This window comes from Orcinus orca, chromosome 7, assembly GCF_937001465.1.
Source record: "Orcinus orca chromosome 7, mOrcOrc1.1, whole genome shotgun sequence".
Taxonomy (NCBI): Eukaryota; Metazoa; Chordata; class Mammalia; order Artiodactyla; family Delphinidae; genus Orcinus; species Orcinus orca.
The window spans coordinates 75,415,038-75,991,753 of NC_064565.1; the positions used below are offsets into that span (position 1 = coordinate 75,415,038).

Consider the following 576,716-nt stretch of genomic DNA (forward strand, 5'->3'; position numbering starts at 1 on the left):
CTCTCCTCGTGCACCAGGAAACAAAGAGGGAAAAAAAGTGTCTTACCTCTTCAGCAGGTCCAGACTTTTCCCCAGACTCCCTCCCAGTTAGTCGTGGTGCACTAACTTCCTCTAGGCTGTGTTCACGCCGCCAACCCCAGTCCTCTCCCGGCGCTCCGACCAAAGCCCGAGCCTCAGCTCGCAGCCCCGCCCGCCCCGGTGGGTGAGCAGACAAGCCTCTCGGGCTGGTGAGTGCCGGTCGGCCCTGATCCTCTGTGCAGGAATCCCTCCGCTTTGGCCTCCGCACCTCTGTTGCTGTGCTCTCCTCCGCGGCCCCGAAGCTTCCCCTCCGCCACCCGCAGTCTCCGCCCGCGAAGGGGCTTCCTAGTGTGTGGAAACATTTCCTCCTTCACAGCTCCCTCCCACTGGTGCAGATCTCGTCCCTATATTTTGTCTCTGTTTTTTCTTTTTTCTTTTGCCCTACCCAGGTATGTGTGTGTGTGTGGGGGGGGTTCTTGCCTTTTGGGAGGTCTGAGGTCTTCTGCCAGCTTTCAGTAGGTATTCTGCAGGAGTTGTTCCACGTGTAGATGTATTTCTGGTGTATCTGTGGGGAGGAAGGTGATCTCCGCGTCTTACTCTTCCACCATCTAACCGGAAGTCCATTCTTCTTTAAGCTTCCTTTCACCACCTTAGTATAGTCATCCATTTGCCCAAGACTTGATTTCTGAATTGCCTAATGATTGATCTCTTCATAGTCACTCTTATTCCAATCCTTTCTTCATATTACTTCATGAAGCTAATATTTCTTCATGAAACTAATGTTTTGAAAGCTAAAATTTCATCATTTTTTCTTCTTTGCTTAGAAACTCTTCAATGGTTTTTCACTGCCACTGAGAATGAAGACATAGCCTTTATATAGCACAAAATAATACCTTACGTGGTTTCAACCTCACCTACATCTCCAGCTTCGTCTTACACCATCCACCCTTGCTCTTTGCTCCAGCTTTAGTGGCATTGTCTCACTTTCTCAAAATGTCATGTTCTATCTCATTGCAGGGCTTTTGCTAGAACTCTTCTCTCTGCTTAAGATATTCTCTGTTATTGTCTCAAATTTGAAGAATAGTAATTCAGGTCAAACTTCACTTCCTGAGGGAAGAATTCCCAAACACCACAGAGCAGATCAAGACCCTTTTATTATATATTCTGGTAGCACAACATGTCAGTTCTTCATAGCACTTAGCATTATGTATTAAATAAAAATTTGTGCCTTAATATGATTAACGTCTCTCTTTCCCAGTACCTCTCTGTGATGGCAGACACCATGGCTGCTTTTGTCACTATTGCATACCTAGAGTCTAGCACAAGTCTTGTCATATAATTAATCCTTAATGAAGTTTCATGGGATGAAAAACCAGATGAACTGATTCTGTAGAGATGGAAATTGGTTAATTTGATACAGTGAAATAATCGAATGTCTGTCTTTTCAGTTTTATACCTCTGATCTACATGGATAGATCTTGATCAAGTAAAACTGACTCAAAAAATGCTAATTTGGGCTTCCCTGGTGGCGCAGTGGTTGAGAGTCCGCCTGCCGACGCAGGGGACACGGGTTCGTGCCCCGGTCTGGGAAGATCCCACATGCCGCGGAGCGGCTGGGCCCATGAGTCATGCCTGCTGAGCCTGTGTGTCCGGAGCCTGTGCTCCACAACGGGAGAGGCCACAACAGTGAGAGGCCCGCGTACTGCAAAAAAACAAAACAAAACAAAATGCCAATTTTGTCACTGATGTACATATTAATGTTTCTGAATGACTCGTTGGCAGAGAGCAAGAAAGAGTGGTGTAGAACTTTGTACTTGTACCACTTCTCCAGTTTCATGATGCAAAATTCCAGCTCCATTTATATATGAATTGAAACATATTGTTGATATATATATATTTGTAAACATATTTTTATCATAAAACATAGTAATACAATATTTAAGAGAGCTGGATCCTCCCCATCTCTAACAGTGAAATTTAGATATTGAGTGGTCTTTTTTAAATTTAGGAAGAGATATTTTTGACATCTTCTTGATACCAGTAAGCCCCCCAGTGACAGGACATCATATTTAAATGTGACTGGAGAGATGTAATGGGAATTCTCTGGCCAATGCTTTACTATGCTTTTCAGAAAGCATCTGATTTTAATTTTGAATGGTAAAATTTGAACATAGTTGGCTAATTTACCGGCCACACAAGGAAAGAAGAGGCTTCATTTTAAGTGGTTTATACCATTTTGGATGGTTACTGCCAACTTTGAGCTGAAAAAATTGGAGGCCACTGACCGAGAATGTATATCCACAAAACTATATAGCTAATATCCAACCATAATCAATGCTTTGGAAATTGATATATAAATTCAATGCATATGTAATATCTATTAAAATACAAATATAACTTTTAATCATCACACGAGATCTGAAAATTTACTTTATACTTTTATTTTATTAGGTATTCATTGACTGTAAGATTATTTATTTGTCATAAAATGTTCAGTTCAATGAGTCCTATAATATAATAAAGAAATTATTATGTACCACTTTACTGCTAATATCACTGAATCAAAATTTGTATAAGACAGTCTCTAACTTCTTTTTTAAAAGCTATAAATATGATTACACAGGAAGAAACACTAAAACCAGATTCTGAGCACTTTCAAATGAGAAAAATGGCAAATGCACATTTAGCTTACAAACTGAAGACATTTCCTCATTCATTCAGCAAATAAATCTGCCAGGTACTACATTGACAGTTAAGGATGTTCCTAACTTCACAGAGCTTAATCTAATTTCTTTCCAAAGAATTTTAATCTTAATTTTGTTAAATCCCATCATATAGAGATTTATTTTTTAACCTCAGTCGTTGAGCTTGTATATGATTCTTATTATATCCAAATAGTATGTGAAGTTGATAGTTAATAGTTCATATTATATAAACCAAATAGAGACAATAAATGTTTTGATTTCTCGCTAGTTGATTGTGTTTTTTTCAAGTATTAAAATTTTTTTTTCATATGTACATACAATATAATAAAATAAAAAATAGCTACAGCACCTAGAAGTTAAATTGTTTTTTTTTTGATTCCTTTCAGTAGCAGAGGTTTCATATTTTAAATTACTCTAAGTCATTTATGAAAACATATTTCTCATCTCTTCCTCATCACTATTTATACACCTTCCAGATCCACCCCACAGGTTGGCAAGAATCTGCCTGGTTATGTTCTTGGAAAGAAGTGTTCATGCGGCTGGAGGGAAGCATGAATGAACAGGGTGTGCTCAGGGATAAGCAGAAGTGTTTTTCTTGAACTCTATTGACTGTTCTTTAACGTCAATTGACTCATTGACTCATACAAAATCACACGCACTTCCAGCACAATGAGGGAGGAAAGTGTCTATTCTCCATCCATGTTATTTGAGTGAATTTGGAAAACCAGCCATCCTATCCAAGAACTGTTTTCTTTTAACTGTTCGTCACAAAATGATATACTACATCCAGGTGAACTATATCTGGATAGATAGCAATGCTCCATGCACAACTAGTACTATAGATGAATAATGTCAGTGGGCAAAATCAGCCATGCATGCCTCGCCTGGACAATCTTCCCATTGTTTTATAAGCTTCATTGACAAGAATGCCTCCTAATCTGACCCCACCATGACAGGAAGTTCCTTAAGGACAGGGTATACATGTTATTTGTATTTATATTAACGGTGTTTAGCAAATATTTAGACTTTTAGTAGACAAATTTGTAAAAGTAGGAGCAAAATGTGCCAATTCTCCATTTAACATTCTGATCAATTAATAAAGGAACTCACAAGATACGGAAGAACTCACAAGATACGGAAGAAAGACACCAGAATTGTGTTACCCGATAGCTTAGATTCTTGCCATCAACCCTGCCTACTTTGTTGATCTTGCAGTGGTTCTCAATTTTACCCTTACAATGGAATCATCTAGGGAGTTTTTTTAAAAGATCCCACCCAGATCACATCTCAGATTAAATAAATCAAAATCTCTGAAAGTGAGATGCAAGGACCTGTATTTCTTAAAGCCCCCATGCTGATTTCAATATGCAATTAAGTTTAAAAAACACTTTTGTAGAGAAACCTGAAGAATACAGTTATTTCATTGATATACCTTAAAAAGTAAAAGCTAAGCTAATTTCAAGATTGATAATAATGACAATAACTACTTTAAACAGACTTAGAATGTCTTAGAGGAGAATGATTAATATTTCAGTTCCTCAATCCTAAACTGCAGGATATTTTCAGATCAAAAAGTGAAAGTTATGTGTACTTGAAAAGTTGCATGATGTGATACAATATATGTTAAACCTGGAGGATGTGTCCTGGGTTTTCAAGACCTTCATCCATAAATTAAGCTGTGTATCTCTGTTTCCTCACCTGTAAAATAACCAGGTTGGGATGAATGATCTCTATGATTCTCTCCAGCCCTACAATTCTATAACTGGTTTGAGGAGCATCCTGAATAATTATTTTAATGTTTCTAAAATGTACAACTTTTCATTTGAGAGAGTATCCTTTATAATTATGATGAAGTAAGCCTTTTGTGGCAATGAAAGTTCTTTGTTTTATACTTAAGAGCTCTATTAAATAAAAGAAAAAGAAATAATAAATCTGGAGTCCTTTGATTTTGATGAAGTGTTTTCCTTGGCTCAAATTCATTAAAGTTGAGTCCAGATACCAAAATCCCTGCCCATAATCCACATGAATAATTCCAACACTGCAGGCTATCATCTTCTGCAAACCAGAGTTAATGGAATGAGGTTGATTCTGACCAAGAAAGGGCTTTGCCAACTAAAGAGAACTGTAAGAATTAATTCTAGCTATCACCAATGTGCAGAGAAATGATGTTAATTATATTATGATAAATATATCAGAGTTAAGCATAAAATTAAGTCCATTGTTGAAAGTTTCATTCTGAACCTTAATATCATATCTAATCTTTCATCTTTCCTTCATACTTTCATAATTGCTCATGGGGTTAAGTGCCAATATCTGTGTCCAAAGTCAGTCAGTGGCAGAGCCAAGGCTTGTATACCATGTTCTTGACTCAAATCTTGTGTTTCTTGCTATGTCTAGCTGTCATAACCAGGCATGTTGTTAGTCATGCTGTTCTTTTAATTTTTATTTTAAGTGGACTCAATTTTTAATTTGGTTTACAGTGACTACTTCTTCAGCTCTTTTCAAAGCAGAGGAAGGGACTAAACAGATTCTCACACTCGTGCTTCGAATCCAGTTGGGACGATGGCATGAGACAATGAGGATGTCAGTCACGTAAAGGAGTAGCAAAAGAAACAAAGCTCTGGGATCAGAGATAGGAACTGTAGTCTCAATTCTGCCATCAAATGACTATATCTTCTTGGGCAAATCACAATCTCTCTGGATCAGTTTCCTCAAGAGTTAAATAAAGAGGTGTAGATTGAGAATTTCTTGTACTTTCTTCTTCAATCCCTAATTCTAATATAAATGTAATTTTCTCTGTTGCAAACAATAGATGGTACTCAAAGTGACGAGGTTGTCACTTTTAGTTAAATTTGTTTCCTTCTGTGTAGTACAGACTTCAGCTAAATTCTTTGTCTATAGTGAATACAGTATAGATCATCAAACAATTTTTCCTTGAGTAGATGTTTAATCAAATAATTAAAATGTCTCATTATGTCTTTCAAAACCATAAGTAGGTTAATTGAAATCTTTTCTCAGTAGTTTTGATTAAATTGCCAGAAACGAGTACCAGGTACCCGATTTCCCTATTTACATTGCATTTATTTCTTTACTTATAATATATGTTATATTTCATTTCCCTTGATCTTATAATATTAAATATTGAACTAATTTACAAATTTGTAGAAATCACATTCTAATACTCTAATTATATAGGTATTAACAGGCCTGTCTGTATCTAGAGATCTATGTAAAAATATCACTGTGGTAGACGGAATTCTAAGATGTCTCCCAAAATATTCTATCCTAATCCCTAGGATTGTGAATAAAACAGATATTACTCCTATGATTAGGTTACGTTATAATGTCATAATTGACTCAAGTAAAGAGAGATTATTGAGGTGAGCTTGACCTAATCCCAAGAATCTTTTAAAAGCCAAGAGTTTTCTGGGCATTCCCTCGTGGTCCAGTGGTTAGGACTCTGCACTTTCACTGCGTAGAGAGCGGGTTCAATCCCTGGTTGGGGAACTAAGATCCCACAAGCCATGTGGCACAGCCAAATTTTTAAAAAAAAAGAAAAAAAAAGCCAAGAGTTTTCTGAGGCTAGTAACAGAAGAGGAAGTCAGAAATTCAAAATCCAACCATTGCATGTTTGAAGATGGAAGAGGCCACTTGACAAAGAATGTGGGTGACCTCTAGAAGCTGAGAGTAGGTCTCTGTTGACAGCAAGGGAATGAAGACCTCAGCCCTTCAACGCCAAGGAACAAGAATGAGCTTAGAAGTAATATTTCCACTGATCCTCCAGATAAGAACTTAACCAACCAATGTCATGATTTCAGCTTGTGGCACCCTGAGCAGAGAACCCAGGCACACCAGACCAGACTTGTGTCTGACAAAACTGAACTAATAAATGGACATTGTTTTAATCCATTAAGTTTGTGGTGATTTGTGAAACAGAAATACAAAACTAATACATTCCACCTCGGCCTCAATTTTCTTTAGGTAAAGCTAACAATTTTAGATGCATGTTATACATAAAACTATCATTCAAAAATAAATAAAACTTTTTTTTTATGAGAGAGCTGTGCTATGGCATTTATTCATACTTTCCTTAGCAAACATAAATCTATTCTCCCACATGATAAATCATTTTACTGCTAAGCCATTCCAAAAAGGCCTTTCGTAATACATTCTGTGCTAAACAATTCATCATTATGAAATTTGTTCTTAGTCTTCGTTTCCTCCAGATAGTGAGAATTAGTGAAATTCATGCACACTATCTGTTGCCCCTACTGAGGCATATTATCCTTTATACAATAATTTATACATGCTGTAGTTAAAAAATAAAAACACATAAATAAACTTCTTGAAGTTGTTAGAGATGACAAGGGAAGGACTATAATGGGAATCAGAATGGTGGTAAGTATCCAGGGAATCTTAGTGACCATGTTGTTTTTCTTATGAGCTACTGGATTTTTCTCTTAATGCATTTTTCACAACCGATTTCCTCTGATTTCTCATAATTTTAGTTTTATCTACATATGTGCTATGCTCACATGTATAGCATTTTTTTCAAGTTTTGTCCTTTTATTTAATTGGTAAATTATTTCCATAGTCTGATCCAGAGTTGTAAGAGGGAACCTGACTGGATTAGTACACTATTTCAGCAGTCCATTGTTAAGACCAGTAGCCAGCCTAAGGATGGCTGCCACTGGATCCCTGAGGCAAGAGAGGGGTGAGGTCACAAACTGTAACATGGTTGTCTACACAGGCAGCAGAGATAGCAATCCACAAGAATAGACTTTGTCCAACGATCACTAGCTCTAATAGAAACCTCAATTTTCTTCCTCTCTCTGACTTACAAAATAAAATGAAGGGGACTTCCATGGTTGTCCAGTGGCTAAGCCTCCACACTCTCAATGCAGAGGGCCCAGTTTCCATCGCTGGTCACGGAACTAGATCCCACATGCTGCAACTAAGAGTTCTCATGCCACAACAACAACAAAAATGATCCCGCACACCGCACTGAAGATCCTGCATGCTGCAACTAAGACCTGGTGCCACCAAATAAATAAATAAACATTTTTTTAAATAAAATAAAATAAAAATGAAGGATGAAAATTTACCTTATCTCCTCCTACCGAGATAAAAGGAAACCATACTTATCTAATAGGTGGGAGGTGCAGGTACAAAAGAACAATCTTTTGAGAAATTACACTGCAACTAGTTTTCCCATAGAATATGTTACTCAAAAAAAATTTCTGGAATGTTACTGTAGCTATACTATGATTATATATCTATGGAAGTAGATGGGAAAGGATACTAAGGCAAAGTCAATTTTGAAACCATCAGATAATCAGAACTGAGCAAGGAATAAAGTTATTAAATTGTGCCTCTCAATCCTTCAAAAAATATTTACCAACAGATAATAATTTTGATTGTTACACAGTTTATATTAAGATAACCAATTTGGTCTTGATTAGAGACCTTTCTAAATTTCAAGAATATAGTAAATACCATATGAGCTCAAAGGTAGATTAATGATATCACTTCTTTCTAAGGCAACTTATAACAACCTGTGAAACTGATCTTGCCTTTGGGTGATGTATAATTCCTGGATGCATGCAAATAGGTGAGAAATGAAGGGATCATAGTTTGAATAAAATGATGACAATGAAGAGAATGACATCAACTGCAATAATATCAAGACCTGGAGAAAAGCATTCCTAAAGTGTTTTAGAACTTGATTTGTTCTAGATGGGGCCATCAATACAAAGGAAGTCTAGATAGAAAGATGGAAAAGAAATGGTCTTAACAATTTCTTGAATATCAGACAATGAATTTAATAATAATTACTAACAGTTATCCAGCCTTTACTTTTACTTTAGCTATATACCAGGATCTATTCTCTCTCTCTCTCTCTCTCTCTCTATATATATATATATATGATATATTTTATATATTGATATATATATTCATGTAATTCTCATAAAAATCCTTTGAGATAGATGTTGTTTTTTTCAATTTTAAGAAAATTGGCTATATAAAAAAATAATTGGCTACAGTATATAAAGAAACCCATTATATTCACATGTATTTGTGGAAATGTATATGAGGATATTTCTCTGTTATAACTTTGAGTTAATAGAAGAGAAAATGGCAACATGCAAACATGTATTGGACCTAGCACAAACTTAGTGAACTAAAAACAATATTCATTTCTTGGATATTCATTTGAAAAACTAATAAGCAACAACTGTTTTGTGGGTAAATTTGCTTGTGAGCCCTTTTAAACCCTGAAATACTCTGAATATCCAAGGCAACATTCAATATGCCATTTATTTCAAAGAGCATATAGTTTATAACTCTGAGATGTCATTTATCCCTTGTTCCCACAATTTATCACTCAGAAACCACAGACTTGAATATTCTTTTCAGATTTAGCTGGGGTTTCTTTAATCTGTTTTTTATTTTGTTGTTGTTGTTGTTGTTTTAATTGAGATCTATAGAAATGTCTTGTCAGTTTGTTCTTTTCAGGCCAATAATTTGTGATAGAACTAACCATAAAAACAAGATTAAAAAGCTGATTATTGTAAGAAAAAAAAGAAACAGCATTTTATGTAGTGGTTGCCTGTGATTCTTGATTGTACTAAAATGGAAAAAGAAACATCAAGTTGATAAGCAAAGTGATTTTTTTTTTCTAAATTTGTGCTTAGCTACTAATATACATTGAACTTGTTTCTTTCATCAGTCAAGTTCACAAAGCTGGAGAAACATACTTCCTGACCACTCCATTTGGCCCATCAAATACTAGACATTTATGTATTATTGATGTATTTTATTCCAATGATAGGTTTACACTCTTCGTTGAAAGAGAAAAATTTTCATTATCTACTTCTGTACTGAATTTAACTGAAAGTTGGAAACATCTCAAAGAAGTAAGACCACCAAAACTTGCATAAATATTTAGAGGTACTGACCTATTTAAATGACAGTTGTTTGTGATAGTAAATTAAATTTTTATTTAAAAAACCTATGGAAATGAGTAAAATTTGAATAATTTGTATTTCTCAAATGAAAGTTCTTTGAACATAAAAACTTCTATAACTTGGTTGAATTTGATGGTTTTACTTTGACTCAGGAAGCCCCTCATGTGGTCTTCTCATGTTTTCCTTGTCTTTAAGTTCACTTGAGATGTCTAACTGAACCAAAGAATTCGGCAACTTTAGAGGAAACCACCACGGTTTACATGGTTTTATTAGACATTCCTCTAAAATTGTTTTGTTTCTAACGACCTTCACTGCATAAGTCACTTTCAAAAGGCATATTTGTTTTCCTTCATCTTTCCGCCTTCTTAAAGGTCTTATGATTTTCTAAGATGAGTATCTAATGATTACATTACAATCCAACACCTAAAAGGAAAGCTGAATGCTTTAATGTTTTAGACTCAATTTCCTGCAAAGATGGGAAGTAGCTAGTTTCCTATACCATGAAATATCTACTTTTACTTATGCAGTGTTCAATAAATGTCATCTAAATGACCTCTCAGTTGTCTATGCATATGTAAGTAACCTGATATGGAATATTTACTAGTTTACTGGAAAAAAATTTCCAGTGTTTTCTTCCAGAAGTTTTCTTCTGAAGGCACACCTCAGGTAATATTATCTTCTTTAGCCCATGAAAGATGATCAGAAGTGGCATGCCAATTACTAATGAGAACACTTAAAACTTGTCCGATTCTCCATATTCTCTTCAGCTGATGGGGGAACCCTGTCTCCTGTGAACAGCAAAGGCTGCATTAGTCTGATTCCTTGAGCGACCATGATGAGCAAAACCCCTACCAATCTGTATTGAAATGTAGCATAAGTATAAAATAAATCTGTTGTTTTATGAGTTCTTTGCCTATTCCAGTTTCGAGTCTTTTATCAAATATGTGATTTGCAAATATTTTCTCTCAACCTCTAGCTTTTCTCTTTACACTCTTAACAGTATCTTCCATGGAGCAAATGTTCTTAGTTTTAATAAAGTACTTTTTTTTCTTTCATGAATGGTACTTTTGATGTTGTATCTAAAAATTCATAACCAAATACAAGGTCATGCAGATTTTCTCTTATTTTGCTTCTAGAAGTTTTATAGCTTTTCATTTTACATTATATCTTTGGTCCATTTTGAGTTGATTTTGTGTAAGGTGTGAGATCTGCAAGTAGGTTCACATTTTTGAATAAGGGCATACAACTATTTCAGCACTATTTGTTGAAGAGACAAGCCTATCTTCATTGAAATGCCTTTGAATTTTTGTCAAAAATCTGTTAGCTCTATCTGTGTGGGTCTACTTTTGGGCTTTCTATTCTGTACCATTAGTCAATATGTTTATTTTTTGTCAATAACAGACTGTTTTGATTCTGGTTGCTTTATAATACATCTGGTATTGAGAACACTCCAACTTTATTTTTCTTTTTCAGAATTGTGTTGACTATTCTAGTCCCTTTACCTTTCAACATAAATTTTAGAATTTTTTTTTATGTCTACAAAAAAGTTTGTGGGGATTTTGATTGGGATTATGTTTAATCTTTAGATCAGGCTGGGAAGAACTAACATCTTAACACTGTTGAATTTTCCAATTCATGGACATGGAACTATCTTTTCTTTCCATTTACTTAAATATTATTTGATTTCTTTCATCAATAATCTGCAGTATTCCACATGCAGATTCTTACATATTTTGTAGATTTATAATTGTTTTATTTTTCTTTTTGGTGCTATTGTAAATGCTATTTTTCTTTAATTTCAAATTCAAATTATTAATTGCTGGTGTATAGGAAGGCAACTGCCTTGTGCCTCTGTTGCTTTAAACCATTGGAACATTTGGGTTATTTGTTACCCATTAATTATCTTGATGAATATGAAGGTTGTACCTAAAGCATGCTGATTCCCTAATAAAAACCTAAAATATGTCTTACTGTCTTAGGGATCTAATAGCTGCTGGTGGGGAAAAGTATTGGAAACTGAGAAGATGGAGATTTGTGCTCTACAGCATGGTGAAATATTTGCTAAGACCTATAAAAACATGAAAGGTAGATTATGTTCCCGATGCACTTGTAGCTCTAGGGGAGTATATTGGAAAGCAAAACGTTAATTGTGTGTTTTGGTTACCACTGGATAGTTTGGCAATAAATTGCAAGATACAAATGAACTCAGAAAAGAACTAGACAGTTTCCAAAACAGAGAAAAAGGGGAGTAGAATGAGTCCAGAAACTACTTTTCCATCTCAAACTGTGAAAGATGAGATTGAGAAATGCTTTGTGAGATCAAAATCCATTAAAACCTTTCAATTGATTAAATTACCTCTGGGCCAGGAGCAAATTAGGAGTATCATGTTCTTAAGTCCTTTAAGTTAGGAAAAAAAATTATTAGATCCCAGGCCTCAAAGTACCTGACACTAAAGAGAGAGAGAGAGAGAGAGAGAGAGAGAGAGAGAGAGAACATGGAAGAGAAAACTAAGTAATGTAGCAGTTCTGGGAACTATGTCTTAAAAAATATCGTTGGTCAGTTATTGGCCCAAGGAGCTGACTAAAAGCAGAGAGATGATAATCTTACTGAGTTTCTAAGGAGTCTGTTCCTCTTCCAGACTTTAAATGCTCTTTAGGCACCCAACCATATATAGGCAGGAAATGAGTTAAGAAAGCAGAAATGCATATTCCCCAGTGTCCACTTAAGATGTGGCCAAGAAATATATTGGAAAAGGAATACTCTCCCAGAGGGTCTAGCTAGTGACTTAAAAAACAATGAACAAAGTTCCTCCCAAGGAATAGAATCAGGGCATAAACAAGGAACATTCCATACCCCCAGGGAAGGGAGTCTCATAATATTTTCCCATTGGAATTTTAGAATTGCTGTGAGCCAGAGTCTGTAGAAAGTCCCCATTCTTCCTCTTTCTGAATGGAAGTAATTTTTTGTTTGTTTTTCTTTTCCACCATTGCATATTATGGGTGTATCTGGTTGGGAAGGTGGTGCATTTTAGCTCCTTTTAACTCACTATTCTCCAGACCAAGGGAAGCCACATTATGACCTGATGGATAAACCAATGCACATTACTAAGAGATCTGGATTTTAAATTCCATACCATGACTGGAATAGGCTTTTGGATTTTCTTTTTTGAGGTGATGATGTCTAAATTCTCACGTGGGAAGGAAAGTGAACATAATACTTGCTGATCAAAAGAAAGCAAGTTGTGATAAATACTACTATTATTCCCAGAAATTTCTGGTTCTCCTCCCCTTCCACGAAGATTCACTCTAAGTTATGCATTGCTGTGGGACTTGTTTTGGCCAATGGAATGTGAATGAAATTGATGTGTCACTCCTGAGTGGAAGTACTTAAGAAATTCAATTTTCTGTGTTCTTTGATCCTACCATGCCTAAGCCTGAAACCTCAGGTTCAGATGACAACAACACCTTGATCAATGTGGTCTTCTGAGCAACTCCAATAAGCAGCTTGCCCTTTGCCAACCTGGATAACACATGTAACATGAAAAAGAAATATATTTCTTCTCTTTTAAACCACTAAAGTGTGGTGACTCTTTGTTTTGCAGCCTAAGGTAATCTACCCTGATTATTGCACCAGGTAAATTGCTTAACAACATTTGATACTTTGATGAATTAAAACTCAACAACTTTGTAGATAAGTTAAAAATGTCCAGATTCTGCGTGAAATTCTCAGAAAAAAAAAATCATTATTTTAGTCAAGTTTCTATATCCCTCCAAAATGCAGTAGCCATAAGTATACAAGAAGAACAAGATATACAGATCTGGAAAAAGGCAACCTTGTGAAATTTTGGTTTTTGAAACTTTCTGCTTCCCCTCCCTATGGTTATTCAGTCTCCAGAGTCCTAATCTCCACCCACCTACCCTAACCTCTAAATACATAATTGTACACAACTTAGAGCACAGTAATGTAAAAGTGGTGCCATTTGGAGTTAGTGCAAATTATCTCTATTGTTTTGTTTGGAAAGCTTGGAGAAAATGATATGGGATGTGAAAAATAATGAACAGGTTTATACACATCTCCAGTAGAAGCAGTATTCAATCATACTCCCCCCTCTTCTTTTCTTACCCTCCTTTTTCCTTTTCTCTTTTTCTCTATTTTTCTTCTTTTATTTTCCTTTTACTATGCCTCAAAAAAATGGAGTTTTAAAATAAAAAGCAACAATTTGATGTCATATCAGGAAAATATATGTGTTGATGTGTTCATTTAAGGTTTATTTTCTCAGAAATTTATGTTTTAAGACATCTTATTTACATATTATATAAGAATCAGAATAAATTCTATTTTAGAATTTGAGAATTGAAACAGAGAAGCTCATTTGTCTGGAGTTTCATGATAACAGGGAACTTAGGGTACTCTCTAACTGGTGGAAAAAAAATACAACTAAATAGGAATGCAGGATCTCAGATTTTATAGGCATGAGGTTTACTACTCATTATACTGAACATTTTCACTAAATGTTAAAGGAAATAAGTATTAGCATTTTATTCTGAAATGAGGGCAGATATTTTAAGATATACATCCCAAGATGTTATCCTATTTCCCAAAATATAATTAAGTATTACCCACTAAAACATTTTCTTGCAAGTTGTTTAACACCTAGATATGGTCTAAATTTCCCAAAGTCTTTTGGGTATAAGAAATTCAATGCATACTATACTAATTTCCAGTGACAAGAAATTAACAAACACATATTTGTGAACAGTATTTTTTCAATATGATGTCAGCATTAAATGGAGTACATATTGATTTCAAGAAAATGATTTTAAAAGTATGAATTTAAAGAGCTATAAAGTGTCAACACAAAATACATACAACAAAGTAAGATTTTTAGTGTAGAAGGCATTTGAGTCTCTTAGGACTTTGTTCCCAGGATCAGACTATCGACTGAGGGCTTTTTTCCATGGCTGTGATGAGACTCAGCTGGACCGCTAACAATCCCCTCCAGGGAGCTGGCAAGTCCGAAGGAGAAAGCTGCAATTGGCTCCCCTGCACCCACCCTCACTGTGCTGCCCTCGGTGAAACTGACTGTCTGGGAAGACAAAAGTGTACAGACAGGGAATTTGACATCAAGTTTAAAGCAGTGCCAAAACCCACTTTATTTAATGTAAGCAGTGGCTTTCCACCCACAGCTTCCATCTCTTCTAAATGTTCCAGTCATGTGGGCTCATGAACAATCCTTTCCTGTGGACCAGTGCCAGCTTCTTGATTATTATATTTTCTTTTCTAACTTTGAACTGAATTATCTTTCACTGGTTGAAAATCTTTCAGAAATGTTCCCCAATAAAAGTAAACTCTTTCTTTTAATCTTTCCTTTTATGTATGGAAAACATAAGCATATGAGGCCAGCCAGCGCTAAAGTGAAATTAGATTTAGAAAAGTAAAATTGAATCTACATATTTTATTGGCAGAGGGAGGAGACTGGTTAGTTAAAGAAAAGTGATTCATATTTTATGCTATATATTACTTCTTTCATTGTAGACCTAAAACTCTGATACTATACTTTTTTTTCGACTTTTTGGAAAGTTGCATTTAATTTCTTCTCATATTCACTAGTATAAGCCCCACAGAGGCTGGTTTTCTCTAATCCATTTTTTTTCTTAGCATTCTTCATTATAGCTCATCTTACTTCACTATATATGACTTTGTATATAATTCAATATGGCTGAATAGAGTGAATTATATAGAATTCAATAGTCAGAATAGAATGAGAAAGTGTAACCAAACTCATTAAAATCTTACTACTACCTAGTAAACTTGATAATAGGGGATATGGGAATGGTAATGAGAAACTTCAAACACTGGATATATTATCAAATCAAGAGAATACACATGAATGTTCTGGAATTCTCATCCTTCGTGAAAAAGTACAATAAAAACTAATCACCAGGGACTTCCCTGGTGGTGCAGTGGTTAAGAATCCACCTGCCAATGCAGGGGACATGGGTTCGAGCCCTGGTCCAGGATGACTCCACACGCAGCAGAGCTACTAAACCGGTGTGCCACAACTACTGAGCCTGCGCTCTAGAGCCCGTGCTCCGCAACAAGAGAAGCCACTGCAATGAGAAGCCCGCACACCGCAATGAAGAGTAGCCCTTGCTTGCCGCAACTAGAGAAAGCCGGCGTGCAGCAACGAAGACCCAGTGCTGCCATAAATTAATTAATTTAAATAAAAAAACGAATCACCAGTTCTAGTTTACCTAGACCAACTGGTTTTCTACACAAAGAAAATTCCAAATTTTAAAACTATATTTCATTAAGAAAGTATTGTTTGAGACGCAAATCTCAGGAGGGGTTGGTAAATTGCTGGTTTCTTTAGATATGAGTATAAAAACTGACCTATATACAAATATATCCAACCCATATGAAAAATACTCTCAATATGTCCTACTTTTTATGTGAAAAATTTTAAGAGCTATTTCTACAATAGCAAAGGGTATGTTTTTTGGAATAAACAACATTTCCATCCACCCTCCCATAAAAAAACACTCCTTGGCTGTCACATCCTAATGACACACACCATTTCTAGTTCCCTTGTAAATGCTTCCATTTCATTTGAGGACAGGTGCCATATGAGGTCAAGAGTACAGTGGTCAGAGCACATATTGCATATTGGCGGTGATAGTCATGACTTCTGGATAAAAGAATGAAAAGTTAATATATTTCCATTCAGAGTGTCAGTTAAAAACTCAGTCTTTGGTGGTGAGGACTAGTTGGTGGGGAGGGCCTCCTATGGTTTTCTTTGTCTTGCTAAGGTTTTAGAATATTTCAAAAATATATACACTGTTCCAAAATAAACCACTTAGTTTTAAATAAGCTAATTGGAGAATTTTACAAACTTTAATGGTGCTCTTGACTTTCATATAAAAAAACTCAGAGGAAAAACATTATGGCTTTCTATGGGTAATTGAGGCATTAAAGTAGTAGTAGTGGTAATAATAATAATAATGTTGTATTTGGCAAAGAGAAGCATCATGGAAGTTCTAAACAAATTGCAAGTGTCACAGTAGCAGATCTCTGTCCAGTTGGGAGGTGACAGCAAGATTTATTTTTCATTAAAAGTCAAGACTTCTTCCCATGTTTACTAAAGACCCTTTGCCAAAATCCACCAAAACTATTAAGAGCACTAGGTATAATGCTCCGTTAGTTAATAAACTAACAGATTTCTGAAGTGATATTGATTAACTGCCATTTTTGTCTCTTTTTCTTGGCTCATACATTTTAATTTGAGGTAACTAGTTTAATCTTGACAGGTACAGAGAATATTTAGTTTATTCTGTGACTTAAGGAAAATTGTCTTTCCATCCATTCATTTACGTAACATCAAAGCCCAGGATGATAATGATAATGTCCTGGTGGGCAAAGCCACAGTCTTTTATATTGATTGAAAGTATAGAGATTGTATTAGTTTTCTACTGCTGCTATAACAAATTACCACAAACTTTGTGGCTTAAAACAACACACATTTATTAGCTTACAATTCTGGAGGTTAGGTGTCAAAAATGGGTCTCACAGGCTAAAATCCAGACAGCTTGCATTCATCTCAGGAGGCTCTAGAGGAAAATATTTCCTTGCTCTTTCCAGCTTCTAGAGGCTGCCTGCATTTCTTGATTTGTGTCTTCCTTTCATCTTCAAAGCCAGCAGTGGCTGGTGGAATCTTTTTCACATGATATCACTGTGATACTAACTCTTTCGCCTCCCTCTTCCACATTTAAGAACCCATGTGATTACCTTGGGCCCATGCAGATAATCCAGGATAATCTCCCTATTTTAGATAATCTCCCTGATTAGCAAACTGAATTCCATCTGCTTCTTTCATTCTTTTGTCATGGAAACCACCATATTCATAGGTTCTGGGGAACTAGGATATGACGTCTTTGGTAGTCTGTTTTGCTGCCTGCCACAGAGCTATTCTGTACAGATTTGTGTAAAGGAACATCTTAAGTGGTAATTTTCAATGTGAAACATGTGGTTATTAATATAGTTTTATGAACTTGCCCAGCAATGAAAACCAACTGCTTCTTTTCCTAAGGCCACATTTCATTATATCTAGTATATTCTTTCTTTGGGGAAAAAAATAATTACAAAAAAATTCATTTTCATTAAATGAGTTACTTGTTAGAAATACATTCAGGCCTACAAATTAATTGAAAGTTTGTAGAAAAAGTTATGAAATGTCCATATCTTAAAAATGGCATGTAGCTCAGAAATAGTTTCAATAGCATGAGCTCCACATTGTGGGATCTTAGTTCTCCATCCAGGGCTCAAACCTGGGACCCTGCAGTGAAAGCTCAGCACCCTAACCACTGGACCATCAGGGAATTCCGGAGTGAGTTTTTAATAATGACTGATTCCTAAGGAACCATCCAAATCTACAGTACTCTCCTTTAAAACTTTGCCCAATTTACTAAACTTTTATTTTGTACATGAAAAGAGAACTTTACCTAGTTAAATGCATACAATCTTGTTTTTTAAATATTGGCAATAGCAAATTTAATTTATAAACACGCGTGTGTTTATTGTTTTGTATTCTCTAAAGGTGCTGTACCTACTTGTTTCAACAAATCGCCAGATATAATTGGGCAAACAAGTGTGTCACCATCCTCCCTTGAAGATGAGGAAATGAGGGTATTAGAGCCATCAGTGATTTATCTAACATTACTTATCTGGAAAATGGCACAGACAGCCTTCAAACCCAGGGATTCCGAAGACTTACAGTGAAGGGTGCTTTGAACCCTGGCATTTGTTATCTAGGAAAATCTAGTAGGAAACACTCAAATCAAAATACGAACAAGTTAGAATCCATGATCGTAAGACTGAATTTTTGAATGTTCAGTAGAAATGAATTTATATAGGTAGGTTTCAGTTTTCCAATATAATAAGCTCAGTCACTTGGTATTATTTCTCTAACTTTGCTTAGTATCATTGCATGACTTGAATCTGTTGTGAACCATCGTATTTACATGTGTATATGTATCCTTATATTCATAATCGGTATGAGCTGAGGTATGAACATGGTCAAAAATAACACTGATTTAAAATTTAATTTCATGTTAAAAAAACACAATGTTAACATGTTTATGCAAGATAGCCTCAGGAAAATTGAGTATTAAGGAGTTTTTCTGAATCCCTTGTATTTATAATGCTGAAAACATTGGTAGAAATTGACGAACTGAACTGCAAAGACACAGATAGAATTTTTCCCTCAATATGGATATTTATTTGGAATTTCAAAAATTTTGCCTAAGCTCAGAATTAAATTTTAAGTCACTTATGTTTATTTAATTGGTCTTTTCTCTGTAACTGTACAGTCTTCCTTTATATACCTAAGAAAAAATCCCTGCCAAAGTTGCTGATCACATCTTATCCATGTCCAGATACAGCTCCTGTATTTTCTATATTATTTCGAGAATTTATGAAAAATAATCATGACCTCTTCTCAATTTCTCTAATCCTCACCCCTTCTGGTTTTGTTCTAATTTCTCGCAGGAGTTGAAAAGTTCAGTTTTCTCATATAAAAGTTTTCCCTATGTACACATCACGCTTTTGTAGCACTCTTTCCATTTATCATATACAATTAACATCATTCAAAGAGATACGGTTTGATGGATCTATTACTTCTCCTGAACTCTTATGTTACCAACCTGTTGTCACCCACATAAGCAAATCTACCTCTTCACATGTACTCATTTGCCTGTAATACATATCATATATTAGCATATGCATAACCTCATGCTTTTGATAACATGAAGACATAATTATAAAGCCAAAACAAAACAAAACAAAAAGTAAGAAATAAATAGTCTAACTACTAATTAAAGTAAAACTAAAACTGCATTGGCATTTATCACAGGCACCGTGAGGATCTATTCTGAAGATGAAGGAAGAAAACTGAAAGAGGGAGAAATTGTGATTTTGTCCAGATTATTTTATTATCCACCACTGCAGTTTTATTTTTTCACTCTTCATTGATTTTTCCTCCCTTTAAGAGTAATGTGTATATCACAAAAATGAGATATTTTACTAAGATTAGTCAAAAGGCTCCCTCACCTCTGTCTATTTGCTAGATAGTGTACAAAATTTAAAGCTAGAACATTAGGGTGAGAAATAGAGGCCAAAAGAAACTAGGAAGAATCTAGGATGAGATTCAAAAGAACTGTTTTCAAAGTGTGAGAGGCTCATTTAAATTGCTGACATAGGGCTTCCCTGGTGGCGCAGTGGTTGAGAGTCCGCCTGCCAAGGTAGGGGACACGGGTTCGTGCCCCGGTCGGGGAAGATTCCACATGCCGCGGAGCGGCTGGGCCTATGAGCCATGGCCGCTGAGCCTGTGCGTCCGGAGCCTGTGCTCCGCAACGGGAGAGGCCACAACAGTGAGAGGCCCGCGTACCGCAAAAAAAAAAAAAAAATTGCTGACTTAAACTGTCATGTGCATTTAGATATTGGTGTGGTAAAAGTAATTCTGTCTTCTTACTCCATTAGTTGCTCAAAATCATACTATTCTTTTATTTGATCCATGACTTTCTGGTGAGCACTGTATATTTCTCGGAGTAAATTGCCTTCATATTTCTGTTTATATGTTGCCTTCATATTTTTGACACAAAATAATGTACCCTTTCAACTGATCAGTTTTTCAACAAAATTGTCTTGTTTTCTCAAACACATACCTCCTGGAGGCCTCGAAGTTGTTTTGCACACAGACACACACACGCTAATCTTGATTATTCCTCATGAGAGCCCCACAAATCACTTTTCTCTTTGTATCTTCAGGAACCAAGTCTCCCCATGGCATTTCTTGGACAATTAGACTCTCATCTCTACCAACATGCTCAACTCTGTCATTTATGAGGTCCTGAGCAAGAGAATGAACAGAGACCCATGTAGCTAAATTTTTAAAGATTATAAACCAAGTTAACAAACTGCTAATAAATTATGATTTATCCCTGTGCCTTACAAATATGCATTCATAAAAATGTATTTAAAGAAATATGTGTAAAGCTATGCTTTGTATATTACTGAAAGTCAAAATAATATCAAGGGGCTTCACTGGTGGCGCAGTGGTTGAGAGTCCACCTGCCGATGCAGGGGACACGGGTTCGTGCCCCAGTCCGGGAAGATCCCACATGCAGTGGAGCGGCTGGGCCTGTGAGCCATGGCCGCTGAGCCTGTGCGTCCGGAGCCTGTCCGCAACGGGAGAGGCCACAACAGTGAGAGGCCCGCATACTGCAAAAAAAATAAATAAATAAAATAAAATAATAATAATATCAAGGATGAGTGAAATCAATTATTATTGTGCATGTAGGCATTCTGCTGATGACCTGACATTTTTCTTGGAGGAAAAATAAAATCGAAATGTAATAAATTATTGTACACTTAGTCCATAACATTTTCTTTTATTTATTTTCATTTTAGCATAATGTTATTATATGATAATCTTAATCTTAAATATATGAAATAAAATATAATTGAATTAAAAATGTAAATGTAAAAATCCAAATGACTAAATTATACTTATGTATTTTTCCAAAAAGTTATTTTTCTAAATTACTTAAAATTATCTGTTAGAATTTAGAGGCAAAATACAATTATAATCAATAAATATCTAAAATTTAAATCAAAATTATTTGAAGTTAAATTTGTCATAAAACTTTGTAAATTAAGTTAAATACTGTTATATCACTTAATGTCCATATACTTGCTGGTTCAAAGGACAAATAACACACTCTCAGTATGGTATGGCTAGACCCCAGAAAGACAAAGTAAAAATAATATGTTTACGATTGCAAAAAGTAATATGTTAATTATTTAAAATTGCAAAATATCCCTCATTGCCATGCGCAGTACCTGTGAATATCATGCTAATTTGTGTCACCAAAAACCTCAAAATGGAGCAAAAAGAAAAGCAAAATAAAGTAGGTCTCAGCACTACTGGGAAAGGACACTTCATTATGCAAGAAACTATGGTAATCATGCTATTTAATGGAAGGATATGATACATGAATTTATTTTTTCTCTTTAAGCAATTCTGCCACTCAATTCCTCTGGGCACGTGTAAGCACTGTCAGTCTCCAGCTTTGGCATCACACAAATTAAAATTTTCACAGCATTCGGACTACATTGACTTTAGCTTCTGAACATTGGGCAAGAGAAACAGAGATTTCCTAGGGGTCAGAATGGTGTTAGTTCACAGACTGTGGATGCTTACAGTAAACACTCATTGGGTTGCTTTGCTTTGGTGCCAAGGGCTGGATCCTGAGTGACAGAAACTCGTGCATTCCTTAATGTATAGTGAAGAATTAACTTTACCCAAAGAGAGGTCTGGTCTTTGTCCTTAGCTACTGGGAAGTGATTCCAAGCTCCTGGAATGTGTTGCTGATAAGCACATCTTTGTTTATCAGAGGTTTTGGCAACCAGACAACCTAACAATGTAATTTGTAATGGGAGCTTTAGACCACACCATATTAGTTTGGACTTCCAAAAGAAACTGGACACTGAAGGTATTAGCCAAACCTCTGGAGGGAGGGGTGTACTGGAGACTAAAGGTCAGCCGTGTGGATAGTATGTGAGCCCCAGTTAAAATTCTGGACAGCAAAGACTAGCGTGAACTTCTCTGCTTGAAATACTCTGAGTATCGTCACACTGCAATGCCAGGAGGATAACTTGTCCCTGAGAATAACGGGAGCTTCATGTTCAAAACCCTCCCAGATTTGCCCTGTGTGTCTCTTCTTTTGGTTAGTTCTAATTTATATACATTCACTTAAAAAAGAAAAAAGAATAGTGTAGTTGTAAATATAGTGCCAAGTTCTGTGAGCTATCTAGAAAATTCTCAAACCTAGTGGGGTTCTGGGAATACCTGAACTTGTGAGTTGGTCCAAAGTGAAGGTGGTCCTGCAGCCCCCAGACTTGTGGCTGGTGTCTAAAGTGAGGACAATGTTTGGGTACTATTCCCTCAGACCGTGCGATTTGCCCAAACCCCATTGCACTTAGAGTATTTGCTTTTTTTTTAATTTTTATTTTAATTGGAGTTTTAAGATGAGTTCTTCTAATAAACTTTTAGGGAGGGATCTAACTTGTTCTTAGGCTTTCATATTATAAACACAAACACGTACATTTGTTTTTTGTGTGTTTGCTTATGTGAGCACTTTAAAGCAGAGTGCCCATGGAGAGGGTCCCTCTCCTTAGTCAATGTGTGATCCTGTCCCCAGAACACCTGTGTACTTAACTTTGTTTAATCCATAAATAATGTTTATCCACATTCTCTCTTGCAAGAAATCCATTGTCTGCTGATCACGGTCCCCCGCCCCACGCCCCTGCTATTTTCTTCATTTGTGGTACTCTTTTTCTTTTTTAACAGCTTTGATTAAGAATAATAAACATCAGTAAAATGCTTATGATTAAAGTTTAAAATTGATAAGATTTGATATATGTATATACCCATGAAACTATCACCAAAATCAAGGTAATAAGCAATCACACCCAAAATTTCTTTAGGTCTCTTTGTAATCCCTCTCTGTGTTCTTCCCCACGCCCTCCATCCCCAAAAAATCATTTATTTGCTCTATTTCACTATAGATGAATTTGCATTTTATAGAATTTAATACAGTGAAATCATACATTATATACTTTTTTTAGTCTGGCTTCTTTCACCCAGCATGATTATTTTGATATGCATCAAGACTGCTAAGTGACTCAATAGTTCACTGCTTTTTATTACTGAGTAGCAGTCCATTCTATACCAAATTCTATAATTTGTTATCCATTGATCTGCTGTTGGAAATACGGATTGTTTCCGGTTTTCGGTTATTACAAATAACATTCATGAACAAGTATAAACATATGCTTTATTTATATTGAGTAAATAGCTAAGAAGGAAATGACTAGGTCATATGATAATTTTAACTTAAGAAAATGAAAAATTGTTTCTCAAAGCCGTTGTATCATTTTACATTTGTACCAACCGTGTGTGAGAATTTCCGTTGTTATACATCCTCATCAACACTTTAACATCTCATCTACACTTTAACTTTTGACTTTCTAATAGATGTGCAGACTTACCTTATTGTTGTTCTAATTTCCTTTTCTCCAGAGACTAATGATGTTGAGCATCTTTTTATGTACTTGTTGCAATCCATATATATTCTTTGATAAAGTGTTCAAATCTTTTGCTTTTTTAATTTGGTTGTTGGTTGTCTTATTCAGTTTTGAGAGTTCTATATATGTTCTGGATACAATTTCCTTACTAGTTGTGCAATTTGCAGATATTTTCTCCCCATGTGTGGTTTCTCTTTTCAATTTCTCATCATTGTTGTTCAAAGAGCCAAAGTTCTTAATTTTAATAATGTTCCATTTATCAATTATTTCTTTGATACATTGTAATTTTGGTGTTATATCTAAGAAACATTTACCCAACACAGGATCAAAAAATTTTCTCTCACATTTTCTTTGGTGAGAGAAATCACTTTTATGGTCTTTGGTGTTACATTTAGGTCAATATACCACTTTGAGTTTATTTTTGTATATAGAGAAAGATATACATTTTACATATAGAGAAAGAGAAAGAAATTGGTGAGGGAGATTAAGAGGTACAAACTTCCAGTTGCAAAATAAATGAATCACAGGTGTGACATGTACAGTGTGGGGAATATAGTCAATAATTATGTAATATCTTTGTATGGTGACAGATGGTAACTAGACTTACTGTGGTGATCATTTTGAAATGTATAACAATATCAAATCACTATGTTTTGCAACAAGAGCTAACAGTGTAGGTCAATTATACATCAAAAGCAAACAAACTCATAGAAAAAGAGATCAGAGTTGTGGCTACCAGAGATGGTTTGGATGAAGGCAGTCAAAACGTACAAGCTTCCAGTTATAAGATAAATAAGTACTAAGGATGTAATGTACAAGATGATAAATATAATTAACACTGCTATAAGTTATATATGAAAGTTGTTGAGAGTATATCCTAAGAGCGCTTATCACAAGGAAAAAAATTTTTTTCTATTTCTTTAGTTTTATATCTATATCTCATATTATATATATGAGATGATGGATGTTCACTAAGCTTATTGTGATAATCATTTCCTGATGTATGTGGTCAAGTCAGTATGTTGCACACCTTAAACTCATAAAGTACTGTAGGTGAGTTATATCTCCATAAGCCTTGAAGGAAAGAAAAAGAAAAGACCCTGAGTCTAGTAAGGGAACTTACAGATAAACTTTAATTAATTAACTAAAAGAATCAATTAATTGTGGTTTCTGTGAAAGGATGTGGATGGAAAATTCCCTTTAGCATTTGTGTGCGTCGGGAAGTTCTTATTTAACCCCAACTCTTGAATAAAAGTACAGCTGGACATGAAAGGAGAGAAAATTATGGATCAAAGTTCACCATTTTTTTTATAAATGGATATTCAATTATTCTCATACAGTACGAGAATTGTATTCTTTCTTTGTGAAATTGACTTTGAACCCTTGATGAATGACCGTGTACAAGTATGTCTATTTCTATAATCGCGATTCTATTTCATCAATCTGTTCATCCTCACACCATCATCACACTATATTGACTACTGTAACTTATAATAAGTCCTAAAGTCATATTCCTAGTCATCTAAGTTTAATCTTTTTTTTCTAAGTTGTTTTGTCTATTCTAGCTAATTTGTATTTCTGTACAAAACTTAGAATGACCTTGCTGATTTCTACAGTAGAAAACCTGCTGTAATTTTGACTGAGATTACATTAAACCTATAGCTCAATTTTATGAGAAATGACATCTTAACATTATTGTGTGTTCTAATTTGTAAGCAAGGCATATATCTCCATTTATTTAGATTTTCTTTGAAACCTTTTATCAGTTTTGTAATATTGAGTGTACAGGCCTTGTACCATATTTTTCAGATTTGCTCTTAAGTATTTTATATTTTAGTGCTATTGTAAATTGTATCTACTTAAGTTTCAATTTCCAATTTTGTCTGGCTAGCATATAGAATAAAATTAATTTTAGTATATTTATCTGGTCTCCTGCACTGTGCTAAACTTAGAGTGAGTTCCAGTTTTCATTGTCCAATCTGTATGCCTTTCATTTAGTTTTCTTGCCTTACTGCACCTACTGGAACCTCCCACACAATGCTGAATAGAAGTGGTGAGAGTAAACTGTCTTGACCTCTTGCTTCTCTTAGAGGGAAGGTAATCAGTCTTGCTTCATTACGTATAAATTTAGCTGTAGATTTGTCATAGAAGCACTTTATCAGGTCGAGAAAGTACCTTTCTATTCCAAGTAAGCTGAAAGTTTTTCGTCAGGACTAGATTTGGATGTTGCCATATGCTTTTTCTGCATCTCTTGGGACAATCATGTGTTTTTTCTTTTTTTTCTACTCTGTTAATATTGTGAGCTATATTGGTTGATTTTCAAACTCAAACATTTCATTCCTTGGGTAAAACTCAGGTGGTCAGTATATTATACTGTTAAAAGTATTGTTGGATTCAATTTGCTATCATTTTGTTTAAATTTTTTTTTTTTTTTTTTTTTTTTTGCGGTACGTGGGGCTCTCACTGTTGTGGCCTCTCCCGTTGCGGAGCACAGGCTCTGGACGCACAGGCTCAGCGGCCATGGCTCACGGGCCCAGCCGCTCCGCGGCATGTGGGATCTTCCCGGGCCGGGGCACGAACCTGCGTCCCCTGCATCGGCAGGCAGACTCTCAACCACTACGCCATCAGGGAAGCCCTGTTTAAAATTTTTGCATCTATAGTCACAAGGGATGTAGTTTGCTATTTTCTATTTGTGTATTATCTTGATCTGGTTTTAGGATCATGGTAACAATAGCCTCATAGAATGAGTAGGGAAATATCTCATCTTGTTTATTTTTCTTGACAAGATAGAGTAGCATAGATACTGCTACCTCTTTACTGTTAGAATTCACCTCTTATCTAGAACTAGATTTTCTTTCTACAAAGATTTTAACTGCAATTACATTTTTTTAAAATAAATTTATTTATTTATTTTTGGCAGTGTTGGGTCTTTGTTGCTGCGTGCAGGCTTTCTCTAGTTGGCGGCGAGCGGGGATTACTCTTGGTATTGTTGCACGGGCTTCTCATTGCAGTGGCTTCTCTTGTTGAGGAGCATGGGCTCTAAGTGTGCAGGCTTCAGTAGTTGTGGCACGTGGGCTCAGTAGTTGTGGCTCGGGAGCTCTAGAGCGCAGGCTCAGTAGTTGTGGCACACAGGCTTAGTTGCTCTGCAGCATGTGGGATCTTTCTGGACCAAGGCTCGAACCCGTGTCCCCTGCATTGGCAGGTGGATTCTTAACCACTGCGCCACCAGGGAAGCCCTGCAATTACATAATTTTAAATAAACCTATGGCATTCAGGTTATCTGTTTCTTCTTGAGTAAACATCGTAGTTTGTGCTTTTCATGTTATTTGCTTAATATAAATTTTCAAAGTTATGACACAAATTGTTCATAATACCCCCTTTATCTTTTTAATAACTGTAACATCTGTAGTAATATCACCTCTCTCATTCCTGATATGGGTAGTTGGCTTCTTTTCTGTATCTTTTTTTTCGTTTTCTTAATTATCCTGACTAGAGTTTTATTAATTTTATTGACCATGTCAAAACCACCTTTGGTTTTCTGATTTTTCTATTTTGTATGGTGTTCTTATTTCCTAATACACTGATTTTTACTTATTTATTATTTCCTATATTTTGAGTTTCATATAGGCAGCATCTAGTTGAGTTTATTTGTCCCTGTAGTGTGGTTATGGTATTCAGTTGAAACACAATTAGGTCCTTTTGTTTCAGTGTTCTTTCAGTTTTTGAGTTACTGTTTTCCTTTCCCATTTATATTAATTTATATTTAAAATATGTAGAAATGTAAAACTATGCTTAATTATAACTTTAAATATAAATGGCCTAAATTTCCAACTAAAAATAGAGCTTTCAAATGTCAAAATTATACAAAAGCATATACTCAAGAAAGTGTCATTCTCTCTCCCTTATATTCTACTTCATTCTCTGCTCAAGTTTTGCATCATTTTTGTCTTTTCAAACTACGGTGAAACTCTGATTCATCAATCAAGCCATGACAGCATTTGAACTTGGGGAAAATACAACATTTCTATACTAATTATTATTTTGACTCCTGCTGTTTTCACTGTTCTCTTAGCTCAACTCAATTAGTATAGTTTTATTTGGCACCCAAAAGCTGTAAACACAAACGTAAAGACAAGGACTATTGTTTGGCACCACTTGATTACAGAAGTGCCAAACGTATTATCCAGAGCATACATATGTGTGCATGTGTGTTTGTGTGTATCATCAAAATGAGAACACAATAATATAATATCTCATGGAGAACTCATTGACCTCTGAGGAAGCATCTGTGGGTCCAAGTACAAGTAACACATATATTTGTCCAATTCTCTCTTTTTCAGGAATTTTACCATAATTCAGGGAAAAAAAGAAAGAAAAAAGATAAATCCTACCACTTTTATTAGTTTATGTACACTCCATTGTTTTTTTCTCTTCAGTGGTATGTATTTTTCATGGGGTACATAAATAGAGAGTGTTTTTTTTTAATAAGTAGTTTATGTAGGCTTTATTAAATACAACATGCCCATGTTCTTCCTAATGGTATGAATGGTAAATGTAAGGAAAACTCTGAACTGAACTGACAACTTTTTTTTCACATTCTTTATTTGAGTTTTGGTAGGAAATGTACTCTTATACAGGATTAATTATTAACTGAAAATGAATAGAAATTTAATGATAATAATTAAATTATGGGTGTAAAAATAAAATAATGTTTGCCTAACTACCTTTTCTTACATCTCTTTCTCCTTTCTTCTATTCCACTCCTAAGCTAGCCAGCATGCTTGCACCTACATCACAAACTTGCTCAGTACTTTTTCCATCTCAAAATTTCAGTCTAATCAATTCCTTTTCCAAATTATGCCATATGCTAATTTCACATTCTTTTCTCTCACTTCTCAGATCTCACTTTAACATACCAAGACTTGTTCGTTTCATATTTCTAGAAATCACATTGCAGTAAATTGACAATTTTGTGGTGAATTCATATCCAACATATTATTGAATCACTTTGCTAGTTGAAGTTAAAGCAGAAAATCAGGAAGTAACCAGAATTAATATCCAACATTTGGCTTTAAATAATGACATTTGACAAGATCTCATTTTCTTAGGTTAATATTTATTAATTTTTAAGTCCTCTCTCCCACATTTTACTCCTTTATTCAGTTAGGAAATGGTTGTTATAGTCATAGGTGTCTTATGTAAGCAGAACCAGAAGAAAAGCGTTACATTAAAATGTGACTTGAGTATATTTTGACGAAAAAAGAATTCAAGGCACAATGAAACAAACAAGGAATAAAATGTTCACAATGTTCACCTGTAAAATTAATCCCTGTAATTTTTTAATTTTGTTGTTACTGTTGTTAGGTTTTTTAGTGTGTGCTTAATTTTGCCAACATGGTCTGAAAGAGAAAGTTCTACTTAAGTTCTACTTAATAGGAGCACCTCATCAGCATTCTTGTCTTAAGCATGAAGATAGAGTTTAGTCCTCTGAGACCAGGTGGTGGACTACCCTACAGCATTAGCTCATGGTCTGAGGAGAATTATAACACATGACAGACTCAGCAAAGAGATGGATTCCAAAGCCTTAGCAGAGCTCTGAAAGATGGCAATAATATTTTGACAAGGAAAAATCAATACACATGATGGCAGCAGTTTCAAGCTCAGACTGATTCCACCCTTTTTCTTCACCTACATTTCTAGCTTTGTTTCAGAATGGTTATTGCTGCAGATTTGAGAGGAGTGGACAGACAAGAAGCCTCTTATCAGGCTATGGATGTGTGAGGATGCACCTGGCCTTCCCTACAGTGAGGCTTCTAGGTCCAGGCGGATTGGATTTGATACTTGTCTCAGTATCCTTGAAAGGCAAGAGCAGATAAGAAATTTGATCAAAGTTAGGGGAAATAAGAGGGAAGTTAATCATTTGGTGGTTTGGAGTGGTTCGAGAAGTCTGGCAAGGTTAGAAGTACTGGGCACCCTAGAAAGCTTTGAATAGGTAGTGTTAGAACAACTGAAAACATTTATTTAAAACAGTGACTGATAATTTGTGGAACTTGACTGCCCAAGGGTTAATGTTGTTTGAAGATGGAACAATTTAATAGCAATTTTGAGGAATATATAGATAATAAATTACAGTTAGTTTAGAAGAACTTGATTAAAAATCCATTGCACAGAAATGACCTCTGAGAGGTCTCCCATCCAATTCTTTTCATGGAGTCACTGTTAGTCTCATGGTGAACTGGGGTGGGTGCACCAGGTCCTGGCCTGGAGGGCATTTTAAATTCTCTCACTAAAATACAGTAAATTTATTGAACAAACATTCTGTGTATATTCACAGAGATTATGTCTTATCTGGCTGAAAAAAAGAACAGTCTTGTGTGTTATTTACCAGATATTTATTTAGTACCTGTTATGGCCTGGGGAGCATATTGGATTAAATAAGAGAGTGAGTTAAAGATAACATTGAAACATTTTCTGCTGGATTTTAAATGTGTTTTTATTATCTAATTAAAATGTTTAAGATAAGAACATTTATCTCCATGGGCAATCTAAGCTTGTCTTCTTTTAAATACAGAATAAAGTCTAATCCTCCCACCTCCTCCCTTTCCATTTTTCCTTATTCATTCTTTCTCTCTTTTACTTGCAACAAATATCAAATGCATACCATAAGCTAGGCACCATAATAAGCTCTAGGGATCTGGATGTGAGCAAAACAAATGAGATGACCATCTGCATGGCACTTAGACTCCAGTAGAGGACACAGAAGAATAATCAATTTAAATGACATGCGATAGGGGCTTCCCTGGTGGCGCAGTGGTTGAGAGTTCGCCTGCCGATGCAGGGTACACGGGTTCGTGCCCCGGTCCGGGAGGATCCCACATGCCGCGGAGCGGCTGGGCCCGTGAGCCATGGCCGCTGAGCCTGTGCGTCCGGAGCCTGTGCTCCACAACGGGAGAGGCCACGACAGTGAGAATCCCACGTACTGCAAAAAAATAAAAAATAAAATAAATAACATGTGATGACTGCTTTGAGAAAATGCCAGTACTATGTGGTACTTATCAGGAACAACTGGCTTTTCTGTTCTTTAGGGAAAGCGTCCCGGGGCGAGAACATCTGACACTGAAGAACGCATAAGAGCTAGGCTAATAAAATGGGTTGTGAAAATAGTGTGTCAAGAAGAATGTAGTTGAAGATCTCGAGGTATGAAAGAAGGTGGTGAGTTAGAGGAACTCTAACACCAATAGTTTAGGATGATCAGAATGAAGACTGGAGTGTTAGGACCTGAGACAGCAAAGTGAGATGAGGAAAGCTAACGTGATTCTTCTTAAAATGTAGGTTTTTCTTCTAAGGGTGGTGAAATCCATTGGAAAATTATAAATTGGTAAGTGACAGGATAAGATTTGGACTTCAGAATAATTTCTCAAGAGATGGTATAGACAATAAATGTAAAAAGAAGAAAGACTGGAAGCAAGGCGAGAACCTAGAAGGGTCTTACCTGAATCCAGGCAAGAGGTGGACTATAGATAGTGCTGATCTCTAGAGTAAAGATGTGTGGCACTCAGGAAAGAGGTCAGAGGTGAAGTAAGTGTTTAGGGTTTATTTATTCATTCATTTATTTTACAAATATTTATTGAAGATCTACCATGTCCAATACTTGGTACTTGAGTATTAGGTGCTGGCGTTGCAGGAAATAATAGAAGAGACAAAAGCCCTGTCTTCATGGAATTGATAATCCATTTGGAAAGACACTAGCAGAAGAGTAAGTAAAATATATAGTATATCAGGGGATCTTAAGTGGTGAGAAGAAAAATAAAGCAGGAAAGAGAAGGTAGAGGGATGGTAAGGATGTGAGATTTTAAATGAGACAGTCAAAGAAATACTCACTGAGTGATATTTGAGCAAAGATCTGCAGAAGATGAGGGGGTAAACCATGCAGATGTTGGGAAGGAATGATCCAGGATGAGGAGGGGAAGGAGAAGAAGAAGAAGAAAAAGTAAAGAGATCTTAGGATAAACAATACCTAGATTACTCTAAAAATAGATGTTTAGATCTCTTTCTCAAATGCATTACCTAACTCCTTTAATAGAATATAGAATATAACATCTCTCTCTTACTGATAAACATTATTGACAATACTACAGAATATGGCTTGTTTGGGGGCTAATGGCTTTTGTAGATGTGTTTGATCCAACTCTGAATGTTTTGAGGCATTATGATCTGGAAATAAGAAAGAGTAACTAATCTGCCTTTTAGATTTCTTTTTTTTTTTTAATTTTTAATTTTTTGGCTGCTTTGGGTCTTCGTTGCTGCATGCAGGCTTTCTCTAGTTGTGGAGAGGTGGGGCTACTCTTCTTTGTGGTGGGCAGGCTTCTCATTATGGTGGCTTCCGTTGTTGCTGAGCACAAGCTCTAAGCTCATGGGCTTCAGAAGTTGTGGCACACGGGCTTAGTTGTTCTGCAGCATGCGGGATCTTCCCGGACCAGGGCTTGAACCTGTGTCCCCTGCATTGGCAGACAGATTCTTAACCACTGTGCCACCAGAGAAGTCCCTAGATTGCTTTTATCTATCCTCTTTCCTACTTTCTTTCCTAAAAAAGCTACTGGGATGCACAACCTGAATGCAGTTCTATTTCTTATCAAGGAGAGGGAAGAAGTATTATGAAAGCCCTTTGGTTGTCAGAATTTTTCATTGCCCAATTTCACATTTATAAGAATTTTCTGGATGGTTGTGGAAGTTAGAAATGGTACCGTGTTCAGTCTTTCCCGGGTAGTGTAGAGGAGGGGGAAGGGTAGCAAGAACGTTATAGAACAGGCCAAGGTTGGGATTTAGATGTAACTGGATGAGCCTCTTTGTGTAAGATTTGTAGAAGATAGAAGCAGAAGCAGTATCATTCTTGAAATCATTTGCTGTGGAAAACTCATCTTGACCACTATAGACTGGATCATATGGCCTTCACAAGTTTCATTACCACCTTTTTCATAGTATCTTTCACTCTGAGTTGAAACTTTCTTGTCAACCTTTCAGACAAGACTGTTTGTAGATTTATTAAAGATGTGGATCAGGTCTATTTCATCACGAGCCCCATGCCAGGCATAATGCTTAGCACACAATAGGTACTCAATAAGTATACATTTAATTCATAAACAAGGGCATAGACCAATTTAACAGCCATATTTCCCTGCTAAGATTGACTAAAACCTATCAACTTTTTTTGGTAGGTTTTTGTCACATCAGCTACTATTATGCAGCCATGTCTCTTCACCATATTCTTCTGTAATCAGTTTTTGATAGATGCTTTTACATTTATCTCTTACACAACTTGATGATGTTGATATCAGCCCACCATCACTAAATTCTGAGATTTTAATTTTAATCCTAATATTGCCATGCAACATGTGGTTTTTATCACCTACAAATTTGATTAAAATTTCTGCTATGTCCATTAATCATAGGACCATTGGTTAAACTGATTTCACACCTTTTATTTCAATATCAGCCCACCAAGACATCTTCACTTATCTGGCACAGGATAATATGAGAGACATTGCCAAAATTCACTAACATGAACTCTGCAGAATCAGGAAGAAAGCTCTAATTAGCCCCAATCATGTAAAATTGTCCAATTGGAAGATAGCAATGTTGAGATTTTTGTCATATTATTTTTAAGTATATCCACTGTTCTCTACACTAAAAAGCTTACATTATTGTCAACACTTTCCTAAGTCAGAGTGAAGCATTTGATTAGAAATGTTAGAAGAATGCATGCTTGCAAGGCCTTAAGCTTTCTATAGGACAGTATGAATCAGACTCAATTGCTATGACTAACAAATAAAACAATGTGACAGTCAGATGAAGAATATGCTTACCATGACTCAACAAAGCAGTCACAAAAAGGCTAACCACCCCATCTCTGGATCGTGGATATTAACAGTCCCTATAGTTATTAAGCAGTTAATACGCTTTTTTAAAATGCTACATATTTTGATGTGAATTTCTTTGATCTCTTGGTATAAGAAACATTTTGGTTGGATTGAGAAAATAAGTTTCTTTTTTCTTTTTTCTAGGTTTATTTCACTAAAGTGTATACAATAGAAAAAAATAGATGCTACCTACTAATAGTTAGAGTTTGTAAGCTTATTGCCTTATTCTGAAGCATCCCATTCAAAATTAATACATCAATTAATCAGGCTACTCCAACTAAAAACAAAATGAACTCAAGTGTAATAAAATAAATAACAAAAAAGAATTAATCTAGAATAGGTATAATCTCTTATTTTAAAGTACAAAAAATTCTAGCATGAACTTTAAGTGAAGAGCATCCCTATATCAGCTCCAGAGAGAGCTTAAGTAGCTCATAGCTCAGAAAACACTTCACGTGCAATTTTTTAAAAACTTATGTTTGGTTCTCTTTACCTGTGTTTTACAATAATGTGTTTTAAGGAAAAGAATGATATACTGTTAAGTCCAGAGAACAGATGCATCTATTTCTGTGAGAGCTATTTGGAAAACAGAAACTACTGTAGAAATAAAAAACATATTACAAGAGGGAGAAGCAAGTATGAGTAAATAATTGAAATATTTTTAATTGGGGAAAAAATAAGTACTCTATGATTTTTTTAGAAAATTGTCAAATTCTTAAACTAGAATAAATCTCAGTCAAATTATGTTTAAACTTATCACTTCATAGATGAATTTATTATAAGAGTGCCCAATGGATTTGTTCAATATTAAGTAAATTATATAATCTCTTTAAGGCTAAGAATCATATTACTTTTCTGTTTATACCCTAACAAACTTAGTGCGGTGCTTTGCACACAATAGGTATTTAAATAGCATAATTAATTAATTGATCAGAAACTGTTAGAATCATCAAGGAGGTATGCTCTACACCTAGAGGCACTTACCTGAATTGTTGGAAAGTAATTTGGAGACAAAAATGTGGAAAGCGGACAATGTCCCTGAAAATCCAAATCTATAAAGTGAGGGAAAACAGCACATCTATCAAATGATTAAAGTGAAAATAAAATAAAATAAAAATTGGAATTTAGTTATCTGCTTTAATTTAACTGTTAATAATCCACAATGTTCCCCAGCTTAACTGTTTTTCATGTTCTTCAATTGCTTCTTAGCACTGAAACAACATGTACATCAAAATAAAATTGTTGTTTGAATAAAAAACTGAAAATTAATCAAGCTTTAAAAAAAAAAAGATAAAGAGAGAAAGTGATAAAGAGAAGGCCAAGTTGAGAAATGCTGTAAGCCTATGAAATACTGTTGTAAAGGAAAATCTATGATCCTTTTGGAAATATTTGTCTAAGTATGTCATTTCGGGACAGCTCCCTGCCACATATGTAAGTTTTGTTGGAAACTGTGTTCATTTCTGCACTGTCAGGATGGGATCATTTTGTACAGTTTACAACGTGGACAGGCCCTCAGGGGAGGGAAAGCCTAATTTTTCACTTTCTGGTTTTGCTTGGCTAATCCTAGATTAATACTGCCTACAATAAAACTTGGGTTGTCCTAACAGATTCTGAGAAAAACAAAAATCAGATTAAAAAATATAATTTAGTAGAAGAATGAGATTCTACCCAAAGACCTCTGCATTGCAATGTACATTCACCACCCCAATTCAAGACAATAGACTTCAAGGACTCTTCCATTGACTTTTAAATTCCATAAAGCACTGAGATTTTTCTTTTCTATTCTTCTCTTTTTACTAATATAATAGAAAGAATACACCTTTGACTACATCTTCACATTATATATTTTTTCAAAAACACTTTTGGATCTAATCTGTGGGATTGTCTTTACGATCATTTTATGAGACATGAAGGAAAATTGGAATCATTACTTTGTATTCACATTTTGTTTTTTGATGCAGTGTTACACAATTTTACTTATTTAATCCTACTTATTCACCAGAAATTGCAACAAATCATTTTTGGCGGTTAAAAAAATTAAACCTACTCTCAATAGGTTCACCAGTGGAAACAGTGAAAATAATGCTTCAAACAAATATGTAATTGAGAGGGAAAAGAATGAACCAAACCTAGCTACTCCGATGTTTTCATTGATGAGGAAAACACTCATTTAAATATAGTTTCTGATCTGTTTGAAAGCATTTAGGGCTACTAAATTCAACTTAATACATGGGGATTGAAAGAATGGGTCCTGGAATCAGATTTCCTGGGTTTGAATCTTGGCTCTGTGTTCACTAAGCATGTGGTCTTTGGGAAGTCATTTTACTCATTTGCAAAACAGGTATAGCATTAGTCATGCTCACAGGGTTGTAGTGAAGATTAAATAAATTATATGTACATGTTATATATTTTACTTATATATTCTATTTTTATATATTATATTAAATACATATAAAAATAAATACATACCAATAAAACTTAGAATAAGGCTGGCACATAGTAAATATTAAATAAAACCTGCTATTATTATTATTATTATTCAGGGCTTTCTTTATTGTTTTAATTATGGACAATTGTCCACAATTATTTTTTCATGAAAATAACCTTCTTCCTACTAATAAAATCAAAACATGAAAATCCAATTCATAATTGAGCACCTTATGTGCCAGGAACTTCATCAGGCATTAGATATTTAGTATTTTTCAACTTTTATTTTGAGATGATTGAATCTCTCTGCATTAACACTCTTTAGGGCTAAGTGCTTAAATGACACAGTCAAAAACAATTTCTGAGAATATTTTAATTGTGGGAGACACTATTCCTCTTCCTCACTCAACCCCATTCCTTGCCTTTATCTATGCAAACTAACATTTATAAGCCAAGCATTTTCTTATAAGCTTTAAAAAAAATTATCTTTTGGATGGTGATCCAAAATAAACAGTTCAAATAAGATATCCTTTGGGAAAATGTTAATAAACTTGCCCTGGCAAATTATTTGAGTTTCCTTGTATTACTTTCATTTGGCAGGGATTTTATTTGGGGATTTAAAAAAAAGAAGAAAAGAAGAAAAATATCATAAAACTTTACAGATGGATATTTTTATTCTAAAGTGATGATTTTCTTATAAAACCACTATTCCAGGTTGAGAATTAAGAAGCCTCTAATTTAAATTTAGATTATATAAATTAGACTAGAAAAATAATGGAATCACCAGAAAGCTTAGAATAGGTCAGTACTTCCTGAGCACTTACTTACTGAGTGAGTACCTTCTCTTTGAGACTACATGCAAGGTACCAGAGAAACAGTGACCACCAGAACAGACACAGCCTTTTCCCCATGGAGCTTTCATTCTTGCAGAAAATATAAAATAATAATTATGAGTAATCAAGTAACTTATCATAATAAGTAAATAACTATCAGAAAATAATGAGAGAAAATAACTGAACTAATGGCCACTTCAGGAATGTGCCCATTCGATATGACCCATATCTTGGCCTTCTTTTTCAATATTTTAAAATTCTGTGTCTTAAGATTTCTTTACCCCAAACTCTTGATGCCCACTTCCCCTAAGTTCTAAGCTGTTGAGAAGAGGAAATGAGAAGTGTTCTCTTCACCTTTTTTAGCCAAAGAGAACAAAATTTAATTACACCAATGTAGTGTTGGAAAAAAACTAGGAAGAGAGCTAACACCATGGTTAGCTCTTTTTGCTAACTAGTATGGCTGCAATCATTAACAATTTGGTGAGATTCCAAAACCCACAGCCCCTAGAAATTTTCCTGGATTCCCTACTTGGAGAAACACTACAAGCAACTTACAGCACACTAAATCAGAAAGGTTGGCCTGGAAAACCATTTATGTAATTTCTCTGCCTTTGTTTTGGGGAATCTTCCAAGTGAAGTGTCTAGAGAATCAGATATAATTTTGAGCAGGGTATGCTAACGTGGCTTCAACAATGATTTTACTTTTCTTGTAATTTTGCACCTGACATCATTTTTTCCAGTGGTGTGTCATGCTGTCCCAATTGACTGTCTGGCCATATTTTGCTCTGGTGTCTGCTATAGCAAAAAGTGCAGATATAAAGTTACCTTCTTCAACCTGATGTTAATTTCAGTGAAATCTCTCAAGATGCATCCTCTCCCCTTTTCCTCCACTAAAGCTATATGATTTCAAAGAGTCCATCAGTTCTTGATTATATTTTGAATAGGAAAGAGTAACTCTCTGATATTTTAAATATTTCAAGAGACTTATTTCAGCTTAGGCTTTCTTAATTAGTTAGTCATCACAATTAATAACTAGCCAACATATTTCTTTCTTATTTCTTCCATTCCCCACCATAAAAATACGTTTTTTTTGAAACGTACTTTTATTTGAAGTACACGAGTTCAAACTGGGAGATGGAGAGGGCCAAGAACTTTTCATACAATCCTACGCAGTTTGATCACATAGTGCCTCCAACTATAACCTTTAGCTGTTGGCCTCTCACTGCCAGTCATACCCTAACTGATATTTTAGGAGTGACCATTTCAGCTCACACCAAGCAACAATCAAGAGTGATACAACCCAGATGCTGAATCTAGGTCAATGAGGCTGCTCACTCTGGAGCTGACCTTGACCCAAACAACCGAAAACTGGATTCCAACTCCTACACACAGGGGTCCTCTCAAGAATACTATTACCTGCTTCTATATATTCCTTGGCATACTCAACTAACCCAACTGGCATTTCTATACTTCTCCAGGGAATTTAAACCAATAAAGCAAGCAATACGAAAAAAGGCATGCAACATTTGTCTTACATTATGTGTGGGGTGCCTGTATTTGTGGAAGAGAAGGAAAATGTCAGTATTTTGATGACTTGATTATTTTACATTTTTTTCTCCTTTTTAGAATTTTTACTGCAAGGAAATTGAGTCAAGGGAAGTGAAACAGTTCAAAAGTGCAAGAACTCCTCGTTGAAGTATTTTCTTCTTATGATACTCACTTATATGTCATTTAAAAATTTTTATCCCCAAAATAAAACAGATGAAAATCGTGATGCATTTCTAGCTCAATTATTTAAATTGATTTTGAAATTAACTTTTGACTTTCTTGTCATTCTTTCTTATCATCCTTGGCAAATTACCTGTGTTTCTTTCCATTTAAAAAAAAATTTTTTTTTTTTTTTAGTGGTCTCTTACTTGTGATACTTGTGGTAAACACAGAGTTTGACTGTTTTCAATTTGTTTGCTAACTAGTTCTATTGTTTACTTTTTTTTTCAATTTTAGAAATAAATTCATAACATCTGGAAGTCTTAAAAACCAATTATAAATCCAAAGACTTCCTACGCTGGAAAGAATGACCTTCCTTTATTCAGAGTGATGGAAATACTGGGAATAATTAATTTATTAAAAATTACATGAGTTCTAAAGGATACCAAGGAAATAGATTACTTCACATGCATTCTGTTGGATTAAGTGTTTTCTATTGTAAATCATGACACTTGACACTTATTAATTGCATACTCTATGTAAGGCACTGTAGTAGTTACTATTGGGTATAAAATGATGATTAAACCTGAATCTTGCTTTCAGTAGCTTTCAGTCTAGCAAGAAAGATAAAACACCATAAATTAAAAGAAACTAAGAGCCATGGGAAAGCTAAGGAAGATTAGAGGAGGAGGAGAATTATCTCAACACGGAGGATCAGAGAGATTTCCTAAATTAGGTGATGTTTGGGTTGGGTGTTAAAAATTGAGTAGGACTCGACCATATGGAGTTGAGGAAGGCTCGTTTCAGACAGGAAGGCAGCATAAGGAAAGGCATGGATACAAATAAATATGTTAGGTATTGGAGAAAGAGAGCCATTTGATTCTCATTAGTCAGATGTTTTGACCTAATCACTTCATGAAATGTACCTAAGATCTGTGAAATGATGAAGGGTAGAGGCAGATTCTTGGTATGGGTCCTGTAAATTTTAAGAGATTCTTATATTATTAAACACTTAACTTTTCCCACACACTTTTATTTATTTACTTTTCAGTAAGTCTAAAATCTCAAGGGGAACAGCATCATGTGGATTCTGTGTCCAGTGGCCTTCGCAGGAAGATTGCTTCAGAATTTGGCACAAACCATGCCACTGTTTCCATGAGCACAAGTGGACTGACTTTTCCCCACATTTTTTTGGTTTTGTCTGGTTTGCCACCAGGAGTCACTGTGTTCTTTGCTTTGTATACAAAAGAACATTTCTTGCCAAAATAGAATTCAGTTTTATTTCAGGTATTAGCGTCTTCAGTTTTAAGAAAAGCTGGGTGGTACTCCCTCTTGTTCTGCAGATCCCACTTAAGCCAGCAAAAATGGCCTTGGACCACAACCTTCCAGACATATCTGCATTTTAGAAATTCTATTCCCAGAGGGCGTCCACATGTACCAAGATGGCAGAAAGAGAATGCCTAATATTTCAACTACTTCATTCCAATCCAGTCATTCTTTTTTTATATTTATGTCCTATTACCTATGATCTACACAGGACTGTTTGCTGCTGTGCATGATTTTTACAAGAGTGGTTTTTTTTTTTTTTTTTTTTTGCGGTATGCGGGCCTCTCACTGTTGTGTTCTCTCCCGTTGCAGAGCACAGGCTCCGGACGCGCAGGCTCAGCGGCCATGGCTCACGTGTCTAGCCACTCCGCGGCATGTGGGATCTTCCCGGACCAGAACACGAACCCGTGTCCCCTGCATCGGCAGGCAGACTCTCAATGTGCATGATTTTTAAAAGGGGATGGGAATAAAAAATAAGAATATCCTATAGGCAGGAATAAAATAAATACATAAATAAACATAAATATAAAGCAAAGTTACAAAAATGGACATTGTCACATGAAAGCTAAGACTCCCGAGGGCAACACATCCTTTGGAACAAAAGGAGCCTATTTACCATAGCTTCCTTCCACCAAGAATCTAATATTGGAATTATTCCATATACCAATAACATGCCTAAATATAAAGCTTCTTTAAACATGATTTAATGTATAGACAAAAATGCAGTCTTCAGACAATCAAGCAGAGTGTTTGTTACATGAGCAGTAATGCTGACCTGAAGAGGGGTTAGTTGTACAGAGTAACAGTCATAATAAGTTACACCTGGAAAGGTCACATTTACCTCCATTTATTTGGTGAGAGAGAAGCAGGTGGCTCTGAATTTCTTTGTCCTAAAGAATTATTTGGATTAAGAGACCCTAAATATGGCCCCCCATGGAATATCTGAATATAAAAATATTGAGAGGAATTAAAATCACTCTCCATTTGAAGCATGTAAATCCAATCAATTTGGCTTTGGCCTATCTCATGCTTCTATCAGAAGATCGTAATTTGGGCTTTCTTTTTATCTTCAGACAGAATTGGCTTCATTTGAAAAGCTATTGCAGCTGTGTTGGATACCGCTGAAAATTCCTAAGTATGACTCAGATGACAAATTATATTTGATAGAGAGTCTGGTGGGATTTGCAGAGTGGAGCTTCAATCCTGAGAATGATTAAGTTAACTGAAGACCCAACAGGGAACTTCTGAACTCCTACAAGATGTTACTCCCAGACTCTGTGTCACCTTTGTGACAAAATTTATAAAGTAATCACACTGTTCTGAAATGAGTCAGTATGTTAGGTAATGAGATAGATTCCAATTTTCTGTGAATTTTCAAATATAATTACAATAATTATGATGGCAAATAAATATCATTGAAACATAAGTATATAAAGACTTCATTCCAGGAGGACATAATCATAATACTTCATAAACTTTCACAATTCAAACATGTACATTAAAGCAGTTTCCAGGGGACTTCCCTGGTGGCGTAGTGGTTAAGAATCCACCTGCCAGTGAGGGGGACACGGGTTCCATCCCTGGTCCGGTCCCTGGTTCTGTCCCTGGTGCCACATGCCACAGAGCAACTAAGCCTGTGCGCCACCACTACCGAGCCTGCGCTCTAGAGACCGTGAGCCACAACTACTGAAGCCTGTGTGCCTAGGGCCCGTGCTCTGCAGCAAGAGAAGCCACTGCAACCAGGAGCCCCTGCTCACCACAACTAGAGAAAGCCCGCGCACAACAACAAAGATCCAATGCAGCCAAAAATAAAAAAATTAATTAATTATTTTTTTAAAGCAGTTTCCAGGAAATTTTACTTGCTCAAATTTTAGTCAATCTTTAAAAGTATATGTGAATATATTAAAAATATATTTGCATATATATAAGCATATACACAGACACACATATAGACACACAAACACAGATGTGAATTCTCTTGCATGCCCTAAGATTGACTCCATCATTCAGTATAAATTAATGAGGATTTACTCAAAACTTCTAAAATTACAGCAACACTGGAAATTAAATGATGATCCAAAATCAGAATATTTCTTTTTAAAGACTAGTGATGAGCTGAAATCAGAATATTTCTTTTTAAATTGGTCATTAACTCTACAACTGTATTCTTTCTCCATCTTTTTACAATCCCTCATTAGAAAAAAAAAATGTATTCACCCAATTCCTAAATTGCATAAAAATATTGTTACCACATCAGTGACTAACTCAAGTGGAAAACATGGTGAAAAAAAGTTGGAAAGCATGCTATTTAATTCCAATGAGTAATTTTGAGGTCATGTAACCTCATTGAACTTTCTGTTCAATCTTGGGGTAGTTTTCAGCTGAAAAATACCAGAAGAGAAACGCAGAACCTCAGGCTTAACATCAAACGATACAAAAAATAGATAAGAATAGAGATACTTAGTGTTTCCAAAATGAGTACGTGTAGCACACTTCATTTTACTAAACATCAAGGAAATGTGAGTCCTGTCCAAAAGTAAAATTTCTAGGTTAAAGAGAAGTGGTTATCAATATAGTTCTATAGGAACAAAAATAAGGGGACAATTAACTCTACTTTAGGGAATAAGAGGAAATTACAGGGTCTTGAAGAACTGATCATAGTAATCATTCAGAAATTTGCCTGTCATGTCCCACTACCAATCTCATTGCCTCAATCTTAGATATACCTGTGGTTAGAAGTGCCCCAGTCATTCAATACAACATGACATTTGCAACCACATTTTGGCTCTACTACACACATATTGGTATTTGTTTACATTATTTTAAAGGGAACACATCTCTCCAAACATGTTTTCACCACATAAAGTGAACTGACCCACCTCTCTAGGAATAGCAAAGAAAACTTGCATTGTATTTTACAATTGTAAATTATCCTATTTTAGGCTGCAATTCTGCTATGGATTCAGTATATTTTTAAGTGAATCCTACCACAGATACATTTTAAATGGTTTTACAGCGATTTGAAAGCATATAGAAAATGTCCATTAAAAAATGCACCTCCTTTGCTTAAAGAAGAGAGTTATATATGAAGCAGTATGAGAGAGAGAGAGAGAGAGACAGAGAGAGAGAGAGAAAGAGAGGGAGAGACTTCTCTTCCATGTGTTTTTCGTGATGGAGATAATTGATTTTCTTATCCTATTGTAGAAAGCACTGCTGACATTCACTGGCTTACTGAATTCATCACAGCTGTGCTTATGCATCTCTCCCAAGCTCCATTTTCCACTGAACTGGAAAAGATTTGAATTTTTGTTTGATAATCTGCCACACCCTTGCTTTCCCTCATCTTTTCAGTTACCCTCTTTGTTAAAGGAGAACCAGATTAATCAGTGCTTTAGTTGGTGCAGGTGTTTAGATTTGTGTTAAAACTCTAAATGTGATCCAGACAGCAAAATGACATGTCTCTGTGAACTGGTTAATATCAGGGAAGTCAGGGATGTATAGAAATCAATGTGTGTCTAGATTACTACAAGGACATCAGCCCTTGGACTGCATAATAGAATTCAACACTGTCTGTATTTTGTCCAGTTGTGATACCAGCTGAGATCCACATCCATCTAGACACCTTATTAGAAAACATTTTGACATGAAGAGGAAAATAAGATCTGGGACATAGAATACAAAGGATCCTGGTGCAGGACCTCCAGATATGCTTGCGGTAGTGAAGAATGCCAAATCAGAAAATCTGGAGTATGATATTTATCTCTGGATCTCTCATGGATACCTTAAAACACAACAATTATTTTTTTATGCAAAGTATCAGTTAACTTTTTAAAAATGAGTATATCAATCATGAATTTTTCTCATGAGTATAAAACTTTTATTTGAATAGATAACCAAATTAAGAATTTTAGGACAAACCAAAAATACAATAGAAATTGTATATGTAATGCCTGAAATAAAGCATAAAAAGCATTATTTAAAACTAATGTATCTAATTTTCCACATTGGAAACTAATTCTAATGAAGAAATTTAATAAATTTCAACTTTTATTGATCATGTACATAAGATAAGATAATGAATACAGATATATAAATTATTTTATGCAAGTGTCAGAGACACCAGGAGAAAAATGAATCATGTTTCTGAATTGGTTTGAACACAAGGGGATTTTTTTTTAATATAAAGTGAAGATGATTGAAAGACAGAAAAATGTATATAACAGTCTTTTCCCCCAACAACTCCACTATGATCCAATAGCAAAGCTTATTTTCATGACTGTTCAATTGTTACTTTTTTTCCCTCAAGTAGTGTATCTCTGGTCTAAAATCAGAAGATGTACAAGAGATTGGTCCAACTAGTTTTCTTTTCCTGTCACCAGATGATGTCATCTACATTTGGACATCTTTGTGCTTTTAGTAGCTGGGCCTGTAGGGAGGCAAGTGTACAACTGTCCTCTCTTATAGAATAGATGTACACCTACAATTATACAAATAACATGTAAATTGAGTAAAAAAATTGTGTAACATGAATTGGGAGAAAGAGAAAGAAGAAGATGGAAACAGTTTTAACGGAGGAAAGTCTTGAACTGAGTAAAAAAATTGTGTAACATGAATTGGGAGAAAGAGAAAGAAGAAGATGAAAACAGTTTTAACGGAGGAAAGTCTTGAACTGGGTATTAGAGAAGTGACTTCCATGAATTGGTGTGAGATGGGGAGAATTTTACGTGCGTATACATGCATGGAGATGGGCATGGCTAAGTTGACATGGAAAAAATAAAATAAATGCATGTGACCTTGATTAGAATTGAATAGCTCATGTAGAATAGAGAGATGAATGAAGGAACTATGGACTGATGATTAGGGTATAAAGAAATATAGTGATTAATAGAAATAACTTGGTACTGTGGACAAGCACATTTTTCTTGCAAAAATTTATCAAAGACCTATAAATAGTATTTGCCCCTCTTTAAAATATGACCCAGAAATTACTCCCCATATCCAGAAATACATTGAAAATCTATGTTAACGTGGCCTGGAAATTATACATACAAAAGTCTAAATTGAGAAATATTTATACTAATATTTATACCAATCTAGATAAAATGAGAACTTTTGGTACTCTTTTGATATTTCATGTGATAAGCTCTTTCTCTTTCTGTTTCTTACAAAGTCAAGACATGAAGGGCTAAATTTTTCTCTAGAAAAATCCGTTTCAGCTTTTACAAGCAGTACAAAATTTGCACTCTCACAAGGAATTACTCTTTGGCTGGTTAAAGAAATTTGTGACAAATAGAAACAGCTATAGATTAGTAGCTAACTTTTAAGGTGCCATTCAAACATATCTTAGATACTTAGTCTTTTGACATTTGCCTGAAACTGAATTTCCAGGACCCAGAGTGGGTGGACAAACAGAGGCTTTTCTTCCAGTTAATCTTTTACAGTTCCCTATTTAAATTGAGTTAGGGTGGATTCTGGCAAAATCCCAATATAAAAGTCTTCTAGGAAGATCAGGTTGGCAAATTAGTCATGCCCAAGAAAAGGGCATCAAGAAATTTCTCAAAATGATGCAGTTGTTAATAAGGGGAGATAAAAAAATACCCACATCTAAGTCTTTTATTAAAACTCAAGGCAGAGCTTTTTCATATACATTCTTAAGTTGTGCAAAGACACGTATGACTAAAATATGAAACAAACTTATACACACACATATAGACACAAGCTCCAGATGTGCAATTTCTCCTAAGTTGTGTGTTGTGTCTTCCATAAGGGAAAAAGACATATTAATCATTTCTTTTACTGCTCAGGGGATGGGTGCTGCTCTCATATTTCAGAAAGGGGCTGGAGAGCGAGGGAAGCCAAACTTTTTCCTATTTAAGGCCAAAGCACAGGAATCTCAGTGGCTGAGTTTTATGACGGGCCCGGTGCTGAAGGGCAGGGAACAACTGATGGTGCTACTCTGAGCTGCTTTGCTTTTCTCCTTTTTGCACAAAGAGTCTCATGTCTGATATTTAGACATGATGAGCTTTGTGCAAAAGGGGATCTGGTTACTTTTCGCCCTGCTTCATCCCACTGTTATTCTGGCACAACAGGAAGGTGAGTAGGTACCGATTTCAAGAAACTTTATGGGGTTTTTGCCTTTACTTCTCTTTACAAATCAGTATAAAGGGGAAACCAGTCTCCTAAAAGCTAATTTCCTCTGTCAGCTCCCAGCTGTGAAACATAGAACCGACCAGGGTGGTGCTTTTTACATTTGCTTAAAGAGAATACTGTCCGTTTTGTATTTAAAAGTTCTCTGGTTGTTGAAGATAAAGATGTTCTTGTACTAACTTGTTTTCACGTTAATGGTACTGGAAACTTTTTTAAATGGCTTTACAAAGTTCCCCTCCTGGATTGTTAACATCGTGGAACGCTTCCCTAAGCAGTCTGGAAGTTATTGGTCTCTTGTTATACCTTTATGCTCTCCTTTGTATGCTGGATTCTTTGTCAGCATAGAGCATTAAGCATTGTTTACCCAGTAAGATAATGCATCTGAAAAATAGCATGCATTAAGGATAGTCTAAAGGAAAACACTACACATTATTAGAACCACTGAAATATATTTCTGTAAAATGGCAACAAGGTAATATCTGCAACGTTCTTTAAAGGTTCAAACTGTAAAAAAGTTTCATTGTTCCTGTTGGTATTCAGTTTCAAGCACTTACATGGTTGATTAATACGTATCTTCTAATAATTTATTGTTAAGGGCTTAGTGTTTTCTGCATGTTCTACATTTTAACTGCATTTACATTGACAAAGAGAATATTTATGAAAATATTTTCAACAGGAATGTTTGACTTTTCTGCCAACAAGGTAAAGATATTAGTACTCTTTGACTTCAAAAAGTTGATTTGTTCTATTTTCTAATAAGTGCAAATGATGGTTCTCATGTTCTAATTTCCTCAAAACCATGTTTGGTTCATTATCTTACTGTGTGAAAATATTTATTTTAATTCATATGTTTCTCAGAGTCATTAAAATACCAGACATATTGGAATTAAACCTTTCATAGAAATAAGTCTTTAAATGCTAAGTTTGAAGATACTAGAAGAAATCATTACACATTCATTTCTATGTGCACATAATACAAAAATGCTTACATTTAAACCTATAGTTTTTGCAAACATAGTGTCTGAAAACAGTTTTTCATTTTTAATGTCAGATATCTTTAGTGTCCTATAGGTTGTATATGGAAGTAGGGGGGAAACACCCAATGATATTTCTTCAGTTATATTCAGAACATGGCCACAAACGAAAAGAAACATCCATATTCCTTGTTCCCTTAATTTCCTCTCCTCCTTTTTCCTCTCCTCCCTTCCTTTCTCCACCTTCTTATCTCTCCACCCCTTTTGACTCCTTTAGACCTCTTCCCCCTTGTCATTCCTTCACTCATCACCCCACCCCCTTCCTAGGCAAGACCATCTCTCCTCCTCCTTCCCCACTTCCTCTATCACCCCCGCCCTCATCCCCTAGTGCCCACCGTGTGGCTTCATCTCTTTTCTTTCTTCCCTCCTCTTGTCTCCTCCCCCTTTCTTTCCCTTGAATTCTCAATCCTCTTTCTTCTGTTCCTCTCCTCTTCTCCTCCCCATTCTATTCTCCCAGAAGATGCCACAACCCCTAGTCCTTCCTTGGCTAAAATACCAAATGACTTCTACCACACCTCCACCTCAATCAAGACTTTTACCTTTTTAAAACTCCTTAAATTCTGCTAATTTCTGGGAAAAAAATCACAAAGTTCTCATTTGTTGGAAAGACTGCAAACATTTAATGTTTAGTTCAAAAGAGTGACAAAATATTTGTGGTTGCCTTGTGGTTACAATCTTTTATAATCATTATGACTATTTTTCTTCTCAATCCCACTTCAGAGGGGAAAAAAGTGTTTGATACCTACAGGATCTTTATATCACATAAGTTCTTTTTATTTTCCCTTTTCCCTTTAGCTGCAGAACATAATAAAAAACTATGAAATTTTGCTGATCCATTTGTATGCTTTTATGCTCAAAAGAAGTTGTAAAGGATTTTGTTCAGTTTGCTGCTTTTGTTTCTCATGAAAAAAGATGTTTAAGTTTTTTTTGAGATAGTAACATCTTATGTTCCCTGGAGGTTTTACAAAACAAGGCCAAAAATTGCTGGTAGATTAGTTTTGGGGAGGTTACAGGAGGTGGTTGAATATACAGCACATTGAGAATAGTCATATATAGTTCTGGGATATGGGTTTCTTATAAATGCCCTGAGAATCCCAGAAGCAGAACAGCTCCAATAAGCACTAACTTCTAGTCTACTCACACGAATATTCTAGAGCATAAAACATGTCCTCACAAAGAATTTTGGTCTTTTTACAAATCTGTGAAAGTTCTATCTAATTCATGTATTTTCTTCTACCAATGGAGAAATATGTTCTATTTTATATTTCCTGTAGTTTATAAACATGCCAGATTTTAAGCACAAAGACTTGCCACCTGACAGACAGTTACCATTTGCATAACCAATGCCAACATAAATGTTACACAGCTGGATTCCGTACTTTATAATGAGATTTTTAAAATATCACGTGTGTGAATTTTAAATATTAAACACTACTTTCCTAAGAAAATAGGTATATTACTGATAAAATATTGTCAAACACACATACTCAAACACAAACACATGGTAGCAATATTCAAAGACTTTTAGGAAATGGGCTTGAATGTTATGACCATTTTCAAAATTCCATATATAACTATTCCACATATAATATATAACTATTTTTGTGAATATTTGTCAAGTTTCTGATTTTTTAGACTATTTGACATATTTTAGTTACTGCTTATTAAATAGATAAAAGGATAAAAAGTTATTACTAAGTAATATTGCTTCATTAGGGCAGGGAGATAAACTTTATTTTAATTAAAAGTGTTCTAATGTTTGAGCTTATATTTAGTTACTCGGCTAATTACACTGTGATAATGAACTGTGGGCATTTAATTGTTTTAGAATTAAAGTCCACTGTAAATGGACTCAGAGAAATCAGTTCCTTATCACAGGTTATGAGAGTCTATTTTCTTTTACATTAATTTCCATTATGCTTTAAGAGGGGATTTGTTACTGATCAAGCACACTTTGAATTGCTAAATCTACTTTTTAAATAGGAGGCTCATCTAAAATTTAAGCAGAAATTATCTTAGCTCTGTAAAAATATAAATTCCAAGAAAATAAAATATTGGTACAAAATTCTGTGTTTTTCATTAATGATACCTTGCATTTCCTCCCCACCTCTAGAGTATTCAACATCAGATGATCTAAAGGCCTCTAAGAAAATAGATATTCTGATTAAATTCTGAAATTAAACATCTCTGTATTGTAAGAGAAAAGAACAAAGCCACTGGAACAATTCTGGAAAAGGAAGACTGTGGTTATGTGCTTCTAACTAATTCAGATTCTTGGGTTGATGTCTTATCTACAGGCTCATTATAAAAAATCAAGAACCACTGGATATGAGTTTTCTAGGAGTAGAGTTGAGACTAAAAGCCCTCACAAAAGCCTCTGTTCCACACCTACAGAGTTGCATACCAGAACTTGAGTAGTCACTCAGGGAGAAGAGTGCCATCTACTGAAACCCCGTGGTTTCCATTGTGGATGACTGGTGCAGCGTTCCAAAGATTATGTAGCTCAGTTCTTTCATTCTGTAACATCAGATGATCTCACCACCTTGAAGTGATTAAAGTGGATTGCTTAAGAGTTAAAGTTTTAAAGATGAAAGATGTTATTGCCTTTGCTGGACATGAAGAACATTTGTAAAGTTTCCAGGTCTACAATAACTTTCTGGAAACGTCTCAGTGAGCTGTTTCTCGTAAAACAATTTTTCTTGGAAAAAAGTGTAGTGCTGTTGTTTTCTACATTCAAAAGAAAAAATAAAATAAAATAGAAAAGAGAGGGGTGGTATGATGTAAAAACATCTAGAGTTTTCAAAAGGGAAACTTGGCCTGTTTCATGTCAAGATGACAACGGAAAAAATAAGATAGCAATTCTTACACAAACCATTTGTTAACTGCAGTTTGGGGAGTTACATTAAACACTAGAATTTCTGTCTGTGCCTAATGAAAACACAGCAGAAATGGATTCCTTTCAGATTAACTAATAAAACCGTTGTATTTTCCATGACTGAGGTCAAGAACTGCCGTTTAAAATGTAATCTTAGTGAACAAAATGAAAAGTTCAAAGAAGAGGGCAAAAATTAAAGTGCCCCAAAGATGTAAATATTGAACATAAAGGATTCAGAACCTATTAAAAATTAAATTTGCTTTGAAAAGTCACATTAAGAAATTACTGCTTCAGTAAAATGGCATTTATTTTTCCAAAACTTTGTTTTCTGTAGTATTTGGTGTGGAGGATAGCAAACAGGGACTGTGTTTCTCAAGTTAATTAAAATCAGAGAAACACTCTGGAGCTGCCTGGTATGTTCATAAATGTCCAGGTTCAGAAGGGAAGCTTTTAATGTAGTTAGAAGTTCATTAATATGAATCATTTAGTAACTATATTTTCTGAAAATCAATCTTAGACATCCTAAATATGTTGTTTTGCACTGGATACATAAGCCTTATCTGTTTATTGTTGTTGCCGCTGATAGGATCCTGCTTCTCTGTATCTAGTAAAATGTATGCTGAGTTCCCAGTCCCAGTTAATCCTGTTGGTGGTCTGGATGTCATTAGGGTGGTCTTGGAGATTAAAGTCTTTTTCATAAGGTCAGGAGAAAATAAACAACAGAATTCAACTCCAGATAGTATCTTCTTGTTTTGAGGCCAGATTGAAAAGATATTCTGCAGAAAAATGTTATTCCTTAAAAAAAACAAGAAATAAACCCATCTTTTTAGATTCTGATTTTAAGCATGCAGTATTTAGAAACCATAATGGGACAGAGCTTTGAAGTTAACTTCTTTAATCCCACCCTGCCCTTGAAACTGCAGAAAGGGAATCGAATGTAGTAGTTAAGAGTATGGAATTTAGAGACAGCTTTCCTAGGTTCAAATATTAGCTTTACCTCTTACCATATAAAACCTTGGGAAAATCACTTCATGTCTCTGTATCTCAGATTTCCCACCTGTAAAATGAGGATTATGACAACACCCACCTCAAAGGGCCTGTGGAAAGATTAAGTAAAATAGATATATGAAGCGCTCAGAACAGGGCTTGCAACATAAGAGATACAGATACAAACTCTGCCTAGTATTAGTTTTACTAACACTGGAAAATAAAATTACTGTAAGGAAGAAATTAAAGTACTTAACGATTTAGTGATAAGGAAGGTAAGAATAACATTTTGGTTATTAGACATAAAACTTAAAGTTGTTTGCCAACTGTAATTATACAAGTAGAATATATTTTCCTCAGTAATCCTATAATTGATCACTAATCAGATTATATTATAATGTAATTGCTGATTGTTAGGTATATGATACTTTTAATTCTAATTCTCTAATATTTTTTATTTTTCACAGGGCAAAATATTAACCACCTTAAAGGAAATTTCTAATTGGAGACATAAAAATCATATAACTATAAAGAATAAAACAAGGAAACATCTAGAAATGATGATTCATAAAATTTCTTGGTTTTGGGTTTTTGTGGGTTTTTTTGTAGGGGACAAGAATAAGAAGAATCTACCTTGTCCATGCAAAACATTTTAAAATTGAAATTATCTATCTACTTAGGTCTACAGATATTTCCTTCAATCCTTTTTGTTAATTCATCTAACATACTTTAACATACTCTGATTAATAATAAGCAGCCAAAACATATTTATTAAAATGTGTGTTCTTCAAACATAAGTATCATTTAAAAGCCAAACATATTTCAGTTGGAAGCTATATGAACTCCTTTTGCTCACACTTACAAAATGTTCAACTTTCTACAGTAAACAGGAAAATAATGTTACGATAATTTGCATATCACATCTGTTATTTTTAGATTTTCAGATTAAAGAAAACCTACTCTCTGAAGAGGATTCAATAAGAAGAGAAGAGAAAAAAAATTAAACTTATCACTCAAGCTAAATTAACAATTTGATTGGATGCTTTAAGGCATATTATTTTTACTCCAAAAATGTAATTAAGACAAATATAACTTGCATTATTTTTTAATCACTACAGTAAAATTCCATCAAATCAGCATAAATTAACATTTGAAGAATGGAAACCAAAACAACAAAAAGGAAAGTTTTTAAGAACATCTGAAAATATTAACTTATGTTACTTGGTTTTATTTTTCTCTAAAGTTCCAAAGCAGAGAGCTAGGAAATAAAAGAGTCAAAGAGTGGATTATGTCATACACTAGCTTCATTTTGTTTTATAACTTAGATGATGATTTAGTCTAATGCATTGTTTGAGTGACCACAGAGAAATTTATTTCAGGACAGTTCTTTGTACTAAGGAACAGAAACACTAAGTGACATGAGAGGTGGGGTTTAAAATTAATTACACATTGGAACAGGGAGACTTAGTTTAAGCAATAACAATAAAGGAAGTAATTGGGAGATCTATTACTTGTCCAGCAGTAAAAATGAGATTATTTACTTTTTCTTTAACATATTTACAAAAGTACGTATCTTATTTTTTTCATCAAAGCTGCTCTGAATTTAGATATCTAAGAAAATAAGGGAATAATATGAGATGACTACTGTTTCTGAATTCCATTTTCTATTTTATTTCTAAATGCTGCAAGTGGCTAACTAGAGCATTTTATTCCTCTTGAAAACAAAACATTTTTTTCCTTGACTCTGCCATGATTTTCTCATATATAACTAGGCTATAGTCCTAAAACTGAGGACCATGAGACATCTGTGTAATAGGTTTAGCTTCTGAGAGAACATATTGCCAACCATATTTTGTCATGCACAAAACACAAAGTTAGAGGCAACTACATAAAATTCTCCATTCTTTCAACAAGGGTGACTGAGGTAGAACTGCAGAGAAAAGTCTGACTTTCAGCTACAAATTTCTACAGGAACTGACTTTTCAGGAGAGCCAGATTTCTTTCAAATGAATGTGAGATAAGTTACGGCAATAAACAAAAGTGCATTAATTCTTACTTTTCAAGCATTCCACCTTTCTTCTTTTATTTAGAACAACATCACCTTAAAAAAAAAGAGAAGTACACCAAATTAACTCAACCTTTATATTGAGACCTCTATGTTTTAAAAAGCATAACACACATGGCTTCTAATAAAATTTGGAAAGAAAAGGCTAAATAATTTTCATTTATGTAACACTGAGTTTAACCCCAATTCTAAAAAAGGCATTTACCACTTTAATGTCAATATTATGCTCATTTGTTTAAAAGTTTGCAGAGCGAATGTAAGGTACCGTATCTCTAGGTTGTGATAGTACCTTCAATGAGACACAAATATAGGAGGATGAATACACAAGGGAAAATGTTTTATGTTAATTTTAAAGCAGAATAAGAACATACGAAGACAAGATATTTAAAATACAACATGCTTGACCCTAGTTTTAACGGTTATCTTCATTTGTCTTTAATATGCCATCAGTATCCAACAGCTAATTTTTATAAAACAGGTCCTATGTTAAATATAGAAAGATATTCTTGACCCAAAGACAAAGAGCTAAAAAAAGTATTCGTATAAACTTGTCATATCTTTTTCTTTTTTTTCTCAGCTTTATTGAAATATAAATGACAAATGAAATTGTATATATTTAAGGTGTACAACATGATGAGTTGATATATATACACATTGTGAAATGATTACCACAATCAAATTAATTAATACATCCACATAGTTACGTGTGTGTGTGTGTGTGTGTGTGTGTGTGTGTGTGGTGAAAACACTTAAAATCTACTCTCAGCAAATTTCAAACATATATTGGCCTATGGTCAATATTCTTTATACTAGTGATATCTTCAAGGAAGCTGAGAAGCCTGATATCCACATTATTAATGAGAAAAAATCTTGAGCTAAAACTAATCTGTTGGGACACTTCATATAATGTTAATTTAGAGAATTTTTTTAAAAATAATTCACCTTAAGAAAAGGGAGCCAGTGTAAAGTTTGAAGAGTGTATGTCATACAATTTTATTAAACAACCTTCCATCTCATCAAAATTTTCATGCCTTTTCTGAAAACCAGTGAACTTAGTTCCTAAATATGTCATTTCTGCTTAGAGAACAAACTTAATGCCTAGATCCTTTAAATTACTACTGTTCATAATAATATGAAAAAGATTGCACTTCTCTTAAGCATATCTTTCAAAACACCATTTAAATAGGCCTACTTCATTCACATGAGGTAAGCATTTTGGCATTCAGTTTTTATGCTCACAAAGTATAAAGGAATGCTCCTTTAAAAGCTTAGACAATATTTCTTTCCAATGTTCTCATCTGTTTCAAACATGGAGGAGGAACTATAATAACTTTTTAAAATAAGCAGATTCTTTCTTGCCTATTTAAAATTGCAGTGAAACAATCATACTTTCTTTTATTAGCTGTAAACACATTGGGTAATTGTAACAAGAAAAGACTTTTAAACTTCTTGAATCCATCAGGGGTGTGGCACAAGATGATTAAAGTTGTATCTGCACACATAGATGGAAATGAGGAGAGGAGGTATGCTGTAGAGTCCCTAGATTCTAAAATTCTCCTTTTTCTGTGAAATTTTTTTACTGAATCAGCCAAACCTCTATACTAAAAATATTTAGCATTACTTCAGGTATGGAGAGGATATAAAAACAGGAACTTGAAGAGGTGATCTTCATGGCTGTATGTAGTATCCAGGTGGAAAAATCTCAGGACTCTCTCAAAGGCCTCTTGGCCACAAGGCACCAAAAATTGTTCTTAAATGACTTGCCTTCTCCCAAGCAAGCCTCTTTCAACAGACAAAAGTTCAGGCTCTGAGAAAATAAAATTTCACTGTTTCACAAAAATATAAATACTGAACAAGTACGTGATTTGTTGTTGGCAAAAATTTTTGCAGATGTTTAGAAACTTGTAATTTATTTTCTCAGTTACTGGCAAGCTATCAAAGTAATCCTCAAGAGCTAAAGTTGTATTCAAGCACAGTCCACAGCTAATGCTTTAAGAATTGAGACCTGGTTTTATTTTGGCAACCCCTAAGCTGATTCATTGTTAATAGCTGCTGAAATTTCAGTATCGTACATAAAATTAGGAAACAAGTCTAAAATTTTCGTTGAAGCAAATTTTTGACCATTTTAAGCCACACATACACATGATCATGATTCATATTTTTCCTTATTATTCCTTGCCAATTTTTGTTTTAAAAACTTTTTTTTTTTTAGTGATTTGGAAACCTCTTTACATCCATATGAGGTATACAATATATTATATCATATTATGTTGACCTACTAATGCCCAACAGAGCTAGCAGTGATATTCAATACATACAATAAGACTTGTTAAGATTTTCCCAGGAATCTGGAAGAGTTTTATGTTGCCAAGAGTAATTCAGTTTTCCCCTGAATTTCTCAACTAGGTTAATAAAATCCAGAAAGTCTTCAGAGTTAGTGACAAAATCATCTTTATAGTTTAATGCTCCCATCTATAGTTGAAGCAAAGAATAGAAATTAGATAGCAAAACTTGTTTTCAATTGCACAATTAATAAGTAAATGTTTAAGCGATTGTCAGATTTCCACTGGTATTAAGTTCTCACTACAAGCAAAAGTAAAATACCTACCGGCCCTAAGGAAAATTTACCTTGGTATGCCAATTTGTTGTTAATAAACAGATTTGGTATTTAACGCAGTCTCTTACTACTTAGCAAATTATGGAGGAAGACCATGATATTCTTCATAATTTAATTTTTGGATTTTTTTGAATGTGCAAAATATTACATCATCTCTCTTATTTTTCAGTTGTTGAAGGAGGATGCTCCCATCTTGGTCAGTCCTATGCGGATAGAGATGTCTGGAAACCAGAACCATGCCAAATATGCGTCTGTGACTCAGGATCTGTTCTCTGTGATGACATAATATGTGATGACCAAGAATTAGACTGTCCCAACCCCGAGATCCCATTTGGAGAATGTTGTGCAGTTTGCCCACAGCCTCCAACAGCTGTGAGTTTAAAGAAAATCTGTACATACTCAAGATTCATATTTAAACACATGAATAGTTCCTATGTCATAGGAGCCTGAAAGGAAGTGAAAGTAATGTCCAGCAAATAATCACATGGGTATTACCAGTAAAAACCTGTTAAAAACCAGGGATTGGATGCAATTTAGGATAAGAAATTGGGACACACTTCATGGGAAAATTGTTCCTATCTATGTCTTGTTTAATCTATATCTTTTCCATTTATTAGCCCACTCGCCCTCCTACTGGTCAAGGACCTCAAGGCCCCAAAGGAGATCCAGTAAGTAAACATTCTACAGTGAAAGGAAATTAGTTCCTTGATGAGTTTGCTTTCTTTTTTTCCCTTCTAATAACCTTTCCATATTTGAACTTTCATCATGTATACATTTCCTTTAGTACCACATATTTAAATAATGACACATGATAACTCAAACTGAGAATCCATAATTGTGCATGTAAAGACTCAGATTTCCCCAACTTTGCATAATGTCTTCATCCTTATTATTGGTTTGAAAAATAACATATAGGTCAATATACAAAGGAATAAATTACACTGAAATTATACACATGATTTGGGTACAAATGTATAGATTCCTGAGAAAACGTATCCCTTATGTTGATTTCTTATAAAGCATAGAAGCTACAATTTAATAATGATTCTAAATCACTAGGACTTTTCAGTGTTTTGTTTATTTTTATCTCTGATTTTTTTTTAGGGTCCTCCTGGTATTCCTGGGAGAAATGGTGATCCTGGTATTCCAGGACTGCCAGGTTCCCCTGGTTCTCCCGGCCCTCCTGGAATCTGTGAATCGTGCCCAACTGGTAGCCAGGTAATAAATTCCAGGACTAAAAGAGTGTCCTATTTAAAACTACCTGGTTCATTTTCTTTTCTTTAGTCTATATGACATCTCACTTCTGTGGATTTCTTATATCTATTCTCTGATTTTATGTATTTAACAAATTCCCATCTAGTGCTTATATATGCTAGGCACTCTTCTAAGTGCTTTATAAATATTCACTTTTCCTCATAATTCTAATGCTATTGCTACTATATCTTTGCAAAATTTCCCAGCTTCTAAGCAGGCATATAATATATGCATTAGGCTTGAAAAATGAACCATCAACTCCCCAAAGAATTAACCTAGAGAATTTAGGAATTGCTGTAACTATTCCCCTTATAATCCTGATGGTAAAGCCTCTGAAAGTCTGGACAAAAGCAGTTGAAGAGCTATGAGCACTCCTTAATGACTTCAAGTCCAGAGGATTATTCAAGCCTATGCAACTACTCTTGCCAAGCCTTCAGAGCATATCCTGCTCCTCTTGAAAAGCATGGCAACTCCCTAACTCTGCATGTAAAGCAGATAACTAAACAAATAAATAAGACAACATTTCTACTGCATGAAATTAGGAGAAATCAGAAAACATATATACAAATCACTGTGGGTTGAAAAAAAAGATTTTCAAAAATCAATTTGATAGGAAGCAAAGGATATAGTCTAACTTATTCTTATCTTGGTACCAAACAGAATCCATTGCTAGGCCTAGAATTCAAAATAAAATAATCTCCAAAACAATCCAATAAACACATGAACCTTTCTATTAAATCTCGTGCTTGTTTTCTATGGGGATGTTTACTTTTTGGCGAATCTGTTAGGTACATTAACTAAAAACTGGAGATATCAATTTTACTTGTATCATTAACTTTTGAGAAAGTAATTTGACATCTTATTTTTTTCTGCTCAAAGTAAGAAAGTCAGATTATACGATCTCAAGGCTCTTTCAGCCTTCGTCTACGATCTTATGTTTCTAAGGCTGTAGATATCACTTAGAAATATTTTTAGTAAGAGCATGTAGAAAAAAATTATTTAGAAACAAATTGCATACAGTCAGTTGAAAGATTTGTGCATTGCCTAGGCAAGTATTTCTGTAAGACAGCTAATATCTAAAGTTACAGAGATAGAATTAGCAAGATAATTAAATAATACATACCACACTCTCTGGCATGCAGAAAACTTTCTATCAGTGAACAGATGTTGCATGCATTTCTTCTAAATGTTTCTGAAAAGAATTATGATCTATATATCAACATGATCTTATCTACCTCGTCTCTTTGCTACAGAACTATTCTCCCCAGTATGAGGCATATGATGTCAAGTCTGGAGTAACAGGAGGAATCACAGGCTATCCCGGGCCACCTGTATGTACAAGTGTTTGTCAGTATTCAGAGAATAATTTAGCCTTCCACTCTGTTAAATCTTGAATGGTTGTTCTTCTAGTAATACAGTGTTATGACAGAATTGTACAAAATAGCTTATTCTTTGTTAAGGCGGGAAAGAAAATGGTAGGTTTATCATGATCCTTCTTTCCTAACTCATTTTTTTCTTCACTGCCTCTTATTTCATGCTTGTTTTGCCGCTCCTTCCTTCTTTACAAAACCACCTATTCCAGGGGCACACCTGCCTTCATACTTAGGTCTCACACTCATATATTTCCTAATTTTAAGCAAATTTTGTTATTTTTCACTTCCACTTTTCCTTTTCCTCACCTGAGAAAACCTTCTTTCAATGTCTGCTCACTATCCAAATGCTACTTTCTAGATGACAATCCACTTGATGGCAATCCAATATCACAATTCATCTCACCTCAAATCCTGAAATACATATATTTCCAGAATTTATCGAGTATTGAAGTTCATCTATTGTAAATGATATCAATTCACATTGTATGCAAAAGGTTCCCTTCAAGGTAAATGACTTGAAGTTTTGATAGAAGAAAAGAGCAAAAAAGCATTGAAACCTAGGCACGTGTGCTTGACGCATGGTGTCCCATGTAAATGACCCTTATTGAAGAATAGCCATTAGGAGGAGCAGTACTATGGAAGGTTATCATTTTACTGCCAGAAACAGGTATGTATGTGTAAATGAGACATGAAGCTGGATTCCCAGGGATTATGGAAGATTGCTGCCCAGATCATTGGACCCCATAGTTGTGACTTCTAAAACTAGAGAGGACAAAATTTCAGCTATTAGATCTAAATGATCAGTTAAAGAAAGACCCTTAATTTGTAAAAAGTAAATTGTAAGAAGAGAATTTTATTCATCTTTAAAGTTTTAGAGCCTGTGAATTTTTTGTGTATATTTTAAAACCAGAAGGACAATTGTATTAACTATGTAAATGTAAACATCTGTTGTTACTCAGCTACGTTCACATTATGAATCCTATTTTTCAATCAGATATACTGTTTTTACTAAAAAGAAAAACCAAAAAAACTAAAAAATCCACTACTTATTAAGATTCCAGAAAAAAAGTTACAAGATAAAATTTAAGAAGAAACTCTAGTTTTATAAATTTATTATCAGTATTTATAAATAGTGTGCTACAAAACTGAAGATTTTCTAGTTTAACCTGTATTTCTGAACAATGATAAATCATTTACAATTTATTTTTGTCCCACGTACGATGAATCTTACACATGCAACTAAATCTTCATATCAACACAACTCAGTGATATAGTTAAGAACTTTTGGGTTGATTTACATCATTATTTTTAGAAACTGGGGTTTATACTATGCAGATCAATATTTTTCCACATTGAGTTGAGCTGCCAGGCAAAAATATGCTTCTTCACCAGTTCAAGTATCACCCTAATGTTGCAGAGATTCTCAAAGCATTTTGTATAGATTTTTCCAGATTTTGAAAGCACCTTTTGGGGAACTCAGGTCAACATTTTATAACACCAGTAATTTTTATTGACCCTGAGAGAATTTCATCTAGAGTGAAGTTTTTGTGATGAGATTTTCATTTAAAATTAATAAAATTAATTAATCCATGAATAGTTATCACATAATGAGGTATGCTGTTCTCATTTTTAAAGATGTCAGTATCATTCAAAACAGAGACATCTCTGATGCCTGGATAAAGTGTATTTCAGATGCATTTATTTTGTACTTATCTTTCAAATTTTTGTTCCAGGGTCCGCCCGGCCCACCTGGTCCCCCTGGTACATCTGGTCATCCTGGTTCCCCTGTAAGTATAGCCATTAATGGTGATTTCTTCTTCATGCATATTATATGAATCAAGTTAATACAGATCTTGCTGTAATTTTGCCATTCCAGCAAGCATAATCCCAATTAAGTAGAGAAGTAGCAACCAAGAAACTATCATTCCTTCAAAGATGTTGGAATTTCACATTTAGTTCCTTTTAACTATTAGCAATTAAAACCTTGGTAAAATTAAAACACATATTTAATTTGCATGTCATATGGCTTCAAGTCTGAAACAATTCAGTTTCAGTGGAATTAAGTGTGTAGAATGGAATAAATTAACTCTATTTTGATCTGAAAAATTGTAGTTTCAATATTTATAAACTAGAATAAAATTCGCTGACTACATTCACAAATTCTGATTTCATACTGTCTTCACGATGTAAATGAATCATATGAAGATTAAGTTAGTTTAAAAATATTTATGTATTATTCTATCCACTAGGGTTCTCCAGGATACCAAGGTCCCCCTGGTGAACCTGGGCAAGCTGGTCCTGCAGTAAGTAACAATTATATCTATATTTAATAAATTAACAGTTCTAGATAGAAACCACCTTCATTTTCTAAAACATAACCGTCGAATGCTACAAAATATAGATCAAATTTATTTAAAATAAAAAATTGTACTTTTATGATCGTTGAACTGGTTTCAAAGATCTTTTGGACTCAATGGTTTCAATATCTTAAGAGACACTTACTATTTTAATCTAGGAATTTCCTGGCTAATTAGCCACCACCACAGTCCACTTCTTAGTGAGAATACAAATCGTCTTTGTCTTAAACATAGATTAATTATCCTGTAGCCACTCAGTTCACCTGCATGTCTACTCTTCTGAAATATAATTTTAAAATTAATTTAGTAGAAATAAGCATAGTCTAACAAAGTCCACCAAGAAAACATGCTGTGTAAATAAGGTGAAGTTAGTTTAATATTTCAAAGTATTTGAAAATACCTATACATTTAAAATTTCAATATCTCAAAAAATGTAGAAGTGCATTTGGGTTTATAAATACACACATGTGATATAAAATACTGATACATGGTACTTTTAATTTTCATAAAAAATAAGTTTAATAAACAGTAACAACTGGATTTAATATAGGTATATTATTAACTTGGTGTGTCATTTTCATGATGAGAAACATAGATAGTATTTTTTAAAAGGAGTTTTTTTCTAGAAATACACATAGTTAGAATAATAAATTTGATTGTAACAGAAAAATCTACAGATATATTTGTTTTTTATTTCCTTTTTTTCAGGGTCCTCCAGGATCTCCTGGTGCTATAGGTCCATTAGGTCCTGCCGGAAAGGATGTAAGTTTTTAGGAATTGAATGGGGATACAGCAAAATTCAAGTTGGAATATTCTAAATAGTATATCCCATGTTCTAGAATCTCAAAGAGAAAAACCTTACTCAAAACATTGTTGATATCTTAATAACTTTTTAGCTCATATTAATCTCTGAAAATCTACATAGTATTTGCATGGCTACATATACCAGTTTCTGAATTCCAAGCCAACAAAACCCCCAAATGTGCTTCTTGACTCTGTCAGGAAAAGTCATCCAGTGAATACAACACTTAACTAGAGAAGACGCTGCTTCTCTCTGTCTCTTGTAATAAAGAAATTTGTATCTGTTCTTTATGAACTTGAAAACTTAAAAACACAATTAATATTATGTCAGTCTTTCTTTCCCATTTAATTCCAATGGCAAATTCTTCCCACTGGATTGAGAGGTGGTCATAATACTTGTTTGGAGTGATGCCTGCATTTTTTATAAGTTTATATCAAGGTGGGAGAAGCTCTCCCCATTCCTTTTACTAGGAAAGCTGTTCTCACAACCATATGTTTAGTCCAACCATTTTCATGAGTCCTTGGTGAGAAAAATGCAAAATAATCAGTTCACTAATTGGTTACAATGAGTTTTCTCTTACACAAGCTCCCATATATTCTTTTATTTCTCCACCTAGGGGGAATCAGGAAGACCCGGACGGCCTGGAGAGCGAGGACTGCCTGGCCCTCCAGTAAGTTTTCAGCATGCAATGAATTAGTTGGAGTAATCACAATGATCTTAGGTTGAAAATTATTATATAATTAAATTAAACTTAAAAAGGATAATACTACTGGATTGTGAGTCTATTTGAAAGTTCATTAGTATCTTTTTTATTCCTTATTTTTAGGGTATTAAAGGTCCAGCTGGCATGCCTGGATTCCCTGGTATGAAAGGACATAGAGTAAGTACAGTTTCTAAATTGACTCTAAGTTGTTGCATTTGGCTATGTTTACTTACCTAATTTTATTACCAATTTACTTACCAATTTTATTGGACAATTGAGTGTGTGCCAAAAATGATTGATTCTGACTAGTTGTTTTGATTTTCTAAGTCTATCAACTTTATTTGTTGATCAAATCAATTAGTTATTTTAGATAAAGTAATAAAGCTGATTTTAAGTGTATGGAAAATATTTGCAAAACAGTAAGTTTCGGGGCTTCCCTGGTGGCGCAGTGGTTGAGAGTCCGCCTGCCGATGCAGGAGACACGGGTTCGTGCCCCAGTCCGGGAAGATCCCACATGCCGCGGAGCGGCTGCGCCCGTGAGCCATGGCCACTGAGCCTGCGCGTCCGGAGCCTGTGCTCCGCAACGGGAGAGGCCACAACAGTGAGAGGCCCGCGTACAGCAAAAAGAAAAAAAAATAAAAAATAAATAAATAAATAAAACAGTAAGTTTCGTACTGCCACTGTCAGAAAAGATGAAAATATACTATTGAGAACTGTTCTTGACTTAGTCAATATGATTTACAGATCGAATCAAATGACTTATTCTATGCAAAACATTAGATAGAGTAAACCAGCTGAGCCAAAAATGGATCACATAGACATAAAAATCTATGAAGCTGATACTTGCCTAATGCTACATTTAAAGCAAATTCCTAATTGGACTAAATTGTACTTTCTAATTATTTCATGTTTTTAACTGTAAAATCAATGTCCAAGGTCTTCAATGCACTTAAAAGAGTTTTAAATTATTCATGTCAATGTTGAAAATAGTGCTATGTGGTAAAGCTAGCTATAAAAAATTTAATGTAAAGTTCTTAACTGTTCTGAATTGTTAACAGATCTTAATATTTTTACTACTTTTATCTATTTCAAAGGGCTTTGATGGACGAAATGGAGAAAAAGGTGATCAAGGTGCTCCTGGATTAAAGGTAAATCACAACAAAATCATATTTTCATAAATAAATTTATTTAAATAGTATAGCTATATTTAAGATTTATATTTTAGGGTTTGCCTTTTTCTAAAACATACCTGAGTTTTGCATTTTAAGAGCTAAATAACAGCGACTAATTGAGATGTTCTCTTAAAACTTCCATGAAAGCTGATAACTTCAACTGTCTAGATTAGAAATGACTGAGCGCCCCTGAGTAACACGTTGATTACTTCTGTTTAGTCTTCAAGTTTTTAAAATGCAAAAACTGAGATTTATAGCATATAAGATTGCTAACAAAAATTTGGTATTGTTAAAATGTAATCTTTTTCTTGGTTCCATATGTTTTTTATAATATGCTGTGTTGAAAAAGTTATAAATTTCTCCTCCTGTTATACAAAACGGTGACACATTTTATATGTTTCTAGGGTGAAAATGGCCTTCCAGGTGAAAATGGATCTCCTGGAGCAATGGTAATTATGTTTCTTATCATACAATTTTCAGTTTTACTACTAACTTCCACCTAACGCAAAACTTGCCTCGCTCACTCTGCAACCATTCTCACACATATCTAGTTTAAAATAAGACCACACTTTTAATTTTATTCTGTAGGGTCCAAGAGGACCTGCTGGTGAGAGAGGACGACCAGGACTTCCTGGAGCTGCAGTGAGTATTCTTACTGACATTACACAATTACAATCCGAGTCACCGAGAAGTGTCTCAGTCAGTTTTCAGGCTGTGACAATCTGCAAGAAGTTTTCTATAAAATTGCATTTAAAGTCACCTCCATAAGGATTTTAGCCATAACGATATGCAAACAAATAAGTGTTTTATAGTTATTATCTGTTGAGGATTTTTTTAACGTGTTAACTTGGCATATTTATGCATTAATTTGCCTTCAGTTCTGTAAAACACAGAATCCAATCTTCCTACATCAGACCATTGCTGTGCCTATCAGAATTTCAACAATTTCCCTCTAAAGGTATATAATTATCAAGCAGATTTTAATACACTTGAGGAAAAGTCTGACTCAATTGAGTCAGACTTTTAGTTAAAATATTACTTGTGACCAGCCTTTCAGAAAGAAGATATTTGAGACCAACTTCTCTTTTTAGGGGGCTCGAGGTAATGATGGAGCTCGAGGAAGTGATGGACAGCCAGTAAGTAACTTTTTATCTAACCCTGATGGGCTTAGTGTAATGAGAGATTATGGAATTTTGGAGTAGTGGAATAACATGGATTGTAGACCTAAAACTCAACGTTGTTCATAAATATCTGATTCAAACTGACACTAATCCCATAAACAAAATCTAGAAACAATCTAGAAACGGTAAGCCCATAAACAAAATTCTGATACTCTTTATTATACTTGGCCAGTTACTAACATCTGTATGGTGCTTATAATGTTAGTTAAGGGCCAATATTGGATATGACAATTAAAAGAGTCCTGCAAAATAGATAATAATGCTATCTGTATTTTATAAATGAGAGCTCAAGGCTAAGTGACCTGCACAAAGTCACCAGAATTCATGGCATAAGTTGTCGGGCATGGGGGATCCAAATTTTCTTTTTATTTTACCACACTATTTCTCCACATAATGTTCATCACTGACGATAAATACTGTTTTTATCTAATTTTCCTCTGTATTTTGTATGTACCCACTTATTATTTACCAGTAGTGTTAGTTTTCTTTTACTTGATTAAGAGCTTTTGAAATGCTATTTATTTTTTTAGGGTCCCCCTGGTCCCCCTGGAACTGCAGGATTCCCTGGTTCCCCTGGTGCTAAGGTAAACATGTATTTCTGTAGAAGAATGTAAAATATATCTTTGAGACAACAGAAAATCATTGGGCTGCGCCTTGAAAGTGGTTTTTTTTAACAGTCAAGTGGATTTCTTTGAGCTATATAGATCCTTAAAGCCCTGTTCTTGATTCCAAAAGGGATTTTATCCCTGGCCTTTTGCTATTCTGATCTCTTCTGTTGTCTTTTCTTTTTTCCCAGTCTCTTTCTGCAAACAGAGATAACACAGTCACACACATAGTTACCATTTTTCTCTGCCTATATGATTAATGAAACTTTGCTTTAATTATCATACTGCTTCAGCTTTTGGGAGATGGGTTTAAACAGGACTGACTAGCAAACTGGCCAAGAGATTAGAAGTGGCAAGGGAGACTGACTACTTAGGGTTTTATCCCTTAGGGTGAAGTTGGACCTGCGGGATCTCCTGGTTCTAGTGGCTCCCCTGGACAAAGAGGAGAACCTGGACCTCAGGGACATGCTGGTGCTCCAGGTCCTCCTGTAAGTACCAAATATGGCTGATTAAGGGAGAGCATTGCTACACTTTATTTCATGAAAGCATATGTTCTAATGTTGCTATCAATTAAAATTACTTTTTTGCAAAGAAATGTTGCTTAGTGCTCTGCAATAACTCTACTATTGATTTGACTAGTACCGAAATTAGTTTTGCGGTCTGCACTTTTCTAGAATTTATGAATTTTATGGTTATATGACACAGAATAAGTAGAGGATGGACAGTTATCTGATACTTTGAAGACTGTGCCCCAAACTAATCACCAATCAGAAAAATTTGGAAAAGAAACAAGACCAAAAACCTCTTCTCTATGTACTTATTTAATAATTTAGACCAAGTGCATATTATCTTTAATTTATTCAGATAATGATCATTTTTTGCGACATTTTATGTGTTGTGCTGTAGTTGGAAGAATCACCTAATCTCTATAAAGCACAACACCCATCAATAAATTTATTTTAGTTATATAAGCAACTTCAAAAATATATGTACTATTTGCATTCTTATTAATATGCTCTTTTCCCCCTCTAGGGCCCTCCTGGGAGTAATGGTAGTCCTGGTGGTAAAGGTGAAATGGTAAGATGCCCCCACCACTCACCCACATTCAGCCACACACATATTATTGGCTTCCTCTGCATTTTGCAGGACAATACATTTAAGTTAGCTATTTAGAAAAGAAAGTTCAAGTTTGCCTAATGTTAATGTTCTTGGATTGTTTCTAGGGTCCTGCTGGCATTCCTGGGGCCCCTGGACTGATAGGAGCCCGCGGTCCTCCAGGACCCTCTGGTACAAATGGTGCTCCCGGGCAGCGAGGTGCTGCAGTAAGTTGTCTATTTTTCCTTTATTGTCTGAAAGGTGTGGCTTATTTCTCACAGTAAAAAAAGAAATAGCAGGTTCTTTGTTCTTGTTCCATTGAATTTATATTGATTTCACTCTGGTTTTATAATTGAATGAGGTGTGACTGGTGATTATTTTGTTAGTCTATTTTCCACACTTTTAAACCAAGATTATGTCCAATTTAGGGTGAACCTGGTAAGAATGGAGCCAAAGGAGAGCCAGGACCACGTGGGGAACGCGTAAGTATCGCCCTAACAGATTTGATTATTTCTTAGAAATGTATACCATAATCAGGAAATAAACAGGTAAAAAATTAGCAATGAAATTCAGTCATTATTTCTTTATTGACCTCCTTTCACAGGGGGAGGCTGGTTCTCCAGGTATTCCAGGACTTAAGGGTGAGGATGGCAAAGACGGTTCTCCTGGAGAACCTGGTGCGAACGGACTTCCCGGAGCTGCAGGAGAAAGGGTACGTTTCCCACGGGCATCGAAAAGGAAAACAATCATAGAACTTCACCTTCACTGTGAGGCAACCGTGTTTGTTCTTAATTTGAGTAGTAGTCAATCCCAAATATTGTTCTGAAGCATTTCATAATATGAGAATTATGAAAAAGTTTTGACACTTTGGACTTAAATATTTGCCTTTCACTATTTCAGGGTATGCCTGGATTCCGAGGACCTGCTGGAGCAAATGGCCTTCCAGGAGAAAAGGTAGATAACTTTAGTTTTCAATGTTCAGAAATGTTGGTGCTACACATAGGTATATTCTTCTATATAGTTTCCCATTAATTAACACCTAACTATCTGAATGAAATATATTGGAGTTAAAAAAATAATAATTCCCAATGTAAAACAATGATTGCATTCCCTGCTGAGCCATTCTCTTAGCTTTGTAACTAACGTTATTTAACCTCTATGAGAATTCTTTAATTTATCTGTCAATTGGGAACTATTTATCTCAGTATCATTGCAAGAATAAGTTAGACTAAAATGCCTGAAAGTTCTTTGGAAACTCTGAAGTGCAGTGCAAATCTGATTTCATAACATCAAAGATATTTGATTTTATATGCACCAAACTATACTGCTAAGCCCACTAAATATTGCTTTCTTCAGCATGTGATGTTCATCAAAGTTGCCTTAAAATATTTCCAGTATGACAACCCAAGCTAATAGGTAATGGTGATTTACGCTGAGCATGCCAGCAACACCCCAACTCTCTTTAAGGGACCAAAAGAAGTTCTCTAGTTGCAACCTAAGTACTGTCAACGTCTAGGTCAATGAAGGCTCTTTTACATACATGTTGATTTATTTCATCATGTAGGGTCCCCCCGGGGAGCGTGGTGGTCCAGGCCCTGCAGGGTCCAGAGGAGCTCCTGGAGAACCTGGCCGAGACGGCCTCCCTGGAGGTCCAGGATTGAGGGTAAAGAGGAACATTATTTGCTTGACACTGTCATTTACTAAGAGGAAAAGCAAATGAAGAACGTTCAAAAATAACTTAAATCAGACTATACATTTTGTAGGCTCAAAACAAAACAAAACAAAATTCTCTGAAGAAAACTTAAGCTAGTATAGATTGAAGAACAGAAAATAGAATGCTTGACGAAGATATTTACAGACAGAAAAACATGTGTGCAAATATGAAGCTCATATGTCCACATATGTCAGTGGAAAGCTCAAAATTTTACAGATAGGTGCTTTTAGTTTTTTTTTAATTATCAACTTAAAATCAGCTGACTGACTGAATTCTTCAATTTAGGGTATGCCTGGTAGTCCTGGAGGACCAGGAAGCGATGGGAAACCAGGGCCTCCCGTAAGTACATTTTTAGCATCTCATTTTACAAGTCCAGAGAATAATGAAACACACAATTTGGACTAGGCTTGATGTATATTGTATAGCCTTGGTATGTACATTGTATATTTTGATCAGATTTTTATGAAACCTCTATTAATATAATTTTTTCTCATTAGGGAAGTCAAGGAGAAACTGGTCGACCAGGTCCTCCAGGCTCACCTGGTTCCCGAGGTCAGCCTGGTGTCATGGGTTTCCCTGGTCCTAAAGGAAATGATGTGAGTTCCTTCCTTCATTTCTTCAATAAATATTTGACAAAAGGTCTTTTACTTTCTATATGGGAGTGCAGATAGCCAAAAATTGATCTCCACTTCAAAGCACAGAAGAGTATATGAAAATCAAAATACCATGTGAGAAGGGAGCTAAAGTATTTTTTCTGGAGTTCTGGGCAAAGAGTGGAACATTTATGGAAACCTAGTTCTCGAAAGTAGTTTTCGGTTGTGGATGTATGCATGTGTGTGTAGGGGACAGATCAAAAACATGAGAGAACACTATAATGAATAATTTCCTTTTGAGAATAAGTAAATACCGGCTACTTCTTTAGGGCGCTCCTGGAAAGAATGGAGAACGTGGTAGTCCTGGAGGTCCTGGCCCTCAGGTATGTAGCTTTCATCCACTCATTTCCAGTCTTCTAGTAGAAGCATTTCTCTCCAACTCTATGACTTCTATTATCTTTATCTCTGCTTCCATAACTGCTTTTTTTTTTTCAGGGTCCTGCTGGAAAGAATGGCGAGACTGGACCTCAGGGTCCCCCAGGACCTACCGTAAGTTTACTCACATAAATTGGAAATGGAAGTGGATGGGACTGGGGCCAAGGGAAGACTTTGGGAATTATACAATCTCTGACACTATATCATTATAGTTCACCAAAGCAATTACAAAACTTGTTTAGTTAGTTAGCTAGCTAAATACTAATACTGAGTAAAGTTTATGTTGTACATGTCTCCCTTGCATCACTTCCACAAGCCAGACTCTGACCTCCTTTACACCATTAATTTTTTAATTAAGCAACTGGCCTGATGAAATTAAAACTGTGTGAACTAAATATGAAAGGATATCTTATAATGAAGCATCTCAATATTTTTTTGTACATAGGGGCCAGGTGGTGACAAAGGAGACACAGGAAGCCCTGGTCCACCAGGATTACAAGTAAGAATTTGTTACTTAAATGTCATTGGGCACCTACTTTTATCAGTACTTTCCTTTGATAGTTGTATTTGTTGAGTTAATCAGCTGTTCAGTTTTTTGTGACACTAAAAGATTATAATGCATCTTAAGCTTAAAATGTGTGGATCTGACTTCTACCTTGAAATAAAACAATAGGCAATGTTAATAGGCATAACTTCCATGCCTATTCTAGAAGGAGTGCATTAATAATTTTTAAAAAAAAATAAAGTTCACATAATTCTATATGCTTATACTTATTTTTATTGTAATTTAAATGTATATAGCTAAATTCATCTCACCACATTCATCAATTCATTTTTATATACAGCAACAAAGAATTGAGGGAGATGAACATAGGTTTGTAAGATATGACTATCACCTCTCTATCGTTGGGTTTTGAGAGCTACATATTTTTTACACGTAAAAAGACTGCTAAAACCATTTTTTGAATACTTTGCGGAAACATACTTACATGAGAGAAGCTTTTCTATAAGCAATGTTTGAAGTGATTACACAATACAAATATGATTCTTTGTAGGGCTTGCCTGGAACGGGTGGTCCTCCGGGAGAAAATGGAAAACCTGGTGAACCTGTAAGTTGCTTGCCATTTTTTCAAAACTCAGAAACCAAAAGAATAAATATGAATCATTTATAAATTATTAACTTCTGCATTTTCATGCCATGGTATCTGAGATTTAACAATTAGTTTTGAAATATTCATTAATAAAACAAAGACAAATTATTCAGTCATAACTATTCCATGGAAAGTTTGAATTTTACCATAAAATAAAAGGAACTCAAGGAAGAGTATACAGCTCAAGATTGGACAAATTATACAGTATGCAAGTCAAGTGTGTATTTTGCTTATACTTATATAACGTATATTCTGATAGAGGCCTAATCATGCAATGCCAATCTCCTAGGGCCCAAAGGGTGAGGCTGGTGCACCTGGAATTCCAGGAGGCAAGGTAAATATTTCCATTTATTTTCTCATTTCTTCAGCATGTTATAGAGCAGTTGATTAGGGACACATTTTTAGTACAGCAAACCAAAATATTCCTTTTTTTAGAAGCACGACATTGCAAATGTTTGGTGAATACACTTAGGGTAACCCGAGACATTTCCAATACATTAAATTTGCATCATCTGGAAAATGAAATTTTCTGACATGAATAAACACTGTAGAGTCAACTATGGACCTGAAATTTCAAAAGAAAACTTTTCTAGTGCATTGGCTCTCTAGAGAAAAACTGTTTTGGTAGAGGAACTTTAAAAATTTGCCTTTGTGATAAAATAATAATAATATTGTCAAAGCTAGCTCATCAGACCAGCTATCCAAGTTTCCTTGTTTAGATTAACTAATTTTGTGTTTCCGTTTCTCACTCAGTTGATCAAATGTCTTTTATAATTATAAAAATTTCTAAATTGTTCAAAAATGTAAGTTAAGAACCTTGTAGTCTATATCAAAACAATACAATTTAGGGTGTTTTTGCTTTGTTTTTAGCCTTGGTTTTCCTAACAGGGATATTCCATTTTCCTACTACAGGGTGATTCTGGTGCCCCTGGTGAACGTGGACCTACTGGACCTGCAGGGCCCCCTGGGCCTAGAGGGGGAACTGGCCCCCCTGGTTCTGAAGGAGGAAAGGTAACTCCACATAATTCAATTCACCTAGATTTTACAAAATGCATTTCATTTCTTTCTTGTGAGTTACTATTTCTCCTTTAATTTCAGGGCCCTGCTGGTTCCCCTGGGCCACCTGGTAATGCTGGTTCACCTGGTCTGCAAGGAATGCCTGGAGAAAGAGGGGGTCCTGGAGGCCCTGGTCCAAAAGGTGATAAGGTACCAACTTATTCTCTGTTAATTATGTAATAAAACAGACTTTGTTGGTTAAAGGAAGGCAACATTTCTGGAAAGTAATCTATTTTCAAAATTAATATTATCATTTTACTTATTTATTTATTTATATATATATTTTTTTCATTGGAGTAAAATTGCTTTACAATATTGTGTTAGTTTCTGCTGTACAATGAAATGAATCTGGTTTATGTATACCTATAACCCCTCCCTCCTGGACCTCCCTCCCACCCCGCCCCCATCTAGTAAGTGTAATTTGAGATGGATTTCTAAAGCAACTTTTTAAGCAGAACACCTACTATACGTTGCAGCTAATCTTGAGAGTTTGTCCTCTTCTTGGCATGTTTTCAGTGAAAATACCTCTAATCTGATGACACTGGGTTTTATTTGACAGGGTGAGCCCGGCAGTTCAGGTGTCGATGGTGCTCCAGGGAAAGATGGTCCAAGGGTGAGTACTTGAATTGGGGAGAAACAGAATTTATCTGTATGTGATATGGAGTAGTCCCTCACCTCAACTTCTATTTTTTCCAAAAACTCCTCATGATAAGTTAGACCATACTTTACCACCTTCTGGGCATTAAGAAGACCCAAATGACATGATTGTTAAAATTCCTGATTTCTATCACTAATAGTTCAACAGTGACCTAAGAATGGAAAAAAATCTCAAAAGTATGATAAATGTTATAAGCTGAAGTCATAATAAGTCACTAAAATTCAATGCTGATAAAGGAACTTTTTGATTTTAAAAAACATTGAAATTCCATAGTACATTCATACCATGGAATATTACTTAGCAATAAAAAGTTGATACATGCAACAACTTATACAAACACCAAGGACATCATGCTGAGTGACAAAGGCAATCTCAAAAGGACGTACTGCATGATTCCATTCATGTAACATTTGTGAAATAACGTAATTATATAGAACAGCTTTATGGTTGCCAAAATTGAGGAATAGGGGAGAGGGAGATGGGTGTAACTATTAAGAGGTGACATGAGGGAGTCTTTTATGATGATTGTACCTTTGAATATCTTGATTGTGGTGGTGGTCATGTGAGGCTACGCATAATAACATGTCATAGAACTACACACACACACACACACACACACACACAAATGAGTGCATGTATAACTGGTGCGAACTGTATAAGCTCTATGGGTCGTACCAATGTCAATTGCTTTGTTTTGATACTATATCATAGTTGTGTAAGATGTAATCCTGAAGGAGGCTGGGAGAAAGATGCACAGGATTCTGCTGTATATTTCTTTGCAAACTTCCATGAATCTATATAACTATTTAACTATTATTTAACTATTATAAATAAAAATTGAAAAAAAACACATTACAATCAATTCTATTCACATTAGTAAACACCTAGATATGACTGTAGCAAATAAACATGGTAACTAAGCCGTTAGATAGACATTATCTTTACTGTAGTTGCCTTAAACAAATTCATAAATGCTTCACTTTTAACAGACTAGATGAGTAAGCCATCATACAATTTTTTTAAAAATCTAATATTTTATTTATGTAATATAAGTAAAACTTTAATATTTGAAAACTTCAATGTGAAAACTGTAATATATGTAACAATACTTTAAGTGGTTAAATGAAATATTTTGAATTACCATACAATTGAATAAGGCAATGCACTTTAATTTTAAAAGATACGACTGTGAAATCTTATATCACATCTTATTTATCTTCTGCAATAGAAAGGAAAAATGAATCTATAACTTGCCACTGAATTATATAATCCATAAAATCTTATATTTACTAAGCTCTGCAGTATTTACACACTGAGTGAAGAGCATATCATTCAAGCTATCAAAGCAATCATATTATCTAGTTTATTAGATGAACAGTATGTCCTTATATATGCTCTTTGATTAATAAGGAAAATGGTGCTTTTTATCTTCGAAATTAAAGTATATTTCTATTTTCTTTAGGGTCCTACTGGTCCCATTGGTCCCCCTGGCCCAGCTGGTCAGCCTGGAGATAAGGTAACGCTTGACACTATTTAGAAATGGAAAATGTCTTTTGTCGTCATTGTTGTTTGGATGCAGGGCAATATAAATTATTTTTCTCTTTTTTAAGGGTGAAAGTGGTGCCCCTGGACTTCCGGGTATAGCTGGTCCTCGTGGTGGCCCTGTAAGTGTTTAAGACATTTCAACATAATTTTAAGCCCACACAGGCAGCAGCTACCTGTGCTTCCCTCTTTAGCAATTCTGCTTGTGGTCCTGAGTCTCAATGATGGGATACTGTCTTTAGGCATCATATGACATGCAAGGCAAGGTTAAAGTTCTTAAATCTAAAATTCGGAAGAGACCATTTCAAGTCTTACCATCTTTCCTAAATAATTCTGGAAAAAATATAAAAATTGCACAAGTAATATGCATCTGTAAATGAGTATTTCTTAAAGCTATAGGATCTTTGCCTGAGCCTCCTTCTAGATCTAAAATTCTCTACCTTCAGGGTTTGCAGACTCAGGAGAGATATTTAGTAAATGCTTTTAATTAATTAATTTAATGATTGATTTCTCAAAACTTTTACCATATTTTAATTTTTTTAAATCCTTACATTTTAGAAGTTATACAAGTAAGTCTTTTAAACACTTCAAAATTCTTAAATTATTTTTCTTGCAAATAATATCACAGTCAAAAGCAGAAGGAATCAATGGTTCTGGTGTTGTCTACTTTGAATTTTATTGAGAAATGGAAAAGTCTTCAGAAGTTAAGCTACATTAGTTAGCTTTGCACACTAACACTATCTTTTCTTAGCTTAAAGGAAAGATAAGATGATACAGAGGATGACGTGTGCTCCCAATGGGAAGATGTCTTCACTGTGACTAATGAGTATATTTTTCAATTAAGGGTGAGAGAGGTGAACATGGGCCACCAGGACCTGCCGGCTTCCCTGGTGCTCCTGTAAGTATGAACATTAAAACATACATATCATACAGCCCAGAATCACTATCTCACTGAAAAATAGCAGAAGTATAAGTCAAGTCTGAATTCTAATCTATCTCAACCACTCATTCCTTATGGGGGTTCATTTATCCACCTCCTTTTTTTTTTTTTTACACATTATCTCTATTCTTACTGTTTAAACGATGGAGATAAAAACACCTGGCCTGTCTTTATGCCAGGTAAATGAGGCTAACATTACCCTAGACCTAAAGCACTCTGAAAATTTGAAAGGTTCTTCCATTATTAGATGGTACTAATTAAAATTTGCTCTAAGCCCCATCTTTCTCAAATGCATTTACTGGTGATTGCTTTGAAATGCGCAGTCCTCGGAGAGAGGTTCTCCTTTATGACAAAGAATGTATATCTTACCACTTTCTTGATAATTTTCTTTTATCATAGAAACTCTTTTTGGGTGGTGGGGGGGCACATAATGGGGCATGCGGGATCTTAGTTCCCCAACCAGGGATCGAACCCACGCCCCCTGCAGTGGAAGCTCAGAGTCTTAACCACTGGACCACCAGGGAAGTCCCTGTCATGGAAACATTTTCATTGTCTTTGTTTCTTCCATGTCTTCAAAGACTCTTCTTTTCCAATTTTATTTCAATAGCTCTCCACCTGATGAATTCTATTTTCTGAAGGAAAATAAGGACAAGCCCAGTGTATTGTGAAGGATGTAAGCTCACAGGCTGTTTTTGTTTCTGAATGCAGGGCCAGAACGGTGAGCCTGGTGGTAAAGGTGAAAGAGGCGCTCCTGGTGAGAAAGGTGAAGGTGGACCTCCTGGAATCGCAGGGCCCCCCGGAAGTGCTGGGCCTTCTGTAAGTATTTCTCTTTCTCTAAGCCTTCTAATGGAAAGCACTTAGATTTGTCGATACTTCAGTATTTCATACTGAGAGAGCTTGTCATGGTGACAAGGGTACAGTTTTCCTAGGAATACAGTTCTGAGTTTGACACTTGACTCCAACAATCTAGATATGACCTCAGTCAAATTATTTTAATGTCCTCATAGAGTTACTGGTTTGTTTTTTTTTTTTTGATGTAGCTTCTCATTTCTGTAGTAATGTTTTTCCCCCAGTTCTACTGAGATATAATTGACATATAACATTATATTGTATAAGTTTAAGAGGTACAACATAATGATTGTATGTATTACAAGATGATTATCATGATAAGTAGAGTTACTGACTTACAAAGGCTTAATGCTTTTCCCAAATTTTGATTTTGGTGCTATTCTTATAAACCATTTCCATCTCCCTTCCATATAGGGTGCCCCTGGTCCCCCAGGTGTCAAAGGCGAACGTGGCAGTCCTGGCGGTCCTGTAAGTAATGATCCTCTTAACTATTATTGAAAAGCATTAATTAATATCAATCTGTATAAAAACTGCTTTGAAAGCACTAGATCCCTAAAGAGAGTATAAAATTATAATCACTCATTCATATGTGAGTTATATGTAAATTCCAAGAGGAAAAAACAAACCACAAGTGATCCCAGAGTAGAATGCAGGTCCTACCACATTTCTTACAATTTATATTTGTTTTTAGTGGCTAATTATTTGTTTTCCTTGATTTTTGACATCCAAAATATATTTATAATTTCACAGGGTGCTGCTGGCTTCCCTGGTGGTCGTGGTCCTATTGGTCCTCCTGGCAATAATGTAAGAACTTTTTAAAGTATTTTTTAACCATATATTCCATAAAAAGCATTCATATATACATAGGGTGAGAAACTTATCCATTGCTACTTCTCTTTGTATTAAATCCCATATAAAATTATTTGAATGCAGGTAAAAGAGGGGAAAAAATTACTTGTTCATTATAAAATATTCAAATTTCAAACATTTCTTTGTAGGGTAACCCAGGCCCCCCAGGAGCCGGTGGCCCTCCAGGCAAAGATGGCCCCCCAGGTCCAGCTGGTAATAATGGTGCTCCTGGCAGCCCTGGGGTGTCTGGACCAAAGGGTGATGCTGGCCAACCAGGTGAGAAGGGATCACCTGGCGCCCAGGGCCCTCCGGTGAGTGGTCTCTATTGATTGACAGTAGTTTTATTTTCAATCACAAATTCAACAGAGGAAAACATAGTCACATAAAGAATAACTAAGGTTTCATTATCTGTCACAACAGGGAGCTCCAGGCCCACTTGGGATTATAGGGGTTCCTGGAGCACGAGGTCTTGCAGGCCCACCAGGCATGGCAGGTGCTAGGGGCAGCCCCGGCCCACAGGGCCCCAAGGTGAGTATAGCTATCTTTCACTGGACTCTTGTTTCCTTTGATAGTCTTCAGACATCACATAAACATAGCAAGTATGTAATGATCAAGTTTTCCTGTAATTAGATGCAAATTCTTGATATTTTCAAATTTTCAGGAAGCATGCATATTATTAAAAGTCTCTGGAACACAAAAACAATGCACATAATAGACCTGCCTTGAACATCAAAACAAATAGATTGATATCACAGAAAAATATCTTGTCATCTCAAATACCTGTTAGGAAACTTGTCAGCATTCTTCAGTTTGCTGACTGTCAGTCTTGAAGCGGGAAATAATGTCAGGTTATAGACCTATGAAAGCCTTTAATTGATACCAATTATCCATCAACTCAATTCATTTTATACTCCTGACTTTCTTTCACTGATATTACTATAACATCCTAGTGCTCAACATCTTAAATATTTATTTAGCAAATAGGGTAATAAAATCGTATTTTATTAAGGCATACCTTTTTTCACTTTGAGCACCTCTTTAAACTAAATGTCATATACGATTGTAGTGAAATTACAATATAACATTTAAGTCTAGTCAATTTATATGAACATTCCCAATAAATGTATATATTCTTTAAATAGAGCCAAATGTTCAATATAACCTAATTCTAATGGGTACCGTAAACCTATAGTTTCATGATGGCTCATCATTATATTTTTCTTACAATAGCCATGTCTATTTATGTACCTCATATTAAGATGCATTCTAATATGATAATCAATGTAATTACTCAGGCTTTTGGTATCCAGGTTCATTGGGCAAGTTAGAAAAGACAAGAAACTTGCTTCCCCAAAGCTTTTCCCCTATGGCAGGGATAGTTTTAGGAACAAATTCGATAGAAACTGGGAAATAAAGACAGCTGATAATATCATATTAATTGATTTCTTAGGTTAAAACACAAATTTATTTTATTCTTTTGTACACAGGGTGAAAGTGGGAAGCCAGGACTTAGTGGTCTCAATGGAGAACGTGGTCCTCCTGGAGCCCAGGGTCTTCCTGGTCTGGCTGGTGCAGCTGGTGAACCTGGAAGAGATGTAAATACTAGTTCTTAGAAAATACACAATAAGCCGGGTAGTATTTGATAATTTATTTAAACAAGGGTCAAATTGGGCCATTGAGTTTCTATGATAAAAGAAAATCATCAAGAAAGTGGTAAGATGTACATTCTTTGTCATAAAGGAGAACCTCTCTCCGAGGATTGTGCATTTCAAAGTTCTCCTTCTTTCTCTAGTAATAGATATTCTTTCTATTACAACTTAGAATAGCCTTAAATGTTCATGTTCTTTAGTATTTACCCAATGAATGATCATTAATGGAAAAGAATATGATATTTATCTAAATAAGAAAAACGTTGCGGATGGGGAGAGCCCCAATTTACAACATTCCTTCTGGGTAAAAATATACTGCGTGTTATCTGTGATTAGTCTTTCCTTAAATTGTAGATTTCCGTTATCAGCTTAAATTACAGTGTGTTAAGATTTTATTTATTATTTCTCCCCCTAAGGCTCCTTTTTAGACTTTTTTTCCTAGTCACTTATTGCTCTCTCACCCTGTGAAACTTGAGTACCATAGATATACTGCATATCTGTTTAGGTATTGTCACTCCTTGCAGGGCCACACCCATTGTCATATCTAAGATTTTTCACTCCCAAGAACTAATTTTTATCCTCTTTAGGATGATATTTTTCCCATTGAGAATACAGGGCTTAGATGGTATTTAAATGGTTCCAAAGAATTTGATTTCATTTCTTCCTCTTTGTTTTTTCTTTAATCAGGGAAACCCTGGATCAGATGGTCTGCCAGGCCGAGATGGAGCTCCTGGTAGCAAGGTATAACAGGCACACGTTCAATAGGTTTGTGTAATTAGAACAATAGCTGCTGATCAGATTGATTTTGGAACTGTGAACTTGTCCACAGGGTGACCGTGGTGAAAATGGCTCTCCTGGCCCCCCTGGTGCTCCTGGTCATCCAGGCCCCCCTGGCCCTGTCGGTGCAGCTGGAAAGAGTGGTGACAGAGGAGAAACTGTGAGTTCTCATGAACTCCATCTTTCCCTACTCATCTATCTTCCTCAATAAGCTCAGTAGGTAGAAAATAGAATGTCATATCTGCCAACCAAAAGATCTACTCTCAATTGTTTCACAGTTTTGCATGCTAGTCAGTCCTTAGGCAACTGTGGTAATAAAGATATATGAGAATTTCTGGCAGTAGTCAATGAAGAATTCACTATTAAAATTCAAAATGGCATTAATCACACCAAGTGTATATCCACTTGGTCAATATAAGCTTGAATTAACAGGGTTTCCTCAGCTTTCCTATTCAGACCCCCTGGTATAGCTATAAACAGGTAAAGGATTTTTAAGGAGAAAATAATACTAATTTTCAATAATAGCAAACATATCATTATTCCCTCACAATGAAATTATTAACGTTTAAGTAAAACAAAACTGTATCAATAAATAAACACTTCCCTGTGCGTGTTCATTTGTTTATTTTTATTTTAGGGCCCTGCTGGTCCTTCTGGTGCTCCAGGTCCTGTTGGCTCAAGAGGTCCTCCTGTAAGTCTTTTTTTTTTTTTTTTAACTAATTCTACAGTGTAGGAAATATTCTATTTTCTGGCATGCTCAGCAAAAAGGGATGACTAAATACATAACTATGGAACCAAATTTAAACTTTCCTTTGATGATATAGAAAGCAATTTAGAATCTAAAAGTTCCTTGGGGCTATGAGATTACACATCAATTAATGGGGCTGCATACAATTCTCAGTCCAAGATCAAAACAACCACAAGAACAATCTTTATTGTTCCAAGTATGCAGTGTTTGTAGATGGGATTTCTAGCTTGTAGAATGTTATAAAGTGGACTTAGTTGTTATAAATCCTATTTTGTTTTTCCAATGTGTATGTGTGTATGACCTTAATGTGTTTGTGAAGGGTCCCCAAGGCCCACGTGGTGACAAAGGTGAAACGGGTGAACGTGGCGCTAATGGCATCAAAGGACATCGTGGATTCCCTGGTAATCCAGGTGCCCCAGGTTCCCCAGTAAGTGCATCCATTTTGTTAGAAAATCCCCTCAATGCATTTTAACTAATGAGATAGGCAAATCTTAGAGACCAATGGTAGAAAATTGTTCATCTGTGAAAGTCTATGCTAAAAGAGATTAGAAATGGATTTGAGGGCTTATTTGAAATAGTAGTTGGCATGAGACAATGGGGATATTAAAGGAAAAGGAAATCATATTTTATCATGATCCCCATGTTTCTTGATCTGATCTTGAACATACAGTTTCCTAAGCCTTTTTGAAATCTTCACTCATATTCACCTTCCTTTCCTTTCAGGGTCCCTCTGGTCACCAAGGTGCAGTAGGTAGTCCAGGACCTGCAGGCCCCAGAGTACGTACCACAGATATTGGGAGGTCCATATTTTAAAATGTTAGCACTGCAAGAAAATATTCTAGCATTGTGATATCATGATAATTTCTTAGGGACCTGTTGGACCCAGTGGGCCCCCTGGCAAAGATGGAACAAGTGGACACCCTGGTCCCATTGGACCACCAGGGCCTCGAGGTAACAGAGGCGAAAGAGGATCTGAGGTAAGACATCACTTATAAATATGTGTATTTAATTTGTTTTAATTTTCACATTTTCAGAAACATTTTGCAATATTTTAAAACTGAGATAGTGAGTTAAACACGATGCAATTACCAAACCTAATTTAGGACCTGAACAATAACTTTAAGACATTCTCTCCCACATGAAGACTTCCTCATCACACTATAATGACAGGGAGAAAAAACCTTTCTTACAGTTTATGAGGTAACACTTATATCAGAATAAAGACATAGCCCAATTAATAAGATGAACTCTGCCAGCACTGATCTCATATTAGACATCTCACAATTATGATAATCTTAATGATTTACAAGTGTAAAGTACATTCCACTTCTCAAATGGCTTCCATGACTCCTGTTTTTCTACTGATACCATCATTCCTAAAACATTACTATCCCACACTTTTGGAGTAAAAAGAAGAAAAGCTATTATCCCCACAAGTTACACAATTAAAACACAAATAAGTTAAGTGGTTAGCCCCAAAACACAAAGTTAGATTCCAAAGTTGGGACCAGAATCTAAGTTTCCTGATCATAACCCCTCTGTCATGTCAGCATTAGAATTGCTTACATCATTTATACAGAAGGAAACATGTGAGATGTGTGTGTTCCAACACCAATTCTTCTTGCACACTGGAACACACTGTCATAACAATGAATTATAGTTATCATAAATTGGTTAATATTTGATCACAAAACAACCTAAATAAACTTTTACTGAAACAATTACTATGACACAATATATTAATTGTTTGTAATGCATTTTGGGGGGCTAGCAACATATTTTTTCAGTGGATACCGAACAAGTGCCCCTCAGTGATGTATGTTCTTACCCTTCCTAGGGCTCCCCAGGCCACCCAGGACAACCAGGCCCTCCTGGGCCCCCTGGTGCCCCTGGTCCATGCTGTCCTGGTGGGACTGGTGCCATCCTTGGCATTGGAGGTGAAAAATCTGGGGGTTTTGCCCCATATTATGGAGATGAACCAATGGATTTCAAAATCAACACCGACGAGATTATGACGTCACTCAAATCAGTCAATGGACAAATAGAAAGCCTCCTTAGTCCTGATGGTTCCCGTAAAAACCCTGCTCGGAACTGCAGAGACCTGAAATTCTGCCATCCTGAACTCAAGAGTGGTACGCTGGGGAATCTTTCACACTCATGGCAACAGGATAACAAAGAAAACTGCTTATGTTAGAATTTAGGGGAAAGGAAAATTTTACTGGGAATAGAAAATATTATATAGCAGAGATCGTACTTAAAGAATGTTAGTTGAATTGAAACTCCTTGATATTCTGAGTAAGAAAATATGAATTTTGTAGGTGTACTTAAACTGTAATGTAAATTCAAAATATGCCAAATGTAGGAAAATCTAAAGACAGTTTTATAGAAATTTTAATACAAATTATAGTTTGGCATGTCTTTTCATATCATCACAAAGTTGTTTGAGTAATAAACAACGTATATCACTGTGTTTGTAATTTGATGCAGACATAATTTGTAATTTAATTATTGCAACATTTATTTATTGAAACAATTTTTATAATAAATCTAATTATCAATTTTTTCAAATTAAGAAACAATCTAAAAGTTCCTCTATTCTGCTACACTATAAAAGTACAAATACATAAAGTACAAATACATTAGCAGTCAACATTATGAATGCCTTACAAAATCATTTTGGTCCAAATCCCATTACTGGATATTATAACCAATTCCATTGTCCTTTTTGTGACTATTCAGGAGAATATTGGGTTGATCCTAACCAAGGTTGCAAGATGGATGCTATTAAAGTATACTGTAACATGGAAACTGGGGAAACGTGCATAAATGCCAGTCCTTTGACTGTTCCACGTAAGAACTGGTGGACAAATTCTGCTGCTGAGAAGAAACATGTTTGGTTTGGAGAATCCATGGATGGTGGTTTTCAGGTAAGAAAAGATATACCATTTTTCTTTAACTTTAATCCATCTCTACTTAGCTGACATTTTTGTTCCTCCCATTTGCTCATCACAAAACAAATTTAGTTAATAAATAGAAAAGTGAAAAATTTTATATACTCAGGTAACTACTTTTATAACTTGTCTCTCAAAAGCTAAACTAGATTAAATTATTCTTCGTAAGTTACCAACTTTCCTTCAATTCTTAAGACCTTCTTTACTCTAGCATTGTATGTTATACATGCAATAAAGACATAGTCATACATAAAATATATGAACAACTTACACAATGACCATACTACACTGCATGAATCCCTTATGTATAATTGCAGCTATAATGTTTGACCAGCCTTATTTGTTCCGTATTACAGTTTAGCTATGGCAATCCTGAACTTCCTGAAGATGTCCTCGATGTCCAGCTGGCATTCCTCCGACTTCTCTCCAGCCAGGCCTCCCAGAACATCACATATCACTGCAAGAATAGCATTGCATACATGGATCATGCCAGTGGGAATGTGAAGAAAGCCTTGAGGCTGATGGGCTCAAATGACGGTGAATTCAAGGCTGAAGGAAATGGCAAATTCACCTACTCAGTTCTGGAGGATGGTTGCACTGTAAGTAACAGCATTTTTATAAGCATGCATCATAATGAACTTAGCATTTCTCATTTAATCATGCTACTTTGAAAAGAAGGAATAAAAATAATGAGGGTAAACAAAAGATGGCATTTGGTGTGAGTTATATTGAATCTACTGATCCATTCCAGGGAAGGTTAAATCACACAAAAAATGACTATATCTTCTCAACCTCCAGGTGAAAACCAGCTGATGTGAAAGCAATTGAAATTTAAATCCATGATATAAACTTTGCCAGATAATTTAGACAGTTACTATCCACTCTACATAATTGCCATCATATGGACTCAATCTAAAATCTCTTTTTAATTTTAAAGGTTAACTTTAAATCAATCATTTATTATTATCATTCATGAACAGAAGGAGAATTCACTTCTAATATTAACAGATTCCAGTGTGAGAGACCTATCCACTTCTAAGTAAACCAGCTCTATACCTAGTAACAATGACCAGAACCAAGGTTTCTGAGAATGGACTGGCCTGTGGCAATCTCCTTGTTGGGTTTACCCTGAAGCCCTATAAAGCTTTTGGTTAACAATATGGTTTATCGACTGGGAGAATTATCACTTTGGACTGGAGCAGGTCTCAGATGTATGGAAGATAATATACATGGCGAGTTGGCAACTCCCTTCAACAAAATTTTTTTATTTAACTTTGTCAAACAGAGAAACTGTCTAAGTAATTGTAATGTCATGATCACTTACTTTTTTTTTTTTTTTTTTTTTGCTCTTTTTTACAGAAACACACTGGGGAATGGGGCAAAACAGTCTTCGAATATCGAACACGCAAGGCCGTCAGACTACCTATTGTAGATATTGCACCCTACGATATTGGTGGTCCTGATCAAGAATTTGGTGTGGACGTTGGCCCTGTTTGCTTTTTATAAACCAAACTCTATCTGAAATCCCAGCAAAAAGTTTCACACTCCATATGTGTTCCTCTTGTTCTAATCTTGTCAACCAGTACAAGTGACCAAGTTCCAGTTATTTATTTCCAAAATTTTTGGAAAAAGTGTAATTTGACCAAAAAAGAATACATTTTAAAATTTTATTTTATTATTTTTTTTTTGCTGTTACACCAAATACAGTTCAAATGCTTTTTGTTCTATTTTTTTACCAATTCCAATTTCAAAATGTCTCAGTGGTGCTATAATAAATAAACTTCAACACTCTTCCAATAACACTGTGTTACATTCTTTGAATACTAGCCCATTTGCAGAGCAATGACAGTGCTTACCATCAAAAGATAACCTTTCTTCTGAAATAGTCAAACATGAAATTAGAAAAGACCTTCCTGTTTCAACTACCTCAACCTGGTCAGAAACACAGATGAATTCTATAAGCCCCAGAAGATGAAAATAATTGTATAAAATACCAAAACTTATAAATTTCACTGATTAAGTTCCTAAAATATTGGTTAAAAGAAAAAGAGCAGAGTGTAGTACAAGAATTTAAAGAAATATTTTTGAAGCCATAATTATTTTAATCTTGAATATCGACTTCTTTTTAAGGTGCTTTTCCTTTTTCTTGTCATTGCTGGTCAAGATTACCAATATTTGGCAAGGCTTTAAAGACACATGTTCTGGTGCTAATGTACTTTCACTTTTAAAACTCTAGGTCAATTGTTGCTTTATGTTCAAAACACAGATGCACACCATCTGTACGTGTCTTCGGTCAAAAAGATTTCCTGGTGTGTCACTGCCGGGAACTCTTTCTCTGCAACCTGTAAAAGTCAATAACAACAACAAAAAATAAATTTTGGGGCTGTTTTTGTCACAATAACAGAGAATGTGTTGAAATTAAACTTTGTAAGCTTGTATGTGGTTGTTGATCTTTTTTTTCTTACAGACACTCATAATAAAATATCATAATAAACATTCCTGGTTTTTGTCAACTTTTCATAGATTTAAAAAATGCAAGTTTACAATCTAGTAATTTTTCTTGAAAAAAAGCATATTGAATCCTAGATCTCTGGCTTAATAATGCAATGACTTTCAGGAATATGAGATACTATAACTCATGCTGGGAACAGAGATAATGTGCAATGGGGAATCTTGCAGATTTTTAGATCATATTTAGTGGAACTCCTTGGGGCATATTGAAAACTGAGGGCTTCTATATGACACAAGCCCTGGAAATAGTAACATAGTAAATTAGGGAGTCTCCAAAGTGGTAGTAATCAGGGAGGAAATTGCTGGTAATTTAAAAGGAAGTAAGCAGGGTCTGGCAAAACAGACATTAATATTAAGAACAATTGCAAGCTTAGGCTTTTTCTACCACCTCTAAACACTGCCTCATTTCCCTCTTGGGTCAGCCCCTTCTCCACCAACAAGTTATTAATCTTTTAGTTACTGCAAATGAAAATAGCATCGTCTTGCATACCTGACTTTATAGTTTGAAATGTATTCACTCTATATAATTAATAATAATAATACTTTCAAAAATAAAAATTCCATCAGTCAAATGTCAAGACTCTTAGTCTACTTATCCTCCAAGCTAGAGGCAACTAATGTTAGCAGTTTCTTGTGCATATTTCCAGAAATATTATCTATCTATCTATCATCTATCTATCTATCTGAGTCTATTTGTGTTATGCATCAGAAATTAAATTCCTTGCAGTTTCATTTTAGACATATTCAAAGCCAGCAATATTTGGTCAAGTCTTTCTCACATTGTATCACTCTGACATTGGCTCTCCTGCCTCATCTTTCATTTATAAGGACTCTTTTAACTACATCAGCCCAGCCCACAACTAGAAAATTCAGGATAATTTCCCCATTTTTAGGTTAGTTGATTAGCAACCTTAATTCCATCTGCAACCTTAATTCCTCCTTGCCTTGCCATGTAACATAACATATTCCCAGGATCCAGGGCTTAGGATGTGGACACATTTAGGAGCTATTATTCTGCCTACTTCAACAATGATGCACAGAAGTAAGGAGAATGGTGGTGGTCGTAGCTGTAATGAGGGCAGTAATAGCCAGGTTTCCAAAGAAACTTGGCCAGTAGTGCCAGAAATGTCATCCAGTGCCCAGTTCGTTGGTTTCACCAGGCTGCTTCTGGGGTGTGATTTTGAAGATGGCTCTGAATGTCAGCATTCCCTTCATAGCTGTTCATTTTATGAACCTGGGTTCTATAACTTGCTCTGAATTTCCCTGAACTTCAAATAAAATCTATAAATTGCATTTCTTAAATCAGCCCAAGTTGGTTTAGGTTGTTTGCATGAATCCAAGTGTTTTGGCCTGAGTAACTGGGAGAAAAGTTGCCAATAGCTGAGATAGAGGAGACTATCAAGGTAAAAGATTTGAGGAGCTAAAAGATTTAACAAGATGGGGCAAGTTAAATGTAGAATGCCTATCAATCATCTAAGTAAACGTGCTGAGTTGGAAGTTAGGTATAAATCTGGAGGTCAGAAGAGAGGTCCAGGTTAGAAAAATAAATTTAGGAGTTTCAGCATATATACGGCTTTTATATCCATGGAAGTAGATACAATCATTAAATAATTGAGTATAGAAAGAAAGGAGAAACTGTATAAGAACTGAATTCTGGGATATTTGAATACTTACAGGTTGGAGAAGTGAGGATGAAGCAGCTAAGGAGTTGGAGTAGGAATAAAGGGAAACCAGGAAAGTGTAGTGACCTAGGTGTGAAAAAAAAATGTTTGCTGTTTAGGGTTTCCCTGGTGGTGCAGTGGTTGAGAGTCCGCCTGCCGATGCAGGGGACACGGGTTCGTGCCCCGCTCTGGGAAGATCCCGCATGCCGCGGAACGGCTGGGCCTATGAGCCGTGGCCGCTGGGCCTGCGCGCCCGGAGCCTGTGCTCCGCAACGGCAGAGGCCACAACAGTAAGAGGCCTGCGTACCGCAAAAAAAAAAAAAAATGTTTGCTGTTTAAATTTTAAAATTATAGCATATTAAGAGGATAAGGATGCTTAAGGTTAATGTATTACAAGGCCACTAATTGCGTATTTTAAAAAGTAAGGTCACGTGAGGTTATATCACTATTCCTATGTCCTATAGATGGCAAATAATGATATAATTAAATCTTCTAATTCACAGTTATAGTATCACTTTTTTAACTCTTTGTTGATGGAAGATTGAATACAACTCTCTTTATCTTCAAGCTGGCATTTAAGCAAAAAATACTTCATTTATAAAATTTATTTTATAGGTTTTGAGGGTGAAATTTTTGCAGTCATAACAGCATTTTTGGAAAATGGAGAAAAGTAGGAAGAAAAATTAATTATCCATGTCTCACATCTGTGGATACTTCCTTAAAGTCTTTGTTGTATATGCTGACATAATTATGACAAAATACACGTGTAATTTTGTATGCTGCTTATTTCATTTAACACAATACCATTTTATCCATAAGATTTTTTTTATTTTGTTAATAATTAGGAAAAACATAAAGAAAAATAACAGTAATGGCTCCGAAGTTAGAAATAACATCAAAGTGATTGTGTTTTTATCTAGTTTATATTAAAATTTTACTTGTCTGAGTTCTATCTTAGAGGAATGTACTTATTTTTAAAAGTGAATCATAAACTGCGAAAAATATTTTCTTTTCAGGCAAAACTCTCCATTGAATCATAACTCACTAAGTGAGCTTGATACAACATTGGTGAAAATATTTTATATGATGGAGCATACATGAAAGTTCTCCCTAAATCTTTATGTTTCCCAGTTTACCACACCTAAGGTCTTCAGAAATTTTTGAAGAATCACTTGTTGAGTTAATGTCATAAAGAAAAAAAGGCAATCATCTATAGCCAATATTTTTTTAAACAAATTCTTATCTGATCATATTTTTCCTCCTTTTTCTTCTCACCTCTTTAAATCTTGTTCAAAAACTATTTCCCTTTAAAATTTCACTAAAATACACAAAATGACTTTGGCATCTTTTAACCATATCTAACATGATGTTCATTAATAGAAGAAAGGCTACCCTATGTAGTCCATAAATTTATAAATGGGGATTACTATATTTCACACCAGTTTAGTGATGATGGAAAAGCAATGATACACTTGCTTCAATTTTGAAAAGGAGTTATTTCATAATTAAATAGGTGGGAGAAATAATAAAAAGATTTAAGCTCTGTCTTAGATTGGGTTCCCTGGAAACAGACTCTATGGCAACTTATGTGAAGATTTACTGGGGAGTCATCTCGGGAGATACAGAAAGTCAGGTTTGGACAGAAGGAGAAGCTGACCCACGTGCAACTGACATCGAGGCTTTGGGAAATCCTACAAGAAGCTCTGGAACTGAGATAGCCCTTTAGAGTTGTTATAATTCACAGTAAGTGTGAAGGGTCTGTGTAACCTTGACTCAGACGGTCATTGACTCTGGGCCAGAACCTGGAAGGGGTGCAGAGTGGGAGAACCTTCTGAAAGGCAGTCTTGGTGATTGAAGGAAATTTTTAATGAGGGGCATGGCTGTGAGTCCTCAGTAACAGATATTCCAGGAGCTGATGCTTTGGCTTTGAAGAGAGAATATGGGTGGAGCAACACATTTTCTACTAGAAGCTCCTACTCAGCACTCTGCCAAACACTATAGGGAAATATAACACATGATCACTCCTTGTTAGGAATGTGTTGTCTAGAATAGATAAGTTGAACCCATATGAAATGGTACAAAAGCCTTCAGATGGTGAACAATTAAGTGCTAAATTATGCTGGGCCAACCATCTGAGATATAGGTAGTAGATGAGAAAAGGAATTAGCCAGTGGTGATTATATTGTCATAAAAGTCTTTAAGAAGATAAAACTTGAGTTGTGTAATAAAGAAGGGGAATAATTTTGGTAAATTGTGGCAAAAAGGAAAGCCACTTTAGAGTAAGAAACAAAAAAAGAGGAGAAATCGAAGCAGGGATAATTATTCCATGCTCACAGGACAGTGGAGAATCCAGGCTACCTAAATCTATTTATTTCAACAACAGTACTGAGCAATTATTAAATGCAAGCCTCAGAACCAAGTGCTCAAAGAGGTTCAAGGAGAATGAGATTCCATGAAATTTAGAAAATAACAATGTCATGAGATTCAACGTAGTAAGTTGTATTAGAGAGATCCAAGGCACTTAGAAAGACCCAAGGAAGGAACAGTCATGTCTGCTTGGAGGTCCTCAGGAAAGGCTATGTGAAGTATATTTGGCAACTTATATTAGCCCAGTTTCAGATGAAGCATGGATTTCATGTGGTGGTGTAAGAGATAAGGCTGGAAGTATAGTCTGGACCAGAGAGCTTAGAAGAGTCAGGTGACAGGTTTTTGTCTTTTTTTTTTTTCTAATCTACATCTCAGTGTAGACCCATATAAAGGTTTTAACTATTGGAAGGCTGTTACTTGAGGAGAGCCTTGAGGTCAAGGGAAGTGTAGTGAAACAGCATCAGATTTACAGGAGATGAGGAGATACCTACTGTGGAAGAAAGAAAGATGAATCAACATCTTAGCGAAGAAGAGGATGAGACTGAAGAACCTGGGCAAGGGATCAGAACACATTTATTTTCAAAGACTAGACTGAGGAAAGAGTCACAGAGTATACACATAGTTGCTGGGAAAATTAGGTTAAGAGGGGACAATGGGGACAGCAAGAGGAGGACATCAGAAGTCAGGCAAGAGATGTTTCTATTTAACACAGAAGAACTCAGCGGAAAGTTACACAACTCCAGTCTTACTCACAGCTCTCTACATGGCAGTTCACCATGACAGTGATTCCTTTGGAAGGATAGCTGAACATGATAAAATGTGTGACTGATTGGAGAATACTAGGTCAGGGGCAGTTAAGTAGATTTGGAAAGTACCCTTATACAGATGGTCGATGAAATCATCTGGCTCCAGAATGAAATCATTAGGGAGCAAAACTTCCAAAGGAAAGGGGAAAAGGACAGCATGCTGTGCCTGTGGTGGGAGGGGTTATGTGGAGAAAGCATCATCAAGCGTTGGATTTGGCATCCTTGGTTTTTAATGGATTAAGAAAAGGAGGGTTTAATTTTGAGGGCTAAGGTTGTGATTAATTCAAGGGTTATGAGAAGAGAGAGGAGACTAAACAGAAGGAGGGTTATCATTTGTGCTACTGATAAAAATGATGGGGGTCTGATTTTCAAATCTTGTCTTGAGTTTAAACCACCTGGAAACTGTCCTCAGTGGCATCAGCAAGAGCACAGATTTGAAGGAATGAAGGCTGTAACTGCCTGTAAGAGCCCACAGGGCACAGCATTATTCAGAGAAACTTGTCAGATGTCTCAAGGAGGGGCTTGGACTGCATCTGCCTATCTGAATCTTTAGGGCTTACATTTGGACTACAGATGTCTTCAATTTTGTTGCATTTTTCTCATTAAAGTGACTAACAATTGTGGTCATTCTGTATCTCCAGCTGCCTTTCGTTATAAGATCTATCTCATAACAGTTTCAACTCTTGGGAAAATTGTTCACATTGCATTTCTACCTTCCTCTATTTATTACCATCTGAATCCACATTTTTTACTTCACATATGTGCAGACCAATCTCTTATAGTATTGATGGCATTTAACTGTAATTGCTTATATATGTAGGCTTTTGTTACACACTCTTTAAATTGTGGTGGATTGTATTCTTAGATAAAAATAAATGCACTCTTCGTGTTTTTGTTTTTGCTTTTAACTTGTAAGATAGTACCATGGTAAGGCATTGATGTGAATTAAATATCATTTGAGGTGTTTGTTGATGGCATCAAAATCAAATCCAGCAGAGAATTAAAAGTGTAAGTTGTACAGGATTATGCTTAATTAGTACAATTTCATCTTTAGGGATCCTTATTATAACAGTCTCACTGGTATCTTTGCTTAGCTTGATTTTAAACCAGAATTTTCATCTTTCTTCATATTTCTTTCTATTGGTCTTCTTGAGTTTAGTCATGAAAGGGCAAAAATGAGAATAGAAACTGCATTATTGCATGATGTGATGGCTCACATATCTTTAGATATAACACCCACTTTATCTCCAGAGAGATGCTCCATACACACATCAGTTACATCCTCAGCCTGTTTCCTTTTCTATTCCCCATGTTAGTAAATGTCATCATCTTCCATCCAGGTACCTAAGAAGCCAGAAACCTGAGAATAATCCTAAATCTCTTGCTGTCTCACCCTCTCACTCTTTCATCAGATTTTGTTGATTCTATTTCTTCAATCTCTTCAAGTCCATCTCTCTTTCTCCATCCTCAGTGGCATTGACTTCTCATTCCCTGTTACTTTTTCTCCAAACTTGTTCTAACTAATCTCTCTGTTGTCAGTCTCACTCACAGTAAAAATTCTCCCTGAGTATTGCTGCCGAGGTGATCTTTCCAATATGCAAATCACAATATGTAACTTCTTTGCTTAAAACTTCGGTATTTTGCAGTAAAGGTTCTATTGATATTTTGGATGGTTCAGATTTTGTTCAAAGGGATTAGCTTGCATGCAAGATATTCAACATCTTTGGCCCATCCATAAAACGCCTAGAATATTTCCCAACTGCTATAATCACAAACACCCTCCTCACACATTTCCAAGGGTTCTCTAGAGAGTATGTTCACACTCCCAGCTTATAACCAAAAATAGCTGCCGGAAAAAAAAAAAAAAAACTTCTTCAGAATAATTTTCAATCTCTTTAGCTTGACATACCTTCATGGTACCTCTTTCTACTTTAACTCCAAACAATCCCTTGTAGGCAGTCTACTGCCATGTCAGCCTAACTGGGATTCCCTGAACAAGCCACAGCTCTTAAGAACTGCATACCCTAATTTATGTTGTTCCTTATATCTGGTATGCCTTCATTGCTCAAGACACTGTCTTAACCCCTCACAACTCATTAAGAGAAAACCTTTTCCAGGTAGTCTTCTTTGCTCTCCCTCCTCTCCAGATCCCAGCCTCCTTTAGAGGGCTTAGTTCTGTGGTTCCACTGTGCATACTCCATTTAGATCAGTTATAACCATGTGTTTATTCAATTCAGTTGGTATATTGGTCTGTTTTACCCACAAAATGGTAAAATGGTAAAAACAGCCTATAAAGCATGGAATGACTTCCTGTAGCATCAACTGGATACTATATTCCAAACAAAAAATATACCAATATCCTTACATGAAATACACAAGCAAAACATGCACTCACAACAGATTCTTAGGCTATAGTGTAAATTAATCGGCCACCATTGTGAAATTGGTTTTGTTATGTGAATTTTAAGTTCCATTCTATTTTATATTTGTATCTGCAATTTTTACAAATGATATTTTAAGTTACTCATCATCTGTTAAAATTCATAGTTCTGGAAGATCTCCAGTGTATCCTCTTCTTTCTCCTACCCCCAGGTCACTTCTGGTGGCACTATCTACTCACATTTACAGGAACTCTAAGTAAACCAATTTGGTAAAATGACTGTAACTATACTTTCCACATCCAGTGGGAAAAACAGACAGAAAGTGTATGTGAGTGTTTTCCTGCATCTTCTTTTACACCTATTACAATCAAACATTTTAATATTTGTCAAATTCTGATAGATGAAATTTAATATCTTACTGTTTTGGTTGCAGTTTTTCTTTCTAATGACATTATATTTCTTCCACATGTTTATTGGCCTTTATATTATGACTTTCTGAATTATCTACATAGGATTTTGAGTAATTTTGCTTTTTTGTACTGATTTTTAAGGGTTTTTTTTTTTTGCAAGTATAGCAAGTCTTTTCTGTCATAGTTATTACAAAAATTTTCCCTGTTTAAACAAGCTCTTATGCATGCTCATTGAGTTTTATAATATAGATTTAAAATTTTAGAATCTGATATTTCAACATTTTACTTTGTTATTTATATATTTGCTTTCATTACCATTCCAAGATTATTAAACTACTCAAAATAATTTATGCAAATACTACATTTAGAGGTTTTTTAAAAAGTGAAATATTCAGTCCATTTGGGAAATGTCTTGGTTTAAGGACAAAGGAAGGAAACATTCTTTAAAATGATAAATGTCTATCAAGTAACTGTAACACCATTTATTGAATTAATGAGAATTAATTTAATTATACATTAAAAATATAATATAGACATGTATTTATATATATAAATCTAATATAGATATATAGATTCTTGTCTAAATACTCTTCTTTTACCATGGTCAGTAGATTTTTATTATTTTTTTCATATCTAATAGGAAGAGTGACCCATCTTTACTCAGAATTTCTGTTTTGGGGGGGATTCCTTAACATTTTTCTTGCATATTTTTGATTCCAACGAGCTTTAAAATGGTTTTGTCATGTCCCATGCTTTTAAGATCCTACAGGGATTTTAAGTAAGATTGTACTAAACTTATATTTTAATTTAGGAAAAAGAACTACATTTTTCAAATACTGAGTTTCCCTATGTGAGAAAAAGGCACAATTATGCCCATTTTATCTTATTTTACATACCTTGGTCAAAAGTTATGTTTTTTTTTCAATCAGGTTCTATAAATGTCTTATCATGTTAGGTCCTTAGTGTTGTATGTTGTTATTGCCTTTGTGGATAGAATCACTTCTTCTGTTATGTTTTCTATCTAGTAATACAAATAGAAACAGTAATCACAATACAATAGTAATAATGACATGTGCTTCATGCTAGTACGTAAATCAACTATGAATATTCTCTAAATATACTTTTCCAGTTACACAGTAGATATTTTCTCATCATTCATTCAATGAATGTATTTTGAACAAACACAAATATCAAGCAGTATGTTGGATCCTTGTAAAGAGCCCCTGCCTTTATAAAAAATACAATTAATAGAGAAGATTAAGACTAATCAAATAATCATACAATTATAGAAAGCATCATAATTTGTGCTATAAGGAAAAAATACAAGGTGCCAAGAAAATTTATAACGGGGGACGTTATCTAACCTGGGAGGTAGTGAAGGGTGAGGACTCTAGGAGGATTTCATGAGGATACAGCATTGAACAGAGCTCTAAAAGATGAGTACTAGTAAACTGGGCAAAATAAATGCAAATGCAGATGGCCTTTGACAGGATGGGGAATCTGGTTTAAGAAATGGACAGAAATTCATTGTGTGTGAAGCAGAGAATAAAGCGGATGGTGGCAAAATGAAGCTTGAGAATTAGGCAGGAAGTCAGGTCATGCCAGAGCCTCATAAAGTTTAAGTATTTTGTCTTTATCCTAGAAGCTACCAGTGAAGCTTTTTAAGGATGTGTGTGTGTGTGTGTGTGTGTGTGTGTGCGCGCGCGCACGTGCGCGTGCATCTCTGTGTGTTGTGTTGGATGGTGGCGGAGAGTGAGGTGACATATTCAGGTTTATATTTCAGATTGATCGCTCTGGTTCTCCTGGGAGTAATGGATCAGAAGAGGGTAAGAATGGATGCCTAAAAACCTTTTAGAAGGCTATTGAAGGAGCCCAGGTGAGAAATAATGATAATGTGAGCTAGGATAGTGGCAGTGGAGGTAGAGCGAAGGGTATGGCCATAAGGAACATTTAGGAAGCAAAATTGAAAATACTTAGCAATGCCAGGGTTCTGGCATTGTAAGGGAGAGAGAGGTGACAAGAATGACTACCAGGTTTCTGGCCTGCCTAAATGGATGAATGATGAGGCTCTTGCCTGAGATAGGGAACACAGAACATAAATCAGCTTTGAGATATAAGTATCGTAATTTTTTGAAACATAATGAGCTACTAGTACTTCTGAAATCCAAATGAAGATGGTGAGTTAAACATTTATGCATGCATTTCTTGAGCTCCCAGGAAAGATTTAGGTTATGTATATACATTGGAGCTATTGACATTAGCTAGAAATGACATGGATAAAGCCGGTGATGAAAGAAAGAGTATTGAGTGTGAAGGTAAAGAGAAAAAGACTGGTCCCTGGGGAATGCTGACATTTACATATTCAGTAAAATGATCATTGATAAAGGAGACTGAGAAGAAAAGCTGCTCTTGGGTAAGCCAGCCAGTCTGATAAAAAAAAAAAATCATCCTACTGGCATGCCCCACGCTCCATAGGCTTTTGGTTGTCTTTGCAGCATCATTGCCTTGGTTTGCCACTGTTGGACCTCAGCCCCCAAATCAGCTTTTAAGTGATTATTCTTAGTCTCTCCTAAAATTTTCATAATTTCAAAGAAAAGTGTTATCTTGAGGTGTTCTTCTTTCATGGTGGGATAGGAACTCTAAGTGAGGTGGTTCCAATGATTTTTTTTTTTTTCCAGATTTTTCTTGCACTTGCTTTCTGCCATATAACAACATTGATGTGAGTAGAAATGTTCTCTACAATTTCTTTGAATCTTTTTTTAATTTAAAATAAGTTACATTGAAACTGGCTCATTTGCCAAATTTTGTGTTAGGAGTCTGGGACTTTTTCAGCATTGTCTGTGTTTTCTTTGCTATTTTTCTTCCTTTCTGTTCATTTGGGGAACTTTCATTTGTATTTTTAATAAAGTAATAATAAATTAATTTCACCATCCTCCCCAGCTGCAGATTATTTCACTTTTGATTATGCAGAGTTTGGGGTGTGAGTTGGACATGACGGAAAGAAGTACACTCGTCTAATGAAACCTATAGATATGGAACAAAGGCAAGAAATTTGAGGGATTCTGGAATGGTCTGGGACAGCCTTTTATTTGTAACATTCCTGAGGTTCAAATAAGAAGTGGTATTTCTATAGTTGAAAATTATCAGTGCTTTTGACTTAAGAGAATCACCACGCATTTCTGGCTCATCTAGCTGAACTTGTACAACTTGTATAGGTTGGACTTGGAGGAAGTGTTACTACAAACAAAACTCACAAATCTTTAGGTATATACATATTCAAATATTCAAAATCAAGACGTGGAGCTCAAATAATAACCAATTTGGGAGAAAATATTGTGAAATAAATATTGAAGGTAAAACTCTGCAAACATTTAGGCTAAATTCATATGTGATACACTGGGACATACGTTTTATTATCACAGTTTATTCAACCATGAAAAATAAGTTGCTTTTCTCTTGTTATCAATAGTCAGTACCCTGAGATTTTTAAGGGCATAGAGAGTGATAATTAGTGTCGTGTTGCCTTTGTGAGTGATGCTGCAAATTGATTTTCTTTATAAGCCAGTATCTACATGATGAAAGGTATTTGTTGTTTTATCTTTTAAACAAATGGCAAACAAAGAATACCACACCACCTAACTTTTCACTACTGAAAATGAAATGGATCTAATATGTTCAAAGGAATTCCACGAAACGAAAACCATTGACATGACAAAAGCGTGCATTTAATTCAATGCTTTGCAGAGATACATCACTAAAGTTGTGTGCATGGCTTGTCCTTTGGGATGGTCCCAGATGTTTATTTTTAAAGAAAAAATAAAAATGGAGCCAACAAATGCAATTAAGGAAGAAAAATCCTTGAGACATAAGGGGACCTACATGTTCTAGTCTAAGAAACATGCAAGTATTACAAAACATTCCAGATACAGTATGACAGATGAACAGTGAACAGGCACTGGAACAATGCTCCTTCTTTCAGAAACGGGAAGTGTAACAGTTATGTTTTCACAAATGGTATTGATGAAACCATCTTTATTTTTAAAGAATTTTATAGAAGGAATTTTAGCACCATCATTAAAGGAAAAATAATAATACACTTTAGCCCTGCCTATCTCCAGTCTTGGAATAATCACAGAAGCATAGCACCTTTTAGTATCTAAAATATAAACAAGACTAGTAAGTCCATCCCAGCTTGTAGAGATGAGGTAGCTCATGCTAAGAAATGTTGGGTCATTTTTCCTATGAGAGTTCAAGGGCCAAATGTTCTAATTCCAATCATCAGATTTGATTAGAATCAGCTCCACAACTCTGAGTTTCTAAATCTTTTTCTTCGTTATAGGCCTCAGGAAGATGAGATTGTACATGTGGAAGACTCTCAACTTTGGGTCCTGAACATTTTTTTTTAAAGTTATGTGGAAATTATTTAGCATTCTATGTTTTCTTAAACAAGGAAGTTCAAATGTATTCAACGGTATACTCATTTAACTTCTACCTATATTGATAGATCGAGTCAAGAGGGAAAGGTAGCTTTAAAATTGAATGAGGAAGAAGTCTAGATTCACCACACTTTACAAAAATTTAGGATTACTTTTTTTTCAGAAATTCCATTGAATATATACTATTTTAACATTCCATTTAAGACAGTGAGAAACTGATATGTTTTTCATGGTTCCCTTTAAAGAGTCTCCATGTTAGTTATACAATATCAAGACATGCATGTGGGTTTCAATCACAAGGATAAACATTTTTGCTTTCATTTTTAATTGATAATCTGGAAATGAGAGGTCACAAAAGGGCACTACTTTCTATTTTTCCAACTGCAGCCACGTGAAATAAACATGTGTTGTGGTTTTACATACCCCACTCTTTAAGCTATCTGCCAGGAAGAAAGATTTTCTTATAAATACTAAGCAATTTTGTCATTACATTGAAATAAATTGAAGAAAATGGAGATTTATTTATTCAAACAGTTTACTTTTTTTAAAGGTTGTCATAATCATGGATCATCTTAAACCTAAACCGCTTATTGGAAAATATTTTAAATCAATTAAGACTTGAGGATTGTAAGTAAAATAAATATTCTGAAGGATAAGGAGGCCAGGCACTTAAGACCATATATACAATGCTGATGCAGGATCAGCCATTACTTCAAGAGTCTCAGGATCAGCTTCAAACAGTCAAAGTCCTGTGAATGGTGGTGGTCATTGAGGGTCGGGGTGGTGCTCATTGTTGATGTATCTCGGCTTGCTTCACACAAAACAAACTGGCCCAACTTCGATGCCAAATTCTTGGTCTGTACTGCCGACATCCACAGGGGCAAGATCTACAATGGGCAAGCGTGCCACATTCTGTGTTCTATATTCAAAGATGGTCTTGCCCACATTTCCATTTCGTTTCTGGAATTAAATGGTACAACGGGTTAACAGCATATACAAATTACTCCAAAGATTTTGGACAGCAGCTTCCAAACCAGTTTTTATAAGGTAAAAGCAATAATTTTTAGAGCACTATTTAAAAGTAAGAGCGCTGCTAACATGAAGTGAGATACTGGCATAACTGGCAGGCATTTCTCTCATTCTTTAAATTGAGAAAATGACCTTTATTCTTTTGCAGCTTCCCAAATGGTCACTAACAATATAAATTATGAAAGCCTTTTTGATTTTCACAAGTGAAACCATAATTCATCATTAACTATTTTCCTTTTTTATATCTAGATATGCAAGGGGGAAGACATAAATCAGTGAAAAATGTAAGGTAACTCAGATTGATTGCATATTTTAGAATCAGGAAATCATAAGCATGGAATTGAGATTAAATAAACTAAGTAACTTGCAGGAGAACCAAAGTGAGTTTGCAAAAGAGCTGCAAGGATCCAGTCCTTTATTGTTTTGTATTAAAATCTCTACCGGTATTTCACGTACTAACACACATTCAAATTTACCCTAAGGAACAACTATAAACAAACTGCTGTTGTGTTTATATACAGGGTAAAATTGCCCCCACCTCTAGTGCCAGGGCAGTATTTTTAACAAAATGATTTTTTTCTTCAACCAGATCAATATGTATCAAAAGTACTTACAGAGCAAGTATCATGAAGAACTACATATCTGAATCTAACGTTTCCCTCTGCTTTGATTTCTAAGTCATTTGACCCTTTGAGAACCACAGCTTTCTTGAAGTTCTTAGCTTGATCATCCATGTATCCTACACTGTTTTTACAGATGTAAGTAATGTTCTGGGAGGCTTCTTTCGATAAAAGGCGCAAGAAGGTCATTTGTGTAATGGCTGCATTAGGTGACTGGTGGTCTCCATAAACAAACTAGAAAAACAAAAAGAGTCTTTGTTATATGTGTCTACCCCTCTTGAGTTCTTATGGTTGGACTAATAAAATTGGCACAAGACAGATTAACAGGAGAAAAAGAAACAACTTTAAATCAGGACACAGAGGTCTCATAGAAATGGGACCTAAGAAGTGGCCAAAGCAGGCAGCTTTTATACTTTTTAGACAAAAAAACAATAAAACAATAAATTTGAAAGGAATTGACAGGACAAAGAAACCTAGGTTTGGGTATGTAATTGGTAAGGAATTTAAAGTTTGGGCTTGGGTAGTAAATTAATAAGGAAGTAACAAGGTTTGTTTATACAGGCTTCTTGGCTCTAAATTCCCTGTCTCTGATGATAAAAATGTCTTTCTGTCCCCCAGTACAGGGACGGTACCTTTCACAAGGGAGATTTATTTCCTGCTTTCGGGGAGACAAAGAGCAGGGTCAAAGTGTCCCTCTTGCATCAACCGTTACTTAATAACTTTAATTCAAAATAATCAACATGCCACTGAATCATATTTTGGAGCGGCCTGCCCTGGGCCCCAATATATGTAATACTGATTAGTTTTATAGTGGGGTGTGTGTGTGTGTGTGTGTGTGTGTGTGTGTGTGTGTGTGTGTGTGTGTGTGTGTATTGATTTCAGACAAATTAATTTTGAAGAGTATTACTTCTTTTGAAGAGTATTATTCTTTCATATAACAAGATAGTATACCTATATACATAAAAATATCTTAAAATTTCTATGAATATTCACAAATAAGAAGCTTTGTCCTTACTACCCCAAACAAGTGGTGATGAAACCAAAGCTAATTATAACTCACCAGAGAAAGTTTAAGTATTTTTAAATTTGCTTCTCTATTTGTTTAAAAAAAATCTTGAATATTACTTTTTAGAAGAAGTTATATACTTGGGCATAGGTTTGGATATTCAATCATGTAGCAAAAATAACTCACTGTTTTTATTGTTAATTATAATAAGAATTAGGACTTAACTATTGGTATAAAATCTTTTTTAACCCGACTGTTATATACTTGTAGGAAATATGAAGTACGAGTTTTCCATTAGCTAAAACAAATAATCAAAAATAACTTCCTACAGGATATTTCCTACCCATCTTCTATTTTGAGCTTTACTTTCAATGCTCCTATATGAGCTTTTTACATAATATGCTAACTAAATTACATTTCACTTAGGTATATTTAAATTAAAAATTTTTCCTTTTCATTAAATAATGGTTGATTCTAGTATATCCTGCATATACCCATAATGTCCTCCTACTATGTTTATTATGAACAGGAATTCTGAGAAAAGGTCAGGAGCAGAGTTGAGAAGAAAATTTCAGAGTTAGGCTGCCATAAAGAGATCTGGAATAGAATTAGAATCTAAACACTGGACCATGAAAGAAACATAGAGGGGACTAGACTCAGAAAAATATCAATACAATTTACATAATCATAAAAATGCCTTAAGTTTAAATAATACTAAAAGGTTTGCAAAGTGATTCAATCATTAAAAATAATATTATAGTAATTATCTAATATTTATCCATAACTTACCAAATACTAGACACTATATTAAGCATCTTATATACACACAGAAACTATGAGATAAATATTATTGCCCTCACTTTAAAATGGCGAAACTGAAGCTCCAAAAGGTTAAGTGACTTCCTAAGGTCCCAAAGTTAGTAAGACATCCAGGTATGAGTCACCTAGGTCTTCTGACGCTAAATATACTTCCTGTCTTTCAACTATGGCAAGATCCCTTCAAGTCTACACCACAGTCAGTGTCATATGCATTAAAGGAGCTAATATGAAAAAATAATTACTTTTGTACATTCCATCAATGGGAAAATTATCATTCAAAATTTATGTTAATTTAATTCATAGTAATGTTTATGCAATGATACCGCAGTTGTAACTAATGAGAATATATCACTTCAAAATAAACCCAGTCAAAAAATAATAGCACAGTCCTAAATACATACAATAAATAATGACAAGCAATGAATACAATTTTAAGTAAATATATTAAATTACCTGAGATCCTCTATTCATATCAAGACCATACCAAACAGGCTTATTATCAGGAGATTTGCTGGCCCACCAGGTTTTACGTGGTACACTGGATGGGTTTGCTGAAATACATGTTTCTCCTGTTTCCATGTTGCAGTAAACTTTGATTGCATCTTCAACAGATCCTTGGTTAGGATCAATCCAGTATTCACCTATTTTCCAAAATAAAAATATTTGCTAAATGAAAAGAATTTCAAACATGATTATGAATCTCTAAAAGAATTAACAGAGGGTTCGAAAATATGAAGTCATTGATTAAGGACTCTTTGAAGAGAGAATCACAGTTAAAGAAACACTCTGCAGCTAAGGAAGAAGTAACTTCTGCATTTGGGCCCTTTCTACATGCCAGGCACCTTGCCAAAAGGTGCCTAAGGCTCAAAACACAAATGTGAAGAAAATATCATTATACCCATTTTATAAATGAGAAACTAACCCATTTTACAAATGAGAAACTATACCAAAAAGAGAGAATCCACAGTAAGTAAGCAGCTTTGCCAAAACGAACGTGTTCCCACTTAATTTGTAAAGCCAATATTTTAAAACAAATAATGATGGAAATGTAATAAAATAATGTATTCAAAACTATGAATAAAGTAAGTAAATGAGTCAAACTACAATTAGAATGCTATGAATTATCTCACTGGCCTTATTTAGAATTGATCTTCTCATGTAGAAGAGATCCTTGAAGCAGGATATACCAAGATAGTGCTTGGTGCTAGAGATACAGTCAGTAAACACACAAACTAATAAATTTTTGTGCATATATGTCTATGTACACATCTGTGTGTATATTTTGTACATATATAAAATATATGTATATATATTACATGTATATTTATATATGTATATATAAATATATACCATTTATATAATAGTATATGTAATATATGTATAAAATATATAAATATATGTATGTATATATAAAACGTATGTATAAAAAATATAAATATATGTATGTATACATAAAGTATATATATAAACTATGTAGGAAAAACTGCATTTTAAATGAAATGAAGGGGCATTTATTTGATGGTGGGATGGAAGGTATAGAGTTAGTAATCGAATTGCTTATTCTGCAAAGATAACAATTTTAGCTATCCCTGTCAATATCATTTCAAATTTAACTGAAACTTTTAAGCATTTCATAGCTCATTCCTATGGCCTAGGATCTTTCTTTTCCAGGTCTTATTAGATTAATCAAAATGATAGAATTTTGCAAACTTCAGGCATGGTATATACAACTAGAGAAAAAGACTATTTAATTCCAAAATATTTTATAACATAACTATAACATAATCCTGCAGCAGAGATTACTGAAGTGTGATTTGTAGAACAGTAAATGACATGAAAAGAATTCCATATTCAAATAAATTTGGGAAATAAAATTTATACTTTATTCTACTCTTGATGATCCAACTATATGTTAGCATATTAAATCCCTGAGAATTACTGAGGTAACCAAATATATTTAACCTTGCATAAGCAAGTATTTTGGACATTTATATCACCACAAAATTATCAATATTTTAAGACTTCTGGATGGAAATGGAACTACCACCGTGAAACTGGATCATGAATAGGCTACGTCCTCTATTAAAGCGCTTAGCTTCTCACGCCCTAATTTTTCATATCATTGGCCATCCCCACCACTAAACCACAAACTCTGTGACTGTCCACCATTTTCTCTCTTGTGTCTATCACTAAATAGAGAGTAAATAAAATATTTTGGAATGCATTGGAGAATTACACATCAGAAGCAATGAGCTTTGCTCAAATGGGCAGCTGTCTACTCACCGCTCTGCTTTGCAGAATAGCAAAGCTTTAAGTCATCACAAGTTCGGGCTGGGTGCTTTCTAGAGCCATCAGGGCTGCGCATGGTTTCGATCTGACTACTGAGTGACTTCAGGGTAGCATGCACCCCTGGGTCCGTTTTGTTTTTGTCATCAGGAGCTGCCTGATCTTCAGTAAACTCTGGAAGTGGATCTGGCATGCTCTCATCATAGTGCCCCATGATATCCCCAAGAGCAGCTGTAAGGTGGCCAGGGGGACCCGGAGGGCCAGGGGGACCAGGCTCGCCAGGAGGACCCTAATTTAAAAAAATTGGAAATACATTTAACACATTTTTTTGGTTTTTGTTTTTCTGTTGGACGCAAAGGCATTGATGGGACTTGGTGCAGAGAGAGTTACAATGCAACACCCCAATGTGATGGTACTTGGGAGATCTGTGACTCATGCCCTTTTTAAACTAGATGGTTCTGGCCTGTGAACCTGTAACATTCCAAGGGTGAGAAATGATGCATAATTGCTTTTCAGGCAACATATCTGCAAGTTGGCATCTGAGGTAAATAAAGAGCAAAGCACAAAATATTTGCTTTGATGTTTACCCTTGAAGATGCAATACACTTTATGTTAAGAATATATAGATATGCACACTCATTTCCAAACTATTCTGGGCAAGGCACAACTAAGATGTTTTAAAAGGATTTATGGACAGAAGCTGAATGAGGATATGCAGAGGAATTGTGGGTGCTAGTTCTATAAGACTACACATCAACGCCAAGGAAATACACACAAGAAACACCCGTAAGAGAATTTCCCCGTATTCCCAAATAAGGGGGAAAGCACAGGAAGTCTTTTTATGTGCATTAGTTAGTGTGTAGGTCAAAATCCTCTCCATACTAAACAAAACTGGAGGAAGTTCTCTTTGCCCTTTTTATTAGCAAAAAATAAAGAGCTGTCTTACTTTTTTTTGCCGAACAAGAACTACTAGAGCAAAAGGGAGATAAGCACAAAAATTGGCAGAGGCTAGAAAAGTGGATCCTCTCTATTAATTTCCTTCTGCATTTTCTCAAGGAAGAACTCAGCAACTTGAGAGAATTAACCGACAACCTGAAGATATGTGTGGTCCACATCTCTTGTGGGGAGTACAGTCCTGGCAGGCAGAAGGCTGGAGTTCTGTTACTGGCTCCGCCACTTGTTACATGGCTCTGGAAAGTTGCATCAATCTCTAGTGCAAACATTTCCTCACCGTCAGGAGACTTTTAAATCTGTGTGTTTTTTTTTCTTTAAGATCATATCATGATTCCATACATTCCTTTATGCTAATCTCAGGGGAGGAGATCTTTTTTCTATCAAGGACCACTAAAACACAAGATGAAGTCAATCAAGAGCCACATAAGTCAGAGGTATTCCAATTCTGTGGCTGTTTTCCATTTAAAGATAGAGAAATAAACAAATAGAAAATATTCCTCTTGGTGACCACAGGAAATGTAAAGCTATTCTTTCCATGTAATAAGTAATAAATATTTGGCTTAATGGTATTGACAATAAAGGGCAGAGACAGAATAAGAAAAGGAAAATAAAACCAAAGAGGAAGAAACACGAGGGAGGGATGCATAAACTCATATACACACATGCACATATATACATACAAGCATGACAGATAGAGGAGACTTTCTCAAAGTTTGTCTTCTAAGAAGCCAAAGTCTAACTAAAGCAATTTTTATAGCTTTACATAATCCTCAAGTCAATACTACTGAAATATTTTATTAAAAGTTTTCATTGAAATCCTTTCTGAATTTCATTTTCAGTAAATAACTCTTCGATTTCAGAGGCTTCACTTTCCAGCATTTTCATGAATGAATGCATTCATCAAATCTCACATTTAGTCTATTGCCTTTTAAAGCAAAGCAACATTTCCATAACTCTAATTATAATACAGTCATAACTTACTATTTGCTTTCATTGATATCACAAGAAGTCAAGGCCTAAGTAGCTTGGACTCTGATTTTATATACTCTGAATAATCTGCATTAAAATGTTTGAAATAGCTACTTATACAGACAAGCTCTTATGTGACTTTCAGACTTGTTTTCAGGGTTCCCTGAAGTCTTTTGTCCATCATGCTGCACAGACATTCTTTAGACAGAATCCAAGCTATGAGAATCAATAGAATCAATCAATCACTTGCATACAAATCTGTGATTTTACCTCAGGGCCTGCTTCTCCGACACTGCCTCGTACACCAGGAGGCCCGATGGGCCCAAGTGGCCCAGGGTTTCCTTCTTTACCTGAAGGACCAACTGGGCCTGGAGGACCCTGTAAGCAACAAAGACTGCATTTTAGATTCTAGGAAGAAAATCTTTACAATACCTTTCTCTGATCAAAGAACTATTTCTTTATGGAATTATCAGAGTGATTTCTCATATTCGTTTTCCTAATGACTAATAAATGGAGTTCTAGCACTTTCTAATGTTTACTACTTCATCACACATGAATTTTCCACCATCCATGCAAGGTAAAAGACCAGTGTCAATTAAAAACGTTAATGGACTAGTCATCTACTTTTACTGGTAGGCAATGTTTCATCAAGTTTCATGTATTGTACTCCTAACTAGAAATTCAATTAAGTAGGAGTAAGAAAATGACAGAAGGAGTGTCTGATATAAATTAAATTTGTGCGCCTATACCCCAGAATCTCATCACATCCTAGTAATTTTGATACTGTTCTCAATTTTATGTGTGATTTGTTTGCACTGTATTGAGATACAGAAATACACTAAATACACTGTATTTAGATGCAGAAAGTTTTTCTAATGATTTTCCTAAGTAATTATGTGTGTCAATTGTCTTACGGCATTAATGACCTATTAGAGGCAGCATTAATACTAATGTAGAATTTCTATAAGCTTCAAATATTGGTTTCATTTTATGATTTGCTTCCTAGTTAGCCTTATGCCAACCATTTCTGAGGAACTATTACAATTACTTAAGGGAAAAAAATAAATACAGCTTCAAAATCTATCTCCACTTCATGGTAAATCCTATTATATCATTTCAAAGAGTACAATTAAATGGAAATTTCAATAAACACAGAGTAAGAAAATGAACTAACAGATGAGTATATCCACCCTAGGTAAGAGGTTTTAATGTGGGCCCATGAAGTAGTATGTCATATTTCAGGATATTTCTACTTAAAGGTAAATGTGAATGGTTTGTCTCATATGTTTGCTGCCAGCTTCAGAGAACCTAGGCCAACTCCAACTTCAGGACCATGAAAATGATACTGAAGCACTAACAGTATGCCACCAGGAGCATTATTATTTACATCTGCAACGTATTACGTTTTGTTACTTACTCTTGGGCCAAATGGTCCTGGGATTCCAGCACTGCCTTGTTCACCATTGGGACCCTTAGTAGGAAAAAATAATGATGCCAAAATATTTATATCCTACGTTTTACCATTCTTACCTTTTTCAAATGTCCCGTCATTGACTTTAGCAACATAAACTACTTTCATAAAGTCATCAACCTCTATAATGTTTCATGAGTTGACCAATACTAAAGACAACTGTAGGAGTAATGGTGCACATATCCTTTTGCTTTATTTCTTTCCTACAAAATTACAGCAAATATATGAACAATTATATTGGATAGCTAGGTAATTAGTTATTCATCGAGATATTCTTTGAAATGAAAATAAGATACAAAAAAAACCCATCCATTTTATAGACAAACGTTCATGTCAAGATACCTGTGTATTCTCACATGCTGGGCAAATAATACTTAAAGGGATAACTTACAGGAGGCCCAGGAAGACCTTGAAGACCAGTAAAGCCTCTGTGACCCTTCTGACCTCGGTCACCTCGGTCTCCATGATCACCTTTGTCACCTCGAGGTCCTTGGGGTCCCTAGAAATAGGGTCATAGCATAGATATTGCCTGTTGAGACTGCAATTTACTACAATTTTACTTTGTGCAATTGTATTTGCTACAATTTTGGGTACTGTATTTTATATGAACTAATATATTTACTTATCTAAATAGTATTAGACCTAGGAATTTTTGTCTCTTTTTCTCAAGGAATTAAGGCAATCATTAAAATCATAAGATGTATAATAACGCTTTCCTAAAGATTCAGTTTTTTTATGTTTATCCTACATTCAGACTAAAATGAGGTATTTTAAAGTTTGATCTAGCCTATCTGAGACATTTTCCAAAGATTATATTTCACATATTTAGCTGATATCATTATGTAAAAATACTCCCACCATATATAGATTCTTTTAAATTAAAATGTGAGTTCTTATTTACTTATGTTACTTCTAAGAATAAAATGTTTATTACATTTGCATATGCAGACAAACTAACTAGATATGAGCTGGGACTATGTTAAGAAATTGGCCATATTTGAAAGTTGCAGAGGGAATAGATCTTAAAAGTTCTACCACAAGAAAATAAAATTTGCAACTATGTGGGATTATAGATGTTAACTAAACTTACTGTGGTAATCATTTCACAATATACACCTATATCAAATCATTATTACCTTAAACAAGTACAGTGTTATATGTCAATTACAGCTCAATAAAACTGGTGGAAAAATAAGAAATTGGCAAAAACTTGTTTGAACAAATGAAAGAGGAATATCATCATCGAGCCACATCCAGCCAAAGAAAACACAAAGAACTCTATGTTATCCTCATATCTGCAATATCTGTACCCAAATCAATCAACCCTGATCCTGAGAAACTAAAGAAAAAGCAATAGTTGAGAATCTAATTGTGGGACAGAAACTACACCAAGAAGTGAAAATTATCTGATCAATCTTATCAGTCACAGACTTTTTCTTTGTAAAAGTCTCGGGTAGTAAAGGCAGCTCCAAGGGTCTAGTGGTTCACAGTAAACTGACAAGTAACACAGGGTCACCTACTACAGGGAAAGCTTCTGTTGTCTTTAAAGTTTTTCTAAAAGAGAATTGAAATTCTATCAATCTGACTTTGGAGAATGGAAGATACTATCAAATACACTGGCTCTCAGGTTAACTTTTCCCTTATTAGTTTTTTGTTCTTATTTTGTTTGGTTCTTATTTTTTAAATTGGATATCCTAATTGTCAAACAGTACGAGAATCTTCTTTATAATAAAAACAAGACTAGACCTCAGTAACTTTTACATATTGTATAAAACAATGTAAAGTTAAATACTAAAATCAGTTTGAATGTTTTTATAATGTCAGAAAGGTTATTTTAATTTAGAGATGCCCCCAAATTTCATAATTAAAATAAACTAAACCAGAAAGCACCTATTTAAATTATTAGAGTTCATTTAATCATGGAAAACAAATTGTAACTGGTTAGAAAACCATTCACTTGACATGCCATGTAACTATAAAATCTTCTCTAGCCTAGCTCAAATCAAAGCTGAGAATGATGATTTAATAATAGGTCATAATTTTAAGGCTATAATTGTTCTTCATGAATATAGATATTGATATTGAATACAGATATTGATTTATATAATGGGTGTGAAAGAAACATGCCCGTAAGAGATGATTCACTCATGATAAGACATCAATATAATAATCATTAACGTCGAAGCAACTGCAAAGAGCAAAAAAATCAGAACATGGGCAGGGCAGTCTAGTTGAAAATAAAATATATTTGAATAGTACTTTTCAAGTTTACAAAGAGCTTTCAAACCCATTTTCCTATGTAATTTTTAGGAAATCTCAGAGAATGGCACTATTTCTCCTGTTATTTTGGGAGAAAATTGTGACTCTAAAAGTCTTAATTGATTATTGAAATAATTTTTAGTTAAATTCAGAGGAGCTATATTAACATTATAAAAACAAATATAAACTCCTGGGTATCATTTTAAATCAACATTTTGTTCAAAGCTTGAAGAATTTGGTAATTTTCACTTATGAGTCTTAAATTGTACTTCTTCTTTGGGAGTATATTTTATGTAAGAAGACATATATTTTTAAAAAAAACAACAGAGAACTTACAAGTAAGCCACGTTTCCCAGCTCGACCAGGTGGTCCAATAGGACCCCGAGAACCCTAGAAGAAATTTTCACAGATATTAATACAAAAATTTGGATGTATTATATAGACATAGAATTCAAGAATATATGTTTGTAGTTGAATACTTATATATGTGTATGTGTGTATCTAAGTGTATAGTTCTATGGCTAATTAATTAAAACCAGGCTGAAGTCCCTAGGTATAAGAATGTGCTCACTATAACCCCAATGACATTTCTATAGTCAATTTTATCTATGGTCTTCACTGAATGAAGATCACCTTAGTTGTTTACATAAGACATTACTTGCTTAAATTTAACATGACACATCCTTATTATATTTCCCATAAACAACAACATTTTTAGATGATGAAAGTCAAAGCATCAGGGTTTTTGAATACCTATTACCTATAGAATACCTATTACCTATACCTAATACCTATTAGAAATCAAATTTTTAAGACTAAAAAAATTAATTCCTAATTGACTGTTTATCATTCTTTGTTTAGAGTCCTTAATCAAACACACATGTCATTGAATGCAGGCATATATGTAGCTCATAATACAGTATGTTGATGTTTATAACTGTCAGTGTGAAACTGACTCTCCTTACCGGATCTCCTCTTTGTCCTGCATCTCCTGGGGCACCAACGGGACCGGGAGTTCCAGGGGCACCCTGAGAGCCTGGCAGACCTGCAGGCCCAGGGTCTCCACGATCACCCTGACAAGAAAACCATGATATTATCTTTTTAATATTAATTCTAAAACAGCCGTATTCTATATGCTCATGCTATTCATGAGAAGGAAAAATATAACTTTTTAAAACATATTTATTATTTTACTAATATTTTACTTAAATATTTTAACTATATTTGCTTATTAATAAATCAAACTGAAAAGAATGAGATATTTTCCCCCAATTTCATCCCTCCCCTCACTCTCACCCTATTATTCCCATAGTCAAGATTGCTGGACTATAGGAGTGGTCACCTCCAGAATTCAGCATGTTTCTTAGACCAATAAGCCTTCCAACTGGGGTATCCGTGCACTTGGTATAAACAAAAACTTTCCGAAGAGTGTAAAAACAGGGAAAATTCTAAGGAAACCACTTTCCAGATTTTCAACTTCATATGTGTTCTTTCAGAAAACTGACTTGGAGCATCCTTCCCTACTTCCTCTTTAATAATCACCCTTCTCTCATTTTATGAAATAAAGGCAGATATCATACAATCTGCAATCTTATTATGCTGCAGTGCTTCGAAGAATAAACACCACTGGGCATCAAACTAAGGGACTTTTCCAGAATGCACAGTTCACTTAAGAATAAAGCAAAGAGGTATTCGGAAAGAAAGAGACGGCTCCTTATTTTACCCAGAGGACCCCATTATGACAAGGCTCTGAATCTTACTTGTCTCTTTAAGTCAGAGATGAGATTATTGTTACATGAACATGTATTAATATAATTATTTGACTTGAGAAACGGAGTCAGACCTTTTTTCTGACAGAATTTAAGTCTTATTCGACTGATTAGTTTGGCAACCAGGATAAACTCTGGCAATTAGGTTGGAGAATTGATACATAATACATTGAATAAGCTGAATTGGCAACTCCAAGATTTTGAAAAAAATATATTGAAAGCACATGTACATTTAGAATTTACCAAGAATTACCTCCTTTGCAACAATTAAAACTTGTGATTAAAATAAAATGTGATGGCAACTTAAATTATGCATAGGGGTTCATAGATTTTCAAAATTATATCAGGGGTACATCAGCAAAATCTTTGAAGACTACCACACTGGACAATATATTACCGACGGAGGGAAAAACCCAGATGCCAAGAGAATTTGCATTCCTTGGCTTTACGGTAGATGGAGGGGAGTGGCCTTACCCCAAGATTCTTCAAAACTCTTTCTTCCCCTCTCTTTGAGTGCCTACTAGATACTTTAAACAAGTTATTTGAAACACAAATGCCCAGTGGTATAGGTACGAATCATAGTTAAAGTATTTGAAAATTGAGGTTCAGAAAATATGTTCAAGATCACATAGCTAGTTACTTAAAGAATCAAGATTCCAACCAGGTCTCTCAGGTTTCAAAGCCCATTCTGCTACATGATGAGCTCCTGGAGTGGAAAGAGTCTCTGCATCATAATAGACATTAGAGAGGGTTTTTGTTTTTGCCTTCCATTTACTACTAAGTAGTCTGAGACAACTGTGTGACTGCCCAAAGGGACTAGAGTTTCAGATAAAGTTGGGGATATTTTCAGTTCAGCACATGTCTAATTTAAAAACACATCATGAAATATACAATATTTAGAAAGACATGGTTTATTTCCTCATGGGGCATTCGCTTTAGGAGGTGAGTAGAGAAATTTAGATGTTACACAGCTCTATTTGTGCTGCCATACTTTTGTGAATGAGTTTGAAATTCAGACTACTTCATATGTATCCTCATCCAAAGCCTTCATGGTGCACCTTTTCCTACTGTTAATTAAAAAAATGCCATCTCACTTGGCTATGTATTCAAACTTTCATTTATAAGATCTACTCAAATTATGACATTACAAAAAATATTGTTACAATCAGAAATTTCAGGGCTGCATTGGAGCTATGAGAAGAAAGAGTAGCTTTTTACTCTTTAATATTACAAAGATTTCAAATTTACATTATTCCAGATTTTTTAATCAGTGAAATTGCCCTTACACGTTCTCCAACAGCACCATCCCGTCCTGGAGTACCATCATTACCAGCTGGACCCTATAAAGAATCATATTTGAAAAATGAATTAACTGAGTAATAAAAAATCACATTCCAATTGCCAGAAAAATTACAGCATGTTTTCCACCTCTCTTCCATATTATAAATTAGCATTTATAGAAATTTCAGTAGAAGAAAGTCTTCTGCCATCTTTCTATTACTTTGATTTGCCTGTAAAATTATTAACACATTCTTACATTTTTGGTGCCAACTTTAAATGCAGTTTTGTTTAAGACACTATTTTCCACTTACAATTCAGTGCTTATAAAGTGCAATGTTATTTCCTTTCTCCACATACATATTTCATATTCAAGTATTAAGAATGCCCAGTTATTTACTATAGCAGCTCAACTTTAAAACTGTCCTGGCATTTGCTACAAATTTGGGCTCTTCAATGTTTGGTGTGAAACAGTACTAAATCTATGTTCAGATTGGCTTAATCAACCTCTTCAATGGTGGGCCCAGAGGAGATGCCACCAGATGGAGGAGCTCCACCACCAGAGAAGCCCCCAGACATTCCTCCTGGTGTGCCTCCTGCACTAAGTCTAAATTCTTCATTTCTATTTTTTATTTTTAAAAAAGAAAAAGTATTCAAATTCTTCTAAATAAATAGACAACAATTACATTCCCGGTATTTTATGTTTTGTTTATATTATCAGTGAATGGTTTTCCTCAGATTTACTTACCCAAATAATATCCTTAAAGTTTAAAGTAAAATATCTGTGTTTAGATATTAAATTACTTTAAAAAATATATAGTCTTCTTTTCCTATTTTATTTTGATTTTTTTCAGAACTATATTTTTACCATTTGAGCAAAAATTGCTTTGAAAGGCATTGATTGTTTCTTTCAAGAAAATGTGACACTAAATGTTTGGTGATTTACTCATTAAAGCACTGAACAGAGGAAATTCCAACCTATAACTTCTCAAATCACCTTTCAAAAGCTGATTTCCTCTCAGAAGAGACTAAGGGAACATGATCTCCATAATGTAACTTTATAGGGATATGTAAGTAAAAGCATCTCTACTTACTTTGCCCTCTTCACAAGCTGTAACAATTATATTAATCCTATCACCATAAAACTTGGCAATTTTGACAAATATGCCATTACAGAAGGAAATACTAATAAGAGAAAAGGTAAACGGTTGTATCCTTTCACCTTCAAAGTAATTTGGCAACAAGATAAATCAACTAAAATACTTGGCTCCAGACTAGATGAAAGTCAGTGCAAGACACAAATCTTACTACTTTTTCTTATGTCATCATTTAGTCAACTCTCTAGGCAGGAACACATCAAGAAACATCACTAGGAAACTTCCTTCAGGTCAAATGTACAATTTCTAAATTTCTAAATTGACTTCTAAATTTAAAAAATGTCCCCGGAACGCCCAGATGAGGAGGGGAGAGGGATTTTCACTGTAGTACTCACTTCAGGTCCTGGTTCTCCCACAGGGCCATTTGAGCCTGGGGGCCCCACTGGTCCAGGCGGGCCTTTATCTCCTGGTGCACCAGTTGGTCCTACTTTTCCTGGTGTGCCCTGAAATAAAAGTACAAATATGTCCACCACTTCTGAAGAAGTTTAAGGAGGCCAGTTCACATAAAGGCTACATTTATTCAAATGGCACCCCAGTCCCTCCTGCTATAGTAATAATTGTCCATTATCCCACAACACTCATGTCACTGTAGTGCCTTCCCAGAGGCATGCGCACTTCTTATCACAATCATCCTGACATATCAAAGGGAATAAAAAGCATCCTTTGCACCAAGTCAGGTTCATTTTGGTTTCTAATCTGATGTACCATTGTTATTTCCGGATGCCCTTCTTGAATCTGTGTCACTAGTAAGATTTGCTCATCTTTATTCATTTCTGCTTTGTCTGCTCACTTTACTTCTATATCCTGGCACTTTGGTCTCAGTATTGGGAGATTTTACTTCCAGGTTCCTTGGCTCACTCCTGATAACAATAAGACAGCCCTTAACTCCTGGTTTTCTGGTTTCACATCTCTACCCACATGTCCCCAGTTCCAAGGTCCCAGCAGTAAATCTCTCTGTCTACATTCCATATAAAAACACCATTTTTTCCTCAAGCATGTAAACTTTCAGCAGTAAAATTTAGTCTCTTCAAAGCTAACAGTGAGTTAAACTTTTATCCATACTCCAGGGAATATGAAATTCTTAGCACCCTCCAGGGAACAGGAGATTACTTTCAGAATCCTTCTTTATTGTTCACCCCACTTTCACCTCCAATATTACTTTAGCTCAACTACTTCTTCCCTTTGATGGTTTATGAAAACTTACTCTCTCAACTGTGAAATATGAGTGTTTCTGTTAGGCATGCTTATTTAAAAAGAGGCTACCTACTCACCAGGAGATTATCCCCTTTCTCTAGCTCCATGGATATTTTTAATCTTTGAAGAAAGATTTAGAGTCACCAAAATCTATATCCTTATTTGTCTACTTCTCTAGTCCCAGGGTTAAATAACTATATTTTTCAAGGACTTTCTAAGGTACTTAAGTAAAGAATTTGACATTTAAAGTCAAAAGGTTTTTAAGATACTCAGAATCTGTGTCTAAAAGAGACTTCAAATCTATTAAGAAAAAAAAAAAGATAAATTTTCCCTTCACAAATTTTATTGCATATAATCAGATGAAATATCGACCAGCGCAGCTACTCACTGCTGGGCCTGGAAGGCCGGGCATCCCTCGCTCTCCACGCTGCCCTGGCATGCCGACGATTCCTCTTTGCCCAGTAGTTCCAGCTGGACCAGGGGGACCATCTGGACCCTAATTTTGAGGACAAACTATAATGAGGAATTCTCCAGGGAAAACTATATGCAAGCACTTTACAATAGATCACAGCTTTACAGGTTTTTTGGTATGAGAAAAAGTTCTCTGTTCCATAAAACCATACTATGTATGAGTAGTCAAGATGTGTAATCCACACTGAGCCTCTAACATTATTTAAAGGTGAGAATGGCCCATTTAGTTGGAAAGGAACTTGAAGATTAATGTGAATATTAGTAGAATAAAAGAGGTAACTATTCAGGCAAATATTTTTCCTCTTTTTAAAATGACTAGAAAAATTTTAAAACAAAGAAATAGGGCTCTATCTAAACATATTAATGTTGAGGCATTTGGATATTAAATAAAATAGTTCGGTTTAAAAAAAGGTTCTTCATTCAATACAGATATTTAACAAAAAATGTTTCCTTGTTTAGTTTCTGAACACCATATCCATGACTATTATATTTTTATATCTGTACATATACTTTTTCCTAGAGCAGAGAATTATAAATTAAAAACCTATAGGGCATAATGCATTTAAAGGATTACGAAAAGTGCTCAGGATAATATATAAACAGTTTCTCTGTGGCAGTAATTCTTATGAATTTTTACTAGTAAATATCTCAGTTAGAGGTGGTCTAGAACAAAGATTCCAAACTTACAGGTTGCCCATCTTCTCCTGGGTCCCCTTTGTCTCCTGGGCCACCAGGGGGGCCAGCTGGTCCTCGATCTCCTACTCGTCCGTGAGAGCCGGGGTCCCCAGGAAGACCTGGAGGTCCCTCCTTCCCAGGTTCCCCTAAGGGCCCTGCAGGTCCTGGAGCTCCCTAGTACAACATAGAAAGAGACCCGGGAGGGCAAAGTGGAAGCCACGTTAGAAGACCTAATGTGATGGTCTCTGCCTCAGAGGCAGATTCCCAAGCCTCACAGGTCCATTTTTCCTGTTAGATGATCACTCAGTGGATTTAAACAAAAATAAAAAACACAGCTGCCACACAGCTGATTCATTTCCCAGAGGAAAATCTAAATTATTTGCAATTACCTTTTAGTCATTATTAAAAGTGTGCTGACAATATTGAAAAATCAACTATACTTCAATTAAAAAATAAATAAAAGTAAAGTGATTTGGAATTGCAAAAAAAAACAGTGTGTTGAAGTTAACTTGAATTTTCAAACTCCATAAGGCTCTGCCCCAACAATGAATACATAATATTGATATTTTATTGTCTGACCTGATCTTATAATGAAAGAATAACATTTATTAAAGATAATTTCAGAGATTCTTCCTAACTGAAAGAAATGATTATTAGCACACAATACTGCACTATTTAGTGCCCAAATGAAGTAACAGTCAAACATTGGGGCTTAAAAGGATTTGCAAATAAGCTCCTCCAGGAAACACTGGATGATTAAAGAAGGACTGGCTCGACAGCTTACCACTATGAATTATTGGGACAAGAGTTGTCAACATGGGATAACAACTAATTAAGGGATTAAACAAAAGAACAAATAATAACTCAATTAAATATATGTGTGTATCATTATAATATGTACATATGTATGTGTTTGTGTGTATTTTTATGTGTGTGTAAAATTACTCCACTATCAATGATTTCAATTACTGAATCGACTTACAGTAGGACCTGGAGGTCCAACTCTGCCAGCAGAACCAGGAAATCCTGTAGCACCCTAGAAATATAATATCATATAAATAATTTTAAAATAAAAATTAATTCTATACACTTTATAGGGATTATTAATTTTACAGGGATACTTAGGCCTTTATATTCCTCTTGTTATGACCAATATATATTTTTTCTTGTATCCTATGTTTTTGGGAATGGATCTGGATGAACTAGTAGGAAGGATACTATTTTTCTCTTTCCACTTTCCATTTCTCTTGAATACATACAAGTATATTGAAGGCAAGGGCTAGAATCACATTAATATTTTATATAACAGAATTATACAAAGTACTTTGACATTATTCATTCCCTCTTCCATAGGTAATATATTATTTATGTTACATATGAGGCAGCTGGGTCTCCAAGATCAAAAAACTAATTTTAACCCAGATCTGCATCAAAGTTAAGCGCTCCTTCCACTACTGTATAGTTATACAACTAAAAATTTGTTGCTACGGGTTCAAATGAACTTTAAAATGGCTATAAAGTACTAGGTATCTGTGGCTAGCTGTGTGTAATTCCCAGAGCTTCAAACCAACTTACAGGTGGACCCTGAGTTCCTCGACCACCTTTTAGTCCAGGAACGCCATTAGGACCCTAAATAGAACGAAACAAACAAAAGATCGCTATAGGATAGAAATATGGTCTAAACACAGGTCAAACAGTGGGCACTGGACTCAAGTTGTGTCTTTTTTATTTGAAACTTACATGAGGGCCTGGGGATCCTGCTAGACCTTGTGGTCCAGGAGAGCCAGCATCGCCCTTCTGTCCTGGCTCTCCAGGTTCACCTTTTACTCCAGGCTGCCCATCAGGACCCTACATTAATTGAACAAATAAGCAATTGATCATAACACTTATAGATATATTATTTCATGATAATTATTCCTAACATATCATTTACTCATATATGGTATAATGGTGCTTTGAAATCAGTATAAAAGCATAGAAGAAAAGAAAAAGCCGAGAAGATCTTTGAAGACAGTCTGAAAAAATGTTACACCACCACATTTTTATTATAACAAATAAGTATATAATTCAATATAATGCAAATTCATCCATTTGGGGGCCAGTTCATGAAAATATGTATTGAAAATGAGAATATTGCCTAGAAAACTATGTTTTCCAGAATCTTGAATATACCTTCAAAACACATGACAATGATAAGTAATTAAGTTCATTGCTGTAACAAGAGGAATGTTCGTTTGTAAATTAGGGATATTTGAAAATCATACCTGGGGTCCAGCAAAACCAACGGCTCCAGTTGGGCCATTTTCACCACGAGAACCCTAGAAGAAGACAAACATTACTGTAGCTTTCACATATTATTCTAAATAGGAACAGTATTTTAAAATGCAATTATATAAATTTGTAGTGTCTTGAAATGTACATATAGAGAAAGTAGACATATTGCTTGAGAAGGACTCTTAAGCGTGATGTAAAGGGTCATAGAAGAAATTTTCCAAGGCCCAAAGTCTCAAAGAAGCTTCTAATTTCTTAGTAAATGAGCTGCCTACCTAGACTTAATAGATTGTATAGAAATAATGCAATGATTTTTTTTAAGTTTAATGAGAATAGTAAAAGGTGAAAACCAGGAAGTTAAAAGTAACCTAATCCAACAGGCATGGTTTTATAAATATCAAGACAAAATGATGAATCGTTTTACTGCTCAAGCTCATACTAAAGAACATCAAAATACTGTCACTTACAGGATTCCCACGGGAGCCAGGTGGGCCAACTAAACCTCGAGGGCCAGGTTCTCCCTAGAAAGCAGATTTTAGATTGTTATTGTCCAAAGCAGTGGCAAAATGGGAGGAGAACTCTGAGATGATCTAGTCCAACTGTCAAATTTTATGAAAGAGAAAACATTATGAAAAAGATCCAGCATTCAAATCTCAGGATTTTAAGTCCACAAAATAACAACTTGTGACATTACCTTTTCTCCAGTAGGACCTGCAGGACCAGGAGGACCCAAGGGACCCGGAAGACCCTGCAATTAACATAACATAGGCATACTGAGGAAAAGAATGCACAGAAATCTCCATGTTTAAACAAACTAACAAAGAAGGGACTATTTTGTTACAGCTGACTGCTTTTGTAAAACATTACCTATAATAAATGATATAACTGTATATTCTTAATATTTTATATAGTCTAAAACAATTTCCAATGGATTTTCTCCACAAAACGTTTTAATCTCTTTCATCCAACTCAACTCCTCCATATATAACACCGTCTTCAAACATTAGTATGAAATTAGCGCTACCCTTCAACAGTGTTTCTGTGTTTCTTAGCTTATTTAATTTTGCTAATACCTATTTGAAATGTGACAATAGATTGAAGAGGCTTTTCTTTTTTTGTATAGAATACTATATTCTTAAATTATACTAGTGAAATATCACTCCTGCATTTTTTTTAAAAAAGTGAAATTCTACTAAAGCACTCAGTTTTCCACATTCCCCTGAGATGAAAAGGAGTTGCACTACCCTGCTACACTGAAGATGACGCTGTTCTCTGGCTCAGAATGTAGGGTGCTACCACATGGGGTTTTCTTGACATGAGGTTACAATCTTTAAACTGCTGCACTGTATTGGAATCCTTCCTAAGACAGGTTTTTTCTCTCACATTTGTGTATTGCCTCTTCACAAGCCGCCCAGATATCCTTTTGTCATTTAATTTCTGTATGCATTACTGCAGAAACTTAAGGAACAAAATGACTTTTTAATTTTATATCTGTGACAAGAACATAAGAAAACTGTGACCTTAAATTCTCTAGATCTATAATGAAACAATGTTCTGCCATCCATTTACCTAATATACTTCCTTAAAGGATTTGATTAAATATAAAGGTGACTTTATTACATTCTCATTTTTTTCATACAGAAAAAAAGTGATTCATTTTTTTTTCCTTTACCATGAGATTACAGCAAATGCTCTGCTCTGCTTCTTCCCTAAAACAACATATTTCCCTCACTAAAAATGAAGCAGTCATTGCTTAAATCTTGATCCTACTGCATTGCATTTTCATAGTTCAAAGGAACAGTAGATATGTATTTCAGCTTTCTCCTTAAAATAAACTGTCAATGCATCATCTCTCCTTCAAACAGCACTTCACTACTTACTGTGCACTCCAGACCAACCATGATGTGAAATACAAACCATAAACCAGATTTACTTAGACCACTTTTTTAAAGTATTAAATCAAATATTAGATTTAATTAAAAGGCAAGAGATATTTTGAGTTCATAATTTGTTAAACTAAGTGTTTCACCCTTAATTAGCTTTCCAGAAAAAGAAAAAAGGGATAATTATCACTAAGGCTAAAACTTTTCTATAATTTACTTTATTTCTTTAATCAAAAGTTAATATACAATGTATTAACAGTGGCTCAATGGACAGAATCAAAATATTAACAGTGGTTCAGTGTCATCTCTTTTTTAATAGTATAATGGCTATTGTCAGGACACAGCATGACAACTAACAGCAAACCATGTCATACTGAACCAGAAACTATTTACCAAATATCAGGAACTATTTCCAGGAAATGCTGACTGTCTGAGCAACTGTAACTACCTGCTCTTACCTGAGAGGATCATTCATGTCTGAAAATATATTTTCAGTCTGATTGTCTGATTATCCTTAGAATTGCAAATACATTCCATTTTTAAGGACATAAAGTTTGTTAAATGTCAATTTCTGGAAGGATATTAAACAATCCTTCTTTACATTTCACTTATTCAGCCTCTTTATCAATGAAAGCATTAATGACGATTCATCATGCAGTAATTTTCTCACCCCTAACATCTAGTATATTGAGAAACATTTGTCACACCTTTGGCTACTCTGTAAAACTCTACTTGCCTGCACTGGAATGAGGTCTAAGGCAACTCACTAGAGCAGCATTTTAATAAAAATAAACATTGCCTATGAAATAAAAAGATAATAAAGATAAAGAGGGCCCCACCGCTTAAAGCACCAATCTCATATGCACAATAAAAATGTGTCTTACTTCATTCTCTCAATAATGACTATTTTTTGGCTTGTTCTAATTCAAGGTAAGCAAAATGAATATCTGTGGTCCATCAGTGTCAAATCTCATCATTCTCCTAATCCTGACAACCATGGAAACATGAAACTTATTTTAAAAAGTTCAGGCAAATTCATATGATAATGATGATGTTGATTCCTAGCCCAGCTGCTGAAAGGAATGATTTCACTTACTCTTGCTCCATCATTTCCAGCTGTACCTTCAGAACCTTTCTCTCCTATGCCACCCTGGGAAAACATACAAAACACCATTTAATCATTTAATTGTCTTTTTCCTACACTTGCATGGAAGCTTCATGAGAGCAGGGACGTCTCTCTAATGTTCACAGCTGTATCCCCTTGAGCATAGCACAATGCCTGGGACTGAACATTTTCTAAGTACACATATACTGAAAGAATGAATGAATGAATGACTTGTGACTTAGGGTGGTAGAAGTAAAAGTCTGCCCAGGAAATCATTATCAGTAGAAAGTGTAAATGGATGAACTAAGCAAACCAAACTTACTCTGTCACCCTTGGGGCCAGGAGTTCCTGCAATTCCTCTTTCTCCTGGCATACCTTGAAGACCTGGTGGGCCTGTATCTCCAGGGGTCCCAGTTGGTCCTGGACTGCCCTGAAATGAACCAACAATAAGTAAGCTCACCTATATTTTAAGGTTGAAACTATATGAAATTCCTGTTTTGGTAAATCAAAAATAGTAGAATCTTGGCAATTTCTTGTGGTTCAACCTAGTGCTTATATTTTTCATTTGGGAAAATTGACTCTGAGTTCATTTTAAAAAAATCAGATCTTGCTGTTTTGATTGTTGGTTTGTTTTCAACATTCTCTTTGGAGAAATTGGGTACCAATTCAAATAAAAATGATAGAATTGCCTTTTTATTTTCTTTTTTTGGCAACATCATAGGGATTCTAATAAAAAAAGAAGACATCACATTTAGAGAGTATTCCATTCTCTCTCTAAAGAACCCATGATATGAAGCTGGCTTTCAGGCTCATTCAGTAATTAAATTGAAGCAGATCTTCTTCAATCACTCTGGCCTTTGAAGGTAATAAGGGATCTAATATTATATGATCATGAAAAATTCTACTTCAGTTGTTTGCACTGAAGTTGGCCACACAGTCTTCTACCAATTTTAAAACAGCACCCAAAAGGAAATGGTACTGATTTTTGCCGTGTAATGTATTGTAATTTCGGATTTCAAAAGTGACATACTTTCATATATTAAGTAAGCAGAACTGTAGAAACTGAGACAAGGAAAATGGAGCATATGATTAGGAAGACATCCTAATAAATTACACTATTTTCGATTTATTGCCTCTGCTTATTAATAGAAGTCATTAATAAAAGTTATATAAATAAATATTAGAAACAGGTTTGTATATGAGAATGTATCACTACTTTATGTAGTGATCAAAAATCCCATCAAAGAGATTCTTTTTTAGCTGACTCTTTAGTGCCAAAGAAAAGCCAAGAAGGTGCTCATTAAATATTTGTTGAAGAAATTATATAATCAAATATTTTGTAAAAACAAGAGAAATAAATAATAATAAATCCTAGCACCATTACGTGTTTATTGAGCAGTAATTTTAGACCATTTTAAACTACTGAGCTCACTACCATACTTACTTTTGGACCATCAGGACCGTGTCCTCCAGCCATTCCCTTCTCACCAGGAAGTCCGGTTATTCCTGGTTCTCCTCTTTCCCCTGGATTTCCTCGTTCTCCCTACACAACATAGGAATGTCAAACAGTCTCAGTGCTTGATCTGAAAATGGGTTAAAAGTGCTCCTGGGTGGGCTTCCCTGGTGGCACAGTGGTTGAGAGTCCGCCTGCCGATGCAGGGGACACGGGTACGTTCCCCGGTCCGCGAAGATCCCACATGCCACGGAGCGGCTGGGCCCGTGAGCCATGGCCGCTGAGCCTGCGCGTCCGGAGCCTGTGCTCCGCAACGGGAGAGGCCGCAGCGGTGAGAGGCCCGCGTACCGCAGGAAAAAAAAAAAAAAAGTGTTCCGGGAAATGTGAAAAATGACTTCTACTGGGGAAAAATTTAGAAATGAGCAACTATTAAGACTCAGTTTTCTAATTTAATAAGAAATGAACTTGAAGTAGGCATATACTAGTTTCACAGCACAAAATATTTCTCATAAGATTGATTTTCATGAAGTAAAAAACTGTAACAATTAAAGCCCAGTTTAAGATAAAAGATGCTTTTTCAAACTGAAGCCAATGGACACAAAGTTAATCATGAAGAAGAAAATACTTACTCTAGGTCCTAATGGGCCAACTGCTCCAGGATCTCCAGGAACTCCCTATAAAATACATTTTTTTTAATGAAAAACTTTCAACTGAACTTTAGGTATTTATTAGAAATCTTTCCAGATCATATACCTAATTTCTTCTAACATACTATTAGAAGTCTGACTAAGCCCATAATATTGAAGAAAGAAAAATATGTACAATTTTATAAACAATGGGATATCATATACATTGGATGGAAATACTTTTCCAGAAAAGTTTATATTATACCTGAATGATTGACTTTTGGCAATGAGTTCATTCAAAATATCATCTCACAAAGATATTACTTTTAGCAACAATAAAATAAAAGCAAAAGGCCTTTTATTTCCTAATGGAATGTGAAAAACTTAACAGAGGAAAGTGAAATTAAAAGCAATGAAGTACTAATCTTTTAAATAGAACCAATTCAATTCAATTTAATAAATATTCCTTGAACATATAATATAGACAACACACTGTACTAGGAATTGTGGGTTCAAACTAATGCTGTCATGACTACATTAAAAGTTTGTTCTTAACTAAAGGAAAATTTGTCATTTAAAACTTCTCTGTTTGATAAAGACAGTAACTATATCAAGTAGGCCTCCAGTCTTGTCCCTTGAAATGTATTGTCTTCATTGTGGCATGATCTTCCTAAAACCCAAATGTAATAGTATTTCTCTCTACTTAAAAGCCCTTCATTAGCTTCCCATTACTCTAATAATAAGAACAAACTAGACTCAAATTAAGACTTTCCAGGATCAGGCCCCTGTCATTCTCCAGCCTCTTCTTCACCCTCCTCAACCTGTATTTCACATTTCTGACCTACCGAACTTTTTTCAGTGCCTAAATTTGATCATCAAGCCTTTGCACTTGCTGTTTGCATTTCCTGGAGTATTTTCTTGCCTTCCCTCCTCCCCGCTTACCATCATTCTTCCTTCAGATCTTATAAAAGATACTATTTTGTCCAGGAAACTTTTTCTAAACCCCAATGTCTGAATTAGGTGCATCTTCTAGGTTTACATACACACAGTGCCTCTCTTACCATAGCATTTAGAATATGCTACTGTTGTAACTGACTTTCTATACTCTCTGTCTCCTAGTAAAATAAAATATAAGGCAAGGTCCATGTCCATCTTGTTCAATTGGTTCAGGCCAAGGCTTAGTAGAGCTTAGCACAGAGTGCTCAGCAAATATTTTTGAACAGTTAAATGAATGAATAAATCACTCAAAGAAAAATAAATTACATAAACCTATGTGCTGGTAAAATGACAGAAATAAAATGGTAAGTTTCTGTTCATAACCGTTTATGAAGCCTCCAGTAAAATGTACAGTAAGACATATTTAGTGATTAAGAACACAGTATAAGCACATGACCTGGGTTCAAATCATATCAGCTGTGTGACTTTGGGAAAATTACTTAACATCCGTGTGCCTTATTTTCCTCATCTGTAAAATGGGCATAATAATAATAATAGTACCTAGTACATAAGAGTTGTTTTGAGGATTAAAGGAGATAATTAATTTAAAGCAAAGCAGAACAGAGCCTGACACATAGTAAGTGATATTATGTTAGCAATTTTTAGTATTGCTATCCTTATTATTTAAACACTTACCTGATCACCTGGCTTTCCACCTTCCCCAGGAGGCCCTGGAGGACCAGGAAGCCCCTAAAGCAAAAGTAAGAATATAAAATTGTGACTCTGTGGAAATTTAATAGGCCACCAGTGTTAACAGTTCACAATTCATAGAGCTCCCTGACTGTATTTTCAAGCAAAAGACATTATTTAAACACAAGTTAAGCAAAGCAAAATGAGAAACCTACATCCTCTAACATAACACAGCAGCTAGTCAGTTCGTAGGTTTAGATTTTCATTTGCACACCACTTAGCAAAAAAGAGGTAAGGATATAACAGTAGGTTATTTATATTTGTGGAGCTTTTAATGGCTTTGAGAACAATACTTTAGGCTACTAGAATAAATATTGAAAGTTAGTCCTGACAGTTTTTTCCCCAAATTATGATTATCTATGCTATTAATATACCATCATATTTAATTAAATAAATCATGAAAATTTGTTCAACAAAAAATTTTAGACACTGTGTCAATAAAATTAGATAAGCCTCAATATAGTTAAATAAATCTTATTGAGATATTAAGAACATTTTATGATTTATAATTTGTTAATAGGTTTGGGGTTTGATCAGTTGTTCAGGGGAAATCTGTTCCTTCTCTTTGAGTAAAAATGTTTGATTTTGTCCAAATGTCTATCTTATTTACTAAAAGAGGAATGACCCCTTTGAAAATTGTAGAATTTCACGTCATTCAACCATATCTTTTTATAAAAAAGCATTTTGCTTAGGGGAAGAAGAAATGGAAGACTGAGTCAGTGCATACCTGAAAGCCAGTGGGGCCTGGAGGGCCCTGTTCTCCTCTCTCCCCAGCTAGACCCTAAGTCACGAAGGAAAGAAAACCATGAACATCAAGAGCCAGATCCTTATGTCTGCTTCCCACTTGTGTGAACCACCAGAAGTATTTATATTTATATTTTATAAAGAAATATTTATATTTCTTTGTATTTCTTCCAATCACAAGTTTTTCACTTTAGCAAGATAATAAACTAGTCCTAAATGTCAACTAATTGTACCGTTTTAAGTCCCTGATGGTGAGAAAATATCTTCTAAAGCCAGTGAAGAAACTGATAACATGTGTTCATTTTTTATCCAAACATAAATGTCTGGAGCCAACTGTAAAATTTGGGGGGAAATTGACTATTGGCATGGAAAAATCCATTACTTTTATATGTCTAATCTAAAAGGTAATTAATGTTTCCATTGTAGTTTGTTTCTCAGTGTTATAAAAATTATTAATCAAACCTTCAAAACTAGCATAACTAAAGAAAGCAAAGCTAACATTTTAAAAAAGATATTTAAATTGCCCCATTCCAAAACAAATAAACATGCCATAATATTTCTGATTAACACAATTTTAAAATCCTAGGATGAAAATATACCTCAAAGGATAAATATTATTCCTTTTTAGTCCATCCAAAAAAACAAAACAAACAAACAAAAAAAAACGCTTAAATAAATTTCTATAAGACACAATATTAGAAAAAAACCCCTGGTATAATCAAGTATTTATATATTTTAAATAAAATACAGTATAAAATATTTGTCAGACACTACTTTCCTCATATAATTTTCAACTGTGATAACATAGAGATGATGAGGTAGCTTTTACCATCAGCATTTTATAGAAGTTTAAAATGAAAAGACCAATAATTCTACTTAAAAAGGCAGAAGATGCCAGCACAGGAATCAAAAGAAAAGATATAACTGAAATTCTTCCATCTTGCACTTTTTTATTTACTTCCCCCCAAAACCTACCCATGAGTAAAGTCTCAGACAAACATCACTGAAGAATGCAATGTGAATATATTCTCACTAAAACTTACATACCGGGGGGCCCACAGGACCGGAAGGACCAACTTCACCATCTTTTCCAGGAGCTCCCTAGCATCGCAGAGAGATAATTTATGAGGTGAGACCATGAGAATTTGGGTAATTTCATATATATTTTTTTCTTTAGCAGAAAATGTGTAGTTACCCTCTGCCCAGGAACACCAGCATTTCCTGCTTCTCCAGGTTTTCCAGGGTCACCCTAAAGAATCAATGCAAACTAATTTAAATTTCAATCAGTTTGCTATAAACATGTCAGCTCCAAGTGAGGATTATGATGAGATGGCAACATTATACACTGTACTCACACTGCTACCTTTGGGGCCTGGAAGACCCATACTCCCAGGCTGCCCTCTGATTCCTATGGAGCCTGGAGGACCTGGCCGGCCATCCTCTCCTGGAGCACCCTACAAAATTGACAGGAGCAATGTAAGTTTCACATAAGTTCTCTCTGAATGTTACATCACCCAAATTGTCACTTGCCTTTCCTTACTACAAAAGTTATGTAAGTTTTAAATTAAGCCACGTTTTTATTTCAGTGAATCAGGACAGTTGAGTGTTTTTAAAAACAACTGCTGAGGTATTTGAATGTTTAGAACGGAGACTTTATTCTTATTCTATACACAAGCCTCATCTTTATGTCTCTTTACATTCTCATATTAATAGGGGAAATCTTCCTTCTTTCATTTACTCTTGTTTGTGGTAATGAAAACTCAGGACTTCCATTTCACATTTGCTGTATAAGGAAAGGGCCCAGAATATATGAACTTTCAAATTTATACCCACTTATCTCTTAAATGTATAAAATTGGAAGGATATCAAGAAATGAGAATGTTGCTAACAAATTCCACTAATATTAATAAATACATCATGGAAACTTTTTCACTTATGTCAGAGAAGCAATTACAATCTCAAGCATTTATTTCAATACAACGTTATCAATTTTTGGTCATTTTGAAAATACGCAGATCCTTAATATTTACTTCCAGGAGAGGAAGGTACATTTTAAACATGTAAACATGATCAGCATCCACCTGATCAAAAATGTTAACCTTAAATAAGCATCTTACCATGTAAGTTGCATGTCTATTGAGAAATATTAATGGTGGTGGACTTCTGTTTAAATTACTTACCAAAGGTCCAAGTTTTCCTTCAGGACCTTGAACACCAGGATTTCCTGTCAGACCCTAAAAATTAAAAGCAATTGTCAGTTTGTTGCTGACCTGCAACTGGAGTAAAGATTCTAAAGAGTAAAAATAGCACTGCATTAAAAAGATCCAGTTCCGCTTTGCAATGCCCACTCTCAGTAGCCTTAGGTTCCTCTAGACAAACTCACAGGACTATCATGGGCCCCACTCAACCTGGTTTCAGGATACAGGGCAGGATACAGGGCAGACAACACAACATGCAAGAAGGCATCACATGTGGGACTCCCCACTGGGAGGAGTCCTCACAGCACAGCCTTCAGGGCCAGACTCTAAGCCTCCCACAATGGGAGGCCCGATGTGAGAGAATCAGTCTATGTGGTGGGTGCAGGAGCCACCCTGGTTTGAAATCTCACATAACCAATATTTGTAACAGCACCTTGGACATACTATACTGGTCCCAGCAAGGTGAATGCCCAGGTACAAGTCCCTGCAAACTCAGGAAATCCAAAACTATGCCTCCTACCAGTTTTTTTAATTCATTCATAGTCCTCCAAGTCCAAATGCAGTCTACAATCAGGGATCATTTTTACTAAAAGTAATTGAATGGTCATTCAACTGGCATTCCACCTTTATCATGTGTCTAGGGAAGAATATCGAAGATATTTATCGAAGATGAACCCAATGCCTCTTTCTCACGTAGAAGGAGAAAGGGTTGTAGGAGACTTTTACTCAAATATCTAACACTGGGTTCAGGACAAAGAACTTATGTTGAGCCAAATGTATCTTTCCATGAAGCTTTCTGTATAATCCTTTTCTCTTTAAGGGGCATTGTTGACAACTGAATATAAGGGTAATTCCATAGTTCTAATGAATTTTCAAGTGACATTTTGTTAAAATGAAATTTGTCAGGAATTCTCTGTGCTAAAAGTCACATAAGTTGTTCATCAGCAAGTAAAGAAAAATCATAAAAATTGATAAAAAGGATTTTCTTTTCATATCAAGTGGTAAAATTATTAATACATACCTCTTTGAATAAAGGAGACTAGAAGTTTTTTTTCTATACATGATAAAAATAGCAAACCATTCATTATTTCAAAAATAATGAATCAGGTCAAACCCAAAGAAAAAAACAAAGAAATGTTCCAAGTCGCGAAAGCAAGCTATTAAAAAAAAAAAAAAAAAAAAACCTTTAAGAAACCTTTAATGAATTCTCAGGAGCATATCTCCTGGGTTGATGTAGCAAAAAACTGCTGTGTTCTTACCCGAGCACCTGGAAGCCCAGGTTCCCCCGGACGTCCTGGATCCCCCTGACCTCCTTTAGGTCCTGAAGAACCTACAGGACCCCTCTCTCCTTGAGCCCCCTGTTCCAAAGCAAAGCAGAACATATCAGGAAAAAGGGAGTGCAGGGAAACAAAAGCAAGCATATATAAAATCCTTGTTTACAAATCAAACCACTGGTATAACATAAAAGAGTTTGTCAAAGTAGTTACAAAGACTTCTTTGTAAACCATGTCACTTCACATTTTGTTCTCATTTGGATTCCTTGTAGAATAGAGGTTTTTCATCATTAACTAATGAAAGTTGTGTTTAGAGCCTCACTCCAATAACTTAGATTTAGAAACCCCCAAATTTTGAAACAGTCTAAATTTCTAGATAAAGGAAAAAATATATATCGGCTAAAGGAAAGATTTATGGCCTATTCTTCTCAAGAATGTCCCTGGAAAGTTTGAAAACAAACTCCAATACACCTCCAACCGTCATCCTTCTCCCCTAGACCTCTATAATGAAGAAATTGCACAAGAGGGATTTGGCAGTAGGAGTAACATCTGTGTCCAACTCTTTTCTAGATCTGGACCCATGTGGACCAAGGCTAGATCACCATGCTGGACAATGGCATCTTTTGCAACACTGCCCACAGGAGTGTCAACCTTGATAGGATAACCTTACCTTTGGTCCAGGTAAACCATCAGAGCCTGGAAAACCACGATTGCCAGGAGCACCCTACAAATGACCAAAATGTGATTCTTAATTGTGGATGTTTTTGTAATATATAACGAGTGGGTGATTTTTATTCTTAGTACTATAAGGTTTTAGGAGCTATGATCAACCCAACACAGCAATAGATATGTATAAGAAAAAATAACCTGACTATACAGAAAGACATTTTAAATTTTGAAAAATATATGTAAGTACTGAGCCAAAATTATTCAAATCAAAAAATATTTTACCACTTCATTGTAAAATTAAACATAGAGAAAAACTGATACATAGATATAGATACGAGAGGTAAAGAAATGGTACCATCTACCACAATCAAAATGTCAGTGATTGCAGGCATTAGTATTGTCTTTGATGTGAAGCCCTTTGCATTTTCTGAGGTTCCATACAAAAGTAAGGTGATATTGTTATTCTCCCTTTCAGACCTGTTTCATTATAGTCCAGTCACAGCAACCTTTTCTGGTCTTCAAAATCACTAAGCCCTTTCTGGCCTCCTGGATTTGCATTTTTTGTTTCCTCTGCTGAAAAATGCTTTTTCTCTCAAGTTTTCTTGCTGGCTCATCTTAATCTTCAGATCTTAGCTAGATGCCATCTTCTCAAAGAATCTTATTTCCTAACCACCTAACCTAATGCCACACTACTGTCATAAGTTACTCTCTACCACATCACCCTGCTATTCCCTAAGTGTATATGGCACTTATTAAAATGTGTAATTATATTTTTATTTACCTGTTAACTTGTTTATTGCTTACCTCCCCACTAAACTATTGTTTACTAGCCCCCGCATGAAGGCTGGACCCATAGCATTCTTGTTCACTGATGTATCCCAAGCACCATATACCAAATTGGCATAGAGCATTTGTTCAGTCAATATTAGATGAATGAATGAATGAACAATGATTAGACAGTTGGCTCCCTGAATTCAAAGATAGCCATAGTGAACTGTGCAATGCACCTGCTAGCATTTCTCTTAATTGCTCTAGTTTTCCTCACTATTCCAAAAGTTATTCATGTACTTCCCCCACAACTATAAGAATTTATTCAATCATTCAAATTTTACCCTTTCTCCCATGGGGCCTGGAGGACCAACTGTTCCTGGATCACCTCGGGGACCTCGTTTGCCTTCTTCACCAGGTGGGCCTATTGGACCCTGAATACCATGTGGCCCCTATTGAAAACAGAAGGACAGATACCAGAAAGAGCCGTTTGACAAGGGAGTTATAGTCAAAAGATTCATTTAAATAAGTCAGTCACAAATTTTAAACTATATTAAGCAAACTATTTCCATCCAAAAGTATTATAATTCTCATTGTCATTATTTGAAGTACTTGAGTATTTTGGGCTTACATTTCTGGATAATATTCATGTTCTTCTTATCATTTAAAAGAAATAAAACCTTACCGGTTCCCCTTTTGGACCAGCTTCTCCTTTGAAACCTGGAACTCCTGGATCACCCTAAAATAAAAACATTGATAATTTTAAGAACCAAGATATTTATCCAGCCCAACCTGCTTTAATTATTACAGTGAATGGGCCTTGAAAATTTTCTGCAGCTGAATCTGTACTGAATCAGCAGTATAATAATTTTTTTAAATTATGCAAATCTTGTAGAATGTGTGTGAAATTTTATAAAATCCAGTATAGTTAGGTAGTAGTTTGTATATTTTACAGGGGTCTTCAAAAGATTTACTTTTAAAATCTTGTTTTTAATCATGCATAGTAGGATAATTAGAATTATTCAGTTATTATTACAATTTGATAATAAAAATTAGAACTAACAATGACAACTTCAATAGATAAATCTATTTAGAGTCTATTTTAGGAAATAGATTTCTTCACCCAAAATCAAAATAATTTTATATTTATGTTCTATTTATTGAGATTTGACAACATCAAATAGGGTATTTTATCTTTAGAGTATTCAAGAGTTTTGGGTATGTATGTCTTTATAATGCCAATTGTACTATAATTTGTGGGAACCAGATTGCTAAATTGAGAACATGATAAAATCAAATGTAAAATACCAACAACACGCATGTTTTTATAAATTCGTCACTAGCATTTAAAAAGGATTTATCAGCATAATCAAATTACTTAGATCAGGATCTAAAATATTTGTTTTAAGTAGTACTAGGAAACAAAGTTTTGTTATATATCAAGCTAAAAGATACATAAGCACAACTTCTCAATGTGTTTATTTCTTAAGAACTAACCGTATATTTTTACCAATAGATAAATATATGAATATAAAACATACAAATTTATACAAAATGTGGAAACTCATTCAATATAAACAACATGTTGGAAGCACTCTTCAAGAATAAATCTTAAGAAATAGCTGTTGAACCCATTTTAGCCAAGTTGTCATTATAACCCCCCATGAAAACTCCGTATTTCCCCATACTGGCTTGCAAAGTGTCTCCATATTTGTTATGTAACTCTATAAAATTCTATGAGGTGGATCATGAAGTTATGACCTTACTATTTTAAACAAAAGAACACTAAAATTTAACATAGTGCAATAATTTTCCCCTTTGAATTTAAACATGTAAATTGTACATTAATATTTGGCTTCCACTTTACAAAAATTCCTACCTTCTTTTGTCTCATTCAAATAAGTCACATTATCTATGTTTCACTGTATCTCATTGCATATTATTTCTCTGGCGATCTTAGTTGTATTATACTAATGGATGATAATTCTTTGATGGACATTACCGGTTGGCCTCGAATTCCTGGAGGTCCAGTGCTACCCTGAGGTCCTGGAGATCCAGGGGGCCCTGCTAAGCCAGGAGGACCAGAGGTACCTGGAGAACCCTATTGGAATGCAAGAGTAACATGATGAGCAGAGACCTAGGCACAAGTCTATGGTCACTGTTCAAAGGATTGTGCCCATTTGAACCTCATGTGGCATAAATGAAGTTAGTTACTCACTGTTGGGCCTTTGGCACCAGGCGTACCATCAGTTCCCACTGCACCCTAAAAGATACAGGGAAAGTTCATGAAATATTAAGCCATATCTAGGGTGGTATTCAGATGTCCACCCATCTCACAAAAGGAGGCAGAAAAATTACCAAAAAGAAAGAAAGGAAAAATAAATCAACCACCATTATATTATAAAAATCACTTTTATGACTAATTAATTCCCTTTTCCATAAAATAGACAAAATTTGCAGAGTTGACAAGGGACATGTTTTTTTTCATGAGTTCTAAACACTCATTCAGAATTGAAAGAGAATATATTAAAATACGTTGCCTTTGTTCAATAGTTATAAAACATGTCCAGCTTTCAGTGATAATTTCTAAATATACTAGGAACTTACAGGAAGACCTTGAGAGCCAACAGGACCCGGTAGCCCAGTTTCACCTCTTTGCCCCTGAGGACCTTCAGGGCCTCGTGCCCCAGTGGGACCTGCTTCTCCCTAAAGGGGTACGAGGAAAACGTTAATTTAAGAAAATATCAGTGTGGTGTGTTTCAAAGCTGACTGCTTATTTGGAGTTTTACATTTTACACCCAATCATTTAAACGAGTCAAGAACACAAAGTAGTTTCCAGGGGTGTGTGCCTAACTTAGCTTAAGGGATGGACTCACTTCCCGCCACTCTGGATGTGATGATGCCCACAGCATGCAGAGCAGAGCAACCTGGTGAAGGTCACCTGATAGCCACCCTTGTTTCAACCCAAGATAGGGATCCAGATAGTAAATAAAAATACAGGATGCCTGGTTAAGTTTTAATTCAGATAAACAACAAATGATTTCAGAATAAGTTTGTCCCATGCAATATCTGGAACATATTTATCCTAAAAGGTTATTCTTTATTTATCTGAAATTCAAACTTAGCTGAGTTTCTGCATTTTATCTAACATATTAGGTACCTAATGTAAATCAAATCCTAGAGGGAATCCCTATTATCCTTCACTGAAATACAAAGAACTAGACGTGAAAGTTTATTCTTCATCTAGAGAGCCAGACAGCCTGGAAGAATATTACAGGTATAGCAGAATTTTGGCCAAAAACAAACACCAGAGGTGGTGGTCTTTATGTTGGGGGTGGTGGTAGGACAGGGAAACAATTTCTGAAACAGTTTTGTGAGGTGTTTGACTTTATTAAGGAGTTTTCAGTAGCCAACAGCCCGTATTAGAAAAACCCAGGAGGAGAGGGAAGTATCCAGAGTGAACTACTGTATAAACTATGATGGCTAGTGAAGTCTTAACTAGAGGCCACAGTAGGAGCAGAAACCACTTCCTGCTAAGTGAGAGTCCGGGGCATTGTGAGTATTCTTCCTTGAATTCTCTAGCCAGAGCTCGGTGTGAGGGTGGAGAGTCTTACAGAGAGAGAGAGGGAAGGGATTTTGCCTATTTTGATTGAGGTACACAGGGAGTTTGGGCCTTCCCATGTCAGAGTCAGTGGCAGCAGACTTAGGACTTCAGGGAGCAGATCAGATACAGAGGGGAACTGAAGCAGGTCCTACTCGGCTGAGTTCACAGTGAGTTCTCAGTTAACGGAGGGACTGGTTAGTGAACCAACGGAGGGCACCATTTTAAAATAAAGCAGCCACATCCCTGTGGCACAGAATTTAGTCAGCGTTAGAGACAGCCGAAGAATAATTTGACTTGATGACTGTCACATTTCAAAGAATACTTGAAATGTCAACTAGAGATTTTTTTGTTTGTTTATTTGTTTGTTTCGAAGTTCAAATCCAATCTGAGTGGCCCCACTAACAAGAAGCGTGGGCCTGTACTGAGGGCATCCTCTGCCTCAGGCACTATGCTAAGGGTTTGCATATTTTCTCACTTAATCTTCAATAAAATTCCTTGAGAAAACAAGATTTAGAGAGGTGAGGTGACTGGCCACGGTTATTTTTGTACAGCAGAATCTTGTGAGCAAATCCCTTCTTCAAGATGAAGAAAATTATTGCCAAAGAAAAACCGGGTGTGAGAAAAATCAAACGTATTGTGTTGTTCAAAGTGTGAAGGTAGTGCTCTGAGTTTATTCACTAATTTAGCTAATATAATCTTAATAACCTCCCACTGTAATACATGGATTTATCATCCAAAGTGTTGAGAGAAAGAACAAGTTGTGACTCACTACGAATGTAAATCATCCCAGCAGAATACTCCAATCCATTTCCACATGGACAGCCAAATAGCCTCCCCACGCATGCCATTAATGATTGTGTAAGTTGCGGGGGTGGAGGTGGGGAGAAGGGGAGCAGAAGTGGAGGCCAATATTGTGTGGCCTTTTGATCACCTCGGATTTATTTTACTCTCCTATTGTTTAGAACATTCTGCTATTTATTACTGCCAGGCACTGTATCCAAGAATAGAGTTCAATTCAGGTTAAACCCTTACCCCTCACAGCCGTTACAATTGTCTGGTGTTAGAGTCCTATTGCAACAGACTCTTTGATACTACAAGTGCATGATTGTAAGTAATTCTCTTTTAATTACTTATTATATAATAATATCATATTTTTCATTTTCTTTTTTTTTCCCCTACCATAATGGACACTGAGAATACGCTAGGCTCTTTTCCTTAGTTAAGAGCGACTTCCACACTCTTCTATGAAAGAAATGACATTCTTTACTTTGGGATTCAGGTAATTCATGTCATCAAGAGCTAAATATAGTAACATCTTACCTTCAACCCAGGATTTCCTGGAAAACCAGCGGAACCAGTTATCCCAAGAGGACCCTATTAAAAGAAACCAGAAAAATGATTAGACGTGTATTTTAATTAACATGAAATCTTTTATTCTGTACTTTGACATATAAGAATAATCCACTTAGTACTTTAAAATCACAAAGATAATAATATAATTTTATCATAAGAACCTTACAACACTGATATGAAATTGTGCTAAAAGACATGGCCAGTGGTATTAAACATAACAGAATTTCCTAGTTGTAGCATACGAGAGTCAGTCACAAACACAAATTGTTTGAAACAATTGCTGCTAGAGAAATTACTTTCTTTGTGTTAACCAAGTAATAAGGATAGTTTTTAGAAAGTTACACATTGTACCAAAATCTAGGACTTCACTTTATAAAAATGATGATTAAGAATCATCTGGATATTTTGAAGTGATTTTTTTCAGGCTAATAAAAAGTGAATATGTGTCACTATACTACATTTGGGAAGGCATGAATAGAGTCTAAACCACTGATTTAAAGCTGGATTTAAAGGAAATGAGTGTAAGAGGAATTTCATTCTAGGTTATCCTGATTCTTCTTTGAGGACTGTATTTTAAATCCATCAGTTTTGCATTAATAAAAGCCCTTTTAAATTACACTTATTTTTCCTCCCATAGTTTGTTTCCTTTTTATGAGTAACAAGGAAGAAAAGATCTTAAGGGCAAGTAATTGCAAATCCGATTTACCCTCCTAGTACTGAATATTTCCCTGAGCTCATCATGTTTTTCACCTATCCACTGTACGGACCATGTTGTATTCTTTTTCTTTTTATATACTCATCTTTCAAGACTAAGCTTAAAAGTTGTTCCTCTTTAAGTCTTTCTTGACTTCTTTGTCTCACTACTGGTGTCGGTACAGGTAGGTTCCCATACTTCAGGTTGCTTTCCCTATCACAGAAGTTAGCAATAGCATTATGCTACAATATCAATTGATATATCTCTCTTCTTTGACAGGGCAGGTTTCAAAGACAAGTACTATGTGTTTGTTGTCTTTCTGTTCCAAGCACCTGGGACACAGTAGGTGCTTTGTAAATGGTAATGAATGTACAAATGGAAGAATGAATGAATAAGTGAATGAATGAATATGAAAGTAATACACTCACCATTGGCCCAGGTTTTCCAGGCATACCATGTGCACCTCGTTGTCCCTAGTTAGGAGAAGAGGCAAGATAACGGTGCATTTTCTACTGTATTTGTTGACAATTCATTTACGTTATAAAAATGTCTATGTTAAAATTGGAGAATGAATATTAAGGTTAACTGACAACTTTAACTAGGTTAATAGCAATAAAAATACATTTATACAACATGCGTAAAGTAGCAATAAGCACATCTATCCTTACAGCAATAAGAGAGAAAAATCAAGACTGGAAATACAAACTGATTAAAATGATTCTTTTTACTTGAACGTGTCACCTTCTATCAAATGAGCCTAAAGACAATGAAACTTTGAACACTGGGCTCTTCTTAATAGAATAACCCAGAGGAAGGAATGCGCTCCATGTAAAACAAAAACCTAGAGCACATGTGCACACACATGTACACACACACACACAAAGGAAATTAAGTAGTAGTGAATGCTGCGGGTGTCACCCAGATCCCCCTTCAGCACAGAAATAATCATTCTACCACTGCTGGAAGTGTTATAAGCTGTGATGGCTCACAGTTGAGACCCTCCCCACAAATTGCTGAAAGGAGTTAGCTATCCCAAGGTTATGCCCTTCCATGGTCAATGCAGTGGTACAAAGGATTAGCCCCCATTCAAAACAGTCTGAAGAGCCATCCCAGCTCCACTCTTCCCATGGAATGGAAGGCTCATGAAGATTGAGGTCTCTGTTGCAAATGTAACACAGTTTAATTTCTCCCTATGGCATATCCTGCTTATTTTATTCATTTCTTCATAGGTGTAGTTTCTTTATTTTTTTAATAAATTTATTTATTTTTGGCTGCGTTGGGCCTTCGTTGCTGAGAGTGGGTCTATTCTTTGCTGCGGTGCACGGGCTTCTCATGGTGGTGGCTTCTCTTGTTGTGGAGCACGGTCTCTAGGTGTACGGGCTTCAGTAGTTGTGGCACATGGGCTCAGTAGTTGTGGCTCGTGGGCTCTAGAGAGCAGGCTCAGTAGCTGTGGTGCACAGGCTTAGATGCTCCACGTCATGTGGGATCTTCCCAGACGAGGGCTCGAACCCATTTCCTCTGCATTGGCAGGTGGATTCTTTTTTGAATTTTATTTTATTTATTTTTTTATACAGCAGGTTCTTATTAGTCATCAATTTTATACACATCAGTGTATACATGTCAATTCCAATTGCCAAATTCATCCCACCCCCACCCCAGCTTTCCCCCCTTGGTGTCCATACATTTGTTCTCTACATCTGTGTCTCAATTTCTGCCCTGCAAACCGGTTCATCTGTACCATTTGTCTAGGTTCCACATATATGCGTTAATATACGATATTTGTTTTTCTCCTTCTGACTTACTTCACTCTGTATGACAGTCTCTAGATCCAACCATGTCTCAACAAATGACCCAATTTCATTCCTTTTTATGGCTGAGTAATATTCCATTGTATATATGTACCATAACTTCTTTATCCATTCATCTGTCGATGGGCATTTAGGTTGTTTCCATGACCTGGCTATTGTAAATAGTGCTGCAATGAACATTGGGGTGCATGTGTCTTTTTGAATTATGGTTTTCTCTGGGTATATGCCCAGCAGTGGGATTTCTGGATCATATGGTAATTCTATTTTCAGTTTTTTAAGGAACCTCCATACTGTTCTCCATAGTGGCTGTTTCAATTTACATTCTCACCAACAGTGCAAGAGGGTTCCCCTTTCTCCACACCCTCTCCAGCATTTGTTGTTTGCAGATTTTCTGATGATGCCCATTCTAACTGGTGTGAGGTGATACCTCATTGTAGTTTTTTTTTTTTTTTTTTGCGGTACGCGGGCCTCTCACTGTTGTGGCCTCTCCCATTGTGGAGCACAGGCTCCGGACGTGCAGGCTCAGCAGCCATGGCTCATGGGCCCAGCCACTCTGCGGCATGTGGGATATTCCTGGACTGGGGCATGAACCCGTGTCCCCTGCATCGGCAGGTGGACTCTCAACAACTGCGCCACCAGGGAAGCCCCCTCATTGTAGTTTTGATTTGCATTTCTCTAATAATTAGTGATGTTGAGCAGATTTTCATGTGCTTCTTGGCCATCTGTATGTCTTCTTTGTAGAAATGTCTATTTAGGTCTTCTGCCCATGTTTGGATTGGGTTGTTTGTTTTTTTAATGTTGAGTTGCATGAGCTGTTTATATATTTTGGAGATTAATCCTTTGTCCATTGATTGGTTTGCAAGTATTTTCTCCCATTCTGAGGGTTGTCTTTTCGTCTTGTTTATGGTTTCCTTTGCTGTGCAAATGCTTTGAAGTTTCATTAGGTCCCATCTGTTTATTTTTGTTTTTATTTCCATTACTCTAGGAGGTGGATCAAAAAAGATCTTGTGTGATTTATGTCAAAGCATGTTCTTCCTATGTTTTCCTCTAAGAGTTTTATAGTGTCTGGTCTTACATATAGGTCTCTAATCCATTTTGAGTTTATTTTTGTGTATGGTGTTAGGAAGTGTTCTAATTTCATTCTTTTGTATGTAGCTGTCCAGTTTTCCCAGCACCACTTATTGAAGAGACTGTCTTTTCTCCATTGTATATCCTTGCCTCCTTTGTCATAGATTAGCTGACCATAGGTGCGTGGGTTTATCTCTGGGCTTTCTATCTTGTTCCATTAATCTTTATTTCTGCTTTTGTGCCAGTGCCATATTGTCTTGATTGCCGTAGCTTTGTAGTATAGGCTGAAGTCAGGGAGTCTGATTCCTCCAGCTCTGCTTTTTTCCCTCAAGGCTGCTTTGGCTATTTGGGGTCCTTTGTGTCTCGATACAAATTTTAAGATTTTTTGTTCTACCTCTGTAAAAACTGCCATTGGTAATTTGATAGGGATTGCATTGAATCTGTAGATTGCTTTGGATAGTATAGTCATTTTCACAGTATTGATTCTTCCAATCCAAGAACATGGAATATCTCTCCATCTGTTGGTAACATCTTTAATTTCTTTCATCAGTGTCTTATAGTTTTCTGCATACAGGTCTTTTGTCTCCCTAGGTAGGTTTATTCCTAGGTATTTTATTCTTTTTGTTGCAATGGTAAATGGGAGTGTTTCCTTAATTTCTTTTTCAGATTTTTCACCATTAGTATACAGGAATGAAAGAGATTTCTGTGCATTAATGTTGTATCCTGTAACTCTACCAAATTCATTGATTAGCTCTAGTAGTTTTCTGGTGGCATCTTTAGGATTCTCTATGTATAGTATCATGTCATCTGTAAACAGTGACAGTTTAACTTCTTCTTTTCCAATCTGTATTCTGTTTATTTCTTTTTCTTCTCTGATTGCCGTGGCTAGGACTTCCAAAACTATGTTGAATAATAGTGGTGAGAGTGGACATCCTTGTCTTGTTCCTGATCTTAGAGGAAATGCTTTCAGTTTTTCACCATTGAGAATGATGTTTGCTGTGGGTTTGTCATATATGGCCTTTATTATGTTGCGGTAGGTTCCCTCTATGCCCACTTTCTGGAGAGTTTTTATCATAAATGGGTTGTGAATTTTGTCAAAAGCTTTTTCTGTATCTATTGAGATGATCATATGGTTTTTCTTCTTCAATTTGTTAATATGGTGTATCACTTTCATTGATTTGCATATATTAAAGAATCCTTATATCCCTGGGCTAAATCCCACTTGATCACGGTGTATGATCCTTTTAATGTGTTGTTGGATTCTGTTTGCTAGTATTTTGTTGAGGACTTTTGTGTCTATATTCTTCAGTGATCTTGGTCTGTAATGTTCTTTATTTGTAGTATCTTTGTCTGGTTTCGGTATCAGGGTGATGGTGGCCTCATAGAATGGGTTTGGGAGTGTTCCTTCCTCTGCAATTTTTTGGAAGAGTTTGAGAAGGATGGTGTTAGCTCTTCTCTAAATGTTTTATAGAATTCACCTGTGAAGCCATCTGGTCCTGGACTTTTGTTTGTTGGAAGATTTTTAATCACAGTTTCAATTTCATTACTTGTGATTAGTCTGTTCACATTTTCTATTTCTTCCTGGTTCAGTCTTGGAAGGTTATACCTTTCTAAGAATTTGTTCATTTCTTCCAGGTTGTCCATTTTATTGGCATAGAGTTGCTTACAGTAGTCTCATGATGCTTTGCATTTCTGTAGTGTCTGTTGTAACTTCTCCTTTTTCATTTTCAATTTTATTGATTTGAGTCCTCTCCCTCTTTTTCTTGATGAGTCTCACTAATGGTTTATCAATTTTATCTTCTCAAAGAAAGAGCTTTTAGTTTTATTGATCTTTGCTATTGTTTTCTTTGTTTCTATTTCATTTATTTCTGCCCTGATCTTTATGATTTCTTTCTTTCTGCTAACTTTGGGTTTTGTTTGTTCTTCTTTCTCTAGTTCCTTTAGGCATAAGGTTAAATTGTTTATTTGAGATTTTTCTTGTTTCTTGAGGTAGGCTTGTATAGCTATAAACTTCCCTCTTAGAACTGCTTTTGCTGCATCCCATAGGTTTTGGATTGTCGTATTTTCATTGTCATTTGTCTCTAGGTATTTTTTGATTTCATCTTTGATTTCTTCAGTGATCTCTTGGTTATTTAGTAACGTATTGTTTAGCCTCCATGTGTTTGTGCTTTTCACGTTTTTATCCCTGTAATTCATTTGTAATCTCATAGTGCTGTGGTCAGAAAAGATGCTTGATATGATTTCAATTTTCTAAAATTTACTGAGGCTTGATTTGTGATCTAAGATGCGATCTTCCTGGAGAATGCTCCGTGTGCACTTGAGAAGAAAGTGTAATCTGCTGTTTTTGGACGGAATGTCCTATAAATATCAATTAAATCTATCTGGTCTATTGTGTCATTTAAAGTTTCTGTTTCCTTATTTATTTTCATTTTGGATGAAATGAGGTGTTAAAATCCCCTATTAGTATTGGTGTAAGTGAGGTGTTAAAATCCCCTATTAGTATTGTGTTACTGTCAAGTTCCTGTTTTATAGTTGTTAGCAGCTGCCTTATATATTGAGGTGCTCCTATGTTGGGTGCATATATATTTATAATTGTTATATCTTCTTCTTGGATTGATCCCTTGATCATTATGTAGTGTCCTTCCTTGTCTCTTGTAACATTCTTTAGTCTATTTTATCTGATATGAGTATTGCTACTCCAGCTTTCTTTTGATTTCCATTTGCATGGAATATCTTTTTCTATCCCCTCACTTTCAGTCTGTATGTGTCCCTAGGTCTGAAGTGGGTCTCTTGTAGATGGGTGTTGTTTTTTTGTATCCATTCAGCAAGCCTGTGTCTTTTGGTTGGAGCATTTAATCCATTCACGTTTAAGGTAATTATCGACATGTATGTTCCTACGACCATTTTCTTAATTGTTTTGGGTTTGTTTTTGTAGGTCCTTTTCTTCTCTTGTGTTTCCCACTTAGAGAAGCTCCTTTAGCATTTGTTGTAGAGCTGGTTTGGTGGTGCTGAATTCTCTTAGCTTTTGCTTGTCTGTAAAGCCTTTGATTTCTCCGTAGAATCTGAATGAGATCCTTGCTGGGTAGAGTAATCTTGGTTGTAGGTTCTTCCCTTTCATCACTTTAAGTATATCATGCCACTCCCTTCTGGCTTGTAGAGTTTCTGCTGAGAAATCAGCTGTTAACCTTATGGGACTTCCCTTGTATGTTGTCATTTTTCCCTTGCTGCTTTCAATAATTTTTCTTTGTCTTTGATTTTTGCCAATTTGATTATTATGTGTCTCAGTGTGTTTCTCCTTGGGTTTGTCCTCTGTGGGACTCTCTGCGCTTCCTGGACTTGGGTGGCTATTTCCTTTCCCATGTTAGGGAAGTTTACAACTATAATCTCTTCAAATATTTTCTTGGGTCCTTTGTCTCTCTCTTCTCCTTCTGGGACCCCTAAAATGCAAATGTTGTTGCATTTAATGTTGTCCCAGAGGTCTCTTAGGCTGTCTTCATTTCTTCTCATTCCTTTTTCTTTATTCTGTTCAGCAGCAGTGAATTCCACCCTTCTGTCTTCCAGGTCACTTATCCGTTCTTCTGCCTCAGTTATTCTGCTATTGATTCCTTCTAGTGTAGTTTTCATTTCAGTTATTGTATTGTTCATCTCTGTTTGTTTGTTCTTTAATTCCTCTAGCTCTTGGTCTTTGTTAAACATTTCTTGCATCTTCTTGATCTTTGCCTCCATTCTTCTTCCAAGGTCCTGAATCATCTTCACTATCATTATTCTGAATTCTTTTTCCAGAAGTTTGCCTACCTGCACTTCATTTAGTTGTTTTTCTGGAGTTTTATCTTGTTCCTTCATCTGGTAATAGCCCTCTGCCTTTTCATCTTGTCTATCTTTCTGTGAATGTGGGTTTTGTTCCACAGGCTGCAGGATTATAGTTCTTGCTTTTGCTGTTTGCCCTCTTGGCAGGTAGATTCTTAACCACTGCACCACCAGGGAAGTCCCATAGGGTGTAGTTTCTGAGAGCATTCTGAAAACAAATTTCCTGCACACAACTCTGCTTTAATGCCATTTCCTTGGAAAATTGACCCGTATATCATTTGTGCCAGAGGTAGTCAAGAAAGCCGATGCTAAAATGGAGTTTTTAAGCTGGATTCCTCCTTGGCCAGCTGGCAATAGATGGAGTATGGATTTCTCTTGGCATGCTGTAGTGATGCAGTAGTAAATATTGTCTCCAGTAGTGAACTCAGATAGGGTACAAGTGTAAGGGAATGGGCTATGGGTGCAATAGCTCAGGCATTTGAGAAGGTTTAGGGGACGTAACAATTACAAAGTTAATGGAACTGCATGGGTCTTGTCAAGTGAATCCATTGGAGAAAGATGTTGAAAGGCTGATGGTAATTAAACATCAATATAAATCTCCTTAGCAGCATTTAAAAATATTGTCATCTTCTACAACCAGAAGGAAGAAAAAGTTGAAGATTAGGCCCAGGACTTTATGATAAAGGTTTAAGTGCTCTTGAGAAGGTTGAACTCTAAAATGTGGAAAGTCTGCTATGCCATGGTCAGGGCCCTTGATTGGAGGGAATGGGACCTTGAAATTTCGCATTGGGATATCTTAAGAACTTTGAAATCTCAAATACCCTGAAGCCTCTGGGCCTACAGAAGTGCTCCTTCCCACCATTAACAGCTTATACTTCTCTCTTGCTTAAAGATGAAACAAAGGCCTCTACTTTATCAGACAACATATGCCACCACCACCACCACCTGCTCCTCCCCCGGCCACCAGACCAACAATTAGCATCAAGTCACAAAATAACTGCATTGAGGAAATGCTGTTTCTGATAAAAGAGTGAAGAGACTCTACACTAAAAAATCTATAAGTCTTATACATCTTGTAGAGGCAGAATCCAAGAAAGAATGTATGGGACTAGGTCCTGAAGGTACTGGATCAAGAGGGACAGGATATAAAGCTGGAGAATTTTAATGATTTGGAAGCACTCTCCCATAATACATATTTAACACCCTGATAAACACCCTAGGAAATGTTGTTAACAGGGACAATAGTTCTTAGAAACTTGGAAAGAGCAATGGCACACACTAAGTGAAGCAGAAATGCTGGAACTTCCCAGGCAGATGGTAGAATAAAGCACAGAGAAGTGAACACAGTAGATTGGACATAATATGTATGTCTGGATAAGGCAATAGCTGACTATATTCTACAATATTCTCTACACTTCCAGAGGATACTCTGCCTGTAAGTGATAAAGAATGGCCTAGTGAGAGGGTCTCACTTCTCCTGAATCAAGGCCCTGACTTTGGTATCACTGAGAAGCACTAAGGTGGTTGTCTTCTATGGGATAATAGTAGGGGATGCTATAAACCTGGGAACTTTAATTGTAATGGGGATGATAGGATATCAAAATAACAGAGGCCAGGTGGCAGTCCTTAATTGTCAAAAGAAAAGTGGGTGAAATATAATGAACTGTAAGTTTGAAATATTAGCAAGTATAGCCCGACTTTCAGAGAGATGTGATGAGAATGAACAAAATAACGCCCCCCCTCCAGGTTCAATGTAGATGGACAGACAGCAAGAGAATTTCTCAATCTGTACAACTAGGGAAGATGATCAGGAGACTCTAATCTTTAAAAGGGTTTATTCATAGTACTTACCTTTTAGGATTGTGATGAACAAGAGATAAAGATATTCAGAAGAATGCTTGGCAGATAATAAGTGCTTGATAAATATTACCTGTTATTATAATGTGATTACTATTCCAAAGTCTATGATTCTCCATGCTGCTAAATGTTTTTATTATTTCTTAAATTCTGTATTAAAATAAGTAGGCAACAAATGTACTTTGGTTATGTAAGATGTTAACATTAACAGAAGGTAGGTATAGTGTACAAGGGTACATGGAAACTCTCTTCTATTTTTGCAACTTTTCTGTAAACCTAAATTTGTTTCAAAATAAAAAGTATAAAAATTACAAAGTAGGCAACCAGTATGTCATTCTCATTTAAAACACATATTCAGTAAAGCATTTGAGAGAGTTGAAATACACATACTTACAGGAGCACCCTGTGGCCCAAGTCTCCCTCTCTCTCCTGGCATTCCTCTTGGGCCCTGCAGATGATAAAGAAACATCTCTTGAAACATCTTACTTGAATTTCTAGGGTAGATTGATTTCACTACTCAAATCAATCAAGACTCATTATAATTGGCCTAAATAGATTTCACTTAACCTAGCTTTAATGGCCTAAATCTACAATAATCCTGATTTGATCACTGGTTACTGAAAAAGAATAAGGGCATTCAACAAATAAGAAAAACAATGTAATGCAGGAAGCCTTTTCTATTTGAAGGGGCAAATTTTTTTTTTTTTTTTTTCGGTATGTGGGCCTCTCACTGTTGTGGCCTCTCCCGTTGCGGAGCAACAGGCTCAGGACGCGCAGGCTCAGCGGCCACGGCTCACAGGCCCAGCCGCTCCGCAGCATGTGGGATCTTCCCGGACCGGGGCACGAACCCGTGTTCCCTGCATTGGCAGGCGAACGCTCAACCACTGCGCCACCAGGGAAGCCCTGAAGGGGCAATTCTCATAGTGTGCTTGCCTTTCAGCTGATAATAAAGGATTATTTCACCAGCTAACATATGTTCTCTAGGTCTTTTTTTTCTTTTCATTTAAACATTCTCTTAGTATAATCTAAAAAAGCAAAGAATTAAATTTTTACGTACCATTGGACCCATGGCACCCATTGGACCAGTAGGGCCAGCTTCACCCTAAAGCAAAAATGAGATCATATTACAATATAAGAAACCTTCAGTTGATATTCATATCATTCTGTTTGTTCCATGTGTGTGTTATTTTAAAGGTTTATTTTTCAAAGTGAGCATTTGAAAGGTATACTTTCAATGAAGGACCTCAGAATTCTGCTGTAACACCTTTTCTCAAAATACAATGGAAATTTAGATTCTACAGAAATAAGTCTAAAATAAAATTGGGGATTTAAGCAAGATTGATAGAACTATCACACCTAGCCACATTAATTAGAATTAAAAAACTATTTGTCTATGTCTGATAATACTTTAGGTCAAGTAAAATTTAGAAAGCTAAAATTGACTGCAATATTCCTTTAAGATCTCTTATAGGAAGCTTAGAAATGACAAATTTAAAGCCAAATGCTTTTCCACATATGTATTTCATCGTACTTTCTACTAAAAAGTCATCTGTACTTCCTGAATGTTCTTTTTCTCTCTAGAAGCATAAATAAATTTGGGAAAGAAATGATGGCCAAAAGGCCCTAGAATTAAAAGGGTACTAAATAATGGGACTAATGAACCATCTAAAACTCTCAGATATTTTTAAAGAAAACAGAAAGAGTAAATGTATTTTAGAGGGTGAATTCATTGTGCATCTTTATATAAAGATAACAGCCATCCTACAGTGGTAGAAACCCAGTGCCATGGTGGCTGTTCTTGGTGGCAAAATTAAGTCATGTTGTGTACCCTGCTAAATCTATTGCCACTCATCCATGAAAGATTATATTTATCTACTTAACTATTCATTTTTTATACTCCTCTTTCCTCCAGAACTATTTAAGGTGGTCCTGAAAAAAATTTTAGACTTGAAGCAGAACAGAAATGCTATAGCGAGGTTGCATTCAGATACTATACGATTACCTTGGAACCGATTGCTCCAACTTCACCTTTAGGGCCTTCAAGACCTTTGTGTCCCTGAGAAGAAAAATATAAATTTGTATTTTACTGCTTTTTTGAGCCTCAGAAATGTAAAAGAAGAACCAAAAATAAGCTCACAGAAAGTACCTTATGAAAACGGCTCTCAGATTTACAGTTGTTACTCAAAATGTTTCCAAATTCTCAACCTTTTTTGAAAGTCTATTCAAAGAAAATTAAAGTAGGGTTTCCCTCTTTAAATGATGTTTTCAATGTGCAATGTTCTCACCTTTCAAATTTTTGTGACTTCATATAAATTTATTTTATAGCAACAAATAAAAAACCTATGGTGGCCTTAGAGAAAACAAATAATTATAGAATTTATATAGTTATAAAATATGGTTTATATCCAGGAGTGATGTTCAAAATATTTAATAACTAGTATAGAAGCAAGCATTCTAATCATAAGCTCAACCACTCAAAACAGAGGCCAATGTACACTGAGTGAATATCAACCATGCTTTCAGATAGATAGATATGTAATTTCTATATATGTATGTAACATAATAGTTACATATTAATTATCCTGAGTTATAAAGAGAGAAGCATTCTATAGACTTCCATGTCTGAGTTGGGCTGAGTTGGCTAGGCACCCCCTGTGATCTAGTACACTTTATAGTATTGTGTCATTTATTCCACTATATAGTAATTGCATATTTTCTTAACTGAATATCATTAGCCTGAAGCTGAGAGTCAGCTTTGGGCATTTCTCATTTATCACTGTTTTTTCTTTTATAGCACAGTATTCATAGTATTCACAGTATTACATAGTAAGAACTCAAAATACATTTGTTTATAGAATCAAATGAAATTCAAAGGAAATGTAAAAAAAAGCATTGTGATTTTGATAACTGCAGATGACTACTACAACCACAGCCAGTTAAGGGCAATTGACAAATGGAATTGTAACGATTTTGAAGGTAATGCTCCCCAGACCCTACTCTATAAGCCACAGTATCTAAAAGGATTACAAAGGATTGAACTTACTCGGTGACCCTTCAGGCCTGGAAGACCAGGAGCCCCAGGAAATCCTCGAGCTCCCTGTTGAGGGTAAAAAAAAAAACCAGATAAGGCATTTCAGAGTCATTAATTGCATAATACACTTTTTCTTCCAAGAAACATCTGGTACATAGTTTTTCACTAACAAACCTAAGAAGAAAAAGGAGAAGTATATTTTTACCTGTCAAAATACATCTAGGTGATCAAAAATTAGCAAGGCAAATGGAAACATGTCTTACACAGTGACACAGATTAATGTCAGGTATTGATTTGATGACATTTTTAAATTTTCAAATTATATCACTGTATTATAATTAATAAGGAATAAACAACAAGAAAATAAACCTGAGTCAAGCTGTTCAGTGTCTGAATCAAGTAGCTCAAGGTATAGGAAAAAAAATCTGAAGAACTTAAGGAAAATTATGCTTTCCCGCCTTTATATCGTGTTTTATTTGTGGTAGAAGAATAAATGTATGTGTAGCAAACCAATATGATTAATTTTTTCTGAACTTCTAAGTATTAGCAGCAGAATATGATTAGAAAGATTATATTAAAATGTGATCAGAAATTTCTTAAAATAAAATGTTCAGGAGAAGCTTGTGGATTTGTGATTGTTTAAAGAACTGAGAAAATGAAATATCCAACAGAAAAGAAAGTCAAGAAATATGAAGAGAATGGGTTGGCTCCTTGACTCAGCTTCTTCATTTCTGTTAATTCTATTCTATTCTAATTCTATGCATCCTTCACCTAAGCATATCAAATAAAAAGAACAATAAAAATCAAACACTAAATAAAATCCAAATGGCATGACTATTTTGAAATGATGCTTGAAACTTTTTCCTCATACCCTCTTAAAATAGATAAGGAACCAGTGACTTAATTATTCACTTATTCTGGTTGACTACATTGATTAGGTTTTGAACTGAATGCTATTAATACTGCCACCAGTAGACTGAGCACCTTGATAGCACAGACTGATGCTATCAAATATTATCAATTATTATTATTAATCTGCATATCCCTGGCACTTAGCCTTATGCCTTAGTAGTGGGCATTCAAGAATAAGCATTGAATAAACAACTGAATGAAGAAATGGTTTAACATTCATCATCTTTTCCATCTTCTTGACATTCATAGTGCTTTTCCTAAATCTTTCTTAAGGAACTTCTCTTGTACTAGCACAATCTAACAAGTAAAATCCTTCTGTTCTGTATTATCATAGACTTTACTTAAAGTTAATTGAATGAATAAATAACTCAATAAATGAAATTTGTATGATAAAAGCAAAGCAATAATTCCTCTGTGACCTCTTCCAGGGAAAATGTTTCTGTAGTGTTTTCTAGGGGGTTATCATAGTAAGGGCACATCAAACCATGCTCTCTGAACAAATAAAGTTCCACTAATTCTTCTGTTTACACAGCCTGACTTAGGAATTCGTTCACTTCAAAAACTCCCTTTAAGTTTTTCCACTGGAATGCTCCCCTTTACTGAGATTCGACTCCCCTCCATCCTGAGCAGAAACTCAGTATACATCCATCTAAGTCTATAGGGGAATTACTGAGCTATGTTATTTCAAATAATTAGTTAACTTTTGAGTTTTTGTGGTCTGCAAGGGAATTCTCATATGATTACATATCTCTAATATAACAAGAAAATAAACCAGATGTACTAGTGCTCATAAAATTTTTCTCATTCTGCTGACCCAAGACTGTCATCACACCCCAATCACACATTGTTGCATTGCACTCACAGAATGCATCTGTGACATGCTGGCAGGGCACGTTTCCTCCCCGTGGAGGGCCCACGCTGTGAGTAGGTGCAAGAGTGTAGCAGGGCAGGAGGTTCAAGCCTGGATTGGTTCATGTGGACATCTGTGCTAATGGCTAAACCATATGTCTTTGTCTGCATGGACTTGTCTGCATGGACTTTTCAGGGGGAGGAAAGGAAAAGGAGAGCGGGGAGCTGGGGAACTGGTTTTGTGTTTGTAACGAAATAATCCTTACAGCCTTGTAAATTCCCTTAAAAGATCAGCATTTATTTGCTTAAAAAAATCCTAGCATTGAACCTCATCAATCTTCAGAAAGTAAAGGGAGAATAATTCAGTATTGTTGGATGTATTGGGTGGTAGAAACATTAGGATATTATCGGAAGTATAATAAGTAGGAGGCCAAATCAGTTTAGGGGATTTTGGACAAGGAAAAAGTTTAAGAGCAGGAATGTTAGAACATTTTTGCTTGCTTATCATTTTCTAATTTTCCCCATTGCCTGTGTAGTGCGTCCTAGGGGAGGACCTATCAAAGTAATATGAGTGAAGAAAGAAAGGTGGGGTCGGAGTGTGGCCAAGTGGCCCAGGTCTTGAATTCTGGTGGAGCCAGTTGCCAGGGACTTCTCCCTGTAGTAAGCCAAGCGGGAAGAAAACAGCTGTATTAGGAGAGCTGGTGATCAGTATGCCTTGTCATAAGATTTTAGGGGCCAGAACATCAATCAAGAATTTCAGTCAACAATAGGGTTTGGGGAAGCAGCCAAAGAGGAATCTTGTCCACAATTTATTGTTCTAGGATATAAAAAATAAATCAATAAACTCTTTAAAGCAGTTGTTTTCAACATATGAATAATACAAAATTAAAAATACTAAAAATATCTTTAAAAGAAAAATGGGATTGATATGTTGTGAAATTTAAGTAAGTCAAGCTGGTGACTTAAATGAAAATTTGATACTCATTTTGGAAAGAATCCATGTTAGGTTATGATATAATTTTCTAGCTCTAGGAGGGTCATTCATATGGTGCCAATGCAAAGCAGGCAACTGGAATTAGCTATCACCCTGGCAAATCGTCCTGTTTCAGAATGACAGAAGAGAACATATCTTGGTGACAGTGCCTAATACATGTGCAGGCAATGAACTGTGAGGTAATTTTAAATGTTCTTTATTTTTTGAAGTTTGTCTTTACATTGTTGTATTGATCAGTATAAACTTACCGGAGATCCTGCAAATCCAACTTCACCAGCTTTTCCATTTCTACCAGGCTCACCCTTTATGGAAAAAAAGCAAAGTAGAGGGAAGCAAAGAGGAATTAAAATGTTCTCTCCTGAGACGAAATGACAAATCAATTGCAGATAAAAAGTCTTACTTAGAAAGCTCATGCCCAATGCTCTAAGCAATGTAAGAACACAGCTCTATTCCTGATGGCAATCCATTAGAGCAAGTCAGTTTGTGATTTCACTCATTTATCAGAAGAAGAAATAAATATAAATTACACTGGTCTCACCTAGCTCACCATTTTATGAACATCAAAATTTACACACACACACACACACACACACACACATGCTATGAAATTCTACATCAACATGTAGCACTGAATTAAATAAATAGTGCTTCTTACAATGATATGTGCCATTTCTTTCTTGTGATGAAAAAAAGTTTAAGAACTACCGGAGATACTTTCTTTATGGCCAAATTCATTGTAATCCACTTAAATAAATCTCATGATACACAAAGAGAAAATATTTTCTTGGTTTAATGTCACACGGACGTTGATGGTTTACCCATAATTTTATCCTCAACTTTGGTACAACTAACAAAAGAATCCAGAAAAGCAAATCTGTTGTTATACCCTGTTCTTTGCTCTTTGATCAAAGAACAGGGTGTTCTTTGATCACATGTTCTTAATGTTAAAATCTGAAGTTTAGTCATAACTTTAATTAAAAATTCAATTAAAGAAATGTAGCATTTCTTCAAATGCTCAAAATTTCTTCAGTGCTCAAAATGAAGCATTTTGAGCACTGGAGAACAATATTCACACTATTTTACTAATACATTTTTAAAAATCCATTTAATGAGGGCCTCACAATGATGTTTTGGGATCAAAGCAATGTATTTTTCCTTAAGATCACTTCAAAAGCTCTACTACCAAAGGTTGTTGCTATTGTGACAATTCTAGTATCTCATGGAGAAACCATAATGGAAAACATTAAGAATGCAGGCAAGGATACGGTACCTATTATATTATTATTATTATAATATAATACCATCAAAATTAAGAGCACTTTTAAATTTTGTAAAATTCCATTCTGACTTCTCCAGTTTTTAGTGACTTTAATGACAGTTAGAAATGGAGGAAATGAAATGGGAACCAATGAATAACATTCATGCTAACACTGTAGCTCCTTCTTAGCCTCTTTCAAAATTTCAAAGCAAAATGAAGAAAGGTAGCTTACATCTTCACCAGGTTTTCCAGGAGGGCCCTCTGGTCCACGTGTACCAAGTGGACCCTAATAAAAAAAATGAAACAACACAAAAGGAAAAAAAAGAACATTTACCTATATTTACCCATACCCATCAATGATATAATCCAAAATATGGCTGCAACAAACGAAAAATATCATAGAAAATAACTTTATTAATACTCTGAATTTTATGTTGTATCTGTCAGATTATGTGCTCAACAGGAAAAAAGTTCACAAATGCAAGTATCTTAGCACTTTCTGCTGACCACATTCAAAGCCTCTGAATTTAAATACTCTGCCAAAAGAAATGTATAGCTTAAGCACAGTCCATAACAGAGGGCTCCTGAATTGGACTGGAATTTCTTGCCACATTAGGAAAGAGCTGGTAATATAAATAACTCATGACATCATTATAATGGTGGACCCATATTTAACTGGGTCTACATGCTTACTTGACATTTACCATTGGTCCAGGGTCACCAGGCTCACCAGGAGGTCCTGTAGGGCCAGTACCACCCTAAAATTGAAAATAAATTATATATCTATGTATAATTTATGTATAATATGTAAGTTATATAAACAAACCAAAGAAAAACATAATACTAAATCCTACACTCTCTGCAGTATAATGCAATTGCTCAAAATGCTGGCTCTACCACTCTCCACCTGTGTGACTTTGAGTGAGTTACTTAATCTCTCTATACCTCATTTCCTAATCTGTGAAATGAGAATAATATGGTACCTAGTTCATTAGGCTGCTATAGCTCTTCAGATAACTAATGCACGTTAAGAACCTAGAATAGTGCTGGCACAGAGTGAGTGTTCAATAATGGTAGTTATCTCCCTCTTCTCCTTCTTCTTCATCAACTACAGTTGCCATTCACAATGGCAGTAATATAAAATAGTTTGAAGTAAAAGTCCACACACATGATAATGAAAATACAGTATCTTTGATTGAGCTAAGAATTCTTTTCTTTCTCTCTTTTGAAAAATCATTTCCTACTGCCTGTCAAATTGCTACAAACATTAAAATAGCTCTACATCACTATTTTATTGGTATTTGATAGGCTATAGAAAGAAAGTACAGTATTATATTCTTTTTAAAGATTCGATGGAGTGATCATCTTCACTGTTATTTTTAATAATACCACATGGTGATGTCCTATGATCTGATTTCAGAGCTCCAGAGTTGGCACGTAACTAATTATGAGAATTTTCACCATGACATGAGATAATGATGTGTTATTTCAGAAGCACAGGCACATAAAAATTCTTTGTATTGGAGATCAGTAACATAAAGAAACCAGATAATAAAACTTTAACATCATAAAGAATCTATGAAAAACATACTGCATATATTTCTAAGTGAGTGAAAATTAACTGAATACATCCCATTCAGTGAGCATTAAAATATGCAATTCAAAGGCCAACCAAAAGCAGTCATGTCACAGAGACCTTATGTATAAATTTTTCTTTTTTTGCTACAGTATTTAATTTAATTATAAGAATACTTACCTGCTGTCCTTGTAAACCTTGAGGTCCCCTTGGGCCAACAGGACCCTTAGAAACAAATGAGAAGAAAAGTTGCATAGTGTTCATGACAATTAGTTGAAACATTTCAAAAATGTTGAATCAGCTTTAGAATCTGGAAAAGTAAAGCTCTGACAGTGAAAAGGTGATGACGTCCTTCTGTATTTACCTGGAATACAGCTAAATTCAAAAAGATTAAAGCTTGGGCAACATTTGGGATGATTTTACACACAGCCTCAGTGTCATACAAAGAAATAAAGAATGTGCCTGTACACACCCAGTGTCTTTGGGACAAGAACACTTGCATTGCTTAAGGGGTGGTTCTATTAAAGCAGAACATCCAACAAAGAAAAACCTTGGCAAGCATAAAGTCATTATCAAACTGTCTATTTCATTCTTCAGCTTCACAGCAGCTAACTCTTATAACTTAAAACGAGCAAGTTGAACTGAAGGCTTATGAAACTATCAATAATAATGACTAGATTATTTTAAATGTAAGTTTAAAACAATCTGGGGCACTAAGTTTTCTGGGTTATTTCTTTCTTTCACAACATACACTTAAAGTATCCACACAGGCTTTCCCCATTTAACCATGAAATGATTACACTGAGGCTTAACCAAAGGAAAAAAGGAAAATGCAATTTTAAAAATTATTAACAAATGTCTATGTAATTTTTAAAAATGTCACACTTTAAAAGGTGAAAGCAATTAAATCAAAATCTAGTTTGTTCTTATGGCAAAAACTTAAATTTTTGTTTTGGATTGATCAGATATTTAGCTAGTAAGGAAATAAAAGCTTCATTTAAAAAAAATAAACACATATGTAAATTCAACTTCAAACGGTTAAAAACTCATATATTTCAGAAAAATATCCCAAGTTAATCATTGAATGAGACCATACTGCTACTGACTTAGAATGTATATAAACAAACAATGTTTAAGTGACTTAAAATATATACAAATAATGTTTAAGTTATTTGCTGGCCTTAAGGATGGGTAGAAGGGGTGTTTATGCAGTCTGACTTTACATTGTCTGAAATGTCATTAATCTGGGATGCCTTTGAATTATGTTATGAGCAAAAAAGCATGGAGAAGTTGCTTTGAAAAGTGTTAATTCATTCAATGAAATTGCACTGCTCCAAATACCCAGGTTAAAATACTTACTCAGAGAAAATGGGAATCTTTCTAGCTGCTGAAGAAATTCAAAAGAGAATGGGGATGGCCCAGTGCATAAATTTTAGAGTTGTTGGCATAAGGCAACCAGAGAGTATTAAATAGGAAATAATAAAAACTTAAAGCGGTAAAACTTCTCATTTCAAAATTTTTTCAAATAACTTTCTAACAATACCATAAAATTTTTTTTTTAATTTTTGAAAAGTACAGTTTTTGTTGAGGTGGTAGTGGTTATATGTTTTAAAATTCTTTATTTTCTTCAAATACTAAGTGAAAAATACAGACAGCCCTTTATTAATGTAGACAAATATTTTGCATAGTTAGGAATGGAAAACCATTGGGCTTTTAACTGGTACACACCAGGGTTTGATAAATAAATTGAATGAATGAACTGATGGATGGATATGTTTTAAGAAGACATATATCACTTCTTAACTAGCCAACTCAAACCTCTCTGCACAATGGTTTTTCCAAAGTACTTTGATTATCAGTAAAATCTGAGCTTACCACAGAGCCAGGCATCAGTCCTACTTGACTCCCAAGCCCAGACTTTTCATCCAACCCAGCCATCTGAGCTGAAAACGGCTGTAAAAGCAATGTATTGACATTATTTCCACAGTAAAAGACATATATCAACATACTTTTTAAACTGAGAAGTGTACATTCTCTGGGATTCTTAAAGAATGGCTCTTCTGAGAATCATTTTATCTGATTTTCTTCCATGGTTAGAGCATGCCAAGCATCTGAACAAAACCTAAAAGTGCCTTTAAAACATTTGTCCTAAAGATTCCAGATTCCATTTCAGAATATTTTACTTAGATGGTATTCTTCTTTGTTTGTGGCCAACTTTAAACTGTACTTATATAAGCTGATTACAATTTTACAATCCTTTTAATGAGTCCCTGAATGTTCCAAAATTGGCAACAGTTTTACCTACTCTCTTTCATATCTAGAAATCTCTGGTAACCCAATTGACCAAAGCTGCCCATACTCATTCCAGGAGTTCTATTAATTTCCAGATTTTAGTGGGAAAAGAATGTGCATATTGTTTTAAAAATAAACTGGCAATTCCTTCTACAATGTGTTGAAAATCAAATGTAAAAAATTGTTGTAAAAGAAAAATCATATTTCAGGGTTTCATAAGTTCCCTTGTTGTGCTATGCAATCTACTCATAAATCCTCTGTCTCTGCCACTAAGAATTCAAAGAGGCAGGTATAGAAAGACACTTTGTTTTATTTTACTTCCGGCAGGGAACTGATATTCAGGAAATAACCAGGTAGCATTTTTAGTGTCAACTCAGTGGCTCTTTCATATACATCATCCTGGATGTGTCATCCTCCCTTGGTGTAGAGGACATGACACAGATTTTGTCAGCATTCTGAGCCTAGAGAACAAAGGATAAGGACATATTTCTCTTATCAATTCATAGTGGGAACAATATTACTGGTCCTTCAGAATCAACAGAAAGTACAAAATTCCAATGACCAGAACTGACATTGAGAAATACAAATAATTTGAAGCAGCACTTTTAAAAAGTGCTACTTCGAATTTTCCAACAATTCCCTGTGGATTTCCTAGTTTTATTGTTATTCATAGCAGTATTGTGTTCACTTAAGCTTCTCTTGCAGTCAAGGGTCAACATCTGAACTAACACAATTTAAAATCATAACAATAAATAAAAAACTTAATATTTTATCTAAAGATGATATTGAACAATGCACACATCTCACCCTGTTCATGCCATCGGGTCCTGGGTGAGATGGATGTCCAGGAGGTCCTGGGGCACCCGGTTGACCAGGAACACCTGGTTCTCCATCGATTCCCTGAGGACCACGAGGACCCTGGAAAAATAAGCCAGTAGAAATTAGAACCCATTGCCAAATATGTACTTAATTGAAAGCAAAAACCAGACTTCTTGATGGAGATAAAGTGTTCATTATTTTTTTAAAAATAGCAACCCAGCCACCTACAGTAATTTCATCAGCTATTCCAACACTGCGGATTTCAGCCCTGGTCACAGCCTCTACCATCAGGACATGGTACATTCTGGGTAAGAATTTTACTCTTGATGTGTTAAACCCCCAGTAATGAGCCTTCTTGAAATAATTATAAGAGTGTATTCAGTCCATCAGTATTCTAGTATAAGCTTCCTTATTTGGTTGAGTTTTGCTGTTCAGGGTATCTCATCAACGATTTCTAAATTCACTTGTCTGTCTTAAATTAAATTAACTGTGTATGTTCTTGCTTAACTTTCCCCCACTTAAAAAAAGAATGTGATGGATCCTTGATTGGGGTTTGTGGTTTTTCTCATCTTTCTAATTTTTTAATGCTTCACATAGCTCCTGGCTCATAGTAGACACTCAGTATATGCTTATTACATTTTCACATTTCAATCCTCTACTCTAGTACTTGAAGTCTGGCACACTTTATTTTCCATACTACTCCCAAAGGTAGTCCAGACCAATGAGAAGTAGAGGGAAAGGCACGGGGACTCAGCCAAGTCTACTTCTCAGGGCAGTGAGCAATGAGTTGTAGCTGCTGAATTCCACCCTTCTCCTAGCCCACATTCTGAAGGCAGGTTGGGGAACAGCCACGTCCTCAGTTCTGGAAATGCTCCGTCCCCTAACCTTATCATTCCTACAAGCCTTGTTAACTATTTTATGGCTTTTTAACCCTAGAGATTCTTAACAGGACCAAAGAAAGGAAAGGAAGGATGAAAAAACTCGATATACTTTTACTAATTAGAAGCAGGGATCAAGAAAAATATGATAAGTGAGTTAGAGTTTAATAGTAAAAGAATCTTCTCATGCCTAAGCATGAGGATATCTTCCAGCCCACAATAAGCAAATATAAGCTGGTACAGCAGAGGGAATAAATGCAGGACAAGCAGAGGGGGCAGACGGGGCAGTTTGCATACAACGGTTTGGGGGAGGGTGGCATAATAGCTATTCAGAAACTTAATTAATATATTTTAATATATTTAAACACTCATGTTTGACATGTTCACTTCCTGGAGTAGTGGAATAATTAAGCAAATTTATGTGTGCAAATAGAAGTAGATCGCTTAGCCTAAGAAAACTCACATTTTGAAAACTAATTTCTCAGAAAGTTATTCTCACTCTTTAAAAATCAAACCCCTTCTGACTCCTAAACCACTAACCATTCACTGCACTCTTTTTTCATTTTACACAATGGAGGCTGATTTTTCATTGCTATCTAGGACTTCTGGATCATATGAATGTGACACCGTGAGCTGGAAGTGTATATTGTCAGTGGTGGCATAGAAAACATAGTAGTCTGACCTCCTCAGACTATTACATGTGGAAAACTCTTCATGTATTTTTAAAATGTGAAATTGTTAATTGATAACCAGGTTTGGTTAATACAAAAAATGAGCTAAAACATTCTCTCTGCTCCCAAAGAGATTTCCAAAGAAAAACCAAAAACTACATTTAGTTCCAGTGCAAGTAGAGAGAGGTTTGGGCAATATTAATCCTCAAAAACTTGTGTCCTTCCCCCAGCCCTCTGTGATTAAAAATCATGTTTCAAAGTCTGCTCTGAAGACAGTTCACTTTTTCATTGACTTAATGATGCATTCTGTGCCTTCATGGTATATCCTCTAAATAGCCTACATGATTTACTTTTATACAAATTGAGATTAAAATTAATAAAAACTTGTGAAAATTATCTAAAATTAAGTGAACATAATAAGCAAGATTATAAGTGAAAATAAGAAAAAATATTATAATACATGATATTTTGCTGGTAAATATTTAAAACAAAAATTATAACTTTAGAATACATTAAAATATATATTTTCATACTTCCAAGTGTGCTGAATCACATAAGTTTTATATTAAGGTAAGTATTCTATTTATAATCATTCCTTCCCATCCCCCAGGATACTCCACTATCTCAGGCAGCAAACCACAATAAAAAGTACTTGTACATTGCCACTAGGTGGCAACATTTAAATATTCACAAATAGAAAGGAATAATAATGACCCCAAATTGTAAAGAACTTTATTCACTGATGGTTAGTAATATCACACACACACACACACACACACACACACACACACACACACACACAATGAAATGTTAGAGTTGGTAATAACTGGTATATTCCCCATTTTACAGATGAGGGAAGAGACCTATAGAGGTTGTGTCTTGTGCAATTAGAACTCATCACACCATTGACTGTCTACCTCCTGACAGGTTTGTCACTATGAATTTACCAGGACAATACACTTAAAACTAAGGATATGTGATGAGAGACAGTCATTATGATCATTGGCTAGTAAGGAGGGCTTCAAGAGAGTATCTCTATATCAGTAGTTCTCAGTCTTAAGCAATTTGCTCCCCTCCCCCACTCCCCACTGCCAGGGGACATTTGGCAACACCAAGACACGTTTTTATTTGTTCCAATTGTATGAGGGAGGGGGGCAGGTGTTTCTACTAGCATCTAGTGGGTAGAAATCAGGAATGCTACCAAACATCCTACAATGCATAAGGAATGATCTGGCCCCAAACATCAGTGGTGTTAAGATTGAGAAACTGTGCTCTACTTCACGAGCTTTTGTAGTGTTTGATGGTAATGAAGTAAGGGGAGAAAAATCGTATTTATGACTGCAGTACCAGCCTATATTGTGTCAGCCACAGCTTTTGTCCAGGTAAGCATCTCCTGCAAGTCTTGGGACCTGAGGCAAAACATTCTACCTATAGGTATCTTATGACGTCATGCCAGTATCTTGAAAACAGCCCTGGTGGGAGTATTTACACCAGGGAAATCAGCAAAAGCTACAGGCATATTCTTTTTTTTTAAACATCTTTATTGGAGTATAATTGCTCTGCAATGGTGTGTTAGTTTCTGCTTTATAACAGTGAATCACTCCCTCCCACCCTCCCTATCCCACCCCTCTAGGTGGTCACAAAGCACCGAGCTGATCTCCCTGTGCTATGCGGCTGCTTCCCATTAGCTATCTATTTTACGTTTGGTAGTGTATATATGTCCATGCCACTCTCTCACTTTGTCACAGCTTACCCTTCCCCCTCCCCATATCCTCAAGTCCATTCTCTAGTAGGTCTGTGTCTTTATTCCTGTCTTGCCCCTAGGTTCTTCATGACCTTTTTTTTTTTTTAAATAAGTCAGTCATTAAACATTTACCATCACACCACTGCTTGCTAGGATTAAGAGAGGAACAAATTTCCTACTTGGGTATCTGCCAGGACTGTCTTGCTTGATTCCAGGTAAATAACTACTCCTCGAAGTTTTACACACACACACACACACACACACACACACATGCAATTCACATTGATTGTCTCAGACTTAACCAAGATAGGAAATGGAGCATATAACATACTAAGTTGAAGAGAGAAGAGTAAGAGGACTGAGGAGTAGATTCACTGAATCCTAACAGAAATTCTGGAATTCCAGCAACTAATTCCACAGCAACTTCTACCTAGACTTAGGACTCAGTTTTATCAATTATTCTGGGCACAAGTACATTGATACACAGTGTTTTCTGCATGACCACCCACCCTCCACCCAACTGAAGTCATCTTCCACCTGTCTCTGTCATCCTAGACCCTGGACAGACATCTGAAGATCTACCAACAGCATTTAAGCTACCAACATCGGTGAGGTAGCTCAGCAGAAGAGCAATGAGGAATGGGCCATAAGGGAAGGGAATTGAGACACAGCTTTGCTGCCCACCTACATGGCTATGAACTCCTTCCTTGGGGCCACTGTCATTTACCTGCATACCTGCAAATACCATCCATAACTCCAGCTGTGGTTTGGAAACAGTACTGGCGTCACCCTATACTTGGTGAAATGTGTAGAAGCAAAAAACAGTATCAAAGATGAAACCAGGGGCAGGAGTTCCTAGCGACATGATCTAAAAATATGTTTTATCCTTATTTATATATTTAAGGTTGTTTTTTCCTTCCTGGCTCATCTATTTTTCCCATTTAGATATGGATAAATACATCTTTGGAAGGTTAAAAATCCATAGAGAGTTAAATTTTAGTAGATATCATTAGACAGAAGATTAAGCAGTAGAAATTTTTCTGATTGTAACATGGATAATGACAGCAATATACAAATTCGTCTAGGTATTTAGTACATAAAGGACATAAGTTTTTGAGGGTGAGATATAAAAAAAACAAAAGAATTGCTACAGTAGGACTTGGTAATAAGAGAAAAATCTGGCACGTATTATATGATAACCTCATGTCTTATCTCAAGAATATAGAATTGATTATTTAAATTTAAAGATGTTCCCTTTGGTAATGAATTTGTTGATGTTTAAAATCACTCCTTTGATAGCTCCGCAGCAGCCGCTCAGTGAAAAAGCCAGTGTTACTTGGGAAATAAATTCATTACACAACCACTTGAAAGAAAATTTTGTCCTCTAATAATTTCTTTTTCCTTTATCCTATTTGGTTATTCCTGTAGCAACCACAGATCACAGAACTTGGGTGTTTTATCTCAACAATGCATTCTTGGCATTGTTAAGTCATGATTTACAACCTCTGAAAACAACATGAGGTACTCATTATGTTTCCTTAGATTCTACTTTATTTTAATTTGATCCCCTAAAGGACAAATAAATATCATCTGTGTTATCTAAGAAGATGTTAGGTAATTATTAGCATGTGATGCTTTCCTCTGAATCAGGATCGATACGCAATTACCGCATGACCTGAATTCTATGTCACGTTTAATAGAAACGAATGGTGCCACTGGCTCTTTGCTGCATCCAGGGAGTGTAGACGGGCTTATGCAGTACACAGTACAATTCGCAAAAAGGGAACTCCACTGCCAACTTACAGGTTTTCCTTTTGGGCCTCTCTCTCCTCTTGGTCCTTGTGATCCTGGAGGTCCCTAAAACAGAAAACAATGGTTATGCCTGCAAAACACATATATTTCAGACATTTTTGTTTTAAAGGTTTACTGATATAAGAAAATTGGAAAACAGAAATATCACATTTTTTTAAGTTTAATTCAGTTGAAGACTACAGAAAATAAACCCATGTGTATATAAAAGCTCTGTGTGCATAGAAAGGCTGTTTTTTTTTAGCACTGAAGCTTAAAGACTTGAAAAGAAGTGTAAAATCGTGGTGCCCAATGAGCTATATATACTAGTTTGAACAATAACTGTAAATTTGTAAGGACTGTTTCATTGCTGTCTTGTCTCAGACACAAAAACTTACGATTCAGATTTGAGAACTACAAAATCATACAAACTCCAGATTTCCAATTTTCTGACGGAATGTATGAGTTCATATTGGTACATGATATCCCAAACTGTTCATCACTATTCAAGTTGCTGATGAAAGCAATGGAAAGAAAGGCCTCTTATTCTACTATTAATTTGTGTGCCTTCAAGTATCTAGTATCTTTTTTTTAACTTGATTTAAAATTGCATCATCTCCATCGTATATTTAAAATCCACTGAGAATTTTCCAAATGGTAATTGCAGTTATTTCTCTATTAAAATAACAAATGATTGGGACTTCCCTGGTGGTCCAGTGGTTAAGAATCCGCCTTCCAGTGCAGGGGGCGCGGGTTCGACGCCTGGTCGGAGAACTAAGATCACACATGCAGCGGGGCAACTAAGCCCGCGTGCTCCAGAGCCCATGAGCCAGAACCAGAGAGCCCGCACACTGCAACCAGAGAGAAGCCCACGCACCGCAATAAAGAGCCTGCGCGCTGCAACAAAGGATCCCACACGCCACAGCTAAGACCCGATGCAGCCAAATAAATAAATATATATTTTTTAAATAACAAATTATTATATTTCAAAAGTGGCATTTTGTGCTGATATCTTAAATTAACCTTTTTTTTCCCAGAAAATGGCAGTTGCCAGGAGAATTTTATTTCTCTTCAAAAGAGTTTCAATCAAGTTGTAAAAATTAGACTGTTCATTTACTCAAGTCAACATACAGTATTGTTTAAAAGCAAAAGCTTCAGAAGGACTATAGCAGGTCTGTTAAAGCGTATCAGTATTTCACTTATGTTAATTTAATGTGTTTTAAAATTTATAGGAATTGTGTGTGCGTGTGTGTGTGTGTGTGTGTGTGTGTGTGTGTGTGTGTGTGTCTTATCCATCTGGTTACCTGTGAATGCTACCACTAATCCAAACCTGAAATCAATAGTCTTTTACGCTAAACCAGAAATATGCTATCTGATGCCTAATTTCTCAAACGCTAATGTAATATATGATTTAATTTTATAGTAACAGATGAAATTAACAGTTTGTTTCATTAAACAGATAAAAGGAGTCTACCCTTAATCATTGTCAAACAACAGACTAATATGCCCTAATTTCAATGAGTACAGTTAACCTAATTAGGGTTCATCAATATCATTCACTGCTGCAAAGGACTTCTTAAACTTGAGGATGTTTCAAAACAAAATGTTTCAAGAAATCAAGCATCATTATTTTATAGTCTATTGTCTTTTCATAGACATAATATCCATAAAGATTCAGTATCTCAAAGAACTTAAGAGTACCATGAATATTGGAGGAAACTACTTACTGAGGGTCCTGGACGTCCACGTATGCCTGTTACCTAAATGATAAACAAGATAATATGTAAAGATAAAGTTTCTAAAGAGTTTTCGAAAACTTAATAGTCTAACAAATAAGAAGAACAACAAAAGCCCAGTGAATTGTTTTAGAACAAATAGATGTTGATAGTTGATGCCCATTTCCTCCTAGCCTATAAAGCTAAGACATTATCTAATTTAAACTCTAATATAGGGAGGCAGTACTGGTATAGTGATTGAAAGCACCAATCCTGGAGCCAAGAGGCCTGGGTTCAAATCCTAACTCCATCCCTTCCCTTACCAGTTGTATGACCTTGGACTAATTAATTACCGTCTCTGTACTTAAGGTCCCTCTTCTGTAAAATGGTGATAATGATTATGAAATTACCTCCCTCTCAGAGTTGTTGTGAAGACAAACAAATAAATATTTGGAAAGCGCTTAAAACAGCACCTTAGACATTGTGTTTTTAAATGAAAGAAAACAATATGAACGGTTTACTTTTTAGGGAATCTTTGTTAAAGACAAGCCAATTGAAAAGCAAAGCAAAAATGCAAATATTGCCAAATAAATCAACATGTTATACTTCTGTCTTGACAAAATGATGATACTCCTTTAAAATCTAGGAGAGTGGTGAAGAACTTTCATCCTCTTTAATGATACACTTTTTGATCATCTACAAGTCTAAATAACTCTTAAGAACTCTTATACATTATGGAATTTAAATCAGGATAATGGCATAACATATTTCCAAAAGTGTGGCACATTAAATCATGCCTTTCCGTTTGGATTATATGGCTATTTATACTATAAAAAATGTACATCTTAACTATCACTTTATATTCACATACATTATATTTAATTTTGTAAAACCCTAATTTACACCTTTAGTCATGCGACAATAAAAGTCAGGAAATTGTGAAAAATAAATATGAAATATTGTATTAAAGAATTGATCTAGGGGCTTCCCTGGTGGCGCAGTGGTTGAGAATCTGCCTGCCAATGCAGCAGACACGGGTTTGAGCCCTGGTCTGGGACGATCTCACATGCCGCAGAGCAACTGGGCCCGTGAGCCACAGTTACGAGCTTGCGCGTCTGGAGCTTGTGCTCCGCAACAAGAGAGGCCGCCATAGTGAGAGGCCCGTGCACCGCAATGAAGAGTGGCCCCTGCTTGCCGCAACTAGAGAAAGCCCACGCACAGAAACAAAGACCCAACACAGCCATAAATAAATTAAAAAAAAAAAAAAAAGAATTGATCTATTTTGGTTTGCTTCTTTTATACTAAAAACTTGGTTATAAAATAAATTCCCTCTTTTTGAAAGTATGTATATAAGCAATAATATATCAATACAACAAGGCTATAACTAAGTTTATCAATGGTACATGAAAGCAGTATATACATATATACTTACAACAGGCACTAGTCCTGGTTCTCCTTTTTGTCCCTATGAAACAAAATAAAAGTTCAATTAGCAAAATATGTGGTTTGTTGAGCATTAACATGTCATATTAGAATATTCCACATAAACACTGGAAATTTCTGTGTAAGAAAGGTAAAAAAATAAATTGAGAAAAAAGTTAACAATCAATCTTTAAAATATTTAGTCAGACATTATTCATGAAAAAAACACTAATCTCAAAGACATGAAAAGAAAATTAATCCAATGTGTGAAATGTGTAAAGTTGTTTCCCTTCAGTTTTTACAGTAAACAAACCCAAAGAGAAAATCCAGAAATGTGGACATATTTGAATTTTCACACTCATATTACATGCCACCTAGCTTTTAGTAACCTATCAGATGCCATTCCTGAAAAACCTGCCATCCCTTTGTTTTTAACTCATGGAAGAATATGAGAAATAACAAGAGATGTATGGCTGTCTTTTAAGAAAAAAAAAGGGAAAGAAAAGAAAGGACATAATAATATTAGTCAGGTAATTCTCAATATCTGTGGAAAATCTAGAAAAAACATTAACTGAACAGGAAAGTAAAAAATAACACAAGAAACTATCAGAACTTAAATAAAGTCAGGAAGTTTAATTTGCTCTTATAATAGATGTAGCTAACACAACAGATATAGATGGAATTTCTTTTGATTCTTAGAACTTTAGATTATCAAAAACTGCATTCTTATAGCATGATGTCAAGTATATAGTTTAAATAATATTGGATGAATTGAATCTTTATATACCTCTACTGTATCACGTACTTGCTTGCATTATTTATTTCAGAATTTGTCTTCCAACAGATTTTGGTCTCCCCAAGGTCATGATTATGTCTACTTTATATTCTCAGCTGGACACACAGAAGTTCTCAATAAATTAATTAATATATTAATTTTCATTAATACACTATGAAAAATGTTTTTTCCTAGGCAATTACAGAGAATGAATGCATTGAGGCTTATATCCAAACTATAGAAAATGCAACGATAATGAATTCTCTTTTATTAAATTTCTCCTTTTACATATACTGTTCTTATATATGATTATATAAAGAACATGAGTTCATAGTAGGGAATTGTTAAATAGAGGAAACAGAGAGATAAACTAAATATCATACTCATGCCCAGGAGATAATCACTGTTAACATTCTGGTAATCTTAGTTTTCCATCATGTACCTGAGTTGGTTTACATAATCAATGCCTCAGTATTTTACTCTTAGATGTTGTCTTCATTTAAAACATTATTTTACAATCTTGACAGTCTTAATGGTGGACTCAATGACAGAACAGTACCCTGATCGTACTTGCCGATTCTGATGCTGAGGCAGCTTATACTCATGAAGTCAGGAATAAACTGAGAATTCAGAAGTATTGCAAATGCTTTGCAGCTCTATTTACAATAGCCAGGACATGGAAGCAACCTAAGTGTCCATCAACAGATAAATGGATAAAGAAGATGTGGCACATATATACAATGGAATATTACTCAGCCATAAAAAGAAACGAAATTGAGTTATTTGTAATGAGGTGAATGGACCTAGAGTCCGTCATACAGAGTGAAGTAAGTCAGAAAGAGAAAAACAAGTACTGTATGCTAATACATATATATGGAATCTAAAAAAAAAAACAGGTTATGAAGAACCTAGGGGCAGAACAGGAATAATGATGCAGACGTAGAGAATGGACTTGAGGACACAGGGAGGGGGAAGGGTAAGCTGGGACTAAGTGAGAGAGTAGCATGGACTAATATATACACTACAAAATGTAAAATAGATAGCTAGTGGGAAGCAGCCACATAGCACAGGGAGATCAGCTCAGTGCTTTGTGACCACTTAGGGGGGTGGGATACGGAGGGTGGGAGGGACCACAAGAGGGAGGAAATATGGGGATATATGTATATGTATAGCTGACTCACTTTGTTATAAAGCAGAAACTAACACGCCATTGTAAAGCAATTATACTCCAATAATGATGTTTAAAAAAAAAAAAGTATTGGAAATGGCTCTACAGAGGCAGGAGGATGCTTCAAGGTAGACTGAAGCACACCTACAAAAAGACTAGAGGAATAGGGGATCAACACATATGGGAGGCAAAGTAAAACAGGCTTATCTCTGCACTAACTTCTAGACTAGGTCTTTCCACTTTTAACATGAAAGTAATACAAATTAAGAGCTAAAAGAGCTTTTAAGAGCTAAAAGCTAACCTTTTAAGAGCTAAAAGAGCTTTCTTTGAAATATTAAGAGCATTTTAATTGTTCAGAGATGGTATGCAAATCTGTGTCCAATAAATAAAGGAGTTTATGAGAATGATACTGAAGAAAATGTTCCTTTTAGGAACAAGTCTAGAAAAACAAGTAAGAAGGGAGGAGAAATTATTTCAGGCAAAATTAGAAAAATGAGCCTCCTATTGTTCCACAATACTTGATACGGGATTAAATGTTCTCTTATCAGGTTCTGATAACAAATTTATCTAATGATTCTATGATTTTTCTTATTTTGGAAATAAGCCATATATGTAAATATTTGTTGCTTTTGTTAATATGGGCTTTGAATAAATCAATTTATGTGGAATGATAATTTTACTAAATTTGATTTCCATACCCCTGGGAAACATAAAATTCAAGTACTCAGATTCAGATGAGAATTACAGTTTATTTTACTTCTCATCTGTTATTCATCACTTAATGCTCTGTGGACATGCCTCATCACTTTTATAGCATGCCGTTACCATGGAAGCAGTCACAGCATTTTTCCCAGCATCATGTCATCTGTATTATTTGCCTCCCACAGGATTTTAACAAGGGCTCAGTAATTATTTGGGGGTTAACATGAATGAATGAATTATAAATAAAAATCAATTTTATAGAAACCAAGCACAAAATGTATTTATATAATATTATTCTGCTCTCATATTTCTGATGACGCTTGATAATAAATAACAGCGTTATGAAGACAGTAGCACATAACAAAAGCATGCTAAATTAACAGCTGTTTTGAGTGTGTCCAGCTGTCCCATTCCACCTTTGGGAAAAGGCAGTAAACTAAATGACATAGCCTGACAGTTGTCCCTCAGCAAATTGGGTGATTACTAACCAAATCAAATTGATTACATCAGGGCAGTTCTCACCGTCATTCTTTTTTTATTTCACAGATTGTTTATCTATCTACCTACCTATTCACCTATCTGTTTAGTTTGTTTGAGGCCTATACTCAAACCTTTATGTTTCATATTTTTATAGCTTTCAGATGTAAATTAAATGTGAGCTGGAATCTGTAGTCCTTCTCCTTTAACATATATTCAAATGTAAATAGCTTCACTGATATTTATGTCAAGTAAGACAAATTTATGGTGTTGCCCTCTGAACCAAAAAATGTAAAGGTGACAAGGACCCCCTCTTGATAGACAGCATCACTTTCATTTACCATGAAGGTATTGCATTGCATTATCTGATTATCACTTTACCAAAGTTCCACTGCATGCAGAGGCAAAGAATTTAAATTTGCTGTCTAAAATCTGCCATGAAAATTGGAATGACTGCTCATTTCCATTCTTGATTCCTGTGCCCAGCGCATCTGGATAAGACCAGAGCAAATTCCATAGTTTTCAACATAACCAGAAAACGGAGAGCACTTCCAAGGGACTGGAACTCTCTTCACTGACTGGGATTACCCATGTCCAGATGACAAGTTGCTAAACCATGGCTATACCCCAATATTGTCCTCTTGAGTGTAAGGCTTGTCTCTCGGATTAGATTTTAGGCTCCTTGAATGTGAAGAAGGGGAGAGAAAGGAAGGTAATGTGTGTTTGGCAAAACGTTCAATTAATTCTTTTAAATGAATCTTTACTTCCCAATCAATGGGCGAGAGACCAGGATTCCACTGAAGTAGAACTAATACCCTCCCTTCTCTTCCTTCCTTCCCTCCTTATTTCCTTCTGTTAGACATTCATTAGACATTTAATATATTAATTAGACCTTAATAAATAAATTAATTAGACATTAATTAGACATTTAATATATATAAGGTATATACTAAGTGCTGTGATAAATGCAAGTAATACAAAGGTTAATATGACACAGTCTCAATCCCTAAGGGATTCACAACCTTCTGGAAGAAACATCTATAAACAAAAATTAACAAAGTGAATAAACCAGAGGCATCTATAATCTATAATCAAAGTAGTTAAACTGTGCTCATATATTTATATTTGTGTGGTACTTTATACTTTACAAAAGGTTTTCAAACACTTCAAAGCACAGTCCTATGTGGATAGCGTTAGAATTTTAAAAATTTACAAAAATGAAACTATGCAAAGTAAAACTTACCTTTCTTCCTCTACCTATAAAAAGAAAAGAATAAGTATGTTATTTTATGCAGATATAGTTATTGAGAATCTCCTAAATATTTATTTCAATAATTATTTTTAGAGAGTCAGAATTTAACTTAAACAGCTTTCCCTGTCACCAGTAGATATAATTCAAAAGTTGTTTTGGATCAATATGTTCGTAGGAGGCAAAATAATACATCCCTTTGGAAAATTCTGACGTTATGTGGTTATTCTTAACATCCTTTATATAGTATTTAAAATTCATTAAATTATAACATTGACCATTAAAATTATAACAAATTATCTTCAATCAGTATGCTCTGTTTTTGTTTTTTATACTTTTTTGAGTAGGCTATTCATTCACATGGTTAAAAAAAACAAACCCAAAATATATTAATAAAGGTATACAATTATACAGTGAAAAATCTTCTTGTCCCCTTTCCTCTAATTCCCACATTTCACTTCTCGCAGGAGGTCACTATTATAAATTTTTCTATTATTAGTCTTCCTAACCAAGAACATAATAGAACATTACATTTATTAAAGTCATCATTTGAGTTAGTAGTGTTTTAAAGTTTTCTTCAGATAGGTCTTGCAAATTTTGTATGAAGTTTATCCTTAGCCACTTTATCCTATATATTGCTATTATAAATAAGACAGTTTTATTCCTATTATTTATTCTATGAGGTAATTGTATATAGTATATCTATTAATTTGTTAATTTTATACTGCACTATCTTACTAAATTGTTTTGTAGTATTTTTTTACTCTATTCCCTCAGGTTTTGTAAGTACACAATTGTAACAAAACACTGTTACTATAAAGATGAATCATTGGAACAATTCTGAGTTGGCCCTTAGCATTAAAGGTAATGCTTCTATTATTAAATATAATAAAGCTTCTAAGCTGAGATGTAAATACTTTATGTTAATGAAATGTCATTTATTACTAAGTTACTAAGTATCTATATCAAGAATATTTATTTGCCTTTGCCAAATGTCTTCAATTATGGAGAAAAGCATGTGATTTTTTTTTAATAGATCTGCTAAGATAATTATTTTTAATTAATTATTTTTATTAATAGCTTTCCTAATATTGAATTATTCTTTTACTTAAGGAATAATCTCTACTTTTTCATGGCTAATTATCCTTTTAATGTGCTAACAGATTTAATATTTTATTTATGGTTTTTAATAAATTTAAAAATATTAAGTAAATTTATATGATTATAGTTTTCTTTTTTGTGCAATTTTGCCACATTTGGCTATCAAGGATGTACTTCATTCATAACAAGTCATTAGAAGTATGCCTTCTCTTTGCATGTTCTAGAAGAGCTTAAACAGCATTAAAATAATCTGTTTTGTAATGGTTTAGCACAATTGTGAAATCATCTGCTACATTTTGTAGGTCTATCTGCTTTACAAATTTTTCTATTTCTTCTAGGGAAATCTGTGTGCTCACTTTTTCTCCTTTTACCAGGGCTAGTTTTAGCAAATTATATTTTCCTAGAAAGGTATCCGTTTCATATAGGTTTTCAAATTTATCAGCATAAAGTTGTGCAAAGAAACCTTTTATTATTCTTTTATGTTCTCTGTTTTCATTTGGTCATTTTCCCATTACCATTTCTTATTTTATGGTTAATTTATGTTGTTGATTTCCTGTAGTATTGTCTTTTGAATTTACATATTTCTACTGTATTTCAGTTTTCTCACTTTTCAACCCATTTTTTCCTTATGAATTTCTTCTGCTTATTTTCAGCTTATTTTGTTGTTCTTTTTCTAATTTTTTGAGATGGATGCTAAATGCACATAATTTTATTCTTTCTTTTTCAATTTTTTAAGAATATAGCTGTAGATTTTTCATTATATTTAAAAAAATGTTTCATAATGTTTTCAAGAACATTTGTATTGTTTGGTATGTTAGTCTTTCTGATGTTTGAGAAGATTCATATATTGGCTCTACTATTTAACATTATTCTTTTATATTACTCATATCTTTATTTAGACAGTTTCTGTTAGCTCTATTAAAATGAGCAGTGATAAAAATTACAGTGCTTCCTATTTGTTCTCTGACCCCCACACTTTCTTCCAGCACGCAATTTAAGACAGAAAATGCCCTAGTATTTATCTCTGTGGTGTTAAATGTGCTACTATACTTCTTCTATATGATTTGTCAGCTTTGAATGATATTCTTTGACTTCTGCCTCTTAAAGGTGAGGAATTAGCAAACTCAACTCTACTTTGCCCCTTTTTGTCTTCTCTCATTATTTATAATTAGTTGTATTGTCAGATTCAATAACATTTACATTCCCATCGGTCACCCTAAACTGCACTTTTGTTTTAGTCTCTTTCTAGAGTTAAATATATCAATGCTCATGTCAGTTCTTTGACAATTTCACCAATTAACTCTTGGTTGTCTTGGGTTTGTCCCATAGTTAGTTTCCCTAAGAAATTTATGGAAAGATTCCCAGAGTTCCTGTGTGTTTTACTGTTTTTTCCATAACTTTTATACTTGAAGGAGAGAATGGATTTATCTTTAAACTTTGGTTCCACATATTGTTTTCCTTGAGAAACATGTAGATATTGTTCCACTTTCTTCTGGTATTGAATATTATTACTATGGAGAAATCTGTGACTAATCTGAATAGTTTTTCATTTTAGAATTTATCCATTCTTTTTCACTGATTTTCCAAAAGACTCTTTTTCTTTAAAGTTTAATAACTTTACTAAGATATGTCTCTATGCTGACTCTTCTGGGTCAATTTTTTTAGCCACTTGGTTTCCTTTTTCAATATCAAAAATGAAAGTTTAATTTTACTCCAGAAAAGTTTTCTTGGATTATGTCATTATTTGTTCTGCTCTATTGCATTTATTTTTTCTTTGGGATTCTTCTTTAGGGCTATCCTTTACATATCTTCTATATTATTTTCTTTCAAATCCTTTTCCCTATTTTCATTTTTTATTTTTACTTTTCTCATTTCTATTTTCTACATCCCTTATTGTATTTTCTGCAGTATCAATTCTCCTTGTGCACCTTCCTATTTCATCTTCATTTCCCTATGATGATTTGGTTATCCTTCTACTTATTTACTCATTATTTCTTCTTTTTGTATTTCTAATTTATGACATTCTTTCTTTCAATTACTTCATTAAGTTTTATTTAGTTTATGGTTAAATGGTTGGTCAGAATTTTTATCTGTTCTGTGATAGTATATTTACTAGTGTGTTCTTTATTTCATAAATTTCATTAAACTGCCCTACCTTTTTCCTTATAGTATCTTTGTATCAATGCTGTTGTCATCTCTCTTTTTTTTTCATTATTCATCTTGGAATAAATTGGGCTTCCGTAAACCACCTATTTGTAGGAAGTTGTGTATTTTGCTCTGTTTTTTGATATTTGCCACCATTGTCCCAACATACTACTTGCTTATTCCCACAGGTTTAATTTTGCTTTACTCCTGGGGATTCTGTGCAGATTGTATCTACTTCAGGTAGCCCTTTGGTGTCTTGTTTTTAATTCTTCCCATTATATCTTCTGTATTACCTGGCTAAAAATTAAGTTTGGGTATTTATTCCAGGCAAATTGTCACTGTTGAAAGATACCCAAGAGGATAATTGGTAAATTACTGTGTAATGTTTCCATGAAAATACTTTTGAATACTTCATCATATTTGTTGTTATTTGCAGTGAAATTTGGGGGAAAAAATAAAGCCTTGGCACTGTCTTGACAAGGATGCATGCAAGTCTCCATTCATGACTGCTAAAACAAATAACCTAAAAGTTTAATATTAATCTTACCTGGTTCACTAAAACACATAAATATGAACTTGTTTCTCTTATATGGAAGTTTTTCTAACATGTTACTCAAATACACAGGCTATGTTAAACATAGACACTTTTCTCCAAAAAAGAAGTTTTAAAAACCAGTAATTTATATCATTGTTTTCTCAAGGAAATCCATTTCATTCTCGTCTTTCTTAGCCAACATTAAAAGCATTCTGCATTTCTGAGCCACTGTAATAGAGGGTGCTGTGGCAATAAATTACATTAGAAATTATTATTCCATTACCAAGGTCAAAGCTGGCACCAGGGAAGAGAAATGTGTTTCTAGATCTCCTCTTAGATATTAATGGACTTCACAGAAAAGCAACAAATATCTTGGAGGCGCCCAGCATGGATAGGGTAACAAATGACCATCTTAAGTACTACAAGGAATTCTCAAATTAGACATAACCACTTAAAATGCAGCCAAAAAAATTCCCTGGTTTTTAAGAAGACAAGAAATAACTTTATTTTCATTACTGTTAGATAAAGTGAGTGAGAGAAATTATTAACCCCAAAGACCACTGAATAGTGGCTTAATTGTTTTCTTGGGTTGCTGAATTCTGAGAGCAAAAAACACTGTTACTATAAAGATGAATCATTGGACCAGTTCTCAGTTGGCCCTAAGTATTCTTACCAAAATTGGTATTGCTACTTCCAGTTGTATGTGGACAGACAGGACAGCACTCCCCAGGGGGAGTTACGGGGTCAGCACATTCAAGCACATCCTGGCACTGTATCTTGTCACAAAGAATGGCGCCATTGTCACAGACACAGATCTGGCAAGGGGCAGGTTTCCAAATGTCCCTGTTTAAGTACATCTGACCATTCTGAGTGCAGGCTATTTCTTCACCATATCCTTCTAAAATAAGAAGAAAAAAAGGAGGTTAGTAATCTTCTGAAATTTTGGAATCTGGGAAATATTTAAGAAGGTGAGTCATCTTGTGGGTTCTTAAAAACTCTGGGCTAAGCAATAACTTCCTAAGGAGGCAAAACACAGATGAACTTACTTCATTAGTATTTAAAGACAAAGCATGTAATTCACAATTAAATTATTATGATACTTATATTCTAGCATGATGGGGGGGAAAAGTGATCCGAAGTTAAGTATACTAAGTCAGAGAGGCTTCCCAAGGTCATTTTTGAAGATACAAATAACCAAACGTGGTAAGATCATGTCAGAAGGATCAAAATAAACCATTTGAAAAGCAGGAAAAGAACAGTTCCAAAGAGAATACAAAATTTCAGCGTCTGGTGAACCCTATGTGACTTTAAACTGACCAGAAATTTTCCATTAGTAAATCCCACAACAACAGAAGACAATATATATTCTCATACCATGAAGAAAAACTTAAATTCATTTTAAACATTAAGGTAAAAAAGAATAATGGTGACCCATTTCATGGAATAGATTTCCACTAAACATACGAAACTAAAGGTGCTTCCTAAACTGTAGTGGAAATGCAAAGCTTATACAGGTAATGCATTCATTATCTTTGCATCAAAATTAATTAAGGAAAAAAAATTAATTAAGGAAAGTCACAACCAAAACAGTATGGTAAGCTATAACCTAATATCTGCCAAATACTTTTCTTATATTTAGATAAAAATTTAATGCAGATTTGGAAAACATACACACAGTTATACACATCGCAGTTCTCTTATACATTTACTATAAAATAAATACATATATTACATCTTTAACTTTGTGATTCTTAAGAAACAAAACTATAGTATTTTAAAACATAATGTGGATCATATAATCCTTGCTTAATTCCTTCAGGAGCTTTCCAACTACTTAAATTCAAAGCTCCTTTTTCAAGCCCAAAGGCCCTCCCTCCCAGTCCTTGTACAACTTGACCCCTTTGCCTAGCACTACCTTTCCATCCCTCAACTCAGACTCTGATAGCTCACTATCATGGTTTGCTTAATTGTCACCTGCCCCCCACAATTCTTCTCTGACTACCCTATAAAAGTAGACTTCCTTCACCGAATTGAAATGCTTCACAGAACTCCTTAAAGAACCCATTCACCCATCCATCCAGTGATTCATTCATTTTGTACTATATGCAACGTAATTAAATATTTACTAAAATGGAATGGCTAGGCAAAAATCACTGCCTTCATAAGATTTATCACAATTAGTATTCATTTTTTTTCCTTGTTTATTTTCTTATTTCCACCACTTGACAGTAAATTTTATGAAGGTAAGAACTAGTGTGTCTTGTTCGTCATGGTATTTCTAAACCTTGACATCATACCTTGCATAGAGCCAACATCCAACAAATACTTGTTCAATGGGTGGATATGAACGAATGAATGAATCTAAATTATGGTTCACTAATTTAACTGCACCAGCACTAACTTTGCACTTTACAAAAATAAAACTAAAAATTTAAAAATGCATTTACAATTAGTTTTTGAAATATATTTAGTTATATTTATATATTTATCACAATAAATATAGTCAAATGCTAATATAGAACTACGGATGAAAATGATTTCAGTTTAAAGACATTAGTCCAAATATCCATCTTCTTAACTTCAGAAAGTTTTTCTTGGATAGCATTCTTCTCACTGCTCTATGGAATACTTTGCCTCACATATTTAGTCTTTCATCACATATTTGGTAAATGGAAAATTGTTTTCAGAGCATGACACCACATCCTGGCTTCTGTGTTATTCATAAGAAGAGCACGAAGTTTCTAATCTGTTTCATTTTCATCAAAAGATATTTATCACATAATATATAGCTACTCAATAAAACAATATTGGCTCTGTCTATCCAGCGTTACTATAGGCATTTTAAACTAAGGAGAAAATAAGTATCCTGCTTTAATATGCTTTCATGCAGAACTATTTTGGAAAACATAAGAAATTTGTACATCAAATAAGCAGTGTTACTTTTAGAAGAAAAATCACTTTGAAACAATGTAGTTCCATGGTGAATGTTTTCACAAAACACAACCTATATAGAAATGGACTTACACCCATAGTCCATCGAACTACTCCATTAAGTAAAAAAAGAACAACTTTGTTCATTAAATTTTTTGATTGAGAAAGAAATATCCAATCACAAGCACTGAATACCATTGACTGAAAATGAGATACACCACAAGTTCTGTTAGCTTGCTTCTCCCTTCCCCCACCCTGGGAGGTAAAAGTGTTCACACGTATCTACTGAGGGTTAAGTGGGTATGTGCCTAGGACTGCATGTGCAAAATATTGGAAGTATATTTATTCCGTTCTCAAAAATATATACTATCATTGTGAAGTAGATCTCAATTTCACTGATGAAACAATTATATATGGGGAAGTAGTGAATGTGAAAAACAAAAAACGAGATGACATACAATGATGTTGTTGATTAAACATCATTAAAATATGTGAGAGACTCTTCAGGGGTGAGTTATCCTGTTCTCTGTGGCTCATTCATGGTTGGAATAAAAAGACACATTCTCTCAGTCTGTGTTAACTCACAGAAGGTCAGTTTCTTCCTGAAAGTTTAAGACAGCATGACCTCAATCCAACGGGCACTATATTACTTGCTTTAAATGACAGTGTTAAAAGTTAGTTTTATACTCTGAGTCATCACTGGTCCTTTTCTCCCTGAGAATTTATAATTAAATTTAATATGATGTGGAAAGTTAGTTGGAGTGCTTTTAAATGGCAAGGAGATGAAAAACCACATTCGCTGCTAAAACCTGCCCTCTCTTCCCCGGCACAGAATCCATGCACATCACAGAGGGCACAAAAACTCAGTGAACTCTGATTTTTCATGTCTGAATGAAAGACATGTAAAAAGAAACACTGGGTAGAAAATACAGGGTGTCTTGTAGTTCTCAAGTTTGTACGTGGTAGTTGTGTACCTTATGATTAGGTTGCCCCTTCTGTTTTCTACATAGATGTTTATTTAAATGAAAAAGAAAAGTAAAATAGGAAGCAAAATTGCAGCCAATTTACAGTAAAGTAGTCATGACATAATTATTTTATGAATGACAATATTATTAAAAAATAACTAAGTAAGAATTCTCATATGACATTCTGAGAGGGTCAATACCACCCTCCTGATTCCTCTATAGAAATCATAAAATAATGCAAGCTGACATTAACCTTAATTGAAGGTCCAGAAGTTTAAAAATTATTTCTTATAAAATCTGAAAAAGAATTCCAAAATCAAAATACTTTGAAACTTGTATTTTTTCTATGTATGTTTCTTTAATTTTCCTAAAATTGAGGAAGCCTATAGATATCTGATTGTATTGCCATTATTTTGTAATCTTCCATGGTGTTGTAACTTCCAAAAATTTTATCTTCCAAGCTACATGATTCTTTCACCCTTATCAAATGTTCCAACAAATTAAACCAATCCATTGCAAAGTCATTACCACAAACATCTTGGCACTAATCTCTTAGAGAAAAGAGATGTATTTTATCTGACCACGTTTTGTTTGAGAGTAACTCAATGTCCTGTGTTTCTCATATATCCTCAGAGATTTGTCTTCTCACAAAGATTAGGTGCTTTTAAATTTATTTGTAAGAATTCAGTTCTCAATCACTAGATGGCAGAACAAATCCACCATCTTATTATAATAGATAATTAGAAACTCAGACATCAGAACTGCTGCTGCTTGACAACTATGGCCCACACCCTAGGGCTACATTCCTTCATATAATTATACTTGTGCAAAAAAGTCTGTATAGAAATGGCCTTATTGAAACCTTTGACTATCCAAGAGAGATGTGATTCTATTTTTAATATTAAATTATTGGGGTCTACCTAAAAATTTTGAAAAAGATATGAAATAAATGCTCCTAAGCCCATGCTGGACATTCTGTAGACATTAACTAAAGATCTTCCTTGTAGAAATAATGTGCTCGCATATCACAGAAATTTTAAATCTCTTATTCAAACAAGTGTTTGTTCAGACCATTTTCTCTCACTGGACTGTGAGCTCCTTGGGAGCCAGACATGTGTTCATCTCAGTAACCTTCACATCCAATGTCATATAATTAGTCTTTGATAAACATATTTGCTGTGTGGGTGAATGAGTGAGTGAATGAAGGAAGAAAGGACTAGTTCATCGACGTGCTTATTAAAAAGATAGCACATGAAGCTCTCATTCCTCCTTCCCTAAACTTCCCAAAGAGGATGTGCACTGAGGACCCCTATTTTGAATGATAGGGAAATGGGTCACTTGATTGTTCTTGTTAAGTATGCCCCTGACATCTAGACTTCTGTGTGGCCAGAAAGGAAGAAAACTGTGTCCGTCATAGCCGCTCACATTTTGAAAAAATTTTCAAAAAGCTATAGCAGCCCTTCAGCCTTCCTGGCCCAGTTGGTCTAGGTCCCTTTGCTGGTTATGAAGGTCTTGGTTAACATAATTTAAAATTTCTCTAATTGTAAAAGTTTTTGAAGGGTTAGAATCATGGCATAGTCAGCTGGTGTCCTCATGAAGTGGGCAGAGAACGCTTTATGGGACAAGAGAAGCAGCAGCAGAGCAGCTCCACTGGTCCCTCTGGACCAGAGCACAGATGCTGCCTTTACCAATGCACAGCACAGCCCCAGCTGCTGGACTCAGTTCCAGAGAATGTTCCAAGGAAATCCCTCCCTTCCTTCTGCGCTCAGGCACTGTTTATCCACACAACGGAGAGATGATGAAGGGTATTCAGCTCTTCCTTTAGAGCCTTCTGACTCAATGCCAACAATTCCACATTGATCATTTCTTTTTCCTTATTTGATCCCCAACATTTAAAAAATAAGATACATATGAAGCCACCAGGGATAGCTGAGGGGGATCTGTTACATACTTTGACAAATTTTTTCCACTGCAGCCTCAAGGTCTGTGAGAGAGAGGGTGGGTGAGTATGGAGCAGGCCTGTGAAGTTTTGCATCTTTTGTTTCTTCAATCCACTTACACACTTTCACTTTCCAATGAGCCCTCTGAATTTAAATCCCTTTTTAGGATGGTTACTCAAACTATTACTTTTTTTGTGCCCTTCTCTATTTTTTTGTACCAATTGAACAAAAGTAGCCATTTGATGATTATTTGAGCTGAGTTAAATTTCTGTTCCACTAGGACAATCATATTTAATATTCTAAAGCAATATAATAACAATTAATTTTGAAAGCTTATCTTGAAATCTGAGAAAGTAAAAAGAAGACAATGTATACATAGTATGTCAGTGAAACATATAAATAATGAGATTAGACAAACTGTACAAAGGTAGTTAGTTTCTTCAATACAGTCATGAAATGTTTCTCAATCTCATATGCAAAGGCTTTCCAGTTAACTAGTAAAACTGCTGTTTTTCCTTTACTTAAAATGGAAAAAATAAAAAGGAAAATCTTTTATATTAGGTATTACTTAAGTTTCTTTCCATGTATCATTGGGAAATCCAAATGATTGCGGCCAAATGTGAAACTAAAATTACACACAGTGCACATGCAATGCTCATCTACAGTTTTGTCTGGAAAACCAACTTTCAGTCTGTTAATGCATTTGACATAGTTTTTTTTTCTCCAACCGAAGGCTCAAACTATTGACTAGCTGTAAAAACACCACACAGAGAATTGAGCCTGCCTTATATTGAAAACACTAGAAATTTTAGTAGTAATATCTATAGCAAACCCTAGTTCTATTCTCAAATATTGATCCTAAATGAATAATTAAGTACAATTTGTGCTATGCCAAATGTATGAAATGCCTGCCTAAATGCATGAAAGGTTTCGAACTGTTTTGAATAAAGTCTGTCTGCTTAATCTCTCTCCAGCAATGACATTGCTTGAAATAAAGAAGAGAACCAAAAATCTGCCTAGCTATTTCTCTCTTCAAATGGGTAGTATCATGACTTTTATGTAGTCTGGAGATAAATTAAGTAACAAATTCTGAGCAACATGTAGTACCCACATTTCAGATTTCCTTCATCTCCTTCAAGTCTTAGCTCAAATGTCACCTTCTCCATGAAGCCTACTCTGACCACCTTACAAAAAATTGAAAATTACCACACACATACCCATGTCACCCTCCATCTACCAATTCCTGCTTTTTTTTCTTTTAATGTGGTATTTAGCACTTTTGAACCTACTATATTATTGTATTTGTGTCTATTTTGTGTCTCTTCATGATAGATTTATAGCTTTATAAGGACAGATACAACTTGTTCTGGCTTGTCCATTGATATATCCTGATATTCTAGAATAGTAGTCAGGATCATAGTAGATGCTCATTAAAAATTTGTTGAATTAATTTGTTAATTGAATTGAATATTAGTTGTTTGTGTTAGCAGCTTTAGATGGTGGAGTTGTTTTGTAATTATAGAGTTATTATGTAACTAAAAAGAGTTATTGTTATATTATAAGAGAGTATTTACAGAACTAAACTAGGGATATTTCATTATCCTATGTTTGGACAAGAAAAATACAAAAAATGGAATCCAAGATTTTGACCTGTAATGCCAAAAGCCACGATTTTGACCTGTATTTAAAGTAAATAACTGTAAATACAGTTATTTAGAATAACTGTAAAGTTATTAAGGGTAATAACTTCTCAGTGCTTCTGAGAAGTTATTACCCTTAATAAGTAAATGAATGGAGATCAAATTAAAACACCCTTATGTAGAGGAAAAGAAGATATCTATAAAGGAAAGGAACACACATTATTTTCTTAAAACATTTCTTTCTTAAAACATGTTTTAAGAAAGAAGATTTAGAGTTTTCAAAAGACTTTTCATTATTTGTTCAATCCCAGATAGCTATGGAACATTTTTTTTGTGCTAACACATTGGGTTATCTGGTGTTGAGATCAGAGGAGAAGAATGTAGAACATTTGCTAAGTTGTAGAGGGTAAGATTTAGGTTGAACAAAAAGACATTAACTAGGTTGTTTACTTTAGTAAAGGATATGTGCCTCAGTTTCTCTACTCATTAATGTATAGGAAAAGATGAAATATGAGCCTTCACTTTTGGGTGGGATGAAATATACTAGGAGATGACAAATAAAGTTGCCTTAAACTGCTGCTGAAAGTTAATCCAAATAAATTAGTCAATCTGGAAAAAGGAATGGAGGCATTATTTAATCCATTTAACCAGTATTTATTTATCCAGAAAGTTTTAGTGAATACTTGTCTAGTACAAGAACACAGTTTAGGTGGTGGAATGAGACATTTGGAGTCCAGCTTCCTTGCCAAAAACAATCAAAATATACAGAAGTTGCAAAAGGTAATGCAACTTTCTTATAGGAGAAAAAATAAGTTTGTACACATGTATATTTCAAGAATTCATTTTGGAAAATCTGCATACACGTTGAAATTTTTATAAACTTAATTCTATTTTCTTATTAACCTACATGAGTCCCAGCCCCTTTTGAATTATTGGTTCTTATCCTGGAAATCTTCCTCTGTGTTTTGAGAGGTTTTTGCCTAATGCTATTTATTTTAATTAACTAAAACTAAATTCTCAGGAACATCAACCTGAGGGCTTTCTAGAATCCCAAACAAAAACAATCTTCAATCATTTGGGAAAAAAAAAAAGTTATGTTTATAAAAGCAGGCTGCAAATAAGCTAGGAGTGAAAGGAATGCAGAATTCCAAAAGGCATTAATTGAAGAGTAGATTGGTCACATACTGACTGTCCTTCAATGTCCTCTTTGGTAAGAAAATGGACTTTGAACCCTAGGATAGTCTGAATGCAGTGAGAGAGCGGAAAGCCACAATTCACACCATCTCAGCAGCCCCCATGGTGCAGCTGCTCCGCTGTGCGTTTTTCAGGCTTCCTTGGATGTTTTAGTCTTCCAATAGCTTCGGCATTAAGAATAGTTTCAAATTATAAAGTAAATGCGCTTACTCTTGAAACAAACATCAAAGTAACATAACGTATGCATTTTGATAATATAGTTTATTTACTTAACAAATATTTATTATCCATCTGTTACTTTGCCAAGCAAAGGTCAAGTTACGAATTCCTCCCCATCCTCAAGAAGCTCACAGAACAGTTAGGGAACCATTCCAGCAATAGACTAGAAGGACACAGTTCTTTAAGTATAAAACTAGAGGCAAACCCAAGTTGTGGGAATATTTAAGAGAGGCACTTCACCGAGGCTAGAGGTCAGAGAAGTCAAAAGGGTTTTCTGTAATGTCTTTCTTTCCTCTCTTTAACAATTTTTTAGTTTTTTTTTTAAGTGCTAAAACTAATATCCAAAATGATTTCTTCCAAAAATTCACTTCCAGGCTGTATAATATTATCACTCCTAGTTCATTGCTGGTAACAAGCAACGAACACTTTCTTTCTACCAACTAGCTGGGATGGATCTGAAGGAGCACAGGCACTTCCTCTCACTCATTACTTCCTGTTTTCATCTCTTTGGCATCTATTCTCTTGTCTGAGGGTAAAACAACAGCACTCTTGTTTCTAAACCTCCTGATGCCTACATAGGTGGGTGTCTTAGAGGGGAGCAGGGATGTGGCTCTTCGGTGCTTGGAGCTGCCTGACAGTGCAGAAACCCGGGACAGTGGCACACAGCAACACAGGAGGAATCAGTTGCCACCGATGACTAAGTCTGGCAACACTGTGATGAGCTATAAATGCATTTTTCCAGGTCCAATTCTACAGCCATTTGGAAATTCAGCAAAGCCAAATTAAAATACCATTCCTCCAATTTAGATACAGAATTCTGGATTATGCTGCCTTGAAATTTTAGGAAGTCAAAAATTGTTGTATTGTGTAACATTTAGCTTGAAAGACAATGAGTTTCAACCATGGGTGCCAGTTTATAATTTAGAAAACAGTGAGAAATAAGGTATCAAATATCTGTGCTAGAGGTTCACTTATTTTATACTCAGCAAATCTATTCATATCCACTTTCATAGATTACATAAGCATTTATCAAGAGTCTGTGACCATATCCCATGCCAGAGAGATACAAAAGTAAAAGACATATAAGCTACTCCAGAAGAGCTTTTAGTTGAAAAAATAAGAAGGAAGTTTATAAAATCATGCTTTTATAAACTTTTACTAAATATTTACTAAGGACTTTTATAAATATTTACTAAGGACTATCTAGATATAAATTATCTTCTATCCAGCTATTTCTCCAATGACCACAATTAGTCAAGGAAGCACATTGTTTATGTAAGACACTAGGTTCAAGGAATTATGGGTAAGAAATCTAAAGAGCTGAGATCACGATGAGGTGAAATTATCTGAGGAGGGGTGAACAGAAGTGGGGTCTAAAGTAGGTCTTGAAAAATGCAAGGTATTTGAGATGGTGGAGGTAAGGAAGACTCTGCCTGGGATGGGAGCAGGAACCACCTAAAAGAGGCATGGAGAGGAGGGCAAACGTCATAACAGGAGGGAACGGTGCCGTACACAGAAAATTCTTGCTATGAATTCTTGCTATGAGTGACACTTCTTCCTCTAGGAAGGTTTTCATGACTTAACCCTTTCCCACATGTAATTTTGTCACTATCTTCTTTGTGCTCTGGTCTCATCTTGTCCATACACCTGGCAAAATACCTGCAACAGTCTATCTATTGTTTTTTTACATGTAAACTCTATCAGGCTGTACGTTTCTTGAGGGTGAACACTCTTCATTTCTCTCTGTATTGTGAATGTAGAACAGTGCCTGACACATAGTACATGTCCAGTAAATGCTTATTGAATAAATGGATAAGTGAATAAATAGGAGAATGTATAAGTAGCTTTCAGGAATATTAATCTAACAACAGAATTTAAGGTGAATTGGAAGCAAATGAGACTAAAGGCCATTAGTTTAAAATGTTATACTGTAGTTAGGAGAAATAGTTGTTCTGGGAATGAAGAGGGGTAAATCCATAAGACACCAGATAGAAAATATGTAGAGTTTGATTAACTATGGATGGGATAAGGCATTGGAAAAATTAAAAAATAACTTTCGAGGTTCAGGATAGAATGGAGGAAGTAACATTTATTGGATACAGTTGTGGGTGGAATTGTGTCCCCGCAAAAGATATGTTGACCTTTTTTGGAAATAAGTCCTTAGAAGATGTAATTACTTAAGATGAGGTTGGACTAGAATGGGGTTGGTCCTTAATCCAATATGACTGGTATCCTTATAAGAAGAGGAGAAGAGAACACACAGAGAAACACAGACACATGTGATAGAGGCAGAAATTAAAGTGCTGCAGCTACAAACCAGGGAAAATCAAGGACTGCAGGCAACCACCAGAACCCAGGAAGAGACAAGGAAAGATTATCCCTCTACAGATTTCTGAGAGATCATGGACCTGCCAACACCTTGATTTTGGACTTGTAGCCTCCAGAACTGTGACACATTACATTTCTGTTTTATTAAGCCACCCAGCGTGCTATACAGCAGTCCTAGAAAACTAATAACAGATATCTGCAGGATAGGAGGATGGTCTGGACATTGAATGAAATTCAAGTTTTGGAAAGATAAATAAATTTGATTGGAAAAAATTGTAAACCCTATTTAAGGCATATTGGGATGAATACTAAGGAAGAACAACCCAGTATAAATATTAACAGCTACTATTTATTGCGTTGTAAGAGCTATGCTAAATTCCTATGTACATTTTATATTTAATCCTTAAACCACCCTGGTAGAGGCTTGGAGTCAATCAGGATCACAAAGTTAGAGAGTAGCAGAGCCAATATCTGAACAAACACGCATTCCTAATAACTATGTTCTAAGTTAGACAATTGGACTGCTACTTTAGAGAGTATTTAAAAGAAAGACAACTTTGAATACATAAGATTTACAATTCACACTCCAATTGTAGATTTTGAATGCGTGAGAGTAATAACCTGACAATCCACATGAAGGATGAAGAACAAGAGGAGTCTGGATTAACTTTAAAGAAAAATTTAAAAGAGTAAAGCATTCTTAGAGATACGAAAAGGGAGAGATCGTTTTTTTTTTTTTAATGAATTTGTTTTCAGAGGGAAGCAAGTGAAACATACTAAGAATATGAACTCTATTCTTTCTTTCTATTCAGCTCCCAACTCTAAATGGTCAATATTTCATTTCCTGACGCTATGCCTGTATAGCCACCAAATGTTAGCATCCTAATATCCTGTGAAATTTCCCCTAGCTTTCCTGCGGCTTCACAGGATATTGATGGGGAAAACTAGCTCCATGACACAAATAAGCTTTCAGGCATTTTGATGAGTATGGATAGTAAATGACTGCATACCAACTGTTATTCAGTTCTTTTTTAGATTGGTTTATAGGGCACAGGAAATGAAATTTTCCCCCAGAAAACTCAGCTTACATTGTATAAATGTGATTCTCCTCATAGCAAACAATATACTTTATTCTATCTACTTTATTTAAACTAAAGAGGTGATGCTGAAAAAGCCACTGGGGAAAAGTCAATGAAATTCAACATTAAAAAATATAATTTAAAAGGAAACCATCAAACACCTGCTTCTTAAATTACATCATATTCAGTTCTTCATTTCTTTTCATTTTTCTGAATTCTGAACTAGACTTTACAAAAGTTAACTGTTTTCCTTTTTATAACATTTAATCTTCTGTTAAGAGCTCTGAAAATAGAAACTTCCTCCAAGAACCAATCTACAACTTCAATTTTTTCCTGTTTAATAATTATCAGTTCATCATAATCTATGTGACTGGCAATAATGATTAGAAATAAAAGTAAATAATGGAATAGATGTGATTGTACATTTTGTTTTATGTTAATAAAAGAGGGAATGTGATCTAACAAAAATGTAAACCTGACCCGTATGCATCCTAATTTAATGGAAACTAATTGGATGAATTGATATTCTTATGATGTTAATGGAACAGTAGTGATTAAGATTTATTTAATGGAACTTTTTGGCTAAATATCAAATACAAAGGCTGATGGGATTTATCATGAGCTCAGCCAGACTTTTCATGACTGGATATTATCAAATAAGATAATGAGATGACAAGGTGGGCTAGATACAAAAACAAACAAATAAACAAACAGAAAACCCTTACAGTATGTCTCCACCAATAGAAATCTCTCCCGAGTAGCAGAGGTTCAACTATAGGGGAATAAGGTCATTCTCAGCATCTTAATTGCCCAACAGAATACATTTAGAGGCATTATTTCATGCCTATCTACATTTACCAATGACTTCTCTTAGAGTTAGGAATTCTAAGGCATAGACAAAATCATTCTCCATATCCACACAAAACTGTAAGTCCTGTATAGCAGAATTTATATATTCAACATTCTATCTCATCTCATAAAATAAGAGGCTTTTCATCTCTTATAGGCTCCCAGGTTTTGGAGTCCTTAAACTGTCCATGGAGTAAATGAAGAGTTTACCCGGAACAGGAATATGAAATATGCAGTGATAACCCTCTCTCAGCCATGACTTTGTGCTACTTTATGCCAGCCCATGTATGATAGATTACAAAGTCCACCATTTAGAGTGTTCTAAAAATGTCATAATTTTAAAAAATAATTCTTATATGGGAACTAGATTATACTTTAAATTATTGGTTCAACAATTAGTTAGATTAAATTATATTAATTTAGTTCAACAATCATTCAGGTTGTCAACCTTAAGAGTGAAATAATTTAAAAATTAGTAAAGAAAAAAGCCAATGTGACAATCAGGTAGCAAAATGTATATTATCTAATAGTCAGTATATATGGATTGTTTACATGGCGGTATCTTGTGTGATGGAAAGAGACTATGGCAAATTTCCCTCAGTTATGATTATTAACACCAAATTAATAATTTCTATTTCAAGAATGTTGTTCATACTTAGGAACTATTTTATAATCAAAGAAGTATTTCTCTTCCTTGTAAAATTTTATTTCTTTCCATGTTGCTAAACAAGGATGGATTTCAAGAAAAATGATATATTACATTCTGCAGAATATCTTAAGAGGAAAGAGGAAATCAGCTCTTCAGCAGTTATACTAAAATGTCAAAAAGTCCTAAAACTCAGGAAGAATAAGTTATATTTCTTAGTGAAGCATGTAAATAAAATAATGTAAATCAAATCTAATTTCCCCTATAGAGGTAGCATTGTAATTAAAATGCATTCCAAACCAAAGGCCTAACAATGGTAATGACAAAGATGACCATGCTTAGTAAAATGAAACATATACAACCCAGTGTGCTACGTATGGGCCTTGAAAGGTCTTGGCAGAGTAAAGGTACGAACTGGAGTCTCCAAAGTAGTATCCACAGAAACACTCCAAGGAATGCTAAGGCCATGAGGAGAGGCAATATGGTCTTTATCCAGCCAACAAATATTGAGCACCTACTATGTGCCCTTTCTCTACCATGTACTAGAGCTGAACAAAGCAAAAAATGCCATCCTAATTCCAAATAGCTACAGCCCAATGAGGAAGACAGTCAGATAATCAAGCAATTAAAGTATGTAATGATAAGTATCTTGATAGAAATAAATACAGGATGCTAAGGGAGCACACACAAGCATTGTTTCAGGCATTTTGTAGTTGGGTGGGTTAGTCTTTCTGGTGGAAGCTGCGTGTCAGGTGCGAACTGAGAAGTAGAATTTAACCAGTTGCTATATGTAACTCACTATGGTTGGAAGGAAGAGAGGGAACGAGAAGAGAAAGAAGAGGAAATAGAAATTGAACAGCAGCTTAAAGGGACAGGGATGGACGAAGTGGCACCTCTTTCTTGGCTCCACCTTCGGGGTAAGTAGTACTCTGCCAACTCGGTTCAAGACAACAAGGAATGAGAGGGCAAACTTGCAGCTCTAACTGATGAAACTTTCAGATGTAGTTTGACTCTTAATCCAGTCATTGGGAACCTCTACAAGGCAAAGTGGTACATGGGGAATGAAAATTGAGGAGCTGAGGAATGCTAAGCTTTTTGTTTTATTTTGCTTTTTTGACCTTGGCAGTAAATATTACTTATGTATTAATAACTTCTGGCAAATGACAACTTTTTTGATCCTCAAGGTGTTTCCTCTAAAAAGTAGGGTAATATACTACCCTTCACACAAGGATGTTTTGAGAACTAAATAGATGTGAAAGTGCTTTAAAAAATCAATATGTTATTCAAACACAACCATTATTATTATTTAGCACAGAGGTTCCCAGACTCCATTTACATGTATATCAAAAGCAAATTCATGTTCACTCCTCTCCCCCTCATGAGTACCTGTCAGAATCTGGCATAGTTAGGAAGGAGAGAGAAGTCCTGCACTACATTATATTGGCAGAAATCCATTCATACAGGGCTATGATCACAGTGGAGGAATCCTGTTTCTTACACAAAGCACCCCGAGGTCAAGTATTTAACAATCAGTCTTCTGGTCTGTCCACATAAACAACATCACAAAACAGAAGCACACTCAGATTTCAAAGAAGAGCAGTGATAAGACAAAGGGAGAAGGGGGAATGTGATTTCTGTAGGGCAAGAGGAATTTTTCTAGTTAGCATATGATACAAGACAAAGCTGTTATAGCAGTTAGTTGGACCTGTTAATGCCACAGAACCTGAGCTACCTGCCCACAGCAGTACACCTGTGTTTAATGTAATCACAGCTAATTATGTGGCACTTTGACAAGAGGCCTTTTAAGTCGTCGCAGAATATTTTGTGATTTCAGCCAATATGACCCATACCTTGCCAGTTATGTTTTTTGTTTTGTTTTTTTGTTTTGTTTTTTAATAAATTTATTTATTTATTTTTGGCTGTGTTGGGTCTTCGTTTCTGTGCGAGGGCTTTCTCCAGTTGCAGCGAGCGGGGGCCACTCTTCATCACGGTGCACAGGCCTCTCACTGTCGCGGCCTCTCATTGCAGAGCACGGGCTCCAGACGTTCAGGCTCAGCAGTTGTGGCTCACGGGCCCAGTTGCTCCGCGGCACGTAGGATCCTCCCAGACCAGGGCTCGAACCCGTGTCCCCTGTATTAGCAGGCGGATTCTCAACCACTGTGCCACCAGGGAAGCCCGCCAGTTATGTCTTTAAAAAGTAAGTGGTATTGAGCCTACAGGGTTGAGAGGCAAACCCCAGTATCATCTTTCAGAGCCATTTAAAGCTTCAGGTTACTTTTATGTCCATAGTTTATAATATTTCAGTTCTTCCTTCAGTCAAAGATTTCACCCAAAATCAGTCCCATAAAAATTACATGGGTTTTGTGACTTTAAATGCTATGTATCCCTCAAATTGAAGGGTTTCTTTTAAATTTATTTTTAATTTCAGCCTTTATTTTAAGTTGGTACATCAGAATCTACTCAAAAAAATTTTTTGTAATGCCAATTCCTAGACCCTACCTCTTGTGATTCTGATTCTGTTTTGCACCTGGAAATCTCTATTTTTTAAATGCTTCTCTGTATTTTGATACCAGATTTGGGAATATTACTACAGTCATCACAATAAGCACTTCCAATGATGTACTACTTTCTTTAAATGGAAGAAACAACAGGAAAACTATTGTTCCTTAGTGTAATCATGCCCATTTAGGACCTTTCCTTCCTTATGTACAAGCTGTTAAAGAATATATTTTCTGCCCCTTCATTTTAACAACACAGATAAAAGCTAAATGCCATTCCCCTCCATAAATGATTTACCACAAAGAACTACCACAAATCTGAAATCTCACTCTATAATCATCTTTTTAAGGTATAAATGCCCTTAAATATAAATTGATTTAATCATTATGACTCTTTGGTATTTTAGTAATAAATTTCCCTCCATTCCCCTCCATAAATGATTTACCACGAAGAACTACCACAAATCTGAAATCGCACTCTATAATCATCTTTTTAAGGTATAAATGCCCTCAAATATTAATTGATTTAATCATTATGACTCTTTGGTATTTTAGTAATAAACCTCCCTAGAAAAGTGTACAATTTAGATCAGTACAGTGAGACTCTGTTGTGAAGGTAAGAAGTTGCAAAGCTCCCTGAGAATCCATCTGTGCCTTTATGGTCCACTAGTGAGTTGTATCACTAGGTAGAATTCAGACCAGAAAAAGAAATCTCAAGGAAAACATTTCACAGGGAGAATTTAACAAGAGAAAACAATAACTACCTTATAGAAAACAGATGGCTGGCGTTAGTAAAGCTGGAAGGCTGTCAGCTGTGCCTTCGCCTATTTTCTGTGCTTTTATAAAATGGCAGGAAAAATCCCTCACATTTCACCAAAAAAGGCCCAGCTCATAAACAGTTTGCTAAAGAAATCTGAAAATCCATATTTTGAATATGAAAAATGTAAAATGATTGAAGAATAACTTTTTAGTTCCTTTTATTTTGAGAGGTAATTCTGAGACATTCCATAAATATTCAAGAATACATAGAGAAAAATGGTGTAGACAAAATAATAGTTTATCTGACAAATATCATTTTTGTTTTCATTTTTTAAAACCCTCTTCTGTCTTTTACATTCAAAAACTACTAGGTGATGTTTATTTTCATAAATCACCTATTTAGTCTCAAAACGGACAAAGTTTGTGGTCTAGGAAATTATTTTCACGTTAGGAATCAAAGAGTGACTTAACTGTATTGTGTGCATTCATTCAAACTTAATTTATGCTAAGACTTAGGAAAAGACATTGGATTATAATTTAGCCATTTATTAAATACACATTTTATACAGTTAAATTATAGTATATAGTATACTGGGAGGTTTATAGTGATGTAAAATAAAGTTCATGCCCCCAGGGGGCATGAACATTTGTTTTAAATTATGCCCTTGTAATGGTTCTGTCTATAGCAGTTATGAATTTTATGATCATAACTGACATTGAAGCAAAGAAATATGAAAGAAATGAGCAGTTAACTGAGTAAGATTTATGTATTGTGATATTCTAGAGATCTTTTTTGGCCACAGAATTAAAATACTTTTCCTTCCTTAATTCCTTCAGTTCAATTCGACAAAAATGCATTTTCTATTTTCTCTGTGCCAGACACTTCCCTGGACACTGGTGATACAGTGATGGGCAACACATGCCTGAATACTTTTACTTCTGATCAGGCTCACCTGGCTTTGCACGATAATTTTCCTTCCTCTAGTAATTCATGGAAAGATGGCAGTATTTTGTAGGAAAAATCCATGTGTGTACTTTCGGATAATTTACTCCAAACCTTGTTAATCACAGAGATATTGTGAGAGGAGAGTCTATGAAAAAAATGTTTGCTTTTCACTTATAAGTGAAAAGAGATTAAATTTTGCTTGAGAATTTTAAAAAATTCATTTACTCACTTATTGAACAATTATTTATTGAGCACCTAATATGTGCTCAATTTCAAAAGGGTACCTCTATAAAAAGCTGATCATATTCAACCCTAAGTTTTGCTTTACTACCTCCTAGACTACACTCTCCACTGAGGCAGGGTGTCTCTGTTTTGTTCACATCTGTATTCTTGACATCTCTAGTAGGTGATGTCAGGCACAGTAGGTGTTCATTACAGCTGCATGGTTAACTAAAAGGGAAAGGGAGAAATCAAATCAGAGGAATGCTACCATATATAAATAGCCACTTTGGCTCTGAAAAGATTTCATACATATCTTTCATTTCTTCTAAAGGGATATGTCCACTTCATTTTATAGATGAAGGAGTATTTAGAGGATCAACCAGTCTACAATCTTAACTTTTGCACAGTAACTGTTAACTGTGAGTCCAGATTTAAAATCCCAAGTCACATCAAAAATCTCAGTAGATTTCTTTTTCATTCATTCAATGCATATATATTGAGTACCTGCTCTGTATTGACACCATACCAGTGTTAGGAAGGTAAGTGTGGACAGAACATAAAAAGTCTTATCCTCAAAGAGCTTACGAACTAGTGGAGGGAAACAGAAAATAAGCAAATTAAATACATTATCATATGATCTCTCTAATAGTGACAAGTAAAGAAAACTGCAGCAAGGCAAAGACAAGGAGTGCTGGGAGAGAAGGGAATTGAATGGGAAGGGGAAACCAGGGTTAATTTTGAATAATCAGGGATGATCTCACAGATAAAGTAGAATGTAAGTAGAGATCTGAAGGAAATAATATAGTATTTTTAAATGACCATTCTTATTAGGAGAAATGTCATCTTTGAAAATTATAATCATGAACAGTGATTTCAAGTTCATTCTTGGTTATAGGAAATGACTTTGACAGTTAAGTATATTGTAAAGTTCATATAATGGGACACTTTTGTGACTTAACAGCAAATAAAATACAAAGCATTTTAAGAATTCTGTTTTGCCCTTAAATTGGTCATGCCATGTCAAAAATTTCATGAAAATATGACAACCATTCAGTGAGAAAATTAACTTTTGCTTAAAGAGTTCTCAGGTGGAAAAAAAAAAGTTTAATGAACTAGATTGTCTTAAGACACCAAAATAGATGGTTTTAGGACACTTCATTGGACAAAAGATTTAAGGGTCAAAGGTTGGGTTTGAGCTGCTGTTGGATACTGAAGGCAGCTTTAAGTACTATGCTTAGTTCACAGAGAAAGGTGTGTGTGTCACAAGCAGGGGGATTTCTGTTGAGCAGAAACAATAAACAACTAGGCTTGGAGCTCACTAATAAGATGCTCAGCCTGTCTGGACCTGGGGGATAGAAAAATATATGATGATTCTTGATGCAATTTGGCTTCAGAAGAACACACTAATGATACCCTCTTTAGCCCCAAAAGGTGAAAATCTAGCAACGCTAATGAAGTGTGAATTTAAAAACCAAATTGTTGACAAGAATAAAAACTATGATTCAATTAGTTTTACAGTCTCTCCAAGAGAATTTCTTCATATATATGTAAAACTTTTAGCTAAATTTACCTCTTGTACTTGGCAAAACAAATTAGAGGGGAAAGGGAGAGACTGTATGTGTTAATCATATTTCTCATAATAATATTTGAATTTTGAACATAACATTTGAATTCTGAACAAAATACTTCTATGTAACATAACTGATAAAATAAAATATGAATACTAAATTTTGGGTTAATTCAGAAGATATTAGATTTTGATTATAAGGTATCTATAATTCACCGACTGAGGTTCATATTTTGATTGTCTTGTATTAAAATGTCTGTTATTGGAAAGGTTAACTCATTGAATGTACGGACATGTAATTAAACATGCACATGGCAAGGTTCTTTGACCTCAAGAAGCCAGAAGAGCCACGTTTTACATCTATTTTTATGATATGTAGTCATGGCCTACTTTTTAGAGACATAAGTAGAAGTTTCCTACCACATCAACATTCCAGAGTAACAGTATCATTCTGGTACAGACAACTTCAGAAAATCAGAGAGAATAAAATATCGTTTTTGGTACAGACAACTTCATAAAATCAGAGAGAATAAAATATCACGTTTTAGGAAGAGTTACAATCTTGATTATATACTTTTTAAATTAAAAAAACCTTTTTGTTAATCAGATAAAATGAATTATGCATGTTTAAGGGTGTTGTGTAACTAACTTTTTAAGCCCTGGCTTCAAATATTAAGTAAAAACTATCCTAACTTTCTAATAATTTGACTGTCCTTTTATTTAAACCAAATACCGTGAATCATTTTTAAAGCATAATAGAATTAAAAAACAATGAGTGATATTCAACTAACCAAAACGTAATATATAGCAATAAAACATGTATAATTTTAAACTACCTATCTAATTTATTGTCAAAACTCAATCAATACAGCAATTAAGTAATCACTGCCTGTGAGTGCCTGGCTGTGAGCTTCAGAAGTAACAACCGGGGAGATACTTAAGCAATTACACAGAGATAAGGAGTTAAAGATGGGGTGTGCTTGGGGAGCATTCTAGAATTTGGTTTGCCTGATATTGAGTATTCTATATAGGGAATAAGTAGAAGAAATGCCAGAAAGTGTGAGTTGCGTCCAATCACAGAAATCCTGAACACCAACTAACAGTGTTGTATTTAACTTGGTTGATGATGATGTGACAGCACTGAAGTCTTTTCCTTCACTGAGCAGAAAAATGAAAGGAAGATTGAATCTCCTGAGATTGTAGAGTAAACTGGGAGAATCATAGAGGAGAGAAAGTTGCCAGGCAGCAAACAGGTAGGTGGTCATTACTCTGGTCCTAGTATGTATTGAGGAGGGTTCAGCCTAAGGACAGAGGGAAAATAACAGAAAGAAGCTAGAGAGGCCATGTGAAGCCAGATAGATGTTGATGACAGAGTCACAGGAGTTCAGAAGTTATGTTTCTTACATGGTAATGATTTTTTGGAGCAGTCTGTCCTGCCTTGAAAAGTGGAGCAACTAATTCTTCTTTTCGGTGTCTATTTCTGAACAAGAGACTGGGGAGATACATAGGAAATCACTGCCCTGCCCTCACAGACCTTACAGTCTAGTGAGGACACAGGCATGTAGAATTAATTGGTTCACCATCCCTGAAAGCTCTTCTTTCACTAATAAAAACAGAAACAAACACTGGAAATGATATGCTCATCAATGTTCTTCAGTATCAAGAAAGATTCCTAGATCTAACATTCTCTCCATGCTGCTCTGAGAGTTTTTAGTACCTCTAGTCCTCCATTCTGTTCCATAAGCCACTCACTTAGAGCTTATTCACTCACCAGCCAGGAAGCCCTTACAGAGTTGATAGTAATTATAGCTTGAGCTTGAATATCATTCTATTAAAGTAGTTGACAATATAAACATAATAATCTCTCAGCAACTTGCTAGACTGTACTGGAGTGCATCATTTTCAAGAGTTTTGTATAAAGCAAATTCAAATTTGATGAACTACAGAGTAAACAAAATTACATTAAAACACCTTTTGGAATTGGGGAGTTGCCAAACACCAAGAAATAAAGGGCAAATTCCAGGAAAGTGAAGCAAATTATAAAATAAATGGCAATGCAAAAGTTTCATTTATTTCTCTTAAGCCTGTCTGAAAAGGAAATGGGGTAGATAATCAATTTTAAGATTTACAAAATGAAATCCCCCTAGTCCCAATTATTCCATCATTAGTGAAAACACTAACTCCTACATGCCTTATTAACCACATGAAATTAATACAATCTGAGAAGTTACAAGAAGCATTAGTTTCAAAGCTTTGGAAAGTCATCTTGCCCTTAAGAACAGTAACCATATCTTCAGCTCCACAACCTAAGGTTATCGGGAATATACATATAATGTATATAACAAATCTTTAAGTCATACTTTTTATTTTTGTTCTCCTATTTCTATTTTCCATTTCCACTTACATTTACAGCTGAAGTCAAATAATAAAGTACTAGCTTAATTAAAAAACCCATAACTTCTAATTCAAAGCAACCAAACAGCAAAAACAGAACCTATCATAGGTGGTCATAGATTTCTAGGGTATTATCTCAACCCCTTTAGCAACTTTTTTCTTCCCAAACCTGGATAATAACGTGTAATACATAATTTATGATGAAGATGTTTTCTGACAAAGTATTGCTACACAGGCAATTGGGTGTTCTGAACAGCAACCCAAGTGTTTTCAATGCTCCATGAAGCTGCTGGGTACCTGATAAGAGAAACACTACCTGAGCTTGCAAATGAGGTACTACAATGATTTCTAACAAGTCCTAATCTTCTGTGTCATAAATATTGGTTACAAACAGTGAACTGAAAAACAGAAGGTAGTATTCCACTTGGCAGTTTCTTGTTCATGATAATCTGTAGGCTAAAGTGTTTCAACTGTTTCGGCTTCAAACAATTGCAAACACTATGGCCATACCTACACACTTAGGAAATTTCCAGATTAATGACAATGAACTGGTGATTCAGCATTTTGATGTTGATCTTTTTTGATTTTCTAAGAGTTATTAAAATAAAAGACAATTCAGTTTCAAAGAACTTTATGTAAATTGATAGCAGTCACAGTAATGGTAGCACTAGAAATAGCAATAGAAGCTTATATTTATTGAATACTCGATATGTGCTAAGTACTGTCCAAACTGTTTTATATTCTTGATCTCATTTAATCCTAAACATACTTTCATCCCCAGGAGGTAACAGACAGTAGCTCACAGTGATTAAACAATTTGCCCCAGGACAAAGATTCCCACACCTCAGAAGTGATAGGCCCTGGATTTGAAACCAGACAGTATTACTGCAGGTGTAAGCTTTTTCATGAAGAATGAGATCAGCAGAGAAACAAGATTTAATTAATCAGACATTCTTTATCAATCACATTCATTCTCTGGATGGGCTGTAGTCAGGTGGGTGTTAGTATAAAATGATTGGCAGCATGAGAGCTGCTGAGATAGCGTTCCTGACTCAAGCTCTGGTTTCTCAGCACTGAAAGTCCAGAATCTTGATGGTTAACTTAAGCTGTATTCATCAAATTTATTTCTCTAAATGTTAATTTATGTGGCATAAATTCATAAGAAATTAATTTATATATGATAAACCTACATACTGTTCTGCAGACCAGAAGTTTCCATTGAATTCACCAGCATCTTCTAATAGAGATATTACTATTATATATGTAAAAATATCTGGTAAAAACCCTACATCACATATATCCTTGTATGTAGGTATGTATTTACAAATACACACACATATATATACATATATATATAAAACATAGTTTTATATTGTGTATTGTGGTTGTAGATATTTCCTTTTTTACAAATGGTTATATACACTCATATTAGGCCACTAATTTTTTTATAAATACATATATACCTAATATACATGAACAAACATGGTAAAATCTTGTGGTTTTATATTTATATATACAGACAGACATGCATAAACACGGTAAAATCTTGTGTTTTTATATTTATATGTACAGACAGACATGCATAAACATGGTAAAATTTATGATGCTGACAATTATGCAATGACATGGGGAGAGGGAGGTGGTCAAATTGCTAAACCTGATTTATTTTATATACTTTTAAATTTTGTTTTTACTATTTTTATACTTAAACTTGATTTAAACCCACCTTTATTCAGGTAATTACAACCTTTTTTTTTTGTTGTTCCTGCCATAAGTCCATTGTCTTGCCAAATATATCCAATTTAGTTCAATCAGTAAAACATGGCAAGCTACAAGCTTGCTTCATTTGCAGCTACTTATAACCTGGGCTTTATTTTTATTTTAATTGTTGATGGCTCAAGCTTTTTATTTTCTTGTAATGTTCATCATTTTGAAAACAGAAGATAAATGTAAAATATGATGCTGAATTCATATTCTATATATTTAGCAGACCAGAAATCTATATTCTACAATTAATAAATGTGTTCTTTATTCATTTTCCCTCTGAATAAAACTAACTGGACTGATCTCTGCATGCAAAAATACAAATATAGTGCTTTAAATATAGCAATAAGATATAGTTTATAGATCTTGAGTAAATCATTTATCATTGGCCATTTACACAAAATAACATGGTTCAAGATTTATAAAAATTTATAAAAATTGATTTATAAAAATTTTACAAAAAATAAAAGACATTAGAGATATCTTTTAAAGATTTAAAACTAGGCCATATAATACTGGTATCAAGGTCACACCAAAATCCAAACTCTGTGTTGGATTGTATTACTTTATGAAGTCATTTTATAGAAGTGGCAGGAAAACATTTCGTTCTGATCCTCACTGGAGAACCAAGGATTGGGGCAGACATCCAAATTTAATGGGCAGGGTTCATTTTGCATATTAAGCAAATAGGGATACTTCTCACTCGCATAGAGGAATATGCTTTCTTTCATTTTACTTAAAAAACATATATGTCATAGACAACCCTTTGTTTTCCCAATGTGTCAGTCATGGGTTCAAGAAGTATTTTCCTCTTTTCCTTACTATGTGAAAAACAACAGTGCATGTAAGGTGGAACCTGAACTGTTTCCTCAGTGTCCAAGAGAAAGTGAGGTGGAGGTGGGGATGGGTAGAGGGCTTATGGTAGACTGGAACTTGTGCAGTCCCCACCAAGATTTCAACCACCATTCAATGCCAGGTGATTGGTACATGAATAATGTGGGTCCACAGTTTCTCGGATAGGATAAATTTTTAAAAGAAACTAGAAATCAGTATTTGTATTTGACATCTCTCAATTTTTCAGTGTTAGTTTTGTAATTCAAATAGTCTTAAAAAACACTGTGTGGACCAAACAAAACATATATGCAGGCCCATTCAGCCTGTGAACTCCAGGTAGGGAATCTCTGGTTTAGAGTATATATTTAAGATATTGTATCCAGCCTTTACTTAGCTCTACCATTAAGGTATTCATTAATATGTCCTAATTTGCCTCTATTTTATATGATATCCCACACAAGGAAAGTTTCAGAAGAAATGCTATAAAAGCTAAGGTTATCCTACTTCCAAGCTGTCGTTGTTTCCAAAATATTTTAAAAATTCATTTATACATACACACACACACACACGTGTTTGTATACACACATATATTTCCTTGCTCTGTCAACTGAGAGGGTGTAAAAAGAATGACTTGTGGGCTTCCCTGGTGGTGCAGTGGTTGAGAGTCTGCCTGCCGATGCAGGGGACACGGGTTCGTGCCCCGGTCCGGGAGGATCCCACATGCCGCGGAGCGGCTGGGCCCGTGAGCCATGGCCGCTGAGCCTGCGCGTCTGGAGCCTGTGCTCCGGAACGGGAGAGGCCACAAGTGAGAGACCCGCGTACCGCAAAAAAAAAAGAATGATTTGTTAGTAGCAATGAACACACACCTAGGTCCCAAATAGTGGTTTCTAATGCCATACTGCAATTTAAAAAGCCTCTTTGGAGAAATGACTGATTCTATGACGGGGGTAGGAAATACAGAGGATAAGCCTGGAATGTCTTATAACGCTATAAAGTAATAAAATACTCAAAAAACCCCCATAATGACAGGGATATATCAAAGGGACACCAGAACCAAGTGAAAGAACTCCCAAAAACCAAAGCTAAAACAATTTGACCAACAAAATAAGCAAAGTAGCATTGAATTATTACCCAAAATTTAAAATAAATACCCATGAGTCCATACTGAAATAAATGCATGAAAATAAATAAGTAAATAAATGGAATAGACAAATCTCTGTGCAGAATTCCAAATAATTTTTGTAGATACTACACTCTCAAGAAGATAGAACATAACTCCAACTCCTTAACTGTGGGCTGCACATAGTGAGTTTCTTCCAAAAAGTACAGTATAGAAAGGGAGAAAAATAATAAATTTATGGTGGAGACATCTGACAAATACTACCTTAGCCAGGGGATGAAGTTTAACATCAATAGTGGTAAGGTATGTGGGTAGTTGAGGATGACACCCACCTCTCAGGTTGCCTTCCTCAATATACACAGCCCCAGTTTAATAATGTAAAAAAAAATCAGACACATCCCAATTGAGAGATATTCTATAAAATACGTGGCCAGTACTCCTCAAAACTGTCAAGATCATGAAAAGCAAGGTAAGTCTGGGAAACTGTTCCAGCCAAGAAGAGTGTAAGAAGCTTTGATGACTTCATGTAATATGGTATCCTGGATGGGATCCTGGAAGAGAAAGAGGTCATTGGGTAAAACCCAGGGAAACCTGAATAAAATATTGGCAATAAAGTGCCACTATTGGTTCATCAGTTGGTAATGTAAGATGTTAAGAAGAGGGGAGGGGCTTCCCTGGTGGCGCAGTGGTTGAGAGTCTGCCTGCCGATGCAGGGGACACAGGTTTGTGCCCCGGTCTGGGAGGATCCCACATGCCCCGGAGCGGCTGGGCCCGTGAGCCATGGCCGCTGAACCTGCGCGTCCGCAACGGGAGAGGCCACAACAGTGAGAGGCCCACATACTGCATAAAAAAAAAAAAAAGAGAAGGGGAAATTGGGTCTGGATATAGGGGAACCCTATGTACTAACTGCATAATTCTTCTGTAAATCTGAAACTTCTAAAATAAAAAATATATTTTAAAAAATGGCCAGAAGTTAAAGTATGCTGAAGTACAATTGTTTAGCATTTTTATAATTATCTCGCTCTAGAAAGTGAGAATAAAAATAAGCATCAAAATTTTAAAAATAACTCATTTATACTAACAAAGAGGACTCACTTTAACATATGTACATACTCCATAGAGTACCATACAGAACAAAGAACGAAACAAAAATTTCCCAGAACATTAAAACACAAAGAACATGCCCAAGGCCTCAAAGATGAACACAGCCTTCTGAGTCTCACTCTAGAGCTCTTTCCCGGGGAAGAAGTCGCCTTCGCCTTCTTTCCTTTATTCTGTCTTTAACAAATTAGAGTACCATTCTGAATACCAATACATTTTAAGCCTGGAGGCACATTTGTCACGTTATTATGAAACAACGATATGTTTATAGAACAGATAGATAAACACAGAGATACCACTGTGCTTCAACAAAGCTAATGATGAGGATACAGAAATTTTATGTATATATGCGTATGTGCACATATATACAAAAAGGAAGAGAGAGAATTGAGAAGTTTGTCTTTGCTCAAAATGCATAATGCTCTATTGTCAGAGCTTTAAATATCCATACTCCTTTCCTTTTAGGATATTATCTTTACCCCTTCCCCTTGTTTTTATCGTCTTATTTCTCATTGTAGAAGTTTAATGTATACTAGAAAAAACCGTTTCTGGCATCAAAAGACTCAGCTCTAGAAATTACTAGCAGGAAGACCTTGAGTAAGTTATTTATTTTTCTAAGCCTCAATTCTTCCAATTTAAAAAATGGGTTTAATAATTCTCACCTCAAATCAAATGAGATAATTTACATGAAAAAAAAGCATTGTAACCTGTTAAGTGCTACACAAATATTCCTTGTTAATTTATAAAGATTCAAATATTCTATTCTAAAATGTACTAAAAAATCATACTTTGCCCACTTGAAATTTAAAAATATTTTAAATAATAAATCAACATTCTTTTATTGAAAGGACCTAGAAAACAACCAGATGTATTCCTTATAATAGAGATGTGCTGAAAGTGAAGCATTCTGGGAATTAAAGCAGGATTGACAGGCAGAGATGGGAGATGAATGACATGAGCTAAGGATTCCAGATGGTTTAGTGTGGAGCTACAGTGTGCAACAGACCAATGAAGACAGTGGTTAATTAGGATGCTTAAGGTCACCAGTAATAATAAGAATTACTTATTAAGTGTTTACTTTATCCAAGGCATTTTCAGATGTTATCTGATAAATGCTCACAATTATTTGAGGTAGAAATTATTTTCCTATTTCCCCATTTTACAGATAAAGGGACTGGGGCTCACAGAGGCAAATGATTTCCCCAAAGTACTGAAGAGCCAGGTTTCAAAGCCTTACTTATGTGACTGCAGAAGGTGTGTTCTTTCTGTTACGTTAGCCAACAACTATGTCATTGATATACAGTAGAATGCCCATCTGTCTAGGATGATTTATTTGTGGCTCTAGTAAAAGATCTCCTCTCACTCAATAAATAAAATAAGTTTACACAGTCACATGGGTCACATAGTTAAAGCAAACTTATAGTTAACATACTCTCATCTCCCAACTTTCCCCTGAATTCTTGATATTTACCAGTGCTGCAGGGAAAGAGTGAAATGCAATGCTAAATTTCCCCTGGATTCTTAAGGTATATTCTGACCTGTAAACAAAGTTAACTGGCCAGTTAATTGGATCAAAGAGATTATAGAGCTTAGTAGTGAAGCCATCTCTTCTAAACTTGAAGTAATCCAGTTGTCCAATATATTTCCCTTGCTTAACTTCATAATGAAGTTTATGTCAAAGACCAAAGACCAAAAGTTAAGCTTCATGATACTAAGGAAAAAAAACTGAGATGTTTTACGGATAGTCATTTTATAGATACTACCAAACTCTTCTGGAATCTCTTAAGTCTTATGCTAACAGATTATATAAATTTGATGTATTTAACAGCTAAATTTTCCCCTAATCTATGTAAATATTGAAAATATTGTAAAGACTTGACAATCTACAATTGGAATAGATACAGACTATTCTAAAAGATTTAAATTAAAACTATTTAAAATGTTTTGATGTTATGATTAAAAATAATTTTAAACCAAAAATTTCATTAAAATAGTAAAATTCCTTCTACTGCAAAACAGGTTTTCTTTCCAATTAAATATGTCTAACATTTATAATCCCCCCCAAATTCCTTTTTTTCTTATTTTTGAGATAAATTCTTAAAATTTATAAGTAAACTGTAGATTAGTATTTCCCCTAAGGCAGTCAACTAGTTCACCATAATTATAAATTTTCTATACTTGTTTATATTATGTACCATTGTTTTTGTGTATTTTCCATTAAAATTCATTTTAAGTTGACTCTTCCATTTTTGAAGCTTTAAATTTTTAACCTCAGATTTGATAAGCTATATAGTTGGGTTTTTTTTTCTAACATACAAATAAGCACATAACTTGCAAAACATAAAATGTGTGCTACCTGAAATTATCCTGTGTATCACTACAGACTAATGTCCTATGCTTTGGGAAACATTCCCATAAGATCACAGAATTTTAGAGTGTAATTTTTAAAGTTACATAAAATCATAAGCAGATTATCAATTAAGGAAAACAAATGACCCTCTATTAAAAAAGAATACTTTAAACCTATACTGAGGAGATCATATTTTTGAATGCCAATTCAGTACTATGTTCTTGCTTTATTTAAGAATGCTTAGGGCTTCCCTGGTGGCATAGTGGTTGGGAGTCTGCCTGCCGATGCAGGGGACGCAGGTTCGTGCCCAGGTCCGGGAGGATCCCGCATGCCGCGGAGCGGCTGGGCCCGTGAGCCATGGCCGCTGGGCCTGTGCGTCCGGGGCCTGTGCTCCGCGGCGGGAGAGGCCACAGCAGTGAGAGGCCCGCATACGGCAAAAAAAAAAAAAAAAAAAAAAGAATGCTTAGTAACTGAGTGCACATATTAGGAACTCAATAAATGTTGCTCTCAAAATAATAATAATTATTATTACATTCACGAATATACATTAAAGAATAATAATTTAAATCATTATTATCCGTTCCATCTCCTCAACTTTCAAAGCACACATCCTTAGATTTTATACCCACATAGAGTTAACCAGAAATTTTTCTCCATACTTTGTCTTAATCATTCTCCCTTTCTTTCTTCTTTCAATACCACAGACATCTTGCAAATTTCTTTGTACTCATGCTATCCTGCAATCTGTTTTAAATGTAGCTACTAAAACTGTCTTCTTAAATGGCACCTCAAGCATGCCACCTTTCACGAACCTCAGCGATAGCCCTCAGTTGCACTCTGCCCCAGTAACAAATTCGTCCACACCTTCAGAATTGTGTCATTTTCTTCACTCTGACCGTTGCTCACTCCCTACAAACCTCATCTACTGTTTCCTTACCTACATATCCATTCTCTGGCCTTTTCAATCTCTTAAACAATTTTGAACACCAATTTAAAACCTAGATTCTTAAATAAATCTTTTTCACACGAGCCATGACTACTCACAACTCTCTCCCAACATGCAACCCATAAAATTTCCTAGGTTCTTAGCCTCTAGCTTCGTGCCACACAGGGTATACCACACAGAGTAGGCACTTCCTAAGCTACCAAACTTCCTTTACTTGCATGCATCATCTGTGCCACTATTTGGAGGGCTCCTATGTATCATTTGCATTTTGTACACTTCACAAAGCTCCAACTGAGGGGGCCAGTGGGAGGTGAAATTCATTCCAAGCTCCCTTTGTCTTGCTATGAGCCCTAGCTTGAAGGCTGCACCTACTGGATGAAGGGAGGCATTTTTCTTTGCACAAGGGTACTGTCCACTTGCCTAAGATCACACAGAGGTGACACCTTCTCTAATTCACACAAATCTATGTAAAGGCTAGACCTCACCCTGTAATTGAGGTTAATATTTCACATTGTACAATTTTTTCCTAACTTAATCCCTTCCTAATACAGTCTCCCCCACATTCTGTATTAGAATGAGGCTTCTTCAAAGGCATTACTTAGTATTCATTCAACAACTAGGTCTTGAATATCTGTTGTGTCCCTATACTGTCCCTTACACTTTACAAAATAAACAAAAAGAATCTTGTTATCAAACAGTTTACACTCTGATTGAGGAACCAAAGCACACGTGAAACATTTAAACTAATGTACACCATGATATGATGTGAAGACAAGTGCTCCAGGCAATGAAAGAGCAATGCATAAAGGACAAGGACGGATTAACTAGGAAAGACTTCACATGAAAAACAAAATCTTAAACCAGCCTTTGAAAAAGGAGTAAGATGTGGCTAGGCTACAGAAAAGAAATGAAGACGTTACAGCACCATGGAAAATGTCCTACAAATGGAGTGTCATAGGTAGTGTGTGCTTCATCTTTAAAAACACATATAGCTAGAGAATTGAATTCCTGAAGAATCTGACATGGTAATGAAGATTAATATATTAGGGATCACCAGGGTAGAATTTTAGGTCCAATCTGTTTCCCAGATCGTTAGGGGGGAAAAGAAAACACCCTAGCGCTTGTATTTGTCATCTGCAAACCAGATGGTATGGAAAGGGGTGCGGGCTCTCAAAGACATTCTTCCGCTGCAAGAAACATGCTGCTGTGATGCAAGACTCTGGAGTCTCTAAAAACAGCGAACTCAAAAGTACTTGAGAGTTTTCTCAAGAATTCAAGAAATCAAAATACAGATAAATAAAAGAAAGGAAAGAAACATGCAGTTTGACACACATGAAGAACAGGAATCTCAGTTTCAATAAGCAAGTACATAGTTGGGAATTTGCTTAGCTTTATCTAGTTAGGGGAACAAAAGTTTTATTTTTGAGCAAGGTTTTTCTTAAAGGAGAGGGAGGAAAAACAATCAGTGCTTGTTTATTGTAAATGTTGGATTAGAAAATTGGACTGTGATTTTATAAATATATCTTTAGCTTCATAAAGACTCAGAAGGCTGCAATGTCCTTGTTGTAACTGCACAATACCAAAAGATTGGGACCAAAGAAAAACAGATGTACATGATATGATATGTAATACTCTTTCAAAAAATCTGACTAAATGAACTCCATGAGCCATCTTGTTAAATTTTTAAAATATATACATTTTTATCAGAGTCTTTAAAAGTCATAATGAACTTGAGAAATGGCAAATGCTTATTATTCCAACAAATAATGTGAGACACTAGCGGGACTAACTAGTCTGTATGAATAGAATATGCTGAGCAGGAAGTATGGCTTGAGCACTGAGCAGTCCTGACTTGCTGATGTGGATGATGAATTCTCCATTTGGTTTTGAGTAGGAACAGATGCCTCACTTTCCTTTAGAAAGGAAATTACTTTCTACATAAGAGGAACTCAGCACTGCCAAATTAATAAGACAAGAGATTTCATCATCTCCTGGAATACATTAGCACGCAATTTTCTTCCTATTACAATGATTCTTACTGAATTAGCCCTTCTTTGAGTTTGGAATCTCATGGAAAGCTGAACTCTAGTCCACAACCAGCACTGCCTTCAGAGCACTGCAGAATTCTTTCTAAATTCCTACATTATGGAACAATGGAAGCCATGAGTATTTCTTTATTCTCATAAAGACTTCCTAACCCCAGACTCTCAAAAAAAGGGAGGTGAGAGAATATAAGAATTCTTGATTCTATAAAGTGCTAAAAATACTATATGGGAACTATGAATCCAAAATAAACCTTACTCAAATGAGTAAAATAATGTGAAAAATCATTTACATCAGAAATTAAGAATAACTTATTCCTTGAGCATCTTTTCCTTGTTTAATGTTCTTACATTTCAAGGCAGTGTTCATTGAATTTCCTATTTAATAGTAAAAATACAGAATGAAAATATACTATAGTTCACTAAAATAATGAAACTAAGCTGAAAATATAAACGATTCATTCACACACCCCTAATATTTATTAAATACTTATTACAGTAGAGCACAATATATATAGGTGCTACACTTAACTCCAAGAATGCAAAGTGAATAAGACATCATCCTTCCTTTGAGTTTACAGACTAGTACAGTAGATCAACCCATAAATAATCAATTATAATAATGCATGGTTACATGTAGGAATAGAAGTGTGTATTGGATGCTTATGGTAGCCACAGGAATGGCACAAAATCCAGCTGGGGATCCAAATCAAGTAATTTGTAACGATGCATTGCTGTTTGGATCACATGCTAAGTTAGAAACTCCAAGAAGGTAAAAATCTTATCTGCACTTTCACCACTATGGAATTGGTGTCTACTACATTGCCTAGATCATTGTGGGCACTTTAAAAATTATTGTTAGGTAATAAGCTGAAGAAGATTTTATTCAGTACAATTTCTATTGGGCAAGCACAATATTTTAAAAGAAAGAATATATTTGCTAAGTTGCTTAGAGTATAGAGAAAGCCTGTATGAAAGGTGAGGTCAGGCTACAAAGATGTATGAAATAAGGAAAGATGTTTTTTTCCTGAGAAGGAAGGTAAGGGAGAAAAAAGAGATAGCGATAAATACAGATAGAGATAGAGAGATGGAGACAGAGACAGAGAGGATTGAGGAAGGATGAAGAAAGAAATTGAGATCTTAGTCCTTAATAACATGACCCTTCCTTAGAACCCTAAATCTTCAATTAAATTATTAAATTATCACAGACTTGACATGAATGGTCTTTATCGTGTTTATGAGTAATGTGCTGACTCTCACATCTGGACTCACACAGGGCAAGACAGTAGAATTACACAGAAAGCAAAGAATCATGGATTTAGGGAAAGTTACATGAATTTAATTGAAAAGTGGCCTATAGGTAACATTTTGATTATAGTGGACATCGTGATTACATTTGAATATATGAACAATGAAGAAGATAAGGAAAGATACTCCAGGAAGATCTGGGAGAAGGTACAGAGTTGTGAAATGATACCGTTTAGTAAGAACTTTACTGGGAGAGAAAAGGAAGAGTTCATGTGGGAAGTAAATCAAGTAATCAGGCACCAAATTAACAAAGGCCTTGTTTGTCAAACTAAAGAATATGAACCTTATTCTGAATGTTATAGAGAACCACTGTAAGTAAAATAATCAGAATAGTATATGACAATTCAGAAAGTGAAAACTTGATAAATTAACGATCATGTGAATTTATATTGCCATTCTCCCATAGGCAGATATGCAAGAATACAAGAGATTACAGACATCTGCTTGGTAAAACTGAATTTTCAGAGTCTAGACAGATTTGAGCAGGAATTGATGCAGGCTGTATCATGAGTGCCCATTTCTGTCTACTCATTATTTACAACAATTAGGCTCAGCATTTGGGCAAAAGAAGGAATGCCATAAAAAATAATTTAATTTTAGGAAAGAAAGTATAGGAAAATGTGGCCATGATATTAAAAAAAAGTAAAAAGAATAGTTTAAAGTAACATAAACCACAGAAAGTCTGGAGACTATTTTAAAATACAGCATTAGAAGCCCAAGATGAATTTTCTGTCACGAATCATAAAAACAAGCCAGATGCAAAAAAAAAAAATTTTTTACAGCAAATTGTTACAGAACAAGCTGACTTCACAGAGAGTAAAGCAATAAGCATAAAATGTAAAGATTTCCAAATCAAGGGAGAAAAGGGAAAATTCCAAAATGTGACAGATAAGATACAAATAGAAATTAGGCAGATCAGAAAAATATCTGGGAAACTATCTTACAAGGAACATCATAGCCACTAACGAAAAGTATCCTTAAATTTGTCAAAGAAAAGGAGAAATCCAACCACAGAATCCAGAAGAATCCTAAATATAAAATGGTTTATTGGGGGAATACTCTAAGAATAGTTAGTTGTTTCTGTTTAGATGTATTCACTTCATGATTTCAACACTTAAACTGTATACTGAGGTAGGCACATCAGAGGTACTAGATTCAAATTGCTAAAAATACATTAAGTGTTTTATTCATTAGAAAATTGGGCACAGATAAATATCTGTGATGCTGTAGCATCTACACAAAAATTATGAAAAAATTTAAGAGTGAATGTTGAACACTGAGGTAAGACATGTGACCTGTCAATAACAAATTACATCAAGCCAGAAAAGGTAAACTGTCAATAATAATCCTCACTCATAAACACAGAATCCAGTGAAGACCTTGGAAATCTAAGACTCATTTCCACCCAGGCAATCTTATGGAATCTGTTATAAAGTGGGTCATAACTATGTACTTAATACAACAGAACTCACAGAGGAATCATGGTTCTGGAAGGGGAAATGGTGCTTGACTAACCTATTAGAGTTGTCAGGTTAAGTAAGAAATTTGGACAGGACAGACCTGGTGGATGTAATTTATTTACATTTTCAAGGGCCTCTGACAAGGTTCATACCAAAACTACTTGAATTTTGAGTCACCGTGAGACTTAGGAAGATGTCTTGACATGCATAAGGAGCTAGCTCAGAGTCAGGAAACAAGAAGTAGGAGGGCCAAATAAGTATTTCTTCAGGTATAGAAGTTCAAATACTGGTGCCTTCCAAGGAGTGGAGTACTGTAATTTCTTTAAACAAAGCAGTGCCCAGAGACTTCTCTAGAATCATGAGAGTGATTTTTACCTTCAAATCCATCTACAAGTCTTCCCCAATATTCTAGCACCCCAGCAAAATCTCTTGGGTAAGGAGATGGGGGGTGGGTAGAAGAGACAGAGGAGAAGGAGAAGGAAGAAAAGCCTCATCTCCTCTCTCAAGCTTTCTGGACCTCTACCAAATGAGCTGGTAGAAAAAAAATTGAGCATGTTATCACAAATCCTTAGAATTGCTACTAGACAATCCTAAACCCTTCTGGGGATTGAAAAACCAAATTGTGAGTAATTGTCAATGAAAAGTTCTGTGATGCTCTTAGTAGACACATAAAAGGGCTAATGAACTTATCTGTGGAAAATATAGTTATATTTACAGAAAAACAAATTTCCATTCATTGGGGGAAGAGGGATCCTTAGATGACAAGCTACACTATGATGGGAAAGACTCAGAAAAATAATCTGAGCTTTTGCACAGTTATCTCTGAAGATATTCCAGCAAGATGCTAGTTTAAAAAGGCAACATATTTGTGAAGAGAGAAAAGTATATAAACAAAGTAGTATCTGATACTTAAACAAAGTCACAATGTAGCTGGGCCTGGAACATGTCATGTAGCTTAGGTTGCTGCATCTAGGGTAAGATACATAGAGGTAGAAAGAATCCAGCAAAAGCCAAACACAGACCCAAGGGAGGTTGGCATCTGTATAAATAGATACAGAAGAAATGAGGCTTCCAGGCTGAGAAGAGTGTGACAGGCCAGTGGCCTCTACTTAGTCATGGAGGGTGTAAATTGAGACTTGAAAGATGTAAATATAGGTTTGAAAAGAAAAGAACATTATAAAGTTGATAATAAACATAAAATCCATATTTCCTTCCTGTATAGGATTAGAAAATTATGAAGTACTGCAACAATCAAGATTTAGCGAAATTTAGGAATGCTAGACAAAGTACAAAGATATTTGGGAGTACCTTTAAAGTCCTTCACCCCCACCTATTCTAAAATCATAGATCTAGCTGAATCTTCATTTTGCCACAAAGAGTCACTGCACAAACTTGATCCCACATAGAGATTAATAATTCATATAGACCACGGCCTTAACCAAAGATGGAATTCCTAAAATATTTGAGAGGTAATTAAGTTCATTTTAATTGTAATATGATCTTCTATAAGAAATACGAATTGCTCTCCAATGAAAGTTTGAAAAATGGAAAATATTACTCCTCCATCAAAGCCATTTCACTCTCTTCTCATCAGAAAGAAAATTTGATTTGTGAATTTTAAGATAAAGATTTTCTCACCATTGTATCTTATATGTTGTTTCAGAAACTAGTGGTGAAGACAACTAGGAGTAAATTCCTGCAAAATTCATACAAGATTGTTTCAGAAAGTGAAATAAATACAGTAACACTTGCTGAACATTAATATTTAATTGGGTACTTAAATTTTTGGCTTTCCACAATCTAAAATAAATTACTTGTAAATATTTTTAATATTGGGCCTAAATTTCATTTAATTCTGAAAGTCTATGATTCTTTTACTAGTCAGATGAAATGCAATTTCATTTGCAGACACATCTAATAGAATAAAAACTAATGTGATACTTTACATTAAAAAAAAAAACCTTTAAGTTTCACAAGGTCCCATTTGTTTATTTTTATTTTCCTTTCTCTAGGAGGTGGGTCAAAAAGGATCTTGCTGTGATTTATGTCATAGAGTGTTCTGCCTATGTTTTCCTCTAAGACTTTTATAGTGTCTGGCCTTACATTTAGGTCTTTAATCCATTTTGGGTTTATTTTTGTGTATGGTGTTAGGGAGTGTTCTAGTTTCATTCTTTTACATGTAGCTGTCCAGTTTTTCCAGCACCACTTAATGAAGATGCTGTCTTTTCTTCATTGTATATTCTTGCCTCCTTTATCAAAGATAAGGTGACCGTATCTCTGGGCTTTCTATCCTGTTCTGTTGATCTATATTTCTGTTTTTGTGCGAGTACCATACTGTCTTGATTATTATAGCCTTGTAGTATAGTCTGAAGTCAGGGAACCTGATTCCTCCAGCTCCGTTTTTTTTTTTCTCAAGATTGCTTTGGCTACCCGGGGTCTTTTGTGTTTCCATAAAAATTGTGAAATTTTTTGTTCTAGTTCTGTGAAAAATGCCATTGGTAGTTTGATAGGGATTGCCTTGAATTGGTAGATTGCTTTGGGTAGTATAGTCAGACACTATAAAACTCTTAGAGGAAAACATAGGCAAAATACTCTATGACATAAATCACAGCAAGATTCTTTTTGACTCACCTCCTAGAGAAATGGAAATAAAAACAAAAATAAACAAATGGGACCTCATGAAACTTAAAAGCTTTTGCACAGCAAAGGAAACCATAAACAAGACAAAAAGACAACCCTCAGAATGGGAGAAAATATTAGCAAACGAAGCAACTGACAAAGGATTAATCTCCAAAATATACAAGCAGCTCATGAAGCTTGATATCAAAAAAACAAAAAACCCAATCCAAAAATGGGCAGAAGACCTAAACAGACATTTCTCCAAAGAAGATATACAGATTGCCAACAAACACATGAAAGGATGCTCAACATCACTAATCATTAGAGAAATGCAAATCAAAACTACAGTGAGGTATCACCTCACACCAGTTAGAATGGCCATCACCAAAAAATCTACAAACAATAAATGCTGGAGAGGGTGTGGAGAAAAGGGAACCCTCTTGCCCTGTTGGCGGGAATATAAATTGATACAGTCACTATGGAGAACAGTATGGAGGTTCCTTAAAAAACTAAAAATAGAACTACCATACGACCCAGCAATCCCACTACTGGGCATATACTCTGAGGAAACCATAATTCAAAAAGAGTCATGTACCACAATGTTCACTGCAGCACTATTTACAATAGCCAGGACATGGAAGCAACCTAAGTGTCCACTGACAGATGAATGGATAAAGAAGATGTGGCACATATATACAATGGAATATTACTCAGCCATAAAATAAATGAAATTGAGTTATTTGTAGTGAGGTGGATGGACCTAGAGTCTGTCATGCAGAGTGAAGTAAGTCAGAAAGAGAAAAACAAATACCATGTGCTAACACATATATATGGAATCTTAAAAAAAAAAAAAAAAAGGTTCTGAAGGACCTAGGGGCAGGACAGGAATAAAGACACAGATATAGAGAATGGACTTGAGGACACAGGGAGAGGGAAGGGTAAGCTGAGACGAAGTGAGAGAGTGACATTGACATATATACACTACCAAACGTAAAATAGATAGCTAGTGGGAAGCACCTGCATAGCACAGGGAGATCAGCTCATGCTTTGTGACCACCTAGAGGGGTGGGATAGGGAGAGTGGGAGGGAGACGCAAGAGGGAGGGGATATGGGGATATATGTATACACATAGCTGATTCACTTTGTTATACAGCAGCAACTAACAGAGCAATGTAAAACAATTATACTCCAATAAAGATGTTAAAAGAAGAAAAGCAACAATGATTTCCCATACTATCAACCAAAAAAAACAAAACCCACATATGATAAAGGTTAATTATAAAATTAAATTGGACTTGGCTAAATATCAACATATTCTGATAATACAGAAAATAAAGTGCATTAAAAATGGCTCTTTTCAATGGGTTAGGATCTAAAATTCTACATTTCCCTTTTCCTTTTTAAGTATTTAGTGGTTTCAACACAGCTTGGAAGGCTAGCATTAGAAATTTCTGTTATCAAGCCATTAACCTCCAGAATAAAAATGTGGGCTTCTATAAAGACATTCCTCTTTCATAGCCAAATTTTTCTAGAGAAAAACTTTATGATAACACTTATTAAAATAGAACCTTTTATTTAGTGTTCTTTGTGAAGGCTTAGAAACTTAAACATACCCTTTGCAAAAATGATATATGTCCTATATGGCTATGTAATTACAAGCTTAGTGCAAGGGCTTTAAAATCCCTCTGTGAGGTGTATTTTATGTGTACCCTCAGTTGTTATGGTTTGCTTTAATTTATGTAATTATGTATGAGGTCAATATGGAAAACTAGCCCTCACTCATTACTGGCAAACATTCCTGAACAATGTGTGTGCCTTCAGGAATCAAACAGGCTCACAGTCCGTAACAAGGTCAAATGAAAGCAACCAACTGTTTAGCCACTAAACGGTTGTGATGTCCTAAATTACAATCGTACTTTGCAGATGGCTTAACAGGCAATAAATTATGTCCAGAATGCTCTCAGATGACAAGCAACAGCACAGGAAGTGAATAGAGTTCATGCTAATTGTCACATATCAAGGCACAAACACAAATCTTCTTATGTTATGTCAATATAAAAATCCTTGAGATATGGTGCATGGAAGAGATTTCTATTTGAAATTCAGTCAACTAGAATTCTTTGAGACACAAATATTTTCAAAGACGTAAATTTTAAAGCCCTTTAAAAGTTCTCAAAGATTGAAACGTTAGTTTGAAATGTCAATGTGTTTGTGGGCTATGAATATTTTCTATCTTTTAAGAAATAATCTAAACCAGGCTTGGGTTTTATTCCTCCATTTAAAAAAATCCTTGAAAGATAAAGAGTTTTGTATACACAATAAATGTTCCCTGAACATTTTCCCAATGTTCCCTGAACATGTTCCCAATATTCATTGGTCTGCTTGGTTAGTTCAAGAGATGGAGAATTCACCACCTAAATGGGAGCCCATTCTATTTTTACTTAGGTCAAATCATTAAAAAGATCTTCCATAGGGAATCCCATGTGGCATTTTAGAATGTTCCTATGTATAAATACAGAGCAGAGCAGTCTTTAACGTAATTCAATGAGCATATCACGGGTTATGTGGCCGCCAAAATCGACCTACCTATACTTTCTACCATATGGAGCTACCTTGGCCTGCCGGAGTTGCAAGAAATAAATCTAACTCATTTCCACACAGATGATCCCAGCAAATATTTTAAGATGCACTAGCAAGGTCCCCACCTTGTTATCTTCCTTTCTTATCCTCTCTGATACTCACTCAATCACTTTATCCTTTGTATTACAATAGAATTACCACATTCTTCTCTGAACATACTTCCAAAATGTACCTTCTTTCAACTAAAATGGTCTCTATGGCAAATGGGCTTATAGTCGATCGATCCCAAAATGGTTTTATGGTTTATATTTCATAAAGGCATAAGGACAAATGAAGCAATCTTCAGAGTGAAGACACTCATAATCAAGATAACAGATCCTCTCAAGGAAAGCAACAGTGAAAATAACTGGGCTTTGACTGTCTTTTTTCTGTCTTATCCATGACTGAAGACATGAATATATGGCAAATGCTTAAAGAGAAGTGATGGCCTAGACAATCTAAAAATCAAATAAACATCTGACATCTAGCTATTGCTTTTATAAGATTCCTTTTCAGTTGGCTTATTCTCCTTCCACATTGAGTTTCAAAGGTGTGTTTAAATTAAACACACTTTACATATCCCAGTAAGAAATGATATAAAAGCTATTTTTATTTTAAAAACCACTTTGCTTTTTTAAAAAAGTCACATGACTATGGAATTCACCTGAAAGTTGTATTGTTGGGTCTATGATCCTAGCTTTTATATTAGAAAGAGAACTGTTCTGCTCCTTTGTTTACTTAAGAGCCTTAAAAAGATAACTTCTTATAATTCAAGGTATAACATTGTTTTCAAATTTCTAGGAGAATAAAAAGCATAATCATCTAATCTAACATAGAAGAAAATTTTATTTCAGTAAAGAAAATCTCATTGGAAACATTTTTTTAAATTGTTGATTACCTACAGTAAAAATTAAAACTAAGGAATTTTGTAAGTTTAATCCATACCACACATTGCGTTAAATGCTGTAGGTATGTTCTCTTGTTTGATACATGAATTAGATAAGCAATGACTTTCATCCCATTTTACAAATGAGATAACTGAGGCTTCATGAGGTTAATTTCTTACTCAAAGTCACAGGGATCAAGGCAGCCTGAGATTTGGATTTGCAGCTTGACTTCAGAGGCCCCACTCAAAAATGCTCTATGTACCTCCCCTGGACCAACCAAGTGCTAGATACTGTGGCTGCAACAAATACACAGAAATGAAAATGATCTCTATCACTTAGTCACTAAGGAGAGACAGTCAAATAAATCACAATGTCAACAGAAATATTCAAAATCTCAGAGAACTGAGAAGGAGTCATCCACTCTGTTTCAAGCACTTCAACACACATGTATTCTTTTTTTTTTTTTTTAGAGCAAGTATTCTTATTTCTACACTTTATAGGTACAGAACCTGAGGCTTATATGTATGATTTAAAATGGAAGATCATGCAGCTAGTCAGTGGAAGAGCTAAGATTTATACTGACAGTTTCTAACTCCACGTGTAATAATAGGTAAGGTCAGCACCCTATGACTTTCAGGCTACACAAATCATGATACCAAGAAATTCTGAATTGTATCTCCGTGATGTTTCTTCAGAGAAATCAGGATGGCAACGGGCATTGGCAACTAATGTGCTAAGTTGAAGTAGCAGGAAGATCAACACAAGGTGTAGCTCAACTCAAAATTTAGACTTCAAAGCTCCCGTAGCAAATTCACAGAGGAACTCAGCCAAATGTCCAGGTGTGGAAAGAGCTAGTTCCCCACAGGGATCTCTTCCTGTTATCCTGGCTCCCGTTACTCCACCCCTTGGGAAAATAGTTGTGGTATGAATTAGGTTTTTAGGTTCCAACTCCTGCAGAGGCTGGCCTTTTGGAAGAGCCTGGCTTTTTCTGGCCCAGGACCAGGCTTAGACAGAGGTTGGAAAAAAATCTCTATTTCAGAAAAGATCTGGGGCAGAGAGGATTGTAGAGGGAGGTGGGAAAATGAAAATGATTTAGAAAGGGAAGTTCAAGGTCTCACCAAGATGTGAAGCTAGGTGGGAAATTTTATCTGTCTTGAACTGCTTAGAACTGGTTGACTAGTTTCAGATGGCAATTACTAGCCTGCATTTTAAAATCAACACACAGGTTAAAAGAATGTTGGGGTAAAAGAAGCATTGTGGATATTCAGTGTGTAAAAAGAAATTCATCAAGGATGGATTTTTTATTTTCGTATTTTCTTCATCTTTTATGAAACAATTCCAACAGGGTGCCTGATATGTAGAGAAAACACCTGGTTGCCTGTGGGATTCTATTACAAGAGCTCACAAAAAGTCAACCTGGGGCTTCCCTGGTGGCGCAGTGGTTGAGAGTCCGCCTGCCGATGCAGGGGACATGGGTTCGTGCCCCGGTCCGGGAAGATCCCACATGCCGCGGAGCGGCTGGGCCCCTGAGCCATGGCCGCTGGGCCTGCGCGTCCGCAGCCTGTGCTCCGCAACGGGAGAGGCCACAGCGGTGAGAGGTCCGCGTACAGCAAAAAAAAAAAAAAAAAAAAAAAAAGTCAACCTGGCTAAAATATCCAATCTGTGAGTCTGCCAACATTACATTCAATTCTCAGATGTCTTCCGAAAGTAGAATTTTTTCTAACTGGACAAAAACATAATGCTAATCCTGGAGGTTGGTTGATGCAGAAAAAAGGGAGAAGAAATTCATTCATGCATGCACTTCACATACATTATTTCATTTGCTTCTCACAACAAATCTTTGGCAGTGATATTATAACCTCCATTCTACAGATGAAGAAACTGGACGGTTTAGAGGTTAAACAACTCAGTCAAAGCCACCCTGGTAGTAAATGAGGAACCCAGAATTTGAAGACAAATCTGTTTGACTCCAGTCATGCAGGTTTTAATAACCCCATGATATCTAATAAACATATTAGTCAGGAAGAGTTTCCTGATTGACATATTGACAAAAATAGTTACAGGAAAGATAATGAAGGTACAGGAAGGGGTAAGTGGGGTACACAGCAGCGATAAGCTTGTGTGTGCATCCCAGGACAGAGGCAGACATACTGCTACTATTTGCAGTTAATGGGGCACCAAATTTTGATCTCTTGGCTCAACTATCTTCCCTGTACTTATACTCTCTGGGTTCTTCTTGCCTTGCTTCCATGTGCCTAATCCCTCTTACATCAGTGCTTCACATCCTTTCTGGTTGTTCTGGCAGGACATGCTGCAGTTTTTTGGAGCAGTTGCCAAAACAAGCATTTCAACATCTGGAACTCATCCTCCATCACTTTCCCTGGTAAGATGCATTTGCCTTAAAAGGTAGTACCCATATAGACCCCCTGAGATTCCACATTACCTTTGAGTAACAATTTTCCAATATTCCCTGGCTGTGGAAAATTGTAACCCACTGACTGCAAACTCTGGCACTTTCTATCAACTTAATAATGACGTATTTTATAAGTCAATATTATAGCATCCTAAAGTAAAATCATTTTAAAAGAAAAAATTAAAACAAATGATCAAGCAAACAAAAAAGCATACACCACACACACACACACACACACACACACACACACACAACCCTCTGGATTCCTTAAAAGGAGACAACCATACCAGAAACTCTATTTTTTACCCTATAAAACATGACAGTTGAAAGTCAATATCACTAATATAAACTGCAAAAGGACAATGAAATGAATACAGAGCAGCAACAACAAAAATACACTATCAAGATAAAGTCCTAGTTCAAGACTTACTAATAGAAGGACTTAAATTTTACTGAAGATGATTCTCATTTGCTAGGGGAGCCAAAATTCATGATTCCTACTTCTGCTTCTTCCACTGATATGATTTGTGTTTTTGGCAGGGATAAATCATTTCCACAAAATGACCAGGAAGATGCCTTTGACACTGGACAAGTGGGCAGTCCCCAGCATAGCAGGGCAATCCTGACTGTCCCCCTCTTCCTTCACCCTCCCTAGAACAATGCAAAACTGCAGTTTAACTCTCTGCCTCTAGAATCAATGGCCTTCTGAAGCCATCATAGTGAACCATAATTTTTCTTTTTTCATTTTTTTTTCAGTACGCGGGCTTCTCACTGTTGTGGCCTCTCCCGCTGCGCAGCACAGGCTCCAGACGCGCAGGCTCAGCGGCCATGGCTCACGGGCCCAGCCGCTCCGCGGCATGTGGGATCTTTCCGGACCGGGGCACGAATCTGTGTCCCCTGCATCGGCAGGCGGACTCTCAACCACTGCGCCACCAGGGAAGCCCGAACCATAATTTTTAAAAGGAGAATTCTACCAAACTGTGAATTCCATGAGTTTAGCATCTCTGTCATATCATTTTTGCATATATGTTACTTGGCATAAAATCTGACCCAAAATTAGGCTTTCAGTAAATGCTTGCTGAATGAATGAAGGGCCTAATGGGTACTTAAAATGGTAGGTATGTCTCTAAAGCACACTGCGAGGTTTTTAAGTGCTCTACATCCCATCCGTATATTTTATTTATTTTATAGCACGTATTGCTCTGCATTTTGCTCTTTCTGCCAGGAATGCTCTTCCCTTGGCCTTTCACATGCCCAATTCCTTCTTCTCATTCAGATTTTTACACAAACTAAATCCACCTTATGTAAAGGAGCACCACTCTCCAGCTCTCCTGAACAGCACTGTCGAAGAGGACTTTCTGTTACGATGAAAATGTTCTATTATTTGCACTGTCCAATACAGTAGTCACTAGCCACAGTAGCAGCACTTAGATTTTAATTAATTTAAATTAAATTTAAATTGTTACAAGTAGATAGTGGATATTAGACTGGCCAGTACAGCTTCAGAACTCTACTCTGTTTTACTTCCTTTGCCACTTAGTAACTGAAATTATCTTTTTTAAAAGACATATTTTGCTCATATATTGTCTTATCCCATTGTATTAATTTTCAATTGCTGCTATAACAAACTATCACTGACTTAGTGGCTTAAAAACATCACCAATATTATTTTACAGTTCTGGAAATCCCAAATCCCAAATGGGTCTCACTGACTAAAATAAAGGTGTTGGCATTCCTTCTGGTGACTCTAGTAGAGAATTTATTCCATGGCCTTTTCCAGCTTCTGGAGGCTCCCTGTATTCCTTGACTTATGGATCCATTCCATCTTCAAAGCCAGCAACCACAGGCCAGTTGATCCAACGTTGCCATCTCTCTGTTTCTTTCTTTCAATTCCCTCTTCTACTTTTATATTGTTAAATTTGTATCTTATTGTTGCTGTAACAAATTACTACAAATTTACTGTCTCAACCACACAAATTTATTATCTTGCAGTGTTGGAGATCAGAAGCCTGAAATAGGACCCACTGGGCTAAACTCAAGGTGTCGGCAGGGCTGTGCTCACTCTGGAGGCCCTAGAAGAGAATCCATTGCTTTGCCTTTTCCAGCATCTAAAGGCCACCTGCATTCTGTGACATGTGGCCCCTTCCTCAATTTTCATAACCAGCTATGTAGCATCTTCGTGTGTCTCTCTCTGACTCTGACTCCTGCCTTAGTCATCACATCTTCCCTGACTGCATCTGTTCTGTCTCCTTTCTTTCTCTTATAAATATCCTGTGATTACATTGGGCCCACTCAGTTAATCCAAGTTAATCTCTCTCTCTTAAAGTCAGCTAATAACCAACCATAATGCCATCAATAAACCTAATTCCCCTTTACTGTGTGAAGTAATATATCCACAGGTCACAGGGATTAGAGCATGGACTTCTTTGGAGAGCCATTATTTGCCAGCCACACCCTGGAATAGAATTCCAGTTCCATGTGGTCAGAGACCCACTCATCGCTGCATTCCCAGAGCCACAGAATTGTGTCTGTCACATTGCACTCAACAAATGTCTGTTAGAACTACCATATGACCCAGCAATCCCACTACTGGGCATATACTCTGAGAAAATCATAATTCAAAAAGAGTCATGTACCAAAATGTTCATTGCAGCTCTATTTACAATAGCCAGGACATGGAAGCAACTGAACTGTCCATCAACAGATGAATGGATAAAGAAGATGTGGCACATATATACAATGGAATATTACTCAGCCATTAAAAGGAATGAAACTGAGTTATTGGTAGTGAGGTGGATGGACCTAGAGACTGTCATACAGAGTGAAGTAAGTCAGAAGAGAAAAACAAATACCGTATGCTAACACATATATATGGAATCTAAAAAAAAAAAAAAATGGTCATGAAGAACCTAGGGGTAAGACGGGAATAAAGACACAGACCTACTAGAGCATGGACTTGAGGATATGGGGAGGGGGAAGGGTAATCTGTGACAAAGCGAGAGAGTGGCATGGACATATATACACTACCAAACATAAAATATATAGCTAGTGGGAAGCAGCCCCATAGCACAGGGAGATCAGCTCGGGGCTTTGTCACCACCTAGAGGGGTGGGATATGGAGGGTAATGCAAGAGGGAAGAGATATGGGGACATATGTATATGTATAACTGATTTACTTTGTTATAAAGCAGAAACTAACACACCATTGTAAAGCAATTATACCCCAATAAAGATGTTAAAAAATAAATGAATAAAAATAAATATTTGTTAAATAAATGAATTCTAAATTTCCCTTTTAGAGAATGATTTTTGACTGTGTATACTGAAGATTATAGAATTTAAAAATACAAGAATAAAACATACCATAAAATTATAATTTACATTACATTTGAAAACAAACCAATATATTATTTCTTCATTTCAACATATTTTCCTTTTATAAGGACTTGTCAATACTTGAAAGTTTCAAATATACTCAGTTTTCTGATACATATTGATGGTCTTGTCCTCATGTATTCATTTAAAAAGAGTCTGGCTATCCTGCTTTTTTGGAGAGATTGCCCCCAATGAGTCATAGGCATTAAATAAGTAGAACATTATCACACATGGATGCACTAATAGAATAAAATTAATGTTATTTTGCATACCCCAAAATATATATTGATGTGCCTCAATTATGCTTTTGTGCTAAATATTTGAGTCTGTTATCTAAGAATAAATTCCATTAAAATGCCAGTGTTAACATTATCTTCTGAAACTTTCCAAATAGCTAGTGCAAAATCCAGTGTTAATTCGCACTAGGGAATATAATAAGCATATGGTCTATTAAGTTACTCTAATAATTTGCAATAAAATAGTGGAAATATGATGGAGGATTAGTTGCCATGGTAGATGAAAAATAACATCTGGTAACAAAATGGAAAAATTCAGCCTAAGCAACTGTTAATATGACTATGTAATAGCTTTGACTATGTATATATTTTTCACTCATCTTCCCAGTGGATAGCCCTCAGCACTCAGGCTGTAATGAAACAAGGAGCTAAATGTTCTGTACAATTTAATGAAAATTAGAGAGATAGATAGATAGATCACAAAGCACAGCACCATGTTCTAAATGAGCTTTTGAGATATACAAAGATCTGAATACAAATAATGCTAAAACTATTAGATCACATTAAAAGTGAAAGTTGTGTAAATTTGCTTTCTTTTTTAAATTTGTTTCTTCCATGTTTATTAAAGCATATACAAATGATAACACATCTGGAAGCTTGACCCCAAAACAAAAGTTAAAAACAATACAGTGGTGTAGAAGAATGTAAAATATTCATTGAGATAACAGGGCATGCTAAGGACATTTAAGTAAAAAGGTCCAGAAAGAACAGGAATTCAATTTCATCAATTATCTTGAACAGTAATCACAAACAGGGGATTCTGTTATTTCCTTATGCTAAAGGAAGTGCTAGTTGCACCACTCTGCCCACCTGACAGGACACAGTAAACAACATGGAATCCCAACCTAGGCTATTGTCTAAAGTGTATTTCACACATACCAGTAATAGGAAGTCTGGAATATAATGAGCTTTGGATGACAGAAATAAAATGTGGGCTAATTCTTCAGTGGAACTAAATATTTTGTGGTATTCTTGCTTGAAATAAAACTTTGCCAAGAGTTGGGTCAAAATGCCCTACTCCCTCTGATATGTCCTGGTTTGAAGAAACAATATTTTTACCTTCAGTGAAAGCACTGAAATAATAAACAATTTTTATCTGATGTCAGTTATATATACATGACTTTTTCTTGATCTAAATAGAAAAAATATGTTATTTGTGACAATTAAATTTTAAAACATTCCCATTCTATGTTCTTGTTTTTCTCTCTCTCTAGATAGACCATGAGTTCAATGAGAGCAGGGACTGTGTCTTATACAGTGTGGTATCCCTACCTGGAACACAGTAGTGTCCAATAACTGTTTGCTAAATTGTAATTAGAAAGTCAAAATTTTTAGGTAATCATACCAGTTATTAATAGATGAGTCTCTGAGAATCAGCACAGCAATGGCTGAAGATATGTGCAATGACTGACTCCATAGTAATGACTTTATTGAGTAATTTATGGAAATTCTGTTATTTTTATGGTAACAACAAGTGTTCTTATCACATTAAGGTTAAATATCATCAAGCCAAAGAGAATTTTATGCAGCTCTCTATCTAATCCATTGATCACCGTTCTCTACTTTTGTATAATACCTCACCAGCACCATAAACATTTCCTAGCACTAAAAATATTAACATAATGGAAACGCCAACAGATCACATCTATCATTTCATTAATAATAGTCAGTAGCTCCTTAGAACTAGAAAACAACATAGAACTAAAATTAGCTGAGTACAATCTAGTTAAATATATGACCTAAATGACTACTGTGTAAAATTAGTTCAAAAATCAGTATATTAGAATCTAAAAACTGTCTGACCTCTGGAAATTTTGCTTTGGTTGTTTACTGCCTGGACAACCACTCTCAAAGGTGAACAGGAAACTCCACACTGCCAGATCCAGTAGCTTTTCTCCATCACCCCTCCCTTGGATCTCTGTGATACACACAATTATCACTGACTTCTTTTTAGAACACTTCTGATAGCTTCCACAACACTATATCCTCCAGTCTGTTTCTTCTCTGAAACCTTCACTCATTTCCTGACAACTCCAGCTGATTTTCCCCTCTCCTGAACTGACTCTAGGCATATTCTGAAAAGTTTAATGCATTTTTAGTTCATATTACATATCCTATTTCTTAGCCTAATTATTTCAAGTATTTACTTTCCAACTAAATTAGAAACTTCCCATGGTTAGGAATCAAGGATTCTACTTCCTAATTTATTAATAAATATATAGGTTAAGTGCACCATAGCACTTGACTTGGTACACAGAAGTCAAATAAATATTTCTTATTGGCAGATTTAGTGATTATCAATGGCAGCATTTACACAAATTGGTAGAACAGTTCTGCAGGTGACTAAATTTTTTATGTGGGATCTTCCCGGACCGGGGCACGAACCCGTGTCCCCTGCATCGGCAGGCGGACTCGCAACCACTGCGCCACCAGGGAAGCCCAGGTGACTAAATTTTTAACTCATTTGTAACTACCTTCATGGAAACTCTTACAAATGTTTTGACCAAAAATGTACTATAGCAGGAAGAAAAATATTTTCTTAGCAAATAAACATTTTCATTGCAGATCTTCCCATTAAAAATGTTTGGTTCAGGGCTTTCCTGGTGGTGCAGTGGTTGAGAGTCCGCCTGTCGATTCAGGGGACATGGGTTCGTGCCCCAGTCCAGGAAGATCCCACATGCCACGGAGCGGCTGGGCCCGTGAGCCATGGCCGCTGAGCCTGCGCGTCCGGAGCCTGTGCTCCGCAACGGGAGAGGCCACAACAGTGAGAGGCCCGCATACCAAAAAAAAAAAAAAAGTTTGGTTCAGATGTCTGATATTTATAACTATTGACTAATTTATTATTTTCTTTTACATCTTTATTGGAGTATAATTGCTTTACAATGGTGTGTTAGTTTCTGCTTTATAACAAAGTGAATCAGTTATACATATACATATGCTCCCATATCTCTTCCCTCTTGTGTCTCCCTCCCTCCCACCCTCCCTATCCCACCCCTCTAGGTGGTGACAAAGCCCCGAACTGATCTCCCTGTGCTATGCAGCTGCTTCCCACTAGCTATCTATTTTACGTTTGGTAGTGTATATATGTCCATGCCACTCTCTCGCTTTGTCACAGATTACCCTTCCCCCTCCCCATATCCTCAAGTCCATTCATTAATTTATAAACCAGCTTAAGATGGTCTACATGCATGTTGGTGCCTATACATCCATCATTTCTCTTCACAAAAGTACATAACTAGTTGTATCTCTCATATTGGGGTTCTTAAATATGAAGATCATTTCTTATCCTTCTTTCTACTTCCAATTTTTAACATGGCACTTAGGATTCAGGGATCATGGAAGCACTCAATAAATATTTGGCCAATGATGATTTCATTAATTTTATAATCAGTGCAGTATATAAGCCAGGTCAGAACGCCTAATAATTTGAGGGATCTCACTGAACGCTAAACCAGCATTAGTGTTTCTTTCCAAACGTCCCTTTTGGCTCTTGCCCTGTAACACAACTTGTGATTGCATTTGTTTTCACCGCTATGCAGATTCCAGGTTACAAGGTTTCCTATTTCACCTCAAGTAAAAAATTTTATTTGTATAAACTAAAAGTTGTATGGTTATTTCCTCCTCACTATCGTTCTTCATGATAATCTGTAACTTCCAGGTCTAAAAAAAAAAAATCTAAGCCTCTACAAGATTGAATTATACTTTCTCTAATCATTGTCTGTCTCACTGAAGTCTCTAAGAATGTTGTCACTGAATAAAAATGATTTTCATATAGTAGTGTGGAGTGCTCTTCTTGATAAATAAAACTGTCTTCCTTTTTCCTTTTCTTCTCTCTGTGAGATACAATTGAAAGAGTCTTGGACTGGGAGCCAGAAAACCTAGGTTCTCTATCTCTATCCAACATCTGCTGCATCATTTATCCCTTGTGCATCTCGGTTTCCTCATCTGTAATCGAAGGTGCTTAGGTTTTACGTGTACATCAAATGAGTGAATGTACTTTGTGAACTGTACAATCCTACTTATATCTAGTGTGATATTATTACTAATAGAGGCAGAAAACTCTACAAATAATGTCAACTGAATATAGACCACTGGCCAGCACAGAAAACCTTAACCTTGCCTATGAAAAAGTGAATCTTTTTTTATCGTTGTGATTTAGGAACACCTGACTTTTAGTGGGGGTGAGGTGGGGGTCAGGGGGAGTTAGAGACTGATGGAAGGTTGAACCTGACTATCCAAAAGCACAACACATTGCCCAGTTGGAAAAAGAAACATCATGTATCATGATGCAAGCATTTTGAGCAACTATTTGCTATTTAACCAACATTCACAATGAAAACAAATGACTTACTGATAACTTAAATCTTCACATGATGCTAGCACAAACAGAGCAATAGGTGAGACAACTGGTCTCAAAGGACAGCCAGTATATATAATTTGTTTAAATTAAATTGATTCCATTTTAATTTAATATTGATGCATCAAAATGATTGAGGCATTAAAATAATTGAGGCAATAAAAAGACTTGATGTATTCAAGCATGAACAATCACACCCCTACCTCTTGTACCCCAAACGTATTTATTTCACCTGAAGCTACAACCGCATCTTTGCCTTCCCGCATCTAATGTTGAAGATACAACAGCCAATCTCCTTTTAGAGGCTAATTCCTCTCCCCTTACACCCAGTGTTGCCCTCTCCTATATCCTGGTCAATCTTTTCCCCCTTTCTTTCTGTATCTTCGACATCTCTCCCTCCATGGGACTCTTTCTCTCAGTCTGTGAACATCCCATCCCATCATCTGAAAACAAAACAAAAATCCTCACTTGACTCTACCTAACTATGGTCCTATATCTCTTCTTCCCTTCACAATTAAGTTGCTTAATAAATAGAGAAAGAAAAAAAAAAGTCTACACGCACTGTCTCTACTGTTATTAAATACTGAATTTTTAAATAATTAATCAATAAATTATCCAAAAAAGTCATCTCTAATAATAAATGAGATCATCCTGCGGCCCATTCTCCAAGCATCAAAGTACTTGTAGTTTCCTGCAAAACAATGTTAAATAACACTTCTGAGTATTGCAAATATTTTTTCCTATCTACATGCTATTTACTTGCTCCTCTTGTCTCATTTCTTCTGGTTACTGCACATTCATCACTTATATTTTGGATCTGTCTCCTCCAGGAAACTAACCTTTGCTCTCACAGGTGAACTGAATACTCCTATGCCATTCTTTTTCATCATATTTATTATATTGTTTTATAATTATTTGTTCATATGTCTATTCCCCTCATTATGGATGCCCCTTAAATACAGGAGAGTGTGTCAATCATCTTTGCATCCTTATAGCCTGACTAAAATCACTATAAATAAAATGGGTAAGTTATAAAATTAACTTTTGTTTGTACATAGTAGCCAATTAGTGTGCTTTGAAGTATGTATTTTTATGAGGATTTACCCAAAAAGGCGCTAAATACAGCTAACCTATACGTAAAAGCCGGCTCCATTTTTTTAAGTTTGCTGCTATGTATGTAAAAACAAGCAAGATTGAGTAATGTAATTAGGCAACAATCTGACAATCAATGGAGAGAAGGCATTTGACTTTAAACCATCAAGGGAAATACATTTTGTTCAAATTGTTGATCACAAACATTTATTGAAAACCTCTTATATGCATAGCACTGAATCTGTATCTGACGTTTTGGGTTTGATAAATGGTCTTTACACTCAAGGAGCATATGACATAAGTAAGAGATCAATGACATTTATTAAGTAAAACTAAAACAATGGGCGATGCAGAAAAGGTTTTATTAAGTGCTAAATATGTCATAGAAAGGAGAAGTGCTGTAGTTTAGAGAAAAAGAGCAAAGATATCTGGGATAATCAAAAGTTTTCAAAGATGACACACACCAGACTTGATTATGATTTGAAGGGTGTGGATGTGTGAAGAAGAGGCTGGAATACAGATAGAGGAAATAATGGGGTGAATGCAGGGAATGACTGCTCAGGTGCTCCCTCCTCTGAGACCTTCCCTGGCCTCCCATCCCGCCTCCACCTCTCAGGCTGTGTGTCAGCAAGGACTAAATATTTGTTTCTGTATAATCCAGTAAAGAGCCTGGTTTACAATAGGTACTGAGCAAATATTTACTGAGTTAATGAATAATGAAGGAATGAAAGTAGGTTGCAGGGTGGGGATATACTGCCCTGTATAGAAAAGCAAGTCAAAATCATCATCACTTGAGATCAGAGCACTATTTCTTTTAAAAAAGACAAATTTTTCAGAATCATCTGAAGCAAATTCTAATGTCACTAAAACAGTTTTATAATGGTTTTTGAGGGTAGAATGGGATTTATATTCCTCAAAGAAGGAAATTATTGTCACCTGCTTTAAGATGACTGAGTATATCTCCTTTATCAAAGAGTCCATTAACCTAGAACCTGACAGTTTTCTCCCACTGGCATTTCTGATTTTACATGAATGTGAGCATTTGTGAGTGCCTTTTTAAAATCTTGTCAGATTTTTAATCTAAATTTTTCATATGCCCGAATTAGACACACGTACTTCTAGTAAAGACATTTTTAAAAAAAGGCTATTTTCTATCCATAATGCCTGGGAGTGAAATTCTAGCAGGACTTGGGGACATAAATGTTTAGAGGACTAAATCAGGATCAGTGAAGTAGGAAAAGTGGGAAATAAAACACAAAAATGAATCCCTCATTTTCCCTGAAGAAAATGGGAGACAAGCAGCATGTTCCAAAAAGTTCTGTGCTCAAGAAATATCAATGGAATAAATCAAACCTTCTAAATATTCAGACTAAACATGTACATATCTCCCAACAAACATTATTGCAAAGAAAAATAAGGGCTCAGGAACAAGTATAAAATAAGGAATCAAGAACAATCATGACAATCTCATGATCTACTCCTCAGGTAAAGCTCATAAGTTTTTAATTCCCCTTCCTGCCTCCCTCCCTCCCTCCCTCCCTCCCTTCCTTCCTTCCTTCCTTTTTTTTTAAAGGCTAGATAGAATAGCAATTTAGTACATTCAGCAGATTGTCAGGAAAAGTAAGCAGTATCTTCATTGCAAAGACAAATCCATCAGCTTTAAGGGCGAGGGTCTAGGATGCCACTAACCTCTGACCGCCATCCCACCAAAAAATATTTAGAGAGCACCAAGTCTTATGGTTGTAATAGTGTAACACAGCACTGAATGCATTTACATATTTTCTAACTGGGAAATTCAAAATTAATCTGAAATCTACAAAATTTAATCCCAGATTATTCTGAATTTTTTTCACAATCACCTTTTACAACAGTGTCTAGAAACTTTGTTGTAAAGCCATTCACTGAAAAGCAGGTCACTTTGGAAGTTGTGTTTCTTAAATGAACCATGAGTCAGGTAAATAACTAGAAACCTGGATCAAAACTTCAAATCCTAACTTAAAAGTACAGAAAGATATTACCTACAGAAATTATGCATAATGCTTCAACCCACCAAAATGCATACATGAGATTCTTCACAGCGGTATAGCACAAATCTGACCTATGTGAAGTAAGTTTATGTAAACCTTCTATAGTCATAGAATTTCAGAGCAGAAAGTGGCCCTGGATAATACACCACAGGTCTTACAAAGGAGGAAACTGAGGCCTGAGAATTTAAGTCACTTCCACAAAATCACCAAGTTAGTTCATGATAGAGCTACAATTAGAATGCACATTTCCTGTGTCCTGGTCTAGTTTTCATTTAGAATTATTTCAACGATTCATTCATGAAAGAAAGAAACAGTCTATTTAGTTGAGGCCCTCATCTCGTTAACTGCATGTTTCTCTCTGTACAAGTAGAGAGTCTTAAAATACACCAGAAAGTAGACAGGCTTGAGGGATGATGGAGCCTTTTTCTAAACACTTGGCTCAGATTGCTGTGGCCATTTATCACCAGTTTAAACTTCTGGCTCAAAGTCACCTTCTGACCCAGGGAAAAGGGATACCATGCTACAAACAGGCCCTTAGAGCTTAACTTTGATTTTGAGACAGGCTTCCTGATGAGAGATGAATAGGGAAAAAGTAACAATAATAGTGGATTCAGCCTTCTGACAGGAAGCTACATTTTTGCTTGTATAGAGACTGCAGTCCAGTTATATTAGAAAAATCACATTTTGTCTTTCCATCTGTTCTGTTTATCCTCAAGTCAAAGTCTCTATTCTCATTTTTTTCCTACTTAATTCCTATTTTGGGGCTTTGGGAGTTTTCTAGATAGATATGTATGTAAACAAGGTATTTTACTCTCTGAAATTCAAGGTTTAAAAAACCCCAGTAATTTTGCTTTCTTTCAGTTCTATGAAGAGTCTTATATTCCTTTGGATTACAAATATTCTCATTTACCTAAAATAAAACATTTATTTTATATTCATCTAACTTTTCATTACAGTAAATTATACTAAAATAATAAACCTGACACAGAATTTCCACAGATATCATAAATTCTTCATTTTGAATCTGTGAGGTAGCAAAATAAAAAGTATCATCCCTGTTTTATAAATGAGGAAATTAAGGTTCCAACACATTATAAGGAATTTATAAGGAAAGAGTCAGAACTTTACTGGAGTTGTCTGACTCAGGGCCAGTGCTCTTTGCACCCTGTTGCTATGTTGAGTCAGTAGAAGTTGAATCAGCTCAGAGAGCTCCTTCCTCTGCATTGACCACCCAGGTGGAGGTGCATGCCATCCCTCATAAAAACATTGCCAGGGTCCAAATAAGTCTGTCTTGAACCAGTAAAATATCAAGAAAGTAAACAAATGTTTTATGTATTGAGCATAGTTTCACTTTTCTTGAACTCTACCTGAACCAAATGGGCAAACAATTGCCAAAATCATTATATTAGAAAAAAAAGAATAAAATTAAATGAGTATATGTACCACTAAGTTTGCAAAATGCATCCTAATACCAAAGTATAACTTTCAGGAGTTGTGCCAGTTTGCTTTTCCTGACTTGCTTTGTGAATAATCTGGAGCTGAGCACAGGCCTGGCCCAAGGGAAAAACATGAAATTAAAAAAAAATTCCTTATTGCCATTTCAAACCTCGCAATTATACCTCTCTCTACTCCTCTCCCCCATTCCTGGCCCTGTTCTGTCCCAGGGATTCTGCTCCCCCCATCAAAATTTGAATTCAATTCTTCAATATGCAGATGAGAAAACTAAATCTCAAAGATCAGTAACTTGCTCAAGGTCACCAGGTTGCAAATGGCAAACTCAGGATTCGAATTTGAGACTCCAGAGACCCAGGCTCTGTTAATTGCTTTTTGAAAGTAAATGGAAAAGAAGAAGTTCTAAATGTAGAAACTGCTCACTGTTAAAGGTTCTAAGTGTAGAAAAATGGTAATAATTGGGAACCGAAGGAATTTCCCAGAATTAAAAAATCTCATTGTGAGATAGTGCCCTATTCCTACAGCCTATAGGCCTAGTTACGAGTATCTATGCCATTAGCTCAAAAGAACAGAGATATAGTATTGTGGTCGTGTTTATTTATTTATTCATTCTAAAATGACTACGTTTTAGGAATATAGGGTAAACAAAAAAATTAGAGAAATCAAAGAACAAAAATTAAGAGATATCACGAACTTCCCCAACCTCTCTAAAATTCTCAAAATAAATCCCACAAGACATGATACAGGAATGGTCAGGGAGCCCCACATTAGATTGGAGCCTTACATTTTAATGTATGATTTCAATGAGGCTATCTGAGCCAACTGCTAATTGGTATCCTTGTGTACCCACAGAGAACACATCTTCCCATGCATGTATGCTTTCCATATGATGCACAATCATATGGTTCTATCCTGAAGAAACTCAGAAGTCCTCTTCAGAAACAGTCAGAATCCTGTGGGCAAATTTCCATTTTGATTATACTAAGGCAACTTTCAGTTTCTATTAGAATAGGGTTGAAGTGATTCTAATGTCTTGACTGTAGAACCCTCCACAGACAAATACAGGATGCCCATGACAGCTGTGTTTTATCCACCTATAGTGCCATAGAGTCCATCCGATACTGGGACTTTCACCCAGAGCTATGATGTCAGCTGATCCTGATGGCCAGAGAATATTGGGGAAAAAAATCATAAAAGGCAAATTACCATATATAATATACTCAATTACAAAGGAGTAATATTTTTTAAAGGGTGCACTGGAACAATGACTAGAGAGGGCACGTGTTGTAGACTGGTTTCCCAAGGAGTAGAGAAGAAGAGGACACCAAAAAGGTAAGTTTTGATAGGAGGTCAGGTTGGAAGAAAAATTCTGTAATTTGAACCAAATTTGGGAAGGAGACATGCAGATAAAGCTTCAGTGTGAGACCTTGATTCTCAGGCAGATTCCTGAATGCCTTTCCTTCAAACTGAAAGGAGGTTGAAAGCGTATTTCCCTAAAAAAAAATTTAATTTAATTTAAAAGTCACCTACTTCAAAACTGTTTTCTTAAAACTGGACCTGCTTACCCTCCTGGGACTTTAGCAACATGGAACAGATGTGGAAGGGGTACAAGGTAGCTCAGGTGAATATAACTCTGACAAGTTTATGAAATATTTATATTCTGAATATACCAAAATACCATAAAAATACTAATTTAATTATCATAAAATACTGATTTAATTTTATTTCATCATCCTTCACATACCCAAACACAAACACTGCCAATGGAACTTTGAATGTATCCACGGATTAATCTCTTTAGAACTAATTGTTTCAATTTTGATTCATTCTCTACATAAAGGAATTAGCCTACTTTTTTAAAAAATAAAACAAACAGATTCAAAGTATCCTGAAATCTTCCCAGGCTAATAAGCACTCCGCTGGTTCAGGAATTTATCAGTTGTTTCTCAGCAAAATTCAGTTCAGTTTTACTGTGATTAAGGGAGAAAAATAAAAATACAGACAAACACATGCCTAATCTAATGTGTAGAGATCAAGATTTAAGAGGAAATGGGGAAGGGCTGGAGAAAGAAGTGTTTTTTTGTGAACACTCAGAAAGACATAACACTTGCAGCACCTGAAAGCTTAAACACAAGCTCTTGATGGAATGTTCAGTTGTTCCTCCTTCATTGCCCCCAAGTCTCCTTTTCTTTTTTTCTGTACAAACTCATAAAAGAAGATTCTCATATCAGAATCACTCATTTGCCTTAGAATGGCCAGTGCCCTTCTGCCCTCTCAAATGAAAGTATAAGCCTTCTTTATAAAACTTCAGAGGGTTTGTGTTTTTAGCCAAAGACCAGAAAACTAGGAACTTTTTCTTTGTAGTTCATCTTCCCATGGTAACCAGTTAACCTCACTGTTCACCCACCAGTCCATCCTACCGGAAACTCTAGCTAAAAATTTAGCACTAACATGAGAAGCATAATGCTCTGAATTAAACTGTAACTTAATTATTTCTTCAATAGAAAGCTCTGGAAAGAATGAAAAAGAAAAATTTAAAAATAATTTCAAACTAGCATAAATAAATCTGATAGGTTCTTCTCCCTTGGGAGAAAATAATAAGTATATAACTGCTATTTAAGAAATACTAAATGAAAAATAAATGAAATGAAAATATTAAATCTCTATAAATAAATTGTATTTGCTAAGGGAAGCACCCATACTTTAAAATTCCATAATGAAAAACTCTAGAGCTGACAGCCACAGAACAGCTATATTGAATAACAAAGATTTAATTAAAGGAATTCATAGCTACTAATTATCTGGTGAAACTCCATGTGCACATCTCCTGCCAAGTCAAACCCATCATTCTGTTTAAGTTTGAAAAACTGAGAAGAAAGAAAAGTACAGCAAAGTAAGGAAAGTGTGAGTATAAAGAATGTGCCTACATCCTACACCAGTTTCTGCTTTCTGGAGTCAACTTCACAAAAATCTTCTGGGAGCGAAGGGAGTGAAGAAACCAGCAGCCTTTGGAAAATGAAGAGACTTGCTGCAAAGTCTGAGAAAAGACAGTCACTCCCTATAGACTGTATCCTAATAGTCCTGTGAGCTGCGTTGTAAATCCCTGTGCAGTGAAGCAATTCCTCTCATTCCAGATACAACACAGGGCAATGCAGTGTGGAAAATAAGCTTCCAATTTTTACTACAGACTTTTATGACTATCATATTTTCAGAAAATAAACTCTGAAACAGACAGAGCTGGTAGACAGACATGAGGTAGCACTGGGGCACGGAACGGATCGTGCTTGGCTTGCTTACATCCTGGGAACGACTACAGAGAATGAAATGCTGTGGCGGTGAGAAACAGGAGAGCAGCAGTGATGCTTCAAATCACAGGGTCATTAGAAAGTATTCAACGGAAAGAGCTTTTTGTTTCCTTTGTTTTTTCCCATATAAACCTACACAAGAAGACGCTACAATAAAGCTCTGCTATTTGCAGCGTAAAATTTATAAATGGGCTTACAATATAGCCTATTTAGATTTAGATGAAAATACTGAGGTATTGTCCAAATGACCATAGTAGAACAGTAAATAAAATTTGCATTTTAAGTTTACACTAATTTTAATCTCTTTGAGAGCAAACGTTGTTTATTTTTTCCATAACATCTAACATTTTGGTTCTTATAATTACCCAATAAGCATTTATTATTATTGCTATACTACTAAATAGTAATGGAATAATAATATCAACTGGATAATAATGTTGGATAATGATATCAATAATCATTTGATGAGCTCCTAGTATTTGTTGGGAGCCATACTACTATGTAGGTGGTTTATATACATGATAGTCTTCAAAATAATTATTTAAGGTAAATATTACTATTCTAATTTTATAGACAAAAGCACTGGGACATAGAGCCATCAAGAAAATTGCTCAAGAATATGCAAATATAATTTGAAAATCCTGAATTTGAAATCAGTTCACTCATATTTGAATGAATAAATAGTGGGAGAGATATTTTTTAGATTTTCAAAAATATTCATTGGCATATATGCATGGAATAACTATCATATACTTAATACATAAAATAAATTTATGACATGAAGTGGAACCTGGGAAATAGACTTAAAAAAAGGAACCATGTGTGTGCACGTGTGTAGTGAGAGGTGAGAACTACAGGCAATTTCTATTTTGAGGCAAAGAATGATAGTGACTGTGACTAAAATTCTAGAAATGGGCCAGATCATGGAAGGTCTTGTATGCCTTGCTTAGGAGCTTGAACATTATTCTTTCCTCAAGTTATGGGAGTCAATGGAAGATTTTAAGGAAGGTAATGAGGTAATCAGATTTTAGTTTTATATCACAGTGGCAACAGAGGGGGTCTCTATAGGTGTGACTGGGAAGTAGTCACATGGGAGGCAAGAGACAAAGTTAGATGTTACTGCAGTAAATTGTAGTAATACTGCAATATGATGATGAGAGCCTAAACTTAGGCATTTGTAGTAGAGAGGGAGAGGAGGTATATATGAGGAATATTTAGCAGGTAAAATGGTAGAGTTTAGTGACTGATTAGACTTTTGCTTGAATAACCAGGAAGGATGATCTTGCCTTTAACTGACATAAAGAATACATGAGAGGGCTTCCCTGGTGGCGCAGTGGTTGGGAGTCCGCCTGCCGATGCAGGGGACACGGGTTTGTGCCCCGGTCCGGGAGGATCCCACATGCCGCGGAGCGGCTGGGCCCGTGACCCATGGCCGCTGAGCCTGCACGTCCGGAGCCTGTAACGGGAGACGTTACAGGGGGAGAGGCCACAACAGTGAGAGGCCCGCGTACCACATTAAAAAAAAAAAAAAAAAAAAAAGAATACATGAGAAAGGTGATCCTGTCTTGGAGGGAAGATAATGAATTGAGTTTGGGATACACTGAACTTGAAGTGGTTATGGACCATCCAGTGGGAAACTGGGTATTCTGAAGTAGATGTGGACGGTCAGGGTTGGAGAGAGAGATTTGAGAATGATCAGCAATTAGCTGTTAACCAAAACCCTGCAAGTAAGATTCCTAGATACTCTAGGGAGAGAATATACAGAAAGGACCAGTGGACAAAATCCTATAAGAAAACAAAGTGCTAAGGGATAAATAAGGAGAAGGAGCCCATGAAGCTGAGAGGGAAAGGTCAGGAAGGTAGAGGGAGAATCTTCAGAGCACCGCCTTTCAGGAAAGTTGGAGTGGTCAATGGTAGGTGAAAGGAGCCCACTGTAACATCACACATTACCAGAAGAGCATAAGTGGAATGGAGGGGGCAAAATTCAGAGTGCATGGATGAGTGAGGGCATGGAGGCAGACAGAAAACTGTTCTGCTCCTTTAAAGCAGCTGGGCTAAGAATAAAGAGAGGGTGGGAGGCAGACACAGACCTTGGGAGAAAGGTGAGCTTGTTTACAGGCTAAGGGGAAAGAGCTCATAGAAAGGAAGTTGTTGGAATTATGGAAAAGAGAGCATGATTAATGGAGCAACTTCCTCCAGGAGATGGAGAACAAAGTACAGAAGGAGAACAAATCTGGAAGTTTCTTCAAAACATATTCAAAGATTTGGCGAGGGCTTCCCTGGTGGCGCAGTGGTTGAGGGTCCGCCTGCCGATGCAGGGGACATGGGTTCGTGCCCCTGTCCGGGAGGATCCCACATGCCGCGGAGCGGCTGGGCCTGTGAGCCATGGCCGCTGAGCCTGCGCGTCCGGAGCCTGTGCTCCGCAACGGGAGAGGCCACAACAGTGAGAGGCCTGCGCACCGCAAAAAAAAAAAAAAAAAAAAAAAATCACAGGAAAAGAAAAAATTGGCAAAAGTAAAAAATATACCACCAAGGTTTGTATCTGTGATGACTGAAATCAGATTGTAATATCACTTTCTGTGTCTCATTTAAGTGCTCTAAAAGTGCCTTCAGGTAAAGTTCCCAAATGACCCTTCTAAGAGTCCCATCAGATTAACAGGAGTGTGTATAAATTCTCCAGTTTCAGATGAGGACCCAAAGGTTTGGTAAAGTTAAAGGACTGTAAATGTAGCAAGACTGCTAAATAGCAGAGATGGACCAGAACTACGGTGTTCTCCCAATGATGGTTGGACTGTGGCTTACTTTACTTACTAAAGTATATAGACTACAAGGCTGTGATGCTTATGTTGCAAGCAATGTTTCCACCGAGAATACTGTCATCTTGGAACTGAGTTTATAATTCTGATTGAGCAGACACCCAGAAAGGAAAAGAAAAGAAAAGAAAAAGGAAACCAACTGTGAGACAGTCCTTCCTCCTTCTCAGATGTAAACTAAATTTTTTTTAAAAAAGCATACAAACATTTTTGAGTTTGAACATTATACCAGAAAGCTGATAGGGACAAAGTTCATTATTTATTAATATTAATTTATTAATATTGTTAATATTACTGCCTTCTCTGTAGAAGGCAACACATGAGTAAGGAAAATCTTGTGCTATTGTAATGTCCCTGACATACTGTTCCTTAGAGAATATACTCAGTATATGATGGAACCATCCTGATTTCTGTTGAGGAGTTTAGTTGTAAACATATCAATAAAATAAAATAAAATAAGAACACTAAGGCCAGCAATGTAGTCACAACTTTAAGGCAAAATTTTCCACTGGATAGACTACCTCTCACGCAAATGCCAAGGATAGATACTCTTTGTATATAACAGTTCTTCAGCCTTAAATGAAATTTAGAAAAAGCCACATGAAATTTACATGGAAAGAAATTTAGAGGAAAACTGAACCGTCCATATGTTCCAACCATTCCATTGTCTTATATGAACTTGTTCAACTTGCCAAAATGTACACAATAGGTCAATTAATAATTAACAATTTTAGTCTTTCTTTCCTACTATCATTATATCTCTCGTGTAAATCTAAACTTTTCAATGTTGTAATCTCAGAGAAAAAAAATTAGTCAAAAAGTGACTAATCCATTTTTAAATATTTTATGAATTTCCATATAAGGCTAAGTGATGATGTATGAATTATCCTTCAAGTAGGAGCAAGCTGTTTGATTAAAAAAAGAAAAAAATAGATTAACATGACTTCAGTCTTCTAAGTCTCCTCCTCTCAAAACAAAGCTTTCTCTTTATGTTTTTACTTTACATACTGCATTATGTGCATTTCTAGAATGATCAACACAATGAGTTTTAGGCCTGTGTTGATATGATAGAAGTGTGAAGAGCAGGAAGTAAAAGAGAGAAAAAGAAAACTATATATTCACCTGCAAATACATTTTAATAGTCTGTGTCCTTTGCATAGTAGAATGATTCACCTAACCTGCCATGAGGAGGATTTGGGCCTTGAGATGCTTTTCCAGAAATGATGGTGAATTTGCAGTGGTTTATATACAAACTTCAATTAAGCAGCCTTATAAGTGAAAGGAATGACTAGAATAGCAAGCTATTGCCAAAGTCACAGCGTGTAGCCTTAGAACAGGAAGCCAAATGGTGTCATATCAAGACAAGAGTGTTAGGTACAGATTTAATACAGTGGTTCACCAGCATGAATCAGAATCACCTGAAAGCTTCCCAGATCCCATCCAAATCTACCAAATCAGGAAATCTGGAAACAAAGGGAGCCTAGAATCTATACTGGCAACAAGCTCTTCACGTGATTCTTTATGCAGCCAGCTCAACACTGATCTGTGGATCGCTTACCAACAAACTTAAAGAGTCATGGTCAAAGTATACACTGCATTTGTCAATATAAAAATTCACTATAACTATCAATCTACCAATCTACATATATAGAGAGATACTCTTCAAAATAAAGCCTCGTTCTAATTTGAATAAAAGTTATAGGTACTTCTAAATTTATCTGAAGAGAATAAGGAAAGAATTGCAAAGAATTACAACCTAGTATTTAAGTGCCATCCCGTGTTCTTGGCTTTGTAGTCTGCTCAGAAGTGAACAATAACCAGGGTAAATGAGGTTACTCAACTATATTCTGTCCATTGAAACCAGATCTATTCCACTAGTTGACAATTATGCTCATTGTGGCTGGGATTATAGTTGCCTCCTAATAGCTATTCTCCCTTTTATATCCTTCATAACATAACTCTGTTCAGTAGAGTACACTGCCAGTGCTATCCAGCTAAGACTACGTTTCCCAGCAGTCCTTGTAACTTTGTATGACCATATGACTAAATTCTAGCCAACTTTCAAGTAAGTTGAAATGATCTGATGACTTAATAGTCTCCATTAAAAAAGAGGGAATCACAGCCTTTGTCTCCCATTCTCTATCCAGATGCCAGGAAAGTAAATATAATGGCTGGGATTCCAGCAGCTGTCTAGGAACATAACATCAAGGACTGTACCCTAGGGATATGAGAGAGCTAGAAAAAAATTGAATCCCTGATGACTTTGTAGAGCTGGTATACCAGCCTTTCACTACCTAACTAGAAGCTTATTTTATATAAGGAAAAGAACCACTTTTTTTGTTTAAACTACTGCATTCTGCTATATGCAGGTAGACCTAGATTAAAACATCCACTATAAAAGAAAAGTTTGCATATCCTACATGATTCAAAGTATCTATTCCAGTAGTAAAGAGTTTAAAACAATTTATGAGTGAAAAGTATCTTAAGCTATGTATTTGTATTCTGTACCTCCTTTAAAATCATCCCATCCAAGTACTGCTGAGTGTTAAGCATTAGTTTCTTCATATTTGTATTTTAACAATGAGATAAATGGTAGACGTAATATAATAAAAATGCAGGAGACCATGGTATAGAAAGGACTGTGAGCCCCTCATCTCTTAGTAATCAGAAGTTGGCTTGGGTCCAGGATATTAGTGTAGGGTTGCCAAGAGGGTTGCAAATTTATGGTCCAGGAGCCAAACCTGGCACTCAAATATATTGCACTCGGCTTAGGCAATGCTTTCTGAAAACATTAGATGTGACTGTCTTCAAGTGGGCATGCATCTTCAGTTCTCCACAGGCCCACCATCTCCTGTTGACGTACAAACACTCGCTTGCTTCACTTATTGATGTTACCTACCTTCTCAGTGCCTCTGAGAAGCACTGACATTTATAGTCTCTGGAAATAAAATGGTACATTTCTGCACCCTCCCTTCTCTCCATTTCTTCTCTGTTGTTGAAATCAATGATTGATATCGGAGATTATTTTCCAAGATTAAGTATGTCCACTTCTAATAACAAGAATGTATATAAGCTCACTAGGTGTTAGACCTTTATTTAGGAATATAAAAATTACTATAAATGCACTAGTATTTTCTCCTACAAAAAACAAATGGGGAACCTCTCAAAGCACCCCCCTAATAAACACACACACACAAAAACTCATGAAAAGCTGATTTTGTCACCTTAACTCATTTTTGTTACTTAATTTTACTTAGTAGTCTCAACTGAAGTTAGCCCAACTCTCAAACTTTCTCATTTTTATGAATTTAAAAAATCAATTCAGTTCTTAAAATTTAGTGAGAAGTAGTAATGATTTTGGCCTAAACAGCCTAAAACTTATTTACTTTCTTTTATCATTCATAAGTATTTTTATCAGACAGGTACTGTGTAACTAAGTAAAATATGTTTTAAATTTCCAGTAAAAATAATCACAGTCAAACAGAAGAAAAATATACCTTGAAGTCCTGAAAAGAAAAAAATAAAAGCTCACAAATATGTACTTACATATGATAATAGGTCTCCTCAAAGGGGACATATTTGCACATAAAATCAATACCACATTATATGACTTAGAGCTAAAATTTGAAAAACATACTTGTTTTGCATGTGTGCCTTAGATATTTCTTTAGTTTAAAACATTTACCTGAACTTACTCTTCCCCAAACTTAAAAATCACATGGAGTTTCAAAATTCTGACACTTCTATTAAGCTCGTGACAAGCCTGAACAGGGAAAATAAAGTATTGCCAAGTACCACACAATATAACTTAAACCAAAATATGCATGGTAAGTAAATACAAGTTATGTAGCTCTGAATATTCTGGATTCTGGAATTCTTTTCTACATCAACTTTAATTAGGACCATAACTATTTTCTTTTGCTTTTGAATTTTTATTACATATATTCTCTTAGCTTGAGTTATAAAACTGAAGAATTTATTTTTTATAATACGTATGAAAGCAATTACCCTTTTTCTGTAAAATATAATGTTTGGAATTCCAGTTTCTATGCTGTTTGGTTATACTGGGGGGGAGCAGAGTTGGTATGGAATCAGGGACTTTTTGCATCAAGCCTCACATTCCTAACATTTATGTAAATTAGTATTAAGGAAAATTGAACTCTGCTCATTTTTCAGAAGCACGTACAATGTAATTACAACTATTTGAGAAAGTCTTTTAACATATGGCCTACTCCATATGCTTATAGGAAACATTTATTTACATGTTCAATTATTTTCATACTTTATAAATGTAAGTTATTTATTTTAAAATATATTAACAAGGAAAGTTGTGTTAATTAAGTTTTAAAAGAAAGTTGTTGGTTGTTTTGGTGGGGGAGGGGAATCAACTACTTCTTTTATGTTCAGATTTTTCTATTTCTATTGTAATTTTTCTGTATTTTACTTCTCCCCTTTCCTGACTTCTACTTCCTATTAAATTTTCTCCCCAACCCTTCCAAACTGTACATGCTCTTCACAACATTACAAGGAAACTGAAGAAGTTTCATCTTTTATAAATTGTCTCATTTTCAAAAACATAAAAAGTAACATAAAAAGATCCAAGATTTTAGAAAGTGCCCCCTCTATGGGACTCTGGACAGATTGTTGGGTATTCATCCCAGATTCTTATTTTCACTTTTTAAATGCTTTTTAGACCTCGTGGCCTCTATATTAATTTTATGAACATTTACAGAGCAAAAATACACAGAAGCAGGTATTAAAAAATATATATACACGCATACATATGTGTATATATACACAAAAATATATATGAACGACAATAACAAAAGTTTAATAAATATGCTAAGTTTTAAAAGCTTGAGTTTGATGTTAAATTGTTATGAAAATCTATAATGGCCTATTATGAAACAGTACATGTCCGTATTTGAAACTTCAGGCCTGGACGGGAAGGATTTAATAATCAGTGGAACCAATTTAAATATTTTCTTATATTTTATAGCAGCCATGCATTTTTGCTTAACATACCACAGAACCCAACCCTAACATATGCAAATTTCAAAGGAAAAAAAATCGATAACCAGTCAAGATTTGTCTCACATTTTAAAAAAAGAAAGGAAACTTGTGTCTAATGAATAACGCCAATAAAATAGTCCTTGATAAATAAATTATATAAGGCATGTGGATTTCCTGCCTTCCGCCATCCAACAGGGAACCACCACTGTCCTGATAATCAAGTCAGTAGGGTGGGAAAATAAGAAATCTGGCTTCTATCAACTTCTGCCATGGGGAAAGAAACGAGACTGCCTCTCAGAAAGCAAAAGTGATTGTAAGATCACAAATGAAAATGGGAAAGACGTAGAAGTCTGTAAAGAGAGAAAAATAAGGAGCCAAAAACAAAGAAAAAATCAGTTATCAGACTGGCTGCAGAGGTTTTTCTAAACAAAGAATTTTATGAAGCAGCTGAAGTTCAGTACAAAAAAGACTCCACCCTACCCTGCTTCTGCTGCGACTTCTCCTTGCTCTGAAAACTCCAGCCCACAGAACAGAACTCCTCTCACTAAAAGTGCCTTTAGTGCTCTGTTTTAAGCACTCTCCTTTTCTTTTAAACTTCCCACTCTCCACATTCAGGCAAAAGGACTTATCCTAGGCTTTCCCAGAAATATTCAGTAGTGTACTCTTCGAACCGCAGATGTGGAAGCTCCGGATTTACAAACATCCCGATTGTCTTCCGAGCTGTTTCCCAGGTGCAAATCTGTCAGCCCCCTTCTCAACTTCAAATCAGAACCTCCTCTTCATGCTCTTCCTGAGGCTTAACATTCCACCTATTTCCCAAACTATGCAATAAACACCACAAGGAAAGCAAACGGCAAACTCACCATCCTCATCTTCTTCCTGGGCTTTTATTGAGACAAATTGCCCTAATAAAATAGTAAGAATGAGGAGAGGTCTTGCTTCCACCCAATTTGCCATCATGTCTAAATATTAGACATGTGGGTCCTCCTGGGAGTGAAAAGTAGATTCTAAGGTTATTGTAGCACCATGAAGTCAGCTGTGGGCTCTTCTTTCAGCACCAGCCCCAGGGCAGCCTCTGAAAACCCCCTTTTTCAGCACCAGCTCCGGCACAGTCTGCGAAAACTTTTTTCAAGCGATGCAGCTTTAAATAGGAAGAATGCTGCCTCCACTTCTTTTCCTGCCCCTTTTCAGCTTGTTCAGGCTCATAACCATCCAGTGTCTGCCAAGCAACGGTCTGATTGATAGTAAACAACCAAATCAGAACACGCGCCTCAGTGCCTTGAACTGTCCCGATTTCATTTATGTTTTAAACATAAATGGGGCTTAATCACAGAAACAAACGTTTGTTTCTCTTTCCCTTTTTTTTTTTTTTTTTAAAGAAAGCCTGTTAGAAGGAAAGAGACTTATTCTCCCCTCCCTACCCTTTTCCCAGACACACACCCCTTCACTTTTTCCCTATAGGGAGGAAATACAGACTTTCAGCCTAGTTTTTGGTGTCTAGATAATTCAGGATCCTTGTCCACCTTAAACTTTCAAAGGAACAAATTTTAACCCTTTCTTTTTACTAAAGAGGACTCATTCTTGTCCCCTTGCTACATTCTGTTTCTTTACCCAGATTCTGGAAGGGGACCGTTAAATGTCCAGGTGAAGAAACTATTTGACAAATGCATCATACTTTGAATTAAGATCGTCTCCTTATCTCTCCATCTCTCTTATTTAGAGAAACACATTTGCAGGTCCTTCTTGTCCCAGAGAGTTTTATTATGTAAAAAAGCAGTCCACTATGTTAGTGTGGAGTAATGGGAAGGACACTGTATTTGGATGCAAAAAGCCTCGCTTCAGACATCAGCTCTGCCACTCACTCATTTTGTAAACACAGAGTCCTTTATCTCTGTGCACTCCAATTTTCTCATTTGAGAACAGAGTTTTGCCCTGACCAGTGGACAGGGTTTAGTGACATTAAAACAAGTAATATATTATTAACTAAGTTCTGAGTTGCAAAGAGCTACATAAAAGTAGATGTTGGTATTATTAACCCTAAACCAGCTTTTCAGGGAATTTGGTAGTTCCAGTTGCAATTGCCATTCAAGAGCATTGTTCATGAACTTTTGTGCCACACTCATGCTTGCCAAGATCCTAATGACCTCCGAGTGTTCCACATAACCTAATACGTTTGCTACCTTGAGTCTACCCAGAATCAGAATGTCTGTTCTACACAACACAGGTGAGTCAATGGTTTATAATTACTCAGCAGTGATCAGGAACCCTGCACTGCACTAAGCACTGGAGGGAGAGGATGACACAAAGTAAGTGAAAGGCATACCCACTGTCTCCAAGGAACACGTGCAGACACTAAGAAAAGAAATTTACATGAAACAAGAAATATAAGCGAGAGCATATACATATGTGTGTGATACATTAAGCCTAGGAGAAATTCAGAGAAAGGAGAGATTATAGGGTAAGATTAGGTAAGTGATGTATTATCCTCACTTTTCTTCATAGAAGAAATCCAAGAAACTTTGAATTTTTGCTTTGGAGCTAGAATCTCCAGAGAAGTGTTCCAGAGGAGGTCAACTCTCCACGCAGCTGTATCCCTCGGTCTAGCTTTTCACTTCAACACGTCCCATTTCAATTAAATACTTCTGGCACCACCACACTTAAATGCCCTGCTCCCACTTAAACGAATGGACTGAGTAAGAACTAAAAATCACCCTTCTGCTAATTCTAACTAGAATATCTGAGAGAGGCCAGAACTTGAAAAACCCCTTGCTAAATATTCAAAAAGAATAACAGGAAAATGCAGAGAAAAAAAAACTTCACCCCATGTGCTTGCCACTTCTATTCTACTTTGAAACTATTTTAGACATCAACACCCCAATACCAAAGGGTTGGCACAATTTGCAGGCATCTTGTGTGGAATCTTTACTGAACCACAGAGACTAAGGACATTTATGGAGAATCTGCAATTCGCAGAAAGTATTCTAAATGCTGAGAGCACATAGATGATAACTAAACAGGAACAGGACTTGTAGCAGAATCAGTGTACATAAACACTCAGTGCTTGCTCAGACCAGCATCTTAGTATCTGTTATTAAAACAGTTATTATCAGCAAATCAATAGTTATTTTAAATTTAAATGTAAACACAGCTTTTATAAGAAAGATTTAAAATCCAAGGCAACCTCGCACAGTTTCCTCCAGTCCCAGCCTCCTCTTTCCATCATACCAAAAGCACGTGGTATGATAGAGGCAGAGCAAATATTTTCAAGAGAGCTGAGATAAATTATTAGCATTCTCTCTTATTCTTGCTAGATTTGTGACTTGGGCTTTTTTTCTATGCTTGGCTTTAGGATTCTACATTATAATTTGGAAAAAAGTAAAACATACGCAGGTATTGACCAGGTGTGTCTGTTTAATAGATGTGGCTGAATTCAGGAAGACTTGACCATTTCTCAGTCCTTGAAGAACTGATTCTAGGCCTCAGTGCTTGGGTGGAGAGCTCAAAAATCTGTCACAATTCCGATGAATTGTGCATATTATAATAATATGGGCCTAGTGGGTCAATTTTTACTAATCCAATTTTTCACAGCAACTCTGAAAGGGTATTATTATTTTTTTTTTTGCGGTACGCGGGCCTCTCACCGCTGCGGCCCCTCCCGCTGCGGAGCACAGGCTCCGGACGCGCAGGCTCAGCGGCCATGGCTCACGGGCCCAGCCGCTCCGCGGCATGTGGGATCTTCCCGGACTGCGGCACGAACCCTTGTCCCCTCCATCGGCAGGCGGACTCTCAACCACTGCGCCACCAGGGAAGCCCTCTGAAAGGGTATTTATTAATTTTCTCAAGTCATATATAAAGGGATTACGTTTCAAAGAAGTTTCAAGTTTGCTAAGCTAATAAGCGGTAGCTTTAGGTTTCTGTTACTCCAAAGTGAGTGTTCTCAGTGCTTCCTAGCTTTTAGATCTACTTGATACCAATACTTACAATCTCAGAAGGTGTCTCAGCACCCTTCAGGGTTAGTCCCTCCCTCTGCACTCTTTATCCCTTCCCTTTACATTTCCTTCAAGACATTACTCTGTCAGTGTCTTCCTCAATTTCTTCAAAAAAAGAAGCAAAAAACCAAAGGTTTCCCTTGACTCCACATCTTCTACCATCTCTTTTTTTCCTCTCCTTCCTCTCCTTCCCCTCCTGGTTATACTTCACCCTGTGCATCAGGATGTCATCACCAGCACCACAAGAGACACCAATACCCCTTTGTTGATAAACCCAAAGATCTTTCCTTTTTCCTCCTGTTGTGTTTGATACTCAGACTACTCCCTTCTTCTTACTGAAACTATTTCCCCTCATGGCTTCCTGGTCCCACATACTCCTCCTCCTCCTCTGTTTTTGGGGTCAAATTTCCTTTGCTAATTCCTTTCAGAAAGTTATTGTGCTCCCCAGTATTGTACTATCAGCTTTTTTCTCTCCTTGCCCATTATCTTGATCTATTTTAACTACTAGACCCTTGACTTTGTTTTCATTTACATGCTAATAACTTCCAGTCAAGGCTTCCCTCCTGAGTTGTGGACCTGTATTTCTAAGTGCTTGAACATCTCCCTCTGGACAAGTCCATGTAGCTCAATACCAATGAACACTACCACAATTACCCTAGTCCCAAAGATAAGACACAGAGGACACTCTTCCTTCTCCTTCAACCCACATCAATTGTTCACTGAGTCTTGCTGGTTTTATTATGTGCTTGCATTTTTTTTAAATTGTAGCTGATTGACAATATTATATTAGTTTTAGGTGTACAACATAGTGATTCAATAATTTTATAGCTAATACTCCATTTAAAGTTATTATAAAATATTGGCTATATTCCCCGTGCTGTACAATATATCCTTGTAGCTTATTTTATGCATAGAGTTTGTACCTCTTAATCCCCTACCCCTATGTAGTCCCCCCTTCCCTCTCCCCACGGGTAAACACTAATTTATTCTCTATACCTGTAAGTCTATTTTGTTTTTTTATATTCACTAATTCCTAAGTACTTACATGATATAGCAACATGATATTTTAAAATAATAGTAACAGTAATAATAATGAAGGAGGAGAAGGAAAATGCCTATTTCTTGGTCCCATCTCCCTCTACTTTCCTCTTTTGGCTTTAGCCATTGGAAACACAGATTTTCCCAGGAACATAAGCAGTTTCACACCTCAAAATTTATTCAGGCTCTGACCTTTGCCTGAAATAACCACCTCCCCAGTTTAATTCATTTTCTCATTCAACAAATATTTGTTGATTGTCTATTATTTGCCAGGTTCTAATCAAAGCACTAAGGATGTAGTATGAACAACACAAACAAGGTCTGCAGTAGAGCTGTGAACAACACAGACAAGGTCCCTGATGCTATGGAGCTTAAAACAGAATAAGTGAGCAAACAAGGTAATTCCAGACAGGGATACGCCATGAAGGAAATAAACAGTGTGTTGTTTTAGAGTTGCTCAGGAGTCAGTGGTGGGAAGGGTCCTGCAGATAAGGCCATAAGAGTAGACTCTGTAAGGAGGTAATAGTGAATCTGAGACCTAAAATTTGAAAAGGATCTGTCCCTGGAGAACTGGGGGAAAATGGAATTCCAAGCAGAGGGGACAGGGAACATGAGTGGCCTGGAATAGTGTATTAATTTTCTAGGGCTGCCATAAAAATTACCACAAACTTAGTGCCTTAAAACAACACAAATGCATCATCTTACAGTTCTATAGGTCAGAAGCCTGGGTCCCATTAAGCTAAAATCCAGGTGTCAGCAGGACTGCACTCCTTTTGAGAGGATCTAGGGATGAATTCATTTCTTTGCCTTTTCACGTTACTAGAGATCACCCACATTCTCGTGACCTGTTCCTCATCTTCAAAGCCAGCAACATAGCATCACCCTGACACTACTTTTGGGGTCACATCTCTTTCTCTGACCCTAGCCAGGAAAGGTTCTCTGCTTATAATAGCATATGTGGCTGCATTGGTTCCACCTGAATAATCCAGAATAATTTCCCCATCTCAACATCCTTAATCACATATCACAAAATCCTTTTTTGACATGTAAGGTAACATATTCACAGGTTCTAGACACTAGGCCATGGACATCTTTGGGAGGTCATTATTCCTCTTACCCAAGATAGGAATAAGCTTTGAGTGTGAAAGAGTAGAAAGAAAGCCATTATGGCTAGCCTGATATGATGTAAGGCTGTAGATGAGGTCTGTCAGTAAAGTCTTGCAGGTCACGTATAGGAGTTTAGATTATTTTCTAAATGCAGTGAGAATCCAAGGAGGGTTTTTTAACAAAGGAGTGACGTGCTCTAATTTACTGATTTTTAAAAAATCTGAATGGCTTGTGAGAAATGTATTATAGCAAGGCAAGAATGGAAGTGAGGACACAGGTTAGGAAGCACTTTTAGTCCAAATGAGAGATGATGGAAATAGAAAGAAGCAAAGAAATTCAGACTATACTGTGGAAATAAATTCACTGATGACTTATGAGAAGCTGAAGTGCAAATTTGAGGAGGACACCTCTGCCAACTAAGTAGATGATAGAGCCAGGAAAGCTCAAGTGTTGCCCCCCTGACAAACCAGTCTGCTCCTTCATAGAACCGACCAACGTGTTCTGTATGGACCTCCCTAACCTCACACAATATTTATGTCTGATTTCCCTGCCAGACTGAAAGCTCCCGAAGATTACGGATATTGTCTGGTTATTTATATTTGCCTAATAGTTATTGTTGAACCCATATTGTTTAGTAAAGAATCAGTAGAACTTGATGATTGAATGGCCATGACAGAAGAAACAGTGAGCATAAATAAAAATAATTTATTGACAAGATGTCATCCCCAGAGGACTAGGAATATGATGGTTCTAGTCAAAGAAATACCTAAGCAAGGAACAGAAACATAAATGAGTAGAAGGAGGACACATAACTGATTAGGTGCCTGTCTACACATATTTGCTATAAAACAGCAAAACCATAGTTTCTGAACAGAAAAAGACTGCATATTGTGAATATACTTTCTTTCTGGCTGAAAGTCATTGTAAAAATAACTATAACAATAAAAATAATGATGGCTAGAATGTATTAAGTACTTACTATGTGTCAAATACTATATAAGTACTTTGCATGTACTCATTAACTTAATCCTCAAATCAATACTATGGAATAAGTCCTCTTATTTTCTCTGTTTTACAGATGAAGAAAGGAAATTGAGGCTCACAGAAGCTAAATAACTTGTGTCAAGTCACACTAGACAAGTCAAGAAATGACGTACTAGTCAAGAAATGGCTAGGTCCAGGTTTGGAACTCTGCTTTCACAGTCTTTTCTCTTAAGGAGCTGAAGTTCAAGGAAATTATATGATGTTTATTTCTTTACCTTAAACGCCATCACTGATTTTTTTTAAACAAATGACAATACTTAGAGAATCTCTCAAAATGCCTTCAGTATAATAGCTTTTCAAGTAAACAAATATATGAACCAATTAATTTAATGGTATCTATATCCAAACTTTACAAATATAGGTTAGCTCTATCTGAATATTTGTATTGTAAATATATCTTTTTACGTTTAGGCATAACTAGAAATATTTTCTTTTTTAAATTCTTAAAATATGAACTTTCATTTTAATCCGGATGTTTATATTTTAGCATGTCATATTTTGAGAAAAGTTTGCAATTTTACCTTTCAAAATATTATCTTATCTCTTAAGGCAATCAACAGTCACATTTAGAAGTTATGGAGAATGTGAAAACTTTTATCTATTACTTTGTAGTCTGTGCTTTTTGTGTCTTCTCTAGGAAATCCTCCCTACTCCTGTATTTTCTTCTGGAAGTATTTCAAATTTAGGTCTTTAATCCACCTGGATGTTTTGTTTGGGTTTGTTTTTGTTGCTCTTGGTTTATAAGTTAGAGATACTTTTTTTTTTTTTCATTTGAATAGCCGTTATTTACTGACTAGTCCATCCTTCCCCCACTGATTGTGATGTCACTGCTGTTATACGTTGTCATACGTGAGGGTCTGCTCCCGGGTTCTCCAGCCTCCTCCCTTTGTCTGTTGATGTATCCCTGTGTCAGTGGCACCGTGCTTACTTACTGTTGTTGTCAGTAAACCTTGATAACTTAATAAGTCAGCTCTTCCCACTCCTCTTAATCATGAAAATCACTTCCACCCTTCCTGTTCCTTTACTCTTTCATATAAATTGTTTACTGAGTTTGTCAGATTCCAGGAAAAGGCCAGTTAATATTTTTATTGGACTTACATTGAGTTGAGAGATTAATTTGGAAAGGATAGATGTGTTAATGATATTGAATTTTTCTCCTAATAAAAATGGCATGTCTCCACTTATTCATGTCTTTAAATGTATTTCAATAAAACTTTATACATCTTTAAAAAAAAAAAAAGAAGTTATGGAGAGTCCTGTCAGCCAAAATTATAAATGATCTGATAAATCATGTTGGCTCATATAGCACCCAACTCTTCACATACTGTTTGAGCACACACATACTCTTTGAGACTCACAATAACCCAGTGAAATAATATGAGCAGAATGATCATTCCCATTTTACAATGGGATTCAGTGAGATTAAGTGACCTTTCAGACAATGCAAACAATAGTTTCAAAAATGGTTTCCAAGTCCTAGCACTCTCTGCACTGTACTTCATGATAATTAAAGTATAATATAATTCAACTTTACTAACTAGGAAGACAGCATCAAAAGAGTCCTAAGGCTGGATAAGAGAGTAGGTCTTAAAGGTTCTCACCACACACACACAAGAAAGGTAACTATGCCATGTTTATTAAGGCACATTTTAGATAGAGTAAATTCACCTTTTGAGATGTACTCAAAGTACAGTCCTTTGAGTATGACAAAGGTATATAATCGTGTAGCCACCATCGCAATCTAGAGGATATTTTCTTTACCCCAAAAAGTGCCTCCATTTGGAGTCAACCTTCTCCTCCCAACCCCACTCCTGGCAACAGTGATCTGACTTCAATGCCCATAGCTTTCCAGAACATTATATAAATGGAATCAGACAGTATGTACCCTTTTGTGTCTAGTTCTAAGATTCATCCATGTTGTTACATGTATCAGTAGTTCATTCCTTTTTTAAAAAACACTATGTTTACATTTAAAACATTTATTTCCTCATTCTTAACCATGAATCCCTTATTTATTAAGCCTAATAAATCCTGAAATGTGGATGACTGTTTGTATTAGAATAGACAATTCTCTGTAGCTAAAATGAGAGTCCATGAGTCAGGGCTTCCCCTGAGGGAAACTTTTTAGATGGCAGGAGTATGTACAAGCTACAAAGGGGAAGTTGTCCAGAAACTCAGTGACACCAAAGGCCATTTATACCAAATGAGCTTGCCATGCTCCGTATACTGCTTTGAAAAAAATTAAAGTCCTGAGAGTCTCAAGTTGTTTCTCAACAAAATAAGGAGTCATTCAGCCCATCAGACTTTTGAGTTCTTACATTGTTCAACTGACAACTATGTGGTGACCAGAGGTCTGGGAAATTGGTCCTTGGCTTGGAGAGGGCAGTAGAGGGCAAGGAAATCAATATGAGACATCTTATCACATTTCATACCTCAATCAGTATTTTGTTTAATGTTTTACATTTTCCTGTGTCTTGGGACAAACTACTCCTTCAGACCCTTTAGTAACTTCATTTTAGTTTTACAGAGCTGTGGAATTCTCTGCCTTTGTGAGGTAATAAAAGAAATTTTTGTAAATTGGCTGTTGAGAAAGTATAGCATTTTCTATAACCTGCCATTTCAAGTGTCATTTATGTTGTAGTTTTGTTTTACATTTTACATTTGTGTCCAGTGTTTGAATATGAAAAATAATTACACCAATAATTACATTAGTTATCAATATGTCAGGAGTATTCAATGCCAACTTTTTAAAACACTTTTTTAGACAATCTATGAGTAATAAAAAGATTCATCCCTATCTCCCTCTGATATACATATATCCCTCCCATATGATATGCATATATCAAATGAGAAATGGCCAGCAGTGGTCAATTCTTAATGCTGAAAAGCAGAAACTTCTGCTCACAATGTCTATTATCACAATTATTTGTCATATGTAAGTACTTTAATAATCATGAAAAAGCTAAAATATATTACTGATTAAAAAACATACAGTGGGGCTTCCCTGGTGGCACGGTGTTTGAGAGTCTGCCTGCCGATGCAGGGGACACGGGTTTGTGCCCCGGTCCAGGAAGATCCCACATGCCGCTGAGCGGCTGGGCCCGTGAGCCATGACTGCTGAGCCTGCGCATCTGGAGCCTGTGCTCCGCAACGGGAGAGGCCACAACAGTGAGAGGCCCGCGTACTGCAAAAAAAAAAAAACATACAATGCATTTGGATTATAATTTTTATTTAAATATCGCCAAGTAATCAATGAGCTCACTTTGGTATAAATATACAAATATAAATTAAGATAGGCTCTTACCACAGTAATTAAAGTTAATTAAATATTAAAATTAGTCACTCTGTAGCCAAGATTTTCAATGCTTTAAATACCACAAGGACCCAGTGGCTCATTGATTATATGGCTTAGAAATCAGGAGCATTCTGTATATTTATCACACATTGCCCTAATTACTATTTAATTAAAATGTGTAGATATCTATACACAAAAACATACACATACACAAAAAGAGTGGGCAAAAAAGCAATTTATAAACTTGATTTTGAATATGTTCTTAGGTTACTGCAGCAACGTAAGTCTGAGTCCTCCTTGACACCCAAGGATAAGAAAAGCAAAGACTCCTACGACCACTTATTACCAAAAAAATGGGTTATTATTCCTAATACATAGAAAACACTAAGACAGGATTTCACTCACCAGTCGAATAGTGTATTATTTTAATTTTTCTAAGTATGTGAGTGATACCATCTCATGAGATTAGGAGGAACACATGGATCTCATTTTCTTGTTTTACAAAGACTTACTTTTGTTTTCTCTGGAATAATTGCAATCATAAGATATTATTGGATGAGTGAAATTTTATAAATGTGCCTTGTCTTCCCTTTCAGCATCATCTCCACTTCCATGATTCTGGAATGAGAGGAATCCAGAAAACTGTTCCTGGGACATCTGAACTCTCTTCTCCATAAATACACAGTTAAAGCAATCAAGGGACACTTAAACATTTGGCAATTTCTCTCCCTGTTAAACTAACTAAAATTAATTTTACACACATTTATTTGTAAGAAGAGACCCTTTATTAATTCACATCTTGTAGTCAATCTCTAAGGCCCATCAGTTGGCTCCAAAAGCCACAATGTACTTAATTTACTAAACTTATCCTGGATTCTGTTCAATCTTTATGAATCTCTCCCAATTACTTCAATTATTTGTGACATGGAAATCATCAGTAATAGGAAGAATTAATAAATAACTGCCTAAAGGCATGAGCGCAAAACCCTCATTACAAATATACCTTGCTCATCCTAATATGTCCATCCTACTTACTTAAGGAAGAGGAGGTTGTGGCTTCAGAAGTTATATGCAATTCAATACAATGCACATTTGTCAGGAGATTACTTTGAGGATGCAAATATATATTGGACCTAGTCTTGGTTCTTCATGGGCTTACCTGGCCGCGGAGCAACTAGGCCCATGAGCCACAACTACTGAGCCTGCGCATCTGGAGCCTGTGCTCTGCAACAAGAGAGGCCGCGATAGTGAGAGGCCCGCGCACCGCGATGAAGAGTGGCCCCCACTTGCCACAACTAGAGAAAGCTCTCGCACAGAAACGAAGACCCAACACAGCAAAAATAAATAAATTAATTAATAAACTCCTACCCCCAACATCTTCTTTAAAAAAAAAAAAAAAGGCACTTAGAATCATGAGGAATCTGGAAAGAAGTTATGGATGTGGTGGAATTTAAGCAGAGCATCAAAGAATGAATAGCGCTCCAACAAAGATTGGCTGAAGGGAGGTTAGGGAAGACACACAGGAGAACACTCAAGTGACTTAGAGAAACTGAAGGTAATCTAGCAGAGTTAAATCATAGGCCACTTCACACTACAAAGTGGGGAAGTAAAAACTCAATGTTTTAAAAAGCATGAAGTATTTAAGTAAAACTTATATTTACTTATACTTAAAAACTTATTAGGTAAAACTTAATATTTTTAAAGTATAAAGTATTTACAGTAAAAGAGATGGGAAGAGGGGGCAAAAAATATTTAAAAGCTAACTGCAATAAATCCCAACCTTAACAATACCTTTATCTTTTAATGGTCTAGTCAGTATTTCAAGATAATATCTATGGTAATTATTATATTTCAGGGTACAATGATTTTGTAATGATTTCACTAAACTAATAAACTACTGTACTGGATTCTTCAGAACTCTCTGTCATTAGAGAGACACAGAAAGATACTGCTAATATCCCCACATCTTTAGTCTTGTAGCAAAAAATAAAAGCATTTCTAATACTCTGCATGGCTTTGTTTCTTGTAGAACCACACCCATATCTTAGCTTCCAAAAGAAGACATAGCTCAAGAAAAAATGTGCATGAATCAGTAACCATACATAGATTTGAATTCTGTTTTTCACATAGCAACCTCATCTCATCTTCTAAGCTCACTCCAAAGTGGTTTTTCAGAAGCCTGAGTCAACATAGCAAAGAGAAGTAGAAAACACTCATCTGTAGGTCCCTATCTTATCTAAGCCCGCGAGTGTTACTAGCCCTTTAAAATATCTGGAAAGATAAATACAGTTCCAAATTCCAAATCTTGAAAAGAGGGAATGAATAGCTAGTATAATCAAAATGATTTTAGGTTAAAAAAAAAAAAAACTACAAAAACTCATCTTGTTCTACAGAATATTATCACTGGCAGTACTGGGCCTTGGGAAACATGAGCTCTGGTCCTGGGACAGTCTCTGATTAACCTCTTGACCTGAGGAGGGCCTCATATATCATCAGAGCCCAGTTCCTTGTTTGCAAAAGGGGTTAGTAAATGTCCCTTCATATTTCCAAGTATTGTTACAGGGACTATTCATGAATGAGCTTCATAAATTTTAAAAATTAATAAAATATAAGGTATCATTCTCATTATTACTACCCTTAAAAGGTGATTAAATAGACTGTTTAAGAAAAACCTTATTCATTTCTTTGCTTAAGAATGGACAGCGGATACTGAAGTTATTTTTAGCCACTAAAAGCGTATTTTCAATGGGTAAAAGGACAAGACAAGTGAGCAATGTAATATTCCTTGGTTTGGCAGGGTTCCATTTAGATTGCCTCAACTCAGAAAGAACTTCCAACTTGAACATTGATATAACAGAATGTGCTAAGAGGAGAGCAAGAGTTTGGAGACACAGGATGGGTAAGAATAATGACAAGGACAGTTTGATAGCCTTCTGAAAAAAAAAAAAAGACAGATTTTCCATTTGCTTAGAAGTCATGCACAGAATTAAAATATTATTCCTTTACCATTTATGACTATGAAAGCTGAAAACATAACTACTACTATAAAAGACAGTATCTGATTAAACAGAGAAAATAGAAAAATGACATGTATTGGATCTCAAGTCTTCGTTTTGATACTGCAAAGGAGTTCCACAATGACAATGACTTTTCTCAATGGCACAGTGGGATACAAATCTCATTTTACAGATAACTAACATTTAGTTCAGTGGGGTTTCATGAAATGTCAAAATTACACCACTAGTAAGTAAATCATGCAGGACTCAAACCTAGATCTGACTTCCAGTTCTTCCTCTACCTCAGAGAAGGGTCTAAGTACTCCTGGGTGCTCCTAAGACATTCTTTTTTTTAGGGGGTTGGGGGTAAGGGTGAGTCTGTTAAGTTTTCCCTTTTCCAATCACATATCTGTATAAGGCCAGGTTTTTTCATATACTTTAACCACAACAAAATATGGCAACAGATTGAAATCAGATGTAAATATGAGAATTTGCTGTATTCTATTAAGCCAGACATTTAAAGGATTTGCAAAAATTTTAAATAATGTCACTCTTCTCATTACGTTTTTGTTTTGGTACATACTATTTTATAACAATACATCATTGATGGTAACATAAATGGGTATACTGTCATTTTAAATGAATTAATAACTTTTTAAAAATTTCTGAGATTTAATTTCTAAAATGATAAATATCAATAGGTGTAATCTACTAAATGCTATTTGGGGTCCTTGATAATTATAAAGTGAAAAGCGCTCCTGAGACCAAACCACAAGTCTGAGAAACACTGCTCTACACCATGATCTAAGCATGTCTTCTACATTTTTAATCTAGTATGTAATTTTCACGTTTACAAGAGTAGCATATGCGTCCCTCATCCCTAGGAAAGGGAAAATGCAGAAAGTATAAAGAAAATGATTTCGCTTAATAATCCCTGATATAGTCATTGTTAATACAATATTTATTTCTCTTCAAAATTTTTTCATTTGAGAATACATTTTACATGTAATCTCTTGCTTGATGTACCACTTTTTTCCCCAATTAACACTATGAGATAGCATTTAATGATATACTAAAAATTCTATGAACAGCCCTTTTAGTGACTATACCATATTCTATCGTAGTCCAATCTATAACTTATTTAGCCATTCCCCTGTTGTCAGATACTTAAGCTGTTCCCCAATTTACAATATTATAAATAAAGGAAGGTAGAAAGAGTTCCTGGAAAGATTCTCTGTTTCTGGGTGGTGGATAAGGCACCTGGAGACGTGCATGTGCTTTGTTGTGGTTAGGAAAAGATATGTTAAAGCTGTTGAATTGGTTTAAAAGAACGTTTATTTAGGTTTAGTTAGTTTACTAATGATGTTTAAAATGAGAGCTAGATGACAAAAAGTTGCTAGCCATGAAAATTACCAGAGGAAGAAAACTCCAGCAAAAACGCATACAAATGCATTAAGATAGGATCTGCTTGATATTCGTAAGAAACAGAGATGACCAGTTTGGCCAGAGGCTTCAGATTACTGTTCTTTTATGTGGCAGAAATTTCTCATAGGCCCTTGCTATTTTTCATTCTGCAAACTTGACCTTTAATAAGATATATATTTAGATCTAGGAGTACATCACTCTTACCTGAAAGAAGTGTATATTACTCTTTATCATCAGTTTTCCACATGGACACTGAATATATAAATATTATTATCTTATATAATAAAGATATATAGATATAAAGATAATGAATACACTTTCAAGTATAGAATCTAGTCTGGCAATCACTCATCTTTGGCAGTGCTGCTGGAATAAAGTGAGATCTTTTACCACCAATCTGTGATTACTTGATTATCAGCAAAAACCTTATGAAAATGAAACAGTATGAAGCTCATCTTAAATGGATGAAATGTGGATAGCAAAAGGGGAAACATGGCAGCAGGTACCACTTTTTGGAAAAATCCAGTGAGAAAGGATAGGCAGGGTAGAAGATTTGCTAGAAAAATGAGAGGAGCTTGAAAAAGTTTTAATTGTTGGTTTGTTGACAGATGGGAGGCACATAATGACCAGAGCCATTTATTAATGATATGTCTGAGAAGTCAATTAATCATCCAGAAATTGCTTTCATAATAGTAGATGGAAAAAAATTAAAGGTCTGAAAATCAACCCCTTACCTACTGTTATAGAACATATATAAGTTGCCCTCTTGAGGGATACACATAAGTGATAAAAATAAACAATCATTAGAAATGATGGTCAACATCAGGCCACCCATTTCTCAACTTGAGGTATAAACTAATTTTTCTTTTCAGCAATAGTCAGTTTTTAGATTCCAAGTTGGAAACTAAGAGAGAGTTGTTGACTTTTATTTTCAGAGTAACTGGACTCTAATTTATAATTTATTAATCAACTACTTTATGTATTCATTCATTCAGCCATGTTAATATTTTTTCTCTTCTAAAATTATGTTTTCACATGATGTTCTGTCTTTTCAATAGATTATGGTTCAAGAGAAAGAAGCAAGACCAACTCTTTTTGTAAATTTTTGTGAGCTGGAGTCCCATAAACATGAATTTCGTTGAGCAGGCCCATGATGAAAAAGCAAGATTGGGCACTTTGTTAATTCTATTCTTATTTAGCAAAAATTTATATAATCCACATATAAGTGGTCATTAAAAACTTAAATGTAAAACTATCTCATAAATGTTAGCAAGAGGGATGAACCATGGGATCATGCCATAAGCATCTACAGAGTAAGGTTTATTAAGGTATTATTTAGTCAAGTTTTTTCTCTTCTCTTTAAAATATAGAACAACTCACAAAGTTATATTTACTTGTTTTTATTTCAAAACACAAAGCAGAGTGGCTAATTTAAAAAAGAGCCAGAACTCTAAAAATTCAGGTCAAAAAGATGTTCAATTTAAAGTCTAAATTATGTACAGATATGGCTCTACAGAATTTTCTACAGTTAGAATATTTATCCTGATTTAATAAATTCCCAAAGAAAGCAACAAATGTACTTTGTTTTCTCCATTTGCCCCATCAGATTCATTCTCCATCTTTCTTTGTACATCTCTTTGCCCCAAGAGGCTGACATTTACAGGTTATACCTACAGACAGCCTCATCCTCTGGTTTGGCCTGTTATGGTCCGGCCATTGGGAAGCACAGTAGGGGATTGGAAAGCGGGAAGAGAATGAGGTCAGAGTATTTATTCCTCTGGGCCCCGCCTGCCAGGCTGTGGTTAGAAAATGGCTGCATTCCTGTGGGGTAGCTTTTTCCTATAGCAACATCTCCCCAGGTTCCAAAAACTGCTCTCCTCTTTTCCTTTTCCAGGCCTAAGAATGATAAACACAGGTCTTGGGTGCTTTACCATTGGTTGTTGACTACACTTTCCTTCCCACTTGTTTGTAAATGTTTTCATTCATCATCCTCTATTATGCCCCTAGAGGATCTCATTTCTTTCTTGCCAGGATCCTGGTATATACAATCTATCAAAAACAGAATGCTTCCAAGTGTTAGATACGGAAGAATACTGGTGAGAAAAAGAAAAACGATGACTAAGAAAAGGTGAACCAGATGAGATTAAGGAAGATGTTTGCTGTAGCAACTTGTAGGTAAGGATTTTGCAAATTTATAAGTAAGAAGGAATTAGTAGTTAAAAGCAAAATGATATAATAAAAACAAAAAATTAATCATAGTAATAATAATAATAAAATGTACTGAATACTTTTTGTGCCAGGCATTCTACTAAGTGTTGTTTGGGCCTTATATCATTTAATACAAACATGATGCATGAAATAGGTTCAACGTTAAGAAAACCAAAGCCTAGAACGGTTAAGTATAATCAGGTGAAGACAGTGGTTAGATCAGAGTTTCAGACTCTGGTACCTTTGACTCCAGAGTCCATTCCCTCAGCTACAATACAATATCACCACATGGTAGTTATTTAGCCATATAATTTCTACCTTTTTCAATTATTGCATTTATATATAACATTTATATAAGGAGGTAGCATAGCACTTAATCAAAAGATCTGTAATTTTACCAGATCAAAGCTCAGAAAGTCTGTGGGGAAATGACAGGTGAGTAGGAAGGAGAACTTCACTGTAAACATCACTGTCAGCCATGCCAATCTTATGGATGCTGAAAACTGAGTGAAGATTCACTCTGAAAGAGTGCTCAAAATAAGAAATCCAAATCAAAGCGACAGGCCCTTACAGTTTGTTTCTTTGCTACTACTTTCTTTTCTCCACTTTATCTTTCAGCTAATTTCCAGCCCCATTAATGCCACCATGGAAATTAAAAAGAGAAACTGAAAAATAAAAGGAGAAAAGGAATGCAAGCAAAAAGTAAAAGAGGGGAGAAGGCGGAAGATGGCGGAAGAGTAAGACGCGGAGATCACCTTCCTCCCCACAGATACACCAGAAATACATCTACACGTGGAACAACTCCTACAGAACACCTACTGAAGGCTGGCAGAAGACCTCAGACCTCCCAAAAGGCAAGAAACTCCCCACGTACCTGGGTAGGGCAAAAGAAAAAACAGAGACAAAAGAATAGGGACGGCACCTGCACCAGTGGGAGGGAGCTGTGAAGGAGGAAAAGTTTCCACACTCTAGGAAGCCCCTTCGCGGGCGGAGACTGCGGGAGGCGGAGGGGGGAGCTTCGAAGCCGCGGAGGAGTGCACAGCAACGGGTGCGGAGGGCAAAGCGGGGAGATTCCCGCACAAAGGATCGGTGCCGACCGGCACTCACCAGCCCGAGAGGCTTGTCTGCTCACCCGCCGGGGCGGGCGGGGCTGCGAGCTGAGGCCGGAGCGCAGGGAGAGGACTGGGGTTGGCGGCTTGAACATAGCCTGAAGGGGTTAGTGCACCACAGCTAGCCGGGAGGGAGTCCGGGGAAAAGCCTGCACCTGCAGAAGAGGCAGGAGACTTTTCCTTCCCTCTTTGTTTCCTGGGGCGTGAGGAGAGGGGTTTAAGAACGCTGCTTAAAGGAACTCCAGAGACGGGCGCGAGCCGCGGCTAAAAGCGCGAACCCCAGAGACGGGCGCGAGCCGCGGCTGAAAGCGCGGACCCCAGAGACGGGCGCGAGCCGCGGCTGAAAGCGCGGAATCCAGAGACGGGCGCGAGCCGCGGCTGAAAGCGCGGAATCCAGAGACGGGCGCGAGCCGCGGCTGAAAGCGCGGAATCCAGAGACGGGCGCGAGCCGCGGCTGAAAGCGCGGAATCCAGAGACGGGCGCGAGCCGCGGCTGAAAGCGCGGAATCCAGAGACGGGCGCGAGCCGCGGCTGAAAGCGCGGACCCCAGAGGCGGGCGGGAGACGTTAAGGCTGCCGCTGCCGCCACCGAGGGGCCTGTGTGCGAGCACAGGTCACTCTCCACACCCCTCTTCCGCGGAGCCTGTGCAGCCCGCCACTGCCGGGTTCCCGGGATCCAGGGACAACTTCCCCGGGAGAGCGCACAGCGCGCCTCAGGCTGGTGCAAAGTCACGCCGGCCTTTGCCACCGCAGGCCCGCCCCGCACTCTGTGCCCCTCCGTCCCCGCCGGCCTGAGTGCGCCAGAGCCCCCAATCAGCGGCTCTTTTAACCCCATCCTGTCTGAGCAAAAAACAGACGCCCTCCAGCGATCTACACGCAGTGGCAGGGCCAAATCCAAAGCTTAGCCCTGGGAGCTGTGAGAGCAAAGCAGAGAAAGGGAAATCTCTCCCAGCAGCCTCAGAAGCAGCGGATTAAAGCTCCACAATCAACTTGATGTACCTGCATCTGTGGAATACCTGAATAGACAACCAATCATCCCAAATTAAGGAAGTGGACTTTAGGAGCAAGATCTATGATTTTTTCCCCTTTCCTCTTTTTGTGAATGTGTATGTGTATGCTTCTGTGTGAGATCTTGTCTGTATAGTCTTGCTTCCACCATTTGTCCTAGGGTTCTATCCGTCCATGTTTTTTTTTTAATTTTTTTCTTAATAATTAATTTTAATAACCTTATTATACTTTACCTTCATTCTTTCTTTCTTTCTTTCCGTCCTTCCTTCCCTCCTTTAGACAACGAATCATCCCAAATTGAGGAGGTGGTCTCTGACAGCAAGATTTAGGATTTTTCCCCATTTACCTCTTTTAGTGAGGGTGTATGTGTATGCTTCTGTGTAAGATTTTGTCTGTATAGCTTTGCTTCCAACATTTGTCCTAAGGTTCTTTCCGTCCCTTTTTTTATTTTTTCTAAATAAGAAGTTTTTAATTCAATAACTTTATTTTATTTTTACTGTATCTTCTTTCTTTCTGTCTTTTTTCCTTCTTTCCCTCCCTCCTTCCTTCCTCCCTCCCTCCCTCCCTCCTTTCTTTCCTTCTTGCCTTCTTTCCTTCTTTGCTTCTTTCTTTCTTTCTTCCTTCCTTCCTACCCTCCTTTCCTTCTTTCTTTCCTCATACTTCTACTAATTCCCTCTACTTTTTCTCCCTTTTATCCTGAGCCTGTGGATGAAAAGCTTTTGGTGCTCCAGCCAGGAGGCAGGGCTCTGCCTCTGAGGTAGGACAGCCAACTTCAGGACACTGATCAACAAGAGACCTCCCAGCTCCACATAATATCAAATGGCGAAAATCTCCCAGAGACCTCCATCTTAACACCAGCACCCAGCTTCACTCAATGACCAGCAAGCCACAGTGCTGGAAAAACTATGCCAAACAACTAGCAAAACAGGAACACAACCCCACCCATTAGCAGAGAGGCTTCCTAAAATCATAATAAGGCCACAGACACCCCCAAACACACCACCAGACGTGAACCTGCCCACTAGAGAGACAAGATCCAGCCTCATCCACCACAACACAGGCACTAGCCCCCTCCACCAGGAAGCCTACACAACCCACTGAACCAACCTTAGCCACTGGAGACAGACATCAAAAACAGGAGGAACTACAAACCTGCAGCCTGCAAAAAGGAGACCCCAAACACAGTAAGATAAGCAAAATGAGAAGACAGAAAAACACACAGCAGATAAAGGAGCAAGATAAAAATGCACCAGACCTAACAAATGAAGAGGAAATAGGCAGTCTACCTGAAAGAGAATTCAGAATAATGATAGTAAGGTTGATCCGAAATCTTGGAGATAGAATGGACAATAGATTGGACAAAATGCAAGAATCAGTTAACAAGGACCTAGAAGAACTAAAGATGAAACAAGCAACAATGAACAACACAATAAATGAAATTAAAAGTACTCTAGATGGGATCAATAGCAGAATAACTGAGGCAGAAGAACGGATAAGTGACCTGGAAGATAAAATAGTGGAAATAACTACTGCAGAGCAGAATAAAGAAAAAAGAATGAAAAGAACTGAGGACAGTCTCAGAGACCTCTGGGACAACATTAAACGCACCAACATTCGAATTATAGGGGTTCCAGAAGAAGAAGAGAAAAAGAAAGGGACTGAGAAAATATTTGAAGAGATTATAGCTGAAAACTTCCCTAATATGGGAAAGGAAATAGTTGATCAAGTCCAGGAAGCACAGAGAGTCCCATACAAGATAAATACAAGGAGAAATACGCCAAGACACATATTAAATAAAATTGTCAAAAATTAAATACAAAGAAAGCATATTAAAAGCAGCAAGGGAAAAACAACAAATAACACATAAGGGAATCCCCATAAGGTTAACAGCTGATCTCTCAGCAGAAACCCTACAAGCCAGAAGGGAGTGGCAGGACATACTGAAAGTGATGAAGGAGAAAAACATGCAGCCAAGACTACTCTACCCAGCAAGGATCTCATTCAGATTTGATGGAGAAATTAAAACCTTTACAGACAAGCAAAAGCTGAGAGAGGTCAGCACCACCAAACCAGCTTTACAACAAATGCTAAAGGATCTTCTCTAGGCAAGAAACACAAGAGAAGGAAAAGACCTATAATAACGAACCCAAAACAATTTAGAAAATGGGAATAGGAACATACATATCGATAATTACCTTAAATGTAAATGGACTAAATGCTCCCACCAAAAGACACAGATTAGCTGAATGGATACAAAAACAAGACCCTTATATATGCTGTCTACAAGAGACCCACTTCAGACCTAGAGACACATACAGACTGAGAGTGAGGGGATGGAAAAAGATATTCCATGCAAATGGAAGCCAAAAGAAAGCTGGAGTAGCAATTCTCATATCAGACAAAATAGACTTTAAAATAAGGACTATTAAAAGAGACAAAGAAGGACACTACATAATGATCAAGGGATCGATCCAAGAAGAAGATATAACAATTGTAAATATTTATGCACCCAACATAGGAGCACCTCAATACATAAGGCAAATACTAACAGCCATAAAAGGGGAAATCGACAGTAACACATTCATAGTAGGGGACTTAAACACCCCACTTTCACCCATGGACAGATCATCCAGAATGAAAATAAATAAGGAAACACAAGCTTTAAATGATACATTAAACAAGATGGACTTAATTGATATTTATAGGACACTCCATCCAAAAACAACAGAATACACATTTTTCTCAAGTGCTCATGGAACATTCTCCAGGATAGATCATATCTTAGGTCACAAATCAAGCCTTGGTAAATTTAAGAAAATTGAAATTGTATCAAGTATCTTTTCCGACCACAACACCATGAGACTAGATATCAATTACAGGAAAAGATCTGTAAAAAATACAAACACATGGAGGCTAAACAATACACTACTTAATAATGAAGAGATCACTGAAGAAATCAAAGAGGAAATCAAAAAATACCTACAAACAAATGACAATGGAGACACAATGACCCAAAACCTGTGGGATGCAGCAAAAGCAGTTCTAAGGGGGAAGTTTATAGCAATACAAGCCCACCTTAAGAAGCAGGAAACATCTCGAATAAACAACCTAACCTTGCACCTCAAGCAATTAGAGAAAGAAGAACAAAAAAACCCCAAAGCTAGCAGAAGGAAAGAAATCATAAAAATCAGATCAGAAATAAATGAAAAAGAAATGAAGGAAACAATAGCAAAGATCAATAAAACTAAAAGCTGGTTCTTTGAGAAGATAAACAAAATAGATAAACCACTAGCCAGACTCATCAAGAAAAAAAGGGAGAAGACTCAAATCAATAGAATTAGAAATGAAAAAGGAGAGGTAACAACTGACACTGCAGAGATAAAAGAGATCATAAGAGATTACTACAAGCAACTCTATGCCAATAAAATGGACAATCTGGAAGAAATGGACAAATTCTTAGAAATGCACAACCTGCCAAGACTGAATCAGGAAGAAATAGAAAATATGAACAGACCAATCACAAGCACTGAAATTGAAACTGTGATTAAAAATCTTCCAACAAAGAAAAGCCCAGGACCAGATGGCTTCACAGGCGAATTCTATCAAACATTTAGAGAAGAGCTAACACCTATCCTTCTCAAACTCTTCCAAAATATAGCAGAGGGAGGAACACTCCCTAACTCCTTCTACGAGGCCACCATCACCTTGATACCAAAACCAGACAAGGATGTCACAAAGAAAGAAAACTACAGGCCAATATCACTGATGAACATAGATGCAAAAATCCTCAACAAAATACTAGCAAACAGAATCCAACAGCACATTAAAAGGATCATACACCATGATCAAGTGGGGTTTATTCCAGGAATGCAAGGATTCTTCAATATACGCAAATCTATCAATGTGATAAACCATATTAACAAATTGAAGAAGAAAAACCATATGATCATCTCAATAGATGCAGAGAAAGCTTTTGACAAAATTCAACACCCATTTATGATAAAAACCCTGCAGAAAGTAGGCATAGAGGGAACTTTCCTCAACATAATAAAGGCCATATATGACAAGCCCACAGCAAACATCATCCTCAATGGTGAAAAACTGAAAGCATTTCCACTAAGATCAGGAACAAGACAAGGTTGCCCACTCTCACCACTATTATTCAACATTGTTTTGGAAGTTTTAGCCACAGCAATCAGAGAAGAAAAGGAAATAAAAGGAATCCAAATTGGAAAAGAAGAAGTAAAGCTGTCACTGTTTGCAGATGACATGATCCTATACATAGAGAACCCTAAAGATGCTACCAGAAAACTACTAGAGCTAATCAATGAATTTGGTAAAGTGGCAGGATACAAAATTAATGCACAGAAATCTCTGGCATTCCTATATACTAATGATGAAAAATCTGAAAGTGAAATCAAGAAAACACTCCCATTTACCATTGCAAAAAAAAGAATAAAATATCTAGGAATAAACCTACCTAAGGAGACAAAAGACCTGTATGCAGAAAATTATAAGACACTGATGAAAGAAATTAAAGATGATATAAATAGATGGAGAGATATACCATGTTCTTGGATTGGAAGAATCAACATTGTGAAAATGACTCTACTACCCAAAGCAATCTATAGATTCAATGCAATCCCTATCAAACTACCACTGGCATTTTTCACAGAACTAGAACAAAAAATTTCACAATTTGTATGGAAACACAAAAGACCCCGAATAGCCAAAGCAATCTTGAGAACGAAAGAAGGAACTGGAGGAATCAGGCTCCCTGACTTCAGACTATACTACAAAGCTACAGTCATCAAGACGGTATGGTACTGGCACAAAAACAGAAAGATAGATCAATGGAACAGGATAGAAAGCCCAGAGATAAACCCATGCACATATGGACACCTTATCTTTGATAAAGGTGGCAGTAATGTACAATGGAGAAAGGACAGCCTCTTCAATAAGTGGTGCTGGGAAAACTGGACAGGTACATGTAAAAGTATGAGATTAGATCACTCCCTAACACCATACACAAAAATAAGCTCAAAATGGATTAAAGACCTAAATGTAAGGCCAGAAACTATCAAACTCTTAGAGGAAAACATAGGCAGAACACTCTATGACATAAATCAAAGCAAGATCCTTTCTGACCCACCTCCTAGAGTAATGGAAATAAAAACAAAAATAAACAAATGGGACCTAATGAAACTTCAAAGCTTTTGCACAGCAAAGGAAACCATAAACAAGACCAAAAGACAACCCTCAGAATGGGAGAAAATATTTACAAATGAAGCAACCGACAAAGGATTAATCTCCAAAATTTACAAGCAGCTCATGCAGCTCAATAACAAGAAAACAAACAACCCAATCCAAAAATGGGCAGAAGACCTAAATAGACATTTCTCCAAAGAAGATATACAGACTGCCAACAAACACATGAAAGAATGCTCAACATCATTAATCATTAGAGAAATGCAAATCAAAACTACAATGAGATATCATCTCACACCAGTCAGAATGGCCATCATCAAAAAATCTAGAAACAATAAATGCTGGAGAGGATGTGGAGAAAAGGGAACACTCTTGCACTGCTGGTGGGAATGTGAATTGGTTCAGCCACTATGGAGAACAGTATGGAGGTTCCTTAAAAAACTACAAATAGAACTACCATATGACCCAGCAATCCCACTACTGGGCATATACCCTGAGAAAACCAAAATTCAAAAAGAGTCATGTACCAAAATGTTCATTGCAGCTCTATTTACAATAGCCCGGAGATGGAAACAACCTAAGTGCCCGTCATCGGATGAATGGATAAAGAAGATGTGGCACATATATACAATGGAATATTACTCAGCCATAAAAAGAAACGAAATTGAGCTATTTGTAATGAGGTGGATAGACCTAGAGTCTGTCATACAGAGTGAAGTAAGTCAGAAAGAAAAAGACAAATACCGTATGCTAACACATATATATGGAATTTAAGAAAAAAATGTCATGAAGAACCTAGGGGTAAAGCAGGAATAAAGACGCAGACCTCTTAGAGAACGGACTTGAGGTTATGGGGAGGGGGAAGGGTGAGCTGTGACAGGGCGAGAGAGAGTCATGGGCATATACACACTAACAAACGCAGTAAGGTAGATAGCTAGTGGGAAGCAGCCGCATGGCACAGGGATATTGGCTCGGTGCTTTGTGACAGCCTGGAGGGGTGGGATGGGGAGGGTGGGAGGGAGGGAGACGCAACAGGGAAGACATATGGGAACATATGTTTATGTATGACTGATTCACTTTGTTATAAAGCAGAAACTAACACACCATTGTAAAGCAATTATACCCCAATAAAGATGTTAAAAAAAAAAAAAAAAAAAGTAAAAGAGGAACAGCAGAACACATGAAAAAAAAAAAACAGAGGCATAGTTTAAACAAAGAATTCTTCAGACTGTCAATAAAATTAGTGTGTAATATTTTTATTAACAAATTATACTAATAATAAATTATGAGTCAAAAAGTTTACCTGTCTATAGGAGATGAAAAATGAGTTTATAAGTGCTCAAAAAGGAAATGGAAGATAAATATGAAAATATTTAGAAATGAAAGCCATAGTTGAAAGTAAAAGCAATGGAATAATTATTACTGAAAGCAGAAAGATAGTGAACAGGTTAAAGGTACTCACACAAAAATGAAATGGTAGATAATACAGTTATTAAAATATATGAAGATAATAATAGATATTGGAAGACTAAGGAAATCAGAGGTTCAATATATACATAATTGGTGCTCCTGATTTTAAAACTAGAACTAATGGGGACTTTCCTGCTGGTGCAGTGGTTAAGAATCTGCCTGCCAATGCAGGGGACATGGGTTCAATCCCTGGTTTGGGAAGATCCCACATGCTGAGGAGCAACTAAGCCCATGCACCACAACTGCTGAGCCTGCACTCTAGAGCCTGTGAGCCACAACTACTGACCCCATGTGTCACAACTACTGAGGCCCGTGCACCTAGAGCCCGTCCTCCACAACAAGACAAGCCACCACAATGAGAAGCCCGCACATCACAATGAAGATTAGCCCCCGCTTGCTGCAAATAGAGAAAGCCTACGTGCAGTAACGAAGACCCAACACAGCCAAAAATAAATAAATAAATAAAATTTCTAAAACAGGAAAGAAAAAATTAATCAATTAAAAAATAAAGAACTAATGGAACAGAAAACATATACAGAGTATATGAGAGAAAAAACATTTTTAATAAATAGAACATCTTTAATACACATATAAAAAGAAGATATATATCATAAGAAAAGTTGTTACTGGACAATCAACACAAGGTCATATCTTAGCAGACTTACTGAATTTCCATGTAAATAAAAAATGATCTGAATATTGAGGTAGTTTAAAGAAAAAGTTCTATACAAAGGAAGAAAATCAAATTGGCTTGAAAATTTTCCACAGTAATATTCAGCACCACAACAAAATGAAGTGATGTCTACAAAATACTGAGGGGAAGGAAAAGTGGCAAAATAATACTTTTAAAACAAAAATCTGCAATAATGAAAACAGCCAATCAAGATGTGGCTGATGAAATGGAGGCACAATGTGAAAAGATTGTGCTAAAAACTGAAAACATTTAGCTAAAGAAAAAAAAAAAGTTAAGTTTGATGGTATAAACAACAAACAAACAAATAAATGAAGTAACAAACTAATCCAAATTAAGGAGTTGGAAAAGAAAGAAGGTAGAAAGAAGATGAAATGTATTAATTTTCACATCTTTCATTGCTCAAAGCCATTAAATATATCTCAAAATGAAATATATAACTAGAGGGCCTCTTGCTTCTAACTAGTAAGTAGAAATCTAATAAGTGCATTGCTCCCATCCTAATAATAAGTAAAACCCAAAGAATCTTCAAAATCATAATTTTTCCTTAACCCATAAAAAGGTGAGGTTACAAGGGAGCCAAGCAGCTTGGATTCCAATAATATGAAAAGAAGATAGGGTTGCAAAACAAACTCAAGAAGAGAGAGACAATGGGACAGAAGAAATATTTGGAGAGATAATGGTTGAGAGCTTCATCTAAGTAATAAAATATATACAAGGCTCTGATTCAAGAAGCTCAGAGAACACCAAACAAGACAAATACCAAAAAGGAAAAACAAACAAGCACATCATCTTTAAACTTCTGAAAATCAAAGATAGAAAATAAAATCTTCAAGGCAGCCAGGCTTAAATGACATAATATATAAAGGGGAAAAAAGAATTACACTAGATTTCCCATCAGAAACATTGCAAGACAGAAGAAAGTGGAATATCACTTTTAAAGTAGGGAAGGAAAAAACAATGCAAACCAAAAATTATTTACCCAGCAAAAATATCTTTTAAAACAAAAAAGAAATATAGACTTTATTAAGACAAACAATAACAGAGGTAATTCATTACTGGAAGCCCTGCACTACAAAATTATTGAGGCAAAAGGAATATGACAGAAACTTGGGTCTACACAAAGAAATGAAGATATCTGGGAATGGTTAAAATTATGGTAAATATAAAAGATGTTATTTTATCATTTTTACCCTAAAATATAACTGAATGCCTAAATCAACAATAATAGCAATTATAGCACATGGGAAAGTAAGCTATAAGATAAAAATAGCATAAAAGATGAGAAAGAAGAATTGAAAATGTAGTGTTGTAAAGTTTAATACTACATGTGAAGGTTGACCTTGATTTAAAAATGTATATTGTAAACCCTAGAGCAACCACTAACAAAATATTAAAAACGGCTATTAATAAAAAGTCCATAATGGAGATAAAATGAAATCATACAAAATACTCAGTTAATCCAAAAGCAGACATACTAGACACAACTAAAGATAAAATTAATAAATTGGAAATTAGAATTTAAGAAAATATCCAGTATGGAATATTAACAAAAACAATACAATAAGAAATACGATAGGGACATTAAGAGATATAGAGGTTAGAATAAGAAAGTTCTAACATACAACTAATTAGAATCCCAGAAGGAGAAACTCAAGAGAATGGAAGAGAGTCAATATTCAAAAAGATAATGGCCAATAATTTTTTCAAAATTGAAAATTACTCTGATCCTCAAAGTCAGAAATTTTAAAAACCTAAACAGGATAAATAAAAAGAAACTCACAAATAAATGCATTGTGTTGAAACTGCAGCACACCAAAGACATAATATTATAAGAGCAGCATGAGAAAAAGGCAAATTATTGTGAAAAAAACAACAAATAAGCTAAGAGCTAATTTCTCAACAGCAAAAATAGAAACCAGTGTAAGTCACTTTAGGGATATACTGTAGGAAGAAAACAAAAGTTATCTCACAAAAGATATCTGAGATGCAAGCAAAGAAAAATGGTATACATATGGGTAAATCTAAATAATCATTGACCATATAAAACAATTTCTAAAAATTCCAATGGATTAATAAATACAATATAAAACTAAAATTATATAATCATTTCATATTGTCATATATAATATAGTTATATTGTATGCAATGTATAATATAACATGATAAATATATACACTCTATGTATTATACAATATATATAATACATAGTCTATGTATTAGATAATATAATACGAATACATTATATACGTTGTATTGTATTTTATGTATTATATAAATATATTATATATATAAACATTATAAATATAATGTATATGCACATACACATAGGGTTTGGGGAGTATAGCATTTTAAGATGCTGTTTTAGTTGGTAAGAGATTAAAGATATTAACTTCTTTAGACTGTTAATTTTAATATATGTGTAAAAAACTAGGAAGATAATTTTAAAAATAGAAGTTAAATGCATAGAATACAATCTAGTTGGGTGAGGGGGAGTAGAATGTAAACAAAAACCAAAACCACTAACCCCCTCTCTGAAAAAATAAAAAAGGAAAAGAGAAAAATAGGAAAAAAATCAAAAGAATGAGATGCAATGTTAAAACTTAAGACATAGGAAATGTAAATCAACTGAATTATGCAGTTAAAAAGCCGTAGATTGTGAGACGGGGTCTTGAGAAAAAGCTGGATTTAGAATGAGTGGAAGAGAGGTGAGGAGAACAAGTGCAAGGCAAGGTGGAGGATGGAATAACATTTATTTATTCAAGTTGCAATAAGTGAACAAGCAGAGGTTTCATATTCAGAAGCAGTAGAAATTAATTTCTAGAGGTTTAAAATTAATGTAGAAAAGTGAGAGCTACTGAGCAAAAGAAAGAAATGACAAGAGTAGTATATAAATAAACATGTAAGGTAAATTTAAGGAGATAGATTAAAATATGAGATTCCATAACTCACTTTGAGGACAATGATACATTCATGGTGGGCAAGATGAATTTGAGAATCCTCATAAAAATCATTATCTTTGGTGGAAGATTCAGCCAGAAAGTAGAAATGAGGATGAGGGGAAGGGAAAGAGGGATCAGAGACATAAAGCTCATTTATTAAACTTTTCTCAAGATCAATTTCAATCATTCATGTTTCATTACTTGTTACATTTAAATTTACCAATATTTAAATGAAATTCTTTATTCCTCAAAAGAGTTTTGCTTAACAGCTCAATTATTTCTAGAACAATATTATTACTGATAGATTTCAAGCCTCTTCCCTGATAAATATTTTTTCCTCTAGTAGCATGGAAATGTTAAGAATAAAATTCAAGTTCAGTAACTTCCCACTAGTACAGATAAAGTATAAATCTGAAATGGAGTTTTTAAAGGTATATTTTGGAAACAAGAGAAAATATGAGTTCTTCAAACATGTGTACAAGTCAAGGATATATAATGAGGATATATCATGACCATAATATAATTGCCCTGCCTTATTTCTTTGCACTCTTCCAAATCTAAAAGTGTCATTGCTTTCAAGTTCCAACCAAAAAAACATAGAATGAACTTAAGTACAATGTAATCAAGAACCAAACACCAGAGCTTTAACTTACAATCAACACACCCATCCCATAAATACAGGAGAAACTCTGGTGGCATGGTAGAATTACAGGGAGCAGACCAGTATTTGCTTTGGCAGATTTGAAGTCTGCGCAAACAGGAACACATCTGTATGCCGAGTTTTTACTGTTTCTAAAACTGCTGAATCAGACATAAAACCAGATCCAAAGTTGTAATGTATCAGCAAGTTTAGAGAACAGTATTTTAAAAATTTTTATAGAATAAGTGACTTGTATTAAGTATTTTTGTCTCCATGTCATTTGTAACATAGTACTTCCATCTTCAATATTGAGGGTCATCTCTTACTTACATGGGTACAGTTCTTGTTCCAATTTAGATATTTTACTATTTTCCTCAAATGTAACACAGGCAAACTCCAGAGGAGCTAGTGACCCATTCGCCTAAAAGAGACTTAATTGAATATATAATTTACATATGTATGAAAATTTTAATACAACTGAAATACTTCACATTGAAATTCTGAAAAGCAATACTGAAATACTGAGAATAATATTGGAGAACTTGGTCCATGACTATCCCTGTCTAAAAAATGAGGCATTTTCACATAACACACTTTTAAGTCTCCAATTTAGTAAATTATGCTATTTTATGGAGAAGTCTAGGTCTCTTTAGCATTTCAAAAATAAAAATGAAAAAGAAGCACCTTTTTATTTACCAAGTAGGGCTTTGTCCAAAGATGTTTGCTGAATGAATAATGACTGAATGTCCACTTAGTGCCTTACTTTTCCCACTGTTGAAAATATTTAGGACTTCTTTCTGGACTAATTAATCACCACCTACTACAACCTATCTTGCTTCTAAATTACATGTTCATGTGTGTCTAACCCCCTACTCATTTAGAGTTTTAGACCAGTTTGTGTTTCGGTAATTGTTATTGAACTGACTTAGACTTACTTTCAAATTATCAAATTCATTTTATCTTTAAACTTTAATCTCACCACACTAGGATGGTTCCCTACTTTAATTCATTTTTCCTCTAGATTCCTTGTCCCAATACTATTTAAAAAGTGAACATTCCACAAAGACTACAAATAGGTTTCATCCTGTGGGCTGACTCCTGATGGATTTATGATGACTACCTGCATCATTTTACTGGGAAGAGCTTGAGAACAAATCTATGAATTTAACAGGAAAGAATGCTGTGTTAGATTAATTATGTCTGCTATGGGTTTAAAATAGTGGGATGAAAAGTGGTAAAATAGTTACCATTTATTTAGAACCCCAGGTCTTGGTATTTATCTACTGGTAGATCTTAGTCTTACTTCAGAGTTCTAAACTAGTTAAAGCCACTACACATCTTACTGCAGAATTCTCCATTCTCTGTAGTTTTTCATATCCTGAAAGAGGAAAGAGAATCCTAACACTGTTGTCCTAACCACCATGACACGTCACCTTTGCTTCATTTAAGGATTTTACTGATGGTCACCTCTACCTCCCACCTTCAGGTTGTGGCATCCATAAAGAAGCCAAGAAACACAATTCCTCCTCAAAGGAATATGGAAACTCTTGCCTCAAACACATAGGTTTTTTGGCTTCCTATTTTATTAGCCAAATGGGAAGAAAGCTATTTTTTTTAAAAAAAAAGCCAAAATGTCCAAACTAAGAAAAGAACTATTACTTTATGTTTACTCTATACCAGTCACCATGCTAACTGCTTTACACGGATTATCTCATTTAGCACAGACAATCCTGGAAGAAAGGAACTATTATCATTTTTACCATTACCATCCCTAACCTAGAGATAACAAAATTGAGTCTTGGGTATGTTAAGTGATGTACTCAGAGCCTCAGTGCTGGTGAGTAGAAGAAAAGGGATAGAACCCGGGAAATCTAATTCCAAATGCCGTGTTCTTAATTACAATGGGAAATTACGTCTCTAAATGAGACAATAGGCCACATTTAGATCCTACTAAAATAATTGAACTGAATGTTAATGTTCAGAAACAGCACAGTTTGCAGTTGACCTTGGCTTAGATACCTGTGTTCATGCCATATTTGCTACCTGTGTCTCATAGAGACACTCTTCCCTTGTGTATAATATGGAGATAATGCTCCCTAAATAGTGAAATAATTATGAAGATTAGTAAAATAACTGCATGTAAGACATCTGGCCAATAGTAGATGTCAATAATTGTTGGTTGTCTATACTCATATTTTAATTTCTTACAATTCCTAGAAGATCTCTAGGTTTAAAAAGGGATCTATAATTCATTAGCTAGCAAAAGTAATAAACATTTTTTGGTGAATTACAAGTTTGTGTAGTACACTAGAATCAGGATATCACATTTATTACAAAATTGGTGGAGATTTTAAGTAATAATATAGCACCAATTTCATATTATCCCACCAAAATTCTAGTTGCCCAAAATGAATTGTTTAAAGAGCAATTACTCCCTTTCTTCCCCAAACAAACTACTCTTAGCAGCTCTTCAGTCTCCAATAAACTTTTCCAATGATTACTAGGTGTGTATGTCACATCACAGCCTGGGAGTAGAGGAACTGAGTAGGGCACGGAGGAGGGATAACAGAAGGTGTGTAGAGATAATGAGCCCCTGACATGACACCAATAATAGGAAATTAATAGAGAAAGAACTGGTTCGAGTGAGTTCAGGCTCATTGGTGAACTCCATAAGAAGGGCAAGTGGTAGAAATATGTCAAGGCCAGGGACGTGATTATAAGACAAGCAGATGGCAAGAGCAAGAGTATCCAATCTTGAGGCAAATGCTGAAAGGAGCTTCAGGGGAGTTAGTTCAACAAAGGAGTACAAAATTTTGTGGAAGTTGCTTAAGACTGGGAAGCAGAGAAGGGAAGAAGAGCCACAGGGGATGACAAGGCTATGAAAGGTGACGCTGAAAGGTTTTAATAACAATATCACATATTTGAAAATTTTGTGTAGAATTGGGCCCAAAGTCCTCTGATAATTTGTTTTCAATTGTATTGTGAGCAACAATTCAATAAAAACATCTAGGAGATATTAAACTTGGAAGCCTAAATTAAAATCCGTTGACTTGTAATATTGCAGATATTTTTTACACATAATTCAAATTTATACTTTTAAAATTAGCAAAAGTGATTTTGTAAACATAAACTTGGATTTTATGCAAAATAAAGACAAAAATTGAGATACTTGCTCCTATAACATTGGAGAATATATGTTGAAAGAAACTAGTAATACCACTGCAGATCAAACAAAGCTTAGTTTTCTTCTTGCATATGTTAAATTGGAATTAAACTAGGGTACACCTATGACTTTTCAAACTTAACAGGAATGTGGATTAGAGTTGTGAAGTTTATTGCACTGTGCTATTTTCAAAAAATTGGCTTTATTTTCTAATCAATTCCTCTAACTTCTATTTTTACCTTTTAATATGCAAGATGTTTTTGAATCATTGAAACATATCTTCAAAATTAGGCCAAAAATAACTCAGGGAAAAAAATTAACAAACATTTTAGCTTCTATTCTATTAAACCTAAGCCACAAAAAGCTTGCTCTGTGCTATGATCTGAATGTGCATAACCACCCCAAATTCATATGTTGAAATCCTAACCCCTAAATGTGATGGTATTTGTAGGTGGGGCTCTCAGGAGGTGCTTAAGTAATGAGGGTGGAGCCCTCATGAATGAAATGAGTCCCTTATAAGAGGCCCCAGCGAAATCCCTAGCCCCTTGCTACCTTGTGAGGATACAACAAGAAGTCTGTGACCCAGCAGGGGGCCTTCACCAGACGGTGACCATGCAGGCAAACTGATCTCAGATTTCCAGCCTCCAAAACTGTGAGAAATAAATTTCTGTTGTTTATAAGCTCCTAGTCTGTGGTATTTTGCAATAACAGCCCAAACAGACTAAGACACTCTGTTATTCTACAGTTTAATTAACTCCCTTTAATAATCTTCATCAGTCATTCAACTCCTTAACAAGCATCTAGTAGGTGCCAGTTTCTGGTCTAAGTGCTAAGTTTATAGAAGTTGCCTGCAGGAAGTACACACTGTACTGGTTAGAAAAGCTGGAAAATAATACAACAAAATAAGTGCCCTGGGTCTTTCTTCTTTAAGTCAAATTCCTCTTAACAAGTTTTTTACATTAGCTGTCTCCGTTTTCATTCCCTCATTCTTCACTCTATTCTATGTGCTGGTGCCATTGCTCCACTGAAAAAGATCTGCTATGATCACTATGAGGTCATTAAGTCCAGTGCAAAAGTCTGCATGCTCATCTTACTAAACCTCAGCAGCATTCAACACTTTAGCTACTCCATCTTTTTGAAATGTTTTTCTCACTGCTTCTGTTTTTAATCCTGCCTCTCTGATTACTCATTCTGCTTGACTTAGCCTTTAAGTGTTGAAGTTATTAAAAACTTAGCCATTGTCTTTTTCTCTTTCCTCTCCTCTCTTCCTAGGACTGTGATTAGAATGTGTATGCTATAGAGTGTCAATGTACTTTTCCAGTTAGCCCTTACTTCTACCCTCCACACTCAGTTATACAACAGTCCTCTCAATTCTCTTAGATGTCTCAATCCCAGTTCCCTCCAATCCCAGCTCAAAAATCATTTCCTCAGGAAACTCCATGTAGCAAATACCAAGAGCATTTGGTTCATCATTGTATGTACGATGCTTTGCACAATGTCTATAACATAATATGGAGTCAATACACACTTGATTTGAATGAATGAACAGATAATCTATGGAAGTACCGAGGAATGGGTCAATAATTTTGTCTGGAACTCAGTTTAATGGAAGAGTTGACTCTTAAAGGATGGACACAATTTTGTCAAAATATAAGAAAAGTCAGATGAGGCAACAGACTAAGACAATGGAAGTATTAAATGTTTCAGGAGAATGAATCAAGGACTGCACAGTAAAGGGCATGGTGAAGATGCAGCCGGAAGTTAGGAGGTGGGGTGGGGATAGTAATAAGGGAAGAAAGGGAGGATTGAGAAACAAGCTGAAAAAGTAGATTTTGACCAGAGAGTGAGGAGTCTAAAACTCTAGGCAACGAGGAGCCACTGAACGTTTTCAAATTGAGGAGGACAGATTGTCTGTATTTCAGAAAGCATACAGTATTGGTTATTAAGTTACTGACTCTCATCTCCAACACATCCTTCTATACTCTCTCCTGGGATGCTAGTGCTGGAACTATGCAAATAACTCTCTTTTGCCAGCTGGTTCTGTTAGATTCTGTCAACAGGGGACTGTAGAGGGAAACTAGAAGACTGGGAAAAGGGACAAGGGACTGTCTCCTTTCTCGTTGCTTCATGATTTTGTCAGTCACTCTACCATGGCACTCGGGCTTCTTTTGGCTCTCCCAAACCTTCCTCATGAGGCCCCTTGGCGGTACCAGTACCTTCCAGGTAGTGCCCTTTCCCCCAAGTCTGAGTCCCTTTCACAGGGCCTTTCCTTTATTCATCCAGTTTCTGAAAACCCCAGCCTCATGCCTCTCTTCCCTCAGCCTTAGGAGTGGTAGCAGCTTCTGCAGTTATTCCTCTGGTTACTTCTTTTTTTTTTTTAGTCCTCTAATAAATATTATTCAATACCTTTTCAATTCTCAATGTTGACACACTTAGTATAACTTCTGTTGTTCTGACTGGACCCTCACCTACATAAACACTTTACTCAGATTAGGAAATTGAGTGGTAAGAACTGGAGTTAGAAGGCTACTTAAAAAGACCATTTCAGGACTTTCCTGGTAGCACAGTGGTTAAGAATCCGCCTGCCAATGCAGGGGACATGGGCACAACTACTGAGCCTGTGCGCCACAACTACTGAAGCCCGTGCACCTAGAGCCCGTGCTCCGCAACAAGAGAAGCCACCGCAGTGAGAAGCCCACACACCTCAACGAAGAGTAGCCCCCACTCACTGCAACCAGAGAAAGCCCGTGCGTAGCAACAAAGACCCAATGCAGCCAAAACTTAATTAATTTTTTAAAAAGACCATTTCAATACTCTAGACAAGAGATAAAAGTGACTGAAGCTATGAAGATGATAATGATGAAAATAATAATAACTAATATTTATGGAGTACTTTACAATATACCAAGTACAGTTCTAAATCCATAATCCCTATGATATAGGTACTACACTTATTTCCTCTTCATAGACAGAAAACTGGGGCCCAGAGAGGTTTTAACTAACAGGCTAGGTCACACAGATAGTAGTGGTGGAGACAGGATTTAAACCTGGTTCCAAAGTCCTTCCTTTTAACAATTAAAAAGGGACTGAATTCTTGAGTTATTTCTGAGAAAAAAAGCAATAGTATTTGAACACTTATTCAATAGGAAGGATCATGGAGAGGGAAGAGTTTAAAAAATACTTCAGCGACATAGTTTTGGTGAGTAGGTGAATGATGAAGCTATTAATATTAACAATGAAAAATTGTTTTAAAAATCAGGTTTGGGTGCCCAGTAGGAATAATTAATTCAGTTTTGAATATTCTGAATGTTTTGAGTTAAAGATGTTTGTGGGACATCTGAGGAGTGCTGTCAGCTGAAAGCTGAATTTGAGTCAGGTCCTTTAAAATGGTTCGTAAAAAGGTAAAGCTTTCAGAGCTCTTAGAATAAAGATGTTAGATAAAGTCATAAAAGCAGAGAGTAATGCCAGCCCTGAAAGGGAGGCTATAGAAAGAGAGTGAGCAGAGTTTTCAAGCTGCTAAGTATAAATCTTATGGCTCTTTTTCCTACATAAAGCATAGCAAACAGTTTTCAGAAGAAATATATATTAAGCAGTGGAATGGAGACACAGGGGATGAAAGGAAATATATGTGGTATGACACACAAGCAAAGTATGAAATTATTCAAGAGGTTTTTTAAAAGGAAACAAAAAAAGAGGAAAAGGGGAGATAAAGAGAGTTTAAAACAATGCTTTAGTTCCTACACTGAAATGCAGGATCCCCTTGGTTGATTTTTTGCCTTAGAATGATTTGGCAGCAGAGAATGGGATGACATCAGCAAGCCAATCCCTAGCCGAGTAGAATGAAGTAGAATGAGTCACATTTCGTCTGTTTTCACTTGATTAAAATATTTTACATTTGTTGAGCTTGAAAAAAAAAGATAGAGGAAGCCAGGAAAGGAGAAAATTGAAAGTCCAAATATGGTTTGTTTCTGACTCACCAGAATTGCAGCATCATAGGAACTTTGACTTAGAGACATTAAAAAAAAAAAAAAAATTCTATTCAAGAAATAACTGTCCAAATCTCATAAAAGTGCTTTACAGTTTTCTTAAACTTTTAACTTAATACCAAACAGAAAAAACCCTATAAAAGGGTGATCTTCTTTAATACTTTTAAAATATAAAGATCTTGTTAGCTATAGAAAAAATGGGTAATATTTAAATATCATCTGGTCTTTATAACTTATTTTGTACAGATTAGTAGAAACTGCTAGTTTTGATGGTTCAAATGTGTCTAAACATTTGCTTCTTTGGAACAGAGCAAGCAGGAAAAGAGCAAGCAGAGTAAAGCAGAGCAAGCAGAGTAAAGGGGTGGGGGGCAGATTTGCTTGTTTACAGGGATTTGCCAAGTAATCTGCAAACAATCCATTTCCTGGCAAATGTCTGCTAACTAATTTGTCCCTGACTCTTTTTTTACTCTAGTTGCTAATACTGACCTTCAGATCCCTTAACAACAAGAGAGATTTATAATTAGGCAGAATTCACTTGGAAAAGAAATCCATTGCTGCTGACTTTAGGCAGTTATTTTTCTAAGAATGTGAATTATTGTGAGGCTCAAATTATATAAGTGAAAGGAATCTTTAAATAATGAGGCACTGCAAAAACCTTAGTTATTTTTTGTTTAATAGATCAGAACATGTAGAAATCATCTATGAATAGGAATAACACTGTTTGGGGCCATTTCCCATTAAGAAAATGTACTACTTTCTAAGATTTCATTGTTTTTCACCCTAAATTGACACTAATTAAATATTGTTCATCAGTAAAACTTACCAAGCTCTTTACCAACCAGTGGGTGGGTCTCTCCAGTTTTTTTTTTTTATTGAAGTATAGTTAATTTACAATGTTGTGTTAATGGGTCTCTCTAAATATAACCAAAAACAACATAGAAAAAAATTGAGAAATTTATTCACTTAAAACTATATTATGTAAAAATAAATTTAGATGATAAATGCCACACTGTTAAAAATTATTATTATTGTTATGTGATAGACAAGAATTAAGATTTATATCTTAAGAAGAGTTCTTACATATTAAGAAAAAGGCAAAGACTGCAATAGAAAAATAGCAAAACTACAAACAGTACATATAGAAAAGAAAAAATACAAATGGCCAATAATAAATACATACATAATAAAATAATTATCAGGCTTACTAAAAATCAAGTAATAAAAAGTTAAAAACAATGAGGAACCATTCTCACATTTCATATCAACAAAGATTAAAAATGAAAATACCCAGGGGGATTCGGGGAAGATGACAGAAGTAGAGACAGCAGAGTTTTTGGATATTCCAGAAAACCTATATAAGAATGGACAGAAGAGCTAGAGAGTAAAACCAAAAACCCATGGACAACATTTACAACAAAACTAGATGGCAATATACAAATGTGTGGGAACAAACCACCAACAGCCTCAAACCTGCAAGAGATGGGAAGCTGTGCAAGAGAAAATCAAGGGAGGCCAAGAGGACTTGACCAACAAGACAATCCCCAAACAACTGCCAGCAAGTAATCACTGAAAACTCCAGCAACCCGACTTGAGATCAACTGCTTAGAGGAGGAGGTGGCACAGCGAGAGTGATCCCTCCAGGTGGAGCGGTTTATTTTGTCATTGACATTGTTTAGAATTGCCAGTGGAGGCTGATAATATAAAGCCGACCAAGTTTCAGTAGCTCATTTTGTAAAATTCTCTATAGACAATGTGACCCTTTTGGATCAAGCCACTAATCTCTACTGGCTACTGTTAGATTCATTCAACAATTAACTAACTCATTCATTCATTCAGTATTCTTTTCTCTAGGAGTTAGGGGATGAGAATTCAAAGATGAGAAAACTAAATACCTGCTGCCTTGGGATCTCAAGATCTAGTATGTAAACAACACAACAAAAAGCTATAATGTGATTATAGTTACACTTTGCTACAGTAAAGATTATACTGTACATGTCACTAGGATAAATTAATCAGATCAAAAGTAGTCACATTAAAGAGCAGATAGTTGGATTCTAAACAAATAATATGGTATAATATGTTAAGATCACAAATCTGGAGTCATGCAGCTCTAAATTCTAATTCTGAACACTTACTAGCTGCGTAAACTTGGGTAAATTATCTAGGCTTTCTCTGTCTCCCTTTCTTCAAATAGGGAAAACAGTAATAATACTTCAGAGTGTTATTAAGGATTAAATAAATTCAGTAATACTCTGGGACCTTAGCATTGTCTCTGATACATTGTGTATACTGGAAAATGTACATTTTTATTACTATTGAATGGATCTAATGAAATCTAAATTAGCTGGAGGGAAAGGCATGGGCAGACACATGGATATTTCACTGATCAATGAGGACCAACATGAAGAAATAGATGAAATTTACCTTGAAAGAGTGTAAAAAAGAAGAGAGGGGGGAAACTGACAGCAAGCATCTATGTGACAATACTGCATTGGACCTGCTTGATATAATAAAATAATTCTTAAAAAAAAATTAACACCTGTTATTTAAGAATGAAGATTCATTAATTACAAATGATATTGAACAGCTCCATACAGTCTTTGCATTTATTTACTTCCTGAAATAAGAATGGCATCAGCATCCTGTTGTCCCACAAATACACCAATACTGGAAATCAGGAATTCCTTAAAGAGGACCATGTTGGTAATCAGTGTAAGAGCTGAGTAGATTTACCCTCCTGAACTCTAGGATGTGCCCTAGCAATTTGTGCACATAATCATATTTTTGTAAAATCTACAAAGATAAGCTATTTTAACTGTAATCAATTAAGGTCACTTTCCATCTGAATTCCTCTTTGTCACACTTTCCCTCATGGTCCAGTAGTGTTGGAGAGGCCACAGGCATTTTGGGGATCCAACTAAGAAGCTGAGTTGGGGATACATTTATTTTTGATTTGGTGTGGTATATTTATGTGGTTCACAGTCCATTCCACATATAGTTAAGATACTGCTAGCAGGCCTAGCGTAGGGATAGCTTCCAGAAATACACCTGCCCAGAGCGCTGACTTGATCCAGCATCATAACACAAAGGTTCAAGACTAAAATTTATTTATTAACATGAACATATCCAATGTGCCTTGTAATGAAAATATATAGGTAGTGGAGAAAATACAAGATTTGAAATGTATGAAACCGGAAACTAGTCTGTGGAAAATTCTTCCAGTCATCAGCTGTGTGCAACTGAATGGGAGCATTAGGTTCTCACTGATGCTTAGTCAAAATATATATTGATAGAAGTTCTCTTCTGTCAGTCATGTTTGATGAGACAGTGCACACAATTGTAAATAAACCATACATTCTTTTTGTTTTTCGGTGGGAAGCACATTAAATAGAATTGTCAGTTACCTCTACTTATAGAATACAATTTGTAACAGTAGTGAAAACAGGAAGTACTTCAGGGTGTGAAAATGCTTGCTTTATGCATATCAGTGTATTGGATTATATTTTAGCATATCTGTTTTATCTTATTCTGACAGTCTGGTGCTTTCAGAGCAAACAAAATGCAAAATTCCACCAATGCAGCAAAATTGCTTGAAAAAGCTAGTATTCCAATAACAACACTACCGTGCACATATGCATCAGTCAGCATATAAAGTGCAAATGCAAAGCTCAATATGAAAGTGCAGCCATTTAAAAATGCACTTAAATTGCTCTTCTTTATGCCTTAATTTTAGGTTAGTTGTGTATATTTTTCATAATTATTGATCATACCAAAATTCAAATATAACATGAAAAAAGTATGCTAGTAGAAGCCAAAAACATTAACTTTAAAAAGATTGGTTAAAACTGGGTTGAAAAAAAATTTCTATATTTATGGCATTTGTCAGGTTTTTATATTTAAATTTATTACTTCTTTCATTCTAAGTAAATACTAACACACATACCAAATTTGTATTTTTGATTTCATAGTCTTTTTCTTATACAAGACCTCTCAAATTGAATAAGTTTCAGGACCCACAGAATCTGGAAGTACCCCTGTGTAAGGACAAAAACGAAATGGATGAATAATCACATTCATGATGACTTAGGTAGGAAAGTGGAAATTACTGTAAAACATTTGGATATAACTTAGATAAAACTGAATGACAGCAGAGTTGCTCATGTCATGGTATTTAGAGCTATAAGTGAATCTGAAAAGTACGTAGTTTAAAGTTTTTATTATAAAGTATTTGAGATTTAGAAAAAGTAAGCAACTTGCTTGGTTACACAACTAGCAAGCACAAGAATGGGCTTGGAATCCAGGTTGAACTGCAACGTAAGCCCCATGTTCCTGGGCCTGGAACACGCGGGGCTGTGGAGCCAGGGTCGACTTGGGGGCAGGGGAAAGCCTGCGTTCTGCACGTGCGCAGATGGCCCCACTCGCAGAAGCATCCCGCACTTGGTTCCTTACTCTGCCGTCATCTTCATGAAATTCTTAGTAAATTTTGAAAAAAGTGGTCCACATTTTCCTTTTGTGCTTGGCCCCGCAAATTACGTGGCCAGTTCTGGGTAGAACAAGTGTGGCCCGTTACAATGGCCCCCGTAGGGCTGAAATGGTAAACCTTTACTCTGCCTGGATGTCACTAGTCGTGGGCTGCCTCAAGAAGGACATGACCCAAGGTGAGGAGACTCTCTGCAGCTGAGACCCAACCCGAAGAGGAAGACGAAGGAGACTTCCCGAGGGAGATCAGGGTATCACCTCCGTGACCACCACTGGAGCCATTTACTCCATGTTGTGTTAAGATCTTATCACAAGACTTTAAAGATAACTTTAGTTGCCCAATTTTCTCCTTCCTCATTGTAAGTATGTAAAGATTCCCAGAGGCTTAGTCATTTTCCAAAGTCACTTAATTTCTTAGTGAGAAAGTTTCTTAGTGAGACAACTCAAATTTGTTTGAAAATTATTCTTTCAAAATTATGTTAACTGTACTTTAACTTTACAACTTTAACATTAATTCCGTGCATTCAAGAAAAAAGACAAGGACTAATTTTCTACAGGGGTTTTAATATGCCAATCACTCCCACAGTAGCCAGTACAAAGAGACAATTTGCCTTTTTAAGTCAAATTTCGCTCACATTCCAAATAGACTCTCAGAGAAGGACATATTTTAGGAAGATCTTGAATTTAGGGGATTCTAGAAACAAACCAGTAATCTTGGTTATAAATTAGGAAATAAACCACTGGCAGCTATCGTATATAAAGTGAAAGACCCAATGCAAACAATATTTTGGCATACCAATGTTATTTCTGATGCTCTGGGGTAGGTAAGTGCAATCATAATCATGAGGATCATCACCCAGCCCTCCCCACTTCTCTTACCCTGCTCACTTTCTCCATAGCACTTATTTCTTTCTAACTTACTATTCACATTTGTTATTTTCATTGCCTGTCTCCTCCCTCTACAACATAAGCTCTATGACGTCAGTGCTTTCTGTCAGTTTTGGTCACCATTGTATCCCCAGTATAAAGAAGAGTGGCTAACCGACAAGAGGTGCTCTAAAATAAGTTGTTGAATGAATGAATGATTAAGTCCATAGAAATTTATAGAATTGTGACTAAAAATATAAAGTCCCTAAATTCACATTTGCATAATTAGCAAAGGCCAAGTGCTGTCATACTATAGCTTAACAAAAATTAACGTGGAGATGATAACGTAATACTCATACCCTTAAACACCCCACATTATGAAAATTACAGCATATACCCGTTTGAAGTTCAGCTTGTTTGTGAATGATTTAACTCTACTCAGGATCATGTTTTTGTTGCAATCTAAAGTGTATCTTAAATATCTGAGCAAAGTATGAAGAAGTTATTCTGAATTTTTTTTTTAATAGAGTAAAACCTAGAGAATAGTATCATGTGCTAGTAATAAAACTTTGTTTCTGTTTTGCTGATCAGAATATGATTAAGATCTTATCTTTTGCTGGGGGGTGGAAGGGCAGGGGAGAGTGAAGAAAGAAATGCTAAAGAGAAAAAGATATAGTCAGGCTAACATTAACACTGAAAGTACATATTTGGTATGAAGCTTATATCCAAACATTACAACCTCTTTATCAAAAGGTATTTATTCAAGAAATGTAATTAGATAAGCTTACAATTAGGTAAAGAAAAAAAGAAGGCACATGAAAGTTAGACAGGAGCAGCTCTTGACTCTTGTAAACAGGGGCTTCCCGTTCTAATAGATCATGTTCTTAAGAAAAATTCATTTACTTTTTTCATCTTCTTCTCTCCCCATCTGCTCCTCTATGGCAGCAAGGGTGAAAAATAGTGTATGGCAATATTATAAAGTTGGACTAGAATTTGGCAAACTAATAATGCTGGAAGCCCACTATAACTTCATTGTCTATAGAATAAAATTTTCTATAATGTGGATTTATTCAAGACTCAAAGGACATTTAGTTTTGAAATATGAACATGTTCATGAGACACTTACACCACACTCAGTACATTCTGAGTTATGGCCTTGAGGCTTTGGAAGAAAATTCCTAGAGTATTACTAGAATTGAGCATAAATAATGCTTAACTATTTCAGTTGATCCATGTAAATTACCTTCATTTTGTTGCCATTTAAATTTCCTCTTACTCTCAAATGGATTCTAACTAGTAGAATACATTCAACTGAGTATGCTTTAGGGTTTGAGCCAGATGTCCACAAACATTAGTGTACATCAGAATCATCTGAGATGACTGATAAAAATGGAAATTCTTAGGCCCCTTCCCCAGCGATTTGTAAATAATAGGACTGGAGGTGTGGTCCACATACTAAGAAACATTGGAACAAACACCTGTGAATTCCAAGCTTTTGCTAGAGTTAGAAATAGTGTTAGAAACACTATTATATAGCAAAGATAAGGAACAGTTAATGGATAAAAATATTATTAAGTATGACTTTTCATAATATATCCTCTAATACTTCTAGGTAAATGAAGAATATTTCATACCTTCTACCAGTTGTACCCTCCTAACCAGGAAAAGTGCCAATTCAAGGTTGTTCTCCTACAAACTCAAAAGAAACATCTGCGTACTAATAAATGCCAGAACAAAAATGATTGGGTAATTTCCTTCTTAGTCTACCAAGCAGACTAATCCTCAGAGAACCTAGACTGGGCACTTGAAAAAGCACTTAAGGGCTTGACTCTGGGCCACTGGACTTTGGCCAAGGCAAATCTGTCTGCTTTCCTCCTCAGAAGAGGCAGTTGTGTTTGTAGTTTAGGAAAGGAAATCACTGATGCCCAGTAGAAAGCCTCCCAGAATTCCAAAAGTACAGTTCTGCTTCAGGCTGAATGCAGAACATCACTGAGCATATGAAAAACGGATCTCAGGACCAGAGGAAGTCAGCATTGGTCCTGAGAGCTACTTTACATGAGGTTGCTCTAGTCTCCTGCCCTGAGAAATCCTCACTCACCCAGCACAAGTATTCCCAGGATGTATGTCAGAATAGTTCATGGGTAACATTCAAGGACTATGATAAATAAATTGTAGATTTCAATCAAAAAGGACAAATATCTGGGTTTTCTCCAAGTCATCCCAGGTGAAAATGTGCTCCTGTGAGACAGTTCTGTACTATAATATCTTACTATCTTGTGTTCATTAGAAAATAAAGTTCTCCAAATGACTTAGCACACAAGAAACCTTCCCCAAAAGAACTTCTAAACAAAGCCATCTTTAAAACGGCATCTTTCTTATCCAAATTTAAAGTCTTTTCTTCATCCAGACTCTTTCACACACAAGATTGACTGCAACAAAACGGTATGTTTGAACAATATTTTACGTATAAAACCAGTCTGGACTACACTTGCCTAATCTATAGTCCCTTCCTGTTTTTCCAAATTCAGATTATTCTCTTCACTCGTGGGGTCTCTGTGAATACTAGACCAAGCTAGGCAGTCAGGTCAGAAATAAGCCCAGAAATCTAGAAAAAGCTAATAAGGTTGTACTGAAGGTATGTGTGTGTGTGTTCACCAAAAGACATGTATGAAAACAGCCATACTGGAACTTATTCCTAATAGCCAAAAACCATTAGCCACCCAAATGTGTATCAACAACAGAATGGATAAATAAATTTATGGTTATAATTATACAGCAATGAGAATCAATGATCTATAATTATATGCAGTTAAGTGAAAACCTTACAAACATAACGTTGAGCAAAAGAAGTCAATATCATGTTGTTGGTACATACTCTGTATTTCTATTTCTGTAAAGTTCAAACTCAGGGAAAATTAATCTATAGTGTTCTAAATCAAAATAATGGTTAACTTGAGGGAGAAGGAGAAAAGAGATGGGTTGGATGTTGGCACAGAGGGGCTTTCTGGGTTGTTAAATGGTTTCATTTACTTATCTGGCTCCTGACTACATGGGTCTGTTCACTCTGAGAAAATTTATTGTGTGTATTGTACATAAAAGATATAACACTTTTCTATATGTACATTATACTTCAATAAAATCTTCATTTAAAAAATCCTATCATGTTGTGTAACCTCTGAGGAAAATAACATAAAAGTGGACTAAAGGAGATGAGAGGTAAGGGCAGGGAAGGGTTGTACCAGGGAAAGCTAGAAGAAAAAAGGAATAAGATGGAAGAAATATCTCAGAAAGTGACTGCCAGGCTTCTTAAGGGGGAAGGTATGGGAACTGAGGATAAAACCTAAACCAAAATGCTTTGAGAATACCAAAGATCAAGCCTCCAAAAACCCCCAAGCTAGTTTCTCCCTTAATAAGAAAACACATGTCAAAAATCAAATGCAACCAAGAAAAATAAATGGCATTGTCTTCCCTGACTAATGATTTAAAAAAAATAGTGAGCTGCTTAGCTCATACCATGCAGTGTCCCCAGAAATCAGTTGTCCTTTCAATTTAGATGAGATAGATAAAGCATAAAGAAGGAGAAAGATAAAATATAAAAGGGGAATCAATTTTTTTAAGGAAGAAAATGTAACTTTGAAGCATGAGTTACTCTAAGCATAATACCATAATTTTTTCAACTTGAAAAATCAAAAACATCTATATACCCAAAACCATAACTGGAAGTAAGAAAGATTTTAAGAAATCTGGGGAAATATCTGCAACTTATTTGAAAGGCAAAGAGTCAATATACGTAATTTGCTAAGAATACTCACAAACCAATAAAAATGTTTTAACAGAAAAATAGACAAAGGACACCATCAGGCATGTCACAAAAGAATACAAGTAAATGAAAAATGAATCATTCTCAATGCGTATCAAAATAATTATAGCATTTTGCAATTATAAAATTGGCAGGGGCTTTTATAAATATTAATAACCAGTGTTGGTACAATGCAGAGAAACGATGGAGATATAAATATTAAAACCATCTTGGAGGACAGTCAATCAAACTGAATCAAAACACTGTATACTGTACATACCAAGTTCAAGCTTGACCCTCAGCAATCTTCAAAGAGAATCAGGAAGAGGTGGTTATGTATGAACAGTGATGACAGCGACTCTAGGATCCAGAAGCTTGTTGGGCTGTTCTTGGGTATAACACCAATGAGGAAGCAGATGGCTGGGCTTTTAGGGACTTCTGATACATCAGGGGTGGTCCATGAGGAGGCTAAAAATGAAGAAAAATATTCATGACAAACGGACCCAAAAGCACCAGCAGCAAAATGACAAAAAAACCTCTCCTATCTTGAAAATAGTCTCTAATATTATTTTAACCTAAATATCTCTTACCACATCTTAATTATCACAGTCAGACTCTCAAGGAAATCTGTATTCAAATTTGGCAAAACACTAGTTGTGTTCCCTTTGCACCATTTTCCTAAAGAATAAAGCTGCTGTGGGCCTTTTCTCCTATTTACAACAAAGAGAATATAATCAGTGTTTTAAAAATAATTTTTTAAACGAAAAAGATACTTTTCAACTATGAAAAATAAAAAGAATTAACTGTTTTAAAACAAAACTAAAGCAACAAAAACAAGCAAAAAGAATCCTTCACATATAATACATGTTCCAAGTTAGACACTGAGTTTTGGGGATATTCTGGGTTTTTAAAATTTCTATGTTGTTGTGTTGTTTTGTTTTTTCCTATTGTGTTTTACTTTTAGAGTAACCACTGAGTTAAGCTACATAAGTATGACAGTTACTGTGCACTGTCTCTGACTGCAGGGCGCAGGTTCTGTAGTTAAACTGCTTGGGTTCAATTCCCAGCTCTTCTGCTAATAAGCTGCATAACTTTGGGCAATTTAAATTTTTTCTCTGTGCATCCATTTCCTCCCCTGTAAAATTAGGAAAATAATAGTAACATACCTGCAATGTTTTGTGAAAATTAAATATCGCTGCATAAACACTAAGGATAATTATTGAGGCAGTAAAAGTGCTACATAATGTCTGTCATTACATTTATATCTCTTAGCTGTTTCCACTATTACAGATAAAAAGCATAGAGCATGATTTGTTGGTGATAACATTTCCAAGAACTCAAACCAGAAAAGCATATGTAAATAACAAGAACTAGTACTAAACAGAGAAACGATAGAGGAGTGATGTCAGCAAGATGGTGGAATAGGATGCCCCAGACGCTTCTCCCTCCCACAGAAACACTGATTCAATAACACATGGACCAATTCCCTTTATGAGAAATCCAGACACAGTTAAGAGGCTCCTGTACCCCAGGTAAGCACAAAATCGGCCACACTGAAGCCAGTAAGAAAAGTCATGGCACTCTCTTTCCATAATCCCTCTCCCTGGCACAGCACCACACAATTGGGAGGAAACTCCCATCTCCTGGCTTTTCCCTGGGAAGGAAAAGAGAAGACTAGACCATCTAACATTCTGACTTTTCAGAGGGGCTTCCATGGGATTGGCTTCTGCCTCACCTGTCATGGAGTGTTAATGGAACCCCAGCTACTCTAGGCGGGCCACTGGGAATGAAAAAGCTGGGTGGCATATTGATGATCCAGAGGACCCACAGTACAGCAGACAGAGGCGAATACAGCTCAGCAGCCTCTCTCTCTGGAGGAAGAGAAGAGTGGAGCATGTGATCAATTTTCCAGCTTTTTGAGAGCCGCCCAAGGCACTGGTTTCTGCATAGCCCAACTCAGGGCTCTGACAGGACCCAGCATACTATGGATGACACTATAATAGAAAACGACAAGCCAATATTCCTGATGTATAGATACATAACTCCTCCACAAAATAGTAGCCAACCAAATTCAATAGCACATGAAAAGAATCATTCACTATGATTAAGTACAATTTATCCTAGGGATGCCAGGATGGTTCGGTATACATTTTTATACATTATCAATTGCTATGGTACACCATATTAACAGAACACAGGGTAAAAATCACATGATCATCTAATAGGTGCAGAAAAAGCATCCGACAAAATTCAACACCATTTCAAGGTAAAAACACTCCATAAACTAGGAATAGAAGGAAATTACCTCAACATAAAAAAGACCAAATATGAAAAGCCCACAGCTAACATCATACTCAGTGGTTGAATACTGAAAGCTTTTCCTCTATGATCAGGAACAAATCAAGGTTGTCTACTCTTGCCAGTTGCATTCAACAAAATACTGGAAGTCCTAGCCAGAGAAATTACGAAAGAAAAAGAATAGGCATCCAAATTGGAAAGAAAGATTTAAACTTTCTCTGTACACAGATGATAAGTAGAAAACACTAAAGATTCCATTAAAAAACTGTTAGAACTAATAAACGAATTCAACAAAGAAGCAGGATACAAAATCAACATACAAAAATCATCTGTATTTCTCTGCATTAACAACTAATAATCTGAAAAGGAAATTTAAAAAATAAACCCATTTACAATAGCATCCACAAGAATAAAATACTTAGAAATAAACCAAGAAAGTAAAAGCTTGTACAATGAAAACTATAAAACTTTGCTGAAATAAATCAGTAGGATGCAAATACATGGAAACACATCTGTGTTCATAGACTGGAAGACTTAATATTGTTTAAATGTCCATATTACACAAAGTGATCTACAGGTTCAATGTAATTAATCTCTTTCAAAAACCCAATGATCCTTTATTACAAAAATAGAAAAAATAACCCTAAAATTTATGGGGAGCCACAAAGGACCCCAATAGCCAAAACAACGTTGAAAAAGAACAAAACTGGAGTCCTTACACTTCCAACAGGATAGTAATCTTTAAAGTATTCACTAATTTAAGATGAACTCTTGCCTGTACAGTGCAGGGGTGCATACTGTCAGTGTTTCATGGCATTACCCTTCTTCTTTCTGAGCTACTCTAGCCAATCAGTGCCTCTTGTGATTGGCTTATCTGGGTTTTACTCCAGTCTTGTAGTCATCCAGTGTCTTTAAGATAGCTTTATAGATCTCTTTTCTGAAACATTATGTGTTGTTTCCATAATATGACTCTCAGAGGATATCTTAATTTATTTCCCAGTTCTCAGAGGAAGCTACTTGAGGTAACTCTCAAAAGCAGTCAATATACGATATAACACATTAATATTATTAACATGTAATGGAAAATTAATGGATCAATTAATCAGTCAATAAATCTGTGGAGGGAAAATCTAAGCCATAAAACTGTACTCAGAAGTACACATCATGAACAGAACCATGTTCATAACATTTTGCCTTTTCTATGCATTCGTATTTGCTCCCTCAAATTGGACTTCAAATCATACAGTTTTATCATTAAAATCAAATAGCTTGCCACTCAGATAGGAAGATCCATCAATCCCCCATTGTATGTTACCAATATTAATGTTTTGTAGAATTTGCATTTTCATTCTTCAGTTTTCTACAGGGTTCAGTGGTGCCCTATTTTCTTCCACATCAAATATAATCATCAACTTTCCTCACCATATATCCTCATTATTCTCTGAAATACAACACAGCTTTTGAAACTGAAGCTTAGAGAGGTGCGTTGCCTTGCCCAAGGTTAAACAGCTAGTAATCAGTAGATCCAGGATTCAAATACAGCTCTAGCCAACACCAAGACCTTCTTTTCACTGTATATAATATGCCTCACAAACAAACATGCCCTATGGGATCCTACTTCACTGTGTTCATTCTTGACTGAAAACCCATCTGTTCAAATTTCACCCATCCTTTATGGTCCAACTCAAACTTTGCTGCCTTTCTTTCAAAGATACATATTTTTTGTGAGAAACATCATTACTATAATGCTGAAAAATGTTAAACTGCAATATAATATTAACTTTAAAATATGCTTTCAAACATAAAATACAAAGTGTAAAATTTGATAACTCAATGGAACAGGTTGAACTTGATGATGAGAGGAAGGGACAATGGATAAGGGAAGGGGGCTGCAGAGAGGAACCTATCAGTTGATCCTGGAGATTCTGGGAAAGTGGGACACACACGTCTCAGTTCCCAGCAGCTTCCAGAGGAAGTAGGATGGAGCAGCCTGACCAGTCCAAGTCCTCCAATCTTATACTCATGGAGACAGAGCGCCAAATGGAGACACCAGAATAGATCAGCCAAGGAAAATAAGTGAATAATATGAGAGCTTGCCTTACGTATTTTGATGGGTTGGTTAGAAGGGCAGATAATAGAAACACAGTGAGCCCCTGAATGGATCAGGAAAATGTCACCACTCAGGGAGAGAAAGGTAAAGAAAAAAGCAGCATAGGAATGCTGCAGCCAAGTGAGTGGTAATCAATCCTTTTCTATTTGGTAAGAGGAATAGAGGGCAGAAGAATATTAGAAGTTTAGAGGAAGGAGAAGAAAGTGAGGTGGATATGTCAGAGAATTAACACAGCCTTTTCTGAAGGCCCAGATTTATCTTCATTGGTTTGGAGGGAGAAAAAAGAAAGGTGGGTAAGGAAGATAAAAAGGAAAGAGAGGGAAGGAAAACAAAACAAAGGTGAAGGAAGGAAGGAAGTGGGGAGGGGGGAGGAGGGAGGCATAAGAAGGTATTTATCTTGCAATTTTTCATATGTTCTAACATTGAACTGTAGGATTCATGACAATACTGCTTCTCATAACTTACAAGAATTCCAGGTTTCTTGAGAACTGTGTTCATGCTTTTTTTCTCTATTCAAATAATTCAGCAGACCACAATAGAGCCACAAAGAAGCAATATTTTATAAAGGGTGTTACTTCCTTGCTATTACCCACTCCATACACAGAAACTTCATTGTGACAGTTAGATAAAATCTATACCTGGAAGAGGTGCTTTAAATCAAAACTCAGATGGATTATTTAAGATGATGAAGCTCAAACTATGGTATGCTTACTATATGTGTTTTATTCTAAGGTTAATTTAGGAATGCTTAATTTTTTTAAAAAACTAAATAATGTATAGTTGGGAATCATTATGAACTTTTTCTTTCTCCTCACCAATTAAGACAGGTTCAACTCCTAGCCAAGGTAGAGTTTTCTCTTAGGACATCTAAGGAGAATGCCTATTCCTCGGCTTCCCAAGAAGCTCCTCTGTGTGTACCACTCTGTCTAGTGCAATATGGGCCTTGTGGAATGTCAACTCTGCCACTGGACTAGAGTTTTTAGTCTCAGACATTCTTTAAGACATTTCTCAATCTTAAATATTTATGAGTTGATCTATTTCAATATTAGCTTTCTCTAAAACTCTAATGTCCCAAAGATTTATGCATTTTTCCCAATTTCTCTAGAGATGTATTCTTTTTCTCTGATTATTCTTTCCTTCCTTCCATTGGATATATTTTAATCTTTCATATCTTAACTGTAATATGGTAAAGGAATATTTTTAGAAACAATTTTGCTAGGAAGAATAGTTCACCATATGATAGAGTCAAAGTTGAAACTGTATTTTCCCTATTGATGACATTACAACTTATGTTTAGTATATTTCCTTTTGCTGGAGAAACGTATGCCATGTACCATTGAACTATTTCATAGCTAATATTGTGGAAACCACAAAAGCACTTAGCTTAACAATGAAAACAAATTAGACTTCAATGAGTAGAATTCTGTTGATACTGCTGATTTTACTTATGGATCATTGCAAATACTTATGATAATATATTTGGTTATTTTAAACAGAATACATCATTTTATTTCTGAAAGAAATTTTTAATCTTTCTAAACAAAAAGCATATCATATGAAACTTTCCAATCATTCATAAATACCTGAAAAATCCATTTCTAATCCAGAAATATAATCCAAATTATACCAGGTCACACGTTAGTTAATTACACATTAGTTCTAGTTTGGTATCTTTGATTCATGTAATAATTTATTGAAAGACCTGTCCCAGCTATGTCAGAGCTGAGACCGGAAACTGTAGCAAATGGAAGCAGGTGATATCCCCGATAGCACTTAGCTACATGCTTTGGCTACAAGAAGCTAAGGAACCACATAGAAAGGAAACTGAACCTGTCCACATTTGGGCTTTAGTTATATACAGACACATGACAGACTGCAGTATGGGGATGTGGTAAAATGTAATCAAAGCCAAATAACAGGCCGATAGAGAACAAGGCTAGTCTTAGAGAAAAATCAGCATAAATGGTAAATAATTGTGTACAATGTACCAGATTTAGCAAAACATCTCCTTGGTGAGAGAGACTGACGGCTGAAGATAAAACCTTAAGCAATGTTTGAATGCAACAGCCTTAAGCAATGTTTGAATTCAACAGATCTAGCCTTCTGGACTGGAGAGGGCTGCCTGTGGTCCTTGAGAAAGAGAAAACTATGGCGCAAACCTAAAACAATTCAATTGCTTCTTCCTTTTTTTTTTTCTTTTGAGCTCTTGAATGTCTGAACACACCTTTAATTCTTCTTCTTCTTTTTTTTTTTTTTGGCTGTGTTGGATCTTCGTTGCTGCGCACAGGCTTTCTCTAGATGCAGAGAGCGGTGGCTACTCTTTGTTGTGGTATGAGGGCTTCTCCCTGTGGTGGCTTCTCTTGTTGAGGAGCACAGGCTCTAGGCGCGCGGGCTTCAGTAGTTGTGGCTCGCGGGCTTAGTTGCTCCGCGGCATGTGGAATCTTCCCGGACCAGGGCTCGAACCCGTGTCTCCTGCATTGGCAGGTGGATTCTTAACCACTGCACCACAAGGGAAGTCTCTCAATTGCTTCTTAACTGAAGAAGAAAGCAATTCATCAAATCAATTCTTCTGAGGAGTAATAACTTCTCCTCCACTTCCAAACAAAACAAAAAAGCAAGACTGAGATGGAGGAAATGTTTCTCTGTCAGTTGGATAAAAGATCAACCTCAATCCAAGACAGGTAGAATAGTGAGGAGATCCAAGCACAGTAGCAGAGAAGCAGTCTTTGCACCCTAACAAGAGCCCTATGCAGGTTGTGGCTCCTGTGCAAATGGGCCAAGGAATGCTGACAGCATCACAGATGGTGAAAGAAGCATCAAAGTGAAGAGCGGAGTGATGGACAACAGTCCAGAGAGATGGCAGGTACAAAAGTAGAGGTGCAAGGACTGTGGAATGAATTAAAGAAGAGATAAGAAATGAACCTTCTCTGAGAAATCCCAAACAGCCAAAAAAATAAAAAAGAGAAAAAATATTTGGCAGCTGATGGCTCTTTACCTAACAGTCTTATTTAGCGCCCACAAACCAGTGTGTATTTTTGCATATTAATATGTGAATATGTTAATAGGAGCTATGTACCCCATCCTCTCTCCCCAAAAGAAGCTCTGTGGTTAAATAGGATTGTGAAACAAGCACCTATAACCCCTCTTCAAGATTCACAATACATATTAGAGTCAGAAAATTCCACAGTACAATTTATCTGCCCAAAAGATGCTGTTTTTGCAACATACTTACTATCACACTGAGGATTACACGACATATCGGTTAAGAAATCCTAGTTTGAAATTTTTAAGTTTTAAAATGCAAGTAACCCAATGCATGGAACAATGATAGGTCCTGAAAATATATTTGATGAATATTCAAAACCTTTAAAATCAATACATATTCTAATTTTTCTAGGAGTAAAAATAATTGTTATAATTTACTTGGAAATATTTTACTCCCAAAATTGTTTAAGCTGCACTTTTAAAACCAACATTTTTTAGCTAGTTCTTACTATTTGAGCTCCAAAATATCAGAAAAAGGGAATGTATGTATTCAATCTACGAAATGTCACAATTTCTAACCTAATAGCATCTTTAAGTTTTGGTTTTATCAATGTCACAAATTAGTTAGTTTTCATTCTCAAGATATAGCTGTGTATGCCATAATTTATGTTTGTACAACGAAGTCTGACATTTCAGAGAAGTTTCCCTTATCTACAGCTATTTCAATGTTTTAAAAAATTGGAGAAGAAACAGATGTTAAATGGTGAAATATATTCTAAACTATTTCAAAAATACTTGGCAGCAAGTGCTGGAGCATTAGTAGAAGAACAGCTCTGTATAAATGGCCAGTTTATTTTGCATGTACTTTTCTTGAAAGAAAAATAATTTTAAAAGAGACAAAGGAGAATTATTGATGTGTATTATATAAACATTTATTAATATGGAAAACAGCTTTTAGTATTATATTTCATGATTTTGAGTCTCTATAAAACTCTACATACATACTCATAAATATAATATATTTAAAATTTTTCAAGTTCCTTCTGCTTATTACAACCTGTGATTTTTTTTTTAATTAGCCCTGATGATCTTACCCTTCCTTCCTACCTTTTAATTTCTACTATAGCTTTTAAACTAATCCTTGCTCAAAAAATAGACTAATCCAATATTGCTCTACATTAATTTCTGAAAGATTCTTGTGGTCGAGTAATAACTCAAGCTTCTGGGCACATCTGGTCATTTTTTGTAATATGTTCATTTTATTCTTGGTCATCAAGCTATGTTTCTACATCACTAAATAGCTTTAAACTATCTTTAATGCTATTTTAGTGGATAGACTAAAAGATGATTCCACTAAAAAGAAGGTTGTTATAATATTTCAAAGAATTTGGGGCAAAAAAAGCATTAGTTGGCTTAACTCAAAGTTTTTTAATGAATTTTTTCTTAACCATTTGTCCCAGGGATAGCCAACTCTGTAGTTTTCTTTGGCATGCCAAGAACAATTTTATTAAAACAAACTTTCAGGGAATGAAGCTAGCAATATATAGGATAAGCATATACTATCCCAGATTATTTTTCCTTTTGCTAAAATTCTCTAATATGGCTGCTGAAATTGATATCGTTTTACCACTAGTTGCAATCATTTACCAAAATAGCCAAAATTCAGAGATTGTCTATATTTCATATCAAAAGAAGGTAGCAATTTTAAAGTTCAATTAATGAAACTGTCATTAATGCAAAGCTTAAATTCTTTTCCAGTTGGCCTTGAAGTTTAACGTTGTGTATGATGTGGCCAAACTCCAGCAACTGACTAATTTATGAATAAGTAGTAGACTGGCTACAGTTTCCCATGGTAATTCAAGATCCAAAGTTTCTTTATTCAAAAATAATCCAGAACTCATTAGACAATTTTAGCATACTTGAAGTACAAATAAATTATCTTTGTCTTTATCCCAGCATTCCAAATTTAGGTTTATATGTAGTCCTTTTATCTGTGATCCCCCTGATTGGATACTCCTGCTTAATTATTTAATTAAAAAAATTCAAATAACAAAGACATCACTCAATCACTAGCTGTCAGCTGGATTAAGGCCATTGTAGCTACCTTTATATCATCATGTACATGAGTATGGTTGTAAAAGTAGAGGAAAGAACAGCATGTTTCACTTCTGGCCTGCAGCCAAGCCACATCTTCCAATGAAAATATATACTATATGAAAAGAATGAACAATATTCAAGATACTTAGGGTGCTAGGGAACAGGAACACATAGCAGCAGCAGCTCCCACTTACATATAGGGAGCTTTCACTGTGCAGAGTACATTTCCTAGAGCTTTGGCCATGTTAACTCATATAATTCACACAGCAAACCTATGAAGTTGGTACTACATTACCCCATTTTACAGATGAGGACTAAAATGCAGAGAGATTAAGTAACATGCTAAGATCATGCAGTTGGTAAAAGGAGGAGCTGTGATTAAAATCCAGACAATTTGACTTCATAACCCACACTCAAAACCAAGTTGATGAAGCTTAATCAGGCTATTCTGCAACTTTAGAGATTGATATTTTAGCCAACTGCCCCAAAGTTTTTGTCCAAACAATTTAGAGTCACTTTAGCTAGAAGCTTCAATAGAGTGGCTAAACTTGCGGATATGATTTCCTGCAAACTTCTTCCCTCCCCTACTTGTAGAGCACTCCTATTTTCTCTACTTTTCTCCTTCATTGAAAGAATAAATATCCCTCTTACTTTCCAAGACTAACTAAAGGTTCCACTTTAGCACTTAATTCCATCTCCTACCTTTTTAGGGGTAAAACCATACCCTTTTAAAGACCATGACACATGACTGTCCTCACACTGCTGCACAGCATTTTTTCCTCCACTCAAGACTATAGCATATTCACATCTCTACTTCCTTTGATAAAATAAATCTTCCCTCAACCCCTCTAGAGCTACTATCCCATCTTCACTCCTTTACCTCATGCAGTTTTTATTTTAACTAAGGAAAGGTGGCTAAAGCAGGGCCAAATTAGTCACCATGATTTAGTCAGAGGCCAAAAAGAAATCACAATACAAATTGTTCAACTGCTCTGATATAAAGAGATCAAGACTTGGAGCCAGAAATCTACTCTGCTTAATGGTGTGAATTCTGGACATCAGTCATCTGCAAAATATGGACAATGATACCTACCCCCATTATGCTCTTGGGAAAATTACATGTGACCAAGTGTGAGAAAACCCCTCAAACTCATCTTGGAACACAATAAATAATTAGGAAATATTTGTTGAATAAGAATTACAAGTAATAATTAAGTAAAAATTATTTTATATTAAAAAACAAGGAGAGAGCACTTGTATGTGAGGGAGAGAGACAGAGGTCAAAATGGAGAAAGAATGAACAAGATTGTGTAAGCACTAATCCCCAGAAGGTGCTTTGGAATTCATTCATTCAGCAAATATTTATAGAGCACATACTATGTTCCAGGCGGGGTTCTTGGCACCTGGGATTCATCAATAAACTAAGCAAAGAGAGTCTCTCTACGTCTGCTTTTGTCTACTCCAACAAATTAATCCTACTAAAGAACCACCACGTTATTTCATTGTTTGAAAGTCTTCAGCAGAACTTCATTGTCTACTTAATAAATTCCAAACCCCTCAGCCTGTCTTTCAATGTCTTTTATTAATTTTTTTAAACTCCAATCTATTTCTTACTATTTCAGCTTTTCCCCTACATGTACACTCAGGAGGCATAAAAATAAGATTTTAAAGGGACTCTAGAGCTCTTCTAGAGTTTTGAAATTGAAGCATATTTGAGTGTAGCTGGGACAGCTAAGAGACTTGAGGAGAGGGTGGAGTTGCAGAAGATGGGGCTGTGAAAGAAAACTGGACTAGAGCCAGATTATAAAGGACATTATAAGCCACGCTAAGAAGTTTGAGTTTGTTCTTAAAGGCAACTGGACACTGTTTTAACAAAGGAGTGACATGATCAGATCTGTGTTTTCCAAAGGTAATTCTGGAGGCCGTGGTAGAGTAAGTTTGAAGAGGAGATGTCTAGTGGCATGGAAGGCAGCCAAGAGTATTGCAATAATAATGAGAGACGGTGTTAGCTAAATTATACAGTGGAGCTGATGGAGTGAAGGATTAAAGAAACATTTCAGAGTTATTATCAATGAGGTCAGGGGTAAGGTGGCAGAATGATTTAATGGTTATGTGGCTCTGGAGTCAGACTGCCCTTGTCTGAACCCTGTCTTCCACACTTCTTAGACACATGACTTAGGTCAAGTTAACACTGAGATTCATTTTTCTCATCTGTAGGGTAGAGATAACCAAAGTATCTATCTCCACAGATGCTGTGAAAATTAAAGTCAATAATTCACACCAATTTCTTGGCACCATACCTGGCTTATTAAGGGCTCTATAAATTGTATCCCTAGAATGTAGCAATGCATCATTCAGCCTTTAGGTCTCCCTCTCAGCTTTCTGTCTTCAAATTTGTTAAATTTTCCTCATATTCCCTACATAATGCATTTTTATCTCTATTGGATCATTCTTCATGCCATCTCTTTCACTCTGGTTTCCATCTACCAAAATCCAACTTAATGCCAGAGTCTATGGTTTAATCATCTTTGAATCCCCAGCACTTAAGTTAATTAGGCTGGAATTAAATTTGTTCAAAGTTCTCTGAAAACCTCTCCCAACATGATTTTTCCAGCCCCTGAACTTTCATAGTACTTTATATCATCCTTGACTCTTACCACACACAGTCTTGCATTTGAGGACTTGATGTAAGTAACTAAGCTCCCCTCATTGCTCCACGAGTCATTTCCCCACTCCAACTTTTCTGGGGCTCTACACATGATCAGATTGGTGTCTTAGTCCAATGCGTAACTATTTAATGATTTTCTTATTCACTCAATGACAAGTAATTCCAAGGAAGCCACCAACTAGATTATAAACTCATTATTGCCATAAACTGACTGTCTTTGTAGTCAATACTTACATTTAATGTTTCATTATCTTGGAACCTGTTGCTGGAGAAGTACTAGAAGGTGCTCATTAAGTAATCTTGAGTTCACAAGATTTGATCTTCTGTTGACCGCCCTTGGGTATTTCATGATTCTCACACAATCTTTCCAAAAAGTAAAACTCAAGTCTTCTCAATTAGGATAATTTTAACTTTTAGGCACATGCTCTGCTATAATTTAACAGAAATGATTGTTGTTTGTCCAGCTTGGGTCACATTACATTTCATTGTGTGGGCAGGCATCTGAATGTTTCACAAACAGCAGTTATAAGGGGTGTAAATATTGGTTGGCTTATACTTAGTTTAGAAACTCAAGGCTGCTATGGCCAGTGATCTAAACCAGCATCACTAAAAGATCTTGGGCAGGGCTTTCAAATGTCTTGGGAAGGCAGTCAGCGTAACACATGTGCCATCCACATTTCCAAGTCTGGGGATATGAGCAAAAAGAAAATCTGCCTGAGCATGCTCAGGGCAGACAGTATACCCAGGCCACTTCTCCTGTCCTCTGGTGTTGTGCTCCCACCTGGGGCCTTGAGAGCACTCCCACACTGCCTGCTGCCATTCCAGGCCCTGCGGCACAGAACTACCCCTGACATTACACCAGAATCAGGCTGCCTCTGCTTGTCACTAGAAGCCAAGAGACAGTATTCTACTGCATTCGAACCAAATGCTGCTGAGGGATGCCAGGAAAAATGTGAAACTGGAGCCAATTTGGGAAGTAAACCAACTCACAGATTCTTGCTCAACCTAGCAACAAAACCCCTATCATTTGAAAGCATCAGTACACACTCCTTTCGTTCCAAAGACACCATAATAACTCTGTATCTTACAGACTTTATGCTGCTACCTGCAAATAGTTGTTATGCTTATTCATCAAATGCAAAAAGAAAGTATCTGCATACTGCATCCTATGTCTTTTCCCAAGGGATAGCCCTAAGATTGTAAAGGACAAAAGTGATGCATCACTCCCACTTCCACCAATCAGAAAACAACCTAGTCAGGTTCTTTATCATGTGTTAGAAGCATATGCTTCTGATCCAAACACTTCGGTTGGTAGGAGTCAAAGAATCAAAACATGAATTCCAAATGTTGATTAAGAGAATATGCAATGAAGTTAAACAGTTAAAATCCAAATATTAAAAGTCTAGTTCAAATACATATTTCATGCAGGTCAAAAATTTGCATTCCCCAATTAATTATTAAAACAGTCAAATTTGTGTAGTCATTTAACATTCTTTCCAGTGTGCAATAAAATTTATAGGATAATTTTAATGCCATCTGTAATTTTACTTTTCTCCATCTAAATGGACACCTTCTTTTCCCCAACTTCAATCCCAAAATCTCTTTGACGCTGGAATTCTGTTCTGAAACCCACTATTATTTGGATAAGTGTTTGAAAAATGCCAATATTTTCACAAAACAAACCAAATTTATATTGCCCATGATATAACTATTTGTACATAAAAAGTGTCACTGCCGGGCTTCCCCAGTGGCGCAGTGGTTAAGAATCTGCCTGCCACTGCAGGGGTCATGGGTCCGAGCCCTGGTCTGGGAAGATCCCACATGCTGTGGAGCAACTAAGCCCACATTCCAGGCCCTGCGCCACAACTACTGAGCCTGAGCTCTAGAGCCTGCGAGCCACAACTACTGAATCCACATGCCACAACTACTGTGTACCTAGAGCCTGTGTACCTAGAGCCCGTACTCCACAACAAGAAAATCCACCACAATGAGAAGCCCGCACACCACAACAATGAATAGTCCCCGCTAGCCACAACTAGAAAAACCCGCATGCAGCAATGAAGACCCAACGCAGCCACAAATAAATAAATAAAATTTTTACAATAACAAAATAAAATTGTTAAAGAACCAGCTTTTAGTTTTATTGATCTTTGCAATCGTTTCCTTCATTTCTTTTTCATTTATTTCTGATCTGAACTTTATGATTTCTTTCCTTCTGTTAACTTTGGGGATTTTTGTTCTTTCTCTAATTGCTTTAGGTGCAAGGTTAGGTTGTGTATTTGAGATGTTCCTATTTCTTAAGGTAGGATTGTATTGCTATAAACTTCCCTCTTAGAACTGCTTTTGCTGCATCCCATAGGTTTTGGGTCATCGTGTCTCCATTGTCATTTGTTTCTAGGTATTTTTAAATTTCCTCTTTGATTTCTTCAGTGATCACTTCGTTATTAAGTAGTGTATTGTTTAGCCTCCATGTGTTTGTATTTTTTACAGATCTTTTCCTGTAATTGATATCTAGTCTCATAGCGTTGTGGTCGGAAAAGATACTTGATACAATTTCAATCTTCTTAAATTTACCAAGGCTTGATTTGTGACCCAAGATATGATCTATCCTGGAGAATGTTCCATGAGCACTTGAGAAAAATGTGTATTCTGTTGTTTTTGGATGGAATGTCCTATAAATATCAATTAAGTCCATCTTGTTTAATGTATCATTTAAAGCTTGTGTTTCCTTATTTATTTTCATTTTGGATGATCTGTCCATTGGTGAAAGTGGGGTGTTAAAGTCCCCTACTATGAATGTGTTACTGTCGATTTCCTCTTTTATGGCTGTTAGTATTTGCCTTATGTATTGAGGTGCTCCTATGTTGGGGGCATAAATATTTACAATTGTTATATCTTCTTCTTGGATCGATCCCTTGATCATTATGTAATGTCCTTCTTTGTCTCTTCTAATAGTCTTTATTTTAAACTCCATTTTGTCTGATATGAGAATTGCTACTCCAGCCTTCTTTTGATTTCCATTTGCATGGAATATCTTTTTCCATCCCCTCACTCTCAGTCTGTATGTGTCTCTAGGTCTAAAGTGGGTCTCTTGTAGACAGCATATATATGGGTCTTGTTTTTGTATCCACTCAGCCAGTCTATGTCTTTTGGTGGGAGCATTTAATCCATTTACATTTAAGGTAATTATCGATATGTATGTTCCTATTCCCATTTTCTTAATTGTTTTGTGTTTGTTATTGTAGGTCTTTTCCTTCTCTTGTGTTTCTTGCCTAGAGAAGATCCTTTAGCATTTGTTGTAAAGCTGCTTTGGTGGTGCTGAACTCTCTCAGCTTTTGCTTGTCTGTAAAGGTTTTAATTTCTCCATCAAATCTGAATGAGATCCTTGCTGCGTAATCTTCGTTGTAGGATTTTCTCCTTCATCACTTTAAATATGTCCTGCCAGTCCCTTCTGGCTTGCAGAGTTTCTGCTGAAAGATCAGCTGTTAACCTTATGGGGATTCCCTTATGTGTTATTTGTTGTTTTTCCCTTGCTGCTTTTAATGTGTTTTCTTTGTATTTAATTTTTGACAGTTTGATTAATATGTGTCTTGGCGTGTTTCTCCTTGGATTTATCCTGTATGGGACTCTCTGTGCTTCCTGGACTTGATTAACTATTTCCTTTCCCATATTAGGGAAGTTTTCAACTATAGACTCTTCAAATATTTTCTCAGACCCTTTGTTTTCCTCCTCTTCTTCTGGAACCCCTATAATTTGAATGTTGGTACATTTAATGTTGTCCCAGAGGTCTCTGAGACTGTCCTCAGCTCTTTTCATTCTTTTTTCTTTATTCTGCTCTGCAGTAGTTATTTCCACTACTTTATCTTCCAGGTCACTTATCCTTTCTTCTGCCTCAGTTATTCTGCTATTGATCCCTTCTAGAGTATTTTTAATTTCATTTATTGTGTTGTTCATTGTTGCTTGTTTCATCTTTAGTTCTTCTAGGTCCTTGCTAAATGTTTCTTGCATTTTGTCTATTCTATTTCCAAGATTTTGGATCATCTTTACTATCATTATTCTGAATTCTTTTTCAGGTAGACTGCCTATTTTCTCTTCATTTGTTAGGTCTGGTGGGTTTTTATCTTGCTCCTTCATCTGCTGTTTTTTTCGTCTTCTCATTTTGTTTGGGGTCTCCTTTTTGCAGGCTGCAGGTTCGTCGTTCCCGTTGTTTTTGGTGTCTGTCCCCAGTGGCTAAGGTTGGTTCAGTGGGTTGTGTAGGCTTCCTGGTGGAGGGGCCTAGTGCCTGTGTTCTGGTGGATGAGGCTGGATCTTGTCTTTCTGGTGGGCAGGTCCACGTCTGCTGGTGTGTTTTGGGGTGTCTGTGAACTTATTATGATTTTAGGCAGCCTCTCTGCTAATGGGTGGGGTTGTGTTCCTGTCTTGCTAGTTGTTTGGCATAGGGTGTCTAGCACTGTAGCTTGTTGGTCGTTGAGTGAAGCTGGGTGTTGATGTTGAGACAGAGATCTCTGGGAGACTTTCGCCATGTGATATTATGTGGAGCTGGGAGGTCTCTTGTGGACCAATGTCCTGAAGTTGGCTCTCCCACCTCAGAGGCACAGCACTGACTCCTGACTGCAGCACCAAGAGCCTTTCATCCACATGGCTCAGAATAGAAGGGAGAAAAAGAAAGAAAGAAAGAAAGGAAGGAAGGAAGAAAGAAAGAAAGAAGATAAAAGAAAATAAAATAAAGTAAGGTAAAATAAAGTTATTAAAATAAAATAATTATTAAGAAAAATTTTTTAATTAAAAATAACAAAATGGACGGATAGAACCCTAGGACAAATGGTGAAAGCAAAGCTATACAGACAAAAGCTCACACAGAGGCATACACATACACACTTACACAAAGAGGAAAAGGGGAAAAAAATCATAAATTTTGCTCTCAAAGTCCACCTCCTCAATTTGGGATGATTCGTTGTCTATTCAGGTATTTCACAGATGCAGGGTACATGAAGTTGATTGTGGAGATTTAATCCGCTGCTCCTGAGGCTGCTGGGAGAGATTTCCCTTTCTCTTCTTTGTTCGCACAGCTCCCAGGGGCTCAGCTTTGGATTTGGCCCTGCCTCCGAGTGTAGGTCGCGGGAGGGCGTCTATTCTTCGCTCAGACAGGACGGGGTTAAAGGAGCCGCTGATTCGGGGGCTCTGGCTCACTCAGGCTTGGGGAATGGAGGGGCACGGAGTGCGGGGCGAGCCTGCGGCGGCAGAGGCCAGCGTGACGTTGCACCAGCCTGAGGCGTGCCGTGCATTCTCCCAGGGAAGTTGTCCCTGGATCCCAAGACCCTGGCAGTGGGGGGGCTGCACAGACTCCCCGGAAGAAAGATGTGGAGGGTGACCTGTGTTCGCACACAGGCTTCTTGGTGGCGGCAGCAGCAGCCTTACCATCTCACGCCTGTCTCTGGGGTCCGCGCTGTTAGCCGCGGCTCGCACCCGTCTCTGGAGCTACTTTAAGCAGCGCTTTTAATCCCCTCTCCTCGTGCACCAGGAAACAAAGAGGGAAGAAAAAGTCTCTTGCCTCTTCGGCAGGTCCAGACTTTTTCCCGGACTCCCTCCCGGCTAGCCGCGGTGCAGGCTGTGTTCACGCCGCCATTCCTCTCCGTGCGCTCCGACCGAAGCCGGAGCCTCAGCTCCCAGCCCAGCCCGCTCCGGCGGGTGAGCAGACAATCCTCTCGGCCTGGTGAGTGCTGGTCGGCACCGATCCTCTGTGCTGAAATATATCCGCTTTGCCCTCCGCACCCCTGTGGCTGCACTCTCCTCCGCAGCTCCGAAGCCCCCCCACCCCCCTGCCACCCGCAATCTCGCCCCGTGAAGGGGCTTCTAGTGTGTGGAAACCTTTCCTCCTTCACGGCTCCCTCCCACTGGTGCAGGTACCGTCCCCATTCTTTTGTCTCTGTTTATTCTTTTTTCTTTTGCCCTACCCAGGTACGTGGGGAGTTTCTTGCCTTTTGGGAGGTCAGAGGTCTTCTAACAGCATTCAGTAGGTGTTCTGTAGGAGTTGTTCCACGTGTAGATGTATTTCTGGTGTATCTGTGGGGAGGAAGGTGACCTCCGCGTCTTACTCTTCCGCCATCTTTCCCCCTCTCCACAGGCGAATTCACGCTCGTTCCCGGGACCTCCCTTGTGCTCGGTGAGCTTCCCTCTGCTTCTCTCTATATAATTTTAAATTACCATTCTTTTCTGAACAGACGTCTTAGCTAATTACACCTGATCATCTTATTGGGAACAGGAGATAACTAATTCAATAAAAAATAAGTGTCCTATCTTTGCTTAACATAGTAATTCTGGTCCCAGGACTGCTAAAAGTGCAATATGCAGTTTCTTAATCAAATCCTACCCTCAAAATGAATGATTGTAAGGAAGGTGATATTTGGTTGAGTTTTTGTTGCGAAAAGGGAGACATAATGTTAGGATTCTTTTTCATTCATATTGGGATTTTATTCCTTTCACCTGAAAGAGGAAGGACAGGGAGCTGTCGAAGCCCAGGAGATAGCCAAGTGGCCAGGGAGCAATATGGTGGTACAGGAAGAACATGCATCCAGGAGCCAGGAGAATGGGAGTCAGCCTCAACTCTGATAGCGAATGAGCCAAAGCAAATCACCTGCCAATCGTTGACCTGTTTCCTCAGTTGAAAAATTTAACCAGATGGTCTCCAAGATGCCTTCCTGGTCCAATATTCTAGTCTATGCTATGATAATTCCAAATTTATACATCCTTATCCACTCTTATTTCCACTGTCCCAAACAGCACAACAGAGAAGTGAAACTCCTCTGTTCACTCCTTTACCCACTTCAGGCAAGTAATCTGTAATGAACCCTTGGTCCATTTTAGCCCAAGGGCAGAACAGTTATTAGTCAAAGAAAACAGTGTGCTAGGAGATAATTATGCAAGCAAGAAATGTGTATTAATTTCCTTCTCAAATGTGAAAAAAGTAACAATGTTGTAAGCCATTCTAAGGTTTTCCATTTGTAGATTCTTACAGTAATATTTATTCAAGTCTAATTTTCCGTTATTTTTAACCTCATACAGTATGATTATTCTACTTCACTATGGTAACCATGTCACCAGTTTTCCAAGGCAGCCTCAGTTCCAATTTTTTTGTCCCAAATTTAGACCAAGTTTTAAACTTTATCTCTTTTTTTAAGTTTAGGAGATATGATTGCCCATATACTTAATTATTCTCTGTCTGTGTCTCTCTTCTCTGATTACAATAACAAACTTGATATGAGATGAGTAGACTAAGGAGATACCCAGATTTTTATATTTCAAATCTTTGTACTTGGCTAATAGTTTCACAAGCTGATGTGGTGATGGAAAAATTTGGACCCCGACATAAGATTTACCCATTGAGTAGACATACATAGTGGGAGATATTTAGCTACAGTAACTGACCACACAATTTGGAATTCCTGTGAAGCAAAGTCAGGATTGCTCTACTGTTAATAGCATTTCCATGTGGATATATTAGGGTCCTTATGAGGGGAAAGAAGCCAATAAGTTTAGGAAGCTGGACAGACCGGCAGTTGTCTTCTGGGCAGAAAAGACAAGGGTCCCGAGATCTTGGTAACTGGGCTGAGGTCCCAGTTAGTACTAGGAATCCACACAGAAAAGAGACAGAAAAGGGCAAGGAGGATCATCAGATACCCAATGCTTAGCACAAGGATATATGGAAGCAGGGGAAATGTTTATTTTTTTAATTTTATTTTGTATTGGCTGTAGATAACATAATATTGCACTCTTAAATCCTTCAGTATACATCTCTAAAATATAAGTTGTTTATAAATTTGTATTACATTCTTCTTTGAGAAAGTGCTAAAAACTACAGAGTCAGAAAAAAATAAAAATACATACATGCACAATGTCTAATGGGCAATTTCAGGGGATTCACAGCTTCCTAGAAAGATGGCCACAGACTTCAATTCAAAATCTTTAGCAAAGAGAAATTTGACTTTGCAGGGTGATCTAGAAGGGTAGTGGCCAGCACATGTCAAATCCAGTTAGCAGCTAAGACTATCTGGATATCCCACTGACCAGTGGGGAGGCCCCAGTTTCTAGAATTGGAAGGATAATTAATAGTCAGCCTCTGTGGGAAGCTGAGGCTGTTTATTACCATCATCTGTGTGTCCTGTTTGGTCTAGAAAGTGGAGCAGGGATAACTTGTGGTATGAAAATCAGTGGGCCCAGCTCTCAGGAGCTGAGTCTAGCAAAGGTCAAAATATAAGGCATCCAATAAGGCTGAGGCAATCAAAGAATCTTCTGCCTGCGCACCATGCCCAAACACCACAGACAAATATAAAGTGGGATTTTAAGGGTCAGACTTGAATAGTAAAGGTCAGAGGAGCGGGTTCTGCTGATGGCTTTGGCAAAAGGTAAAAGAAAGAAAGAAAGATGGTGACCAGATGTTCTCTATTTGGAATCTGTAAAAGGGAAATTACATTACAATAGCAGGAATTTAGGTTATATAAAAGGAAAATTTTGCATCCAATGAACTTTGTAAAGCATGAGAACTTCTTACTGAGGGACATTGTTATTCTCCTTCCATGTAATATGTGAAAACAGAACAGACATTTGTATGTTTTCAGGGATTTGAATACAAGGTTGTCAGAAACAAGAGATCAGGTCAAGTATATATGGACATATTCAAATTCCTTGAAAGACTGGCATATCTGTATTTGACATTTATTTAATTATTATAGTTTTTATAATTAGTCTTCAAATCCACTGAATTCCTCTAATCTGACAGTTCACCCAAACTTTTCTATACAAAATTATTGAGAATAAAAATATGCTTAATATAATTCATAATCAACATATTCACAGAAACCATTCATCATCAGTATTCCTATTAATTTTTATTAATATGTATTAATAAGAATTAAGTGAAAACATCAATAGGTAGCAGTCCAATTATAATTTGAAATTATAGTTTTTAAGTAAAATGACTCATATCTACATACACATGTTGAAAATAATATCTTAAGTAAAGTACACTCTGGAAAACTATTTAGAAAGTAATGGAAAAATAAATACAAAAAAAAGTTCTGAAAAGGCTGTTAGAAAAGCAGTGAGATTTACAGATTGACTAGAAACAGCAGAAAAAACCCCAAAAGGTATTTGACATTTTAGTCAGTCAGTCAGAAAAGAGAGTTGGCAGTTGGTCAGGAGAAAATGTGAATCCTGAAAGTCTATCTCCTCCATCATATAATGCGTATGAATCAGACATCTGCTAGCTAGTTCTTGGTCTCAATTCTAAGAGTCACTAACTACTTTATACTACTACTTCATGACCAAACTTAGAGTTCCTGTTTTTTCAACTTGTAATATACGTAGCTCACGCTCACACAGAATCTGGGATAGAGTGTCACTATCCTCCCACCCATTCACACCATCCTTTATTTTGGCCAACTGCTGAAACACAATTGCCACGTCTATCACCTACAACGGAAGTTTGACATTTAGCCAACTATTAGGAAGCACAGTAGTGACTGCTATAGCAACAGACTAAACAATCTAAAAGGCAGAGTTAGAGGAAGAGGTAAGCAATTCCAAATACATGGAGGTATGAAAGTACTTTAAGAATTTTCAAACGTAACTCCAAGGCATAAAAACTCAGAACCCACATCAGAGTTAATGATATTCTTTATATTAAAAATATAATTATTTTCTATAATTGTTTTACCAGTATTACCATCTAAGAATTTTTTAAATGGTTTAACCTCAATTTCTAATGAAGCACAAATTCAAAGAATACATAGTTTCAAAATAAGAATTCTAATCCAAAATTTCCAAATGCTGACTTTGTAAATAAGATTATATACAAACAATATGAAATTATTCCATTCCTTTAGAGCTGTTTCCTGCTAGCCTTCCAGTTGAAAAGGAAAATGTTAGCAGCACCAAATGTAAGCCACAAAGGAAAAAATGACACCACCTGTCCAAACTCTACTTCCTTCAGTTTATTTCTCTGAAAGCTTTTAGTTTTCTTAATCCTTCCATTATAAACTCTCTCTCTCTCTCTCTCACACACACACACACCTTCCTACAGTTTTATCAAGACAAAAATCAATTTTTTAAAAATCCTTTTGTATAACAGCATAAGATTATTGCCACTCTTAGATGGCTGTGCTTGTGGAGTTGGGTGAAACTTTTAAAACTGTTTACAAAGAGAATGACCATTTTTGGTTCACCAACTGATTCTCTATTTAGACCAGTGATTCTAAACACTGACTCAGAGCCTTCTTTTATAACAAATATTTTTTAACCGTTTTGTTCTATCATAGAATGAAGTTCTTAGAATATATAACTTCGAAGTATACTTAATTTTAACAAATTAATATAATGTCCTAACTTCCATGCAAACAAGAAATTAAAAAGGAAATAAAATAATATGTATTTCAATATGTAAGTGCTCAGCCATGACTACACTAGATGATATACGAAATAAGATCCTTGTACCTACTCATAATCAACCAATATGGGTATAATACAAGTAAGACAATGTTCATCTGATTATTACAGTACTATTTATGCTCAACATCTAGATATAAAGGCTAAATAATTACAGTCATATACTTGGTAGCTGCATTCCAGAGAAATGCATTATATATTAAAACTTTACAGAAAGTATTTTGTGTTTGCATATATAATGAAGTTGGTTCCAGGCTCAAATAATTACAAATGGATTTTTCATTTACATGAATGACTGGTAAGACTGTCAGTCAGGCAAGATGTAGGACAGTTTTTCCCTGCATACCAGGAAATGTAGTATCCCCAGCTTCCACCATAAAAAATCCTCTTACAAATATCCTAAATTCTCCTAGAGAGCAGCACCTCACCCCCACCTCAATCTTGAGAACTACAGGGCTAAGTGGAGACACCTAGACACCTTAGATCCATCTTGGATTTATGGAAAGAGATGGAGTGGCTCCTCTGGGATGATTATAATAAAACTTATGTGTGCCATTACAGATATTTTTCAGGTCAAAGAATTGGAATCATGAAGACTATGATTTCTGATTATAAGGAAAATGTTATAAATTAATAAATAAGATAAATGTTTAATTATATATGCAAAAATTAATTGCATTCCTGCATACAGCTACAAATGGTTAAAAACTATGTTTATAAGATAAAATTTAAATAGCAAAAAGAAATACAAAGGACCAAAGGAAAAATAACAAAATATGTTCAGAAAGCACTATGAAGCATATTATAAAATTTTATTGAAATTCATTAAAGAAAACCTAAATAATTGGAGAGTTTTACTACACTCATTAAAAGTAGAACTCGGTAATATAACCATGTCTATTCTCCTCAAGTGACATAAATATTTAATATTATTTCAATCAAAATCTCAAGAATTTCCAGTTTCTAGCCAGACCACTCCAAACTAACAAGTAAAAATCTGAACAAACCGAAAAATCGACAACTCTTCTTTTATCTATCAGAGAGGTGGTGGCACAGGGCAAACCACTGCCCCCAAATTAGAGACAAAGAGAGGAATACAGAGAATCACAACACACCAGAGCAGAAACCTCTACAGGAACTAGTGCCAGGGCTATAAACCCCTGACCTATAACTGACAAACTGCTGGAGTCTCAGTGTGGGCAAGTCTGAGAAGTAACATCTCAAAGGGGACCCAGTCATTGGTGGGAGTGTGGGAAATGGGGGGAGGGGGGCAAGAAAGGGTGTTCAAAAGTTTTGTTAAGCTTTATCTTCTGAAGCTCTACCAGGTTCTCACAGAATACTGGGGAAAAAGGCCCTGGTGCTTCTGGTAGGGGGAGGGTGAAAAAGGAACGATTTTGAAATATAGCAGAACACTCTGTTCTTCATAACAAGGTGTGCCCTCAGGAGAAACTACTTAACCAGAGTCTGAAATGTTGGGCCAGAGGAAGGGAAACACCCAACTCCAGCCCACACTAGTTATCTTGTCCTACCTAATGGGGGAAAATATCGAAATACATATATAAGGTTTACAGTTCAGAGGAAGGGCACAATAAAAAACTGAGAACTAACCATGAGAACATAGAACACTTACCCTTCCTCTGCCACACCTTACTACTGCATTACTAAAGGCCTATTTTTAACAATGTCTTTTAACCAGTACATCACACATCTTGCTATCAAGAAAAAATTACAAGACATACCAAATGGAAAAAACATAGTTTGAAGAGACAGAACAAGCATCAGGACCAGACATGGCAGAAATGTTGGAATTACCAGACCAGGAACTTAAAACAATTGTGATTATTATGCTAAGAGCTCTAATAGATAAAGAAGACAACATACAAAAACAGATGGGCAATGTAAACAGAAAGAAATTCTAAGAAAGAACCAAAATGAAATGCTAAACATAAAAAAACACTGTAGTAGAAATAAATAATGCCTTCAATCGGCTTATTAGTAGACTGGACATGGCTGAGGAAAGACTCTCTAAGCTTGAAAATATCTCAGCAGAAAGCTGAAAAGCTGAAAAGCAAACAGAAAAAAAGGCTGGAAAAAACAAACACCAGAAAAGAATATCCAAGAACTAGGGGACAACTATAAACACATACATAGAATGTAATATACATGTAACACACACAAATGGAAATACCAGAAAGAGAAGAAAGAAAAGGACAGAAGAAATATTTGTAACAGTATTGACTAAGAATTTCCCCCAAATTAATGTCAGACACTAAGCCATAGATCCAGGAAGCTCAGAAAGCCCGGATAGAATAAATGTACAAAAAACTACACCTAGGCATTCATTTTCAAACTATAGAAAATCAAAGATAAAGAAAAAATGCTGAGAGAAGCCAGAGCAATAAAATACTTTACATATAGAGGTGCAAAGATGAGAATTACATCTGACTTCTCTTCAAAAACCATGCAAGCAAGAAGAGAATGAAATGAAATATTTATATAGTTGAGAGAAAAAAGTCACCAACCTAGAATTCTGTGCCCTGCAAATTTATCTTTCAAAAGTGAAAGAAATAAAGACTTTTTCAGACAAACAAAAATTGAGAGAGTTGGTTGCTAGTGGACCTGCCTTGCAAGAAATGTGAAAAGAAGTGCTTTAGTGAGAAGGAAAATTATATAGTTCAAAAACTTTGATCCACATAAAGACAGGAAGAGTATCACAGAAGGAATAAGCAAAGGTCAAAGGAAAACTTTGATTTTGCTTATTCTAAATTGATGTAACAGATAACAGTCTGTTCAAAATAATAGCAATCATGTATGCTTATGTACAGGTATACCTCGGATATATTGGACATTCAGTTACAGACCACCACAATAAAGCAAATCTCTCAATAAGACAAGTTACATGAATTTTTTGGTTTCCCAATGCATATAAAACTTATGTTTACACTATACTGTAGTCTATTAAGTGTGCAATAGCATTATGTCTTAAAAGACAATGTACATATCTTTTTTTTTTTGCGGTACGCGGGCCTCTCACTGTTGTGGCCTCTCCTGTTGCAGAGCACAGGCGCAGGCTCAGTGGCCATGGCTCACGGACCTAGCCGCTCCGCGGCATGTGGGATCTTCCCAGACCAGGGCACGAACCCATGTCCCCTGCATCAGCAGGCGGACTCTCAACCACTGCGCCACCAGGGAAGCCCGACAATGTACATATCTTAATTAAAAGTACTTTATTGCCAAAAAATGCTATGATCTGAGCATTCAGGAAATTACAATCTTTTTCACAAATAGTAACACCAAAGATCACTGATTGCAGATCACCATAACAAATATAATAATAATGAAAAAGTTTGGAATATTGCAAGAATTAACAAAATGTGACACAGACACAACGTGAGCAAATGCTGTTGGAAAAATGGCACCAATAGTCTTGCTTGCCTCAGTATTGCCACAAACCTTCAATTTATAAAAAACACAATATCTGTGAAGTATGGTAAAGTGAATCACGATAAAACAATGTATGCCAGTAAAAGCCAAATGAATGACAGCAATGACACAAGGGACAGGATAAGGAATTAGCCTTATGTTGTTATTATAAAGTACTTGCACTATCCATGAAGCAGTATAGTGTTATTTGAAAGTCAACTTGGATTAGCTGTAAATGTATATTGCAAATTCTAGGGCAACCATTTTTTAAAGTCCTTTTTAATTATAACTGATATGCTGAGAGAGGAGAGAAAATTGAATCATAGAAAATGTTCAATTAAAACCTCAAAGCACAAAACAGAGTGAAAAACAAAAATAGGAACAAAGAACAAGGGCAACAAATAGAAAACAGTAAAAAAAAAATGATATACATTCTTCCAACCATATCAATAATCACTTAGAATGTCATGGTATAAATGCACCAATTAAAAGACAGATATTGTCAAAGTGGATCAAAAATCAAAACCCAACTGTATGCTTTCTACAAGAAACCCATTTTAAATACGAACACAGCTATAGATTAAAAGTAAATAGATAAAGAAAGACATACCATGCTACCACTAATCAGAAGAAAGCAGAAGTAGCTATATTAATTTTGAAAATAGCAGACTTCAGAGCCTAGGAAGTTATCAGGGATAAAGAGGGCCATGATATAATGATAAAAGGGTCAATTTCCCAAGAAGACATAACAGTCCTTAACATATAAGAGTAAAAATAGAGCATCAAAATGCATAAGGCAAAAACTGGTAGAACTGCAAGGAGAAACATGAATCCACTATTACAGCTGCAGACTTTAATACCCTTCTCTCAGAATGGACAAATCGAGCAGATAAAAAATGAGTAAGGACATAATTAAATGCAACAACACCATCAATCAATCAGATATAATGGACATCTATAGACTACTTCATCCAACAACAACACAATACATATTCTTCCCAAGCTCATATGAACATTCAGCAAGACAGACCACATTCTGGACCATAAAACACACCTTAACAAATTTTTTAAAAACAGAAAACATACAATGTCTGCTTTCACACAATGGAATTAGATTAAAAATCAGAAACAGAAAGACAGATGGAAAATACCAAAATACTTGGAGATTAAACAACACACCTCTAAATAACACATGGGCCAAAGAAGAAATTTCAAGAGAAATTTAAAAATGTGTTCAACTAAATGAAAATGAAAACACAATTTATCAAGATTTGTGGGATGCAGCAAAAGCAATGCTTGGAGGAAATTTTATAGCATTACATGCACATATTAGGAAAAAAGGTCTAAAATCAACCATCTAAGCTTCCACCTTAGGAAACTAGAAAAATAAGAGAAAATTAAATCCTAAGTATGTAGAAGAAAAGAAATTAAAATGTAGCATAAATCAATAAAATTGAAAATAAGAAATCAAAAGAGAAAATCACTGAAACCAAAAGCCAGTCTTTTGAAAAGATCCATAAAATTGATAAGCTTCTAGCCCGGTTAACTAAGGAAAAAAGTGAGAAGACACAAATTACTAATATCAGAAATGAAAGACGGGATATCACTACAGATCTCATGGACATTAAAAGAATGATCAAGGAATACTAAGAACAACTTTATGCCCACAAATTTGATAACCTAGATGAAATGGACAAGTTCCTTGAAAGATACAATCTGCCAAAACTCACACAAGAAGAAATAGATAACCCAAATAGGCCTAAATCTATGAAAGAAATTGAATCAATAATTAATAAACTTCCACAACAGAAAGCACCAGGCCCAGACAGGTTCACTGGTGAATTCTACCAAACATTTAAGGAAGGAATTATACAAATTTTTTACAATCTCTTTCAGAATATAGAAGATGAGGTAATAGTTTGTAACTCATTCTATGAAACCAGCATTACCTTAATACCAAAACCAGATAAAGATACTACAAGAAAACTACAGACCAATATCTCCCATGAATATAGATATATAAAAATCCTCAACAAAATATTATTAAATTGAATCAAACACTGTATAAAAAAATTACACACCATGATCAAGTGGGATTTATCCCAAGTAAGCAAGGCTGGTTCAACTAATGTAATCTGACACAACAACAGGCTGAAGAAGATCATATCAGTAGATGCAGAAAAAGCACTTCACAAAATCTAACACCCATTCATGGAGTGGAGAGAAATCTTCCTCAACTTACTGAAGAACATCTATAAAAAAGTCTAGAGCTAACATCATACTTAATGGTGAGAAGCTCTAAGCTTTCCCAGTAAGATCAGGAACAAGGCAAGAATGTCCTCTCTCACCACTGTTTTTCAACATTGTACAGGAAGCCTTGGTTAATGCAATAAGACAAGAAAAGGAAACAAAACTTATACAGATTGGGAAGAAAGAAATAAAACTGTCTTTATTCACAGATGACATGATCATCTTTGTAGAAAATCGAAAATAATCAACAAAAAATTCCTGAAACTAATAAGTAATGACGGGAAGTTTGCAAGATACAAAGTTAATATATAAAACTCAACTGCCTTCCTATGTACCAGCAGTGATCAAGTGGATGAAATTAAAAACACAATACAATTTAGGTAAGCACCCCCAAAATTAAAATACTTAGGTAGAAACATAACAAAATATGTATAAGAGCTATATGAGGAAAATAGAAAACTCTGCTAATGAAATCAAAGAACTTAATAAACGGACATATATTCCATGGTCATGGATAGGAAGACTCAATATTGTCAAGATACAAATTCTTCCCAACTTGCTCTATAGTTTTGATTAAATCCCAATCAAAACCCCAGCAAGTTATTTTGTGGCTATCAAGAAACTGCTTTTAATGTTTACACAGAGAGGAAAAAGACTAATACTAGCCAACACAATATTGAAAGAGAAGAACAAAGTTAGAGTACTAATACTACTTGACTTCAAGATTTACTATAAGATTACAGTAATTAAGACAGTGTCGTATTGGTGAAAGAAAAGACAAACAGATCAATGGAACAGAATAGAGAACCCAGAAATAGACGACCCACATAAACAAAGTCAACTGATCTTTGACAATGGAACAGGAACAGGGCAATACAATGAAAAAAAGGTAGACTTTTCAACAAATGGTGCTAGAACAACTGGACATCTGCATGCAAAAAAAAATTAATTGAGACACAGACCTTACACTTCACAACAATTAACACAATATGGATCACAAGTTTAAATGTAAAATTCAAAATTATAGAACTTCTAGAAGATAACATAGTAGAAAGTCTAAATGACCTTGGGTTTGGCAATGACTTTTTAGATACAACACCAAAGGTATGATCCATGAAAGGAATAACTGAAAGCTAGATCTCATTAAAATTAAAGATTTTTGCTCTGTGAAATATACGGTCAAGAGAATGAAAATATAATCCACAGACTGGGAGAAAATATTTGCAAAAGACATATCTGATAAATGAGATACCACTACATATATATTAGAATTTATCCTATCCATGACCATGGAATATATGTCTATTTATATATCTTTATAAATATATATTTTATAAATATATAAATATATTTTATTATAATATATAAATCTATATATTTATAAATATATAAATCTTTATATATTTATTTATATATATATATATATAAATCTTCATATATATAAATCTTCCCAGAAAAATCTCATGGGAGTATTTTCTGTATAAATTAATAACTCTAAAGTTCATAAAAAATAATAAATAAGATGTGGTATTCATTCAGGGAAATATAAATGATGCAATGGAACAGAATGAAAAACCCAATAACAAATTTATGCACATACAAAAACTTTATATATAAAATAGAGAGCAGGGAAAAGCAGTGAGGAAAAGATGGCTTATTTCCTATGAATTGAGAAGTTAAATGAGAAAAGCATTTTTTAATTCTAGAAAAAATAACATATATCTGACTTCACTTTTTAAAAATCAAGCACAAAATCATAAAATTATCAGGAAAATTACTAAAAAAAAATTAAAAGACAAGCCACACTAGGAGAATACATTTGAAAAGCATGTAACTGAAAAGGGTTTGTATACACCATAATGTGTACACCAGAATATATGAACAAAAATGTTCCAAAGCAGCAAAACTTTAATAGCCTCAATTCAGAAACAACTCAAATGCCCATTAATAGTAAAAAAAAAGAAAAAGATAGTGAGATATATATATATATATATATATACACATATACATACAATGGAATACTATGCAGTGATGAAAATGAACAAACTACAACTATTTGCATCAGAACAGATAAATCTTAAAAAATACAATGTTAATAGAAAGAAGGCAGAAGAAAAAGCATATTTTACTGTATGATTATAAGTTCAGAAACAGGAAAAACTAAACTGTATTGTTTAGTGATACATAAGGTGGTGGTAAAACTATAAGAAAAGTAAAACTATAAGAATAGTAAAAGTTTACTATTTTACCATTAATAGTAAAAAAAAGATAGTTTTATATATATATATATATATATATACACACACACACAATGGAATACTATGCAGTGATGAAAATGAACAAACTACAACTATTTGCATCAGAACAGATAAATCTTAAAAAATACAATGTTAATAGAAAGAAGGCAGAAGAAAAAGCATATTTTACTGCATGATAATAAGTTCAGAAACAGGAAAAACTAAACTGTATTGTTTAGTGATACATAAGGTGGTGGTAAAACTATAAGAAAAGTAAAGAGATATATACAGTAAAACTCAGAATAGAGGTTAAGTCTAGAGGGAATGGGTTATAATCAGAACTAGCCATCTGAAGGGCTTCAATATGATGAATATATACACAGCACAGTAAGAAATAGGCGAAAGACCTGAATCCTCAGACTCAAGAAAAACAACAATAAAATTGGAATTCTGAATAAATGCCTCAGAGCAAAACTGAGAAAACAAAGATCTTGGAAGCAATCAAAATGAAAAGAGAGATGACCTACAAAGAATATTCCTTACAAGATAACATCTTCAAAGTTCTGAGAAAAAGTACTGTCCAAAAAGAATTCTCTACTTAGCTAAATTATCACACAAGTTGAAGAGTAAAAGAAAAACTGCATAGAGGTAGTAGAAAACTGCTCTTCTATTAAGCAATCATAGTGGTACAGAGGAACCTACTAGATCGGTACCAGTTGCTTGAACATGGTTAGGGAGCAAACAAATAGATTATTCAGAATAGTTGGAAAAGGCCAAATGGTATTTCAAAACTTCCTGGAAGACAAAGACCATATACAAAAACTAATTCAAAATGAATCATAGGGGCCTCCCTGGTGGCGCAGTGGTTGAGAGTCTGCCTGCCAATGCAGGGGACACTGGTTTGTGTCCCGGTCCGGGAGGATCCCATGTGCCGCGGAGCGGCTGGGCCCGTGAGCCATGGCCGCTGAGCCTGCGCGTCCGGAGCCTGTGCTCTGCAACGGGAGAGGCCACAACAGTGAGAGGCCCGCGTACCGCAAAAAAAAAAAAAAAAAAAAAAAAAAAAGAATCATAGACCTAAGTGTAAGAACAAAACTATAAAACTCTTAGAAGAAAACATAGGGGTAAATCTTAGTAACCTTGAATAAGGCAATAGTTTCTCATATGAATAAAAAGAACAACCAAAGAAAAAATAGACTCTATTTCCAAATGAGGTCACACTCAAAGGTACCAGTGAGTCAGGATTTCAACAAATCTTTTTAGGAGACATAATTCGACCCACAGCAGACCTGAATAGACATTTCTCGAAAGAAGATATACGAATGGCCAATAAGCATAAGAAAAGATCCTCAACATTAGCCATAAGGGAAATACAAATCAAAACCGCAACGAGGGCTTCACTGGTGGCGCAGTGGTTGGGAGTCCGCCTGCCGATACAGGGGACACGGGTTCGTGTCCCGGTCCAGGAAGATCCCACGTGCCGCGGAGCGGCTGGGCCCGTGAGCCATGGCCGCTGGGCCTGTGCGTCTGGAGCCTGTGCTCCGCAACGGGACAGGCCACAACAGTGAGAGGCCCGCGTACCGCAAAAAAAAAAAAAAAAACCGCAACGAGATACCACTTCACATCCACTAGCATGGGTAAAATCAAAAGGCAAACACTGATGAAGTGGAGAAATTGGAACCTTCATACACTACTAATTAGAATGTAAAACGGCGTTGCCTCTTTGGAAAACAGTTTGGCAGTTCCTCAAAAGCTTAAACATAGAGTTACCATATGCCCTAGAAATTCCACTCCTAGGTATATACCCAGGAGAATTAAAAACATATGTCCACGTGAAAACTCGTACACCAGTATTCACACCCCCACTATTAATAATAGCCAAAACGTGAAAACAACCCATGCCTGTCAGTTGATGAATAAACATTCACATGGTAAATCTGGACATGGAATATCATTCAGCCATAAAAAGAAATGAAGTACTTATATATGCTACCACATGGATATACCTTGAATACTTAACGCTAAATGAAAGAAACCAGACACAAAGTCCATGTGTTGTACGATTCCATAAAATGAAATGTCCAGAATAGGTAGATACATAGAGACAGAAAATAGAGGCATAGTTGCAAGAGGTGGAGGAGAGGCGGGGATGGGGTGGGATGGGTACAAGGTTTCCTTTTGGGGTGATGAAAATATTCTAAAGTTAAATAGTGGTGCTGATGCACTCCCTGGATATACTGTAAAACACTGAATTGTACATTTTAAAAGAGTGGATTTATGGTATATAACTTATACCTCAATAAAAATGTTACAAAAAGAAAGATTCTTTAAAATATTGTTTTAAAACAGCTTTCTGTCACTAGTTAGTCAAATGATGCACACAGATAATCCATGGCCCAGCCATTCTACTCCTAGGGGGGTGTGTGTGTGTGTACATGTATATAGATAGATAGATAGATATATCTCCAAAAATTCTTGGACAGTTAGTTACATAATAACATCTCTGAAAAATATCTATTATAGTGTAATATGTAGTGCTGGAAAGTTGGAGGCAACCTGCATGTCCATCGCTAGAAAAGTGTGTAGGTAAAATATGGTAGATGCACACTGTGTAGTATTAGGCAACCATTCAAAAAAACAAATTAGATACACATATTTCAAAGTTTTTATGTGGATGAACATCAACAATAGGATGCTTGGCAAAAAAAATATGTATATATTCATTTATTAAAAATCCATGCACAAACATATTCATTTTTGCAAAAACATACAAATGAAAAGATACATGTTAAATACATTTAATTGATTGCCTAAGAGGAGAGGAAGAAAACAGGAGCAATGTAAGTAGGAGTAAAAGGAAATTAATTAATTCCCTATCATTTTAAAAACAATAAGATAAGAATGCCAGGGAATTGAGAAGCCAAGATACCAAAGGCAGAGAAGAACAGGGGTTGATGCCTAAGTCTGGGCTTCTGTTTGCTCCACATGATTCACAGGGCAGGCTGACTCCACTTAACAGACTAGCGGTAGATACAGATGATGTCTTACATTATATTTATGTTCACAGAAATGCTTTTAGGGTCAAGAATAAGTGGTTTACTAAAAGTCATTTGGCCAACTATGAAAATTACTCTAGCAAACCAAGTAGGCCAACCAAACTCACCACCACAAGAGTCTTGCCATTGTATCATATATTTTAGTTGATCCCTAGTTCAGTGTTTAGCAATTCATTTGTTCTTTTTTTATATTTTTGTATATTATGATCCCTTCTATATTGTCTGTTATTGACTATTTAGTATGAAAACATAGCTATACATATTTAGGCTTCATATATCTCCCTCCACCCAAACTGGAATTAAAATCTTGTATTATCCACTATTTTTTTTATTCAGTTAATAGATAGAGTTCCGGTTTACTTTTTCCCATACCCTTTGGGTCACAGAGTCTTTTTATAATTTTCAAACAGAAGTTCTTCATTACTATGGCCTCTTCCTTTAGTCAGTCTTACAATCCAAACTAAAAATTCTAGGAAAACTGGCATTGTTTCTGTAAGAAACAAAGTTATCATTTCATTTCTAAGGTATAACATTCTCTTCTTTTTAAATAAAACTTCGTTTTGTTGCCTAAAATTGTTAGCAGTTCCAGCACCATTTCTCTGGCTTACTGAATATGTGGCAGAAGTTTAAATTGTTTCCAGACCTCATGCTATTTTTATATTAGTCATCTGAGCAAATTCTATTTAGCATACACTTCGCTTAGAAACAATTTTTCAGATAAACACTCTACCTCCAAGGAGTAAGAAGCAATGAGAATTAATGTGTCTGAGGTTCAAAGAAAATCCTTATGTTTGACAAGTGTACATTTTCTGACAATAAATGTTTAAAAGAAATTTCTCAACTCTGAGTGAACATATAGAAAATAATATGCTTTTTCTGGGAATAAACTGTAAGGAACACATAAGAAGCACTTTATCATTTGACCAAAAATGAATCATCTCTTTTTAACAAAATTTCGAGAAAAATATGCCACTATTAGTGGCTATTTTGTATAAATTTAATTCTTCATTAAAACAATATCCCTTTACATAGAGCTACACATTAGAGAAGACAGAAAAATTGTATAGCTTTTGGTCAAGAAGACAATTTTACATAAATCAAATTTGAGTGTTAGCAACTACTCAGCAGTTGCTTAAACTCTCAGAGCCTTTGTAAAGGAAGAATATTAAATAAGATGATCACTTGTGTCCCCAAGACTCTGTAATTCACTGAAACCAAAATCTAGCCTTGTTTTAATGGAATGAAATGACAGATTCCAAACATTTGGTCGGCTACCAACTCCAATACTTAACCATTTTCACAATCAGGAAATTCTTCTGGGCTAGCCTAAATCTTAAGCCCTTCCAATAATTCTTTCTATAATGTGGTTAGAAAACAGATGATTACTTTCCCTTGTATGGAAAAAATTAATTCCATACTTGAATAGAGCTAATAAATCACACCTTACATTTTCTTCTCCAGGCTGAAGAGTCCCAAACTTTCCTTAAAAATCTCAACTTCCAACTATTTAATCATGTAGTGGCTTTCCTGTGATTCTACTCCAAGTTTTCTAGATTTTAGCTGTGGGTCTCAAACCCAGACAACAAAATTCATGGAGGATCAGAAAAGAGCTGAGTGTAACTCTCTACCAGTTTATGGACATGGACAAGTAGCACAGATATTTCAGGAACTAAGAAAACCTTTACTCCTTGTATATCACGACCACCAATTTTGTGAAATGATTATAGCTCTCTCTTTGCCAAGACTGCCAGTATAAATGACTGGGTGGTTCTCCTCTATCATCCACAAACTAGAAGGTACAAATAGCTTTTCTTTATAGTATTCCAAGGGAAGATAGAATCAAATTAGGTGGATCAAACATTGGTTATTTTCTGATCTCTTACAATAACAATGTGGATGTAAGTTGTGCTTTTGTACATGAAGTCTCAGATACAATTAAATTGTTATGATGGAAGAAGGCATTTATGATAAGAGAAAGTATAGAAAGCTGTGAATGTGAGATCTGATTCAAAATTGTATTATTTACTGCCACTTGATAGCCCATGCCCTTCCATAGGTTATTATTTAATTTCTCTGGGCCTTAGCTTCCTCAATTATGAATATGCAATTGAGAATAATAATATGTACCTCCTAGGATCGTTGTAAAATAATTTTAATAAGATAATTAAGCTATAACCCAGATATACATTACCCTCTCATGCACTCAGGCTAACTCTGGCATAACACTGACACACAATTAGAATCCTTCATAAACATCAATAGGAAATCCATTTATAGCAAGCATATCATGATTGGGGTATTTTTACTGAAGATTTACAAGGTCTCAGGGGGTTGCACATACATTTCAATCATAGTTCTCTGCAATCTCTCCCAAGATTTTGACCACAAGGTCTGTCTTCTCCTTAACCTCGAGTTCAGCCTTACAGGTGCTGGTCTCCTTCCTCCTGCATCGTCCTCACAACCTTCATTGCCCATTCTGTGTTACATGAAAAACTTGGTCCAGCCCCAGGTTCTGCACTGAAAACACAGAACTTTTCCCAACAAAGTGCTCAGTAAATTACAGAAGGCACTGGAGAATCATAGGTACCTGTTTTTCCTACTACAAAAGCAAAGCGCTTCCTTGACAAGGTGCTTGATGAACATTACCTTCTGTCATTCATCCCTGTGGGAAACTGCACTAAAGGGAGTTATTATGTCAGGCCAAAAACTAAAAATAATAAATACTGAATCATGGTAACTATTTTCATCTTAAAAATACTTCTGTTTTGTGCTTTACAATTTGTAGTATCAAATATTTCTAGTGTCCATGGTCAACCATCCCAGTAATAAAAATCAAAACCAGATGCATTGCTCTACAAAGCAAAACCTGTGGGCAATGGTTGAATAGACACTATTTAAGCTTGTGTATAATTATTTTTACCGTTACCTAACCCATTTTATTTTTCTACTTATGGTATTCTTGTTTTGCTCTGCTAAGTGAATTAATTACTTGTATAATGGCTCTTGACTGGGGAAGCACTTCTATGATTCTAATTATTTTGGCTATAGTAAATCGAGCCTTAACCACATAACACTGAATTTTACTGGAAGTTTACTAGAAGTTATTAATTAAATTGTGTGACATTTGGTTCCCAAACCTCATAACTGTAAATGTTAGCAAAGTACTTTTTTAATTTTAAAGAGTATAGCATGATGGTTTGATTTACATATATTTTGTAATGATTACCACAATAGGTTTAGTTAATATCCATCATCTCATATAGATATAAGGAAAAAAATTTCTTCTTGTGATGAGAACTCTTAGAATCATTTCTTTTAACAACTTTCCTGTGTATCACACAGCAGTGATATCTATAGTCATCATGTTGCACATTACATCCCTAGTACTTTTTTATCTTATAACTGAAAGTTTGTACCTTTTGACCACCATCATCCAATTTCCCCTCCTCCCACTTCCCACCTCTGGTAACCACAAATCTGACCTCTTTTTCTATGGATTTAGTTGTTTGTGGGGGTTTTTTGCCGTTAGATTCCACATTTAAGTGAGATCTTACAGTATGTGTCTTTATCTGTCTGATTTACTTCACTTAGCATAATGCCTTCAAGGTCCATCCATGTTGTCACAAATGGTAGGATTTCCTCCTTTTTATGGTTGAATAATATTCGTGTGTGTGTGTGTGTGTGTGTGTGTGTGTGTGTGTGTGTGTCAAAACTTCTTTATTCATCCATCCAGGGACACTCAGGTTGTCTCCATGTCTTGGCTATAGTAAATAATGCTGCTTTGAACATGGGGGTGTAGGTATCTTTTCAAGTTAGTGTTTTCATTTCTTTTGGATATATTACCAGAAGTTGAATTGCTGGATCACATAGTAATTCTATGAACGAAGTGTTTTTCGTAGCATTAAATTAGTCTCCTTAAAGAAAAAGCATTGTCTTCTAAATATCTGTAGCACATTTTTCTAATTTGCCATTTTAAACATCTTTTTTCAAAATATCATTACTTAAATAGTAAATTAATATATATATAATAGTCAAAGCATGGAATATCCCTTTAATTATATTACTTTTCAAATAAAAGAATACTTCTAAAATTCCAGTCTCTTCAAATTAATGCTCCTTTCCCTCAAACACCACCCACTAATACATTAACTGCAGATGTGTAAAAATACAGAAAGCTATTTTTTTTTTTTTTCGGTATGCGGGCCTCTCACTGTTGTGGCCTCTCCCGTTGCGGAGCACAGGCTCCGGATGCGCAGGCTCAGAGGCCATGGCTCACGGGCCCAGCCACTCCGCGGTATGTGGGACCTTCCCGGACCGGGGCACGAACCCGTGTTCCCTGCATCGGCAGGCAGACTCTCAACCACTGCGCCACCAGGGAAGCCCCAGAAAGCTTTTTTATTTCTAAATAAAAATATTCTTTTTCATTTTTTTGTAATAAGCCAACATTTTAGATCAACTGATTTAGTATTTGTACCTTATGAAATTGCCACTTTTTAGATCAAAAATGGCTGAATATCAGCACTTTTTATGGTTCAAACTAATTATATTTCCAACCCAAAAGAAAAATGTTGACACATATTCCTTTCTATCAGCTACACAGAGCCAATAGGAAACTGGGAATCTGTCATACGCACCACACGGACTGCTTATAATTTCAAATTTTTATCTCAGCCATAAACCAACTTTTATGTTTCTTTTCTCCAAATTAGGCAGTCTGTACTCTGGGGGCAGAGCTGGAGTTGGTTGAGCATTATGACCTTTATTCACTGTGTGTAATGACCACCACATGTTGTTATTTAATGTCATATATTCGCTGGATTACATGTCTGGTGAGATGCCTTACTCCCTGTTACTTATTTACGGTAAATTGTCTCCTTTGAGGTTAAGGACATAGAAAAATCTGGGGATTTTTTTCTGGTTTAACCAATGACATCAGATTTCCAGAGACTGCTAAACATGTACTAGAGTTTGAAAGTGCATGCTTACCATATTGCATACAATTATTGTCTTATTGCCACACTAATTTCCCTTAGGAATTGCTCAATTATGACTCATATTATATGGGTTTGACTCAAGGCTGTAGCATTTTAGAAAATTACTTCAAAAAGATGTTTAAACAAAAGTTGGCATATTTCTATACTATTTCTAGGAAATAGCATCATAAATTTGATCTATTAAAAAATAAGATTTATTTTCTCCTATGCAATATTATATTGGCTTATTTCATATTTTCTTGTAGTTTTCTAAATTTTGTAGTTCTCATCTCATTTCCATTACATCTGTTACTCTGAACTTCCGGTTCAATTGTCATAAATCATGTCTAAAAATTAAATGGACTCATTAGCATTTTCATTTTCTTATTTTTCTAATGTAAAAAGGTATATTTTGAAGGTATATTTCATGAATGCTTATTATTATAGCTTAAGTTGATTTTTGGAGTAAAACAGATCTGTATTTGAATATCCACTCAGCCATGTACCAGCTATGAAACTTTGGGGACATTATTTTACCTTCCTAACTCTGTTTTCTCATGTATGAGATAATGATAATAAAAATTATATGTAGAAATTAAACTGGGTAAAAAACATAAACCACAAAATTTAATGACTGACCTATATTAAGTGAATAAAGGTACTAGTTATTAATATTATTAATATTATTTACCAAATAAACCAAAACAAGAAGCTTTCTAACCGTAGAGCTTTTCATTATATAAGGGCTATCTACATATGTGAATGAGTCAATCAAAATGTTCTTAACGTGGCCCCATGATTCACTGAAGTGCATCACAGAATTAAGGTAAATAAAGTAAGAAAGAACAAGTCTGGCTTATTTAGCTAAATAACAGAATGAAAACACAAGGGGTGGGTTAAGTATTACCTGTGAGTTTAAGTCAATCACCATAAATCCTTGCCCCTCTCTATACCCCTTAATAGCAAAACATCATGGACATTACAAAGGCCTACCTAAACATTTTTCCTAGACTTAAGAAGCTCAAGGGGGAAGCTCAAGGGGGAGGTCCTTTACAGGCCATAGTTTGGGAAGACATTAAGCTACAGAAACAAGAAAAGCCTTACTAGACACAGGGTATCCACAAATTCTATGAAACATATATTTTAAAATAAAACTAATGTAGATTGCTCCATATTGTTGCATATAGTTAGTCATAAATCCAGTATCTTCTTTATCACAATCAATTAGAATGTTAAGCTATTCTAAAAGATAAGCCACTTGTCAGTATTTCCACTTATTTATTCTTTGACCAAATACAATGGACAAAACAATAGTGATCTGCTAGCCCCCACTGGCAGTATTTGAATATGGGTTTGGCTGTCAGGAACTTTCTTTCCCTTTTTGGAAAAATAGGAATCTGTTCAGGTTTCCAAAGTGGGTGGGTCCCAGGAGGTCAAAGATCATCTCCAGAAACCTTACTTTTACAACTAAAAATAAGGAATTCCCTCTAGGAAAATAAATAACCTCAACTTCCAGAATGCTAACAGGAGACACCTGAGACATGTTCATACAAGACCAGGAAATCACAGAGATGCACTGTGCTTCAGTCAACTCTGACCATAAATAAAGCCAGAATAGACAGGGTATGGTCCTTGCTGGAGACGAAGCTGTACTGATCAGAGCAGCCCTGGCAACAGAAGGGAATTTAAGCACTCCAGGGCCAGTGCATCAGCATCAACAATGTAGTGTAGCAAACAAAATCTGGGTCTAAAATTATACTTGAATCAAAGTAAATTGCTTACTTGAAGCAAAGTGGAGGCCTCTGAGAGACCTTGAAGCCAACAGATAAGTTTTGGCTTGAAAATTTTGACTAGTGTCAAATGAGTCAGAAGAGTAAGCGATGACCAGAAGGTGAATTAGGACTTTGAGCCTAGACAAACATGCCTAGATGGATATAAATTCCTAGGAAGGAAACTCATTTTAAGATAAATGTAAAGGTTACTGGGCTCTGCCCACCAAAGCAACACCCAGCTCTACCCACCAAAGCAACACCCAGCTCTACCCACCAGCAGTCCCTCCCATCAGGAAGCTTGCACAAGCCTCTTAGATAGCCTCATCCACCAGAGGGCAGACAGCAGAAGCAAGAAGAACTACAATTCTGCAGCCTGTGGAACAAAAACCACATTCACAGAAAGATAGATGAAATGAAAAGGCAGAGGACTATGTACCAGATGAAGGAACAAGATAAAACCCCAGGAAAACAACTAAATGAAGTGGAGACAGGCAACCTTCCAGAAAAAGAATTCAGAATAATGATAGTGAAGATGATCCATTTCTCCATTCTCAGAAAAAGAATGGAGGCAAAGATCCAGAAGATGCAAGAAACGTTTAACAAAGACCTAGAAGAATTACAGAACAAACAAACAGAGATGAACAATACAATAACTGAAATGAAAAATACACTAGAAGGAATCAATAGCAGAATAACTGAGGCAGAAGAACAGATAAGCGACCTGGAAGACAGAATGGTGGAATTCACTGCCGCAGACCAGAATAAAGAAAAAACAAAGAAAAGAAATGAAGAAAGCCTAAGAGACCTCTGGGACAACATTAAACACACCAATGTTAAACACACCTAGCATTACAGGGGTCCCAGAAGGAGAAGAGAGAGAGAAATGACCTGAGAAAATATTTGAAGAGACTATAGTCAAAAACTTCCCTAACATGGGAAAGGAAATAGCCACCAAAGTCCAGGAAACTCAGAGAGTCCCAGGCAGGATAAACCCAAGGAGAAACATGCCAAAACACATAGTAATCAAACTGACAAAAATTAAAGAAAAAATTATTAAAAGCAACAAGGGAAAAATGACAAATAACATACAAGGTAACTCCCACAAGGTTAACAGCTGATTTCTCAGCAGGAACTCTACAAGTCAGAAGGGAGTGGCACGATATATTTAAAGTGATGAAAGGGAAGAACCTACAACCAAGATTACTCTACCCAGCAAGGATCTCATTCAGATTCTATGGAAAAATCAAAGGTTTTACAGACAACCAAAAGCTAAGAGAATTCTGCACCACCAAACCAGCTCTACAACAAAGGCTGAAGGAACTTCTCTAGGCAGGAAACCCAAGAGAAGAAAAACACTTACAACAACAAACACAAAACAATTAAGAAAATGGTAATAGGAACATACATATCAATAACTCCTTAAATGTGAATGGATTAAATACTCCAGCCAAAAGACATAGACTGGCTGAATGGATACAAAAACAAGACCCTTATATATGCTATCTACAAGAGACCCACTTCAGACCTAGGGGCACATACAAACTGAAAATGAGGGGATGGAAAAAGATATTCTATGCAAACGGAAATCAAAAGAAAGCTGGAGTAGCAATTCTCATATCAGACAAAATATACTTTAAAATAAAGACTATAATGAGAGACAAAAAAGGACACTACATAATGATCAAGGGATCAATCCAAGAAGATATAACAATTATAAATATATATGCACCCAACATAGGAGCACCTCAATACATAAGGCAAATGCTAACAGCTATGAAAGAGGAAATCAACAGTATCACAATAATAGTGGGGGACTTTATCACCTCACTTACACCAATGGACAGATCATCCAGACAGAAAATTAATAAAGAAACAAAGCTTTAAATGACAACATAGGCCAGATAGATTTAATTGATATTTATAGGACATTCCATTCAAAAACAGCAGATTATACTTTCTTCTCAAGTGCACACAGAACATTCTCCAGGATAGATTACATCTTGGGTCACAAATCAAGCCTCAGTAAATTTAAGAAACCTGAAATCATATCAAGCATCTTTTCCGACCACAAGGCTATGAGATTAGAAATCAATTCAGGCAAAAAAACATAAAAAACGTAAACACATGAAGGCTAAATAATACGTTACCAAGAGAACACTGAAGAAATCAAAGAGGAAATTTAAAAATACCTAGAGAAAAATGACAATGAAAACATGACGATCCAAAACCTATGGGATGCAGCAAAAGCAATTCTAAGAGAGAAGTTTATAGCAATATAATCCCACCTCAAGAAACAAGAAAAATCTCAAATAAGCAATCTAATCTTACACCTAAAGGAACTAGAGAAAGAACAATAAACAAAACCCAAAGTTAGTAGAGGGAAAGAAATCATAAAGATGAGAGCAGAAATAAATGAAATAAAAACAAAGAAAACAATAGCAAAGATCAATAAAACTAAAAGCTGGTTCATTGAGAAGATAAACAAAACTGATAAACCTTTAGCCAGACTTATCAAGAAAAAGAGGGAGAGGACTCAAATCAATAAAATTAGAAATGAAAAAGGAGAAGTTACAACAGACACTGCAGAAATACAAAGCATCATAAGAGACTACTACAAGCAACTCTGCCAATAAAATGGACAACCTGGAAGAAATGGACAAATTCTTAGAAAGGTATAACCTTCCAAGACTGAACCAGGAAGAAATAGAAAATATGAACAGACCAATCACAAGTAATGAAATTGAGACTGTGCTTAAAAATCTTCCAACAAACAAAAGCCCAGGACCAGATGGCTTCACAGGTGAATTCTATCAAACATTTAGAGAAGAGCTAACACCCATCCTTCTCAAACTCTTCCAAAAAATTGCAGAGGAAGGAACACTCCCAAACTCATCCTAAGAGGCCACCATCACCCTGATACCAAAACCAGACAAAGATACTACACAAAAAGAAAATTACAGACCAATATCACTAATAAACATAGATGCAAGAATCCTCAACAAAATACTAGCAAACAGAATCCAACAGCACATTAAAAGGATCATACACAATGATTAAGTGGGATTTATCCCAGGGATGCAAGGATACTTCAATACATGCAAATCAATCAATGTGATACACCATATTAACAAACTGAAGAAGAAAAACCATATGATCATCTCAATAGATACAGAAAAAGCTTTTGACAAAATTCAATACCCATTTATGATAAAAACTCTCTAGAAAGTGGGCATAGAGGGAACCTACCTCAACATAATAAAGGCCGTATATGACAAACCCACAGCAAACATCATTCTCAATGGTGAAAAACTGAAAGTATTTCCTCTAAGATCAGGAACAAGACAAGGATGTCCACTCTCACTACTATTATTCAACATAGTTTTGGAAGTCCTAGTCACAGCAATCAGAGAAGAAAAAGAAATAAAAGGAATACAAATTGGAAAAGAAGTAAAACTGTGACAGTTTGAAGATGACATGATATTATACATAGATAATCCTAAAGATACCACCAGAAAACTACTAGAGCTAATTAATGAATTTGGTAAAGTTGCAGGATACAAAATTAATGCACAGAAATCTCTTGTATTCCTATACACTAACAATGAAAGATCAGAAAGAGAAATTAAGCAAACAATCCCATTCACCATTGCAACAAAAAGAATAAAATACCTAGGAATAAACCTACCTAAGGAAGTGAAAGACCTGTACTCAGAAAACTATAAGACACTGATGAAAGAACTCAAAGATGCCACAAACAGATGGAGAGATATACCATGTTTGTGGATTGGAAGAATCAATATTGTGAAAATGACTATACTACCCAAAGCAATCTACAGATTCAACAATCACTATCAAATTACCAATGATATGTTTTACAGAACTGGAACAAAAAATCTTAAAATTTGTATGGAGACACAAAAGACCCTGAATAGCAAAGGGAACCCTCTTGCACTGTTGTTGGGAATGTAAATTGATACAGTCACTACAGAGAACAGTATGGCGGTCCCTTACAAAGCCAAAAATAGAATTACCATATGACTCAGCAATCCCACTAGTGGGCATATATCCAGAGAAAACCATAATTCAGAAAGACACATGCACCCCAATGTTCATTGCAGCACTATTTACGATAGCCAGGTCATGGAAGCAACCTCAATGCCCATTGACAGGGGAATGGATAAAGAAGATGTCGTACATATATACAATGGAATTTACTCAGCCATAAAAAGGAACAAAACCGGGTCATTTGTAGAGATGTAGATGGATCTAGAGACTGTCATACAGAGTGAAGTAAGTCAGAAAGAGAAAAACAAATATCGTATATTAACGCATATATGTGGAATCTAGAAAAATGGTACAGATGAACCACTATGCAAGGCAGAAATAGAGACACAGATGTAGAGAACAAATGTATGACACCAAAGGGGGAAAGTGGGGGGAGGGGGAAATGAATTGGGAAATTGGGATTGACATATATACACTAATATGTATAAAATAGATAACTAATAAGAACTTGCTATATAAAAAAATAAATAAAATCCAAGAAAAAAGATAAATGTAAGTAGTTGTATTTATACCTAAGTTAATTTTTGGACAGAATTTACCTTAAATGTTTTCTCAACAAATTCTTTGGTCTGATTTCAAGTCATCTCTCAGATATTATAGCCTGACAATCCAGAGGTTGTTATAAACATATTTAAACAAGAACTGCTATGCAAATGACTTCCTTAAGGTTAGTTCCAGAAATGTGACCCAATGGGAGACATAACCTGACTTTGGATGTTACCAGGAACATAAAGGCTCTAAATATATGTGTGTAAGCACAAGTAATTGTATTTCAGTTAAAATTCTGCTGAGTAAATAAGAAACTTTACAATTTTTACAATTTTAGGAAATATTTTCTGCCACATTTCCTTTAAATCAGAATTTGATAGTCTCTTTATTATATTCTTCTTCTTTGTAAGCTGAACTAGATATTCTATTACTGGCCAGACATTGGGGCAGGAATAGCTAGATTTAGAAAAAAATATTTAACTTCCCATGGAGAATCTTTTTTTATACATTTTCTGGAAAATTAATTAATGTAGTCATTTCTCAGTGACAGTATAGTTTTCCATCTTGGTTTTTATTCAGGAAATTTTGCTGGAGGATAGTGTTACCTTCTTGCTTGGTTAATAATTAAGGGGAACATTCAGTCAGTCAAGAAAATTTATTGCATATCAACAATCTGCAAAGCACACTTCTGGGAAGAAGTAGAAAATAAAACATTTAGAAGGCATGAGCCCTACTTTCAAATAGCTTTTAGAATTTTTTCTTTGCCTTCACTCTTGATAATCATCAGAGAGGGTTTCATGCTGAATTTTTCTTATATTCTAAATATTTGGAACACGCTGAGCTTTTTCAAACTGTAGTTTCCATTTTTCTTTAGTTCTTGAAAATACTATGTAATTACTTTATGAAATATTTTTCTCTTTAAATTTTTAATCTTTTTCTGGGACTGCTATTAGATACTGACACTTCTTTTTTTCTTCATATCTCAACTATTTTCTCAGTCTATCACTTTATCCGATTCTAATGCTTCTAAGAGAGTTCATTGACCTAATGACCTAATTTCACTGAAATAATAGTATTTCAAACCATTAATTAGTTCTGAAGCTGTATCTTTTCTATTTAGTTCAATTTAATTCATTATTTTAATAATTGTGTTTTCATAGCCATCATCTGGTTCCTCTTCATAAGAGTTTTTTTCTGCCTCATGTTTTTATTACATTCTCTTAGCGCTCCCCAAATATTTATTATGCTTAGTTTCAATTCTTTTCTGTTTGTTTAATTTGTTCTTTCTCTGGAATGTGTTATTCCAGATAATTACAACAGTAATGAGAGGGAAGTATCCTTAAGTTCAATACATTACCTTTGTTTTCAAACTCTACTTTCATTTTATATTGAAAAATCCTAGTCCAAAAAGAAAAAGAAGGAAAAGAATAGAAGGAAGATAAAAGGAAAAGAAATAAATAAGGAAGACAACAGATATACTGCCCTATGGCAAGAACTTGATAAAGGAAAGGGGACATAGATTGGAGAGAGGAAGGATAAGCTTTCAAGTTAAAAGGAAAGACAATTATTAAGTTAATAATATAAGAGTATAAAACATACATTCCTAGATGATATCAAAGAGAAATCTCTAGAGATTTAAATGACAGATCTTTAGAAAACAAGCATACATCATAATGGATCAGAAAACAGAATCATTTTTGAATTCATTGATATGTTAAAAAGTTGGAGATATAGATATAGATACAGATACAGATATAGATATAAATATAGATATAGACATAGATTCTGCCAAATCTCTAGTATGTGTAGTTAATGTGCAGTAAAGATAGTATTTTTGTAAGGAAGTCAATATTTATATTGTTTCTCAGTGCCCAGAAATGTTAGTTCAAAGATAAAATGATAGAAAACATTTCAAAACAAGCATATTATAAAACAAATATAAATGTTGGAAATAAGAATAATTAATTTCACTCCTATATCTGCTTCCAGTTTCTTATCTGACGCACTCACTTGCTGCCAACTTTTGCACTTATAATATGGAAATAATAAAACTATGATCAGAGTAAAGAAAATTATTAAGCAGAGAGGCTAATGGAAAGCATATACTAACTCCAAGAAATTTCAAGTAACAGGATGTAAAATGATAAGTTTGTTTTCATCTATAGGATATGGAAATAAAATGGATTAATTTCTAGCACAACATTTGTACACATTCTGCCTTCCATTCTTGATTTATTTGTCTGACTATGTGGATGCTTAGATTCATCTTTTCTAGGTCAGTGATTTTGCTCTCAGAGTGGGATATGAAGAGCAAAAAAGAGGTTAGTACATGTGCCTGGGATCAAAGTAAGTTGCTTGACTCAACAGAGTTTTTGTGACTGACAATCTCTGAATACTCCAAAAAGATCTAAAACCTAGAATAAATGCAAAATACTAATTATAGATACTATAAATGATATGCATCATATATTCTGTTAAAATCAATCTCAAGAGCAACAACTACAAAGTCTGTGATAGTTATTGTACAAATTAGGCAGATATAGTTTCTTATATCCTAAAATATAAAATCTGAGAAACAGCATTCAAGGGCTGCCTATTCAACTTAACAAATGTATAAATTTGCCTCCTGTGTTAACAAAACCACAGAGTTAAAGATTTTTAGTTAAATGTAGGTGAGTTAAGAGCTATGGAATCTTCATATGCAAGAAAAATACATTACTAGTATTTAAATACTAGTAAATGTTGTTGACTTGTTTGGAAATGAAGAAGGAAAGGAAGGAGAAAGGTGGGAGGGAGACAAAATAGGGAAGACAGTTAGAAGAAAATTGAAAGGGAACCAGAAAAGGAAAGAAAGATAAGGGAAAGCAATGCAAAGCAGAGAAAATTTTAAAAAAAAAGAAAAAAAATTAGCCCATGAAATTTTTGAAAGAGCAAAATGTGGGCTGAACTTACCTCTATGCTCTTCTTCCAAAGTACCCATAACTCCAGATTAATCATAAGACAAACATTATACAAATACCAATTGAAGTATTCTACAAAATACCTGCCCTGTCATGACCATCAGAAACATGGAAAATGTGAGGAATCATCACAGCCAAGAGGAACCTAAGGAAACACGACAACTACATGTAATGTCCTAAATGAGATCCTGGACCAGAAAAGGGATATTATGCAAAAACTGAGGAAATCTGAATAAAATATGGACTTTATTTAATAATAATCTATCAATACTGATTCATTAATTGTGACAAATGTGCCATACTAAGATAAGATACTAACAATACAGGAAATTAGGCGTGAGGTATATGGAAACTCTCTGTACTACCTTCACAACTTTTCTATAAATAAATAGAATTATTCTAAAGTTAAAAGTTTGTTTTAAAAAATATGGGCCTAAAACTCACTCTAGCAATTTCAAAAACTACCACATGAATCCAAAGTTGGTCTCTAATCTGTACCACATTCATCATTAATCTGGAAAAATGTACTAAAATTACATATTACAAAGAATAATGCTGCTTAGCCTAAGTAGTTGGAACAAGAATTTCAAGAATAGATGACACGCTTCCAGTTGCCTCGGGATATACATCTTCAGCCAGTGGGTTGGCCTTTCTTCATTAGGCTCCTCTTTTTAGAAATGAAAGAGTGAAATGCTATCATTGGTAACACAGGAAATATACAGATCTCAATAGTGATGTCTATCACAGTAAATCTGATCACTGACAGTTGTGGACATTTTTGAAGAGTGAAGCATGGTAACAGTTGCTACCTCTAGGATCAGGCAGATCTGACTTGACCACCGACTGACTCTGTTCTCTTGGATAAGCAACTCAAACTGGCTCATCTCTTTTCCCAGTTTTAAAAACAGACATAAAACAACTCATCCCATAGGTTCTTGTGTACTTTACATGAAAGAATGCATGGAAATCATTTAGCACAGGACTTGACACACAGCGCTCAAAAAATATTAGCCAGATTTTTAATTTCTTTAAAAGTTGTCCTTGCTGTGGTAGTCATTAGAATTATTTGCCAAATATTTCTGGTTCTACCCACTTCCATTCTAGGCACATGGCAAATTGCACTTTCTGGTTTTCTTCTGGTTGGGTAGGGCATGTGACATTCTGGGCAAAAGACTGTGAACAAAATGATGCATGTCACTTCCAACCCAATATGAAATCCTGCATAAGTCCCCTCTGGCAAGGGACCATGCATGTTCAGGCAGATGGCTGTCACCCTCGGTCCCTGAGTGACATCATTGAGCAAGGCTCTAATGTTGACTCACGATGAACACACAGTAAGTAGTAAACTCCTTGGATTCAAAGCCACTGAGATTTGATAAGCATAACCTAGCCTGTCCTGCCTAATATACTTCACTTCTGAACGTTAATAACAAGGCTATTTTAGCCTGTAATGCAAATTAATATGCCATGTTGAAACAGACTTTTATACAGGCCTGGTTCTGTTAATAGGATAGCTAAAATACTAAGAATGGGGCTTCCCTGGTGGCGCAGTGGCTGTGAGTCCGCCTGCCGATGCAGGGGACGTGGGTTTGTGCCCCGGTCCGGGAGGAGCCCACATGCTCACCATGACAAAAATTCGCACTGTCCCCCTAATGCTAGACCATATGTCAAAACTTCTCCAAGGCCTGAAAAATCACAACTCTACATATAAAGTCCTGGACCCATCAACACCTAAACATTGCTTGTAATTCCAGGTCCTGCACCTCTGGAGAAAGTTAAGGCAATTTGAAAAGGTCCCCTGAGTTCTAACCTACATTCGTAATGCAATTTCTCATTAGTATCATTTCATCTGGTGGTCACAAAAATCCTATAATTTAGGCAAAACAAGAAACATTATCTTCATTTTATATTAAAAAAAACTGAAGTTGAGATAAAATAACTGATTTCCAGAAGGTCAGATATCACAACTACCAAGGTGGGACTAGAATGATACTAGGTCACCTAACTTAACATCTTCCTACCAGTGACACTGATTTTGACCAGGCACAGTGTCAAAGACATAATTTCAGAGCAACTGGTAAAGTGGCCCTTTGAAATGAAAGGGAAATGATTTTTAAAGATGTGTATCCCTGGGAAAATTCCTTTGATAAAATATTATGTCCTTAGAGATTAATTTCTCTCACTACTAGTTTTCCTTATTTTTATCTTATTAAACTATAACTAGAGAATCTTTCCATGAAGGAAATGAGTGACCAGCTGAGGCATGAACATTTCTGGTTGAACATATCGATTAAGTAGAATGTTTCCTATCTCCTCAAGTGTTCCAAATGAACCCATTTTATATTAGTATCCTAACATCTCTTTTGCTGTATGTTTCTGACACTACGTTATTTCACCGGGCAGCCATTTATTTAATAGTACTTTGAAATTCAGTGCCTGGATTCTTTGGGTGGCCTAAGGGTGACTCCACAGAAGCTCACACGTGGTAAAACAAATGACTGAAGACGGAAGAGAGCATTAAATGGCACAGGCAGGTCAGATTTCACAGTTTGGCGTTGCATTTAGTAAATTATAGTCAAGCAGCTCTTAGTCACATCTTAACTGTCCATTTTCAGATGGTACTTCTGCCAAACATCAGATTACTAGGGCTGTGTTAGAAAGCTCAAATAGCACATTCAAATTTGAAACTATAGGTCTCATTTATTTCTAGTTTTTCAGCTGGCAGACATGAAAAGGACTTTTGAGCAGCCAAAGAAGATGAAGAAATAACTTACAGTGAATGGAAAATGTTAGGAAAGTGAGGGCTAGACAATTCTATGAGTCACTACTAAGATATCTAAAGGGATAGGGATTCCAGTCCACTCATTAAAGTGTGGGTTGAAACGCTGCTTTATTTTTCAAGAATTTCCATGGGAGGCACTTGGAGGGAAAAACAGGAGGTGGTCACACTTGACTACAGCCAGAAAAGGCATATCTTGAGAGTGGTGAGATACTGGCACAGCTTGAAGACACTCCACAACACAGATGAGATTTCCAGTCTTAAATGATTTTAAGACACTTTATGGCACTATTTCAAAAGTGAACCAAATCCTTCAAAATATTGTTCTAAATGAACAAATGTAGTTTCTAAAATCGTTTTTAGTTTACTTTTGGGTTCATGAATACAACAGAATTAGTTTTGTCTAAAATTTTAAATCTTTGAATGTCTATTTCTAACAAAGGAGAAAAATATTCTAAGATAGGAACTAATTTTAGATTCACATTTTTTTAGGAAGAAATTGTCATCTATTTTTTTTTAAACAACAGGACCAAAACGAAGAATGAACCTAAAAAAGAAATATTTATCTTGTGGATATTAATTTAGAGTTAATATCATAATATCTATTACCTACTTCCTGGAAAAAAAGATGATTTGTGCTTCGGATACAATCTGCCTAAAGTCTCAAAGTGTTAATCGCACCCGGAGAGACCATGACCAGCAGTAATTAGGAATACACTGCAATGCTGGCTCTGTCACTTAAAGTTTCAGTGTCCTCTGTAAAATGAGAAAATAATAGTACCTAATTCAAAAGTTGTTGTAAAAGGGGTATAGCTCAGGGGTAGAGCATTTGACTTCATAGAGTTATTGCGAATTTAAGTAAATAACATCTATAAAGTACTTAGCACATAATAAATGGTTGTTGTTACTATAATTAAAGTTTCAAAAATTTATTCCACAAGAAGCTAAAGGAGCTCTGAATAAATAATGTCATTTGCTTCTCCAGTTTTGTTACTGACCACTAAGATTTGGCATAGATGTGGCACAAGCACACTAAACACAGGACTAGTGACTTGGGGAGAAATAAGGAGAGTGCAAGGGAGATGTAATGGCATGTATGTGGAAAAGTCCCACTTTCAGGCACCTCTTTCATTCATCCTGACAAGTATTAACAGGCTCCCACTATGTCCCCAGTCATCTAAAAGATGCTAAATCCCTGCATTCAAGAGCTACTCCTCATGATAAGACAAAACTTGTACACATGGGACAAAGAAATTTATGATTAGATACTAAAATGAGTGGTACCATAAGGATTATACAATGGGTTCTTACTAACAAATCATGTTAACTTACAAGATTTAGAGCCATACACATGCAGAGCCAGCTGAAAAGGGAAATCATTATGATTACTCTTCTTAATATATCTCAAAATGCCATATTCTACCAATCTCTAAAAAAAAGAAATCACTTTACTTTAGATATCTAGTTTACTTGCGCTTTCTAAATTAAACTGGAAATCCTCTAATTTGGGTTTCATCTGTCTGAATTTTAAATGTAAAATTTATCTAATAATTTCTCAAACATTTCAAAGATATAAAATTATGATTTATTTCACCCTTATGAGCCTAAACTATTCATGAATTCTCAAAATTGTGTATTGTACGTATGCAAGAGGCAAAGAGCAACAGCAATGTAAATCAACAGATGTCAATAGCTCTGCTGAAAAAGAAAAGAAAGTATGCCCCCTGCTGTTTATGGAATGAATGCTTCTGAACGTGATTGAGGCTGAAAAAAATTGAGCTGCATCTCTATAATTTCCTAGATCTTGATTCCAGCAAGTTATAACAAGTTTATGACCATGCAGCTGTACCTAAAGTTATTGCAAACAAGTCTAGTCCTTGTCTCTCTCCCCTGCACAATATAGAGGTGGTAGGTTGTTTAACTATCTACTTGTGCTGATCTCCTATTTAAATTTTTAAGTACATGAAGAGAAAGGTTTATGTGTTTTCCTAGGTATGATTGTATAGTTATTAAAAAGCTCTACATGCAATATTAGACAGTCCAAGACATGACTTCGTGGTGGTAAAACAAAAGGAATCATGTGAATCATCATTTCTTCTGCCTTGAGTCCCAACCAGAAACCAAGGTAAATCACACTTAAGAACCTTAGTGAGTTGACAGGAACTCTAGCACTTAGAAACTGCCTATTGGCATATTTATTTCATATAATTCTAAAAACTAACAAATATTTTGACATTAATCATTCACAGCTATTTTTGCTACACTCTCTTATTTATTCAGGGCACAGTTATAATGAAGGACCAGTATAAGATAGTGGTTATAAGCACAGACCCTAGGCCCAGACTGCCTGATTTCAAATCCCAGATGCACCACTGACTGCTTGGGATAGTTACTCAATGTCTGTGCCTCCTTTCTCTCATCCATAAAATTGGAATCATATTTATAGCTGCCTCATGAGATTATAGATGATAATATACAGAAAGAATTGCATCTGGAACATAATAATTACTACACAAGAATTTACCAGCATCAATATCACCTGTTATTACCACTATTTATTTCTTTACTTTAGTCTATTATGTATTGCTACAATGCTTTATGCAAGACAAGGTTTTTATATTGCAATAATTTTAAATGTACTAGGGCACCCAGAAATAATCAAGAAATATGTATCTATGGGAAGAAAATAACACAACTTTGCTGACACATACAAAAAAAAGGTCTTAAGGAAATTATCATATCATGTTTATGAACACGAAAACAGGACTATTATAATGATTTAACATCAATATAAGTGGTTTTATTTGAAAATAATGTAGGAGGGGCAAAACTTGCCACCCCAAAATATCTCTTTGGCATGTGGATTATTTCAAGCTGAAAACAATCAAGGCCCAAAAGACTCATGAAGAAACTTTGACTATTCCCCTAACTGCCTAAAGAATTTACATAGAGGGCCTGTTTCTGGAATGGAGCTATCACCAGAGATATCCGCAAAGAATATGAGGTAGGTTTAGTTGGGGAAACTTGGCAAGACCTGGAAATCAGAGTCCATTCTGTGTCTCATTGTCTCTGCATGGCTCAGCAAACATTTGTTTACCAAACATTTGCTTTTCCATCTCCATGTGAATTGCCTTCCTCCCCTTTGAAGTACCAAACCCCTACCCCCGGCGTCCTCTTTTGTCTGTTGAAGATGGTATTTAAGGTAAGGGATTCAGTCATTTTGGAGAGTTACTCAGTTTTCCTGTGTCTCTCCAATGTATACATGGTATTAAACCTCTGTTTGATTTTTTTCCTATTAATCTGTTTCATGTCATTTAATTCTTAAACCAGCCAGAAAAATCTAGAAAGGTAGAGAAAAATTTCTTCCTCTCTGACAGTAACAATAAATCTAATTCAAGCTGCCTTTAAAACATGAAAAGAATTTGTTGGATCTCATAACTAAAAAATTCAAATATTTCAAATGAAGTCTGATCCAGTAGTACAATGACACAAAATACCTGAATTCTTTCTATCTCAGTTATCTGCCTAAAGCTTCTTTTCCCAGCATCCCCTGTGAACACTGAGATCCCCTGTAATTGGATCTACTTAGGTCACTGGCCCACCATCTCTGTCACAAGGGAGAAGGAATGTACTGATTGGCTTAGTTGGCATAGCTTCCCTGAAACCATATGGTTCCCAAGTGAAGAGAAAGTTCTGATGGGAATGAAATAGGGAAGAAACATATTTTAAGAAGACACACAACAAATACTGATCCACCTAAAATTAAGTTGTAGGTAAATGGAATCTAATCAGAATTCCAAAGTGGTTTCCGAAGAGTCAGTTAAGAATTTTAATCATTAAGAACTTTAGAAAAATACACGTGTGGAAAAAAAAGAAAAAAAGAGTTAACTTTAGGGAAGAAAACAAGAGTAATTTCAGGGATGGCAATCTGATATACCATATATAAAAATATACAAAGCTATGATAATTAAAACAGTATAGTACAAGTATAAAGTCAGGCAGATAAATCATTCAGTAAATAATAGTATAACTGAATAATGACTTAGAAAAATTAAATTTTAGAACTTCCATTCAGATTGTATATCAAAATAATTATGGATGGATAAAGAATTAAGTCTAAGAAATTAAGCTATTAAAAATAAAATATTTATAAGCAAATATGATTTCCTAAATTGGGAAGGCTTTCTTAACATGAAAACAACAGAAAAATAAAAATGAAAATGTTGTTAGATGTGACTACTTAAAAGAACCAGATAAAAAAATACCCTTTTACCTAAATCAAATTTTATAAAAAAATCGAAAAGCAAACATTTCAAGAAAAATATCTGCTTTAAATTTAACAAGGAGTAGGTAGAAGTAAGTAATTCTGAGATATGAATTAGTGAAAACAAAAATGTAAAAGAAAATTGGTAAATGACATAAACTTATACTTCAGAAAACAAGGAATATGCATAATTAACACTAGGAAAAGTTGTCTACTTCACTAGTAGGCAAAGAAATAAATATTAAAGCAATGAATATAACCTTTAAGCCATAAAAAGAGCAAAAATTAAAATATATAATAATGTTAACAATGTCTTAGTCCATTTAGGCTGCTATAAATAAGTGCCATAGACTGGGTAGCTTATAAACAACAGCAATTTCTTTCTTATAGTTCTGGGTGCCAGCATGGTTGGGTTCTGGTGAGAGCCCTCTTCCAGGTTGCAGACTGCCAACTTCTTATATGCTCACATAGTGGAAACAGAGTGAGCTAGCTCTCTGGCCTCTTCTAAGGCACTAAACCCATTCATGAGGGCTCCATTTTCATGATCTAATTACCTCCCAAAGGCTTCACCTCCAAATACTCTGACATTTGGGGATTAGATTTCAACACTTGAACTGGAGGTAGGGGAAAAGACCAAACATTCAGTCCATAATAATTGGTATACATATATATGTACGCATACATAGCAGGATTATATACTGACTAAATTTCCTACATAAAAATAATTTAAAATCTCTATCAATAACCTCAAATATATTTTAGTCCTTTGACACAATAATTTCAATTTTAAGAATCTATTTGAAAGATATCATTCAAAAACACAAAAATTTATACACAAAAACACTCACTGCACCATTATCAAATAAGAAATAAAAACAATTTAAAAAGTTTCATAATAATGGAACTATCAAATAAATTAAGATTATTCCTATATTATGCAATAATTTGCAAAAGCTAAAAACACATACAAAGAATATATAGAGATGTGAGAAAATTCTAAAAGTTGAGAGAAAAAACAGTATACAAAATATGTGTGTGTTTGTGTGTGTGTATGTGGTCTGCGTGTAATCTCATTGAGGAAAATTGGAAAAATATAAACAAAAATTGTTAACAGAGTCCCTGGGTGGAATACAGGTGATTTTTATTTTCTTATTTATAAGAATTTTCTATGGTGCCTACTTTAAATAATATAATCAAATCAAAAGTATTTTTAATATATTAGAAAACTTTCATATGCAGTTAGATTATTATGAGTTATTTGCAAAATAAACATCCTTTTGTAAAGAAAACATTTAAATATTAAAATGTATTATGTATAAATTCCTATTTCATGTATCAGCTTTATTTACAATGCTGCACATTTGCAAAATACAATAAAGAAGTATGTTTCTGTCCCTATTAATCTAGAAAAAAATACAAGATCAAAAATAAGTACCTCATGGGCTTCCCTGGTGGCGCAGTGGTTGAGAGTCCGCCTGCCGATGCAGGGGACACAGGTTCGCGCCCCGGTCCAGGAAGATCCCACATGCTGCGGAGCGGCTGGGCCCGTGAGCCATGGCCACTGAGCCTGCGCGTCCGGAGCCTATGCTCCGCAGCGGGCGAGGCCACAACAGTGAGAGGCCCGCATACCGCAAAAAAAAAAAAATAAGTACCTCAAAATACTTCTATAATGTAATTCATATCCTTTTACTAGTTTTAACACTGCTTTTTAATCACATTTATAACACTAAAGAAATAAAAAATTGCTAAAGAAATGGATTCTGTAATTGAGGAACTGGAGACAGCTAGAAGGTAATTCCTTCTGGCTTTTTGCATTATGGTAAGAAAGAATGTGCATCAGATTTTAATTTTAAAATAATATACAATGATGTAATAATATAAGTGTGTAGTCTTTAGATTTGGGCTGGTTGAACTGTATCAGTTTATCTCTGAGAATTTACCAACATCCTGTTTGGATACTTGGCAATCTAGGGTCTACTGCCCAAAGGAAAGATTTGGACTGGATAAATTTGAGATTCCACCATATATATAGTAATTGAAACCATACACACACACACACACACACACACACACTATTATATAGATTTTATATATATATAGGTTGCATATATATATATATATATATATATATATATACACACACACACACATATATATAAAGATGTATAGAGAGAGTACTTCAAACCCCTTTTAGAAGGATATGTGTTAGACACAAACAACAGGAGAATAGTATTAAACCTCAAAGCCAGGGAAAATATCTTTGCATGTACGAAAGGATCTTTGGTTGAATTAGGGAGGCCATCAGAAATGTACAAATGCATAGATAATGGCTTTGTTGTAGATTCTAAGGTACTGGGCCTTATTCTGGAAAATATGAATGTTTTAGTAAATAAAAGGTGTCTTTAAATGTTATATGCTGTTCTTTTATATTGATAAGTCATAACACAACATGTCAAAGAAACATCCAATTAAATTTTCATAACATTTAATTAAGGCATTTAAGAATTCCCATTTAATGAAATCATAGCAACTCTTATCTAAATTCCATGGATTAATTCCATAAATCTCAATAAACGTTTTTGTTTCATGTACTTTAGGTAAAGATACTCTTCTCTCTAAAAGGTTTAAAGAAATGCAAGTGTCCTAGTAGTTATCTTTACATTCACTCACAACAGAAGATTGAAAGGTTTGCTTTGCTGCTGGTTTCTGGATCAGAGTATTAGCTTTATAATCTTAACTACATCTGGCAGGAAACAGAAGACCAGTTTTCCTGATTTTGCCACACAAGATATTTCAAACATTCATTAATTCCTACAACTGCTTAAGAACAAAATGACAAAATTCATAAAATTTTGAGACATTTTCATTTTCTCAGTTTTAGTCCTTATATGTGAAATCGATTATTTCACTCTTGGCATTTCTTTCCCATAACTTTATCATTACATTGGATTATATTTTCATTTAAATTTAATGATGGATAAATTCTTTCAGAGTAGGTGTGATTCTCATTCCAGAAGAACCTTAGACCTATCATATAATGTACTTGTAAGCAACACTCAAAGAAACTCACTTGGAAATTATGACTCACTGTAATGAACAATATCATTTCTCTTCAGCATGCCTTGAATTTTTATGTCTTGGTAAAATGTTTTCTCATTCTTTATTATTGAAATTTTTTCTGGTGTTTTTTCCTATGGGCAATTAAGCTTCTTGGTTTAAAAAGAGAGCTTGCTATGTTCTATAATGTTTTGTTCTAACTCTTGGATTATACTAAAAATATATTAATTTAGTACATTTGATATATCTTCTGTGCAAATCTATCTAGACTTTTTTGGAGTTTCTCTATATTATAAAAATGGAGAGCTCGCTTTCAAGGAATCCATGCACTCTTTTTATTACATGATCATAATTAACACCCCAGAAGGAAATCAGTTTAATAGCTCCATGACCTATGAAATGGAATTTTTGCATTTCTTTAGAAAGAAAAACAGTAGTCTATTCAACCCAAGAAACTCCACTAAGTGGTCTGGTTCATGGGAACTTGGTAACCCAATTTGATGTAATTGGCTATATATTCCATGGGTAGACAAGGGCCACACATATTGTATGGAAGATCATAGTTTTTAAAATTACCTACATTAGTTGGTCATTTACTTTTAGGGTGAGAAAAAAAATCTACTTAGGAAAACTGGTCTGTGATTAACATTTAAGTAAAAAATTACTGTATTTAGGAACTAAATTGAAACTGGAAAACACTGTCAGTGTCTCAACCTCTTACCTATTGACATTGACCATTCTGCTGTATGCTAAAGAAGGCCTTACGGCTTTACCTGGTCAGAGCCTGCTTGCACTGTGCAGGAGTCAGACCAGAAATGATTGGGAATCAGTGCCCTCTGGGAGCAGTTCTCAATCAATGACTGATTGATGGGAGTCGAGGCATAAGCATTCCAGACAATTCTTTTCCTCAGCTGGGAATTAAGTCTGAGGTATTCAAGTCTATCTCTCCAAATTACCCAACAGGATAGAGCAAGTGGTAACTTGCATGGTAATACACCCTATTGCCTGTCTACCTGCCTTCCCTCCTTCCTTCCTCCTTTTGAACTCCTCTACCAGTGTTTCCTGGAAACAGCATTCAAATCACTATTTGCACTCAAAACTTTGTACCCAGGTGTGCCACTAGGGGAATATAAAATAAGATGGAGGTTATTTAATTTTCTTTTCTTCCTCCAATTTTGAAAACTGTATTTACATAACTTCATATCAGCTGGCTCTATGAAAATATATATACATATATAAAATAAGGCAGAAATAGTTATTTCACATTTATCTTAATCAACTCCAATCTAATGTTTGGAGGAAAAACTGATACCACTTCCTAGTGATCAGAGACTTTATTATATTCCTAATAACCTGTGATTCTTGGAATACATCACTCTTGTCAGTAAAATAAAACACTCTTAATATATTCAGTATCCTTTAACACATTTTTAAAGCAGAATATACTCATACAAACACATCAGAAAATTCCAAAGCAAAAGTCAAATATATCTTCAATATGTACTGGAAAATCAAATGTCTTCCAAGAGAAAAGCTAAGAATACATTGGAATTACATTTTCATTTCTACACAGATACGCTTAAGTGAATGGAGACAATTCTCCCACATTCTCCATGAAGCATGGCATGAGGTTCTAGTTTACACTTTGAGTGAAACTTTACACCTTAAAATTACACACTGATTCCACTCCCTGATATTCCTGTGTTGCTAGGAATATTGTCTTTCAAGGGAAAAAAAGTGTCACAGAAATTTCATATATTACTCTTGAACTAAAATTTAAAATTGCCCTTGAGACATAGCTATGCTAAATCTTTAGGGTTTTTTCCCCATCTCTGAATTTTTAATATTTTTTAGTTTAATTCTTCACAACTTTTACAGTAGAACACTAATAAAGAGAAAAAAATGAAGTGTAAGAACAATCATGCCAGAAAATATAGTAGTTCATCTAACATGGAATACTGCACCATATTTTTTCAGAGTCAAGAGAAATACTAAAAAAGAAGTCAAATATTTGGGGAATAATAATAACTAAAAAAAAATAACGCTTCCCATATGACATTCACTGAGGTAAAATTCTATGCATGAACAGACTAATCCTTTCAACAAACTCATGGGGCAGTTACAATTAATGTCCTCATTTTTCAGAGAAAGAAAAGAAACTGAAGCTCAAGGAACTTAACTTACCCAAAGTCATACTGCTAGAAATGGTGGAACCAGATTTGAACCCAAGTGTTTGGAATGTAATGTGCTCTATATATCCACATAGCTGAATTGATTCAGTCAGACTAGGTCTTCTCTGCTTCACGACCTCTCAGAATCTCCAAGGGGATAAACAGTTTCTCAAGTTTATTTGACCATGCTATCCTTTTGTGTGGGGCATCTTGAGATAACAATATTTAATATTCAGAGGAACATACTTTAGGAAATGCCTCCCTAAGTAACGAAACTGGGTAACTATTGTTAAAATTTGTTACAAAAAATTATTTTGGCAACAATAAACAGATTATTAGAAAGAATAAGAAGAAAGTGTTTAAAAACGTATAATATTTCTTTCTCAAAAAGAAATTTATTTGAATATTTAAAAATTATAATTGGCATAATTCTTAAACTCAAAATTAGTCAAAAGTTAAAAACTCTTGATATGCTATTGATGATAGATTTATTTTAAATGATGATATGTTGCCAGAATGTTACTTGAAAACATACTGATTAATAAAAGAAAATAAGTTACTAGTAGTAACTCAAAGAATGATGAATTTAATCTTCATTTCAATTTCAATTCTTTCTCAGATAAATCCATAACACAAAATGTACACTATAATGCTTCTTTTTATTGTATTTTTATCCAAGAGCTTTAAAATGCCTTAAGAAACCTCCTAAACATCCTAAATCTCTGACAGCATTAGCCCTATGTTTTCTGGTTTCCAGATAAATTTTATTCTGACTACTCTGAGTGACTGAGTTCTAGTCTTCACCCTGTGACTAAATAGATATGTGACTTTGAACAAGTCATTTAATTTCTGAGTTTTAATTTCCTCAACAGTACAATGAAAAGACTTAACTAGATTATTTTAAACATTTGTTTTCAGCTTTACAATAATATGATTCTAATAAGAAAATCTAGTCATATTATTATGAAATTTTCTCCTCTTTAATGTAAGCCATTTCATGGAAATAAATCAATAAGACATTTTACTAGGTAGAATTCTAACAAAATAAAAGTAGTTGACACATGTGTTATACTTTGGGTGTATAAATTTTTTTTTAACTGAGGTATACATAAGTAAAATAGACAGGTTTAAAGTATACAGTTTCATGAGTTTTGAAAAATCCCACCTCAATCAAAGACAGAATATTTTTATCATCACTTTTTTATTTTCAGCAGTTTACCTGTGATGTTCATAGATATAGTTTTATTTGTATTTATCCTTCTTGGGATCTTCTGAGTGTCCTGGATTTACTGGTTACTTGGGTTTTTTGTTTTGTTTTTTTTTACAGTACGTCCTTGTTGGTTATCTATTTTAAATATAGCAGTGGATACATGTCAATCCCAAACTCCCAATCTATCCCTCCCCACCCTGCCCTTCCCCTCAATAACCATAAATTCATTCTCTAAGTCTGTGAGTCTGTTTCTGTTTTGTAAATAAGTTCACTTGTATCATTTTTTTTAGATTCCGCATATAAGTGACATCATATGTTATTTGTCTTTCTCTGTCTGACTTACTTCATTTAGTATGATAATCTCCAAGTCCATCCACTGTAAATGGCATTATTTCATTCTTTTTAATGGCTGAGTAATATTCCATTGTATATATACACCACATCTTCTTTATCCATTCATCTGTCAATACACATTTAGGTTGTTTCCCTGTCTTGGCTACTGTAAATAGTGCTGCTATGAACATTGGGGTGCATGTATCATTTCGAACCATATTTTTCTCCAGATATATACCCAGGAGGGGGATTGCTGGATCATATGATAGCTCTATTTTTAGTCTTTTAAGGAACCTCCATACTGTTCTCCATAGTGGCCGTACCACTTTACATTCCCACCAACAGTGTAGGAGGGTTCCCTTTTCTCCACACCCTCTCCAGCATTTACTGTTTGTAGATTTTTTGATAATGGCCATTCTGACTAGTGTGAGGTGATACCTCATTGTAGTTTTGATTTGCATTTCTCTTATTATTAGCAACGTTGAGCATTTTTTCACATGCCTCTTCACCATCTGTATGTCTTCTTTGGAAAAATGTCTATTTAGGTCTTCTGCCCATGTTTTGATTGGGTTATTTGTTTTTTGATATTGAGCCACATGAGCTGTCAGTAAATTTTGGAGACTAATCCCTTGTCGTTTGCATCATTTGTGAATATTTTCTCCTATTCTGTGGGTTGTTTTTTCATTTTGTTTGTGGTTTCCTTTGCTGTGCAAAAGCTTTTGAGTTTAATTAGGTCCCATTTGTTTATTTTTGTTTTTATCTCCATACGGTCATCAAAACAGTATGGTACTGGCACAAAAAAACCCCCAGAAATATAGATCAATGGAACAGGATAGAAAGCTCAGAAATAAAACCACGCACCTATGGTCAATTAGTCTGGAAGACGCAAGACTATACAGTGGAGAAAAGACAGTCTCTATAATAAATGGTTCTGGGGAAACTGGACAGCTACCTGTAAAAAAAAATGAAACTAGAACATTCTTTAACACCATACACAAAAATAAACTCAACATGGATTAAAGACCTAAATGTAAGACCTGATTCTATAAAACTCTTAGAGGAAAACATAGGCAGAACACTCTTTGACATAAATTGCAGCAATATCTTTTTCGATCCATCTCCCAGAGTAATGGTTACTAGGAATTTTTAAAATCAGAGTTGATAAAAATAGAAAAATAAAAACATTTATCTGTCTCCTTCTCATTCTCTTTTCTTTCTGAGGCTCTGATTACATGTATGTAAGGCTGATTGACATTATCCCATAAGTCACTGGGGCTCAGTTCTTTCTCTCTCTCTATGCTTCAGTTTCTGAAGTTCACTCAAGATCTTTGCTATTGCTTCCAATCTGCTGTTAATGTCATCTGAAGGATCTTTCAATTTCAGATACTATACTTTTTTCTTCTAGGACTTCTATTTGATTCTTTTTGATAGTTTCCAATTTCTCCTGAAATTCCCTATCTCATCATCTATTATACCCATCTTTTAAAATTGCTTCTTTTACATAGTTATCCTGCTGATCATTTTACAGTCCTTCTGCAAATTCCAACATCTATATTGTCTGTTGATATGTTTCTAGTGACTGATTTTTCTCTTAACTGTAGGTCACTTTTGCTGTTTCTTCATATGTCTCATTATAATAATTGTAGAGTGACTTTATTCTGTTATGTTCCTCTGGAGAATGGTTAGTTTTGTTCTTGCAAGTAGCTAAACGACTGGTGGAATAGTTTTGACTTAGTCCAAAGGTGAATCCCTTAGTCTTAGAAGGTAGTCTTGATTCATAAAGCATAATCCTTCTTGGCTTTCAGTAAAAATCCTGAAATATTTACCAAGACTCTGTAATCTAATGGGATTGAACATCCAAACGTTGTCTTCTTCTGGGAAGCAGCTGTTGAACTATCTGTTCATCCTTTTCAGTTCTCCAGCTGTTGTTTTCTCCTTGAGCTACTTGATGAGATCCTAACATATGTGCAGCTTAAGGACAGCCAAAGATTTTAGAAAGGTCATTTATAAGAAGGATTTATACAGATTTTGAGGATTTCCCTCTGAGGCCTCCTCAATTCTTGTATTCCCTATTCAATTTCCAGCAACTCTGGCAGCCCCTATCCTCTGCCTCTTCAGGCCAATAAGACTGATTTTCTGATCAAATCCTATACAGTAAGTCCCCTACATACGAATCTTCAAGTTGTGAACTTTCAAAGATGCAAGCGTGCGTGCCAGCCCCTGCATGCCAGCTGTTGTACTGTACTACTGTACTTTTCAAGACACTGTACTGTAAGATTAAAAATGTTTTCTTTATTTTTTGTGTTTGCTTGCTTTTGTACATATTATACGTGTGAAAAGTATTATAAACCTATTACAGTACAGTACTATATAGCTGATTGTGTTAGTTGGGTACCTAGACTAACTCTGTGGACTTATGAACAGATTGGACTTATGAACACACACTCAGAATGGAACTCGTTCATATGTAGGGGACTTACTGTACACTGTGCCCACAGGTCTTGAGAATGCCCTCAGTGGAAAAGCAATATACACACGAATCTAAATTGTGATCATTCCTATCTTTCAAGAGAGGATTCTCCTCCAGTTTTGCCTGCTTTTGATTGATTTCCAGTAGCTTCAGAGACTTTTAAAATATTTTTGTTCAAAGTTTGTAATTATTATTGATAAGATATTTAGTACAATACCAGCTCCTTCAGTTACTGGAAACCAGACTTCACATCTGCAATATCTTTTTGTTATTGACTTCTAATTTTATTACATTATAGTCAAAGAATATTATGTTATGATGTTGATTTGCTTGGACTTTCTTTGTAGTCTAGAGCAAAGACAATTTGGTATGCTCTGACTCCAGGCATGAGGCACTCAACATATTAATTGAGTTTTTGTTTAAATGGGTCATTTTTACTCTAAAACTTTTGACTTGATGTAAACTATTTTAGCTTATTTCTACTATGTTTTGTGTTTTTAAGTTTCTCTGATTTTTTTCTGTTTTCAGCCTTTCTGTCTTTTATCGATCATTGGCTTAATCAAATTAATCAGGTAATCTTTATTTTTTTCCACCTCTACTATTTTCTGTTACACATCTATTTCTATTCTTTTAGTAGTTACACTGAAAAATCTTAGCATACAAATTTAACATAAGAAAAACATCTTTATCCACCACCATCATCTACAAGAACCATAAAAACACTTAACTCTGAACTCTTCTTCTACCATCTTCCATGTTATTTTTATCTGGTATTTTAATTCTACCTTATTTTTAAACTCTCCAAAATTTATCCATTTTTACATAGTCAATTCATTATTTGGGTTGAACCACATCTTCACCAACTTATTTGTTTCCATTTGCTTCTCACATTCCCTTTCTTCCTTCCAGGTTTAAATTTCTTCTAATAATTCTTTTCTCAGTCAATGGTGTCTGGTATACTCTCAATCCTTATTTATCTGAAAATGTTTTTAAATTTTTTCCTCACACTTGAATGATAGTTTGTTCCCTCACACTTTGTACATAATTAGTCCTTCTCTCTAGTTGCTTTTAACATTTTTTTGCCTTTTGTATTCTATAATTTCACTCTGATACTTTTAGGTGGGAATTTGATTTTATTCTATGCTATTTGGATTTGGTAGCTTGTCTTCTTTACATCTGGTAAATCCTCAACAAATAAATTATTTTACTATTGTTATTTTTCCATTTTCTCTGTTTTTACCACTAAGATTCCCATTACTTATACATTTAACCTCCATGTTCTATCCTTTATCTCTGTCAACTGCTTTTTATTATTCTTCATACCTTTATTTCTCTGTGCTGTAGCTTTATTTTGTGGAGATGATTTCCTCAAATTAACCACAATTTCTCTCTTGAACTATGTCATATATTATACTTATCTTCTTATACTTTATTTCATATTTTCTTGTTTCATTATGGTTTCTGCTCCACCTTTATCTTTTTAAACAATTTAAATAAACTTACTTTATAATCACTTTCAGATTGTTTATTGTTTTCTATTCTTGAGAGTGTTGATCCTCCTGTTTGCTATTCCTTCTTACTCTCCCTCATAATGGTTCATTTGCTAAGGTAGTTTTTAACTTTTGATTGTAAGTTCATCTTCAATGGGTTTGTGTTTTCCATAAGAGTTCTACATTCCCTGAGTTGTGAAATTATCCTGACAGATCAATTTTGTACTTTTTTCTGACAGAATACAATAGATTTTAATGGTCTTTGACTAGCTTTTATTCCAATTTCTCAGCTTGTATTTCCCATATCATTCAGGAAATAGCAGTTGTGACCCCATGTGGCACAAACCTGGGCTTTCAGTTTCTTACTAGTGCTTGTTTTTTCCACTTAGAGCTCCAAATAGAGAGCAGATTTTTAGGCTGCTTCCCAAGGCTTGTGGGCAGGATATTTCTAGTCCCATTTTTGCAAGGAGAGCACTACTTTAAAGTACTGTTTTTTAAGCTGGTTACTCAGTGCTCCCCAGCTCTTGTGGATCAAATGACATGGCTCTCATCCTTATGTGCATTTAAAATTCTCATCCATAGAGTCTGTATCAAGCCCAGAACCTATGTGAGCTCTGACTGGCTCAGTTTCCATTTAAAACTTTGCCTTTTATTTCTCTCAATTCCTGGCGCTTATAGATTATCTTTTCTTTCATTGAAAATATTATTGCATTTTAAATTATTTTAAATATTTTATCTAGTTTTTTTGAGGATGATCTGCATTAGTTTAGTTCATCAAGTTCTGCAAGTCTCAAAATGTAAACCTAAGGACATAAACATTATTCCAAGCAAAAGAAACAAGTGGTTCAATGATTAGAAGAATGAAAGTTAATCATAAATAAATTATACTAGGATATAATATATCCTTGGTCTTCATATCATGCTGAATAGTACGACACGGAAAGTTAGAGAGGCCTAATCAAAGAATGAATTAAGACAGTACATGCTACTGTAAGAAAAAGAGTTACGAGATCATAAAACTTATCAAAATAAGAATAAAACAAGGCAGTAACACTAGGAAAGATGTTATAATAATGTAAGTGAGACATTACTGGAATTTGCATAATTAACTGGCAGCAAAGATTGAAACATCACATCCAAGAGATGCTGTGCAGGAGGAAGCAGGAGCAACATTTGTGGGGAAAAGATAGTGAAGAAATGCCTCCAGCGCACTGAATTTGTAAAAGAGGTGTGCAGCAAGTATACATTTCAGATTCTTCAGAAAGTTATGATATCCCCCAAAATGTATTTTTGCAAAAATGTAGCTTGTTTTAGTTTCCTTTAACTTAATTTTTTGACTCTCAGGCCCCATGCTGCCAAATGTAGTAAACTAGTCCAACTGAGTGATTTTCAAAGACCTCATTTTAAAAAGCAATCATAGTCTCTTTGTCCCCATTCCTCTTTTCCTGGGGCTGATGCTAATCTCCAGGAATGCATATATAATTCATCCCATAATTGTTTCCAGATATCTTTGACCTCCATCTCCATAGTCCTAGGGGCCTCGTCTGAATCCAAGTCCTGGCATGGCCCCAGGTGTCAGCTTCTCACAGGTCCCTCTATTTCCTCACGTTACTTGAATTTTCTGAATTGCTCTACCCATTCTACCCTTCTCATGAGCACAGAAAAGATCTGACTGTTCTCTTGTGCCCTGCTGAGGACTGTGGGAAATTTAGGGATGAGTGCAGTGTCTGCTCTTCCCCTGATTTCTCCCTTCCGTTTCTGTGAGGTCGCAACCATTATTGACCAGATGGAACAGGTATGACAGGGCCCTTCGGTTCTGATTTCTCCGACACATGGTGGGGAATGTAGGCCAGGTTCAATGTCTCACCTGTTTGCTCTTCCTTACCTCTAAAATCTTCTTTGTTTCCATCCTAGAGATTTCTCTGACCACAGGACTGTACTGCAATGGCAAACAGACAGTGAGGAGTCCATCTGTAGCTTCTGTCCCTGATTTTTATTTGGAGGTATATTTGGGGAGTAGAGGTGAGAAGAGGTTATTTTTTTGGCCTGAAAATATTTCAAGCTTCATTTTTTATTTTCATTAGGTTGGGATAAGATTTGTATTCCCTCTTATTTCTTATAAGATGAGGGTAATATCAAGAGAAGAAAAATTCAATGTGTTTTTATAGTGTAAGGTGACTCTGTGTGATCAAAAGTATCTTAGAAGCATATGAGAAACATCTGTATTTTTAGCATTAATGGGGACTCCTTAAATGATAATGTAAAATGTCATTGCTTAAAAACACAGGTGTCGGGGGCTCTCTGGGCAGCTCTAGTTTCTCGCAGAGGCTTGATGCTTTACCATCTGTTTGTACTCCTTTGGAATCATTAATGCAAACTGGCATCTCCCACATGTGTCCATTTCAAAAACTGATCACAGTGATTCACCTTTGTGCCCAAACAATTGACAACTTACTTGTTATCTGATGAAGAAATATCAAGATGCTTTTTATATCGTGTGAGATTTTCTTTTAAATGTTCGTACACAGAAGTCTAATCCCATATAAAATCATAACCACAAAAATGCCATTCATGTCCCTGATTGTTAACTTAATACCCAAAGTCTTGAAATTCTTACTTTTTCCAGAAGCTGAAGTGAAAAAGAGGTGGCCCCCTCACTGCACATTTCTCCCATTATTTCTCCACTATATTTGCCAAAACAGTGAAAGACATTTTATCAAAATGAATACCAGTGCAATCTCAAACAGTTGGAATATAAGCGTGAAATCAGTTATTTTTTCAATCACTGCTTTCAATAATGCTTTGTCCAATCTTTTTTCCCACCCCTTAGTATCATATTTGGTAGATTCCACAACTTTCCAGTCATTTTTGATTATTAAAATTCAAGTCTAATATAAAACTTCAGTCTCAAACTCAATCTAAATCTCATCAGCTCCAAGCATAAGGGCAGACATAGACTGCTAGGGGTAGTGATGAGGTGGAGGTTGAAGGGAAGTCTGTGCATCTGTATTCTTCTTGTCCCTTTGCCACCCTTTTTCTTCAAAGCCTAGCTCCTTCAGTTGTTGGGGGTAGGGAGAAGGGAAACAGAGAGGAACAAATGCCTCTTTATATAGCTGCTGCTATTACACCTTTTTTTCTGTTGGCTTTCTCTGCTTCTCTGGTTTGATATTGATGTCCTATGTAAGGCAGCCATCCAAATGCTGACTGTCTCATGAGAGCTATGCAAGTTCTTGGGAAAGCCTTAAGGGGTCTCCTCATGGCACAGTTCTATGTTAAGATAGATTAAGCTCCAGGTCAACTTCATTCTCCAATCCCAACTCCCTCCCCTGGAAATACATCAACTGCCTCTTCCTGTTGGGGCTCTACAAAGCAAGAAGCCTTACAGATTGGGTATTTCAGTCAGCTCAGGCTGCTGTAACAAATACCATAGATTGAGTGACTTAAACAACAAACATTTACTTCTCACAGTACTGGAGGTTTGAAGTCTGAGGTCGGGGTACCAGCATTGTTGGGCTTTTGGTGAGGTCCCTTTTCCTATTTATGCCCTCACGTGACCTTTCCTTGATGTACATATACATATGCACACACAAACACACACAGAGAGAGAAAGAGACAGAGGGAGAGATCTCGTGTCTCTTACTCTTTTTATAAAAGGACATTAATTCCATTATGGGGCCTCTGCCCTCATGACTTTGTCTAAACCTAATTTCATTCCAAAGGTCAAATACCATCACCAACATATGAATCTTGGAGGGACACAAACATTCAGCCCATATCAGTGGGCAAGCAGGCCTAAGCCTGCTTACATTCCTTAATATATGTCTGAGCTCATCTTTATCACACCTGACGGTAAAAGTATAGGCTCTCTCCACTCTGCCAACAGTCTCTCATTGTGTTCTCTTCTGTTGAAATAGGCCAAGAGGTAGAGTAGCAAGTTTGCTGGCTAAGCAAATATCCAATCAAGAAACACAATGCCAGGCTTCCTGGTAGCACAGTGGTTAAGAATCCGCCTGCCAAGGCAGGGGACACGGGTTCGAGCCCTAGTCCGGGAAGATCCCACATGCCACAGAGCAGCTAAGCCCGTGTGCCACAACTACTGAGCCTGCACTCTAAAGCCCGCGAGCCACAACTACTGAGCCCATGCACCACAACTACTGAAGCCCGCGCACCTAGAGCCTGTGCTCCGCAACCAAAGAAGCCACCGCAGTGAGAAGCCTGCGTGCTGCAAGGAGGAGTAGCCCCTGCTCGCTGCAACTAGAGAAAGCCCCTGCAGTAATGAAGACCCAACGCAGCCAAAAATAAATAATTTTTTTAAAAAAAGAAAAAGAAACACAATGCCAACCAGTCTCTCCTGGTAAGAGCCCCCATTCTTTATGAGAAATTCTCTTGGAGCCCCTCCTATTCCCAATTTGACCTTAGACAGGAAAGCATCTCTATTCCTCCCCAAGGGAGGGGAAGGCGAAGCCTCTAACACAATAGCTGCATCCATGGTGATTCCTGTCTCCCCAGTCTAGTCATTTTCTATAAAATGGATGGTGAGTGGGGGTGGCTGATACAGAAGGGCTGGTTGTGCCACTTATTATTAACTCTGAGGGAAGTGCTAATAACCCCCTCTTTGGGGGCAGCTCTCTTTAAATTGTGGGATACTTAGCACCTCAGTATTTTTAAGCTCTGACCCAAAACACTGAACATTGAATCCCACTACATATCCTGTTGCAGAAGCAAATTTTCATGTTTTTAATTCTACTCCAGAGCTTTTGGCCACTACTTTCCTAAGTTTTTAAAAAACGTTTTCCAAAAGCAGTCAGGAAAATAGTGTATTGAACGCATGGTTATTTACACACAACTAATATTTGAATTTGCAGATTACTACCCAGGAAGGTATATCTTTAAACTAAGGTTTAAGCTAAAGCTTTAAGCTAAAATCCTAAAATAATTATTTTTTAATATTCATTTTCAGATGTACAGTTCCATTAGCTTCCAAAAAAAGAATAATTCAGAAACTGCATTAATTCACTGAGGTCTAGATTACTTGAGGATAATCATTTAAAATCATCCTGCATGACAATGGAGAACTGATGATATCTCCACTGACAAAGGTCAAGTGGAGATATCATCAGGTTTAGGCAATCTCTGCATCCTGAATCCATGAACCCACATTGATACATGGCTCAATTCTATGTAACATGCATGGAAGAACTACAAAAACTAGGTATCTACATCCTACCTATAACTTGGGGAACACACATATTTCAATATTTTTAGGAGTATATTCCACAAATGGCACAATACGGTTTTTTTAAGACATTAAATATGATGGGTCTCTGATAAATATTGATGATACCTCATGTTATAGGGAAGGCATCCTTGTCACTGACAAATAACTTGTGTTTTGAAAGACAGCAATGCCTTCTGGAATAATCAGTTTTGTTTCAATTCCAAAGTAAGTCATGGTGCTTCCATATTATATTGAAGTGCCTGCTTAAGCAAAAACTTAATAAAAATTGGCCCTAAATAAGTTCTTTCTTAGTGTAGATCAGACCACATGACACCTGGGGAAAAGAAAAACAGCAAAACCCATAATTTTTAACGACTAACTCCAGAAACAAGAGGGAGCCAGAGACTTGCAAGGATGTCCTCTATGGCCGTTATAGTTCATCATAAATAAGGATGTATTGACAACAGTTCTCATGGTAAACTATCGTATTAACATTGCTCATCAAACCTTCCCATAGCATGCATAAATTTCCAAGTGACACACCCCTTTAAGTACTGTTATATATTGCTTCAGTCAAGCAGGGTCAAGGTTCTGAAGATTTAATAATAACACAGTCTTCCAACTTAAAATACATACCCCTTGTTATGCTATATATTACACTTCTTTACACTTTGTCTTTTGCCCTTGCATGCAAAGTTGTGTGGAAATATCTTTCTGCATTTTTCTTTTGTGGCTGTATTTTTTTTTTAATCTACTATCTAGATTCTCAGAAGGGAGTCAAAAACTACACCTGAGACTACACAAATAGAGACTTCTTAAAATTAGGAAACTTTGAATGTTCCCAGACTTTCTATATTTTCTCCATGTATTTAGAGGTAGAAAAATTAAAAGCTTCCACGTTTGTCAGATAACATAGAGAAATAAAAATAACTCCATGTTTGGGGCAGCAAGAAAGGAAGAAGACTGAAACTATATCACACTCTTCAGTCAGGCTTGGGAGGAGAAGAACCCTGAAGAATAAAGTGATAACCCTCCTCAGGAAGAGAAGTAGACATGTCCGCAGGAGCCATAGGGGACAGCCCTGCAGACTGGGTACATCTGAGAACTAAGCAGTAATCGTGTTAATGATAGAATGTATAGATGGTTCCAGAACACACAAAGCAGTATTTATTACTGAAATAGGCATGGATTCTGGTGTCAGACATGTTGGGGTTTTCATTCCGATGCTATTCCAAAGATTAGAAATGTGACTTTGCAGAAGTCATATATTCTCTCTAACTCTGTTTCCTCTCCAGGAAAATGGGTATGTGTATACCATCTCAAAGGATTTTTTGTAAGGATATAAAAAGATTATCTGCGAGAGCATCTATCTCAGTGTCTGGAACATTAAATACTTGTGGAATAAAGGAAAATATAAATGTGACACTGTTAATTACACTGGAACAATAACATGCTTAAAATATACCTTCCTCAGCAAAGGAAACCATAAACAAGACGAAAAGACAACCCTCAGGGTGGGAGAAAATATTTGCAACTGAAGCAACTGACAAAGGATTAATCTCCAAAATATACAAGCAGCTTATGCAGCTCAATATCAAAAAAACAAATAACCCAATCCAAAAATGGGCAGAAGACCTAAATAGACATTTCTCCAAAGAAGATATACATATTGCCCACAAACACATGAAAGGATGCTCAACATCACTAATCATTACAGAAATGCAAATCAAGAATGGCCATCATCAAAAAATCTACAAACAATAAATGCTGGAGAGGGTGTGGAGAAAAGGGAACCCTCTTGCATTGTTGGTGGGAATGTAAATTGATACAGTCACTATGGAGAACAGTATGGAGGTTCCTTAAAAAACTAAAAATAGAATTACCATATGACCCAGCAATCCCACTACTGGCCATATACCCTGAGGAAACCATAACTCAAAAAGAGTCATGTACCACAATGTTCACTGCAGCACTATTTACAACAGCCAGGACAGGGAAGCAACCTAAGTGTCCATCAACAGATGAATGGATAAAGAAGATGTGGCACTTATATACAATGGAATATTACTCAGCCATAAAAAGAAACAAAATTGAGTTATTTGTAGTGAGGTGGATGGACCTAGAGTCTGTCATACAGAGTGAAGTAAGTCAGAAGGAGAAAAAAAATACCATATGCTGACACATATATATGGAATCTAAAAAAAAAGAAAATGGTTCTGAAGAACCTAGGGGTAGGACAGGAATAAAGACACAGACATAGAGAATGGACTTGAGGACATGGGGAGGGGGAAGGGTAAGGTGGGACAAAGTGAGAGAGTGGCATGGACATATATACACTACCAAATATAAAATAGATAGCTAGTGGGAAGCAGCTGCATAGCACAGGGAGATCAGCTTGGTGCTTTGTGACCATCTAGAGGGGTGGGATAGGGAGGGTGGGAAGGAGACGCAAGAGGGAGGGGATATGGGGATATATGTATACGTAAAGCTGATTCACTTTGTTATACAGCAGCAACTAACACAACAATGTAAAGCAATTATACTCAAATGAAGATGTTAAAAAAAAATACCTTTCTGATGCCCTACCCAGCTCACTGAACCAGTTTAAATCCAGTGAAATAATGTATTATCTCCTAAAATCAAAATCTTTACATAATTGAGAAATAAGAATCCCTACAATTTTATATTTGAAGTTATTAAATTTTTATATGTTTATAGTTTAAAGGAAAAAATTGGTTAATCATCTTTACTATTTCTTAAAGTGAAGTGAATTATATTGGATTTATATATCTATATGAGATCATTGCCCAAATTTTATGCACTATCACTTTATTAAAGTCTGTGATGGAAGAAATAGCTAATAACATAGTTAAACAGCTCCAAACTCTGGTTGTACTGTCTGAGTAACTCAGCAAACAGAAAGTTTACCAGATATTTAATGAATTCATCAAGCTAAAACAGAAAATTCCTCAAATCTGTAAGGAACCACAAAATAAACTATTCTCCATAGATAATTATTTTGTTGTATCTTTGTTTCATGAAAGACCTAAGTAAAGCTTTAAAACACAGTGAAAAATTTTAAAAGGAACTAGAAAATATAAAAAAGAACCAGTCAGAACTGAAGAACAATAACAATGAAACACACATGAGAAGGAATGAACAGCAGACTAGGTGATACAGAAGAACATATAAGTGATCTGGAAAATAGAATAATGGAAATCACACAATCAGAAGAGCAAAAAGAAGAACAAATTTTAAAAATGAAAACAGCTTAAGGGATCTTTGGGATACCATCAAGCATACCAACATTCACATTATAGGGGTCCCAGAAGGAGAACAGAGAGAGAGAAAGGGGTCAAAAAAGTATTTAATGAAATTATGGATGAAAACTTCCCAAGCCCAAAGAAGGAAACAGATATCTAGATACAGGAAGCACAGAGGATCCCAAACAAGATGAACCCAAACAGACCCACACCAAGACACATCCTAATTAAAAAGGCAGAAGTTAAAGAGAGAATTCTAAAGGCAGCAAGAGAAAAACAAAGAGTCATAGACAAGGGAACACCCATAAGGCTATCAGCTGATTTTTCTGCAGAAACTGCAGAAGGGAGTGGCATGATATATTTAAAGTGCTGAAAGAGAAAAACCTGCAACCCAGGATACTCTATCCAGCAATATTATCTTTTAGAATTAAAAGAGAAATGAAGAACTCACACAAGCAGAAACTAAGACTTCATCAATACTAAACCAACCCTAAAAGAAATGTTAAATGGTCTTCTCTAAGTGGAAAAGAAAAGGCTATAACAAGAAGCATCTATAGGAAAGGAAAAATCCCACTAGTAAAGGCAAATATATAGTAAGGGCTGAAGATCAACCACTTAAATAAACTAGTACAAATATTAAAAGAAAAAAATTGCAAATCAAGTATAACTACAATAATCAGTAAAGGGATAAACATGAAGATGTAAAATATGACACCAAAAACACACAATGTGGGGGAAGGGAATAAAAAATGTAAATCTTTTAGAATGTGTTTAAACTTAAAGGACTATATTTAAATCAAGAACATATAGTTATAGCTCAACATATATAAGCCCCATGGTAACCACAAATCAAAAACCTACAACAGATATACAAAAACAAGAGAGAAAGGACATCAAGAATACCACTAAAGAAAATCATCAAACTACAAGAGAAGAAACTAAAAGAAGAAAAGGACAGGGAAAAACTACAAAAACAACGAGAAAACAAGTAATAAAATTGCAATAAGTACATACCTATCAATAATTACATCAAATGGCAATGGACTAAAGGCTCCAATCAAAAGAAAAAGGGTGCCTGAATGGATTAAAAGAAAAAAAAAGACCCATCTATATGCTACTTACAAGAGACTCCCTCTAGAACTAAAGATACACACAGACTGAAAGTGAGGGGAATGAAAACGATGTTTTATGCAAATGGAAATGACAAGAAAGCAAGGTTAGCAATAGTCATGTCAGACAAACAGACTTTAAAACAAAATCTATAATAAAAGACAAAGAAGGGCATTATATAATGATAAAGCGATAAATACAAGAAGAGGATATTATACTCATTAACATATGTGCACCCAATACAGGAGCACCTAAATATATAAAGCAAATATTAACAGACATAAAGAAGAAATTGATGATATAATAATAGTAGGATAATTTTAACACCCCACTTACATCAATGGGCAGATCATTCAGAGAGAAAATCAATGAGGAAACAGTGGTCTTAAACAGACCAGTTGGACTTAATAGATATCTACAGGACATTCCATCCAAAAACAGCAGAATACACATTCATTTCAAGTGCACATGGCACATTCTCCAGGATGGATCATATGCTAGGCCACAAAACAAGTCTCAACAAAATTAAGAAGATAGGAATTTTATCGTGCATTTTTTTCCAACCACAACAGTATGAAACTAGAAATCTAGTACAGGGAGAAAAATTGGAAAATCACAAACACAGGGAGACTAAACAACATGCTACTAAAAAACCAATTAGTCAATGAAGAAATCAAAGAGGAAAAGAAAATACCTCAAGAAAAATGAAAGCAAAAACACAACTTTCTATCTAGGTGATGCAAAAAGAAGTTCTAAGAGGGAAGTTTATATGATACAGGCCTACCTCAGGAAACAAGAAAAATCTCAAATAAACAACCTAACCTTCCATCTAAAGGAATTAGAAAGAAAAGAACAAAGCCCAAAGTCAGCAGAAGGAAGGAAATAAAGATCAGAGAGGAAATAAATAAAATAGAAACAAAAAAGCAATAGAAACAATCAATGAAAACAACAGCTGGTTCTTTGAAAAGATAAACAAAATTGATAAACTTTTAGCCAGGCTTATCAAGAAGAAAAGAGAATGCAAATAAACAAAATATTTAAGAAATGAGAGAGGAGAAATAACAACTGATACCACAGAGACACAAAAAATCATAAGAGAATACTGTGAAAAGTTACATGCCAACAGATTAGACAACCTAGAAGAAAAGGACAAATTTCTAGAACTATGCAACCTTCAAAGACTGAACCAGGAAGAAATAGACAATCTGAACAAACCAATCATAAGTAGAAAAATTTAGTTGGTAAAAAAAAAAAAAATCCCAGCAAACAAAAGTCCAGGACCAGACAGCTTCACAGAGGAATTCTACCAAACACATAAAGAAGAACTAATACCTATCCTTCTCAAACTATCCCAAAAAACTGAAGAGTAGGGAACACTCCCAAATTCATTCTACAAGGCCACCATTACTCTAATACCAATATCAGACAAACACACTGCAAAAAAAGAAAATTACAGGCCAATATCTTTGATGGATATAGATGCAAAAATCCTCAACAAACTTTAACAAACTGAATTCAACAATATATAAAAAAAAGGATCATACATCATGATCAAGTGGGATTTATTCCAGGGATGCAAGGATGGTTCAATATTTAAAAATCAATGAATGTGATACACCATGTTAACAAAAGGAAGGTTAAAAACACATGGAAAAGAGATTCCCCAAAGAAATAGTTTTGTGCTATATCTAAAACATAGAAAAGTAGAATCCAGATATATACCCATCAGTGGAATTTCTGGATCATATGGTAGTTCTATTTTTAGTTTTTTGAGGAACCAGCAACTATTTGCCACAGTGGCTACACCAATTTACATTCCAACAAGAGTTCCCTTTTCTCCACATCGTCACCAACATTTGTTATTTGTAGACTTTTTGACGATAGTCATTCTGACAGGTATGAAGTGATATCTCATTGTGGTTTTGATTTATATTTCTCTAATAATTAGTGATGTTGAGCATCTTTTCATGTGCATGTTAGCCATCTGTATGTCTTCTTTGGAAAAATTTCTATTCAGATCTGCCATTTTTTAATTGGGCTGTTTGTTTTTTTGAATTTGAAAAGATACATGCACCCCAATGTTCATAGCAGCATTGTTTACAAAAGTCTATATATGGAAGCAATGCAAATATCCATCAACAGATGAATGGATAAATAAGATGTGATACATATATATATATATATATATATATACACATATATAATACACACATAAACAAACACACACAATGGAATATTGCTCAGCCATAAAAAAAGAATGAAATTCTGTCATTTGCAACAATGAGGATGGACCTAGAGAGTATTAAGCTTAGTGAAGTAAGTCAGAGAAAGACAAATACTGTATGTTACCACTTATATGTGGAATCTAAAAAAATAAACAAATGTATATAACAAAACAGAAACAGACTCACAGATATAGAACACAAGCTAGTGGATACTAGTTGGGAAAGGGAAAGGAGGAGGGGCATGATAGGGGTATGGGATTAAGAGATACAAACTACTATGTATAAAATCAATAAGCAAAAAGGATATATTGTACAGCACAGGGAAATATAGGCATTATTTTGTAACAACTTTAAATGAAGTTTGATCTATAAAAATATTGAATCACTATGCTGTACACCTGAAACTAATATAATATTGTAAAGCAACTATACTTCAATAGAAAAAACAGAAACCAAACACAAATAAGATTTTGCTTCCATATGTTACAAAACTTATGGTGTGATCTAGCTGAAGTTGAAGTATATGGTATGTCTCCAGTGATTAAGAAGATTATTTTATTTGAATAAAGTTTGGTGCTAAATTTCTTACCTAATCTGGTAATTTTATAAATGGACTTCTCATTTCTCTAAACCCTAAACTTAGAGTTCAATAAAATCCACTTTAATCTGTGCCATATGGTGCCATTAACCAAATTAGTGTATTTCTAAAGTATTTGCCTATTCAAATTATTAAATATTGAAATTTCATAGTGATTTCTCCATAAATCGTGACTCCATTTAAACTTTTGCCACAAAATATTATATGCTAATACTTAGAACTTGAAAGTTTCCCTGCACTTAAAAGAAGCCATTTTCTTAGCAGCATTTTAGAATAATGAGCAACATGTTATGGTACCAAAAATCTAAGCTTCAGGAGCCAGCACCCCACTCTACACTGTATCCCCTCAACCTCACCTCAAGAAACACATAAAATATACTATTTTCTTCAAAAATTATTAAGCAGCACTTTTTTCTCTAACCCCTCTCCCCATCCTCTAGCTATTTTCTTTTTTTTTTTTTTTTTTGTGGTACACGGACCTCTCACTGTTGTGGCCTCTCCCATTGCAGAGCACAGGCTCCGGACGCACAGGCTCAGCGGCCATGGCTCACGGGCCCAGCCGCTCTGCGGCATGTGGGATCTTCCCGGACCGGGGCACGAACCCGTGTCTCCTGCATCGGCAGGAGGACTCTCAACCACTGCGCCATCAGGGAAGCCCCCTCTAGCTATTTTCTTATAGGTCACTCTTCCCCAACAACTCTTGACCCAAATTGCATTTCAAAAAATAATATCTTAGAATTAGGATAGTATTAATAATTATTAAGATTAATAATATTAATCTTACATTGTTTCTTTTTATAAAAGTTCCTTGTAAACTATAACAATGTGTAAGACTTGCTATGAAGTGCCTGTCTCCACTCATTCTCTTTTCAGTGCATTTTCCAGCCACCACAAACCCTACTGCCTATCAGAATTCCTGAATGCTCAGCCTAGAGCTGGTTCCACAGAACCATTTGAAGAGACTATAAATTGATGAATATCACATAATAAATCCTGCTTAAACCAGCATAGATTCTGTTCTCTTCAACTAAAGATCCTAGCAGTATCATGGTTTTATATTGTATGTCCTATGAAGGTCTTCCCTATCTCAGAGTTATATTTTGCTATATTTTAAAGCTTTTATGTATGCATTTGTAACTATGAGATTATTTTCTAGAAATTTCTAACTGAGTTTTGCTGGTATATAAAAGTTACTTTGTTGAACTGTTTTTATAAGTTCTAATTGTTTTATAATCAATTCTCTTGGACTTTACAGGTAAATCATATCTGCAAATAATAAGGTTTTGTTTCCTTTTTCCCAATATTCATAACTCCTATTTCTTTACCTTATTATATTGGCTAAGATCAGCAATACAATATTGATTAGTAATGGTGATACCAGTCATTCTTAGCTTTTCCTAAATTTAATAGAAATGCTTTCTCGCTTCTGGTAGATAACTAAAGTGTTTCACTGAGAAGAGATTTATGAATTTTGTCAAATAATTTTGATAAATCAAGGAAAATGGGGACTGAGAAGTGATTATTTATGAGACTCACCTAAAAGCAAACAAAAACATACATGAAGTTTGAAACAAACAGAATGGGCAAAATCAAAGATCAGGAAAATCTAACAACAAAACTAACAACAGAAACTATAAAAGGTATAGAGATAAAGAATAATATTTCAGATTGATACAAGAAATAAAATAATTTTTGGACATTTGGTATCAGCCAACTTAATGCATCCACTACCCCAGTGCTAGAAAATGGGCTCATGAATGGAGTGGCTATGGTAGGAATGATAGAGGTTATGCGTGGGACGAACAACTAAGACACTCACTTACCAAGGCTTCTTTACCTTCTGCTGGCAGAGGTCTAATCTGCCAGGAGCAGAAATCAACACTAAACTCTTAATATGGCACTATTACTTAAGAATAACAACCAGCTAAAAGTAGACACATATTCTGAGTATAGGTTTGCCTTACCTCCCTTCAGGGTCCCAGCTAGCACCCTTTCGATTAAGAAGTGTTTCATCTATGAGCATGGGATCCCTCACAACATTGCATCAGACCAGTGGATCCACTTCATAGCAAAAGAGGTGTGGAAGTGGGCCCAAGACCAGGGTATCCACTGGCCATATCATACACCACTCCATTCAGAAGCTGCCAGGTTAACGGAGAATTGAAATGGCCTGCTGGAGACACAGCTGAAGCTCAGAGGCAACACTCTCTGAGAATGGGTTGTCATTCTCCAACACACAGTACACACATTGAGTCAAGGACCTTTATAGTGTACTATGTACCTTTGTATGTCTCCAATGGGAAGACATTATATTAATAAATTAATGAATTATTTTACAAATAAATCTTTTTTAAAAGAGAAATTTATCAAGTGAGTGTTTACACAAGGAACATCAATAATAGATAATGCCACCAAGTGGTTTCCCAGAAAATATAGAGAGCTTATTTATAATTATATGTTTGTCTTGATATAAAGCCCAAGGTATATTTTTTTTAAAAACCACAGTTATGAAGTCATTTCTGAAGAATGATATGATAATCAGCATGGTGTTTTCTAGTAATTAAAATGTCATAAAGTTCTAAGTTAACCTTAAAAATGCATTCCAATATACATTAGGTGCAGAAAGATACTGTTAGATTCCGCATATACGAGGTACCTGGAATAGTCAAATTCACAGAGTCAGAAAGTACACTGGTAGATGCCAGGGGCCGGGAGATGGGGCGGAATGGGGAGTTTGTGTTTAAAGGGGACAGAGTTTCAGTTTAGGAAGGTTGAAAATTCGGGAGATGGATGATGGTGAGAGTTGCACAACAATGTGAATGTACAGTGCCACTGAACCGTACAGTTAAATATCGTTAAAATAGTATGTTTTGTATTATGTGACTTTTACCACAATAAAAAAAAATTTTAAATGTCATAAAGTTCAAGTCACATTATTTTATGGATAGTGTATATTAATAAAGCTTCAAATATCAATTTTATTGTCTAGGATTTTATTAGAAATGAGATTTCCAAGTAATTTGAATTACTCTAGCATTATTTTCTCTATATAAATTATAGGAAATACTCATTTGGTTTTGGTGTTATTTCATGTTATTGTTTTTTAGTATATTTTCTTCTCTGACAACGAAAAGAGCTAACACATCTATAGTGCTTCCTGTATGCCAGGTTATATTATAAACATTTTTCATGTACTGTTAGGTCCTGATATTTGAACCAAGACTGTCTAATCCGAGAATCCACATTCTTAATGACTACAGTGACTCAATAATACTCTTGATTTGCATACTAAGCAAAGTAAGTCAGAAAGAGAAAGACAAATACCATATGATATCATGTATGGAATCTAAAATATGACACAAATGAACATATCTACAAAACAAAAACAGACTCAGACATAGAGAACAGAGTTGTGGTTGCCAAGGGTTGGTGGGGGAAGGGAAAGATTGGGAGTTTGAGATTAGCAGATACAAACTATTATATACAGGATGGATAAACAACAAGGTCCTACTGTACAGCACAGGGAACTGTATTCAATATCCTGTGATAAACCATAATGAAAAAGAATATATATATGTATAACTGAGTCACTTTGCTGTACAGAAGAAATTAAACACAACATTGTAAATCAACTATACTTCAATAAAATCTTTTAAAATATTCTTGATTTGAAAGAATATATGAAATTTATGAATAATTTATTTCCACCTATTATCAGATTTTTCCAAACCATTCAGTTAGCCAGTTTTATTACTTATAAAGCCAAGAATCCATTTTCATCCACATCAATGGAATGGGGAAAGGTATATATAATCCCAAAGCATAGCTAATCCAAAAGGTATGTGACTTTAAGGTAATGAGAATCATTTCTATGTTTGAAGTGCAGATTCAGTTGGATTATATTACAGGTATAACTTATTTGCAGGTAACTAAAGCAACTGTGTCAATATTCAAAGTGACTCAAACTGAAATTTACAAGTTGTAAAATTGATTAGCCGGCATCCAAGATTATTATTAGATTGACCAAGATATTGGAGTAATAAAAGTGACTGCAATTCTAATGAAATAAAAATATAAGCACTCACTTGCCCTAATGAATGTTTTCTCTTTAGCTCTAAATTTGGGAAATTTTCTTACCCTCAGAGCTCCTGAATTCTCTAGAGAGATGCACAATACACAGAACTGAAATACCATCATGTTGTTGCTTTTTCTAGACCTTATATCTGATCACAGTAGCACACCTGTGTCTGCAACCTCTGATATGAGTGGTCCCAACCAGAACTGAATTCAAACGGCATTAATATTTCAACTCATTTCAGTGTCTTAAAGGAGAGTTGGTGAGAGATAACTTGTGAAATTAAGCTAAAGTATAAGGAGATGTGTTAAGGGTTGAATTTTGTCCCGCCCCCCAAATTCATACATTGAAGTCCTAATCCACAGGGATCTCAAAATGTGACCTTATTTGAAGACTGGATCTTTACAAAGGTAATTAAGTTAAAGTGAAGTCATTAGGGTGGACTCTAATCCAGTGTGGCTGGTATCCTTATAAAAAGGGTAAATTTCGTCACAGAGGTAGTCAGACAGGGAGAACGCCACGTACACATACAGATGATCATCTATAAAACAAAAAGGAACTGATTCTTCCCTCACTGCCCTGGGAAGGAATCAATCCTGCCAACACCTTGATCTTGGGACTTTTAGGCTCCAGAACGGTGAGACAATATTGATACACTTCTGTTACTTAAGCCACCAGTTTGTGCTACTTTGTTATAGCATCCCTAGCAAACTATACAAGGGGATTAAAAATACCAATTAAGTTTTCCTCACCTGCAGGGTCAACCTATATAACACTATTTATGCCCCAATCAAGGAGTTTAGGAAGTTCCACCTGTCTTCACCACCCATTTTACTAAATTCCCCACTTCACTCTGGCCTTTGATTTCTATGCCAGCCTTGCATTAGTTGATTCACTCCACACACCTCCCTCTTCTAGTTATTTAACTCCATTTTTCAAAAAAAGAAAAAACATGGGTTAATTAAGTGCCATGATTTTTCAAATAGCCTCCACAAGAAGCCCTTTCCATTTATTCTACACCATAGCATGTCTTTCTAAAGGATTTCATTCTCCATGAACTCCTCCAATTAATAGTTCCTGACAGGCAAATGATATTTTGACAAAGCTATTTTGACATGGTATCATTTTGAAGCAGCTAAAAATCAAACCATTAAATTTTTCTTACCAATTTTTATTTTTAACTAATTTGTGAAACAAGTGTCATCACTCCATCTCCTCCCCCAGCTCTGGCGGATGACACAGAACAGGGGCAAAGATAGAGTGAGGTTCAAGAGTGCCTGCTGGTGTGTCTCTTTGATTAGGCTGGAGTTCTGACACAGCTGCTTTAGCCACATGCAAATAAACCTCTGCAGAATCAAAATAGCTGCTTCCAAACGCACAAGCTGCACTTGACTCTGATTAGTTACGTTATCATTATACATCTGTGCTTCTCAAAGGTGTGTGAATCCCCAAGATATGATGTACTGTGCCAAGAGATGGTCAAAAGCAAACCTAGCCATGACATAGCTCCTTGAAGTGTCTATTTTCATCACATTTAAGAATAAAACCACTCTATGTGTTACTGTTTTTTATATTAAAACAAACATGGATATGGCATGAGATAAAATGAAAAATTTAATATATTTTTTAAATAAATCGTTACATGTTGAAGAAGGAGGCTGCTCGTATTCACTCCTAGCTTACTCTCAACCATCCATGTTCCTTCTCCTCTTTCTTTAGTTATCCTTCAACAGAAACATTTGAAAAGCACAGTCATAAACAAGTCTATACCTCTCCAGCACACACACATGCCGCCTTTCACATTTTCCACCTACTCAGCATTTAATCACTCGTATATTATGTGTATGTGTGTGTGATCTACAGTTATTTTTCTTAGGTCATTTATCTTATTTTTTGCATATACTTGAGAGAGTTTTAAGTTTCTCCCACTGATACATTGAAAGAGAAAAAAAAATGTATGTCTGCTTTCACTCTAACACTTTAAAGTTACCAAAGAACATAATTCAGAGAGTTCCTGGCTGGTAAATTGACATTCCTACAAAATTTTGTAAGTCAAAATGTATTTATGGTAGAAACAATGCTAGAAATGGTGTTAAGAATTGTATATAAGATGACAAAAAATATTTAATTCACTACATTGTTTGCAATGAAATGCTGAACAAAACTAGCTTGTTTTATATACCAGCATATTGTAATGATGATGATTATGCAAAATACAAAAACAAGCAAATAAACTAATAATTTATTTTTAAAGTTTAATTTGTTGGCTAGGAAAAAAGCAACCTCAAGAGTCAAAGATTTGGAAAGCAAATTTCAAAGAGATTCTAAAAGTGACTTCTAAGGTCTTTGGACAAAATGATGGATTTATCACTCCCCCCACCACAGGTATAACAACATTCATAAAAATCAAAATGAGGGATAAGTTAGGTCATGATCCTACCAGCTAGATCAACTGAATTACATTCACTTTCTTTCAGGTTTTCTTCCAGCCTCTATATATCTGACTACAGGAGATTTAAATTATGCTGATTCTCACTTCAAAACTTATGCTTTCTCTTTCCTCCATACTAGTGCACCCCAGACACAACTCTTACATTTTTGTGCCATGTTTACATGAACATATTTATTTCACAAATAGCCAGAAGGAGAAGGATGGGGGGATGGGGAAGAAAGGAAATGTTAGAGAAGAAGAGAAGACAAAAGAAAAGAAGAAAAAAGCAGACTTAGAAGGGGCCCCACAAATACAAAAGAACAGACTGAAGAAAGGAGCAACACTCTCCTTAGATAACTGGGAAGAATTAGAAAAAGAGAGAGAGGTGTTGTACAGTTGAAGAGATATGTGAAAAATACATCATCAAGATGGAATTGAAAAATAATGAAAAGAGTATGAACTTTCTGAGGAAGAAAAAGAAAGAAGTGGGAATAAAGAGGCTGGGTAGAAAAGTCTCCATACTGATCATCAGAAGGTTGATATCCAGAGTAAAGACAAAGCAGACGACAAAGAGCAATCTCAGGATCCTAGGGCAAGGGAACACCAGTGCCCCAGACCTTTATGGTGTGGGTATGTCTAAACCAGGGAATTCCTAAGGCACACGTGCAAGCCTAGGACTTATTCTGAATGACTGATTTGACATTATTTCTCAAAGACCTTGATTTGGTTATTAATCAAATATATGTCTTTGTTTCATTATTCATAGTTACAGAACTTATTGAAAATGGCCTAGTGATGCTATTGTTCTTGATACAATATGTGAACAGATGATCTTATGATCATGGAACTTAAACAGGGATTGTATTTCAGAGTTCTGATTCACTATGTAACAAATTAGTGTCTTTTAAATAATAACAAGAGATTGTATTGATAACCTGTCATGAACAGTGTCTTAATATATCAACAAAAGCTGCATGATGATAAAAAAGAATTCTAGCATTGTTGAAAGGCTCTCTGAACATAATTCCTAAAAAGCTACACACCAACAGAAATAAATGGAAATTCTATATTATCTGGATATAAAAGCAAATAACATAAAATCAATTTAATGCTTTAATGTTTCATTAATAACAAGAGTTCAGAAATTCAGATTGCCCATATCAAGAGCAAATTATAAGCCCATCTCTTTAAAAAATTTTTTAAAAAACACCATAAAAACACTGGTTTAAATACTACCCAGCCTTCATATGTTACCAGATTCTGACTCTTCCTGTTTTAGGAAAATTGTAAGGGCTTTCTTAAGTTTTTAATGTGTGAATTTTATTTGGCTCTAACAATAATGAGATTTTTTTAAGAGTCTAATGGATATATATTAAAATGCTCATTTCCCAATCATCTAAGTAAAAGTCAAATAAACACTCTTCCTTCAGTTTCCTTGTGACACATTATCTAAAAAGAAATAATCAAACTTGATGGAAATTCAAATTGAATTCTTAAAAGATACTTGAACTAGATTTTCATATAATTTGATAAAATTTACTGATGGCCATCCATATGTAAGGAATTATTCTGGACACAAATCAACATATAACTAAACATGATCAAATTTTTTTTTCAGGTAGAAGTTTAAAATAACGTGGAGTTACAGACTGAAATTTATAGATCACATCCACATTCTGATATGACATAATTGGAATGTTCAAGTGCTTTCAAGTGCTTATTTTCATGACAGAGTTCATGCTGAATCAATTTAGGGCTTCAAATTTTCACAGCAAGAAACAGCTTGTTATTTTCCAAGCCATTATGTATTTTACAATCCATTTATACTACTTCTGATGTGATTCAAAATTTCAGAATTTAATGGCATGTTTATCCTCTGAGATATTCAGGTGCACATGCAGACATAGATATTCCTGTAAGTCCACATGAAGAGCCAAATTTGTTCTGTCCCTATTATATAAAAATGCTTTTAACTAAGTTCCTTCCCATGTCTTACCCAGCAAAACTGGCATTCTGTAGTTCTCAATAGATTCCAACCAAAAATACATGACCACTTATTGAGTTTCAGTTCGTATGCCAAGAAATTCATATTCACTGACTACTTGATATCTAAATATTACTTCAATGAGTCAAATACTTAACTAAACCTCTTACTTCTTTACATAATGTATTTTGAAACTGTATTTAAAAGTTCCATGTCCAAAAGTTGAAAAAACAGACATTTATATTGGCAGCAAGTATATTTAGGTTCAATTGCCAGAGAGCTAAGTCATTTTACAAAATCCTATATTGAGATTCCTATAGACAGTGCCTCCCTCAGGCTCAGGCAATCCAACATGATGATGGAGGTCTCATAGGCCTCTTGAAACCTAGTGCCAGGGGGCAGTCTACCCTTTTGGAGATTCCAGTTAGCTCTCTTATATCTGTGTGGGATAAGAATAGGGTCTTGTTTCCCTATCACTATAACACCAGTCAACAGCATGTTAGCCAGCCATTCCATTACCAGATTGCGGGTCATCATGTCAAACAGACACAAGAAACCATGGTCAACCACAGACCAGCACTTAAAGCCTATACCTATAAGTGGTACCGGTCACTTCTCTGCCACTTCTGCTCATGCTTAACTAGTCAAACTAAGTCACATGGGCAACTCTGTGTCGCCGAGGGTGGGGAAATATACATAAAGACAGGTAGTTATATTTGTGAACAAAAAATTTTACTAAATCCTAAAGAAATGTGTTTTACATAAATTAACCCTAGAAAATTCAGAGTGATTTATCCATTATGTAGTCTCTCTATTTGTGCATTTCCCAAGAATTCAACTTTGATTAGTATGTGATAAGTACCTAAATTTTGTAGTAGTTGGTGACTTAATACTACTCTTATCTTATAGAAAAGTTACATTTAAACCTCATTTATTAGCTTTGGGAATGTCAAAAAAGTACTCAAATTCTTAGTCTCAACTGAGTGTGAAATGTATTTTCCATTGCTGTATTGACTTGCTTCACCTTTTGAACATGGCTTAAAAAAATCAAATGTGCTTTGGAACAAAATATTTCAAATCTATAAATAATGAGACTTCCAGTTGGGATGTGGAAAGTCAGAAGATATTGTTGTTGTCATCTTAACAGAAACAAAAACAGAAAAGTGACAATATAATAAAGTTTTTTTCAAACTCATGAGAGCTAAGACAGCAAAATAAATGAACCTAAAGGCACTAAGTTCTAGAAAGGGCAAGCCCTTCCTAGGAGAGAAGAAACCCATGGCTGCTTTCATTCATGGAAGGTTAGCAGGAGAAAGAACAAACCTTTAATTGATAGGACTGAGGAAAAACAAGCTAAAATTTTAAAGAACTTTTAATAAACCTGTGTTGGCTGGCATAACAGACTAGAATCCTAATGTACCCCAGTGAAAAAGAAATCAACCCACACACCAATTTTGTCCCATGAAGGCTTCACTGAGTACATGTCGGTAGTGTAGCAAAGGCTGGGGGCAGGGGAGGAGGTCTGAAAGAAACTCTGAAATGCACTGGGCTTTGACGAAGTGAAAGGCTGCTTCGTAATTCCAAAAGAAGGAAGAGAGCTGAGAAGAATTCCCCTGAGGTACACTGGCAAAAGAACAGCAAAGGCTAAAGACAGGGAAGGAAAACTCGTAGAGTTTCCCACCCCCTCACCCCCCACCCAAGTTGCATAGGGTAGCAAAATAGCAGCAGCCCATCAAAGGCTGGAGACAAGACAGGAGAACTGAGAGAAATTTCCCCAAGGTTCACAGGGCCTTCACCAAACACAAAGCGGCCAAACTCAGAAGGCTGGAACAGGATGGTAGGATCTCCTAAGGTGTGGAAAAGAAAATTCTTCAGCAACCCAAAATGTAGGCAGTGGGACTATAAAATAGACAGAAATGTCTTACTGCTGAGAAAAGCTGACTTACTAGGGTGAAAAGCATCTCCAGAGTCTCACCACTGCTCAAATCCCAAGGCATACTGAAGAGAAGTTCCTGATTTTACCTTTGAAACATGTGAAGCCAGTAGGGAACTTACCCATAAAAACTGCAAAGAAGCAAAGATTCATCTCAGTCACAGACTACATTGACTCAAGTCCTCCTCCTTACAGCTTAATAAAGCAGCGTGCCAAATTCTTGAGGAAAATATTACCTAATTCAATTTCAACTGCTCTTTGACACAAGGTCTGGCATACAATTAAAAATTTTAAGACATGTATAAAACAGGAATATGTGACCCAGAATCAAAAGAAAAACAGTCAACAGAAACCAACCTTCAGAAGACACAGATGTCAGAACCATATAAAGATTTTTAAATAATAAATATATTAAGGGATCAAGGCCCAATTTACGTGAAAATGTAGGGAATTTGAGCAAAAATGTTGAAACTATAAAAGAACCAAATGAAAATTGTAGAATTGAAAAATACAAAATTAGAAATGAAGAAGTCATTTGATGACCATAATAGCAGAATTTATATGACAGGGGAAGAATCAGTAAACTTAAGGACAGGAGGAATTAACCAATTAAGCAAAAAGAGAAAAAGAATTTTTTTTTTTTTTTGCGGTACACGGGCCTCTCACTGTTGTGGCCTCTCCCGTTGCGGAGCACAGGCTCCGTACGCGCAGGCCCTGCGGCCATGGCTCACGGGCCCAGCCGCTCTGCGGCATGTGGGATCTTCCCGGACCGGGGCACAAACCCGTGTCCCCTGCATCGGCAGGTGGACTCTCAACCACTGCGCCACCAGGGAAGCCTGAGAAAAAGAATTTTTAAAACCTAAACAGAATGAGCAAAACGTGGACCAACAGCACACACCATATATAATATGTGTAGTTTGAAATCTCAGAAGGAGAGGGGAGAAAAAATAGGAAATAATTATTTTAAATGATAATGGCTAAGAATTTTCCAAAACACCTGAAAGACACTGTGATGGTTAATTTTATGTGTCAATTTGGCTGGGTCATGGGGTGCACAGATATTTGGCTAAATGTTATTTGTGGGTATGTCCATGAGGGTGTTTCTGGATGAGATTAGCATTTGAATCAGTGGACTTAGTAAAGCAGATTGCCCTCCCCAGTGTGGGTGGGCATCATCTAATCACTTTAGGGCCTGAATAGAACAAAAAAAGGAAGACAGAATTCATTCTTTCTCTACCTGATTGCTTGAGCCGGAACACTCATCTTCTCCTGCCCTCAGAGTATGATTTATACCATCATCTCCCCTGTTTCTCAGGCCTTTGAACTAGGACTGGAATTACACCACTAGCTTTCTTGGATGTCCAAATTGCAGAGGGCAGATTGTGGGATTCTCAGCCTCCATGTCACATGAGCCAATTCCTTATCATCTCTCTATATCTATCTATCTATCTATCTATCTATCTATCTATCTACCTATCTATCTATCTACCTATCTATCTATCTATATCTATATATATCTCCTACTTCTGGAGAACCCTACCTAACTCAGATATCAAGCCATAAATCCAAAAAGAACAGCAAACCCAATGTAGAATAAACACAAAGAGGACTACATCTAGGCGCATCACAGTCAAACTGCTAAAAACCAAAACTTTAGAAAAAGAGCGTTTAAAAAAACAGTCACATAGGGCTTCCCTGGTGGCGCAGTGGTTGGGAGTCCGCCTGCCAATGCAGGGGACACAGGTTCGTGCCCCGGTCTGGGAAGATCCCACATGCCTCGGAGCGGCTGGGCCCATGGGCCATGGCCGCTGAGCCTGCGCGGTCAGAGCCTGTGCTCCGCAACGGGAGAGGCCGCAACAGTGAGAGGCCCGCGTACTGCAAACAAACAAAAAAAAAGCAGTCACATAGAAAAAATTACGCATTACTTTCAGATGAATTAAAAAAATGACAGCTTAATTCTCATCAAAAGCAATGGAAGCTAGAAGATAATAAAATAGCATCTTTAAAGTTAAGAGGGGAAAAAATTTTCTCAATCTAAAATTTTATACCAAATTAATAATATCCTTGAAAAATAATTAAATTTTCTGAAAGACAAAGGCTGAGAAAATTCATGTACAGCAAACTTTCACTATAAGAAATGCAAAGGCAGTTTATCAGGCTACAAGAAAATGATACCAGATGGAAGCGCAAATGAAGAACATCAGAAAAGATAAGTACGTGGATAAACATTTTTGCTATTTTTATATATAAATATTCTTAAATTTATTTTTTTAATTATTTATTGTTAAAAGCATAAACAATAACAATGTAGGTTAAGGAATATAACACATGGAAGTAAAATAAATGGCTAATACAAAAGATTGATGTTACAGAACTCACACTGTAAAGTTCTTATATTTTTCATAAAATAGGATAATACTATTTTGAGGTAGATCATGATAAATTAAGGAGGCACACTGCAATCAGTAGAATAATCACTAAAACTTAATTCTAAGAGGTATGGCAGAGACATCAATAGCAGAGAAAATATTTAACATGAAAAATACTTGAATAACTCCTCAAAAAAGAAGAAAAGTAAATTTAATTTAAAAGAACAGACGGCAATTTTCAAAACAACTAGATCAAAAATTATGTTAAATGTAAATGAACTTAACACTCAACTTAATAATTAGATATTGTCCCTGGATAAAAAAGCAGGACCAAACTATAATATATGCCATTTGCAGGAAATACACTTTAAATACGAAGACGTATGCTAAAAATAAAATGATGGAAAATATATAAAGTAATTTTTTAAAAGAGTAAAAATAAGAAAGTTGGTGAGGTTATATTAATATATACCAAACAAAGTAGACTATGACTAGAGATAAAGAGAAATATCTCACAATGATAAAGTGTCAATTCATCAGAAGATGTAGCAATACCAATAAGATGTAACAATACCAATAAGCAATACCAATAAGCAATACCAATTAGGTGCATAATAAGGTATGCACCTAATAATATAACCACATGAAGCAAAGATTGGCAGAACTAAACGGAGAAATAGACAAAATCACAAACATAATTAGGGACTTTAATACCCTTTTGTCAGTAATTGATAGTATAAGTAGTCAAAAACAAATCATTAAGGATATGGACAATTTGAGTGCTATCAACCAACCTGACCTAATTGGCATTAATAGAACACTATAACTAACAAGTGCAAGATACACATTCTTTTCAAGGGTACGTGGAACATTCACCATGAGAGACCACGTATTAGAACGTAAAACAAATTTCCATATGTTTCAAAAGATTGAAACCATACAGTTATGATTTTTAAGACATTAGTAAATTAAAAATCAAAAAATTATCTTTAAAATCCCCAAATATTTGGAAACTAAGCAATAGTTCTCAATAATTTGTAGATCAAAGAAGAAATCAAAAGTAAAATTGAAAACACTTTGAATGGAATGATAATGAAAATACAGCATATCAATGTTTCACCTAAAGCATAGCTTACAGGGTAGTTTATAGTACTAAATGTGTATATTGGGGAAAAATAAGGACTTAAATTCAATGATCTAATCTTATTCTCATAGAAGTTAAAAAAAGACGGGCAAATTGAACCAATGAATGCAGGAAAATGAAATTTTAAAGATAAAAGCAAAAATCAAGGAAGCAGAAAACACAAACAACAGAGAAAAATTTTAAAGCAGGATTTTTTTTTAAAAGATGAATAAAATTGCTAAATTGCTAGCAGGACTAACCAAGGAAAAAAAGAAAGAAAGTGTAAATTGATAATAGTATAAATGAAAGAGGGACATGACCTCAGAGCCTGTAGATATTGAAAGGATAGAAAGGAACATTACGGACAATTTTATGCCAATAAACTTGGTGTCTGAAATAATATGGGCAAATTCCTTGGAAAACGCAATTTAAAACTGACACAAGAAAAAAACAGAAAATCTGAGTAGTCATATGTTATGGGCTGAATTGTGTATCTCAAAAACCCTATGTTGATGACCAAGCAATCTGTCTACTGGGCATATACCCAGAGAAAACCGTAATTCAAAAAGACACATGCAACCCAACGTTCATTGCAACACTATTTACAAGAGCCAGGTCATGGAAGCAACCTAAATGCCCATCGACAGACAAATGGATAAAGAAGATGTGGTACATATATACAATGGGATATTACTCAGCCATAAAAAGGAACAAAATTGGGTCATTTGTAGAGATGTGGATGGACCTAGAGACTGTCATACAGAGTGAAGTCAGAAAGAGAAAAATAAATATCGTATATTAACGCATATATGTGGAATCTAGAAAAATGGTACAGATGAACAGGTTTGCAAGGCAGAAATAGAGACACAGATATAGAGAACAAACGTATGGACACCAAGTGGGGAAAGCGGGGGAAGGGGTGGTGATGGTGGGATGAATTGGGAGATTGGGATTGACATATATACACTAATATGTATAAAATAGATAACTAATAAGAACCTGCTGTATAAAAAATAAATAAATAGGGCTTCCCTGGTGGCGCAGTAGTTGAGGGTCCACCTGCCGATGCAGGGGGCGTGGGTTCGTGCCCCGGTCCGGAGGATCCCATGTGCCGTGGAGCAGCTGGGCCCGTGAGCCATGGCCGCTGAGCCTGCGCATCTGGAGCCTGTGCTCCGCAACGGGAGAGGCTGCAGCAGTGAGAGGCCCGAGTGCCGCAAAAAAAAAGCAAAAAATTTTAAAAATTTAAAAATTAAAAAATAAATAAAATAAAATTTAAGAAAAAAACAAAACCGTATGTTGAAGTCTTAACCCCCAGTACCTCAGAAGGTGACTGTATTTGGAGTTAGGGTCTTTAAAGAAGTAATTAAATTAAAATGAGGTCATTAGGGTGGGCCCTAATCCAATTTGATTGGTGTCCATATAAGAAGAAATTTAGACACAGATATACACAGAGGAAAGACCATGTGAAGACAAAGGGATAAGACAAGCCAAGGAGAGAGGCCTCAGAAACCAAGCCTGCTAACAACACCTTGATCTTGAATTTCTAGCCTCCAGAATAGTGAGAATATAAATTTCTATTGTTTAAGCCACCCAGTCTGTGGTACTTTGCTATGGCAATCCTAAAAACTAATATACCATACTTCTAACAAAGAACTGAAATATACAATGAAAAACTTTTCCACAATAAAAAGGAAAACAAACAAACAAACAAAAACCCAAGACTTGATGGTTTCTCTAGTGGATTCTAGCAAATATTCAAGGAAAAAATAATACCAATCTATTACAAATTGTTTAGAAAATGAAGAAGGACAAAACATTCTGAATTAATTTTATTAAGCCAACATACCCCTTATACCAAATCTACTAAACACAGTTGTTATAAGAAAAGAAAATTACAAACCAGTAGCCTCATGAACATGGTACTAGAAACCTCAACATAATTTTAGCAAATCAAATCCAGCAATATTTAAAATGAATAATTCACCATGAACAAGTTGGGTTTTTCCAAGGAAAGCAAAAATGGTCTAACATTCAAAAATCAATCAGTTGCGATTCACCAGAAAAATGAAGCAATAATGCATTCATCTCAATAGATTTTTAAAAATTAACAGTATTTAATTTAAAATTAATTTTGTAATTTAAAATTCTCAGCAAATTAGGAATAGATAGGAATTCACCAAATCTGATAAAAGGCATTTATGAAAAGAATTAACATTTATCGTAACAGTGAAACACTGAAAGCTGTCACCCTAAAATTGGGAATATAGTAAAGATATCTAGCCTCACCACTTCTTTACAGCACAAAACTAGAAGTTCTAACCAGTGCAAAAAGGCAAAAAACCAAAATAGCCAGAACAGGAAAGAAAGTAAAACCAACCAACGTTTCCAGATAACATTGTGACATATGAAAAAAACCCTAGGGATCCTCCAAAAATCTACTAGGAATAATAGGTGAACTACCAAGGTCTCAGAATACAAGATCAATATACAAAAACTAATTATATTTAAATACTATGAACGATTAGAAAGTATTATTTTAAAACAATACCATTGGGACTTCCCTGGTGGTGCAGTGGTTAAGAATCTGCCTGCCAATGCAGGGGACACAGGTTCGATCCCTGGTCTGGGAAGATCCCACATGCCGTGGAGCAACAAAGCCCATGTGCCACAACTACTGAGCCTATACTCTAGAGCCCGCAAGCCACAACTACTGAAGCCCGTGTGCCCTAGAGCCCACGTACCTCTACTACTGAGCCCACGTGTTGCAACTACTGAAGCCCGTGCACTCTAGGGCCCACGTGCCACAACTACTGAGCCCATGTGCTGCAACTACTGAAGAGAAGCTACCACAATGAGAAGCCCGCACATCTTAACAAAGAGTAGCCCCCACTCGCCACCACTAGAGAAAGCCTGCACACAGCAACAAAGACCCAATGCAGCCAAAAATAAAATAAATAAATAAAAAATAGCATCAAAAACTATCACATACCTGAGACTAAATCTAACAAAAGAAACACAAGACCTTTACACTAAAAAATAAAATCTATTGATGAAATTAATTAAAGAAAATCTAAGTAAATGTGAAGATATACCATGTTCATAAAATTGGGAGCCTCAAATTTTTAGATTTAATTTATCCCCAAATTGATAGATAGATCTAGTGAAATTCCAGTTAAATATCAGTAGATGTTTTTGTAGAAAATGACAAGGAATTTCTAAAATTTATATGGAAAAACAAAGGACCTAGAAGAGTCTAAGCAATGTTAAAGGGAAGAAAAAAAGTTTAAGGTCTTGCATTACCTGATTTCAAGGCTACAACTATCACATGGTATTCACATGAAGACAGACATATCTATCAATGGAAGAGAATAGAGAGTTCAGAAATAGAACATACATATACGGTCAACTGGTTTTCAAAAACGGTGTCAAGATGATGTAACAGAGGAAATTATAGTCTATTCAATAAATTGTGCTGCAACCATTGGATACCTATATGGAAAAATAAATAAATAAGACTCTACGTTTACTTCACACTATACGTTAAAACTTAACCCAGTACTGATCATTGATCTAACTCTAAAAGCTAGAGCATAAAACTTATAGAAGAAAAAATAAGAGAATATCTTCATGACCTTAGGGAGACACATAAAACACTAGTCATAAAAGAAAAGGAAAAACTTAAAATTTTATCCTAATTTCATCATAATCATCAAAAATAAAAAATTCATCAAATTAAAAATGTCTATCAAAAGAAACCATTAATACAAAGCTACAGTAATCAAAACTGTGTGGCACTGGCATACAGACAGACATACATATCAGTGGAATAAAATTGAGAGTCCAGAAATAAACTCATATATTTATGAGCAGTTGATTTCAACAAGGAAACCAAGACAATTCAATGAGGAAAGAGTAATCTTTTCAATAAAGGGTGCTGGGACAACTGGATATCTACATGCAAAAGAATGAAACTGGAACTGTGCTTCATACCATAAATAAAAAATAAGTCAAAATGGATCAAAGACCTAGATTTAAGAGAAAAACTATGAAACACTTAGAAGAAAACCTAGATGTAAACCTTTGTGACTTTGGATTAGGCAATGGTTTCTTAGATATAATACCTAAAACACAGCAACCAAAGAAAAAATAGACAAATTAGGCTTTACCAAAACTAAAATTTTTGTGCCTCAAAGGACACTATTAAGAAAGTGAAACTACAACCCAAAGAATAAGAGAAAATATTTCCAAACCATATATCTAACAAGGGTCTAGTATCCAGAATATATAAAAAATTCTCATAACACAATTAAAAAAAAACTTTTAAATAGGCAAAGGATCTGAACAGATATTCCTCCAAAGAAAATACATAAGTGGTCAATAAGCACATGAAAAGATGCTCATTAGTCATTAGAAAAAAGCAAATCAAAATCATAGTAGTAACTATAATTTTAAAAAACAGGCAATAACAATGGTTAGCAAGGCTGGGGAGAAATTAGAATGCTCATACGTTGCTGGTGGGAATGTAAAATAATGTAGTAGGTGTGGAAAACAATTTAGCACTTTGCAAAAAGTTAAACATAGAGTTGCCATTTGGAATTACCCAGTAATTCAATTCTAAGTAATTATCTTAGTCAGTTCAGGCTGATATAACAAAAATACCACAGATTGGTTGGCTTAAACAACAAACATTATTTCTTACAGTTCTTCTGGTTGGAAGTCCAGGATCAAGGCCCCAGCAGATCCAGTGTCTGATGAGGACCTGCTTCCTGGCTTGAAAACAGCCACCTTTTTTCTGTATCCTCTCATGACCAGGAGGAGAGATAGGAAGCAAGCTCTCTCATGTCTCTTTTTTAAGGGTATTAATCCCTAATAAAAAGGGCTCCGCCCTTATGAACCAATCACCTCCCAAAGGCCCCATCTCTAAATGCCATCACATTGGGGATTAGGATTCCAACCTATGAATGTTAGGGGAACACAAACATTCAGTCCATAGTAGGAATATACTCAAGAGAAGTGAAAATATTGAACGTAAAAACTTTTACATGGATACTCAGAGCAGTAATATTCATAACAGCCAAAAAGGAGAAACAACACAAATATCCATCAACTGATAAATAGAAGCCACACACAAAAGGCCACAGATTGTATGATTCCATTTACATCAGCTGTCCAGAGAGGCAAATCCATAGAGACAGAAAGTATATTAGTAGATGCCCGGGCCTGGAGGAGGAGGGGGAAATGGGGAGTGAATAATAATGGATATGGGGTTTATTTGGGGGGTTATGAAAATGTTCTAGAATTACACAGTGTTGATGGTTGCACAGCTCTGTAAATATACTAAAAAGTATAATTCACTTTAAAAGGCTGAATTTTATGCTATGTGAATAATTTCTCAATAAATAAAAAGAAACCATTAAGGAAATGAATAGATAAGAAACAAACTAGGAGAAAATGTTCAGAAAATATTCATCTGACAAAGGACTTATAGAATATAAATATAACTCGTAACCAAAATAAATATATTTATATACACACACACACACAGAAAGAGAGAGAGAACAAAACAATTATAAAATGAGTAAAAGAACTGAAGGGACACCTCATAAAGGAGGATATAAAAATGCCCAATAAACACACAAAAAGTTCCTCACATCATTAGTAATCAGAGAAACGCAAATAAAAACCACAATGGGATAATGTTTCAATCCCACTCGAGTGGTTAAAATCAAAAAGACTAATAATACCAAATGATGGCAAGGATGTGGAACATATGAAACTCCATGCATTGCTGGTAAGACTGTAAAATCATACCATCACTTTGAGAAACTGTTTGGCAATTTCTTATGAAGTCCTATTATGCAGTGATCCTTCTCCTAAATATTTACCCAAGAGATATAAAAACATACAACCACAAAACAACTTTCACAAGGATATTTTAGCTCCCTTAGTTGTAATACCAAAATTGGAAACAATGCAAATATCTATCATCAAGGGAATAAACAGACAAATAGTGCTATATTCATACGATGGAACACTACTCAGCAACTAAAATGAATGAACAACTGACACAACAATATGGATGAATCTTAAAAACATGCTGGGTCAAAGAAACAAATCCAAAAGAGTACATACTATATGATTCAATTTATATGAAGTCCAAGAACATGCAAAGCTAATCTATGCTGTTTCTGGTGTTTGGAGGAAGGCAGGAAAAAGACTAGAGGGGGGCACAGGGAAGCTTTCTGGGTGATGGAAATGTTCTATATATTGATTTGGGTGGTGATTACACAGGGATGAAAACCTTTTGAACTGTACACTTAAGATTTTCACATGTTAAGTAAAGTATACCTCTATTTTAATCATTAAAAACAGAAAAAAAATCATTAATGATAAATCAATTTACAGATTATTCAGACTCCGTAAAATATGAAAGAATTTAGATTCAGAATTTTGACTTTAGATTCAGAAGAATTTTGAATTTATGAACTAAGGATTAGGTACTCTTTTTTCTGGCCTACTTTTTGGTTCATTCTTAACATTGATAACTTTGTTTATAAGATATGCGTTTGTGTCTGTATTTTTCCAAATTCAAACACCAATATTTAAACTAGATTAAATAACCCCCGTACACACATGCACACACACTTAGAAATACTCCTTTCTGGCAGCATTATAAAGTGTTTTTGACGTCCTTTTTTTAATGAAATGAAAACATATGTCTCCAATTACCAGCATTATAAGCTTTCAAAATTGTGGGAGTAATCTGAACTACTTCCTTCAAAGACAACTGAATTAAACATACAGAGGAAGCATAGATTAGGATCCTTATTTTTATCTATTTTAAGAGAATAGAAGAACAGAAGGGGTTATAAATCTTGTCATATTATGCCACTCTTCTGCTCCAATATATCAAAAACTTGATGAACAAAGGTCACGCAGGACAGCTGAGCAGCAATCAAAGTAAACAATGTACCTTGTTGCCGAGAAAGCTTGCCAATATGAGTTTAGAACTCTCTATCCCAGCAGAAATAAAAGTCTTTGGAAAGTTCCTTACAACATTTTATGACTCATAGGTATTCCCAGAGGTTCCTGTTTCCATTCTGCAGTAGACAGTGTTTGAAGACGTGCAGCTCTAGTCAACTGTTGTTCTTAGGCAACTTGGCTGAAAGATCTGTTTAAGAAACATTTGTTGGAAAGATATGTTTGGCTGTTTTAATTTTTTTTAAACAAAATTACAGATTTTAAATTTGTTTAACTCCTAATTCAATGTTAACTTAAGGAATAGCCTAAGAAGAATTACTAGCTACATAATATGTATTATGAACTCAGCAATTTTCCCATTTGAAAACTCCCACACCAGGGGGTATATATTCTTGGCATAGCCCCCACCCCCACCCCACCCCCACCTTGCATATCCTTCCAAACTGCCTCCAGACCCTGGCTCTGTACTCAATAGTTCTGGCTCTGATCTTGGCCACCCAGTTCAGTATCTCACCTTGGCTTCTACTTTGACCAAAACTGCCAACTCACCTCCCAGCCCACCAGGACTTGATTCCTGGCTATTCTCCACTTTTGTCTAGCCCAGCTCTCCCTTTCTAAGTATTGAATACCACTCCTGAGGTATTTTCTCCCCAAACTCATCTAACTGTACTTCACTCTATTTACATTTTAATAGTCTTCACCCCCAAGGCCTATTCTCTACTCCTAGCCAACTCCCCCCATTCTTTCCTTGCTTTTCTCCCAATGTGCCAAACAATAAACCACCTGGTTCTTAACAGTTTTCATCACCTATACATGGTCTTGTTGGTTTGCTTCCTGACAATAACTATAAAGATATGGACATGAGAGAAGGCATAATATTATAAAATATTTTAGCATTATCCCAATAAAAGTTATTCCTTCATTTAATAGGTATGTTAAAGGAGGGAGGCCTGATCTCTCTTGACTCCTTAAGTGACTCATCGCTGCTCTACTTGCTAGCTCAATCCTCCATCTCACCTTTATTGCTGGCATTTCCCTCACACACACTTTCTTTGAAAAGGCAGCTCCTCTCCCGGGTTCCACACCCATCCCTCCCTTGATTCTTTTGTGGATCAGACGCTGCACAGATGTGGCAAGCTGGGTTCAGCCCAAACACACATTTAGTTTGACTTACACAGCATTTTAGACTTTTTTTTCAGTTAGTTGCCAATATTTAAACATTTGAAGAATAAGCCTAAAAGCAGAAATTTCCAAAGGAAACGAACATAGGATATCAAAGGTATATCTGCACTCTCATGTTCATTGCAACATTATTCACAATAGCCAAGACATGAAAATAACCTGTGTTGATCAATGGATGAGAGGATAAATAAGAAGATGTGAGATAGATAAATAGATAGATAGATACATAGAGTGGAATATTATTCAGCCATGAGAAAGAAGGGAATCCTGCCATTTGCAACAACATGGATGGAACTTAAGGGCATTATGCTAAGTGATACAAGCCAGACAGAGAAAGACAAATATTGCATGGTATACTTATATGTGGACTCTTTTAAAATAAAAAGTCATACTCATAGATACAGAGAATAGAAAAGTGGTGAACAGGAGCTAGGGGTTGGAGGAAATAGGGAGAGGTTGGTCAAAGAGTACAAACTTTCAGCTATAAAATAAATAAGGTCTGAGGATCTAATGTGTAACGTGGTGACTAGGGTTGATAACACTGTATTGTACGGTTAAAATTTGCTAAGAGAGTAGAACCTAAATATTCTCACAAAAAAGAAAAATATGTGAGGTGACAGATATACTAATTAACTACATAGATGGGGGAATCTTTTCACAATGTATATGTACGTCAAATCACCACAACGTACACTTTAAATATCTTATAATTTTATATGTCAATTATACCTCAATAAATCTGATTTTTTTTTAAAATGAGATGCTATTTGTTTGAGATCAGGGGTCAGCAATCTACAGTTTCAAATTTGTGTCCAAAAATAAAGTTTATTGAACACAAGCATGTTCACTTGTTTATGTCTTATCTATGGCTACTTTTGTGCTACAATGGCACAGTTGAGTAGCTGTGGCAGAGATCATATGGCCAAAAATATTATAAATATTACCAAGGCCAGAAACATTTACAATATGGCCCTTTACAGAAAATATTTGCCAACCTCTGTTCAAATGGTTCGCAACACTGCATGTCTCACCCACAGAGATTATAATATGATTAGTCTGCAGTGGGTGCTGGTGTCCAACACTCAGAGCTTCTCATGTGATTGGTCTGCAGTGGGTGCTGACATAGGAATTTGCAAGCTCCCAGATGGTTGTAACGTACATACAAGTTTGTGAACCCCTGAATTAGGTAATCTGATGTTTCCAACAGTCTATGATTCTTTTCTCTTTCTCTGAGAATATATATTTCTCCTATTTAGATAGGAAAAGACTATCTTCTACCCACCTTCACAAGTGTTCTCAGCAATGCAGAACACCCCCTTATATTATCAGAAAGACATCCTCTAGATCATTCATGGCTTAGTACTTTATAAAAACAGATTTCAGGCTCCAACACAGATCTATCAAATGAAAGCCTCCAAGAGGTAATAATTTTGAAAATTTTGGTATTAATATAATTATCCAAGAGAATAATCCCCTAACGGTTCTGATGAGTAACTAGATTTGAGAGCCACTGCCCAGCAATGATAAGGTCATTCATACAGTTACAGTCACTGAAGCTCAACTAGATCTTAAATATCCACGATAGCCTCTCATCCTCCAGGGTGTCTCTCCACATGGCCTCTAATCACTAATCTTTAAAGCATAACAACTAGGCTCCAAAAAGTAAGGACAAGGAAGCTGCAAGCCCCTTAATGATGATACAAAAGCCCTTAAGGCCTGGACTAGAACTCCCAACTCCCAGAATGTCACTTCTGCCACATTCTATTATTTAAAGCAAGTCATTACCTTGCATTGTTATATATTAATAAGTGCTAGTTGACTGAATATGAATGAATGAATAAAGATGCAGTATAAAGAAGTAATTGACTTCACAGAAAGGCAACAATTTCTCTAACACTTCCTTCCAAATTAAAGTTCTCAGCATAATAGCTTAATATAATGATTAATTCAAAGAAAACCTAGATTAATTACTTTATTTATGCTCATTTCTTGCCAAATGCTAACAAATCCTTGCACTGGATACATGTAAAATCATGAGCAGCTAAGGCACCTTGAGGCAAAAGGAAGAAAATTAGATTCACTTCTGCTCCAGGTTTCCAACCACTCTCTTATATAACCTTGAGCAAGGCTTTTCATCTTTCCTGGTCTTGTTTGCTTTCTGTATAATGGACTATGAACTAGATAAGGGATAAGAAATAGGCATCAAGTGATTTCTGTTATTGTAAAACCTAATTGGAACCCCACTGGCAAGGATTAAGTATTTTTGCAAGGAGAAATTACTGTCAGTGATAACACCCATTTTTGTTTTGATTGTAGAGGTATACATATACATTTCACATGGCATATTCCATATCACATAGTAAAAATCATCACATACGTATCACATGTTAAAGGCCTGAAACAGGAAAGAATTTTTTTAATATAAATCAAAAACACAATGCAATGAATTTTCTACTTTTTTTTCCTATTTTTAACATTAAATATAATTTAAAATATATATGACTAGGGACTTCCCTGGTAGCACAGTAATTTAGAATTCACCTGCCAATGCAGTGGACACAGGTTCGATCCCTGGTCCAGGAAGATACCACATGCCACGGAGCAACTAAGCCCGTGCACCACAACTACTTAGCCTGTGTTCTAGAGCCCATGAGCCACAACTACTGAGCCCTCATGTCACAAGTACTGAAGCCCCCACGCCTAGAGCACGTGGTCCACAAAAAGAGAAGCCACCGCAATGACAAGCCCGCGCACCACAACAGAAGAGTAGCCTCCACTCGCCACAACTAGGGACAGCCCATGCACAGCAACGAAGACCCAACAGAGTGAAAAATAAATAAATTTTTTTAAATAAATAAAATAAAATATTTGACTGTGCATATATATACATATATGTATATATACACATATATGTGTGTGTATGTGTGTGTGTGTACAAATATATATATATTAGGCAAGTCAAGAAACCACAGTTTCAGCAGAAGAGATTTAATGGAGGGAGATGTCTTCACAGGTGTTAAGAGGACTGAACAAGCAAAAAGGTAACACTGAGGTAACCCAGGAGGAAGCTACAATGCCTGAGGTTAGGGGACCAAAAGGGAAAAGGTGGGGAAAACCAGAACCTAGGAGCTAGAAGAATAAGCCCCCAGATTCAATGCTTTAAGGAAGGGGCTTGAGCTGGCTGCTGCTGGTATCTCTGAGGGAACACAATGAGGATGGCTCTGGAAGAGTGAAAAGGAACAGGGGGCTGGAGTCACTTCCACAGCTGTGGCCACCAGCTGATGCTCAGGAGAAGTGCCATCTTGGAATTGAGGCCAAGAAGAACAGTACCAATTTAAAAACAGGAAGAAAGTCTTATCTCCTCTCCTACTACTCACCTCCAGTACCTTCAAGTCCCACCCTAATGCCTTCAAGAATCCAGCAAAAATATCTGAGGAATGAAGTTTACAGAGTCACAGCCCTAGCATCACAGAGTAGAGTCAAAAAGGAGGACACAGAGCTGAGAGACAATAAATAGATAAATAACTGGCACAACTTATTTACTCAGAAAAGTGAAGGTTAATTGCACTGTAATTAACAGCACAAAAATTAATGTTGGGGCTTCCCTGGTGGCGCAGTGGTTGAGAGTCCACCTGCCGATGCAGGGGACACGGGTTCGTGCCCCGGTCCGGGAAGATCCCACATGTCGCGGAGAGGCTGGGCCCATGAGCCATGGCCGCTGGGCCTGCGCATCCGGATCCTGCGCTCCGCGGCAGGAGAGGCCACAGCAGTGAGAGGCCCACGTACCACATAAAAAAAAAAAAAAAAAAAAAAATTAATGTTTTAGAAAGAATCTTAGAGAATGTAAGAATTATGGAGATTTATACATGAGCAGACAAGCACATTTGAACAGAAAAATGAAAGGTATCCCAGGCTTAAGGAATGACATGCAGAAACTAATGACATGAAGAAACAAAGAAAATTTGGACCTTGTGGAAAAGATCTCTATTAAAAAAGGAAAATGACACTGGTATGAATATCATAATCATGACATTTAAAGTTCTATGTAATCGACTATACTTCAAAAAAAAAAAAGTTCTATGAAATTAAATTAGGTTCCAAGGGTAAGAAATTGGCCCTTATATTAGTGTTAAAGACTATCATGAAATGTCCCACAAGACCATGGTGCCTAAAATTTAGGATTACTGGGCTCATGTACTCATGAGCAAACACTACTCACCAAGTGCCCCAAAGTTAAAATAGACCAACAGTGACATCTGCTGCTGTGGACTTACTTTGAAAAGGGCCAGTCTCAACATTTTAAAGTTAAATCTCCTGCCAAACCACTGGACTTCTGCTGTGATGAGTCAGCACTTCTGGAACTCCTGTTTGTCATCTGTGGTATTAGAAGCTTTGCTTAAGCGAACACAGAACATGGGAAAATGAGATAATATTTGAAAAGTAACTAAAACAAACAGCAAACCGTGGGGTGGAGGCGTAAGTGATGAGAAAAAGAGACTTCATATTGTCTTTTCTCATCCTGTTTTTCCTTTGGCTAAGTAAGTCCAAACTAATTTTGTAGTTGTCAGAAAGCATGAGCATATCCTCAGTAAAAAGAAGGATTAACTGTTGCCAACTTCAGTGGATTCCAACACAAAATTTATAGCATAATATCCAGACCAGAAAAAAAAAAAAAAAAAGGTCAAATGATCAAAGGAGAGTATGTGGAAAACATTTGGAGTTACTCTTGCTTAGGAAACCCCTTCCTAGTTATCTAAGTGTTTAGGTTGATTATACCTCCTTCAACATCTGCTGACCCTCAGGCTTTTTCTTTTCTGAAAGCCAACAGAACAGAAGGTTTGAATCAAACATGGCTTTTAAAAACTACGTATAATCACCAGTGTAAAGTCGTCAGTGGTGCATATTTATGTAAACTAAGAAATACTAGTTCAAGAAAATCATAAGTTAATTTATTTGCTCAAGAAAAAGAATAGCAACTGATACCAAATCCCAACTCTGGTTATTATAAAAGAAGACGAACAAGAAAGGCAGACCTTGCAGTGAAGGAGAACTGAATTAAGAGTTCTTCTAATACAGGTTCTGACCACTCACTAAATGTGTCACCCTGAGGAAATCACATAACCTCTCTGAGCCTCAGTTTTCTCTTCCATAATACAAAAGGACTGGACTACATGAGAGATGAAAAATGGGTTTCAACTCATTTTCCTTCTTTGGTTAACTGGCAATGGCCGCTTATAAGCAATCCTAAAGCTGCAACCAGACTCAATGGAAAAGGTCCTGATAAATCAGCAGGGTCTGCTGTAAGCAATACAAACATGGAGGGCAGCGTGCATGTCACATATATACCAAGCTCAGACAAAATTATTTCTTTCATTTTTTTCAGCTATAAACTCTATTAGCTACCATTTTTAGTGCCTACTATGTTTCAGCTATGCAAGATGCTCAACAGATATTATTTCCAATCGTCACCATATTTTAAGGACAAGGAAACTGAGAAACATAAAATAATTTTCTCAAAGCCACACAACATAGCTGGACTCAATTACTAACAAAATATCCCAACAATCTCTATTATGAATAAAATCTTAACTTCTCTTATTTTAGATCACATCCCCTAGCCCTCTTGCAACATAAAAGCTATAATATCATTATGCCTTATCTGATGATACCTTAATACACCCATATTTCCACAGAAAGAAAGGATGAAGGTTTTGACATGAAATTTGGCTAGCCCATATAAATATAAAAGGGAAAGGTAAGAGCTTAAGGGAGAAAGTGTCCAAGAAAATGCTTTTTTTAGCAAACAGACCAGAAAGGATTGTATGGTAAAAATTAAAAGTGGCAAAGGAATAGACAATAACTAAAAGTCATGTTCAACTTTAAAGCAAATAGAATTCTAAACAAATAAAATCACAGGGACAGCAAATCCAGACTTGAAAAGATTCCCGTAAAAACAGGACATTGGGGCTTCCCTGGTGGCACAGTGGTTGAGAGTCCGCCTGCCGATGCAGGGGACACGGGTTCGTGCCCCGGTCCGGGAAGATCCCACATGTCACAGAGCGGCTGGGCCCGTGAGCCATGGCCGCTGAGCCTGCGCGTCCGGAGCCTGTGCTCCACAGCGGGAGAGGCCACAACAGTGAGAGGCCCGCGTACCGCAAAAAAAAAACAAACAAAAAAACAGGACATTGTGTATTGCATCAATACACAGGCAACAGCAACTTAATTGGTACAGTACTTAGGGAAGTACTCAGGTACAGTATGCAGGATGTCAGTGCTTGATACACACTTTTTGATGATGATGGTTTACAAATAATTCAGAAAATAGATTCCTGGTAAGAAACATTTTTGAAGCTTCTTTAATTTGATGCACCATTTTGGACATTCTTTGGGTTACAATGTCCAGGTAGAGTAGAAAGCAAGACACTTTAACTTTGTTATAACAAACTAACTCTTTCCATCATATAACAGAAACTTTGAAAATGGCATCACAAAATTGGTCTATCCTGACTAATTACAGAATTACATACTGATGCTTTCAGAGTACATACTCAGAAACTTATACTTGCCTTTAGAAAATTACTCAGACATACAGATTAGTAAAAAATTTTTAAGGAAACCAAATGCTAAAATATACCCATTGGAGAAAAATGATTATTAATAGCCAAACTGGATTTCATATCAAGGTACCTCATGGCCTATGATTAGCTGGCTGATTTATTCATGTTAAAAGTACTTATTCTTCACTTACAATGAACTAGGCACTCTGAGAGTCACCAGGAATACATAATAAAACAAAATAGTCCTAACTTTGAGGAGTAGAGATCTAAGTGGAAACAGGTACAAAAATAAACAAATGAGGTACATATGTATTACATGAAAGTGAAGTATTTTCTCTCACAGGGTCAAAGAAGGATCTGAAAGACACATTAAGTACAGGGCTGAACTGAAGATCAATATGTTTCTTAAGATACCCATAATTTGCATGTTTTTTAAATGATATTAAGATAGTAAAAAAATATTAAGATCAAAGGCATGGACTCTTAGACTGGCCTCACTTATAAGATAGCTCTGAAAAGAACATAGTCAATAACCATATGGGGAAAATGGTACTTGTATTATTATGTAAAGCAAAGTGGTACATTATTTTTCATCCCTGCTATTTTAAGGTAATTTCATTCCAAGGGATGAGGGCCCAACATGGAATCATGCACTAAGAAAGTCAACACAAGAAAGTCCTGCAAAGAGTGTTGTTCTACATACGCTTTGTGACTAATTCTGTTTGTGGAATGAACTGAGCTGTGGTCATGGGTCACATTCATCCAGCCAAGAGAATGTTTCCAGAGTGTAATTGTTCTGGGCATCAAGGCACTTTACAGCATGTTCCCATTGCTTTTTGCTATTCTGTGGACAGGAGACTGCTGAGAAAATATTATTCACCCGAATTAGACTGGACTAGTCAACCGTCTGGTTATTACATCTCCATGTAAGCACAAGCAGTGTCTGCAATCGAATTTACCAGATGTTTCTAATTTCTCTACCTTCTGAACTACAAGTTGGTTTTCTCTTCCTGACTTTGAAATATTTTAAACAAAGGACTTTCTGTAATGTCTCAGGAAACTTACAAAATTAAAATCCTGGTTAATATCAGAATAAGAGTCCTGGGACTCCTGCCATTGCCACATTGATGGGATTTCCACCTTGCTACTCACTACTGGAGATTCTCTCTCCGGAGTCTCATTCCCTCTAGAGATTTCCATCCGGCTAACAAATTGAAAAACACTAAATTCTGGAGGTAACGACATGTCCTCTGGTACCGCATTATCTAAAATAAATGCTACTTCAAATTAAGGCCTTAATGTTAATAAAAATGATCAAGCCACATACCTCTCAAACCAGCAACTGCATTTCTAGAAAGTTACCCACAGAGATTTGGGTTACCCACACATGTTCACAAGGAATCGTATACAAGGATATTCATTGCAGCATGGTTTGTCAGACCTTGAACTTGGAAACAACCTGAGCATCTATCAGCAGGGGACTGGTAGAATATTTTATGCTACATCCACACAAGAAATAATTTGCAGCCCTTAAAACACCTAGGCAGTTCTCTAGATATAATAAGAGAAATCCCCATAATAATTGTTAGGGGAAGAACTAGGCCAATACGTATGTGTAAAAACACACACAATATATACTGTGTATCTTTTTGTAGCTTTTGAATTTTAATTTGTTGCCATGTGCACGCATTGTTTATTCAAAAAATTAAATAAGTTTGGTGAAAATAAAGTAAAATCAAGATAAAATGAGGTCTTGAGGAAACTAAACACAACTAATGGAAAAGGGACATAGTAGAAGGAGGGAAGAAAGAAGGGAAAGAAAATTGTGAGACTTCAAGCTTCCAAAACCATGGAAGGGTCTGTCTTTTATTCTCACCAGCAAAATTTCCAACTTGTGTCACACGGTTGGCCTACCTCAGTTCTGATTCTTTGCAAGCGCTCAGGAGTGGCATTTGACACTTGACTGGAGACTCTCCCCTTCCGTGAACTGCCTCACCCTGATTCTTTTTTTTTTTCTTTTTTTTTAAATTGAAGTATAGTTGATTTACAATGTTGTGTTAATTACTGCCGTACAGCAAAGCAATTCAGTTATACATACATATACATTCTTTTTTATATTCTTTTCCATTATGGTTTATCACAGGATATTGAATATAGTTTCCTGTGCTATACAGTAGGACCTTGTTGTTTATCCATTCTGTATATAATAGTTTACATCTGCTAATCCCACACTCCCACTCCATCCCTCCCCCAACCCCCTCCCCCTTGGCAACCACAAGTCTGTTTTCTATGTCTGTGAATCGGTTTCTGTTTCGTAGATAGGTTCATTTGTGTCGTATTTTAGATTCCACATATAAGTGATATCATATGGTATTTGTCTTTCTCTTTCTGACTTACTTCACTTAGTATAATAATCTCTAGTTGCATCCATGTTGCTGTAAATAGCGTTATTTTGTTTTTGTTTTTTTTATGGCTGAGTAGTATTCCATTGTATACATGTACCACATCTTCTTTATCCATTCTTCTGTCGATGGACATTTAGGTTGTTTCCAAGTCTTGGCTACTGTGAATAGTGCTGCTATGAACATAGGGGTACGTGTATCTTTTGAATTATAGTTTTGTCTGAATATATGCCCAGAAGTGGGATTGCTGGATCATATGGTAATTCTATTTATAGTTTTCCGAGGAACCCCCATACTGTTTTCCACAGTGGCTGTACCAACTTACATTATCACCAACAACGTAAGAGGGTTCCCTTTTCTCCACACCCTTTCCAGCATTTGTTATTTGTAGACTTTTTAATGATGGCCATTCTGACTGGAGTGAGGTGGTACCTCACTGTAGTTTTGATTTGCATTTCTCTAATGATTAGTGATGTTGAGAATTTTTTCATGTGCCTGTTGGCCATCTGTATGTCTTCTTTGGACATACAGGTCTTCTGAACATTTTTTGATTGGGTTGTTTTGTTGTTGAGTTGTATGAGCTGTTTGTATATTTTGGAATTAAGCCCTTGTCAGTCACATCATTTGCAAATATTTTCTCCCATTCTGTAGGTTGTCTGTTAATTTTGTTTATGGTTTCCTTTACTGTGCAAAAGCTTATAAGTTTGATTAGGTCTCCTCACGCTGATTCTTTTTTTTTTTTTTTACATCTTTATTAGAGTATAATTGCTTTACAATGGTGTGTTAGTTTCTGCTTTATAACAAAGTGAATCAGTTATACATATACATATGTTCCCATATCTCTTCCCTCTTGCGTCTCCCTCCCTCCCACCCTCCCTATCCCACCCCTCCATGCGGTCACAAAGCACCGAGCTGATCTCCCTGTGCTGTGCGGCTGCTTCCCACTAGCAATCTATTTTATGTTTGGTAGTGTATATATGTGCATGCCTCTCTCTCGCTTTGTCACAGCTTACCTTTCCCCCTTCCCATATCCCCAAGTCCATTCTCTAGTAGGTCTGTGTCTTTATTCCTGTCTTACCCCTAGGTTCTTCATGACATTTTTTTTTCTTAAATTCCATATATATGTGTTAGCATACGGTATTTGTCTTTCTCTTTCTGACTTACTTCACTCTGTATGACAGACTCTAGGTCTATCCACCTCATTACAAATAGCTCAATTTCGTTTCTTTTTATGGCTGAGTAATATTCCATTGTATATATGTGTCACATCTTCTTTATCCATTCATCCAATGATGGACACTTAGGTTGTTTCCATCTCCGGGCTATTGTAAATAGAGCTGCAATGAACATTTTGGTAAATGACTCTTTTTGCATTATGGTTTTCTCAGTCACCCTGATTCTTGACATGGTCATCGGTCACTCCTTCCAGCTCTCAGGTGGCTCTTCATCCTCCTCCTCCCTGAGATCTCCCTTCAAGGCTTTGGTTGTGAGCATTTCCCAGGGCTTAGGGACTAGTCCTCAGTACTTCAGATACTCTATTGATGGCATTTTATTTGTAGATGATCCACAAAACTGTATCTCCAACATCTGCCTACCTTTTGTTATTCGTCTCGTCTTCCCTTTCCCTTTGCATTCTCAATGCCTTCCCACCCCATTCCCTGACTGCCTACAGAGAATTTCCAACAACTGCTATTTAAACACTGAACTTAATCTTCCCCAATCCCTCCTGCTTTCATGTTTTATATATGTACATGCACTGCCTTCAAAACAAAATGTCAAATTCCTCAAAGTTAGGAAGATTTTTACAGTTATCTGAGTATGCACCCCATCGTTCCATCTTTCCTCATTGTTCCACCTATTCCCTTCTCATATAACCACCAGAGTTAATTCATAATTTGGTATGCATAATAGAACACAGGAATTTTATTTATGAATTATTGATTTATTTATTTCTAATCTATTCCACAATGGATTATTATTCCACAATGGATTTGAGACAGCCTATGTTAGAATCATTGTTTACATGTCTCCTCTCTCACTAGACTAAGCTTTTTGAGGCTAGTGCTGTATGTTGTTTTCTTTTGCTAGGGACTGACTCCCATTAGGAGCTTATCATAATTATTTGTTAAAAAATGAATATTTTAAAAAGGAAAATACATGATCTGAAGTATTTTCCAAAACAGATTTTAACATTTAGTGAATTAATCCTTTTGTAATAAAAGTGATGGTTTGTATTCACATGGAAGAAAATGGATCTGTCACCAGTGTAGCAGGGATAAATGAAGCCCACAAATTCAGATATGCAATAAATGCAAATGTATTTCCCATTACTCCACTGAATTGTTATTATGAGTCTGTAAGGCAGGCTGAAGCTTCCACTTGAATCCTTTTAAAGAAACCCAATTCTCCAGGGTTTTGTTGAGGTTTAAAGAAGAGTAAAGGATTTTGTAGGGTTAAGAATTGGGGGAGATAGGAAACTAATACAGCTCTAACGTCACTCCTCATATAAAGCTTACCACTGAGAAGTCCATCATGCCATGGAATTATGGTCTTTCTCGTGCAGCTTCCTTACTATTCTTGGAGCATATGAATCTGTCCACAAAGTTTCCCATTCTCCATCTGTTAAAAGCCTCATGTTGTTGCTTCCTTGATAGCGTTTACCAAACCCCATCCTCTCAAAGGCATTGCCAGGAAGCAGAACTGTACAGTCAGATCTCTAGGATGCTATGAACCTTCCAGGCTGTCTCTTCCCTGCCCAATCTATTTCCTTCTAGTCTCAAAGCAATTCTCCCTTCACAAATCCAGCCAACACATTTTCCTTTGCATTCACATTCACTTTATTCTACCAATTTCACAAAGCCTTCCTCCATTATGAGGTTTAGACTTCTAACACAAAAGCCAAGTTTTTTGCTTCCCACCAGCCACATCCCTTCCCTGAGACAATGATCCCAGAACCAAATACTTACTTGAATAGGAAAAGGAAAAGGGAAAAACACAATGTGAAGCTTAAAACTATGTTAATATATCAGTATATTAGCCCACTCTGTTTTTCCCAGGTCTTTCCATCATTTGTCTCTTATCTTCTCTTTCCCTTTTTCATTCTCATTGCATTCCCACTTCATATCACCCTCTTCTGGGCACTTATCATCTCACACTTGGATTACATCAACATTCTCCTGAGAATTCTCCTCTACAACATTCTCCTCTACAAAAGCATTTATCATGCCTCTGTATAATCTTCTGCTATCTGTGGCAGAAAGCTTAAATTCTTCTGCCAACTTGAAAAATTTGCATATCAAGTTATTTTGACCTAACTTATTTTCACCTGATTCCAAGCACTCAATCTCTTTTCCAAAAAGACCAATCCTTTCACTGCTCCCTCCATGCTTACAGTACTCATTTCTGCTTCTGTGCTGTAACTCACATCGTTTCTCTCATCTTAAATTTCCTTAACCGTTTTCTCCTCTTAGTAAACTTCAACCAACTTTTAGAACCAACTCTAAATTCACTACCACAACCCAGTCTTTCTCATGCACAGTAATTTCACCATAGGGCATGAATTGCCTAATTTAATATTTAATTATGTGTTATGTATTTTTGAATTGCACTTTATTTCACATATTTTGTTCTTTGCTCCCTCCACTAATTGCATGCTCCCTACAAACAGGGATCATATCTTCTCATTTCCTTCATTATACCCAAAGAAGAATCTGACAGGTAATAAACACTAAATCAATATTTGTGTGGTGGAATGAACATGTGAATTACCTGCCAATGTGGCTGCTCTTCTGCTTACTCCTCCTGCCCCCAACTTGCACACAGACACAGTTTGTGCTAACGGATATCCCTCCTCAAATCAGAAAGTAGCAAAGGAATTCCATACTTACTCTCAAAGTAGAGTTGTTCCAGCAGAGATGCAGAAAGAAAAAAATAAAGGATGGAACCAATTCTCAGCTCTTGACCTTCCAAAGAAAGTTTTATAGCCCACACAGAGACAGCAAAAAGTCAGAAAGTCTACAATCTAGAGCACAAAATAATACGTGCTTTAAACAACTGAAGGATGAAGAAGAAAGAAATTAGCTCTCTGATTTAGGAAGAAACTTTTAAAAAGAATAATACAGTGAGATGCTTACGTGAGTCTCTTAGAAGGGACTCTGCGCTCCCTTATTCTCACTCCAAGAAGGTGTAAATAGAATCTCTAGTATATTTGAGTACTAAAAGCTTATTCTTTGTTTCCCATCTGCAGCCTTGAGAAGGAGCAAGCTAACCGGCTCCAAAGATGCACTGGCGTAAGAAAACAGAGATGGTTTCATGCATACTTGGAGGACTTACGGGGTTCAAGAGGTATGGAGAGCCTTGAACTAAATGAGTGAATAAAACTTTTTCACTTTTTGAAAGAGGCCAGAGAGAAAGTAAGTCCACTGAGTGTACTGCAGAATGACTAGATTAAACTTTCTGCCCCTAGATAGAGTGGAAGTTCAAAACGAAGCTTAGGTTGAGCTACAAAAAAATAAAGAGAGCTACTTTGCACATCCAAATTTATTGTCGGAGAAATATCACACCCAGCACTATATTTATGATTGAGTGATTAATTCGTTGATTGATCAATTCATAATGAAATAAAAGTCTGAGCTAGACTCAGAAGTTGAAGACACAATTTCTAAATGGTCCTAAGTGCATTTTTAAAAATCTATTAAAATATTCATAAAATTTAAATAATAAAATCTCATAAATCAGAAAAAACCTCCCTCAGAAAAGTACAATGCTAATTAATAAAGTTTATTTTTATACCTATAAATGTAACATTTAGATGAGAAATGAAAATACATGTGATCACATAATATAAAATCACGACAGGATAAGAGTATATTAGACCATACTTTTAAGGCATTTGTCTGTTTTCTTACACAGGCTAGGATGCATAGAATGAGAAGTCAGTGATTTTTAACATTAAAAAATAATTTACCCTCTTAAGTCTTTTTACAAATCTATCAATTGCCACGATTCACAAAGCTTGAAAAGCAAGAATTTTATCTATGGAATCTTTTGGTAATCATATAATGGGTTTATAAGGTCACCAGCCTATTGAAGAAGAGTGTAGAGTGTTAAAAATGTTTCATACCAGTAAAAATAAAAAAAGTATCCAACTTATGCCTTAAATAAATAGAACATTTTCCCTTTACCCATAATTTGTCTCCTCATTTTACCAACAGCATTCTGTCAACCCAGTACACTAAAACCATGATGATGGGAAAATATTGGTCATTTGTTTCCTTCTTACATTCTATGAGTTATTACCTCAGAGCACAGCTGGATGATTAACTACTTGTCTTAGTCAAAATGTTCCAGTTGTGTCCTCACTGTCAGAATTTTTTTCATTTTGATTTATAACTTTCCTGGCAAGCATATTATTAACTTTACATCTCTGTAGTTAACTGCCAAATGTGAACAATATGTTATTCAACATATCAGCTTCCCTATTCTGAGTAAGCCTGGTTTCTACTTGGTGAGAAAACATTCAGCAGAAAGTGCTAATTATTAGTAGGAAAATACTCCATATTTTGAAATTAAGAATCTAAACTCACACGCAGGTCAATAATTAAATATTATAAGCCTGGTTTAGGTGCATTTTCACTTCAAACATTTTGGAGAATGTTTTCAATCTCACCAAATAATGTTTAGATCACATTTTTAAGTATCAATTTTAAGTCATTAAGAAAGGAAAACAAAAATTAAGTTCTTATACTATGTATGATCTTCGAGGAAATAGGTCTTCCTCAAGATAATACTCTTTGAAACAGATGGAAAGACCAATGTCTAGGGCTGTGTTGCCATAACCTGACTTGGGAATTGTTAACTCCACTGAGGAGAAAAGGGATTTTTTTCACCAAAATTGCTGTAAGGCCTTGCTAATGTGAACTGGTAGGAACCAGGACAGCACGCCTAGAAATGGCTCTTCAAAGTCCTGAACCAGGAGGGGACCTGACCTTAAAGCTGGATTAGGAAGAGTCTGTTGATACGAGGGCACGCTCTGTGACTCAGGGCTTAATGCCCTGGCAAGTTCTGATATGCTGCTGGATGAATATTGGAAGCTTGAAAAAAAAATAATGGCCTTATATTAAACAAATTTGAGATGCTAGAACTGATAGACTGCTAAGGAAAGGAAGCAAATGTCCCAGAGAAATGAACATGGTAAAATGTGTCTATTACATACGATGGGAGAACCTTCCAGCTGACTTTTCCTGGAAGGGGCCAGAGAACATTTCATTAACTGCGGTGATAAGGAATGCACTGGAAACTGAGATGCCATTATTACTGAGAAGCTTAGTAGTGGCTGTCCTCTGCAGGCTGAGGCTGACGGCAGGACATAGTGTTATGAAACTTGGCTCCCCAGTGTCAACAAGGCAGACAAGATTCCAGAGCTGCAGAGGCAGGTGGCAGCACTTAATTGTCAGAGACAAGGTACATGGAATAATTGTAATTGGCAGCATGGTTGAAATGGCATCCAGAGTACCCTGACCCAACAGTAAACTATCATGATGACTAATAGACCATGGTTCCAAAGAGCAAGACAAATAAGCAGTAAACAGGGAGTTTCTTCAGATGATACATACATACATGATAGATTCAAAAGAGATCAAGAATGGATAAAGACGCAGACATAGAGAATGGACTTGAGGACACGGGGAGAGGGAAGGGTAAGCCGGGACAAAGTGAGAGAGTGGCATGGACATACATACACTACCAAATGTAAAACAGATAGCTAGTGGGCAGCAGCAGCATAGCACAGGGAGATCAGCTCTGTGCTTTGTGACCACCTAGAGGGGTAGGATAGGGAGGGTGGGAGGGAGACACAAGAGGGAGGAGATATGGCGATATATGTATACGTATAGCTGATTCACTTTGTTATACAGCAGAAACTAACACAACATTGTAAAGCAGTTATACTCCAAAAAACATGTTAAAAAAAAAAAAAGAATGGATGAGCAGAAGAATGATATCAGCTGCCCCAATAGAACTAATCAAAAGCTGCAATCTCTCACCTACATTTCATACCTGAGCTAGTTCTTAGACAAGAACTCATCAATTAAAAGAGAGATCAGATCTCTGTAAGGAAAGACTCAAGAATACCATAGTAAGTGAGGGTAGTAATTCCCTCAGTCCTTCCCAACAGTTACCTAGGGTCATTTATCAAATAACCATGATCTTTTTTTGTCAGTTACATATATTTTTTTCAGATTATTTTCCATTATAGGTTATTATAAGATATTGAATATAGTTCCCTGTGCTATATAATAAATCCTTGTTGCTTATCTATTTTATGCATAGTAGTTTGTATCTGCTAGTCCCACACTCCTAATTTATCCCTCCCTCCCTTTCCCCTTTGGTAACCATGTTTGTTTTCTATGTCTATGAATCTATTTCTGTTTTGTGTATAGATTCGTTTGTATTATTCTTATATTCCACATACAAGTGATATAATATTTGTCTTTCTTTGTCTGACTTACTTCACTTAGTATGACATTCTCTATGTCCATGCATGTTGCTGAAAATGGCAATATTTCATTCTTTTTTATGGCTGAGTAATATTCCACTATATACATTTATCTCACATCTTCTTAAACCAATCGTCTGTTGATAGGCACTTGGGTTGTTTCCATGTCTTGGCTATCGTAAATAGTGCTGCTATGAACATCAGGGTGCATGCATGTTTTTGAATTAGAGTGTTCATCTTTTCTGGATATATGCCCAGGAGTGGGGTGGCTGGATCTTGTAGTAGCTCTATTTTTAGATTTTTAAGAAACCTCCATACTGTTTTCCATAGTGGCTGCACCAATTTACATTCCCTCCAAGAGTGCAGGAGAGGGGAACCAGGATCTTTTGAGGTCTACTAATTTCAGGATCTAAACTGGCTCTAATAACAAGGACTACAAAAGATACCCCACCACAGATAAGATAGGAAATCAAGAACAATACTGAATAATACTGCATTCCAGGTAGAAGGACAGAGCTTAGTGCCAACCTCAAAGGCTTAAAAAAAATGCAGCGAAGGTGTTTCCCATTAAGAATCCATTTAATTCGCCAGTCTGGCCATAAAAAATCAAATGGACCTTGGCAGATGACAGTGGACTCCACAATTTAATTAAATACTAGTCCCAATTTCAGCTTTTTTGCTAAATATGGTGTTTTTGGCAGAGCAACATGGACTAGAGTATGTGGTATGGAGCTACTGATCTGGTAAACACCGATCAGGAAGGAGGCTCAAAAGCCGTTCTCATGCACCTTTGATAAATAAAATAATATATTTATGGAATCACACAGGGGTATGTTGAATCACCTCTCTTCTGTCACTTGTGTATTCTGAACAGATCTTGATCATCTGGACCTTCCACAGAACATCTCACTGGTCCAATATACTGATAACAACATGATAAACAGAACTGATAAGCAGAAAGTGGCAAGTACTCTGAATGTTCTAGTAACATACATGAGCTCCTAAAAATGGGTGATAAATACTACAAAGACTCAAGGTCCCGATTTATCAGTCAATTGTTTAGAAGTCCAGCAGTATGCTAAAATATCATTTTCAAGATAAAGAATGAGTTATTGCACCTTGCACTTCCTACCACTTAGAAGCATAGCACTTGGAGGGTTTTTAAAATACTGTTTCAGCCCACTTACGTGACTCAAAAGAGGGCTTTGCAGTAAAACAAGGCCGAAGTACAAACAGTCCCGCCACTTGGGCCACAGAGCCCATTAGATCCACAGTTTTAAAGGAATTTATGTTAATCTACATAATCAACATTATGTAGAGTCTCTAGGAAGACCCAATTGGAGAGTTGCAGCAAAGATCTCTAGGGTTCTGGATCGAAATCATGCTACCTACAGTGGAGAACTGTATCCTATTTACAAATCAGTTCCTAGCATGTTATTGAGTGATGGTAAAAACTAAGTGTAAGACCACAGGATAGCAAGTGACCATTGACCATAGCTGTCCAAAATAAACTAGATGCTATTAGACCTAAGGATGTCGTAAGATTCAACTGGTCCAGCAACAATACATCTTTTAAGAGAAGCTTCATCCACATATACCTAGGACAGAACCAAGGAAGTCTAGAAGACCCAAGTAAGCTTCATGATTAGGTTTACCATGTACCAATGGCTCACACTTTTCTTACACCTATGGGCTCATGGAACAGTTTCTTACAGCCAGCTAACAGAGGAAAAACCCAGAACTGGTTCATAGATGTCTACTAGATATGTTGAGGCAAGATTTAAAATAGACTCCTGCTGCACTGCAGCCCAATTCAAGGGTGGGCCTGAAACACAGTAGTGAGGAGAAATTCTCTCAATGAGCAAAACATGGGTCAGTGCATCTGGTCATCCAATTTGAACAAAACAGCTGGCTAAAGGTAAGGATATATATGAACACATGGACAGTGGAAAATGGTTTGACTGGTCAGAGGCCAGGAAAGAGCAAGATTGGAAGATCAGCGATAAGAAAGTCTCATAAGTGTTTAGATGAGCCTGAGGGAGTGGGCACAAAGGTTGAGCATCCTGGAAACACACTAAATGACCTTGATAGAGCATCAGTTGCAGAAGACATCCTAAACAACAGGTAAACAGGATTACTTATCCAGTAGCTGTCTGCCAGCTTCTCTATTTGGGCGCCCTAGTACTTTCTCAATGGGCCTAAGAATGGAGTAGTGGTGGTGAAGAGATGGAGCCTCTACGTGGGCTCAACACCATGGGCTCCTCCCACCACTCAATGTAATCTGGGTAGCACTACTGCTGAATATACACACACAGACATATATATATTCTTTTTCACATTCTTTTCCCTTATAGGTTATTGCAAAATATGAGTATAGTTCCCTGTGCTATAGAGTAGGTCCTTGTTGGTTAACTATTTTAAATATAGTGATGTGTATATGTTAACTTCAAACTTCTAATTTATCCCTCCCCCCACTTTCTCTTTGGTAACCATAAGTTTGCTTTCTATGTCTGTGGGTCTACTTCTGTCTTGTAAATATTGATAAAACAGAAATTTGTACCTTTTTTTTTTATAGATTCCACATATGAGCAATATATGATATTTGTCTTCACTGTCTGGCTTACGTCACTTAGTATGATAATCTATAGGTCCATCCATGTTGCTGCAAATAGCATTATTTCATTCTCTTTCATAGCTGAGTAATATTGCATTATATATACACATAATATATATCCTTATTATTCTTATTATATTATTATTATATATATATAATATATATTCATTATCCATTCATCTGTCAATGGACATTTAGGTTGCTTCCATGTCTTGCCTATTGTAAATAGTGTTGCTATGAACATAGGGATGCATGTGTCTTTTCGAATTATGGTTTTCTCCAGGTATATGCCCAGGAGTGGAATTGCAGGATCATATGGTAACTCTGTTTTTAGTTTTTTAAGGAACCTCCATACAGTTTTCCACAGTGGCTATACCAATTTACATTCCCACCAACTGTTTAGGAAGGTTCCTTTTTCTCCACACCCTCATCAGCATTTATTATTTGTAGACTTTTTGATGATGGCCATTCTGCCTGGAGTGAGGTGATACCTCGTGTAGTTCTGATGTGTATTTCGCTAATAATTAGCAATGTCAAGCATTTTTTCATGTGCCTGTTGGCCCTCTGTATGTCTTCTTTGGATAAATGTCTATTTAGATATTCTGCCCATTATTTGATTGGGTTGTTTTTTTTGATACTGAGCCATATGAGCTGTTTGTATATTTTGGAAATCAATCCTTTGTTGCATCATTTGCAAATATTTTCTCCCATTCCGTAGGTTGTCTTTTTGTTTTGTTTATGGTTTTCTTTGCTGTGCAAAAGCTTTTAAGTTTGAGTCCCATTTGTTTGTTCTTGTTTTTATTTCCATTACTCTTAGAGGTAGATCCAAAAAGATACTGCTGCGATTTATGTCAAGAAGCGTTCTGCCTATGCTTTCCTCTAAGAGTTTTATAGTATCAGGTCTTACATTTAGGTCTTTAATTCATTTTATTTTTGTGTATGGTGTTCTACATATGTTCTAATTTCATTTTTTTACATGTAGCTGTCCAGTTTTCCCAGCACCATTTACTGAAGAGACTGTCTTTTCTCCATTGTCTATTCTTGCCTCCTTAATTGTAGATTAATTGACCATAAGTGCGTGGGTTTATTTCTAGGCTCTCTATCCTGTTCAATTGATCTATCTGTCCTCTTTTGTGCCAGTACCACACTGTTTGATTACTATATCTTTGCAGTATAGTCTGAAGTCAGGAAGCCTGCTTCCTTCAGCTCCTTCTTCTTCCTCAAGATTGCTTTGGCTATTCAGGGTCTTTTTTGTCTCCATACAAATTAAAAATTTTTTTTGTTCTAGTTCTACGAAAAATGCCATTGGGAATAGGATAGGGATTGCACTGAATCTGTAGATTGCCTTGGGTAGTACAGTCATTTTGACAATATTGATTCTTCCTATCTAACAACATGGTATATCTTTCCATCTGTTTGTGTCATCTTTGATTTTTTTTCATCAGTGTCTTATAGCTTCCAGAGTACAGATCTTTTGCCTCCCTAGGTAGGTTTATTCCTAGTTAGTTTATTCTTTTTGATATAATTGCAAATGGGATTGTTTCCTTAATTTCTCTTTCTGACATTTCATTATTAGTGTATAGAAATGCAACAGATTTCTGTATATCAATATTGTTAAAGAATCAATATTGTTAAAATGAATTATTTCATGGATACATTTCAAGCTTATGTATGTCCAGCTTTTTTAAACTATTTAATATCATTCAAATTTGCATACTTTATAAATAAAACATTGAAAATGAATAAAATCCTATCTTTTACTATTTGCTAATACATATGAAAAAGTTTTTAATTACATATAAGAAACTATAAATGGTAACATTTGTGCAAGTAGATTAGCAGGAGGATTTTCACTTTTAATTTTAAGTCCTTCTGAATAGTTTAAGGGTTTTACAAAGACCATATATCACTCACATAATCATCAAATAAGCACATACAGATTTTTCCAAAAATATAGTCATTATAAAATGGAAGTTATCCCTTCTTTCTTCTGATGAAGTATTTTTGCATAAGCTTGTACATTTAAAAATTACATTTCAAAAGGCAAGATTTGTTGACTTGTTTGGTCATTACTTCATCTTTTGTCTGTAGATTTTTGTTATATTTATACAAACAAGCTTTATTTTTTGAATGCTTTTCATGAACTTACACCTCTCACATTTGATGTTAGGACTGTTCTAGAGGGTGAATTTTGCAAGCCAATCAGTTAGTACCAAATGCAATGACTTCATATTCTGGGAAAGTTGACATATTTTAAGAAACAGTTTTTCATATGCTGTTTCATATTTGGCACAAACTTTAGAATGACATAGATTGTTCTGGATCATTTCATGGCAAATTTAATTTCTGTATTACCTCACTTTCTCATCCAAAAGATGCCTTTTTTTCTATTCAAGTTAAACAGACATTAATATCTCAACAGGGAAAATATGAATTTTTAAATTTTTATAATAGCCTTTTCAGTCCCAAACATTACAGTATTGGTTACAGTTAATGCTTGCTGACTAAAAAATGTTCTTTTCAGTTTAATTCAGTTTAACAAACATTTACTGATTATTTTATGTACCACAAACTGGCTTGAGCTCAAGAGTTACAAAGACAGCTAAGTAGTCTCTGCTGTCCAAAATATTCATCAACTAAAAGAGAAATCTAAAGAGAATATCAATGTGATCACTGTGATCACTGAGGACTAAGGACCCACAAAGGACAGGAACCTCTCTCATTTCTACCTTTCAAAATAAGTATACACTCTTTAATTTAATTATAATTCAATTATAAATTCCTACTTGGTAAAATCCCTTTATACCTTTCTTTGTGCCAGCCTTTCTAAATAGATATGAACAATCCGACTCAAAATAATATTCCTTGTGAATGACAATGATGAGAAGTGTCTGGGAAGAAATATGGCAGAGACATATATCAAGAGTCTCAGATTCATGTGAAACTAAATTTGATATAAGAAGCTTAAATTCTAAGAGAACAAGAAAGAATACAGCTGATATAGAAAAAAAAAGAAAAGGGAAGGAGAGAGATAAAGAACATGAAAACTAAATCAGTTCTATAATTCCTATACCCTGCATGCAGAAATATCTCCAACTCGGGAAATACCTTTAATGTACCACATGACTAAGGTCATGGCATGGCTTCCAGATACCTATTTTGAGCTTTTTGTTTTGTTTTGTTTTGTTTTAAGCAATGGGACAATATTTTGATGACTTTTGCTGTGAAAACACACAAGTGAAGAGAACTTATCCGTGAAATTGATTTTTTTTTTCAAGAAAATGTCCTATGAAGAAACAGAAAGCAACCTGCATAAACCCTATCTGAGAAAGCAGCCATAAAAGAAGTATCAGGTCAAAGGACAGTTGTGAATTAGAAAAGAGTACTTTACTGTAAAGAAAGTGTAATATGAAAAATGAAATGACACTTGCATATGCATGAGTGACAAGGCATGAATTGGGCACAAACTTCACTAAATATTAAATTATTTTTTTTCTTACATCTTTTTCTTTCCTAGGGCAATGTCAAAGTTTAGATCTCTTTTTTTGAGGGGGAAAGATCAGATTCCTATGGTTGTTGAAGTCCCTGTGGTCCAATTTTACCCTTTTTTAGTTTTACGATCATTCTTAGAAAGAAATCGATCATAATCTCAAAATAATCTTTAAAAAATTTTACTTATATTTTAAACAAATGACTGCTAGAGGACCAATTTTATGGAATAACTCAAGAGCTACATTTACAGAATGTGTAAAGGATGCATTGCTTCAAAATAAGTATCAAAGATCCATTTTTTCCTTAGTATTATATGGAAGGCACAAAATGAAAGCACAGCTGGAGTCTTCAGTGAATTTTTACAAAGAATTTTTTGTGTTGTGAATTACAAGAAAGGGCATTTCTACTCAAATCTTCTAAAATGAATATTCAGTATTTATTGTATGATATATTCTCCACTGAAATTGTGTATTCAGGTCAAGAGAGATGTGAGCTAAGGAAGACATGAATGATAGGTAAATATAAATGCATAAATCATCAGTGTATAATAATTTATAAATTGTCCTTTCACACTATAAAGCTCTTTAAAAATAGTTTCTAAACAAAGGAAAACAAAGCACCTTAATCTTCAATAAAGTTAACAGGAAATTTGACTGCTTAGTAAATTGAATTGTCAAATATGCTCAGAACAAAATGTAAAGAAAATATTATATACCAAAATATAGCTGTATCCAAATATAAATATAGTATACATGGGTATTCACATATATGAAATACATGAAATGGAGAAAATTCATACCGGAAACTAATGAAAGTGGAAACAAGCAATCAAGAGGTCTGTATTCAAGAATGCTTCTACAGAAATAAATTGAAGTGTAAAATGTAATCAATGAGCTACTTTAAATGGAGATAAAAGAGAGTTATTGAATAAACTATTTTTTATTTCTACCCCAATCCACTTTACCAAATAGCATTATTTCATAACTATATTTTGCTAGATAGCTTGTAGGTCCCATTTTAATATACTGATCAATAATGTGGATAGATTATAAATAACTTATTGATTTCATGCTTGTTTAACACAAAATGGAGGCAATGGCTTCTTCTGTCAACTAATATGATGTCTATGTTTTGTTTTTAGCATACGTTATACACTATTTATCAATGTTTAAATTCTTATAGAGAGAATGTTACCTTCCCAAAGTACTCTGGCTTTTAGTATAATAGGGGAGTTTGCCCAGGACAGTACTATCTATTATCATAGGAGGTCTGGAAGGGATCTCACACCTAATTGGTCCATGTTCTTGCCTCAAGATACTGGGTTGGCTAAAAGGTTCATTCGTTTTTTTCTGTAAGATGGCTCTAGTAGTGCTTAGTTGTCTTTAACTTCATTCGAAACAATTTTGTTAGATTGTATTGTGGTAGCTGTGATAGCTGTCATATCAGTGTGCATTTTAAAAAACATCAAAATTGGTGAATTTTTGTGTAGCCGTTTTAATATTGAAGATGGAAGAAAGAAAGCAACATTTTCAGCATATTATGCTTTACTATTTCAAGAAAGGTAAAAACGCAACTGAAATGCAAAAAAAAGATTTGTGCAGTGTATGGAGAAGGTGCTGTGACTGATGGAACGTGTCAAAAGTGGTTTGCGAAGTTTCCTGCTGGAAATTTCTCGCTGGACAATGCTCCACAGTCGGGTAGACCAGTTGAAGTTGATAGCGATCAAATCGAGATTTTAATTTAGAACAATCAATGTTATACCATGCAGGAGATAGCCAACCTACTCAAAATATCCAAATCAAGCACTGAAAATCATTTGCCCCAGCTTGGTTATGTTAATCGATTTGATGTCTGGGGTGCACATAAGTTAAGCGAAAAAAACCTTCTTGATCATATTTCCTCATGAGATTCTCTGCTTAAACATAATAAAAACATTCCATTTTAAAAATAAATTGTGACAGGCGATGAAAAGTGGATACTGTATAATAATGTGGAATGGAAGAGGTTGTGGGGCAAGTGAAATGAACCACCACCAACCACACCAGAGGCTGGTCTTTATCCAAAGAAGGTGATGCTGTGTCTATGGTGGGATTGGAAGGGAGTCCTCTACTATGTGCTCCTTCTGGAAAACCAAACAAGTAATTCCAACAAGTACTGCTCCCAATTAGACCAACTGAAAGCAGCACTCAACAAAAAGTGTCCAGAATTAGTCAGCTTTAGAAAACGCATAATCTTCCATCAGAGTAACACAAGACCGCATGTTTCTTTGATGACTAGGCAAAAACTGTTACAGGTTGGCTAGGAAGTTTGGTATCATCTGCCGTATTCATCAGACATTGCACCTGTGGATTTCCATTTATTTCAGTCTTTACAAAACACTTGTAATGGAAGTGGAAATTCAATGGAAAAAATTTCAATTCCCTGGAAGACTGTAAAAGGCACCTAGAACAGTTCTTTGCTCAAAAAGATAAAAAGTTTTGGGAAGATGGAATTATGAAGTTGCCTGAAAAATAGCAGAAGGTAGTGGAACAAAAGGGTGAATATGTTGTTCAATAAAGTTCTTGGTGAAAATGAAAAATATGTCTTTTATTTTTACTTAAAAACCGAAGGCACTTTTTGGCCAACCCAATAGGTACAGTGGTTAATAAACAACATAACTTAAAAAAACTGTGATATTTGAAAATAATTACATAGACATCTGGAATTCAGTAGACAGTGAATAAAAAGGGAAAAAATAGTTTTATATTGCATGATCCTTTCTACTAGCATGTTAACAAAGTTCCAAGATTAGCAGAGGTCAGGACAGTGGAAAGAAATTTCCAACCCTTCCCTGGGAAAGCTTTCAATTCAGCCCAAACTTCAAACTGGCTCTAACTCTTCTTGTCCTCCAAAGGGGGAATAAGATCTCTTTACTCTTTTCTAATTTTCTGGCACACAGGGAGAGTTTTACACAATGTGGGTAAACAAAGGTTGCCTTTATGGCATCAATAAAATATTATAATTTCTTTTATTCTTTGATCTCCTTTATTGATACTTGAAAATTTTATGCTTATAATCTTTGCATTTCGCACTTTGCTTAGTATTGGTATTTGATCACCATCCAAGATCTTACATTTCAAATTCTGCTTCTCTTTATCTGTTTATCTTTTTCTAGCCTCACTATCAATAATGAAGAATGAATATAATTATTCTATCACCAAATACATTGTTTCTTCCATAGTTTACCCAGTAAAAGACCTACGATGAAGCCTCCAGGTTACTTCAGTTGACTGATTTTTTACCATATTCTTGATATGTTTTAAAAATAAAATACAATATATTTATGGCAAAAATAATAAATCTTTTAAAATTAATTTATTTATTACTGAAATAGTTGATGTACACTATTATGTTAGTTTCAGGTGTACTACATATTGATTTAACATGGACATATATTACAAAAATGATCACCACAATAAGTCTAGTAAGCATTTTTCCCATACACAGTTATTACAATATTTATTGACCATATTCCTTATGCTGTGTATTATATCCTTAAGGATTATTTATTTTATAACTGGAAGTTAGTATCTCTTCATCACCTTCACTTGTTTCACCCAACCCTACATCTCCCTCTGGCAACTACCTGTTTGTTTTCTGTATCTATGAGTCTATTTTCACTTTGTTTTGTTTAGTTTTTCCACATATAAATGAGATCCTAGTGTATTTTTCTTTCTCTGTCTGACTTACTTCATTTACTATGATACCCTCTAGGTCCATCCTTGTTGTCACAAATGGCAAGATTTCATTTTTTTATGGCTGAGTAACACTCCATTGTATTTATATACCATATCTTTTTAATTCATTCATCTATTGGAAGACACTTAGGTTGTTTCCATATCTTGGTTATTGTAAAAAAATGATACAATGAACACTGGGGTGCATATATCTTTTCAACTCAGAGTTTTTCTTTTCTTCAGATAAATACCTAGATGTGAAATTGCTGGATTATATGGTAGTTCTACTTTTAATTTCTTGAGGAACCACCACACTGTTTTCCATAGAGGCTGCACGAATTTACAGTCCCACCAACAGTGCATGAGGGTTCCATTCCCTTTTCTCCATATCCTTGCCAATACTTATTTGTTGTCTTTTTGATGATAGCCATTCACAGATATGAGGTGTTATCTCATTGTACTTTTGATTTGCATTTCCCTGATGATTAGTGATACTGAGGATATTTTCATGTGTCAGTCAGCCACCTGTATATCTTCTTTGGAAAAATGTCTATTCAGATCTTCTACCTGTTTTTCAATGAGTTGTATGGTTTTTTTGATATTGAGTTGTATGTGATCTTTGCATATTTTGGATATTAATCCCTTATGGGATATATTGTTTCCAAATATCTTCTCCCATTCAGTAGGCTACATTTTTGTTTTGTTGCTGGTTTCCTTCACTGTGAAAAAGCTTTTAAGTTTTATTAGGTCCCACTTGTTTATTTTTGCTTTTGTTTCCCTTGCCTGAGGATACAGATTCCAAAAAAATGTTGCTAATATCGTACTGCCTATGTTTTCTTCTAGGAGCTTTATGTTTTCAGGTCTTACATTTAAGTCTTTAATCCAGTTTGAGTTTATTTTTGTATGTGGTATAGAAAGTAGTTCAGTTAGATTCTTTTACATGTAGCTGTCCAAATTTCCCAACACCATTTATTGAAGAAGCTGTCTTTTCTCCATTATATATACTTGCCTCCTTTCTTGTAGATTAATTAACCATACTAGTGTGGATTTATTTCTTGGCTCTTTATTCTGTTCCAGTGATCTATGGGCCAATTTTGGTGCCAGTACCATACTACTTTCATTACTATAGCTTTATATTATGGTTTGAAATCAGGGAGTGTGATACCTCTAGCTTTGTTCTTTTTTCTCAAGATTGCTTTAGCTATTTCAGTTCTTTAGTGTTTCCATACAAATTTTAGAATTATTTGTTCTAGTTCTATGAAAATGCCATTGGTATTCTGATAAGAGTTTCCACTGAATCTATAGATTGTCTTGGGTAGTAGGGTCTTTTTAACAATATTAATTCTTCCAATTTATGAGCACAATATAATTGTTTTCCATTTGTTTATATCATCTTCAGTTTCTTTCATCAGTATCTCATAGTTTTCTGAATACAAGTCTTTTACCTCCTCAGTTAGATTTCTTCTTAGGTATTTTATTCTTTTTGATGCAACTGTAAATGAAATTGTTCCCTTAATTACTCTTTCTGTTAGTTCACTGTTAGTGTATAGAAATACAACAGATATCTGTATATTAATTTCATATCCTGCAACTTTACCAAATTCATTGATGAGCTCTAGTAGTTTTTTGGTGGCATCATTAGGATATTCTATGTATAGTGTCATATCAGCAAACAATGACAGTTTTATTTCTTCCTTTCCAATTTAGATTCCTTTCTATTTTTTTTTTCTTTTCTGATTGCTGTGGTTAGGACTTCAAGTAATATGTTGATTAAAAGGCATCCTTGGGCTTCCCTGGTGGCGCAGTGGTTGAGAGTCCGCCTGCCAATGCAGGGGACACCGGTTCGTGCCCCGGTCCGGGAAGATTCCACATGCCGAGGAGCAGCTGCGCCCGTGAGCCATGGCCGCTGAGCCTGTGCGTCCGGAGCCTGTTGCTCCACAACAGGAGAGGCCACAACTGTGAGAGGCCCGCGTACCACAAAAAAAAAAAAAAGGCATCCTTTTCTTGTTCCTGATCTTAGAGGAAATGCTTTCAGCTTTCCATCATTGCACCTATTGAGATAATCATGATTTTTATCTTCAACTTGTTAATGGGGTGTATCACATTGATTGATTTGCAGGTCTTGAACCATCCTTGCATCCCTGGAATAAATCCCTTTTGGTCATGGTGTACGATCATTTTAATGTATCATGGAATTCAGTTTACTAATTGTTTATTGAAGATTTTTGTATCTATGTTCACCAGGGATATTGGGATATTGGCCTGTAATATTTTGTGTAGTGTCTATGTCTGGTTTTGGTATCAAGGTTTGCTGGCCTGATAGAATGAGATCCAAAGCATTCCTTCTTCTTCAATTTTTTGCAATAGTTTAAGAAGAATAGGTATTAACTTTTCTTTAATTGTTTGGTATGGCCCACCTATGAAACCGTTGGTCCTGGACTTAGGTTTGTTTGGAGGCGACTTAGGTTTGTTTGGAGGCTTTTTTATTATTGATACAATTTCAGTACTCATAATCAGTCTATTCATATTTCTATTTCTTCTTGATTCATTCTTGGGAGATGGTACATCTCTAGGAATTTATCCATTTCTTCTAGGTTATCCAATATTGGAATATACTTCTTCATAGTACTCTCTTATGATCCTTTGCATTTCTGTGGTATCAGTTATAACTTCTTTTTCATTTCTGAATTAATTTATTGGGACCTTCCTCTGTTTTCTTGCTAAGTCTGGCTAAAGGTTTATCAATTTTGTTTATCTTTTCAAAGAACCAGCTTTTAGTTACGTTGATCTTTTCTATTGTTCTTTTAGTCTCTAATTCACTTATTTCTACTCTCATCTTTGGTAGTTCCTTCTTTCTACTAACTTTGAATTTTGTTTGTTCTTACTTTTCTAGTTCCTTTAGGTATGAGGTTATATTTTTTACTTGAGATTTTTCTTATCTCTTGAGGTAGGCTTGTATTGCTTTAAACTTCCCTCTTAGAACTGCTTTTGCTGCATCCCATTAATTTTGTATCATTATTTTTCCACTTTCATTTGTTTCCAGGTATTTTTTTATTTCCTCTTTGATTTCTTCAATGACCATTTGGTTGTATAGTAGCATATTATTTGGACTCCACATGTTTGTGTGTTTTTTGCAGGTTTTTTTTCCCTATAATTGATTTCTACTCTCATACCGTGTAATTGGGGGAAAATGCTTGATATGATTTCAATCCTCTTAAATTTATTGAGACTTGTTTTGTGGCTTAGCATGTGATCTATTCTGGATAATGTTCTATGTGTGCCTAAAAAGAATGTGTATTCTGCTGCTTTGGAATGGAGTATTCTGTACATGACTATTATGTTCATCTGGTCTACTGTGCCATTTAAGGCCAGTGTTTCCTTATTGATTTTCTGTCTGGATCATCTGTCCATTGATGCAAATTGGTGGGAAGTTAAAGACCACTACTATTATTATATTACTGTCAATTTCTCCCTTTATATTGGTTAATGTTTGCTTTATGTATTTAGGTGCTCCTATGCTGAATGCATGGATATTTACAATTGTAATATCTTCTTGTTGGATTGATCCCTTTATCATTATGTAATGTCCTTCTTTCTCTCCTGTTACAGTCTTTCTTTTAGAGTCTGTTTTGTCCAATATAAATATTGCTACCACAGCTTTCTGTTTCCTTTTACATGGAATACCTTTTTCTATCCCCTCACTTTCAGTCTGTGTGTCTCTTTAGATCTGAAATGAGTCTCTTGTAGGCAGTATATATAGGAGGTCCTGTTTTTTCTTTTTTTTCAATCCATTCAGGCCCTCTATGTCTTTTGATTGGAGCATTTAGCCCTTTTACATTTAAAGTAATTATTGATAGGTATGTACTTACTGCCATTTTGTTGGCTGTCTTCTGGTTGTTTTTGTATTACTTTTTGTTTCCTTTCTTCTTCTTTTGCTCTCTTCCCTTGTGATCTGATGACTATCTTTAGTGTTATGTTTGGATTCCTGTGTGTGTGTGTGTGTGTGTGTGTGTGTGTGTGTGTATCTATTATAAGTTTTGGTTTGTGATTTCCATGAAATTCATATATATACACATAAATATATATATATATACGAATATATGTTATTATATATTTTGAGTTGATGATCTCTTAAGTTCAAACACATTCTAACAATCCTGCAGTTTTACTCCCACTCCACCCATGTTTTATGTTTTTGACATAACTTTACATCTTTGTGTGTGTGTGTGTGTGTGTGGTCACGCTGCACAGCAGGTGGGATTTTAGTTCCCCGATGAGGGATCGAACCCAGGCCCTCAGCAGTGAGAGTGTGAAGCCCTAACCACTTGGCCATCAGTGAATTCCCTACATCTTTTATTTTGTATCCCTTAACTACTTTTTGTGGATATAGATGATTTTACTACTACTTTTGTCTTTTAACCATCATACTAGCTTTATAAGTGGTTAATCTACTACCTTTACTGTATGCTGGTCTTTACCAACATTTTTTTTTCTTTCATAATTTTCTTATTTCTAGTTATGGTTTTTTGTTTTCCACATAGAGAAGTCCCTTTAACATTTCTTGTAAAGCCAGTTTGGTGGTGAACTCTTTTAGCTTTTGCTTGTCTGAAAAAAAAAATCTTTATCTTGCCTTCAAATCTGAATGTTTAGTTTTTCCTTTCATCACTTTGAAAACATTGTGTCACTCCTTTCTGGGTTACAAAATTTCTGCTGAAAAGTCAGCAGATTATCTTACAGGAGTTCCTTTGTACATAACCAGGTGCTTTTCTCTCACTGCTTTTAAGATTCTCTCTTTATCTTTAATTTTTGCCATTTTAATTATAATGTGTCTTGGTGTGGACCTCTTTGGGTCTATCTTGTTTGAGACTCTGTGTGCTTCCTGGTATTGGATGTCTGTTTCCTTCTCCAGGTTAGGGATGTTTTCAGCTACTATTTCTTCAAATAAGTTCTCTGTCCCTTTCTTTCTCTCTTCCCTTTCTGGAACCTTATAATGTGAATGTTAGTATGCTGGATGTTGTCCCAGAGGTCTCTTAAACTATCCTCACTTTTTAAAAAAGAATTGTTTCTGCTCATCTTGTTTGATTTTCACTACTGTCTTCCAGATCGCTAATTCATTCCTCTGTATCATCTAATCTACTTTTGATTTCTTTTAGTATATTTCTTATTTTGGTATCTGTATTCTTCAGCTCTGTTTCATTCTTTTTTCTATTTTCTAACTCTTTGTTGAAATTCTCACATCCATTCTTCTCCCAAGTTAAGTGAGCAACTTCCTGATCATTATCTTGAACTCTTTATCAGGTAGATTGCTAATCTCCACCTTGTTTAGTTCTTTTTCTGTCTTGTTCCTTTGTTTAGAACATATTCCTCTCTCTTCTTACTTTCCCTAATTCTCTGTGTTTATTTCCATGTATTAGTTAGGACAGTTACATCTCTCAATCTTGGAAACGCTGGCTTATGTAGGAAACATCCTATGGGGTCCAGCAGCGTCACCAAAGCTACATGCTCTAGGGGTGCCTCCATATGAGCTGAATGCTCCCTTTTGTTGTGGTGGGGCTGACTACTGTGGGCACACTGGTAGGCAGGGCTGGTCCCTGGCCTGGTTGGCTGCAAAGCCTTGTCTCATGCTATGTCTGTGAGGTCCCTGGAGGGCAGAGTATGCTTCTTGCGAGGTTGGCTGTGCAGCCCACTTGCACACAGTTGCTGCCAGCCTGCTAATGGGTGCAATAGGGTCCCCAAGCAGCCAGCCATATGGCCTGCTGGTATACAGCTGTTGTAGGCCCACTGGTAGGCTTGGTCACCTCCCCACACAGCTAACCACAGGGCCCAGAGGCACTCGGCTGCTTCAGACATGCTGGTGGGCATGGCTAGTCACAAGGCCAGAGGCACACAACTGCTGCCAGCCCACTGGTGAATGGGCCCAGTACCTTGTGCAGCTGGTCATATAGCACATGGCTGCTATGGGCTCACTGGTGGGTGGGGCAAGCTCTCCAGCACCAACAGGCTAGAGAGAGAATCCAATATGGCACTTGCAAGCACCAGTGTCATCACGGTAGAATGGGCTACAAAAATGGCTGCCACCAGCATCTTCATCCTTGGGGAGTCCCACGTGCCTCCTGCCTCTTAGAGAGGCTCTCCAAGATCAGAAAGTGGGTCTGACCTCATGCTCCTTTCAAACTACTGCCTCTGTGCTGTGACTCAAAGCATATGAGATTTGGGTGCACCCTTTAAGAGTGGAGTTTGTTTCCTATATCCCCACAGCTTCACCAATTATAAACCTGGTTTTCAAAGTCAAACATTCTGGAGGCTTGTCTTACTTGGAGAGCCCAATGTAGACCTTGGAACTCCTTGGGGTAGACCTCTACAGTTGTGATATTCTTCTCATTTGTGGGTCACCAACCTGTGAGCATGGGTGCTGATTATACCGTGCCTCTGCCCCTCCTACCTGCTGCATTGTGGCTCCTTCTTTATACCTTTAGTTACAAAAAAAATCTTTTCTTCTTGTCTTCAGGTCTTATAGATACTTGCTCTGTAAATAGTTGTAATTTTGGTGTGCCCATGGGAGGAGGTGAGTTCAGGGTTTTCCTATTCTGCCACTTTGGGTTCACTCCCCATAAATAGTGACAGCTTGTCCTCCAAAGTACAATAACCATGGATAGCAAAAATTTGTCTGAAACTTCCCTTTTCTGGCACATAGAAGATATTGCTAATCAATTATAGTGCTCTTTCCCTCTGCACTGATATGCAGCCCAGTACCTATTTCAAAACAATGTTTCAAGCAACCACTACTACTCTGTAAATATTGGCACAGGAATATGTATAAGCATATTTGTATTCTCTGGTATAAAAAGGCTATTATAATTCTGAATTTATATTATCTATGCAGTTATGAAAATCCTAAGTTAGAAGTTCTCAGTTTAAATGGACTAAATATTGGAATAAATGTTCCATTTTCCTCTGGTAATCACTAAAACAGGTAAAGCACTTATATCCATTTGAAATATGTAAAGTAACAAGCAGTCATCCATAAGGCAAGACAAGGGCATATTGTCCCACTTTACAAGTTGTACGAGGTGCCACCACAGTAACTAGAGAAGTGGTAGAAAAGATGCTAGATTTTTAAAATAAGTAGTTCTTATTACTATTATTATGTTATGTTAAAATTATGAAATATACTTCATATGCACCTCATCAATTAATTGAATGAGTGACTATGAGACTGAGGTTCATCTTATCTTACAGAACAAAGTTCAAACACCTTAAAATGATCAAGACCCTTTGCAGTCTGTTCCCAACTCTTCAGTCATATCTGCCCTTACTTTCTACAATGTGCCCACCAGAATACATGTTACATAACAGCCATGCTGGACTGTACCCAAGCATAGTATGGTTTTTTTACATTCCTAGATATTTGAAAGTCATTCCTATTGCCCTCAATGCCCTTCCTTCCTTTGCTTTACAATTCCTACCTACTTGTCAAGACCAGGCAAAAATTAGCTCCTCTAAAGCCTTCTCTGAACTTGGGCGTGTCAATCATTCTCACCCCAGTGTTCTTAGAGCACTTTGTACAGAGTTATGTTGCACTCACTGGGTCATGATGTTATTACTAATCTTCCATAAACTACATATATGATCCTCGAAGACAGGAAACACTGATATTTTCATGTTTGTGTCTCATTCCTTGAATAGTAACACAAAGTAGAAACTCCGAAAATATATTCTGAAAGAATAAATGAACATTTGAACAAATCATACACTAACCTAAAGTGAATTCAGTTTATAATCAAGAGCCTTTCTTGGGTCCACACTAGTCTCACTGCTCCCTTACCAAATTCTTCATTGTGCTATTTTTACAAGGCTCACTCAAAAGTGACAACCTTGCAGCTTCTGTATTTACCTATCATAATCTCTCCACTATCTCCTCATCCCTAGAAGTGGCAAATACCACAGTGAGAGATTGTTTATTTAAAAGAATCATACGTCATTACAGAATAAAGCAATGTAGATGCTGTCATTTAGTTTAAATTCTAATTTTTAGTTGCCTGAAAGGTAAGGTAAAAATGAAAGATAAAATGAGTAATCTACTTATTATTTAAAAAGGAAAAGAAACTAACATGATAGATACTAAGAGTAAGCAAAGATTTTTCTGTCACTGAACTCTGAAAGTTCTCATTGAAACTTTCATGTATGAAATATGAGATATTAAGTGGAAAGTAAACTTCACCCTCAACAATTATGTTTATAGTATGTGCTAGAAAAAAATATATGACTATTATTTATTTTATTAAATTTTACAGGCATATTATTAAAACAAAACTCAGTAAAGATGATTATACATCAGGCTAAGTTAATATGGTCCAAAATATAATCTTCCTGTAACCCAATTTCTCCAAAGACAGTTGTCAGAGTATCTAGGAATGTGGTTCTTAATCCTATTTGAGCTTTGAACCATTTTACAAATCTGCTGAGTACTACAGTACTCTCAGCACAAAAATGCACATGCACACCCGCCTTTGTATACAATTTCAAGGAGTTCATTGACCCCTTGAAGCCCACCCATAGGTCTCAAGGACTAGTGTGTAGATGGATTACACAGTCTTTAAATAATTTCTCATATGTGTCAATTTTAGACACTACTTTTGATAAAAGATGAGGAGTAAATGATTCAAGGCTGCGGTTTCACTGAAATTCCTAAAATATTTAATTTGAATGACTCTGAAAACCCTCAGGGCAAAATTCCTTCCTCTGATGATAATAACTTTTCTTATAATAACAGTATATTTATCTGCTGAAGCAATGTCAATTTCGCTTTCTGCAGGTATTTTTTATGGCTGGATGAAAGGGGATCCTTAGCCTCTGGTAACTGAACTGTCAAAATGTAAAGTTGGCATCTCGTTATTAAAGGCTATAGAGAGTCAGGGTACAGAGGTACGTAAGGCAAAACAAATTTTTCTTCAAAGAGATATTTGAGACTTACTCCAGCTGAAGAAATGGTAGCTGATACTGAATGCTTTTCATGTCTTTGGTACTTTACAGACATTATTTCATGTAATTCTTACAAATTCATGTTCATATTATAAACATGAAGAAACCAAGGGTCTAAGATGTTAGATAACTTGCCCAGGTTTTCATAATAAGTGACAAAGCCAATATTCAATCTGAGGTTGGTAACTCCAAGCTTATATATGGTCTTTCTAGCATACCATATTGACAATCATCCTTACTCTGCTTTGCACATTAATACTGGAAGGAGTTGGGAGACCCTACATTCTAACTCTCTCCGGAAAGGTAAATAAGATCAAGGTTTTTGTTAAAATTAAATCTCTGGCATTATGTTAAGAGTCTTCCCTTAATGGAATCTCCAATCTACTTCCTCAGTATTTATATAGTCATTTATTTAATCTGATTTGTTCAATATTCACTAGTTCTTTATGGATTTTAGAATATGTCACTCCTCTTAAAGGGAACCATAACAAATTGTGAAAGAAACAGTCTCAGCAGTTAAAAATGCTATTCACATAAGCAGTGATCGTCATTATTGCAAGGAATTTAGCCTGTGGGTTTTCAGAATTGTTCACATGAAATATTCTAGGAATGTCAATGATAAATGGAATGAGATAATGGGGAAGGTAAATGAGCTGTTCCAGAACCTACTAGGGTAAAAAAGAGGATCTTACTTGGAATGTGCACTGTGCTTAAGTTAAAAATTGTCACACAAAACTCTTCCTCCTTACCTTTACATTAGCTAAAAAATAAAAATAATAAACTATTTTAAGCTTCATAATACAAAATTTTAAAAATAAGCTCAGTAAAAATAAGATTAAAAGTTACAAAGATTTAAAGCAAATCATGCAGTGTTAGAATCAGTGGGGTGGGAACAATCCTGGCAACAGAGTTTTGCAAAATGGCTTGATCATATAGTGCATTAAAAACTAGGCATATGTTTACTGGTTCGTTCATATGCTTACTGCTTCATAGAATCAAGAATGTTGTTGGAAACTTATGGTTACCAGAGAGGAAAGGGGGTGGGGAAGGGATAAATTAGGAGTTTGGGATTAGCAGATACAAACTACTATATATAAAATAGATAAACAACAAAGCCCTACTGTATAGCACAGGGAACTATATTCAATATCCTGTAATAAACCACAATAGAAAAGAATATATATATATATATATATATAAATATATATGAATCACTTTGCTGTACACCAGAAACTAACACAGAACCGTAAATCAACTATACTTCAATTAAAAAAAAAAAGAACGTTGTTAGAATGCAAAGAAAAAAAAAGATTTAAAGCAAATCAGAATTGAAACCTAACAGTATAAATGATCAACACAGTAGAAAAAATCATGTTAAAAAACAAGAGAAATTTGCCCCTTTTTTGGCCTTAATTTTTAAATGAAAAGCATAATGGTATATTCCATTTTAAAAGCTAGAATTAATTTTTAAAATAATAAAAGCACAAATAATTAATATAGATCTTGCTATAATTTATATATATATATATTTATGACATCTGATGATTTTTCCATATTAAATACGGGAATTCAGTTATGAATAAATCCACACTTCCAGGCAGAAAATCAAATGAGTTACCTCTTGTATATTTCTGGATTGCTTAAATGTTTATAAATAGTATTATCAATTCTGTGAACAATAAAGTAATAATTCTATAACATTTTACTTAAAATCATGAAAGCATTATAGAAGATGGAATAGTACATGATCTTAAAAATAATAAATAGTTAAGGTATCTTCTACATTCTTCTATATATGTAAAAGATGGTATAGTAATTTCAGAAGAGAAGATTGAATGAGAAAACTTGAAATAAAATTGTATTCTTTCTATCACTTGAATAAATTTGTAAAATGACATATCTTTCCTACCTCAAACAGCCTTTAAGTAAAATTCAAAGTTGAGATTAAAACTAGAAGAGTACTATAATATGATTTTTATTTTTAGTAAAACTGATTTGAAAAATAAGCTCTTATTATGTGTGTTACTGGATAATTAAATTAGGCTATAATATAAATTATTTACTTTCAGATTGTTTTTTAGAAACCATGTTTGTTGAAATTTAGTGAAATGAAATGGTATTATGCAAGAATTTTCTGCTGATGTTCAATATTTTTTCACATTTATTAAACATAACTTGAATAAATAACTACTCAACAATTAATATTCTGAGTAATTTAAACTTTTCCTTTCAATAAGCTAAATAAACAATTATGTACATGCCTGATATTGTCAGGCCAGCAATAAACAGAAGGTGGTATAAAGGTCAGTGTTTTTGTGTTGAAGCCAAAGAATTTCCCTTTAAGACAGTCATAAACAAATGAAATGATAGCCGATGTTTACACAGTAGTTAAAGATCAAGATATTAAAATCTTATCTTTACCATATAGTTAATTATATTTATGAATTTTTTTTCTAATTTCCATTTAGAAGTGGTTATATATAACATAATGAAAAATTTTGGTTCATTATAATTATTTTCTAACCAGCCATCTAACCAAATTCCCTTATTTTAATTTGTAGATTTTTACTAGGATGAGCATGTCATGGTTTTCTGTATTCGTTTTCTAAGCCTTCCAAAACAAAATATGACAGACCAGGTGGATTAAACTACAGAAATTAATTTTCTCACAGTTCCAGAAGCTAGAAGTCCAAGATCAAGGTGTCAGAAGGGTTGCTTTCTCCTAAGGCCTCTCTCCTTGGCTTGCAGAAGATAGCCAAGCTTTCTTGCTGTGTCTTCACATGGTCAGCTGTGTTGTCTGTGCCCTAATATCCTCTTCTTATAAGGATACCAGTTATACTGGATTAGGGTCTCACTCTTATGACCTTATTTTAACATTAATTACCTCTTTAAAGGCTCTATCTCCAAAGAGGTCAAGTTGGGGGTTAGGACTTCAACATATGAATTTAGGAGGGGACATAATTTAGTCTCCAGAAATTTCTAAGGACAATAAGATATCATAGACAAAAAAAGAAAGAGAAAACAATCATTTTATGTTTTTGCTTCCATTATTTTAGTTATTTCATTTTTTTTCCTATTGCATTTTAGAGAACTTCCAAAACAATGTTGAATTCTAATAAAATATTGGTCATCTCTGTCCTTTTTCTAATTGTGACAGAAATGTCTATAATGTTTTGTCATTTAGAATAATGTTTGCTATTTATTTCTAATAGCGGTTATCTGATTTAAGCATACCCTGCTGTTCTTATTTACTTAGATGTTTTATGGATAACTTCTATCTTTCATTCAAGGTTTTTCAGTATCTACTATATAATTATATACCTTCCTCTTTTAATTGGTAAATATTAAAATAGGCTTGCATTCCTGGGATGAGTTTTACATAGTCATGATGTATTATTCTTTGGAGGTATGTAGTATTCTGTTTACTAATATTTTATTTAGAATTTTTGCATCCAATAAAATTAAAAATTTACATAAACTTTGATTCAGCAATCCCACTTCTGGGACTCTAGCCCATAGAAAGAAAGCACCAACAGGTTAAGATTTTATGCTTAAAGATGTTAATTAGCAAATGTTAAGTAGCACAGTTTACAATGGGAAAACAAAGTTTTAGAAAGTTATCCTATAAAGAAGTCCATTTTAAAAATTTCATCTACTGACTAGACTGATGCTGTTCTCAGCATATTATAACACAGTAATTTACAGCAAAGTTGGATTGTAACTGATGCAGATTACATTCATGGTATATTTATTTTTGACAAAGATCTCAATAAAAAAAGTCCCAATAAAGAAAAGAAAGCCTCTTCTACAAAAAGTGCTGGAATAATTGAATATGTATATACAAAAAAATGAACCTTATTCCTTACATACGACTATACACAAAAAATAATTTAAAATCCACATAGTCCTAAACATAAAAGCTAAACCCATAAAATTTCCAAAAGAATGCATGGTGAAAATAACAAATGAAAGAATGGAAAAGCAAACTGATATATTCAGAAAATGTAATGTTACTCAGAAACTTAAAAATTAATCAAGCAGCATGGAAGAAACTCAAAAACATTAGACTGAGAAAAGGAAGCCAGACACAAAAGAATATAAACTACATGAGGCCATTTGTGTGAAAGTTTAGAACAGACTAAACTAATGTATAGCACCAGAAAGTGTAGCAGTTATTGTTTGGGGCCAGGAATTGGGGTGGTGGTTGATTTCAAATGGACTTAAAGGAACTTTCTCATGTGAAGAAAATGTTTTATCTTTTAATTGTGGTAGCCAAAATTCTTTGAAAGTATCATTTTAAATGGGTGTATTTATTATATGTAAATTATTTCTCAATATGGTTGATTTAATAAAAAGCAAGAAATATATTAGGTTTAAAGAAAGCCTAACAGACAAAACATTGAGAAAATGCACAAGAAAAAACTAAGAATTCAGCAATCAAGGTGCTGAAGCATCCAAGCTCAAAGTGGGTGAAGCAAGCCTTTTGTGGGACATACAGAACAGAATCTATGACTAAGTTGTCCAACAGAATTGTCTGTGATTATATAAATGGTCTATATATGGACTATCTGACATAATAGTCACTAGCCACATTTGGCTATTGGCACTTAACTGTTAGTTCACCTGAGAACATTAATTTTTACTTTTACTTAATTTTACTTTAATTTTACTTAATTTCTATTTTAATAGTTACATGTGGTTGGTAGCCACCATATTGGAAATCATAGCTCCTCATATACAGTGATTAAGGTTCTTTCCAGTTTCTTTAGGAAGAGAAATTAAAGAAAAGTAGTAAAACCCACCATGTGTATTATTTATATTTAGTTGTATATAATAATATAGCATACTGTAGAAAGTCCTCATTTTGTAAAATTTAGAATCATTTAAACATTATTTTTAATTTTAAAATAAAAATATAATACGACATCCTTTGAAAGCAGAAGAATACACTAAATGCCCTGTCAAGTCAGTATTTACTAAGCTATAGAGGGCTCAATGAGTAACAGACACCAAGCTTGGTACTTTCATAATTTGAATACACATAGGATTATTACAAATGAGAGGCTTAGAGGACCAATGTTAGAATCATTCAGAGCCACACTTATACCACATGGAAACATTTTATCTCTTCTACTCTCTCAATAATCGCAGTGGGGGGTAAGCCTATTGTCATGACAATTTACTGAATGTACTATACCTACTATATAAGTGAGGAGCTTACAATAAGTAAATAAAAATTGGTGCAAAAAATAGTTGTACCTATGACTAAATATTGTATTCAACTGCCTGGTTTGTTGGAGATATGTGGAAAGTTCCTTCCTAAATAAATCCTGACTATTGAAACACTGACTTCTCATTTATTTCTGCCATTAAGACACAGTATAAAATTAAATGGGCAGAAACTCGTGTTTTATTCATTTAAGCTAGGATATGGTACAACTGTCTGAGATTTAAATTTTTTATATGATCCTTATATTTTGAAAGTAACTTCCTTAATATAAAACATTATTTTATTTCCAAAAGAAAAATGTCACTGTCCATGGCAGGATCTGTTTATGCAAAAGAAAACATATATATACATATACATATATATATATATATATATATATATATATATATGTGAAAACATATTATATACACTCATACACACACACACACCAGAGACCATTTTGAGCTCCCAATATATGGAGAATGTTGTATTCTATGGAGAATGAATTAAACTTTACATGAGAGTAGGAACTGTATTGTATTGATTACCAGTACACTGGAAATATATGCTCAATTATTTTTCTAATAAATAAATGAATACTTAGTAAGAAAATATTAGGCATACATTGAACCACTAAAAGGAAGAAACCATATTTAACTAAATGTTACAGCTCTAGCACTAGCACCATCCCTGGGGCACATCAAGGGTTGCACCTGTTGATGTGGTTCAATGATGTCTAGATATACATAAACTATATGCGATAATAATGTTGTTAATAATAAAATAGCAAACTCTTATATAACACTATGTGCTAAAAATTGTTCTAAGATTCTCCTTTTATTAACACATTGTCTTAACAGTATGTTTATGAAGTACGTAGTAGTATTATCCCCATTTTAAAAATGAGGAAATGGTGGCACAAACAGAATAAGGATAGATAGAGTTGGATAGATAGATAGATAGGAAGGAAAGAAGGGGGGAGAAAGAGAGAGAGAGAGAAAAGGAAATGAAACAAGAAAGCAAGCAAGAAAGAAAGAGTTAAAATGGCCCAAAGATAATAAAAATCATATCCCTAAGTGAGGTGACAGACCACCATTAGGATTTGCAAAAAGAAAGATGAAAGAAAACCATCCTTAAACCTTTTGCCCAAATAGAAAGTACAAAAAAGTCTAGAATAAAAAAATAAGGAGGAATTATTGAAAGAATTATTGGTGTTCGCTGAGCCCTATTAATCCACAGTGTGAAAGAGTGGGAATAGTTCCCCCTCTACCTCCAGTTCAAAATAATTAGGAAGCTCAATTATTATTTGTCTCTTGTAGTTTGAGGGACAAGATGGCCTGCTACACTGCTCCCACCTGGAGAATCTGAAGGATAAAAAGATGTTCTAGTTAGCTACTTAAACAGAAGAGAAAGAAGATGAGCTACGTTGGGCAGCCCAAAATCCCCAAGTCTCTTGGGACAAAGCATGCACGAGCACACAACACAAGAGAGAAAGCATGCGCATAAGGTCTCTTAGGTACTGTCCAAATTGGGCCACCAAAAGGAGCAAGTTGACTTCATTAGACAAAAGTCAGAGTTTGTTCAGGATGTCTAAGGGGCTAATGAAGTAGTAAACTACCAGCTGGAATTACAATGCACTTGCCATCATTAACAGAACTGCAAGTGAGAGATCCCTAGTAATGTGGGAAACACAGAAAAACCAAAAAGAAAAGAAAATCTTTGTGAATAAGAGGCTTCTTCAAATATCTACCAAATCCAGAGACCAGCAATTCTGGGTTATCACACCAGGAGCAGACTAACAAGAATGTTCCTGTTCTCCATGCATCTTCTCCCTTCCAATATTCCCATGCTGGAAGGGTCAGAAAATGTGGTTGGCCACACACCTATGGTCAATTAATCTTCAACAAAGGAGGCAAGAATATAAAATGGGAAAAAGACAGTCTCTTCAGCAAGTGGTGCTGGGAAAGTTGGACAACTGCATGTAAATCAATAAAGTTAGAACACACCCTCACACCACACACAAAAATAAACTCAAAATGGCTTACAGACTTAAACATAAAAAAACGACACCATAAAACTACTAGAAGAGAGCATAGGCAAAACATTCTCTGACATAAATCGTACCAATGTTTTCTTAGGTCAGTACCACAAGGCAACAGAAATAAAAACAAAAATAAACAAATGGGGCCTAATCAAACTTACAAGCTCTTGCACAGCAAAGGAAACCATAAAAAAAAAAAAAAAGAAAAGACAACCTATGGAATGGGAGAAAATATTTGCACATTATGTGACAGACAAGGGCTCAATCTCCAAAATATACAAACAGCTCATATAACTCAACAACAACAAAAAAAACAACCCAACTGAAAAATAGGCAGAAGACCTTAATAGATATTTCTCCAAAAAAGACATACAGGTGGCCAGTAGGAACATGAAAAGATGTTCAACATCACCAATTATTAGAGAAATGCAAATCAAAACTACAATGAGTTACCACCTCACTCCAGTCAGAATGGCCATCATTAAAAAGTCTACAAACAACAAATGCAGGAGAGGGTGTGGAGAAAAGGGAACCCTCCTACTCTGTTGGTGGGAATGTAAGTTGGTACAGCCATTATGGAAAACAGTGCGGAGGTTCCTCAGAAAACTAAAAATAGAATTACTACATGACCCAGCAATTCCACTCCTGGGCATATACCCAGACAAAACTATAATTCAAAAAGATATGCACTCCTATGTTCATAGCAGCTATTCTCAATAGCCAAGTCATGGAAACAACCTAAATGTCCATCGATGGAAGAATGGATAAAGATGTGGTATATATACAATGGAATACTACTCAGTCATAAAAGAAAGAATGAAATAGGGCTTCCCTGGTGGCGCAGTGGTTGAGAATCTGCCTGCTAATGCAAGGGACATGGGTTCGAGCCCTGGTCTGGGAAGATCCCACATGCCGCGGAGCAACTGGGCCCGTGAGCCACAACTACTGAGCCTGCGCGTTTGGAGCCTGTGCTCTGCAACAGGAGAGGCCACGACAGTGAGAGGCCTGCGCACCGTGATGAAGAGTGGTCCCTGCTTGCCACAACTAGAGAAAGCCCTTGCACAGAAACGAAGACCCAACACAGCCAAAAATAAAAATAAATTAAAAGAAGGCTCAACATTTTAAAAAAAAGAATGAAATAATGCCATTTGCAGCAACATGGATGCAAATAGAGATTATCATACTAAGTGAAGTAAGTCAGAAAGAGAAAGACAAATACCATATGATATCACTTATATGTGGAATCTAAAATACGACACAAATGAACTTATCTATGAAACAGAAACAGACTCACAGACATAGAGAACAGACTTGTGGTTACTGAGGGGGAGGGGGGTAGGGGAGGGAAGGACTGGGAGTGTGGGATTAGCAGATGTAAACTATTACATACAGAATGGATAAACAACAAGGTCCTACTGTACTGCACAGGGAACTGTATTCAATATCCTGTGATAAACCATAATGGAAAAGAATATTAAAAAAAAGAATGTCTACATGTGTAAAACTGAGTCACTTTGCTGCACAGCAGGGATTGGCACAGCTCTGTAAATCAACTATACTTCAATAAAAAAATAGAATTAAAAAAAAAAGAGGGCTTCCCTGGTGGCGCAGTGGTTGAGAGTCCTCCTGCCGATGCAGGGGACAAGGGTTCGTGCCCCGGTCCGGGAAGATCCCACATGCCGCAGAGCGGCTGGGCCCGTGAGCCATGGCCGCTGAGCCTGCGCGTCCAGAGCCTGTGCTCTGCAACGGCAGAGGCCACAACAGTGAGAGGCCCGCATACCGCAAAAAAAAAAAAGAAAATGTGGTTGATGAGATAGGAAGAAGGAGTAGAAAAAGGAAAAAGCAAGGAGCAGGCCATAACCCCCATCTTCTCCCCAGCTACCTGCCTGCGTACTGCTGATGTTAGGAGAGGAGAGCCACAAATACAAAACAAGATTGAAATTTTAACAAGTACAAGAGATTGGGTATTTTAACAACTAAACTACAACTCTGATCTTTGACTTGAAATAACCAGAGGACAGTTTCCAGAAATGTTATAGGGCCTGCCTGAGTTTCTTCCCAAGGGCAGAACTGCATAGAACATATTTAAAGGGAGAATAAATTATAAAAATCAAGGCTTTCTCTTTCTGACTTACTTCACTTAGTATGATAATATCTATTTGCATCCATGTTCCTGCAAATTACAGGTGTGTAGGAATTTAAAGAAAAATTACAGAAAAATGAACTACATACATCACCCCCTACAGTATTTTTTGCAGCAAATAAAAATGTGTGTCTAACATCACTGAGGTATTGTTTCCAGGAAATGGAAACTATAATGAGGGCCTAATCAAAAGCTGCTGCATCAGTGTGAAAAAGAAGTTCTGAGCATGAACCTCAAAAACTTTAAGGAGGACAGAGCTGCCTTTTAGAAAAGAAAACCAAGACCAGGAGAATCCAGTGTTTTCAACATATGGTAAATACATTTGTTCCTGCAAAGGGCCTCAAACAAAACAGGCAACAGACAATGTTAAGATCCCTAAAAGGAGTTTTAATCTGTTCCAAGACAGTGTGCTTCAGAGCAGGGAAATCGCATGAATAAAGAGGCATTTAGGAGAGTGTTCTTGTTCCAATCCAGGAGACAGAGTATTGAAGGAAAGATCATTGAGAGGGAAACCTCTAAGGAAGCTGCTGCGGGAGTTTGATAAATAATGCAAATGGGCTGAAACCTTAATATTTAAAGCTATAGGGGACCTTGGAGAGTTTCTAGGCCAATATTTTCCTCTTGAAGCCAAGCAAGGAAAACATGTTCATAAAATGTAACAGACATTAAAACTCAGATGTGCAGCCAAATCTTAAGTTCCTTATTTAGTCTAAAACTAATCTGTCCTGTTTCTTTTTTCTCCACATAATACCTAGTGGGTTTAGATAAAAACATAATAGAGATCTAGACATAGAGAGATCCCCCATCCAATCTGGTCATCTAACAGTCCCTTCAAGTAATGCTCACTCTCCCATTTGGATAAAAACTCTGTATCACAAGAGCCTCTTCTTGCCCAACACCCAGTGAAGTCACAACCATTTTAGGTATTACATTCTCCTGGTGTTGGGATGAAGTGGCCCCCAGCCAATCCTGGCACTGGTAATGCTGGTGTCTGAACTGAGGTCCCCTGTTCTCCAAGTTATGGTTTGCTGCCCTGGACACTGTTGCTACAATTTACAGCCAGCAAATTTATGGTCTATTCCTTTGGCTTGGACTTTGTTCCCAGTAGAAATTGGCTTCTTCCTCTTGCCAACTCAGCTTTCCCACAATTCTTATTGGCTTCAGACTCATGGTTCTACCTACTGCCTCCATACAGTCCCCTGGCCTAGAGGTCTTTTCTCAACCCCTGTTTTGGGGTCACTCACCCTCACTGTCTCTCACGTTAGTGTCCAACCTACTGCCTTCTCTACACGGATCAGGATCTCTCTGCTCAGTCTCCTCCATGAGTCTCAATTAAGGGAGCAAGGAAGAGCCGCATGCCATTGATATCCCATCAACTGCCCAAACTCTTTCAACCCAGGCTAAAGCCATGAGAGGGAAAATCAGGCTGCATATTTAACTGTCCCCATGTTCTCACTCTTGCTATCCCTTCTGTCTACCAACCCTCAAGACCAAACTCTTCTCTTATTTTCTTAACTTCATTCCTCACTTCTTTCTGACTTGAGTCTCTCTGTTAATGCTTAGAGGAGATTAGGGGAACCTTCACTAAACGCTGTGACAAGAAATACATACACCTAAGACTCCGGTCTAACATTAAAATAATAAATAGATTTGAAGGGTTAGGAATTCCTAACTCTTCAAAAGCCTTTCAAACTTATTATCTTGAAAATATATCAAGTGTGTGCCTTCTGTTGGTCAAGCATTAATCATCAGAGAAATGAAAATTAAAACCACAATGAGATATCACCTCACACCTGTCAGAATGGCTATCATCAAAAAGAACACAAAAAACAAATGTTGGTGAGGGTGTGGAGAAAAAGGAATCCTCACACACTGTTGGTGGGAATGTAAATTGGTGCAGCCACTATAGAGAACAGTATGGTGGTTTCTCAAAAAACTAAAAATAGAACTAGGAGCCTAGTACATTCACAAACTGAAAGGTAATTATGCTCCCTTTGTTTTCATATCATTAAGTAATAATAATGCTGAGCAGAGAGTAGCACTTCAGTCTATCTGGTATATATTTCCTACCTTCCATTCATTCTCTCATTCATCTATTCTGCAAACATTTTGTAAGTACCTTTTATGTTCTAGGCACTGATACTAATTGACAGGGTATAAGGTTATTCCCAGTGCCTTAGGCAGCCTGATCCCAGGAAATACAAATGCAAGAACCACTGAAAAATACCCAACATCCTATCTCAAGCTATATGGAATAGCTGTGATCAAATATTGTAAATCAGATATTTTCTGGTTCTAATATTCTATGATTCTATGATAGTTTTATGTTATTTTCTTAAGGAGTTTTTAAGAAATTACTTTTGGGAAGTAACATGCTGAGAGAAATATGGAAACACAACTATGAAGATATATTTTATTCCTCATACTTAAAAAAAAAAAACCTTTTAAATGAAATCATCATGGACAAATGGCAAAGACTCTAGGGATTTCTTCCAAGATCTCTTTTACCTTCTCCCTTAGAGAATTTATCTGATCTGGTGTCTTTAGAATGTCCAACTCCATACTGTCAGTCCAATCTTCAGTATAGAATAACTATAAATTTTAAGTTGGAAAAAAGCAATTTGGCTTTATAACCATATGTATGATCTGCCTGAAATGTGTGAAGGGGCTGTGACATTACTGCTTACTCCTCAGGAGAAGAAAATACGATCAGCTAGAGCTCCTAATTCCCACAGCTCAACCACATATATTGTGATAATTAACTGGATCATTAATGGAAACAAACACTATTACAATCTAAACTGAAGATCACTGCAATGGGAAATGTTAACTTCTAATGACCTGCCAACATTAATGAGTTTTTAGTAAATCTAAATATATCTGAAGACTGGAAGGAAAATATTACTGCATTAAGAAGCTAGATTCCATCAGCACATTTTGTCTCTCATTAAACTTCATAAAACCTGGAAATACTGTGAAGCATTTTGAACTGTGAAAACACATTAGTCAGTGGAAGCACACTAGTCTATCATTCCAATGAATAAGATGACTGAGCCCTGGAACAGATACGAGTTCTTATGGACCTCCTGGTTCTCCAGGGCATGTCCCAAATCTGTAAAGTCCAGCCTAAAATTGCCTAAATAGAGCATAATGTTGTAAAATGTGTCCCCAGAGGATGGCTCTGTGCTTAAGTACAGATTCACCACCTTAGCAACCCCAGGCTCAGGAGTTCACCAGCACATACCCTGATGGTTTGGTCCTTCAAGCTAAGACATGCATAGTCACAGCAGAATGTAACTATGTGGCATGACTCAAGAGACACCAAAAAGGTCTGTAGTAAGGAAAAAACCAGGTCTAACAAATAAAATATTTATTTTTAATTAAAAAGCCAAGATGATTGAAACTACCAAATTTTAGCAAAATTTCTGCAGGATCAAAGAGTAAAGGTAAATTTGACTGTCTATATGTCCTAATGGAGAAAAGGCCCCAAAAGAAGGGAACAGAACACAAGTTAGAATCAATGTGAATGAAGTCAAATCCGGCTGCTGCTGCCTAGCAAAGCATGGCCATAGGGTTGGAATGGACGAGGGAGGGAAATGAGGTTATGAGGTAACGGCCATAGACAGAAAAACCAGGCATAAAAAGTTGGGATAATAAGCTATCCAAATACAGTGGCTACCCTGCTCTGGAAGGCCACAAGAGCACGTGGTATGGACTATGCTCACTTATATCCCAAGACTGTTTAATGATCTTAATAACCAGTTCCCAACTGCAGTCTTTTCATTACAGTCTAAATGAATACAAGAGAATAAAAAAAATCAAAAGTAAGATTAGGTAGTCAGTACTGAGAAGCCGTTTCCTGAATTTATTTGCAAATTGAGCCATTTATAACAAATTAATAAGACATTGGTAATTGATTTTGGAATTCATTACAAGTGAACTATTTCCATGCTCTGAAATTGTCACCTTGGGGTGAGATGCTAACTATAATAATAGAAGCTAACTTCTTAAAATAATAAAGTTTTCCTTTTGGTCATCAGGTCTGTTTAATTTAAATGTGAATTTATTAAAGTTGGCTTAAAAGGTGAGTCATTAGTCAGGAAAATTGGTGGCTGCTATTTTCAAAGATTTTGGGGGGGGGGGCTTCCCTGGTGGCGCAGTGGTTGAGAGTCTGCCTGCGGATGCAGGGGACACGGGTTCATGCCCCGGTCCGGGAAGATCCCACATGCCGCGGAGCAGCTGGGCCCATGAGCCATGGCCGCTGAGCCTGCGCGCCCGGAGACTCTGCTCCGCAACGGGAGAGGCCACAGCAGTGGGAGGTCTGCGTACCGCAAAAAAAAAAAATTTTTTTTTAACTACTTTGAAAGTAACAAATGCTCTGCGACTCAAATTTGGCTGTATCTTTTAAGATGGCATTGAGGTTTAGATCTGAAATGGAGGTAGGATGGTAGGACACCTCCTAATCCTGTGTTCCATACACAACATCTGACAGACAGGCTATACGGGGAATTCAGTTTAAGAGCTGAAGAAGCTCCTAGGCTATATGGCAGTGAGAATTATAGAGAACATCTCTGACTTGTGGCTATTGTTCCACTGATGCAGATAAACTTAAAATGAGAACCCACTGCTTTCATTACATAAAAGAAATTAATTTGGTAGCTCCTTAGAAAAAGGCTGATTGGTGTCACAAAGAGCAGAAGGAGGATGAACAAGGTGATATATGAACAAAATAGCAACTAGTCTCAAAATAGGTAACTTGTACAAAGTGTAATTTACTCCAGATTCCCTTTTAGGAAGAGAAACTAACTATCTGAAAAGGTAAATATACTGTTCTCAGAGGGCATCCACCAGTATAAAGAACAGAGTTGTTTGTTCTGAAAAGATGAATTTACGAGGTCTTTTTAAGTATACTCAGTACGTTTCTTCTTATTTCTGGAATATAAAAAGGGAAATATTAAAACTTGCTTTGAAAATGACTTAGTTCACATTAGCTCACTCTACCTGCTAAAACTGTAACTTGCTGTTCATGCATTTGCTAATAGGCCACTAATTTTTTCCATTTAAATGGATACGTTTTTCTCACACTAATTGTACATCTCAATATTACTAAGTTTGGCATCTTGAAATGGTGTTCCCATTAGGTAACTAACCTATGTAAGTTATTAATGTTCAGCTGAGATATTAGTTTAACATTTATTAAAACATTCTTTGCCATGTTAATACATAATATTCCTTTATTCTCACTATTTTAAAAATAAAATAATTTGAGAAAATATAATATTGAAATATACAGAACCCCTTTTACTTTTATGTATCAAGTTATATCGTAAAAGTTTAGACATTGAACTTAATTCAACCACTCAAAATACCACATAAACCTGGAAAGAAAAATTTATGGATGTGAAAAACCACCAATGCAGTACTAAGACAGACTTTATTTACAACTTTGTTGATAGATCTTGGATTTCAACAGAACTGGAAACATGTGCACAAAATTCAGGAAATAATTACTCAGAAATGTCATACTGACTTTGACCACACCCTCTACAGGCCAGTTATTGTACTCCTGTGCTCCTGCTTGTCCCAAACTTTCACATTCATATCAAATGATTCTCTCTCCCTTTTCCTTAACTCTTAAAACAAAATCAGAGTTTACATTTTCCTACTTTTAATGGTAAAGAATGTGCCTTCCTCAGTCCTCCAACTTTATAGGACAAATGTGCTTCCACATTTCCTGATCTAAAGAAGCAAATCATCCTATTTTATCACCAGTAGAGTGGTTCCCTTCTACCCCATCACTCCCAGACTGTAAACAGCTTGGACCCAGCCCTGCAGCAGAGTGGGGAGACGGAAGGGGTAAGACAGGCTAAGAACTCACTGCAGTGTTAGTAGGAGTCATAGGCAACAATAAATCACACATCTCACATGGCCCAATCTGCTGGAAATCATATGAAGCACCGTTTTCTAGCCCTGCCTGCAAGCCTTGTTTAGCATCCTCTCCATAAATTATCTGATCACCTGAACAGCTTAAGTACCTACCCTGAGAGTACTGTCACCAAGCAAGGGGAATTAATTTAAGATATGCCACACCTCTCTGTTCAAACAAAAAAAAAAGTCTGTATACTATAGTTACATGTAGGTTGCCCTTGCAGTCATGTCTTGTTACTCCTGTTTACTGCACAGACCTCTACCTACAAATAAAGAACTTAATTGTAAGAATTAATTGATTAAAATAGTTCTTTGCCAATTTGCTCATAATTAGCAATGCCAATTTAGCATAACATGTGTGCCCCTAGAGCTCACAGTCTCCCACTTTGGGGATACATTTTTGAAATCTTCTAACCTTTTTTATAGAAAATCACAAAAAGAAGTTGGTTCCAGCTGTGACTTCACTCCCTATGTCTAAAGATACTACGATTTTCCAGTCTTGGGTCTGGCAACATCTATGTTTATGCTTTAGTTCAACACTTAAAAAACGTTAACTGTGAGAGGAGTCAAGATGGCGGACTAGGAGGATGTGGAATTTGTGTCTCCACACAACTAGGGCACCCACCAGGCACCCGTGAGGGACCATGGACACCTAAGGGGATGGGAGGTACCCCCAGCAACCCGGTAGGGTGTGGGGCATGGGGAGGAGTGAGGGGGGAAGAGAAGTGGAGGCTTGACGGGACTGGCGCCCCTGAGGGGCGGCTGAGGGAGGGGAAGGGATCCCATGCCTAAAGGGGTAAATTGGGGGACCATTGGGAGGGCAGAGGATCAAAAGGGAGAGTGGCCAGGTTTCCCCTGCCCACTTGGGCCCCCAGGAGCCTGCTGAGATGCCGGGCCTGATCCTCTGCCCACCAAGGCCCCCTCCAGCCGGGTGGATCCTGAGGGAGTGGGAGGGAGGGAAGGGGGAACAAAAGTAAAGGCCAGACCTATGAGACTGGCACCCCTGAGGGGTGGCTGAGGGAGGGGAGGACTTCCTACACCCAGCAGGACCCACCCACAGTTAGGGGTCCAGCAGCAACAGGGGAGACCACGGGGGAGACATGGGGGGACACAAAGGAGCAGAAGGGAACGTGGCCAGCGCTTTCCCTGTCCACTTAGGAACCAGGGAGCCCATTGGGCTCTCGGGCCTAATCTTCTGCCCTTCGAGCCTCCCTCCTGCTGCCCAAGTGCCCAGGCCCCGCCTCTACATCCCCACCCAGGGCCCCACCTCTACACTCGGAGACCCACTCTGAGACCCCCTCCAAATGCACTGGGCCTAAACCCCACCCACACACCCTCACCCAGGACCTTATCTCCAAACTCCAGAACTCCACAGAACTCCACACTCAGGAGGCAGCCCTTTGGACATGCTGCCTCTCTGCTTCTGGGCCAGTCCTAAGCAGAGGCCCTGCCCTAAACTTGAACATCACCCGCCTAGGCCCTGCCCCCAAGGCCTTTTCTGGCTGCATGGGTCCTGAGCCTAGGCTCACCCCCCCACCCCACCCCCCACCCCTACCTAGGTCCCGCCTCACCCTAAACCCCACCCCTAAGTTCCACCTCTGCCTAAACTCCGCCCCCATAGCCAAGGTTTTTTGTTTTTTCTTTTTTTCTTTTTTCCTCTTTTAGATTGGGGATCTGTTTTACCTTGTTATTGATTCATTGTTGTTTATTCATTTATATTTTTATTTTTTCTAATAAATCTTTTATTTTTCTGATTTTATTCTTTATACTTTGTTACTGTTCTGCTCCTTATTTTTTTTTTTTTTTTTGCAGTACGCGGGCCTCTCACTGTTGTGGCCTCTCCCGTTGCAGAGCACAGGTTCCGGATGCGCAGCCTCAGCGGCCATGGCTCACGGGCCCAGCTGCTCCGTGGCATGTGGGATCTTCCCGGACCGGGGCACAAACCCAGTCTGTGTCCCCTGCATTGGCAGGCGGACTCTCAACCACTGCGCCACCAGGGAAGCCCCTCTGTTCTGCTCCTTTTGGCTTGTTCCCCTTTTGGTTTCTTTTCTCTGCTGTGGTTTTGTTTTACCTTACTGCACTTGTTTCAATTATATTTTTATTTTTCCTAATATATTTTTTAGCTTTCTAATTTTATTTTGTTTTTTATTCTTTGTTATTGTCCTGCTTCTTTTTCCTTTTTTTTTCCTTTTTGCCTCACCACGTGGCTTGCAGGATCTTGGTTCCCAGGCTGGAGGTCGGGCCTGAGCTCCTGTGGTGGGAGCTCCAAGTCCAAACCGCTGGACTAACAGAGAACCTCAGACCCCAGGGAATATTAATCAGAGTGAGCCCTCCCAGAGGTCCTCATCTCGGCACCAAGACCCAGCTGTATCCAACTGCCTGTAAACTCCACAGCTGGATGCCTCAGGCCAAACAACCAGTAAGGCAGGAATACAGAACCACCCATCAAAAAAAAAAAAAAAATTGAAATGATACAAAAATATGTTACAGACGAGGAAGCAAAGTAAAAACCTAAAAGACCAAGTAAATGAACACAAAATAGGCAACCTACCTGAAAAAGAATTCAGAGTAATGATAGTAAAGATGATTCAAAATCTCAGAAACAGAATGGAGAAAATACAAGAAACACTGAACAAGGATCTAGAAGAACTAAAGAGTAAACAAACAGTGATGAACAACACAATAACTGAAATTAAAAATACTCTAGAAGGAATCAATAGCAGAATAACTGGGGCAGAAGAACAGATAAGTGACCTGAAGATAAAATAGTGGAAATAACTGGCACAGACCAGAATAAAGAAAAAAGAATGAAAAGAATTGAGGACAGTCTCAGAGACCTCTCGGACAACTTTAAGCTCACCAACATTCTAATTATAGGGGTTCCAGAAGAAGAAGAGAAAAAGAAAGAGTCTGAGAAAATATTTAAAGAGATTATAATCGAAAACTTCCCTAACATGGAAAAGGAAATAATCAATTCCAGGAAGGGCAGAGAGTCCCATACAGGATAAAACCAAAGAGAAACACACCGAGACACATATTAATCAAACTATCAAAAAGTAAATACAAAGAAAAAATATTAAAAGCAGCAAGGGAAAAGCAACAAATAACATACAAGGGAGTCCCCATAAAGTTAACAGCTGATCTTTCAGCAGAAACTCTGCCAGCCAGAAGGGAATGGCAGGACATATTTAAAGTGATGAAAGGGAAAAACCTACAACCAAGATTACTCTACTCAGCAGGGATCTCATTCAGATTCGATGGAGAAACCAAAAGCTTCACAGACAAGCAAAAGCTATGAGAATTCAGCACCACCAAACCAGCTTTACAACAAATGCTAAGGGAACTTCTCTAAGCGGGAAACACAAGAGAAGAAAAAGACCTGCAAAAACAAACTCAAATCAACTAAGAAAATGGTAATAGGAACATACGTATCAATAATCACCGAGAATGTAAATGGATTGAATGCTCCAACCAAAAGACACAGGCTCGCTGAATGGATACAAAAACAAGACCCTTATATATGCTGTCTACAAGAAACCCACTTCAGACCTAGCGGCACATACAGACTGAAAGTGAGGGGATGGAAAAAGATATTCCATGCAAATGGAAATCAAAAGAAAGCTGGAGTAGCAATACTCATAACAAACAAAATAGACTTTAAAATAAAGACAGTTATAAAAGATAAGGAAGGACACTACATAATGATCAAGGGATCAATCCAAGAAGAAAACATAACAATTGTAAATATTTATGCACCCAGCATAGGAACACCTCAATACATAAGGCAAATGCTAACAGCCATAAAAGGAGAAATCGAAAGTAACACAATAATAGTGGGTGACTTTAACACCCCACTTATACCAATAGACAAATCATCCAGACAGAAAATAAATAAGGAAACACAAGCCATAAATGACACAATAGACCAGATAGACTTAACTGATATTTTTAGGACATCCCACCTAAAAGCAGAAGAATACACTTTCTTCTCAAGTGCACATGGAACGTTCTCCAAGCCTTGGAAATTTTAAGAAAACTAAAATCAGATCAAGCATCTTTTCCAACCACGTTATGAGATTAGAAATCAATTACAGGAAAAAAACAGTAAAAATCACAAATACATGGAGGCTAAACAGTGCACTACTAAACAATCAAGAGATCACTGAAGAAATCAAAGAGGAAATCAAAAAACATCTAGAAACAAATGACAATGAAAACACAATGATCCAAAACCTATGGGACGCAGCAAAAGCAGTTCGAAGACATAAGTTCATAGCAATTCAAGCTCACCTCAAGAAACAAGAAAAATCTCAAATAAACAATCTAACATTACACCTAAAGCAACTAGAAAAAGAAGAACAATGAAAACCCAAAGTTAGTAGAAGGAAATAAATCATAAAGATCAGGGCAGAAGTAAATGAAATAGAAACAAAGAAAACAACAGCAAAGATCAATAAAACTAAAAGCTGGTTCTTTGAGAAGATAAAAAAAATTGATACACCTTTAGCCAGACTCATCAAGAAAAAAAGGGAGAGGACTCAAATCAATAAAAGTAGAAATGAAAAAGGAGAGATTACAACTAACACCACAGAAATACAAAAGATCACAAGAGACTACTACAAGCAATATATGCCAATAAAATGGACAATCTGGAAGAAATGGAAAAATTCTTGGAAAAGTACAACCTTCCAAGATTAAACCAGGAAGAATTAGAAAACAAACAGACCAATCACAGGTAATGAAGTTGAAACTGTAATTAAAAATCTTCCAACAAACCAAAGTCCAGGACCAGATGGCTTCACAGGCGAATTCTACCAAACATTTAGAGAAGAGCTAACATCTATCCGTCTCAAACTCTTCCAAAAAATTGCAGAGGGAGGACCACACCCAAACTCATTCTACAAGGCCACGATCACCCTGATACCAAAACCAGACAAGGATGTCACAAAGAAAGAAAACTACAGGCCAATATCACTGATGAACATAGATGCAAAAATCCTCAACAATAGCAAACAGAATCCAACAGTACATTAAAAGGATCATACACCATGATCAAGTGGGGTTTATCCCAGGAATGCAAGGATTCTTCAATATATGCAAATCAATCAATGTGATAAACCATACTAACCAACTGAAGGAGAAAAACCATATGATCAACTCAATAAATGCAGCAAAAGCTTCTGACAAAATTCAACACCCATTTATGATAAAAACCCTCCAGAAAGTAGGCATAGAGGGAACTCACCTCCACACAATAAAGGCCATATATGACAAACCCACAGCCAACATCGTCCTCCATGGTGAAAAACTGAAACCATTTCCCCTAAGGTCAGGAACAAGACAACGTTGCCCACTCTCACCACTATTATTCAACATAGTTTTGGAAATTTTAGCCACAGCAATCAGAGAAGAAAAAGAAATAAAAGGAATCCAAATCAGAAAAGAAGAAGTAAAGCAGTCACTGTTTGCAGATGACATGATACTATACACAGAGATTCCTAAAGATGCCACCAGAAAACTACTAGAGCTAATTAATGAATTTGGTAAAGTAGCCGGATACAAAATTAATGCACAGAAATCTCTTGCATCCCTATATACTAATGATGAAAAATCTGAAAGAGAAATTAAGCAAACAATCCCATTCACCATTGCAACAAAATGAAAAAAATACCTAGGAATAAACCTACCTAAGGAAACAAAAGACCTGTATGCAGAAAACTATAAGACACTGATGAAAGGAATTAATGATGAAACAAACAGATGGAGAGATATATCATGTTCTTGGATTGGAAGAATCAACATTGTGAAAATGACTATACTACCCAAAGCAATCTACAGATTCAATGCAATCCCTATCAAACTACCAATGGCATTTTTCACAGAACTAGAACAAAAAATTTCACAATTTGTATGGAAACACAAAAGACCCCAAATAGCCAAAGCAATCTTGAGAAATAAAAACGGAGCTGGAAGAATCAGGCTCCTTGACTTCAGACTATACTACAAAGCTACAAAGCTAAGACAGCATGGTACCGGCACAAACACAGAAAGATATACCAATGGAACAGGATAGAAAGCCCACAGACAAACCCACACACATATGGTCACCTTATTTTTGATAAAGGAGGCAAGAACATACAATGGAGAAAAGACAGCCTCTTCAATAAGTGGTGCTGGGAAAACCAGACAGCTACATGTAGAAGAATGAAATTAAAACACACCCTAACACCATACACAAAAATAAACTCAAAATGGATTAAAGACCTAACTGTAAGGCCAGACACTATAAAACTCTTAGAGGAAAACATAGGCAGAACACTCTATGACATAAATCACAGCAAGATCTTTTTTGACCCACCTCCTAGAATAAGAGAAATAAAAGCAAATAAACAAATGGGACCTAATGAAACTTAAAAGCTTTTGCACAGCAAAAGAAACCATAAACAAGATGAAAAGACAACCCTCAGGATGGAAGAAAATATTTGCAAACAAAGCAACTGACAAAGGATTAATCTCCAAAATATACAAGCAGCTCATGCAGCTCAATATCAAAAAAACAAAAAACCCAATCCAAAAATGGGTGGAAGACATAAATAGACATTTCTCCAAAGAAGATACACAGATGGCCAACAAATACATGAAAAGATGCTCAACATCACTAATCATTAGAGAAATGCAAATCAAAACCACAATGAGATATCACCTCACACTAGTCAGAATGGCCATCATCAAAAAGTCTACAAACAATAAATGCTGAAGAGGGTGTGGAGAAAAGGGAACCCTCCTGCACTGTTAGTGGGAATGTAAATTGATACAGCCACTATGCAGAACAGTATGGAGGTTCCTTAAAAACTAAAAATAGAACTACCATATGACACAGCAATCCCACTACTGGGCATGTACCCTGAGAAAACCATAATTCAAAAAGAGTCAGGTACCACAATGTTCACTGCAGCACTATTTACAATAGCCAAGACATGGAATCAACCTAAATGTCCATCAATAGATGAAAGGATAAAGAAGATGTGGCACATATATACAATGGAATATTACTCAGCCATAAAAAGAAACGAAATTGAGTTATTTGTAGTGAGGTGGATGGACCTAGAATCTGTCATGCAGATTGAAGTAAGTTAGAAAGAGAAAAACAAATACCATATGCTAAACACATATATATGGAATTTTAAAAAGTGGTACTGATGAACCTAGTGGCAGGGCAAGAATAAAGACGCAGATGCAGAGAACAGATTTGAGGGAACGGAGGAGAAGGGGAAGCTGGGATGAAGTGAGAGAGTAGCACTGACATATATGCACTACCAAATATAAAATGGATGGCTAGGGCTTCCCTGCTGGTACAGTGGTTGAAAGTCCGCCTGCCAATGCAGGGTACACGGGTTCGTGCCCCAGTAGGGGGAGATCCCACATGCCGTGGAGCGGCTGGGCCCGTGAGCCATGGCCGCTGAGCCTGCGCATCCGGAGCCTGTGCTCCGCAACAGGAGACGCCACAACAGTGAGAGGCCCGTGTACCGCAAAAAAAAAAAAAAAAATGGATGGCTAGTGGGAAGATGCTGCATAGCACAGGGAGATCAGCTCAGTGCTTTGTGACGACCTAGAGGGATGGGATAGGGAGGGTGGGAGGGAGGCTCAAGAGGGAGGGGATATGGGGATATATGTACACATATAGCTGATTCACTTTGTTGTACAGTAGAAACTAACAAAACATTGTAATGCCCTTATACTCCAATAAAGATGGGGAAAAAAAATTAACTGTAAAATGAAAGAAAACTAATAACTAAACAGGATTAGACCATGTCCCATTTTATAGTCATTGGAAATTTTCATATTTTAAAGGTTTTTACGCATTCCCATTAATTCGTTTTTTAAGTATTTTTATCAGCTTGAATACTGGCTAGAACTACAGAGACCTGTCTTTCTACAGTCTAACATCTCTACTTAAATTTTACAAAACTTTCATTTCTATCCAGAAAGAGAATGTGAATCATTGTCAAAGCAGTATCTGTATAATGTCTGATGGTTGATAGGATGGGTTCATGGTGTGAGGACTGCTGTTTATAACAGGGAGATTTAAAGTTGGATTCCTGTGGACAACAGTGATGCAAACAAACTCCTAATCTACAAAAAACATTAGTCATAAACTGATAAGTGCATCTTTCAATAACTAGTTGTTACCCCTCTATTTACATGCCTTCTCTTTAGTATGCTATTCCTAGAATGCCAGAAGAAATGAACTTGCCAGTGCCCTTACTTAATGCAAAAATTCCCTCAATATATCTCAGTTACAGTGGCAAGAAATATTGTCTGGCTATTCACGGCAAACAGGGCCTTCACCACACACTAACTCCCAGCTGCCTGCCTGCTGTTAGTGCATTAAAAGACATTCTGTCCACTTAATTTTCACTCCTTCTCAGCCACATATTTTATGCTTCCCCAACCTTAGTAGGCAATTTCCCTCTGCTGAACTATATTAATCAGAAACTATATTAGGCCTCCCCTTGGGCACACCTCTCAATAACAAGTTTCGGTAGCAACCAATCCCTATAATTGCTTACTAGTCGTTATTGTATTTGTTTTCAAAGGTTTATCCCTCTCACAGAAAAGTTAAGTTGTTCCTGGACAATGTTGACCTTAACCTAGTTGCAGAAGGTGATGCACTATGAGAGATATCTACATGACAAGATTAAGGAATATCAGGAAGCTTCTGAAAAACAATAAGAAAATTCCTTTAAGGTTCTTCATACAAATGTTCCCTTTTAAAATACAAATACACTTGGAAAAGTTATGCAATGGATGAAATGATCATGCCCCCCAAAAACATATGTGTTGAAAATCCTAATCCCCAACGTGTTGCTATTTAGAGATAGAGCCATTGGGAGATAACTAGGTCATGAGTGTGAAACCCACAAGGTGGGATTAGTGCCCTTATAAAGACAGACACAAGAGAACTTGGTTCCTCTCTTTGGTCTCTGCCATGTGAAGATACAGTGAGAAGATGGCCATCTGCAAACTAGGAAGAGGGCCTTTACAAAGAACCCAACCATGTTGGTACACTGATCTCAAACTTCAGCCTCCAGAACTGTGAGAAATACATGTTTGCTGTTGAAGCCACCCAGTCTAAGGTATTCTGTTATAACAAACCAATCTAAGATGGGTTAACTCAGCAAACTAAATACACAAAGTCAGAGACTCATAAAACATTCTCCTCCTCTACAAGCTTAGAAAGGCACGAAGATTGAGAGACAAGACGGTAGGAAAAAAGGTGTGCAATAGAATGAGATGAAGCTCACAGAAAGCTAATTCTACCTAATTAAAAATGGTTCCTGTCCCAGATAGTCACATTTTGCTCATGACACTAAACCTACTCTAAACTAGATTGGACAGTAACTAGTCTTGATTTACCCACTTTATTTTAGTCGCTCATTTTAGGTTTGTCTTTTCATGAGATGGTTTATAGCAGCTCCAGAATTTATTTGTTTAGAGTACAATGCTTGTTATCAAAGCTTCCACAAAGCTCTTTAGATTAAAAAGATACCAGAGAAATTTCTGAGACACTATAAGCATGATCATCTAAAAAAATTTTCGAAGTCAATAAAATCATTTCCACATACTACAGAAATACTTTAAATAAAAGATAAGAAACTATCCGAAAGTGCCTAAGATGTTGACAAGTTCTGTATCATACTTTTTAACATCATTTAAGATTTTTTCACACTTTTCATGGTCCTTTGAATGAGGATAATTTTTACGTTATGAATTAGAATGAAATGAATTTATAAAGAAAAGCATAATGTAGATATAAGCTGGAAAGCAATGAAAGAATTTTCATCAATTAATAGTTTCCAATTTCACATATAATTTGTAGACCAAACTTTAGTCTCTTCTATTTTTAAAAACCACTTCTAGGCATATACTTGTAATTGATCACGCACACAAAAAAAAGTGTCAATAAGCTCCATAAGCTCTCCTTTTGGTTTTTATCTTAGAGATGCCAGGTGCAACTTGAAATTTCTTATCGCTACTAAATTATTTGTTTTAATTAACAGTTTTAGGAAAATATAGCTGATAGTTCACATTTCTAAGTAAAATTTGGAACAAAGGTACTATAGAAAGCCATTCTTAAGAGGTTATTGGCTAATTTCACAACTTTGCATGAAAAGGGGTAGCTACATATTTTTGTTGCTATTCTGTTGGTATTTAGAATGTACTATTAACAAAGAATATATATAAAGCATCTACTAGATGGGAATCAGGATATTTGAGTAAGAAATATACTCAAATATCTCTTTTTGATATTTTATCCTGATATAGAAAACTTTATTACCATTTGGTCTGAATTTCTTACTGGTATCAGCTTTACTAAACTTTATAAAGTTTAAGAAATTTATAAATATTTTCTTAATGATAAATGTACTAGATGAAAAAGCTGAAGTGTGTGATCTCAAATTATTTAACCTCTCTCATTCTCAGTTTGCTCCTTTCTAAAATTTCTTTCTTTGGTTGACCCCCCTAGGATACATGCAGTAAATTTGGAAACCACTAGTATAGTGGAGAGAAATGGGCTTTGAAGACAGGTCAGATTCAAAACCTGGCTCTGCCACTTATGAGCATGAGCAAATTAATTAGCTAATGTAGTCCTCTCATAGGACCAAAAATTTGTCTCTAATTATCTTTGACATAAATCATAGCAATATTTTTTGTATCTGTCTCCTAAAGCAAAGGAAATAGAAAAAACAACAACAATAAATGGGACCTAATTAAACTTAAAAGCTTTTGCACAGCAAAGGAAACCATAGACAAAATAAAAAGACAACCTACTGGATGGGAGAAAATATTGACAAATGACATGACCAATAAGAGATTAACATCAAACATATATAAACAGCTCATACATTCAACATCAAAAAAACAAAGAATCCGATTTCAAAATGGGCAGAGGAACTGAATAGACATTTTTCCAAAGAGGAAATGCAAATGGCTAACAGGCACATGAAAAGACATTCAACAATGCTCGCTAATTATCAGGGAAATGTAAATCAGAACCACAATAAGATATAACCTCACACCTGTCAGAATGGCCGTCATCAAAGAGAGCACAAATAACAAACATTGGTGAGCATGTGGAGAAAATGGAACCCTCGTACACTGCACTGTTGGTGGGAATGTAAACTGGTGCAGCAGCTGTGGAAAACAGTACGGTGGTTTCTCAAAAAACTAAAATTAGAACTACCATATGACCCAGCAATTCCACTCCTATGTATATATCCAAAAACAACAAAAACACCAATTCAAAAAGATACATACCCCTCAATGTTCATAGCAATATTATTAACAATTGCCAAGATATGGAAGCAACTTAAATGTCCATCAACAGATGAATGGATAAAGAAAATGTGGTATTTATATACAATGAAATACTACTCAGCCATAAAAGAAGAATGAAATTTTGCAATTTGCAGCAACATGGATAGACTTGGAGGGCATTATGCTAAGTGAAATAAGTCAGACAGAGAAAGACAAATACTGTATGAAATCACAAATATGTGGAATATAAAAATTAACAATAAACTAGTGAATATAACAAAAAAGAAATAGACACAGATAAAGAAAACAAGCTAATGGTTATCAGTGGGGAGAGAAAAGGGGGAAGAGGATTAAGAGGTACAAGATATTATGTATAAAATAAGCTACAAAGATATATTGTACAACACAGGGAATATAGCCAATATTTTATAATAACTATAAATGGAGTATAATGTTTCAAAATTGTAAATCACTATATTGTACACCTATAACATATAATATTGTACATCAAAAATACTTCAATTTTTTAAAATTTTAACAAAAAAGAGAAAAAATAATAAACACTGTGAAAAAATAATTTTAAAAATTACTTCTCAAAAGAGTAAGATAATTATGTACATGTTCCTAGCACAGATCCTGGTGTGTAGAAGGCACTCAGTAAACATTAGTAGTTCCCTTCCTTTTTAATGCAATTATTCAACAAACTTTTACTGACCAGTTATAAGTACTAGTCCTGGATGCTGGGGATACAAAGATAGCTAAGATATCACGCTCCATTCAAGTAGATCATGGTTTAATAGGACAGACAGATGTATAAACAAATATAAGCAGTACAGTAAGAATATTTCAATACTAGAGACTAGATATAGTCATTCAACTAGTATTACATGAGCACTACTATGAACAAGGCATCCTACTTGGTACTGGAGATTTGAAGGTAAAACATAATCCCAGGTGGGAAGGCTTTCAATTACTGATTCTATTTCTTTAATATCTGGTAGGATTCATATTTTCTCTTTCATTCATGTCAGTTTTGTTAGGTTGAGTTTTTAAGAAATTTGCTCTAAATTTTCAAATGTATTAGCGTAAATTTGCTTATAATATTCCCTTATCATTGTTTTAATGTCTGTAGTATCTGTGGTGATGTCCTCTTTTTCATTCCAATTTTGGACATTTGTGCCTTCTTTCTCTTTTCCTTAATTAGTCACACCAAAGATTTATCAATTTTACTAGTCTTTTATAAGAATCCAATTTTGCCTTTTTTATTTTCTCTATTGCATATTTTTCCTATTTTATTAATTTCTGCTCTTACCCTTTTTATGTGTTTTATTCTTTCTTTGAGTTTAATTTGCTGTTTAATGAGTTTGAGATGAATCATTTATTTTTAGCCTTTCTTCTACAATATACTTCCTCAAGACTATGAGTTTACCTCAAAGCAGGGCTTTAGCTGCATTCCACAAATTTTAATATGTCATATTTTCATTAGCATTCAGTTTGAAATGTTTCCTAATCTCCATGGCAATTTTTCTTTAAACCCATGAGTTATTCATAATGGCATTTCTTAATTTCCAAATGCTTGGAAATTTTCCAGTTGATATTTAGTCATTGATTTCTAGCATAATTCAGCTGTGCTCAATGAATATATTTTGATGTTCAAGCTGATGAAATGTGTTGAGACTTGCTTTATGGCCAAGCACATGGCAAATATTTTTTATAAGTATTCTGCAGTTTCTGGGTTCAGTTTTACATGTGTGTAAACATATTTACATATTGGATGATGCCTGTTATTACTCAAATATTATATATTCTTCTATGCTCAATCTATCATTACTTAGAGAAGTTATAGCAAAGTCTCTCACTTTGTTTTTGTCCATGTTTACATTTATTACAATCAATGTTTGCTTTATATAGTTTGAAGATTTTTCATGATACACATAGTTTTAAATTATTATATTTTCCTAAAATATTGACACTTATGTCATTATAACTTATCTCTCCTTATCACTTATAATGCTTCTTGCATTGTAGTCTAATTTGTCTTATGTTAGTTTAGTTATACCAACTTTCTTTTGGTTGCTGATTGCATGATATATCTTCTTCAGTTCTTTTTCATTCAGCATTTCTGTATGCTTACACTTAACCTGTGAGTACTGGAGGAGAATATGGTTGAGATTTGTTTTTCTATCCAGTTGGACAATCTTTGTCTTTTATTGGTATATTTTATCTGTTTAAATTTAATGTAATAATTGGTCTATTTGGGTTAATCTTCCATATTAGTATGTTTCTTTTCTTGCATTATTTTGATTTATGTAGTTTTGTTATTTTATTTTCTTCTATATTAGCTATTTAGTTACACATTCTTTATTCTATTAAAAATTGCTCTATAATTACAATATGTATCCTTAATTCTTTTAAGTCATACAGTATTTTTACCATTTCTTAGACAATTTAAAGACTTTAGAATAATTGAATTCTCTTTCTCCTCTCTCATATTTTATGCTGTTTTTGTTATATGTTCTTAAACCAGTAGCATATTATTAGTATTGGCTAATACAATAAATATCATTTAGATATATCCATATCTTTATTCTTCCCATAAATTTTCATCTCTTTCTGCATTTTTATGCTTCCAGGTAGAATTATTTTCTTTCTGCATGAAGTACTTCATTGCTATTTCTTTTAGTACAGATCTTCTGGGTATAAATTATTTCAGTCTTTGTTTATCCTAAAATCTTTATATCATCCTCCTTTTCGAAGGATGTATTTTATAGAATGTTGTGGCTGATACATATTAATTACACATAATATTTGTTTTGCACTGAGTTATCATCATTCCAGTACCTTCTGCTTTCCATTGTTTCTGTTAAAAAGTCAACTGTAAGACATTGTGGCTCAATTGGCAATAATAACTCTCTTGGTCTGATACTATAATTTTCTCTTTTTGCTATGGTTTTCAGCAGTTTTACTATGATTTGCCTAGATATGTTTTTTTCCTTCATATTTATTCTGCTCAGAATCCATAGCACTTCTTGAATACATGGCTTGATTTCTTCAATTGGTTTCGGAAATTTCTCAGTCATTATCTCCTCAAATATTCCTTTTGTTCCATTTTCTTTCTTCTTCTGGAATTCCAACTGCACATATATCAGACCTTTGCACTTTGTCTTACATATCTCTTATATTCTTTTTCTACTTTTTCTATTTATTTGTTTCTGTGCTGCTGTCTTAAATTAACATTTTCTTATTCTCTATATACCAAATTACTAATTCTCCCTTTAGTTGTACCAAATATGCTGTTAAGCTATCCATTGAGGTCTAAATTTCAGATATTTATTTTGAGTTCTAGAATTTCCATTTGATTTTTTAAGTTCTCTGCCAAAATTCTTCCTCCTTGACTATTAATCACAGTTATTTTAAAGTCTATGTTGGATAACAGCAGCATCTGGAACTCCTGAGAATATATTCTATCATCCTTAGCTTGGGTCAATTCTTTTCTCCCTGTATGAATGAATTAGATTTTTATTGGGTGATGAACACTGCAGATTTTAAAACATTGTAGAGATAATCTGAGAATCTGGGTGGTGTTACCTTCTTCCAGAGAATTTGGGGCTAAAGAAAAGTTTGCTTTAATCTAATTAGAGATCAAGATAATTTGAAACTGCCTTCAGTTCCTGGTCTTCATGACTAGTTTATTTCTGGTTTACCCTTACTCTAGGATGCAGCACTTGATGGTTCCAACTGAGAAGATAGGTTATTTACCAGGCACCTACCTCCTTGACAAATCCTCAATTCCAATTTTTTTTCTTCAATCTCTATAATACAAAGCAGCTTTCTTCAGCTTCTCAATCTTCCAATCACTACTTTCACTTTTGAAATCTACAATTTCCTTGAGGGAGAAAGTATGCCCAAATGCTGGTCTAATTTTTACTAGTTTCCCTCTTCTTTCAGCTCTTGGCTTAAAAATAATTAGTACCCATCTGATGACTTCATATAGATGCTCTTTTCTTCTTCATATTTTAACCAAATTTTATAATCATTCTTAACAGAAAAATTGGTTTTAAATAACCTAGTCATTAATGGAAATTCTCTTTTTAATCTCATTTTTTAATCCTTTACCTTGTGGCTACTCTCTTCCTTCTACACTATGTCACTTAAGTTTTAAATCTTAAAAAACATTTCTAGGGCTTCCCGGGTGGCGCAGTGGTTGAGAGTCCGCCTGCCAATGCAGGGGACATGGGTTCGTGCCCCGGTCCGGTCCGGGAGGATCCCACATGCCGTGGAGTGGCTGGGCCCGTGAGCTATGGCCGCTGAGCCTGCGCATCCGGAGCCTGTGCTCTGCAACAGGAGAGGCCACAACAGTGAGAGGCCCGCGTACCACAAAAAACAAACAAACAAACAAAACATTTCTAGCCAGAATATTGGTGCACCCATACTAGGCTCAGATAGCTCAGAAAGTCCATATCAAGAATGCAACATAAGAGAAAAAGAAGGGAAAAATAAAACCATGATCCAGCAAAAATGCTCCAGTATCTAGGACATTCAGAAATGTTGATAGCTCCCCAAATTATCTCCTCTAGCTTTTTCTTTCTTAGCAAATCCATTATTGTGGGAATTCTGAGTTACTGGTCTTTTAGTGGTGGCTGGCAGAGGCCAGAGTTACCAATTACTAGCTCTGCTAGTGACTTAACAATCCAAAAAGTAGATATTTCCAGTTGAACTAACACATCTTTAGCAAAGAAATCACAGTAATGTGTTTCCCTTCATGGACAACAACTATTGTTCAAGGGAAACAAAAAATAGCCCTAGGAACATATTGTATAAGTATAAAGTGAGGTTTATGAAAAACAAAACTTACAAGTGGAGAAAATAGCAGATTGCACATGATACCCAAAGTGCATATAATCCCACCGAGTAGAGTACCTGGGGTGAGCACAGCTAGATTCATCGTGTAACGTAGCCAAGAAAGGAACCCTGCCCTTGTATTCATTGTCAAGTGGTATAGGGTCAAGATAAACTTCAAGTGGACTATGTAACAATGGGGGCTTCATGGTTGAAGAAATGTTTGAAGAAGAGGGGAGCCTCTGGAGCTCAGATAAGGTATTAGTTGTTAGCAAAATAGCAGGTGCCAGTAAGAGACCTTGTTCTTCTTACATTGAACAGGCATGCTCCTTCTGACAAGCCAAGTTTTTGCAAAGCCACCAAAAAGGGAGAATAGGGCTTCCCTGGTGGCGCAGTGGTTGAAAGTCCGCCTGCCGATGCAGGGGACATGGGTTCATGCCCCGGTCTGGGAAGATCCCACATGCCGCGGAGCGGCTGGGCCCGTGAGCCATGGCCGCTGAACCTGCGTGTCCGGAGCCTGTGCTCCGCAACAGGAGAGACCACGACAGTGAGAGGCCCGTGTAACGCAAAAAAAAAAAAAAAAAAGGGAGAATAGAGAGAGTGCCACCAGGGTAGTATCCAAGGCAAACCAAGAGAAAAGGCTTATCTTTTCTCAGCGTTTTAGCCCCAGTTCTATCATTATGATTGTTTGAACATACACTTGGCTCCCATGGATCTCAATCTCCACATCAGTACACTTGGAGATGAAGATAAAGGTGAAACTTGATAAATTTAATTCAAGGTGGTATTAGGACACTGTTTTCTAATTCTCCACATGTGTCCAGGCCCAAACTTTGCACAACACAATTTGCTCTTACTGTAATCCACTTATATCAGTGGTCCTCAGCCTTGGCTATACAAATCTTAGTGTAATCATACATTTTCATTTCTCTAAATAAACACCTACAAGTGGAACTGCTGGGTCATGTGGCAGGTATGTGTTTAACTTTATAAGAAATAAACTGTTTTCCAAAGCAGTTGTACCATTATACCTGCCCACCTGCATTGTATGAGATTTCCAGTTGCTCCTCAATCTCACCAATATTTAATATTATCAGTACCTGCAGAGCTTTTAAAAACATGTTGTCCAGGCTACAGCCCAGAATAATTAAATCAGAGTCTCTGTCATTAGCATTTTCAAAGCTCTCCATGTAAAACCAGTATGCAGTCAAGGTTGAGAATCATTGGCTTCAGGGATAATATGATTCATTTTTTTCTCCTTCTCCACAGCTATGTCTAATGGATACAAGCTCTATAATTAGCATACAGTTTCAAAAGCAAGACTGAAAGCAAGCTAGTAGACACAGTGATTTGGGTAAAAGAACTCTTTGGACTAAAATAAATATCCCCAAATAGTGTATGCGTTTATTATAACTTTTTATAACACTTTAGGTATATTATAATATTTTGAACTTGTTTCAGATGTTTTCAGATATATATCATTTTAGTAATTAATCACACTTTTTGCTATAATAAAGTTGAAACAGCCTAATTAGTCAATAGAGGTATATTAGAGGTAAAAATCCATCTAATTATCTGCCATATAAAATACAATCACCATCTGTACTATTCCCTTGATCTCATGTAGAAAAGATAATTCCACAGTGGCATGTAGCCACTTAACACAATCAATTAACCACATTATCCTAAGTTATCCAAGTATACATAAGAGTCTGAGGTGTTTTGACGTAATGAATTGTTGGAGAAAACACTGCAAATTATAAAACATACATGGCAAGGTTCTATATTTGTAAAAAATAAATAATATACAAAATGTATACATGTAAGGTATCTAAAGAGATATAGTATTTATGTCAATAGTGTCAGATTGTCTATAGGTATTCTTCATATTTTTCTTTGGTTAAATGTCTGGTTTTTCATTTATATGCACATACTGCCTTTTTTATTCAAAAGAAATTCTTAAAAAAATGTGGAACTTGGGTGTTCTGCTTTTTACAAAATATTTTATTTTAAGCCAAATACACTTGCTTTTCTTGTTTATGTTTTGTGCATAAGAAGACAGGTGGTTCACACTAATTTCATTATCACATATTTACATCCTTCTAATTTTTTCCTATTAAGAGAGGCTAAGCAAGGGCTCTAGAGACAGACTAGATACAAATACTGGTTCTGCCATTTGCTAAGTATATAATTTTGGATGAATTATTTAATATCAGTGCATCTCAGTTTTCTTGTCTACACAATGATCGTAACTGTATAGGTTATTAACATTATAGGTTAGCTGTGAGAAATAAATCAGATAATCCAGTAAAAGTACTTTGCTGGCATATAGGAGGTTCTCTATAAATATCAGCCATTTTTGTCAATATATTTATTACTAACTGGAAAATATTCAAATTAATTGAGAGAAAATTAAAAAAAAGAAGCACACACACACAAAAACAATGACATAGGATATCCATTTGCAATTAAATTACCCTTTAACAAAGCTTAGTGTCACAGAATTTAAGTTTACTGCATTGTATAGAACATTGTACTTATTGGCCACTGGGGAGGCATGCAGGAAATAGAGACCCAAAAGAACTTTGTTAAAATATGAAGCAGAGGTATATAACGTAATACTGTGCTAAATTAAAAAAGACAAACTCTTGCACACAATTTATTTCATGCTCACAGTGGAAAATGCATGTAAAACCATCTGGGTATCCATAAGCATGAATCTAATATAGAATTACAGTGCATTTCAGTCAAAAATCTCTGTTGTCCCAAGGTTTTTCTGATAACTTTTAAAACCACTGTCAAAACTTAGTCAACATTTATGGTCCTTTAGGAACTATTTTTTGGACTAATGAATTAATCTGTTGCATCATTTGAAATTCTTAATTTATTTTCAAAGCAATGAATATGAATAGCTTAGCTCTTTCTAGAGTATTTGCAACCACATCATACAATGATTAAAGGAAATATGCAGATAACTTATTTCAGCTAAGACCAAAGTTATTCACAAACAGTAATCAATTTTCATATTTTCAAGTGCTAACATTATATCTTTTAATAAATGAATGACTAAAGAAATAAGTTCAAAGTAATAAATAAAATCCATTATCAAAATGTGTTGGAAATTGCCAATTTTAATTTCAATCTCATCTTAATTTTTAAGCTATGCTTCTAAAAACATGGATTTAATGCTTTTTAAGATATATTTCTTCTAAAGTACTGTATTTTTTGGTAACTATGTATTTCACAAATAAAATGAAGAGGTGGTAGACTCCATCACTGAGATAATTCCATCTCAGACACTACTAATAGCTGACTATGTTCAGAAATATCCAAGACCATCAAAAAAGCATGTATTAAAAAAAAAAGCATATATTGCTAAAATCTAAAAAATTAGCTTTAGTGCATATTTCCTGCCACAAATTATAATCTTATCCTTGCACTTCTCCTTAGTCTAAAATCAAGTTCGTCCCCCTGCTTAAGCTCCACAAGAAAATGCACTTCTTGAGGTCTTAGAAGAAAATTTCAGTACAAAAAAAGTTCTGTAATTAAACATGATTGACCCAGCTCTGACCTCTAGCCATGTAACTAGGAAAACTGCTTGAAAGTTGGTTTAGCCTGGATTACTTATATATTAAAAGCCACTTGTACATGATGTTATTCCAATACAAGATGCCAAAAAAAGCTATTAATTTGTGAATACAGCTTCTAAAGTGTGGGAAATTCATGAATGATGATGCAAGATCTTAACATTATTCAAAGAGCCCATAGACAAATCATCACAAAAGTGAGAAAGATGGAGCTATAATTTATAGGGGTTGAAGAAACTGGATCACTTCCTGTAAACTCAAAGAGAAAAGAATTCTAATTGGTTTGCCTGTTTCAAGCCAAATATCTATTGAACATGTAGTAATTTGTCTTGTCTGTGCTGGCCAAGTTCTTCCCCAGCAAAAAAACACATTTGAAAGCTTATTAATGGCTATACCATAGGAGGATGTTTTAAGATTACACTAAATTTTCAAGAAAATGGTACAGTGTTTCAATCATTTTTAGGTTATTTGCTTCAAGTAAGCATTCAAACTGCATCTCTGTAAAAGGTTCTTATAAAGTTTTATTTCATTAAAAACACAAATAATTTTAGGAAATGCATGATAAGAAGAAACTGAAAAGTTTTTAAATCCTTTGCCTTGAGCCTGGAAAGTGTAAGAATAAGGATGAGGTGGAGGGGAATGTTTATATCACTCAAAACATAGCTACAGCTGTTTTGTATCAAAGGAAAGGTTTTTGAAATGTGCTAAAAGCCAAGTTCAAAATACCTAAAAAGAGGTTCACCACACATGGAAAGGGATATCCACCTTCTCCAGTACTCTAAGCTATTATGTTACTTGATATTGGTTAAATGTGACCATTATCTAACATTTTAACTGAAAAATATAAGATTTTTTCTACCTTTGAAAAGTCCAAAATCCTCCATCAACTCAGCAGCTGTGCATGATTAACAATGTAAACAGGCTCAAGAGACTGATTCCATGTCCAGGTCCTCTGCTTATGAATCACCTACCCAGAGACATAATTTTAATGGAAACAGAATCTCTTTCTAAAGCAACAAATAAATTAACTTGCAGGAATACTACAGCAACACTACACTTCTTCACTGACACTACTGTATACTGAATAAAGGCAAGCTCCATTTTCTTTTGCTTTAAGACATATAGTGAGGAAATGAGAGTTTCTCTGTTTTTCATTTTCTGGGAAAAGAAAAATATTATAGTTGCTTTTCCAATAATAGCAACTTAAACTCCAAATCTTGTTATGGTAGCTTAAAGATCTTTCACTGAGGATGGACACAGTATTTTGGATGGTGAAAGTAGAGTGTGTTACTTAAGGCTGTTCAAACCAAGACTGGGTTGACTAGTTCTGTTTACCTGGCCACCCTTGACCCAGATTCATGTGCTTAATTTACAGATCAAGATGCAATCCACTCTAATGTCTGGGATTGTAAAAAGATGTGCTATATTATTTAGCCAATTATTTAGCACAAGGGACTCATTTCAAGTGAGAATGCCAATATTCTTTCTGAGTGAAGGACAAAGGTAAGTGAATACAAATCTGAGTAAAAATAATAGTAATACTTAATCTGAAATAAGAGGCTGAAGCTGAAGCTAAAGGAAAACTAATTCAATCTCACAGACATTCACATGCTGCCCATTGTATAAACTATAGTGCCTGGACACGTACACAGTTTTGCTTTTTGCCTCTCAGATGGTGTGATGTCAAAAGAAAGTACATAGCATTGCTATGTAAATAGATTTGACATACTTCATTCAAATCTGACTCTTAAAAAACATGTGTGACTATAAAAACATCAAGTTGTATACCTTAAATATATACACTTTATTTGTCAATTATACCTCAAAGAAGCTGTTTTTTAAAAAAATCTGTGGTTATTAATTCTTAATACTGGTCTGAAGAACACAGGATATAAATCATAAAAAGGAAAGCAACCCAGAGTATAAAATTCAGTGACCATTGTGACTTTTAATAGTCATTCTTTAAACTGGAATATAATATAAATGTATCCAATCACACTGTACATCTCAAACTTACACAATGTTATATGTCAATTATATCTCAAAATAAATAGGAATTTTTATATCAATAAAGATATTGGAATATAATAAAAATTAAAATACTATGATTCAGATATACTAATTTACCTTTTTACCATTAGCCTTACTTTAAATCATCTTTCTAAACACTGGATAGAAGCCATACAAGACACAATCGCCACCTCTACTATTGCCTTGACCTCAGGTAGACCCACAGTGGAATATAGTGATGAAAGGCACTCCATATAAATCCAGACACAATCATTTAACCGCATTATCCTGAGTTATCCAGGAATATTTGTAAATCTATCAGATTTCTTTTTTTTTTTTTTTTTTTTTTTTTGTAGTACGCGGGCTTCTCACTGTTGTGGCCTCTCCTGTTGCAGAGCACAAGCTCCGGACACGCAGGCTCAGCGGCCATAGCTCACGGGCCCAGCCACTCTGCGGCATTTGGGATCTTCCCAGACCAGGGCACGAACCTGTGTCCCCTGCATTGGCAGGCGGACTCTCAACCACTGTGCCACCAGGGAAGCCCTATCAGATGTTTTGATGTAATGAACTGGATTGTTTATTCAACTGGTCCTCTTGACTTTGGTTGTAGAAGCCCAGCTTGGAAACAGTCAAAGGAAAGTGAAATAACTGAGGGTGTCCATGGTCTGAGTATTTACAAGTTTAATTTTTATGACTACAGTCCTTCACTTGAAAATCAGCATGAATCCATTCTCTTATTTGAAGTTGTGCTTATAAAATTTTCACTTCATGGCATTTATTCTCATTTAGTGAAACTTCTTTCTGAAAGTCATGAGTATTTCCTTTTTCATCAGAAAATTACACTCACAAAATGACACAGGATAGATTCTGCTCACAGAATTATAGAAATACCCTTACATTTTATTGATTTTTTATATATCCACTCAATGCCAAGACATATGCCCTAGTCAATCAGAAATGCAAGTCTAATTGCTCAATTAGCACTGTTCATCTTATAATATTGTGTAAGGGGTTAGTGAAACAAGGAAATTATCTTTAGTTTCTCCTTAATACTTTGAGAAGATCTGGAAATGAGAGTTAGATTCTACTTCTAATTTGGAGGCAGAGTGGGAAACCTTAAGTAAATGGAAAAATTCAGATTAAAACTACCACTTAATTCCTTTAAAAACTATTCACTTCAGGGCTTCCCTGGTGGCGCAGTGGTTGAGAGTCCGCCTGCCGATGCAGGGGACACAGGTTCGTGCCCCAGTCTGGGAAGATCCCACATGCCGCGGAGCGGCTGAGCCCGTGAGCCATGGCCGCTGAGCCTGTGCGTTCGGAGCCTGTGCTCCGCAACGGGAGAGGCCACAACAGTGAGAGGCTCGCGTACCGCAAAAAAAAAACTATTCACTTCACCCTAAAAATAGAATTGTTTTAATGTTAAAATAAAAATACAATCTTTATAACACCCCTTTATAAGATAATTTATTTATGACTAAATTATTAGACAATTATTTTTTCAAGTGACTTCCATAAGTGAAATTACTGAAGCTTTACTATTATTTATGACCTCTCAAACAGACTAGAAAACTTAAAGAATGTCATAATAGTTTTCTATTCAATCTCTAACCATAGTTTGATGGAAACTTTAAGATGGAAAATAGAGCACTTAGAATCTATTTTAGAATTATAATTCAGGATAAGAAAAAGAGTGGGCTCAATATCAGTCATTAAATGTAAGTGAGCAATATGAATGCTTCTCTCTTAAATTAGAAGTATGTTTTATTCTGATCCAATAGAAAAATAGTATATATAAAATACTTTCAGGGCGAACTTCCAATATCCACATACATCCCAACAAATAACATATATTCCAACAAATAACATCATTTCTTTCCATGTAACTAAGACTATAGTGGCAAGACCAAAAGGTGTATATATGAGAATAAAACAAATACTAAAACCAGAAGTAGGAAAATTTATTTTTATAAGATAGAAAAATAGCATTATGTATCGAAAAAACAGAGCTCCTGAAACACTTCCACCACTGATTCTAAAAGCTAGCTAGACAAAATAACATAGAATATATTTTTTGAATGCAAGTTTCTCCACATACATTTTGAATTTGGTTTTGTGAGGAAAATACTACAGATAATTAAGTTATTTCTGTTACATTTAATATATACTAGAGCTATCATTTAGCCATCTAAGTTGACCATTAATAAAGGCCAAATTATCAATTAATTACCAACACAGCATTATAATTATACATATGTATTATAATTATACAAATGCATAATACACATTTTTCACTAAAGCTTTGCTTCTTAATCTAGAAGCTAAATACCTATGGCCTTGAACAGTTAAATATAATGACAAATTCAAGGACACTTTTATGTTTATTTAACAAGACAAAAATATGTGAATATACATGGAACTGCATAAATTTTTAGTCACTGATATATTTTACTGATACATGTAGAAGGTAACTCACTAACTTAAGAACATCAGCTGTTATGATACCTATTAAGTTTTTACTATGAAGGAAAAAAGGTCCTGTATTATCACCTTGAAATAACATGAATCAAAATTTTTTCATAAATCAAAACATATATCAAAACTTTAAAACTATAATCTCTAATTTTTAATTAAAAAAAGATTTTGCATTTATATTTCCAAACCTTTAGACAAAACTAAATCTGGTCTCACCCTTTCTTTCAATTCTTTTTTTGCGGGGGGTGGGCCGGAGCACAAGGTAGTGCGGGCACTTTTGCTGGGCATTTTCTTTTTTGTTTTTTTGTTTGACAGCGCCATGCAGCTTGTGGGGTCTTAGTTCCTCAGCCAAGGATTGAACCCAGGCCCCCAGCAGTGGAAGCATGGAGTCTTAACCACTGGACTGCCAGGGAATTTCCCTTTCTATCAATTCTTTCTCGCTACCTAGTTACTCCTTCCATGTATCTGTAAGAAAACGAAACTAGAGTCCTTATGTTCCACAAACCCATCACACTAGTGCTAATCCATTCTGCTGGCTCAAAAACTTGTTGTTCCCTTCACTGCCTAGAGAAATTCCCCTCTATCATTCAACACTTACCTCCGATAACTTCTCTTCTATAAAGTTTTCTTTAGTTCCCCTAGATTATGGGTTGGCTGTCCTGCACTGTCAGAAATTTTTAATTTGTGCTTCTTTCCTAAGTTACATTGAATGTTCCTTAAGATGAGAATCTTTCTTAATCCTTTCTGAGCATAGCACAGAACCTGAGGTAGGCCCTTAACAAATATCTTTGAAAAGAGAAAAAGGGGGGAGGGGGAAAGAAGAAGATATAAAGAAAAAGAAAGTAGTTAATAACTAATAATAACTCTACCTTTTTTGGGAGAACTATTGGAAGCACAAATTCTGTGTGGTTAGAACTCCATAAACTATCATCAACATAAATCAGATATTAGAATACTTCCAAATATAGTATTTAAATATCTGATACCTGAGAAGGTACATAGGCGTTACATAAAAATCTGCCTTTATTACTGCTAATCTTTAGGAAAATAAAAGTTCAGTTATTATTAAATGATAATATCAGTGAGATTTAGTTTGGTTTTAAGAAAACTTGTATCATTAGAGTGAACAGCTTGCTAATTAAAGAATAAACAAAGCTTATAGAGAAGTAAAGAAAATCATATGGTTATCAAGGAAGGATTTTAAAGCAAAATCCAACATTTATTTGGGCAACTGTTTCCCAGTAATAAACTGCTACTCACTAATGGGGTCAAAGATACTAGATGGCTCTCCAGAGGCCCTTTTCTAGTCAAAGGGCTTTCAAAATAAAATGGGGATGGAATAAGAGGCTAGGGAACTGTTCCTTCATGCACCAAATGCATTCTCAGAGTACTAACATCTGTTTCAGTTTACATACTTTAAGTATGACTTTACACATGGAAATTAAACTTAGGCAACATGCTTAAGAAGCCTGTCTGCAAAAGAACTACACATACCATTAACAGCTGGAATTTGATTAGGTTCACATTCTACACAACATAATAATCTGTGAGCCACCAATGACCCCCATCTCAAAACCCAAATGTCAAAGAACAGCTTCTAATGCTCATGAAATTTTTAGAGTATAGAGGGATAAGACAGTGAAGGAAGAGGAATCTGATTCCAAAACAATATATAGGAGTTCTAGAACTTAAAGACATCTTTTGTAAAAACAGACAAGTAAAGATGCAAAGATCTTTTTGAATGTTTCTATACTAAGAAATTCTCATTCTATAACACTCTACTAAGTTTAATTATTAGTTAGATATTTAAAAATATTTTTCAATGTGCTAATACGATAATTATAATTTCTGGTAGACTGAAGTACAATATAACACAAAAGCCACAAAAATAATGATGCACCTTTGGTGCCACCATGTGGTATATCTGTATTTTTGCAGTCATAGTTTTTTTTTTTTTTTTTTTTGCGGTACACGCGCCTCTCACTATTGGGGCCTCTCCCGTCGCGGAGCTCAGGCTCCGGACGCGCAGGCTCAGCGGCCATGGCTCACGGGCCCAGCCGCTCCGCGGCACGCGGGACCCCCCCGGACCGGGGCACAAACCCGCGTCCCCTGCATCGGCAGGCGGACTCCCAACCACTGCGCCACCAGGGAAGCCCAGTCACAGTTTTTTTTAAATAATGGTTTTCATACCTAGTTGTGAAGTCGTCATCATCAGCTCATGCTGGCATGCAAATCTGGCATGCAAATACTATTAAATACTTTAGAAATATAGGGTCTGTTCCCAGATAATTTACATACTAATAAATCATCAACCAGTAAATGGTAATTAGGAACCCACAATGCAGGAAACATTGCATTATGATACCTTGAAGACCAATATACCATCTTGCCCTCAAAGAGCATACATCTGTAAACACGAAAACACAGACAAATCAATATTAACAGGAAACAACTCAAGCTATTATACAATTAAATCGCAATAAGTGGTAAAGAAAAGTTTAAGTGCTCTGACTGGAAACTAGGAAGGTAAATGAGAATGTTCATGGAAGAGAATTGAGAAGGTTTGAAGCTCTTGGAAAGGATTTAGATATTCAGAATGAAAATAAGAAGGCATTTCAGGTAGAAGCAACATTAAATAAAGGTAAAGATCTAGAATCATCATGGAATGCTAGGCGGACCACACCCACAGTGAGGTTCACAGAGGTGAGAAAAATAAGCTAGATAAGAAAAAGTTAGGACAATTTGTGTCAGTCCTTCATTGCCAGATCCAGAAGCCTAGATTTTAGCCTATGGGTCATAGGGAATCATTGATTCAAAATATCATGCTTTTATTTCCCACTGTAGATATAATCCCTCTGCCACATGAATGTCTATGAGTTTATACAAAAATAATTTACTTCCCAAATTGGGAATAATCTAACAGCTCAGATCCTTTAATCCCTCACTCTGAATAGGTAATAATTTGAGGTTACAGAGCCCTGAAATCAAAGTCAACCAGTAAATCACCCCAGAGGGAAAAAATTAATAAATAAATATTAAAAAGGAGGATGACTGGGCCCAAGGAGATGTGAAACCTTCTTCCTAATATTCTACTGAGATCTGTTTTGAGAGGATGGGTGTGCATTGCAGGGGAGGAAAAGAATTTTAACAAAGAAGGAAGGAGAAGAAATTTAGGCTCATAGGCCCCTTTCAAAGCAAAGTGTAATGTAGTGTGTATTGGGGAGGACCAGAGGCAGGCAAAGGAATGAAGGACTAGGACAATTGCTAGGTGACACTTAGATGTCCAGGTAAAAATAAAAACTCCAGCAGTGGGTCACTTTGATTCAAATTGTTGATGTAAAAATCAAAAGAAAAAATAGAAAAATTTTTATATTATATATTATTGGATGCTACACTGATTTGTTCTTTAAAACGTAATTACAGAGCACCATGAAGAGTAAAAGATCTCCAGGCAGGGAGATTCAAATCTCCTGAATCTTCACATGTGAGAAATCACGGGGAAAACTTGGGGTCTTTGTTTATGCTGTCCATTCTGCCTGGAATGTCCTTTTCAGAATCTCTTTACATGGCTTACTTTTATTCATCCTTTAAGAATTAGGTGAATCATCACCTCCTTCAAAAATGCAGGCCAGGTTAAGGGGCCTTCTGTAAACCCACATCACCATGTATATACCTAATCAATTTGCACTTGATTTCACCATAACATAATGAGCACTTTTGTGTCCATATTCCTCAATATAAGATCCTCTCTGATGTACCATGTACCATGTCTTAACTCATCTTTATATCCCCAGGAACCAGGACGTTGTCTTATAGTAACTATTCAATGTTTGTTGAATTAGGAAGCAAAATGTGTTATTAAAAAGATAAAATTACACACCTATCAGAATGGCCAAAATCTAGAACACTGACAACAAAAAATTCTGGCAAGGATGTGGAGCAACAGGAATTCTCATACATTGCTGGTAGGGTTGCAAATTAGTACAGCCGCTTTCAAAACAATTTGGAGGTTTCTTACAAAATTAAACATACTCTTACCATACAATCCAGTAATAGCACTCCCTGGTATTTACCCAAAGCAGCTGAAAACTTAACATCTACACAGAAACCTATACATGGATGTAATAGCAGCTTTATTCGTAACTGCCAAAACTTCAATGCAAACAAGATGTCACACCCTCATCAAGTGAATGAATAAATAAACTGTGGTATATCCAGATAATGGAATATTATTATTCAGTACTAAAAAGAAATGAGCTATCATGCTATGAAAAGACATGAAGGAAACTTACACGAATATCACTAAGTGAATAAATAAACTGTGGTATATCCAGATAATGGAATATTATTATTCAGCACTAAAAAGAAATGAGCTATCATGCTATGAAAAGACATGAAGGAAACTTACACGAATATCACTAAGTGAAAGAAGCCAATCTGAAAAGGCTACATATTGTATGATTGCAACTATATAACATCCTAGAAAAGACAAAACTAGGGATGGAGACAATAAGAAAATCAGTGGTTTCCAGGAGTGGGAGTTGAGGAGGAAAGATGAATAGGCAGAGCACAGAGGATTTTTAGGGCAGTGAAAATATTCTGTATGATATTATAATGCTGGATATTTGTCATTATATGTTTGTTCAAGCCCATAGAATGTACAACACTAAGAGTGAACCCTCAGGTAAGCTAGGAGCTTGCGTGATTATGATGTGGCAATGTAGGTTCATCCTTGGTAAATATCTTCCCATCTACACTGTGAGAACCTGGCAGGGTTCCTGGAGATAAAACATATGAAAGTGTGGGGACACTCATGCAGCTAGGCCCCCTTGGAATTTTTAACTATCAAAGTTGTCCACACTGAGCCTCCAATAATTTGTCAATTATAGCTTAAGTTTTCTTTCCCAAGTACTGCTCCAGCAATGGCACTCTGCACTTGGGCATCTGCTCTGATATGCTGTGATTCTATCTGCCTGTCTCCAGTCTGGGGAGCAGGGGCAGTGCTTTTCCTTGTGACCTCAATTATTTGATGGACCTAAGAATTGTTAATTTTCAGTTGTTTTTTTTCTTTCTTTTTTCTTGTTGTGAGTGTGAGAGTAATGATTTCCAAGTTCCATACAAGCTAGACCAGAATTGTGACTACTGTGATAAACCAGAAGGGACCCTATATGACTTTTGACACTAGACCACAAGACACTCTCTGAGGAATGTCAGCCACCACATAAAAATTCCAACCACCCTGGGCTTCCCTGGTGGCGCAGTGGTTGAGCGTCCGCCTGCCGATGCATGGGACACGGGTTCGTGCCCCGGTCCGGGAAGATCCCACATGCCGCGGAGGGGCTGGGCCCGTGAGCCATGGCCACTGAGCCTGCGCGTCCGGAGCCTGTGCTCCGCAACGGGAGAGGCCACAACAGTGAGAGGCCCGCGTACCGCATTAAAAAAAAAAAAAAAATTCCAACTACCCTAAGGCTGCTATGTCAGAGACGCCTGTAAAGGTGTAAAGGTATTTTCGGATGAGACAAAAGTATTGTCTGTAAAGGTATTTTCGGATGAGATTAGCATTGGAATCTGTGGACTCAATAAGGACCCAGTAAAGCAAATTGCTCTCCCCAGTGTGGGTGGGCATCATTCAGGGCCCATTAATAGCCTAAGTAGAACAAAAGGAAGAGGAATAGAGAATTCGTTGCTTCTCTACCTGACTGCTCAGCTGGTACGTCATTCTTCTCCTGTACTTAGACTGGATTTCGGTGCCCTGGTTGATAACCCCAAGTAAGCTTGCAGCAAACAGTCAGCATCGACTTCTGACCATAAGTGCGCCATTTTGGATGTCCAGTCAAGTCAAGCCTTCAGATGACTGCAGTCCAGCCAACATGAAAAATCCCATACAACCATCTCAACTGACACAGAAAAGTCACTTGACAAAATACAACATCCTTTCACGATTAAAAAACTCAGAAAACTAGGAAGAGAAGGGAATTTCCTCAACATGATAAAGGAGACATATGAAAAATTCACAGCTAACATCATACTTAATAGTGAAAGATTGAACACTCTCCTCCCAAGATCAGGAATAAGACGAGTATGCCTGCTTTTACCACTGCTATTCACCATTGTACTGGAAGTTCTACCCAGATCAATTAGGCAAAAAAAAAAAAGAAAGAAATAAAAGGCATCCAAATTGGAAAAGAAGAAGTAGTATCTATTCACAGCTGACATGATCTGACATATAAAAAACCCTAAAGAATACAAAACAGAAAACTATTAGAGCTGGTAAATGAATTCAGCAAAGTTGCAGGATACAAGATCAACACACAAAGATCAGTTTTATATCTATACACTAATAATTGTGGGGATGGGGGGAAGAAGTAAATACTTAATGGTAAACAATTTCCTTTGGGGTGATGAAAATGTCCTGGAACTAGATAGCGTGGTGGTTGCACAACACTGTGAATGTATAAATGTCACTAATAAAAAAATTTGTTATGTGTTTTTCACCACAATTTAAAAAAAAAAAAAAAACTGATGTCCAGGTTACATTGCAGACCAATTACATCAGAATTTCTGAAGATAGGACCGGACCAGGTTTCATTATTTTCTAAACACACCAGGTGGTTCCTATGTGTAGCTAAAGTTAACTACAGCTTTATATATATTAAGGAGAATTTAGTAAAAGGTTGGTATGAATAGCTAGAATATCCTTGGGGATATAACTAGCATAAAATATTTATTAAGGCCAGGTACTTAAAAGTATAGTGTTTTGTATGAGTTGATTTTTATGTTGGTAGGACTTGCGAGTCTACTTAATGGCTTATTTTGCACAGTTGTCATTAAATTGTGGAACTTTTTTTAGCTTTATGAAGCTATGCCTTATTGCCTAGCCTCTCAGATTGAAATCTGAAAGTTCAATAACAATTTTTAATTTTTGAGATATCATTTTAATAATCTGAGAAAAAAATTACCACCAAAGAAAACCGTAAGTTCTCTTTTGCAGTGTTACTTCCCAATTATATTACACCCTCAATCTGTACAAAACAAAATAATACTATCCATGTTTCCAGTCTTCACGAACACCCTCCTTCTCCCTTCCTAGCTTACCATTGACCAGAAGCCTTACCAATAACAAAATAATCAGTTAACATATATTTTTATTAAATGTATATCTACATACGTTTTATGCATTCCTGACATACCTAACTTTCTCTTAATTTTTTCGACATTTTTAGGCAATTCAGTGCATCTGTGAGTTTTTTCAAATTGTCACAAACCTCCAAAAAAATTTTCCAACATATTTATTGAAAAACATCTGCATATAAGTGGACCCACAGTTCAAACCTGTGTTGTTCAAGAGTCAACTGTATAAAACTCTTCATATAAAACATAGGAGAATATTTTCATAAACTTGGAATACATAAAGTGTTTTCAGATACAATAACAAAAGCACGATCCATAAAAGAAAAAAAGTGATAACTGTACTTCATCAAAATTTAAGACTTCAGTTCTGTGAAAAACACTATTAGAAGAATGAAAAGACAAGTCACAATCTAGGAGAAAATATTTAAAATTCACATATCTGACAAAGGAATTGTGCCCAAAATATACAAAGAAATCTCCAACTCAACAATAAGAAAACAACCAACCAAGAAAACAATGGATAAAATATTTGAAGACATTGCACCAAAGAAGATATACAGATAGGAAATGAACACATGAAAAGATGCCCAACACTGTTAGTCATTAGTGAAATAAAAATTAAAACAATGAAATCCCACTATAAACTTATTACAGTGGGTAAAATTAAAAATACTGACAACACCAAGTGCTGACAAGGATGTGACGCAACTAAAACTTTCAAAATTTACTGATTAGAATGCAAAATGGTACAAAACTGGAAAAACAGTCTGGCAGTCTCTTAAAAATTTAAACATATTATTTGACCCAGCAATCCCACTTATTGGTATTTATCCTAGAGAAATGAAAACTTATGTTCCCACAAAAACCTACAAATTACTGTTTAAACAGTATTATTCATAAGTTCCAAAACTGGGGGAAAAAACTAAACATCCTTCAACAAATAAACAAATTGCGGAATATCCATATAATAGAATACCACCCAGCAATAAAAACGAGAAAACCAATGATCTATACAACATGAATTTCAAATACATTACGCTAAGTGAAAGAAGCTAGATTCAAAAGGTTACATACTATATAATACCATTTATACAACTTTGGAAAAGGCAAACTACAGGGACAGAGAACAGATTAGTAGTTGCCCAGTGTGATAGTTAATTTTATGTGTCAACTTAACTGGGTCACAGGGTGCCCAGATATTTGGCTAACCATTATTTCTAGGTTTGTCTGTAAAGGTATTTTCGGATGAGATGAGCATTGGAATCTGTGGACTCAATAAGGCCCCAGTAAAGCAAATTGCTCTCCCCAGTGTGGGTGGGCATCATTCAGGGCCCATTAATAGCCTAAGTAGAACAAAAGGAAGAGGAATAGAGAATTCGTTGCTTCTCTACCTGCCTGCTCAGCTGGTACGTCATTCTTCTCCTGTACTTAGACTGGATTTACACCATCAGCTCCCCTGGTTCTCAGGCCTTCAGACTCAGACTGAATTACACCACAGGTTTTCCAGGGTGTCGAACTTGCAGAATGCACATTGTAGGACTTTTCAGCCTCCATAATTGAGTGCACCAATTCCTTTTAATAAACAAACAAATAAATAAATTCTATTGGTTATGTTTTTCTGGAGAACCGTGACTAACAGACTTTGGTCCCAAGAAAGGGGTACTGCTGTAACTAACAAATACCTAAAAATATGGAAGCAGCCTTGGAACTGGATAAAGGTAGAGGCTGGAAAAGTTTTAAAGTGTGTGCTACGAAAAGTCAGTACTTTCATGAAGGGACTTTTAAAGATGATTCTGGTGAGGACGCAGAAAGAAAAGAGGAGAGCTGAAGAGAACCGAAGACCTGTCAAAGATGCTCAACTCAATAAATGAACCAAACTTCCCTTGCTCTCTTCTACGAAATGCTTAGGGAAGTATCTGAAACCATGTACAGAGAGTATCTAGCCACCTCTATCACCCTCAGTATTCTATTACTTCTTTCCAGTCCTCCAAACACTTTAGAAAATTTTGCTTTTATTTTAGTGTTTGCAGGCCAATCAACAAAGACTGTTGTATGATATATGAATGCCAGTATATGAAAAGAAATATTAGACTTAAGAAGCAGAATTCATTATACTTAACAATTCTTGAAAAAGTGACTCCACATTACACTCTTAATTTTAAACAGTGAACTCCCCACCCTTGCTACCTTTCAATCGTTGTTCATTGATGCAGTATGTATAGGCAACTTCATTTGCCTTACACCATTTCTTCAGTCCTTTTCCCTCCTGATTTCTTCTTAAGAAATCATACTCTCTTATAATACTCCCTCCTCTTATGGATTTTCCCCAAATTTTAAATAGTTCCCTTTTTTTGGCTGCCATTAGTTATTCCTCTTGGTTTTCCCAGTAACACATATCTCTATTCCACAAAACATACTCTCAAAATAAAAAATGCAGGGCTTCCCTGGTGGCGCAGTGGTTGAGAGTCCACCTGCCGATGCAGGGGACACGGGTTCATGTCCCGGTCCGGGAAGATCCCACATGCCGCGGAGCGGCTGGGCCTGTGAGCCATGGCCACTGAGCCTGCGCGTCCGGAGCCTGTGCTCTGCAACGGGAGAGGCCACAACAGTGAGAGGCCCGTGTACCACAAAAAATAAAACAATAAAAAATGCAAATATCCTTTAACCCCACAATACCTATTCTAGGAATCTCTCCTACAGCAACACTGTCACAAATTTATGTGTCCTGTAGCACTATGTGCCACTTTTTAAAAAATGGAAATGACTAAATGTCCACCTTTGAGAGTATGACTTAATCAATTTTGGCACATTTACTCTATGAAATACTATGCAGTTATCAAAAAAGAGATTAAAAATATGTATACACTGCAGTGAAAGCATATAGAGAGGGGAAAAAAGAATACATGGTGCCTTGCATTGCACTGCAGAATAATGTTAAGGTGTATGTATGCCTAGAAAAATACCAGGAAGCATATACACCAAACTTTTAATGGTGGAGAGATACTCATAGGGTATAGGATCTACCGAGACCATTCTATTTCTGCATTGAATTATTTTATATCAAATTTGTATTAACATTGAATTGTTAAAATATCATCTTTTAACCTACACGACCTTAACAAATATATATTCATCAGGTTAAGCCTAAACCTCCTCAGAGAAAACTATTCTCTCTTATATTACTGTTTTATTTTCTTCGGCACACAATCTCTGATCATCTCGTTTGTTAAACGTCTCTCTCCCATAGAAGGTAACAGGGCAGCAGTCACGTCTGTCTTGCATTGTGTCTCACATATAGAAGGCTCTCAATAATTATTTGCCTCCAGAAACACTGAAGGGATGTGGTAATTTTCTACACAATCAAGGCAGATCTCCTGTTCTTGTTAAAGTTAACCTGTCACTGGCTCTTTACCCTTAGGAGTGTTACAGAGCCAGCACAGAGGGGATTGGTGGAAGGAAGGAAGGAAGGGAGGAAGGGAGGGAGGAAGATAAGCACCCGCTAATATACAGGGGCCACGAAAATGACACACATAAGTTTATAAAAAGGAATGGAGATAGAGGCATAAACTTTCTCAGAGTTCAGGACTTCGGTCGACTAATTACGGAAGCTAAAACCACGGCAACACGCACAGAACAGTAGCAAACCAGGGAGCAGCGGCCCTGGAACTTGGCTAGGGTAGAGTGCAATGTCAGATCGGCCAAGAAGGTCCAATGAACCAGGGAGAGAAATAGAAACCAGAATCCCGGAGTAAGAGCCAGGTGTCCAAAGGAAAAAGCAAACCTCTTGGAGCTGTGAACATTCTGTAGGAACGTATGCTCTGCTCAGAGGAACAGAACAAAGTGACAGCTAACGAGAGGAGCTAACAGCTGTGTAAAAAGAGAACGCTACCTTTCCAACCAAGAACTCAATTGCGCGACCAGGAATGCTGTTGGCGCAAAACGCTGGCGTCATCTCGCAGCTCCTGAATCAAAGTTAAGAGAAAGGTGAAGCCTGGCGGGATATGGGAAAGGACTGGCGGTCATCTGACACACTTCGGGCCACCTTTCCCTTCCGGCGTAAGAAACTTTAGAGTCAGATTAACAAGTCCGGAGAGAAATTTATCTTTTCTAAATAAAAGTTTAGAGGGATCTAATATAAATGCATTCTATGTTTCGCTTTTTCCTTTTTTCACATATCCTAATTTGACGTTGCCCAAACCAAAGATGGCCGCTCAGGCGCTGGGTCTTACCATTGAGAACTACCATAGAGACGGAGGCCTAGAGGAGCCCTGCGAGGATGGGGTCTGTGGGCTGGGGAAAACGCCCTATCAACCGGCTTCCGTCGGGGAAGCTCGGGGCGGGGCGGGCGCCAGCGAGTCTTTGCGCTTGCGCGAAGATGGTGGAGGAGGAGAGTCTCCGCGTGGTTCGTTGTGGCGGCAGCGAGCTGAACTTCAGGAGAGCGGTGTTCTCTGCAGATTCTAAGTAAGAAGCCACCACGCGTTGCAGGCCCAGCTGAGGGGCGTGAGTCCCCGGGGGATGGAGAGAAAGAACTGTCGGGCGCGTCTGGACAAACCAGCAGGCGGTTCTGGGCTCGGGGAAGGGTCGCGCGTGCGGGAGACTGCAGGGCCAGCGGGAGGGAACTGGTCCCCGTGTGCTGTAAGAGGACTCAGAACCCCTTAGTTCCGTAGCACCTCAGGCTGGGGCGCGCTTCCCCCGTCCCCGGACCTGCAGGTAGATTGAGGGGCCCCCGGGCGGACCCACGTATCTAGAATCGGCTCGGCGTTGGGGCAGCTGGGAAAATGGTCCGGGCACGGATTTGTACGCCACTGCTCTTGCAAGACCACGAGGAGTATCCCCTTTTCGGACCGAATCGTGACTTGGAATTACTGTATGATTAAAGATTCTGATTTCTCCACACTTCTCTACCCCCTAAAAAGGCATTTAGGCAACCTTTTTGGAGCTCTGCGTAAAAACTGCCATTAGATTCTGTGTGGGATAAAAACACGTGTAAGCCCTGGTCCCCTTCCTCAGGAGCTCAGTGTAGCTGGAAAGCTTAACTAAACCCAGTTCATCCATTGTGTGCCCTTCACAAGGTTCTTAATCTCTGCCTCAGTTGTCTCATCTATGAAAGGGGGATAATATTTAGTAATCTATCTCGTAGTGTTGTTGAGAGGATTAAATGCCTTAATACAATACAAATAGAGCAAGTCAAACAATGCCTAGCACTTAATGGCTCAATATACGTCAACTGTCTCCATCATTGCTCTATTGTCAACATCATCTACAAGTGACACAATGTAAAAAAACGTTTTCAAGCCACTCAGGGATAGAGAGACACTTAGTAAAAACCCTTTCTATCTTAGAAAAGTAGAGGTAGTATCTTATGAAAGTTTGTATGCCCCGCAATGTCTTGCTATGGGTGTATGGCAGATAGTTATTGAATGCATGCATGACTTGAAGGAGCTTTCATCAACTGCCTTAGAGGCAAAAAAAAACTCCTTCGTCTTTACAATAAAGAGGGCTTTGTTGATACTTACCTTGTGAATCAGAGGAAGAAACTGAGGCTTCAAAAGATTGCCAAAGTTCTGCCACTTTGGACTTATATCCAGTTTCTTCCTCCAGTGTACTGTTTGTATATCTCATTCATTATACTGGGATCCATTGTATTTCACTTGATTAGTGAAAATTGATTCGTCCTACAATTCATTTTTAAGTATTTATTAGCTATGTATTTATAGCAAGCTGCGATGACAAAAACTAAGATAATTCCAAGATTGATCCTACCTTCAAGAGCTTTCAGTGTAGTGAGGAAAAGAAGATAATCAGTAACAGATGTTTCATACAGTGGCAGTTTGGGATCACATAAGAAACAAGAGTACTTCAAACTGGAAGGATGGAGAAGGTTGATGAGGAGGTGATGTTTAGGCTAGACGTAGATAGATGGATGGTATTTTGACTAGGGGATATGGATGGAAGGCATTCCAGATAGGGGGCACAGTATAAGCATGAGGACTGTGGTACAGTTAGCTTGTAGGAATGGTATATGAAGAGAGCTAGTGGGAAACGAGGTTCTAAAGGGAACATAGAGTCAGTTCTTGGTTGTTTGGTCCAAAGAGAGTGTATTTTTTAATTCTGCAGATAAGGTGTTGGTGGGGAGGGGAGAGTGGGACACATGATTGTGTTTCCTCAATAATATTAATCTGAGAACTCTATAAAACTATATAGTATGTGGTGGAGAGACGAGAGGTGGCTAGGCTAGCATATTCAAGGTGCAGTGATGGCACCGAGGGAGGAGTTGCACAGTGAAAGTTTCCCTTCAGCAGTAGGATCTTGCAAAACTAACAGGAGTTTGCCCCTTCCGTGATACTGGGGGGAGGGCAACCAGACAAAGTGAGCAACTAGAAATTGGGGTGGGGGAGGGGTGTCATGTGCATAAGAAGGTCAGTATACTTGCAGCATAGGCTGAAGGTAAGTGGTGGGAGAAGAGTCTAGAACGTTATAGACCAGGTATTAGAAGACTAATGCAGGCATCCAAGCAAGAAATGATTTTGGCCAGAATTAAGGTAATAATTAAGATGAAGAGAAAAGACAGAGTTTTGGAGTGATTTAGCAATTAGGATTAACGAGGAGAAGATGTAGGGTTCACATGTGCCTGTTGAGTTTAAAGTACCTTTAAAACAACCAGGTGGGTGTAGCAGGTGTTTAGGCAGAAATTCAGGACGGGAACTTGGTCGAGATTTAGAGATACACTTTTTTTCGTATATATAGAAGCTAATAATTAAACCAGTTTTCTGGCAAATTAACTGGGTTATAATGAATTCACCAAGGACTTGAATATTATCTAAAAGCTGCCACAAGGGTTGGCTAACTTATACAAAGGGAAATAAAATAATTTTGTATTTTACCTCAAGGAGCTTATCAAAAAAGCTGAAATAGTAAATGAAACAACAGAATCATGGAATTTTAACAGCTTTCTCTTGGTCACTAGGTCCTCTTCGAACTAGGACAAAACTCTACTCTGCCTACTTGAGTGCGTTATTATGAGAGGCAAGCAGGGAGGTGAGGTGTACATGAAAGGACCTGGCATTCCCCTATCAAGTATTACTCCCAGTCCGGCACTGTTTGCATCACACCCTATTGCCTCTCACAGTTATATGGTGCTATGTAGCATAGCAGTAGGTTACTAGGGTATAGAAAACTAAAACAATGAGTCATTCTTGCCTTTTACATTTCTAAATTATCACAGAATCGATGTCCCTGACTCTAGGTATTTTCCCCTGCAGATCGTTCTGGATACTGCTGCTGTTACGTTACTGTAACTTATTCCTAGTCTTGCTCAGAACCCTGTAACAGGGTTCTGTTGCCTTCCTTAACTATAGCTCTTATGTCTGACTTTCAGGGCCTTCCCTGATCTAGCTCAACTCTGCTTATGGGGCTGTGTTTCCTGCTAGTGCCCATTGTGCACACTTTGCTACTTACATAGGTACATTCCCTGTCTCTCGTAGGTACCATGTTGTTATTTCCCTACTGTTTTTTATTGCTCTTCTTTTTCTTTACCAGCCCTTAAATCATGCATCCTTCAGAACCTCATTTAAATCCTGATTCCTGCTTGAAAACATCCCTAATTTCTTACTTCACCACTTGATCAACAAAGATGATTTGAGTCCTGTGTGACAGGCATTGTGGTGGTGCTTTACATGCATCCCTGTCTGCATGGTGTAGGTATTGTTATCCTCATTTTACAGAACCATTTATTGAGTGTTTGCTGTATATGCCAAGCTTGCACTTGCATGCATTGTTTCATTTAATCCTTATAATAATAACCCTGCGAGTGGAGAACAGCGAGGTTTAGAAAGGTTAGGTAAATTCTTCAACATCATTCAGCCTTGTACATGGTAAAGCTGGCATTCGAACCCATCTGTGTTTGACTTTTTAAAAATGCCTCCTTTTCTACAACACCCTGTTTCTGTTATTATTTGAAGTAAGTAAACACACAGTTCCTCCCCTCAAGGAGGGGAAGTTCTCTCATAACACCGTGCAGAAAGTGCTGGGATAGAGTTAAGCCCCGCACCTTGCAGAAGCATGTTAGGACTGGTGCTGATCTGGAATAAGATGAGGGAAGGCTTCCGGTGGAAAGACCCCTGAGCTGAATCTTAAAGAGGTAGTCAGAAAGAAAGCGTTCTCAGTAGATAGCAGAATGTGCAAGTGTGGAGAGTGTTTTCTCTAGAGGTTTGCATTCAAACAGTTAAAGTCATTATTCCCTGCTGAGGAGCAAGGAGAGAGGGAATTGCTTTCCACTGGGGAAGAATATCAGAATCAATTAGGGGGAGTTTTCTTGGCAAACAGCAGTGCCCCCTCACCCACCAACATCTCCAGGAAACACTGCCTAAAGGACTTGATGCTAATGGAGAGCAGGGGAGAGCGAGGGGGTCGTTGGAGTTTTGAACCACTTAACCTACTGTTCAAGTGAAAAAGTATTTCCAGTCAGACTGGAGTCAAACATAGGAATTTGGATCATATCCTGAAGGCAGTGAGAAAACACTGAAGGAGTTTCATTTAATTTTATCTTTATTTAAGGAAGTAATATGCTCAAGTTTGTAAAATTAGTCTGGTATGAGTATGAAAGGTTGAATCAAAGGGCCACACCTGGAGACTGTAGGAAGCCCTTAAGAGTGGTCCAGACAGGAGATGGCAAGAACTAGGGTACTCATGGGAATGGAGCGGAGGGTCCAACCAAAGGGGAATCCATGTACCTCGGTTGCTTTGTTGCTTGTACTTTGTTGATCTTATAAACAGTTGAACACAACGATGGCCCCTGGTTACAGCACTTAAAAGATGCATCCCGATTTTAGAGAGGTAAACGTGAAAATCAAGTGTCTTAAAAAAGATAAAATAGGGTAGTAGCAACCCCAGTCAGCATTAGAAGATTTACCCTTATGATTATTTTGTAATAATTTTTTTACTGGTTCATTTTATCTAAATAGTTTATAAAACCTTTGAAGAGGGCTTCCCTGCTGGCGCAGTGGTTGAGGGTCCACCTGCCGATGCGGGGGACACGGGTTCGTGCCCCGGTCCGGGAGGATCCCACATGCCGTGGAACGGCTGGGCCTGTGAGCCATGGCCGCTGAGCCTGCGCATCCGGAGCCTGTGCTCCGCAACGGGAGAGGCCACAACAGTGAGAGGCCCACGTACCGCAAAAAAAAAAAAAAAAACCTTTGAAGATCAGGCATATTCTGTTTGACAAACTGGATTGGACATTGAAAATCAAAGATAAATAGGGCCTCTGCCCTATAGAAGCATATGGCCAGATAAGGGAGATGGATATTTACATAAATGAGACATTTCAACATAGTTTGAAAGTACCCAGATCAAATCATGCCTTGGGTACTTTGGGAGCACAGAGAAGAGGTCCAGCCTAAGGATTCTGTGGTTTGTACATTCTATGGTATATGAGAAAGCACCATGTTAGACACGTACGCTGTCAGATGTAATAGGCACAGAGCAAACATTTTTTATTTGATGCTAGAAGATTTGCTGTTCTGAGCTTTGTCTTATGGTTATATCTATTATGAAAAAAGTTAAACAAATATTACCCCAGTTTAACCACAGTTAATAATTTAGTAGCTTCTGATATATGGAAGAAAGCCACAAATCCAGAAAAGCAAAGTCAGCTTTTTGGGAGTAAGAAAAAGAACTGTCATAAAGTTTTTATACTTTGCTATCTAAGAGACCTCACTGACTAGAGAGAATATTTGACACAGGCTGGTGTCTGTGCAATGAATGATGGAGAGTTGGAGGACAGGGGAAGACGCTGCTGTTAGTAGAACCACCGCAGAATAATAGCTGATAGTGAAGGCGTAGCACAGTGTCTGCATCCATTAGTGAACAGGCAGCTTGGTTAGGTTGGCTGTTTTTGCAGGATGATTCCATACAGCCTCTGCCCCTGGAACAGGTCAGAGGTATGACTTTGGCATCATTGATCTACTTTCAGAATTCGTGAACTAAACGACCTCAGATGTCCCCATAGGCTTAAGCAGCACAATTTGAATATACAGTTCTTAAACTATTATTTTGAAAGAAATGTCTGTTGCATGTTATAGCTTTGGTTTTTGTTTTGTTTTTCATGGACAATAAAAAGATTATGCTGTCTATACAGTATGTGAATCTTATTTTTCTCTCTTATTTCCAGGTATGTCTTCTGTGTCTCTGGAGACTTTATTAAAGTTTATAGCACAGCTACAGAAGAATGTGTACATATATTGCAAGGGCACAGAAATCTGGTGACTGGAATCCAGCTCAACCCCAAGAACCATCTACAGGTGTTAATTTACAGTCAAATATTTTAATATCGTCTTTATTGTTGCAAGAAAATTTTGAATTGAATTTGGCTGAGAAGCTTTCTAGGTGATGATCAGGGAAATACCTATTTTGATTTTCTGATTTAGTATAGTTTTCACTTATTTTTAATTATTAAAATAGGGTCACAGCCTAGAACTACATTGTTCATGGTGTATTCTGTGAATCATTTGTTCACAGGATGCTAATAGGTGTTACTTGGAAGAAGGGGTTCTTGTTTGTATAGTTTCTGAAGTTCAGGATTTGGCACAGTTAAATGAATTTCTTGATTATAGGTCTTCTCAAGTCCTTTATATGCATGGTGAATATCCGGAAGGGGTATATTGTCTTGGGTGTTTCTCAAATTTATTTGACCTCTGAACTCTTTGGTTTCTGGAATGCATCTTTGAGGTACTGGTTTTGTAGATACATTTCTTTACAGACGAGGCTCTTTAGTGTTAATGCAGATGTCACCGAATCTTAGGGCCAGTATCTAGACAAGAAGAAGGGAGTCTTCAGTCAGTGGATCAACCAGTTAATTCCAGAACAAACTTGGGGATCTAGTGGAGCCTGGACCTTCCCACTCTCCCCACAAAACAGCCCTTGCTTTTCAGAAATCAACAATAAAATGGTCGTTTTAATTTGTTCTTAAGTGTCAGCAAAGCTGCTAGAGAGTTATCTCAAAAATACTTGCTCTAGGGCTTCCCTGGTGGCGCAGTGGTTGACAGTCCGCCTGCCGATGCAGGGGACATGGGTTTGTGCCCCGGTCTGGGAAGATCCCACATGCCACGGAGCAGCTGGACACGAGCCATGGCCGCTGGGCCTGCGCGTCCGGAGCCTGTGCTCCGCAACGGGAGAGGCCCGCATACCGCAAAAAAAAAACAAAAAAACTTGCTCTAGTTTTTGATCAAGTTCCCCTTTTCTGGATTAGTCTCAGCCAACTTGACAGTTACTGCTTAATTTAAGAATGGATTTGCATTGCCATTCACTGTGTTGTCATAAAAGAAGTAGAGCATAAAGTAACACTAACACTGATCTTTTCTTTCTAAAATTAAATGAGCTACTCTTGAAAATCATAGTTAAGTAGCTCTTCTGCAGGGTTCAAGCACACATTTTGTCCTTGCTGTCCTCTGAGGGCTTGAGAAAAGAGGTTATGGTTATGTGTACCATTTGAATGTTTTTTGTAGCAGAAAAGAAAATTAAAATTGGAATTTGTGAAGTCTGTATTACCAGGTTTAACAACAGGCTTGGTTGAGGTGAAGGGGTGGGTGCCAGAGATTCTGTGGACTCTGAACTCACAGTATTTGTGTATAACCATTGTCTTATAGTGATTCTGTTTGCCTTGTTATATTTTACTGATCTGTGTTCATGATTCATGTTATATGTAATAATGCTGGTGTATATTTTTTACCTAATATAATTCTTTTGCTTGAATAGATATTTTCTTACTCCATCATTTTTTATTTCAATTCTGTGATTCCATGTCCTCCCTGGAAGAAATCTTAAAATTGCCACTTTTTTTAAATTGAAGTAGAGTTGATTCACAATATTATATTAGTTTCAGGTGTACAGTATGGTGATTCTTCAGTAGTGGAGATTAAACTCCATTTAAAGTTATTACAAAATAATGGCTATATTTACATGCACTATACAATATATCCGTGTTGCTTATCTATTTTATACGTAGTAGTTTGTATCTCTTAATCCTGTACCCCTATCTTACCTCTCCCCCTTTTCTCTCCCCACTGGTATCCACTAGTTTGTTTTCAGTATCTGTGAGTCTGTTTCTGTTTTGTTATATATATTCATTTGTTTTATTTTTTAGATTCCACATATAAGTGATAAGATGCAGTATTTGTCTTTCCCTTTGTCTTATTTCACTAAGCATAATACTCCTAGGTCCATCCACATTGTTGCAAATGACAGAATTTTATTCTTTTTTATGGCTGAGTGTATATATCACATCACATCTTCTTTATCCCTTCATCTGTTGGTGGACGCTTAGGTTGCTTACATGTCTTGGCTATTGTAAATAATGCTACTGTGAACATTGAGGTACATGTATCTTTTCAAATTACTATTTTTATTTTTTCAGGTATATACACAGGAGTTGAATTGCTGGATCCCATTGTAGTTCTGTTTTTAGTTTTTTGAGGAACCTCCATACTGTTTTGCAGTAGTGGGTGCACCAGCAGTGTACAAGGGTTCCCTTTTCACCACATCTTCACCAACATTTGTTATTTGTAGACTTTTTGATGATAACCCTTCTGACAGGTGTGAGGTGATATCTAATTGTGATTTTGATTTGCATTTCTCTAATAGCAATGTTGAGCATCTTTTCATGTGCCTGTTAGCTGTCTGTATATCTTCTTTGGAAAAATGTTCAGTTCTCCTGCCTATTTTTTAATCAGGTTGTTTATCTTTTTTTTTCTTTAGGTTGTTTATCTTTCTGATGTCGAGTTGTATGGATTGTTTATGTATTTTAGAAATTAATCCCTTATCAGTCATAGCATTTGCAAATATTTTCTTCCATTCAATATGTTGTCTTTCTGTTTTGTCTGTCGTTTCCTAGCTGTACACAGCTTTTAAGTTTAATTAGGTCCCATATGTTTATTTTTGCTTTTATTTCTTTTGCTTTAGGAGACAGATCAAAAAATATGTATTGCTACGATTGACGTCAAAGGGTGTTCTGCCTGTCATCTCTTCTAGGAGTTTTATGGTTTTCAGTCTGACATTTATATCTTTAATCCATTTTGAGTTTATTTTTGTATATGGTGTGAGGAAATGTTCTAATCTCAATCTTATATATGTAGCTGTCCAGTTTTTCCAGCACCACTTATGGAAGAGACTGTCTTTTCTCCTATGACTGTCTTGCCTCCTTTGTTGTATATTAATTGTCCATAAGTATGTGGATTTATTTCTGGGCTCTCTATTCTGTTCCATTGATCTGTGTTGTGTTTTTGTGCCAGTATAATCCTGTTTTGATTACTATAGCTTTGTAGTATAGTCTGAAGTAAGGGAGCATGATATCTCCAGCATTGTTCTTTTTTCTCAAGATTGCTTTCATAATTTGGGGTCTTTTGTGGTTCCATACAAATTTTGAGATTATTTGTCCCAGTTCTGTTGAAAATGTCATGGGTATTTTGATAGGGGTTGCATTAAATCTGTAGATTGCTTTGAGTAGTTTGGACATTTTAACAATATTAATTCTTCCAATCCAGGAACATGGGGTATCTTTCCATTTCATTGTATCATCTTCGGTTTTCTTCTCAGTGTTTTATAGTTTTCAGAGTATAGATCTTACACTTCCTTGGTTAAGTTTATTTGTAGATATTTTATTCTTTTTGATGTGATTTTAAATGGGATTGTTTTTTCTTCTGTTTCTGGTAGTTCATTATTAGTGTATAGAAAAGCAACAGATTTCTGTATATTAATCTTGTATCCTGCAACTTTACTGAATTCACTTATTAGTTCTAATAGTTTTTCAGTGGAGACTTTAGGGTTTTCTGTTTGGGTTCATCTTGTTTGGGACCCTCTGTGCTTCCTATACCTGGATATCTGTTTCCTTCTTCAGGATTGGGACATTTTCAGCCATAATTTCATCAAATACATTTTAGACCCCATTCTCTCTCTCTTCTCCTTCTGGGACCCCTATAATGTGCCCTATGTTGTGAATGTTGGTACTCTTGATGTTATCCCAGAGATCTCTGAGCTGTTCTTGCTTTCTTTTTCTTTCTTTCCTTCTTTCCTTCTTTCTTTACTCTTTTTGTTCTTCTGTTTGGGTGATTTCCATTATTCTCTCTTCCAGATTACTTGTGCATTCTGAATCACTTAGTCTGCTGTTAATTCCGTCTAGTGTGTTTTTCATTCCAGTTATTGTATTCTTCAGTTCTGAGTGGGTGTTTTTGTGTGTTTTTCCCTCTAGTTCCTTGTTTAAATTCTCACTGTGTTCATCTATTCTTTTCCCTAATTCAGTTAGCATTCTTATTACTAATGACTTGAATTCTTTATCTGGTAGATTGTTTATTTCTGTTTCATTAATTTTTTCAGGGGTTTTCTTTCACTCTTTCTTTTGAGACCAGTTCCTCTGTCTTCTCATTTTGCTTAACTTTCTCTGTATCTATGAATTTAGATGAACTGGTTAATTATCCCAGTCTTGAAGGGGTATCCTTATGTGGGAGCATCCCTGTACAGTCTGCATGTGCTCAGTGCCTTTGGTAAGAGAGCTGGCTTTGACATGAACTACAAGTCACATCTTTCCTCGGGGTGTGCTGGCAGCTGTCACCTTGGTTAGAGGTGGGGCTAGAGATGGAGGCGCTAGGTTGCTTCTGTGTTCCGTAGCCAAGCTCTCTCCCCAGTCACGGCAGGCCTCTCTCCAATGTGGAGCTGTGTCATGAAGTAAGCAGGGCTGGAGCATATACTGGAGCGGTCACAGGAAACCAGGCAGCCACTAAGGCAGTCTTCAATCTACCCTCTTCCTCAGGAGCAAGCCCACATGTGTGCTCTCCTCTTCAGTGGAATACAGGCTTCCCACTGCCCTACTGTTAGTCCCAGCAGCACTTCAGCCAAGGGAACTTCTCTTCCCTGTGTCAGACCCTAGGACTGGAGCACCCAGTATGTGACTCAAACCGCTCACTCAGTCCGCAGGGCAGATCTCTGCCCATGTAATCTCCTTTGTCCTCTGTGTTCCTTCCCAGTGGAACAGGTCCCAACCTGATTGCTTCTTTTCCCTGCCTACCTCATTCCATGTGGATCTTTCTTACAGCCTTGGTTGTATAGGACTCTTTCTGACAGTTTCCAGTTAGTTTTCAGTGAGAATTGTTCCACACGTAGATGTATTTTTGATGTGTTCGTGGTGGGAGGTGAATTCCACGCCCTCCTACTCTACCATCTTTCTTTCAAAAAACTCAAAATGTTAAGTAAAGTGTTTTCACAGTAACAGCAACGAAAAACTCCAGTGTGACTTTAGTAAAATTCAGTCTTGTGGGACAAAAATAAAAACATGCTACAAAGGCATTCTGTTGGTACCGACGTATGGCCCACAGACCAGTGCCACAAACCGTTGGTTACAGGTCTGCAATGAGATAAGTATAGAAATTGAGTGTCTAAAACTTTAGGGCACTTGGACATTGCCACAGCATCCAAGTACATAATAACTTAAGTTGTATTTTACAAAAATATTGGTCCATGATGGGTTGGAAACTTTTCTTTTTAAAAAGGACATTCTCAGATCATTTGAGAAACACTCCTTTGATACCAATGTAAGATAAAAGCTGTTCTGCTGATAAAGGACTGGGCTCTGGGAAAATAGCAGCAAGCTCTCAAGTGCTTTTCATAACTCAATACCTTACCATCTCCCTCTTGAAGACAGAGGGTTGACTTTTTTCTTTATTTTAATTAAAACTTGAAATTGATAGGTCTGCTTTCTACAAAGAGCTGTGATAAGATTTTTTATTTTGCAAAAACAATATAAATAAATGATTTCACCTCCTTAAAGCTGATAATGAATTAATGAACAGGCAATGCCTTCTGTATCAGCAGTTAAGTTACTTGATATCTTCATGTAGTTCTTTTTTTTAATCAGTTTTGTACTATTTTTACCCTTCTAGCTATATTCGTGTTCCTTTGACAGCACGATTAAACTGTGGGACTATACAGATGGCATTTTGATAAAGGTACGTGGATTGAGCTTCATTTTCATTATGTGAAGAGGAATGGCAACATAATTTAATGACAGACATATTATTTATTGAATACTTCCTTAAGGCCCAACCTTTTAGATAGCCTTCCTAAACAAATCATAAAATTCACTCACCATAAAAGAAACGATAAATTTGACTATATAACATTTTAAACCTTTTTAACCAAAAAATGAGCAATGAAACTGAAAGAAAATATTTACAAGAGCTATTATCCCTAATATACAAAAAATTACCAAAAACCAATAAGGAAAAACTAATGACCCAATGGGAAAAAAATTGGTATAAAGTAAGAATATGTAATACACAGAAAAGAAATAACAAATAGCCAATAAACATGAAAAGATGCTTAAACTTGTTAATAATTAAATGTAAATTAATAGATAACACAGGATTTTTCCCTGTCACTTTATCCAAATTGCAGATTGAAAAAAATATAGCGATAAAGTGTAGAGAAATAGACATTTTTGTACACAGTCAATGAGAATGAAACTGAATAAATACCTTTTGCTCCAGCAATTTCACCTTTAGGAATCTCTTGTTGAAATAATGGCAGGTATATGTAGTTCTTAAAACATTGTTCGTGGTAGAAAAAAAAAATTGAATATAATCTTGAGGTCAGTTAAAATTTGATAGTCATTCAATAGAATACTGTGAAACCATTGATAAGAAACAGGTAGATTTATATATGTATTAACTTAAAAGGTTATTCGACGGATATGTATTGAGTGTCTCCGTAGGCCGGGTTTTCTTCTGATGTTCGCAATATAGCAGTGAGCAAAATGGATTAAAAAAAAAAATCCTGCCTGTTATGGAACTTAGGGGGGTACACAGAATGAACAATATGGTGCTTTTTATCTTTCAGACTTTCATAGTTGGATGTAAACTTCATGCCCTTTTTACTCTTGACTGTGCTGAGGATTCTGTCTTTGTTATAATAAATAAAGAAAAACCAGGTATAGTATAATTAATTTTTTTATACATTTATAGATAGCATTGAGTGGCTCTTTACGTTTTACAGTGTCTCAAATTTAACATTTTGGTTTTAGTGTGAAGTTAAGTTTTTGGAGTTGGCTTTTAAATTGGTTTTATCACTATTGCATTCATTTTGGGGAGGCTTTGTATTATTTCTGAAATATTGATGAGGGAATGATTACTTAATAAATGGCTGTGATAGTGGACAGCTAACTCCAATTTTAAAGCTGTTTTGAGCTATATGTGTCTTCCTACTGACCTTAAATCTGTCATTCTTAAGCATCACTATTACTTTACCCATCACTGAACACCCATTCGTTGATCTTGAATCTGGAGGAAATGGTATAGAAAACAGGTGATTAGGAACTAATAGTGTGGGTAAATTATTATTATATTTTCATTATCATTGGAACATTATTCCATTGAAACTGCCATGTTTCAGAGCATTTAAGGATTTCTAGAATATCTTCAGTGGTTACAAATAATTGTCCTTTAGCAGTAAATTTAATACATTTAACATTGACATGAAGGATATATCCAAAGAATTTTTCTAATCTCAGACTTCAAGAATGCCAGTCCCCCCTGTGTTGTCCTCCTTAAAATAGAGTTGTATTCAGAATTGAAAGTACAGGCCAGCTTTAAACTGGTTACTGGGCAGTCAGCTAGATTGGCTCACAGCTCATTAGCTAAGTGAATCCTTTGAGGGGGGAGCGGGGGGGGGCGTTGGCTTGGTTTTTGTTGGGGGTTCTGGTAGTGGTTTCTTCGTTTGGAATTCGGGGAGTTTTGTTGTTTGTTCTGCTAAAACAGATTTACAGATTGTTATATCATGGACTTTTAAGTAAGTTGAGAATAGTTAAAACTGTGAAGCCAAATCTTTCTTAGTTAAAAGTCATTTGGTGCCAACTCTGTTAATGAGTAATATTTTTATCTATCAAAAATGTGACATGAGGGCTTCCCTGGTGGCGAAGTGGTTGAGAGTCCGCCTGCCAATGCAGGGGACGCGGGTTCGTGCCCCGGTCCGGAAGGATCCCACATGCCCCAGAGCGGCTGGGCCCGTGAGCCGCGGCCACTGGGCCTGCGCGTCCGGAGCCTGTGCTCCGCAATGGGAGAGGCCACAGCAATGAGAGGCCCACGTACCGCAAAAAAAAAAAAAAAAAAAAAAAAGTGACATGAAAGAATAAAAGCTGTAAGTTTAGATTTCTGATGTGGCCCATAAACCATCTCTAAGGGACATTCCAAAAAATGTTTTGGAAATGGCAGTGTATTTCTTAAAATAATTAAGTTGCCTTACCAGATGACTATTTTAAAGTAGCACTTTTCAATATTTAGGTTCTGTTCTGTATATAAAAATGTGAATTCTTTTTTTTTTTAGGGAGTTTTTTATTTTTTGTAAATTTATTTCTTTTTGGCTGCATTGGGTCCTTTTTTTTTTTTTTAATGTTTGGCTGTGTTGGGTCTTTGTTGCTGTGCACAGGCTTTCTCTGGTTGCGGCGAGCAGGGGCTACTTTTTGTTTGGTGCATGGGCTCTAGGCGCACGGACTTCAGTAATTGTGGCACGCAGGCTCAGTAGTTGTGGCGCATGGGCTTAGTTGCTCTGCAGCATGTGGGATCTTCCTGGACCAGGGCTCAAACCCATATCCCCTGCATTAGCAGGTGGATTCTTAACCACTGCACCACCAGGGAAGCCCTGTGCATTCTTAATGTCTGTCTAAATGCTTACTAAAAATTCATGTTTCTAAACTCCCTGACTGACAATTGATTCACTAGGTCTGAGAGTTGGTCTAGGAATCTGCATTTTTTGTGTCTCCCCAGGTGGTTCTGCTCATCACTCTAGTTTGGTAGCCACTCCCCATACACACTGCATGATTCATCAGTTGGAGGGGTAGTTGCCAATAACAGTAATGAAAGTTTTTATCCATATCAGTAGGACAAGTGATTCTTAACACTGACTACACATTACAGTCACTCCAAGGAACTTAAAATGTCAGATTCTCTGTGGTGGGGCCTGTCTGTTTATTTAAGTATTCCCGCAGTTGAGTCTAATGTGCAAGCCAGTATAGAAAACTGTAGATCTAAAGTAAGTCTCACTCAGATCTAAAGTCATTAGCCTTTTGGAGTTAACTGGAAACTTCAAATGCTGTAGTGTAATCGGAATTCTGTTCATGGTGGAATCTAGTGTTACTCTTCAGTACTCGGCACATCGTGGGCACTCAGCCTGTGAAAATCTAGTTACTATATAAAAATGTGAATAAGGCTAAAAAAGATTCCCTGTGACTGGCATCTCAAAATATATATTAACATATCCTTCTTTATTTGTTTCATCTTTGCTCCACAGTCCAAAACCAGAGTCTCTGATAGAAATTTGTATAAATCATATTGAAATATGCTTCTCTGGTTTAAAAACAAATGAACCTTTTATTTACACGTTATCTTATATGGTGTCATTTCTTGACTGTAATTAATGTATTCACCAGCTAATTAAACATTTACCATGTACCAAATACTGTTCTGGTTGCAGAGAACTAAACAGACATTAAGCTTACTAGATCAGTCATACAATACAATAAGATGACAGGTGTTCTAGAGAAAAATAAGGCAGGGGATGGGAATAGGCAACACTGGAAGAATACATATTAAATAAGTGATCAGGGGAGGTCCTGGGAGAAAGAAGAATACGCTGTGCAGCTGTGTTGGAGAAGCATATTCTAGAGCATTCCTGCCGTGTTTGAGGAATAGCAGGGAGGATGGATTGGAGTGAGCCTAAGTAGAATGGATAATGTAGAGCATTGTACGCGATTAGAAGGACTCTGACTTTTACTCTGAATAGACAAAAAACCATTGAAGGTTTTTGAGCAAATGAGGGACATGATCTGACTTAGTAGTAATAGAACACTGATTTCTGTGTTGAGAAGAGACTGAAGAGGTCCAAGGGTGGGCGTAGGAAGAGCTGTTAAGAGATCACTATTCCTAACACTTAGGATATGAAGCAGGATCATGGCTTTAGGCTAGGTGGTAGCGGCAGAGGTGGTGAGAATTTATTGAATCTTGGATGTCTTTTGAAGATAGAGCCAGCAGAGTTTGCTGCCGGTTTGATGTGGGGCATGAGAGAGAAGTCAAAGGTGACTCAAGGATTAAGTCTGAGCAACTAGGTAAATTGTGGTGCCATTTCCTCCAGTGGGCAGTGGGGGAAGACTAAGTTCAGAAAGGAAAATAAGAGTTCAGAATTTAGGCATGTAAAGTTTGAGATGACTGAAAAGGCTAGAAGAATTGAGTTCAGAGTATATAATAAGCAGGCTGGAAAACAAAAAATGGTAGATCAGTGTATTACAGTGTATTATAAAGTCTAGGAGGATAAGGAAATAGCATAGTGAAATATAGCTGTTTCCCCTTAAAGAGAAATTTTTTAAATGGAAAGCAAAGAGAAGAGCATGCCAGTTCTACAGAAAAGGAGATTTATTCTATGAATGTGTGGCAAGCCCATAGCATTTCTGAAAGCTCTCAGATGGTTTGTTGCTTTTGGCTGCTCAGTTCACCAATGTATCATATTCCATCTCCATCTTAAAGCTCATCTCAGTACTTTGGGGTTTTTTTGTTTCTTTTTTTTCGTTTCAGTACTTTGGAAAGCAGTATGCACCAGTAAAACCAGTTGTTTTCTGTTTCTACATATATGAAGCATGTGTGTGTGTGTGTGTGTGTGTGTGTGTATGAGTTGTGGAATTAGCCCTCCAGTTAAAACTTGTATATTCAAATGAAGAGCACAACTTGTTCAGATAGCCTAGAATTATGATCTTAGCATCAAATTAACTTTGGAGTACTAATTAACAGTTTTATATGAACAAATGCACATCGTCACTTTCTCTAGAGAAGCTTTATATTAATAGCTGCCTTTGGCTAGATGTATTTCAGCTGGTTTCAGTGAAACTACCAAAATCATCAAGTCAGGAAATAGAAGCTAAGGAGCTCTCCTTTGTTTTGGATTATATAAACCAGTCACCCAAGTGCATTGCCTTTGGAAATGAGGTAAAATTTGCTTTGTTGGTTTTCTTTTTTGTACATAAAATCTCTTTCCTGCAGTCTTTCCTCTGAGAATTTTATGTTATAGTGATTTAATATTGCCTTGAGTTACAATATTTTTGTTAGTAACTAAGAAATCTGTCTTACTACTTTAGCATGTGTTTGTAGTATAGATTTTTTTAGGACTACCTAATTTTGTAGATTGTGTCTTTTTGCTCTTGTAAACTGTATAATTGTCCCAAAAGAAATCAATGTTTTGGCATTTGTACTGTACTTCTTAGCCTGTACCATGTAGAAGCCACTTAAATGCTTTGATTATAGATATGTGTCTTTTGAAAATATGACCTCCATGTCTATAATTAACACGCCCTTATAGAAATTTTTGAAATTACAGCAAAATATAATGAAGAAATTAAATCTCACCAGTGGTAATATTTGAGGAATTTTTTCTAGACTTTTTCCTAAATGTATAAAATAACTTTTCTCAAATTGAATAGTTATGAGGGTTTTATCTTTTTTCTTCACTTAACACTGCGGCATGAGTGTGTACTTAAATGTTCATCAGAAATAGTGACTGTATGATGTTCATACCATGACTTATTTAGCCATCCCTTGTTAATAATCACGTAAGTTATTAAAATCAAGTACCATCAAAAGCCCCTATATATCATTGTGGTAGGCTGTTTCTTTAGTCTTAAGTTTTGTAGCATTATTTTGGCTTTGTTCTGAAAAGGTTTAATTTCTTAGAGTAGAGAAAACACTTGAACATTATAAACATCATTATTCTTTAGCATCATAGTCAGTTAAATACAAATTAAAACCACAGTGAGATACCACTTCACGTCCACTAGAACAGATAAAATTAAAGAATGACGGTACTGAGTTGTGGAAAAATATGGGGCAAAGTTAAACATATGCCTTTACTGTGACCCAGCAGTTCCACTCCTAGGTAGAGAAATGAAAACACGACCACAAAATGACATGCACAAGAATAATTAATACTCATAATAGCTCCAAAATGGAAATAACCCAAGTGTTCATCAATAAGAGAGTAAACAATTTCTGATACATATGCATTCATTGGGATGCTGCTTCACAATAAAAAGGAACTAATGATACACATAAGAGCGTGGGTGAATCTCAAAAAGGTGATGTTGAGCTACAGTCCAGACATGAAACGTATTTACCATTCTGGTTGTATTCCGTTATAGAAAAGGCAGAGAAGTAATCTACGGTGATAGAAATCAATAGTTGCTGACGGGTGGGAGCATTGGGGAATGACTGGAAAGAGGAACAACGGAGCATTCCTGAGGCAAAGAAAATGTCCTAAATCTTGATTGTGATGGTAGTTACATGGTTATACACATGTCAAACATTGCATTCTGTGGTGTATAAATTATGCCTTAATGGAAAAAAGTTTAATCATTATACTTAGAGAGTCTGGTTTTAGGATTTAGGACCTACTTTCATCTTTTAATTTTCTATGATTATTGTAAATGTAAGAGTATCCTTTCCATAGTTAAACTGTAATATGGGTTGGCCAAAGAGTTCATTTGGGTTTTTCTGTAACATCTTACGGAAAAACCCGAATGAACTCTTTGGCCAACCCAGTATATCATTTCATACTAATGTACTCTCAGTCTCCAAAAGTTTATTGTTCCCATGTTAACTTTTATGATAATATTTCTTCTTAAAAGGTGTTGACTATTTTTGTGAATGTTATCTTCTCTTTGAAATACCAGGGAGAGTATGTTGCTGCAGTACGGGACTTTTACTTGTCGGTTTATTTTTTCAAAAAGAAAACAACATCAAGGTAAGAATTCCTTTTTGATGGCTTTATTTTATTTACTCAAGAGTTCATTAAAATTTTATTCATCCTTATACCTGTGACCCAAAGCTGTTTCATGTTACAAGTAATTGTGAAACCACAAGATGAGGTAGAGTTTGTAACCCACAGTGGGTTAAAATCATTAGTCACAAAATCCTAGGGAGCTTTTCCCCCCAAAACCACTTTCACACTTCGATTCTGCTGTGTATACTTGATGTCAAAATTGGATGTGGTTTGAAAAGTTTTCCCTAGGTGATCCACATTGTCATTTTATGGCTGTAGGAATGAATATAGGCTTTGGTATAATCTGGGTTTAAAATGAGTCAGATTAGTCCATTGAACCTCACTACACTTCAAATTAACATGTATTTTAAATGGCAATAATTTCTACCTAATAGAGTTGTAAGGATGAATGAGATAACGCATTTAAAGAAACTAGTGCTAAGCATGAGTAGTCACTCTTCAAATTACACTGTCCCCTCTCGCCTTTTACCCTGCCAAGATTAACATTTGTTTTCCTTTGCAGTATAAGGATCCTGACGTCTTTGGACACATTAACCAGTTGTCTCAGATATAATTTCTCAGGCTTGTCCATACTTCATGCTAAAAACTTAGCTTTAACGAGAAATTCAAACAAACTTTGCCCAGGCAGAAAACTATAAAAAGAACTGTCTGTTCTCTATTTCACTCTCAGTGGCCTCCATAGACAAGTTATGGTAGAATGTTATTCACATGAAGTTTATATTGTGTGTTAATAAATGTTTACAAAACAAAATTCTTGATTCTTGGTCATGATTTTTCTTAAAAATCATGCATTTATGTTCAGTGAATTCTGAGAGCTCACCAGTTTGGGTTGATAAGGATGGGACCTCCATTTTGCCTAACTACATCACTTACCAAGCCTTTAATAATCAAGGGAAAATATTTTTCTTCTAGGTTTACTTTATCATCATCAAGAAATAAGAAACATGCTAAGAACAATTTTACATGTGTAGCATGTCACCCGAAGGAAGACTGCATAGCAACTGGTCACAGGGATGGCAAAATTCGTCTTTGGTCAGTTAACTCTTGAAGAGCTTGGCAATCATTTATTTATTTTAGATTAGTCCTGCAGAAAAGGTATACCTGGGTGCAGGGAAAAGGATAGAACTGAAAAGCCACAGCTGATAATAGAGATGATGCTTTGCTGGCATCCTTCCTTTCTTTTACTACTGTACTCTTCATTGCATAGACTTACTATTTTAGGACTTCAACCCTTGTCCCTAGGAGTAAATCCATTTTGTCCTTAATCATTTAATTGAAGAGAACTTTTTGTCAGCCTTTAAGTAAAAAAGAGAGCGTAACAGTGAATATTGAACTAGTAGAATACTATGATGGCCTATTGTTTGCAGAAGTGACTGGTTTAGAAATAGAAAGTACTTTTTGCACATTAAGACCAGTAAACTTGATAAACATATGCCTTTGGCCAAATTAAGAATTTTGGTTTTCTCCAATAGGAGGAATTTTGATGATGAAAAGAAATACACATACACATGTTTACATTGGCACCATGATTTGGTTATGGATTTGGCTTTTTCAGTGACGGGTAAGTACAAGTTTAAGACTTAAAATGAACTTTTAAAGTATGTGAACCAAGTATTTTAATTCACTGTACTTAAAGTTTGAAAGATTTAGAATTGCATGGGCCAAATGAATTTTTTTAAGCACTTGTATATCACCCCTGTGTTTTGGGCTTTGCTCAGCACAATGCCATATGCTTAAGTTTTCAGAGCTCTTCAGAGTATCAAAGTGTACACCTATCATAAAGTCTCTTGTTAATATAAACCTATTTAAATTATATTCCTTTTCTTTTTTTAATGTATGTGCACGTAGCTAAGTGCTTGTTGTCCATAAGTATAGCTACAGTTTATCAGGAGCAAATTACTCTGCTGATACTTTATATCCATTATCTCATTTAATCCTTGACTCTGAAAACAGGCATCATTATTCTCATTTTACAGATGATGGAAGTGAAATTTGTAGTTGAGAACTAACTTGCCTAAGGTCACGTGTCTCGTAAGTGGGATTTGGACCTAGGTCTAATTCGAAAGTTTGTTTTTAACTGTAAGATGGCCACATTCACTATTTTAAGTTAATTCAGATCTTTGTTCCATTTAAGCTGCATGAGAGTGGCTATAACGCGTAAAAATACCTCCCTGGAAATAGGATGACCTTCAACAGAAATTTGGAGAAGTACATTTTGTCTTTGGTTACCGTTAGCATCCCCACACGTATGTGGTGAAAATTATGTCAGTACATTTTGACTGGTCCTTAAGGGGGTGGGGGAGGGGAGGTGCTAGATGCTCCAGAAGTTTACGTGCCCAGAGAAAGTAGTGGTTCTTCTTCCTGTAGGTCTTCCCAGAGACTGGCAGGACAAGTCTTAGTACCATTTGCTCTAGATTCCTACAGGCTTACTTGGGTTTAACTCAGTGGAGCCTCAGGAAGCAGGAGGCATCTTCAGCCTACTTGTGCTTTTGATTTTGGGGATCAGTGATTGGTATATGGGGGTGGGACCCAACCTGACATACTTAGCGTAGTACAACAGGAGTACAGCTGTGACATATGGGAACGAAGAACAGAAGAATGAAGAGGGTGTTAACCCTATGGATAAAAGACATCGGCTACTCTTATCTTCACCCTCCTCCCCACCAAAAATACAAATGAGTATGTTTGTGGCATTGTGTGTACATATGTCTGTAATGTTTCAGGCAGTGTTGTTACTCTCTCCTGACCTAAGGTGGTTTCTTCTGCCCTTCCTCATCAGTTTCTTTTTCTCTGCTGTGGCCCCTGCCCAAAGGCCAAGACCCATTGATGTATATTGTCACTGGGACTTTTCTCTATTTTGTTGCCCTTACCTATCTTGTCCACCTCCTCTCACACTAGTTATTAGTCACAGCTTTCTGTGATGGCCTTACTTATTACCCTTAAGCCCTGGGACATTCAGGATTGGCCTTCTCAGGTGGGGTTTGGGGAAGAAGGAATAGTTAGATTAGTTGGCACTCAAAAAAGAGAATACCAAGCGCCTCTATTGTGAGCCATGGCTTTCATATAGGAAGTACTGCAGATCATCTTGGCTATTAGAGAGTTGAATTCTTGATGTTATTTTTTAAATCATGTGAGTATTTGTGAGAAGTAATATAGTACATGGTTGTCAGTGAATGTATAGGTATGAGAGAGTTAATAGAAGAAAATTAGTTGTCTGTGTAAATGAACTACAAATTAGAGGGTTTTTGAGAACTGTTTATAAGTTAAGGCAAATGTTAACAGTATAAACTGTTTTGGCTCTGCTTTGAGCGCAGTCATGCTGTCTGTGAGCATCTAATTTATTGTTTACTTCTTTCTGATTCTTAAGCCTTTCTTATTTCAGTGCTCTAGGACCTCAAGTTAATGTTGGATAAAAGTGGTATTGGTGTTCCCAACACAGGGGGAAAGTTTTCAGTGTTTTACCACTAAAATATTTGCTATAGATTATCTGTAAGTATTCTTGATGAAATTTTAAAGGTCTCATCAATTCCTAGGTTACTGAGAGTTTTTATCATGGGTCTAGAATTCTATCTTTTACTTTTTCTGCATCTGTTAAGATACTGATGATCTATTTCCCTTTTTTCTGTAAGTAGAGTTCATTACATTGGTTTATTTTTCAAATGTTAAAATAACCTCACATGCTTAGAATAAATTTTACCCTGCAGTGATGTCTTATCGTTTTAATATATCATTGGATTCAGCTTGCTGATACTTCATTTGGTAGTTTTCATCTGTTATGAAATTGGCTTGTAGTTTTCTTAATGATGTGCTAGTTTTGGTGCAGAATTATGCTGGTCTTCAAAACAAATTGGGAAGTGTTCTTTCTTCTTTGTTACCTGGAAGAGTGTAAAACTGGTTTATTTCTTCCTTAAATGTTTGGAAAAGTTTACTAGTGAAGCCAGCTGGGCCTGGAGGATGTTTGTTTCATCCAGTTTTTCTAGTTATTGGCAGAAGAATTTGTCAGCAACAAAGTAGTCACATGTTATTGGAAAGGAAAAATCCCTGAACCAGTGATCTTTAAATCTTTTGTCTTGCAAGTGTATTAAAAGATATAAAGACACTTGTTTGCGTGTTTTTTTAAATAGTTTATTTCTCTAACATAGGAAAAATCAAAACATCGATTATATCTTCCTGTTTTTTCCCCCAAACACTGTCCTTTTCATTTCTTTGGGTGGATGAGAAGGCAGCAGTCTGCTGAGTGGTGGCCGTGAGTCTGTCCTCGTAGAGTGGCGAGAGGCAGCAGAGAAGAATAAGGAGTTCCTCCCCCGTTTAGGAGCTACTATTGAACATATCTCAGTGTCTCCAGCAGGGGATCTCTTCTGTACTTCTCACTCCGATAACAGTAAGTTTCAATTTGTTGTCATGAGGAAATACAGTTTGTGTAATGTCATAAATTAGGTAGCATCTGTAGGAGATGGAAAATAAGAGACCTCAAACTAAGAGTAGCATAGGATTTAACGAGCATTTTTTTCTCTTCCATTTCTCCTCTTTCCTCCACCCCTCTTGCCCCAAGATGCCACCTGAATACAACATTTCCAGAGTTGTTTTTATGAAAGTGTAGGGCTAAGTGTATTTGGTTATTGTTGTGCCACTTATATTTAAAAATCTTTTCATGTGGAATGATTGGGGAAATAAAGGAGGTTTTCATAATATAATGGCATTCTCGAAAGAATGCTCTGAGGTTTTCCTTTGGTACAGCCATTGTCTCAGCATGGGAGTCCTGTGGATTCTGACAGAAATGGAGCAGTCTTCTGATTCCTCCCCAGCATTTGGTCATCCTGTTACACTTCAGCTTGGATGTAAATCCCTTGCCCATTGCCTCCTTTCCCTTCAAAAGAGAGCATAACTGAGCAATCCATTAGTGCAGTGACTCATTTCAAAGTAAACAACCGTCTCTTTTGGGGCATATAAGTTTCTGAATTAACACTTCTAATGTATTCATAGTCACAGTAGAAAACTTAGAGACTCCAACAGAAAAAGCCCTCATCCCCACCCCTAGTTTTTCTGTTAAATCACAAAATATATTCCTAATTTTCCAGTAACACTCCAAGAAATTGAACATACTCAATTGTTTTGTATTCTGGTATATTTCAGAATGATATAAATTCATTTTTTTTTTAAACCTTGAAGGTTTGACCTATTTATGTTTAGATGTTTGTTTGTTTATTTATTTATTTTACCCACAGAGATGATAATCATTCACCGAAACCTTGAGGCGTCCGCAGTAATTCAAGGCCTAGTGAAAGGTATCGCAGACCTCAGTGGATGTGGAATTGTGTACATTTTCAAAAGTGAATATTTGTCTGATTTCAGCTATTGTTCATCACTTCTTTTGCAGACAGAAATATCTTTACCGGTTTGATGATTGACCCAAGAACTAAAGCTTTGGTTTTGAATGGGAAACCTGGCCACTTGCAGTTTTATTCTCTCCAAAGTGATAAACAGTTATATAATGTAAGATTTTTGATCTGTTAACTAGCCTTAAAACTAATGAAATATCTTTACAGCACCACTGGCGTCAAGTAACTTATTGTATAGCTTCTAAAACAAGATCCTGTGCCTATGTTATTTGAACATAGTATTATCAGTTGTTTATAGCATGATTCTAATGAGGCCACAGTTGCAGATGAAGTCTGCATGTAAGCCAGTTGGCACTGTTGTGTGCGCTCTATTTTATTCTGTTTAAGACTACACTCTAAATTAACTGTCGCACACATCTGTGCCTTTGAGTCATAAGGATAGGCAATGAGAATATGGATTAACAATACAGACCTGTCTCTGCTTTGTGGCGAAACAGTATCATATGTACATGCTGAAGATAAAATCTTCAGTGTAGATTAAAGAGGAACACTTCCCATAATCCTGGTAAATGCAATCCAGAATTTCCACTTTTTCTTTAGTGCCCCACAGTACCCTTTACAGATTTCTATCACAGCCACTGTAACACTTTATCTCTTTCTCTCCAACACCTTTAAACCTCTCAAAGAAAGGAAACTTATTGATCTTTGTACATTTCTAGTGCAGTGCCTGGAAATAGTAGCACTTAGTACATTTTTAGTAAATAGATGAGGAAACAATAAAAGAAACAATTATAAAGAAAATGCTGGCCTATTTAAAATGTGCTTTTTTCACTTCTTAAAAATTGTAGGTTTCGTTTTTGCTCTCCTTGTTTCTAGTGATGTGGAATCTAGCCTTGAGATTTTATGTAAAGCTATTTGTTCTTAGCAACAAAAGAAAAGCATTACTGTAACCTAAAGTTCTGCTGTATCATATAAATGGAGCATAGTCGTTACTAAAATTTAAGGTCATTGAAGAATCATCACCACCAAATTGGTATTATATAATATGCTCCATGTTTTCAATGGCAATTTTGATGTCTGTAAGTAATGATTAGTTCATTTTTCTCTTTACCTAAAAATCTGTTACTGTAGATTCCAGAAGGTGTCTATGATGTGGTTAATTACCATTCCTTGAATGCTTTAACATGTATGTATTTACATTAATAAGAATTTTGGATTTTTTTTTTAACCCATCAGTTAGATATTATACAGCAAGAATATATCAATGATTATGGTCTGATCCAAATTGAGCTAACAAAGGCTGCATTTGGCTGCTATGGTAATTGGCTTGCAACGGTGGAACAACGTCAAGAAAAGGAAACTGAGCTTGAATTGCAAATGAAACTGTGGACATATAATAAGAAAACACAAGGGTAATACTACCTATATAGACATTAATTTCAGAGCAGAAAATTATTTGACTTTCTAGTTTCAATTGTTGGTCTTTACGATGTTTCATTTTGTTAAATTTATATTAAGAGAAATGAAGGAGGTGTTATTCCTCTAATACAGCCTTTATGCTTTCTGCTCTGAGAAAGCATTGGTGTCCTCCAAATTATGAGTCACCTCATTGCATAAATAAGGAAACATGGAGAAGTGATACCCCCAAGAACACATACCTACTTCCAGGCAAATCCAGGATTAGAATGCAAAGGTCTTAGTTCCTTAGCTCTTTTGTGTTATATTACCTTCTTTGGGAAAATGGCAGTGGTAGGTGGTAGAGGTGTGGTGTGGTGTAGTCTTGATTAGATAAGGAGCCCACTAGTTTCTCATACCCTGGCTGTAATAGCAATTTATCAAGTCCTTGCTTGTCAAGAACTGGGCTTAGTGCTTTTGTGCCCATTGTCTTGTGAATCTTCACAAGATAATCTTTCATTCACGGCAGTGTTCTGTCAAGCCAGAAACAAGCTTTGAGAGGTAGTTTGGATGACTTTAAATATTAAGTATTGACCAGGGCAGTGAAATAGGTAATGTTCTTTCTGTACCGTCTTGCCACAAATAAGGGCTTTCATAGCCATTTCCTTTTTTGCTTATTTTCAAAAGAGTGAGGTATCTGTGTTCTACACAATTTCCCTGCAGTTTAGTATAGTAGCCTTTCAAGTATCATTTTTTGATGACCCCTGTTTTATACTCATTCTGTACCAGTAAGCTGACACTATTTATAATCATCTCTGTTATGTACGTTACACGAGGCCAGAGGTAATGTGTTAGAACTCTTTGCATCCTGTGGCCATTAGTGACAGAACACTCAATTGTCATGCTAGGTGATAATATATCAGTTGCTCATTCTTAAAGATGCTATTGTAAAATGTGAAATATGTAAGGAATTCTTAATACTCATACGATAGTGTATCATATTGCCCTGGTACAAAAATAAATTGGTTTCCTTCCTACTAGGTTTGTTCTCAATACAAAGGTTAACATGCCACATGAAGACCACATCACAGCTCTCTGTTTCTGTAATGCAGAAAAATCTGAAAACCCCACCTTGGTTACAACAAGTAAAGATGGTCACTTCAAAGTGTGGATATTAACAGATGATTCTGATATATACAGTAAGTTACTTAAATATAATATGTCTGTATGTAGTGCACAGTTTTAAGAATTGATATATTTATCTCATGAATTGTATCCATTCTGGGAGGACATTTTCTACTTTGTTTAATTCTATAGAATATTGCCCAATTTCAAAAGATTTTAGAGATTACATTTTTACATGCCTTTTCTCCCAAATCTTTACTTATCTTATGACATTCTTGATTAATCGTGTACTGGTTATTCCAGTCTGTGAGGGTACAGTAAAAAAGGCTTTTGCAATAGTCCCTTTACTGTTCCACTAGAGGAAGGTCAAGGTCTCTTGGAAGGGACGCAAATTTCAAATCAGTCAATGATTTGTAACTAAAATTTTGGAGAGGAGGTTTTTTGTTGTGTTTGTTTCTTAATCCATATTTCTTATAAATTCCGTAAAATATTATCTAGCATTTGTAGTATTTCTATGGTCTGTATTTTCACAGAAAAAGCTGTTGGCTGGACCTGTGATTTTGTGGGTAGTTATCACAAATACCAAGCAACTAACTGCTGTTTCTCCGAAGATGGCTCTTTACTAGCAGTTAGTTTTGAGGAAATAGTTACAATATGGGATTCGGAGACATGGGAACTTAAATGTACATTTTGTCAACGAGCTGGGAAAATAAGGTAGGTAAATAATTGGGGGAGTATGAAGTACTGGGTTTCTTTTTTTTTAAATTCAAACAAGTCTTTCTACATAGACTTTAGTAATTAATTTATGCTTTCTCCAGAGGTATCCTGTGGGTCAGTGGTGCCAGCAGCTAACCAAAATGATGGGAAGCTAAAAAATACTGGGTTTATGAACCATGTGCATTAGTTTTCATGGTTGTACTACACAATAATAGAAGATATATATAAGCCTCAGTAGATCCAAACAATGTTTATTTTCTCAGTATTTTCATAAAAGCGATGTTATGCTCAAACTTCATTGTTTGTAATAATGGCAAGAGAATGTAACAGTAGTATCTTCCATTTTATTTCCAGTAACTTGGGCATTTGAGGACAGAATGGGAAATGGCTGTTTCTAATTCCCAACATGTCTAATTCTGAATTTACTTTGTAAAACTTTCTTCAGAATTCATATTGCAGATTTTCCTCTTGAGACAAAGAAGCATAAAAAAGAGTTTTTGTTAAATAACTTGGTACGTTTCACATACATTTTCTCTATATGTGTCAATTATTGTACTGTACAGCATATTAGAGAAAAGAATTGGTCATCAAATCTGTTTTCCTAAAGAAACAAAATAGCTAAATAAACCTTTACTGTTGTGCTCCTTACCCTCTTCCCTGCAGAATAATTATGAACAAAAACATACATGTCTATCTAAAACTTTGCATTGCACGAAGCTAGTACTGTGCAGGAAGTCTGCAGTCCTTTGTAACTACGTGTGCTAGAACTGACTTGTTAACTTCCTTGTTTTAATCTAGGCACCTTTGCTTTGGGAGATTGACTTGTTCCAAGTATCTTCTTGGTGCCACTGAAAATGGCATTCTGTGCTGTTGGAATCTGCTCAGTTGTGCATGTAAGATATTCTTTGCTATAAAGTGATGACAAAGCACACAGGAAGTGGACATTAATCTTTGGCATTTTAGGACTTCTGGATGATATCTTCATATCTTTACCCAGAGAATATATAATTTTTTACGTGGTACATTGTACCACCAAACTTTGGAGTGCTATGCCTGTAATAATAGACTTTGATTACAGTTGACCCTTGAGCAATGCGGGCGTTAGGGTTGCCGACCCTCTGCGCAGTCAAAAATTCACTTATAACTTAGAGAGTCAGCCCTCTGTGGAGTCAGCCAACCTTGGATTGAGCAGTTACTGGTAGTACTTGCTATTTTAAAATCCACATGTATGTGGACCCTCACAGTTCAAATCCATGTTATTCAAGGGTCAACTGTATTTATAAGCTGCCTAATTGTCATCAAATCATCTTCCATTATCCTCACCTTTTTCCACTGTCTTCAGTGTATGACTTTGTTGCCCTCCATATTATCCATCCTCATAACAATTTGAGGAAAGTTTCTGATAGTTCATAATGCATATTAACCTGCAGTATTCCTGACAGCATTAAATTTGAATGTAGCCTATCACAATCCTCCTAACAAATGTGAACTTTGTGGCATTTTACTCATTCGAGTATATGTTTGGAAGACATTGTGGTTACTTTGTAATAATGTGTGTGATAACATTTTTTTAAATATTCTCTACAGTGATTCTGGTTAACATTTTGGCCACATTTAGCAGTAGTGGGAAAGCACCAGACAGAAGTTGCACTGCTTTAACTGTTTTTCTGCTTCTTGCCCCTCGTTTTAGTGCAAACTTCCACAGATTATGTCAGTGTGTTCTCCATGTATTATCTGGAATGGTAAAATCCCTCTTCCTAAAAATAATAGAATTGATTGTCCCAATAAATATTGAGTACCTAGTTTAAATAACAAGCTTAAGAAAGCTTTTGGTAAATCTCTTCTTAGAAGTGAATCACTTTTTTTCCCCCAGTGGAGTGGAGTGCAAAATTAAATGTGAGAGTTATGGAACCTGATCCCAATTCAGAGAATATTGCTGCAGTCTCTCAGTCTTCCATGGGTTCAGACTGTAAGTACAGACCATTCTTTGACAGAAGAAGTCTATTACCTAAATTTTCTTTTTAACACCTTTAATATAATTTGATTTAAACTTACCTTCAAATCAGATGTCCATTTGAAGCCATTTGCCTGACCACTGCCCTTCCTTTCTTGAGTTCCAGCTCCAGCACATCCCTCATTTTTCAACATGTCATTTGCTACTCAGCCTTCAAAATGCAAGAGACATTTTGCCTCTTTGAAGCATTCCTAAATCCCCCAAGGAGCTTTTATCATTCCTCTATGATCTTGAAGCTCTTTATACAGATCTCTGTTCTAGTGCTTAAGACAAAATACTGCCATAGTATTTTGGTGTCTGTTTTCTGCAGTTGACCCTGCTCTCAGAAACAGAAATTTTTGTTTCTGTTTTTCATCTTCAAAGCCCTCATTCCTAACCGGCTTGGCACATAGTAAGCATCAAGTAGATATTTGTTGACTCAAAGCCTAAAATAATCATGACCTTATCAATTTATTCAATGGGGTAAGTCCCAGGATGAGTGTGATCTGCCAATCTGAGGCTGAAACTAACCTTTGCAGGCAAAATGTTGTTGTCTGTTTGGTTTTTTTTTTTCTCCAGTGTTTGTGTTTAGACCTAGCGAGCCAAGGCCATTGTATATTCAAAAAAATATCTCCAGAGAGGAAGTCCAGTGGGGAGTGTTTGTTCCACGAGATGTCCCTGAATCATTCACCTCAGAAGCCTACCAGTGGCTGAACAGATCGCAGTTTTACTTCCTAACAAAATCACAGGTAACCATCCACCTCAGAAAAGGCGGTCATCTCTTATGTGTGATTTTCAGTTGCTTTACTATTTGAGAGTAATAGCCCAGGGCAAGTGGAATAGTTTTATTAAAGAATTACTCCTTCTCTCCCCTTCCACTCCCCTGCCGAATCGTCTTATGTGCTCTGTACAGTCATATTACTGGTGGGAGTATATTAGCCCACACCTTTGGGGCTAAGTATTGCTTGCATTCATTCACTCCGTGACACCAAAAAAGATATGACCTAGAAGATAACTAGAATACTTTAAATTGTATTTATTAGAATGGTTCTTTTTTAATTTTAGTATTTGATTTACCATAAAGAAATCAGTGGCTTAAGTTTGACCCATCAGTTGAATTTTATTTCATTACCAATTCTTAAAAATGATCTTTGAGGACAATCTTACAACTGTCACAGCAGTTATTAAATACGTTTTCAATCTTGTATTACTTTTCTGTGAGCAGATATATTTATATCAAGAAGAAAAGTCAACATCATTTTCTAACTTTACCATTTAGATTTGCACTCTACAGTTTATATTTTGCATCATTCATTGACCTCTCTTTTCAGAGTTTATTGACATTCAGTACACAGTCTCCAGAAGAGAAACTCACACCAACAAGCAAACAGGTATGTTCTAGTCACCCGTGGTGCAGATCATGCACATTGCCTCCCTGCAAAGATAAAGTTATCTTTTAGAACTCAGCTATGAGAAAAATGTTTTACCTGCCCTAAAGTGGAATTAAAATTACATACTTAGAAACTACTTGCTTTGTTTGATGTGATAGTGCTCTTTGAAAATGTAGTCTCAATTTGTAACATCAGTAATATATGCTTGTGATTTAAAGAATCAAATAGTTCTACAAGACTTCTTGGGGAAAACTTGAACATCACCACCACTGCCGTTACCCACAAAGATACTCTCAACTCTTTGAGTTGAAGTTTTTATTTACCTCCATATCTCTAAGAAACATGTTTATATTGCTAATTCCGGATTTTTTAGGTCTAGGTATTATTTGTTAACTCTGATCTATTGAAGTTTCTTTCACACCACTCCCGCCATATACATAACATACCCCCACATATTTTCTGTCGCCTAATTTTTCCAGTATAGATAAATTGGTCAGGTCACTGTTCATCCTTAAACATGTAAACACAATTCATAGCTGAGCCACATAGTAATAAACAGGTTGTTTTTCCTTTTGTGACCAACTTCTTTTCTCTGGAGTTAATGATTGCCTTCTTTTTTCATTTGCTCAGTTTCCTATTTACTTCTCACCTAATTCACCCCTAATCTCTACCCTGTAAGTCCTCTCTCATTATTTTCAGACATATTAGGTATTCTTTCGAGTCTTGAAGAAATATTTTCAAGAGCCTCTGACCTTCTTTCTGAACTGATTGCCCTGTAAACCTGCTGCACAGTAATCATCTTAGGATCTACATTTGCTACCATTCTGGGGGTTTATCCACATCTACTGTAATAGATCCTGTAGTTTTTCTCCTTCTTTGGTCACTCCCTTGCTTTGGTAAAGCACATCCTATTGGTGCATGGGAAGTAAATTTAAGACATTGCATGTTTGGACATGCTTCTATTCTCTCCCATTGGATTGGTTGGTTGCGTAGAGTTCTAGGTTGAAAATCATTTTGTCTTAGAACTTTGAAGATACTGTCTTATACTTTATCTGTATCCTGACTTGTTTATTTTTCTCTGAAAATTCATTGAATTCGTTTAACATTTTTTTGTTGATCATTACTGTATGTTCTAGACATTTGGGATATATCAGTGAGCAAAAGAGTCAGGTCTCTAAACTAGTGGTGTTTATAGTCTAACAGGAAGGCACAGATAATAAACATCAAGTAAGTAAAATATATAGTATTTTAGAAGGCAATAAGAATTATGGGAGGAGGAATGGTGGGAAAGGGAATGTGGAGTGCAGTTTGCCTTTTTAAATAAAGCAGTCAAAACAGGCTTCAATGAAAAGACTTTGACTTTTCCTCTGAGTTAAATGTAGAGCCCCCTTCGAGGGTTTTAATCAAAAAACTGTCTAAGAAGAAGAATTAATTCTTTCTTTGCCTTCATTTTCTCTAGAACTGCTATTTTTTACTGCTGGACCTTCTAGAATGGTGCTCTCTAATATTCTTATTTTTTCTCTTGTTTTCTTCCTGTTGTCTGAGAGGTTTCCTCCTCTTTTCATCTGATCCTCTATTTTTTTTCTCTCTCTTAACATGGTTCATTTCCATTAGGTTTTTATTTCCAATCTGTTTTGGAGATTTTCATCAAAGTCTCATGACTCTTGGCTATCTGCTCTTATTTAAAAGTGAGCAAAATCACCATTTGGAGGTTTTCTACCTAGGTGGAACTTGACCTCTGGCCTCCACTATCTGCCTGAGCTATTATGAGAAAATCTCCAAAAGTCATTATTTTTAGGACTTTTTCTCTTAGATTGGTCAAATTGTCCAGATAAAATTCTTCCAAATTCTTGCCTAAAAGATGTCAACCTGGCTGCCAGTGTTCTGAGAAGCACCCTCTATGGAACACAACTGCCTTCAGCTGTGAGGGCACCTCCGCCCCACCACACACCAAGCCATCCTTTCTAAAGACACACTTTATTTCGCTCTTCAAGGAACATACTGCCAGCCCTCTGCTGGGGCTGAGGAGGAGATCTGGAAACCTGAATGCTCTCTAAATAGACCTTCAACCAGGCTAACTGGTTTCTTTCTTTTTTTTTTTAGCCTTTTACAGAGGAGGTACTGTTACTATTAGTACCAATTCTTGAGTGTTTGCGGGATTCTGCAGTATAAATGGGGATGCTTTTAGCTTTCTTCACCACCAGCTTAGAATCCTGCTTTCTCAGGTCTACTAAGTTAGCTACCACCATTCAAACTACTTTTCACTTTCCACATCACACAGTGTCTTTAGTACTGTGGATTTATGCTCTTTTGAAAACCCGTTTGCTGCCATTTTTGTATGATTGGGGGCCTAAGTAGTGGTGGATGCACATTTTGTTCTGTCATCGAAGTGTCTGCTGTTAGCTTTTCACATAGTAAATTGACTGCCCTCAGTTGCTTTACCTGTGAAATGAAAGAATCATACTAGATAATTTCTATAGTTCCTTCCATCGGACATGTTATGACTGTGATACTTCTTTTTTTTTTTTTGTGGTACGCGGGCCTCTCACTGTTGTGGCCTCTCCTGTTGCGGAGCACAGGCTCTGGACGTGCCGGCTCAGCGGCCATGGCTCACAGGCGCAGCCGCTCCGTGACATGTGGGATCTTCCCGGACCGGGGCACGAACCCATGTCCCCTGCATCGTCAGGCGGACTCTCAACCACTGCGCCACCAGGGAAGCCCTGTGATACTTCTTATTGCCTCAAAGGCAGTTCCTCTTCTTTAGTGAAGTAATTTATTTCCCTTTGTCTTAAATCCTTACAGCTATTAGCAGAAGAAACTCTTCCAACAACCCCATTTTATTTCATATTGGGAAAGCACAGGCAGCAACAGCAGGATGACAAGTTAAATGAAGCTTTGGAGAATGAACTGATACAACTACCCTTAACAGAAAACATACCTGCAATTAGTGAGGTAAGTAATTATTAATTACTTATTAGTGTGAAACATAAGTTTATTATAATACTAATAGTGTAAATTAATTGCTTATACCAATATGAAATGGGTTATACGCAGTAAAGTTCCTTAAGTTAGAGTTTATTTATACAGTCAATCTGTAACAACTAATTTTTAAATAATCATTTATACACTGTGCAATTTTTTTTTGAATTTTTGGATTTTATTTTTTTATACAGCAGGTTCTTATTAGTTATCTATTTTATACATATTAGTGTATACATGTCAATCCCAATCTCCCAGTTAATACCACCACCACCACCACCACCCTCTGCCACGTTCCCCCCTTGGTTTCCATACCTTTGTTCTCTACACCTGTGTCTCTATCTCTGCCCTGCAAACCAGTTCCTGTAGCATTCCTCTAGGTTCCACATACATGTGTTAATATACGATATTTGTTTTTCTCTTTCTGACTTACTTCACTCTGTATGACAGTCTCTAGGTCCATCCACGTCTCTACAGATGATCCAATTTTGTTCCTTTTTATGGCTGAGTAATGTTCCATTGTATATTTGTACCACATCTTTATCCATTCGTCTGTCGACGGGCATTTAGGTTACTTCCATGACCTGGCTTTAGTAAATAGTGCTGCAATGCACATTGGGGTGCATGTGTCTTTTTGAATTATGGTTTTCTCTGGGTATATACCCAGTAGTGGGATTGCTGGGTTATACGGTAGTTCAATGTTTAGTTTTTGAAGGAGCCTCCATGCTGTTCTCCATAGTGGCTGTATCAATTTACATTCCCACCAACAGTGCAAGAGTGTTCCCTTTTCTCCACACCCTCTCCAGCATTTATTGTCTGTAGATTTTCTTATGATGCCCATTCTAACTGGTGTGAGGTGATACCTCATTGTAGTTTTGATTTGCATTTCTCTAATAATTAGTGATGTTGAGCAGCTTTTCGTGTGCTTCTTGGCCATCTGTATGTCTTCTTTGGAGAAATGTTTATTTAGGTCTTCTGCCCATTTTTGCATTGGGTTGTTTGTTTTTTTAATATTGAGCTGCATGAGCTGTTTATATATTTTGGAGATTAATCCTTTGTCCATTGATTCGTTTGCAAATATTTCCTCCCATTCTGAGGGTTGTCTTTTTGTGTTGTTTGTAGTTTCCTTTGCTTTGCAAAAGCTTGTAAGTTTCATTAGGTCCCATTTGTTTATTTTTGGTCTCATTTCCATTACTCTAGGAGGTGGATCAAAAAAAGGTCTTGCTGTGATTATGTCAAAGAGTGTTCTTCCTGTGTTTTCCTCTAAGAGTTGTATAGTGTCCGGTCATATTTAGGTCTCTAATCTGTTTTGAGTTTATTTTTGTGTATGGTGTTAGGGAGTGTTCTAATTTCATTCTTTTATGTGTCCAGTTTTCCCAGCAACACTTATTGAAGAGGCTGTCTTTTCTCCATTGTATATCCTTGCCTCCTGTGTCATAGATTAGTTGACCATGGGTGCGTGGGTTTATCTCTGGGCTTTCTATCCTGTTCCATTGATCTATATTTCTGTTTTTGTGCCAGTACCATATTTTCTTGATTACTATAGCTTTGTAGTGTAGTCTGAAGTCAGGGAGTCTGATTCCTCCAGCTCCATTATTTTCCCTTAAGACTGCTTTGGCTATTCGGGGTCTTTTGTGTCTCCATACAAATTTTCATGTATTTTGTTCTAGTTCTGTAAAAAAAAGCCATTGGTAATTTGATAGGGATTGCATTGAATCTGAAGATTGCTTTGGGTAGTATTGTCATTTTCACAATACTGATTCTTCCAATCCAAGAACATGGTATATCTCTCTATCTGTTTGTGTCATCTTTGATTTCTTTCATCAGTGTCTTATAGTTTTCTGAGTACAGGTCTTTTACCTCCTTAGGTAGCTTTATTCCTAAGTATTTTATTCTTTTCGTTGCAATGGTGAATGGGATTGTTTCCTTAATTTCTCTTCCTGATCTTTCGTTGTTGGTGTATAGGAATGCAAGAGATTTCTGTGCATTAATTTTGTATCCTGCAACTTTACCAGATTCATTGATTAGCTCTAGTAGTTTTCTGGTGTTATCTTTAGAATTCTCTATGTATAGTATCATGTCATCTACAGACAGTGACGGTTTTACTTCTTCTTTTCCAGTTTTGATTCCTTTTATTTCTTCTTCTTCTCTGATTGCTGTGGCTAGGACTTCCAAAACTATGTTGAATAATAGTAGCAAGAGTGGACATCCTTGTCTTGTCCCTGATCTTAGAAGAAATGCTTTCAGTTTTTCACCCTTGAGAATGATGTTTGCTATGGGTTTGTCGTATATGGCCTTTATTATGTTGAGGTAGGTTCCCTCTGTGCCCACTTTCTGGAGAGTTTTTATCATAAATGGGTGTGGAATTTTGTCAAAAGCTTTTTCTGCGTCTATTGAGATGATCATACGGTTTTTCTTCTTCAGTTTGTTAATATGGTATATCATATTGGTTGATTTGCATATATTGAAGAATCCTTGCATCCCTGGGATAAATCCCACTTGATCATGCTGTATGATCCTTTTAATGTGTTGTTGGATTCTGTTTGCTAGTATTTTGTTAAGGATATTTGCATTTATATTCATCAGTGATATTGGTCTGTAATTTTCTTTTTTTGTAGTATCTTTGGTTTTGGTATTAGGGTGATGGTGGCCTCATAGAATGAATTTGAGAGTGTTCCTTCCTCTGCAATTTTTTGGAAGAGTTTGAGAAGGACGGGTGTTAGCTTAGCTCCTCTCTAAATGTGTGATAGAATTCACCTGTGAAGCCATCTAGTCCTGGACTTTTGTTTGTTGGAAGATTTTTAATCACAGTTTCAATTTCATTACTTAAGATTGGTCTGTTCATATTTTCTGTTTCTTCCTGATTCAATCTTGGAAGGTTATACCTTTCTAAGAATTTGTCCATTTCTTCCAGGTTGTCCATTTTATTGGCATAGACTTGCTTGTAGTAGCCTCTTATGATGCTTTGTATTCCTGCAGTGTCTGTTGTAATTTCTCCTTTTTCATTTCTAATTTTATTGATTTGAGTCCTCTCCCTCTTTTACTTTTTCTTTCTTCCTTTTTTTTTTTTTTTTTTTGGTCAGCTTTGCTTGTGGTTCAAGAGATTCTGCAGACGACAGTCACTGTGGCCAGTGACAACAGTGATGCCGTGTGTGTGTATGCGAGTATAAGCATCCCTCAGAACGTGCGCTGCCATACTTGACTCTATGTTGGAATCTCGCAAGGAGTTTTTAAAAATAAGGAAAAATTTTTTTTATGAAAAAGCCTTGGCTGCACTCTAGACCAATCAAATCAGAATCCCTGGAGTGGGACCCATGAATTGGTATTTTTAAAAACCTTTTTCTTGATGAGTCTGGCTAAAGGTTTATCAATTTTATCTTCTCAAAGAACCAGCTTTTAGTTTTATTGATCTCTGCTATTGTTTTCTTTGTTTCTATTTCATTTATTTCTGCTATGATCTTTATGATTTATTAGCTTCTACTAACTTTGGGTTTTGTTTGTTCTTCTTTCTCTAGTTCCTTTAGGTGTAAGGTTAGATTGTTTATTTGAGATTTTTCTTGTTTCTTGAGGTAGGCTTGTATTGCTATAAACTTCCCTCTTAGAACTGCTTTTGCTGCACCCCATAGGTTTTGGATTGTCATGTTTTCGTTGTCATTTGTCTCCAGGTATTTTTTAATTTCCTCTTTGATTTCTTCAGTGTTCTCTTGGTAACGTATTGGTTTAGCCTCCATGTGTTTGCGTTTTTTACGTCTTTTTGCCTGTAATTGATTTCTAATCTCATAGCATTGTGGTCGGAAAAGATGCTTGATATGATTTCAGTTTTCTTAAATTTACTGGGGCTTGATTTGTGACCCAAGATGTAATCTATCCTGGAGAATGTTCCGTGTGCACTTGAGAAGAAGGTGTAATCTGCTGTTTTTGGATGGCATGTCCTATAAATAACAAATCTCTCTGGTCTGTTGTGTCATTTAAAGCTGTGCTTCCTTATTAATTTTCTGTCTGGATGATCTGTCCATTGGTGTAAGTGAGGTGTTACAGTCCCCCACTATTACTGTGTTGCTGTCGATTTCCTCTTTTATAGCCGTTAGCAGTTGCCTTCTGTATTGAGGTGCTCCTATGTTGGGTGCATATATAATTGTTATATCTTCTTCTTGGATTGATCCCTTGATCATTATGTTGTGTCCTTCTTTGTCTCTTGTAACATTCTTTATTTTAAAGTCTATTTTATCTGATATGAGTATTGCTACTCCAGCTTTCTTGTGATTTCCATTTGCATGGAATATCATTTTCCAACCCCTTCACTTTCAGTCTGTATGTGTCCCTAGGTCTGAAGTGGGTCTCTTGTAGACAGCATATATATGGGTCTTGTTTTTGTATCCATTCAGCAAGCCTGTGTCTTTTGGTCGGAGCATTTAATCCATTCACATTTAAGGTAATACCAATATGTATGTTCCTGTGACCATTTTCTTAATTGTTACAGGTTTGTTTCTGTAGGTCCTTTTCTTCCCTTGTGTTTCCCACTTAGAGAAGTTCCTTTAGCATTTGTTGTAGAGCTGGTTTGGTGGTGCTGAATTCTCTTAGCTTTTGCTTGTCTGTAAACCTTTTGATTTCTCCATCGAATCTGAATGAGATCCTTGCTGGGTAGAGTAATCTTGGTTGTAGGTTCTTCCTTTTCATCACTTTAAATATATCATGCCACTCCCTTCTGGCTTGTAGAGTTTCTGCTGAGAAATCAGCTGTTAACCTTATGGGAGTTCCCTTGTATGTTGTCATTTTATCCTTGTTGCTTTCAATAATTTTTCTTTGTCTTTAATTTTTGTCAATTTGATTACTATGTGTCTCAGCATGTTTCTCCTTGGGTTTATCCTGTATGGGACTCTCTGCACTTCCTGGACTTGGGTGGCTATTTCCTTTCCCATGTGAGGGAAGTTTTCAACTCTGATCCCTTCAAGTATTTTCTCGGGTCCTTTCTCTCTCTCTCCTCCTTCTGGGACCCCTATAATGCGAATGTTGTTGCGTTTAATGTTGTCCCAGAGCTCTCTTAGGCTGTCTTCATCTCTTTTCATTCTTTCTTCTTTATTCTGTTCCCTGGTAGTGAATTCCACCATTCTGTCTTCCAGGTCACTTATCCGTTCTTCTGCCTCAGTTATTCTGCTATTGATTCCTTCTAGTGTAGTTTTCATTTCAGTTATTGTATTGTTCATCTCTGTTTGTTTGTTCTTTAATTCTTCTAGGTGTTTGCTCTTTAGTTTTTCTAGGTCTTTGCTAAACATTTCTTGCATCTTCTTGATCTTTGCCTGTATTCTTTCTCTGAGGTCCTGGATCATATTCACTATCATTAATTATATTCACTGTCATTATTCTGAATTCTTTTTCTGGAAGGTTGCCTATCTCCACTTCATTTAGTTTTTCTGGAATTTTGTTCCTTCATCTGGTACAAAGTCCTGTGTCTTTTAATTTTGTCTGTCTTTCTATGAATGTGGTTTTTGTTTCACAGGCTGCAGAATTGTAGTTCTTGCTTCTGCTGTCTGCCCTCTGGTGGATGAGGCTATCTAAGAGGCTTGTGCAAGCTTCCTGCTGGGAGGGAATGATGGTGGGTGGAGCTGGGTGTTGCTATGGTGGGCAGAGCTTGGTAAAACTTTAATTTGCTTGTTGGTTGTTTGGCCTGAGGCGACCCAGCACTGGAGCATACCGGGCTCTTTGGTGGGGCTAATGGCAGGCTCTGGGAGGGCTCACACCAAGGAGTACTTCCCAGAACTTCTGCTGCCAGTGTCCTTGTCCCCACGGTGAGCCACAGCCACCCCCCACCTCTGTAGGAGACCCTCCAACACTAGCAGATAGGCCTGGTTCAGTCTCCAGTGGGTTAGGAGACTAACCACTGGTCCTTCCCCTGGGTCCTGATGCACACACTACTTTGTGTGTGCCCTCCAAGAGTGGAGTCTCTGTTCCCCCAGTTCTGTGGAAGTTCTGCAATCAAATCCCACTAGCCTTCAAAGTCTGATTTTCTAGGAATTCCTCCTCCTGTTGCTGGACCCCCAGGTTGGGAAGCCTGACATGGGGCTCAGAACCTTTTGCAGTGGGTGGACTTCTGTGGTATAAGTGTTCTCCAGTTTGTAGTCATCCACCCAGCAGTTACTGGATTTGATTTGACTTTGATTGCGCCCTTCCTACCATCTCATTGCAGCTTCTCCTTTGTCTTTGGATGTGGGATATCTTTTTTGGTGAGTTCCAGTGTCTCCCTGTCGATGACTGTTCAGCAGTTAGTTGTGATTCCGGTGTTTTCACAAGAGGGAGTGAGCACACATCTTTCTACTCCAGCACGTTGAACCAGTCTATATACTGTGCAACTTTAATTCCCGAATTAAATGGCCTAAAACTTACAATTTCTGATTATTGTAGCCTGACATGGGTTTATTTGCATAAAAGTAGGGAGTTCTTTTTTTAAGCTATTTTTTTAATTATTAATTTTATTTATTTATCGGCTGCGTTTGGGTCTTTGTTGTTGCGTGCGTGCTTTCTCTAGTTGCGGCGAGCGGGGGCCACTCTTCGTTGCAGTGTGCAGGCTTCTCATTGAGGTGGCTTCTCTTGTTTCAGAGCACAGACTCTAGGTGCACGGGCTTCAGTAGTTGTGGCACGCAGGCTCAGTAGTTGTGGTGCCTGGGTTTAGTTGCTCTGTGGCATGTGGGATCTTCCCAGACCAGGGCTCAAACCCATGTCCCCCTGCATTGGCAGGCAGATTCTTAACCACTGCACCACCAGGGAGCCCCAAAAGTAGGGAGTTCTTCGGTTTGGTTTTTCTGTGGGGAGAGCCTACTGTTGATGAAAGCCTTGGCATTTCATCTTTTTAAATGAAACCCTGTTTTTCTGTTTTACTGTAGCTTCTTCACACTCCAGCCCATGTACTGCCATCTGCTTCTTTCCTGTGCTCCATGTTTGTAAATTCATTGCTGCTGTCTAAGGAGACTAAGAGGTAAGGCAGTTCATAAGATATGTTTAGATACTGTTTTGAGAAACAGGATGGTTTGTGTTATCCTTGATTAGAATATTCTTTCCCTGTGTTTCTCTTTATTTCAGCTTTGACCTATAGTTAAAGGATATAGGATTACTAAGTCAAATAAATAAAATTCATTGAAACTAAATATCAGACATCTTTCGTGGTAATGTTTTAAGGGTTTCAAAATTTCATGTTTTATAAATTTACCTGTTGTTTTATAATAATCCATAATTTTTAAAGTGTATTATTTTGTTCATGATTGTTTTTTCATAGATACCTTAAATAATTGGAAAGTTATTGTTTAGAAATATTTTTTAATAGTAATTGTATTTTATTCTGTTATTGTTAAAGTGCTGAAGAAATTCCTGATGATGTCAGTATGGAAGAAGAAAAAGAAAGTGTTGATTCAGATGAAGAAAATAACTTCACTGAAGAGGTCCAGGATACAAATAACACAGATTTGGGAAAAGACATTATACATCAGTTGTCAAAATCTGAAGAAAAGGAACTGAGAAAATTTAGGAAAGTAGACTACAGCTGGATGACTGCTCTTTAAGCCTTGGAGAATAGGGAGAGGGTTTTACACTTTGTGTTTTTTTGTTTTGTGGGGTTTTTTTGTTTGTTTTTGTTGTATGTTGCTATTCCAGAATTCTATTTTAATGTTATTTGTTCATAAAATGTTAAATATTAACAGGCTCTGCTTTTTAAATGACTGGTAATATTAAGCTATATTTGCATCATGTTTTAGTTGCTATATACATCATCTCTTTTCACTTATCAGCCCTATAGAGTAGCTAGATATTTTCTTCACAGGTGCTATAGCAGAGCTGGGACTTGAATTTGTACAGCATAAGTCCCCCTGTCTGCAATTCGAAGATAGATAGATACAAAAAGTCAAAAGGTTTTGTTGATGATGTTAAGTTCAAAATTCATTTGGTGGCCAAATATGACCTGAACTGATATGAGGTTCTCTGTAGTCTTGTTTAATCCCTCTTAGAGTATTTCTCTTCTCATAGAGAAATTTAGAGAAATGATTTGATTATGGTGGTATTTCACAGACCCCACTGAGGATTTTATATAATATGAGCTGCCTGAAATCTGAAAAACTCTACATTCACATCATCTGGTCACATATCTTTCGGGTAAGGTCTTGTCTACTATACTTGTAAATACAATTTTCATGACAGCCTTGGCAGATAAGAAGAGCTGGTATTACTCTGTCAGTGTTATGCCTGTTTATACTGAGTCAAATAACAACTACTTTTTAAGCACAGTCCCATTACTAGTAGAAAAGAATGCAAGACTCCTGTATTACCTTAAAGTAGTGAAATTTCTACATTTTAACCACTTAGCATTTAGAGTTTTCCAGTTCCATGATACACTTCCATAAAATTTATATTTAAAAAGTTAATGCAAAAACAAGTGTACACATCACAAAAGCACATCTCAGGGAATGTTCACAAAATTGCTGTAAGTGGCTTTTTAAGTATGTCTGAGTCAGTATCCAAGTAAGATCTATACATTTCATTTAAATAGCTAGATTGAGATATAGATAACTCACAAACTATGCAGTTCACCCATTTAAAGTATACAGGTCAGCAGTTTTTAGTATATTCAGAGTTGCACACCATCACCACAGTCAATTTTAGAACATTTTCATCACCCCACAACTCAACCCATTGCCAGTCACTCTCCATTACTCCCAGTCTGCCCCACCCCACACGCAACCACTAATATGTCTGTCTCTATAAATTTGCCTAGTCTGCATATTGCATAAAAATAGAATCATATAATATGTGGGCTTTGTGACTGGTTTCTTTTCACTTAGCATTCATTCTGCAGCATGTATCAGTACTTCATTTCTTTTTATTATTTTCATTTCACCTGTTTATATACCTAGGAGCAGAACTACTGAGTCACTTGGTAACTCTATGGTTAACTTTTTGAAGAATCACAGAACTGTTTTACAAATCAGCTTCACCATTTTACATTATTTACATTATGTGGGATATAAATTGTTCCACAGTCTGATCCATTAAATTTTGGTCCCTTTGCAGGGTTAGTTTTTGAGGCCAGTGTTTGAGGTTCCTGGGAGGACTCTTTAGCTGTCTCTTTTCCTGGTTCTTTTTGGTAAATTAGCTGGCATATGGATTAGCTTGTTGCTCTCATGGAGCTACTAGCTTCCCCTTAATTGCTTACCACCAAAATCTCCATTGTTTTCAAGAATACCTTAGGCTTGAACTTCACTCTATTTCAAATAATGTCAGAACTCTCTATTCTTATGGACTGTCTCACCCCTGGGCAAAATCTCTCACCCACTGCTCCAAAAAGGCGGGGTAGGGGGGATAAGGCACAGTGGACCCTCTCAGAGTGTCAGAGACACCCCTCTGCTTCACAAATAGTGGAGAAAATAGCCTCTGGTCTTTGTATCTCCTGACGTGGAACCTCTGCCCTAACCAGCTGGGGCAAGGACAGCCAGGTGACCAGTGTTCTCAGCCTGGGGAGTGGGGCTGACATAAGTTGATCATTTTGCCACCTTCAGACACTGACATGGTACCTGCAAGTTTATTTTTTGCAGTTATGTATGAAAGGTTTCATACTTTCAAATCAAATTTCTTAAATTTGGAGCTGAATCATTGCTTTGTAAGTGTGGGTTTTTCTAAGGAGTTGATCTCTCACACTAAAACATGACAACCTTGTTATTATTCTAATTTTTTCTCCAATACTAAAAATATAAAAATTTTCCAAAGACAACTATACAGATAAAAGGGTAATAGCCACTCTGTTCCTTCAAATCTGAACTTATGTCCAGCAGATCTGTACTGCCATCCCTCAGTTTCTTTCCCACAGAAAACTGGTCCCATCATAGTAAGCAAACCCATAAAGATTATTCACCTTCTAGCCTCCCTTGTTTATCTGATTCACCTGTCAAGGCACAGACTCACTACTTGCTGTCACAAGTGCAGCCTGTACTTCTGGACGCAGACAATCTCAGCCTTACTGCAGGTGGACCACATGTTAACCACCTACCATGTCTGCGTATCTATGTCAGATATTTACCCCAGTTTGACAAATGAGGAAAACTGGATCCATAGAGAGCGAGTAATTGGTATCTAAGTCACTGGGTTCTCAAGAAGTGGGGCTAAGACAGGAGCCCCTCCCTCTCCCATCAAATACCAAGTCCTGTGCTCTTTATAGAATAGCACATTGTCTCCCAGACACTTAAAACAACTAGTTAGCATTACGAAGGCATCTATAACTGGGGAGGAATTGTGATTAAAAAGAAAAAAATTTTTAAAAATGAACAGCCCAGGTTTAGAGCTGGTCTCAGCTGCAGACAAGAGCTAGCTAGCTCTGTGACCTGGCTAAAGTCCTATAATCTGCCTGAGCTTCAGCCCCCTCATCTGTAAAATGAAGTGCTCCCTCCCTATGTTAATGGTTTTGACTGTCTGACTAGTACTGTTATGTTCCAAAATAGGAAAAGTGCATGAAATTTGGATATTGTATGAGATTGTGCACTTGATTATATGCAGAATTTTAATGAAAAATCTAGGCTAATTAAATGGCTGCATATTAATTAATTAGAATAGGCTCATTGTTAATGTGCTGAAGCAATTCCTCTGGTTTTTTCCCCTTATCACAGACTAGCACTTAGTATAGAAATATAGAATATGTTGTAATATGTATAATGTGTCTTAAATAATTTCAGATCTTTGTACTATGACTATAATGGAGGCTTTAAAAGAAATCTATTAGGTTAAACATAACCATTTGGTTAAAGTTGTTGAAGTCTTGTAAATGGCACTGATTTTTCTGTGAGGCTGCTTTATCTGAACTACTGGAAATTGCGCTTTCCTCCGTCAGCTTCTTGTGTGCTTCTTGATAGCCGTGAAAATGGCAAAATTATCTTACAACATCAGAGTGAAGGTTCTGTATCACCACACAATCCTAAATGAAATGATAGGGCCCCAGGAAGGATATATGATCCCAGGAAGATTATTTATCATTGAGATTAAAGAGAAATAGAAATGGAAGTAACTGGGACTTGATAGTATACCATGCAGGGGGGAATGTGAATGGAATACAAGCCACCAGAGAGATGCAGATGCAATGATTACATTGTTCAAATTACTTTTGTTTTTCTAAAAGCATGAGCAAAACCACAATCTGAGTTACAGTTCATCTAAGCTGCATAATTAGACAGAATGATCTCTTCTAGCTCCGATACTCTGACCACAAAACCAAGATGCCAGACTGGTGTATTATAGCCCCACTCCCACCTCATGCCCCAAAACACCAAGGATCTGGTCTTGCAAGTACTAATTTGTGGTACCTGTATGTAAACATGTAAAGATACATCTATCTTAGTTTCCCATCTTCAGGCATGACATATCTCTGGCTTGGAAACTCCTTTGGAGATCAGAGCACTTAGTTCACAAAAGAAAAAACCAGACATGAAAGCACGCACACCAGTTCCTCCCATTGTTTTGTTGAGTTCTGATAATCCTTGTTAAATGGTTGCCTATTTTAACGGAAGGATGAATATAAGTGCTCTGAAAACAAGCACTTTAAATGCAAATATTGATGTTATATTCTAGACCACATAGAAAGGCAAATTTAAACTTCTTGTTCCCTCAGAAATGCTTGTCTGCAGTTGTAAAATTTGAGTCCCTTAGCCCAGCTTTATTTGGTGAGCAGTGTTCCATACCAGAAAGACTGCTGGTCTAGGAGCCAGAAGACCACTAATTCCAGCTCTGCCTCTTGCTAGGTTTGTGCTTGTATTAAGTTTATTTGAGGCCTTAATTTTTTTTATCTCTAAAATAATAGGGCTATGTTTCCTTAGATGGTCCTCCAAAGCCCATTCTTGACTCTCAAATTGTGATTTTCCAAAATGCCCAGAATTCTATTAGCCCTACTCAAAAAATATATGTGGGGCTTTGCTACTTCACAACTTCCACTGGTGCTGGAGAGAAGAGGAAACAATAGTTTAACAAGATTTCATTTCCAGGGACTTCCCTGGTGGTGCAGTGGTTAAGAATCCACCTGCCAATGCAGGGGACACGGGTTCGAGCCCTGGTCTGGGAAGATCCCACATGCTGCGGAGCAACTAAGCCCGTGTGCCACAACTACTGAGCCTGTGCTCTAGAGCCCGCAAGCCACAGCTACTGAGCCCGTGCACCACAACTACTGAAGCCCGCACAGCTAGAGCCCATGCTCTGCAACAAGAGAAGCCACCACAATGAGAAGCCCGCCCACTGCAACGAAGAGTAGACCCCACTCACCACAACTAGAGAAAGCCTGCGCCCAGCAGTGAAGACCCAACGCTGCTAAAAATAAATAATTATAAAGAAAAAAAAGATTTCATCTCTGAATAAGAGATCTGCACCTACTTATTCTCGAGATGCCCTTGGTCTAAATCTGCAGACTTTACCCAAGAGAACAGATTAGAAACAGAGCTCCTCATCAGCACCTTCCCCAGAAAATACAAACAAAAGCCAAAAAAAAAAAAACGAATGAAGGAACAAGCAGGCTGTGTGACACACAAGAGGCACTCACATTTGTTGAATGAAACCATAAAGAAGGTAAGAGGAAATAGGTTTACACTTACAGGTTTTTACTTAAATTCAAAATCAAGGTGAAATAAAGAGCCAAAGATGCCCTATTTAATCAAATCTGTTTCCCAGGCTCAAAGTACTCCCAGAAACCACTGAGGAGTTAGATATTCTGCAACATATGCAGCACAGCCCATGGATTTTAGTCAGGAGGTAGAGTAGCATAAGAACATTGAATGTCCCAGTCTTAAGATACAGCGCTTCACAGGATATTTGAGGCATTCTCCACTTCCCACGTCCCTCAGCACCAGGATAGGACGAGGTTGACTTTCTGTTCCACACTGACTTCACAAGGATGCTGTTTCATCCTTGTGTAGGAGTACGTCTTTGAGTTTCTTATTCCCACCCTCATGGTTTTTATCCCATTTTTTTCTGGTCTGCTTGGGACCTGCTCCAGCAATCATCCCCTCCAACTCGTCTATCTTTAATTTTCACTTTCCCCTTTCTGCTTGACGTAGGAACATGCTGACACTTGGTACTGTCAACTCTTAAAATCACACAGCTTATGCTTTGCGTTGTATTATGAATCTCAATGTTGGCATTATCTTTCTTTCACCCCACTTGGCATTTTTGCATTTACCTCCTTTTGTTGTTGTTAAATCACATGTATCTCTATAAGCTACTTTAAATCCTTCTGGAAACAGGCCTGAATCTAAGGGCATGCAAATATTCATATTCATATGATCTAACAGGTATCATAGCCAGCGTTTCATCCTGTATCTAGCAAAGTCAGTTCCAAATGAAAGTGAGAACTCAATGAGCAAATGAATGTCTTAGGTAACATGCAATTAGAACAACAAGTAAAAGTGAGATTTTTGTTTTAAGACTGTCCCTAGTTCTACAAAAAGCGTTGTGGGTTCCAAGATCTCAGTTAATCTGATCTCTGGTAACCTGATCTTTCTAGTGACCAATTCTGAAACAACCACCTTTCTCAGGCAGACGGGAAGGTAGTGTATGTGTGGCTGCAAACCAGTCTCAACAAGCAAAGGACAGTGAGTGTAACCTGGATCTCGGACTACCCTAGTCTCTCTGAGGCTTCAGTCATCTCACAACCTCATGAGGTTATTAAGAACATTAAATACAATTATGTATGATAAAGCCCTTCATAGAAATATAAATTTTTGTATAAAAGTTAAGCAAACTAGTTGGTAAATTTAGCCACCCTACCTAAAATGTATACCCTTGAACAGCAAAAGGATTTCAATTTCACTTGGAGGATGAATTACAGCAAGAATAAATCTAACATGAGGTTAACATTTGACATGTATATTGCCACACGTATCTGTTTTTCAAATCTATTCAAGAAAAAAAAAGTGCAAAGTATAAGCTCTAGAATGAAAAGAAATGATTATCAGTAACAGAAACCAGCCCTCTGATTACTGAACTACATGTAGTACAGAGTAAGGTAGAATTTTGAGATGAATCCAATTTATGTCATGGAGGTATAGCTCAACTGTCAGCACATCCCCAGTTCACTGAGTGACCATCCCATTCATTCTTTACAAAACATATTCAAGATGCAAAGCAGAATCACAGCAGGCTTATAGGACTTCACTGCATTATGACTTACTGAAAAGCTTATTGTCTACAGTGCCACTTATGTGGTACTCCTACAAGAAATCGTTTAACCTAAATCCAATCATGAGAAAACAGGCAAGTCCACATTGAGAGAGATTCTGCAGAACAACTGAACCCAGGACTCAAAAATAGCAGCCTTTTAAAGAAAATAAGCTAGGGAACTACTACAGATTAAAGGAGACTAAAAGAGACATAAATAAATGCAATGTGTGCTCCTTGGTTGAATCCTGAATTGGAAAAAAGGCTATAAAGACATTTTTGGGACAGCCGGGGAAATTTGAATATACACAAATTTTAGATATAGGATTATATCAGTGTTACATTTCCTGAAAGTGGTAAGTGAATTGTAGTCATGTAGCCATGCCCTTGTTCTTGGGAAATAGATGATGAAATATTTAGGCGTGAAGTGTGATGTAAAACATTTAAAATTCACAGATAATATTAAGCAGTTCAGGGGAAAAAAAAAAGTGTGTATGTGATAGGTAGATAGAGGCAAATCTAGGTAAAGAATATATGTATACTCGATGTACTCTTCTTGCCAAGTTTCCATAGGTTGAAAGATTTCAAAATGAAAATACAAAAAAATCAAAAACTTATATAAAAATTCTACTTCTGCTATTTCTATGTTGCAGGACCAAATCTTTGCAACCCTGTCCGGCTATCTTTAGCTTGTCTCCAGAACTGCTCAGATTCTTCATTTGCTAAGTCTCCTTATGAGTTCATTCTTTCCTCCTGGAGTTTTACTACCCTCAACTTTCCCACCATTTCCTCTTAAGCAATTTATCTAGCATCAGCTGTGAGAACACCACTCTTTGCTTATTCACCTTACTCTCTGCTCCTTTGGCCTCCTTTGCATTTATCTTGCTCTCCTCTTCTATTGCCTTAGGACCAGTTGTCATCCTCCAAGTTGAGTTTTGAGATCTTTACCATTTCCATTTTTCCTGCATTAAGGGCACTAAGCACTGCTGCTCAAATTGTTCTCCTTATGAGACTTAATCTGTCCTGCATTTCTGCCCTACCTTCAGTCCCATAACTTCTTTGGAACTCCTGCTGCGAACTGAATATGCCTAAGTCCATTCCACTCTATCCCTCTGATGTATCCAAACTGTGTAACACTCCTCTCGTCCCCTCAATTCATAACCTTGATAGAAAATATCCTATTGACTATATAAGCCAACCTAAAGGAAATATTGAACACTACAAAATATATTGATATATTCACATCACTTAAATAAAGGAGCATGGGGATATGATTGGCTGTTGAAACTAAACTACCCAGGGAGCACATCTTTATTGGTATGTCCAATAATGGGGAATATCTTGAACCAAGGACAATAAATTGCTATTTGACATTTTGCCTTTGTCCTCTAACACTTCCAACTTTTAATGGGAAATTCAGCCACCCTGAATATCCCTGCATCTTTTGAAAGGTCTCTTATCAGGAGTAAGCTGTATGCCCATCACTATAGACCTGTATTTCCCATTCAAGATGTTATAGAATCTTCCCCCAAGTAGCTCTCTGAGGGCAAAGAAAGTGTAGCTCAACCCTCAGTTCAGTCACAGTGGCTCTGCTGTCTCCGTCTGTCCCTATACCTTCAATGCCTCCATCCTATTCCCACCAAAAACTTAAAAAATAAGGATGTTTTTTACTGTCCATGGCTTTGTGTTTAATAAACAATTTGCAGTGACAGGTAAAAAATCACTTAAACTTCCATGAACATGTTTCCTCATCAGTGAGGCAGGAGGAGGCTGTCATCTCTGAGGTACCTTCTAGCCCTGAGACTCCCTGATTGCAAGAGTGCTACACAATATCTTTTGCAATTAAGATGGTAATGCTTTGATAGCAATAATTCATTGCTGAATATACCAATGGACTAATAGTGTGCAGAATTCTCTATACAATTAAAAGGAGTCATGAGTCAACAAATACACCTCCATACAAGCCAGAGAGACATCGACCCTGGTCCTGCCCTCCCAGGGCTCTAGTCCAGATGTGTGTGTATGTGTGTGTTGGCAGAGTTGGGAGGGGCAGGATGCAGAATGGCAGAGGGAGAATCAACCATAAAGCATCTTATCACATAGATAATTCCACCTCTCTTAGGGACCCCAGAGATGTAATAATAACAGGAATGCCCAACACTTATTTAGGGCTCACCATGCTCCATTTAATCCACACCTTAGGATGTAGTTACATGTTAAAATGCAGTCTTATTATCTCTAATTGTCAGAGTAGGACACTAAAATCCAGGAAGGTGAGGTGAATTGCCCAAGGTCACAGCACTAGTTAAGTGGCAGAGTGGATATTCAAGCCCATTTGGCTCTAGGACCTGCTCCTTAGCCACTACAGTTCCCAAAGCCAGCGAGCAGTTTCCTCACCATAACCCCAGGGCCTTCTGCAAATTTAGCACCCCCAGTCTGGAGTGTCTTCCCTCCCATGAGTCTGGGTTGGAGCTGAGGTCTCTGTCCCTCCTCACTGACTGTGTGGCAGTCTAGTGATCCCCACTTCTACCCCCATCCCCATCCACTGGAGGCTCTTCGATCTCCTCACCATAGCCTCAGCTGATTGGCAAACCCTGGCATCAATCGTCCTAATGTTGCTCAGCTGGGTGAATGCCTGGACCCTGCCCCTGTAGAAAGTGGCCACCTGCCTCAGCAACAGGATCATTGCCAACCCAACTGGTGTGAGAGGGGCTGCGGATGTCCTGTGTGGTCCAGAGCAGGAGTCAGCGGCAGTACAAGGCTGCCCACCTCCCTCTGCATCACCATCTTCCTTGTAGCTCTGCTGAACCTGCTTGTCTACATTACTGGGGCCGGGTATAACACCTCTGTAGAAGACAAGGAGCCCACGGTCCTCCTGGTACTCAGCTCTGGGATTATCTTTTTCTTCCCAGTCCTGACTCTAAGCCGCATCTGCTGGACAGCCCGCAGCATCATCCCTGACACTGACAAGCACCTAGGATGGGCTGCCTCAGCCTCTGGCCGAATAAAGGGAGGCTGATGTGCTCTAAGTGCAGCTCTGAGGGATCCAGGGCTCCAGCCCTTACATGGTACTTTGCTCTGCCTCTGCCTCACCTGATACCTCTTTGGGAGCCTCTGAGTATCCCCACTAAGAATTATCTCTGAGGAGAATGGGAGAGTGAAGGCTCTTTTAACAATGGAGACTTCCCCTCTTAAACTGGAGTCATCGAAGTGATGCCTGCCAGCTTTGGGGTTGGTTTTATATTTATTTTCTTGCTTTTTGGTGGGTTTTGTTTTTTCTGTTTTTTTTTTTTTTTTTTAATCCATTGAATGATTGAACCAAGAAAATGACTCGGACTCCTACCCTGGACTCTGTTGCTGGTGTTCTCACCTTTGGATGATGGAGTCAGAAATGATGCTTTCAAGCTTCTGGATCATCATCCCTCCTCCAAGGCCTGGAAATGGAGCTCCTGGTCACATCCCCACCTTGGAGGTAAAGCTGGAGATGTGGACCTACCATAAAAGGCTGCTTTCTGTCCTGGCTCTTCCTGACAAAACAGTCTCTCTCTGAGTGGACCTGCTGCTGTCGGGGGAGGAGCCTCCCTGGACCTGAAGGGATACACACTCGCTTTCCTCTCGACCTCTGGAACACCCCACCCCCACTTAGGATAACTCCTAGAACTTCAGCAGATAAGTTACCAAGGAAGCCTCACCTCCAAGACTTCTGACCTCTGGTTCCTGTGTCCCCTTCAATCTGTCACAATGTGCCCTCTGGGACTGGGGACTTCCGGCCCTCCCCAAGTCCCGGCTATGCTTCAGTCCCTCTACCCTTTCACTTCTTACTCACTGTAAGTTTCTGCTTATGCCCTTCCCCGTACTCATAAGTTTTTCCCTAAACAAAATGAGTAACTGTATATGTGTGTGTGTGTGTGTGTGTGTGTGTGTGTGTGTGTGTGTTTAAAGAGGAAGAATTAGGAGAGGCATCTACAGTTCAAGGGGCATCTTGACCATCAGTGGCCTTGGTTAAAACTTCGCTGGATACTCCATAGGTGAGTGATGACAAAAAGTGATTTTTCTCTGCTTATAAGGAGGAAGGGAAGCAGCTGCCCCCTCCCTTCCTGAAATAGTCTCCTTAGAAATATCTCTGAGTCCTTTTTCCTTATGTGAATAAAATAACTCCAGGAGCCAGATAACCCCATGTACCTCAGTTTTTATGACCTAGAGATGTCTCCAAGGTCTGGGCTTCATACCAAAGGAGATAGCACTGCCATTGGTCATCCTGGTAGCCTGGGGCTTAACCTAGGGACCTAGTTTGTGTTGTAACCATTTGGCTATTTAAGGGACATGAGAGAAATTGTATTGTCACTTCAGATCAAAGCAATTACCCCGACAAGTGGATACAGATCTAATTCTCATGGTATGTAAAAAGTGTTGGGAGGTTTGGGGTTTTTACCAGAGCACGAGGAAGTCCAAGGAACTTTTATTTCCCTGTAAACACCCACAGTGTTCTAAAACCAAGGAATGCCTAGAAATTTCTGGTGTCCAGAAAATTGACTTTATTCATTAAGTTTTTGAATATATACTTTGTGAAAAGGTGAGTAAGATGTAGTTCCCGTCCCTAAGTTGCAATGGTGCATGTGGTCAATTTGTTATAGGCCAATGGGACTTGAAACTACTGCTTACACAGTTTCAAAGCAGACCCACCAACATCACAATATAGGCAGGCTTACTGTTAAATAGCAAGAAAAGATTCTAACCAGATGTTTTGCCTCAGATCAACCACATGAAAATTGCTGCCTCACTGTCACTGCACACAGCTGTCCTGAAGATGTGTACTATTAACAGAAACTTACTTATCCAGACCCCTCTGCAGTTCACAAAATGCAACACCCATAGAATTGATCTCCATAAAAATTAGAAGAGTGATTAGTATAGCCCAGAAGTGACTTGCCCAAAGTCATATGATGAATAAACAGTAGAATTCAAATTCTGATTCAGATCTTTGATTACAAAACCTGAATCCTTTTCACTAAGTGAATTCTATATAATTCTATGTAAGCACTCGATATTTATAATATTATAATGTTAATTATTGCAATAGTTGCTGTATATCTCATTCAAGTTCTGAGGACATGAAAATGTTAAAAATTCTTAAACGAGACCAGTTTAAGAAACTATATAAGAATGCATTGAAGTCCTACTTGTTACCATACAGCATAAATCAAATACTGGGAAATGGCAGCAGTAAGTGGGCTAATAGAGTATGTGATAATCTAAGATGACATCACTTTTTTTTTAATCCCTCTCCCCACACCACCGGCAATTTCTGGCAACCACTGATCTTTTTACTGTCTACGTAGTTTTGACTTTTCCAGAATGTCATAGAGTTGGAATCACACAGTATATAGCCTTTTCTGACTGTCTTTCCACCTAGTAATACGCATTTAAGATTCCTCCATGCATTTTCATAGCTTGATAGCTCATTCCTTTTTAGCACTGAATAATATGCTACTAATAATAATATGCCATTACCAATTACTAATATTATTACTAATAATAATATGCTAATAATGTCTTGATATACCACAGTTTATTTATCCATTCACCTACTAAAGGCATCTTGGTTGCTTCCAGATTTGGCAATTTTGAATAAAGCTGCTGTAAACATCTGTGCAGGTTTCTGTGTGAGTTTTCAGCTTTTGCGGGTAAATACCAAGGAGTGTGATTGCTGGATTATATTGTAAGAGTATGTTTTAGTTCTGTAAGAAACCACCAAACTGACTTCCAAAGTGTCTGTACCATTGTGCATTCCCACCAGTAAATTCCACATCCTTGTCAACATTTAAAGCTGTCAGTATTCTGGATTTTGGCCATTCTAATAGGAGTGCAGTGATATCTCATTGTTTTTGTTTTTGTTTTTGTTTTTTGCTGTACGCGGGCCTCTCAGTTGTGGCCTCTACCGTTGCGGAGCACAGGCTCCGGACGCGCAGGCTCAATGGCCATGGCTCACGGACCCAGCCGCTCCACAGCATGTGGGATCTTCCCGGACCAGGGCACGAACCCGTGTCCCCTGCATTGGCAGGCAGACTCTCAACCACTGCGCCACTAGGGAAGCCCTATCTCATTGTTTTAATCACATTTCCTTGCTGACTTACGGTGTGAAGCATCTTTTCATATGCTTACTTGCCATCTGTAGATCTCGGTGAGGTGTCTGTTAAGGTCTTTGGCTCATTTTTCAGTCAAAGTATTTTCTTATTGTTGAGTTTTAAGAGTTCTTTCACATTTTGGTTAACCCTCCTTTATCAGATGTCTTTTATAAATATTCTTTCCCAGCCTGTGGTTGTCTTCTCATTCTCTTAACACTGTCTTTCCCAGAGGAGTTTTTAATTTTAGTGACGTACAATTTATCAATTCTTTCTTTCATAGGTTGTGCCTTTGGTGTTTGTTTTTTTAAAATATTTTATTTTATTTTTCCTGGCCATGCCACATGTGTGGCATGCAGGATCTTAGTTCCCTGACCAGGGATTGAACCCGTGCCCCCTGCAGTGGAAGTGCGGAGTCTTAACCACTGGACTGCCAGGGAAGTCCCATGCCTTTGGTGTTGTATCTAAAAAGTTATTACTATACCCAAGGCCACCTATATTTTCTTCCATATTATCTTTTAGGAGTTTTGTAGTTTTGCACTTTACATTTATGTCTGTGATCCATTTTCAGTTAATTTTTGTGAAGGGTGTTAGGTCTATGTTTGGATTCAATTTTTTGCATATGGGTATTCAGTTGTCCCAAAATCATTAGTTGAAAAGACTATCTTTGTGCCATTGTATTGCCTTTGTTCTTTTGTCAAAGATCAGGTGACTATATTTACATAGGTCTATTTCTTGGCTTTCTATTCTGTTCCACTGATCTATTTGTCTGTTGTTTTGCCAGTACACTGTCTTGATTATTGTAGCTTTATGTAAGTCTTGAACAGGTAGAGCCTGTCCTCTAACATTGCTCTCCTTCAATGTTGTGTTGGCTATTCTGGGTCTTTTGCATCTCCATACAAACTTTAGAATGTGTATGCCAATATCCACAAAATAACTTACTGGGATTTTGATTGGCATTGCATTGAATCTAATATCAAGTTGGGAAGAATTGACATCATCACAATATTGAGTCTTCCTATCCCTGAACATGGAATATCTCTCCATTTATTTAGTTCTTTGATTTTGTTCATCAGAATTTTGTAGTTTTCTTCATAGGGATCTTGCACATATTTTGTTACATTATACCCAAGTATTTCATTTTTTGATACTAATATAAATGGTATTATGTACATTTGAAACTTAATTTCAAATTTCACTTGTTCATTGATAGTATATAGGAAAATGACTGACTTTTGTATATTAACCTTGGATCCTGCAACCTTGATATAATAACTTATTAGTTCCAAGAGTTTTTTGTTCATACTCTCAGATTTGCTACATAGATGATTATGTCATCTGTGAACACAGTTTTATTTCTTCCTTCCCAATGTGTATATCTTTTATTTCTTTTTCTTATCTTGTTGCATCCACTAGAACTTCCAGTATGATGCTGAAAAGGAGTGATGAGAAGGGACAGCCTTACCTTGTGTCTGATCTTAGTGGGAAAGCATCAAGTTTCTCACCATGAAGTATGATGTTAGCTGTAGTTTTGTTGTTGTATTTGTTTGGTAGATATTCTTTATCAAGTTGGGGAATGTCTCCCTATTCATAGTTTACTGAGTGTTTTTATCATGAATGAATATTGGATTTTATCATGAATGAGTATAGTTTTCCATCTATTGTTATGATCACTAGATTGTTCTCTTTTAGCCTCTTGATGTGATGGATTATATTAGTTGATTTTCAAATGTTGAACCAGTCTTGCATACCTGGGACAAATTCCACTTGGTGGTGGTATATAATATTTTTTATATAGTTGGGCCTCTGTATCCATGGGTTCCATATCTATGGATTCAAACAACCGTGGGATCAAAAATATTTGAAAAAAATTTCCAGATAGTTCCAAAAAGCAAAACTGGAATTTTCTGTGCACCAGCAACTATTTACTTAGAATTTGCATTGTATTTACGACTATTTACACGGTATTTACATTGTATTAGGTATTATAAGTAATCTAGAGATGATTTAAAGTATACAAAAAGATACACATAGGTTATATGCACATGTTACAGAATTTTATATAAGGGACTTGAGCATCTACAGATTTTGGTACCTGCAGTGGGTCCTGAAACCAATCCCTGGTGCATACTGTGGCAAAACTGTACGTTATTGAATTTGACCTGCTTTTATTTTTTTTTTTTTTTGAGGATTTGTACATCCATGTTCATGACAGACATTATTCTGTAGCTTTCTTTTCCTGTAATGTTTTTGTCTGATTTGGTATTGGGGTGATCCTGACCTCACAGAATGAGTTAGGAAGTATTCCCTCTGTTTCTCTCCTCTGAAAGAGATTGTAAAGAACTGGTATAATTTCTTCCTTAAATATTTGGTAGAATTCACCAGTTAACTCATTTGAGCTTGGTGCTTTCTATTTTGGAAGGTTGTTAATTACTGATTCACTTTCTTTAACAGATATAGATCTATTCAGATTGTGTATTTCTTCTTGCGTGAATTTTAGCAGAATGTGTCTTTCAAAGAATTGGTCCCAGGGCTTCCCTGGTGGCGCAGTAGTTAAGAATCCACCTGCAAATGCAGGGGACACGGGTTTGAGCCCTGGTCTGGGAAGATCCCACATGCCGTGGAGCAACTAAGCCCATGCGCCACAACTACTGAGCCTGCGCTCTAGAGCCCATGAGCCACAACTACTGAGCCCACGTGCCACAACTACTGAAGCCCGTGAACCTAGAGCCTATGCTCCTCAACAAGAGAAGCCACCACAATGAGAAGCCTGTGCACCACAATGAAGAGTAGCCCCCACTTGCCGCAACTAGAGAAAGCTCGCACGCAGCAACAAACACCCAACGCAGCCAAAGATTACATAAATAAATAAATAAATTTATTTATTTAAAAAAATAAGAATTGGTCCCTTTCATCTGGGTTATCAAATTTATGGGCATAGAGTTGTCCACAGAATTTCTTGATTGTCCTTTTAATGTCCATGGGATGTTTAGTGATGTCCTCTCTTTCATTTCTGTTATTAGTAATTTGTGTGCTCTTTTTTTTCTTAGCCTGGCTAGACGCTTATCAATTTTATTCATATTTTCAAAGAAACAGCTTTTGGTTTTACTGATTTTCTCTATCGATGTCCTGTTTTCAATTTCATTTATTTTTGCTCTAATTTTTTTTACTTCTATTGAGATATAATTGACATACACAGCACTGTATAAGTTTAAGGTGTACTGCATAATGATTCGACTTACACACATCATGAAACGATTATCACAATAAGTTCAGTAAACATCCATCATCTCATATAGATACAAAACTAAAGAAATCAAAGAAAAGTTTTTTCCTTGAGATGGGCACTCTTAGGATTTACTCTCAAACAACTTTCATATGTAACATACAGCAGTGTTATTTATTATGTTGTATATTACATCCCTTGTACTTATTTATCTTACAACTAGAAGTTTGTGCCTTTTGAACACCTTCATCTAATTCTCCCTCCCACCCTCCTATAACCACAAATCTGATCTCCCTTCCTATGAGTTTGTAATTTTTTAAATTTTATTGGAGTATAGTTGCTTCATTTTTGAATAATAACTAAACGATAACACTATGTTAGTTCCTGGTATACAGTATAGTGATTCAGTATTGTTATACATTTCAAAATGATCACCACAATAAGTCTAGTTACCATCTGTCATCATACAGAGATATAATTATTGACTATATTCCCCACACAGTACATTTCATACCTATGACTCATTTATTTTGTAACTGGAAGTTTGTGCCTCTTAATCTCCCTCACCTATTTCTCTCATTTCCCCACTCCCTTCCCCTCTGGCAACGACCTGCTTGTTCTCTGTACCTATGACTCTTTGTTTTTTCATTTTTGGTTGTTTTATTTTTTAGATTCCACATATAAGTGAAATCATACAGTATTTGTCTTTGTCCGACTTATTTCTCTGAGTATATGATACACTTTGGGGTCCATCTGTTTTGTTGCAAATGTTAAGATTTCATTCTATTTTATGGCTGAGTAATATTCCATTACTATATATATATATATATATATATATATATATATATATATATATATATATAGTTGCTTCCATATCTTGGCTATTGTAAATAATGCTGCAATGAATAGAGGAGTGCATGTATCTTTTTAAATTAGTGTTTTTGTTTTCTTCAGATAAATACCCAGGAAAGGAATTGCTGGATCATATGGTAGTTCTATTTTTAATATTTTGAGAAACCTCCCTACTGTTTTCCATAGTGGCTGCTTTTAATTTCACCAATTTCTGCTCTCATTTTTATGATTTCTTTTCTTCTTCTTACTTTGGATTTAATTCACTTTTCTTTTTCTAGTTTCCTCAGGTGGAAACTTAGATTATTGATTGTAGAAATTTCTTTTCTAATGTATGCATTCAATGCTATAAAATTTCCTCTAAACACTGCTTTCGCTGTATCCCACATATTTTGATAAATTGTGTTTTAATTTTCATTCAGTTGAAAGTATTTTTTAAATTCTCTTGAGATATCTTCTTTGACTAATATGTTATTTAGAAGTGTGTTGCTTAATCACAGCATATTTTGGAACCTTTCAATTATCTTCCTTGTCTTGATTTCTAGTTAATCCCATCACAGTCAAAGAGCAGACATTTCAATATTTCTATTCTCTTAAATTTGTTAAGGTGTGTTTTATTCCAGAATGTGGTCTCGGTGAATGTTCATCTTGGTGAATGTTCCATGTGAGCTTGAGAAGAATATATATTTTACTGTTGTTGGATGAAGTGATCTGTTATTATATCCAGTCGATTGATGGTGTTGTTGAGTTCAGCTATGTCCTTACTGATTTTTCCCCTGCTGGATCTGTCCATTCTGATAGAGGGGCACTGAAGTCTCCAATTATGATAGTGGATTCATCTATTTCTCTTTGTAACTCCATTAGCTTTTGCCTTACATGTTTTAATGCTATATCACTTTTTTTAGCAAAGGTATTTTGTAAATTTTATAAAATTATATTAATATTTTAATGCAAATGCTTAACACTTAAAATTATCAAAGCTCAATTTAAATACAAAATTTTATTTAATAAAGATGATTAACTCCAAGAATTATACAGCATTTCATTTCTGCTACATAATGCCAACCCTATGCAATACAATAAGAACTGTATCATTCACTGTTCATTTTTTCCACTGCTCTTCTGAATCCTAAAGGGCAGAGGGGGGGGTAATCAAACAGACACAAAACAAAATACAATCCAAATAAACTGAGCAGAGTGATTCCTGATAGTTACAAGTACATTTTGACTAAGCTCTCTAACCAAGTAGCTAGGGGATAAATGCAGGTATTGCTCCCAGGTTGATAAGAGGCTTTGTTGCCACAACTTAGTAAAAACTTTGTACTAAGTACTTACTGTACTTAGTAAAAAGCTTTGTCACAGTTTAAGGATGCATGTTCTTTAGATAGTTATTACACATACACAGTGTCTGTAAATACTAGAAATATAAGTTAGACAGGGTCTATGTATTCCTCAAAAGTTGGGTACAGTTTTTAAAAAGGTGAAGTAACATGAGTTTCAAAGTCCACAGGAATCCTGCCTGAAGAGTTTGAACCACTGCCAATATTTCATCTTCACTGTGCGAGATTCTTAACTCCGGGACCCTTAGGGTTTGTCCAAACTGGATTTTCTGGCTTTCAGTATAGCAAGTGCATCTTTCACTGTGTGGTAAATAACATTCTTCACCTGTAATTTATCTTCATGATTAGCATGTGTTTGTGACAGATACCAGAATTCCTGAGTAAGCCAGGAGCATTGTTTACCATGCTCTGGAGAAACAAAATCTTCAGTCACTTTGAAACGGCTATATAAGTTATGAACTTTATATGGAATTCCAGATGGGATAAATGCCACATCTCTGGGAAACTGTATAATAGCCCAGCCTTGGACTCCATACTCTTTTTTTTTTTTTTTTTTTTTTTTTTTTGCGGTACGCGGGCCTCTCACTGTTGTGGCCTCTCCCGTCGCGGAGCACAGGCTCCGGACGCGCAGTCTCAGCGGCCATGGCTCACAGGCCCAGCCGCTCTGCGGCATGTGGGATCTTCGCGGACCGGGGCACGAACCCGTGTCCCCTGCATCCGCAGGCGGACTCTCAACCACTGCGCCACCAGGGAAGCCCAAACTCCATACTCTTGATGAAGATGCTTTCTTAGTGATCAGTCTAAATACCAGCTCTGATCACTGATAGGACCATGGCTGCAGGGTTTTCTTGAATTTGCTCTTCTGTTGCCTTTTTAGGAATCCACATTATCTTCTTTGTGTCTTCATTAGCATATATTTGCCAGAAGGCTTCTGGCTTCTCTTTTCTTCCAATAAATTGCTTTACTGTGAGTTCATGAGAATATCCATCTTGCACAATTTTAAGGACTTCTTGGTCACACTCTCCTTTGGGATTTCCTACATAGACCAGGACATTAGCTCCTTTGGGATTTCCTACATAGACCAGGACATTAGCTGCATCTGATATGTCTCAGTAAAGACATTGCTCCACACTTTTGATCTTCTGGAGTAATTAATCCATAATTAATCTTGGGACCCCAATCTGGCCAAATAAAGTAGTCTGGCAGCCTAGAGACAAAATTCAATTTATCATCTCACCCTGTGTACTCAAGCAGTGGGTGCTGGCCATCAGATCAGCAAACCCGGAGCGCATCATATCTCTAAAATCTCCCCCTGATAGCCAGTCCTTAAGTATCAGCATTGTTAATTCATTTTCATTTTCCAGGAGATTTGGAACATCTTCAAATCCATTCCAGAAGTATCCTACTATGGCTTCTGTGATTATTTCACTGGTCCTTGGTATAGACTGAATGTTTGTGTCCTCCCAAAATTCGTATGTTGAAACCTAATCCCCAGTTGTGATGGTATTTGGAAGTGGGGACTTAGGTTTGAAGGCAGAACCCTTATGAATGGGATTAGTGCCCTTATAGAAGAGACCCCAGAGAGCTCCATTACTCCCTTCCATCACATGAGGACACAATGAACACAGCCATCTATTCCAGTGGAAAGTGCTACAAAGTCATGTGCCAAAAGGTGTAGCTGTATAATTCCATTACAGAGAGGGAATGAAGGACTGGGAACAAAAATTCAATCTATCCCCTCATTCCAACAAACTGGGGAATGAAAGAAAGAAATGAGTGTTGAGTAGACATCCAATTGTGTCGACACCAGAGTAGTCAAAAGAAGCCTTAGAAACTTATTTTTCTGATTTAGTTAGCAGGAAGAAGAGGAGGAAGTAAGGAAATGGTAGAGTTACAAATTGTTTTCTGGGCAGGGGTTTCCAGCTACAACATTGCTGGACAGTTTAATAGGCTGATATAGACTGTTTAATAACTCAAACTCTCAGTTTCATAGTCTGAATGCCTGTGAATGGCAAACATCTCTGATGTAGTATGTGCCTGGTACTACACTAAGTACTTTACATGCATTAGCTCATTTTATCCTCACAACAAACCTATGAAGCTATTCTCACTTTACAGTTGAGAGGTCAAATAACTTATGCAGCTGCTTACGCATGTGAAAGCTATGATTAGAGCCCAGATCTCTCTGATTTCATTCACTCAGGCATCCACTACTTGCCAGGCATTGAGCTGAGGACGCAGACCAACGACACAGCCCCTGCCCTCCAGGACTTCAGATCTTAAGTTTCTAAGCTGTACATCCCACTAGACGTTACATGTCAACTAAAAACAATGAATCCAAGACAAATATGTGTGTTATTTTTTAAATGAATATACTTTATGTCAGTTACACTTCTGAAGGCTTATCATGTCATACGTCAATAAACTATCATACCAACTCTTTGAAGTAGGTACTATTATTCCCCATTTTAAATATTAAGAAACTGAGATCCCTAGAGGTTACCTTTGTTATACACTAGAAAGTGATGGAGCAGGATTAGAAACCAAGCCATCTGACTCTAGAGCCTACCTTTCACCACACCTGCCACGTGCAGCACATGGTTAATAAAATACAGGTTTCTTCAAGTATAGTAATGAATCAATATAGCTTTTTCTGATGTGTTTTCTCATTAAAAGATACTAGTTATAAACTTATCACATAAAGGCCTGTAAACTATTTCATGGTTAAAAGGGTTCCTCACAGATTTTTTTTTTTTTTTGGTACGCGGGCCTCTCACTGTTGTGGCCTCTCCCGTTGCGGAGCACAGGCTCCGGACGCGCAGGCTCAGCGGCCATGGCTCACGGGCGACCGCTCCGCGGCATGTGGGATCTTCCCGGACCAGGGCACGAACCCGTGTCCCCTGCATTGGCAGGTGGACTCTCAGCCTGGTATTTTTAAAGTGTTTCAAAATTATAAACTATGAGGGAAGATATTAAAATATAAAACAATAGGTGTGATTTCTTTTTCCTTAAATCTCAGAGACTGGATTTCATTTATTCCACTATTTTATCTGTGTTTGATGTTCACATAATACTTTACAACTGCTAATTAATCACGGTACGTTCCAGCGATTATTATAACATTAAAATCACTTCGCTTGGGGGTGCTGGAGGCGCCACTGGAGCCCGCTTGCCTGACAGCTCCACACAAGAGCCCTAGGTTGGGCGGCAGTTCCAGCCACATCGGCTCGCGGTTCCCGGCCACCTGACGGCACAACCGCGGGCCGACATTGCCGCCGCCCAGGCGGCGCTGTTGAGCGCGGTTCCCCGAAGCAGCGGCGCTGCCCGGCTTTGCCCACCGCACTCCGGGCTCCTGGCCCCCGACTCGGCGCTGAGGACAGGACCCCACCGCCCACTCTGCAGCAGCCTGGCACTGCACGATATCCAGGACGCCTTCCAACTCCAGAGCAAATTTTTGAGAACATAAAGCAAGAATATAGTCATTATCAGAAGTGGAGTCATTCAGAAGTTGTTCTTAATCAGAGTAAAGCTTACGTTTCCGAAAGTCGTTCTCCCTCCTCGGCACACCCAGCACCTAGTTCTCCAGGTTCCTCCTGGATGAAGAACGACCAGTCCCCCTTTACTCTCCAACAAATTGGAATAATATGTGGGCATCTCTTAAAAGACTAGAAAGATCATATCTGGGAGGGGTAAATCCTCTACACCTAACTAGCAGAATGGTATGAATCTTCTGTGAAATTCACACATCATCAGATTATGCCACGAGGTAGGAAGAGGCCAACAAACTATGTGTCCTGAAGCTTTTTGCGAATCTGGGTGCCAAGCTTGACATCAAGAGATGGCTGCTATCTATAATACTTTTTGCAACTGATTTGATATCACATTTCACTCCAACTTTACATCCTGAGAACACTTAAATGTTTCTACAGGTCCATTTTAAGACCTTAAAACTTCCTGCTTGCAACAAGCATCTCTTTCTTTTCTGCTCATCCAATAAACAGCTGTGCCCTACTAGGATAGATTTTCCAAACAAAAATACCTGAAGCAACAACTTATCAAAATATACCTTCAGTGGCATTTAACAAGTGGAGTTTCCCTATGCATAGTTGGGTAGGAAAGTGTGTGAATGTGTCTTTTACGTTATTGTTTATTCAAAATTTTTTCTTTTTTTTTTTTTTTATCTTGGGGATTCTGGCTGTGAATTTGACACATGATGACTATGGTTAAAAGCATTTCCTTGGTGTACAGAAGATCATTAATGTTTTGGGACCATGTACATTATAACAGTAGATTATGTGTAGGTATTATTATTAAATACAGGGGCTGTTTCCAGGCACAGAATATGAATCATAAGTTAGTATGGACATCAGATGTTCTTATAATGACATAGCAGAAGTCTATGGTCCTAGGTCTACAAATGCATGGTGGGAGACTAGGACAAAGCAGAAATGAGCCATTTGACAGCTGGATTCTCCCTAGCTGATATTAGGAAAATACTTTGACTCCAACACTTAAAATACCCATGTGGCGTCTGTGTTCATCTCATTCACATAAAGAGCTCCCTGGACACTGAACCTCTAAAAAGAAAACGTCTCCTCTGGAGTAAAAGCATCAGGATTTACTTGGGAGCTTAGCATAGGTGAACACAGGGTGGGCCAGATTCCAGAGGCATTGCTTCTTGGGAGAAACCGCTTCTTGGGAGAAACCACTTGACCTTTGTATCCGTTATTAAAAATAGAATTTGGATTCTTTGGTCAGGTTCCCCCAAGTTCTTTTAAGAGGTGTCCATGGTCAACTGCTTAAGCTTTGTTTTGGCAGCCCCGTGACCAAAATTGCTTATGGACTGTTTTTCACCTTGTTTCCAAGGCTGAGGAACAGAAAGCAGCCTCTGCTTGGAGGAAGTGGAAGTATACGTTTATTTATTTGCTGCTACTTGTTCGGGACCACATTTTATAAAATGCTTTCTATTATTATTGTTTCTAGAAAGAAAAGTTCTATTAAAATTGTTTTAGTTTCAATATAGGAAAGGTTTTTTAATAGGGCTTATTTTGAAATATTGAGTTTAATTCAAATGAAAAAAAAAGTTATAGGTAACCTCATTAATGCAGTTGCAAAACTCCTAAATAAAGCATTCACAAACTACACTCATCAATGAACAAGAAATAACACTACACCATAATCAATGGTGGATCTAGAAAGGCAGGGATTTTCCAGCACTGGAAAATCTATTTATGGAGGTCGTTGACATTTAAATAATATTTAAATCCTTGGTAATAAAGAAGATTCCCTAAGAAAGATGAGTTAGATAAAGAGAAAGTGATTCCCAAAAACATGACCTGCAACATTTAAAGCTTATGCAAAGGAGACTCCAAAGGAGCAGCCAATGAAATGAGGGTAGAGTAGGAAAGAGGGACGTGTGGTGTCAAGGCATCCAAGAGAAGAAATTGATTCAAGCGGCCAAGCTCTGAGAGGTTAAGTAACATGAGGACTCAGAATTGACTATTAATTCAGCACAGTGGTGGTCAGTATTTCTGTGATAAACACAATCTCTGTGGAGTCATGGGAGAGGAACCTGATTGGACAGGGTTAAGGAAAAATGTGAAGTGAGGAAATGGAGCCCAGACTGTAGAAAACTCTTTTAAGAAGTTAAGTACTGAAGGGAACAGATAAATGGCGCAGTAGCTTGGCTCTTTTAAAAGGAGTGGGTAAAGAAAGTTTTGTTTCTTTGTATACTATTTAATATTTGTTGTTGTTGTTATTTAAGGATGATAGGTACTGGACATATTTTACACCGAAGGGAATAATCAAGGAATAAAAGTTTGATGATGCAGGAGAGAAAAGAGAGAATTATGGGAGCAATGCTTTCTCCCTCAGCCAGGAACACCTTGCCAATCTCCAGCTCAGGTGAAACTCAACTGTCTGCCATGCTCCCGAACTCAAGCAGCTGAACATAGTGGAGGGAAAAATACACAGCTAGTCTCACTTAAAATCCATGACTACAAATCTCAAAAGAGCACATAACATTAACCAACAATCCTTCTACACTTCGCTAATATGATGACTTCACCTCTCTCCAAAATAACTACACCACACATTCTTCTCTCTCCAAAAACAAATGGTCTTCACCACCTCCACTAAAATAGGAGCTATTAGATAGACATCCTCTCATCTTCCCACCGCCAAATCTACCTGCATTCCTGTACCTTCCTTCTTTCTTCTGTCTCTCTGTGTGGCCTGGACCCCACTTCATTATAAGAGGACAGCAGCTGAAGGATGACTGAAATATTTAGGCTTTCTTAGAAGAAATAATAAGCCCAAATAAAACTGAAAAATTGCTAAAATTATACAAAACAAAAATGTGACTAAAATTAATGGAAGAAAAAAATTAATGGAAGAATTCAATCTCCTTGAAAAAGTTAGATTTACAAACTTGACCTGGGGAAAGAAAATTTGGTAGTAATAACGCACCCAAATAAAAGTCCCATACTATGTGCCATCACCTATAAAAATCTTCATTAGAAAACTTATACAGAAAAGCTGTCCCCTAAAGAAAATGATTCAGTAAAATAATAATAAAATGGTAGATTTTGACTGTGAAAATCAATCAAGGCTATAAATAGTTATTAACACGCTGATATTTAGAAATGAAGCCCAAACAATCTTTTATAAAAATATTGGGGAAAAAACTGTCAGAGAGGTCAAAATGTCTTATACTAATTTGTTATACTTCCTTCCAGACCTATTCCTATGTATTCAGAAGAGTGGAGTTCACTCCCCACTGCTCCAGCTTAGGGTCCTCAAGCATAATCAGCTGGTGAGAACATAGTACAGACAGAGGACAGTTCCCCCAGAGTGTAGACTGAATGATCAGCGGGCATAGGCCCCACATTCAGGCAATATGAAGTTCTCTTTCTTAGGAAGTCTGGGGGCTTCCCTGGTGGCGCAGTGGTTGAGAGTCCGCCTGCTGATGCAGAGGACACGGGTTCGTGCCCCGGTCCGGGAAGATCCCACACGCCGCGGAGCGGCTGGGCCCGTGAGCCATGGCCGCTGAGCCTGCGCGTCCGGAGCCTGTGCTCCGCAACGGGAGAGGCCACAACAGCGAGAGGCCCGGGTACCGCAACAACAACAACAACAACAAAAATGGAGACATAGGAAGTCTGGGTGGCCAGGTCTCTGATCCAGCATGGCTTTTGGAGCCTCACAGCAGTCCTCCATCAGACTATCTGCCCTTACACCTTCTATACAGGGGCTCTTCCTTGGACCACATTTTCCATTTGGGGGCTCCTGGCATTTTACCTTCCTTTCCTACCCCCAGCATCTTTCCATGCTCCCCTTTTGCCCTATAGACTTTTTCCATTTCTCTTGTAATATCCTTTTTTTAAGGATTCCAAGAATTTATTTTACTAGAAAAATTAATATCCAGTCTCACTAGTAATCAAAGATAAATTCTATAATTTAAAATAACAATGAGATACCATTTTCACCTATCAAATTGGCAACAGTTGACAAAATTAAAGGGGGGGTGGATATTACTCACAGCAGCTGAGGAACTGCAAATTGGCTCAACTTTCTGGAAGATGATTGGGCAAGACATCAAAATCTTTTAAATGTTCACCCTCCTTAACCCAATAATTCTGCTTCTAGGAACCTATCTTTTTTCTCCTTTTCCTTTTTTTCATTGATATATAATGTTGTTTAAGGTGTACAATATGCTGGTTTGATATACTCTTGCAAAGTGATTACCACCATAGTGTTAGCTAACACCTACATCAGGTCACACAATTCCCATTTCTTTTCTGTAGTGAGAACATTTAAGATCTACTTTCTTAGCAACTTTCAAGTGTATAACACAGTATTGTTAACCATAATCATCATGCTGTACATTAGAGCCCCAAAACTTATTTGGCTTATAACTGGAAGTTTGTACCTTTTGACAAACTTCTCTCACTCCTCAGCCCCTGATTAACAGGGTAGACTACTCTCAGTTCGAATTTTTTTTTATTTTTTATAGATTCCAAATAAGTGCTATCATACAGTGTTTGTCTTTCTCTGTCTGACTTACCTCACTTAGTGTAATACCCTCAAGGCCCATCCATGTTGTTGCAAATGGCTGTAATATCCTTTAATGTTTGTTAGAAAGAACCTCAGTGTCTTTAATGAGAAACTGATTTCAAGCCACTTCCCACTCTGCATTTAAAGAGCTTGGCAGTAGCCGCTCCAACCTAACAACAAGTAAAAAGCTAAACATACTGAAAAATCAACAACTCTTCTTGGATCCACAAAATAGGGGAGAGAACACATGGCAGACTTCTGCCCCCAAGACTGGAGAGACAGACAGCGAATACAGAGTCATGACTTACCAGAGCAGAAACGCACTTAGCCGAAATGACCTCAGGAACCAGCGTCAGGGTAGGAAAACCGGACCTGTAATTGATGAATTGCTGGAGGCTCAGTATGGACAACTCTGAGAGTTAAAAACTCCAGGGCACCCAGTCATAGGGGCCCCCCACGATATCGTGAGATTCGCTTCCAGGAGCTTGAGCAGGTTCCCACGGTAAATGTTGGAGAAAAATCCTCTCCTGCTTCCAGCAGGACGAAGGGAAAATACGCCAGAACACTGCGTGCTTCTTAACAAGGCCTGCCCTCAGGAGAAACTAGTTAACCGGAGCCTAAGAACCTAACCTGCTGCAGTATTATTAGAATCTAACTCACCTGGAGGGAAGGGAAATACTCCAGTCAGCTCTAGCCTTCCACATGAGGGAGGGGAAGTACCCAGCGGCAGCCCACTCTAGCCATCCTGTCCCACCTAAGCGGGGAGAAAAAAATGGAGAAACACTTGTGAAGTTCGCAATCCAGAGGCACAGCTTCACTGAAAGACTGAGACCTAATCGTAAGACTATAGAATGCTTCTCCTCCAATGCATACCTCATTACCACATTCTTAAAGGCCAATACAGCAGTTCCTTTCACCCAGTACATCATGGCTAGCTATGAAAAAAAAAAAATTACAAAGCATACTAAAAGTAAACAACAGCAACAACAATGCCTACATAGTATTCCAATAGGAGAATGCATCCTATTTTGTTTATACACTCTCCTATCTATATCGTTTAAAATTTCCACTGTCCTAAAGCAATAAAAACCCATATATATATATGTAATTTGTGGAATCAGATGGTAAATTTCCTTAGGATATATTGCTAAAAATCATTTGCCAGAAGTTTGAAAATAATAGATTATCACTAGCTTAGTAAACAAATACTGTACAATATCACTTATGCATGGAATCTAAAAAACTACAACAAACTAGTGAATAGAGTAAAAAAGAAACAGACTCATAGAGTCTGTTACCAATAGGGAAAGGGAAGGGGGAGGAGCAATATAGGAGTAGGGAATTAAGAGGTACAAACTAGTAGGTATAAAAAAAGGTACAGGGGGGCTTCCCTGGTGGCGCAGTGGTTGAGAGTCCGCCTGCCAATGCAGGGGACACAGGTTCGTGCCCCGGTCCGGGAAGATCCCACATGCCACAGAGCGGCTAGGCCCGTGAACCGTGGCCGCTGAGCCTGCGCGTCCGGAGCCTGTGCTCCGCAACGGGAGAGGCCACAACAGTGAAAGGCCCGCGTACAGCAAAAAAAAAAAAAAAAAAAGCTACAGGGATATATTGTACAACAAGAGGAATATAACAAATATTTTATAATAACTATAAATGAAGTATAACCTTTAAATTTTTTGAATCACTATATTGTACACCTGTAACATGCAATAATTTAAAAAAACTCAAAAAAAAAAAAAAACCCAACCCCAGCCTAAGGCACAGAAGAGCATGGGGAGAAATGTGGGAAGAGGAGAAAATAAGTAGGTCTAGGAAAGTTTATGACCATGTATGTTACTTTTTTCTCCTCTTAAACTGTTTATATTAATTGTTTGAATATGGTAAAAATATCCTTGGACTTCACAGAATATGTGGAGAAAAGTAAGTCTGCCTCTCAAATGTCTCCCAGTTCCTAGGTTTCTCCCTAGTTTCTCTGTCCTTCTAGATATCAGGATGAAGCACTAAAAAAGCCATTTTTGTAGCTCTTACATGGTTTAAAGTTTTAAGAAATGTAATATGGTTCCACCTAATATGATATGCACGTCCATTTACTTTTCCAAATATATGACCATTATATATTCAGTGACTTTTTCACATATATCAGGATGTTTTGCTATCAACTTCTCTCCTCAGTGGGAACAAAATATCTGAAAATCAGCTTTTAAAAATTAAAACTGCCAAGGGATGTCAGATAAGTGGAGTAGAGGAGGTCTTGGGTGTGGTGTTACTCATTTTCCTAAAATGAAAAACGGTTTCCTTTAACTTGAAGAGGGAGCAACACGTTTGAAGTCTATAAATTACATAAACAAATGATAAGAAAACATATTGTGTGAAGAATATCTCCCACTAACAAAGCCTAATGGTTTCCTACAGTCGGAGACAGCCCAGCCTCTGGCTATGCAGGCACGTAGGCTAGAGGGTGCTGTAGTTCAGTCCTAATGTGTTGGTTCCTGTAGCCAGGATTTGGGGATAAAATTGCCTAGAATAGTTTTTGCACCATTAGAGGACCATGGGTGAATAGTTTGCCTATTGCAACCCCACTCCCTGAAGTACATTTTCTGCTAAAAAAAAAAAAGGAAATTACTAAATCTTGGCTGTGTAACTAAAATAATATCTTTTCAAAGAAAATTCAGATTATAGAACTGAAAGAAACCATGGAGGGTCCATGGTTCTTAACAGGGAATCATATCAGTAATGCCATGGCATCTTAACTAATCGTTCAAAGGCAATAAAATGACTTTTTTCAAGTTTGAAACCAGATCTTTGGACACTGCAGCATTGGAAAGTGATCCTTCCTATTTTAGTTGTCCAGCTTTTCTGAATAACTGCTCAGTCACCTCTTCAAAAGACATTCCTTATTATTCTCTCCACAAAGTGTATCTAGAATCGCTATATCCTGGTCAACTCTGCTAACCCAAAAAGTACATTTCCTCACTCCCGGTCTCTGAATAAATTTAACCCTATACACAGTATAAATTTTGTCTATTCATGTATTGGTTTTATTTTGACCTTCCCTTGCCTCTCTGTAGTGCATTGGTGTTCCTGTTAGTTTCTAACTTAAAAGCATTCGGTTTTATGTTAAGCTGTTTGTTTCAATGGGAAAATATGTTCCTGTGTCAGATTAGAAAATGATGGTTGCGCGTCCAAGCTAGACCACCAAAAACTATTTAATCTATAATTTACCTGAACCATGATGCCGATGCCCCTTTATCAATTACACCTCCATTCCATTGAATAAGTATTGACTAGGCATGCATTGGAAGATTCTGTTGCGTTCCTGTTGTGGGACACTAGCAACAAAAATTTCTCTTCATTTCAGTGGGAAGCATGACCACTGGCTGTAGAGTCAAAAAGGATTGCTGGGCATCAGTCTCAGTGTTCACTCGCTGTATTTGAAGTACCCCTGGTCCTCAGGAATATTCTTGTTTTGTGTTCAATAGACATCTATTCTGAAAAATAGTGTGTAGTGGATCTCAAACTAATGAAAGAATGAAAACATGGCAAAATTCAAGTGGGAGCAGTTAGTTCAGACAGTATTTCGTTTAGTAATTAAATGAGCGAGTCAAGGTAAGCCAGCCCACAAACTCAGCTACCCCAACTGTTTCCTTTTCTTTAAAGTTAGCAGCAGATATGTAGGGAGCATTAGGGCAATAGCAAAAGAGAAACCTAGGAGACTTCTCTAAATCTTGCCACTTCTCAAAATGGAAGTAAAAGAGTGTGGGGAGAAATTAAAAATGGAGAAGATAGAAAGTTTATCTGGGTGCCTTCGGTGAGAAGCAGGGTCAGTTCCTACAGCCTGGTTAGGATGTGGTTTGTTCTGGTTCATTTGTAAATGATTATAGGAGGTTTTCCTAAAAGCAACAATGATGTTGCTGCTGTGTTATCAGTTTATATCACCTTATGAACGAGAACATAGCTGGACAAGATTAAAGACTCCAGGTCGCACTTACATTTCTAACCCTCTGCCAGCTGCCTCTCAAATGGCTTATAAGGTCACCAGCAATGAGGCGTGTAAGTGTGGATAGCTCTGTGAAAACCCACCATCACTAATGAAAACAAACTCCAGTGTCTGGTCCAGTGTCAATGAGTCAATCACATCCTATTTGTAAGGAAAAGACAGTAGTATTTATTGTGTGGACAGTGGTCCATTAACACACCTTTTTTTCAGAATATTAGTTTGTTTGCTTATAAGTGGACATATTCACTGCACAAAGACAAATGTTCTCACGCTGAACAGAAGGTAAACACTGTTCTCAGAGTTTTCTCTCTTTGATGAGCTTTGCTGTATGGGTGGAATATGGAGGGTGATGGGGAAATAAGGAGAATGATTATGGAATAAGTAGCAAATGTTTCCTGGTAGTTGGTTTACCTAAGATTAAATGCAATTACCTGTTCCTCTGACTCACTAAAAAGCTTCTCAGTCCAAGAGGCAAGGTCTGCACCTGGTATGTGAGGGAAGCCAAAGGGCTTTCTGATTACTTACCTGCCAGAATAGCCACATTAGCACAGACCATGGGAGTGGATTAATCCATCATCAACTGTAGTCATCTAAGAGAGAAAATTTCCCTAGAAAATAAATCCATCCTGTTGAGACTGAGGTGTTGTAATGGATGGTGAGTGCTCTAAAAAGGGAAAGAGTATTAACATTATAGGACTAGAGGATAGTTTCCTTAGTTATAAAAGCTTCTTGATCTAATAATTGGTTTATATTTTGGATTTTATCTGAAATAATATAAATATGGCTTGATGGTATAGTGGAAAAGTAATGATTGAAATAATAGACAGTAGCCATCTTACCATAGAGTTGAGGGTTTGTCCTACTGTTTTGTAAACCTGGTCAACAATTTCCTGAACATTATCATTAAAAAAAAAGAAAGATATATGGCCATTTGACAAAGACAACTATATAAACAAAGTTCTGTCTTTCAATATAAGCAAGACTGATACAGCTGGAAATATATTCCCCTAAATTAGGAATATATATATATATATATATATATATATATATAAAATGTGTGTGTAGGTGTGTATGCTGTGATATATGTTATATATGCTATATATGTAACTATGATGAAAGCTACATCATTCTTGGGATATTGTTAACCATTTAAGTCCAAATTCAGACTTGACCAAGTGAAGAGAAGCCATGAGCAATTATCTAGCACTGGGAAAAGACAGAGCTTGGCATTGCAAAATCTGGGATGGAGTCCCTGCCCAGTCCCTTGGGTTAGTCACTTAATCCCTCTAAGCTTCATTTGACTACATCAAATTAAGAATAATATGTTACTTCACAGGGTGTTTGGGCATTCAAATGCCATAATGGAAACGTATATACTTCATAAATTATAAAATACTCTACAAATGTCATTTTAAGACATTTAAAACATTTGAAAAGTAATATCTGAGACAACTTCCTGGCTGAGCAGGGCTTTCAGGAATTATTTAAATAGAAGAGTATCAGAAATTGAACTTGGCATAATTAAGTATGAGATAGTCACAATTCATGCTCACTTTCCAGGCCAATGTACTTACTCCAGGATCCCCATGCCCTCTGGCTGTGGAAGACCTACTCTGTGGACCTGGAAGTCAAGGGGAAATTTTTCAGGCTCTTGAATGACCAGGACTAGCTGGTTTCTTCACTCATTTTCTGTACTAGGCTCTGGAGATACAGAGAAGACTAATAGCCAAGGCACCTGCTCTTCTGGAGCTTAGAGTCTAGTAAGAGAGACACAACCTAGTCAAGTAATTACCCAAATACATAAAAAGAGTGTAAAGCCTTTAGGAGTTCAGGTGGCTCTGAAGCATATTAAATATGGACTTGATCTATTTTAGTTTTGTCAGAAAGCTTTCCTGAGGAAGTAACATTTGGCCTAAAACATGGTAGCAACAAGATGAACTTGGGGCAGGGTAGAGACGATACTGCTTTGGCAAAGACATTGAGACAAAAAGAACTGAAAGGAGGATGTGTTGAAGGAGTCTGAGATTGGCGGCAGTAGAAGACACAAGCAGGAGCCAGTCTTTATCTAAGAGCAGAGAAATGGCAAGACTACTTTTTTGAAATAGCACTGTGGAGTGAATTGGTGGGCTGGGAGGCAAAAGTGAAAAACAGTAAGTTTGATCAACATGGAAAGTTTGATTCAACAGAGAGCAGTTGTTAGCTTCAAAAGAGGTCTGGGCACCATCCCATATCTATGGATGTAAATTAAGAGAAAATGCTGATGAATAAGTCTTGAGGGGCTCCAACTTCTAACGCTTCAATAGAGAAGGATAAGTCTAAAAAGAAGAGGTAGGAAGGTAAGAGGGACGTTAAGAGCTGCAGAGGGGAAAATGCTGCTGAATGGTCAAGTAAGATGAAGACTGAAAAAAGGCTCATTGGGTTTAGTGACATGGAGGCCATTAAGTCATTAGCAAGAACTATATTGGAGGAGAGATGGGGACAAATGTCAGTCAAAGAGTGAGAAGAAATGGTTATGAAAATTGTAAGTAAAAGATTGTAGTACCTGAGGGAGAAAGATAGGGAAATATTGGGAGACATTTTATCCACCCCTCAAATTGTGAGCCGGTCACTCAATCTATTAGTCTAGAATTTCTTTCTCCCTTAAATTTGGGGTGGTGTTGGTCCTTAGATAGTATTTGAAGAGGAGGATGGAGATTAGACTCATATATATATAGACTGTAAAATTTAAAAAGTAAATAAGTAAACGGGTTATTCATTTCCTCACTACCCACTACCAGCAAGCGCCACGTCAGGATTCATAATTTCTAAAAGCGACTCTCAATGGTATGGTGCTGGAAGGAAAGGAAAAACAAAGATGTAATATTTCTCTACATAAGTGTGGTGCTTCCCTCTCTTTCTAAGACTTCTTTTCCCAAACCATTATTTAAAGCCATGTCCTGTCCCCTCCTAGATTCTCTTTTGGGTCCATTTCATCCATCTCTGTCTTCACTGGCTTGGAAACATCTCCTTCTATATTAGGCCCTAGACAGGTATGGCCCCAGGGGTTTGGGGATACCACTGCCTTCTCTATCCCAGTCATCATTCCTCATTCCTTGTCCTCTCACGGTAGACAGACTTCCACCGAGCACCCAGGCTTTGGTGTTATGCTGACCTGTGCCGAGGTTGATAGAGATGAGATTCCAGCCCCACTTGCTAGTCTGTCAGTTCCTCTCTGCCACTCACTGATAATAAACCACATACCACAGTTGGCAATTGGCACTTGTCTTGCATGTCCTGCTGAGCCCAGCTCCCAGACAACATCTTATAGTTCCTGATACCTCTTCTTAGAAGTTTTCTTCTAGCTGAACCTAGATGTTGATGGGCAGTGTAGTATATTCTACAACTCAAATTATTTTTTTAAAAAGTAAATTTAGGGCTTCCCTGATGGTGCAGTGGTTGAGAGTCCGCCTGCCGATGCAGGGGACACGGGTTCATGCCCCGGTCCGGGAAGATCCCACATGCCGCGGAGCAGCTGGGCCCATGAGCCATGGCCGCTGAGCCTGCGCGTCCGGAGCCTGTGCTCCGCAACGGGAGAGGCCACAACAGTGAAAGGCCCGCGTACAGCAAAAAAAAAAAAAAAAAAAAACTGATCTCATTTATTAACCAATTAACTCAAATAATTAGACTCCCTAAGGATCACCAATACTTTACAAAATTTAAAAAAAATTTTTTGAGAGTGTTCTGAAAGCCATTTCCCTTTTGCTGAGCACTCAAGTGACCCTTGAGTATAAAGATAAGGATTATGTCTGTGGGAAATGTGTTGGCATCTCTGTTTGAAATGAAACAATGACAGATAACTTGTACATGGTATCAATGTAGTTTCAAATTTTAAAAAATCCACAGCAGAAGTTAGAAAGTTGTACACTTTAAAATACAAAGCAGAAAAAAAAATACAAAGCAGGACAGAAAACATGAACAGATGTTTCACTGATGAGGATATATGGATGGTAAATAAGCACATGAAAAGATATTAAACATAATTAGCTATCAGATCAATGCAGATTAAAACCACAATGAACTATCACTATATACCTATGAGAACAGCAAAAATAAAGTTAGTGGCAACACCAAATGCCTGTAAATATGTGCAGAAAGTAGAGCACACGTACATTGTTGGTAGGAAGCAAAAAGGTACAGCTGCCCTGGAAAACAACTTGGCCATTTCTTATATAACTAAACAAGCAATACTATTCAACCCAGCAGTTACACTCTTGGGCATTTATCGCAAAGAAATTAAAACTTATGTCCACACCAAAGTTGTACATGAAGTTTCATTGCAGCTTTATTTGTAATAACCAAAAAGTTGGAACAGCCCAGATGTCCTTCAACAGATGAATAGTTACACAAACTGTGGTACATACCTACCATGGGACACTACTCAACAACAAAGAGGAATGAACTACTGATATTTGCAACAACTTAGATGGACCTTCAGGGAATTATTCTGAGTGATAAATGTCAATCCTAGGGCTCCCCTGGTGGCGCAGTGGTTGGGAGTCCGCCTGCCGATGCAGGGGACGCGGGTTCGTGCCCCGGTCCAGGAACCTCCCACATGCCGCAGAGCGGCTGGGCCCGTGAGCCATGGCCGCTGAGCCTGCGCGTCCGGAGCCCGTGCTCCGCAACGGGAGAGACCACAGCAGTGAGAGGCCTGCGTACCGCAAAAAAAAAAAAAAAAGTCAATCCTAAAGGTTACATCATATATGAGTCCATTTACACAACATTTTTGAAATGACAAAATTTCGGAAATGCAGAGTGGATTAGTAGTTGCTAGGAGTTAGGGATGGGGGTGAGAGGTGTAGAAGGGAGAAAAGTGGGTATGGTATAAAAGGGCAACAGTATCTTGTTCAGTATCTTGACTGTGGTAACAGATGCAGGAAAACCTACACATGATAAAATTGTATAGACTAAACACACACACGCACCCACACAAATAAGTACAAGTAAAACTGGGGACATCTCAGTAAGATCAGTGGATTGCATTAAGTCCATATCATGGTTATGATGATACACTAGAGTTTGCAAAATGTTACCATAAAGAGAAACTGGTATCCCTCTGTACCACTGCTTACAATAGCATGTGCATCTGTAACTATCTCAACTGAAAATTTCAAGTAAAAAAAGAAGGCAAAGCAAATTTTCTTACCACAGTCTTTATCACCATGAGTTTCTTTTCTTTGTGAGGTACCCTAAGCAAAATGGTGATGAGCAGTGATCATTAGTAACCACATGCTTTGCCACACATAGGTTAAGACAGCTGTGTCAATAGGATAGGCTACCACATGAGCTATAGTTCAAGCACTTTTTTATTCAGATAGTCAATGGGTACTTTAGAGTCTGTTCAAATAACATCAGAAGCCAATTTACTGTATGAAAACTACAACTATTAATTTTTCCCAAATCTTTTTTTTCATAATCCACTGCTATGAAAATGTAAGCATGAATCTCCACCTGGGCAGGAGTTTGCAAAAGGCTCTGCAACTTGCCTAACAAAACTTTGACTTTGCTTCTTACCCACACAGTAATTAGGTGAGGAACTCCTATCCATTTATAACCCAGAATCTTGTGATTTCAGGAGCAGGTTTGGTTTTGAATTCTCTCCTCTGCTCATCTTCTCACAAGCTCATCTGGGACACCTGAATCCTGAGACGGTGGCTCACCACCCCAGCTTCTCATCAGTTTAACACTGTAGCCGTCAGATCACATTTTTAAAAATCCATTACTAAGTTACTCTAACACAGACATACTTTCATAAGCCTATCTTAACATTTTATTCTCTATTTTAGAAAGGGTTATTATAAGAAATAGCCATATTAAGACTGTTTCTGCATTTCCTCAAACTATGAATTGAATGTGCTGTCTACCATATTATTAAATGTCTCCTATGTAATAATTCTTGCAATAAATTTCTCTCAGAGTATTGGTGAAAACAAAATGTCCCTTTGGGTACAAAGCTATAATTCCTGAGATTAGATCATGAGAAATATAGAATCTATTTTTGCCCTACCAAGAAACTCAGACCTAAGTTTTGTGCTCATTTACTATTTTTACCTAACTAGAGATATTTTCCTCTTCCTCATACCTGTTTACTTCAATATAACTTGTCTTAAAGGTTGTACTTATTTAAATTTTATCAAAGATTTCTGCCAACTTAAGTTCATTTAATTCTAACAGTTTAATAATAAAATCATTATACAACTACCTTAAGCATTATTTATTTTAATTCTTTTTACAAAAAGATAAACAATATACTCGAAGGAAATAGAACCAGCAAAAGGACACGTGCAGGATTACTTAATGTGTTTGTGTTTCCATTCATTTTAAAACTTAAGACTCAGGGATATTTACTTCCCTATTTGAACAACTTCGTAGATTCTCTTGATCAAAGAAAAATTGATTGCTTGTATCTAAACTCAAATTGCCAAGGATAACTCATATAGTAGACATTTAAGAAAAGGAAAAAAAGCCCACCCTGCCAGAGATTCCTCCGAATAGTTTCTGGTCCTAAATAAAAGAAATGACTCGTGTAAATGTATTTTCTGCTTAGGTGTAAGCAAAATCAACAAAGGAGGAAAACTTATGATCACTAAAAGTCATTATATTAGTAAAAAACTGACTAGGATACAAAAGTCACCATTGAAGGAACCTCATTTCTGATCTGCCAGTTTGAAAACCAGAAGCTGGTGCCAAAGGACATCACACATATCTTGGCTTTATGTAGCCATCTTTTCTCTTACCCTCTACCAGGAGTCCAAGGATACGTTATAATTTTGTACTAGCTGGTCCAAGCTGGCAATCTCTTTTTCCCAATTTACCTCCATCTCTATTCCTTTCTTTTATATCAAAAGTGACTTGTACTGGAATTTGAGAGAAATCTGGATAGAAACCACTGAGCCATGTGGCCTCCCAGCCTGATCCTTCCAGGGGCCATTTCATCTTGGGGCTCTCAGCTGTGGTTTTCTTTGGTTTCTTTTGACAGTAGTTCCCAAGGTCAGCAGTTCCAGGTGGTTGATCACGGACACTTCTCTGGTTTACTACGGCCTTCCTTGATGATTGCTTTTGCAGGTGATAGTTCCAATCAATGATGATTATCCTGTTAAAAGTAGTGTCCCTCACTTTTGTACATGTCTACTATGACCCTATGTCTTAACTGAGGCTGACTTATTCATGCAAATACAAACAGTGCCCAACAAAGAGAACCCAAGCAACATTACTCTGCTCGTTGCAAAAATTCCAGACCTAGACCCCTTCACTCATATGCTTTTAGCTCCTCTTCATCTTGTTCCTGGATTCTTAGATTCCTTCTTGACTTTTGGACCCATTAACTGTTTTTTTCTTGTTGTTTTTTGTTTTTTTTTTTTTCTGACTTTGGCCCATAGCACTCTTTTTTACACACATGCTACAGACTAGCTCTCTGGATGCCTCTGACCCCTATGGTTAAATAGTAACTACCTTGTGTAGTGTCCTACAGGCCTGTCTCACTCTCCCTTTGACCCCCATTATGTGGCCTACTGTTCTTTCAGGGATTATATTCAAAGTCTCTTATGAATGCTAATTCCTATTCCTCTAGGGAAACTGCCCCTAGTAAAGGAGGGAGGACAATACTCAGATCTGCTTCATAGACTTTCTCCTGCTCTTTTTGGAACCAGAGCCTAAGCCCACTCTTGTTGCAAATGAGTCCTCAGAATATTTGAGAATGTCCACCTACGGGATGCTGTGCGGAGTCCATCACTTCCCTATATCCAATTCAGATATGAAGGTAACTTGACCAAACACCCAAATTCCTTTTCATTTTTCTTGCTCACCCAGGGCACTCATCCAGATTGGAGCACAGGAATATCCTTAGTTATTTCATAGTTCCCCAAGCTGGATCAATTTATTGAACTCTATTATTCAAAGTGGTCACCTCTTATACTGATAATTTTAACTATTCCACTTAGATGGTTCCAGTCACAATGCTCTCCTTTCAATTCCTCAAATACAGCAAACACATGGTAACAGGGCTTATTTGCCCTTACATGATCTAGCTTAGGCTCACTTCTCCATCCTCATCCTTTGCCACTTCCTTTCTCACTTCAGCCATGCTGAACTTGTTTCGGTTCCTTGAGTGCTCTTACAGGAATCTGAGATTCACGCTTATTTGTGATTTTGTCTGACACTAGTTAGCACCCAGCTTTTATTCATCCTTATAACAATACCACCTTAGCCCAAGTTTGGATCCTGTGGTCTATCTGTGTGCATGCGTGGTGGCGAGCTGCAGAGTATCATGATTTAATGGGAGTTAAAATTACATTTGTTTAGCATTTTCTAAGTGTTTTCTGGTTACACCTGTTTACTTGATGGTCTCTACCATTAGACAGCAAACTTTGTGAGGTAAGAGGCTGTTACAACATGGTAGATGGTCAATTCATATTTGTTGAAGGAATGAACTATCAAACTATAATTTTCCAATAAATCTCTTCAATGAAGTGTCACACTTCCACTCAGATTGGTTATACTAGTTATATTCACGCTCTTGTGAACATGGAAATCCTACCCTGCTGGTGTTGCCTGACCCCATCTCCCTACATCACTCTTACAGCTGGGTTTTAGCTGTTTCGACAGTGAGAAGTAAAATGGGGCTGCCTTGGTTTTATTAGTAAATTAATTTCCTGAAATGAGAAAAAAAAGCTCAGACAGACGATACACCACCATGTTCACAGACAGAGCATGCAATGTTCAACGAAAGGTACTTGAAAAGCCATTTCATTCTTTATTCTTATGTATGAAAATGCTGACTATGACAGTTTGTAGTCCAAAACACAGAAACCTCAAAGTTGGCAGAGAATGTTATCTGGAAGGCAATGTCTGACCAAATTCTGAATTATTATCTCATTCCCAGGGAATGTCCTCCCTAACAGTAACTTTTGCTATGATTCTACCATAAGCTTCAAATTGACCGAATTTTCATAAACAGACTAAATTTTCTTCATAGGGCAACTTTAAAAGCAATGGTTTTGAGAGTAAGTGGAAATGGCACTATTAAAAGGATCTGAATAGTTTTTCCTCTGACCAAAGCCATCCCCATTTTTCCTGAAATCACCAACCATGCTATGCTTTGCTTTTTTGCTCTCATTGAAATGTGTTTATGTATCTTACTAAAATAGAAACACTGTAATCAGTTCCTTTGAAAAGGAAGTAAACACTAGCCCTTCCTTTACAAGAGGAGGTTCGTTCATAGGAACAAGTACCAGGAGTAAGTCCTGACCAAACTACAGGGAGCACTGACTTATTTTTTTAAAATCAGATTTTTATATGAGAATAGGTTTCAACTATTCCAGAAGGTTCAATACCTGTTGAAGAGTAAAATACTAATTTTTTCTCCAAGTTTTTTCTTGAGTTTATTACATCTAATTAATAGATTCCTCTAATCAAACATTTGAAGAGATACCATTTTATTCTTCAACCTTTTAAGAATGAAAGAAATAATAATCATTTTAACCTCTAACTTCAAAAATCTAGATTACCTTTCAAATAGTTTTATCATTAATCAAGGCAACTGCCGAAGCAAGTACTTTAATCCTATTCAACGTCTTCAACTATTCAAAGATTGTCCTGAGACCTGAGATCAAAACAGATCCTAAAACTCTCAGGTCAGTTCTAAGATCCTGGAACATGCCTACCTCAAGGGCCAGTATAGTGAAATGGGGTGTGGGGTGGGGGGATGGTTTGGTAAAGTAGCAAGATCAGTCCTCTGGGAACAAGATACAGAAAAGAGAAGTGTTGATTGTAAGGAGGAAGAAAACAGGCAGATTCTAGTCTTGAGTTGAGCCATAGATTTCTTTTATAACTGAGGTAACATTGGTTTATACCATTATATAAGTTTCAAGTGAACAACATTATATTTCTACTTCTGTAAACACTACAGCATATTCACCACAAAAAATTTAGTTTCCATCCATCACCATACAGTTGACCCCCTTTACTCCTTTTGCCCTCTCCCCTGCCCCTTCCCCTCTGGTAACCATTACTCTGTTCTCAGTATCTACATGTTTCTTTGGCTTGGTTTTCTCATTTATTTTGTTGTTCATTTGTTTGTTATATTCCACATATGAGTGAAATCATATGATATTTGTCTTTCTCTGACTTATTTCATTTATCATAATATTTTCAAGGTCCATCCATGTTGTCGCAAATGGCAAGATTTCTCTTTTTTTATGGCCACTGGTATTCCATTGTATATATATTCCACTATTCTTTATCCTATCATCTATTGACGGGCACTTAGGTTTTTTCCATATCTCAGCTATTGTAAAAGAATGCTGTGATGAACATAGGGTGCATATCTCTTTTCAAATTAGCATTTTTGTATTCTTTGGATAAATACCCAGAAGTGGAATAGCTGGATCATATGGTAGTTCTATTCTTAATTTTTTGAGGAATCTCCATACTGCTTTCCACAGAAGCCACAGACTATCTTAAGATATTAACCCAGAGAGAGATATCTGGGATAGGTACCTCATCAGCCTTCCTGAGTTGTTACTGCAATTTGGCCAAGGAAGGCAAGCCCCAGTCATGGGTTGTTCTGCTAATTGCTTTGAGTAAAATGATCTCCTTTCTTACCTGTTGCACATGTCTATCATGTGTATTATCTAGTTTTGTAGCTATTTTTTTAAGCTTCTTGAGGCAAGCATTTGTGTCTTATAATAGTCTGTACCACCATGCATCTGTGCCTGGCACAGAGCAATATGCAAAAAAAAGATTTTTTAAATCAATGAATAAACTAATTTTTATAATACTTGAGGTTCAATGTAACAAATCACAGAGAAAAGCATATCTTCAACATAGTTCAATCTGTACTGCTTATATTATGGACAATATACAATCTGTTACTTGATTAATATTTCTAAATGCATACATTTAAGGAAAACCCTAATTCACCAGCAGAAAATGCAAGGCAATGTATTCTCATTTGGAGTGTGCTGTTATTTAAGTGGAACAATACTCAGCATTTTTAATTGCTTAGTTTGGGACCAGTTCTGCTTTCTCATCTTTGCTAATCTTCATGTTTGTCACAGGCATAGTCATACTCTATATTTATTCCACAATATTAGTTCATCTCTAAGCAAAATGTGGTGCTTCCCCTCTTTTACATCTTCTATTCCAGCTTCCTCCACAACACATCTGTGCCAGGCACAGATGCATGGTTGTGCAGACTGTTATAAGACATAAATGCTTGCCTCAAGAAACTTAAAAAGATAGCTACATCACTAGATAATACACAAGGTGTCTTTCACCTTCAACTTGTTCAACAAAATATTTATTAGTAATAAAAAATAATATTCATTGATCTTTATTATCCCTAGAACATGACAAGAAATGTTATATTATTTAACCTATAGAAGCATTTTATTGATGAAAAAAGCCTGGAAGTTCAGTAGATTATATAAATTGTCTACAGTCATATAAATGTCAAAGCTACTGTCACTAATACCTATATGGAGCTAAAAAGAGGGGTCAATGTAGGAGAAATAGATTTGATATTGGCAGTTGATAGCACAGTGGTAATTGTTGACAGGGTGGGAATGCATGAAATGACTACCTCAGAGAGAGAACATGAATGTGAATAAACAATTCCAAATTAATCCTGGGTGAACATTTAAGTGTCAGGATGAAGAAACAGGAAAGTGAGAGAAACTGAGAAAGAGCAGTAAAATAGGTGAGAAGAGAACTAAGAACCGGTAACACTGTAGAAATCAAGAAGAAAAAATGACCAATAGTGTTGCTGCTACAAAGAAGTCAAGGAAGGTGAAGACTGAAAACAGGTTCTTGATTTGTCAATTATAAAGTTATTAGCAATCCTAACCAGCATATTTTCTGAGGAGTTGTGGAGATAGAAGTCAATTTGCAAAGAGAGATCAGGAAGACAGAGAGAGCAAGTATAGACAAATCTTATACACATTTTGGTGTCAAAAGGAAGAAGATAAAGCAGTAAAGTTGGCCCTCCATATCTGTGAGTTCCTCATCTGTAGATTCAACCAAACTTGGATAGAATGTATTGGGAAAAAATTCCAGAAAGTTCCAAAAAGTAAAACTTCGAACTTTCCACACACAGTGACTATTTATATAGCATTTACATTGTATTAGGTATTATAAGTAGTCCAGAGGTGATTTAAAGTATACAGGAGGCTGTGCATAGGTTATACGTTACATAAGAACTTGAGCATCTGTGGATCTGGCCGTCTGAGGGCGTCCTGGAGCCAACGTCCCCACAGATACCAAGGGATGACTGTAGTTTGAGGCAAAGTCAGAATCAAGGGGAAATGCTTTTAGTCCTTTCTGCCTCTCTTTTTAAGAGGGAGGAGACAACATGTAGAATGTGAAGCCACCAATAACTGATAGAACAAAGTCCTAAAAGGGAGGGAAAAGATTCCCTTAGGGAGACAGAATGAGAGGAGGGAGTGGTGGGTGAAGTTATTCATGCTGGAAGGATAGGAAAGGGGAATAAATGGGCTTTATTGTATCCATGACTTAAGAGATAAAGTGATAACACCTAGAATGAGAAGATAAGTAGGATAAAGAGTTGCAGAAAATTTGAAAATATTTGGGACCATCCCAGTGAGGAAAAAGAAAGGCAACTTTAAAAAAAGAAAGAAAGAAAAGAACTATCTGGAAGCACTAAGTGCTCAGAGGGAGGGTAGACTCACCATAAATTCAATTTTCCCAACAAAACTCAGGTCAGCAAGTTTCCTGCCCACCAAGGCTCTAAAAAACAATCACTCTTTCCAGTAAAATGAAACTGCAGATGGGAAACCAGATTAGCCAGAGTGTGGGGTGGTACTCTCTGAAATAAACTACACTCAGGAAAGAGCAAGAGTTTCAAAACCAAATTGTGAGACAAAGTAAAGGCTTCTTTTTATCTTTACTCTCTCCACCCTCCAGTTACTACTTCTCCCAGAGGATATACATCCTTCACTTTCCTTTTCTTTCCCCTCACCTATTTTTCTCAAACCCAACCCAAACTGTGCCATCTATTAAAATCAAAACTGAAAAATGCATATGTGTTATTTTTGAATCCAAACATCACATGATTGGAGAACATTTCATTTTTATTTCACATTGTCTCAGGTCAATGTGCCAGGTTCTTAAGCCTGTCACAAGTCTCAGAGATCATTCCCGAGAACTGCAAAACAAAGAATCCTGTGACAGAAATGCTGACAACGTGGAAGGACTTTGTGATTTGCTGAGTTACTAATCATAACTTACAATTTTGAACATTTTCTTTTGGAATTAAAATTCCATATCCTAACATGCCCATCTCTCTATATATGGATTAAAAATCATTTAAAATCAACTTCCATATATGAATGAAATGGTAAACTATGTTTTCAAGTACCTCTCCCCCCACCATACACATTCAACTTTTAAAATGATCAATTTCTCATTAATTCAATCTTTTCTCTTACTGAAAATTTGCAGTAATTTAGAAATGGGCTAATTGTAAGTTTTCCTTTTGCACATCTTTCAAGAAGCAAATAAACACAATTTCAAGGGTAATTTTTACTTGAAAAATTTTTACAAGTAAAAATTTTTACTTGAAAAAGGGTAATTTTTACTTCAATTATGTTGACATTTGGAGTGAATATATGCTGATGGAAACATTTCTATGGTGAGGCAAATCAATGCCATAGTGTTTAACTATAGATTTGCTGATCATTCTTCTGTATTCTTTAGAAAGGACCGCTACTAGAATGCATGTTAACCTAGATCCAGGTCCTGTCTCTATTTGATAGTACAGATGACCCTTGAGCAACAAGAATTTGAACTGCAAGTGTCTACATATATGCGGATTGTTTTCAACAGTAAACACTACAGTACTACATGATCCATGGTTGGTAGTATCCACAGATGCCAAACCATTGATATGGATGAACCACTTATACCGAAGACTGACTATAAGTTATACCTGGATTTTCTATTTTTTAAGGTATTTTTAAATTTTTTGTTTTATTTTATTTTTTAAAATTTATTTATCTTTGGCTGCGTTGGGTCTTCGTTGCTGTGTGCGGACTTTCTCTAGTTGCACTGAGTGGAGGCTACTCTTCGTTGCGGTGCGTGGGCTTCTCATTGCAGTGGTTTCTCTTGTTGTGGAGCATGGCCTGTAGGCGCATGGGCTCAGTAGTTGTGGTTCACGGGTCTAGTTGCTCCGTGGCATGTGGGATCTTCCCAGACTAGGGCTCAAACCGGTGTCCCCTGCATTAGCAGGCAGATTCTCAACCACTGCGCCACCAGGGAAGCCCTAATTACTTAGTGTTTTAATTTAATCTTATGTTTATTTTACTTCTACCTTTTAAAGTATATGTTATTTTTATTCCTAGGAAATTCCTTAAAATAAAGCATTTATTTCACCAGTGTCAGTCTATAATGCTTCTTTAATGTCAGATCAGAGGTAGTGTTTCAAAAGGAACAGTTCTCAAAAGCCACGACAGTTCCTGCCACGTAGCTGAGTTAAAATGAAGACTCTCCACCAGGCAAAATTTTTAACGCCTAGTCTGAGATATTTTCTGTACTAAGAAACTATATCGGCTTTAAAAAACAACAAAAACAATTTTATTATTTACATTTTGCATTAATTAAGACAGGGTACCTGTTATTTATTGACATATATAATTGTTTAATGGAATTTTACTATACGTTGAACTTATTTGAAACAACCTAACTTTCTCTTCTATTTCAGAGTAATTGCCTAACAATGACCTCTCTAAATTTGTAATTTCTGGAATCTGCACTAATTCAGTTCATCTCTGATAAAATGTTCCGATGCTTAGAATTCTCTCAGTCATTCTACAAACTTATTTATGTTGCAAATGTATATTGAGGACGTGCTATCTCTAACCAGGTGCTGTGCTGGATGTGATAATCCAGAACATTGGCATTCTGTTCTGAAGGAACTGACATCTGGGTGAAGGATCCAGTCACGGACGAGAACCTGCATGAAGCAAGATAACTTTAAAAAAGGAATACGCGGTATGCGACGGTGAAGGGAGCACCTATCACAACCTGGTGAGGTCAGTGTACCAGGCTGTTTTACAGGGAAGGTGTTGCTGAGCTGAGCCCTAAAGGAAAAGGCTTTGAAGATCACTCACTTGTGCAAGGGAGGCCTGCCAGTGCAGGCAAAGGCCTGGAAACGTGATCTGCTGACAGCTATGAGGGTGTGTTAGAGAGTCTATATTGCTAGACTTTCAAGTGCATAGGCGAAGAAGAGGGGCTCATTCTCCCTGACTTTATAGTGATCGGAAGATTAGACTTTAGTCCTAAATTCAAATTGCTTCAACCTTAAAACAGTTTGTATCTAAGAGTTTGACTGAAGTCACAGTTCTTTTGTTCTTGAATGCAAGATGTTCTAGAAATGGTCTCTAACCAGGTCTTTCACTTTGGGACAGGAAATGTTCAAAGAGCAAAACTGTAAACCATGGAGTCCTTCTGAGGAGGAATGTTGTTTATGCACCAGCGGAAGCCAAGGCTCAGCGAGCTTGTGGGTTGAGGGAGAAGGAGATGGGGTTCAGGACCCTGGGTTCTGGCTTGTATGGCTCCAGACTGCAGTGACTGGGGAGGGCTGTCCCAGAAGTGTTTCCTAGTCATGAAGTAAAGTCATATGAGAGGCTGTCTCCTTCCCAACTGTTTCACTTTTAACCCAACACAACAAATAGAAAGCAGATTTCCCAGACACTACAGAAGAAGATAAACAGCCTGAGGAAAACTGGACTTCTGCAAATCAGCATAGACTAGCTCTCAAATACTTTACATGAATAACAAATTAAAACAGCAGCCAAGCAGGACAAGGCAGATGGGGGACTGGGTGGAAAACAGAAGCCTGGGCCGAAGATAAGTACCTGATAAAACCATTCTTTTCAAAGAATGCCAAGAACTCAGATTTGAAGATTAGCCTTGTCAACTTCTTAAGTCTCTGATTCCTCTCAAGAAAAGATGTGATGAATAGATGAGTAAATTATAACGAGTTTTTTAGTAGTTGTTTATAAGTTACTTAAAAGCAGTTCTTTCATATATACACTACCAAACGTAAGGTAGATAGCTAGTGGGAAGCAGCCGCATAGCACAGGGAGATCAGCTCAGTGCTCTGTGATCGCCTGGAGGGGTGGGATAGGGAGGGTGGGAGGGAGGGAGACGCAAGAGGGCAGAGATATGGGAACATATGTATATATATAACTGATTCATTTTGTTGTAAAGCAGAAACTAACACACCATTGTAAAGCAATTATACTCCAATAAAGATGTTAAAAAAAAAAGCAGTTCTTTTAAGCCTCTTAAATGTTTCAGTATACTATTAATTTACGTTATATAGAAGATGACTGACTTAGCAAATGCACACACTGGTCCAGCCAATTATCACAGACCTCAAAGTAGTAGAGTCAAAACCAATGAGGCTATCCTGATGCATGTTAGCCCACACTGTTAATTTAGCATTTGAAGCTAGATTTAAAAGCAAAAACCTATTACCCTTCATATGAGGCTCCATCAGTTATTAATTAAAGATTATGCATTCTGCTTTTCCCTGGTGTGATTCTGTCCTGCTCGACTGTTCCCTGGAACAGTGGTCTTTTATCTCCATCCACCTTCTCTCCCACCTAAGTGTGTGCCACCAACCCATGGAAGATTTGATGGACATGGACATGAGCCCCCTGAGGACCCAGAACTATCTTTTCAGTTGTGAACTGAAGGCCAACAAAGATTATCACTGTAAGGTGGATAATGATGAAAATGAGCACCAGTTATCTTCAAGAACGGTCAGTTTAGGGGCTGGTGCAAAGGATGAATTGCACATTGTCGAAGCAGAGGAGATGAATTATGAAGGCAGCCCAATTAAAGTAACACTGGCAACTTTGAAAACGTCTGTGCAGCCAACAGTTTCCCTTGGGGGCTTTGAAATAACACCACCTGTGGTCTTATGGTTGAAGTGTGGTTCAGGGCCTGTGTGTATTATACTGACAGCACTTAGTAGCTGTGGAGGAAGATGCAGAGTCAGAAGATGAAGAGGAGGAGGATGTGAAACTCCTAAGTATACCTAGAAAGCGTTCTGCCCCTGGAAGTGGTAGCAAGTTTCCACAGAAAAAAGTAAAACTTGCTGCTGATGAAGATGAAGATGATGATGAAGATGACGATGATGATGATGACTTTAATGATGAGGAAGCTGAAGAAAAAGCTCCAGTAAAGAGGTCTGTACGAGATACTCCAGCCAAAAATGCACAAAAATCAAACCAGAATGGAAAAGACTCAAAACCATCAACACCAAGATCAAAAGGTCAAGAATCCTTCAAAAAACAGGAAAAAACTCCTAAAACACCAAAAGGACCTAGCTCTGTAGAAGACATTAAAGCAAAAATGCAAGCAAGTATAGAAAAAGGTGGTTCCCTTCCTAAAGCGGAAGCCAAATTCAGCAATTATGTGAAGAATTGTTTCCAGATGACTGACCAGGAGGCTACTCAAGATCTCTGGCAGTGGAGTAAGTTTCTTTAAGAAAATAGTTTAAACAGTTTGTTAAAATTTTCCATCTTATTTCATTTCTGTAACAGTTGATATCTGGCTGTCCTTTTTATAATGCAGAGTGAGAACTTCTCCTACCGTGTCTGATAAATGTTGTCCAGGTTCCATTGCCAAGAATGTGTTGTCCAAAATGTCTGTTTAGTTTTTAAAGATGGAACTCCACCCTTTGCTTGGTTTTAAGTATGTATGGAATGTTATGATAGGACATAGTAGTAGTGGTGGTCAGACAAATGGAAATGGTGGGGAAACAAAAATATACACGTGAAATAAACTCAGTATTAAAAAAAGATTATGCATTCTTATACATTAAATACATATACACAAAGGCCTCTTTTTTTAAAAAGATAAATTTATTTTTTAATTTATTTTGGCTGTGTTGGGTCTTTGTTGCTGTGCATGGGCTTTCTCTAGTTGCGGCGAGCGGGGGCGACTCTTTGTTGCGGTGCGCAGGCTTCTCATTGCGGTGGTTTCTCTTGTTGCGAGCACAGGCTCTAGGCACGCGGGCTTCAGTAGCTGTGGCATGTGGGCTCAGTAGTTGTGCCACAAGGGCCCTAGAGCGCAGGCTCAGTAGTTGTGGTGCATGGGCTTAGCTGCTCCGCAGCATGTGGGATCTTCCCGGACCAGGGCTTGAACCCGTGTCCCCTGAACTGGCAGGCAGATTCTTAACCACTGCACCACCAGGGAAGTCCACAAAGGCCTCTTTTTAAGACAAAAAAAAACCAGTTATAAATAGACTGCAAAGCATGATGAACCTCCCTAGCCAATTGGCAGGGTGCTCCCTGTTGCAAAAACATCCCAGCAGAGGAGTCTGTCATCTGTTATGAGGCATCCAAGGATCTGAGTGCTTGGGAGGCAGAGTTCCTCTCTAGCTCTGGGAAGCCCAGCTCTGGCTGGGGGCTAAATCAAGAATTACTGTGAAGCTCTTGAAACCTCCAGAGACAAAAAAAAAAAACCAAACCTCTCAGATATTTTATATTCAAAGTTTTGGGGGGGCTTCCCTGGTGGCGCAGTGGTTGAGAGTCCGCCTGCCGATGCAGGGGACACGGGTTCGTGCCCCGGTCCAGGAGGATCCCACATGCCGCGGAGCGGCTGGGCCCGTGAACCATGGCCGCTGGGCCTGCGGGTCTGGAGCCTGTGCTCCGCAACGGGAGAGGCCACAACAGTGAGAGGCCCGCGTACCGCTAAATAAATAAATAAATAAATAAATAAATAAATAAATAAATAAATAGAATCCGCCTGCCAATGCAGGGAACACGGGTTCAATTCCTGGTCCAGGAAGATCCCACATGTGCAGAGCAACTAAGCCCATGCGCCACAACTACTGGGTCTGCGCTCTAGAGCCCGCAAGCCACAACTACTGAGCCCACGTGCCGCAACTACTGAAGCCTGCATGCCTAGAGCCCTTGCTCTGCAACAAGAGAGGCCACCGCAATGAGAAGCCCATGCACTACAACGAAGAGTAGCCCCCGCTCGCTCCAACTAGAGAAAGCCCGCGCGCAGCAAGGAAGACCAAACACAGCCAATAAATAAATTTATTAAAAAAAAAAAAAGTTTTCGGGCTTCCCTGGTGGCGCAATGGTTGAGAGTCTGCCTGCCGATGCAGGGGACGCGGGTTTGTGCCCCGGTCCAGGAAGATCCCACATGCTGCGGAGCAGCTAGGCCCGTGAGCCATGGCCGCTGAGCCTGCGTGTCCGGAGCCTGTGCTCCGCAACGGGAGAGGCCACAACAGTGAGAGGCCCACGTACCGCAAAAAAAAAAAAAAAAGTTTTGGGGGACTTACTTGGTCACCACAATGAGAAGCCCGTGCACCACAATGACGAGTAGCCCCCGCTCGCCACAACTAGAGAAAGCCTGCGTGCAGCAACGAAGACCCAACACAGCCAAAAATAAATAAATAATTTATTTAAAAAAACCCAAGAAGAACATTTTCCTTAGAGATAAAAATGGCAGACACCCCTAACATCTAAATAACAAGTAAGGCCCAACATCAGTGAGGCTGCCAGCACAGAAATAATAAAAACAGTTAACATCCAAAAAGGTCTCTTTCCTACCAAAGTTTTAAAAAGTCTCCCTTAAACAATGAGTTAGAGGAAATATAAAAATAAAAAAATAAAAAGTTTTGGGTAGAGTTCTAGAGACAGCAGACTCAAAACATAGGTGAGGCTCCAACAAAGCCTGATGGTAGGGTAGATCAGTACACCTTGCTGCTGATTTAAAAACCTAATCTACAGTACTGCCTCAAAATTAAGAATTAATGCACTAATACAAACCTAAATTTGTAAAATTATTGTTGAACTCTGCTTCCTAAGAAAGATCTTTCAGGATTCTTTGACTTGCTTAGTTCTTAAGGGCAGTATTAAATGGGATACTATCTTTGTCTAATGTAAATATGGTCACCATCTTATAATCAGGAGACATGAAGTCAGAGAGGTAAGGAATTTTCCTTATACCACACTGCGGAAAAATGAGTTTGTAATAGAATTCAAATATTTTCAACCAGTAACTAGAAATGACAACAGTCATATAGCCAACTTTCTATTATCATGATTTTTAATTCTTTCCATGACTTTTTGTGTTTCTTTGATTCTCCAACCTATAATGTAGGTACTACTGACATTTACCATTTTACATGTGAGGAAACAAGCACAGAGTAGCTGCATAACTGCTCCAGTATCACACACAGCTGGTAAATATGGAGGCAGGAGGGAAATTCATAGTCCATGCTCTTAACCACCCTACTGTTCACCCTTTATGTCTCTACCTACTTCCCCAAATAACAGTTTGTGGGTATTTTGTCTATCAGACACCATGAATGAACTCACCATAGAGTAAGTCCTCCATCTAGACTCAAAGGCAAAACAAAACCACAAGGGTGTCCTTTGGTCTAACAATCTGTGACCCAGGATCTGCTGAGAGGAGGCACCCCACTTGCAATTCCTGCCACAGTCTCTGTGGTTCAGGGCCTCGACCCTCCCTAATCCCACCAGCATTCACATTAGTTGTCATCAAGCATTCTCTCCATGTACAACATTGTTTGTTTTATGGAAACATAAAAACACGTTTCAACCACCCATCTGTTGCTTAAATCTCCTCTATGATACACTGGCCAAGTGGTCCGGAAATTTGAAACTTCCCATGGTAGCACATTCCATCCTGGTTGGCTTTCACTAAGAAACGATTTCCTCACGTTGAGAAAAAAAAATCTGTAGCTTCCTTTTATTTTTTCCAATTATAACTATTAGATCTAATCTGTTTGTTTGTTTTTATTTTGAGAATTTAATAAACATTACAGGTCCTACCCCCAGAAAAAATGTAGTCTGTAGCGATGCACAAAAGCTGACAAGCAGACCTCCTAAGGCATATAATGGTCCGTGGGCCTTAAGTTTAGAAACCCTCTTCGATAATAACCCTTCAAATGCTATACGGGGGAGAGCGCTCTTCCTCTCTGTACTGTGCACCGGGTCCAAGAAGAGACTTGTGTTCTTTTCCCCCCACTGAATTGCATCTGCTTATATTTTGGTCACTCATTTCAGCCCATGGAGACCTTTCTGAACCCTGGTCCTGTGATCTAATCAATTCACTATCCCTCCTTCATAGGCTTCCTATGACACACAAAGAAGTGTGCACATTTAACAAACAGAATATAATCATATGCAGTTGAGTTTGTCACCCCGGAGACCTGCTTCTGTTCCGATTTCTTCATCAGAACCAATTAATTCAGGAATTAGACGAACCAACTCAGAGGATACGAAAACACATGAGAGCCACATGATTGTGGCTACTGACTGCAAAACTTCCTTTTACAGTTTAGCATGTGACCTCAGGACACCCAAGTATTTTCCCAGGCCTAAAGCAGCCCTGCAACTGTAGTCTTCCTAAATAAAACAGAGTGGCTGCCCAGGGGCTAACTCTTTGGCGTGAAGGATTCTCATGGCCCGCAAGCTTACAAATGCCATGGTGGGTAGTAGGGGTTTTTTAATGATTTAATTTACTTGTTTTTAAATGAATTTTTTCATGCTTCAAGAGTAGCTTCTAGTGTTCTAGCATTTTGTGGACAACTTCACATTGATCCTGTCCAAGTACTTTGTAGATTTTATAAATTAACTCATAACACTTCTAGTGTTTGTCATTTCATAACTAAGAGTTTTAATATAGCCAGCATTGTGGAAGAAGATTGAAAAAAGATTTGAGTCAGAGGACCCCACTCTGTCATTAACTAACCAAGTGATCACAAGCAGTTCTTCTCTCCTTTCTGGGCCTCTTATTTCTCATGTGTAAAAGGAGGGAGCTGGGTTACTTCTTCTGTAACGTCTCCTCCAGTTTTCAATATCGTTTTATTCTAATTTTGTTAAATTAGATGGATGCCCTGAAGCATCAGAACCAATACAAATAGCAGTATCTGGATTCCTTTCTGTGCTTTAAACTTCAAGGCTGAAAATATGATTTTAATACACAAGGGCTATCACAAAACATCCTTTCACTATATTAGTGATGCATGGTAGGTCACAGGACCCAATCTCTCTATTCCAATGATTCCTAAACTTTGGAAACACCTAGGGAATTTTAAAAATTGATAATGCCTAGATCCTACCCCCAAATGTTCCAATTTAATTGGGAAAGAGTGAGACCACCTGGACCAGCAGAATTATAAAACCTTCTCCAGTTTAGAACCACTGCTCCAGTCCATAGTTTTCAATTCTGAATGCTTGCAGGAATCACCTGATAACTTTTCAAAGCCTGCCAATGCCTAGATCCACTCCCAGATTCTGATTCAATTGGCCTGTGGGACCAGGGCATTGACATGTTTTTAAACTCTGCAGGTGACTGTAATATGTAGACAGGGTTGGGAGCTACTCCTCTAAACTCTACTTCACAAGTTCCTTCTAGTTGATCGTCCTCACATGCTGCTCCACCTCACACTGGCTATTCATCGAATGAAAAAATTTTGGACCTGGTTACAAGGTACAGCACCACCTCCACTATATCAACCTGGTGTCATAACTTCCTGCTTTTTCTCTAGGACCATAACATCTTATCTTGTCAGTTAACCAGTGCTCCCTGTTATGTGACTTGAATTGCCCAGCTATGAGCTCTCAAATGCTTCTTTCAGATTGTAGTACCACTTCTTTCTATCAATTTCTGTCTGCTTTATGCATCAGTTTTCCCTAGTACCTTGAATGCCTTTGCCCACTATTCCAAACTTCCTCTGCATCCTGGATTATCCTGATAAAATTTCTCCTATGATCCCAACCAACTACGATTAAATGGAGTCTAACGGACACACCCAACTGAAAAAAAATCTGCCTATTTTCACCAACAGCTAACCAATGCTAGGCACATATAGCAAAGGGATTGGACACACACACACACACACACACACACACACACACACACTTTCTAAAACTGTAACACTTTCTTCCATTCAACACTGGCTTCAGTTCTGGACAGGTACCTTAAGAAACACAAGAATCAATCTTGGAAAAGTGCAAAGATGAGAACTGTACATTCTCAAGGGAATTAAGAAGTTACCAAAAGAAGGTGTAAGCAAAGATTAGACCCTCAGTCTAGAAAAATGAAAGCTGACAGTGAATCATTTTTAAATTGTGACTAAAATAATATTATTTTCTCAAATATGGAACATAGAAGCTGAAAGAACAACTTTCTAGGAAAAATAAAAGATAATACTGCATAGTAAGTATAAAACAAAATTATAAGGAGCTTATACAGGTTAAAGATAAATAGGTTCTTTGACGGCTTAGATAAACTTGATAAATGAGATAAAATGGGTTTTTCAGAAAGAAAAATTACTTAACATTTGGGGGGGAACTTTATCAGTTTTTAAAGTACTTTCATACACACACATGTTTTTATTCAAGTCTTATAAAAAATCAGAAGTTAGAGCTGTTCTGAGAACATTCTGAACATTTTGAGGCCAGTATTACAAAGGTATCCAACATCTTCCACAAAAGCTCCTTTGAGATGCTGTCTGATACTGGGCTGGCCAGATATTCGCTCTAGAGGCATTTCTATTCTTTATGACCAGAGGTGGATTTACCATGAATCTAATGAAGCTTTAAGCTTTAATCACTTCTCTTGCAAGGGTTTTTTCCCAATCTTAATTGGAGCCCTGACAGTAGGTTCCCATGGTTGTATGTTTTTGTCAAATAGCAAAAGTAAGTTGTTATCATCTGTTGTGACTTTTTTTCTTCATTCTGAATATTTATTTTCGAACATACTCTGTATTGGAAACTTTATATTCTTTTTCTTAAATATGGAATGTGGTGCCCCTCCTGCTTATGAGCTATTATTACTAAGTCATAGCATCCTGCTACCTACTGCAAGGCCATCAATATCCTCCTCTTTGTCTTTTAACCTTCCTTCTCCATCAACACTCAGTCTTTGAGTTTCAGCTGTTCCTTGCTCTCTCCTCGGTCATATTTCTCCTTTCTGATGACCGTCTCCTCACAGGGAATGTCTTCCCAAGGAAGACTCAGAGTATCAGGTAAAGCTTTCCAGTTATTCCCTTTCTCTTCCCTGGACCAGCTCTCCTCCTTTTCCTCAACCTTGGAGAAGGTTCTCAGTCTGAGAGAACTCAGTTTCTACTTGGAACTCTGTCTGCTGTGTCCTCCCAGCTTTGCCCTTTCATTTCAGTCACACGCCCTTCTCCTGTTCCTCAGAACCTTTCTTGCTGCCTTTGCCCACACTCAGCACCTTCAGCAGTTATGGTCTCCTTTAGTGGTTTCTCTCTTCTAAATTTCCATTCCTTCCCCAAAAGTAAAAGATACACTAAAGACTGAAAATGTCTTTTATCTTGAGTTGTTTTGGCACAAGTGTCCCAGAAGGAAGGGAGAGAGAAGATGTGTGGCAGTTACTCCTGGGCCAAACTTGGGAGCAGTGCTTTCCCCTGCTGTGGATAAGTTGCCAAAATAGACACTGGGAAATGAAAAGAAAAAAAAAATTTTTTTCCTTCCATGAAGTGTGGTTTCCCGCACCTGGAGCCTGAGCGAGGCAGAAAGTGTGGGGATGTGCGTCACCTGAGGTATCCATTTACACACATGCACACAACCATAGAACATGGGTCAGAAGTGTTAGGGCTGACTTCAGGAGCTCAGCTATGAAATAAAGATTCCTCTGTGTCTACCCTAAACTACCCACCCAATATAGAAAAAGGGAAATTTTTATTTTACAAAGATTTTAATAATGCAGGCTTCAGCTCAAAGAACTGTAATACTTTGAAGTTTATCTAGAAGATATAATTAAAACATAGACTATCTCAGTCACTGAATATTTTAGTTATCATGGTTTTTTCTGGTTTAAGCAATACTAAATAGTGATTCTGAAAAATGTTTAAAATATGTTACAATGTTACAGTGTCTTAATTTTTCCTCCCAGAAAACCGTCTAATGGGTTAAATCAGATTTAAGTAAAGATTTTAATAAAGAAGCATTTAAATGAGAGTCCAGGGCAGGATCAGCATTGTGGTTTAATGGAAACACACAGAGTCTGCCAAGACAAAAAGAGGAAGGGATTTGACCTTTGCCTTAGATTTCAGTCTAGGAATTTGCAGTACTTTAATGCTACATATTTTGTTCAACCAACAAAAAGCCACAATGTTTATGGAAGCTCAGGAAAGTCAACTTCTTCTCACTAGATATTCTCAGTACAATAAAATATTAATGCTGTGCTAAAATTATAAATTTTCATATATACAAGAGCAAACTGTGCTGATTTCCTAGGTGCAAAAGATTTAGTAATTAAAATAAGTGAACTTATGGGTAAACACATGCCCCTAGATATTTTTTCACATCTGTCATTTGCTAGCTTCCCAGTGTCAATCTGAGTGCCCCTGTACTGGGATATCTCTTTGGGGAGAAGAAAACTACAGCCTACACATAGTAACAAAATCCTGTGAATTCCTGACAGTTCTAACATTTTTGACATAAAGATTTTTAGTTAAATATGTATGCCTTGATTTTATCCTACCCATTATCACCACCTTGTTCATTCACTCACTTTCAGTAGCTCAACAGTATACATTCACTGAAAATGCTGAATCACAATGCTATGAGGTATTCATGCAATCTCCTGCTTAGGATTACCCATAATGAAGAAAGCTCAATGATGATTGGCTAAATAATGACCAATATAGAATTTAGTCCACTATTTATATTGTCTATCTTTCACTCCATTCTTGGCTGAGTTCCATAAACCTACATTGCCTCAGGCATGAGGAAACAAAAATACAGGTCAGAGTCTGCAATATTAGACCAGGGCTTACACCATAAAAAAAAAAAAAAAGAAAGAAAAAAAAGAAAGAAAAAGCTGAAGACAATGACAAACATGAAAACAGTTTCCCAAAAGGGTTGGACTAGCTTCTTTGAGTCATCACAATAAAAATGGACTAACATTCAGCAGAGTCATCAATGCCACTTACGTCACATGCAGACTAAAAAAAGATCATAGCCCAAACATCATGTAACACAAAGCAGAAAAAGTTGGGTACATCCACCCTTTTCATAGCAGTGGCCACAGCAATCATCTTTCAAATCTCAGAGAAATATCCCAGCAAACTGATACTCAAATGAGTAAATATTTATTCTAAGCATTAAAAAATAGTTTCATATAACCTTATGTGTCTTTTCTCCTCACTGTACCTTGCTGTCCTTTTACTCTATTACCTCTGTTTGGCATATAGTTGAATTTTACCTATGAATAAACAAATGATGGAAAGAAAATTGAATATCTTGGGATATGATATCTAATTCTAAAAAATAAGAATTCTTAAGTATGCTTGAATTGGGAGAATTTCCTGGGGCAGTGGGGTGGGGGGCTAAAGGACGACGTATTTTTAGTGCACAGAAAAGTTTTCATTAGATATTTGATTTCTTCATTTATTCAGCAAATATTTTTTGTCTATCATCGGCACACCAGGAATTGTTCTAGGTTTCTGTGATTCAATGATCAACAGCACAGACTTGGACACTGATCTCATAGAATTTACATTCTAGGGTGGGGGGGAATAGTTAAAAAATAAAAATGAGCACAAAACTAATGATATAGTTATGATTGTGATTGGGGCCAAAATGGGACTTTTTGGAGAAATGGAAAGGTGAGAGCCAGATTGTACAGAGCCTTATATACCGTGTTAAGGATTTTCTGTTTTATCCTAAGATAAATGGTAAATATTGTGAAATTTAAAGCAGGAATATACCATGATTAAATTTTCATTTTGAAAAGAATACCCTAGGAGTCTAAAAGTAGAAAGGATTAGAAGAGATGAGAAAAACATGATTATGGCAAGAGTGGGTGAGAGTAAAGGTCCAGCTGGGAGGCTACTGCTATAGTTTAGGCAAAAGATGATGGCAGTTAAGCCACAGGAGTAGCAGTGGACACATGGAGATGTGACCAGATCCAAGATTCATCCGCAAGGTGCAAGATGCTTATCAAGTAGATAATAGTCAACAGTAACATCAGCGTTTCTGTCATGAGCTGGAAGGATGGGGGATGGGAAGACTGAGAATATTAAATAAAGATTAGGTTTGAGGGATAAGTAGGTTTGAGGGATAAAATCCATGAGAGGTAACCAAGAGGAGATAGCAAGTAAATGTTGTACATACAGTTTTGTAGCTCTGAAGGGAGATCTGTGATGGAGAAAGCAATCTCTGAGTCATGGTGAATACATAGTATTTTTTATAAGCTGTGGAAGTGAATGAGATTTCATGGGAAAAGAATGTGGGGTAAGAAAGAAACAGGGTCCAAGACTGATCTTTGAAGAACTCTAATTGCTAAGTAGAGGATGAGGCTCTACCAAAGGTGAATGAAAAGGGTTGGCCAGATGGGGTAGAAAGAACACTAGATTGTGTGTTACACTAAGTTGTGTGTTACAGAAGCCAAGAAAAGAGAGAATTTCAAACAGATAGAGTGATCACGCAGGGAAGTCAAGTAAGAGGAGGATTTTGCAATGGGGCCACCATTGAGATCTTAGCCAGGACAGTTTGAGTGGCATGGTAGATTGGAGAGAACTGAGCTATGAAAGGGAAGTGAAGGCATTAGGAAAATGTGCATACAATAACCCTTTCCAGAAATCTGATCATGGACAAAATTTTTAGGTTCTATTCTTGGTTATGTAGACTGCATTTCTCCATTTGTGAAATGAGGGTGTGAATATAATCATATTCAGAAAATAACTCAGAAATGCAAGGGAAAAGCCCTGTGATTGGCATCACTCAATTCAGTTGATTTCAAATAATATTTATTGAGCACATGATAGATCCTGGGACACAGAGATGAATAGGACAAGGTGCATTCTTGCCAAGAGCTTATGATTTAATGGAGGAGACAGAATAAAACCCATAAATTTTTTAAAATGCAGTAAGTTTGAAGATGAAAGTATGCGTGATGTGCCATGAGAGAAAAGAAGAGGTGCATATAGCCCAACCAGAAAATCTGAGAAACTTTCTGGAAGGGAAGACACGTGAACTAAGCTGTGGAGAAGCAAATAGGAATTAGCCGAGTGGTAAGTAAAGATACACCACAGAGGGAATGTATGAACATAAGCAAAGGCCCAGAGAGGTGGAACACAATTTAAATTCTGTGTACACCCTGTCCATGATTTGCTCAGAGCATCTGCAAACACGTCAGCTACTAGAATGTAAAGAGGAGTGTGAGAGTTAAGTCTGGAGAGGTAGACAGGCCAAGCTCATGATGAACTTGTGTGCCATGTTAAGAAGAGTTGACTTTAGTAACTATCTGGATTTAAATTTAAGATCAACCACCTATTAGTCCTGTGACTTTGGACTATTTCCTAGACTCCCAGAGCTTCAATTTCCTCAATGAGAGTTTTTATTTTTAATTTCCTTAAATGAGAGCTTAAATAGTACCTACAACCTAATATGAAAATTTCATGAACTCTCAATTAGGGTTAAAAATTATCTGAGCAGGAAGCAGCCTTAGACTCATCTCTACTTATTATATATATACGGAAACTGAGTCCCAAGGAGATGAATAACTTATCCAAGTTCATGCTTTGAAGAAGCAGCAGAGCCTACAGCAAATCTAAGTTCTATTATATGACACTACTGAACATTCCTTTCTTCCAGGAGTTAAAAAGAAGTTTGAAGCAACCAAAAAATCAACGGGGTGGCAGAGGACAGGATTTCAAATGCCAAAGTGTCAGTAGAGATGACATTTTCTGATGATGAGCAACAAACTGAAGGTTGAGAATTAAGACAGGGACAAGGCTGGGATGTGCTAGTCACTTTCTTTCTTCCTGGTGCAAATCACCATGAACTCACAGCTTGCTACATATATCGCAAGAGGCATGGGTTTTGACAGAAGCCAGGCTAGGTTCATATCCCTGTTCTGCAATTTATTAGCTGTGTGACTTGAGTCAACTCTTTTCTGTATCTGTAAAATCTGAAAATTATGCCTCACTGATTCCTTGAATAAGTTAGTATATATGGACATGCTTAATATATTGCCTCACACAAAGGAGGCACCTGAGTATTTGTTTTCTTTATTCCTTCTGACAAAAATACAGGGCAGACCACCACAGGTACAAGATGAGCCCATTTAATGACATATACCCAGACAATTTATTCTCAAGATCCCCCAGGGAATATGGAAGTGGATGATAGACTATCTTATAGACTATTCTCTATCTTCTAGGTTTCATACCAATCTACTAAGTCCTGGACAGCTGATGACAGATTAGTCAACAGCTCAGAGACCAAAGATCAGAGTCTGAATTGACTTGGTGGAGCTTTTAGCTAACAAGAAAGGGACATGTGATGGGTTAGTAGGACAGGTGTGGTGTCTACAATAGAAATAAATGCAACTGAAGGTAAGAAAATGAAAATGGGTGAAGTAGAGAAAGAAGTTGTCAACCAACACGTCATGGTCTCAAACATAAAAATGCTCTGTGTGGGCAGCCATAAAATGTTCTCTCTGTAATTATTAACAGCTATGGCCTGAAAATTATTTTGAGTTCATTCCAATGTAAATAGTAAGACAGGAAGAGTAAGCACTTTTCTTTTACTGCATGACCTTTAAGGAAGAAAGCATAAAGATTTGCTTAAAGTAGCCATGGAACTAGTTCCATCAAATTCACATGACTGGGTACACTCCAGCCCTCTGATGAAGACAGCAGAGAACGAACCCTAGGCCTGGGGTACATGAGGATTTGAACCATGTTTCATTGCCGCTTCTTTTCTTCCCTGAAACTAGCTGACTTCTCTGTTTGGGGCATTTGGTAACATACACACTTCCTGTTGAAACAGCCAGGCAAAAACAAAGGCAGACTAACCTCTCCCCATGCTCTTAATCTTGAGCCTCACAAGTATTTTATTTGCCAAAGTCATACCACATATCAACTCTCTTCACATTTCCCAGTCTACAGTTTTCTAAACCTTTCTATCACAGGCTAGGGGAGGACAAAAATGAATCTCTCTATAACTCCCTCTCCCTTTTTCTGCTTAAGAAATTCTGATAAGAAAAAATTAGGAAATATAGATGAGTCTCATTCACTTTTCAGCTATTCACTGGGTACCTCCAATGGGTCAGGTGCTCTGCTAGGTACAGGAGACACAAAGATAATAAGACATGGATCTTGCCCTCGGGTACTCAGCCTAGTACAGAGACAGACAGGAAAACTAGTCATTGTACTGCAGTGTAACGAATGTAATGAAAGAGGTAAGCAAGGGATTAAAGGGGTTCATCAAGAAAACATTCAAGACAGATCAAGAAAACATTCATGAAAGAGTATTTTGAGTTGAGTCAAGATGAAAGAACAGGACTTTGCCAGAGAAAAGGGCATAATGTCAGATGTAACAACACGATAAACACAGGGATGTATGAAAGGACCTGCCAAATTTGAGTATCTGCTAAAAGTTTGTTATTGATGGAATAAGGGTACAATAGAATGGAGTAGGATTGGGGAAATGAGGCCAGAAAAGGGGGCAGAGGCTAAATTATGAAGGGTTTTATATGCCATGATAGAAACATTTTAACTCTATCCAGAAGGTCATAGATACCCATTGAAAGGTATTAATCCAGGGAGTGAATAACTAGATTTAACCTCTAGAAAGGTCATCCTCAGCAGGGTGGCGGTGGAGACAGGATTGGATGGGGTGGAGAGTCGAGATAGGATTTCCAGTGAGAAAGTCACTGTGTTGGTTCATGTGAGTTATGATGGGAACCAGAACTAGAGGACTGGCAATGGGAATGGAGGAGAGGAGGCATATTTGAGAAGTATTTAACATTAGCCAACTAATTAAATGTGTAGATGAGGGCAAGGGAGAAGTAATGGTAGATGAACACCAGGCTGGGGGCTTTGGCTTCTGGGTAGGTGGTGGTAAAATTAGCTGAAGTAGAAACATGAAAGGACATTAAGGGGAAGATTTGTGTGAATTTATTTTTTAAATTTTTATTTATTTATATTTTTATTGTGTCAAGAACACTTAGAATGAGATCCATCTCTTAACAATTTTTTCAATGTAAAATACAGTATCGTTGACACTATATGTATGATGCTGTACAGCAGATCTCTGAAACTTAAATCATCTTGCTTAACTGAAACTTTATGCTTGTGGAATAGTAATTCCCCATCTTCTCCTCTCTCTAGCCCTGGCAACCACCATTTCACTCTTTCAGTCTATGAATTTTACTATTTTAGATCTTTCATGAGTGGAATCATGCAGATTGTGAAATTAGAATCTCAAAGAGATATTAGCACTCCCATGTTCACTGCAGCACTATTCACGATAGCCACGATGTGGAAACACCCTAAATGTCTATCCACAGATGAATAGATTTAAAAAAATGTGGCATATACATACAATGGAATTTTATCCAGTCTTTAAAAAGAAAGAAATTCTGCTATATGTGGCAATGTGGATGAATATTGAGGACATTATGCTAAGGGAAATAAGCTACTGTGAACTTCTCACAGGATACTAAGTTGATGCTGTCCTATAAGTACTTAGATATACATCAGCTGAATCTTCAGCTGAAGTAGAGAAATTTCTGCAGAAAATCAAGACAAATCATCAAGTTCAGGAGGCAACCAAAAAATTGTACATGACATTCTCTGCCTCTAGAAGTCAGATTTGCTTAGGAAATCAAGTAGTAACTAAAGAACTTTAAGAAACATGTTTTCATTTTATTATCAAAACAGGAACAGAGGAAGACTGGAAACAAAAGTGAGGAAAACACTGTATGTTATACATGAAAGTTAAGAGTGTAAATCCTGAGTTCTCATCACAAGGAGAAATATTTTTTTCTTTTCCTTTTCTTTTGTAGTTATTTGAGATGATGCGTATTCACTAAGCTGACTGTGATAATCATTTCATGATGTATATAAGCCAAATCATTATGCTGTACACCTTAAAAATACAGTACTGTATGTCAGTTACATCTGACATACAATACATCTTCCAAAACAATTTGAGGAAGATAGGCTGATTAACCTGGAGGATGAGAAAGATTTCCTAAGACGAAAGACTGAGATCCTAGTGGACACCTTGACAGATTTAAATGAAGGCTAATAGGCCAGGAGAGACTAATATGAGAAAGGGTGCTCCATGTCTAACTGCTCTTTCAGAGGGTTTTAGAAAGGGGGAAGATGGGTCAACTGCTATCAGATCAGAAATTGTGCCCTCCTGTAACAGCTCTGAGAGGGCAGAAAACGATTGAGAAGCATCTCCTTAAAGTCACAGAGACTGCAAATCAATTGGGGAACTTTAAATATTTAGAGAAGTGTACACAGTGTTTACAGAATATCTGGACGGGTATGATGGGGGAAGATAAGGAAGATCAGCGTAAGATGTCCAGGGCATTACTGGGTAACGAAGCAGAAACAATGAATAAGCAGAAACTCTGGGCATGTATGAAGTAGAAAAAAAGTTAGGGTTAGAGGTAACATAGTTGATCGGTAGTGACAAGAGCAGTATAAGCAGTCAACAAGGAGCTGAGTCACCATTATCATGGGCTCAATATTTCACACTGAGGAAGCCACAAAATAACCCAGTCCCCAAGAGTGTTTCACCTCCATGTGGGCCACTTACAGGGCTATTCCTCTTTCCATGAAATTTCTATTACATTATTTCTACAAATATATTTATAATTAAACTCCCTCAGTACCTGGGGGTAGTCTGAGATCATACTGTTCTCTCTTTTTCTGGCAGCCAAAACTGCATAAGATACCGCTCCAACTTTTTTAAGCAGTTAACTACACACTTCTTTTAGTGTGACAGCCAGAAATGAGTGAAATAGGTCATAATGTCCAACAAGAAGTCAAGAGAAATGATCACCCTCTCCACTCTGAACATCATCCCCTTTTGCTGGCAGCCTCATTGCTCTGCTCGTAATGACTTTTCTGTCCATTAAAAGCCTCAATTCTTTTATTATTTATTTATTTATGAAACATACACTTATGGAACTTCTATCATCTACCAAGCACCCTATAGGAAAGGAACTGGAGGATGTAAAAGAGAGTAAAAGCAAACACAGTCCCCTGCCCTCATGTAGTTTAGCATCCAATGGGGGAGACAGGCACTGAGCCAATAATCACACTCATGAAAGTATCATCTATCACACATGAGGGAGGAGGTGGCCCAGGACCACTCATGCTCCCCGTAAGACTGCCTTCCCTTGTCTTCAATCCCTCCAGTGGCACGAAAGAAGAGGGTGCTGCACAGCTCCCTCCCAAGAGAGGCTTATAATCCCTCTACCACTATCTACAATTTATCCCAGTTTCCTGCAGTTAGCACAAAAGGTCCAGGTCTCTCAGGAGTTCCCACAAACCCAAACCCCCTAACTCCTTAAGGCTCTGACTTCAGCCCCACCCTAACTCCTACTCCTCAAGCTCTTCTGCTCTCCCCTGAAGAATGCCCAGTCCAATATCAATTCAAATCCCCCCAATAAATACATAAATAAAAATAAAATGTCCTCAAAATTTCCATGAATGTTCCTATCACCTTTGTGTTCCACCCCAAATCTCCCACTCCCCTGAGGAATCTGCTTT

At 36.3% G+C, this 576,716-nt stretch overlaps 4 protein-coding genes, 2 long non-coding RNA genes and 2 pseudogenes across 12 annotated transcripts; 5 read left to right on the plus strand and 3 right to left on the minus strand.

Annotated features, from left to right (window-relative positions):
• Positions 1–39,774: 39,774 nt before the first annotated feature.
• LOC117195529 (60S ribosomal protein L35a-like) lies at positions 39,775–40,111 on the minus strand (annotated as a pseudogene).
• Positions 40,112–45,931: 5,820 nt separating this feature from the next.
• On the plus strand, positions 45,932–84,719 carry COL3A1 (collagen type III alpha 1 chain). Its single transcript, XM_004276925.4, has 51 exons — positions 45,932–46,137; positions 55,939–56,141; positions 56,387–56,437; positions 56,874–56,987; positions 58,277–58,354; positions 60,130–60,183; positions 60,646–60,699; positions 61,462–61,515; positions 62,172–62,225; positions 62,382–62,435; positions 63,353–63,406; positions 63,835–63,879; positions 64,019–64,072; positions 64,522–64,566; positions 65,142–65,195; positions 65,606–65,704; positions 66,249–66,293; positions 66,440–66,538; positions 66,740–66,793; positions 66,916–67,023; positions 67,212–67,265; positions 67,876–67,974; positions 68,311–68,364; positions 68,523–68,621; positions 68,948–69,001; positions 69,114–69,167; positions 69,499–69,552; positions 70,109–70,162; positions 70,494–70,538; positions 71,117–71,215; positions 71,303–71,410; positions 71,820–71,873; positions 73,381–73,434; positions 73,529–73,582; positions 74,305–74,358; positions 75,109–75,216; positions 75,664–75,717; positions 76,000–76,053; positions 76,248–76,409; positions 76,519–76,626; positions 77,586–77,693; positions 78,435–78,488; positions 78,577–78,684; positions 79,162–79,215; positions 79,592–79,699; positions 79,996–80,049; positions 80,142–80,249; positions 81,110–81,404; positions 82,012–82,199; positions 82,580–82,822; positions 83,583–84,719. The coding sequence occupies exons 1-51, from the start codon at positions 46,059–46,061 to the stop codon at positions 83,727–83,729; spliced, it is 4,395 nt and encodes a 1,464-aa protein (XP_004276973.1). The 5' UTR covers positions 45,932–46,058; the 3' UTR covers positions 83,730–84,719.
• Positions 84,720–96,062: 11,343 nt separating this feature from the next.
• On the minus strand, positions 96,063–286,014 carry COL5A2 (collagen type V alpha 2 chain). 2 transcript variants are annotated; one of them, XM_033400263.2, is made up of 54 exons: positions 285,834–286,014; positions 172,395–172,619; positions 167,935–167,948; positions 163,580–163,612; positions 162,160–162,192; positions 160,448–160,501; positions 155,340–155,450; positions 154,116–154,193; positions 152,421–152,465; positions 151,369–151,422; positions 150,897–150,950; positions 149,655–149,708; positions 146,664–146,717; positions 145,623–145,676; positions 144,678–144,722; positions 144,015–144,068; positions 135,509–135,553; positions 134,354–134,407; positions 132,037–132,135; positions 131,648–131,692; positions 131,432–131,530; positions 130,115–130,168; positions 129,774–129,881; positions 128,663–128,716; positions 127,978–128,076; positions 126,701–126,754; positions 125,876–125,974; positions 125,716–125,769; positions 125,568–125,621; positions 124,504–124,557; positions 123,723–123,776; positions 122,094–122,138; positions 121,456–121,554; positions 120,334–120,441; positions 120,003–120,056; positions 117,718–117,771; positions 117,491–117,544; positions 117,017–117,070; positions 116,493–116,600; positions 116,328–116,381; positions 115,735–115,788; positions 114,765–114,926; positions 113,995–114,102; positions 112,748–112,855; positions 111,264–111,317; positions 109,174–109,281; positions 108,545–108,598; positions 106,341–106,448; positions 105,896–105,949; positions 104,749–104,856; positions 102,553–102,844; positions 100,723–100,910; positions 98,439–98,678; positions 96,063–97,755 (listed from the first exon to the last, which is right to left on the minus strand). In XM_033400263.2, exons 2-54 carry the CDS (start codon positions 172,576–172,578, stop codon positions 97,609–97,611), a joined length of 4,362 nt encoding a protein of 1,453 aa, XP_033256154.1. In that variant the 5' UTR covers positions 172,579–172,619; positions 285,834–286,014; the 3' UTR covers positions 96,063–97,608. The 2 variants fall into 2 exon arrangements, with proteins under 2 accessions (XP_033256154.1, XP_004276974.1); XM_004276926.3 differs by lacking the exon at positions 285,834–286,014 and adding an exon at positions 239,955–240,287.
• A 60,702-nt stretch (positions 286,015–346,716) lies between these two features.
• On the minus strand, positions 346,717–471,744 carry LOC117195533 (uncharacterized). 3 transcript variants are annotated; one of them, XR_004475250.2, is made up of 3 exons: positions 471,358–471,743; positions 468,968–469,148; positions 346,717–353,086 (listed from the first exon to the last, which is right to left on the minus strand). It is a non-coding gene; the product is annotated as an uncharacterized LOC117195533 (long non-coding RNA). The 3 variants fall into 3 exon arrangements; XR_007478350.1 differs by lacking the exon at positions 346,717–353,086 and adding an exon at positions 434,629–435,222 and having other exon boundaries at positions 471,358–471,744; XR_007478351.1 differs by lacking the exon at positions 346,717–353,086 and adding an exon at positions 452,755–456,930 and having other exon boundaries at positions 471,358–471,744.
• A 139-nt stretch (positions 471,745–471,883) lies between these two features.
• WDR75 (WD repeat domain 75) lies at positions 471,884–513,059 on the plus strand. 2 transcript variants are annotated; one of them, XM_004276927.3, is made up of 21 exons: positions 471,884–472,037; positions 477,745–477,874; positions 483,500–483,565; positions 484,455–484,545; positions 488,460–488,584; positions 490,321–490,391; positions 491,343–491,462; positions 491,903–491,991; positions 494,653–494,811; positions 495,656–495,715; positions 495,808–495,923; positions 497,006–497,181; positions 498,206–498,363; positions 498,823–499,003; positions 499,805–499,899; positions 500,880–500,975; positions 501,579–501,748; positions 502,331–502,390; positions 505,193–505,342; positions 512,248–512,339; positions 512,715–513,059. In XM_004276927.3, exons 1-21 carry the CDS (start codon positions 471,952–471,954, stop codon positions 512,917–512,919), a joined length of 2,496 nt encoding a protein of 831 aa, XP_004276975.1. In that variant the 5' UTR covers positions 471,884–471,951; the 3' UTR covers positions 512,920–513,059. The 2 variants fall into 2 exon arrangements, with proteins under 2 accessions (XP_004276975.1, XP_033256155.1); XM_033400264.2 differs by lacking the exon at positions 471,884–472,037 and adding an exon at positions 475,249–475,273.
• Positions 513,060–522,911: 9,852 nt separating this feature from the next.
• On the plus strand, positions 522,912–534,803 carry LOC125964977 (akirin-1-like). Its single transcript, XM_049712188.1, has 2 exons — positions 522,912–523,004; positions 534,250–534,803. Exons 1-2 carry the CDS (start codon positions 522,912–522,914, stop codon positions 534,736–534,738), a joined length of 582 nt encoding a protein of 193 aa, XP_049568145.1. The 3' UTR covers positions 534,739–534,803.
• An 8,818-nt stretch (positions 534,804–543,621) lies between these two features.
• Positions 543,622–559,284, plus strand: LOC117195536 (uncharacterized). 3 transcript variants are annotated; one of them, XR_004475255.2, is made up of 4 exons: positions 543,624–543,773; positions 556,927–557,120; positions 558,033–558,201; positions 558,577–559,284. It is a non-coding gene; the product is annotated as an uncharacterized LOC117195536 (long non-coding RNA). The 3 variants fall into 3 exon arrangements; XR_004475253.2 differs by having other exon boundaries at positions 543,622–543,773; positions 558,033–559,284; XR_004475254.2 differs by having other exon boundaries at positions 543,623–543,773; positions 556,932–557,120; positions 558,033–559,284.
• Positions 559,285–559,785: 501 nt separating this feature from the next.
• LOC101289580 (nucleophosmin-like) lies at positions 559,786–560,978 on the plus strand (annotated as a pseudogene).
• The last annotated feature ends 15,738 nt before the right edge of the window (positions 560,979–576,716 follow it).

Bases quoted from the DNA above. Each gene is read 5' to 3' on its own strand.
- COL3A1 (XM_004276925.4), top strand. From the start codon at position 46,059: ATGATGAGCTTTGTGCAAAAGGGGATCTGGTTACTTTTCGCCCTGCTT. The intron at 67,024-67,211 runs GTACGTTTCCCA...TCACTATTTCAG, and splicing joins CCGGAGCTGCAGGAGAAAGG to GGTATGCCTGGATTCCGAGG. The intron at 77,694-78,434 runs GTAAATACTAGT...TTCTTTAATCAG, and splicing joins CTGGTGAACCTGGAAGAGAT to GGAAACCCTGGATCAGATGG.
- COL5A2 (XM_004276926.3), bottom strand. From the start codon at position 240,051: ATGATGGCAAATTGGGTGGAAGCAAGACCTCTCCTCATTCTTACTATT. The intron at 120,442-121,455 runs GTAAGTATGGTA...GGTTCATTTCAG, and splicing joins ACGGTCCTGATGGTCCAAAA to GGCAGTCCAGGACCAACTGG. The intron at 117,545-117,717 runs GTAATGTCACAA...TCTGCTTTCTAG, and splicing joins CAGGTCCTACTGGAGAAAAG to GGAGAACCTGGCCCTCGAGG.
- WDR75 (XM_004276927.3), top strand. From the start codon at position 471,952: ATGGTGGAGGAGGAGAGTCTCCGCGTGGTTCGTTGTGGCGGCAGCGAG. The intron at 500,976-501,578 runs GTAAGTACAGAC...TTTTTTCTCCAG, and splicing joins GTCTTCCATGGGTTCAGACT to TGTTTGTGTTTAGACCTAGC. The intron at 512,340-512,714 runs GTAAGGCAGTTC...TTATTGTTAAAG, and splicing joins CTGTCTAAGGAGACTAAGAG to TGCTGAAGAAATTCCTGATG.
- LOC125964977 (XM_049712188.1), top strand. From the start codon at position 522,912: ATGGAGTCAGAAATGATGCTTTCAAGCTTCTGGATCATCATCCCTCCT. The intron at 523,005-534,249 runs GTAAAGCTGGAG...CTTGCCTGACAG, and splicing joins GTCACATCCCCACCTTGGAG to CTCCACACAAGAGCCCTAGG.